This window comes from Mesocricetus auratus, unplaced genomic scaffold, assembly GCF_017639785.1.
Source record: "Mesocricetus auratus isolate SY011 unplaced genomic scaffold, BCM_Maur_2.0 Super-Scaffold_100004, whole genome shotgun sequence".
Lineage (NCBI taxonomy): Eukaryota > Metazoa > Chordata > Mammalia > Rodentia > Cricetidae > Mesocricetus > Mesocricetus auratus.
Window position 1 is genome coordinate 50,476,000 of NW_024429189.1, and position 576,716 is coordinate 51,052,715.

Sequence of the window (576,716 nt, forward strand, 5' to 3'; positions counted from 1 at the left end):
TATAATGGCTCCCTCTATTATGTTATCTCTTTTCTTGCTCTCATATACTCTTTCCCCAACTAAAATCTTCCTACCCCTTCATGTCCTCCTCTCCCCTCTTCTTCTTCACTTTCTCCTGACTCCCTCTCCCCTCCCCTCTTTTTCGGGCCCAGTCTTTTTAGTGTTCCCTATGCTTTCTGTTTCTTGAAAGGCACCTTCTTCTTTAGATTTTTGACTCAAGACAAATTTGCTCAGAACTAATCAATATTTTCCTACTGCTTCCTGTACCCAATGTCTATCTATTTGAGAATATTTCTCATTGTCCAGTTTTCTTCGTTTCTTAGTTGATACTGGTCATTGTAAATCTTTAGATCTTCCTTTAAAATGTTATTTTTGTGGATGTGTATATGTTTTGAACTTGTGTGTTTTTTTCAGCATCACTGTAGTCCTGAAATTAATAAAAATTGATTTTTTTGAGACATGATTTTTCTGTGTAACATCCCTGGCTGTCCTAGAACTTTCTTTGTAGACCATTATGGCTTCAAACACACAGAGATCTGCCTGCTGTTGGGGAAGTCCTGTTATTTGTCATTAAAGCACTGTCTGGCCAATAGGGAATCTAGATAGGAGGGACTAGGAGTCGAGGAGGACTCTGGGTAGGAGAAACACAAGAGGGCAAGATGTAACCGCCATGGGGTAGGAAGCCCGGAACTATTCTCTGGTAAGAGAAATACTTAGATTAACAATTATGGTGTAATTACTTAAGTCAGAGTTGGCCAGTAAGAAACAAGCAAGGCCATAAGCTTCATAATGAATATAGCCTCCTGTGTGTTTATTTGGGACTGATGTGGCTCTAGAACCAGGCTGGCGGGAAGGCTCCTCTCAAAGAAAAAGCTTCTCATTACAGCCTGCTTTTGCCTCCAGAGTGTTGGGGTTAAATTTGTGAATGACTGATTCTTAAATTTCATCAAACACTTCTGTTTTCAATGCAAACTGTGAACTATAAATTTAATACAATCCTTTTACCTTTTGTCTTTTGCATTTCTATCTAGCTTGGGATGCAACCAGCTGCTTTGCCATTCAGAATTTACTAGTAGTATTGGCAGTTGATTTAAATATTTTGAATGTGGCATTTGTGGGTTCTAACTTTAATTTCTTAGCTCTGGAAATCTCATCATTTCTATTTGTGTCATTCCAGAACATTTCTTACTTAATCAGGTACATTAAGCTGTCAATCACTTGCAAAATATAAGCAGACATATTTTAACAGACAATTGGATTTCCTTCTGTCCACATTACCTGAGCCACTGTGTTAATATTTATTATATCTACATGATTCATGATTTGAAATAGTTATTTGCACATTATTAAGCTAGTCTGAAAGTTTTACCATTTTTATATTTATGAGGAAAATGTACATTCCCTCCTAATGTTAAATGGTATTTAAATAATGTTATTCAGTGCTGAAAGTTTGCATTTAATTTTTAAAGTTTGTTGGTTTTTAATTTGTTTGGAACTGAGCCTAAGTAAAATTTTATTTTATGTTATATGTTATTAAATAAGGTTTAATAGATTTTATTTTATTATTTATTAAGCCTTAGAACAGAGATTATTAAATTAGTTATTTTTCATAAAATGTGAAAATTAATGATTTTGTTGTAGTCAGTCTTCCCATCAATAAAAAAACTTTTATAACCAGTTACTAATAATGCATAAAAATAAGGATTAACACATTTCAATCTTTTCTAAATTATATGAATGTTCTTCTTTATTTTCTATGAATATATTTCCCTACCACAATTTATCGAGTGACTTTCACACTGTATTGGTACAATTTTCTGTATTAGTCATTTTCTGCTGTTAACTGTAATCAAAGCTCAAAATACTTACATAAAGGATCTATCACAACATTATTTCTCTTAAAGCAAGCATTGTAAGGGAAAGTTTGATTTATGGTATTCACATGGAGAGACTTTGCATTTGATTGAACATAGATAAAATAATGAAATCACCTTTCTGCTACTAGTAACTTCACAAAAAGGATAAATTTAAAGGTTGATTTTATGCTGACAACTTTGAAAGAATGAGGTCTTGGTAATTCAAAGACCAAAGTATAGAGATAAAATTGAGTGATGTGGTCTTTCAGCATTGTAGCTTCCTACTGCTAAATAAAAAGTGCAAGAACAGCAGAGCCCTGCAAGTACAACTTTTTTGAAATTTTGGGTGTGATTACATTATATACACTTGAAAGTCAAGAAATCAAATAGACTTTTATGAGGTATCTCTTCAGAAAGTTTATCTTGTCATTTTGTGACAAAATAATTACTTAACATTAGTTACTAAATGAAAGGTCTTGCCTGTCTTTGTATTATGCTGATAAACTACAAATCCGACAATATTTTTTCAAAACAACAATAGACATCAGAATCCTGTGTCAGATGCAAAATGTCACTAATCATAGAAAATGGAGTCACTCAATTCTTAAGATTTCCAAAGTCTAGAAAGAGATAGAGATAAGTAGGTGATCATCATAGATGTGTGTGTGTGTGCTTGTATGCATGTACATGTGCATGTGCTTAGGAAATATTCACATAAAGACCTGGTAAGACTAAGAAGAGTGTATTTGTAAACTCAAGTTGTCAAAAAAAGCAGCAGATTTGGTGGATTAGTCCATGGAAACTGGATGTTTTTTACTTCTGCAGAGTGAGATTACAGAGTTTCCTTCCTTACTAGTAGATCACTATTTTCCTCTGTATTCTCATTCAACCTTTGCTTTGTTTAAAACCATTGTTGCTGTCTTTTCCTCTTCTTAGGGAGAGCAGAGCCTTTTGAGTTGGCATATTACCCCTAAGAAATGATTACCCTAATTAGTTGGTTGTAGGTCCTATTCCCTACTGTATCTGCTTAAGGAGTTGAAGCATAATATATGTCTAGGGAATACAAACCAGTCCAAATTGATAAACAATTCTTTCATCTAATTTGGTAATGTTTGTGTTTTTAACTGGTGAATTTTGGCCAATCCCTTTTTGATATTTTTCACTGATATGATAAAAAGAATTACACAAAGAATTGATAACATGAAATAACAATTTAAGTATCAATAAAATAGTCAATAGGGCCAAAGGAAATTAAATGCTTGCTTATACCTAGAACAGTATTTAATTAACTCAGTGAGTAAGGTTTTGAATAGGTTGATTTAATCTCTCTTTCCTCACTTTCATTTTCTGTACTTTCAGAAAGAAAAACTTACTAAACATTATGTCTTTACTTCCTGAAGTAATGTGACTATTTACTTTAAAAAGGAAGAATTTATCAGACCTCAGCATATCGGAGTTTTCATTTTTGATATGCATCATATGATTTAAAATTTTTGCATTTTATTTACAACATGGTGGGAAAAGTTAAAAATGTAAAATATGTGAACATATTCTCTAACACAATAGAAAGACAATATGGATGATTCAACATACCGAGTTCAGGGAACAAAGTGTTTGTGTTAACAAATAATGGAAATAACGATGACACATTATAATTTCCTCCCATGAAACTTCTTTGAAACTCTAATTATGTAGTATCTATGTTGAAGATATCCTGGGAAAGTGATGTTGCAGTTAAATTTATACTAAATTGCACTGGAATACCTCTAGGAATCTGAAATTTCTAATTAGACATTTGCTTAACTACTAGGACTTTTGGAATTGCTACCTCTGCACCTTACCTGGATTACTAATTGATGGATATCATGGCTACTTAGGCAATTTGTGGTTCTCTTGACTCAAAAAAATGACACTCTGTGTAGTAATTATGGTTATGGCATCTTCAGTAACAAAACTCGACAAGGATAGCAGCAATTATATTTTTAATTATTTCACTTTGTTCATATTTGTTCTGGCTTTCAGAATAAATTTGTGAAAAAAACTGAACCCAAAACCATGTGCTGATTCAATCCACAGGGTTCATAATAGGTTCTGTAAGGTATTATCTAGAAGATGCATTTATCTTATGTATTTTTGGTAAATTTTATTGTCTCAGAGGACATTCAAGACAGTCAATGCAAGATGGTTCAAAATTAATTTCTCAGCTGGTTTTGTGGCTTGTTAAACAGCTGTCTACAATACATGAGCTCCTGTTTTCTATCCCCATCATCAAGGAAAAAAATGAAAAACAGTACACTCCCTCAGCATTAGAGGTATCTACCAATGGAGAACAATTTCTAAGAAGAAATAGGCAAATGGATGGAACTAAAAGAAACCATCCTGAGTAAGGTAACACAGTCACAAAATGACAAACATGGTTGTACTCATTCATATGTGAATATTAGACATAGAACAAAGGATTACCAGTCTACAATCCACACAGTCAGAAACCTAGTAAACAAGGAGGACTCTAAGAGAGACATAAATGGTTCCCTGGAGAAGGGGTCAGGGACAAGATCTCTTGAGCATATTGGGATCAGGGGCAGAGGGGAGAGGGAATTAGGAGAAAGAGAAGAGGAGAAAAAGAGGGTAGAGGAGGACATGAAGGAGCAGGAAGATTGAGTCTGGGGAAGAATAGAGGAAAGCAAGAAAAGAGATCCCATAATGGAGGGAGCAATTACTGGTTTAAAGAGAAATCTGGTGCTAGGGAAATGTCCAGAGATCCAAATGAATGACGCCAACTAAGAATCTAAGCAACAGTGGAGAGGCTACCTTAAATGACCTTCCCCTAAAATTAGATTGTTGACTATCTTATATGCTACCCTAGAACCTTTATCCAGTAGCTGATGGAAGAAGAAAGACATCCACAGCTAACACTGAGACAAACTACTGGAATCCAGTTGCAGAAAGGGAGAAATGATGAGGAAAGGAGTCGATACCAGGCTGGAGAAATGGACAGACAGCTGACCTGAACAATGGGGAGCTCATGGACCCCAGACTGATAGTTGGGAAACCAGCATAGGATCGACCCAGACCTCTAAATGTGGGTGTCTGGAGGGAAGTGTGGTTAATATATGGGGCCTCTGATAGTGGATCAGTATATATCCTTAGTGTATGATTGAACTTTAGGAGCCCATTCTAAGGCTGAGAGAACATTCCTGTATTTAGAATGGCAGCCTAGAAACATGGGGGACAATCTAGGCCCTGCTCCAAGTGATGTGATAGACTTTGAAGATCACCCATGAAAGGCCTCACCCTCCTTTCCTGGAGAGCAGAAAAAGGGTTTAAAACAAGGAGTTACAAGCCGCGCGGTGGTGGCGCACGCCTTTAATCCCAGCACTCGGTAGGCAGAGGCAGGCGGATGTCTGTGAGTTCGAGGCCGGGCTGGACCGATAGCCTACAAAACAATACAGAGAAACCCTGTCTCATTAAAAACCAAAAAAAAAAAAAAAAACACATAAAAAAACAAGGAGTCACTGGGGGGCAGGGGAGGTGGGGAGGGAGGAAAAACTGGGATTGAGATGTAAAACAAGATTATTTCTAATTTAAATTGAAAAAGGGGAGGAGAAAAAATTATAATTAAGATATAATGTTGTAAAACTTCTGAGATAGCTGTGTAAGAAAACTCTGAGAACACTGTCAGACAACACCAATAATGGCTTCTAAAACCAATTAATTTGGCTGAGTCTTAAAAGCTGTAGGAACCAATTAATTTGGCTGAGTCTTAAAAGCTGTAGGGTAAATTTGAAATGATCTGGGGGAAAGGACTATAGGTAGACAATTCACAGATATCCATGGCATTGACTGTGTAGTGATTGATGAAGTGAAGTTGCATACATTGTGTATTAGCACACAGACACAGATTAGCTGAGAGTTTGGATAAGTTTGTAAATTGTGCTAGTTTTAATTTCTTCATTTTGAAACAGTACCAGGATTATGTAAAAACGTTACTGGGGGGAACTGGGTAGTATATTTGTGGATAGACTCTATGCTTTTACAATGTATAATGAATGACCACAAATAAAAATGAACCTTTTGAGCATATGAGACATGATATTATGGAAAGGAAGCTGGAATTAAACAGAATACCACAGAGGGACATATAAATATTTCAGATGAATTTTATTAAGAGGATAACAGGATATTGCTTAGAATATGGACTGTGCCCCTGATTCAGACTGTACTCACTGTGCTAACAAATATGGATTTTTCCCCTAGAATTATAATTCTAATCTGTTTATGAAAGAGAAATAAATAATCAAGTATAAACTTATTCTGGAGACATTCAGTGAATATTATTAGTATTTTCAGTGCATGTTTCCAAAAACGGAACCACCTAGAGTCAAAGTGACTTTATAGCTAATTTTGTCAACCAGCGAGTAAATAAAATATATTTCATTCAAAGATAACAATAAATGATGAGTACAAAAGATTTTTAGCATCAATTTCTTATGAATTAGCATATGTGATTTTTTCAGTGTTTTTGACTAAAAATACATATGTAATTTAAGAGCAAACATAACATTTTCTATTTTAAACTTTTATTTAAAAGTTGTCATAGAGTATATTGAAAAATACTACTTCCAGCCCTCTGCTTGAAGTGAGTGTGGGCTCTGCTTGGGTACCAACTCCCACCATCACCCCTTCCTTGGATCTTCCTGGGTCTGCACCCTGGAAGGAAGGACCACCCTGAGTCTGGCCACACAACCCTCTTGGTTTCCACTCTGCCCTCTGCCCTCTGCTTGAGGTTAGTGTGGGCTGTATTTAGACCCCAACTCCCGACATTATGTCCTCTTTGAATCTTCCTGGGCCAGCTCCTTGCTTAGAGTGGACTTGCCCCATCAGGAAGGACCACCCTGAGTCCAGCCACACATCACTCTTAGTTCCCCCTCTGCTCTTCACCTTCTGCTTGAGGTGTGTGTAGGCTCTGCTATAGCCCCAACTCCCACCATCACCCCATTCTTGAAGCTTCCTGGGACTGCTCCTTATGCAGAGTGAACCAACCATGGCAGGAAGGCTATTCTGAGTCTGGCCACACCTCACTCTTGAGTACCACTCTGCCCTCTGCCCTCTGCTCTCCACCCTCCACTTGAGTCTTGGTCTCCCTATACTGTCTGCTTCAGTGAGGAGAATGTCAGGAGAGGTCAGACCATCCAGAGTTGCAGAAACTGAAATCTTGACACACATATGCTACCTGGAAACAAGAGGATAGGGAGAGACAAAACCAACACCCATTCAAAGAAGGAATGGGAAGATGAAAGTATAAGAACACACTCAACAACAGAAAAACCAATATCATACCACTAGAATCTAGGGACTCTTCACCAGCAAGATCTGAAAAGCCTAATCAAGATGAAGCAGAAGAGAAGGACCTTAAAAACTGTTTTATGAAGATCATAGAGACCTTTAAAGAGGAAACAATAAAATCCCTTAAAGAAATAGAAGAAAAATACATGAAATGGAGGAAATGACAAACCAAGAAATTCAAGAAATAAACAAATCTCTTAAAGAATCAAAAGAAAGCCAAGAAAAAACAGTTAAATGAGTGAAGGAAAGAATTCAAACAGTTCGATTCAAAGCTGAAATACAAAATATAAAGAAAATACATAATTAGGGATGCTGGAAATAGAAAAGCTGGACAAATGATCAGAAAGTATAGATGTAAGTATAACCAATTGGATACAAAAGAAGGAAGAGATAATCTCATGAGAAAATAGGAAAACAATACAAAGGATCAACGAAACAAAGAGTTGGTTCTTCGAAAAAAATCAACAAGATAGACAAACCTTTATCCAAACTAACAAAAAGGCAGATAGAGAGCAAGATAATTAACACAATCAGAAATGAAAAGGGGGACATAACAATGGACCCTAAGGAAATCCAGAGAATGACATCAGGTCATAATTTGAAAACTTGTATTCCACACAATTCAAAAATCTAAACGAAATGGGCAATTTTCTGAATAGGTAACACCATAATTAAGACAAAACAGATAAGCAAATTTAAATAGACCTATAACCCCTAATGAAATAGAAGTAGTTCATCAAAAATTCCACAACCAAATGAAGCCCAGGCATAGATGTTTTCAGTGTAGAATTATACCAGAAATTCAAAGAAGAGATAATAGCAATATTTCTCAAATTGTTCCACACAAAAGAAGCAGAAGGGACATTGCCATACTCTTTTTGTGAGGCTAAAATTACCTTGGTACTCTAGCCACACAAAGATACAACCAAGAAAGAGAGTTATAGAACAATATACCTCATGGACACTGATGCTAACATACTCAACAAAACACTGGCAAATTGATGCCAAGAACACATTAGAAAAACCATTCATTATGATCAAGTAGGCTTCATCCCAGTGATGCAGGGATGGTTCAACATATGAAAATCCATCAATGTAATCCATGACATAAACAAATTGAAAAAGAAAAACCAAATGATCATTTCACTAGATGCTGAAAAAACTTTCAACAAAATCCAACACCCCTTCATGATAAAGGTCATCTAGAGATCAGGAATAACAGGAATACACTTAAATATAGAAAAAGCTATATACAGCAAACCAACAGCCAGCATCAAACTAAATGGAGAGAAACTCAACGTGATTCTGCTTATCAGGAACAAGACATGGCTCTCCACTCTCCATATCTCTTCAATATTGTCCTCGATGTTTTAGCTAGAGCAGTAAGACAACAAAAGGAGATCAACAGTATATAAATTGGAAAGGAAGAAGTCAAATTTTCACTACTTGCAGATGATATGACAGTTTACATAAGTGACCTGACAAACTCTACCAGGGGGCTTCTATGGCTGACAAACACCTTCAGGAAAGTGGCAGGATACAAAATTAACTCAAAAAATATCAGTGGCCCTACTATCTACAGATGATAAATGGGCTGAGAAAAAAATCAGAGAAGCATTACCCTTTACAATATTATAAACAACATAAAAAATCTTGGGGTAACACTAACCAAAAAAGTGAAAGGCCTATATAGTAAGAACTTTGAGTTTTTAAAGAAAGAAATTAAATAAGATACCAGAAAATGGAAAGGTCTCCCATGATCTTTGATAGGCAGGATCAAGATATTAAAATGGCATTCTTGCCAATAGCAATATACAGATTCAATGCAATCCCCATCAATATTCCAACACAGTTCTTCACAGACCTTGAAAGAATGATACTCAACTTTATATGAAAAAACAAACAACCCAGGACAGCCTAAAAACTCTGTACAATAATCCAACTTCTAGACCCTTCACCATCCCTGACTTCAAGCTCTGCTCTAGTGCCATAGTCCTGAAAACAGCATGCTATTGGCACAAAATTAGACATGTAGACCAATGGAGTTGAATTGAATACTCTGATGTTAACACTCACACTTACAAACTCCTGATTTCGACAAAGAACCTAAAGCTATACAATAGAAAAAAGAAAGCATCTTCAACAAATGGTTCTGGCATAACTGAATGTGGACATGTATTTTATTGCAGAGAGATACATATCTTTCGCCATGTACAAAACTTAAGTCCCAATGGATCAAAGACCTCAACATAAATCTAGCCACACTGAACCTCTTAGAAGAGAAAGTATAAGGTCCCCTTGAATGAATTTGTACATGATACTGCTCCCTTAACATAACACAAATGGCACAGACATTGAGATCGACAATTAATAAATGGAACCTCCTGAAACTGAAAAGCTTCTGTAAGGCAAACAACACAGTCAGTGAAACAAAACTGCAGCCCACAGAATGGGCAAAGATCTTCACCAACCTCATATCTGACAGAGGGCTTATTTCCAAAATATACAATGAACTCAAGAAGATAGCCATCAAAATACCAAACAATTCAATTAAAAAGTAGGGTTCATAAATAATAGAGAATTTTCAATAAAGGAATCTAAAATGGGTGAAAGACACTTAAGAACCTGCTCAATATTCTTAACCATCATGGAAATTCAACTCAAAACAACTCTAAAATATCATCTTACACCAGCCAGTATGGCTAAAATAAAAAACACCAATGACAGTCTATGCTGGAGAGGATTAGGAAAAAGACGAACACTCCTCCTCCATTTCTGGTGAAAGTACAAACTTGTGCAACCACTTTGGAAATCAGTGTGGCCATTTCTCAGTAAAATAGGAATCAGTCTACATCAAGATCCAGCAATTCCTCTCTTGGGCATATACCCAAAAATGCATATTCATACAACAAGGACATATGTTCAACTATGTTCATAGCAGCATTGTTTGTAATAGCCAGAACCTAGAATCAATCTAGAGTCTCCTCATCCAAAAATGGATATAGAAAATGTGGTACATTTACACAATGGATTATTACCCAATGGGAAAAAAACAATGAGATCTTGAAATTCGTAGGCAAATGGATGGAACTGGAAGAAAATATCCTGTATGAGGAAGCCGAATCACAGAAAGACAAGCAGGGTATATACTCACTCATATGAATGTTAGACATAGAACAAAGGACAGCCAGTCTACAATCCACACCACCAGAGAAACTGGGAAATAAGGAGAACTCCAAGAGAAGAACACATTTCCCCCCGAACCCCTGAGCAAATTTGGAGTGTGGAGAGAGGCAGAAGAGAGGAGAGGGGGAAGGTGGGGAAGAGAACGGGGGGACTGAGAAAAGGGAGGAATAGGGGAGGCGAAGAGAGGAGATACCTTTACAGAGGGACCCCAACTAAGAACTAGGCAGTGGTGGAGAGACTCCTTTGAAACACCTCCCCTATAATGAGATTAATGACTGCCTTGGTTGCTACTCCTAGAGCCTTCATCCAGTAGATGATCAAAGCAGAAGCACACACCCACAGCTAAACACTGAGCAATACTTCTGGAATCCAGTTGTGGAGAGGGAGAAGGGAGAAGCAAAGGAGCCAATACTGTGCTGGAGAAGCCTGCAGAAACTGTTGACCTGACCTAGTGAGAGCACAGAGACCCTAGTTGGCCGGAACCAAGCTCTCTGAATGTGTGTGCCAGCTAGGAATCCAAGGCAGTCTATGGGATCTTTCACAGGGGATCCAGTGTTTATCCCTAGAGCACAAATGGATTTTGGGAGCCCATTCCCTATGGAGGGATACTATTGCAACCCAGATAAGGGAAGGATGGCCTGGGCGCTCCCCCAAATGATGAGATGGATTTGGTGGCCCCCTGTGGAAGGCCTCATTACTCCTGGGAGGTGGGTGGGGGGTTTTGTGTGGAGTATGATAGGGCGAGGGAATGGGAGGATTGATATGTTAACAAGAATGCTTCTAAAATAAAAAAATACTTAAAAAAAAGGAAATACTATTGCTGTTCTATGTACTTCCGAACTGGCTTACAACTTGAAGCTTAGGCATTTCTCAGATCTTTAAGTTGTATGCAATAGAAGAAGCAGCCAATCATTATGTTGTTACTGAAGACTGAACTTAGGATTTGATCTGGCAAGACTTGGGCTAGCTCAAGACAATAGACATTTAGTTTCATCTGACAAATTCCATGCAATCATTTCCACATTTACATTTGCTACATCCCACAACACACCAACTTACATAGCAATAGACAGTTTAAATAGACAGAATTAAACAGTATCAGACAAAATTCTTTGTCTACCCATTGTCATACACACATAGTTTGAATGTCATAAACTATTTTTATTTTATAATACATAATTACATTTTGCCCCTTTAATTTTTCTTCCAGAGCCTCCCATATACTACACCTTGTTGTTTTTCAAATTAAGTCTTTTTCATTGCTTTATATATTTATATGCATATATATATTCCTAAATGCATAAAAACAAATTGTTCAGTCTGTATGTTATACGTGTATAAGGTTTCAGGAATGACCATTTGCTATTGGCTAATCAAGTGGTGCTCTTTACCCGGGGAAGAGAGTTACTCGAGCTCTTAGATTCCTTGCTTGTCTAGGGTTCTTTGTGTATGGTTGAGGCATTTTCAGCTTTCCCCCATCAACTTAGCATTCCCTTGTTTTTAGGCAGTCATGTTGGTCAGACTTTATGGATGTGGCTTCTGGCATTAGTAGATGACAGTGTCTCAGAGCAAACTACTTGATTCCCTGGCTCTGGCAAGCTTTCTACCCCCTCTTATGCCATATATTTTGATAGATTTTTTGGCAAAATGAAAACTAGCATTTTCCTTTGCCTCTTATTATTTCCAACATTGTTCAACACCACAGAAATTCCTGTGTATGAAATTTACTATTGGGCTCCAAAGATAAAACAAGCCATGAAATCTTATCTAGACACATTCATAAGATTAGTTTCCAACATAAATTACATTTTCTTATGTGCATTCACCTTCTTCAAGATATCCCTTTGGTTTACTATAGAGTAAAAGAGATGATTATTCCTAATACTGTCTTTCAAAGTTGGTTATTCATAGTTGCAGTGTTCCTGGAGTTACAAAGCAAATATTTCAGACCCACTTAAGAACAACCACTATGCTTGTTTGGAATTTTGCTGACTTGCCCAGTTATACAGCACACAGAAAACTACAATTCGTTATTGCTTTGAAAGTATATGTTATGGTCAAATGAATAGTCTAATTTTTGGCAAAAGGGCTTATCTACCAATACTAGTTGTCTATTTGGACAAACAAAGGATTGCTGAAAACATGGTGTCCATAATATGAAGAGAAAGATTTCAGCTATGGCACATTGCATTCTGACACATCTTTCTGTGTCTACTCAGTAGTTACCTGTACTTCAAACTGACAGTTTAAAAAAAAACAAAATTGCTAGTAGGTAAAGCCTGCAATGAGAATCTGGAATTGTATTCCTTCAGAAGTAAAACAAGAATGATAATTTGTTACTATTAGTTTTGCTATCACCTCAGGTCCTGATATTTTAACTGTTTCAGCACACCTGACCAAATGTTAAGCATATAGAATATTTATCAATTATTTGACACTCATATTAGTCAAATTACATTTTGTTTCAACATGTTCTTATAAAGTGAAATAGGATAGAGTAAAATTGAAGATACACTATTTTCAAAACTGATTTTTGGGCAGGCATGATGGCCCAATAGGTTTAAATGTAGGAGAGAAGAATAAAAATAAAAACAGAACATGTTCTCAAGACCTGAGATCAATTCCAGGGACTCACATGATAGAAGGACAGAACTAGATCTTCATACTGTCCTCTGACCTTCACAAGCACATTGTGGCAAGTGCACCCACACACATACACATGAATACAATGTAAATTTTTAAATTCATAAAAATATTTCAGAACTTTATTTTAATGTTTTCACTTTTTCATTTATTTCATCCCTTTCAAAATTTACTCCTCTTCAGTTTTAAATATATTACCAGCATCAGTAAATTGAAGTCATCCACTAATGGAGTTGAAATACAGAGCCTTAAATCTCAGAACTTGCGATCCTATCAAAGGCTAAAGCACAACTACACAGAAGTTTATCAAGTTGATACCCCATCCCATTGCATTGTTTTGTTCCCCTCTGTACAAGTCTAGATGACACAGACTGTGCCTCTACTAATAAATCTGCCCTCATTGAATATGTTCTATATGTGGAATCATCTAGACAAATATAGTGACACAAACATGTAGTACTCTAATTCATGAGGGGGAAAAATCTTAATTTTTAATGTAACTATAGAATGCCTATTATTCACATTAAAATGTCTTCATCAAATGATTAACATACAATCTCTTTTTAATTGTTCCATACACATACGCAATCATATTCTTATACTCCCTCCTCCCAAAAAAAGCCAATTGAGTTTTCCTGTTGCTTTTTGGTCATCCATCAAATGGAAACAACCTTATAAACTGGTTTATAAGTTGTCTTCCTAATAGTTCCAAGTTAATAAAAATGCAAGGTAATTATTGATTCTAATTTAAATATCACTTACAACTCATTAAAGGCAAGCAAGGATGTAATAATTGATACTGTTTATTCCACATAGGGCAAAACAATTAAGATATGAATGTATAAAAGCAGTAAACACTGAGACACTATCATTTGTCTCTGACTGGGTAGTCGGGTCTTGTGAGAACCTTACCAGCGGTTTCACCACCTTACATTCCTAAGGCTTTCATTAAGCATAGGAAAAACCTGCAGGGAGGAAAATCTGAAGGATTCTGCTGTTTCAGCTTCCTCACACTTTGATAATGATGACACAGTAGAAAAGTTACAGGAAATCAGGCCAGCAGTCATAGTGTGTTCAGAGCCTAACAGAGCACGGCTGCTTCTTCAGTCCAGTCAGAGGCCAAAGTTCAGGTCGGAGCGTGATTTTAAATGCTCTTCAGTGGCAGAAGTTTGAATGGGCAGCTTTTAAGTTCCAAGTAGTATAAAAAAGATTAGCTAAACTGTGCAAGAATTTTAAGAGGCTCGATTTTAAGCATATTAAATAAATCAAAACCTAGTTATTTTAATCATAGGAATCAGAAGGTATATTTTTAATTTTGGCCAAGATAATCCATTAAAAACTAAAGACATACTATTACATTTATAACATTATCCAAAACTCAAATGCATGTGAATGAAAATTCCACAATATTTTATTCTGTGAAATGAAATTACTTATAGAATAAAACAGCAGAAAATTATTACAGCATTTAGGCTTTGCTATGTGGCTAGGCTCTGGAAAGTCTCTCAGAATCTCATGTAGTAAATGTTGCCTTGGCTCCCCAAAGTGATGTTATTGGCAGAAAACAGACACTTTCATAATTGGTATCCAATGAGGGAGACTTCAGATTGCTGTAGTTATGCTTCAGCAGATGGTTATGGATCCCTTTTTCCTAATGTGAACTCCATGATGAGGACATGAAAGATTTTTTTCTACCACACAACCTCACTACAATGCTTTACCTACCCACAAATGCAAAAATACAATGTTTTACCAGAGTCTCCAAAACTGTGACTGTGACAAATCCCTTTCTTTTTACAAATTGATTATCTTAGGTCTTAGTTAGAGTAATTGTACTCTGATTCACACAGGTATTTCATGTCTCATTCAGTACTCAAAGAGAAATAATGTATAGAAGAAAATTATGTAGAAGTTCATTGGTATTCATGGAGTTTGGGACAGGGAAACTGGTTGAATGGTCACCTTAACCTATCTGTGTGATTTTTTTTATTCATAAATTCCTAACAATAAAATGATATGTTTTTAAGAGATAATGATAGTACATATGAAACAAAAGAAATTAAAACAAAAGTGTCTTTAGTTCTTGTTTTAAGTGATGAGTAAAGAGGTTAAGACTTGGTGGGTGAAACTCACAGAAACAGCTGACCAGAACAAGGGAGAGCTCATGGATCCCAGACTAATAGCTGAGAGTCCAGAATGGGACTGATCTAGACACCCTGAATATGGGTGTCAGTGAGGAGGCCTCAGCATCCTTTGGGGCCTCAGGCAATACATTAGCATTTATCCCTGTCATCCAGATAGACTTCAGGAGTCCATGCCACATGGAGGGATGCTGTCTCTGCCTGGACACATGGGGGAGGGCCTGGGCCCTTCCCTAGATGATATGACAGACTTTCGAGATATGCATGAAGGGCTTCACCCTCCTTGGAGAGTGGAGTGGGGTTTGGGTGAGGGGTTGAGGGAGGGTTGAAGGGGAGCATGGGGAGGAGAGGAGGGAGAGGGAGCTAGAATTGACATGTGAAGCAAATTTGTTTCTAATTTAAGTTAAATAAAAACTACAAATATCAAAAAAGTTTCAAGTCAGATGTAGAAGCTAAATTAATCATCAGCAATTCTGTGCTAGCCAGATTAATGACAAATTCAAGTACGTAGCTTGCTTTCTACAAAGATAATGAAACATGAATGCAAAATGCTGAATACAGCCCTGGAAAGGCTTTGCAAACTACTTCCTTCTAGAGAGTTTTATGTCACAGCTATAGTAACAATTATTGCAGATCAGAAGGCATGTAAAACAGTTCTTGTTGGTGAAGCACTTTGTTACTTCACCCCAATCAACAAGAACTGTCCATGCCATCCTTTTGATCAACATTTTTGTTAATGAAAGTAAAATTTAGGAGAATAAGTTTATGAATAAAATCAAAAGAAGACATCAATGTTCCATTTTTATATTAGTTCTAAGACTTCTCAAGAAAACAGTTGTGTTTGATTGCTAGAATATACTTGTTTTAGCTATAAGGTGACTCTATCTGATGTTTTAAACACATATCAGTACAAAGACAAATAAATGGCATTATTACTCAACAAAGGAGACCATAATGAGTCCTGTCATTCTACAGGACTCAAAGGAAAAGGAGGTGATGGGGTAAGAAATGAGTCCCACCTGGGGAGAAGAAAAGAATAAGAGGCATATACTTAAAAGATCACATTCATACCACAAGGACATCTGTTCAACTATATTCATAGTATATTCGCTAGTACCTAGAATCAACCTATGTGCCCCTCAGTCAAAGAATGGATAAATAATATTTAGTACATAATGGAGTATTATTCAGTGGAAAAAAACAATGACATCTTTAAATTTGCAGGAAATGGATGGAACTAGAAGAAACAATCCTGAGTGAGTTAACCCAGACACAGAAAGACAAACATGGTATGTACTCACTCATAAGTGGATATTATAAATAGAGCAATGGATAACTAGCCTACAATCCACAATCCCAGAGAAGCCAGGAAACAAGAAGAACCCTACAATAGAGACATACATGGACTTGCAGAGAAGAGGAAAGGGACAAGATATCCTGAGCAAATTGAGAACATGGGGGGAGGAGGCAGGAGAAGATAGGAGAAAGAGGATGAGATAAGGGAGAGAAGAACATGAGGGGTCAGGAAGGTCAAGTTCGGGGAGTAAGAGAGCAGGAAAGCGATACCTTAAGGAGAGCAAGGAAAGAGATACCTTAATAGAGGAACTCGTTATGGGCTTAACAAGAAACTTGGCACTAGGGAAATCCCTAAGAATCTACCTTAAATGCCCTTCCCCTATAATGAGATTGATGACTATCTTAAATGCCATCATAGAGCCTTCATCCAGCAGCTGATGGAAGTAGAAGCAGAGATTTACAGCTAAGTACTGAGCTGAACTGCTAGAATCCAATTGTAGAAAGGAAGGGGTAATGAGCAAAGGGGTTAAGACCATGCTGGGGTAACCTACAGAAACAGCTGACCTGAACAAGGGGATGTTCATGGACCACAGTCTCACATCTGGAGAACCAGCATAATACCAAATCAGAGGCTTTGAATGTGGGTGTCAGTTGGGGCCTTTGGCAGTCTATGGGGCTTCTGGCAGTGGAACCAGTATTTATCCATAGTGCATCAATGGGCTTTGCTAGTCCATTCCCTATGGAGGGATACTCTTTCAGCCTAGGTACACAGGGAAGGGCCTAGACTCTGCCCCATATGATGTGACAGACTTAAATGATCCTTCATAGGAGGTCTCACCCACCCTGAGGCATGGATGGGGGTGGATGGCAGGACTGGAGGGAGCAGGAACTGATATTGGTATGCAAAATAAGATTGGTTTTAACTTAAGTAAAAACTTAAAAAAAATTAAAAATGACAATAAGACAATGTGGATTAGCAGTGTTCAACCATAAATGGGATGTCTATATCATACACCTACCATGAGGTTTAGAGTGGCTTGCATAAAGAGGGTTGAAAGATTATAGGAGCAAGAGGTAAATGACTAATAGTCACGTGTTTTCCAGGCACAACAGATAAATGAGTTCACAGTGACTGTGACAGCATATGTAAGACAAGAATACACTCAAGTCACACAAACTCCCAACATCAAGGGCTGGAGGTGAACAGGAATTTTTACCCATGGCTGAAAAGCTATTGGGATTTGAAAGCATCTGAGATTCAGAGAGATATGTTTGTTTAAAAGTGTGACATATTACATATGGCTTATGATCCAGGGCAATCTCCTGCCCACCCCACAAGAGTATTTGGGCTACACAAATTAAGCTCCATTGATTCAATAGATAGGAGAAATGGAAAGAGAGAGAGATAGGTAGAGTTTAGGAGGTAATGAAGATGGGAAGACATAATAGTTCTGGAAGGAGTTATGATTGGAGGAAGGGTAATAGAACCAAAGAATATTGTATGAAATTCTAAAAAACTAAAAATATTAATAAAAATGCAAATAACAAGTATGAGAAGTTGGAACTCAGAAAAAACAATGATAGATGATGGATAGATAGATAGATAGACAGATAGACAGACAGTCAGACAGATAGACTATAGAGTAGACATAAAAGAGAAGCGTCACGTACTCAAGAATTTTTGTTTTAAAAAATTTTATTCATGTATTAAAATACTACATTTTAATTGCAATACTTTGAAATTTTGATGAAACAGAAAATGAATAAAAGCATGCAAGTCTTTAATCCCAGCACACAGGAGACAGAAGCAAATGGATCTCTGTGAGCTGGAGGCTAGCCTGGTGTATTTAGTGAGTTCCAGGACAACAGGTCAACTAGAACCATGGCTGTTGGTGATTACATGAAAGTATACTTATAAAAGTTTATGGGATTAAAATCTAGAAGTGAAAATCTGATCATATTTAAGTTTTATTAAATTCAAATTACAAATTGTGTCAAGAATAGAAGCAACAAATAGTGCTATATCTAGTATTTGGAAACAGTTTTTTCTTTAAAATATCTACTTCCTTGCTGTTGAAAATTTGACAAGTTCATTTATCTTCATATTCACTCAGTTCTCCTGAACAGTACTAAACATTGTCTGTGTAAAGATCAACACAGGCTCAAATCCAAGAATTATGTTGTAATCTTATTCTACTCAGTCAATGTTTCAAAGTTATAGTCTAAGAAGTGTGGAAGAAGGTTCAAGGTAAACAGGAGGGTACTAGGTAAAAGGGGAGGAGTTTAGCATTATAGGAAGTGTTATGAAAATTGAGTATCAAATCTGAAGCAATATAAAGCAGGTTTCTACACATTATTTAGTGGGTTAATGAATTTTCTCTCATTAACATTTATTTACCTCACAATAAAATTCCCTGAGTTTATTTTTCAGTTATTCTTATTATTCTTTATTTTATTCCAATTAAAATGTCAATTTCTTGATTGGGTTAGTAGTTTTTTTTCCTTTGTTCAAATTTTTAACTTGGGCTTCCTTTTAAATACTCTGCTCTCATCAATATATCCTGACCAATCTAATATTTCTACTTTCTTTATCTCTGCCAACTCTTCCCCCACACATACCTCCACTTTGCCCCAGATCCAGCATTCACATTGCCCATCAAACACAGAGAGGTAGAGTTAGTGCCTACATGGAGCCTTCTCTATTTATGTTTAATGTTTAAATCATGTAAGCATCTCTAAAGAAGTTTTCATGTCTGGATGTACAAAATTTTAAATTCCATAAATTATCATCTGTGGAGTTGTTACATATGTCAACAGTGTACCACGCACCAGCATTGTGTAGCACACTGGTGTATGCACTGTACATTTATGTTCTAAAGTATTCACCAGTGGGACCTGAGGACGAGCAGAGGAAGACAGCCAATCTGAACACGGCTATCCTTACCCTGTTAGTAGCACAGTTCTAATTGAATCTGACATAAGGATGGTACTTTTACACCTCTATACTTCCTTGCAGTTACATTTAAGTAATCATATGTCAGATTTTGGATAAACATCCAAAACCAGTGAAGAATGTACTTGAAATTATATTGTTATTTGTAGATGGATGCCGCATAGAAAATATCATGTGGTACATTTACACAATGGAGTATTACTCAGCAGAAAAAAACAATGGAATCTTGAAATTCGCAGGGAAATGGATAGCACTGGAAGAAACCATCCTGAGTGAGGTAACCCAGTCGCAAAAAGACAAACATGGTATGTACTCACTCATATATGGATTCTAGATATGGATCAGGATAGTGCCAGTCTGCACTTCCACAGATAGAGAGTCTGGGAAACAGGAAAGAACCTAAAAGATATGCAAATATGCATAGTACCCAAGAGAAGAGGATGGAGACAAGATCCTCTGAATGGATGAGGAACACGGGGAGGGGTGGGGGGAGTGGGACCTGGGAAGAATAGAGGGGGTAAAGAGGAAGGGAGTTGGTCATGGGGGAACAGGAAGTTGAGGGGGTGGGGGTAGAATAGGGGGAAGAGGGAATCATAGGATTGAAGACAGATCAGGCACCAGAGTGACCTCGAGTGATCTAAAGGTATAACATCAATTGGCAAGCTAAGCAATAGTGGAGGGACCACCTCGAATGCCCATTCCTGATAATGAACTTGATGTCTATAACCATCCGGGAGCCTTCATCCTGTGACTGATGGAAGCAGAGGCAAACATACAACTAAGCACTGAACTGAACCCAAGGAACCCAGTGACAGAGAGAGAGGAGTGATGAGCAAATTGGCAAAGAATGGGCTGGCAAAACCAGCAGAGACAGCTGATCTGAACAGGGGAGTGCTCTTGGACCCCAGACCGACAGTGGGGAGGCCAGCATGGGACTGATCTGGACCCCCAAATGTGAGTGTCAGTGAGAAGGCCTGGGCAACCTATGGGGCCCTGAGCTGTGGATCAGTGCCTATCCCTGGTATACAAACTGTCTTCATGTGCCTATAGCACAAAGAGAGATGCTCTCTCAGCCTGGGCTCTTAGGGGAGTGCCTTGACCCTACCAAGAGTAAAATAACAGACTCTAGATATCCCCTATGTGGAAGGATTTGGCAATAGGGTGGGAGGGAGGGGGGAAGGGGAGTGTGGGAGGAGGGGAGGGAGAGGGAACTGGGATTGACATGTAAAACAAGCTATTTAAAATTAAAATAAAAAATGATAAAAAAAGAAAATATCAACAATATATTCATACCTTACATATTATGAATTCTAAAAATACTGAATTTACTGCTTTTTCTTAGTTTTAGAAGACACTGTCTGATGCTCCAGGAATTGGGCTTTTAACTTTTAAGTACAGTTTTAGTAGCTACAATAAGGTATCATTTAATACCTTATTGCTGGAAGCAGGTGCATCTTTCTAAGCCCTTACAGTTGAATTGACATTTGAATTTGTGTATAAACCTTTAATTCCTAGCTGTTTCTAATATTCCTTGCTCTGCTAAAAGCTCATTTTAAAATATTAAGAAAAGAACAAGATACAAATCATCTGATATATATTTAAAATAAGCTAAAATTGTCTATTTATACTAGAACCTACTAGAAACTAAATTAAAAGCTTAGCTTCGCTTATTTGTTTTTAAGTATAGAGCTTTAAAGTATGTATTCAAATTTAAAATAAACATTATACCTGAATAAAGAGCCTGTGACATTTAGGGTAGTATTGCAACTGATGTATGACAGTGCTACAGTGGCAACTCTGAGTTGCGGGGAGCGCAGACCCTTCCTGAGGGACAATCTGGTTTGGTCGGAAGCTTGTAAGCCTCCTGATTGATTCACCATTGTGAAGCCTGAGAGACTTATGACAAGTTGAAAGGGAATGAGACAATATCTAAACACCTTAGAAAAGATCCCCATTCAGGATTCATCCATGTTCTTTCAAGGGCTCCCCAAATGTTAGGCTTTCAACTTCCAAGTTATGGACAGGCAGCCACCTAATCTTTTCCTTCAACAACTGAATATTTAATCATTTGTACTGCTGTTGTTTTGTTTTCATTCTTTTCTCTTTTCAGCAATGGATTTTACTAAACAGAGTTATTGGTGAATTCGCATAATCTTGGCATTTCTCCTTATGTTTACATAATGTATAAAGGAATTGGAATCTCAGAATATGGAATAATCCAGTATAAAAACTGGGATGATCTTTTTTTTTGTTTTTTTTTTGTTTTTTTTTTGGTTTTTTGAGACAGGGTTTCTCTGTATTGTTTTGGAGGCTGTCGGTCCAGCCTGGCCTCGAACTCACAGAGATCCGCCTGCCTCTGCCTCCCGAGTGCTGGGATTAAAGGCGTCCGCTGGGATGATCTTGAGTGACAATTTTGTCACAGATTTATTTCATGATAGAGAAGACTAAACTCCAGCGATAGAGTTGTAACTGTACATGCTGAAACAATTATATTTCCCTATTGTCAGCATTGGAGATTTTTATTTATGGGTTAAAGACAGCAACCTAGGTATCTAGGTCCTAAGGGTTCCCTAATGTACAGGAACTATAGTGCCTTCTCCCTGCCTCTTGGGCACAGGCACTGCTACTTGGAACATAGACTTTTGGAGCCCTGTAATTGGAAGTTACTGCTCCATTCCATTGAGATGTAAAAAATTTAGAGCTTTCTGCTTACCAACTCTAGTGTCTTTCTCAATGACCTTCAGCCATTTTTTCCCAAATATAAACATTCAGGTGTGTAGCTTCTGGCTTTACATAGACACAGGGAGCTAGAAACCTAACTTCTGCTTACAGTTTGATCCCAAACAAAAAGCAGTATTATAAACAGCAATAACATATATAACTTTCATGATAGCAATTTATTGTCCCCCAAGGAAGTTAATTGTATTCTTGGGAGGTGGAATAACATTTTCAAGACATTTTTATTGTCTTTCTTTAATTGTTAAATATAAATAAGAAACAAGGTTACTTATCATGTCAATCTCAGCTCTTGCTCTCTTTCCCTCCCCCGTCCCCTCCTCCCAATCCCACCCACCAACTCCCCAAACCCACTCACCTACTCCTCCTTTCTCCAGGGAGGTTGAGTCCCTCCATGGGGGTATTCATAATTTGTCATTTCATCCACGGCAGGGACTAGGCACTCCCCAAAGAGTTCAGGCTGAGAGAGCATCTCTCATTGTGGGATGGGCACCCAAAGTCCATGTGTGTGCCAGGGATAAATACTGATCTACTACCCAAGGCTCCATAGATTACCTATACCTCCTCACTGACACCCACATTCAGGGGGTCTGGATCAGTCCCATACTGGATTCCTAGTCATCAGTCTGGGGTTCAAGAGCTCCCCAATGTTCAGGTCAGCAGTTTCTGTGGTTTAAACAAGCCCAGTCTTGGCCCCTATGCTCATCAATCTTTCCTCTTTGTCACTGGGTTCCTTGAGTTCTGCTCAGTGTTCAGCTGTGTGGGTGTCTGAAATTTTTTTTACTTATATAATAATTAAGGATAGTAAGTGAGTATGAGGATGTTGATCATATATGTCTAATACACATTAAACTCATTTGATTGGATTTAAAAAGACCAATAACAAACTTCCTTTTATAAAGAAAGACAATTTTATTCTCTTTGGTTAGACTAAGTAGACATATGTGATGGCTAATCCACCACACGTCATCCCTGCTCTTAAAAACTCTTCAGTACTTTGTTTAAATGCAGTTGAACTCACTCTGATCTTGTGGCCTCTCATTCTTCCTACAATAATGTTGAATAAAATAATTTGTCTTGTTAGCTTGGTCCAGCGTACTTTGCACTTTGACAAAACTATGTGTTTGGCTGTATGCCATGTTAGACCACAGAATGCCGAGAAAAGTTAAGTAGCCTGCTGATGAAATATTAATGCTGATGTGCTGGTTTGAGAGGATGTTATGAAAGGAACTATTTGATAAGTTTTGTTTTTCTTCTGGATGCAAAGGAAGGTGAACCAGGACTCAGAATGAATGAGTTTCAGCAGTTAGGAAACTGGACAATTAGTAAAAATTATACCTGGGGTTTTTAGCATGTTTACCTTAATTTTCACATAGAAACAAATGACTTTGCTTAGAGTTTATATTATGTTGTTTCCTTGTTGAACAGTCTTTCATGTTGATAATTCATCAGCCAGATAAATACTTTAAATTGAATATGACATTTATTAAAATATTTGCTCATTTCTATTATTAAAATTCATACTAGGGAAGTAAATATGTTAGTTTCAATATGAGTATGTCTTCTGTTCTTTATTATGAACAGTGTGTATCATTCATAGTGTGTTGTTAAATACTGGGTATGTCAGCCTCCTTGTAAAATATGTCTATAACTAGGCACTGTGTTTAGATGACCAAAATGTAATTGGAGGCATTTGAGGTTCTCAAAGTCAGTAACAAGCTTAAAATACGTAATAACGGAAGTACTTTTGTACTACACATACCACACACACACACCCATACACACACAGGAAGAGAGAGAGAGGGAGAGAGAGAGAGAGAGAGGGAGGGAGGGAAGGAGGGAGGGAGGGAGGGAGTTGCCAGGGAGGTAAGAATACATTATACCATAACAAATAGGTTAGGTAAAACTTAAAGTATATGGCATGATATAGAAGCAATAAATTAAATTAATCCAGGATTCTGTCTTAGTGTAGTGAAGATGGGAATAAATTAGTAAAGAAACACGTGTCACTTTTCATTGAGACTAATGATCTATTCCATTTCTGTGCTATAACATACCTCTAGTCCCTCTTCCTGGACCCATCCAGTGGCTGATGCAAGCAGAGGCAGAAACCCACAGACAAACACTGAACTGAACTTCTTGAATCCAGTGTCAGAAAGAGAGAACTGATGGGCAAAGGAATTAAGACTGGACTGGCTTAACCCACAGAAACAGTTGACCTGAACAAGGGGGAGTTCTTGAACTCCAGAATGATGGCTGTGTGGAAGGCATGGGACTGACCCAGACCCCCTGAATGTGGGTGTCAGTGAGGAGGCCTAGGTAATCAATGAGGCCATGGGTAGTATTTATCCCTGGCATACAAATAGACTTTGAGTGCCCATGCCACAATATGGGAGGCTGTCTCAACTGGAACTCGTGGGGGAGGGACTAGGCCCTGCCCTGGATGAAATGACAGTTACTGGAGATCCACCATGGAGGGTCCCACCCTCCCTGGGGATCTGAGTGGAGATTGGGTGGGGGACTGGGGGACTTGGTGGGGAGGGCAGAGGAGGAGGGGTAGGAGAAGGAGCTGGGATTGACATGTGAAACAAGATTGTTTCTAACCTAAATAAAAAATATTATTAAAAAAATAGAAATGTGTGTAAATCTCAAAAAACATACAGTAAATATATACTTTGTCTTTCACAAATTTTTTTCTGTTCACTTTCTGTCTTCTCATCCTTTCCTATATTCTAGGAAAGCCACAGGCAGGGCTCACTGGTCACATATTTGAAAAAGAGAATGAAATACTTACTGATTCTTATTAATCACTCTGGGAAAATTGCTGCAAAGACAATTTGTTTACTGGACTCCAATGTTGTTTTTTTAATGGAAGATGGTAGTCTTTAGTATTAAGATATCCATATTTTGCACTTTGACCACCAAAATCACAAATATACCAAAATGATTCAGCATATTTTATATGAAAATGCTCGACAGATAATTTTCCTTAAACAACATGGTATTTAGTGTGTCAGTGTGTGTGTGTGTGTGTGTGTGTGTGTGTGTGTGTGTACTCTCACCATTTTGTATAAATTATCTTATGTCTCCAAATTGATCAATTTCACAGAGATTTTGGAGACAACCATGCAGTGAACCCTGTTTCTCATGTACAGAACATCACTAGACAGATACAGGTTAATGCAAAAATCATGCATGTGTGAGTTGATTATTATCAACAAACAACAGTATTCAATTGCCTTTGAAAAAGCCACATGTATATGTACTTAAAGTAATCACACATTTTTTTTGAAATATACAATTCCAACCCCCGTATATACATATATATGGAGCCCTGCTTGGGGTGTTTTCCAAGTTCTTTTTATTATTTGACATTGGAATAGACAACACTGAGAGAGAGTTTGTTGAAAAACTTGCAACTTCAGAGATAGGAAAATAAACATGTTTTCTGAAGCTTCATCATGAGTAAGCACTTATAAACAAATAATAATTGTTCTGCTTTCATTTCTGTGGCTGTAATAACAAACCATGATGAAGAGCAACATTAAGGAGGAAAAGTTTATTTGGCCTACAACGTGAAGTTTCCAAAGTTCATATGTGGGGAAGTGAAAGAGACTGGAACAGCCAGTCACATCGTAGCCACAAGAAAGAGCATAGATAACAGAATACATTCATGGTTTCTTCTTCATTGCTCATGCTCTGCTCAAGTTTTTCTACTTTAGTTCATTTCATGACATCTACCCTAGGCAATGGTGCCACCCTCAATGGGACGTGTCTTTTCACAAAAACTAACTTGCATAAAATAAAATTCCTGAATAGACAGGCCATAGGCCAACTCATTGTGTACAATCTCAATTAAGACTTTGTTCCGAGTTGATCATAGGCTGTGTCAAGTTTACAATTAAATCTGTTCCTAACACTCTACCCTTTCTCAATATTACACACACACAAAATAAAAATTTTAACCTCAGCTTTCTACTCTTTGTCACTGTAGTCTCTTTTTTATCTTATAATATAAAATCAGTTTCTGTAGCCTTTAAACATATTAATATTTTAAAAGTTCACAATTTCTGTGAGTCCACATACAGTCACATCCAGGTTTATACTTCCAACACAAAATGGTACAGAATAAGTATTTGTGTTGCGAAAACGAAGGATCAGGCCACGACTAGGAATGATCACATGTGAAAGTCATACTCCAGCAGCCAAATACTGATCCTTATAGTTCCAATGCCAAGCATCTAAGACTCATAATGTAATTTTGTCTCCAAAGGGCTTGGGTGACTCCACACATCCAGCTTCTTGGCGATGATGGTACAACTCTAAGTCCCTAGCAGGACTGTCTTTAACATTCCATAAAAACAAAGATACTCTTTAGAAGTAAGAAATCAATTTATAAAGTACACTCTAGGTCACTTAGTTCATAACTATTTTTTTATATGTGTGCTAGGTAACAACTTACTATTTTCACTTTCTAATTTAATTTTTTTCAGTTTGAAAAGAATGTGAAAATTCCACATGGCTTTCTACTCTGATAAGTTTCAGTCAATACATTCAATGTTCAAAAACTTTTAAAATGGCTTATTTTATTTTATTTTGATTTATTAATTTAAGAAGTCTATCAAATTTCTGTTGATTAAAAATAGGAAATTTAAAACTAATGTACAAAAAATGCAAGAATAGTTGACTGAACTATAGGTTTTTACTTTTATTCTCCATTTGTACTAGTTTTGTGATAATTACTGTATCATTCTTTCTTTTTATTTTACTGCCTTCTTTGTTCTCTGTATCTATACTTTCTCACTTTTCCATTTCTATTCTCTCCTTTATCTTTTTACTACACACTTGGTTGCACCATTTTGATAGTAAGTTTCACATACATAATTCATTGTTCTTAATGTTAAGCTCAGTAGTCAAATAAGTACATTCTGCCACTGGTTCATACTACAACTAGTACACTGAGGAAACTTTTCATAGACTAACAGCTATATCTGATTCTTGCCAACCTTTCCAATGCACAAATAATAGTCTATACTTTTTTTCCCTTCATTTGATGACACAACCTAGACTTACGAATTCTATTTGCTTGACTGTGTTATTTTCTTACTTATCATAACAACTATGTGTTATGTATATATTATATATGAGGGATATTGATATTGCTTTGCATATGTATATAAGGGGTACTGATACTACAATTTTTGGAAGGTTACATGAATTTGTCTTAGTGTTTACTCATGAGTAGATTACTATTATACATTTTGGCAAGAGTTCCACATAAGTCATCTTGTGTCCTTATGCTAGACATAAGAGCTTTGAGTTTTACTACGTCTACATTGCATATGAATATTTGGCTAACATGACATCTTACATGTAAACATATTGATATGGTAAACACTGAAGCACTCTGAGAATATGTCACATCATATTCCCATAAAATTTATTTGATTATGATTATGTTAGTATTCATGCCTGAACCAAGAAAGAAGAAATGGTACATGGAGGTTTTTTAATTTATTATTTTTATTCTTCACTCTACTTATTAATTTACTTATAAACAATATGATACAATAATAAATGTAATATATTCTACTATCTTCAGCATACATTTTTTTCATGTGAAAATTGTACGAGAATTGACTAATGTGCACAATTACAAAGGAATACGTATCACCTTTCAAGAGTATATTTTTGCATTTCAAAATATTTAAGTATTTCTGGTTTACTTTGTATGTTTAAGAATAAGATTGAACAGTTTCTGTAAATTCTTTCTTACTTCAAATAATAAGATTTTTTAGAGTAAAGATAATTTCTTGGTTCTTTTCTTTCTGCTGGATTAGGTAGCATTGCACTTCAATTCCTATAGCAAAGACAATGTTTAGTGGATAGGTTGCAAGTTAAGTAAAACAGCTGTATAAATAGATTTAACATATTCCTAGTTCATACAGCAATCTTTAAATCTCAACCAATACTACTCAATTCTTTTACATTTTATGAAATTTATATTTTTATAATTTTCTCATAAAACAGATACTGATTTCTTATGATATCATCAGTCTGTGTTTGGAATATATTTGATTACTGGCAAAATTTTATACATATATAACTCTACTGTACAGAGAACTAATATAGCATCACAGTCTGCTTTCCACAAATGGTTTTTTTTAGTCTACCGTTTGGCTGGTAAGAAGTTGTGTTTCTGAAGAATTCATGTGAGCATAATATGAATTTCTCATTGTTTCTGATCTCACTTTAACAGGCAGCACATTTCACATACCTGTTATTTTTCAAAGAGTCTGAAAGTTCTATTCCTTTTAGGAAGAAGCTGAACTCATGGAGCATTCTTAGTAAAAATCTATGTGTGTTGATTCTATAACAAGTTTCCTGGTGGACATCATTTCTTATGCACCCATCCTGAGATAATTAAGTAGGTCCCATTTGATTCCTGCGGGAAGAGAACTTTGAATAATTGTGCTTCATTTCCCCAGATTTTGTTCCATGTGGCTTTTCTTTTTGCTGATTTGAAATATTTTTGTGACTCATACAGCAATGAATATAGCTGTATGCTGAATCCTGTGAGTTCTCAGGAAATATGAAGCTTTCAGTCCTGAGGAACTGTGACATACCTATAAACAAAACCCCTGAGGAGACTTCTGAAATTATAGTTCTATTATTTGACTGAGAGAACATAGTTAGAAACTAGTTTCTTAAAATTACTGTAGTTTTAAAGCAATTGAAAAAAAGAGTACACAGAGTTCTGCCACTTTTCTTCCAGTGTTTGTATTACTGAGACCAATAATACAGTATCAAAGAAATAAATTGACATTGGTATAATTCTTAGAGAGTTTATACCTTTTCATTTCATGTATAGATTCATGTAATCACAGCAATAGCATACAGAACTATTTTCTCAACACCAAAGTCCTTACAAGCTGTCTTTGGTGACTACATACATAGTTTTCTTACCAACCCCTTGAACAAAGATATTTTCATATCTTTAATGTTGTTCTGACAGGAATTTTTATAAGCCATGTCATAATTCATAACCCTTTGAGATTAGCTTTTTTGCCCAGAGAGTAATTCAGATGAGATTAAACAACCTGATATCTATAACAAAGCCCAATATTAAACAATAATATCTTTTAGGCAACTTTTATGATCGTTTAAAAATTGAGCAGATTGTAAATAGCTAGTGTTTTCTCTCTTTCCCTTAATCACATACACACAATTAACACAGAGAGAGAGAGACAAACACAAACAGACATATTATACAACCAAGGAATGTATCTCAAACTAGTATTCAACAAATATACATCATTATACACAAACACTGTTTTTCACACTAGTACTCATTGTCTGGGCATTTCCTCTATATTTTAACAATTAAAATTATATCTACTGTTGTTGTAGTGCCTTATAGAATGTTGTAGTGTCCTAAAAATCAGCTGTGCTCTACTACCCATCTACCACCTGTTACTCTAATCTTTGACAACTAATATTGATTTCATTTTCTCCTGTGGTATGTCTTTCTATTGTGTGGAAAGATGAGGTCATACAACATGAGTCTCATTGGTCTGACTTCTCTCTCTTGGTGTTATATACGTAAGTTCCTCATTCTTTTCCTAGATTGACAAGCTCATCTACTGTACTGATCATGTCTGATTACCTGAGTGTACTTTCTATTTATCTACACCAGTATATCACATTTGTGCCTAAGTCGTGGTAGTTACAAATAACTCAACTATTAGTGTTCTTGTGCAAACTTTGTAGTTGGGGATAAAATCCAGTTTAACTACATAAATACCAAAGTTTATGATTACAGGAAGCTGTGGTAAAGTAACTTTAGTTTCATAAGCATGTCCTAATTGCTAGAAAAATGATTTTATCCTTCTGTATTCCTACTAGCAATAAATTACTACTTATTTATTCTACATCCTTTTGAGCATTTGATGTTTTGGTGATAATGTATTTGGAGATAGGCATTTTCTCATCTTCTAACTTCTCCTACATACCTTTTCTTTAATGAGACATCTATTCATATCTACAGGCCATTTAAACAAGGGTTTATGTGCTTCCCTCCCTCCTTCCTTCCTTCCTTCCTTCCTTCCTTCTTTCCTACTTTCTTTGGTTAGAATAGAGTCCTTTTCTGGTATTTGTTTTTCAGTTTGTTTTATTCTTCAGAAATACTTCAAAGTCTGTGATTTATATGAATATTTAATCATTATCTATAGAGTTAACATTTTAATTGTTCATCCAGTTTATCAATGCTTTATGGAAAGAGCTTTTGGTACTGCCTCTAAATAATCATCTTTATAACCAAGACCACCTATGTTTTCTACTGTGGATAGATGACTTATTATTATTCTACTTTATACTCTGCCTACAATTCATTCAGAATTAATTTCTGTGAAGTGTAGTATATCTCCAGTTCATACTATTACTATGTATGTGACTTGTTAAATCTGTACCATGTGTTGGAAACTTATCTTTGTTCTCCTGTATTTCCTTTGGCTTCTGCCAAATATCATTTTGAGTTGATCCTCTTCTGCACCTGATGGTTCTTTTGTCAATACCATGCTGTCTTAATTAACATAGTTTTGCATTAATCTTGAAGGCAGGAATGATTGTCAATTTGTTTGTTATATGAACTTTAGAAGACTATTCTGAGATATTTTCCTGTACGTACAACTTTTTGAATTAATATGTGAATAAGCACAAAACAACTTATAGGAATTATTAGTGGGATTATATTGAATCACAGATAAAATTGAGAATTCTTATTTCGACTGTATGGAATTTATCTATGATTATGAAATCTCCAGTAATTGTATCTGTTGGTTCACTTTCACTAGAGTTTCACTGTTACTCATGAATCCAGTACTTATTTTGGTATACACAAAGTATGATATGCACTTTATATATACCTTGGTATTTCATTATTTTGCAGACTGTCTTAAAATCTCATTGGCGAGAAGACCCACCCACACAGAAAAGACATCAACCCCTCCAAGACCCCAACCCCAGCGAGTCCAGCTTCAGGTGAGATTGGGTCTCCAGCGGGGACCGCCCGCCCTTCCCCCATCCCCCCTTGATCTTGTGGGCCACTCCCCGGCATCCAGAAGACCCGCCCACACAGGAAAGACATCAGCCCCTCCAAGACCCCAACCTCAGCGAGTCCAGCTTCAGGAAAGACATCAGCCCCTCCAAGACCCCAACCCCAGTGAGTCCAGCTTCAGGAAAGACATCAGCCCTTCCAAGACCCCAACCCCAGAGAGTCCAGCTTCAGGAGACCTGCCCACACAGCAAAGAAGTCAACAATTCCAAGACACCAACCCCAGTGAGACCAGCTTCAGGAAAGACATCAGCCCTACCAGGACCCAAACTCCGTGTCAGCATCCCCAGCTTCAGCTGCAGGAAGGAAGGAGATCAGTGGAGACAGAAAGACCCCACCAGCACCCACTGAAAGAAGAGATGGGAAGAAGACAGAATAAGAGATCACTCAGCAATAGAAACACCAACATGACCCCACCAGAATCCAGGGATCCAACACCAGCAAGACCCGAAAAGCACTACATAGACGAAGAAGAGGAGACAGACCTTAAAAATTATTTCATGAAGATGATGGAGACCCTCAAAGAAGAAACGAGGAAATCCCTTAAAGAAATAGAAGAAAAAACAAACAAAAAATCCATGAAATGGGGAAAAAAATTCAAGAAATAAACAAATCTCTCAAAGAATCTAAAGAGCACCAAGAAAGAACAACCAAAAAAAAAATGAAGGAAACAACTCAAACAGTTGAAGGATTGAAAGCTGAAATAGAAACGATAAAGAAAACACAGAATGAAGGGATGCTGGAAATAGAAAAGCTGGGTAAACGATCAGGAACTACAGATGCAAGTATCACCAACAGAATACAAGAGATAGAAGAGAGAATCTCAGGTGTTGAAGACTCATTAGAGGATATAGAGTCGTCAACCAAAGAAAATCTCAAAACCAACAAATCCTTAACACAAAATATCCAGGAAATATGGGACACCGTGAAGAAGCCAAACCTGAGAATAATAGGTATAGAAGAAGGTGAAGAAATTCAACTTAAAGGTACAGAAAACATATTCAACAAAATCATAGAAGAAAACTTCCCTAACCTAAAGAAAGATATGCCTATGAAAGTACAAGAATCTTACAGAACACCAAATAGGCTCGACCAGAAAAAGAAGTCACCTCGCCATATAATAATCAAAACATCAAACCTACAGAGTAAAGAGAAAATATTAAGAGCAGCTAAAGAAAAAGGCCAAGTAACACACAAAGGCAGACCTATCTGAATTACACCTGACTTCTCAATGGAAACGATGAAAGCCAGAAGATCCTGGACAGATGTCCTACAAACGCTAAGGGAACAAGTATGCCAGCCCAGACTACTATAACCAGCAAAGCTCTCAATTACCATAGATGGAGAAACCAAATATTCCATGACAAAGGCAGATTTAAACAATACATATCCATGAATCCAGCTCTACAGAAAATGCTAGAAGGAAAACGTAGAGCCAAGGAAGATAACTACATTCACAAAGACACAGGCAATATATAATCACACTTTACAAAACACCAAAAGAAAAAGGGAGGAGAAACTACACAAAATAACTTCACTAACAATAAATCAAGCACAAGCAAGGATCACCAATCAATGGTCATTAATATCCCTCAATGTCAATGGCCTCAACTTGCCTATAAAAAGACACAGACTAGCAGAATGGATACGAAGACAGAACCCTTCCTTCTGCTGCATACAAGAAACACATCTCAACATCAAAGACAGATGTTATCTCAGAGTAAAGGGTTGGGAAAAGATCTTCCAATCAAACGGTCCCAAGAAACAAGCGGGTGTAGCAATCCTAATATCTAACAAATTAGACTTCAAATTAAAATCAATCAAAAGAGATGAAGAAGGACACTTCATATTCATCAAAGGAAAAATACATCAAGACAAAGTCTCAATTTTAAACATTTACGCCCCAAATACAAAGGCACCTACATTCGTGAAAGAAACATTACTAAAGCTCAAAATGCACATAAAATCTCACACACTAATAGTAGGGGACTTCAACACTCTGTTCTCACTGCTAGACAGGACCTCCAGACAGAAACTTAACAAAGAAACAAAAGAACTAATAGAAGTTATGACCCAACTGGGTTTAACAGACATCTATAGAACATTCCACCCAAATACAAAGGGATATACCTTCTTCTCGGCACCACATGGAACCTTCTCTAAAATTGACCACATAATAGGAAACATAGCAAATCTGCACAGATACAAAAAAATTGGAATAACCCCCTGCATCTTATCAGACCACCATGCATTAACATTAGAATTCAACAATAACACAAATCACAGAAACCTTACAAACTCATGGAGATTGAACAATGCACAATTGCACCATCCCTGGGTAAAGGAACAAATAAAAAAGAAATTAAAGACTTCCTCGATTTCAATGAGAATGAAGACACATCATACACAAACTTACGGGACACTTTGAAAGCAGTGCTGAGAGGAAAGTTTATAGCACTAAGTGCCCACATGAAAAAACTGGAGAACAGTCATACTAGAGAATTAATAGCACAGCTGAATGTTCTAGAACAAAAAGAAGCAAACTCCCCCAGGAGGAGCAGACGCCAGGAAATAATCAAATTGAGGGCTGAAATCAATCAAGTAGAAACCAGAAAAACACTGAGAAGAATCAATGAAACAAAGAGTTGGTTCTTTGAGAAAATCAACAAAATATTTAAACCTCTGTCCAAACTAACCAAAAGACAGAGGGAGAGCATGCTAATTAACAAAATCAGGGATGAAAAAGGGGACATAACAACAGACTCTGAGGAAATCCAGAGAATCATCAGGGCATACTTTGAAAATCTGTACTCCACAAAATTTGAAAATTTAAAGGAAATGGACAATTTCCTGGATAGATATTACTTGCCAAAACTAAATCAAGAACAGATAAACAATCTAAACAGACCTATAACCACTAATGAAATAGAAGTAGTCATCAAAAGTCTCCCAAATAAAAAAAGCCCAGGCCCAGATGGCTTCAGTGCAGAATTCTACCAGAAATTCAAAGAGCTAATTCCAATACTCCTCAAAGTATTCCAAACAATAGAATCAGGAGACTCACTGCCAAACTCTTTCTATGAGGCTACAATTACCTTGATACCCAAGCCACACAAAGACACAACTAAGAAAGAGAACTATAGACCAATTTCCCTCATGAACATTGATGCAAAAATACTAAATAAAATACTCACAAACCGGATTCAAGAACACATCAGAAAAATCATCCACCATGATCAAGTAGGCTTCATCCCAGGAATGCAGGGATGGTTCAACATTAGAAAATCTATCAATGTAATCCACCATATTAACAATCTGTGAAAGAAAAACCACATGATCATCTCACTAGATGCTGAAAAAGCCTTTGACAAAATCCAGCACCCCTTCATGATAAAGGTCCTAGAGAGATCAGGGATAACAGGAATTTACCTGAATATAATAAAAGCAATATACAGTAAACCAACAGCTAACATCAAACTAAATGGAGAGAAACTCAAAGCAATTCCTCTAAAATCAGGAACAAGACAAGGCTGTCCACTCTCTCCATATCTCCTCAATATTGTACTTGAAGTTCTAGCTACAGCAATAAGACAACAAAAGGAGATAAAGGGGATACAAATAGGAAAAGAAGAAGTCAAACTTTCACTATTTGCAGATGATATGATAGTTTACATAAGTGACCCAAAAAACTCCGCAAGGTTACTCCTAGAGCTGATAAACACCTTCAGCAATGTGGCAGGATACAAGATAAACTCAAAAAAACCAGTGGCCCTATTATATACAGATGATGAAGTGACTGAGAAAGAAATCAGAGAAACATCTCCCTTTACAATAGCCAAAAACAGCATCAGATATCTGGGGATAATGTTAACCAAGGAAGTTAAAGACCTGTATATCAAGAACTTTGTGTCTTTAAAGAAAGAAATCAAAGAAGATACCAGAAAATGGAAAGATCTCCCATGCTCTTGGATTGGTAGGATCAACATAATAAAAATGGCAATCTTGCCAAAAGCAGTCTACAGATTCAATGCAATCCCTATCAAAATTCCATCACAATTCTTCAAGGACCTGGAAAGAACATTAATCAACTTTATATGGAAAAACAAAAGGCCCAGGATAGCTAAAACATCCCTATACAATAAAGGAACTTTAGGAGGCATCACCATACCTGACTTCAAGCTCTATTATAGAGCTATAGTCCTGAAAACAGCTTGGTATTGGCACAAAAATAGGCAGGTAGACCAATGGAACCAAAACAAAAGCTCTAATTTTAACCCACACACCTATGAACACTTGATTTTTGACAAAGAAGCTAAAACTGTACAATGGAAAAAAGAAAGCATCTTCAACAAATGGTGCTGGCATAACTGGGTACTGGTATGCAGAAGACTGCAGATAGATCCATGTTTATCGCCTTGTACAAAACTTAAGTCCAAATGGATCAAAGATCTCAACATAAATCCAGCCACACTGAAACTTTTAGAAGAGAAAGTGGGAGATACTCTTCAACGAGTTGGTACAGGAGACCACTTCCTAAACATAACACCAGTGGCACAGGCACTGAGATCGACAATTAACAAATGGGACCTTCTGAAACTAAAAAGCTTCTGTAAGGCAAAGGACACAGTCAAAAAGACAAAAAGGCAGGCCACAGAATGGGAAAAGATATTCACTAACCCTACATCTGACAGAGGGCTAATCTCCAAAATTTACAAAGAACTCAAGAAACAAGTCTCCAAAACACCAAAAAATCCAATTCAAAGTTGGGGTACAGAGCTAAATAGATAATTCTCAGTAGAGGAGGCTAAAATGGCCAAGAGACACTTAAGAAAGTGCTCAACATCCTTAGCCATCAGGGAAATGCAAATCAAAACAACTCTGAGATACCATCTTACTCCTGTCAGAATGGCTAAAATCAAAAACACCGAAGACAATTTATGCTGGAGAGGATGTGGAGAGAGAGGAACACTCCTCCACTGCTGGTGGGAGTGCTGACTCATACAGCCTCTTTGGAAATCAGTATGGAGATTCCTCAGGAAAATGGAAATTAATCTACCACTAGACCCAGCAATTCCACTCTTAGGCATATATCCAAATGAGGCAAGTTCATACAACAAGGGCATCTGCTCCACTATGTTCATAGCAGCATTATTTGTAATAGCCAGAACCTGGAAGCAACCTAGATGCCCCTCAACTGAAGAGTGGATAGAGAAAATGTGGTACATTTACACAATGGAGTATAAACAATGGAATCTTGAAATTCGCAGGGAAATGGATAGCACTGGAAGAAACCATCCTGAGTGAGGTAACCCAGTCGCAAAAAGACAAACATGGTATGTACTCACTCATATATGGATTTTAGACATGGATCAGGATAGTGCCAGTTTGCACTTCCACTGATAGAGAATCTGGGAAACAGGAAAGAACCTAAAATATATGCATATATGCATAGTACCCAAGAGAAGAGGATGGAGACAAGATCCCCTGAATGGATGGGGAACACGGCGAGGAGTGGGGGGGAGTGGGACCTGGGAAGAAGAGAGGGGGTGAAAAGGAAGAGAGTTGGTCATGGGGGAAAAGGAAGTTGAGGGGGTGGGGGTAGAATAGGAGGAAGAGGGAATCATAGGATCAAATACAGATCAGGTACCAGAGCGACCTCGAGTGATCTAAAGGGATAACACCAATTGGCAAGCTAAGCAATAGTGGAGAGACCACCTCGAATGCCCATTCCTGATAATGAACTTGATGTCTATAACCATCCAGGAGCCTTCATCCTGTGACTGATGGAAGCAGAGGCAAACACACTATTAATCACTGAACTGAACCCAAGGAACCCAGTGACAGAGAGGGAGAGGAGTGATGGGCAAATTGGCAAAGATTGGGCTGGCAAAACCAGCAGAGACAGCTGATCTGAACAGGGGAGAGCTCTTGGACCCCAGACTGACAGTGGGGAGGCCAGCATGGGACTGATCTGGACCCCCCAAATGTGAGTGTCAGCGAGAAGGCCTGGGCAACCTATGGGGCCCTGAGCTGTGGAGCAGTGTCTATCCCTGATATACAAACAGTCTTCGTGTGTGGATCAGTGTCTATCCCTGATATACAAACAGTCTTCGTGTGCCTATAGCACAAAGAGGGATGCTCTCTCAGCCTGGACTCTTAGGGGAGTGCCTGGACCCTACCCAGAGTAAAATGACAGACTCTGATATCCCCTATGTGGAAGGATTTGGCAATAGGGTGGGAGGGTGGGGGGGGAAGGGGAGTGCGGGAGGAGGGGAGGGAGAGGGAACTGGGATTGACATGTAAAACAAGCTATTTTAAAAAAATCTCATTGGCTTAGTTTCAAAATTTACCTACTAATTGTTATTATCTTTTTCAGTACTTTTATCATGAACTGTCTTGAATAATTGGCACATGATATCTCACATCCAGAAGGCTAATAATTCCTGTCATGATCTTTGCTCTTTCTTTTGCTATTCTAGCTCTTTCTAGCTCTTTCCTAGCTTATTTATTTATTTTACTCTTTTACATATATTTTATGGTTAGTTTATTAACGTACAAAGGTGGAATGGTGATGATACAAATTTCTATGTTATTATAGATTGATTATTTCCCACTTGAAGAATATAGACAAATACTTGCATATTTCTTCAATTATTCTTTCGTTATTCAATATATAGATAAAAATTGTTTTAAAGAATGAATGAATAGGATCAACAATATAACACTATATACACACATGAACTATGGAAAATAATTTATTTTCTTCATCTAACGTCATCACTACAGATGGACAGGTCCCTTGAAAATAAGATTAGATGCAAAATTGAAGAGCATGTGATGGAGACAGTATGAGGAACAAATGAGAGCAGTGATTGTGCACTTACCTACAATGAATGTCACAGATTAGAATGTGTAAAATACTAATCACATAGTGAATAAAAGCAACACATGGAAGCAGTTGAGGAGACATTTTATAACCAGAGGAGTATATTGCAGATGGATGGTCTGAGAAATGAAATGGGAAAACAACAACAACAAACATAGGGATTCCGATACAGGACAAGATGGTGCTAAAACATTTTTATTTTATTATTTGTTTGTTTTTATTGGTTGATTGCTTTTTGTTTTCTTTTGTTTTTTGAATGGGGTTTCTCTGTATGCAGCACTGGCTGTTCTGGAACTCATCATATAAACCTGAAACTCAAAGAAATTTGTCAGCCTCTATATCCAGAGCACTGGCATTAATGGTAGTCACCAACACCATCCAGTTCAAAATATTTAAAAATGAAAGTGATTAAAACACTGAGCCATAACCCTGGAATCCAGTAGCAGAGAGGGAGGGATAGTGAGCATAGGAAACCAAGACTGTGCTGGTGATACCAGAAGAAACATTTGACCTGACCTAGTGAGTCCTAAAGCTGGGGAGCCAGCTCTGGAATGAACTAAGCCCTCTGAATGTTGTGTGAGCTAGAAGGCCAGTGCAGTCTACAGAACTTCTCACAGTGGAGCCAGTGTGTATCCCTAGAGCACCAATGGACTTTGGGAGCCTCTTCCCTATGGAGGGATACTATTGCAGCCCAGAAGCAAGAAAGAGGACCTAGGCCCTCCCCCCAAATGATGAGATGGACTTTGGTGGTCCCCTGTGGAGGGCCTTGGGGAGTGTGTGGGGGGGTGGGTTGGGAGGGTTAGTGGGGACATGGGAGGAAGGGAGGGAAAGGGAATTGGGAGATTGATATGTAAATAAGAATTCTTCTAAAATTAAAAAAGAGTGATTAGAACAGTATTTAAGCAAACTAGAGAAACATGGTAGGAGATTAAGAATGTAGAAAAGAGTTAGATGAATATACTAGTTTAACAGCTATCATACTTGTGATAAAGGTTATTGTTTCAATAAAATCCCAGTACACACAGTTTTCTTGTGTCTCTAAGCTTGGTACATTCAAGGTGAGTTCCCGGTGATGGGATATTTCTGTGCCAAATTATTTTCATTCTGTTTATAAATAATAAATAATTAATCTACAGGAAAACCTACTCAACATTTTTAATGGCTACTTGGATGTCCTTCTGCAGATTATATTATACCTTAACCTGACAGGGGTAGAAACTTACAATTAATCCTGGTATTACTTTAAGGTTTCCCTTTGTCAGTTTGAAGATACTCTGTTTTGGTATTGATTATACTTTATATGAAAGCATAGATAAGGCTTCATAAGTAGTTACATTATTAACATATTTTAATTATCATACCATAGATGATCATGTTTCTAATATCAGGTTAAAACCATTCCTTTTACCTTTCATTTCAAAATGTAAGATCAAATATAACAAGATGATTTAAATTTTTGTCCTTCACTGTCTTCTAAGTAAATTGAACTGCTGTGGCTTAACAAAGAGTATAAAATACAATGCTTATAGAAATAAAAGCTATCAGTAAACCGGATTCAGATCCCTTTATCAGAGTCTAGATTGGAAAGTTCAATAGCAGATAACAAGATCATGCTCTAAAGTACTTGATAAAATTAGACATTTTTCTATTTTCCCCTTAAAAATTATAAAGCAAATGTGTTAATTAAAATGGAACATTTTTCATTTGTTCAAATGTTCAAACTCACACTAAAAAGTAATATTATCCTGATGCTATTTATTTTCCTAAGTGCTTGCAATATAGTAACAAGTAAATGGAAAATAAATTTTCTGGTCCCATGCAGCTTTGTGTGGAAGAGACACAGAGAATTGAAAACCATATTAGTAGGTAAAAATCTATTTTTAATTTTTTATTTAAATTAGAAACATGAATGCTTCGTGTCAATCCCAGCTCCCTCTCCCACCCCTCCTTCCTTGTCCCTTCACCAGTCCCCACAGCCCTCCACCCAATCCCCACATCATTCCCCAGGCTGAGAGAGCATCCCTCTATTTGGAATGGGTTCCCAAATATCATTCATAAACCATGATAAACACTATGGCCTCCTCACTGAGACTACATTCATGGGGTCTGGATCAGTACCCTGTTGGCTTCTCATGCATCAGTCTGGGATTCAAGAGCTCTCACTTATCCATTCAGCTGTTTTGTGGGTTTCACCATCATGGTCTTGACCCCTTTGTTCATCACTCCTCCATCTCTGTCACTAGGTTCCAGGAGTGCAGTTCAGTTTTTAGCTGTGGGTATCTGTTTCTGCTTCCATCAGTCACTGGATGAAGGTTCTAGGATGGCATATAGGATAATCATCAACCTTACCATCAAGGAGGGGCAATTAATGTAGTCTCTCAACTATTGTTTAGTTTACCAGTTGGTGTTATCCTTGTAGATCTCTGGAGATCTCACTAGTGACAGCTCTCTCCTTAAGCCTATAATGACTCAATCTCTCATCCTGCTCTCCTCTATTCTTACTTTGACTCAACCTTCCTGCTCCCCCATACCTTCATCTGGAGTCCTCTTATCCCTTTCTCTTTTTGCTGGCTCCCTCTCCCCTCCCCTGATGTTCCAAATCTGCTAAGGAGATCTTGCCTCATTCCAATTCTCTGGGGTATCATGCATCTCTCTTGGGAACCTCCCTGTTTCCCAGACTCATTGGCACTGGGATTATAGATTGACACTTCACTGACACATGTCTAAAATCCATATATGAGTGAGTACATACCATATGTGTCTTTTTGTGTCTGGGTTATCTCACTCAGGATGGTTTCCTCTAGTGCTAACCATTTGCCTGCAAATTTCAAGATTCCATTTTTTTCCACTGAGTAGTACTCCATTGTGTAAATGTACCATATTTTCTCTATCCACTCTAGCTGTGGGGCATCTAGGTTGCTTCCAGGTTCTGGCTATTACATATAAAGCTGCGATGAACATAGTGAAACAGACATCCTTGTTGTGTGCATGGGTGTCTTTTGGGTGTATGCCTACGAGTGAAATTGCTGGGTCTTGTGATAGACTGAGTCCCATTTTCCTGAGGAATCTCCACACTGATTTCCATAGTGGCTTTATGAGTTGGCACTCCCACCAGCAGTGTCTCCACATTAGACAAGAGTTATTATGGTTGCAAGAAAAGGATTACTGGTCATAGTGTTTACAGAGGCAATATCATTAAAGCATGCATTAAACGAAGGACAGACTATTGGGTGAAATCACTAAGTGCTTTCTCAGAGTGTCTGTGTTTCATTCCCAGCACTTTTGTCAACCAGCTCACATCAAGCTATCTTAACTCTAGCGCCAGGAGATATAATACCTAATTTTAATTTGACTTTCTCTGGTACACACACACACACACACACACACACACACACACACACACACACACAGGAATACAGCTACTCAGATACACAAGAATAATAGGATATACTATTAAAGGTAAACAAAAAGAAGCTAGGAAATAACTAATCTATTTGACCATTAGCCAAATAGATGTACGAAGGAAAGCCTTTCCAGGAGAAGGGATTTGATTAAATGCTAACCTAAACGTAGAAGTGTGTCTTTTTTTTCCATATTTTCTACCTAACTTTTTATGCTTGTCACTTTCAGTTTCCTCTGTCTCCCCTCCTCCACCACCCCAATCCTCCCAATCCCTCAACCCGGAGGGCAAGGGCCTCCATGAGTGATTTCCGGAGTCTGTCACATCATCCTGGGAATGGCCCAGGTTCTTCCCCATGTGTCCAGGCTGAGAGAGCATTCCTCCATGTGGCATGGGCTCCCAGAGTCCTTCTGTGTGCCAGGAATAAATACTGCTCCACTCTCCAAGATCCCACAGATTGCCAAGGACTCCTCTCTGTCACCCAGGTTCGGTGGGAGGATGTCTGGATCAGTCCCATGCTGGCCCCCCAATCATCAGTCTGGGGTCTTTGTGATGCCCCTTGTTTAAGTCAGCTGCCCTTGTGGGCCTCACCAGCCGGATTCCGATTCCCTTGGTGATCACTCCTCTTTGTAAGTGGGTTCCAGGAGTTCAATTCAGTTCACAGCTGCGGGTGTCTGCCTCCGTTTCCATCAGCAGATGTCCTTATTGTATGAGGGTACATCTTTTGGGTATATGCCTAAGAGTGGAATTGCTGGATCTTGCAGTAGACTTATTTCCATTTTTCTGAGGAATCTCTAAAGTGGCTGCACAAGTTGGCATTGCCACCAGCAGTGGAGGAGTGTACCTCTTTCTCCACATCCTCTCCAGCATAAACTGTCATTTATTAATTGTCGATCTCAGTGTCTGTGCCACTGGTGTTATGTTCAGGAAGCAGTCTCCTGTACCAACTCATTCAAGGGTACTTCCCACTTTCTCCTTTAAGAGATTCAGTGTGACTGGATTGATATTGAGGTCTTTGATCCATTTGACTTAAGTTTTGTACATGGTGATGGATATGAATCTATCTGTTGTCTTTTACATTCCAAGCTCCAGTTACTCCAGCACCATTTGTTGAAGACGGTTTCTTTTTTCCATTGTATAGTTTTAGCCTCTTGGTCAAGGATCAGGTGTTCATAGGTGTGTGGGTTGATATCAGGGTCTTTGATTCGATTCCATTGGTCTACCTGTCTGCTCTTGTGTCAATACCAAGCTTTTTTCCGGACTATAGCTCTATAATAGAGCTTGAAGTCAGGGATGGTGATGCCTCCGGAAGTTTCTCTGAATTCTTTATCATCCCCTGTATTGTTTATATATGCTAGGGCTACTGATTTTTTTTAGTTAATTTTGCATCCTGCCACTTTGCTGAAGGTATTTATCAGCTGTAGGAGTTTCCTGGCAGAATTCTTTGGTTCACTTACATAGACTATCATATCATCTGCAAATAGTGAATGTTTGACTTCTTCCTTTCCAATTCATATTCTATTGATCTCTGTTTGTTTTCTTATTGCTCTAGCTAGAATTTCAAGTACAATATTGAAGAGATATGGAGAGAGTGGACATATCCTGATTTTAGAGGAATCACCTTTAGTTTCTCTCCATTTAGTTTGATGCTAGATATGTGAGTTTGGTGCTGGAGATCACAGTTAATAGTCACTGAGAATGATCTAAGTTACTCAACATCAATACCTTGTTTTTTTAAGTTTTGAGATTTTCCACTTTGGCAAAACCATATTTTCAACACCTGTGCTATATTTATACCTAATTTTTTCAAACAAAAATTACACTTGTAAAGAGAAAACAGTTCCATGATGAATTTCTACATAAATAAACTTCTCTGTTTTCGCGTCAGGCTTCCAAAACTACTAACTTTGAAGCAGTACATTTATTTTAGGAGATGAATTGCAGTCTTAGTAATTATGATTTATATGTGAGACAAAAAAAGTGTAAGTGATAAAGTCATTGCTAAGAAGTACCTTGCTTGGATGTGCTAATTTATAATGTTTAGGTTAAATAAAACACATGGTACAGTAAATATTATTCTCATGTACATGGAATTTTCAAGTTGATACAAACTGTAATAACAGTTTTATTTTCATATTAAAATAGAAAGAAAAAATTATCCAGAAATAATAAATTGTATTGAAAACAAGTTAAGTACTAAAAATATATTCTAATAAAAAAGGCATTCTTTTAAATTGTTGGAGAGACTTGTACAGCATGAGCAAATGTAATTAGACTGGAGATACTAAATCAATAATATTCCAGTGACAAAAATCAGAGAGGATGTTTTGATGCAAAATTTATCATTAGAAAGATTTATTTTGGGAAGAGAAACACATGCATTTGAAATAAGGTTTTAAAACATCAAATGAATGACAGATTAATTATGAAAAAATGTAGTTATATTTGAATGCATACATTATACTGCAGGTGTGAATATCAGACTGCACAGGAATCATTAAACCAGCTTCCTTTTCATAAGAGAAGGCTTTTGTAACTTGGCTAAAGTTTTGTAAATAGTCAAAGAATGTCATGAACCTTGAAAGCAGACTCTTCCCTCTGCTGTCTTTTTATTTTCTTTTTTACATTCCTTTTTATTTAAATTAAAAACAATCTTTTTACATACCAATCCCATGTTCTGCTCCCTCCCTTCTTTCCATTCCACACTCCAATGCCCCCATCCCACCCCTCATCCACTCCTCAGAGAGAGTGAGACCTACCATGGGGGATCATCAATGTCTGTTACATCATTTGCAGCAGGATCGAGGCCCTCTCCCTCCACTGTAGGCTGAGAGAGTATCCCTCCATACAGAATGGGCTTTCAAAACCTATTTCTTCACTAGGGATAAATACTGGTTCCACTGCAGGAGGCCACATAGACTGCCCAGGCCTCCTAACTGACAACCACATTCAGGGAACCTTAAGCTGATTCCCCAACTGTCAGACTAGGTCCTTGAGCTCCCACTTGCTAAGGTCAGCTGTCTTTGTGAGTTTCCCCAGCATGGTCTTGACAGTGTTGTTCATCGCTCCTCCTTTTATATAACTGGATTCCAATGGTTCACCTCACTGTTTAGCTGTGAATTTCTGCTACTGCTTCCATCAGCTACTGGATGAAGGCTTGTGGCTTTCTTTCTGTGCCTGGGTTACCTCACTCTGGATGATTTTTTTTTCGAATTCTATCCATTTGTCTGCAAATTTCAAGATGTCCTTAGTTTTTTTTCCACTGAGTTATATCCCATTGTGTATATGTACCACATTTTCTGTATTCATTCTTTGGTGGAGGGGCATCTAGGTTGCTTCCAGATTCTGGTTATTAAAAACAATGCTGCTATGAACATAGTTGAGCAGATGTCCTTGTGGCATGAATGTGCATTTTTTGCATTTATGCCAAAGAGTAGAATTGCTGGATCTTGAGGTAGACTGATTCCCATTTTCCTGAGAAACTGCCACACTGATTTCCAAATTGGCTGTACAAATTTCCACTCCCACCAGCAGTGGAGGAGTGGTCCCCTTTCTCCATATCCTCTCCAGCATTAACTGTCATTGGTGTTTTTTACTTTAGCCATTCTGACAGGTGTAAGATTGTATCTCAGAGTTGTTTTGATTTGCACTTCCCTGATGGCCAAGGATGTTGAGCAAGTTCTTAAGTGCCTTTTGGCCATTTGAGGTTCCTCTGTTGAGAATTCTCTATTAAGATCTATACCCCATTTTTCATTTAGATTATTTCATGTTTGGTGGCTAGCTTCCTGATTTCTTTTTATATTTTTGAGATCAGCTTTCTATCAAATGTGGAGTGGATAGAGATCTTTTCTCATTCTATGGGATGCCGTTTTGTCTTATTGCCTTACAGAAGCTTCTCAGTTTTAGGAGATTCCATTTATTAATTGTTGATCTCAGTGTCTGTGATACTGGTGTCATGTTCAGGAAACACTCAACTTAATATAGAAAAACAAAAACCCCAGGATAGCCAAAACAACCCTGTACAATAATAGAACTTCCAGAGGTATCTCCATCCCTTAGTTCAAGCTATATTATAGAGCTATAGTAAAGGTAATAGTTTGGTATTGGCACAACTACTGAAACGTAGGCCAAAGAAATTGAATTGAAGATCCTGATATTAATCCACACATTTCTGAATACCTGATTTTTTTTTACAAAGAATCTAAAGTTATATAATGGAAAGAAGAAAACATCTTCAACAAATGATGCTGGCATAACTGGATGCTGATGTGTAGAAGATTGCAGATAGATCCACACCTATCACCATATACAAAACTTAAGGGCATATGAATCAAAGTCCTACACATAAATCCAGCCACATTGAACCTCTTAGAAGAGAAATTGGAAAGTGGCCTTGAAAGTGTTGTCACAGGAGGGAAGGAGGGATGGAGGGATGGAATTGGCCTGGAGGTCATAGGGCAACCTTTAATGGCAGTTGTCTCTTTCTCCATATGAGGTCTAGAGCAGAAATAATACGGCAAGAGCGCTTAAGCTTGGAGCCATCTCACCAGCTTCCTTGTGTGGCTTTTTCATTGTGAAGTTGTGAGTATTTGCATTGTTGTTTCTTATTTTGTTTAAATGTTCTTTATGTTCTTTTTTTTCAATTTTTTTTATTTTAAATAGCTTGTTTTACATGTCAATCCCAGTTCCCTCTCCCTCCCTTCCTCCTGCACTCCCCTTCCCCCCCACCCTCCCACCCTATTGCCAAATCCTTCCACATAGGGGATATCAGAGTCTGTCACTTTACTCCCGGTAGGGTCCAGGCACTCCCCTAAGAGTCCAGGCTGAGAGAGCATCCCTCTTTGTGCTATAGGCACACGAAGACTGTTTGTATACCAGGGATAGACACTGATCCACAGCTCAGGGCCCCATAGGTTGCCCAGGCCTTCTCGCTGACACTCACATTTGGGGGGTCCAGATCAGTCCCATGCTGGCCTCCTCACTGTCAGTCTGGGATCCAAGAGCTCTCCCCTGTTCAGATCAGCTGTCTCTGCTGGTTTTGCCAGCCCATTCTTTGCCAATTTGCTCATCACTCCTCTCTCTCTGTCACTGGGTTCCTTGGCTTTGACAAAATCCAGCACCCCTTCATGATAAAGGTCCTGGAGAGATCAGAGATAACAGGAATGTACCTGAATATAATAAAAGCAATATACAGTAAACCAACAGCTAACATCAAACTAAATGGAGAGAAACTCAAAGCAATTCCTCTAAAATCAGGAACAAGACAAGGCTGTCCACTCTCTCCATATCTCTTCAATATTGTACTTGAAGTTCTAGCTACAGCAATAAGACAACAAAAGGAGATAAAGGGGATACAAATAGGAAAAGAAGAAGTCAAACTTTCACTATTTGCAGATGATATGATAGTTTACATAAGTGACCCAAAAAACTCCGCAAGGTTACTCCTAGAGCTGATAAACACCTTCAGCAATGAGGCAGGATACAAGATAAACTCAAAAAAACCAGTGGCCCTATTATATACAGATGATGAAGTGACTGAGAAAGAAATCAGAGAAACATCTCCCTTTACAATAGCCAAAAACAGCATCAGATATCTGGGGATAATGTTAACCAAGGAAGTTAAAGACCTGTATATCAAGAACTTTGTGTCTTTAAAGAAAGAAATCAAAGAAGATACCAGAAAATGGGAAGATCTCCCATGCTCTTGGATTGGTAGGATCAACATAATAAAAATGGCAATCTTGCCAAAAGCAGTCTACAGATTCAATGCAATCCCTATCAAAATTCCATCACAATTCTTCAAGGACCTGGAAAGAACATTAATCAACTTTATATGGAAAAACAAAAGGCCCAGGATAGCTAAAACGTCCCTATACAATAAAGGAACTTCAGGAGGCATCACCATATCTTTATGTTCTTAATAACACTTTGTTCTCTCTGAAGAACAACCTATATATGAAGTAAATATCTTAGAATAAACTTCTTTGGTTGGTCAATCTCATTTATAATCTTTCTTGAACACACTAATTTGTATTCTTTTTAATTTTTTGTTCATTTGTTTGTTTATCTGTTTTTGTCATTCAGGTTGTATTTAAAAACCAATTTAAAAATTCACAGTAGTGAAAGACGTTATTAAAAGAGAGAGATTTTGGTGACAACAAGGCATAGCTGTAAAGTAATTAAGGTTCTCATTTCGATGTAATTTCATTCTATTGTGAAAAGTACACAAAAAGCATAAGAAGTAAATACATTTAAATTATGGTAAGTGTTTTTGAGAACAATTAAAAAGAAGTTTTTGTAATTTACACCCGCTGATAGTAGGAAGTATATAGGAAGACATAGCACTTAAGTTGGCAATAGACTAGGCAAGAGGAAACTGGGATGGACCATGTATTTCCTTGCTTACCGTATCTACTAAGTTTTTGTGTGTTCCCTCCCATGGAGATGATTTTACCTTGATAAAAGAGATACCCTATAAAGGGTCAATATGTTTTGTTAAGTCAGACATTATTTAAAAAGGTAAAATTTAATTTTAACCAGTATTGTATGATATTGACAACCTAAGAGGTGTTGCTGTTTCAGAATGCATGTTATAGATGACAGAATAAATTGTACACAAAGATTACTTATTAATGTTTAATGTCACAGTGTTCTTGAGGGTCAAAGGTATCATAGTTTTATTAGATAAATGTTGGTTACTATAGCCACTTGGGAACTTAGGAGTGATTAGTGAGTGAAGGATACAAACTATGAAATTCCCCTTACTGTGTCTTTTATTGACGATGGAAATAAGACAGCAATGTGAAAAGTGCAATGGCCAATATAAAGATATTAGGATTCAGTTTTCTAGGTATTATGATTGGAAATTGCCTATTGAGGTTATAAAGTTGTTATGGAACCATCTAGGTAATCATACTTTAATTTATTTATTTTATCCTAATAATAACTCTTATTATTCCATTACTATAAGTGTTTTGCTATAAAACATTTACAATAAAAATTATTATAAATGTATTATGAATGTATAAATAACATGTATTCATGTTATATTTTAATACATGATATAATAAATGTGTATTATATTTTATGATATACTGTAATATAATAGACAAATATGTAATAAATATAAATAATACATAATAATTTTTAAAAATATATTTACATTGCCAACTAGTCTGTGAGAGGCACAACTGAAATTATCCACTAGCTATTCTTAGACATATGTTCCCACTGTTATAGTAAAGATTTGAAGTAGAATGATACAATTGTAGTGATTCTAGCTGTTATAATGCTTAAGTAAAAATACATGTTTTAAATTAATCATGATATAGTTTTTTTCATTCATGTAAAGACCAAATTAGTTAGTTGTAGGGTTCATCTGAGCTATCCAAAGGTATGATCAATTTGTCATTTGTATAAATGATATAAAATGCAAAAAATTATATTCAAAATCTTTAGCCATCCCGAGTAAAATAAAACTTCATTGAGATTCCAGCTAAGACAGGTAGAAGAATAACAGTCATTAATAAAACAAATAACAACAAATTCAAGTGAGGACATGAAGAAATGGGGAATCTTATACACTTAAGAAAAGGGGTCAAGACTGGGCTGGTGAAACCCACAGAAACAGCGGACCTGAACAAGGGGGAGATCTTGGACCCAAGACTAATGACTGGGTGTCCAGTATTGGACTGATCGAGACCCATTGAATGTGGGTGTCAGTGAGGAGACCTAGGCAATCTATGGGGCCTTGGGTAGTAGATCAGTATTTATCTCTGGCACATAAATGGACATTGGGTGCCTATTCCACAATGAGGGAAGCTCTCTTAGCCTGGACTCTTGGGGGAGGGCCTACGCCCTTCCCTGAACAAAATGACAGACTCTGGAGATCGCTAGCCCATGGAGGGCCTCACCCTCCCTGGGGAGCAGAGCGATGATTTGGTAGGGGCCTGGAGGGTACTGTCATGGGGGGGGGCAGGGGAAGCTGGGATAGATATATGAAGCAAGCTTGTTTCTAATTAAAAAAAATTTTTTTAAAAAGAATAAGTCCTAAGAATCAAAAGCAGCAGACCTTAGGTCTTCTTGTATTTCTTCAAATACTGCATTCCTGTGTTCAACAGCCAAGCTATGGGATCAGCCTTATGCCTTCATCAACAGCTTAGTGAATAATGAAACTATGGCACATGCACACACTCCATTGGAAAAATTAACTTGTCATTTATAGGACAATACATACAATTGTAGATCCGCAGATTAAGCAAAATATGAAAAATTCAGAAAGACAAACTTCACATTTTGTGTCAAATTTGGGTCCTAGACTCTATGTAATTAATGTTTGTAGTCATGTGTACATGTGTAAGTACACACATATCAATGTGTTTTTAAGATATACTAGTGCCTTATTCAAGTATAAATCTCCCTATCCAGGTGGATGTTAAGATCTGGACACTGGGACTTTTAAAATTCTAGTATGTGTTTGATGAGAGTTTTGGATGGAGAGACATGTGACCTTTGTGACCTTGAGGGATTTTCTTTCATCACCTGGCATTCTAAGACTACTACAAAACAGGAGTAGTATTTTGTATGGGAAGGAAAGGGTGCTATTGCAAGGGAGTGTACACATAAGTTATTCAGGGTCAGTAGCATAAAAGATGTGAATAAAAATGTCTTTATGAATTTTATCACTATATACAATGTCCATACACTGAAAAATATTATCAAGAACTGAGGGCCAACCCTAGACAATTGGATAGAAATAAAATTTATAAATTTAATTTGGGAGTTAAGAATCATTCCACATAAGAAATTATTCTTAGAAGATTAAAATATTTTATTATTAATATGCATCATTAATTTTATAACTGAGGGAAATATCAATTTTTCTCTGTGGTTAAGACAAAATTAGTTAAATGCAACAAATTTAAAATATGCTGATGTCACATTCAAGAAAATAAATAAATGTAATTGTCTATGGTGTGCCAGGATTGATTATTGTTACCTGGTAGTAATTCAAGGCAGACTAGATTCTCATCTGGCAAGAACATATTCACATAGTTCAGAAATTGGAATAAATAGTCACATAGAGTTATGCTGAAGTTGTGTATTCAGATTTCCCACAAACATACCAATATAGATTTTAATATAATCTATGATGAAAGTATTTATAAAGAAATGTGATGCCTTAAGTTATATCAGTAAGACACACAGTGACAGAAACTTCCATTTAAATATCTTGCTTTAGAATTATATTCTTATATTCAAGCAAGTCCTGCTCCAAATGATATGACAGACTCTGAAGATCCCCCATGGAAGGCCTCATCCTCCCTGGGGAGCAGGAAAGGAATAGGATAGGGGACCAATGAGGGGCAGGGAAAGAGGGGAAGGAGAGGGAACTAGGATTGACATGTAAAAAATTTGTTTTTAATTTAAATAAAAAAGAAGAAAAAACAATAACAAACATAAACATTGTTGTATGTCAATGTTCTACTGCTCTAAAGATGAACCACCATGGCCATGACAACTCTTATAAAAGAAAGCATTTAACTGGGGCTTGTTTACTTTCAGAGGTTTAGCCCATTGTCACAATGCAAAGCAAGGAGGCATGTAGGCACATGTGGTTCTGGAGAGGTAGTTAAGAACTCTATCTGGATCAACATCTGGATCAACAGGTAGCAGGAAGAAAGGGACAGTGGGCCTAGCTTGAGCATTTAAAACTCTATTGCTGCCATGAGGACCAGCCTATAACAACTCGGGGTTAAGGAATTCATGGAGTTGACAAACTAATTACTCAACTTGACTTTTCTATTTAAGGCAGTAGTTCTCTAGGGCAGATTAGGGGGGAGGAAACTTAAACTTTTTGGGGTCAGAGAAAAAGGGGAAAAGAACCACACACACATATATGGGAACATATACCTCCCACATGCCAGGATCTCACCTAGGGTGCTGATGAATGGCAAACCTGCAACTGGTCAGAAAATCTTCAAAGGAGATGCAAAGTGGTCAAACTACTGGACAAACAGACACACTAGGACTTTTCTGAGGGTCAAAGCTTAGTTCTTCATTTCATTATTCTTTCTGTTGCTTGTTCTACTGTCTTCTTTTTCTGTTCTATTCTATGCTGATGTTTCCTTTCTGTCTCTCTTGATATCTTCCTTCTAACCATTTTATGATACCTTACTTCTACAACTTTTCTTCTATATTTTCCTGTTGTTTTTCTTCTCCTTTATTTTTCCCTTACTGCTTATATACCCCAGAAGACTCTTTCAAAATATATAAAAGTTGCAATGTCGCTACATTCTATTTCTTAAGTGAATGATTACATTGAATACAAGTAAAATAAAAAATATTTCCATATCCCTTACATGATTTAGCATTTTACATATTACAGGTGAAAAACAAGGTATCTCATGAATCCACAAACATTTACACCCAAGCAACTTGGCAGATTAACAGAATGCAAGCAAGTATGCTATTTTTCTTAGCCAGTTTTTTTTTGTTTTTTGTTTTTTACTGTTTTTTTTTTTACTTTGTGATTACAAAGAAAGGATCAACCACTTTATTATTTGTCTTAAAAGGTAATCTCCAAAAAAATGCCTTAAAGAATCACAAATTTGCTGGTCAATGGAGGCTCATGCCTTTAATATCAGCACTCAGGGACAGACAAGTAGATTTCTTTGAGTTTAAAGCCAACTTGGCCGGGCGGTGGTGGCACACTGCTGGGCGGTGGTGGTGCACGCCTTTAATCCCAGCACTTGGGAGGCAGAGGCAAGCAGATCTCTGTGAGTCCGAGGCCGTGCTGGACAGATAGTCCCCGAAACAATACAGAGAAACCCTGTCTCGTAAAAAAAAAAAAAAAAAAAAAGGCAACCTGGACTACAGGACAAATTCCAGGACAGCCAGAGCTGATACACAGAGAAATCCTGTCTCAAAAAAACAATCAAAAACTGAAAAGGAAACCACCCAAAACAAAAGAAAACAAAAAGCCAAAAAAATCACAAATCTAAATACTTATATATATGAATAAAATCAGTCACTTGTACTTTAAATCATTGATATGCATTCTCATTCATTAATCTTATATTATTAATATCAGTAAACTGAGGGCAGAAATTGGTACAGGGAATTAATTATCACCCTTTAACCAATCCATCTAAGCAAGCAAAAAAATACATCAGCCTGTAATCGCCAGATTGCAATTGTTCCTATTCCCTAACATCAACAAGTCTCTTGTTTAACTATTTAAAGTCTATCTTTATAAATTTTAACTTGTTCCCCAAGATTTTCAACCCCAAGATTTTCTAGGTGTTCTGGTTGAATCATTAAAATGCTCCAACACCAATGCTTGGGAAAATTCAATGAGTATTATTTTACGTACCAGTTACACTGTCCATTGAATAGCTAGAAACTCCTTGAGAGCTTTCTTATGACCCATAGTTCATGAGTGATGTGGTGACCATGAAGGCACAGTCAGAGATATACTCAATAAATGTATGAGGTCCTCAAGACATGTAGTCCTCAAGCTTTGCCTATTCAAAGCACACTCCAGTGTGACTTTGCCAACCACCCATTAGTTTCATGAGTTCCAATGTTACCTACTGGTCTTCTTGCGTGGGCCCGACAAAGCTCTATAGCCCAACCCCATTGTACACTTCCTCCAAGAGGGCCACACATACTCCAACAAGCCCAGAACTCCTAATAGTGCCACTCCCTGGTGACCAAGCATTCAAACCTAGAGTCAAAGGTTTGAATTCCTACTCAAACCACCACAAATATTTTTTCTGTTTATGAAACATGGCTGCTCACTTTTCATATTTGAGTTGGTTTTATGATTACGAGATACTTGAAAATTTCTTATTTTCAAGAGGACTAGTTCTGAAAATTTTAAGGATCAAAAAATAATTACCAGTATTTTGGGAGCAAATAAAATGGACAGGCAGGAAATGCGAATACAAAAGCAGTGGATCTCAATCATTTCTGTGAATAACAATTTAGAAAGTTAATGGTGTGTCTGTGTGTGTGTGTGTTTGCATGTTCATGAATGTGCATGCATGGGTGCTCGCACATCTGTGTATGTGTGTGTTTGTGTGCTGTAGTCTTTATTGGACGCTGTAACGCTATGCGACACACAATTACTAAAAGTAAAGCTAAGTATTTATTGTAGGAATTACTCACAAGATACCAAACCCAGAGGAGCCAAGCAGTTTTCAGCTGCCGAAACGGAAGCCGAACTCCAGGAAAAGAGACCGAGACTTCCTGTGTGCTGTCTTTTATGCCTTTCCCCCGTAACGCCCCCTAGCCATGCCCAAAGTGGGCATGGCTAGTGACATAGTTCCGCCTACGTACGTATACGTCTTTACGTCCAGCCGTATATGTCTTTAGTCCTGCCTAAAGTGGGTGTGGTTACCGGTGTGGTAAACTGCCCTTTTATTACCTCATCTGTATGCGCCTCTAATAAGTCACATGTTTAATGGCGGCATCAGACTTCCTCCTACAGTGTGCCCGCATACAATTTGCATAGGTGAAAGACACAAACACACTAGCACTTTTAAAGCATACCATCATCTGGTTCCCAGTGCAGACTCATTGAAGTGTCTCTCTAGCATGGGCTTGTTGAGATTTGAGCACAGGGCTTTTGCTCGTTACTCTGTGTGCCAGCTGAGCATTTGAGATGGAAACCTCTTTGACCTTCTAGGGCAAATTTTGGCATTGAGGCAGGTGCACTGCCATTTCCTGGCAGTTTGTGTCAAAGGCATAGTCTGAGACATCACTCCCGCTCTATAGAATAATAGTGTAGTTTTAAAATGTCTCAAAAATATCTCTGGGCAATACATTTGCCTATTAAAGTTTGAGGACCACTCAATGAAAAATGAGTATCAAGGACACATCCCTTGGGTGTAATTAGATATAAGTGAGCAGAATATATTAATTCAGTTCAATAAACACACAGGAACATAAGGTCCTGCTTAAGAGCTTCTCCGCACACCATAGTAAGAGGGTCTGCTGTTTTTCCCTACCCTTCAGTAGTATGTGAAATGTGGATGTCGAGAGCCTCTTACGAATTCTTAGGAGGAGCTGAAAATTTTGTTTCCTTTAGTGAGCGTTGCTGAGCAATCATCAGCTGCCACCTCTGCACACAGATCTGCACATTCATAAGATGAGTACCCCTTGTCCTGGGCAAACTCCTCATGCAGCAACAGCCCTAGAAGTCCCAGTAGGAACTGTTGGGTATTAGCTCTCTCTTTCTTCTTATTGAACAAATTGATTCTATCACTAATTTCATGGATTCTGTCTTGCTTCCCTTCCAACTTTAGATCATTTAAATCTAGTCATACATTGTCTCAAAATCCCCAACAGTCTTTTTATAAACAAATCACTTAGATTTTAAGCTTAGTGGTAGGAATTTGAGGTATTATTATATCAAGAGAAGAATATTTCTGGTATCATCCTCTGTGTAATCTTTCCACAAAGTTTTTGATCCTCATCCTTGTTTAGAGAGGAAAGTAGGCTGGATCCATGGACCCACAGAAGAACAGCGAGTGGTATGGTCAGATCCTCAGAGCTGTGATTAGAATGCTAGTCTTCAGTTATGCTGTTTCTTTTCACTTATGCTTGAATATAAACTTATCTTTCCATTTAGTCTTAATTATAATGGATACCACATTTTCTATTTCAGAAAAAGGAAAGTTAAATTGAATATGATTTGGATTAGGATTTCAAGAGTATACATAGCATTATTTATTGATCTTCAAATAATCACAACTAAAATAACAAGTACTTCCTTAGGACAACACCCTTGGGCTCTCAGGGCAGCTTCCAAGTAGGTTAATTACATCAAATAATTTGTTGTAATTCAACAGAGTGATGAGTTTTCTATAAAAATGTTGACAATTCAATAATATAGACAGACACACAACATAGGACACGATATAGTGTTACTTAGATAAAGTGTCAGGGGTCTCTGAGGGCCGCCAGGGTCAAAGTCAGAGAAGCTAGAGTGCATTGTCTATCAGCCCCTCAAGCCTCCCGGAACCCGGAGACAGTCAGGTACAACAGAGAGCCAGGTCAAAGTGAGATCTCATTTTTTTTAATAGTGAGTTTTTTTTTTTAAGTAAAAACCTCAGGGTGGGGAAAATATTACACAATAATTTTAAAGGCATCCCTTGGATGTATCTACCATCCTATCCTCTCTCAGGCATGGTCTGCGAATGTGATGACCTCAACCAGTGTGTCTTTGGGCACCCAACTGCTTTTCTTAAACATTTTAAGCCTCGCCTCAGTAGCTGCCACTTAGCGCCATCTTGTAATGGTGCTGGTTGGTCTTCAGCTTGGGTCATTCTCCCTTCTGCTGGAACGAGATCTGTCCTCCTCCACAATAAAGTATGGTTAAAATTAAGTGAGAGTTTAGGTAGGTTCAGATGACCCAGATATTGAATATCAGAACAATTATTATAACATTATATTTCTAGGAGCCAAGCAGTGTGTCTTGCATTTTAATTCCAGCACTGGGGAGGCAGAGGGAGGCAGATCTCTTAGTTTGAGGGCAGTCTCATCTACAAAGTAAGTTCCAGAACATCCAGAACTACACAAAGAAATCCTGTTTTAAAATAAACAAGCAACAAAAATTATACTCATGGGAATATATTTATCTTTAGCTGAACTTAAACAAACAAATTAAACATAAACAATTGGATAAACTCAAAGCAATATATCAAACATATTAGTGATTCAATGTGTGGTGAGATAACAGCTCTTTTGGCATGTAGGTCTGATATGGGTTGGTTAGGGTTCTTCTACAAGTTTCCTTGATCTTGAAATGCTACTACATAATCTCAACTTCAAGGTAGTCAATCACATTCATCCATAGCTTCGTGAGTTGGAGAAAGGCAGACAGGAATGCCTGTAGTTTATAAAGACATAGGAAATAATGAACTGGGATTGTGTAAAACTACAAGTACATAAATTATAAAATTCATATTTACTTGTATGTATAAAACCATACTTGTGGATTCAATGATGTATGTAAGTACAAACATTTGCCCAGTACATATGCACCATCACATATGCATATATATGCTATATATGCTAATCATATGTCCAGCATTTATAAACATGCACAGATGTGTATAACATACTTAATTTTGTTTCACATTCCATACACCTGCATTTTAATCCAAGTACTAACCAGGCCCGACCCTGCTTAGCTTCTGAGATCAGACAAGACCAGGCACATTCATGGTGGTATGGCCGTAGATGCAACTGCATTCCTTTAAACAAATTTTGATATTATGATACAGTCACATCATTCCCACTTATCTTTCTTCCTTTCAAATACTTCAATTTAGCCCTTCTTGCTCTTTTTCAAATTCATGAACTTCTTTTCATTATGGCTATATACATACATACTCTCAAATACATAAATATAACCTGATTGCTCTGCATAATATATGCTTGTTTCCACTGACCATTTGGTTTTGCAAATAAATTGATAGGAACCTTTTTTTCTGTTTTGCTTTTTTTTGTTTTGTTTTGTTTTGTTTTGTTTTTTGTGGGAGCAAAAGACCTTGGCTGATGGCCCACTTCCCCATTAGCCTAGGAGCAGGCAGTTGTAAGACAATGTTTACTGAAAACATATTTACTGAAAACAATCCAGTGCCCTAAGAAATGTTTACTAGAGCAATAAGTTCCCAATAAGGGCTTGCTCACTGAAACACCCTGACTTTGATCTTTCCAATGGCTAGCCACCTCTTCCTGTCACCCCCCTCCCAGCCGATTCTGGAGTTAGGGACATATAACCACCAGACAGGGGGAGGAAAAGGAGAGGCAGAAGCTTTTCTGGAGGAGAGTTTTTCTTGGGAAGCCTTCTTGAGCCTTCTTGGGGCCAGCATAAAGTTTTCTTTACACAACCAACTGGTCTCTGTGTCATCAATCCCGACACCCTTGCCACATTCTCGGATACAGGCTCCCCATCGGGCGCGGGAGTTTTTCGAGACAGAGTTCCTCTGTATTATTTTGGAGCCTGTCCTGGAACTCTGTAGAGCAGGCTTGCTTCCAACTCACGGAAGTCTGCCTGCCTCTGCCTCCCAAGTGCTGGGATTAAAGGTGCGTGCCACCACCACCAGATGACATTAACCTGCTTGAGGAAAAAAATGTTTCTGGTCTTAGCATTCCATTATTGCCACTAATTCTTTGTATAGGGTTGAGGCCTTGTGAGCTTTTCCTTGTCCGATTTGCCATCTGTTTTGGTATCAATCTTGTTTAGCTCATGTTTAGGCAGTCATGTTGGTGAGACTTTATTGATATTGCTTCTGATATTCTTGAGAGAAACATTTTCATAGTTGTCTCCCTTTTCCTTTTAAAATCATTTCACCACCTCTTTCATAATGGTTCTTAAAACTTAGGTACAGGGGTTGTGTTGAAGACATATCATTGAGACTGGGCTGCAACCCTTTGTTTTATGTAGTGGTTTCTGTCTATGGAGAACTTTCCTTGATGAAAGATGTTGACTTTACTTCTCTATGTGTATGAGGATAGATATTTAGAATGTAGCTAGGGATTATTCTTGTTTGGTAAAGATGCTTTGTGGATTTTTCCTCAACATCCATAACTTCACTAGCCCTGAGTAATTTCTTTAGTTTCCAGTACTTTCCATGGTTTCTGGATTGTTGAATGGGCCTAAATACCAATGAGAAAAGTGTTGATAATATTCAGGTATTTGTGGCACTGCTACAACCTCACGGTTCTCATATCATACTGGTCATTTTCATGGTTCATAGGTGTCACAGTAGGGAGGGATTGTTGACTGTTTCCTTTCTTCCAAAGCTTGCTTGATGCTGTTTAGTACAATCAAAGCTAGTCCTCATGAGGAACACTTTTAAGCATTTTTAACTCAAGAGCTGATGGACCCTGAGTCTGAATTGCCTGGTATCCAGCAATAGTGACTTACCTTCTGCCTGTCAGGAAAGCAAGGGAAATATCAGTAACATGTAATAATATGGGAATTTTATGGACAGTCTTGTTCAACAACTAAAAGGAGAGCTTTCATGCTTGGTATTGAAGTTTATGTTTGATGATCATAGATTCTTGGAGGGAGCATTGTCATCCCTAATGATAAAAATTTATTTAAACTATTTATATCAATATGCCAATTTTTGTATATTATAGGTATATTTGGTAGATATATAGGGATTTCCTTTATAGAGCTCAATGTATATTACAGGACTGCAATAACAATGGTACTGGCACAAAAACAGACATGCAGACTAATGGAAAAAAATTAAAGTCCTGAACATGAGTACAAAAAACATTGGTCATCTGCTTGAAAAAAGATGTCAAGAACAAGCTGAAGAAAAGAAAGCTTCTTCAAAATTGGCATTAGGAATACTGGCTGTCCACGTTCATAGGAATTGAAATATATATATATATATATATATATATATATATATATATATATATATCTTTCACAAAACTATCTCCAAATGGGTCAAATAACTGACTGTGAAAACCGAAACACAGAAACATCTAGGAGAAAATATAGCCAGTGCCCTATCTCAGTTAGATGTAAGATATGACTTTCTGAATAGGACTCCTTTTGACCAATAATTAAATCCCAAAATTGACAAGTGAGATATCATGAGTCTAAAAAGTTTTACATAGATAAATAAACAACCAGGGAAAGAAGAAACCCAGAGAAGGGGAGAGACTCTATATCATCTCTACACCTGACAGAGGATTAACATATAGACAACAAATAACTTAAAAACAGTCTAAAGTACACAAAATGACCATTCAAATATGGGCCTAGGACCTGAGAAGGGAGCTCTTAAAAAAAGAAATGCAGCTGAGAAAACTATCTCTTTGTGTGTGTGTGTATGTATGTATGTATGTATTTGTTATCACTAGAAATTTGAGAAATGCAAATCAAAACAACTTTGAGATCCATCTTACCCCAGTTAGAATAGAAAGATCAGCCAAACAACCAAAAACAATTTTTGGAGAAAGTGTAACAAAAAGGGAATCCACATTCACTGTTGGTAAGATTACAAACTGGTCCAGACAGTATGGAAATATATGTAAAGAATTCCTCAAAAAGCTAAAAATCAATCTACCTTATGACTCAGTTATGCCATTCTTTGACATATATCCAAAGGACTCAATGTCATAATTCAGATCATTGGTCAGCCAGGCTCATTGCTGCTGTGTTCCCAATAGGTAGGGAATGGAAGCCACCTAAATGTTTTCCAAGCAATTGATAGATAATAAAAATGTGATACACATAAATGATGGGGTACTATTCAGATGTAAAGAAAAATGAAATGGATAGAACTGGAAAAGATCATATTGAGTCATGTAACCCAGTCCAAGAAAGACAAAATTTGCATGTTCTTTTGAGACTCCTAGATCCAAATCTAGAGACGTTAATGCACATCCTAGAGTAACTGAAGAAATGAACAAAGCAGAAGGTGACAATTAATGGGTGGTTGGGGAGTAAGATGGGAAAGGAGAAGGAACAACAGGTTTGAAGTGATCTCACTGGAGGAAATGTGAAAAACACAGGAGTGTGATTATAGAGTGTAGTGGGAAATAAGTAGAGCAGAAGGTAAAATAATAACAAAGAGGTATGTAAAAGTCATGAAATTATATTATTAACTGTCTTCCTGCATTGTTTAACTGGAAGTTTCTGTTAGTAGCTATATTGTCAAGGGCTTGGTTATATTCATTTTTGTTTAAAATTTTTGGTATTTATGTGTTGCTTATTCATTTATTATTAACCTAGCTGTAGGTCTGTAATACCTAGATATATTTGAATTTATAATGAAATAATTTATCTACTGGAACATGTACTAGTGTAACAGGAGATTCTTGCTTCTAACATTCTATTACCTCTCTCTGTAAATATTTCTGAGGGGAATATTAGGAACATATATAAATAGACACTAAAGAATCACTGGAGTAATTGAACACACTCCTGTTTCAGCAACTCTATTTGAATCTTTTTTATATTTGTTGTTTACAACAGCTCAGAATAAAATGTAAATTTCCCCACAGCTTCTTAAAATAGATGTGTTTAAAGAAATTCTCCAGAGGAACATAGGAGTTGAATAACAAGAAGTTTTCCTTTTATAAAGCCTCCTTAGCATATTTTTTCTTGGGGCAATTCAAACAGACTAAACAATTCTGACACAAATATGAACCAAATTGTAATTTTAAAAGAAGTCTTGAAATAGGTATGTCTCCTTTTGAGGAGAATTGATGTGCATGTAGTATGAAAACTCATTCCCAAATGATAATTGGAGCATTTTTCTTTTTATCTGTGAGGTGATTCTTAATAAGCAGAGAGCATTCTAATTTTAAGGGAAGGAAACTGAAAGAAATAAAAAGATGCCACTTAACTCTAAATATACCTGGTGGAAGGAACAAAAAATCAAACTAACTCTAATTTTTAAATAATGTATGTTATTATAGCCAGGGCATTAGTATTTGGATTTTTTGAAAATTAGAAAGTCCTACTATATAATGTCAGTGTATACTCACATATATTTCAGAACATTAAACAAAGCTATGGTGTTGATTTAAGGAGAAAGAAAGTAGTAAACTATATCCCCATCAGTATTGGGCAGTTTAAACAACAAATCTTACTACCATTCTAGAATTTAAAAGACCAAAGGGAGGGCAGAGTTTGTGATGAGGATTCATGCTGTATTTTAATGGTTGTCTTCTTCCAGGATCTCACACCTTTGTGGGATAGGGCACCAGAAAGTATGCACTCTCATCACTTCCATTCAAAGAGAAGAAAAAAGAAAACTGAAAGTTTTAGAGTCAACAATTTTTATCATCTTTAAAGGGTGAACTATTTTCCTTCCAACTGGTGACACAGACAAGTGGCAGAGAACTACAGATTTATGAGAAACAGTCTAGAACCCATAGCCTACTGCTGAATTCAGGAAAAAGTAGGAAAGCCTAAACTACAATCAGTGTGCTGTCAGAACTGTCATGTGCTTGCGACATGCTTGAAAATTAAAGCCATGAATACAGTAATTGGAGAGTCAGTGTTGTATATTTGAGGGAAGGAAAGATTCAATATTTCTTGGAATTTGAATCTGTAGGAGGCACCCCAATTTCTGAGGGCAAAGGACTGAGAAGATTCCCTTAGTGCTGCCATTCTGAACCACTCTGGAACATGAGGACATTTTCTCTTTGAACACACCTCTTCTCTCACAGGAAATTGTTTTCTCTGAAATGAAGACTGCATTTATGAGAGTTTAAAAGACGTGATGAATGGAAACAGCTAATCCCAGTTTCCCCTAGATATTCTGTGCCACAATGGGAAATAATTCCTGAGGCAATGTGAAGATCATGCTCTAAGTAATGTTCAGTCTCAGAACAAAAGGACACATAATCACTGGCCTTGGAGATTCAGTCTCCCCCTATACATCAGCAGGTCTTCATCATAAAACAATTGCAAATGAAACTTTTAGTTGCAATGCAGGAAGTCTCTAGAAGAACCAAAATACAACAGAAATCATTAATGGCAGGGAGTAAGACAAACGGCAGCCTCTGATACCTAATGATAGAGAAAACAGCATTACAGGGAACTGCCAGTGTGTGAGGGTTCTTAGACTGCTATCCAGGAGACTTATAGATGTGCTATAATACAAAATCATACATTTGTAGTGTGTGTCTGTGTGTCTTTGTGTCTGTGTGTATGCATAGTGGTCTATATCTGTGTATATATGTGTGCATGTGTACTGTATGCATGTGTGTTGTGTGTGTGTGCATGTGTGTGTAGGTGTAGGTGTGTGTGAATCGTTTGCTTTATAGAAACTGCTTCACACCACACTATGAAAGTTGCACACAGGAAAGACTTAATTGTGTTGGTTGGTTTAACTGATCCATTGCACTCTTGTAACACAAACATTACAAATTACACTGTTTTAACTTTGGGAAAATACCTGGCATATAATAAGTTGATATACTTATAGCATGCAATTTAACGTACTGTTTTATATGTGCATGTGTGTATATGTGTATACATCAATTAATTGAATTTATTTTTAATGTATGTATTTAATAAAGAAGTACATTTAGCTTTCTTGACTTTTACTGCTTTGGATGTGAGTTAATTAAAATCTGATGAGCCCAATTTCTTCTCATGACATTTACACTTTTGAAAGTCAAATGTTTCTTTCTCTCTTACCCAATCATGCATACTTATTGATGAATGGCCTCAGTAATTGTTAACATTATTAAAAGTTTGACAGGCCAGTTTCCTCATAACAGTAAAGTAAGTTTCAATGCAAAGTCTAATTGAATGTGTACACAGTTTCTGTTTTGTAGATGCATAGGTTGTTTAATGTTTTCAAATTTATGTCTAATACTAGTACCCAAAATAATGTGCCTTAAAATTTTGGTTTAGTTTAGTTTTCATCTCATTTATTCAATATAATTTATTAACTAATTTTAACATGTGCACATTTAATTTATTGATTTACCAACATCATCATTACACAGCAAAATATTTCTGTTACTTCAAATAGTTTAAAATTTCTGTGAATTTATGTATCATGTATCTTTAATCATTTATTTTTATATACAAAGAGATGGTTTGATTTGATAGCAATGGTGGAAGTATAAAATTAAAATTATTAAATTATAAGCTATTTCCATTTGAGAAATATAACGAATAATGAGACCAAATTATCTTAAAATATGTGAGAGGCAGACTACCCTCAGACACAGTAGATATGCATCTAAATATTTCAATAATTTTCACAAGCAATTTGGTGCTTACCATATACCTTAAAATGTAGTTTATATTTAAAGCAAGAGTAAGGACATTTTGAAAATGCTGCTAATTATTTAGAATTTAAATTGAAGGAAATTTTATGTCTAATGACCGGATGAATGATTCTGTGGCCAAGTATCCAGATAGTTCTTCAAATTCTCATATATAAAATAGTTTTGAAGGATTCACACTATGTAGTGAAAAATAATTGATGGCCTGTTGGCAAGTGAAGTGTGTGAGGAAAAGAGAAAGTAATTCCCCAGAATGAAAAATTAATTAAATGACATCATTATGTATATGTATGACGGGCAGATGAACACCTCCCCAAAACTTTCTATAAGTAAGTCTTCTGAAACTATGAAGATATTTGACTAAAGAAAAAATACAAAAGCAAAGGAACAAGACAAATGATTACAGAGTCTCTGTGTTGCTCTGGCTCCTCTCAGTCACTGGGCTCAAGGGATCCTGTTTTTTGTATCTACCTTCTGGGGGACCAGGGAAAGAACTGTATTGTTCACCTGCTCCAGACTAAAGCTTTCAGAGGTGATTCAATTGTAGATACTTAGGTGATTCAATTATGATACTTAGGTGTAGAGATACAGTGTAACCACAAAAGTTTCTAACATGAAGCAAGGAGACAGGAAAACTAGTCTTAAAAGGGGGGAAATGGATATTGAAATCGGTGTTAAAGAGTCTTGGATGAAACTGTTCACAATCTAACTTGCACCTGAAGAGAGAGTGAGGTGTGTTCATGGGGATGTAGAGTGCTCTACTGGCTGGAAAGATGAGATGTAGATATTGCCTTAGGACACCAGTAAGAGTACTCCTTTAGAAAACACCTTGGTTGTAGATCAGCTGTATACGTTTGGACTCATTGCACACTGGGCACAATAGAATGAACTCTGATACAAGCCGTTAAGTCTGGGATAAACTGTAAGTTTGGGAAACAGTAAGTGACTCAAAGACTTTCAAAAACATTATTATTTGAGTGATAGTTAAATGAAAATGCTTTAGTAGGAATTCTAATTGCATCAACTGAGTAATTGTGTGACATTTTTAAATTTAAATTTAACAATATTTGAAATATAGATTCAAATAAATTTATTCAAGAATTTCTGAGTAAAAATTAATTGACATGCAATCAATGCAATATGCATACATATGCCTCAAATGAAATGATGTTCTTTCTTTATAAACTATTTTAGGTTTAACAAATTCTTCCTAGCTTTTCTATGAGAAAAATTAATCAAAATAAAGGAAATCCACGTAACCTTCAACCAGTGATTATCACAGTTCACAATTTGATATAAATTGTTCCACCTTACTACAAAGAGAAAACAATTTATAAAGGTGCAAAAGAGATCATCAAAGGTTAACCTTTACTTGATGCCTATACTTAGATACTTCTGTTTGTGCAATTGATCGTCCTCCACCAAGTGTGAACTATCTTATGTGACAATATGTCAGGGATTTTCATATCTGTGCAAATATGTATGCAAAATTGTTAATGAAGCTCTAGAATTGTGCTGAATGTTTACTACTATTATCAATCAGTGACAAGTACTTGAGCAATAATTGTTTTAAATTGTATCTATACATTAAAATGGTTAAATAGGTTTAGAGGTGAATTTACGTTTATTCTTGTATTTTCAAGCCAAATATAACTTACACTATGATTCAAGTTACCTTGCTCAGGAATTTTTGAATGCTTTAGATATTAAATAATCACTTGCCTTCAAAAAAGGTGACAACAATTGTTAATTATCCTCATCAGTGTGAAATACATGAGAAGGAAAGGTAGACTAATTATAAAATTACAATTTAAGATTGAAAATCAGACAAATCTTTTTCACCAAAATGATTCCCCACAAAATAAAATGAAGACAACACTAATTACAGCCTTTGAAATTATTGTCATAAAAGGAGTATATTCTTCTCTTGTGTTCAAGACAATGCTTAATTAGGGGCAGCAATAGAGATATTAATAACAGAACAGAGCTTAAATAGAATTGACAGAGGATATGACTGTGGACAGAATCTTAAGGCTTCAGAGTGTTCAACTCAGGCAAATATGAGTGTAGAAGGTTTGGCAACAAAACTCTAAAATACAGGAATTTAAAGGACAGTGCTGATTTGGACAAAGTAAATAGTTTTCAAATGGTAGCTTCACAGAATTTAAAATGAAAGGCCCTTTCTATTTTCTTTGGAACCTGAAACTTTTCTATAGTCATGGAGTCATAAAAATGAATCTAGTAATCATTATTTTCTCTCTCACTATATCTATGTATATATATGCACAAATGCATAGTTATATAATCACAAAATATAGATTGTGAAGGCTTCTTCTAACAAGCTAAAGAATGATGATTTGTTCTATTTAGAAAATTAATTGAATAATTTGTTAATTGAAGGGAAAACATAAGTATCCCAAACACAGATATATACAGAATAAAAGAGGCTTTAAAATGTGTTTTTCATATTTATAATATATCAAAATTATCTATTCCCCCTACTTTGGAAATAATTTGATTCATGTTGTTTATTATATATAAACATGCAGATATTTAACACAGTCAAGTCAGAGAAATAATGTGTTTTTGAGAAGTGAATGGTGACGATTTAAAACTTTTACTAATTATTTAAGTGTTAACATTTAATTCGTAAAGTATTGTAATATTGTTGTGGAATATTAGTTTAAGACATGTTACATTCATCTATTCTGAGAAATATTTGTTTAATGATGCAAAGACATGTTGCATTCTTCTTGTTTCATTAGTTTAACTGTGTGAAACTGTGTTACTTTGCCTGTTCTAAAACACCTCATTAGTCTAATAAAGAGTTGAATGGCCAGCCGGGCTTTGGTGGCTCACGCCTTTAATCCCAGCACTCGGGAGGCAGAGACAGGTGGATCTCTGTGAGTTTGAGGCCAGGCTGGGCTGACAGCCTCCAAAACAGAGGAACCCTGTCTCGTAAAACCAAAAAAAAAAAAAAAAAAAAAAAAAAAAGAGAGATGAATGTCCAACCGCTAGGCAGAAGGCAGGGATAAGAAGGGCTGGAATGCAGAAGTGGAAATCTAAGCTTGAAAAAAAAACCAGCGATTAAAAATGGGGTACAGATCTAAACAGAGAATTCTCAACAAAACTATCTCAAATGGCAGAAAGACATGGAAATTCTTAAACATCTTTAGTCATCAGAGAAAAATGAAAATCAAAACAACTCTGAGATATTATCTTACAATGGTCAGAATGGCTAAAATCAAAAACACCCATGGCAGTTTGTGCTGGAGACAATGAGGAGTAAGGGGAACACTCCTCCAGTGTAGTAGTACAAACGTGTACGGTGCAAACTGAAGGGAGGATGAGAGGAGAGTGAAGTGAGATTGGTATGCAAAATAAGATTGTATCCAAATTAAACAGATACATTTAAAAAAAAACAGTGAGAATCAGTATAGAATTTTTTCAAAAAATTAGGAAACAACCTACCTCAATACCCTGCAATACAACTTTTGGGCATAATCCCAAAGGAGGCACATTCACACCACAAGGACATTTGTTCAACTATGTTCATAGCAACATTATTCATAACATCTAGAACTTGAAAAAATCCTAGATGCCCTTCAACTGATGAATGGGTTAAAAAATATGTGGTACATTTACACAGTGGAGTACTACTACTCAATGGTAAGAATCAATGACATTTTAAAATTCTCAGGTAAATGGACAGAATTAGAGAAAAACATCCTGACTGAGTAACCCAGACGGAGAAAGACAAATACAGTTTGTACTCACGCATAATTGGATATCATGCATAAAGCAAAAGATACCCAGGCTATCATCCACCACCCCAGAGAAGCTAGAATCCTCTTCCAGAAACAGATGGAAGCAGAAGAAGCAGATACAGAAGTCTACAACTAACTATTAGGCTGAGCTGCTGGAGTACAATCAAAGTGAGGGAGGAGCAAAAACATGAACAAAGGAGTCAAGACCATGATGGGAGAAACCCACAGAATCAGCTGACCTGAGCTAGTGAGAGGTCACTGGCTCCAGTCTGACTACTGGAGAACATGCATAAGACTGAAAGAGACTCCCTTAATATAGGTGACAATGGTGAAGCTGGGGCAACATATGAGGCCACTGGCAGTTGGTCCAATATCTAACTGTAATGCACAAACTAAGTAGTGGAACCCCTTCTGTATGAAGAGATACCTTGCTCAGCCTAGACACTGGGGGGGGGAGGGGTGTATACCTTGGTCCTGCCTCAATGAGATCATGGGATAGACTTAGTAGACCTCCTACTAAGGAGCAGAGGAGAGGTGGTGTGAGGGGAAGTGGACGGGAGTGGGAAGAGAAGAGGAAGGTGGAACTGAGATTGGAATGTAAAAGATAAATTAAGAAAGTTTTAAAAATACAAAAAGGAAGAGAAAAGTGATGGGGAGAAGCGAGAAAAGAAGAGGCAGACTCTAGGGTCTACCCATTTAGCTACACAGTCAACCACAGAGTAAGAAGGAGAGAAAGGTATCAAGTAAAGAAAGACAAAAAAACCCAGAGCCAACACATACTTAAAGAGAAACAGGATGCTATACGTTAGAATAGTTGACTAGAAACAAGATTATGTCAGGCATTTGTAAGTAAGAATATGTCTTTATGTATTTATTTGGAAGCTGGGTGGAGGGGCTCCAAGTGTAAAAATAAAAGCAAACTGCATATTATATTCTTCTCTAGTATTTAAGTATTGTAATATATATTATTTGGCTATAAATATTAACAAATTTAAAATTATTGCAACTTAAAATATCACACTCTTTTTTGCACTCCTTGACTTGACTGACACATTAAAATAAATGGGGTTGTGTGTGTGTGTGTGTCCATGAGCAAATGAGTAGTTGTTTTGTTTAAATTATCTTTGTTGTCTAGGGCAGTACTTTGTAGTGTGACAGCTATGGAATAAAAAGATTCAATTTTTTCTACATACTGTAGACATATTCTAAATGGACAGGATCATCCCTCTCTTTGAGCACATTTTGTAATACATTAACATTTAAACAGCACACAGTGGTTTTGGTGTTTTATTTTTAATGTTTTAAGGTGTTAAGTTAACTATTGTTCTTAAAAATAAGGTGTATATTTTTATGTACATTTTATCTTATATTGACTAAGAACCATCTTACCATTACAGGAAAACTCCATTGTGTAGAAATATATTAAGTAGCCTCACAGCCACAGGAAAATCCTGATTCTCACAAGCACATAATTGAGATTTTTGATATGAAACTGCAACCAAGGTTATTCATAAAACAGGTGTATTTTAATGAATTCAATATATCAGTTGGGTGCCTGTAATCATTAGTCACTAAATATATAATTCAGCTTTAACAAATTTGCTTTGGTTTTTCGTCATTTATAGTGTTTAAGAATCAGAAAAATCAAAATGTCTTTTGCCATTTTCAACCTCTGAGAACTGTGATTGGAAATATCTGAAATTTCCAGATGCCCTGAGAATTTTATTTTTAAAAACCCTTTTCCTAAGAAGTTATTTATAAATTGTGTCAAAATGGGACACTTCAACTGTAAGTGTTAATTCCTGGTGTGTCTTATCATTTTTTCCATTTGTCATATATTTTTGTAAGTGACATTAAATTTAGCTTTTGACTCTAAATTTAATTTCCCTCCTGTCTCCTTTTCATTTATGACCCCCCTCTTTGCTTCCCTCGTGTTCTCTTTCTTCTCTCCCTGCCACAATATTTCCTTGTATTTTTTCCTTGTCTTTTTTTTCCTTTTAGATTTCACTGGAGATACTGAAAGTGAGTAGAAGTATATGAGAAAATGAACAAGAAAACAAAGTCAAAGGTACCTGGTTATCTCAGTGAAGGAAGCAGGCACTATGCTACAATATCTTTGGTATATGATCCAATCAATTTTTAATAAGTCATTATCAGTGGAATTTAATGCCACTGACTTATATGTAGACAAAGTTAAAAATATTAACTAATGCATTGTTTTCTGTATTTAGTTTATGTTAAATCAGCCACCAATAATGTTGACCTTCTAACCAGAATTAGACTATTACCTTTTTTGTCCAGCTATTGGAAACACAAACTTTCACAAATAATGACATACAAATTAAATTGCTTAATTTTTGTTTTCCTATGAAGAAAATATTCAATGGTTTCCATGGTAATCTATTCCTGCATGAACATTTCTGAGCCTTCCATCATCTTTAGTAAAACCTACTTGCAAGTATTTTTATATGTTATTTGGAATACTGAAGTTCAAGTTCTTCCTTGTGCATCTGTTTGAGAAACAGCAACACATGGTATAGGAAGGATTTGTAACAAAGGTAGCCTTTGTCATTTACATAGATTGATTATTTCATCCCAGGTAGACAAAATGTGTCAACCCTAGAAATAGCAATGTGTTAAATTGAAACAACTTGATAGGAATAATTCCCATAAGAAAAGCCTTCAGAGTTAGTTACAAAATCCAACCCTTCCGGAGGTCAGGCAAAGATGGTTGAAAGTAACTCAAGAGTGAGGGAATGGAATGCAGAGTGTACTGCCAGAGGAGGGAAAAAGTGTATTTGCTTCGTATGAAAATGCAGATGGGCTGGGTGGGGCATGGAGGGGGCAGCGAAAACAAATGAGTTCCCATAAGTTGTTTCAAGAGAGAGTCAGTTTTTCGTTCTTTAATTTCTGAAAGAAGATGAAAAAATTCAAGAAATGTACCAGCATGCTACATCCACTCTTTTTTTCTGCCCAGGGAAAACACAATGCATTAATTAATAAAATATACATGTGTTAAGCAAAATTGAATGAATTATTCACCATATATAAAAAATAAAAACTTCAAAGTAAAACCAGGTATATTAACCACTGATACAGATGTGGTGATTGTGTGAGGTTGTGGGAGGATCTGATATACAAGTGGGATGAAATGGGTGTATAATTTTCATTCTCACATAGAATACGCACACATACACACACGAATGCAGATGCATTTACACACTCTCTAAATTGTTGTCAAGAGCAATGTCATCAAGAAGATAACACATTAAGTTGTGATAGGTGACAGCATTCATGGGATAATGACCATTGAATTTGAGCCTAATTTTCTATTAATCTTTTTATTACATATAGTTAGATTATTTTACTTGAAATATGTTTTATTTACAAATTCATGTAGATATTAGTAGTATAATTCCTTTTACTTTTCAATAGACTTGAAACATTTCACAACACTTATTTTTTGAGAATAAATACAAACCCAAAAAATAAACATATTTTATACCTTTAACCACATTAATAACCATATTAACAGTGACTCATCTATAATTCACATTCTATTAACTCACGAGATCATTTCTACAAGCTTACAATTATATGTGATTCATCATTCAAGGTGATGCTAGAAATATGCTCCTTTCTTCATATTTACCTTGTATTTTCTATAAAAGTTCCTTTTTCACATTTACCTTGCATATACTATAGGAGTCCCTCTTTATATCACCTGTGTTCTCAGTTTTTAAGTGGCATTTCTGTTCATTTGAACAATTGAGAAATCATGGATCAATCCACTTATTTTTGTGAATTCTATAATATACTTATCATTCCCTAATATTCATTTTAATATTGTCCTAATTGTATCACTATGTATGCAAAGTTTTCCATGCACACCTGTCATTAAAGAAAAATTTCCAGCAGGGCAATGTTGGTGCACTCCTTTAATCACAGCACTCAAGAGGTAGAGGCAGGCAGATCTCTCTGAGTTTGAGGCCAGCCTGGTCTCCAGAGCAAGTTCCGGGACAGGCTCCAAGGCAATACAGAGAAACCCTGTATTGAAAAAGCAGAAGAAAAATTTTAAGAAATAAAAAGGAAAGAAAAATTCCTAAGGCCTTCATAAAGGAAAGAAAATGTCAGCACATTACTTATAGCAAATATTCAAATTTGATATTTATAATACGTTTTTAAAAGGCAGAAGTTTTAAATATAAATTGTGTTTAATTTATTCACAAATCATATTTTTTCCTTGAAATTCTAGAAGCCATCTGTCTAACATAATTTGAAATAGTGCCAAAATGCATGTTTTGCTGTGAAAGCAATTATTTACTCATAAGTTTACAAAAATCAACAAATAATATGTTGAATGTATTCTAATATGGAATTGGTATTCAAATGAAAGCATTATTTCAAAATAGTTGGCCATGTTCTGGTCAGTGGTGTCTATGCTGCTCTATTGAACCTCACCCTTACTTTCTTTGCAATAATCTTGACTCTGGTTCTTTAAACAACACAATATTTTTATACTTTTGTTTTATTGATATGGATAAACAAGTGTTATGTCACTCATAAAAAACAGGAAAGAACATTTACATGGTGATGTAACACCTTGAAGTTGACTTGTGCGGTTTAGTAAAAAATTTCTTTCTATTAGAAACAATTTCCTACAACAAAGGCAAAAAGAAAAAGAAAGGACTATCATAACAACAGAAGCTTATAGTGTGGCGTATCACAGAGAAGCACAGGGCTCAGGCAGAGATGAAACTTGTTTTTTTGCTGTTTTTGAATTGTGATTGCTGCATTTTGAGTTCAATAATTTGCTCATAGAATTTGTCAAATAATGAACTGATTTCTTGTCTTCTAGAGGTTCCAGATTGCTTTGGAATAAGTTCTTCTTCTTTACAGTAATGACAAAGACTCCAAATGTTTTCACATTTCTTTCATTTTTAGCATGCATGTTACTGTATATGTTTCACATAAATATGTACATTTTTTCATATATGTGATTTTTATTCTTTGCAATAGTAATTAAACAATAAGTTATAAGAATTGAAAAGTAGAACCAAAGCATATTCAATGTGTTACTTTCACATGACCTTTTAAGGTGAAAGTGTGAACTGTGGGAATACTAGCAATGTATAGGCTTCTACTGCTGGCCTCCAGTACTACAATTAAACAGACACGGAGCAGTGAAAAGAGAAAGGATGTTTTACTGATAAGACTGTACTGGAAACTGAAACCAATTAAAGGGTTTAGTACTACTCAACTCTACCATCAGAATATTAGCATGAGGTTTAGTTTCAAAGAGTTTTAAATAAGCAATCCTGGTGAGGGTGGTGCCTGACCTTTTACGTGATCCACCATCATCATCACGAATCCAGACTATCTTACAAAGCAGTCTGACAGGATTTGAGAACCATGTGAAACCTCTTTCGTGATGAACGTTCTAGCTTTCATTAGTACCGACATCAAGACTTAAGTCCCTGTATTCCTCCAGCATGAGATTGTTGAAGATATTTTAATTTTGATGCCCATTATTTCAATAGTCTGAGAGCACAAGTGTATATTTTAAAATCCTTCCTGCTGAGAGCCCAATTCTTTAATTTAATACCTATTTTCCTTATTATGTGTGATTACACATCACATTTGCAAACATTAACTCAAAATACATTAGAAACCCAACTACAAGAACTGTAATTATGAAATTCTTTAGAAAAACAGAGGTGTAATTTTTGATGTCATGTGCTTGGCAATGGAGTCTTAAACATGACACCAAAATCACAATAAGAATTATTGTATTTCAAAGGTGATTATTAAGGGAATTTAAGTTACAACTTACCTAAGAGGAAGTGTGGTTTTGATGAAGAATTTGAACTCAATATACAAGAAGAACAACAAAAAGATAAACCAGGTAACATTTTAGTAAAGTTTTGAGTTAGTATTTCTCTAAAGAAGGTCAGCAGAGCCTGGGAGAGATCATCAGCATTACTTGTTATTGGTTTTTAGACGGGCTTAACTTCAGTCGCATTTCAAATAAAGATACCCATCACCAAATGAACAAATGGAACTTTACACAACAACTGTGGCGCCCACACCTTTCTCAGGCCAGTGCAATGTACTGGCAATCACTGCACCTATATTTGAGAACTTCTTAATAAACTGTGTGTAAATATCCAGGGTAATCTAACAACTGATTCTAGGAATCATCTCGTGAGAGCACTACAATCACATCTCTGCATTGTGTTTTGCTCATGAATGTGGAGAACAGCCTGTTTCAAAACAGCTGCAAACTGAACACAAGTGAATGGTCCATCTGCCCGTGCTGCAATGAACACACAGGGACTACTAAAGAGAACACAATGTGTGATTTCATCTAAGGGGTTGCCAAAGGCAATTATTTGGTTGCAGAAAATTAGGAAAAAATGTGGTTGTGTAGGACTGGGATCGAAAATAGACACTGGTTGCAAATGGACATTTTAGAATCTTCTGGAAATGGTGATCATATGTAAGAAATCCAAATAAATAAATCTTAGAAACTGTGACAAACCTGAAGATACATATTTAGCCAATGTGCATGTGTAGAGGTTTGAACTCAGTTACTAAGTAAATTAAAACCAGTATCATAATTTATTCCTTTTTAACTTGCCTAAGTTGTTATGTCACAAAATGAAGAATCAGATGTTCATAATACTATGGGGGGTAACTGTAACATAGCCATTGACACTATTTTTCTGCAGAACAACTTTCATGAAAGTATGAAAATAGCCAGAGACAACATGTAAATAATCTTGTGTGCAAATCCAACCATTCTTTATAAAATCATGGTGGACGCCAGAGCAGTGAATGGGTTGAAGAGTAACCTTCATGTCTGTCCTCTGTAAAGAAAGTTCATCATATATCGAGAGTTTTCATTGCATTTCATTCATACTTAACTTCACATTCAATGATTTGGTTCCAAGTCAAAAAGCATTGGGGTCATTCTTATGCAAACCTATACATTATATGTCTTGTTTTTCACATATAAAATTAGAAAATTCTGATCACTATATATCAAACTCTATGAACCAAATGTGCATTTATGAAAATGGGTACCTAATAGAACAGGAATACATTAATTACATTGAAAAGAATTATGATATTTGTGTAGTTGTGTTATTTCATACAAAGTATGTGAGTATATTCCTGACAGCTGTAGTTTAATTGGGTCATGTCTGAAATGTAATTGTAAATTTTTAAATACTATTAGTTATAAGTATATTTTCTGATTATTAAAGGCTTAATATTTTGTTTCCTTGTTAGTTATATTTGGTAGTGACTGTATAAAAATACCTAATGGGAAAATAAAAATCAGTATTGATACATTTTTTATTAATTAAAAAATGAAGATGAAGACCTGTTCTTAATGTGATCTGGAGTTTCTAGTTAATTAAGCTTTTATAAATACTCACTATATCCTTGTAAGAAGGTACTTATCAACTTCATGAAAATGAAGTGCATAGCATATTACTTCAAAATCAGTTAATTAAATATTCAAATCCTTGTCTGAAGTTGAAATATCACTGATGAGACACAATTGATTTTTAAAGGTATTTGAAAAGAGCTACTTACTGGTTGACTCTGCGAGACTGACCTAGATCATTAAGTAACATTGTTTTAATTATAGCAACAAACATTTCTGGTACATTATTTTGTACAATCCTTTATTAATTTCCCCACCATCTCTCAAATGTCATTTGAGCTATTGCATAAGCAGCAGTCTAAATCATTTTAATTGTTAAATATCCTTCTCAGGACTACTTTAAAATAAAAAGGTAATTTAGGCAATTAATCTGTCAGTGAGGAAACAACATAGATAAAAGCCTGATTAGCTACAAGTCGCCTTATCAGAAACTTCAGTTAACTGTAATTTTGGGGAACGAATTAACTCCAGGAAGGAAAAGGCCACATTTTAGATTTAGAAACAGAGCAAATAGACTCTCTTCCACACAAGCAATTGTAGACAGTCGACTTTTCATCCCTTAAAGATAAAGCATCTTAAAATTTCAACCCTCTAAGTATTCTTTCCCCGAGCTCCTGGTAACTTAACCATGAACTCCTTCCTCTGCTGAGAGTCAGCCCTGTTGCCTCAACCTCTCCTGTTTGATCCTCTGACATGACTGAACTTTTGAACCTAGTAGGCACAGAATATCACCCTAGCTTCATCATTTTCTGCATCTCTAAATCTTTTACTCATATAAACGTGAAATTACACCCCTCACCTGAAAAATACTCAATTCATAATGAACTTGTTAATGTATTAAACCACATAACCCATTTTACCACCCAGTGTCCTTCCTGTCATTTTATCTATACATTTCTCCTGTTGATAATTCTCTCAAAACCTTTCACATGTGCTATCATCTTAAATTTGTTTGCTCTCCCTTTGTTTCAAAAACATGTATCGTGAGCATGTGCATTACACAGTGAACATGTGAATGTCAGAGGACAACTTGTAGAATTCGTATTTTCTCCTTCTACCATGTGGGGGTCCATGGATCACATGCAGGTTGTCAGGCTTGGTGACATGTGCATCATCCACCATATCATCTGGCTGGCTCTTGTTTGTTTGTTTTTTTTTAACAGCAAAGCAACAGTGTATAATTTAACAAATATAATGTTCTTTAACACAAGATTCTGAGGACTAGGAGTTTAAGAACTATGGTGTTGGAGTCTGTTTGGATTCTGGTGAGGTAATTCTAACAATAATAAGGATATCATATATTGATACAGAGCAGGAATAATAGCGAAGACCTTCCTCTTCTTATGAAGTCATTAATGTCCTGAGAGGGCAGACTCTTCTGATGTCATCTAATGCACCCTGCATCTATATAACACCATTACTTCTTGACACTTTGGGGACAGGCAAACGATAGCATGTCGTAGGTCCTCTTTGATATTAACAGCACAGAGTAACCTCACTTCACCAAAGGATTTTATATAAGTTAAGCTATGGCAAACTGGTGAACCTAATTTTATAGTCTCTCATAGCTATTTGTAGAGAAGTTTGTGAAAAATCAAACAAGAAAATAAATGTGACATTCTGTACTAGTAGCCATGTCTGCAGCAAAATTCTCCAGAAAGGCAACTCAAATGTGCGAAATAACCAGTTTGACTCATGACAAATTTCCAGCCAAGGCAAGCACTGCTTGTAGGCCTATGAGGAGGTATCCGACTCCAATAAGCACATCATAATGCAGAATTTCTTATGTCCTGGTTTCTTGGGAAGTAGAATGACAGACAACAACAATACTGTCCCCAGAGATATATCCCAGTGTCTTACTGCCTCCAGCTAGGTGCCACCTCTGAATTTTCCACCATTTTGCGGGAGCATATCTACAGGTCATTCCATTAATTAGGCAAGATCCCTCAGCATCCAAACACCTGTATATGACTTGGAATCAATATATCAACATATGAGTGTTTTGGGGAAAAGTAGAAAGTTCATATCAAGCCATAATAAGTTCCTACTAGCCAACTCTTCATTATTAAATATATGTTAAGTAAGTAGCAAATGTTATCTATGAATATGTTTAATTTATTAACATCCATGAATGGCTTTAGCATCTACTAAACTTTTTAATTTTTCAAAAGCTATACATGAGAAAAATGTAGATCAAATTACTAATGTCAAGCAGGGTTCTTTTTTACAATTGAAAATAAACACTTTTCATACAATATATTCTGATTATGGTTCCCTTCCCTCAACTCTTCCCAGATGCTGCCTTCCTCCCACAAAGAAGTCTTATGGTGGAAATTTAAGAAGAAAAACATTCTCAAGAAAACTTTCAGTTGTAAATATTCTATTTTCTTTCTACTGGGCCTGCTTCTAGGTGGTTCCTCAAATTAAACAGGATACACGCACTACCCCATCAATAAGATTTATGCATGGAATTCTAACCTGTCATCTTTATAATCCCTCAGCTCTGGTTGTCCTAATATGCCCATTACATAATTATTTTTCATTAATCTTATCACTCCTTACTCAGGTTGAATTTTGTTTCCAAAACCTTGCCAAACAATGATTGACTTATTCAATACAGAACATCTGCATATGAATTCAACGTTTTCTTCAGAGAAATACAACAAGTTTTCTGTTAGTGATGGAAGAGTAACACCAAGATCAGTCAACATTGACTTGTTTAATCTATTTCAATCTCATCATAGAAACCAGTCTGCAGTTACTACATATCATCAGTTGTGTGCTCTCTGGATATTGTTCTATCAGTGCTAGTACAGAATTCTCCGCAAATAGAGCTGTGATGGGTCAGCCACTTAGTATTTTCCCCACACTACTAAGCTCCTTGGGTTCCTGACCCTTTCCATCCACACTGAATGGGTCATGCCTCCCATGTCTCATGACATGTCATATTTCATGCAACTACTCTCCTGAAGACATTTTAAAATTATCATTTTGGAGTCAACATAAGGTAGCAGATGGATAATCTGCTTGAAGGCAACTGAGGTCATATATCATTAGACATCAGGGAAATCCTATATGTAACCAAACATCTGCATTTGCAAAATAGAGCTGAAAGCTTTTCAGAAAAAGAAAAAATATCTCTCCAACCCATATTGCTTGCCAATTTTCTCAACTGAAAATGTAAAAAAGGTAATCATGAAAACAGAGTAAGTGAGATTTTGACTCAAAGTGTCCTTAGAGATCATGTTTTTTAACTCAGTAATTTCACAGATGGAAAATGGAGGCAAGAAAACTTAAATATTTCCCCAAATTTTGCACAGCTAGTTACTCATTAAAGTGGAGTTGAAATGCAGTCCTTGCATCAATATTTCATTGCTGTGTGGTCATCTCAGTTGTTTATATCCTTCATGCATTAAGACTATACTCTAAATACAACACATAAATCTCCAAGCATTTTTAGTAAGGTTTCTGTAATCATATTGGAAAAGTGACAGTCAAAATTATCTTCTCTATATGCCCAGAGAATGCTTTCTCCTGAAGGAAATATTCAATATCAGATTAGGATAACAAGATCTTCCTAAAATGAATGTTTCCATTTGCTGAATTAAATATTCAGGGCTTCCCAGAAATGTGTTGGCATGAATTCATGAGTTTGAACATTTCCTTTCTAGTTTATAAGAAATAGCCTAAGAAATGAGGAAATGTGAAATGGGGTTTAAGCTGTATCATTCATGGAAGCAAGCATACATCATTTTCTATATGCCAGAAACTATGAAAAATGTTTGATGGATATTGGATAGAGGAATCTCTGGACAGACTGATAAATCATCTTCCTGTAACACTGGGGGCAAATGGGAAAACAATGGGATGATGGACCACTGGGGATTAGTTAAAATGGGTCAGGTCTGACAGGCAGAATAGTAAATTTGATTGAAGGTCTTTTGACCCAGTATGCTTTAGTATGGGTGTCCTAGTGTGAAAGTATTATTGATTGAAAGGTGCTCTTGGTATCTATTTCATTTGTCCTACAAAGTGTCAGAAATCTGACAATGTTCTCAAGAGTCTTGCATCAACACTTTCTCTATATCCAGCATTTGCGTCTATTTCAGTACTTCATTAATTAGTCTGTCTATAAAAAAATTTAATTCATTTTATTTTCTACATATTATTGTTTTTCCTTCATTTATAAATGTGTGTTATATGTATTCCTGGTCATAAGAGTGCATAAGTTCCCTTGGAACTGGACTTATAAATGATTATGAACTGCATTGTGGGTGCTGGGAATCAATCCCAGGTCTTCTGCAAAAGTAGTCAGTGCTTTCAACTTCTGACCTATCTCCCCAGACATTTTTATATTCAATGAAATGGATTGCAAGCTCTTATTATATAAACTATACCATTCTAGTGTAAATTATTTTTATTTTACTTCATATTTATGTCACAGTTTGTGCACTGTATTGTTTTAAAGAAATATATATGGTGAAAGTCCTGAACTTTATTTAAAAATGAAGGGGAATCAAAAAATGTCTTCTTGGGGATGTATGTCTGGCTGGATTACGAATACATTCTTTGTCATTGCTGAAGAACTTAAAAGCATTAGTGTTAGCTTACTCATAGCACCTCTCATAGGCTAAGAAAAAAATGGACTGGTTGTCAATGGCAAAAACATAGATACCACATTCTTATTGGTGAAGTATGACTTGAGTAAGTAGAAAATATTGGCAAGATTGTCCCAAAACATGAAGGAAGCTAGAAAGTTCCTCTTATGTCTTGTTGGTTATTGCCCTAACAAGTAATAATTCCTTATAGGTATCTGATTGATGTATCATTAAGATACCACTTAAAGGACTCCAGCTATCCAGCTATCTAGACAATGATTCAGTTGTCTGCTCTTTCAATGATCTCTTCCACTGCAAACTTCAGCCTTTGCCTGTATACATACAACCAATTCCACATTGAGGTAGAATATAAAATAGGCACCATGTTGGGCTTTCTAACACTAACCCAGTCTTTCACTTGGTTGCCTCCCTTTAACCAGCTGTTTTCCGTTCTAGCATTTACAGGTGTCAATACAAGAAACAGTCTCCAATTAACATGCTCTGCACTAAAGTCAGTCTCTGAAACTCCACTCTGAGAAATAAACCAGTATCTTTTGGTGTTGAAATTTCTTAATAATTTTCATAAAAAAAATGGCAATGTGAATTCTGGTGTAACCTCTTCTTGCTTGTAACTGTTGCCAACTCATTTGAATACTTTTCACATTAACTCATCTGTAAGCTGTTTTCAGATTACAGAGATCATAACTCACAACATTCCCAAGGCATTTGTTCCTAAATAAATAAGCTCTACAAATGCCATTTTCACTGCTGAATGAGTCCTGTTTAGGCAATAGATTATTTTATGATCATCCTTCTCTTTGCCCATGAATTTGCTACCTCTCTCTGTTTTAGGAAAAGGGCCTCCATAAGGCAGCTGATTTCTAGCTGCCTCAATTAAACAAAATTTGTCAAATCAAAGAATGGATGACCGATTGCCATCAAGCATCTAGAATATATTTGTTCTTATGACATGGTTGACATTATGGAGAACTTGGATGGCAAAGAATAAGCCATTTGAGTGTCAAAAATGGCAGCCAACCACACTAAGTCTGGCCAAATCTTTTGCCAAAACCACTTTCTCAATGACAGAAAACTACATATTTCCCTGCCGGGTTTATTCATGTTCTTGGCTTTTCTGCAAATATATTTAGACAACTGTCAGAACTTTAACCATGCTGATAGGAAGTCCTCTATTTGGCCATCTTAGATGATATGGCTGGAAAATATATTCAAAAGTGAGTGTCTGTTAAGCCTAAAAAGTATAAATAAGTTTGCAATTCAAAAAGAAAACCACATTTACTGAAATGTAAACATTATAGACATTTCACAAAACAATACACAACTAAATAGTTTCTATGCAATTAATCAATTAAATACTCAACTAACATAAATAAACATTAATTTCTGAAACATAGAACATGTTAAAATTCTGCACTACATATAGTGTTTAGAAAATAATGGTGCTGAAAAATAGTGGTGTGAGATGCAGGTAAAACACAAATTACCAACAGATATCTGACATTTTTTCATTCATTTAATTAAAAATAATGGAAAGATTGGAGCAAGAGGAAAACTGTCATATTGCATTTACCAAAATCATAACCTATTTCTATGACTTATGACTTAGTTTTTACCTCCTGAATAACTAAGAAATACTTCTATATTCTGTATTGTAGTAATAGAGACATATGTGTGTATTATGCATGTATGACTACATATATGAATAAGAAATGTATTCTGTCAAGTCTTCTTGAGGTTGGAGCTATTCATATAGGGTACTTACACTGTCAGATTAAATTGAGGTTCCTGTAAACATTTGTGAGATTTAAAACATAGCAGAAAATATGATACAAATTTATATAAAAAACCGGGAAATCAGAGTAAGCTAAATGTGACACTTTGGTCTTGGAACACTAAGTACTAAAAGTAAGATCATGAGGGTGATGACTTTTATGTAAACATGGGTAAAATGCCCTCCAACTTGCACCTACTTTCTGAATACCAGTTTGTTTCTATTTATACTACCTTTATTTTCTATCTAAGTACTACATTAGCTAATGGTATACTATAGAACATATGTCTGATAATTTTGTGTACATATTTTAGTTCAATATATATTCTTAGAAGTTACTCTTGAAATATTTTAGGTTTGGTTTTTCATTGTCAATTTTCGTATGCTTTACAAGTCACCTTTTAAAAAAACTTAGCAGAAATCCTAATTACCTATTTCAATTTTGTAAACAAGTATCTTTGTTTTTTATTGGGGAAAAATGGAACCAAGACCAGCAAAATTGAGCCAATTCACAAAAGCAGATTTAATTCATTTGAAAATTACTACTTATTTATCTAAGTTGGTAAACACCCAATCAATGATTATATTGCTAGTCAAGAATTAGCATGATTCACATCAATGTATAAAAGAATAAAAGACAAATAATTACCTTTTGATGATAAAGTCTGAATTCTGTAACAATTATTTTTGAGATTGGGGAAGGGATTAAGTAAAGACTGACATGTGTTTGACAGATACAAGCACAGCTTTAACTGTATTTTTTCCTCAATCATTAGATCAACCCTATTTGAACCCTGCTATAGTTGTTATGAAATATAAACCAACAAGACTGCCTAAACAGGAGATTAATGTGACAAAACAATGATATGCTAACATGGGTGGATAAAATTCCTGACTCTACACAAATAACTAAGGCAACCAAGAAATACTGAGAGAATGAGAAATAATCTTCCCTGGGGAAGAGCATGATTAATCTATAACAAATTATTAGCCCTGAAAACATAATACAGTAACATTATGCAGAGTGAGCATACTATATTCAGGAATACACACACATACAAACATACATGTATAAGTATTGAAAAACCTCGGCATCAAAGCGCCAGGCACTGAACCGAACCCTCTGCCCAAGAACCGGGGCCAGACCACTGGCTGCAAATGCAAGAGGTGATTTATTGAGTACACAGGCGCCTGCGGATGCTACTGCAACTTGGGTGCAGAGCATACCGGGCTTGCAGGGAGTACAATATTTATAGAGTTTCAATGGTTACATAAGTAACAGGCATTTCATTGGCTCATCTTGGGGGCAGGGGTAGTTCCCACAGACTAAGTTTCCTGGTATTACTTTATGAAAGACCCCGGCACGCTTCAGCAATTATTATCCGGGTCCCATGACTACTATGGTGATCATAGACACAACTGGGGGCAAGGGTAGTTGCCAAGGACTAGGTGTCCTGGTATTGTCATATGAAAGTTCCCATCACGCTTCAGCAATTATTATCTGGGTCCCATGATTGCTATAGTGATCAGACACAATTGGGGGCCAGGGTAGTTGCCAAGGACTAGGTTTTCTAGTATTGTCATATGAAAGTTCCCAGCACGCTTCAGCAATTATTATCCGGGTCCCATGACTGCTATAGTGATCACAGACATCCTGTTTTGAGGGTGAGACACCTGGTCTGGGTTTCTTTCATTAGACAATGGCCTGGCCTTGCTTTTCTTTTCCTAGGGGTTCCTGGGTAGGGGGTCTTTCAGTATAACGAACTTTCCTCCCAACCGCCACCTGGGTCCTGTTGCCAATTTAGCCTCCAAATAACACACAAGACATTATATTAATTATAAAGCTGTTGGCCATTTGCTATGATTTCTTTTTTTTTAATGAGACAGGGTTTCTCTGTATTGTTTCGGGTGCTATCTGTCCAGCCCGGCCTTGAACTCACAGAGATCCACCTGCCTCTGCCTCCCGAGTGCTGGGATTAAAGGCGCGCACCACCACCGCCCAACTGCTATGATTTCTTATCAGCTATCTCTGATCTAATATTTAACCCATAATTGCTAATCTGAGTATTTCCATGTCTCTTACAGAGAAAGGTTCTGGAACTATTAATTTTCTGAGTCCTACATCGTGACTCTGTCCCTCTCTTTCCCAGAATCCTCCTCGACTCCTAGTCCCAACTATCTTGCTTCCCATTGGCCAATAGTGCTTTATTCATTAACCAAAGAGAGACATATCTGCAGAATGGCATCTCCCATCACATATGTACATATATGCATGCAACAGCAAATATTTAAAAGAGGCCATGAATGTGAAAATGACCAAGAAGGGGTATGCAAGATACCTACTTAAATGAGAAAGTCGAAATTTGTCTACTCTGCTTCATGTATTAAAAACTCAAAGTATATTTCATTATCTTTTAAGAACACAATTTCCATTTTGTCTTTTAAAATAATATGTTTACATAGAAGGCAAATTGCAGTCCAGTCTCTTCTTTAGATGAGCATTCTCCATGTTTTGTCGTTTTTTAGCATTTGCTTCCTTCAAAGTAAAGTAGTCTTCAACAAAACTGAATTCACTCCTATAGCAATGGTTCCAATTGAACATTTTATGCTTAATTGCTAATAAAATTCTCTTTCTACTTATTTCCTGCTTTGATCCATGTGCTGAGAAGAAAATATAGATACTCTCTCTTTTTGGTGCTATATCAAGCCTATTCATGTGCAGAAGCTACTGTACTGGTTAAATTTCATAAAAGTAATACAAGTTAAGAGACACAGGGAAAGTTGCAACTTCAGGTGAAAAAATGCTGCCATGAGATTGGCCTGTAGACAACTCTGTATTTATTTCATTAATGATTGATATAGGAGGGGATAGCCCATTGTGGAAGGTGTCACTCCTAGGAAGGTGTTCCTTGGCTGAATGAGAAAGCAAGTTGAGTGAATCATGGGGAGTTAAGTCAGTAAGTAGCATTTCTCTATGCCCCCTGCTTCAGTTCCTGCCTCCTATTTTCTGCCATGAGTTACTACCCTGATTCCGTTCTCAGGGGGTGGTGAGCTATAAAGTAAAAGGAAGATTTCCTTTCCAAAGTTGGTTTTGGTCAATTGTTCATCACAGTGACAGAAAGCAAACTATGACAACTACCCTCCAGTGATATGTAGTAAAAGCAAAGCCAGTCAACTTTTCTTGTTTTCCGATTTTAAACTTGCTTTCTTTGCCCTACTTTCTCTAGGAAATCTTTTTGTTCATTTGCTAAGCCTCTTGGTATCATCAAATATTTTATATTGTGGGTCTACCCTCTCCATGAATTGTGATCATCCCACAAGCCTATTGTTTACATAAATCCTGTCTTCCTGTGTTATGAAATAAATAGAGGTTTTTAGTCATTTTATTGAGTGGGCAATAATTTTAGGAAAAATTCTTATATAACCAAAAACATAGGTAAAAGAGAGTTGTTTACACACAGTCTACTCAGGTTTGAATTCAATCAATGCATCTAATAAGAAGCTTATTGCTTCTATCACATTGGATATAGTCTTTAGGCCAGGTTCATTCACAGTATATTCATTTATGACAAATATTTAGCTGCTCCATTTTTATCATAAATATTTTAAAGTCATGTTATTTTGTGGGGCTGAATGATCTTGTCCTGGTCTCATTTTATCAACTTTTTCATATAAAAAAGTTTAAAAATAACTCACTAGAAATTATGTAACTTAAATAATTCTACAAAATTAATGACACAATGTCAAATATATCATGGCATATATATATATATATATATATATATATATATATATATAATCATTGGAAAAACTATCCCATTATGAAATCTCCTGTGAAAAGCTATTATGAAAAAGTAGCCAAAGTTTCCTTAAACATTAAAAATTCACAAAAATGTCTTAGTTTACTGTAGAGATATATCTTCACAAGATCACACCAAAAGAAGAAAAAGGAACTTTCTTCTTATATATATTTCAAAACACAAACACAAATATAAAATATTAAAATGAAATTCAGCCAAAGTAACATGCCATGTGAATAAAACAATTCTATCAACCCAAGGGGCCAGTGTTGATCCCTCAAGGCTCACTGAATCTCCATGGCCTTAGAATCCTCTGAAAGGACCACCCAAGGGAAGCTTAGTAATGTCTTTGAGTTAGGTAATTTCCTGGTTCAGAAAGTGCAAAGGCCCTATAAGTTGAATGTTTATTCAAGACTAAATCTTCTTTAGAATAAAAAAATTCAATCTCTTTATAAATCTGGTCTGCTACATTAATTAGCATAGGTCAACCACTGTTTCAAAATTCTGCCTTTCTTCATGATCAGTTGAAAAGCAAAGTATACTAGCTGTCTGTTAGTGGGGTGTGGTGATAGATCTTCAGGCAAACTTTATAGGAGACTCCACTGCTGGTGGGAGTGCCGACTTGTTCAGCCACTTTGGTAATCATTCTCATTATAGGAGATGAGAATTTAAGGTAGACTCTACACTATTGCTTAGATTCCTAGTTGGGCTCATCCTTTTGGATTTCTGTATAATCTCCTACTTCCAGATTACTCTTTAAACCTATAGTGGCTCCCTCTATTTATGTGTCTTTTTTATTGCTCTCCTCTGTTCCTCTCCCCACTCAATCTTCCTGATTCCTCAAGTCCTCCTCCCCTCTCTTTTTCTCCCCTCTTCTTTCTCCCACCTCCATCCACACTCCCACCATTCTCCCAATTTGCTCAGGGGTGTTTGTCCCTTTCCCCTTCACTGAGGGACCATTCAAGTGTCTCTTAAGGTCCTTCTTGTTTTATATCTTCTGGGGGTGTGAATTGCAGGGTGGTAATCCTTTGCTCTATGTCTAATATCCATATATGAGTGAGTAAATACTATGTTTGACTTTCTGTGACTGGGTTATCTCACTTAGGATGGTTTCTTCTAGTTCCATTCATTTCCAGTAAATTTCAAGATTCGTTTGTTTTTCTCTGCTGAGTGAAATGTGTACCCCATTTTCTGTAACCAATTTTTAGGTGAGGAGCATCTAGGTTGCTTCAGGTTTTGGTTATTCCAAATAATGCTGCTATAAACATAGTTAAACAGATGTCCTTGCTATATGAATATGCATCATTTGGTTATATCCCAAAGAGTGGAATTGCTGGATCTTGAGATAGACTGGTTCCCATTTCTCAGAGAACCGACCATACTGACTTCCAAAGTGGCTGTATAAGTTGCACTCCCACCATCAATGGAAAAGCATCCTCCTTTCTCCACATCCTCTCCATCATAAACTGTCATTGGTGTTTTGAGTTTAGCCATTCTGACAGGAGAAAGACAGTATCTCAGAGTTGTTTTGATTTGCATTTCCCTGATGGCTAAGACTGTTGAGCAGTTTCTTAAGTGTCTTTTAGCCATTTTAGATTCTCTCTATTGAGAATTCCTTGTTTAGTTCTGTACCCTAATTTTTAGTTCAATTATTTGGTGTTCTCGTGACTAGTTTTTTGAGTTCTTTGTAAACCTTGGAAATCAGCCCTCTGTCAGATATGGGGTTGGTGAATATCTTTTCCCATTGTGTAGGCTACTGTTTTGTTGATGGCGTCTTTTACCTTACAGAAGCTTCTCAGTTTCAGGAGGTCACATTTATTAATTCGATCTCAGTGTCTGTGCTACTGGTGTTATGTTCAGGAAGTAGTCTCCTGTTCCAATTCATTCAAGGGTACCTGCCAGTTTCTCTTCTAAGAGATTCAGTGTGGCTGGATTTATGTTGAGGTCTTTGATCCAATAGATAGATATGGATCTATCTGTAGTCTTTTACATGTCACTCAGTATACATTTACGCCAGCACCATTTTATTGTAGATGTTTTCTCTTTTCCTTTGTATAGTTATTAGCTTATTTGTCCAAAATCAGATGTTCAAAGGTATGTGGATTAATGTTAGGAACTTCAATTCAATTCCATTGTTCTATCTGTCTGTTTTTGTGCCAATACCAAGCTGTTTTCATTACTGTAGCTCTATATTAGAGCTTGAAGCCATTGACAGTGATGCCTCTAGAAGTTATTTATTGTATAGGGTTGTTTTGGCTATCCTGTTTTTTTGTTTTCCCATATAACATTGAGAATTGTCCTTTCAAGGTCTGTGAATAATTGTGCTGTGATTTTGATGGGAATTGCATTAAATATGTAGATTGCTTTTGGTAAGATTGGCATTTTTACTATGTTGAAACAACCTATCCAAGAGCAAGGGAGATCTTTCCATTTTCTGTTATCTTCCTTAATTTCCTTTTGTAGCAACTCAAAGTTCTTGTTGTACAGGTCTTTCATGTGTTTTGTTAGAGTTACCCCAAGATATATTATTTTTTTGTGGCTATTGTAAAGGGTGATGTTTCTCTGATTTCTTTGTCATCCCTTTTATTGTCTATATATTGTAGAGCTACTGTTTGTTTTTAGTTCATCTTTTATCCTGCCACTTTGCTGATGGTGTTTACCAGCTATAGGATTTCCCTGGTAGAATTTTTGGGGCACTTATGTAGACTGTCATATCATTTGCAAATAGTGAAATTTTGGTTTCTTCCTTTCCAATTTGTATTCCCTTGATCCCCTTTTGTTGTCCTATTGCTCTAGCTAGAAGTTCAATTACAATATTTAAGAGACATGGAAAGAGTGGACAATCTTGTCTTCTTTCTGAGTTTAGAGGGATCACATTGCGTTTCTCTCCATTTAGATGTATGTTGGCTGATGGTTTGCTGTATATTGCCTTTATCATGTTTAAGTATGTTCTTGTTATCCCAGATCTCTCCAAGACCTTTCTCATGAAGGTGTGCTGGATGTGGTCAAAGTTTTTTTCAAGCATCTAGTTAGATGATCATGTGGTTTTTCTTTTTGTGTTTGTTTATGTGGTGGATTTCACTGATGTATTTTCATATGTTGAAACATCTCTGAATCTCTGAGATGAAGCCTACTCGATCACGGTGGATGGTTTTTCTCTTGCGGTTTTGAACTCAGTTTGCCAGTATTTTACTGAGCATTTTGTCATCAATGTTTGTGAGGGAGACTGGTCTGTAGTTCTCTATCTTAGTTGTGTTTTTGGGTGCTTTGGGAACCAATGTAATTGTATCCGTGTAAAATGCGGTTGGCAATCACCCTTTGTAGAACAATTTGAAGAGCATTGATATTAGCTCTTCTTTAAATTTCTGGTAGAATTCTGCACTGAAACCATCTGGTCCTGGGCATTTTTGGTTGGGAGACTTTTGATGACTGCTTCTATTACATTATGTGTTATAGGTGTATTTAAATTGCTTCTCTGGTTTAATTTTGGCAAGTAGTATCTATCTAGAAAATTGTTCATTTCCTTTAATTTTTAGAATTTGTGGAGTACATTCTTTTAAAATATGACCTGATTATTCTCTAGATTTCCTTGGTGTCTCTTGTTATGTTCCTCTTTTCATTTTTATTGTTAGTTTGCATGTTCCCTCTGTGCCTTTTGGTTATGTTGGGTAAATGTTTGTCGATATTCTTGATTTTCTCAAAGGACCGAATCTTTGTTTCATTGTTTCTTTGTATTGTTTTGTTTCTACTTTATTGATTCCCAACTCTAAATTTGATTATTTCCTGGTGTCTACTCCTCCTGGGTGAGTTCGCTTCTTTTTGTTTTCGAGCTTTCAGGTATTCTGTTAATTCTCTAGTGTGGCTAGTCTCCTGTTTCTTCATCTGGGCATTTAGTGCTACGAAATTTCCTCTTACCACTCCTTTCAGAGTGTCCCATAAGTTACCTTCATTTTCATCGAATTCCAGACAGTCTGATTTCTTTATTTCTTCCTTTATCCAGGAATGTTGCAGTTGAATATTGTACAATTTCCATTATGTTGTAGGATTTCTGTAATTCGTGTTGCTGCTGAATTCTAATTTTCCCATAGTCCAATAAGATACAGGGGGTTATTCCAGTTTTTTGTTTTGTTTCGTTTTTTGTTTTTTGTATCTGTTGAGATTTGCTTTATTGCTGAGTATGTGGTCAGTTTTAGGGAAGCTTCCATATGGTGTTGAGAAGAAGGTATATTCTTTTGTGTTTGGATAGAATGTTTTATAGATGTCTGTTAAACCCAATTGGGTCATAATTTTTGTTAGATTCTTTTTCAAGTTTCTGTCTGGTAATCCTGTCCAGCAGTGTGAGTGGGGTGTTGACATCTTCCACTATAAGTGTGTGGGGCTTTATATGTGATTTGTGTTTTAGTAATGTTTATTTTGTGCATGTGGGTGTCTTTGTATTTGGTGCATTGATAGGTGTTCAGAATTGAGACTTCATCCTTATGGAATTTTCCTGTGATGAAAATGAAATGGCCTTCTTCATCTCTTCTGAATAATTTTAATTTGAAATCTATTTTGTTTGATATTAGGATAGCTACACCAGCTTGCTTCTCTGGGCCATTAATTCTGCGATAACATCTGTCTTATGAAGCAGAAGGATGGATTCTGTTTTTTATCCCCTCTGTTAGTCTGGTTCTTCTGTAGTTGAGTTAAGACCATTGATATTGAGGGACATTAATGACCACTGTTTTTTTGGATTTGATTTTTGGTGTTAGTATTGTGTGTGAATTCTTCTCCTTTTTCTGGCTTTTAGTAAAGTGAGATTATCTATTGTCTATGTTTTTGTGAGTGTAGTTAACTTTATTGGGTTGGAGTTTTCCTTCCAGTTCTTTCTATAGGGCTGGGTTGTTTAAATCTGGTTTTGTCATGGAATATCTAGTTTTCTCCATGTATACCGACTGGGAGCCTTGCTGGCTATCGTAGTCTGGGATGGCATGAATGGTCTCTTAGTGTTTGTAGGATATATATCCAGGACATTTTGGTTTTCAGATCTTCCATGGAGAAGTCAGATGTAATTCTGATAGGCTTGCCTTTATATGTCACTTGGCCTTTTTTGTTGCTCTGAATATTCTTTCTTTATTCAGTATGTTTAGTGTTTTGATTATTATGTGGTGAGAAGACTTTGTTGTGGTCCACTCTACTTGGTGCTTTCTAAGCTTCTTGTACTTCCTTTGGCATGTGTTTCTTTAGGCTGGGAAAGTTTTCTTCTATGATTTTGTTGACTTTTCTACAACTTTCAATCATGTTTCTTCACCTTCTTCTATACCTTTTATACTTAGCTTTGGCCTTTTCATGGGGTCCCATATTTCCTACAGGCATGTCGACTCACCCACAGTCATCCAAGCAATCCAGAGTCTTGACATTCCTGTGCTTGTGGATATTTTGTGTTAGTGATTTGTTGGACTTAAGATTTTCTTTGGTCGATGAATCTATTTCTCCTAGTGAATATTCAATGCGTGAGATTTTCTCTTCCAACTCTTGTATTCTGTTGGTTATACTTGCATCTGTAGTTCATAATCATTTACCCAGCTTGTCTATTTCCAGAATTCCCTCAGTTTGTGTTTTCTTTTTTTTCTCAATATATTTTTATTTAAATTAGAAACTTGAATGCTTTACATGTCAATCCCACTTCCCTCTCCCACCCCTCCTCCCTTGTCCCTCCACCAGCAACTTAGCCCTCCACCCAATCCCCAAATCATTCCCCAGGGAGGTGATTTTCTTTATTGTCTCTATTTTAGTTTTCAGGTCTTAAACTGTTTGAATTATTTCCTTCATCTGTTTGATTGTTTTTTTCTTGACTTTCCTTGCTTTATTTAAGAGTTTTCTGATTTCTTGCATTTTTGATATTTTTCTTACTTCCATTTCTTTAATGGATTTTCTCATATCCTCATTGAGGTTCTCTATCTTTTTCATGAAGTTGGTTTTAAGGTCATTCTCTTCTGCTTCATGTGCATTGGGATGTTTAGATCTTGCTGGTGTAGAGTCCCTTGACTCTGATGGCATCAGATAGGTTTTTCTACTGTTGAATATGTTCTTGTATTGCCATCTTCCCATCCAGTCTTCCAGTGGGTGCCTGTAGGGTCTCTTCCCTCCTGGTGGGTTTGGGTTCAAGAATTTCTTCTGGTGGGTGCAAGCAGTTCCAATACTCTGATTGGTCTCACGATAGATGCTGGAAGGTCTGAGACACTTCCTCTTCTCCCCTCATTGTGGGCAGGACAAGCATAGGGATGTCAAGAGACTCTGGATTGCTGGATGACTGAGGGTGAGTTGACATTCCTGTAGTCCTCAGGTAAAGAGATCTCAAAGAGGGCAAGCTGAAGTTGTGTCTCAGACAGGGGCCCACACTCACTTCTCCCTTGAGTGGGGGCAGGACTAGCACAGTGATGTCAGCAGACACTGGAATGCTTACACTGCTGAGGGCGATTCAACCTGCCTGCAGTCCCCTGGCCAGGAGATCCCAAACTATACCTATTATTCTTAAGTTTGGTCTTTTCATGGTGTCCCATATTTCCTGGATATTTTGGGTTAACAATTTGTTGGATTTAAGATTTTCTTTGGTCTATGAATCTATTTTCAGAGTCTGAGATTCTTTCTGCCATCTCTTATATTCTCTTGGCTATGGTAGCACCTGTAGTACCTGAATGTTTGCCCAGCTTTTCTTTTTCCAGCATTCCCTCAATTAGTGTTTTCTTTATTGTCTCTATTTCAGTTTTCAGTCTTGAACTGTTTCCTTCATCCGTTTGATTGTTTTATCTTGGCCTTCCTTAAGAGATTTGTTGATTTCCTGCATTTTTGGTTTGTTTTTTCTTCCACTTCTTTAAGGGATTTTGTCATATCCTATTTGATGGCCTCTATCATTTTTATGCAGCTGTTTTTAAGGTCATTCTCTTCTGCTTTATCTTCATTGGAATGTTCAGGTCTTGCTGGTCTAGAGTCCCTAGATTCTGATGGTGTTATATAAGTCTGTTGTTGAATGAGTTCTAATACTGTCATTCATATCTCTTCTTCCAGTGGGTACAGGTGGGGGCTCTCCCTTCCCTGGTGGGTATGGGTTCAAGGCTCTATCCTCTCCTGTCTCCCAGAGGGTGGAGGGGCAAGACAGGAATGGTGTCTGATGCTGGATGATTTGTTCTGCCTGTAGGTCCCTTTGCTGGATTCAGTGACAGGAAGGCTATGGTGGATGCAGTTCAACGGGCTAGAAGAGGGAAAGGTGGGCTGGATGAGCCCTAGGTACTCACCTCTCTACTGCAGGGCGGAGGGGCAAGACAGGAATGGAGGCTGATGTTGGATGCTTTATTCTGCCTCCAGGTCCCTCTGACTGATTTGGTGGCAGGAAGAGTCTGTAAATGCTACTTTTATTATTTAAACTTTAGATAACACAAAATTTAATTTAAAAAACCCAGTATATTTAAATTAGTTTCCAAATTATGAGATCATTTTTGGCAAATTTGTTGTTGAAAAGTATTTTGCACTTACTTTTATTATTAAGTGTGCATTTGTGTGTCTGTATATGAGTACGTTCACATGCATGCACATACCCATGGAGGGCAGAGGTGATTGCTCCCGTAGAAACTGGAGTTGCAAGTGATTGTACACAAGTATACCTGAGTACTAAAATGAAATTCTGGTACTCTGGAAGAGTAATCTACTCTCTTAACTCTTGAACTCTCTCTCCAGGCCAATTTCCTAAATATAAAATTTTAAGAAAAATCAAGGCCGAGGAAATATGAACTTTTAAACACTAGTATGCCATCAGCAATGTCACATGTCTCAATAATATTCTTCTCAGTTGAAGTGATGAGATAGACTCATCAGTTTTGTTTCCTTTGTCCAAAGCCAATCAGACCATGTTTATCCTGAAGAACTGTCAGAGTTGACTTTGTAAAACATTGTTAGTAACCACTGCAATAAAATGTGAAACTAGCCACTGCCTCAAGTACTGTGAAAAGATGAATATCAATAATAAATCTATTCTGATGTTTGATGAGTGTTTTCAGTCTGTAATTTATCTAAGGATTTTTCCTACCTCACCATCTTGACATCCTGTTATTCAGAGTCTTTGAAAATACATTGAAAAAGGGTATAGATACTACTTGAAGACAGAAAACACAACAGTATCGACTTTATTGACACAACGAATTGACTTATTTTGAATGTTGCAAAACTACATAGATATATTATACAGGAAACTTAAGGCACTTTTTCTTCTTTTTTTTAAGTGGTTCAGGGTCACAAGGCATAGTAATACTGAAATCCCAGTGCTTAGTAAGCAAGAGGAGGATGGTGAGTTTGGGCAACCTGGAACTACATAATAAGCTCAGGCAATCTGAGTTACATAATTAGAGCAACTTTATATGGAAAAACAAAAGGCCCAGGATAGCCAAAACATCCCTATACAATAAAGGAATTTCAGGAGGCATCACCATACCTGACTTCAAGCTCTATTATAGAGCTATAGTCCTGAAAACAGCTTGGTATTGGCACAAAAATAGGCAGGTAGACCAATGGAACCGAATCGAAAGCCCTAATTTTAACCCACACACCTATGAACACTTGATTTTTGACAAAGAAGCTAAAAGTGTACAGTGGAAAAAAGAAAGCATCTTCAACAAATGGTGCTGGCATAACTGGGTACTGGTATGCAGAAGACTGCACATAGATCCATGTTTATTGCCTTGTACAAAACTTAAGTCCAAATGGATCAAAGATCTCAACATAAATCCAGCCACACTGAAACTTTTAGAAGAGAAAGTGGGAGATACTCTTCAACGAGTTGGTACAGGAGACCACTTCCTAAACATAACACCAGTGGCACAGGCACTGAGATCGACAATTAACAAATGGGACCTTCTGAAACTAAAAAGCTTCTGTAAGGCAAAGGACACAGTCAAAAAGACAAAAAGGCAGGCCACAGAATGGGAAAAGATATTCACTAACCCTACATCTGACAGAGGGCTAATCTCCAAAATTTACAAAGAACTCAAGAAACAAGTCTCCAAAACACCAAAAGATCCAATTAAAATGTGGGGTACAGAGCTAAATAGAGAATTCTCAGTAGAGGAGGCTAAAATGGCCAAGAGACACTTAAGAAAGTGCTCAACATCCTTAGCCATCAGGGAAATGCAAATCAAAACAACTCTGAGATACCATCTTACTCCTGTCAGAATGGCTAGAATCAAAAACACCGAAGACAATTTATGCTGGAGAGGATGTGGAGAGAGAGGAACACTCCTCTCAGTATGGAGATTCCTCAGGAAAATGGGAATTAATCTACCACTAGACCCAGCAATTCCACTCTTAGGCATGTATCCAAATGAGGCAGGTTCATACAACAAGGGCATCTGCTGCACTATGTTCATAGCAGCATTGTTTGTAATAGCCAGAACCTGGAAGCAACCTAGATGCCCCTCAACTGAAGAGTGGATAGAGAAAATGTGGTACATTTACACAATGGAGTATTACTCAGCAGAAAAAAACAATGGAATCTTGAAATTCGCAGGGAAATGGATAGCACTGGAAGAAACCATCCTGAGTGAGGTAACCCAGTCGCAAAAAGACAAACATGGTATGTACTCACTCATATATGGATTCTAGATATGGATCAGGATAGTGCCAGTCTGCACTTCCACAGATAGAGAGTCTGGGAAACAGGAAAGAACCTAAAAGATATGTATATATGCATAGTACCCAAGAGTAGAGGATGGAGACAAGATCCTCTGATGGGGAACACGGGGAGGGGTGGGGGGGAGTGGGACCTGGGAAGAATAGAGGGGGTAAAGAGGAAGGGAGTTGGTCATGGGGGAACAGGAAGTTGAGGGGGTGGGGGTAGAATAGGGGGAAGAGGGAATCATAGGATCGAAGACAGATCAGGCACCAGAATGACCTCGAGTGATCTAAAGGTATAACATCAATTGGCAAGCTAAGCAATAGTGGAGGGACCACCTCGAATGCCCATTCCTGATAATGAACTTGATGTCTATAACCATCCGGGAGCCTTCATCCTGTGACTGATGGAAGCAGAGGCAAACACACAACTAAGCACTGAACTGAACCCAAGGAACCCAGTGACAGAGAGAGAAGAGTGATGAGCAAATTGGCAAAGAATGGGCTGGCAAAACCAGCAGAGACAGCTGATCTGAACAGGGGAGAGCTCTTGGATCCCAGACTGACAGTGAGGAGGCCAGTATGGGACTGATCTGGACCCCCAAATGTGAGTGTCAGCGAGAAGGCCTGGGCAACCTATGGGGCCCTGAGCTGTGGATCAGTGTCTATCCCTGATATACAAACAGTCTTCGTGTGCCTATAGCACAAAGAGGGATGCTCTCTCAGCCTGGACTCTTAGGGGAGTACCTGGACCCTACCCAGAGTAAAATGACAGACTCTGATATCCCCTATGTGGAAGGATTTGGCAATAGGGTGGGAGGGTGGGGGGAAAGGGGAGTGGGGGAGGAGGGGAGGGAGAGGGAACTGGGATTGACATGTAAAACAAGCTATTTAAAATAAAAAAATTTAAAAAAAAAGAAAAAAAAGTAGTAGTATGGGTCAGGATGTGGTGTCACACACATTTAATAAGAGTACTTGGGAGGCAGAGGCAGGCAGATCTATATGCGTTCAAAGCCAGCCTGGTTTACAGAGAGAGTGCCAGGACAGGCTCAAAAGCTACACAGAGAAACTGTCATAAAAAAACCCTTAAAAAGTAGTAATATGGCTAATAATTTTTTAAATGAGACTAAGAGCAAGAAGTCTGTTGTTTAGCTACAAGATTCTCTGTTTTAACTTTTTAAGGAATGGAGACTTCTCTGAGTTTAGAGAAGCAGTTGCCTCCCGATTTTGTGTAGAGAATTAGATGCATGTGAATTGGATAGCAGATTGGGTTAGGCATTGGATATGGCTTTTAAGCCTCTGAGGCAGGCAGCCTGATAGACCAAGGGCTCCAGCTAATATGCATTAGCATCCCTTACTTGCCTAGTCAGCTCCCTGGAAAAGACTGAGAAGAAAAGGGAAATGAAGAAATGCATTAGAGGTTGTTTCTAACCTATTAATACTTCCCTGAAAATATCACCAACAACTTTTCTAGCAATTAACCTATGAATACTGCAAAAAGTCTTCATTTTTTGATCTTTCTAAAGTACGTAGCCGGGAGTTTCATTACTGAAACTTTCACTTAGAATGTCAGATAATATTTAATATAAATTTGTTTAAAATATTATTTCTCCAAATTAACTTTATTGAATACTATAAACTATTTTCTTAGCTGACCTCACATCTATGCTTAATATAAACAGGATGCACATTAAAAATAATGCATTAGTTATTTGTCAGTAGTTCTCCTATGTGTCAGGAGCAAATAGGTCACATCTTCATGAAGCAAACAAAATTAGGTGCTTCAGAAAGATGTCAAAAACATGAGCCAAGCGTTTTAATTTTTAGATTGCATATTTTAATTTGCATAGAAACATCTGACCTGAATAAATCAATAAATCCATCAGTTTTTACTGATTCAACACTCACAAAGTTCAGCGTAATGTCCTTGTTATGAAATCATGCTGGCATGGCCACAAGCAATTAATTAGCCACAGATGATGTGCATTTTTAGTAGCATGGCTAAATGTGATTCTACTTATTATAGTTCTAATGTTACTACTGCAGTTGATACAACATTCCAATTTCTAAGCTCAGACTTATGAGATGACAGTGTCAAAACCAGTCTGGTGAACTAGAAAATTCATAATATAGATGGTGAGTAAGAAAAACTAGAATCATGCAAGTTTGTCATGTCTATCAGAAGCTGGGAGACTCTAGACTCAGGAGGAATTCTTTGAAATTAAATTAATTGAAAGTTTTATTTTATTTAATGCTATGAGACACTTTTAGGAAATTAAAATATAGTATGTTTTCCAAATGAGAAATGTATTATGCAATGTATTATCATTTATAGATATTAGACTAAGCAAATTCTCACTGGAAACAGAACATACTTTTTCCAACAAATTATGTAGTAGAAAATCATGATAGCAATTTTCCTTTTTATTATTTATTTTATTAATTAAAACATATTTTAATAATATGTTTCGATCATTTTATTCACTTCCCCCACTTGTGCAATCCTGTACATGCTGCCTTGGTTCCTATGAGTTCATATGAGTTTTGCTCATGTTGATTTAGAGAGTATTATTTCCTCTCTGTCCTCCACCCTTCTAGCTTTTACACTCTTTCTGCCTCCTCTTCCAGGAGGTTCCCTGAGCTCTTAGGGAAGTAATTTGCAGGAGATATCCGATTTAGGTCTGAAGTTCAAGGTCTCTTACTCTCTGCATAATGTCTGACTGTGAGTCTATGTATTTATTCCCATATGCTGCAGGAGGAAACTTATCTAATGATGACTGAACAAGACACTTACCTATGAGAATATTAGTACAGCATACTATCATTAAGAGTAACTTTTTCACTGCTGTGTTTTCCTCTGCCTCTCTGTCTTTGCTCTGTCCCTCCATCTCTCCCTCCCACCTCTCCTCCTTCCCCCACACCAGTATTACTTGTTTTTATCCTAGGTCCCTGTTCATTTAGTCTTAGGTTCTTGGTCACTCAAGCATTGTGGGGTATGGGTTTCATTTCACAGAGTGTACATTGTCAAATCAGTTCTTGGTTGCTTACTGCCACAAGCCTTTGCCACCAGTATCCTAGCATATCTTGCAGGCAGGACACTTATAGATCAAACAGTTTTTGTCTAAGTTTGTGTCTACAAGGACAAACAGAACCTCCTTATTTTCTATTAGAGACTTATCACTAAGTAATGATACTTTCTCAGACTTTATGGCTACTTTTCTTGGCATTTGTGGTGGACCAAGAAATAATCTACATGTACTTCTATATTTGAATGCTTGGTACCCAGGTGATGATGCTGTTTAAGGTGATTTAGGTGGTACAGCCTTGATGGAGGAAGTCCTCTTCGAGGACTGACTTTTAACTATGTAAAATCATCCAAACCTCAGTTCAGTGTTTTTGGCTGCTGGAAATTTATCTTTCAGCTTCATTCCTAGAATTCCTGCTCCCTTGCTGCTCCTGCCTATATAGACTATAATCATCCACTGAAATTGTGAGCAAAAACATCCTTTCTTCTCTTTGTTATTTTTCATCATGGTGTTTTAATAAAGCAGCAGGAAATAAACTAACACAGTGTTTGCATTCGCATTCAGAGTTACAGTTATTATAAAAAATTTTAAGAAACTACACACTTAAATGTCCGCAAACTGACAACATTTTTAGTTGAACTATTTAATTAAAAAATGGAAGTTTTTTTTCCGGTGGCCTGAGCAGAAACAAGGGAGACCTGAAGACTGTACACAGCAGAACCAGATCCTATCCTGATGGGATTCAGCCAACACAAAGACTGCCAGCTTCCAAGTCCCAGTCTCCACCCATGGGACAGGCAAGGCAAGGGTCCAGGCTGAAGAGTTTGCTAAGGTCCCGATAGTAGGACGATCTCCATTCACGCAAGAGGAAAACCACCAGGGTATTGGACCTGCTCCCAACCAATGGAAAGGAACCGTGGTCATATACCCACCAGGAAGAAATGATGGGAAGGAGACAATACAAAAACACACCCACAAACAGAAAAACCAATATGACACCACCAGAAACTAAAGAGTCTACACCCGCAAGACATGAATGGTACATTGTGGAAGAAGCAGATGACAAAGACCTTAAAAACAACTTCATGAAAAAGATAGAGGCACTCAAAAAAGATATGAGAAAATCCCTTAAAAACATGGAAGAGAAAACAAACCAAAAAATACAAGAAATGAGGAAAAAACAATCCAAAAATGCAAAATTGCAAGAAATGGAGGAAAAAACAACACAAAAATACAAAAAAGGCAAGAAATGGAAGAAAAGACAAACCAAAAACTTCAACAAATGCAATAAAGAGAGGAAAAGACAAAGCAAAAATTACAAGAAACAATTAAAAAAGCACAAGGGTTGAAAGCTGAAATAGAGACAATAAAAAAAAGTCTGAAAGAATGCTGGAAACACAAAAGCTGGGCAAATGGTCAGGTACTACAATACAAGCATAACCAACAGAATACAAGAGAATACAGAATACAGAATCTCAGGTGTTGAAGACACACTAGGGGAAATAGACTCATTGAGCAAAGAAAATCTTAAGTTCAACAAATCCCTAACACAAAATATCCAGGAAATATGGGATACCATAAAAAGACCAAACCTAAGAATATAGGTAGAGAAGAAGGTGAAAAAATCCACCTCAAAGGGGCAGAAAACATATTCAATGAAATCATAGAAGAAAACTTTCCCAACTTAAAGAAAGATATGCCAATGAAAGTACAAAAACCCTACAGAGCACCAAATAGAGTGGACCACAAAAGGAAATCCCCTTGCCACATAATAGTAAAAACCCCAAACATACTAAAGAAAGAAAGAATATTAAGAGCAGCAAAGGAAAAAGGCCATATAAGACACAAAGGCAAACCTATCAGAATCACAACAGACTTCTCCATGGAAACTCTGAAAGCCAGAAGGTCCTAGATAGATATTCTACCAACATTAAGAGACCACAGATGCCAGCCCAGACTGCTATGGCCAGCAAAGCTTTCAATCACTATAGATGGAGAAAACAAGATATTCCATGACAAAACCAGATTTAAACAATACATATCCACTAACCCAGCCATACAGGAAGTTTTGGAAGGAAAACCCCAACCCAAGGGAGTTAACTACAACCAGAAAAACATAGGCAATAGATAATCCCACCTTACCAACCACAAAAAGAAAAGAGGTGGAAATCCACATATAATTCCACCACCATCAACTATTCCAAAACAAGCAAGAATGAGCAATAAATGGTCATTAATATCCCTCAATATTAGTGGCCTTAACTTGCCCATAAAAAGACACAGGCTAATAGAATGGATTCGAAGACAGAGCCCATCCTTCTGCTTCATACAAGAAACACACCTCAGCCTCAAAGACAGACATTACCTCAGAGTTAAGGGTTGGGAAATGATTTCCAATCAAATGGACCCAAGAAACAAGCAGAGATAGCAATCCTAATAACTAACGAATTAGATTTTAAAATAAAATCAATCAAAATAGATGAAAGAGGACACTTCATACTCATCACAGGAGAAATCCACCAAGATGAAGTTTCAATTTTGAACATCTATGTCCCAAATACAAAGGCACCCATGTTCATAAAAGAAACATTACTAAAACTCAAATCACATATAAAGCCCCACACACTTATAGTGGGAGACTTCAACACCTCACTCTCACCTCTAAACAGGACTACCAGACAGAAACTTAACAAAGAAGCAAAGTAACTAATAGAAGTTATGACCCAATTGGGATTAACAGACATCTATAAAATATTCCACCCAAATAAAAAAGGATATACCTTCTCCTAAGTGCCACATGGAACCTTCTCAAAAATCAATCACATACTTGGCAAAATACCAGAACTCAACAGGTATAAAAAATTGGAATAACTCCATGCACCCTATCAGACCACCATGCGTTAATATTAGAAGTCAACAAAACAAAAATTGCAGAAACACTACAAACTCATGGAAGATGAATAATGCACAATTGCACTATTCCTGGGTCAATAAAGAAATAAAAAAGAAATTAAAGACGTCCTAGAATTCAATAAGAATGAGGATACCCAAACTTACAGGACAGTTTGAAAGCAGTGCTATGAGGGAAGTTCATAGCACTAAGTGTCCACATGAAGAAACCGGAGAAAAGTTACACTACAGAATTAACTGCACAACTGAGAGCTTTAGAAAATAAAGAAGCAAATTCATCCAGGAGAAGTAGATGCCAGGAAATAATCAAATAGAGGGGTGAAATCAATAAAGTAGAAAATAGGAAAAAAATACAAAAAAATCAATGTAACAAAGAGTTTGTTCTTTGTGAAAATCAACAAGATAGATAAACCTTTATCCAAACTTAACAAATGACAGAGTGTGAACATGCAAATTAATAAAATCAGAAAAAAAAGGGGGACATAACACCAGACACTGATGAAATCCAGAGAATCATCAGGTCATACTTTGAAAACCAAACATGTACTCCACACAATTTGAAAATCTAAAGAAAACAGGCAATTTTCTGGATAGAGATCACTTACCAAAATTAAATCAAGAACAGATAAGCAATTTAAATAGACCCATAGCCTCTAAGGAAATAGAAGCAGTCATCAAAAGTCTCACAACCAAAAAAAAAAAAAAAAAAAAAAAAAAAAGCCCAGGGCCAGATGGCCTCAGTATAGAATTCTATGAGAAATTCGAAGAACAGCTTACAACAATTTTTCTCAAATTATTCCATGCAATAGAAGCAGAAGGATCTTTGCCAAACTCTTTCTACAAGGCTGCAATAACCTCGATACCCAAGCCAAACAAAGACACAATTAAGAAAGGGAACTTCAGACCAATATCCCTCATTAACACTGATGCAAAAAACACTCAATAAAATACTGGCAATTTGGATCTACAAACACATCAGGAAAGTCATCCACTATGATCAAGTAGGCTTCATCCCAGGCATGCAGGTTCAACATATGAAAATCCATCAATGTAATCCACTATATAAATAAGCTGAAAAACAAAAATCACATGATCATCTCACTGGATGCTGAAAAAGCCTTTGACCAAATACAACACCCCTTCATGATAAAGGTCTTGGAGAGATCTGTGATAACAGGAACTTACCTCAGCATAATACAAGCTATATATAGCTAACCAATAGCCAACATCAAAATAAATGAACAGAAACTCATCAAAATTCCTCTAAGATCAGGATCAAGACAATGCTCTCTACTCTTTGCCTACCTTTTTAATATTGTACTTGAAGTTATAGCTACAGCCATACAACAACAAAAGGAGATTAAGGGGATACAAATTTGAAATGAAGAGGTCAAACTTTCACTATTTGCAGATGATATGATAGTTTACCTGGGAAATCCTGCAGCTGATAAATACTTTCAACAAAGTGGCAGGATACAAGATCAACTCAAGAAAATCAATAGCCCTACTATGTACAGATGATGAAAGGGCTGAGAAAGAAATCAGAGAAACATCGCCCTTTACAATAGCCACAAACAACTTAAAATACCTTGGGGTAATGGTAACCAAACATGTGAAAGACCTGTATATCAAGAACTTTGAGTCTTTAAAGAAAGAAATCAAAGAGAATACCAGAAAATGGAAAGATCTCTCATGCACTTGGATAGGTAGGATCAACATAGTAAAAATGGCAGTCTTACTGAAAGCAGTATACAGATTTAACACAATCCCCATTATAATCTCAGCACAATTCTTCACAGACCTCGTAAGAACAATAAACAAATTTGTATGGAAAAACAAAAGATACAGGATAGCCAAAACAACCTTATTCAACAAAGCAACATCTGGATGCATCACCATCCCTGACTTCAAGCTATTATAGAGCTGTAGTCCTGAAAAGAGATTGGTATTGGCACAAAAATAGACAGGTAGACCAATGGAATTGAATTGAACACCCTGATATTAACTGATACATGTCTGAACTTACATTTTTCGAAAAAGAAGCTAAAAATATACAATGGAAAAAAGAAAGCATCTTCAACAAATGGTGCTGGCATAACTGGATGCTGGCATGTGCCGCCACACCCAGTTTGGGAGACAGTATCTTTATCATGTACAGAGTCAGTATGGATCAAAGACTTAACATAAATCTGTCCACATTGAACCTGTTAGAAGAGAAAGTGGGAGGCACCCTTGAGTGAATTGGTACAGGAGACTGCTTCCTGAACATAACTCCAGTAGCACAGACAGTGAGATCAACAATTAATAAATTGGACCTCCTAAAACTGAGAAGCTTCTGTAAGGCAAAGGACACAGTCAGCAAGACAAAAAGGAAACCCACAGATTGGGAAAAGATAATCACTAATCCCACATATGACAGAGGGCTGATCTCTAAAATTTCCAAAGAACTCAAGAAGCAAGTCTCAAAAACCCCAAAGAATCCAATCAAAAAATGGGGTAAAGAACTAAATAGAGAATTCTCAACAGAGGAGACTAAAATTGCTGAGAGACACTAGAGAAAGTGCTCAACATCCCTAGCCATCTGGGAAATGCAAATCAAAACAACTCTGAGATACCATGTCACTCCTGTCAGAATGGCTAAAATAAAAAATATATTACTTTGGTAATCAGTATGGAGATACCTCAGGAAATTGGTAATCAGTCTACCACAAGACCCAGCAATTCCATTCTTAGGCATATACACAAAAGATGCACATTCATACTACAAGGATGTCTGTTCCACTATGTTCATAGCAGCATTATTTGTAATAGCCATAACCTGGAATCAACCGAGATGCCCCTCAACTGAATAGTGGATAGGGAAAATGTGGTGCATTTACACAATGGAGTACTATTCAACAGATAAAAACAATGGAATCTTGAAATTTGCAGACAAATGGACCGCACTAGAAGAAACCATCCTGAGTGAGGTAACTGAGTCACAAAAAGAGAAACATGGCATATACTCACTCATTTATGGATTTTAGACATGAACCAGGGGAGTGCCAGGATACATTCCCACTGCCAGAGAATCTAGGAAAGAGAACCTTCATTCAGCAACTGATGAAAACAGAGGCAAATACCCACAGATAAACATTGAACTGAACTCCTGGAATCCTGTTTCAGAAAGAGAGAACTGATGGGCAAAGGAGTTAAGAGTAGGCTGGTTTAACCCACAGAAACAGTTGACCTGAACAACGGGGAGTCTTGGATTGATGGCTGTGTGGAAAGCACGGGACTGGCCCATACCCCCTGAATGTGGGTGTCAGTTGGGGGGGGGCTAGGTAATCTATGGGGCCTTGGGTAGTATTTTCCCCTGGCGTACAACTAGAATTTGAGTGTCCATGCCAAGATTTGGGAAGTGCTGTCAGCCAGGACTTTTGGGAGCGGGCCTAGGCCCTGCCCTGGATGAAATGACAGATCTGGAGATCCACCATGGAGGGCCTCACCAGATCTAGTGGAGGTTGGATGGAAACTGGGGAACCTAGTGGGGAGGGCAGAGGAAGAGCAGGGTAAGAGGGAGCTGGAATTGACATGTGAAACAAGATTGTTTCTAACCTAAATAAAAAGATAGATAGATAGATAGATAGATAGATAGATGATAGATAGATAGATAGATAAATTAGATTCCCCAATTACAGTGGCATATATACATCAACAGCAAAAATTAGAATATATGTATATATATATATGTAGATTTGATATAGTTCATGAAATAATTTCATAATTATATTCTAAAATAATAAAGTAGAGATATCACATTTAATCATACATTAATAGAAAGTCATATTATCTCATATCTGTAGCAACTTAACATTGAGATATTAAAACATTATAACTCAAATATAATTAAATGCTTAAAAGTGTTAAACCTAAGCATTGATGGGTATTTGTACTCTCAGAATTTCAAGATTATCTCTGCAAATCTGGATATGAGATCCTTTTGTAAAAATAAAATATAAAACAATGATCAAAAGAAAATTGGTTTGTATTATTGAATAGGAAAAAGTGTCAGATGCTGAAAAAAAACTCTGAGCCTCTATCTTAATGCTTAAAAAATTGTTAGAAAGTTGATTCTCCATTCTGACAGGGGAAAATATTCATAAGTACCTGTTCACTTGGGTGCTTTAGTAGAAATCATATAAAAATTTCAACTTAGTATCAAAACAATTTTCAGTGTATACAATTTTCTAAGACAATACACAAACAAAATATAGGAAAGATCTGAACTACATGTTCTTCAAACTGTCTGCAATGGAAATTTAATTTGTTGATCATTGTCTTTCTTTAAAAAAGAAATAAAATATTTAAGATTATTATGGGCTTTCAGTTAAAAACATCATGTCCACACATTCAAAATATCTATGCATATGAACATTAGTTTGAAATTCCAACATTATATTAAATTTAGAAACCCAAATGAAGCATGTTTATTATTTGATTACTAAAATATTTTATGTGCTTTTGGCATTTAAATTTCAAAATACAAAATAGAAGGCATTTAATTTGTCACAACATCAGTTGGATATCTTTAGGATTATAAGTGGTGAATATTTCTTCAAGTAAGGACTCTAGGTAGAAAATTTTACCATGTAATATCAGTATGATAAGGTGGTAGATAATTTTGATAGCTTATGTGCATGCTATGTGGATTTTATAGCATCCTGGTGAAATACTGTTATTCTCATATAATACTATAGATGGCATTTTAAAATTTGACGGAGGCTTAAGGAAAATCTCATAAAATTTGTAGCTGAATGTTTACATAAATGTAGATACACTCTGTTGTATACAAGTTTGTATATACTAATACATATATATGTATATTCATGTGTATAGGCATATATATATATTTATTAAATCCAACTTCATTTCCCCATAAGATCGTTATCCCTTATGCTCTTAATGACATAGAAGAAACATTTGATGAAATTGATGTAAAATAGCATTAAATCCCACAATTATCACTCTCCTCTCTTTCTGTGAGTTTTGTGATTATACATACACACACACACACACACACACACACACACACACATACTAGGTTCTCTTTTCCACCAGCTGCCTGGGTCCCACTGCTATCTCTGGCCTCAAATAATACACAAGACATTATATTAATGATGAAGTTGTTGGTCGTTTGCTATGGTTTCTTAATGACTCATTCTCAATTATTAACCCTTAAGTACTAATACATATTTTTATAATGTCTTATCTTACCAAGGACACAGCCTCTTGTGTCCATTCTTCCCAGGATCACATGGAAACTCTCTACTCTTGACTATATTTCCTAGAACCCTCCTTGACTACTAGACCCACCTATCTTGCTTCCCTGTTGGCCAACAGTACTTTATTAATTAACCAATCAGACAAACATATATCCAGAAGGACTTCCCCCATCACACACACACACACACACACACACACACACACACAAAGATAGACACACACATACACATGCATATAGGCATGCCCACCTGTAGGAGCATATATGGATATCAGAAAGTTGTCTCTAAATACTTATTCACTGTAGTTTATAAGACATGGTTCCTCCCTGACCATGCAGCATATTATGTCAGACAGGTTGGCTGATCAATAAGCACCTCCTTATTCCTGTTTCCTTTCTGTAGTACTTAGGTTCCAAGCACATGGTCCCAAACCTAAATTTTTAAAAGTACCATTGATGTTAATTGAACTTATATTAGGTGAGTCCTACAGATCATGCAAGGTATCATCAGATCATATTATCCCAGAGTATATTAATCATTTTAATGTGACATTTAATAATTCATTGTGAGGTACCCCTATTCCTTGTGCTCTGTTAGGTATTAGGCCATGAAGACAAAGGGAACAGAAGCAGCAGGCAGGATTTTGTCAAGCATGTGAGCACATTAGAAATAACCTTCCTGGAAATAGCTTTAGGATTACAGTTCAACTTTATTCCAGAGTGAGGGGAGCTATAAAGGATAGGGACAGTCACTGGGGCATCACCTAATTTGTATTTGGTGGCATGCTCCAATATAGACTGGAGCACATCTAGTTATCATATGTGACAGCAAGGCCCTATCATATAGCTAGAGCACAGCACCTAATTACCATATGTGGCAGCATGGGGAAAATATTTGCCAGGAACTGTGTCAAATGTCTGGACTAAGATAAATCAGGCATCTAGTATCAGGGACAATTTCCAGATAAGGCCATATAAAGACCAGGAAGCCTATGCTGGGGAAGGGAGTACTCCATTTTGCCTGAGTTCAGAGAGAATTGTCCCAACATGATGGACTACAATCTTTAGCCAGCAGGACCTCTCAATATTTTGAAATTCAGGTCTCAGACCTCTTTTTATTAAAGATTTTTCCACATGATGTGTTCTATTACACTTGTTCATATTATGTGTAGTTTTCACACAGATGGAAAAAACAGAATTCTGATAGATTTTTTTCTCTTAATTATTTTGTAAACTGGATTTCATCAACTACATTAAAAAAGAAAGGCTGGTGTGTATTGACACATATAAACAAAAGTAACAAGTGATGACTCAATACTGTCAAAGTAATGAAGAAAACCATAAAAATCACTTAAATATAAAAACAAATAAAATGTAATTTTAAAAATCTCTGATAACTTACCCCAAAATTCTAAAACACTTGCCCTGCAGCAAGTACAATTGTTGCTCCCATGGGGACCATGCCTCTAAACGTAAAAGAAGCATCCGTTCTCTCTGAAGAAGCATTTTAATTTCATGCAGTGATCATTTATCAACTCTCGAGCTATTTCCTATGTTATTGAGATTTATTCAAAAATGTGTCGTCTATTCCTAGATGCTGAAGTATTTCTCCATGTTATCCTTTAGATGTTTATAATTTCAAATAAAGTTTTCTGATACTTTGAATTAAATCTTGCAAAGAGAAAAGGATATGGGCCTAATTTATTTTTTCCAAGTGGATAACTGGTTCTGCTAGCTCCATTGTTGTAAAAGCTTCTTTTTCCCGGTGTATGTAATTTGATGGTTCTGTTTTTTTTTCTTGGTCCTCTGTTATGCTCCATTGATCTACATGTCTGCCTGTTCACCAGTACTATGCTATCTTCATCCCTTAGTGGTGGAATAGTTAATAGTGATGTTCCTTTTAGAGTTGAATACTGAATCTCATATTCTCAGGACTGTGACCAAGAACGCTTCTCTTCATTGTCTGCTGTTTACTGCAAAAAGTCTGTCTGACCAACTTTGAAATCAGTCCAGGTCTATGGATAAAAAAATAAACACTTAGAATTAATTTTTCAGAATTACAAGTATATATGTATATGTATATATATGTATTATACCAATAATTTATATAATAATATCAGTATTACATGTTCAGGAAAAGACCAATAGTAGGATCTACTCTAGAGTATGTAGCTGTCCAGCCACGAACTTTTGATCAAAATTACAATAACAAACATAACAGAGAGATAATCATTCAATATCGAGGATTCAGAAGATGATATGGTTCTCTTGCTCAACAGTATGACCCCACACAGAGTGGACTATCAAATTATAAGACAAAAATTGAAAGGATATATATATATATGTATGTATGATTATATTTCACTGTGTACATGTGTGAAATTTGAAAAGACAAAAAAATCATAAATTATAAAACAAATGGAAAAGTTAAACACTGCCAAAAAAGTAAATATTCACCAGATGGACATATGATCTGATCAAAGAATTTTCAAATGAAGAAATGTAATTAGTCAATCCATATCTTAAATAGGCTTCAAGGCCATCAGAGAATAAACCACAATGAGATTAGAGTCCACCATGGGAAAAATGGCGACCCTCATAAAACCAAAGGACATAAAAGCACTAATGCAGTTGTGGCTAAATAAGAACCTTTGCACAATGTTAGCAGAAGTGTAGCCTAGTATAGCCACTGTAAAAATGGTTTTGGATTGATTTCATGTCCTTGACAATCCAGATACCCATCAACATATACTGGATACATGATGTAAAATATGATAAATACACTGGAATTTTATTTATCTATAAAAATAAGTGAAAGCATAAAATTTATAGTAATATGATTATTTTATTGTAGTAACTCAGTTTTGGCAAGATGAATACCATATGTAATCTCGCATATGCAGATCTCAGCTTCGAACTGTGAAATATGTGCATCCAGGTGGTAGTAAATATGGATAGAGTCTAGGAACTAGAAAGCAGCCAATATAGATGAAATTAATTTAAAAAATAAGAAAGAAAAGAAAGAGGCCTTATGAGATTAGGGGACACATTAGTGAAGTGGAAATCTGAAATAACAAAGGTTCTTGCAGAGTGTGTCAGGGAGATGAAGAAAGAAAAGGAGGAGACAAAGAAAGACATCCAGTCCCATGCACTTATTGGTAGCTCTAGTTGGAGCTACTGGGTTCCCAAATCAATAAATGAATGAAGTTCAGAGTTATGTATGTTACAGGCCATATGGGGAATTAGAGGGGGGAAATTGAATGGTATATAGGACCATATTATATATATATATATATATATATATATATATTAAATTCTCAAAAGTAATGAAAAAGTTAAAATTAAAAACTAAATTTTAAAAGGGACAAAATCTTTAAGAATCATGGAACATTTATAATATGGCAAGGAAATATAAAGAAGGAAACAGTCAGCAAAGTACAAAGTAGTTGAATTTAAAATACTTCAGCGTCGGTAAATTTGAAGAGTGGGGAAATGGCTCAGTGAGAGAAGTCCTGATGAAAAAGAATGGCAATCTGAGTTGTCAATAACAGACAAAAGGTGGGTATAACACCATGCACCTCTATCCATAGAAGAGTTTGGGAAGATACATGATGAGTCTGGAGCTGATTGACTAGCCAGAGTAGTTATTTTGTGAGCTCCCGGTTAAAAGAGAGACCCTACTTCAAAATATAAGGTTAAGAGCAAAAAAGAAATACCTCTGGCTTCTTTTTGTAAATTCATTTTATATATCAACCACAATTCCCCCTCCTTCCCCTCCTTCCACTCCTCCCTTTGCCTTCCCCAACCCACCCCCCCCCCAACCACTCCTCAGAAAGGGTAAGGTATCCCATGTGGTAACTCTAACTAAACATGTGAAAGACCTGGATGACAAGAACTTTAAGGCTTTGAAGAAAGAAACAGGAGAAGATATCAGAAGATGGAATTATCTCCCATGTCTCGGAGAGGTAGGGTCAACATAATAAAAATGGCAACCTTATCAAAATCAATCTACAGATTCAATGCAGACTCCATCAAAATTCCATCATAATTCTTTGCAGAACTTGGAATAACAATACAGAATTTCACTGGAAAAACAAAAGCCCAAAATAGCTAAAACCACCTTGCACAATAAAGGAACTTCTGGAGGCATCACGATCCCTGACTTAAAGCTCTACTAAAGAGCCACAGTGATTAAAAAAACAGCCTGATATTAGCACCAAAAATGAAATATGGGCTAGCTAATTAAATTGAAGACCCTGACATTAACCCACACACCTATGAATACCTCTGGTTTCTATGGGTAAGCACATACAGTCCAAAGTAAAAGTGTACTGATATATTGAAATGAAATGAAATAAATAAAGTGATAGGAACAAATGAGGACAGTGTTTCAGTATACTGCTACTTTATTCAGAATGTGTGAATATGTAATATATTCAATTATGTGGCATATGTGAATATCTTGAAGAAAGGAGACAGAAGAAATAATCCTGTGGTTAGATGCTAAATGCCCATTTATTTAAAAGCTGCTTTCTAAACTCGAGTACTATTGAGAAGTCATAATATCTGTGAGAGCTAACATATAGCAGGAGGTAGACCACTGGGGGCATTCTCTTGAAGTAGATACTAGGACACACTCCATTTTTCTCCGTTTCTTCAAGATAACTTGAGGTGAGTAACTTTCTTCATCTGGTATTTCTGACATCATATACTGCCTCATCACAGATCCAAAAGCAAGAGGGTTTATCATTTATTGGTTGAATCTTTGCTCCTCATAATTAGATTATATGAGGCATTTGCTGACTTTGATAGAGAGGCTAACATACAAAATTTCAAACTGTGGCCATGATTGTTTATTGTGAGTAGAGTTAGCCATGTAGATAAAAAAATGGTTTATAAGATCTGTAGAGTTTGGCAAACACTATAAAGCATCTGGTTTGACTTTCAGTCAAATAAAAATTCATTGGAGGATTAATATAGTCACAGCAATAAAAGACATTTAAATATAAATCAAATTTAATAGAATGTTTTTCTTCTGTATCATCAGGACAGGATAGTTTGTACCTCAACCTCAAGATGTATTTGGTTAAATTATTTGACCAACCGTATTTGGTACTTGGTGTAGTAATGATCTTTTCTCTGTTTCATGCAGTGGGAGAAATCCTTGGGATGTTTTTTAATAAATGGTATTTATAATATGTAATAAATAAAAATATTGATTTATATTCAGGACCACAAAATATGTGGATAGAAATGATATTTGAAGAATGGAGCATTCAAACTTTCAGAATTCAGAGATGAAAGTACTGGTAATGGAGACTGTATCGGATACAGCAGCAGTGACATGGAAAGAGACAGCAGAAAACAGAGATAATCTAAAATATCAACCAAGAAAAGTGATTTAACAAATAGAATGTTTACATCTACTTGATAGCTTAACTAAGACAGAGTCCACAGATGGAGTGAGTGATTTGCTAATGTGGAAGTCCTCGATGATTATTTCAAAATCCAGTTGAAGAACATATGAAAATAAGCAAGCACCTTGTTGGTTGAAGATGGGTCATATGAAGCTTGGAGAGCAAAAACAACCGTGAAAGTAAAAAATAGACAGTATGGTTACACTTGAGGCTGGTTACTATGAGTACATGCAGATAAATGGAGGAATCGCTATAGGGGAATTGGGCATGAAAACAAAGATATTTTAAGGAAAGGTATAGCTGTTGAAATTTACATATAAATGTTCTCCTAGTTCCAGTAATTATTGACTAGGAAACAAATGGTAGCATAAGATATAAAGAAGATAATCCTCAGACCAACATTCTCAAACAAAAAAGTGAGAGCTAATGCATAGATACAGGGTTGGCCTTATATTCAAGATAAAGAAACTTACAAATCTGTGCTCCAGAGTCTCATCAGGATACAGATGGTATACCTAAAATATGATGATTCAAGAATGTCCATGAATATATGTAGGGATATGGAGGATGTTAAAATAATATAACTGATCTTTGCCAATATGAGTAGATAAGAAGGGGAATACAAAGAGCACTTTAAGTTAGCTGCCTGGTGGAGGCACAAATCACTCAACAATGGCTTCCATATCATTCTACTAAATGCAATTTACTTGATGTATATCAACTTTTCTCAGCTTTGTGTATACTAGGACAGAAAATATTGAAAATTAATTATAATAAAGATAAAATCACCAGTGACTCTGATTCAGTTGACGTGAGCTGGCCTACACAGTGATTTATCACAACTACCCTCATATCTTATACACAGCCAAGTTTGTGAGCAAACAAATATGCTTTTCATCTAGAAGAAATGTCTCATACTTTAGTCATCAAGTATGTTGATTGCTAACCAATTCAATAATTTGAGTGAATGCTTATAAATTGTTAAAAAAGATAAGTGCTATACTGTAGATATCCCTATGAAATTTACATGTAGAATATATGTCTATATATATATATAGCTGGAAATGTGAGGAAAAGGAGAAAGTGATCTTGACTCATGCTATTTTTTCTATTTAAATTAATGTGTAATCAATGATACTTTGGGAAAAGACCCTAATTATATAAATGTCAGTTAATGTTGCAAATAAGGGAAATAATTGACCTAGAAATCAATTACTATTTTATGTCTGTTATTGAAATTTCACTTTAAAACATTACATGCTTTATTCAATATCTATTGGATAAACCCAAATTTTTCAATTTGTTAGCATTCAACTTTGACATTTTAATTTTTAAAATTTATTCTTTTATCATATATTACATCCTGAACATTGTTTCTTCTCCTTCCTCCCTTCTCAGTCTCGCCATACTCTACCCCATCTACACCTCTTCCATTTCCCTCCAGAAAAGGGCAGCCCTCCTAGGAATATCAATGAAACATATCATAGTAAGTTGCAATATACTAGGCACTTCCGCTCATATAAAGGCTGGACAAGGTAACACAGTAAAAGACAAAGTGTCCAAGAAGCAGGCAAAATGGTGAGGGACAGTCCTGCTCTCACTGTTAGTCCCTCAAGAAAAGAGAACTACAAAACCATAATGTGTGAAGAGGGCTTAGATCAGATAAATGAAGGCTCCCTGGTTGTTGATTCAGGTTAGTTGCTCTTGTGGGTTTTCTGCGGTGTTCATGATACCTCTGGTCCCTCTAATCCTTCTTTGTCTCTTCTGCAGGATTCTCTGAGCTCTGCCTAATATTTAACTCTGGGTTTTTGTTCTGTATCTGCTCCCATCTGACTCCTGAATTTATTCTAGACTCCTGAATTTTTATCCTTTTAATTCAAATAGAATAATTTTTCTTCCCCTTACTGTTTTACACTTTTAGTGGGTCTATATGACTTTTTAACTATTTAAAAACAAATTATGTTGATCTTGAGGCCTTTATTATAACTAGCATCATATTTTATTTGAAATAGGTGTTTCAATCTAATTTTTGTGCTATGTTAGTCAGTTTCATTAACAAACCCAAAAAATCAGTTTATTTTGTAATACTGTATTGCTCTGGCTATTATAAATTTTCCTGTATATTGTGTATTACTGCTCACTTTTTCATTTCTTGCAGGGTCACACTTTGCATGTGCAGATGTGTTACCTATACTTTTATATATAGACATAAACATATATATACATATACATACTCTTAAATTAACTGATTTCTCAGAATTGTTTAAACTTTCTTGTTGTGACTAAATATATGACTTCTAATTTTTGTGCTTCTTTCTAGAGGTTAATCCAAAAATCAACTTCTTTTCAATTTTTTTATTTAAATATTTTTTCATTTTACATACCAACCCTAGTTCCCACTCCCTCCCTTATGCCACCCCAACCTCCCCCCATCCCATCCCTTATCTACTCCTCAGTCAACAAATTCTGGAACACCAAGTTGAATTAGAAACCAGCCACTCGCCACACTGTATCAAGACTGATCAAGCTATCCCACCATAGGGAATGGGCTCCAAAAGGTCAGTTCAGGCCCCTGGGATAAGACCTTGTCCCACTGCCAGCTTCCTGCAACAGATCAGGCCACACAACTGTCACCCACATTCAGAGGGCCTAGTTCAGTCCTATGCAGGTTCCCCTGTTATCAGTCCAGAGTATGTGAGCTCCCACTAGCTTGGGTCAGCTGTCTCTGTGGCTTTCCTCATCATGGTCTTGACCCACCCCCCCCTTGCTGATATGAACCCTTCTCCCTTTCTTCAACTGAGCTCTAGGAGTTCAGCCAGGTGCTTGGCTGTGGATCACTGCATCTGTTTCCATCAGATGTAGGTCCTATGATGACAAATGAAAGATATCTTGATACAGGGAGCCATTATGGGGTTAAGGAGAAACCTCGTGCTAGGGAAATTCCCAAGAATTCACAAGGATGACCCCAGCTAAGACACCTAGCAATAGTAGGGTGCCTGAACTGTCCTACCTCTATAATCATATTAGTAATTACCCTAACTTTCATCAAATTTCATCTTCTAAAAAACAATTATACTTCCACTATCAGCAATCATACCTAGGTAGAGTTCACTGTTACATAAACTCTAGCACAAACTTCTTTTCTATACTTTTATGCATATCTGGGATATTTATCTGGCCAGTCACTAATCTGTCCTCCCACCAGATCGAGCTTTGTCTCTGCTTCCATCAGTCACTGGATGAAGGTTCTAGGATGGCATATAAGGTAGTCATCAACCTTATCATCAAAGAGGGGCTATTAATGTAGTCTCCCCACTATTTCTTAGTTTGCCAGTTGGTGTTATCCTTGTAGATCTCTGGAGATCTCACTAGTGTCAGCTCTCTCCTCAAGCCTATAATGATTCAATCTATTATGGTGGTTGTATTTTTAATCTCCGCCTGAATTGACTAGTGCTTACCAATGTCTCTGAACTGTCCCTTTAAAACAAAAGTCAAGACCAGCAAAATATTTTGCCTTCTTGTCCCTGATGGTAAGCTCCCTTTACCTGGCAACCAGCTATTCCCTTAGTCATGTAATGCTGTAATCATGTATGTTTTCCACTCTTTCATAATCCTATTTGAAAATATAATACAAAGTAAAAGTTGTATGGAAACATCTGCATTCCCAAGCCTATTCTTAACATTTAGATTCCCAATACATCATTACTAGTCACAATTTCTGTAGAAGAATAAGACTTAAAACTCAGACTTTCAAAGTTTGCCCATTCTGATCTAATGATAATATATACAATATAAATTATTTAATTGCTCTAATATATATAATCTATTATTTATGCCTTTCAGGCGTCTGCTACTTTTAATGCTATGGATTTTGAAAGAATTTTATTTTCTTTTAAAACTCTGTATTTTCTTGGATATTTTAATAAAATTCTGAAGGAAGGAACTAAGGAAAAGATTATTGGTATTTTATTATATAATTTGGAGACCTGAAATTATCTACATAAATTAGGTTGTTACTTTAAAATTTTAACAAGAGTTTATTTTGAGACATTATTGTAGCTTAAATCATTGCTATATTCTTAGTTGAACATCTGCATTAAGTTGTTTATAACCCACTTGCTCTTCTCATAATTTGATTGCAGATAAATTAACAACTCTATTCAGGTCACACACAGAAGTAAATAGTTTTATTTTGATTTAATCACACTTCTTAAATTGAGAAAGTGATTTAAGCTTCATTTTCAGATTGAATAAAAAGTTACCCCTGATACTGGTTCTATCCTAAAAACATATATCACATAGTAGTGCACAATGTAATGTATTGATTTTTCTCATAATCTAGGTTTGATAATGCTACCATCGAGTTTATGACTTCATACATTGAGAGCATTTGTTTTAACTAAAGATGGGCTTTAACAACAAAGAGTAGGAATAGTAGATGTGTACATGTAGAAGATTGAAACAAAATTCTTATCTTTCACCCTGATAAAAATCTATTGATTTCTCAAAGAGCATAATGAAAGACCTAAAAACTTGAAAATTCTATAGGAAATATAGGAGGGTCACTTCATGATATAAGCTGAGGTGATGCCATTCTGAGTAAGAATTCAGTAGCTCAGACAATAATATCAAGTATTGACAAGCAGAGTTGCTTTGTATTTTAAAGTTTCTGCATAGAAAAGCAAATGCATATTTAGAGACAGCATATGGAATGGAAAACCTCTTTGCTAGCTGTTCATCTAGGAAAGGATTATGATCTAGACTACATTAAAAGCTTAAAATTTAGGACTCAAAAGTAAATATTCCATTAAATAAATGGAAAAATTAATGGAACAGTTTCCAGAAAATACAAATGGAAAATAACTACAAGAAAATAACACTCAAATATTCAGCCAATATGGGAATGTAATGGAAACTAGATTAAGATTTTTGCCTTACCTCAATCAGAAGGGTTTTTGTAAAGGGAAAAAAAATACAAATTATAGAAAGCAGAGGACACAAAACAGAAACTATCATTACTGCTGTAAATGTAACTAATTCAGACACTTTGGGTTAATCATATGCTAGTTCCTCAAAAATTTCAGTACTACACTATGATTCAAATATAATATTTTAGATATGTACCTGAAGAAACCAAACCCACTTATAAAGATACCTGCATAGTCATGTCTATTATAGCACTGCTCATAGGAGACATGGTATGCTTCAGCGCCCAACAGAGAATGACTAGAAAAAGGAAAGGGATAATGTGTCCATGATAGCTTTATTCCATCTTAAAGAAGAATGAAGTTCTACCATTGTCCCTGAGGTCAATGGGTGTTTAATTTGATGAAATGCTAGTGAAAACTAATTTAGTAATACAACCTTGCCTGTGTTTGCATTCCACTAGAGTGCTATAAGATATTCCCATTGTAATCTTTTCAGCAGTATACATTGATGGTATTTTTAATAAATCTATTTACCTAATAAACAAAAATGGTTCCTTATTAACCATTAAAATTTCCTTTCCAAACAATCTTCTTCATTTTTATAGATCCCTTAATGCACATTTACATATATAGAATTTGAAATAGCTCATTAGTATATAACATACTCCTATGATTACTTAGCTAAATTTTATATTGCAAGAAGTCATGATTTTATTGAGTGCAAATGACATTTGAGTTATATCTTAGAAAAACTGTAGACCCAGTGTTTACTTCCAAGCATGTAGTCCCAGTTTTTCAAATGATGCAGTTTAAAGGTTTTCACGGACTGTTTTTAAAGCTACCCCCGTATCTTAGTATTTTCTAATTAACAATCAATGAGAACTTAACATCCATCATCTGTTTGTATTTCATTTATCATATCTCTACTATCTATCATCTATATGTTGTCTATCTTTTATATGAATTATCTATCATTCATCTATCTTAACTATATCAGTTTTCATCTATCTACCTATCTATCTATTATATATCATTATTCTCAATCACCAAAGTCTAAAACATACAAGTACCAAGTAAACTGATTTATAACACCTTCATTTTTAGTATAATTTAAAATAAATCATACCCATTTATTTTATTCTGGAAAGAGATTATATTTACTTACATAGAAACATAATATGTACAAATAAACAATGAAATTGTTTCAAATAAATACAGTTTTGTCTTCTTATTTGAAATTTTGAAGGTAGGCCAAAATATATCTATTTCCAAATTAAATGAAATATATGTTGAAACCTTTGGTGTTACATTGCTGTGATACTTTGTTTTTGTTTCAGTTGTTGTTTTTTCAAAGTAACCTTGATTCATGTGACACTGAAGTTTTAGAAAGACAGAAAATTTCCACTTCCTATTGTGCCTATTGAGTCAAAAATCATACTAGAAACATCATCGGTTAAATTTCAAAACAAAATTGTGTTAACAGAATTATCCAGTAGCTGATGGATGCAGAAGCCGAGATTCACAGCTAAGAACTGAACCAAACTCCTGGAATCCAATTGCAGAGAGGAAGAATTGATGAACAAAGGGGTCAACACCATGTTGGAGAAACCCACAGAAACAGCTGAGCTGAGCAAGGCAGAACAAATGGATTCTAGACGAATAGCTGGGAAACCAGCATAGGACCAAACCAGGCACTCTGAACATGGGTGTCAGCTAGGAGGACTAGGCAGCCTATGTGGCCTCTGGTAGTTGATCAGTATTTATTCCTAGTGTACAAATGGATTTTTGGAGCCCATTCCATATAGAGGGATACTCTCTCAGCCTAGCACATAGGGAAGGGCCTAGGCCTTGCTCCAAATGATGTGACAGTCTTTGAAGATTTCCCCAAGGAAGGCCTCACCCTCCCTGGGAACAGAAAGGGAATGGGACAGGGCATTCTTGGGGGGCAGAGGAGGAGGGGAGGGAGAGGGAACTGGGATTGACATGTAAAACAAGATTGTTTCTAATTTAAATAAAGAAAAAGAGGAGAGAGAAAGAGAGAGAGAGAGAGAAAAGAATTAATTCTACAGATTGAAAAGTGTGTTTGTATGCCAAAATATCTTGATTTTAGAGAAATACCCATTTTAAAGGTGTTTCTTTATTCCATCGTGTTATACCTCATTCAGTATTTTTTTGTAGTTAACTTTTGCTAGTTTTTGACAAGGTTTTTCCGGTCTTCCAGTCTTGAAGCTATCTACATTCGTCAGAATAGGTAGCTGGTAAAACATTTTCTATAGTGTGTTCATAAAGCTCTCTATTGTCCAGGCATGTTTGAAATAGAATTAATGCATTAATTTGATATAACCATGACTTTGAAAGATGTTTTATTGAATCTAAAACATGATATACATATAAAACTTTAACTAATAAATGAACTAAGTTCTTTTACCTTAAACTATCACAATTTTCATGTATAGTAATCAAATAATATGTGATATCTTCAGATCAGGTCTCATAGTACCCGTACCTGTCTTCAAATCAGGAGATAAAATCAGTATCAGGTAAGATAAGTTACTGAAATATGGAAAAAGATCACGCATGTCATTGAATACTTGAAATTTCTAACACACACCCTCTAATAGATTTCTACTATTCTGTCAGTAAATTAAACATATTAATTAAGAATGGAATACATTTTATAATTTTCTAACTGTTGAAACCATAATATTATGTAAATGCATCATTAAAAAATTAATATTTATTAATATATATTACCTCAGCATGACAAATACAAATGTAGCCTAGAGTCAATGAAATTGGTACTTAATATGGATGGTTTGCATTATTTTCATGTATTATTCCTCTTTAGCATTTTGAAATATTATTGTATGTTTTTATATAATCTCAACTAACATATATCCTAACTTATGCCTTATTATTGAGGTTTTTTTCCTTTGAAATTTTATAGGAGTTTACATTAACAGAATATAAGAGTTCTTTTGTGTATATGTGATACTAAAGGTCAACACAAGTCCTTGTTGCATAGGCTGGACTGCCGTGCCTCCTGCGCAGCCTGTATCCGAGAATGTGGCAAGGTGGTCAGTATAGATGACACAGAGACCAGTCGGTTGTGTTAAGAAAACTTTATGCTCCCCAAATCGGTTTAACTTCCCAAGAAAAACGCTTCCCTTCAGAAAAAGCTTCTGCCATCCATACACACATAAATCTCCAACAGACCTCTCACACACCTCTCACAGACCTCTCCTTCCTCCTGGCTGGTAGTTAAATCTCTGGCACCAGAATGGGGGGGGGCGGGAGCAGGAAGAAATAGCTAGCCATGGGGGGCGGATCAAAGTCAGGGTGTTTCAGTGATACTTTTTCCTAATAGATCTTCCTAACTTGCTTTCTGAGAATCAAATGCATTTTTAAATTGAAAAATTCTAGTTCATTAAATTTAAAGTTTCCTTTCTTTGAGCACAGGGATATAATTTCTTTCTGTACAGCCATACCTCCTTCCAAAATATGTTCATGAGAAAGATTACATTTAGGCCATTTATAAATAATTATAGTCAATCAACATGGTGAACATTCATATAGCAATTATTGCAAATTAACCACTTGGTTCTTAATCATTTCTGTTTGTGTATTTTTTTTCAGTGTTGATTTCTGAGGCCTTTAAAGATGGCAACTTTATTATCCTTACAAGGTGCCAACTTTTTGAGTCATCAACAATGGTTAAAAATAAAGGGGGATCACCTTGAGCTCCAGAAATGCAAATCATGTGGAAAAACACCAGCTGGCCTTAATCTTTCAACATTGCAGTTTCGTCTGCCTCCTGTCAGCAGGCTAGCAGGTATGCTTTTTATAGCATAAGGACTTAGCAGATGTAGCTGCTGTTTCCTTCTTGTCAACAGTGAAATTCTCCTTTTCAGCCCCCCTGACACACAGACACACACTGAACACAAATATACATTGAGAAAACAGTAGAATGTTAGTGGAACTATCTATTCATCTATAGACGCAATATGTTAAAAACATATACTTAAATTTTGCCCTAAAATCATCTTTGAAGGCCAATATTAAAAGAACTGTTTTCATCTACTGAAATTACTTGAGAACCAGGGATATGATCTTTTACAGTAAATAACCATTAGAAAATATTAAATTAAGACATAAACAAATAGCAACAAATAATTACATAATATTTAATAGATAAAAAGTTCCAGTTTAACAATATTAAGCAATTCATTCTGATAAAAATTTCAGTGTTCTTTTTTCCATAGTGATTTTTTTTGTTTTACAAGACAGGGTTTCTCTGTATTGTTTTGGAGACTATCAGTCCAGCCTGGCCTCAAACTCACAGAGACCTGCTTGCCTCTGCCTCCCGAGTGCTGGGATTAAAGGCGTGCGCCACCACCGCCCGGCTTCCCTAGTGATTTTTATGTGTCCTTATTCCTAAGGCACATCAGCTGCTGTCTCCTTTGTGACTTTGTTCAAAAATGATGAAGAGGTTATATATGCCACTCCAAATAACTACATCTTATAATAAGATTAAGACCGTTTATACACTGACTCATAATGTCCTGGCATGCTAGATGTATCATATCTCTGGTTCTATCCTCATAGATGTCAAGACAAATTCATGAACTCACTTATTCTCATCTAAAATAAACCCTCTTTAGTTTAGTTTTTTTCCACACTGAAGACTATTTGAAAGTGAACACTGAATAAACAGGAGACACAGTTTCTCTTTCCCTGTTAGTGCTTCTAATTCTACATAGCTACTACCTCTGTTTCCATGGCTGATCTCAAACTTCACACATCATTTCAGGGAATGTCATAATTCTGAGAAGACAATTACTTCCTGCTTTCTTCTGCCACCAGGAACCTACAGGTTCTTCTTTTTCTCAATAATAAACCATGTGAGCTGTTAGTTTGACTGTGTATGCTTGAATTATTAATTTAGAAGACAATATTGCTTCTTTGACAATATGGATTTCTTGGATTTCTTACAAACTGCATGATACTTAGCATCTCATACAAGTCCTGAATATTAATTCATTTATGGAAGCCCCTATACATACCAGGCACTTTTGTTAGTGTCAAGAAAACAAGTAAGAATGCAGGCCAGCTGTTGTTGAGCTTACCATATATGATACATTAAATTTCTATTCATGTGTCTACTCATACTATGACAAAAATCTGTTGCTATTTCTTCCGACATTTGAGTTAAGAGAAACTGGCATATCTGAGTCACACTTGTTCAAATGTATAAAGTAGTTTTATACAAAAGAAATATAATATGATTATAGTTCACGGAATAGAAACTAGCACAAAGAAACATGACACCTACGAAAATGTGGTATCAAGAATTTTCATTATTATTCAAATATGTTATAATGTAATTAAGGTAATTACATTACATTGTATATTAGGTATAATTTTGTAATATACTAAATTGGAAAATCACTTTAAAAGAGAATAATCCATCTATTATGAATTTAATGTAAATTAATATTTTACCATATGTCTTTGATGTCTTTTTGTGTAATCAAAAGTTATTACTTTACTCAATCTTTATCAAAGTTTTTAATTCTGGATTTATGTGCTCACTTGAAGCAAATGCTAACTGTTGTTCCATTAACTTCTGAAGTTTTCTTATACAAATATATATTCATAGATATCAAAAATAATTCAAAGTTACTCTACAATGTCACAGATAACAATAATGAATGTTTCTTTTTTAATTCAATAGTTTACCAATAGTTTACATTTGTGTCTTTTTATGTCTCCATTTCGGTAATTTTAAAAGCAATGCTTTGCGTTGCAAGGGTGAGAAGGCCACAGTTAAGTTATTTATTTTCTATAAATACTTTATTTCTGGTTTAATTCAAAACATTGCAAGAAAGATTTTGAGTGTTTTGCTTGCTTATATGAAAAGGATATAAACAATGTGGGTATAAGTCTGTGCTGTGAAATATAAACATCTTCAAATTTGACAGATGTGGTCACAGTTTTTTTTCCTGGTATCTGTGCCAAATTGCCTCCCCAAAGATAATTCTTTACAAACCCGCAACACTTGATGTTCTAGGACTCTGTAAACATTAGTTAATTATAAGTTAATTGCTGAGAAGCCATATTTCATTTTGTTTTAAATGTATTTCTCTAATTTCTAGGGAGTTTATCGTAGCTTTATGTTTATTGGACTTCAAATAACTTCTCGCATAAACTGACTAGTCATATCATTTACAAATTTCCTACTAATATGTTTCTCTTTACTATTTTAAAGACGTCACTTAATATTCAAATACTTGTTTTCTCCAAATTTTCATATACATTGTGTCTTCTGTGGAGTTGTATAATTTTGTAATTTTTTATCAATTTTTGTAATGTGAAATTTGAAGTCTTTAGGAATTTTTCCTATTTTGATTGTTTAAGTTGTATAAAAATTTTTCAATCATTTCTTTCCACTGACTATTATTAGTCTATGTGCATTTTTCTAAAGTACATGACCTGAAGTCTGGTATTGTTTCTATATTTCTACCTATGTGTTCTGGCTTCATTTGTCATTTCTATTGCTCACATAGATTTTTTTATGAAGTGGACATACTTTATAACTTCAAATGTGTGTGTGTCTGTGTGTGGCACATGTATACACTTAAGATACTGTATGAAGTGTTGCCAATTCCCTTGTCACCCACTGACCGAGATACACCCATTACCAGAAATAGACATTAACATTAAATGTACCATATACTTGTGTTGCAAGACATTGAGAAATCTGTCGGATGTTTAGATTCTATAGTGCTAGAAGCTGCTATTCTCCTTCTAAGGTGTAATTACTAAATCGTCCCACTATGCTGTGTATTCCATGAGCTAATATAATGATCTGCTGCAGCCAATATTTCCATAGGCACAGCAATAGTATTACTATTATGAGAGTAAATGATACTTTCAACTAAATTTGATGCCTTCTTCACAATAGTGAATTCATGCCTGGTAGTATAAAGTTGGTCAAGAATAAGAGGCTGATAAATCTATGAGCTCCAAAGGAGACCCAATTGAAGATAATCTGCTAAATGAACATATTATCAAAGTAATTTCAAAATATTTAAGCCCGATTTTTACTTTTCTGATCATCCTTTTGCAGTGGGCAGCAGCTAAGGCGCAGAGTGAAAACTGCTCAACATGTAGAGAACATGACTAAAGTGTTTGGTAATAAAAGGTCAACTTTTGGGAAGGAATATTAGGACATAGGATTTAGTATACATGGTATGAATGTTCAACTCCTGAGGTCATTGTAGCTGCTAGTTATTTTCTCAAGACTGCCTTGTCACAATTTCATCATACATATGGAAGTACTTATGAGGCTCCATTCCTTTGTCAGCATCAACAGGTAGTTGATAAATTCTCAGAGAGGAGTTGTTATAATCCAGCAGTTAAAAAAGGAAAGTAATGCTTTATTATGGGATTGGCCTACCACCTGTATCAAGAAGCAGCTACTGAATCCAATTTCCCCTGCTTTCCAAGCAGATGACCTAAATTCCCATTTCATTAAATCAGCAAATATGATAAAAGCTAACAGAAAGCACTAGTAAGGTATTGACATTTGGAAGAAATAATGCTGGATCTCAACAAGTCAGAGTCCTAGAAAAGATTTGTAAGATTTTAATTCTGTTCTTGGTTTAACAACTGTACAAAAGCAGAGAGGCAAATTGTCTGAGTTCTCAGACCTTAAGTTCTTCAACTGTGTGATAATATCATAAAACCTGTTATTCTGGCCACAGAGAGTAAAGTAGATTAAATGTGGTAATGTAAGTCCAAGCTTGTCACAAACAAGACAGGGCTGTGCAAGGAACAAGGTAAAAAAGCAGAAACAATAATGACAGTGCAATTTTTATACAAAGTTCCTAGTATTAAATATTAGCCAAAATAAGATACACACATACACACATGTGCTTACACACACATGCACATACACACACACACACAGAGGGGGGAGAGGGAGGGACACACAGAATGAGAGGCGGGGGGAGGAAGAAGGAAGGAAGGAAAGAAGGAAGGAGGGAGGGAGGGAGGGAGAGGGAGGGAGGGAGGAAGGGAAGGAAAGAAAAGGGGGCTAAGGCCAGCAACATTCAGATGCTAAAACTTAATTTAAAATGGAGTGATTTAATGTAGCCATGTTTATTTTTTTAAGAAAGGTCTTCAGCAAATTCATCTACAGAGACACTAACTTAGATCATATTCATTAGTTATACAGCAGAGCAGGTGTGTAGCTTAGTCTTTAGACTGGTTTCCTCCACCTGTGATATTGTGTGTGAAGGAATTTGTTTTCATGGGGTGACTTGAAAATAGCTAAGCAGTATACAAATAAGTAGTGAAACTAATGCTATAAACTCTGCGATGCATTAACGTGAAACTTTTATTTTGAAGAATCTGGTTCAGTTTTCAGTCCTACTCTAGCCACACTCTGGGTTCTAGCTTTCATCCATGTCCCTCTCAAAATACAGTCCCCAGTAAAGACATAATAACTGTTTGCTTTTTAATGTATTTCTGAGGAAGGTTACCCTTTTTGCATATTGGAGGGCTTCTTACGATCCTTTAAGATTTTAAACTTTCTCAATTACCAAATAAATATCCTGCATTCACATTTGTTAAAATGAAGTGCTGTTTAAATGTGGTCCTTTTAAGTGATTGCTCAATATCTATTTGGTTTTTATCAAATCCTATGACTTCCAAAATTTGCTGTCTACATTAGTAAGGAACAAAAAGCTACTCTGGGCAGCATTTAACTCTTGTTGCTGTATCTATCATGCTACATTAAGGCAGTCTATTTAGTCAGTAATTTATGGTTGTTTTCTTAATGAAAAATGCTGTATATGTTATCAGAAATATTCTTTATCTGTCAAAAATGCATCTGATTATTCTCGCAATTTATTACTTTTTACTTAATATCTTAACTTTTGCATACTACTAAATAGACGAACAAAAATTTAACCAATCAATACGTTTACTATATGGGTTGTATGAATTATTAAAATTAACCATTGCTGTTGTTGTTTCTCAAGACCAGCCTTCTCTGTGTGGCCCTGGCTGTCCTAGAACTCTCTCTATAGACTAGTATGACCAGGAACTCCCAGAGATCGGCTTGTCTCTGCCTCCTAAATGCTGGGATTAAAGGTGTGCACCACCACCATCCAGCAATAAAATTAACTTTCCTTGAGTCCTGTATATCTGAATACATATATATATATATATTCTATTTAATCCATAGTTTATATTATGTTTCTAAAAATTATGATGACTGTAATTATCTCTGTATATCTATTTCTCTAACTTAGAATTTCCTGGTAAAAGTGTTAATAAAAACTACAGAAAACTACATGTTACTATATTATGTCATTTCTATAAATCCTGGTATTTGTAAATGCTATCCAATATATATAGAACTGATATATATTTATATAAAACATAAAATAAGTATGCATTTTATATAAAATATATATACATTAATGCTGAGTAATAATGTACTAAACACTTTGTATAATGTCAGACATTGCTTCTTTAAGCAACGTCCATTTTGTGTCTGCATGATGACCATATAAAACCGATACAACCATAAAGCACTTTCTGGGATTAAGTTGTATGTGCTGTAATTACTACTGTATAATCTTATTTTCTATAATTAGCTTAAAAATAACAAAGTGAAAATCATTAAAGACCAGCATGTTATACAAATATAGAATTATTTATTAATATATGTTCTCAAATTGACCATGCTATGCAAATACAGTTTAATAATTTATTTTCTCCAGTTTTCGATGTTATCTTTCAATATCTCTGTATTTTCCATAATGCTCTTCAAAATTGTTGAATTCCCATTTTTGTTCTAGTGTGGCATGCTATTCATATTCTCTTGACCAGGCTCTAATATTTTTGCTAATATTTTCTATAACTTTGTGCATATGTATGATATATATATTTTACTTTGTAAATGCTATGCATTTTGTAAAAGTCCTGTTGGATTTTGATGATATACAAATAAATTCTTTTGTGATTTTTCTGCTAGAGATGGGGTTTTATTTGCCAAGTTGAACTGGCAGGTTTCACCTTAGTATGATATTTGAATACTGAGCCTACCTTTAAAATTCTCTCATTTCTCAAAAATTGTAGAACAGTTGCACCTGGATTTTTCTGCTATGCTAAGAGGCATGCTACCACCACTGCATATTTTTCTTTCAATATCCCTCCAATGAGTTTTCATGCTATTGTACTCATTTTCAAGTATAAAGATATTTCTGTCTTAAACTATAATCTATATGCTAATGAGTCTCTACTCTGTACCTTCATGTCTCCTACCTACAATATATTCCTGAGCATAGCCATTCAAAATCTACACCTTATAACTCAAAGTATAACAAGATTGAAATTTGAAAATGGCATCAGTGTCTTTGATCCTGCTTTGAGTCTTGTCATCCTTTGCCTAGAGCCAGCCTCATCTCTAGTCTCTGTGTCTTCCTCGTGTTTATTCTGTTACCTATCCAGTCTTGGGCAGTGACTTAGTTCATCTTGTCTCTCAAATCAGACACCAGGAGGCGATTTCTGATAATTTTCTTTCACTTCCTTTCAGTAGATTTCCTTTCATTTCTGTATCCAAGTTCCCCCACACCCCCTGGACAAGCATTGGTAACCAAGATTCAGATATTAACTTGTTACCTAACTGTATTTCTGCAATTTTTCACTGCCTCTTTGTACAAAGGCTTGAATTCCTTTATATCCTTCCAATTCTGCAAGAATCAGTCTCTGGAATTCGAATTTCAGTGAGCTCTTTCTTCTGTCTTCAAGTCCTTTAATAAGTCACTCTATATCAACATTGAATTTTTTCTTTCTGACATTGTTATTATGTGTCCTCTGCACACATCTTTATTACAAACAAAACCTCTAGATTTGGAAATTATTTAACTTTTTTTCAGTTTCTCTTTTTATTATTTTAATTTTAAATAACTTGTTTTACATGTCAATCCCAGTTCCCTCTCCCTCTTCTCCTCCCGCACCCCCCCACACTATTCCCTAGGCCTCCCACCCTATCACCATTTCCTTCCACATAGGGGATATCTAGAGTCTGTCATTTCACTCAGGGCAGGGTCCAGGCACTCCCCTAAGAGTCCAGGCTGAGAAAGCATCCCTTTTTGTGTTATGGACACACGATGTCTATTTGTATGCCAGGGATGAACACTGATCCACTGCCCATGGCTCCATAGGTTGCCCAGGCCTCCTCACTGACTCTCACATTCAGGGGGTCAGGATCAGTCCCATGCTGGCCTCCCAGCTGTCGGTCTGGTGTCCAAGAGCTCTCCCCTGTTCAGATCAGCTGTCTCTGCTGGTTTTGCCAGCCCATTCTTTGCCAATTTGATCATCGCTCCTCTCTCTCTGTCACTGGGTTCCTTGAGTTCAGTTCAGTGTTTAACTGTGGGTGTTTGTATTATTTAACTTTTTAAAACCTCTGTTTTGTTATTTTGTTCATCATAGACTATATTTAAAATATTTGATTTGATCTCTCTCAATCATCTACTTTCAGTCCCTATTAACAGAATTTGTAGAATTTTAAATATGAATAAAAAAGTTCATTTATAATTTGATATGTTTAAAAATACCAATCTAGATGAAAATTTTAGAGAAGATTGAAAGCAGTACAAAACATAAATATTTTTGTTTATTTACTAATTAAAATTTTACAACATGGTACATGAACTTTTCAAGCTAAAGAAACCTTTTCATTTATTCTAGTATCATATTAATATTTCTAATTAAAAATAGATGCATCAATTTTATTGCTATTTGGTGTTTCAAATAAGCGGGAAGTATACTATTAATTAAGAAATCGGCAAAATATTGTTTTTATTTATTAGAAAAAAAGACATTTATCTTCTATTCTGTTGGAAAAGCAAAGGTCCTTATTGAATTGGTGCATTTTTAACTCCTTAATAATATTATATGCACCTGGATACATGAGTTCTTCAAATTTTAATTAAACTTGCATTTCTTTTCTTTTTGATGACATATTATGTTTTAGAGATTATTTATTTTGTTTGCTAAAACCTCTCAATTTTGATACTTTATTTTCAAAGCTCTATTAATTAATGAATGTACTTATGAAAGCTAAAAAAAGACTGCTTTTTTAAGTTTTTCTTATCTAAAATATATTTATTTTTTATGATTTTTTTATTTTATGTTCCAGTTTAAATTTAGATAAGAAACAAGGTTGCTTCACAAGTCAGTTTCAGGTCCCTCTCCCTTTCCCTCCCCTCCTCCCGTGCCCTCCACCCAAACCCCCCCCGTGTTATCCCCTCATTCCCCCAGGGAGGGTGAGGCCCTCCATGGGGGTGTCCATAGTCTGTCATTTCATATAGGGCAGGGCCTAGACACCTCCCCAAGAGTTCAGGGTGAGAGTGCACCTCACATTGTTCTATGGGAGTCCCAAGTCCGTGTGTATACTGGGGATGGGTACCGATCTGCTGCCCAAGGCTCAATAGATTACCTAGGCCTCCTCACTGACACCCAGATTCAGGGGGTCTTGATCAGTCCCATGCTGGATTCCCAGGCTGATGCCTGGGATTCAAGAGTTAACCTTTGTCTGGTCAGCTGTTTCTGGGGGTTAAACCAGCCCAGTCTTAATCCCTTTGATCATCAGCCCTCCCTCTCTGTTACTGGCTTTCTTGAGTTCAGCTCAGTACTTAACCAAGGGAGTTTGCCTTTTCTTCGATCGGCCACTAAATGAAGTTTCTGTTTCCCAGACTCTCTGGCCATAGGATTGTAGGCTGGCACTCCCCAGATCTATGTCTAAAATCCATATATGAGAGAGTACATGCCATGTTTCTCTTTTTGTGACTGGGTTACCTCACTCAGGATGGTTTCTTCTAGTGTCATCCATTTGCCTGCGAATCTCATGATTCCATTGTTTTTTTCTACTGAATAGTACTCCATTGTGTAAATGTACCACATTTTCTCTATCCACTCTTCGGTTGAGGGACATCTAGGTTGCTTCCAAGTTCTGGCTATTACAAATAATGCTGCTATGAACATAGTGGAACAGACGTCTTTGTTGTATGAATGGGCATCTTTTGGATATATGCCTAAGAGTGGAGTTGCTGGGTCTTGTGGTAGGTTTATTCCCATTTTTCTGAGGAATCTCCATATTGATTTCCAAAGTGGCTGAACCAGTTGGCACTCCCACCAGCAATGGAGGAGTGTCCCCCTTTCACCGCATCCTCTCCAGCATAAATTGTCATTGGTGTTTTTGATTTTAGCCATTCTGACAGGAGTGAGATGGTATCTCAGAGTTGTTTTATTTGCATTTCCCGGATGGCTAAGGATGTTGAACACTTTCTCAAGTGCCTCTCAGCCATTTTAGACTCCTCTATTGAAAACTCTCTATTTGGTTCTGCAGCCCACTTTTTAATTGGGTCCTTTGATGTTTTGGAGACTTGCTTCTTGAGTTCTTTGTAAATTTTGGAGATCAACCCTCTAGAATGCTTATATACATGGAAACCAGAGTAATGATTGAGACAAGTTTAGGTATAAAGGATAAGAGAATGAGTGCTAATGTGTACAGTTTTATCTTTTGAAGTGACAAGAATATATTTAAAAGGTAGTTCTACAGCTCTGTGTTTAAAAAGAAAGCATTGTTTAAAATTATTTAAATAATGAGTCTTGACATGGGAATTCTATCTTACTAAAGTCACATGGTATAGAAATAAAACTAGGCTAGAACTCACTGTAAGCAACTGTTACTGCTGCTTGTATACTACATATTATGCTGTCACAATGATGTCAACCTGTTTTACACAAACATCTTGTACCACCTACACTTTACAAACATGTTTTTAATCCATGGACCCATATATACAAATGTATTTTCAATATCATATGGGTATTTTTCTAAGCATATACCTGAATGCTCTAAACAGATATTTAAACCAATTGTCAGCTTTTCATTATTATATATTCTAACCAAGTATGTAATTTCTCCCCATGTAACTTTGAAGCACATTGATTTAAGCCACTGGAATATTTGGATAAGTATAGCTGTTTAAGTTCAAATTCTGTAATTTTGAGGAAGATTTTATTTATTTATACTTCAACAATGTCTTCAATCCAAAACTGTGTCTATCCAATCTTCTAATTTTGCCAATCCAATCATATACAGCCCTACAACTTTATTATGCTTTGATGATAACTAAATGTCAAGTCTCACATTAGCTTGTTCATTGTTTGTGTTTTCTGTGTGTTTTATTTGGATAGTTTAATACTTGTCCTAAGAGAAGAGATGCTATACATGTTCTTTGTACACATTTTCATCTTTGAACCTCTAGAAGTTTTAACTCATTAATTATGCAAAAATGTGGTATTGGGCATTGTTCCAAGTATTCCCATGTAGGTAATGGTAGCATATTTACAGTCAAATAGATTTAGATCTGTAGTTAACAGTGATAATTAACCACCTATAAATGTTATAATTATTTTCAGCCAAATAAATTTTGATCTAAATGATTCATTTAATTACTATACATATATGATGGTTCATGTCACTGGACCTAGAATCCACTAAAAGCCTAGACAATGGATGTGCCCGTGAGGAACTCTCAAGATCAGATTACATGAAGTATGAAGATACAGCCTAAATATTTTTAGCACTGCCTAGTGGCAGTCCAGTTAAGAAGATGGAGAAGAAAGGAGTTTTGTACTTGGCCTGTTTGCCTCCATTCTGTGGGGAAGGCCATCTATCCTGTTAATACACTCATGTTAGAGCCAACTTCTTTGACATGCCAACACTGGCTGAAGATCAACACCTCTTCAGGAATCTTCTTTCCATGCATAAAATACTACACTGGGATGCTAAGTTAGTCAGCCTTATGACCTAAATAGTAACCAGACTACGATTTATCGTATGATTTTGCCTTTTTTGGACTACCTAGATGGTATCATGTAAACTGATAGTGTTTAATTGCATCATTAAGTAGCAACTGTGGACAATATAATGAGGTTGACTCATCTCTACTTTATGTGTAAATACACAAAATGTGTTTCTACAGTTTATATTAAAGTAACATATGTCTAACTCTGTGACTGTACATCTGTATTCTAAATTGGTGCTTCAAATATATGTTTTCATCTCAACTACTAAGATAAGCTCTTTAGAATATAATTAAATGTGTGAATGCATACAATACTTATCTTTTGGTGTCAGAAATTCTTTTCAGTAGAAAATTAAAACTTTATGTTCTTAGAAACACGGATGGTTTATATTTTCTAAAGAAAAAAGTAATTAACCAAAATGTGTTCTTTTCTTCACCTTGATACAAAGGTTTTTATTCTCTGCTATATTTTATTGTTTTTCTATCACTCTACAAGATTTCTTCCACGCATTTTTTCTTTGGAGCATCAGGTTCGAATAGCCCCGAATGTCATTTTTAATATATTTATTTCTATTTTTATAGTCATCTGTAAGCTATGTTTTTGTTACTAAAGCTTTATAAATGGAAACAATATATTAGCATTTATATGCAAATTTGCATATATATTTTCTGAATCATTCATCTTATCAAACTATCAAAAATGCCCAAACATGAAGAAAGCAGCAGACATTTTTATATGTGAGATGTAAGAAGTTTAGAAATTGATTTATAACTCTGTATTAGTTATAGCAATGAGTTGTGAAAATAAATTATTTTTCTAATACTATGAGAGAAATATGTTAAGACATATGATGCAGAAATCAAATTTGGATAGACAAGAAAATCAGACTATAGCTAAAGGCTGGCTGTGGAGAGCAGACGCGACATGAGCTATGAAGTTGTGGGGATACTTATTACACGGGTATTTTGATGAATTTATGTAGCCCGAGTCAGTGTATGAAAGAAAGCTGTGAGTGGATGTAGAATCTGGGAAACGCTGGCACTCTTGCATGTGTTTTACAGGCTTCATTTGCAACAGATAAGTCCAGTTAGGTCCAGATTCAAATTCCCTATTAATTCAGACATAGGGAGAGTAATGATAATTACTGGATATATATCCACCAATTTCCTCAAAGATATACATTCTAGGGAAAATGTTTTACTAAGGCTACACTGTGATCCCTTATGAATGATTCAGAAACAACTTTTTGCAGCTCACCATCATCTCTTTTACTGCCCTTAGGTGAGTATGGCACTACCAACATCTGTCATTTTTTTTCATTATTTTGGTTATAAACTAAAAGAGTAGAGATTATGGGAAAGGAAGTATATAACAAGGGCACTTACAAAAGTCACAGTTCCATGACACAGGGCTGTTTAATTTCATTCAAAAGATTCCAGAATACCCAGTCATCCTGTCTCTTTCCCATTTGAAAATGGGCTTCTAATATGATGACAGAATAATGCATTATAGACTACACTGTTTCAGTACACACAACAACGCAAGGGAAGTCTATACAGGAGGGAAACCTGTAGACTCTAAAGGAATTAAAGTCTGGAAAGTGTATCTACTACAAATATCAAGCAAAATCAAATTCCTAGCCACATTAACATGAATAATCTCACTAATGTTTTACTTAACACAGTCTCTAGAACTAGTTTCTACCAGTAAAATTATGAAGCATTTAAAAAGATTATTTTAAAAAGTAGGACACTGAAGAAACAAAGCAAACACTAGAACCAGACTGATGTAGGATGGGATGTTAGAATTATGTAACAGGTAATTTAAAATAACTGAAATTACTGCATTAAAAATTCTAATGGAAAAATGAGCATCACATAAGAATAATTGAGGGCAGTAATAAGGAAATTCTAATAATAAAAAGGAATGCTAGGAATGCAAAACAAGTCATGCAACTGTCACCCACATTTATAGGGCCCAGCACAGTCCCATGCAGGTTCCCCAGATATCAGTCCAGGTTCAGTGAGCTCCTACTATCTCAGGTCAGCTGTTCCTGTGGGTATCCCCAAAATGGCGTTGACCCCTTGCTCATTTTATAACTCTTCCCTCAATTTGACTGAACTCTAGGAGTTCTGCCCAGTTTTTGGCTGTGAATCTCTGCATCTGCCCCAATTAGTTGCCGAATGAGGTTCTATGATGTCTCCCTCAGTCAGGGTACCACTTTGCTTGCTTTCCCTCTCTCCTGTCCTTCCCCCATGTCTACCATCCAGGTCCCTCTCTTCTCCTGCCCACGCCCCCTTCACCTTCCGTCCCCCCATGTTTAATTTTCTCAGGAGATTTTGTCTATTTCCCTTTCCCAGGGGATTCCATGTGTGTCTCTCTTAGGACTCTCCTTGCTACCTAGCTTCTCTGGGGTGGTGGACTACAGGCTCTTTATCCTATGCTTTACATCTTTTATCCACTTATGAGTGACTACATACCATGTTTGTTGTTTTGGGTCTGGGATACCTCTCTTAGGATGCTTTTTTTTCTAGTTCCCTCCATTTGCCTGCAAATTTCATGATGTCATTTTTTTTTGTCCCTGAGTAGTACTCCATTGTGTAAATGTATCACATTGTCTTTATCTATTCTTCAGTTGAGGGGCATCTATGTTGTCTTCAGGTTCTGGCTATTATGAATAATACTGCTATGAACACAGTTGAGCTAATATCCTAATAGTATGAGGTTACATCTTTTGGGTATATGCCCAAGAGTAGTATTTCTGGGTCTTGAGGTTGATTGATTCCCAACCACATATCTGACAGAGGATTTATCTCCAAAATATATAAAGAACTCCATAAATTAGACATAAAAATACCAAATAATCCATTTAAAATGGGGTACCTATCTAAACAGAATTTTCCACAGAAGAATCTCAAATGACTTAAAGATACTTAAGGAATTGTTCTACATCCTTAGCCATCAGAGAAGTGCAAACCAAAATGACTCTGAGATACCATGTTACACCTGTCAGAATGACTAAGATCAAAAACACCAATGATAGCTTATGATGGAGAGGATGTGGAGTAAGGGAGACACTCCTTTATTGCTCGTGGGAGTGCAACCATGTACAACCATTTAACCCACTTCTATATATGTACACGTTGGTGTGTGAATGGTGGCTTTTACCTCTCCTCCTGCATGTCTCACTCTTCCTGTCTCAAGCTAGTGATTCCTCATTTCTTCTTCCCAGATCTCACTTTTCTCTAACATCCCGCTTAACCTTTTCCTGCCTAGCTAATACCATTCAGCTCTTTATTAAACCAGTTGCAGTGACATATCTCTACATAGTTAAAGCTGTAATGTACAACAAGAACACACAGATATATACAATAAATTCAATATTTAAACTGCGGAAACCCAAAGACAAAGGAATAGGAAGTTTGAGTGAGGTGTAGAATAGGGGGAAAACAGAATGAGAAATACCATAAAAGAGGGAGTCATAGGTTCGAAGAGAGATCTGGCACCAGTGAGACCTCTAGTGATCTAAAGGGATGACACCAACTGGTAAGCTAAGCAATAGTGGAGATACCATCTTAAATGTTCATTCCTGATAATGAACTTGACGTCTACACTATATGCCATCATAGAACCTTCATCCAGTGACTGATGGAAGCAGAGGCAAACACCCACAGTTAAACACTGAACTGAACCCGTGGAACCCAGTGACAGAAAGAGGAGCCATGAGCAAATTGGCAAAGAATGGGCTGGCAAAACCAGCAGAGACAGCTGATCCGAAAAAAGGGGTGGCTCTTGGACCGCAGACTGACACCTGGGAAACCAGCTTGGGTCTGATCCAGACCCCCGAATGTGAGAGTCAGTGAGGAGGCCTGGGCAACCTATGGGGCCCTGGGCAGCAGATCAGTGTTAATCCCTGGCATACAAACGGACTTCGTGTGTCCATAACACAAAGAGGGATGCTCTCTCAGCCTGGACTCTTAGGGGAGTGCCTGGATCCTGCCCTGAGCGAAATGACAGACTTTGGATATCCCCTAGATGGAAGGAAATGGGGATAGGGTGGGAGGCTGGGGGGGATGGTGAGGGGTTTGGGAGGAGGGGAGGGAGAGGGAACTGGGATTGACATGTGAAGCAAGCTATTTAAAATTAAAGTAATAAAAAAGAGAAGAGTCTTGAAATGAAAAATTATGCTGCAGAACATTTTTCACTTTGTAAAAATGTGTTTTGTATCTTTTTTTAGATGTACTCTTATGAACATAATATCCAAGTCACATGCTTACACGTCAGCATTCACAAAGTTGTACCTAGTGAGACGAATGTGAGACTCCAAATGGCTGTTTAGCAGACTATTTTCCTGAAGAAGAAATTATTCTGGAAACAAATATGTATCAAATATTACATTGCTAAAAAAACAATCTTTTGTCAATTCTAATCTATTATAAACAATACACCATATTATTTGAAAAATGTATATTGATATAGTTTATTTATGGTTAATACATGCCAGGGATTAAAGAACTTAAGTTTAGGTATCAAACATGTTAGTTATGATGTCAGGTCTTTCTCATCTACCTGTTTTACTCCTTTTTAAAGATGTTGTTCTCAAATACATTGCTATAAATAAGCCAGCATTTGTGATATCAATTAAGTCAGTGATTCTTTGTAACATTTATGTGCATGCATATGTGTGTTTATATGTGCATGTATGTATATGCATATAAATGTATGCATATATTTACAAATACAGTAATGTTTGATTTTAGGGACTAAGTACACCAAGGATGCATTTATCACACTGCATGCTTATCATAGCTATTTCCAGATATATCCACCTGTGCTTAAAACCTTGCAAGGCTGTTATCTTTCTCATTCTTTCTTCTTAAATCAGTAATCATATAAATTCTAATTTTTTACTTTTACAATGACAAAGAATCAGATCTTCTTCAAAATGGCATTCAGTGTCATGCTTCTTTTTTCTCTCCCAGTATACATGATGGTTTATGCTTATTATTTCACCTGACTCCCAGAACCTCTACCTGTACTTCATATTCTCATCTCACTCTTTTTGTCTACTAGTTAAGGTGATGAGGAGCTACTTTCATAGAAGACTGTGAGACCCATCCCACCATTAAAATAATATGCAGAGGTGGAAAATGTACTGTCTTCTTGTTTTGTTCTCTATATTTCAGATCTAACATCAAAATGCAACCTTTTTAATTCAAAGGAAGAAAACATTATTCGGAGTTTTGAAGTGGCAAATATATTTTCCTTAGAATAATAGGCTTTCCAATGTGTATACAGTTTGAGAATATTAAGTACATACCTATGGACAGTAAAATGACTATCTCATATATACATATACATAAACATATATATATATTTATACATGTGTGTCTGCTAATTGTTAATAATACAGATATGTATTATTTTCAGTAAGCAAAATTTTTTAGTAGACAAAATAAAATTTCATTCAAAGATAATAATTTTAATAATTAAAATGGTTCAGAATCTCTACCAGAATAAACTTAAAATTTGCTGTTATAAAATATATAGCTTCTTCATCAATACTTTACAAGGACTAGTGAGCAACCCAGTAATGCTCTGTACTGCTTTGAAAGACCTCAGGATGCTCTTGACTAACAACATAGGGAGAGGGTTCCAGCTTTTTTATTTGTCAGTCTGTGGATTAGGAGAGGAGCTTTATCCCCTTGTTGGGTAATTCATATATAATATGTAATATATCATAAATATATGTATGTATGTGTGTTTGTGTGTGTGTGCATGCTTTCTCACATACACACACAACACAATATAATAGGTTTCCATATGTTTTTTTCTGCATGTGTATGAGTGAGTGTGCTATGTGTACTCAGTGTCTTCAGGGACCATAAAGGAGATCATATCTACTGTGGAGTTAAAGAGGGCCAGAAGCAGCCATGTAGATGCCCGGAAACGAACCTGGGTCTCCCCAGGGAATTGAAACTAATGTCATTTTTATCCAAAAGCTCTTTCTGCAATGTAATGCAAGCATTTCATTCAGAATTACACTAAAGTCATTTTAAAAAGAAGTCAAGTTAGAGCAAAGAGGAAATCTACAGAAAATGTTGCCAGTATGTGATGGCCTTTTACTCATTAAATATCCTAAGAATAAAATTTTAGCTACATTCAAAATATGCTTAAATTATCTCATCGTGTGTTTTACTATCTTTTCCTCTTTTCCTTGATTAATTTACCCAAAGAGGTGATCAAATAGTGGTTTGCATTGACAATCTGTGGAGAAAATGATTTAAAATATAAAAGTGAAACCATTACTGAACTATATATAATTCAATACAATGACATTCATGTGATCAGTGATGTAACAAGAGAAAACCACTGTCCTCTTTCATTTTTCATGAGTTGGCTTTTTATTTTCCCCAAAGACATGTATTCATCCATCCTTCTTACTTTTCCAATGTTGAGACTGTCAAAACCATACATTTATAACTGGATTATCTTGTCAATGTTATAGTAGAACTGAGACAATTAGGAAAATGTAACTAATCATTGAACTGAGTAGTCCAAGAAGTATATGGATAAATCACCAAAATACAGTATGTCATGCCACTGTGAGGATCACAGACCAGTAAGTACATGCTAAGATTGTTTTTGGTGATCTGAAAATTATCTAGAAAGATATTGTTGTAGAAAGTAAATTTTAAGCTCTTATTCTCTATAACTTTCAAACTGCTAAATTTTTAATAGAAGGAAAAACAATAGTTTTGAAGAGTTTTAGAACAATATTAGACATATATGACCCATGGGAGCTTATATTGGCAAGCAAAGCTTTATTCTTTTTAGAGACCATTTCTAGGAAATGAATAAAAAGAAAAAATGAGATATATTTACCCCCAAATGTGAGTGTCAGTGAGACGGTCTGGGCAACCTATGGGGCCCTGAGCTGTGGATCAGTGTCTATCCCTGGTATACAAACTGTCTTCGTGTGCCTATAGCACAAAGAGAGATGCTCTCTCAGCCTGGACTCTTAGGGGGAGTGCCTGGACCCTACCAAGAGTAAAATGACAGACTCTAGATATCCCCTATGGGGAAGGATTTGGCAATAGGGTGGGAGGGAGGGGGGGGAAGGGGAGTGCGGGAGGAGGGGAGGGAGAGGGAACTGGGATTGACATGTAAAACAAGCTATTTAAAATTTAAAAAAATTCAAAAAATTTATTATTAAAAGGATAAGACAAGTAGAATGGGTTGAATGAAAATGGCTCACATGGAGTGGCACTCTAAAGAGTTGTGGCTTGCTGGAGTAAGTGTGGTCTTGGAGGAAGTATGCCACAGGGACAGGCTTTGATGTTTTAGAAACTCAAGCAAGGTCTAAGGGTTCGTTCCCTCTTCCGGCAGCAGGAACTAGCCAATGAGAAGCCCTGGACATTGGCTGAGAGATTGTGACTAATAGAGTCCCTGTGTGTTGTTTTGGTTTGATGCATCTCTTGAATGCAGTAGGTGGGAAGAATGCTTCTTACACACACCAATTGGTTATCTAATATCAAATGGTCATCCCTGAAAATGTATAACTGCAAATAGCACTATGCAAATTAAGCAGGTGGCATTTATATCTCAATTAAATAATAATATGATGCATTGCCTATATAGCTAAATATTGTAGATGGAAAACTGATATCAGAAAATTGAGGTGCCTTCTTCTCCATGCCACAATTTTTTTCAGTACCAACTCTGAACCAATACACACTAGATAACTGCTCTATCCCTAACCTTTATCACTTGCCCTACTCTCACTTACTTACTTTATTTATTTTTTATTTTTGAAAGAGAGTCTTCCTACATTTCACAGGATGGCACTGAACTAACCCTTTCTTTTCAGGAAAATCTTGTAATGCCATCCTCTTGTGTGAAACTCCAGTCATTGTGACTGAAGTCCAATACCACCAGGACAGGCAGTTTTGGTTCTGAGTATTGGACTAGGATCTACTGTCTCTTTATAATTTTTATTGTCTTTATTTTTAAACTATGCTTATTGTGCAATATTATTCAGAAAGTTTAAACTGCATTTACTGTAGAATTTGATGAGTTTGGAGATATATACAACCATGTATTGATGATCACAAACAAAAATATGAAAATTTTTTCACCCGTATTACCACTCACTTTAATAACCAGCATTATTTGTGGGTTTTGGATATATATACCTTGAATTGTGTAGCATGAAGTCTTTTGCCTCTGTTGTTTCAGTATAAGGATTTAGGTTCAGGGTTTTTGTTTTTCATTGCCATATAACATTCTACTGCACTCTGTTTTGTTTTATGTACCTGTGCATACATAGTTTTTATATTTTCACAAATCAGCAGTATACGGTTATTCCAAGTTTGAGGCCAGCATAGGCTTCTATGAACGCTTGCATAAATACTTAAAGACAGCAACAAATTCAGATAAGCCTACAACAACCATAAAATTGCTGACCTTCATATAAAACAATTTATTGTATATAGCTTATGCTAGATATAAAATATATAAATTACCTCTAATTAAACTTTAAGCTAATTGAATTTTTTCTGTCTTCAGATAAACCAGTGACAAAAGCTATCAACATCAAACAATTTTCTTTTATAGAGGCTAAAAAATATGGATTTGGTTGTTGATTTGAAACAGATAATATTACAACATATTTAAATGATGCATAAATACTTTTCTGCTCACGGAAAGTTGGTATAGCATACAACAAAACCAAACTTAGGATACAATATTCTTGGGGATTTTTTGTCAGTATCACTCAGGAAATTTTGCCACAGTGTAAAGTTGATATTTGATGCCATTAAATTGAATATTGTCTTTTGAGCATAAAATTAAATTTTATGACATTTTCAAAATGCCTATAGGGTGTGAGAAGTCTCATATTTACATGATACGCAACAATAAAATGGAGAAAATTATAAACCTTTCCTTAGAGAGAGTCAGTGTCCAAGTACATGAGAGGCTTTGGAGGGCAGGAAAGGAAGAGGAAATTATGTAGTTATATTAAAATCTTAAAAAGTTAAAAAATCATTTAAATAAATAAATGAAGGCATCAGTATATGGTTCACTAGTATATATGATATTATTTCATCTATACTTGACTGCATAAGTTGAGCTGTTCTTTGCACACATATTCACAAATAAAATGCACATATATATGCAAGTATTAATGATACATTATGACTATTTATTACAATCTAAATAATAACCTATAGCTATACAATATATTAATTTGGACCACTTCCTAATTTCAGTGAGGTAACCAAAATTGGTAAACCATTCAGAACATAGTTTTTCTTGTGGCTGGTAGTCTAAAGATCTCATTATAGACATAGATTATGTGTCTTCTATTACCCTTGGATGTTTTTTTTTCTTCATCCTGTCACTTCATTGTGACAAAACACTCCTCATTAGATGCAAGTACCATACTCATTTTCCAAATGGAATGATAATGATAACAGGGAAGTTTTTTTTTCTTTTCTTTCTTCTTTTTTTTTATAGAACATTTTTCTATGTTAATTGGGGGAAAGAAACAGCTTAGGACCTGAGTTATTCCCTCACACCAGTGGGTCTTTTGTGGAATAAGTATCTTTACTCTAAGGGTACAAGTCCAGCAGACAGAAAACAGGCAGGGTACACTGAAAGATGGTGATGTTTGCATGGCAGATGTGAGGAGAAGAGCAGGAAATCCAGACAAAGCTGTTTAGCATTTGCAGGGGGGCATCCTTGATTGTTTGTGTTCTAAACACAAGGTTTTGAAGTATGCAAAGTAAATTGATGTATCAGCTTTCTGTTTTCAATCTTATAATATGTTTACAGGGAAAATGCACATAATTTACTTAACAGAATTTGAAGACATGTGTTGATAGTCATTAATATACAGTGCAATAGAAACGCTGTATCTTTGAGAATGTGTTTGGAGACCTGTGACTGCTCTGCCATGGGTTTCCTACAAAAGTCCCTATCGCTGCTCTTTTAGATTAGTCTCAGCTTTTGTGTTGAATCCACGTGGTTTGGGAGATTGTAACTAACAGTTGTAAGGTACAAGGGATTCAAGGAGACGTACTCCTTTGGGGAGTTCTTCAAAGGGGTAATCTTATTTCCAAGACCTGAAAATATCATAATGATTTCATTCTCCCATAGTCTTCTTGACGACCTTGATTAGAATTGCAATCAGACATAGACTTGTTTATGAGCTGTTCTGTCTTTTGGAATGAGAACTTCCTGCTTCTGCCTGGCTTTCCCACACTTCTTCTTCCATGGGATTTGTACAGAATGTCTCATTGGCTGACACCGCTGATAAGGATGCTTCCATGAGTGTCCAAATCAACACAAATTTAGAAATTTAGAGCTATACAATGCAATATACAAACAAAACACTTTATAAAAGAATCAATTAATGAATATTTGAAAATTCTAGCTTAGGCAAGACAAAAAAACCCCAAAATAATAGTACTAAGACCTATAACACCAAACAGTAAACACACATACTAAAAAATTAAAATTAATGCTAGAAGAAATTTTGCAAAAATAGTGTGAAAATTTTTGTAGTTCATCAGATGGTTACTTACTTAATGCGGTTCAGATTCACTCATTTTTAAGTTTTCAGTTCATGATATCATACCTCTGCCTTAAGTCCACTATTAGAAAAATTTTCTAACTGGAAAGTGGGATACATTCTTCAAAAAAACAAACAAATAAACAAAAAACAGTAAAGGCATAGCAAAACACACTCAAAATAATGAAATACTCTGTGTAACAAATAGGGCAATAAGTCCCATAAAACAGGTATAGTGTGGGATGAGCTCATGTGTCAGTATAAGGCTGTGACAGGTTCAGAGGAAGTGAAAAGCACACTGAAAGTGTGATACAAGTAATTACCTAAAAAGTAAAAGGGCCCCATAAGTATATTGATTTGTCACAGAAAGTGCATTAAATATAAATAGCTATAAAATGCCAAAGTCTGACACAGGAACACATCCATAACATTTGATAAAGAAATGTGAGAAGTTAATACATTTACCAAACAAAGAAATTCATAAGATAGTATGAGTCAAGAAAGTCAGATCATTTGGATCTTGTAGGTCCAGGAATTTTTTTAAGAGACATACATTGACCTGTTTAGCATTCTGCCTCTGACTCTCCTGTTAAAATTAGAGTACAGAGAAGTAGAGGCGACTGCAGGGTAATCAGCTGGGAGACTAGTCTAACATCTCTGAAAGTCTAACTTGCTTATGGCTAGCAGATGGTAGTCTAAGCTTTAAGAAGAATAATGGTATTAAGTAGCATAGGAAAACAAAATGAACTGACCAGTGTGGTATCTCCAGGAAAATAAGGGAATTGTGTTACGAATGACAGCGACTATTCTATTCAAGCATTTTTGCTTTGTTAACTGAGGGATCAAAGAGCTAATGTTGAAAGTGACTGATGGTAAGTGAATTAGAAGACTCAGTCCTTCAACAGTAGCAACCATGGTAATTTTTTTAAAAAATTGGTAGAAACACTGGGTTCCAGGAGTTCAGTTCAGTGTTTAGCTGTGGGTATCTGTCTAAGCTTCCATCAGTCACTGGATGAAGGTTCTAGGAGTGATGAGCAAAGGGATCAAGACTGTGCTGGTGAAAGCCACAAAGACAGCTGACCGGACAAAGGGGAGCTCTTGAACCCCAGACTGATGGCTGAGAGGCCAACAGGTGACTGATCCAGACTCCAGAAATGTAGTGTCAGTGAGGAGGCCTTAGAAATCTCTGGGGTCTTCAGTAGTAGATCAGTGTTTACCATGGCATATGAATGAACTTTGGGAGCCTATTCCACATAGAGGGATGCTCTCTCAGTCTGGACAAATGGGGAAGGGCCTAGATCCTGCCCTGGATGAAATGACAGAGTCTGGAGATCCCCCCAAGGAGGGCCTAACCCTCCCTGGGGAATGATATGGGGATTGGGGAGGTGGAGGGGGCTGGTGGAGGGACAAGGGACTAGGGGTGGGAAAGGGAGCTGGGATTAACATGTGAAGCATTCATGTTTCTAATTTAAATAAAACCATGTACTGAGGAATAAAAAAAAAATGGAAGAAACAAGTGACAGCAAATGTGTGAAAACATTGCAAAGTGTGCTGGAATAGAAGCAACTGAGGATGAGAAAGGAATTGGCTATGTGGCCTGGACCACCCCAGAAATTGTGGTCTTCCTATTTCAGTGTAATGAGTTCATGGAACACAGTCCTCCAAATGTCCCAAGAAAAGAATTCAAGACAGAATAGACAGCTGATGTTTAAATTGAGAATAAAAACTCAGTGGTGAAAGAGAAATGGATGAGGGAAGAAGAGATATAATCTGTAGCATTCTCTCTCTCTCTCTCTCTCTCTCTCTCTCTCTCTCTCTGTGTGTGTGTGTGTGTGTGTGTGTGTTGGGTGGGAGCTATCAGTAGGGAAATAATCGCTAAGGTGATGGATCAGCAATGAGTAGAGTGATGGTATGTATAAAAAGCCACGAAGGTTGTGGAATGTAGACTCAAACACAGGCAATGGACTGCTTCATTTGGTAATTCTTTTCTAATATTACCTAACTTTCATTTAATTGGAGTTTACAGGAAGAAGACAGTACATAGAGTAATAAAGAAAAGACTAGAAAATATGGTATACTAGTAAAATAGCACACAGGACAGACCACTGGATCATTACAGTCACTTTAATAAAAATACACTGTAGTGTACACTTTAATTGATTCTGAGATTTCACTTACCCTAGAACATGAGGGCATCAACTTCTTTCTAATTCATATAAAACTTCATTCATTTTTAAAAATTTGTCAAATCTGTTCATAACCAATAGGACACTCCATCATATCTATGACTTCCTAACCAAGGAATGAGCAAAAGAGAGTTATTCACTATGGTAAGATGCCATGATCTACCTTAATGCATTAGAGATAGACATGGTTCTGCCCCAACCTATTGTGCCTCACTGATGATTCATCATGGGAGCCCTTACCCATGAACTGGAGTGGACGGTGGGTATACTGGGTGAGGAAGTGAAAAGGGGCAGGAGGAGGAGGGGTGGGAGGGAGAACTAAATTACTTAACTGTTGTCACCAGACTGTAGTTTCAAGAGAAGTACTGCATTCTTCACAGGCTTGTATATTTCTGAACCAGATTTTAATATAAGTGAGCTTTTCTGTGGCACTGCCTGTATAATCTATCCCGTATAGCTCAAACAAAAAGAGTGGACTTTTTTTAGTTGTATAAAACAAGGTATAAAGTCTTACTAGTGTGAAATAGTGGACAGTTAATATTCTTAGGAACATGCTGGGTTTTTTTATGTTGATTCTGTTTGCAAGGAGGATGATGAGGACTTAGGTAGAGAATTCTCAACCTAAGGAATCTCTTACTCTATTAGAAGAAACATAGGACAAGTCTTTTTATGGAAAAAAAACCTTAATAAAAGGAAAAGAAGGCTCACTGTTCTCTGCTTTAAGTTTGAACTTGCAAATATAAGACTTCATACTCCAATGACCCAGGCTGGCTATGTGACATAGAGTGAAGACACGTTGGCAAAAGAAGATATCCAATCATTTCTGCTTTACAGGACACTATTTGTGATAATAAAATTTCAATTACCTGCATCCGGCAATGGTGAATTATGTGTGTCATTATTTCAGTGATCTTTTTGTCTTCATATATAAACTAATGTAAGTTATCCACACACAAGTCATAATTCCCCACATTATTCAAATTCAGCAAATAATTTTTTTTATTTTTGGTTTTTCGAGACAGGGTTTCTCTGTGGCTTTGGAGGCTGTCCTGGAATTCACTCGGTAGACCAGGCTGGTCTCGAACTCACAGTGATCCGCCTGCCTCTGCCTCCCGAGTGCTGGGATTAAAGGTGTGCGCCACCAACGCCCGGCCTCCTTCAGCAAATAATTGTTAACAAGGTAAAAGACGATGTTCATACAAATTGCAGTGCTCAAGTGAATAGGGAGTTAGGATGTAAAAGACGAAATAGGAATGATGATCTCTATCATACACAAAATGACCAACCAGTACCACTATTCTCTAAAACAGATAGAAAATTAGTTTCAGCATCAGTGTAGATTAAGAACATCCCAAATCTATGAAAACTCACTGTCAATTTCAGTTGTAACTTTGAAAATAATTTGAAAAAAGTAAACCTTGAAAATGATTTTTTAAAAAGTAAATAAAAAAGAGGAGGAAGGGAAGCTGTGGCAGGAAAAAACGTTATAAGTGTTTAGGACTTGTACTCAAAGGAGTAAAGTGTATTTTTAAGAGCATACTTCCAATATTTCTTGTACATTTAACCTGATAAAATAATGAATTTTAATTAAATTGCTTTAGGGAATTATTGAATCTTCCCATTTTCATTATCTATTATTTTGTATGACTTAGAGAAAAATAGTTATAAATATTGTCAAAAGATTTTTTCTCAGAAAATAGTTAAATAAACTATCTCTGTTCTAAGGCTAGAAAGATGGCACAATGTTTAAGATGACTTATTGCTCTTCTAGAGGACAGTTTGGCTCCTAGCTCTTGCATCAGGCAGCTCAAAGTTGTCTGTAAGTGCAGCTCCAGGGGATTGGCCTCTGGCCTTGGCTGACCCACTCAAACACATGCTACCACACACATATAGATACAAATGAAAGTAGATTAAGTCTTAAAATATGCTGAAAATCAACAATCAGCCATCTTAATTTAACATATGTGCTAATAGACACACATGTCTTCACTCACATGAACACACACAAGAACAGACACAGGTCACATAAACAATTACTACAAGTAAATAATATTTCTTTATCATTTAAAATATTAATTTCTTTCATTCTGATTAATACAGTTATTTGGATTAATCGCTTAACTTTTGATTAATTTAGTTGCGATCTTGTTTGTCATATTGTTTGTCATTTCAAAGTCTCATTTTGGTAATACCCAAGGCTGACTGGATTAAGTTGAATTACAAAGCCAAGCCTATCTCGACAATTGCATTAATTCTAAAATTGCCCACAGAAAACACAATTCTGGAGCTTTACTTCTACTAACCAAAGTCTAGTCTACTCAAAACTCTTTTAGAAAACAAGTGTTATTATTGTGAAACATAGACAAATGCTCTTGATTTCACTGTGTTAACTGATTGTTTTCTTTATAAATATACGTTTTATTCATCTGCCCATACTTGTTAGATACTATGTATTTCCCCATTGTTTCAGAAGGACAGTCAATATGCTAGTAGTCTCAAAATGAAGAATATTAATGTGCACAGATTTTCTCTTCCAGTCTTTTTCTTTCATTTAAAAAGACATGTAAGCTCCTTTGACATTAATTAAGTTGTTAAATTTCTCAGAGGCATTTCTGTCAGAGCTGGTAATAATTTCACAGGTACATAATTATATTAAGCTCACTCTCAATCTAGTGTCTACTGGGGACTTGTTCATTCTGGAAAAATAAAAATCAAAAGGTGATAGCTCAAGTTTGATTTCCTGTTATTGAAAAATCATTCCTTAATCTTATCCATAGCTAGAGGAAAGATCTCTCTGCTTAATTTTATTAGTAGATGATTTTTGTGATACCCTAGCACATCTATCACATTTAATAGGAAATAGTACCAGATAAATTTCAATGCAATTTCAGGTGCTTGATACCATGGATTAATTCAAGAAGTTGTGCAGGGAAATTCTGACCTCCCCACCCCCAAGAAAACCAAAAAGCACTCCAGCAGTAAGCAAATCAAAAGTACAGTTTTTGACTATTATGCCAGTAGAGAATGAGCAATATCTGCAAAGGATTAGCAACTGATGAATGCAACTTTCCTGGCACTGTTTTTCAAAGTTACAAGGTTTAGAGAAGTATTGTTCATAAAACACCATAGTTTTCTACCTGGTGTTTAGATGAATGGTGGTGCAGTGATTGACATATAAAGACATTTAATGTATGTGAAAGTCAAGGCATTCTGTGTTTCTCTCACACATTCTTTGTTTTCCTTGAATTTTAAAAAATTGATTCTATGGTAACTAATGATTTTAGGTAGTATATTCTTATGGGAAAATGACTTATTCCATAAAGTTAGGAATAAAAGGAGAAAAGAATGGAATGGGGAGGTGGCTCAGCCTTGTGGAGCATCTATTGCTCTTTCAGAGAACCCTGGCTGGTTCCTGGCATCCCATGATGGCTCACCACCCACCATTGGTAACTCCAGTTCCAGGGGATCTGATACTCTCTTCTGACCTGTACTGGCATGTGGGGACACCAGACCTTGAGCAGAAACCCACTTCCCCTTCGGCCTGGGAGCAGGCAGCTGTGAGATAATGTTTACTGAAAACAATTCAGTGCTAGAAAGCTCTTGATAGGGCTCAGATAAGGGCTTGCTCACTGAAATACCATGACTTTGACACCCTCTATGGCTAGATGCTTCTTCCTGTCCCGCCTGCTGTGTCTCCCTGATTCTGGGGCCGGAGATTAAACCACCAGCCAGGAGGGTGAGAAGTCTGGAAAGAATTGTATGTAGATGGATGGCAGAAGTCCTTAAAAAGGGGAAGCGTTTTTTCTTGGAGAGACTTCTCCTGAGACTTCTCTCTCCTAAGCGTACTTGGAATCTCCTCCTAAGCTGACTTGGGAAGCATAAAGTTTTTCTTAAAGCAACCGACCTGTCTCTGTGTCATCTATCCAGACCACCTCCCTACATTCTCGGATGCAGGCCGCACAGCAGGTGCGACACTGGCACCCCGCTGACATGGGATGTACATACATGCATGCAATCAGAATATTCGTACATAAACAGCAAAATAAATGAATTAAAATAATTTAAAACAGCTGTGAGAATTTACAGAGTTTGGATCACAGCAGCACGCCAGGCAGGTCACAACTGTTAAAAACCCAGGCAAACAACTGAGGTGCCTATTTAACATGTGAAAGCTCACCTGGCTGTCAAGTTCTCCCAGCTTCCTTTTTTTTATTATTATTATTTTAATTTTAAATAGCTTGTTTTACTTGTCAATCCCAGTTCCCTCTCCCTCCCCTCCTCCCGCACTCTCCCCCATCTCCCCCATCCTCCCACCCTATTGCCAATTCCTTCCACATAGGGGATATCTAGAGTCTGTCATTTCACTCAGGGTAGGGTCCAGGCACTCCCCCTAAGAGTCCAGGCTGAGAGAGCATCCCTCTTTGTGTTATGGACACATGATGTCTGTTAGTATTAGAGGGATAAACACTGATCCACTGCTCAGGACCCCATACGTTGCCCAGGCCTTCTCACTGACTCTCACATTCAGGGGGTCTGGATCAGTCCCATGCTGGCCTCCCAGCTGTCATTCTGGGGTCCAAGAGCTCTCCCCTGTTTGGATCAGCTGTCTCTGCTGGTTTTGCCAGCCCATTCTTTGCCAATTTGCTCATTGCTCCTCTCTCTCTGTCACTGGGTTCCTTGGGTTCAGTTCAGTGTTTAACTGTGGGTGTTTGCCTCTGCTTCCATCATGCACTGGATGAAGGCTCCAGGATGGTTCTAGACATCAAGTTCATTATCAGGAATGGGCATTTGGGGTGGTCTCTACACTATTGCTTAGCTTGCCAATTGGTGTCATCCCTTTAGATCACTAGAGGTCACAATGGTGCCTGATCTGTCTTCTAACCTATGATTCCCTCTTCCCCCTATCCTACCCCTCCAGTCAACCTTCCTGTTCCCCCATGACCTACTCTCTCTTCCTCTTCTCCCCCTCTCCATTTCCCAGCTCCCCCTTCCCCCCACCCCTTGCCTTGTTCCCTATCCAGAGGATCTTGCCTCATTTATTTTCTCTTGGGTACCATGCATATCTTTTATGTTCTTTCCTGTTTGCCAGACTCTCTGTCATTGGAAGTGCAGACTGGCATTCTCCTGATCCATGTCTAAAATCCATATATGAGTGAGTACATACCATGTCTGTCTTTTTGTGACTGGGTTACCTCACTCAGGATGGTTTCTTCCAGTGCTATCCATTTCCCTGCGAATTTCAAGATTCCATTGTTTTTTCCCTGCTGAGTAATACTCCATTGTGTAAATGTACCACATTTTCTCTATCCACTCTTCAGTTGAGGGGCATCTAGGTTGCTTCCAGGTTCTGGCTACTACAAATAATGCTGCTACGAACATAGTGGAGCAGATGACCTTGTTGTATGAATTTGCCTCTTTTGGATATATGCCTAACAGTGGAATTGCTGGGTCTTTTGGTAGATTGATTCCCATTTTCCTGAGGAATCTCCATACTGATTTCCAAAGTGGCTATACGAATTGGCACTCCCACCAGCAGTGGAGGAGTATTCCCCTCTCTCCACATCCTCTTCAGCATAAATTGTCTTCAGTGTTTTTGACTTTAGCCATTCTGACAGGAGTAAGATGGTATCTCAGTGTTGTTTTGATTTGCATTTCCCTGATGGCTAAGGATGTTGAGCACTTTCTTAAGTATCTCTTGGCCATTTCAGCCTCCTCTATTGAGAATTCTCTGTTTAGTTCTGTACCCCACCTTTTGATTGGATCCTTTGGTGTTTTGGATACTTGCTTCTTGAGTTCTTTGTAAATTTTGGAGATTAGCCCTTTGTCAGATGTGGGGTCAGTGAATATCTTTTCCCATTCTGTGGACTGCCTTTCTGCCTTGTTGACTGTGTCCTTTGCCTTACAGAAGCTTTTTAGTTTCATGAGGTCCCATTTGTTAATTGTCGATCTCAGTGTCTGTGCCACTGATGTTATGTTCAGGAAGTGGTCTCCTGTACCAACTCGTTGAAGAGTATCTCCCACTTTCTCTTCTAAAAGTTTCAGTGTGGCTGGATTTATGTTGATATCTTTGATCCATTTGGACTTAAATTTTGTACAAGGTGATAAACATGGATCTATCTGCAGTCTTCTGCATACCAATACCCAGTTATGCCAACACCATTTGTTGAAGATGCTTTCTTTTTTCCATTGTACAGTTTTAGCTTCTTTGTCAAAAATCAAGTGTTCATAGGTGTGTGGGTTAAAATTAGAGCTTTCGATTCGGTTCCATTGGTCTACCTGCCTATTTTTGTGCCAATACCAAGCTGTTTTCAGGACTATAGCTCTATAATAGAGCTTGAAGTCAGGTATGGTGATGCCTCCTGAAGTTCCTTTATTGTATAGGGTTGTTTTGGATATCCTGGGCTTTTTGTTTTTCCATATAAAGTTGATTAATGTTCTTTCCAAGTCTGTGAAGAATTGTGCAGAAATTTTGATAGGGATTGCATTGAATCTGTATACTGCTTTTGGCAAGATTGCCATTTTTATTATGTTGATCCTACCAATCCAAGAGCATGGGAGATCTTTCCATTTTCTGGTATCCTCTTTGATTTCTTTCTTTAAAGACTCAAAGTTCTTGATATACAGGTCTTTCACTTCCTTGGTTAACATTATCCCCAGATATTTGATGCTGTTTATGGCTATTGTAAAGGGTGAGGTTTCTCTGATTTCTTTCTCAATCACTTCATCATCTGTATATAATAGGGCCACTGATTTTTTTTGAGTTTACCCTGTATCCTGCCACTTTGCTGAAGGTGTTTATCAGCTCTAAGAGTTCCCTTGCAGAGTTTTTTGGGTCACTTATATGAACTATCATATCATCTGCAAATAGTGAAAGCTTGATTTCTTCTTTTCCTATTTGTATCCCCTTGATCTCCTTTTGTTTGTCTTATTGCTGTAGCTAGAACTTCAAGTACAATGTGAAGAGATATGGAGAGAGTGGACAGCCTTGTATTGTCTCCCAGCTTCCTTTAGTTCCTGCTACAGGGTATGACTCACAGAACAACTGCCTTCTACCCTCAACTTTCCAGACCAGGCTATGGGCTGCTTTTCCCCACAGAAACTCTTCCCTATAAAACCCAGTCATCTTGGTTATCCTCCGTTTTTGCACCTTTGCCATTCTAGCTGCTCTACCTGGATCCCCTCTCTTCCCTCTCCCTTTCCCTTCCCTTGTCCCAACAGGGACCAGCTCAACCTGATCATATTTACTCTGGACTCTCCCAGAAGTACCTGTCTCTGATATGCTCTCCCTTTTATTTATCTACAATAAACTTTATACTTCACCATACATAGAGACAATAATGTCCTTTCCTTTCCTTTTTATCGCTGTTTTTTTTTTATTTCATCTGTTGCCAAAATCTGGGAATGGCTTAAATGTGTTCCCTCTCCAAAGACCTGAGCCCCTCTGAACCAAGCTGCTGTTAAAAGATATGTACAGATCATTTGCTGTTGGGGGTTTTGCTACCCACCAAATTTGGCTCTAGAGTCTGCCTCTTCAGTTTCTTCCTCCCTCCACATTAACTAACCATCCATCTCTCCTTGCCTACTTAGTAGATGCCCGTCTCCTGACTATATACTATTATGTTGCCCACCATATTTCCTACAGTGCCTTTTATGGCCCCATTATGTGGACAGTTCTAATTACAAGACATTTGCACCTCTCTAGCAGTTTTCTCTTCTACCTGTTCTAACCATCTGCCTCTCCCCTTATACTGGATAGGTGTTATTACAGAGCTCCCAGCTTTGTCTACTTTTACTACAAAAGCTAAAGCAGTGTGTCAAGAAGATTCGTCTCACCTACCAGGCCACCATCATGTGGAAAGGGTTACCTGTTCTCTGTTATTTGGGACATTTCTTTCTGACAAGTCTCTCAGTCAGTCTGGGGATGGCTTGTATTGAAATTCTTGTTACCATGACGCTTACCCACTTGCTCCATTATGGTTACTCTCAGCTTCTTCCTGGAACTTCCTCACCTCCCAGTAAGAGCTACCTATATGCTTCATGGTCTATGGCCCTTTCCTTACCCTCTTCCTCTTGGAGATATCTGCTTTATCTCTACTTGTACCCTCCCAGGTCTATAAGTTGCCAGCTTCCTTGCCTCCCTATGGAAACTGTCTGCTAAGTCCTGAAGCTTCTCCATGCCCTTGATGCTTCTGCAATATTGGAACCCTCCTTCAGATGGAGTTCCTGCTTGGTCCTCCTTGTTCTTTATGTTTATACTCTTTGTCTCTTAGTGGCTTAACCCCACCTATGACAGCATTCTTTCTCTTTTGAGACCTTTCTTCCTCTTCTTCTTGGACTCAATTCCTTTCTCAGACTCAGATAATTATTTAAAACCTTGCTCTCTTACTGAAAAAAGATAGATTGACCACAGCATAGCTTGATGGCCAAGGATGGCACACTCAAGTTCCAAATGTTCACAGAGGGTAACATGGTTAATAGCCTTATAAATGACAAAATTATGCAATGTGTTCAGAAAAATACTTGTAGTCATGGTAAATCCTAATGTTTTTAACTAAAAGAGTAAGCCTTGGCCCCCTGTATATATTTTCAAAGTTAAGGGTAAAACAAGAAAATAGAACAAACAATTTATCTATTCAAATGTCCCCAATAACAACTGCCAGGACTCTGGAATCCTCTTCTCAATATGCTTGTGTATCTATGTGTAGACTTGTGCACACACACAAATATATACATATGTAATTATGCTTGTATTATATATATACACACATATATATAGGGGGCGTTAAACTGTGGGAACACCAGACCTTGAGCAGAGACCCACTTCCCCTTCTGCCTGGGAGTAGGCAGCTGTAAGACAATGTTTACTAAAAACGTGTTTACTAAAAACAATACAATGCCTGGGGGCATTAAGTTCCTGGAAAAGGCCTGCCCACAGAAACCACCCTGACCTCGACCTTGTCCAAAGACTAACCACCTCTTCTGCCACGCCCAGATCAGTTTCTGGGGTCAGAGCAGAACCAGCCAGGGGAGAGGAGAGAGCAGAAGCTTCTCTGGTGGGAGCCTTTCTTAGGAAGTTTTCTTGAACTTTTTTGGAGCCTGCTTAAAGTTTTCTTTACATCGTTGAACGAGTCTCTGTGTTGTCAATCCCCGACACCCTCCGCACATTCTTGGACACAGGCCGCACGGCAGACGCGACAATTGGAGGTCCTACCGAGATCGTGAAAGCGAGGTAAGTGGACGGGGTTAAGAAACTATGGGGAATAGTTCCGGGAAGCTAGAATCATTGCAGTATCAACTAAAAAAGTTACTTAAAGAACATGGGACTGCAGTCAAGTCTAAAACCCTAGAAGGCTTTCTAAAATCGATCGAACGAGCCAGTCCATGGTTCATTACTGGGGGAAACTTAAATATTCCAGATTGGGAGGAGGTTCGCCGTGATCTTCATAGACTTTTACGAAAAGAGGGATCTGAGTCCTTACCCCCTACGACATTCTCCTTATGGAGATTAGTGAGGGGAGCACTTTTGACAGATAAGGTTCGTCACCGCCAGGTAGTTCAGGACACAAAAGAGGCTTTTTTAGAATTACAAGAAACTGAGACTCAAGCCTCCTTGAGTTCAGGGGCAGAGAGTGATGATGAATCATCTGAAGGAACCCTGACTGAAACTAGAGGCTCCATTGTTAGTGAGGATGAAGGGGAATCTCTTAGTAACAACAAAAAAACGGGTGGAGATCTCCGGGCGCGACCCAAACAGAAGAACTCAGGTCAGAATCGGTTATATCCTTCTCTATCAGACCTAGAAAATGGAAGTAGCTCAGACTCAGACTCGTCACAGTCTGAAAAGGAACGGCTACTTGCTGAGATCGCGGCCCTTAAAAAAGAACTAAAAAAAGATTCGATTTAAGGAAAGACAGGACAGGGAGAGAAACCCTTCCCCATACTCTGAAAAAAGGGACTCCTCCTATGAGATAACTCAGTCCTTCTCGGACCTGGAGGGAAGACCCAGAGGAGGGGTCCAATGCTGCCTGGTGGTGGCCCCAGTAATGGAAGTTCCAGACCCGAACAATTCTGGACAGGTCATTCGGCATCATAACCCTTTAAATTTTAAGGATATAAGACAACTTAAAGAGGCAACTTTAAATTATGGAGCACAGGCTCCCTTTACACTTTCCTTAATGGAATCTTTTGCGTCTCTTAACTTGACACCTAGTGATTGGCAGCAGCTTTGCCGAGCGACTCTATCAGGGGGAGATTATTTGATTTGGAGAGGTGAGTTTCAGGAAAGATGCAGCCAGACAGCCCAAAGAAATGCACAGGCCGGACAGCCCCAGAGAAATGTGGAGATGCTTACCGGGAGTGGTCAATACGCCACCATTCAGCAACAAATGCAATATGACATCGCAGTCTATGCCCAAGTGGCAGCAGCGGCCCAAGGGGCTTGGAAAGCATTGCCTTCCAAGGAAGGAGGGGATCATCTGTCCAAAGTCCTTCAAGGACCCTCTGAACCTTTTCAAGACTTCGTAGACCGTCTCAGTCAGGTAGCAGAAAGAATATTTGGGGGCATTGGGCCTGCGATGCCAGTCATCAAGCAGATGGCATTTGAAAATGCAAATAAGTATTGTAAGGAGGCTCTTTGCCCCTATCGTAATAAAAGTCTAAATGACTACATCCGGATCTGTAGGGACATTGATGGGAACTTCATCCAGGGCCAAGTGTTAGCTGCTGCTATTCGGCCCCAAGTGGGGAAAGAAAGACCTACTTTGGGAGGGAGAAAAACATGTTTCAGCTGCGGTAGGGAGGGACACTTCCGTAGAGAGTGCCCTCAAAATAGTACTACGGGTCTCAAGAGACCTGGTATATGCTCCCGTTGCCGAAGGGGATATCATTGGGCCAATGACTACTACTCTAAAACTGACCGGGAGGGAAATTTCCTTCCTGCTAATAATAATCAGGGAAATGGGAGGAGGGCCCCGCCCCAGGGCCCCAAAACCAATGTGTACGGGGCAATGACCCCTGCTCTGGGCAGTGGCAGGATTCATTTTCTCCCCCAGAGCAACCCCTTCATATCTCAGACCTCCTTAGAGCCACCTCGGGGAGTGCAGAATTGGTCCTCGCTCCCTCTGCCCAGGCAATCCTAACACCGGAAATGGGGATCCAGGCCCTCCCTACTGGGGTGCATGGGCCATTGCCCCCAGGCACGGTTGGACTACTCTTGGGACGGTCCAGTACCATTCTTCGAGGCATCCAGGTACACCCTGGTGTTATAGACCAGGATAGTGAGGGGGAGATTAAAATAATGACATCAGTGGGCAGTGGGGTTGTTGCCATCCCTGCAGGAGAACGGATTGCTCAGTTACTCCTTCTCCCTACAGCTCCTTGTGAGGCTAGAAAAATTAAAGAGAAAAGGGGCAACCAAGGTTTTGGAAGTACCGGCCCAGCACAATTGGAGGCAGGTCATTTGGTTCCTTCCATGTCCCCTTGGAATACCCCTATACCGTAATTTGTCTACTATGAAGAGACATTGAAACAAACCCTCCCAGTCCTTGGGATGGGTCAGATGGAAGGACTTAATTACAGGAAAATGGCAGCCACCCACCCCCCTATTAGCTAGGGTCCGAGGGGCTGTTTGTGTTTTCCCTCCAGGAAGTGAGAAGCCTATTTGTCGACCCCAATACTACTCCGGATACTAGGAATGCTCACCATGATAAAGATGATCCAACCATTGCTGAACACTCAGGTAAGGGAAATATGGGCGTTGGTGAGGATTCCCCCCCACCCCATGTTGATGCCAGTTAGTCATTCCAGCTCCCTGTTCATCAAATTTTAAAACACCAATAATACATTGGGAGCGGCTGCCGCCAATGAGATTAAAAAGTCAGAAACTAGACATTCTGAGTTTCCCCCTCCTAAACCTGATACTAGGGTCAGGAAGTAGGGGAACCCAAGAGATTGCCAGCGGCATACGCCTTTAATCCCAGTGGCATACGCCTTTAATCCCAGTGGCATACGCCTTTAATCCCAACACGCCTTTATGAGGGAAGATCCTGGGTTGAAAGTTGGATTGAAAATGGGTGAATAGCCGGGCGTTGGCGGCACACGCCTTTAATCCCAGTACTCCGGAGACACAGGCAGGTAGATCTCTTGAGTTCAAGGGCAGCCTGGTCTACAAAGCAAATTCCAGGACAGCTCCAAATAGTACAGAGAAACCCTGTCTCGGAAAAAAAAAATTTGGTAACAAGCTGGGCGGTGGTGGCACACGCCTTTAATCCCAGCACTTGGGAGGCAATGGCAGGCAGATGTCTGTGAGTTCGAGGCCAGGCTGGACTGACAGCCTCAAACAATACAGAGAAACCCTGACTCAAAAAAAAATTGGTAACAGTAAAGAGGTACTGGGATTAAGTAAAGAAAAAGACAAAGACAAAGGTATATAGAATGGAAAATTTTGTTTACATTTAAGTTCTATTTTGTGAGTCATCTCTAAAAACTTTTGGCCAAAAGCTTGGCCTCTCCACCTTGCATCTGCAAAGTTACAAGGAGTAGGTACGGCTGTACCCCATGACTATAGCTCAAATGGAGGAATGATAAAGAACATACAGGACTTTCTAACCTCTTAGTTCAAGGATTGGCTGGAGTTGTTCTTTTACATAGATTTCAATTAAGGAAGCTTCATTGCAACAGACTAATCATGACCTAGTGAAAAAGGATGACTGAAAGATGCATGTATGTTCTGAATGTATGGTGTGGCCACACCAGTATGTATGAAATGTGATTGTGAATGCGTGAGTGTGAACTGCTTATATGATTAAAAGGATACTTAAATCCCTTCAAAAATAGTTAAGAAGCTACCTAGATTGCTTTAAATATAGCCAAAAGGAACATCCAGCCAGTCTGTTAATGTTTTAACAGAAAAATTTAAGATGCAAATGAGGCCTTGTCAGCTAGTGAGAGCTCTACAGGTTAGATTGGGAAAGACTGCTCACAGACTTCAAATAATTTTAAAAAGTTACTTGGACACAGTATAGTTTACAATCTTTGAGTGATTTTCAGAAGTTTTTGGGAAATATTTAATGGATATGTCCTTTTTAATGGGCATCTACAAATAATCTAAGTAGTAATCCCAATTTACCTAGATAGTCAACCAAGGAGGGTAGACAAATCCTTCTACTATTATGGTCCAGCTTCAACAGTTCAAAAAAATTTTTTTAGAAAATAAAAGAGGGGGAATAATGTCCCCAGTCCCCATATGACTCATCAAATAATACACTCCTCATTTAAAAATTTTATAATGTGAATGCCAGTGAGCTTCAGACAGATTCTGGCATGATGGAACTTGAGCAACCATTGCTCAGGTCAAATGGAGACATCCATGCACTAGACAGTGGAGAAGACCCTAATTTGGGGTCAAGGGCATGTTTGTGTTTTCTTTTAGGAAAAGAATAAAAGCTTCGGCATGGAGCAGAGAAAAACTGGACCTGAGACCATGGGAGCCTACCTAAGCCAGTTTGAGTGAGATCTCCTAAATCAGTGTTCCTGACCCTTGCTGTCATCGAATCTAGAGCCCAAGAAAGAAAGAAAACAGTCGGTTCGAGATTTCCAGTTTCTCAACAGACCTGCTGCATCAACCTTCCGGACCCATGAGTTTTCATCGTGAAGCCAACAGAGAAAAAAGGACCCATTTAAAACATTTGGACAATGGTATGGACTGTGATGAGGGGCAAAGGCCTCTTTTCAGTAATTGAACAGGACATGGTCACTTGAAATATCAGACTTGGTGGTTCCTGTTTCTGGAATCGTGCCTAGGCCAGTGTATTTTTCTGCAGAGATGCAACTTGTCCAAATGTGACAAAAAGGAGACTTTGACTCAAGTCGCATAATCAGCTGACGTTAAATCAACAAACTACATCACCACAGGAACAAATTGGTGCTCTGTGGATAGTGCAACAAGCCTATTGTTCATATTTTTCATAATGTTACATGTGTAACATCAATGATTGTACCTAATGTATCTGTGCAAGTGCACTTTCTAAATGCTTTCCTGAGCAGATCTTGGAACAATTGTAACTTTATCAAATTGTAAATCTAAGTCACATGCGGGTTACCCTTGTAACAGAATGTAAATCACGTACATGTTACCCTTGTAACAGATGAAGGCTGGTAGAATGTTATGGCCCAGATCTGGTGATGGGTATGGTGATGGAGAGGCGCTATGTCAATGGGGGTCCTGGAAATGGTGGCAGTGGCAGTAGGCATTCTGGCTTTATGCCGAGCTCAAACGTGCCTTGTTCCAGAGGCAAGAGATCCGTAACCAAGTATTGCTTAGCTTAGCCCATGGCAATCCCGATAGCCATGAAGGTTGGTTACAGATGATTTAAGGTTGGGGTGTCTCCGACGACGGACAACCTGTGGGGAACACCCCTCCCGCCTAAGACAGGGGTTCAAGGTCCCCCAAGGACGGGAAAGGGAGGGTGACCCTACTTGACCTAAGCCAGGAGTGCCTCATTTAAAAATAAAAAGGGGTGAATTGTGGGAACACCAGACCTTGAGCAGAGACCCACTTCCCCTTCTGCCTGGGAGTAGGCAGCTGTAAGACAATGTTTACTAAAAACGTGTTTACTAAAAACAATACAATGCCTGGAAAAGGCCTGCCCACAGAAACCACCCTGACCTCGACCTTGTCCAAAGACTAACCACCTCTTCTGCCACGCCCAGATCAGTTTCTGGGGTCAGAGCAGAACCAGCCAGGGGAGAGGAGAGAGCAGAAGCTTCTCTGGTGGGAGCCTTTCTTAGGAAGTTTTCTTGAACCTTTTTGGAGCCTGCTTAAAGTTTTCTTTACATCGTTGAACGAGTCTCTGTGTTGTCAATCCCCGACACCCTCCGCACGTTCTCGGACACAGGCCGCGTGGCAGACGTGACATTAAACAAATAATAAAGCAGTCTTTATTTTAAAGTAAAGGAAAGATAAGGTAGAAGGTAGAGGAAGAGGGAGATAGAAGTGGAAGGAGAGAACTCCAAGCATATATATATATATGCATATATATATATATATATATTTCTTGTTATGATATGCTAGGGTTCTATAAGGAGTGAAAAAATTCTAGCTCTGGAAGCCCACTATTGACACGGTGTTGAATCTCAGGTTAGAAGGCTACCTCTTGGGTGAACATGAGCCCACAGGCTGGAAGGAGAACTCTTGCTGCAAATCTTTGGCACAGCTCTTCTTTCCAGGTCCAGTCAGCAGCCTCAGGAAATAGTCTTTTCATCTCAACGTTCACATTTGGAGGAGTTAGAGTGAACTCTTTAGTTTAACTAAAATTTACTTTGGAAAGTCCATGACACAAAGGCTTCAAAGCCTACTTCTTTTCAATAACTCATTTCAAGACCACACTTTCATGGATTTACTTTTCTAAAGAATATTAAAAATTGATCGTATTTCTTCTGGATGTTTACAACAATCACCATCAGTGTCAGCATTTACTATTTAGATTATTATGTATCCCTTTGAGTTAAATGTCATCATTTTCAAAGTTCACTGATTCATTCTTTTAATGTTTTATTCCATTCTGTCACTCCCAAAGTCTTGCATCATAGATTCATATGTGTTTGCCTTTTCAGCAGCATCATTTGCCCTTTGTACCACCATACACAGAACATCTTTTGTGCTTTATATACACCTCCTATTCCTCTGCAAAACCAGTTTTATGGACCTTCAAAGGAGAGTTTTTTCTCATTCATGGTCAAATACAGAACATTTCCTGTTTTACTTACTTGTTAATCAATTGTATTTATACCACAACAGATCTGCTCCTTATAAAGTTGCTATATTCTTCACCCCTAGTTTTATCTGTCATTCATATAAAGTGATCATCTTCTCCATTTTTGCCAATACTTGAAATTTCTCAAGTAATGCGGAAACATTAAGCTACACAAAGTAAGGATGTGTTATGGTATTTTATTGAGAGAGAAGTCACTTACGTGACAAGTCAAGAAAGTTGAGAGCCAATGGTCTGCACACTGCTCTCTGGGATGCAACTGGAATGCAACCGGAACCCAAAGAAAAAGCATCTCCTCCCCTTAGCTCTTTTATGGCCCCCTAGGTCTATGTATCTGTGACCACACCCAAACTGGCATGGTCAGCACTATGGGTATGTAGATCTCTCCCTACATTCAACAGAGGGACTTTACTTACAGAACCACAAGTTGACCAATGTATTTCTAACTCGATTTAAAACACTGTTACTTTTCTCTTAATTTCTCAGGGTATCAGATTCCTGTGACCTCTCTATTATCTTTAACTTATAATTTTATTACTGTTTCCACTCATAATAATGCACCCACATTCTTTCTTAATTACCTCTTCCATTGCCACATGCAAAATTTAGTGTTACTTATGGAAGAACTCCAAAGTCCTAATTTTCTATCCTCTGTTTTCAGTATCTTCCTGTGTCAACAATTCGGTTAAATCTTTTAAACAAACAACATTTAGAGTTTTAGAAGTGCCTTATATATAAATCATGCTGATTTTGATCATTTAAAAATTCTAGTTATTCTTCTAAGTAAGTAAGTATGTGGAAAGATGACACTTTGCCACATTGTATGGTACAAACGGAAAAAGAAAAAAAATCTCAGGAAACAGGATTGTCCACTCACTTTGCATATGATAAAGGAGTGTTGTCCAATCCAATCAAATAGGAAAGGAAGTAAGAAGTAAACAAAGAGAAACACTACAGGAAAATATGTATCCTATACATCTGTACCGTAGAGTGTAAAGTACATAGAAACAAACAGACTACTTGGATCCCAACCAAAATTCCATAAGGATACGGTGTGCCTCTAATTGTCTCAATAGCTGACACATGTTCAAAAGTAAGCAGCAGAACAAAACAGGAAAGGGAAACTCATTCATGAAGTAACAAACAGATTCAAGGTATGAAAGAGTATGTGCATTTACCTGGGAGGAAATCCCATGAAGAGTAGTGTGGGCATAATCTTAGGACAAAAATATGTTTAATAATTATTTCTCAAAAAATTGAGTTCAGTGGATCAGTATTCAAAGCTGAATTGGAGAAAATAATTAAGAACAATTTCTAGTTGCATTGAGTATGCCACGTATTATTATTTACTGATTAAACAACAGCTGCCAGAGAAAACAAGCCCCAGAACATATTTTGAAGCATTATAGCTAATATTTTCATTTGTAACATTGTATGAGTAATTATTTTGCTATTTAATTTACTCCTAATAATTATAAGTTATTTTGTTACCACATTGGCTGGTTTTCTGTCTGCACTTTAGTTTTCTAAAAATTCCCTGAAGACTGGCCTTCTCATGTTTTGCTGTATTAAATTGTAGGTGGAAAGTCTTCAGTTAGTTAACAAAAAACTGCTAATGCACGTGGCTTTCAAACTTTCATTTATGATGGGCAATGCTTAAAAAATTAAATTTTGAAGTAAACTAATATGGTATTTTCCATATTATTATTAAAAAATAAAACAACTGCTGCTCTCCCAGAGGACCTGAATTTGGTTCCAGAACTTGTATCAAGTGGCACACAGCCATCTGTAACTCCTGTTCCAAGGTTTCCAGTTTCCTCTTCTGGTCTTTGACGGCATCAGAGACACATATGTCACAATATACAATGTTAGAAAGTCACTCAGAAAAGAAGAGATTTATTTTTTAATCCAAATCATCTGATAAGTTGTAACCACTTTCTTTAATAGCATATTACACTGGAGGGAACCTCAGTTTTATTAGGATCCAGTATGTGCGGATAGAAGGTTGGATTAGAAAACCATGCAACATCATTAATGAAGGAAAAAAGTCTAATGAGATATGAGATGTGATTTACCTTGAATTTAACTTCTTTGTTTTAAAGACTTATCATAGTGGTCTATAAGTAGTTAATAGTAAATGTCCCCTGAGGCCTCTCCTGCTTATGTCAGCAAAATCATTGAACTGTAGACTCAGATATCTTGCTATTTCATAGTTTTGACTCATCTAGTTCAGTTATTTTTGTTTTCTAATTTTATGAAAATTCTTTTTGAGTGCCCCTTGAAAATTATATCATTTCAATTGGAGATGCATATAATTTAAATTAATTGTTCATTTTCAATAGAATTACAAAAATCAAATAGTCTCTTTGGGATTGTTACTTAAGTTGATGAAATATGATAGAGCACTGGTTGCTATATATCACTTTGAGTAACAAACTACACTTTAAATACAAAACTTTAAATATCTCCTTTTGATTTTACCTACAATTGTAGCTACTTAATATCAATTTCAGAGTTAGAGGAACTGTGAGGCTGCCATTTAAGTGTTTCCCAATGCTAAGACATTTGATAGATGTATTCTTTACACCTACATTCTTTTAAAACACTTTGAAAAGAATTGGACAACAAGGTACTTCTTTACTTAAATCTTCTATTGTTCTAATACTATTCATTCTAGAATTAATCAGATCATCATACAGTTTAGTGTTTCAGTTTTATTTATACTGTGGATTGCATTGATCAATTTATGTATGTGAACCATCCCTTCATCTCTGAGATAGAGCCTACTTGATCACTATGTATGTGTTTCTTTTTGTTTTTGTTGCTGTTTGGTTGGTTTTCATGTGTTTTTTTTTCTGTTTGCTAGTATGCAAGTATTTTGTTGGAAGGCCTTGCTTGCTGATCAGTGGTTGCAGTTTATCATGGCCTGGCAGCCTCTTTCAAAAGTTCAACAACATGGAGACTCCCTCCTTCTTCATTGATACTACCTGCTCTCTACCTGGCCTTATCTACAGAATGTCCCTGGGACCAGGGAGCTGTCCTTACCCAAAAATCTTTTCTAAGCAAGATGCCTAATTTATGTTTAACTTGATCCTTGACACTGATTCCCACTAGACGACTCCTCTGTTGCACATATGATAACTAAGACTTGTGCTGGGAGTCATATGAGAGGACTGTTATCACTTTATGAAAATTATGTTTTGTTCCCAGAATCCCCAATCTTAAACATTCCTTATACTCTGGAAACAAGTTTAGCTGATTCACAGAAGTCTGTCTCCAAGAGGGCTGTCTTCATCATCTTCAGGGACCACACAAAGATCCCTGTTGTTGCTTCCTTCCCTTTGTCTTCATGGATTGGTGGCCAGCAGACCACAAAGACAAAGGGAACCCAAGAGGATTTTATTGATAATATTTTATATTTTTCATAAGGGAAATTGATCTGTACTTATTTTACTTTCTTGAGTTGTTATGTGGTTTGGATATTAGGGTAACTGTTGCCTCTTAAAAAGAATTGGGCAATATTCCTAGTGGCTGTTTGATGGAATATTTTGAGAAGTATTATCATTAATTCTTTGAAAGTCTGGTAGAAATCTGCATTAAAGCTATCTGTCCCAAGTTGTTGTTTGGTTTTCAATTACTGCTTCTATTCCTAGGGGTTACATCTGATTAAATTGGTTATCTGATCTTGATTTGATAGTTGGTATATAACAAGAAAATGATCTGTTTCTTTTAGATTTTCCAGTTGGTGGAGTACCGGTTTTTGAAGTATGTCCATATGATTCTCTGGATTTCTTCTGCTGTTTTGCCTTGCCCCTTACTTTTGTCTCTAATTTTGTTAATTTGAATTTTCTATTATTTTTTCGTTTTTTTGTTTTTTTTGAGACAGGGTTTCTCTGTGACTTTGGAGGCTAATTTGGATTTTCTTTCTCTGCTTTTGAGTTAATATATCTAAACGTTTGCCAGTCTTATTAATTTTCCCAGAGAACCAACTGTTTCTCTGTATTCTTTGGGGTTTTTGTTTGTTTGTTTCTATTTTATTGATTTAGGCCCCAAGTTTGATTATTTCTTGCCATCTAATCCTTTTGGGTATTATTTCTTCCTTTTATTCTAGAGCTTCAGGAAGTAAAATTTAAGATTATTAATTATACTAAAAGTGATGTAATTTTTATTCCCCTTAATCTGAAAAAGTCTCCATGTTTCTAAGTGTTTTCAAGATGGCATTTACAAAAACTCAGCTAGTATTTTATCTTCTGTATCTCTTTGGGTATACTTGAATCATGGCTTCCTGCATGTTTTCTGATGTTTATGACGCGCATATAAGTATATATGTAAAATATTGTTTTCTTCATGGATCATAACACTAGTCACAAGCTAGGTCCTGCCCTTTAATGCTCATTGTTCATTTGATCATTGTATTCATGCACTATCAGCGTGTATTCTTTATCATGAGCTTTAGGTTTAATAATTTTATTAAGTATTTTTGATGTAGTGTTGGTTATTAATGCCCTTTCCTAAATTAATATTATTATGAAAACAAGGTGGCTCCAGTTCCACAATAGAAAAAAATCAAAGTTACACATAGAATATACTTGCTATACCATTAAATGGAGTAGTCTTAAAAATTAATAAGGATTATCTCAAAAGGCACAGAGACCATGCAACGATGCTCTCATTGGGTATAGCTGGAACAATCTGTGCATCAGTAAGTCCAGCCAATAATTATAGTACATTGACTAGAGTAAGAATCAGTGATGCCATTCTAAAATTAAGATAAATGTTTTAGTCTGTCAATCTACTGAGAATGAGAAGCAGCATGGGTATAAATATTTCAGGAAGGAAGCCATATCCTGTAGATCTCATTTGCAGGGATACAAAAAATAAACAATTTCCATTTTTCATAATTTTCCTACTCTGAATTCTTTCATCAGATAGGGTTTTAATATGGGATGTATGCCTGACACAATCAATCACCAATGATGTACATTTAAAAGTGTTGGAATTTATAGTCAATGGGAAACCATAAAATCATGAAATTGGCTGTTTTTTCAGTAGTCAGATCTTAAAAACCTACTAGAATTCAGCATCACTGGTGTGTTGATCTTGTTGATGATGTCGTATCTGCATGCACAAATTGGGAGTTGGCTTTCCCCATCCTAGTCTTGAGCCAAGAGAAAGGACATAAACTTTAAGAATAACAGGTGCTTAGATGAGTCAGATTCAAGGGACTTTTCTAATGATGGCAGTGCACCATTGGTAGGTTTCAGAAATTCACTTTGTATAAAGTAAGATATTCTGAACTCTTGCTGCTTATGTAGCCAAAGATGTAAATAATTTCCTTGGAGAGATAGGTTTGCCACCTCTGCCAATACATCTTTAAACAGCAGAATCTTTATTTAATAAATTGACTTTTTTTCTAGAAAATAGTTGCTCTTACTTTCATAACAATGGACTAAGAATTTGTTAATTCCAATGCACACCCACACTCAGATTGGAAGGGGGATTAAACGGCTTGGTAGGGAGGGATGGAGAAGTGGGGAGGAGGGGAGGGAGAGGGAGCTGGGATTGACATGTGAGGCAAGCTTGTTTCTTACTTAAATTAAAAAATGTGATACTAGTAAAAAAATGCACCCACCCCCCAAAATGGATTTTTGTACCCTGGTATTGTGTGGGGTATATTTGGTAGGTAGATGGGACTGTCAATAGACATTATTTTATATTTTGATTCTAAAGTTATGATGGCTTCCAGGATCTACTATTGTGCAGGCCTTAAACTGTAGTATAACACATCCAGAATACTATGAGATCAAGATATACTATCAAACAGCTGGTGACAAGTGGATGAGCAGCAACACCTGGCTGTCTACCATTTACATAAAGAAATATAACAGAGCAAAGCACTTTTATTTGCACTGTTCTTTTTGTTTGCTCAACTGAAGTGACAATGACTTATGTCAGTTCTATCAAATGCAGCATTGTACTCCTGGCTCAGGAAGCACAAACCTGTAGTTCCTTGGAACAGAACTATCCCAGCTTCCCACTCATCCCCATTTTTTATACATCTAACACATTTTCAACTTCACCTCTAATTTTTCATCCTTACCAGGTCAATGGTATCTCTGACAGTGGAGCCAGTATTTATCCCTAGTGCACAAATGGACTTTCAGAGCCCATTCTCCAAGGACAGATACTCTTCAGACCAGATACATGGAGGAGAGCCTAGGCTCTCCCCCAAATGATGGGGACAGACTTTGGTAATTCCCCATGGAAGACCTCACCCTCCCTAAGGAGTAAATGGGGTTGTGATGGGGGTTCAGTGGGGGACAGGGGAAGATGCAAGAGAGAGGGAACTGGGATTGATATGTAAAGTAAGATTGTTTCTAAATTAAATAAATAAATTTAAAAAAAATAAAAAGAATCCTTTCCATGGTCTTCCTAACCAGGTAAAATTCCAAATATGAATATAAATATGATTATGGTTAATGTCTACATTCATATACTTGTTGCTGCAGTTGAACATTGATTATATGACTCTTAAATGACTGTGGCCTTGTTCCTCTACAAATGCCAATAAATTAGAAAATGCGTGGTGTGTGTGTGTGTGTGTGTGTGTGCGTGTGTGTGTGCATGTGTGTGTGTGTGTGTGTGTTTGCACTCTCTCCTGAACTTTCGCAGTGTTTTATGGTACCTGGGATACTTTTTGGCACACAGTGTATTTTAATTAGTGATCAGCTGAGCACAGTCTGCTAGGGGATGATGAATGAGGTTTTAGCAATAAAAGCTGGTGATGCACAGCCTGGAAGAGCAGTTAAGAAAATAACCAAGTTGATTCTCCTCATTTTTTCATTGATTACTATCATAACCTCGTATCTTTTTAAGGAGCTAAATAAATAATAAACACCTGAAAAACATTATTCATTAACTGACAAACTTTGAAAATTCACAATGACAAAACATGTCTTATTTCTAAGGATTTCACAGTCATGTTTTTATTTGTTTCTGTTACTTGTTTAATTTGCCCCATTTGGGGCTTAAGTTTTAAATACTCTTAGATGTTTTAAGTTTGGAAACTCAAAGATTTTTTTAATTGTAATTAAAATGAATTGAGCACAAAGCCAAGTCCAGGGTCTTCTAATGCTCCATGTATGTTCAAATGCTAGATATATATCAAAGAAGCATTGGTCCAAAAGTTCACATAATTTGCTAAAAGTATATTAGAATGTAGTGTTTAAAATGGGGATTTTTACTATATTTAAATGAGTTTTATTCTACTAATTTTAGCAATGTTAAAGCATGACTTCTTCTCTATTTCATTTCAAAATCGAAACACAAAGTGCTTAAAACAGTTCTGATGATCAGTCTTATTTATCAGGTCAAATGTGCTACCATAATAAGTATCACCCTTAATCATAAAATACCATTAAAGACAGGCTGCAGTTTTAAGGGACAATATTTTCTAGATAAATTGCCAATGATTTTTGTGAAATATCAGGTTGGGGTGGTAAATAATAAATAAAAACAAAAAGTTGATGCCTATTAACTTAATTTTAATGTTAATTTATGGAGCATATATAAATATGATATACCATATTCCTGAGTCCTTTAAATGTTTTCTTTTTATGTAGTCCATAGTTATTTCAAGCCTTTACAGTGAATGTGCTTCTTAAATGTTTGCATGCAATAACATTGTCAAACACAAAAACAAATGTTTATGGATTGGGGACCCCAAGGAGAGATTCTTATCTATTCAAAGAACCTTATATTTCACAGAATAAGTAGTTTTTTCGATAATGTTGGAGTTCATTTAACTGTCTTCTAAATACTTCATTTTATTCTCAGATTAGTCCAACTATTCAGACTTCATCCTTAAAGCTTATTTTATGGTGGACTGTGGTTAATATAGAGACTCACAACTGTTTAAACTGCAGAAAACAAATGATTTTGGGTGTTTAACCCTACTTGTGTTATCTATGTTACAACTCCTTTGTTAAAGCTCAATAAGCCACATGTGGTGAGATGAGAAAATACTAAAGAGAGAATATGAGGAGAACTTCTTTGAAATGGTGTGCTACAGATAAGACAATAATTATGTTAATGAACTCACAGAAGTTACTGATACCTGCTATACACTTCAGAGATTCGAACAAGTTATCATTTCACGATGGATGGGAGAGGGGTTCACCAGCTCCCATCCCCACCTGAGGAGCTATTGAGACCTGATAATGACTGTTAAGGGATAGAGAGTCAATTCTCATCAGGTGTGTGGCCACATGCTACTAAGTTGCTATATCCCTTTAGAGGACTGTGTACGCATAACTATGTGGAGAGTTTGAGTAAACTTTATGGGTTATAATAACAACTGAAAGAAGATAGCATGAAGTTAAACGAGGCACAGAGTGGTGAGTAACAAAGAGGAGTTGATTAGAAATGAGTTTACTGTGACAAAAATACATTGAATGCATGAATCAAATTATCAAATATAAAATAAAAATATGATATTTCAAAAGTAATTTGACATTGATTTAAATCTAAATATACACTTTAAGGAAAGATAAGATATACTGGAACTTATGTGTGGACAGGTCAAGATCGTAACAAATTTTAGCAAATGAATATAACAGTTATAATTATGAAAATACTCCACCAGTGGAATAGTGAACAAAGGACAAAGTCTTCAAAATACTTTAACTGGCTTATATACCCAATATCTATATGAAATAAGAGTTCACCAAATGGTAAATCACTCATTTTATATCTCCAAAATTATGTTTAGGACAATTTTCTCACCATCTAATTAAAACTTGCCCATTCTTTCCATCTTCATACAGTTGATTCACACATTTCACAGCTTTTTTCACAAGAATCTGAGTTGCCAGGCCATTTCTTTGTTTGATACATTTTGCTATATATTAAATTTCCACATCCATAATTCATTAGCATAAAACATTTGTATAAATCTCTTCAGACTGCTAGCTGGCTTCACTGTATCTCATTCTGTCATAATCATCCTATTGTAGGCAGGCCAGAAAATTTTTACTGTTTGCCATTTAGGAAATTAATACTTAGAGAAGATTATAAGATTGCCCAAGGTCACATCTGTAGAAACATGGGTACTCTCAGCCTTGAATTCATTTTTCCTTCTTCTTTCATTTCAAGGGATTTTGTCTGTTGTCACACACTGCTTCTTATTAAATATTGTAGGGTCAAATCTGCCTCATATTTTAATCTTTCAGGAATCCTCTTTATCCAAATAAGCATTCGGTTTTAATTTCATGATTCATTAGAAACTAGTACAATATATCTTATTAGAAAGTTAGGCCTTTTTGTAGTTGATTAACACATTCAATTTATTTTATAATGCCCATTAAGTGCCAGATGATGCAAAGGGTTGAGTAAAGCTACCCTTTGTTTGCAAACATAACACAGGTATAAAAACAGTTACTGTGATGGAAGGATCTATGAAGTACAAGGTAGCAGAGCCTAGCAGAGTGTGTGACTAGCTAAGGACAAGGGGAGACATCTTCAGAAAAAAAATTGGACAAGGAGGGAAACGTGCAGGGGCATATGAGGCCTTCATAAGCATCCTCAACTACTTTTGCAAATCTTGGTTCTAGGGATTCCAAGGAGAGGGCAATTTAATTTCTCTGAGTGAATTCAGATTGAGTGAAAATACAAGGGAGAGGAAAAGCCGTCACTGACAGGAATGATCCATTTGTCGTGCTTTCCTTTTAGATTGTAGGTATGTGCCAGGCAAAGCTGCTAGCAAGAAGACAGGAAAGCAAAAGCAGGCAAGGGCATCTGCTCCACTATGTTCATAGCAGCATTGTTTGTAATAGCCAGAACCTGGAAGCAACCTAGATGCCCCTCAACTGAAGAGTGGATAGAGAAAATGTGGTACATTTACACAATGGAGTATTACTCGGCAGAAAAAAACAATGGAATCTTGAAATTTGCAGGGAAATGGATAGCACTGGAAGAAACCATCCTGAGTGAGGTAACCCAGTCGCAAAAAGACAAACATGGTATGTACTCACTTATATATGGATTTTAGACATGGATCAGGATAGTGCCAGTCTGCACTTCCACAGATAGAGAGTCTGGGAAACAGGAAAGAACCTAAAAGATATGCATATATGCATAGTACCCAAGAGAAGAGGATGGAGACATCCTCTGAATGGATGGGGAACACGGCGAGGGGAGGGGGGGAGTGGGACCTGGGAAGATAGAGGGGGTAAAGAGGAAGGGAGTTGGTCATGGGGGAACAGGAAGTTGAGGGGGTGGGGGTAGAATAGGGGGAAGAGGGAATCATAGGATCGAAGACAGATCAGGCACCAGAATGACCTCGAGTGATCTAAAGGTATAACATCAATTGGCAAGCTAAGCAATAGTGGAGGGACCACCTCGAATGCCCATTCCTGATAATGAACTTGATGTCTATAACCATCCGGGAGCCTTCATCCTGTGACTGATGGAAGCAGAGGCAAACACACAACTAATCACTGAACTGAACCCAAGGAACCCAGTGACAGAGAGGAGTGATGAGCAAATTGGCAAAGAATGGGCTGGCAAAACCAGCAGAGACAGCTGATCTGAACAGGGGAGTGCCCTTGAACCCCAGACCAACAGTGGGGAGGCCAGCATGGGACTGATCTGGACCCCCCAAATGTGAGTGTCAGCGAGAAGGCCTGGGCAACCTATGGGGCCCTGAGCTGTGGATCAGTGTCTATCCCTGGTATACAAACTGTCTTCATGTGCCTATAGCACAAAGAGAGATGCTCTCTCAGCCTGGACTCTTAGGGGAGTGCCTTGACCCTACCAAGAGTAAAATGACAGACTCTAGATATCCCCTTGTGGAAGGATTTGGCAATAGGGTGGGAGGGAGGGGGGGGGAAGGGGAGTGCGGGAAGAGGGGAGGGAGAGGGAACTGGGATTGACATGTAAAACAAGCTATTTAAAATTAAAATAAAAAATGAAAAAAAAAAAGCAGGCAGATTAGGAAGACTGTGCCAACAGAGAAGTGATCCATATTTGAGGAGATTTCAGGTTTATTTCATGATTGACTGAACATAAATCTATGTTTAACGTCATTGTTTTTTTTTAAAGAAATACACACACACACACAATTTTATAACTTGTTTCAGTGTGACTGAAGCCTTAATTTGACTTTAGTTGTAAACTCCATGTCACAATATGACTCTTTTTCTAAAGCCCTCAAAGTTTTGTTTTGTTTTGTTCATTTGATTCCAGACAGGGATTCCCTTTGTAGCACTGCCTGGTCTTGCTCTGTAGACAAGGCTGACTCCAAACTCACAAAAATCCATCTATCTGTGGCTCACAGTCCCGGATTTAAAGATGTGTGCCACCACTTCCCACCCCTCAGCTGTTTTCAGTCTATGCTTTATTCTCTTATGTTTACTCCAACATTAGGACTATTAACTCCACTGTAGGCATTGTAATCCTCTATGTCAAGGCTGTTTTCTCAATCCTGGACTAGTCACTCACAAGGACATCGACTAACATGAGCCATATTATCTCCTTGTGATGGGAACACTCATAATGGATCTCTTTCCTCATTGTCACATTGAGTGCGGGAGGAATGTGAATCCTTAAACATTGTACTCAGAAAGGCAGTCTAAGGTAAAAATTTAGGAATGCATTTAAATTTTTGCTTAGGCAACAATGAAGAGGATAGTGCTGTATATAAAAACAGTGCTGGGCTGCGAGAGGATAATGTGTGCTCTACTTGTAGAGTCCCTGGATGGGGATATGTGCTGATATGTTGTTATTGATCTAGTAAAGCCACTGAAGATGAGAATGTAAAGCCAAGCAGCCACACTAGTTATCTATAGAGGCTGGATAGTGTGGACACACACCTTTAATCCTAGAACTCAGGAGACAGAGGCAGAAGGATCTCTCTGAGTTCAAGACCATCCAGGGCTTCATAAGAGTGAATCATTCTAAAACAGTAAAAGATTTCACACCTTTAATCCAAGCACTAGAGACAAATATAAAGAAGAAGTAAAGGGTCTCATGTGAGATTTAGTTTCCAGTCACAGGGAATACAGGATCTCCATTTAAGCCTTGGTAGATGTTAGAGCAACTGGCTAACTACTTGGCCTCTCTGATACTCAATGACTTCATTAGATCATAAACAATATATCACACAGGATTATTTATTAGGAAGCTGAATTCTGGGCTTCTAATTAAAAATAAGAACCTATAAGCTGGTGAAGTGTGTGTGTGGGGAGATATTGAAGTCCTGAGTAACGAGAGATTTCTAAGACTACTAAGTTAAGTGAAAGATAATCGCATACATCACTCTTCTAAGATAACTACTTTCATTAAACTACTCCTAAAATTCAGAGCAAGCCAAAACAAAAGGTTTTCTCAGTAAACTTTAGTAGCTAATTTTTAACAATATAGGTCTTCAAACAATGTATTATTTATATTATGAATAATTCGAAAACAAATCAATTTAAAATTTCATAATGTAGAAGACAATATAAAAATATTGTGTTCTTATTGATATGATATCTTAACAACTTTAACATAACTGAGTTTGCATTTATTTAATTTATTATTTAATAAAAATTTTAAATGAAAATATTATGGAGAACGAAAATTTAAAATAGTTTCTATGTCGAAATGATTTTAAGGGAAAGGGAGATTTGTAATATGCACCCAGCTCATCTCAGGAAACAGTCATTAATGAGTGTTAACATAAATATCACAGTCAGGATAGGAGGAGGGAGGATAAGCCAGAAAAGGAGAAGAGAGATGTTCACAGTATTGAAGGGACCTCATCATCCTTTGGTAGATTTTAATTTGAAGGGAGGGACCAAGAGCTAAGAAACCAGTGAGGGAAGCCTGACAAAGAACATGACCAGCCACAGGAACCAAGACATAGGGACTTCAGTTCCATGGTCTCATGGGGTAGACTTCTACTACCAAACTCCACAAGAGTGAAATTGGGACCACATCAATTTTTCATGGGGGGATACAACTTGATGACATGATTTAAGTCTGAGGCCATAATAAAATTCTAACAAAAATCTCACACAACTTATTTTGTTTACTTTAAATTCTTATTTTTATTAATTTTAGTCATTATGGTATGCATAAGTTATGGTATGTATCTTAGGATGTATCTGCATGTAAGTGTGTGTATGTGTGTTCATGGGGGAACATCTGAGTGCCAAGGTGTGAACATGTGGATATTAAAGGCAACCTCTACTTATTTTTAAGTATTACCTCCCACTTTGTTTGAGGGAGGGTCTCTATCAATATTGCATTTGTCTTGGGTTTTGGTCAATTACCTTCTGCTTCTGATCTCACTGTAGGAATATTGGGATTAGGCTCCTATACCCAGCCTTAAGTAGGTACCCAGGCTTAACTAGACTCTAGAGATTAGAAGTCCAGTATTCACTCTTACCCAGCATGCACTTTATCCCTTGAACCTCCTAAATGACCTGTAACAATTCTTTATGAAAGTGATGCCGTTTTGGTGCAATGACATAAACGAGGAGTGCATTTATGAATCTTATTTTTTTAGAGTTGATTTTCCCCTTAGCTGGACGACCACAAAATATGGCTTTTTTCTATACCTATAAATACTTGATCTCTCCAGATTTCAAACTTTACTGATGTGATAAGATATTTGTTTGATTTGGGGTTAAAAATAACTACAGGTACTTGACTTATATTTACAAATTTTTATTAAAATATTCTTGAGATTTTAGAAGAGATGAAAGCTACCACTTGTGCTAAATCTCATAATTTACATACCATTTTAAAAGAAAATGTTCTTTCACATTTCTATATTTAAGAATCCCTGAAAGGAGATTCTGATTATGTTCTCTAGTTCTTGTTTTTTTCCAATGATATGGAGCAGAAATGTGATTCTTAATCAGGAAAACTACTGACTCCCTCTCTTATCCTACTCTTCTCTTCCTCTACCCTCACATAATGTATGTAAATAAACACAGAATGCTCCAAAATATGTATTCACATATAAAATACATTAGTGTTCATTATTATTTCTGAATTCAATATTTTGAAAACTGGCTATGAACACGAATAGATGTAATTTGTTTATTTGATTATCATGCTACATGTCAATATAATTAAGTTGGAAAATTGGGCTAGAGAATAAAACTTGACAGTGTATACAGAATGATAGTTGCAAATGAGGAAGAAGTTGAATTACATCACCTTCTGCCTATGTAGGACTGGGATGGCTGCTTTAATGTGACACACAAGGAACCCACAAAAAAATCTTGTCGAGGCAGAAATATGGCAAGTATTTATTGTTTTCATGCACTTTACATCTTATAAATCACTTATCAAGACAAATTGTACCTTTAAAAATGGCAGTGGGTGTAATTGACTTTGTGAACTGTTACCTTCAATTTTAAATGACAAACTGTCTGCTGCAAACTACAGTTAAACCATCTGTAGGAGAGGGGAGGTACTCTAGTAGAATTGTTCTAAATGTCATTTTAAAATTTTATTTGGCAAGATAGTTGCTTACTTTCCCAAAGAAACGTGTTTTTGTAAGGAGGTTTCACATTTCTCTATAATCTTACCATGTTTATTTCTGTCACAGGTATTCAAAAGTCATAACTTCAATATTACTGTTACTAGATTGTTGTTAATGTTGCCTTGCATTCATGAGACGTAACGATTTAGAAGTGGAAAAATTCTAATCAATGAAGAGAAAGTGATCAGATTCTAGGGAAAATGGCATCAACAATATCAAGTGAAACAATGTATATTGATGCTGGAGTAACAACAGAAACCTGTACTGGTTGCTTGTTCTCTTAACATCAGGATAATGCCTAATAGGAAAGGACACCTAATGTAATTCTCTTCCCAAAGGACATACAAGAGACTTACTCTTTGCAGTCTTGAGGACAGACTTGGAAACTGACCACTCTAATTTATTTTTGGTTCTTATAACTATTCTGTACTTCCTATGTATATGTTTTGTAGAACATACATTTGTGCTCATACTTGTAATATGTCCTTATAATCACATCATAAAATAAAAAGATGTTAAATTGATTAACTTTCTATTCTACTTCAAACTATTGGTGTGTAAAACAGAAAACTGTAGAATATGTTAGGTTTACACTTGTGATCAGATACCTGACTGATACTGTCAAACATCTCAAAGAATATGACAGCAAATAGTGCCTACGGAAAGCCTAACATTCAAAGTATAGATCCTGTACATCATGCAACTGAACATTTGTGTATAGTTATCCCTAGTCAACACCATTTGAAAGAACACACAAATACTTTCAGGTGGTTAAAGGGAAATGGATAAAACAAAGGGGAATGAACTAGATAATCACCACCGATCAATTTATCATTTAGTCATGTGTTTGCTCCCATAGTCATCACTTCCCTCCCTCCTCTCCTGAAGTAATCACTACGATATTTAATTTTGCTTCTACTTATTGAAACATTTGTGGTGTTTTCACATATACCCAATTTTTAATTGAATACATGTGTATGTGTGATGATCAGGTTTAATTATAAACTCACCACAGCATAGAATCACCCGATTAGAGTGCCTGAATGGGAGACTAATTTGCTTGTGGTTAGCTTGTGGACATACATGTGAGAAGCTTTTCTTTTTATTGGGGGTGTCAAGAAATGAATATCGAGCCCATGATGTGTTGGTACCATTTCCAGGGTTTGGGGGCTCGACTGTATAACAGTAGAGGAAGAGATCTGAGTACCAAACAAACATGCATTCATTTGCTTCTACTTTTGAATGTGCTTTAAGTTTATGTCACTTGGATTTCCTCACAATAATTGAATGTAACCTGGAGTTATAAGCTACTGAACATAAACTGTAGAAAGAAAATAAACTATAGAAAATAAACTATAAATAAACTCTTTACTAATTTGTTTGTTGTCAGAATATTTTATCACTGAAATGGAGATGAAATCATGACAGTATAATAAGACTTGGTTTCTGTCTGTTTATTGATTAATGAGGGAATTCTGCTCAGACCTCTAGTTTATCTTTCATTGTTTTATACCTGAAAGGTATTCCACAGCTCAAGAAATTTATAGTTCACTTATGTAGACTATTATAATAGATGTTTGCATATTTAGATACTAGATATATGTTGCAGATAAAGGTTCTGTCCCACCTGGTTCCACAGACATTTAGCCCCAAATAAATACACAGACACCTATGTTAATAATAAACTATTTTAACCAATGGCTTCTTATTGGCTAGCTCTGTCTTAATTATTAACCTATTTCTATTAAGCTATGTATTTATACGCGGTCTTAGCTTACAAGAGAATGCTCTAGCATGTTACTCCTTCAGCAGCTACATGGCATCTCTCTGACCGCTGATCTCTGCTTCCTCTTTCCAGAATTGTCCTGGTCTGGTAGTCCTGCTTATACCTCTTCCCTGATTACTGGCCAATCAGTGTTTTATTCACCAACCAATAAGAGAAGCATATATAAATAAGGGCATTGCTCCATCAGATATGACTATACATATTATACATCTTATATTGTAGACATGTATGGGTTTGTATTGAAAAATCCGCTAGAAAAAGAATGGGTTATAGTCATTGTAAGTTTTACTATGTAGTTTTTAGTTAATTTCCAAGTAGTTTTCAAGCAATGTCTTCCAAAATATTGTATCCTAAAGCATAGTAATAACACACCTAATATTATTATTTTACTGTTGTAATTTTGCTAGGAAATATTGTGCTGCAAAATAAATATGTGTATCAAAATTGCTAAGGCAAGATGTACTAGAAATACAATATTAAACATAATAAATAGAAAATTAATTGTAGACAAATCAGTCCAAAGTAAGCAACAAATCAAAACAAAAGAAAAAACAAAAAAGAAAATCAAGGCAAAAAGATGCATAGAAATTCAAAAGATGTAAAGAATTCCAAGTATAAACACTAAGACAGTAGAGGAATCAAGCCGACACTTTGGGAAATTACAAGACATAGACAGACACATTTCATAAAAATTCTCGATATGAAAAACCAACCTAAATATGAAAATATGTTAAGAATTAAAATTTATCGAGAAAAATTGTAGACAAATAGTGACTGACATAAATTCTTCACCAATATTTTTCCAAGTGTTGGTCAAAGTTTCCTATTGATATGGGTAATGATGAATGCAGATATGCAATACTGTTGAATATGTGGGAAGCAAGCCACTGCACATGTTCAGACAGACATGAAACATGTTTATCATCCCCAAAATGCAGATCAAGCTACAGAAAGTACCTTGGAAGAAGGAGAGAAAGGAGTGCATGAGATGTAAGATTGGAAGAAGCGCTGTGGAATACTGCCCCTTGATCATGTCATAGCTACCACATACATACTCAAAACAGCTGTAGTTAACTACACACTATCTGCACAAAGTCAAGTCAGGTTAAATACTCTGGAGTGGGCTCCTGAGGGTCTGTCTGTAGCTAACAATTTATTGGCTGCTGATGACTGCTCTGAGGGAGAATCACTTAGTCAATGAAGTATATTGACCATACTTCAGGGGATGACATCACACCCAGGATATATGTGTAGCAGAAATTGGATTAAATGGTTTATTTTGAGAGGAGGTAAGAGAAAGGGAAAATGAATATGAGGTAGGTAAGTAGTTAGGACAGGAACAGGGGATGAATATAATCAAAATATATTGGGTGAAATTCTTAACAAATTAATAAGACTTAGAAATAAAACAAAACTTGAAATTATATATGTATATGCATATATAATATATACATATATGCATGTGCATATGGTATGCATATAATGTGTACATGTATATTTAACTTTTATACATATTGTACATACACATGTATCTCAAAAACATATGTACTATAAAGTCTTAGAATTTCCTTTACTCAGTTTATCAGTTATTGCAAAGTCAAAGATTTACATTCATTAATACGAACTATTACTGAATATATATAACAAATAGGATCTAGCATACCTCAGTATTTATATTGTGATATATTGGTATAAATTCTTTCATAAGGGAATATGTATCCTATTTTTTCTTGGCAGCAAAATTTGCATGGTTGTTATTGAATTATTCTTGTTGCAGTTTAGTAAGTATGAGAGATATGAGCTTTGGTACATAGACACCTGACACGATCTAACTTGTTTCCTCATGTATTATACTGAAGAAATAGAAATAATTAACTTACAACAAATTCATCCAAAAGTGACAGAGTTATTTTGCATCAGGCCTACAACAAAAATAACTCCTTTTATGTTACACCAAAAAAGGAGACAGATAAAACAATGATATTCTCAAGTATTTTCTATATAAGAAATCCCTAAAACTTACATTATTTTACTTACTTCCCAGGAAAATAATACTACTTAAAATAGACACCTACGTACTCATTGCTTGTTTTGAATAGGAAAAGAGCTACTATTGAGAAACTACCACCATATTAACAAGGTATAAAGAGAATTGGGGCAAATCAAGAAATTTGATTTTGGACTCAATTTATTCCCCAATATCTTTTTATGGTTCTTTGCAAAGTCTATTACCTCTTTTTTTTGTATTATTGCCACCATGCATAAGAATAAAACACTTTGAAATAAGTGATGTCCCTGAAATACTAAATTTCACATTTTGTAATTTGTAGATCCATCAATATATTCCATATAACTATATGTACATTTTCCATTATATTATTGGAATAAAACAGAATAAAACACAATAATCTATATCACATTGTATAGCTCCATTCACGTTGTTCATAAGAAGATAGCCAGAAATTATTCATGGAGAAAAACTACAAGTCGGTTCTTATGGATTTACATTTATCCTTTTACTGTTTTACTTTACTCCTGGTAACTTAGATTTCTGCCATCTTGATTGCTTGAGTTCTACTTCAGAGATAATTTACAGAAGTACACTGTGTCATATTAGTCTTTTTATGTTTGGTTCATTTTACTTAACACAATGTCAAGTTTTATTTATGTAACAAGAAAAAAGTTTTCTTCACTTTTAATGCTAATACTAATGCCTGTAAGTACATATATAGACTTATTTATGTGTGTGTTTGTGTTAGAGAGATCTTGTAAATCATTGTTTTGAGATGGATCAATCTTGTTTATCTCTTTGTTTTGCATCTTTCTTCTTATTATAAGGTGTACCTCTTCTGTCAACCTGCAATTTTCCAGACATTTTGATACTACAATAATAAGTGACTATGTTGATTCAAAATGTAATATCACATTGATGAAACACTATACAAATTTCCATAGCATTTATTACATTAAATGGATATGTATTTAAAATAATTTTCATTTTTCTTCTAATCATGCATATTGCAGATTCATTTCTTAATCCTATAGAAAACTGCATGCACATTCTAATGTAGCAACACATTACTACTATTATGGGGAATATAGCAAATACTGGATTTGTCAGTCTTTTGTGGTAAATCTTAACCAAATTTGTGATAAGTGGTAAAGTTGTTTACCCAATATTCAAAATTTGGAAACATTAGTGAAATTATTTATATATACCTGTTATATTTTAAAATAACAATGGGGAAAATTCCTGGGCAAAGCTATAGAATTCATGTGATATGAAGGCAGAAGAAGAAATATTGGACGCGAATGTTACAGTGCAGGAAACTTGGAGACGAGAGAGAAGTTGAACAAAAAATTAACAATTTTTGAATATAAAAATGTCAAAAAATTGCTAATTTTTAAAGTATTCCTTTAAAAACATGTTAGCTTGTAAATGCTATGTTTAAAAAATAATGTGGAGCCTCCTATTTACCCACTCTGAGATCTCCTGGCATGGAAACTACAGGCAGGTCAACTCGCGCCCCCACACCCACTCACCAAACAACCTCAAGTCTCCTGACAGCACTATCCTAATCCAGCTCCCACCGACAAGCAAAGGGAGTGCCTCGGACCTGCCTGCACCCACCATGAGATCCATCGGAGTATTGAACCTGCTTGCAACCAGCAGGAGAGAACCTTGGATCCTTATCCACCAGTAGAGTTGGAGATCCCATGTGTACCCCCTGGAAGAAGGGATTGGAAGATGACAATATAAGAACACATTCAACTACAGAAAATCCAATATGATGCTACCAGACTCTAGGGACTCTACACCAGGAAGACCTGAATATCCCAACACAGAAACAACTTCATGAAGGTTATAGAGACCCTAAAAGAGGAAATAAGAAAATCCTTTAAGGAAAATGAAGAAAAGACAAACCAAAAATTTCAAGAAAAATTTCAAACAGTGCAAGGTTGAAATCTGAAATGAAGACAATTAAAAAAAAACAAAGTTTGAAGGAATGCTGGAATTAGAAAAGGTAGGTAAATGATCAGGAATTAGAGTTACAAGCATAACCAACAGAATACAAGAGATGAAAGAGAGAATATCAGGCATTGAAGATATACTAGGACAAACAGATTCATCGACTAAAGAAAATCTTAAGTCCGACAAATCCCTAACATAAAATACCCAGGAAATATGGAACATTATGAAAAGGCAAACCTAAGAATAATAGGTAATATGCATAGAAGAGGGTGAAGAAGCCCAACTCAAAGGTGCAGAAAAATATTCAACAAAATCATAGAAGAAATCTTTCCCAAACTAAAGAAAGACATGCCAATGAAAGTGCAAGAAGGCTACAGACCGCAAAATAGTGTGGACCACAAAAAAAGTCCCCTCGGCACATAATAACCAAAACAACAAACTTACAGAATACAGAAAGAATATTAAGAGCAACAAAGGAAAAATGCAAAGTAACACATAAAAAGCAAACCTATCAGAATCACACCTGACTTCTCCAAGAAAACTCTGAAAGCCAGAAGATCCTGGATAGATATTCTTCCAACATTGACACCACTGATGCCAGTGCAGCCTGCTATACCCAGCAAAGCTTTCAATCACTATAGATGAAGAAAACAAGGTATTCTACTACAAAACCAGATTTAATCAATATATATCAACTAATCCAGTCCTACAGAAAGTTCTGGAAGGAAAATTCCAACTGAAGGAAGTTAACTATACTCAAAAAAAATGTAGGCAATAGATAATCCCACTTCAACAAAGCTGAAAAAAAGGAGGGTAAACCCACAAACAATAACAACAACAACAAATAAAAAACAAGCAAGAATTAACTCAATAGTCCTTAATCTCACTCAGTATTAATGGTCTTAATTTACCTAACAGGCTAACAGAAGAGAAACAAAGATAGAATCCATCATTCTGCTTTACGCAAGAAACACATCTCACCTTCAAAAGACAGACATTGCCTCAGAGTAAAGTGTTGGGATAAGATTTTCCAGTCAAATGGACCCAAGAAAAAGCTGGTATAGGTATCCTAGTATCGAACAAATTAGACATCAAACTAAAATTAATTAAAAGAGATGAAGGACATTTCATATCCATCACAGGAAAAATCCTTCAGAAAGAAGTCTCAATTCTGTACATCTAAGCCCCAAATACAAAGGCACCCAAGTTTGTAAAAAAAAAAAAAACATTACTAAAACTCAAATAACACCTAAGACCTCACACAATTATAAGTGTGTGAGACTTCAACACCCCACTCTCACCACTAGACAGAACCACCAGACTGAAACTTAACAATGAAACAAAGGAACTAGCAGAAGTTATGACCCAATTGGGTTTAACAGACAAACTCATTGAAATTGAACAAAATTGAAGTGTACCATTCCTGAGTCAAGGAAGAAATAATGAAAGAAATTAGACTTTCTAGAATTCAATGAAAATGAAGACACAATATACCCACTTTGAAAGCTGTCCTAAGAGGAAATTTCATAGCACTAAGTGCTTATATAAAGGAAATGGAGAATAGGCATACTAGAGATTTAACAGCACAACTGAAAGTTCTAGAAAAGTGAAAGAAACTCAACCTGAATGAGTAGAAGCCAGGAAATAATCAAGTTGAGGGCTGAAATCAATATAGTAGAAACTAGGAAAACAATACAAAGAATAAATGTAAGAAAGAATTGGTTCTTTAAGAAAATCAACAAGATAGACAACCCTTTATCCAAATTTATGAAAGGGCAGAGTGTGAAAATGCACATTAACAAAATCAGGAATGAAAAGGGGAACATAGCAATGGACACTGAGGAAATCCAGAGGATCTTCAGGTCATACTTTAAAAACTGGTACTCCACAAAACTCTAAAATTTAAAGGAAATGGACAATTTTCTGGATAGTTATCACTTACCAAAATTAATTCAAGAACAGATAAGCAATTTAAACAGAGCTATAATTGGAAATGAAATAGAAGCTATCATCAAAACCTCCAACCAAAACATGCCCAGACCCAGATGGCTTTAGTGTAGAATTCAAAGAAGAGCTAACTCCAATACCCCTAAATGTGTTCCACACAATAGAAGCAGAAGGTTCATTGCCAACATCTTTTAAGTAGGCTACAATTACCTTGGTACACAAGCCACACGAAGACACAACTAAGAAAGAGAACTACAGACCAATATCTTTCACGAACATTGATGGAAAATTATTCAATAAAATATTAGCAAAGTGAATCTAAGAACACACCAGAAAAATCATCCACCATGATCAAGTAGGTGTCATCCCAGGGAGGCCGGGATGATTCAACATAAAAAATCTATCAATGTAACCCACCATATAAACCAACTGCAAAAGAAAAACCATATATTCCTCTCATTTGATGTTGAAAGAGCCTTGACAGAATCCAACACCCCTTCATAATAAAGGTCTTGGAGACATCACAGATAAGGGAACATACCTGAATATAGTAAAAGCAATATACAGCAAACAAACAGCCAACATCTAACTAAATGGAGAGAAAATCAATGCTATTGCTCTAAAATCAGGAACAACACCATGTTGTCCAATCTCCCCATATGTCTCCAATATTCTGCTTAACGTTCTAGTTAGAGAGATATGATAGCAAAAGGAGATCAAGGGGATATAAATTGGAAAGGAATTGGAAGAAGTCAAAATTTCACTATTTGTAGATGATATGACAGTTTACATAAGTGACTGGAAAAAGTCTACCAGGAAAATATGGCAGCTGATAAGCATCTTAAGAAAACTGGCAGGATACAAAATTAACTTAAAAAAATTAGCAGACCTAAAATATACAAATGATAAATGGACTGAAAAAGAAAACAAAGAAACATCACCCTTGCCATACCCTACCCTCCAACGCCCCCAGCTTCAGGTGAGATTGGATCCCCATGAGACCACTTCCCTGCCCACCACCCACTCCTTCAATCTTCCAGGGGACAACTTCTGGCATCCAAAGGATCCACCACACAGGAAAGGCATCTGTCCTTCAAGACCCCACCCTCCAGCATCACAGGCTTCAGGAAAGGCATCAGCCCTTCCACGCCCCAACCTCCAGTGACCCCAACTTCAGATGAGCTTGGGTCTCCGTCGGGCCATTCCCCATTTCCCCCCAACTACCCATCCCCTCAATCTTCTGGGGGACCACTCCTGGCATCCAGAAGACCCACCCACACAGAAAAGGCATCAGGCCTTCCAGGCCTCAACCTCTGGTGACCCAAGCTTCAGCTTCAGTGTCAGGGCCCCCAGCTTCAGCTTCAGGAAAGAAGGAGACCAATGGAGATGGAAAGACCCACACCTGCACCCACTGGAAGAAGAGATGGGAAGAAGACAGAATAAGAGCTCACTCAGCAATAGAAATGACTCCACCAGAATCTAGAGAATCAAAGCCAGCAAGACCTGAAAAGCACTACATAGACAAAGCAGACATAGGAGACAGACCTTAAAAATTATTTTATGAAGATGACAGAGACCCTCAAAGAAGAAACAAGGATATCTCTAAAAGAAATAAAGAAAAAACAAACAAAAAATCCATGAAATGGGAGGGAAAATTCAAGAAATAAACAAATCTCAAAGAATCTAAAGAGTACCAAGAAAAAACAACCAAACAAATAAAGGAAACAAACAGTTGAAGGATTGAAAGCTGAAATAGAAACAATAAAGACAACACAGAACAAGGGGATGCTGGAAATAGAAAAGCTGGGTAAATGATCAGGAACTACAGATGTAAGTATCACCAATAGAATACAAGAGATAGAAAAGAGAATCTCAGGTGTTGAGGACTCATTAGCGGATATAGAGTCATTAACCAAAGAAAATCTGAAAACCAACAAATACCTAACACAAAATATCCAGGAAATATGGGACACCATGAAGAAGCCAAACCTGAGAATAATAGGTATAGAAGAAGGCAAAGACATATAACTCAAAGGTACAGAAAACATATTCAACAAAGTCATAAAAAATTCCCTAACCTAAAGAAGAATATGCCTATGAAAATATAAAAATCTTACAGAACACCAAATAGGCTGGACCAGAAAAAGAATTCACATCGCCATATAATAATCAAAACATCAAACCTATATAATAAAGAGAAAATATTAAGCTCAGCTAAAGTAAAAGGCCAAGTAACATATAAAGGCAGACCTATCCGAATTACACCTGACTTCTCAGTGGAAACTATGAACGCCAGAAAATCCTGGACAGATGTCCTACAAATGCTAAGGGAACAAGGATGCCAGCGCAGATTACTATATCCAGCAAATCTTTCAATTACCATTGATGGAGAAAACAAAATATTCCATGACAAAGCCAGATTTAAACAATATGTATCCCTGAATCCAGCTCTACAGAAAGTGCTGGAAGGAAAACCTAGACCCAACGAAGACAACTACACTCACAAAGACACAGGCAATAGATAATCCCACTTTACCAAACACCAAAAGAAATAGGGAGGAGAACCTACACACAATAACTCCACTACTAATAAATCAAGCACAAATAAGAATCATCAATCAATGGTCATTAATATCACTCAATGTCAACGGTCTCAACTTGCCTATAAAAATACACAGACTAGCAGAATGGATACGAAGACTGAACCCATCCTTCTGCTGCATACAAGAAACACATCTCAACGTCAAAGACAGACATTACCTCAGAGTAAAGGGTTGGGAAAAGATTTTCCAATCAAATGGACCAAAAAACAAGCAGGTGTAGCAATCCTAATATCTAACAAACTAGACTTCAAATTAAAATCAATCAAAAGAGATGAAGAAGGAAATGTCATATTCATCAAAGGAAAAATCCATCAAAATGAAGTCTCAATTTTGAACATCTATGCCCCAAATACAAATACAATACAAATACAAATACAAATACATTTGTGAAAGAAACATTACTAAAGCGCAAATAGCACATAAAATCTCACACACTAGTAGTAGGAGACTTCAACACTCCACTCTCACCACTAGACAGCACCTCCAGCAGAAATTTAACAAAGAAACAAAAGAACTAATAGAAGTTATGACCCACCTGGGTTTAACAGACATCTATAGAACATTTCACCCAAACACAAAAGGATATAACATCATCTCAGTGCCACATGGAACCTTCTCTAAAATTGACCCCATAATAGGAAACATAGCAAATCTCCACAGGTACAAAAAAATTGGAATAACCCCCTGTATCTTATGAGACCACCACACATTAAAATCAGAATTCAACAATAACACAAATCGCAGAAACTCTACAAACTCATGGAAACTGAACAATGCACTATTGCACCATCCCTGGGTAAAGGAAGAAATTAAAAAAGAAATCAAAGACTTCCTGGAATTCAATGAGAATAAAGACACAACCAAACTTATGGGACATGCTGAAAGCAGTGCTGAGAGGAAACTTCATAGCACTAAGTGCCCACATGAAGATACTGGAGAATAGTCATACTAGAGAATTAATAGCACAGCTGAATGCTATAGAACAAAAAGAAGCAAACTCACCCAGGAGGAGCAGACGCCAGGAAATAATCAAATTGAGGGCTGAAATCAATCAAGTAGAAACCAGGAAAACATTGAGAAGAATCAATGAAACAAAGATTTGATTCTTTGAGAAATTCAACATGATAGACAAACCTTTGTCCAACCTAACCAAGAGACAGAGAGAGAGCATGCTAACTAACAAAATAAGAAATGAAAAGGGGGACATAACAACGGACACTGAGGAAATCCAGAGAATCATCATGGCATACTTTGAATATCGGTACTCCACAAAATTCAAAAATTTAAAGGAAATCGACAATTTTCTGGATAGCTATCACTTGTGGAAACTAAACCAAGAACAGATAAACAATCTAAACAGACCTATAATCCTTAATGAAATAGAAGCAGTCACCAAAAGTTTCCCAACCAAAAAAAGCCCAGGCCCAGATGGCTTCAGTACAAAATTCTACCAGAAATTCAAAGAAGAGCTAATTCTAATATTCCTCAGAGTATTCCACATAATAGAAGCAGGAGGCTCATTTCCAATCTCTTTTTGCAAGGCTACAATTACCTTGAAACCCAAGCCACACAAAGACACAACTAAGAAACAGAACTATAGACCAATTTCCCTCATGAATATCGATGCAAAATACTCAATAAAATACTAGCAAACTGGATTCAAGAACACATCAGAAAAATCATCCACCATGATCAAGTAGGCTTCATCCCAGGAATGCAGGGATGGTTCATTTGTAATAGCCAGAACCTGGAAGCAACCTAGATGCCACTCAACTGAAGAGTGGATAGATAAAATGTGGTACATTTACACAATGGAGTATTACTCAGCAGAAAATGGAATCTTGAAATTCGCAGGCAAATGGATGGCACTAGAAGAAACCATCCTGAGTGTGGTAACCCAGTTACAAAAAGACAAACATGGTACGTACTCACTCATATATGGATTTTAGACATGGATCAGGATACTGTCAGTCTGCACTTCCACTGACAGAGAGTCAGAGGAAAACACCCACAATTAAACACTGAACTGAACCCATGGAACCCAGAGACACAGAGAGAGGAGCAATGAGCAAAATGACAAAGAATGGGCTGGCGAAACTAGCAAAGGGAGTCATTATAGGTTTGAGGAGAGATCTGGCATGAGTGAGATTTCCAGAGATCTACAATGATGACACCAAATGGCAGTATAAGCAATATTTGAGAGGCTACCTTAAATACCCTTCTCTGATAATGAGATTGAAGAATACCTTATGTGCCATCCTAGAGCCTTCATCTAGAGCCTGATGGAAGCAGAGGCAGACACCCACAGCTTAACACTGAACTGAACTCCTAGAATTCAACTGCAGAGAGAGAGGAGTGATGAGGAAAGGAGTCAAGACCAGGCTAGTGATACCCACAGAAACTGCTGACTTGAACAAGCGGGAGCTCATGGACCCCATACTGATGGCTAAGAGGCCAGCATGGGGCTGATCTAGACCCCCTAAATCTGCTTGTCAGTGAGGAGGCCTCGATAATCTATGGGGCCTTGGATAGTACATCAGTGTTTATCCTGGTATATGAATGGACTTTGGGAGCCTATAACACATGGAGAAATGGTCTCTCAGCCTGGATACATGGGGGAGAGTCTAGGCCCTGTCCAATATGAAATGACAGACTCTGCAAATTCCCTCACACTTACCCTTTCTGGGAAGCAGAATAGGGATTGGATGGGAGACTTGGAAGGTGGGGAGGGGCAGGGGAAAAGTGGAGGGAGAGGGAGCTGGGAGTGACATGTGAAACAAGCTTGTTCCTAATTTAAATAAAAAATTTTAAAAAGGATATTGCCTGCATTATATGGAAAATGGAAATGTTTGAAGTGAGAAATGGGAGGAGGCAAATGATGTAATTATATTACAACCTCAAGACATGAAAGAAATGACTGCTTAAAAAGAGAAAGAAAGGAAAAAGACATATACACACACAGCCACAAAAACAAAGAAATGAATGATAGTATTTGTAGTATATTTTTACAAAAGAAAATTAAAGAGAATAGAAACACTTGATATCTTTCTTATGCTTCCTTATTACCCTTTCACCCATTTTCTAGAGCTCATCATTACTACTCAAAGGTTTTATTTACTTCTCATATCCATAGACATTGAATGTTGTGTATATTTTATGCTTTAATTATTGTCATGAAGTCTAGAGTGGCTTGTTTTTAGTAACCCATCATTTTTTTTAGTATTTATCTGTTAATAGCTAATGCACTCATCTTACTATTACATTTTGGTATAAAAATGCTTCCTTGAGTGCAGTCATTTTGACAGCTAACAAGCCTGGTGCATGTATTCATTTACTGATGTGAGATATTCTTTAAGGAGTGTGCAGCAGAAGAGCTGCCTGGGTGTTTGCAGCCTTCACTAGGTTTCTAGGTGCTGCCTGCTCTTCAGAAAAATTACAATTCACCTTTTCACCATCTATTTGGAAAATTCCTCTTTTATCCAAACTCATTTTATTCTCAGACTCTGACAAATGACATTTTTCTCCAACTAATGAATAAAAAAATAATATCTACCTTATATTTCTGAGTAATAATAAGATGGAACAGCTTGTGTATATTATGATCATCTCACATACATTTTTGACACTCTTTTGCCTTTTTCATTTTATGTTTTTTTAGGAGGCTCAGCTTAAAGAGAGCATTGGGGAAGCCAGGCTTGTCAAATATGCAGACCTATTTTCTTTAAGGGTTGGAAATGAATGACTCTGGTTACCCAGAAGGCTGGAGTGATTTTTATCTGCAATCTACTGATAGCTTTCAATTCTGTGGAGCCACCTTCCCTGAATCTCCCAGTACTCTGAGCGTTGTTTAGGCCCTATCCTGAGCTTTGTATCTCAGTAAGTAGAACCCATCTTATGAAAGAGGTCCCATGTAATTTGTGTCCTTAAAGAAAAGAATCCATCCTTATGATTTTTATAAATACTTCCCCTCTAGTTCCTAGCCCTGTACTCTTTATTAGTCAATAGAACTTTTGTATTTAAAGGTTAAAAATGCTTTGCTACTTTTCTCTGGAGTTTCTATGTGGCTATGCCTAAAGCTTTGTTGTGATAATTGTCATAGGGAGACTTTCCCACAAAGTTTTACTATACTGAAATGTGTCAGAATAATAAACCTTGAGGTCAGATACTGGAAGTTCTGCCCCAGAACCTCAAAAATTGGCACTGGCAGAGTTTGATTTTTTTAATTAATTAATTTATTTTACATCCTGGCCAGTTTCCACTCCCTTCTCTCATTCCTTTACCTCCCCTCTACTATATCCATTGCTCCTCTGTTTCTGTTCAGAAAGTGACAGGCATTCAGTGGGTGTCAACAAAGACTAAGCACCTCCCCTTGTATTAAGGATGGGCAAGGCAATACAGTATGAAGAATGGGTTCCCAAAAACCCAAGGCATTAGGGACAGACCATGCTCTCATTCTTAGAAGTCCCACAAGTAGACCAAGCTACAAAACTGAATTCTCCAAACCTGGTCTAATGTTTGGCTGTTCATCTTTTAATCTGTTACAGGATGAAGGCTTGCTGATGACAATTGGGGTAATCATCAGTCTTATCACAGGAGATGGCAAGTTCAGGCTACACATTCACTATTGTTCCAAGTCTTAGCTGGGGTCATCCTTGTAGATTCCTGTAAGTTTCTCTTGAAATGTCAACCCCTTTACAGTAATCTCTATCATCTATCCCTGTCCATCTGTCCCCCAACACTATCCCTCATGTTCCCATATCCAAGTTTAGCCAAAAGTTCTCTTTTTATTTCCCTCCATGTACTCCCTGCTTTGGGCCTTTCTTGCTATTTACCTTCTCTCAGTCTGTGGATTGCAGCAGTGTTATCCTTTACAGCTAATATCAACATATGAGTAAATACACACCATGTTTGTTTTTCTGGGTCTGGGTTACCTTACGCATGAATTTTTTCTAGTTCAGTCTATGTGTCTTCAAATTTCCTGATGTCATTGTTTTTAACAACTGATTAATATTTCATCCTATAATGCTGTGCTCGCTGCTCAGACTGTGTCCGAGAATATGTGGAGGGTGCTGGGATTGATGACACAGAGACCAGTCGGTGATGCAAAGAAAGCCTCCAGAAGGCTCCTCAAGAAGGCTCTACTTTATTCTTACCCTGGCTGGTTATACATGCCTTGACACCAGAGGCGGCGGCAGTGGGTGGGTCAGGAACAGGCAGTTAGTCTTTGGAAAAGGTCAAGGTTAGAGTGTTCCAGAGGGTGAGCCCTTATCAGGAACTTATTGCTCTGGGCACCTTATTGTTTTTTAGTAAACATTGTCTTACAGCTGCCTGCTCCCAGGCTGATTGAGAAGAGGACCTCTGTTCAAGGTCTGTTGTTCCCACACTATAAATATACAACAGCTGAGTAACACTCCATTGTGTAAGGAACATTTTCTTTATCCATTCTTCAACTGAGGGTATCTAGGTTGTTTCCATGCTCTGGTTATTATGAGTAAAGCTGCTATGATCAGAGTTGAGCAAGTGCTGTATGATTAAGCATCCTTTGGGCATATGTCCAAGAGAAGTATAACTGGGTCTTGTGGTTAATTAGTTCACAATTTTTTGAGAAACCACCATATTGATTTCCAAAGTGGTTGTACAAGTTTGCACACCCACTAACAATGGAGGAGTGTTCCCCTTGCTCCAAAATCCTCTTCAGCCTAAGCTGAAGTGGGGTTTTTTTTTTGTTTGTTTGTTTTTGTTTTTATCTTAGACATTCTGACATGTATAAGACAGAATCTTAGTATCACTTCAGTTTGCATTTCCTTAATAGCTAAGGATGTTGAACATCTTTTAAGTGAGTTTTCTACCATTTGATATTCTTATGTTCAAAATTCTGTTTTCCATTCCTACCCAAATAACCTTGATTATTTTGTTTTTTGATGTCTAGTATTTTGAGTTCTTCATATATTTTGTACATGAGCCCTCTGTCAGATGTGGAGTTGGTGAAGATCTTTTCCCATTTTTTATGCTGCCATTTTATCTTATTGACAGAGTCCTTTGCTTTATAGAAGCTTTTAAATTCTAAGAGTTCTCATTTATTAATTGTTGTTTTTAGTATCTGTGCTACTGGTGTTCTATACGGGAAACTGTCTCCTATACCAGTGGTCTCAAGGCTACTTCTCACTTTCTGTTCTATCAAGTTGAGGTCTTTGATCCACTAGGACCTGAATTTTGTGCAGGGTGATAGACACAGATCTATTTGCATTATTCTTCATGATGGTATCTGGTTATGCCAGCAACATTTGTTGAAGATATTTTCTTTTCTTTACCCCATGGTATAATTTTGGATTATTGTCAAATTCAAATGTCCATAGGAGTATGGATTTCTGTCTTGATCTTCAATTCAATTTCTTTGATGAATGTTTGTGTTTCTAATGCCAGTGCAGTGCTGTTTAAATACTATAGCTCTCTAGTAGAGCTTGAGATCAGGAATGGTGATAACTTCAGCAGTTCTTTTTATTGTACATGACTGTTTTCTCTATCATGTGTTTTGTTTATCCATATGAAGTTGAGCATTGTTCTCCCAAGGTCTATAAGAATTGTGTTAGAGCCAGGCATCGGTGCTGCACGCCTTTAATCCCAGCACTCGGGAGGCAGAGGCAGGCGGATCTCTGTGAGTTTGAGGCCTTCCTGGTCTATAGAGTTAGTTCCAGGACAGATTCCAAAACAACACAGAGAAACCTTGTCTCAATAAACCAAAAAAAAAAAAAAAAAGAATTGTGTTGGAATTTTGGTAGGATTGCATTGATTCTGTAGATTGCTTTTGATAAGATGACAATTTTCACTATGTTTTTCCTACCAATCCATATCCATCTTCTGATATTCTCTCCAATTTCTTCAAAGACTTTAAGTTCTTGTTGTACAGGTCTTTCATTTGTTTGGTTAGAGTGATCCTAATATGTTTTATGTTGTTTGTGGCTATTGTGGAGGGTGTTGTATCCCTGATTTCTTACTTAGTCATTTCATTGTTTGTATATAAAAGGGCTACTGAGGTTTCTTTTAGTTTATCTTGCATTCAGTCACTCAGCTAAAGGTGTTTATCACCAGGAGTTCCCTGGTTGAATTTTTGGGGTCACTTATACTATCATGTCATCTTCAGATAGTAATGCTTTTACTTCTTTTTTTTTTTTTTTGGTTTTTCGAGACAGGGTTTCTCTGTGGCTTTGGAGGCTGTCTTGGCACTCACTTGGTAGTCCAGGCTGGCCTTGAACTCACAGAGATCCGCCTGCCTCTGCCTCCCGAGTGCTGGGATTAAAGGCGTGCACCACCAAGGCCAGGCTTTTTTTTTTTTTTTGCTTTTACTTCTTTTACAATTTGTATCCCCTTGATTTCCTTTTGTTGACTTAATGCTCCAGCTAGAAATTTGAATGTCTGATAGAATTCTGTGCTGAAACTATATGGTTTGGACTGGTTTTTGTTTGGAAGACTTCTAATGAGTACATCTATTTCTTTAGATTCATTATATGGAAAAATCTTTTCCCAGCCCTTTATGCAGAGACATTATGTCTTTGATGTTGAAGTGTTTTTCTTGTATGCAGAAGAAAAATGGATCTTGTTTTCATGTCCATTCTGTTAGCCTGTATAGTCTCTGTCTTTTTATTGGAGAATTGAGTCCATTGATATTAATATATATTAATGGCCAGTGATTGTTAATTCTTGTTATTTTGTTCTTATTTTTGTGGTCGTGGGGAATCTCTCTCTCTTTCTCTCAGTGTGTGTGTATGTGTGTTTCCCTTCTTTGGGTTTTATTGGTGTGAGATTATTGATTGTGCTTTTGAAGGTGTAGCTAATTTCCTTGGGTTGCAGTTTTCTTCCTAGTTCCTTCTGTATGGCTGGGTTTGCGGCTACATATTCATTAAATTTCTCTTTGTAATGAAGTATCTTGTTTTCTCTACCTATGTTGATTCAAAATTTTGTTGGGTATAATAGTCTGGGCTGGAATCCATGATCTCTTAGATTCTGCAACACTTCTGCCTGGGTTTCCAGCTTTTAGAGTCTCTATTCAGAAATTGGGTCAATCTTTATATGTTGCTTGGACCTTTTATTTTGCAGCTTTAACATTCTTTCTTTATTCCGCATTTTTAGTGTTTTGATTATTATGTGGCAAGCAAATTTCCTTTTTCTCTACGAGTCTATTTGGTGTCCTGTAAGCTTCTCCTACCTTTATGTGCTTATTTAGGTTAGGATTTTTTGTCTTTATGATTTTTGTTAAATATATTTTCTGGGTCTTCAAGCAGAGTGGTTACCATTCTTCTATTACTATTATGTTTATGTTTGGTCTTTTTACGGTATCCCAGATTCACTGGATATTTTGTGTTAGGAATTTTTTACATATAACATTTTCCTTGACTAATGAATCTTTCTCCTTTGTCATATATTCAACACCTGGGATTCTCTAGTCCATCTCTTGTATTCTTTTTGTGGTGCTTACACCTGTAGTTCCTTTTTGTTTACCCAAGTTTTCCATTTCCAATTATTTCCTCAGTCTGTGATTTGTTTATTGCTTCTATTTCCATTTTTAGGTCTTGAACAGCTTTATTGTTTCCATCCACTGTTTTTTCTTGTTTTTTTTAAATTCTTTAAGATATTTTTTAATTTCCTCCAATTTTTGTTTGTCCTTTCCTCAATTTCATGGGATTGTTTTTCATTTCCTCTTTAAGTATCTCTATCATCTTCATACATTTGTTTTTAAGGTTGTTTTCTTGTGTTTTAGCTGCAGTGAAATGTTTAGACCTTACTGCCATAGGATTTCTGGGTTCCTAGGGCAACATATTACCTTTTCTGTTATTGTGTTCTTACACTAGTGTTTAGGCATCTGGATTTGGGATCATTATAGGTCTAGCTGTTGATTCCTGTGCTTATCTTTGTTGGATGGATATTTTGTTCCTTGGTTTCTGTTTCCTGTGTGGTCAACTGGAATAAGTGGCCAAGTGTTCTGGTAATTGGTGGGTCTTCAAGTCCAGTAGTGTGTCTCTGCTGGGATTTTGGGGGCCTTGGGTCCCTTGGTCTGTCCTATAAAGCTGCAGTCTTCTCGGGTCTCTATATCCAGCTTGGCCTCCAATAAATCCTGAATCTTCTGTCTTCGACTAGCCTGACCTCTAGTAGAGCTCCTGGAGTTGTTCTTCTGGATAGTGTGAACTATACCTGGGCCTATGATGTCTGTTCTTTAAACTGGTATGGTGTATGTCTGAGTGTATGGAGTCTGCTGGAATTCTGGGGAAGGACTGACTGTGGGGAGAATGGTGAGGTGGGAGAGGTCGGCTATAGTGTGTATCCTGGGGGAGCAGAACCCAGGGGATTGCAGAAATACAGATGGCAGGTGGGCCACTCGGTTGATTTTCCAATGGTGAGGACTATGCTAGAGCAGTGGAATTCCTCTGAAGTTGGGGGCAAGCCCAGCAGTGGTGCTGGTGCTGAGACAGGACCATGACTCTGGCTCATATGATCTGGATCTCAGTGGTAGAAATCTACTGCAGTTGGGGGCATGGATGAGCTAGGATGGCATTAGTCTGGGGAAGAGTTGTAGTGGGTGGTGAGGATGATAGAATCTTTGGAGCAGAAAGGTTCTGCTGGTACATATGTCATTTACCTGTTCAGACTTGTGTGGGCTGATTCTTCTTGGCAAATGTTTTCTGGGGTTGAGGGAAGTGCCCAGCAGAGGGTCAAGGGACAGGTGGAGTTGGTGGGATCCTGGAAATGGTCCCTGGGGAAAGACTGAGAGTAGGAGTGCATTTCAACTGGTAGGTTGGTCACTGAACCATTCTGGATGGTGTGGCCTTGGTTTCAGTGGCAGACATCCTTTAGAGTCAGGGTCAGGTCCCAGCATTAGGATCTGGGGTTATTTGGGACTATGTGGGCCTGCAGAAGGATCACAGGTGACAGAATCCAGGGTCTACATTTCACTCTTTATCTCCACGATATGTCTCCATGGGCCATGAGGCTTGCAGGGTCTCTGACATATTTTTCTTTTTGTTTTATTGTAAGATCATTAAATTTATTTAAGAAATATAAATGCTTAGTATTTTTATTAATGTGTTGAGTGCGAATAATTGTATTTTGATCATTATTTGAAATTCAATTCATATGATTGCATGTTATACCAGAAAATTATGAAAGGAACAAGATGTGTCATGGGGCAGGTACTCACAAGCATTGACTTTGTGAGGATGGGATTGAGTGGGTTCTATCACAACTGATATTTAAGTTGGGGGGATTTTCATGCAAATTTTTGGTGCACAAAAACTGTTAATGCCACACTATCCATTTCTTGTTGATCACTCTTATTATAAATAATAAGCAAGCAAACTCTATTTTTATTTCTGAAGCATGAAACGTTGCTTATGATGTTCAAAATTGTTGACTGTCTTACTATCCTCATCGCTCTAATTTTTTTCATATTTTTTCCTTTATTTTATTTTCTCCTCCTAGCAGTTTTGATCTTCTGTCTACTTGAGTACATAATTTCCCATATATATACAAAGTTTAGGCACTACAAAATAAAGAAGACATACAATATTTGTCCTTCTGAGATAGTTTTAGTTTGGTTAATTTGATTTTCTTCAGTTGCATCCAGGCTTTTGTAAAAGATAATACTTTTTTCTGGCTAAGGAAAGGTCTGTGTGTAAGCAGAGTAACAGATGCACTTGTTTTCCTTCTTTTTTTGCTTTTTATTTTTTGCATTCCAAACCCCTCCTCTCTCTCCTCCCACTCCCCCCACTCCTGACTCCTTCACACCCTACCTCACATGTGCTCCTCAGGGTGGATAAGGTCTCCCCTAAGAAGTCTACTAAGTCTGTCCTATCATTTAGCTGAGGCAGGACCAAGGCACATCTTCAACCCCCACACCCCTGAGCAAGGTATCTCTCCACACATAATGAACTCCATTAATTCAGGTTGTGCATTAAAGTTAGATCTTGGACTGACTATTTGTCAGCCTCATATATTGTCCTAGCTGTATCACTGCAACATTGATACCTTTATTAAGGGAGTCTAGTTTGGTCTTATACAGGTTCCCCATTCATCATACCACAGTAAGTGATCTTTCACTAACTCGGGTCAGATGATTCTGTGGGCTTCCTCATAATGGTCTTGACAACTTTGTTCACATTATCATTTCTCCCTCACTTTGATTGTATTCCAGGAACTTGGCCCAATGTTTGGTTGTGGATCTCTACATATGCTCATGTTTCTGGAAGAGGGTTCTAGCTTCCCTTGGATTGTGTGTTGTAGACTATGTATCTCTTGCTTTATGTCTGGTATCTACTCATAAGTGAATACATACTATCTTTGTCATTTTGGTTCTGGGTTATGGCACTCAGGCTTTTTGTTTTGTTTTGTTTTGTTTTGTTGTTGTTCTGTCCATTTACCTGCAAATTTTAAGATGTCATCATTACTTACCACTGAGTATTATTCCATTGTGTAATTATACCACATTTTTAATCCATTCTTCATTTGAGGGGCATCTAGGTTGTTTTCAAGGTCTGGATATTACAAACAATGTTGCTATGTGCTTTCTTGAATAATACCTGGAAGATACTACTGTCAGTGAGACTAAATACCATCAAAGTCCTCTGCTAACATCCCAGAATCAGGTTCCTCCCTGCCTTCAATGACTCAGTGCCAAAAGTCTGTCATGACTAACTATCAGTGAGACACACATGTATTTCCCCTATGTGCATGCTACAAATTCTCATGAATCCTGCCGTCATGGCCTGGTCTGCAGATGTCTACATTCCCACTCAGAGAATGCCATTTTGCATCTCTCACTCCTCCTTTCCAATAAATATCTTGTGTGAGGTCTGTTCTGTGGTGGTGAGATTTTTTAGACAATGCCTACTTTGCATTTTCAACAACATGGCTGCAATGTAGATAAATTGACCCTCACATAGTATATACTTAATGAATCAAAATTAAAATGCTCTTTTTTCAGTGCTTTACCTTTAATGAGCAGACACTTCTAATAATATTTGTTCAATAACTGAATAAAAGTTTAATAAATGAATTACTTTTTTATAATTTATCAATTCTTCAAAAAACTGCTCCCAGTTGTCACTTAAGAGAATTCAATAGAAAATCCTGTCATCAGTTCTATCGAGGCCTAGAATCCTTTGTTTTTATTTGCTTCTATTTTTATCTCTCCCTTTTTCTCTCTCAAAACACTCTCAAATAACCATTTTCCCTTTCATTCAAGCTAATTTTCTACCCTTTCATTATATATATACATACATATATATATATATATATGCTCCCAAATATAACCAGATCTATCTGTACAATGTTACTTATATGAATGTTTTCATACTTTTTATTTGTTTGCTTGTTTTTCGAGACAGGGTTTCTCTGTATTGTTTTGGAGGCTGTCCTGGAACTCACTCTGTACACCAGGCTGCCCTCAAACTCACAGAGATCTGCCTGCCTGACTCCCGAGTGCTGGGATTAAAGGCATGTACCACCCAAGTCAACAATTTGGTATTTCTGGGGAAGACTGTTTCTTCCAATTTCAACTTTAATTAGTTCTTTGTATAGGGTTGAGGATTCATGTTCTTTCTCTTCATTTGGGCTTTATTTTGGTTAGTCTTTGATTATCACTGTCTCACTCATGTTTATTCAGTCATATTGGTCTGATTTATGGGTGCATCTCCTAGAAGACATGAGACAAAAAGTGCTTGAAAAGTAGGGATTTGAGCATACTATATAGAGAAAGTATTATTGAGTTTCTAAACTTGATTTCCCTGTGCCACATTTTCCTCAGTTTCAGAAAACTCCACACAGTTGTTAAGTGAGGGATTGTATGTTTCACGTTTTTATTACAGTTTCAGGAACTATTGATTTTAAAAAATGAAATTGGCTTATAATCACCATTTCTGTACATAAAAAGCCTCCTTGAGGTGAAGATATTACTCAATGGTACAATCCTTATTTGCTGCTCTAAGACTGAGGTTATCCACACTAACACACACACACACACACACACACACACACACACACACAATTGTGTTTCTACCCTTGCTGTTCAAATGTATAATACTGACTACCTGACCTGATGTTGAAATCTTTAATTCACCCTGTATTGATTTTCCATGTTGACACTATTAAGATCTAACATTATTCTGTTCTGTTGAGTTTCAAATTAACAAATAATAGTATTTGCAGAAAATAAATCCTTTCCTATTGTGTTTTTTCAGTGTGCTTGTAAGAAGTATTTATTTACTATATTTAAATGGGAATATTTCTTACTTACCTGTACTTTTATGCTTCATTGATTTGTTATTCTTTATGAAGTTAGTAAACGTTGCTGTCAAATAGTTATTTATTTGAAATAAAGAAGTGTGATAAAACTTCTAATTGATTTGTCTGTTCAAAGAATTTTTTGTTCTGTGAAAAATTAAGAATTTTTTCCTATGTACATAAAAACATAAGATTTTGGAATATTGATAGGGATTACATTGAATTGTAGATTGCTATAAATATGAGGATCCTCTCATCAATTCTAAATGTTCTTATCTAGGAAGAAAAATGCCTTTTCCATCATTTGTGGCTCCTGTAGAATCTTCTATCCATGACCTACAGATTTGTTCCACGAGTCTGACACCTTGGAATTCCTGTACTACTTACCTTGCGATGCTATTGTAAATGTAAGTTTGTGTTTAAGAAATTTCTTTAAATCTGGTTTACTGACTGTGGGAATAAGTTATTTTTTACATTTTATTTCCTATGAGCTTATTGGATTTACTTATTATTTCTAATATTTTATGGAATCTAAGAGTTTCACACGTACAATCATGCCATCTTGAAATGGGTGCTTTTCTTCTTTCAATTTAATTTTTTTTCTATTCATCTGACAAATGGCAGAAGTGGAAAAAGTGGTTTCTTTGCCTTATCCATGATCTTAAAAGGAAATAATAGTTTTTTTATTTTACATAATTGATTGCTTTGGTTATGCTTTATTTGTGGTTTTTTGTTTATAAATAAAGTGACTTCGAGGTATAGTTTGTGGGGAACTAAAGTATGTTTTTCTGTACCTGTTGATTTAATCATGGAATATGTATTCTCATTTAATAAATATGCTACATCAGACTACAGAAATACCATAAAGAAAGATAAATAATTTGTGCTCTTATGATAACAATAATATCTTGGTGATTCCTTCAAATGTACAAACAACAAATACAAGACAGAAGCATGTGACTTCATTAAAATAAAAACTTGTCAACGAAAGAAATTTTCATCAAGAGAATGACATAAAAATCTGTGGGTTGGAAGAAATGACTGGAAAAAAATCATATATGACTAGAGATTAAGATCTAAAATAGGTAAGGGACTCTACAACTCAATAAAAATAAATGAATAATAATTTTTCTGAAATAGACATACAAATGGTTAATGGGTAATACAGACAAAATTAGTATGATATGTGACCTTACATATGTGAGGATGAGTAGACACATATAAAAAAAGTAAATAATGAATTTCAACAAGAATGTGAAGTCTAGATAGGGCTTGCTTCACAGAGTCTCATATTTGGGAGGCATGGTACTTAGTGTGCAGTAGGGAGTGAAGGAACCATTAAGAAATGGGGCTGAGTGGGATATTTAAAGTTACTGGGAGAGCTACCATGAAGACACTGGTGTGGTTATTATTAGAAGAAGTTCTTATAAGAATAAATGTTTTCACTTGATACTGTGTTCACGTTCCATGATGCAACCTGCTATATGAAACACATCAAAATGCACCCTGCCAGTTGACAGAGGAACTTAAATCTTGGAGTGTTGACCTTCAAAATTTCTAAAATATTTACTTAACATTGTTGGTTTGCCTCAGATTTTATCACTAGAAATTAATGGGTAAATATACTGAAAACAATGTTATTATTAATGACATTGAATTTTGCAGCTCCAGTGGAAAATTTGTGGAGTTCTGTAGGATATCTCTCCAACTTCTGATTGAAATCTAGATCTCAAAGGAATAACTCTGTGCCTATGTTTATTGCAATGTTCATTGCACAATTTTTCACTATAACCAAGCTCTGGAAGCAATTTAGATGTCCATCAACTCTTAAATAAGATCAATAACCCTTTAAAAAGAAGAAAACACTAGCACTTGTAACAACATTCGTGGTGATCAAGAGGTTATCAGTGTAAGTAAATCAGATATGTGACACATGATACACCCTTTCGCTTATATGGACTACCTGAAATTAGACAATTTTTAGGCAGAGAACATGGAATGACATTTACCATGGCTGGGGATAGAACAAGAAATTATTTAATTAGAACATATTTCAGTCATAAGATAAAAGACTTTCAAGAAATGTGTTGTACCAGGCAATTCATAGCTGTCAGTATTGTGCTGTTCATTTATAAATTGAAGAGTGTTGATTTCAAATAAAGTGTTCTGGCCATATAACATGAGGACACAGGGAAACTTGAGTACATAACAGATTTATATTATCTTGATCTGCAATGATGGTGTATGTACATATTCTACTTCATCAAAGTGTATGTATTAAATCTGTGTAGTTAAATTATGTTTTTAAGGTCAGCATAGGAAATAGGTTTCTTCAGGACATTTTCATTCATCATATCCTGCTGGTACTACAGGTTTCCTTTGAGAAGCACTTTAATTTCCATTATGACTTCATAAAATTATTCTAAATGACAAGGTTTTAATTTTAATAATGAATATCCTCATGGATTACCTTATCTCCCCTTAATTTACATCACATTTTATGATTTAGGAAAATTTGCTTAAATTTTTTATGAAAGTGGTGCTGTTATTTCATTCCATCTCTTCATCCTTCTGCTCATCATAATATCTAAAAGAAAGACGACAGCTATCTACAGAAATTGTATTTCTTTAACATATGTCATGTGAGTCATATTTGCATTTTATAGGGCAACTCAGTCTCTAAAACTATCTCTTTAGAAAGTCTCCCATAGCATCTCCTTCACATCAATTTTTACTAATATTGAGTCAAGCTATTATAGTCAAGTTATTAGTCACCTTCTCAAGTGCTAAAGGTATAATCCTCTGTCCATGTGTTAAAATAAACATTACTTAAAACTCAATGTTGTTTAACACAAGTTTGCTTTAAAGTAAATATAATATGAAAGTGCATTTTTGTGACATATAATGTTGTTTTATCAAAGATGGGTCCTAATACTTTTACTTTTTTAAAGTATCTGGAAAGGAAGAGAGATTGCTGGACATCAACCTTAGAAAAAGAACTATGGGAAACTGTGAAATACTGAGAAGAGGCAAGTGATCTTTTTCAGAGTGCCTTTATGGATTAGGCCGGGTGTATTTATGTATTTGGGTATTTGGGGACATACCATACTCACATGTAATTTAAATAATAATAACACAGAGACTGATATTGGGGTTTGAGCAGAAAGATCAGAGAAACAAAGCAGCCAGTCACTATCTCTTACCTCTACCTCATACCAAAATATGTAATCCTGTCTCCATGAATCTCAGAGTACAATTCTGACTGCATTGCTCTCCATCAAGCCTGCAACTGCAATCCCCTGTATTCTTGTCTCTTCTTGCCTTATATTACACTCTCCACTCAGCTATATCACTCCTGTTTCTACATCCATAATGCTGGGATTAAAGGCATGTGATGCCAAGTGCTGAAATCATCTTTGTGTGAGCTGTTTCTCTTTTAGATTGGATCAATTTCATGTAACTCAGTGTGGCCTTGAACTAACAGAGATCTGTCATCCTCTGTATCCTAGTTCTGATATTAAAGATGTATGCCACCATTGCTTGGCTCTATGGCTGTGGCTAGTTTTGCAATTTAATCTACAGTTGTTTTATTAGATGATAAACGCTATATCAACACACACACACACACACACACACACGCCAACAACAATAAAAGGAGGCCATGAATTTGAAATATAACAATGGGGATTTGGATGCAAATGTTTGAAGGGTAGAGGTTGGATGGAGTAAAGGGAAGGAAGGAATAATGAAATTATATGATAATTCCAAAAAATTAAAATAAGGTAGTAATTAAAAACTACAAACTTAGGAGGGATTCTGTGATGAGACTACTTGCTGTGGGAAGATGCACCCCTATAGTGACAAGCACCTCTGGTCAGCTCAGATATATGGTCATGGAAAAGATTAAACTTCTGCTTTTTGCCTGCTTGCTTTCACTCTCATTGGCAAGCATTTCTTCTCTGATATTAAAAGCAGCTTTTCTGAACTTCCAACATGGACTTAAGTAGTGGGACTCTTAGGATTCCTTGAATATTCAACTAGTTGGGCTGAGCAACTACTGGTATCTCGACTTTCTAAGCACAAGACAATCTGTTGGACTACCAGTACCATATCCTCTACATAAGAATAAGGTCTGCTTATGATGCATTTTAATTCTATCAGTTCTATTCCCCTAGACAATGCTGACTAATATAATGCAGGCATCACATATTATCTTAGATTAAAATCCCTTTATTCTGTCTCTTGTATAAATTATATCAATAGTTGTACTCTTAAATATTCTCCTTTGTAGCCCAGGATTATTACTCGCTGCAATGCTATTTCTGAGATCAATCTACTCTTATTGCTTATACTGTTCTTGGTAATGAATCCTGACTTACCCTGCAAATACAGCTGTGGAAAGTACCTTTCTCTTTATGTGCCATTTATAATTTATAATGAAATAGTTCCTCATGAAAGGTGTGTGATTGAGCTGAAGTACATGCCTTTGACATTAATAAATTCTATATGTTAGTTGAATTTCTTTTAGGTTCTCTGTTATTTCAAATTCCCTGCCAATCAGTTATTTCTTGTGGTTGGAAATAAGTTCTGAACAGCAACCCCTCTCATCATTCCCTTTCCCTTCTGAGAAATTATATTGACTCCAAGGCAAGATAGGTACTGGCCAGACCTAGATGTCAAAAGTTTGTGAGCCGTAAGAAAAGATGAATTCTTTCACTTTTATTATGCTGTTGACTCCTCAAAGACTGTAGGCTTTTGTTCTTTATTTATTTTATGGACAATATAACACTTTTCACTTGTCCATTTTATGTGTTTTCAAATACTGAATGTACCAAAGAATATAGAAATATTTTGAAAATCTTTAAAATGCTTTATTACATTATCTGTGGATGTTATTTTTATAAACATTTGAAATTGGCTTGCTTGTGTCACAATTGAAATGGGAGCAGCCTATCTTGTTTTTATTCACCAGAAGAACGATCAGATAAAAAGGTTATCAATACTTAGGTTGAGACTAAGCAGTTTTCTCTTGAAAGACCTCGGCATCAAAGCGCCGGGCACTGAACCGAAACCTCTACCCAAGAACCGGGGCCAGACCACTGGATGCAAATGCAAGAGGTGATTTATTGAGTACACAAGTGCCTGTAGATGCTACTGCAAATCGGGTGCAGAGCATACCGGGCTTGTAGGGAGCACAATATTTATAGAGTTTTAATGGTTACATAAGTATCAGCATAGCAACAGGCATTTCATTGGCTCATCTTGGGGGCAGGGATAGTTCCCACAGACTATGTCTCCTGGTATTACCTCATGAAAGACCCCGGCATGCTTCAGCAATTATTATCCGGGTCCCATGACTGCTATGGTGATCATAGACAAAAGTATCCGGGTCCCATGACTGCTCTGGTGATCATAGACATCCTGTTTGAGGGCGAGGCACCTGGTCTAGGTTTTTTTATTAGGCAACGGCTTGGCCTTGTTTTTCTTTTTCTAGGGTGCCCTGGGTAGGGGTCTTTCACTCTCACTGTTATATTTTGTGTGCACTCACTTTGGTAAAAGAACAAAATAAAAAAGATAAAACAATCAGAATATGTATTTTCTAAGACAGTTATTTAAGCCTTTGAAATAATTCCCACATCTGATTTGCTTTCTCCAGCCCATCTCCTGTTTTTATGTTTTGTTTTGTTTTGCTTTGTATGTTTGTAAGTGCTCTACATGCATGGGCATAGGCCAGAGAAAGATATGTGGTATGGCATTTTCATCTATCATTCTCAAGACTTAGAGTGGTTGGTCAGTGAATCCCCCATGCTCACCCATCCATGCCCAAAGCTAGCAATTCAAATTCAAGTCTTCATTCTTGAAGAACAAGTACTCTTAATATTAAGTCATATTACCATCCAAGTAGTAAGTCTCAAGCACTTAGTACCTAATGAAAAATGTAAAGTATTGATAAGGTGAATTATAAAAGTCAGAAAATTCAAGGTTCCTCTTCAGTTCATTAGATAAATCTCTTGAGTATATTCTGGATTCCACCCATAATAAATAAAAGTCTAAAGAAAGATGAGATATAGTAACAGAACAGCAATAATGAATTATTTGTAAATAAAACTGCATAAAAGAGGACATGTGAGAGGGCACACAAAATAAACTGACGGGGTTTCACTTGAAAAAAAATATGTTTTGTATTACACAGATAAATTTCTGAAGGAATTCAGAGCTTAAAATATCAGACTTGCTGCTTTGAGACCAGAATATTATGGTTATATGATCATATACAAGTATGAAGGATTTTTATTATGTAATCATAAATAGTGTTTCTAATCAGTTAAGGTCATTTTCTAGTTGCAGCGATACTTTTAGAGCATTCATTTTTTTCAGATCACTTAAGTTATTTGAAGCAGCTTGTTACTTCTTAATGCCTATTATACTTACTTACTATATCATAAATACAATGCAACTAGCATTCATTATTGCTCGTTTGAATTATTTTACCTTTGGTTTTGGGGATTTGTGTAGGAGTAGGAATGCATTGATGCATGTTTAATGGGTGGTGATTTTACGGAAAGAAGTTACTCAGATTTTGATTCATTTTCTAAGCACTCTGTAGACAGATTTCTGTCTTAAAGAAAAAAAAATCCTTAAACTTGTTCTTTTCAAAATGCCAAAAATAAAATCAGAAAATTAATAGTACCTGGATGTTGTCCAACAATATTTAGGCTGGTCATGGCAGTGATGAACGCCTTTAATCTCCACACTCTGGATGTAAAGACACATGGATCTCTGTGATTTCTAAGCCAGCCAGAGAAACATAGTGAGACCTTGATCCAAAATGAATAAAATAACAACAGCAAACATTTAATCCTTCTAAGACTCTTAGGATATTAGGAAACACATATTTAGTGCTTTCATATTTTTTAAAGGAGACAGTTGGTTATTTGGAGATTTTAAATATTATACTAATTTGAACTGATTTTTTTTACAATTTTTATATTAAATTTTAAGGGACCCTCTCAAATGCTTTTACCAGATTTTAAATAAGCTTTCTTTTCCCTGAAGGTATTTAAAATACCTGTACTCAATTATGCTTGCCATATATCAAGAAATTTGAAATGGCTAAGAGACACACACGCTGTGAGTATACATCTGGCAGTGACTTTTTAATTTTCAAGCATTATTAACCAAGGAAAGGCTTTACTAAATTCAAGATAATCTATTGAGGAAAATAATCAGAAGATCAAAGCAACCTGACTTAGTAAAACTAAAGAAATTATGAATAACAACTAAGTTCCTAAATTATCTTTCCATCCTATATGATATTTACATTTATTATTGCATTTAAATATTTAGGAGCCATTTTATTATGTCAAAGAAGCCTACAAAAGATCTTTATTTTGCTCTAGTGATGTCTCATGGGGAATGTGCTTTGTACATTCTTTTGGCCTAATGTGCTATAAAATATTCATTTAAAATGAATTATTACTAATTGTAACTAAGAGATACATACATACATACATACACACACATATATATATATATGCATGTACACATATATTAATAATAAGGCTTTGGACAAAGGGGTGAACAACATTGATTTGAGAAAAGACAGCATCATCAGAAAATGCTGCTATTCGGGTGGGATAGATACCTACTGTGCTAAGGAGGCACTTGAAATATCATCTGGAATTGTGACCATGTGACAGAAAACTATAATTTTGCCTTATTTTGTGCTTTCTCTATGGTCTGTTTTCTTTGCCTTTCTATGTGTGCTCGTATTTGTCTTTTTTTCAAATTTGAAAATTATGTTACCTGGTCTCCTTGTAATCCAGCTTTTATTTTTTCTTTCAACCATTCTTTGGTAATTTCTCAAGCCATTGTTTTTTTGTAGTTTTCCTTAGACAGCTGACATATATTTACTTATTGAATCCACTATTTTACCTTCTATCTATTTGCACATTCAAGTTATTTGCATGTTTGGAAATCAATGTAGCTGCAATGAATCTTCATGTATATTGATAATAAATCAGGTAATCTGGTTGGTGTGCATCCCTTTAAATATATATATATATATATGTATATATATACATATATATACACTCAACTGGATTTTTATGTCTCACTATGCACAAAAATCAAATTCAAATTGATAAAGGACCTCAACATAAGCCTATTGCCATGAGGTTTTTGTTTTGTTTTGTTTTTGGTTTTTGGTTTTTTTTTTTTTTTGGTTTTACGAGACAGGGTTTCTCTGTATTGTTGCCATGAGTTTTAAGGAGAAAAAAGTAGAGAATACCATTGTACTCATTGAAACAGGACAAGACTTTCTGGAACCCAGTATTGCACACATTAAGATCAAACAGCCCAAACTGATTATATAGATATATAACAATACTTACTCACCTATGGTTCAGGGATCAGAAAAGAAGAGGGGAAGGAAAAGTTTTCTGTGAGATTTTCTCACCTACAAATGTAAGAAAAGCTATAACCATGAAGTCTTATCAACACCACGTAAGAACTACAAGCAAGTCAGGGATGCAGAGAGTTGGACAAATATTGTTTCTTAGGGAAGAGCCCCAAATACCAAGTGATGAACCCTGACATCACATACATACAAGTAATATTACATGAAAAACGGATGGAATATCAGAGTACAGGAGGGATCATGGAAAGGTGTAACTATCACTATGAAATCAATCATCCTGGAACTCAGCATTTTAGCAAAGGATGCTAGATAGAATGAGGCTACATTGGCACACAGTGACCCCACAAGATACCATGGGATATCTTTGCACCTAGAGAAACACAAGCAAAGACAATCTTTAAAATATATTTAGAGAAAAACTTTATTCCAATGAACAAAAGTCTTGCTAGCATAACTGGAAATTTTACTTAAATAGTAAATATCATTATACCTATACTCTGTGAAACTTTAAAGTCAGGTTTCCTTTATTTGCCTTTGCAAGTACATAAGGGTTATTGCTTCCATTGACTCATAAAATTTTTGAAGAAGAACTATATGATTTTCTAATTTTAATATCCATAGCAAATATAATATTCTAGTCTTTCTCCTAAAAATTGATGAAATAATAATACAGGTACTCTTGACCTAAAGTCATTCTGAGAAACACAACATTGTTGAAGATCTACACTTTACATTGTAATTGTCAAAATTACTGATGTTTTCATTATTCAAACATGAAATACAGTCATCAAAATAATAGTTCTGGCAATTGGTTCATTATTTCAGATTACTTTTTAATATTTCAATCCCATCTTATTATTTGCACATTTTTGTTTATATCCTGTTGAGATTTCAAAAAAATTGCTATACCATTGCACAGTCTGTCTTCTAGAAAGCATTACTTTCTTTTAGTTTGTGGTTAATCAGAGTTAAGAAATAAATTAAATGAAACTAGAGGTTATAAGCAATTCACCATAAAAAAGCAAAAGGTTTATTTTTGTTTCCCTTTATAGAGCATTGAATTCCAATGGCCAAAGCTATAATTAAGTAGTACATAAACGTATTTTGAACAGTGTACAGAGGACTTTAGAGGTGCTCTTGTTATTTGTATTAATTTTCCATAGGCAAATGTTCACAAATTATGAAAAGAGTTCAGCATGAAATACCTATTAATTATGAAAGAATGTCTATTTGTACAGTTTTCCATGCCGTTGTTAATTATATTCATTAAAATCCGTGTGATTCCTGTGAGAACAAAAACATATAATATTTTAAAGACTGGCTGTATTAAAGTTCCAGGACTATGACATAGTAAAGTCTGGCTGAGTTAACCATAGGAAATTTAGTTTTTATTGGTTCTTAAGACTGTGAGTCCATGATCAGGGTCAGGATTTGTTTCTGGAGAGGCCTTTTTTTAGGTAGCCATGTTATTTAGCAGTTTCTGCCAAGATAGAAACTGTATCTCACTGGGAAGCTCATTAAGACAGGAAGTAAACTACGCAAAACACCTTCATGAAGTCCTGGAAAAAGACTAAGCCCCTCAATTCCCAAGTGCATAAAGTCAGTAAAGACTGCTGAAAGTCCCTCTCAGAGGAATTAAGTTGCGAAGAAGGCTCTAGGACAACACCAACAATTGAGAAGAAGCAGAGACCAGCTGAATTGTTGGAAGAGGTTCAGACCACCTGGTCTACCTGGAAGAACACTCTCCAGTCGTTGGTTATTCTGTAGACTGTGCAGTGATCTCTAGGTTTCTAGTTTTGTGATCTGTTTTCCTTGCTCAGGTGGGCTTTGATGATACAACATGATTTCTGTTCATGAATCCCCTTACCCAAAATCCTGTAAGTAACCCCCTTAAAACTCATTAGTTCACTAGGCTGAATATTGGTACTGTTATCACTTTGATTTGTAATGGTTCCCTTTCTAACGTGAATAAAAATACTTTCTTTGCATCTCTCAGGAATAGACTGTCATACTGCCATCCTCTCATTCTCTCTTCATTTGACCTCCTTCTTAGTTCTGTATGAGAGAGAACTCTATGTCTTTTTCTACTTCTTCTGAATTTATATAAAGTCACATTTGAAGTAAGGCCCCATCGGAAGGGACTCTGGTCAGCTTGAGTGTTGTAGGCTCTGGCAGGCCTTGCCCTTTTTCCCCATTCCCTCTGCCTTGGCAAAAAACATTAGATTACATTCCTAAAGTTAGACACCTTATTTGGTCAATTCTTCCTCCTGAAGCCTACTACAAGATCCAGCTATCAAAAGTATTGAAATCTGGCAATCAACAGCCACTTTGGCTCAACCGATTAACATGCCCTATTAAAATTAAACATTTCATCCTAATATGGGGATTCATCCTTTACCTTTATAAACTACATTTGGTTATTTGCCATGTCTGTCTCCTCTATGATCAAGAGGTAGTCCTTTGTGCCTCCAGCATAAATACCCTTGGCCCCTTTCCCTTCTTCCCTTCCTGTTTTTCCTTGCCACTGAATCTCTTATACCACTGAATCTCAGCACATTCTGACACAGATCTCTCCTTGTTATCTTCTTAAAAATTACTCCTGCAAGGTCATTTGCTGCTGTTTATCTATCAGAATCAGAAAGCAGCCATTGTAACATTTCATCCCTGCTTAATAAAGTAACTGTCTGTGAAAGCCAGTGTTTGGGTGTGGTTTGTGCCTACTCAGTGTCTGGGAGGGGTCCTCACTGTGAAGGAGTCCCTTTCACCATAATTTCATTTATTTTTGGTTGTCTCAGCAAAGGGTGTTTCCATGTGTACGTTGTGAAACAGAACTACTACATATGAATTAAATGCAAAGAGCACAATTCAGTTAACAACAATAGCATATGACTTTATTGATGCATCTACACAATACATAGTTAGGATCTTCTTTGAACTGAGCACTCTGTTCAGTTATGAAATGCTTATTGACAGGCAATGACAATATCCCTGAAGCATGGAAACTATAATATATCCTGGAAGACATACTGAGAATGGAGTACTATTAAAGATACAAACAATAAAAGATGAAACTGTAAATAAAGAGATCTCTAACATGAATCAAAACTATTGATATCAGTCTAGATCAATCACTTCACACACACTTGCGGTTAACTTAAACATTCATTTTGCTTGTCTCATCTGTTAAAATAGTGATTTTTATGGATTAGTAAATACGGCAAATATGTAATAGCATTTTAGTGCATATGAAAAGCACAATTTTCTGGGCATGTGAAATAACACTATTTGATATCTGCAGATGTTTGGTGTTCAAAAGAGGTAGGTTTGCTAATAACTTGGTTTTGCACAGGTTCTTTATGGAAGATAATCAGAGTGTAATGCCTAACTCTTGATGGAAAAACATTTGATTGTAACAAACTTTTCCAGTGACAACATGAAACAAGCAAGCCTTCCGTAGTGGAGGAAGTTCTGCTGGGCACACACAGCTGTATGATATATAATCAATGACTTCAATTTAAAACTCCTGACTTGAGAAGGAGTTTGCCATTCCCATTTTGCCAACTACAAAGTAGTCCAGCATATATGAAGAAACTGTTTTGAGAAATTGCCCAACTGGGAGCACAAAACTGTAATCCCAGAAAAGGGGGAAGTAAAGGAAATGAGAATTGTGACTGTCACAGGTCTCTGCTGGAGGCCATTTTCAAACTGAGAGGCACAGACAAAGAAGTCTGTAGGTTTTGTTCAGGTAAGGTACAGAGATCAGATTGAGGTAACAAGGTGGTTTAAAATGGAGAGGAAGAATAGCACATCCAGGAAAATATATAAAGAAGCCCAGAGATGTGGACAGGAGTCCTCTTGAAAGGCTGGACAACACACTGAAGTTTAAATTCTATTCATTTGTATAAAAACAGACCCAAGAGAGTGAGTTTTAGGATTCCTGTCACTCAGACAGTGACAGCATCATCAAGGCATGAGATCAAGTTAATCCCTATGTGATGGTAATGGAACTTCTCTGATTAAGCAAAATCAAAGTTCAAAACATTAGGATCATGTAAGTATACTAACCTCAAGATGCCATAAAATGACAACAAAACAAATAAACAACAGCCAACGCCACAGGGCTCATGGCCTGCAAATACATTTGTTCACCATTTTTGAAGTAGACAATTAAAGGCACAGCAAATTAAATTTCTGCTAAGTGATTCCATTCCTTTATTTGCTCATTTGTTTGTTTATTTGTTTTGCTTCTGGTCCCGTAGAAGACTGTCTACCTGCTGTATTCTTACATAGCCCTTCTTCACTATATACAGTGGCGGAAGAGGAATGAAATTGAACACTGTTTTCCTGAAAAGCTAATAAAAGTGATAGCTGCCTGTACTGAAAAATGTTAGAAAAATAATATCAAAGAAACCGCAAACATTATACAGCAGGTAACAGGGAATAATTTTAAATTCCACAGTAATTATAAAACAAATTATAACTGTTTGTGCAACTGTGTGTCATGATAGAAAAAATAAAATAAGAATAATCATTAAAATCATGTTACCAAAATAATTTTAGAATTGACTTATTCTCTATTTAAAGAATTTCAATTAAAAATCATTCCATATAAAACCTTATTAATAACATCAAATAATAAAAGAATAATACCAGAAAATATAAACCATTATAAAAAAACAAATAACATCTAACTTCAATTTTTGAAGCTGAATTTAGAGTGATATAATAAGAAAAAGAATTATTATAGAAAACAAAATTCTACAACTCAATAAATGCAGATTTAAATTTTCAAAAAATACATTTGTATAATTTATAATTGCATGTAAAGAAGCTTTCTTTGTTTAGGAAGGAAATTTAATATTTACTAATTTTTCTTTTACTATTTTTAACTGATAAAATTAGATAGATAATAGATAGATAGACAGATAGATGATAGATAGATAGATGATAGATAGATCATGTTTAACCTTACCCCAAATTCTCCCAGATATCTTCTACCTTTCTACCTATGTAATTTCATGTCCTTCCTTCCTTCCTTCCTTCCTTCCTTTCTTTGTTTCTTTCAAATCAAAGAGAAAAATAAGAAACAAAAACTGAGAGACACATAGAAAATGTGCCTCAAAACGCAAAAGATACATTTAAAACACGAAACATATCAATACTACATAAAAAGTCAAAAATGTCAAATGAAACAAAAATTCCCCACAAAAAAAATACCTTTTCAGTTAGTGTTGCCCAACTACTCCTGCTCTTGGAGACTGGTGTGGAGTATGATTGACATACTCATTTAGGCTTCACTAAAGAAGACTTATTTTTCCTGTTGCCAACTGGTATCATTTGCAAATGGTATCTAGATAGGGAGTAGAACCCCATGTCCACTTTACCTTTAAGTGTTCAGTCCTTTTTTGTGCCATCCCTAGACAGGAGGTCCTGGTTTCTATATGAAAGCAGATTGAACAAGCCATAGGGAATGAGCCAGCAAGCAGTACTCTTTCATGATCTCTGCATCAACCCCTGCTTCCAAGTTCCTGCCTTGTTTGAATCTTGCATTTAGTGATTTTTTATAATAAACCATTATATATAACTGTGAGTGAAATAAACCCCATTTTCCTCAACTTGCTTTTGGTTATGGTATTTCAGCACAGCAATAGTAACCTAAACTAAGACAGAGACTATCTACACTCCTGCTTGGCCTATAAAAATATTCATACTTTATAATGACAGCTTAAGTTTTTCTGTGTTTGGAATAGAAATAAAGAACCACAGCTCTTAGCACTTTAGTTTAAGTCTGATATACATACTCAGAAATTTAAATGGTGCATATATTTTGGAATTGAGTAATTCATTGTATGATAACACTATCACTTATACAGAAAGTTTTAAGAAATACACAAAAAATACTATGTAACTAACACAGTGAAAAAATTAAGGTAAATAAAGAGGATGCATTACAAAGGACAAAATTGTTATTGAAATGTTGAAAATCAAAATGAAAACAACATATTTGGGTAAAAATTCAAAAATATATCTGCAAGACTAGACATGAAGATAATGAGGAAGGGATGAGTAAAGTTATGTAAGAGTGTAGACTCATTCTGATGGTATAAATTCTTCACACATATATTTATAGATATAATGGTATTCTCAGTTTTCAGTAGGTATTTCTATAAGGTGAAAATACGATTGTAACCATACAAGGGAGAGAAAGGCAGAGACAGATAGGGAGGCAAAGAAAGAGATAGAGAGACAGAACGACAAAGACAGAGATTGACTGATTCCCTGAGTTTACTGTTACATAATATCTCTTACCTAATTCTAAAGGTTAATTCATATCACAATAATGCAGACATTGCAGTATTGTCATAAGAACAATGCACATATTATAAAATTGACTACAGAATAATTATTAATAGACAATATGTTTATGTAGATAAACAAGCTGTGTTGATTTTATTGGTGACTGGAGACAAGGTACTTGAAATAGTCCACAATGATTGCAATATTATGCTTTTCATGGCCTAATGTAATCTCTCATCTCTTGAATAGTCAGTGGCAAAGATGAAGGTATGCTACTTGACAATTAGATTACAAAAGATGTTGACTTCCCTGTTGCTCTCACAGTCCCACTCCTGATGTTTTTAACTCAACAACTTGTCTGTGTTGAGCAAAACCACATGACAAGAAACAGTGAGGTTATTATTAACAGGCAGAGTAATATGTGATCCTTATCCTACACCTCTCAATAAATTGAATTCAGGCAAAGCCACAGATGTGAGCTTAAAAGAGAATCTGTTCAGACAGGTTTTGACATGATTCCATCCTTAGGCAACTCCTTGTTTTTCATATTATAAGATACTGAAGGAGTGGTCCAACTACGATATGTCTCAGTACTTAGCCTACGCTCAACAAAAGGCTGAGAAGAAATATGCCCCAGTTCTTAAGGTAAAGAAACTGTAGGGACAGGCTGACTTATGTATGCCTCCTGAGTTCTCACTTGCACAAGGAGTGTAGGTGAACCCAATTCCATAAGGGGCTGGTGCTGGCAATCAAAGCTTCTCTGATTCAAGACAGGAATGGCTCTGTCATGTGCAAAAATAGAGTTCCATATTACTAAAATAATTACAAGAAATTACAAGCCAATCCTGTTTCTATTCACTCTCAGTCATTCTTAGCAAGAATAACTAAGCTCATGATTCCTAACAGCATAAACAAATTATACCTGTTTTTATGCTTTTGTATTACATATAAATTGATTATACATGCTCTATATTTATTGTCTGTCTAGCTTACTGCATTTACAATTACATTTAGGAAATATTTCTATAATGATTTATAATAAAGATCATTTGTTATCATTGGTGTGTAGTTGTCTTTTGTACATACAAAACATAAATTGTTTACTGATTTCAAACATAGTGGGACTTTGTGCAGTTTGGTGGATATTTCATGTGTATGTGCTTCAAGACAGTGAAGATATTATGAACCGGTTAATTGATGAAGAGTTATATTCATTCAATTCAGTATATTTCTCTGGCAAGTAAAATTTGGGAAATATGATTTGAATTTAATTTTATTACATTTTGTTAAAATATTTAAAGTTTATTGGGAGAAGTAATACTTATGTTTTATTTCTCTAGGGGAACTCAAAGCCCTTAGAATTACTCTAGGCTTCTTTGGGGATACAGAACCTATAGGATGTGTGTGTGTGTGTGTGTGTGTGTATCTAGTTAGCATACATGAAAATAGCACCAACAACTGAATCATACCTGAGATGCTGAGAACCAGGCAGCTGGTCAACAAGCTGGATAGCTCAGCAGTCCAATCTGGTGGCAAAAACCTGGTAGTTACCTGGAACAGGGCTGGCTCTTACACCACAATGGAAGCCTGGAAGCAGTGCTTCGAATATCAGCAAAGAAATCTGATTCAGCAACATATAAATCAACTCCATGATGAGAGGGAAGGCTAAGGAAACAAAAGGCAAGTAATCTTTCTCCCACCCATTACTTTTTAGCTGGACTGATCATTGAAGTTATCCCCTCAATCAGACAAGTGTTCCAGCATTCAGTAAAGCAGGTTGCCACTCTGGTGGTTCTTTGCAATTTGTGGCTAGCTGACTTAAAAATGAACCATAACATATTTGTATTACTTAATGACATAGAAAACAACTATTTACTTACAAACACTTACCATTTATTTAGTAAATATTTTAATGAGTTGGAAGCCTACAGTTTAACTTCTTTCTCTTAAATACCCATGTGATACCATACACCTGAGCAATTATACTTTAGGCTATCCACTTAAGCCAATGGTAGCACTTGTTCATACAAAAACACGAACATGATACCCATATCATTGCAAGCAGTATAAATAGATATTCTTTAAAAGGTGATGCATAATTGTTTGTTACATATTAATATCATGGAATATGATACTGAAGGATACAACTGTTAATAATGTTCATATAAATTGTCATGAGAATTATGCTAAGAAACAATCAGAAAAATCCCATGAATCATGTGCTGTGTGTTCTCTGAATTTTACAGTTTTGAAATTGTAGAACTTAGAAATGCAAAATAAATTGTAGGATTTAGAAAGGGAAAATACATTAATAGTTTTGAGTGAATGAGGGTAGACCTAGAAGGATAGACAAAAAGTATCTATTTATAAAAGGATAAAAGGTGGTATCATTTCCATCTTGAGTCAACCTCAAAGCCATTGTGTTAGTTTGCCTACTGCATCAAAGAATATTTCCAATGGAAAACACTTTGCATCTCTTCATTCTTCTCCAGTCTATAATTTCAAAACAAAACATTTAAATATAAAATATACATGAGTATCAGTGTTTAGAATGTTGATTAGTAGAGAGTAGTGTTCAACTTCCAATAAAAATGATTGGAACCAATTTAGAGTTGCCAAGAGAGAGAAATTAATGTATATAACTTTCTGAGATATATAAACAATTTCAAATTTTATATAAGGAGAGTATTCTGTGGAATGCATTTCTGTTAAGAAAGGAAGTAAAAGAACTCAGAAGCACCGCTATATTTTAAGTTACAAAGAAGAACAATCTGAAAGCAAAAACTCATCTGTCTGAAAAATTCAATGAAATTTGCTAATCTAGGAAATACTTCTCCCAAAAGATTTACTCTTAGTTATTCCCCACCTTTCTTCTCCTCCACTCCCACTCCTTGAAGAAGGATATGCACATGTAGGATCTTCCTGAAGATAAATATAGTTGGCAGGGAGTTTGGAAGTGTCAGTGCACTTTGGAATTTCAAACTTTCAAACTACTTTGACTGTTTAAGATTATTAAATGATGTTTAGTATTTATTTTCCATTCATATTTTAAAGAATAATACCAAGGGTTTGTGAGTATTTTCTATAAGACTAAACAGACAAAGAGAGCATGCTTCCTTCTTCAATTTCTTTTTTATAGGCTTCCAGGACAAGATGTGGCTGGCCCAAATTAAAGGTAGATTTTCCTATTTCAAAAGATCTGGATTAAAGGTGTGTCTTACCACTTCAGAAGACCTGGATTAAAAAAAATCTTCCAACTTCAAATGATTTAATTAAGAAGAAAATCACTCGTGAATTTCCCTAGGACCTGGTTTCTCTCTATCCCCAGAGTGGCTCTCTATCAAGATAGTTCTTTCATTGCTCTTACACTCATTCATCCCTCCTAGAGAAGAAGCAAAGAAGGAGCAAATTAAACCCACAATTAATGTTAAGTTATCTGACTTTAATTCAACATGGACATCCATATAGCTACTGGCAAAAATGTATAAAGCAATCTGAAAGTCTAACTAAATAGGAAATAAAGAACAATAATTATAGAAAAAATAGATCCTGGAAATAAAACTCTTCAGAAAATAGATGTGGTTAATTTATGAGTGTTTCCAGGAAAAGAATAAAAATATCCTTAAATCTCTGCATAAGAGCATATTAATATCCATTAAGACCATTTGGACTATTTATGTTCACTTCAAAAATACACTTAAGGATTAATACACAGGTTAGTGTTTGACACACAAATTAAAGTCACCTGGAAATATACCTTCAGTGGAGGAAATGTCTCCATAAGATTGGCTTGCAGGCATGCCTGTGAGGCATTTTCTTGAATAATGTTTGATAGGGGAGGGCATTCCTAAGCGAGAGTTCCTGGTTGTAGAAAACAGCAAGCTGTTTAAGCTATGCAAAGTAAGCCAGTAATAACCATTCCTCTATGTTCTCTACTTCAGTTCCTGCCTCTAAGTCCCGGCTTCAGTTCATTCCCTGGGTTCCCTTCATAAACATAGGAGCCAAATGAACAATATTCTATGCAAATATCTTCTGATCTTGTTTGTCATCATAACAGAAAACAATCTGAACAAATAATATCATTGAATTCCCAAACTTTATTCTTTGGGAATACCATCTCACTCCTGTCAGAACGGCTAAAAGTAAAATCACTAGTGACAGTTTATTTGGGAGAGGATGTAGAGAAAGGGGAACAATCTTCCACTGCTGATGGGGTGCCAACTGGTTCAGCCACTTTGGAAATCAGTATGGAGATTCCTCAGGAAAATGGGAATCATTCTACCACAATATCCAGCAATTCCACTCTTAGACATATACCCAAAAGATACGCATTCACACAAGGACATCTATTCCACTATGGTCATAGCAGTATTATTTGTAAAAGCCAGAAGCTGGAAGCAACATAGATGCCCCTCAACTGAAGACTGAATGGAGAATGTGGTACATTTACCCAATGGAGTACTACTCAGGGGGAAAAACAATGGAATCTTAAAATTTGAAGGCAAATGGATGGCACTAAAAGAATCCTTCCCGAGTGAAGTAACCCAGTCACCAAAAGACAAACATGGCATATACTCACTCATATACAGATATTAGATATGGAGCAGTAGATTGCCAGCTTACAATCCTACCACCAGAGAGTCTGGGAAACAGGGAGAACCCCAAGTAAGATAAGCATGGTACCCTGGGCTGGAATATCCTGAGGGGATTGGGAGGATGGGAGGAGGGGAGGGGAAAGGGAGCCGAAAGTGACGGGGAGAAGAGGAGGGGAGAGGAGGACATGGTGGAGCAGGAAGGTTGAGTCAGGGGACTAATAGAGTAGAGATAAGAGTTACAGCAATAGAGGGAGCCATTATTGGTTTGAGAAGAGATCTGGCACTAGTGAGATTTCCATAGATCTACAAGGATGGTACCAAATGTCATCGAGGCTACCTTAAATGTCCTCCCCTGATAATGAGATTGATGACTACCTTATATGCCATCCTAGATCCTTCATCCAGTGGCTGATGGAAGCAGAGGCAGACATCCACAGCTAAACACTGAACTGAACCCTGGAACCCAAGTGCAAAGAGTGAGGAGTGATGAGCAAAGGAGTCAAGACCAGGCTGGTGAAACCCACAGATGACTTGAACAAAGGAGAGCTTATGGACTCCAGTCTAGAGACTGAGAGTCCAGCATAGGACTGATTCAGATCCCCTGAACGTGGGTGTCAGTGAGGAGGCCTCGGCAATATATGGGGCATTGGACAGTATATCAGTTTTTGTCCCTGAGGTACAAATGGACTTTGGGAGCCCATTCTGCAAGAAGGGATGCTCTCTGGATACATGGGGGAGGGCCTAGGCCCTGCCCTGGATATGATAGACTTTGAAGATACCCCATGGAAGGCCGCACCCTTCCTGGGGAGCACAGGGGGGGGATGGGTGAGGGTTGGAGGGTTGGAGGGTAGGTGGGGAGCCGGAGAGGAGGTGAGGGAGAGGGAGTTGAGATTGACATGTGAAGCAAAATTGCTTGTAATTTAAATAAAAAGTCACAGAATTATCTAGAATGATACTGTGGGTTTATTTTTGTTTGTTTTTTGTTTCTTTCAGAAGGGTTTTATCTCTAAAACTAGTTTTCTGGTCCTTCTTTCCATGAATACAAAGCACAGGGCAGCAAAATTTTCATAAAAGAATCAGTAAGAGGATTCACATTAGCAACAAAGCAAAGGGTTAGCAGGCCTTAAAAGTACTGACATAGAGGATGCATAAGTATATGCATCTAATATATGTATTTATATTAGAGATAAGAAATATTTATCTAACATTATCATGTTCCAATATATAAAATGCTAGTTTAAAGCTGAATAGTCTTAAAAGATGTTGAAATCATCAACCCAATTGGAAGCATGCAGATAAAATAATACACAGTGGGATCCCCATGAAAAGTCCTCTTAGTATTCACATCAGGGCGGGGTCCAGGCAGTCAGGATTGGAAAAGCAGACAGGAAGATAGCAGGTAAGACTTAAACATGGGATTAACTGTGGTTCGAAAGGATAAATCAAAGGCAATTGACTTAATAGTATCCCAGTCTTTGCTACCTCCCCAGACAAAATGGAACTAATTAGCTTATAGGAATTAGCCCTTATTCCTCAGATAAAGAACTAAATCAATGTGAACAGGCCTATTCTTTTCATGAAAGAGCATTAGAGATTTGAATCAATTCTGAGCCATCCCTGCACTGACTTGAGATTGGAAGAGGGAACAAAGAGAATGAGCATCCTGGAACACAAGAGGAAGCTGGGCTAAGAGCAAAGACCTCTGTTCCCAGCCTGATCTGTGCTTGATATGTACTGATACCAAGATACAAATCAACTAGTAGTCACTGTAACAGAGGACAGATTATAAGTATTTGGCATGAGATTTTTTTCCATTCTTTTATTTAAATTAGCTTACCTAATATGTAATGGATAGAAGGATGTTACTCATTATAAAATCTCTGCATTTGTCTGTGTATAAACAGCTATGTAAAAATTTTAAATATACCCATAGTATGTTAATTATGAAGTCACAGTAATAGAGAAAGGAGATACATGTGAACTTAAGTGTGAAATGCAGACATATGTTGGGTATGAACATCTCTGTGGGGTCCAAAGGAGAAGAATGAAAAGGAAATAAGACATACGTATTGCAACTTTTTCTGAGTTTCAAAGTGTCCTACCACAGTGTACATTATTGCCATGAATGGAGGAGAAACAATTAAAAATAAGGAAAATAAGTATTTTATAGAGCTGTGCTGTTTACTTCTTGACAAGAGGCCTTTAATTGAAGTAGAATGGAAATATGTATTATTTTTTGATGTTATGAGAAGACCGGGGAGGTGTGTCCTCAGGTTTTAGGCAAATTAATAACAGCATAGATAAAATTGATCACTCACTTAAGCTGGTAGAGAATTTAATATGTTTTATGCTACCTGTTATGTAAAACATTGAATAGAATTTTGTTTATGACCAAATCTATAAGACCACTTCCAAAAAGGCTGAAACTATGAAGAGGTGAAGTTAGAGCTGCATACTCTAGAAGATTCATTTCTATAAAAACACACTTTTGGAAGAGTCTGTAAACCAGAAGCAACAAAATCATATGCATACGTATATAAAAATGCATACCAAACACACATTAAGTTGGGCATTACATAGCAATGCTGTCATAAAATTACTTGTTGAAACAAAAAATGTTTAAGAAATAAATAATATATTTAAGCTAGAGCAGATGAAAATGGATTATATGAAATATAAATCTAGCAGCAGTAACTAAAACACATTTTGTTTGAATTTTATGAATTTTTAACATATTTCTGTATTTTGTTTTTGTTTTGTTTGTTTGTTTTTTTGAGACAGGGTTTTTCTGTATTGTTTTTGGAGCCTGTCCTGGAACTCACTCAGTAGACCAGGCTTGGTCTCGAACTCAAAGAGATCCACCTGCCTCTGCCTCCCTAGTGCTGGGATTAAAGGTTTGTGCCACCACCACCCAGTGACATAGTTCTGTTTATAGATTCTTGTATAATCCTTTAAATTTCTGTAAGGCCAATAGTAATATGTCTCGTTCTGATTCTGATGTTAGTAATTTAAATAATTTCTCCCCTTCTACTAGTTTTCTGGGTCTCCTATAGCAAAGTCCTAACATGCTGTAATGAGGGTCCTAATGAAATCATTTGAAAATTGTAGTAGATAGGTACTCAAAGATAGAACACTATGTAGCAAAATCAGAAAAAGATGGAGTAGTGTAGCTCATTACACAACAAGAAATACCTAGGCATAACCATTAACATGAAACTCTTTCATTCTCAGGGAGTTTCTGGGGAATTCCACAGCATAACCTTGGGGCACCAGAGGGTATTGGACTATTGATTTAGTCAAACAGTTTGGAATACTTTGTTATAGAAGACCCAGAAAACTAGCAGAAGTCATACTAGTAGAGTTCAAAAGGGCGCTATAACAGGTGACAATATAATGTTGCAAGTCTGCATGGTGCTTTGCACAGAATAGTCCACTAAAGGAATTGAAAATTTGCTTGAAATTAAGAGACAGCATATCAAAATGAATGGGATGAACCCAAAACCAGGTGGAAAAGTTTCCCATTTAAAAGAAAAGAGCAATTTAAGTAAACTAACTCCATGGTCTCCCTGGAGATACAATCATAATCAATTATTTTAGATAGACAAAATTTAGCAGTCTCATACATGTGTTTTATTTTTACATCTTGAATATTTTGTTGCTGTTTTTTAAAATAAAACAAAACACCTATGGAGAATTTAGGAGACCAGTTTATTTTGCTAACTCTTTTAGCCATTGTGCTTAAGTCAACACCTAGAATATAATTTTCTGTTTTGTACTCCATGAAGGAATGAAAGGCTCTATGTTATGCTCCCCTCCATTCAACCAAAATAGCTGAACTCAGAAGAGTATGTGATGTGCTGTTCCCAGAATACAGCTTGTGCCTTAATCAGTATCTGGCTCTTCACTGCTATTCAAAAGAACTCTTCTTTGTTCTATATAAACAGTATTCTCTAACAAAATGAGCTCTGTAATTGTAAAGTTTCTTTTTTCAATTCAGTAGACCTAACAGAGTAAATTAACCGGTCTCACCTTCAATTTTCACAAACTATAAAGTTGTTAGTTCATTGTTAAATTTTACATGTTGGTTAAATTCAAAGTTTTGCTTACACTCTTACAATCAACTGGCATCAAATTGTCCATGTGTGTTATAAAGCAAGGTGTATTGAAATTGATTTTGTCTTCATGCTTCATCATGTTGTTTTCAAGATAAATGAATAATTCTGTCAATCCATTAGAGTGGCTTCATGGAATAAAAATTTTAAATTATTTCCTCAACTAATGATTCCAAACAGCAAATCCTGGCTACTGCAATGTACTTTAAAGTAGCTTATTTGAAGTACAGTTCTAATTTTGTTTAACATTTCATATTAGTCTACAAGCCAGGTCAAAGTGACCTTGAAAACATTATTGGATAAAAGTATTATCAGACTTTTAGATACTAAAAAATTCTTAAATTGACCATGTAGGCTTTAAGACATAAGATTAAATTGTGTTATTATAATAGTAATAGCACAAGCAATAATGTTGCTTTTACGGATTTTTAAGACTGATAAGTGACCGCGATTTTAAGTATATTTTAGTATTAATTATAGCTCTAGGAGGAATTTTATGAAGACAATTTAAAACTTTATTTTGCCAGTCGAAAAAAACATGCACATCATGATCTTGATTTGAAGCCTGGGTAAGGGAAAGAGGACTTGCAGTCTTAGTACTGTTTTGGTGCATGTGAGCGGTCATTATGGAAGTTTTGAATGTCTGCATATATGAAGCTTTATCAATAAGAAAAAATATTAGATATCATATTTAAATGCATATTTGATTTAAATAGTGTTCCTTGACATTTATGCATAGTAAAATGATCATGAAAGTAATTCTATAATTTTTTTCAAAAGGTATGTTATATTTTTATAGGCCAAATGTAGCAATTTAAACATGATCATTGTATCATTCTATTAGCATAATATAGGAAATAGTATTAAACATAATTGGATTAATCTGTAAGTGCCTTTATAGGTCAAATGATTTATTAAGGATATAATAAATTTAAGAATTACCTGTTGATAAGGATAAAAATAATGCAATTTTATTTTCAGTTTTCTCATATTCATTATATTCTAACTCTTTCTAACTAGTATTCTTATTTGATTATTTAATATTTTGTTTATCAATATACATTTACACTTAACAGCAATTAATATAAGGTATTTATAAGAACTATGCTGAATATACTTTTAGATTTTATAAAATAAATAAAATTTAAAAGAAATAGAAAATACTAGTTTCTTTCAGCAATAAGTATTCCTTGTGTGGTTTAGTATTTAATCATAGAATCCAGCACTTAGTAGTTATACACTCTGAATGTCTATGTATGTGTGAATGTCTGTGTATAGAATTGAATGTGTGTGTGAGCATGCATGGGAATGAATGGGAATTACTGCATAGAGACACTCATATATTTATATATGCAGTAATGAATGTGTTATGTGAGTGTCTGCCTATAGGAATGTCTCTATGTAGGATGAATGTGTGTATGTGAGTTTATATGTGTGGAGTGATTATGTGTGTATTTCCTTGTAGAACGGAATATGTACATCCTATGACAGTGGCAAATTTGTGTGTGGGTATCTGTGTGTAGCAATGCAAATGTGTGTATGAGTTCTTCTATGTAGGACTGAAGGTGTGTGTATGTTAGTGCCTCTTTCCGGGATTCGGTGGGTGTGCAGGTGAGAATCTGCATAAGAATATGATTCACTTTATTTATTATATTTTGTACAATATTCATTGAACGATTAAGTAAAGCTAAATGCCATTAGTAAGTGACCAGGAAAAACTTAGCAGCAATAAGTTTAAAATACTTATTATGCCTTTTCAAGTGCAGATATTTTTGTTGACTTTCCAACTTTAATGTGCACAATTAAAAACTTGCATGATGCTAATAAGATTGATTCACCCAGACTACTATATCCAGCAAAGCTCTCAATTACCATAGATGGAGAAAACAAAATATTCCATGACAAAGCCAGATTTAAACAATATGTATCCATGAATCCAGCTCTACAGAAAATGCTAGAAGGAAAACCTAGAGCCAAGGAAGATAACTACATTCACAAAGACACAGGCACTATATAATCACACTTTACAAAACACCAAAAGAAAAAGGGAGGAGAAACTACACAAAATAACTTCACTAGCAATAAATCAAGCTCAAACAAGGATCACCAATCAATGGTCATTAATATTCCTCAATGTCAATGGCCTCAACTTGCCTATAAAAAGACACAGACTAGCAGAATGGATACGAAGACAGAACCGTTCCTTCTGCTGCATACAAGAAACACATTTCAACATCAAAGACAGACGTTATCTCAGAGTAAAGGGTTGGAAAAAGATCTTCCAATCAAACGGTCCCAAGAAACAAGCAGGTGTAGCAATCCTAATATCTAACAAATTAGACTTCAAATTAAAATCAATCAAAAGAGATGAATAAGGGCACTTCATATTCATCAAAGGAAAAATACATCAAGACGAAGTCTCAATTTTAAACATCTACGCCCCAAATACAAAGGCACCTACATTCGTGAAAGAAACATTACTAAAGCTCAAAATGCACATAAAATCTCACACACTAATAGTAGGAGACTTCAACACTCAGCTCTCACCGCTAGACAGGACCTCCAGACAGAAACTTAACAGAGAAACAAAAGAACTAATAGAAGTTATGACCCAACTGAGTTTAACAGACATCTATAGAACATTCCACCCAAATACAAAGGGATATACCTTCTTTTCGGCACCACATGGAACCTTCTCTAAAATTGACCACATAATAGGAAACATAGCAAATCTGCACAGATACAAAAAAATTGGAATAACCCCCTGCATCTTTTTTTTGTTTTGTTTTGTTTTTTGTTTTTGGTTTTTACGAGACAGGGTTTCTCTGTATTGTTTAGGAGGCTATCGGTCCAGCCCGGCCTTGAACTCACAGAGATCCGCCTGCCTCTGCCTCCTGAGTGCTGGGATTAAAGGCATGCGCCACCACCGCCCGGCAACCCCCTGCATCTTATCAGACCACCATGCATTAACATTAGAATTCAAAAATAACACAAATCGCAGAAACCTACAAACACATGGAGATTGAACAATGCACAATTGCACCATCCCTGGGTAAAGGAACAAATAAAAAAGAAATTAAAGACTTCCTCGATTTCAATGAGAATGAAGACACAACATACACAAACTTATGGGACACTTTGAAAGCAGTGCTGAGAGGAAAGTTTATAGCACTAAGTGCCCACATGAAAAAACTGGAGAACAGTCATACTAGAGAATTAATAGCACAGCTGAATGTTCTAGAACAAAAAGAAGCAAACTCCCCCAGGAGGAGCAGACGCCAGGAAATAATCAAATTGAGGGCTGAAATCAATCAAGTAGAAACCAGAAAAACACTGAGAAGAATCAATGAAACAAAGAGTTGGTTCTTTGAGAAAATCAACAAAATAGATAAACCTCAGTCCAAACTAACCAAAAGACAGAGGGAGAGCATGCTAATTAACAAAATCAGGGATGAAAAAGGGGACATAACAACAGACCCTGAGGAAATCCAGAGAATCATCAGGGCATACTTTGAAAATTTGTACTCCACAAAATTTGAAAATTTAAAGGAAATGGACAATTTCCTGGATAGATATCACTTGCCAAAACAAAATCAAGAACAGATAAACAATCTAAACAGACCTATAACCCCTAATGAAATAGAAGCAGTCATCAAAAGTCTCCCAAATAAAAAAAGCCCAGGCCCAGATGGCTTCAGTGCAGAATTCTACCAGAAATTCAAAGAAGAGCTAATTCCAATACTCCTCAAAGTATTCCACACAATAGAAGCAGGAGGCTCACTGCCAAACTCTTTCTACGAGGCTACAATTACCTTGATACCCAAGCCACACAAAGACACAACTAAGAAAGAGAACTGTAGACCAATTTCCCTCATGAACATTGATGCAAAAATACTCAATAAAATACTCGCAAACCGGATTCAAGAACACATCAGAAAAATCATCCACCATGATCAAGTAGGCTTCATCCCAGGAATGCAGGGATGGTTCAACATTAGAGAATCTATTAATGTAATCCACCATATTAACAATCTGCGAAAGAAAAACGACATGATCATCTCACTAGATACTGAAAAAACATTTGACAAAATCCAGCACCCCTTCATGATAAAGGTCCTAGAGAGATCAGGGATAACAGGAACGTACCTGAATATAATAAAAGCAATATACAGTAAACCAACAGCTAACATCAAACTAAATGGAGACAAACTCAAAGCAATTCCTCTAAAATCAGGAACAAGACAAGGCTGTCCACTCTCTCCATATCTCTTCAATATTGTACTTGAAGTTCTAGCTACAGCAATAAGACAACAAAAGGAGATAAAGGGGATACAAATAGGAAAAGAAGAAGTCAAACTTTCACTATTTGCAGATGATATGATAGTTTACATAAGTGACCCAAAAAACTCCGCAAGGTTACTCCTAGAGCTGATAAACACCTTCAGCAATGTGGAAGGATACAAAGTAAACTCAAAAAAATCAGTGGCTCTATTATATACAGATGATGAAGTGACTGAGAAAGAAATCAGAGAAACATCTCCCTTTACAATAGCCAAAAACAGCATCAGATATTTGGGGATAATGTTAACCAAGGAAGGTAAAGACCTGTATATCAAGAACTTTGTGTCTTTAAAGAAAGAAATCAAAGAAGATACCAGAAAATGGAAAGAACTCCCATGCCCTTGGATTGGTAGGATCAACATAATAAAAATGGCAATCTTGCCAAAAGCAGTCTACAGATTCAATGCAATCCCTATCAAAATTCCATCACAATTCTTCAAGGACCTGGAAAGAACATTAATCAACTTTATTTGGAAAAACAAAAGGCCCAGGATAGCCAAAACATCCCTATACAATAAAGGAACTTCAGGAGGCATCACCATACCTGACTTCAAGCTCTATTATAGAGCTATAGTCCTGAAAACAGCTTGGTATTGGCACAAAAATAGGCAGGTAGACCAATGGAACCGAATCGAAAGCCCTAATTTTAACCCACACACCTATGAACACTTGATTTTTGACAAAGAAGCTAAAACTGTACAATGAAAAAAAGAAAGCATCTTCAACAAATGGTGCTGGCATAAGTGGGTACTGGTATGCAGAAGACTGCAGATAGATCCATGTTTATCGCCTTGTACAACAAGTCCAAATGGATCAAAGATCTCAACATAAATCCAGCCGCACTGAAACTTTTAGAAGAGAAAGTGGGAGATACTCTTCAACGAGTTGGTACAGGAGACCACTTCCTAAACATAACACCAGTGGCACAGGCACTGAAATCGACAATTAACAAATGGGACCTTCTGAGACTAAAAAGCTTCTGTAAGGCAAAGGACACAGTCAAAAAGACAAAAAGGCAAGCCACAGAATGGGAAAAGATATTCACTAACCCTACATCTGACAGAGGACTAATCTCCAAAATTTACAAAGAACTCAAGAAACAAGTCTCCAAAACACCAAAGGATCCAATTAAAAGGTGGGGTACAGAGCTAAATAGAGAATTCTCAGTAGAGGAGGCTAAAATGGCCAAGAGACACTTAAGAAAGTGCTCAACATCCTTAGCCATCAGGGAAATGCAAATCAAAACAACTCTGAGATACCATCTTACTCCTGTCAGAATGGCTAAAATCAAAAACAACAAAGACAATTTATGCTGGAGAGGATGTGGAGAGAGGGAAACACTCCTCCACTGCTGGTGGGAGTGTCAACTCGTACAGCCTCTTTGGAAATCAGTATGGAGATTCCTCAGGAAAATGGGAATTAATCTACCACTAGACCCAGCAATTCCACTCTTAGGCATATATCCAAATGAGGCAAGTTCATACAACAAGGGCATCTGCTCCACTATGTTCATAGCAGCATTATTTGTAATAGCCAGAACCTGGAAGCAACCTAGATGCCCCTCAACTGCAGAGTGGATAGAGAAAATGTGGTACATTTACACAATGGAGTATTACTCAGCAGAAAAAAACAATGGAATCTTGAAATTCGCAGGGAAATGGATAGCACTGGAAGAAACCATCCTGAGTGAGGTAACCCAGTCGCAAAAAGACAAACATGGTATGTACTCACTCATATATGGATTTTAGACATGGATCAGGATAGTGCCAGTCTGCACTTCCACTGATAGAGAGTCTGGGAAACAGGAAAGAACCCATAAGATATGCATATATGCATAGTACCCAAGAGTAGAGGATTGAGACAAGATCCTCTGAATGGATGGGGAACACGGCGAGGGGTGGGGGGGAGTGGGACCTGGGAAGAAGAGAGGGGGTGAAGAGGAAGAGAGTTGGTCATGGGGGAACAGGAAGTTGAGGGGGTGGGGGTAGAATAGGGGGAAGAGGGAATCATAGGATCGAATACAGATCAGGCACCAGAGCGACCTCGAGTGATCTAAAGGGATAACACCAACTGGCAAGCTAAGCAATAGTGGAGAGACCACCTCGAATGCCCATTCCTGATAATGAACTTGATGTCTATAACCATCCGGGAGCCTCCATCCTGTGACTGATGGAAGCAGAGGCAAACACACAATTAATCACTGAACTGAACCCAAGGAACCCAGTGACAGAGAGAGAGGAGTAATGAGCAAATTGGCAAAGAATGGGCTGGCAAAACCAGCAGAGACAGCTGATCTGAACAGGGGAGAGCTCTTGGACCCCAGACTGACAGTGGGGAGGCCAGCATAGGACTGATCTGGACCCCCAAAATGTGAGTGTCAGCGAGAAAGCCTGGGCAACCTACGGGGCCCTGAGCTGTGGATCAGTGTCTATCCCTGGTATACAAACAGTCTTCGTGTGCCTATAGCACAAAGAGGGATGCTCTCTCAGCCTGTACTCTCAGGGGGAGTGCCTGGACCCTACCCAGAGTAAAATGACAGACTCTAGATATCCCCTATGTGGAAGGATTTGGCAATAGGGTGGGAGGGTGGGGGGGAAGGGGAGTGCGGGAGGAGGGGAGGGAAAGGGAACTGGGATTGATGTGTAAAACAAGCTATTTAAAATTAAAATAAAAAATGATAAAAAAGATTGCTTCATATATTCACTTATGCTGTCAAAAAGCCTTGCTATTTGTATGAGCTGTGGCATATATTATATATGATTGTACATAGACAAATTGAGTGCATTTTTATTGGTGCCTTTAAAACATACCAGTTTTTGTGTTTAACATCATTACGAACTTAACAGGAACTAGTGTCATGTAAGGGATAAGCATCTAGGCATATCTGTAAGAAAGTTCTTGGTTAGATTAATAGAGGTGGTAACATGTACCACTGTTTGAGACTATTCAGTCCACTAATGAATACAACCCTTCTCTTCCACTCTCATTGGTGATGAAATGCTTATTTCAGAAAGAGTCCCATCACATGCTTTTGAATTAAATTGTGGACTGAAGGGAGAGGAGAACCATAGCTAGTTGAGTGCAAGCATTCATCCCTGTTTTCTTCCTCATTATGCAAATCTTGCCTCTGTGACTGCCTCACTGCTAGTTAAACTACACTGGCCCACACCTTTAATCCCCTAACACAGGAGGCAAAGGCAGGTGGATATCCTGAGTTCAAAGCCTCCTTGGTCTACAGAGTGAGTTCCAGGACATCAAGTGCTACATGGAAAACACTGTCTTGACAAAATGAAAACCAAAGCAAACAAAAACAAAAACAAAACACATCTGTACTCCACAAAATTGGGAAATTTAAAATTGTAACACATACTGTTCCTGCCAGTCTGGTCCCAGAGCTGTGTCAGTCCCAAATGAACACACAGGATGCTATATTAATTATAAAGCTGTTGGCCGTTTCCTATGGCTCATTAATAGCTAGCTCTGACTTAATTGTTAATCAATAATTGCTAATATATATTTTTATAAGGACTTGTCTTTCAGAGGATGCCCTCTTGATATATCCTATCATATCTAGAGATCAGATGGAAACTCCCTCCTCTTGACTACATTTCCCAGAATCTTCCTCAACTCCTACTCTTACCTATCGTGCTTTTCTATTGGCCAACAGTGCTTTACTCATCAGCCATTAAGACAGACATATTTACAGAATGACATCTCCCATCATCTCCTATTATCTGTCTAAAAAAAAAGAAAGGTTTGAACTTTAATTAGTCAAATTAATTTGGTGAGCCTAGCCTTTAACGGCTGAGCCATCTCTCCAGCCCAACATATTCATATTATATATATCAGAACAGTTATCAAGTAAGAACCATAGTTGCAATATTTAGTCTACTAATATCTAGTAAGATTTAAAGAAAGTATTTTATCATATATCCTATCTGTGTGAGTCTAAAGTCTTATATGTAGCTTATCTTTTATCATAATTAAGGAAAACTATAATTATATCTCTCTTCAACTCCATCAAAAACCACAGATGGATAATACATAAATATTAGAATCGACAGAGACATCTCGCTACCTGGACAGTCACCCTAAGTTCCTCTGTAACATTGGGGAATCCATCTTTAGTCCATAGGCCACAGTGTGTCTGGCAGACTTCTCAGCAAAGCAGGAAATTTTAAACTGTCTGTCTGCATTGGCAGTTTGTCAGTCATTTTTCTGTGTCTAACAGAATGTCTGGCCAACTCTTCCATGAAGCATGAAATCTTTAGGACTGTCCTATCAAGTTTAACAGTTATTTTCCTCTGGGCCCAACATCAAAAAGCACCTGTAATTCACAAAATTGGGAAATCTTAAATAAATGGAAAATTTTGATAGATACCACTTGCCAAAGGTAAATCAAGATCAGATAAACAATTCAAGTAGACCTATAACCCATTAAGAAATATGTATCATTAAAAGTCTCCCAAGCAAAAAAAGTTAAGGATCAAACGATTTTGGTACAGACTTTCAAAGAACAGCTAATACCAGTTGTACTCAAATTGTTTCACAAAATAGAAACAGAAGGAAAACAAATTCTTTTCATGGGGCTGCTACAACTTTGAAACCCAACCCAAGCCACATAAAGATTTTAAAAAATGATTATGGACCAATTTCTCTCATGAACAATGATGCAAAAATACTCAACAATATACTGAAAAAAGCTGAATTCAAGAACACATCAAAAATTCATCCTTTAAATGGTGATTCAGCCTATTCCTTGTCTTCCTTAATTTGTCTTTGTCTGGGTATTTTATCTCAGCATCAGTGGTGAACTAATATGCCTCTGAGATTGATAACTGGAGTAAGTTAGTATTGAAAATTCAAGTTAAGTAGCGTCAGAATCAAGAAGCAGTATGTAAAAAAAAAGACATGTTATGACTCTTCTATATGATTGGACAGTTGACATTTGTTTGCCTTTATTGTATTATACCGTTTCATACTTTTTTAGTCAATACATTGTTTTGCTCACAGATAGGATGATTTCTAACTTGGAAAACATAACTTCTTTAACTTTGCATTATTCATAGGAATGACCTGACAAAGGTTAACTCTTGAATCCCAGGCATCAAGCCTGGGAATCCAGCATGGGACTGATCAAGACCCCCTGAATGTGAGTGTCAGTGAGGAGGCCTAGGTAATCTATTGAGCCTTTGGCAGCAGATCAGTACCCATCCCGAGTATACACACGGACTTTGGACTCCCATCCAACAATGTGAGGTGCACTCTCACCCTGAACTCTTGGGGAAGGGTCTAGGCCCTGCCCTGGATGAAATGACAGACTATGGACACCCCCATGGAAGGCCTCACCCTCCCTGGGGAAATGAGGGGATAATGGGGGGGTTGGGGGGAGGGCACTGGAGGAGGGGAGGGAAAGGGAGAGGGACCTGGAACTGACTTGTGAAGCAAACTTGTTTCTTATCTAAATTTAAACTCAAAAATAAATAAAAAATAAATTAAAAAAATAAAAATACCATTGATTAAATTAAAAAAAGATGAAGGTTAATCAAAAGGCAATTGTCATAAATTCCATAAAAATGCACATTTATCTTGAAACCTATGGGTATATGTACATATTCACACATGCACATACAAAATGACAGATATTATGGTATATATTTTATTAGCTATCATCTATTTGCAGCATTATGTCTTAGCATATGCAATCCTGCTTCTACTTTCTGGAAGCATTTGTAGACAACAGGTATAATTCCTGACTCTACTTTCTAGACTTCTATCGTAGCGACTTAAATGAAGGCTAAGCTCTTGCTAAGTAATAACTACACTGAATTAATATCTCATATCCTTTTGTCACTTTATTTTGAAGCACGGTCTAGCTAAATGTTCCAGGCTTACCATGGGCTATAATTCTTCTGCCTCAGATTCTGATGTTGCTGCATTACTGCCCTGAGCTATAATATATAGATAATGCAATTTCATTTTTAAGATTTTGGTAGAATTCACCAACAAAATCCTTAGGATGTACATTTTGTTAAAGCTTTAGGGATAAGGAATTGACCCGTTTATATAAATGATGAAAAATTAGTTGTATGATATTATTTGAATACAATTCAAAGTAAAACACTTATGTCTGTACCTTCCAGAATAAAATAATTTAACTCTGTTGAATAAAACTAAGGACTTTAAAATGGAGATGTGTTCAACATTCAATATTAAAAGCATAGATATTGACTAGGCACTTGCCATCAAGCATGACAGCCTGACTCTGATGCACTGGAGCTACATAGTGCCCCAACTGAGCAACTAAATAATTAAATTTAATTGTAAAAATAATTGACACTGATGGATCTGTCTGTTTATTGCACACACACTCACACTTGTGTGTGTGTGTGTGTGTGTGTTTTCTTTAGAAGCAACTTAAGAAGAGTTCTTTTGGCTTATAGTCTATCATAGCAGGGAACTCAGCAGTATAAACACAAGGAAGATGGTCATGGTCATGAAGCATACACAGTCAGGAAGAAAAGATATTAGTTATGATGCTCAGTTTGCTGTATCATCTTCATTTAGTCTGGGGCTCAGTCCATAGAGTAGTGCCATGCATAATCAGTGCAGGTCATCCTACCTTAATTAACTCAATTTTCCAGCTTCCTCCCAAATATGCCCAGAAGTTTGTCACCTTGGTTTTACTAGATTGTGTCAAGTATACAATGTTAGCCATCCCTATCAACACAGAAAGGGTAAAAATACATGTCATATATGTTGACACAGGAAAATGGACATACAATGCTCAACAATAGCTCAATCTGAATGTCCGTTACTATTAATCAATACCAGCTTTCCTTCTCTAAATGCCATGAGTGCAAATGTGATACTTCCCTTCCCAATCATTGCCATTTTGAGAAATTTTGTCTCTTTGCACTTGGAAAAATATACCTTAGTATAAGTAGAGAAGGCACTATTTTTCTTGTATATCTTTGGTTTGAAATACTTGTCCTCTTAGAATTTTGAAATGAACTAGTACTTTAAATTTATTGGGTAAAATGTACTCTAGAGATAAGGAACTTTAACATTACCCCTGTCATCCACACTTATATTTAGTAATAGACCCATGAGACTGAGGAGAAAGGGTGATTGAAGACAAACAATCATCACATAAATTTTGGTGGAAGCTTTGTTAGTGGGAATTAAGGACATGGGTACTGCAGCAGAGCCTCAAAAGAGGTCTATGAGGTACTGAACAAAAAGCCTTTCCCAATTCTTAAGGTCACATTTGGTTCAATTCTGCTAACATTAAAATGGTATAGTGTCATATCAGGATGAAAAGCAAAGGGGGACTAGTAACTTATATTCATCCTTCAGTATGGTGAGGGCATGAGAAGGTCACACTTTCCCAAGAGGTAAGGAGGTATGAAATCAAACCACAGCATCTTTAGGGATTTTGTGAATAGGAAGAAAGATAAGTAAAAAGCAATTTAAGGAGTCCATCAATAAAATAATGGAAATCCCTGAAGCTGTTTTATGGTCCTATGAAATTGAGAGCAAGCAGTAATTTTCCACTCCCTTCATGAACATCTTTTCCCTAGTCAAGTCCTCTACATCTCAGTTTAATTGAGTTTGTAGCATTTAAGCCAAAGGCTTCAAAGTAAATCTAGTTTTAAAAGAGAAAGTCATGCCCACTGTATAAGTGCAAGCTCCAGTTTCAACTTTAGCCCTGGCAATTACTATCAGAGAGTGAGTCTCCGAGTAAGAATTTAAATCTGAAAATCTAATAACAATAATACAGGAATATTAAGAATTATCCTATCCATCTTCCTGGCCCTACAAGTAAATCAGCATAGTATGTTGGTAGCCTTTTTATAAATGGGAATATATTCTTAATTTTATGAAAAAAATCTGTAAATCATATTTTGGCCAGAGTATCAACAGTGATTTTTTTCTTTAAATCAAAATGAGTTTATTTGAACTTTATGGACACAGCAAGTAATAACAACATTTAAACATTCCTTGAAATTCATTCATCAAAAACATTTTGATTGATAATATTCATGTCTCACCAGGTGGTGGTGGCGCACGCCTTTAATCCCAGCACTTGGGAGGCAGAGGCAGGCGGATCTCTGTGAGTTCTCATGTCTAAACAGATAATAAATATTTCATATGTAATACTTCTAAATATTATTTTCTTGGATGATTGAACAGGTCACATATAAAAATACAGTAAGGGCCCAAAACAAAGGGATCCCTATTTAGATACACACACACACACACACACACACACACACACATACACACACAAACACACATTCTGTAGTTCTAACATTACATCTAGAGAAACAAACTTACTATTAATTTCATACTTACTGCCAAATTCACAATTGGTTCAACAGTGTCATAGGATAACATAGAAGTAAATTGTCTGATTTCTCTTTAAAAAGTTTTCAATCCACATGAAATAACACTAGCTTGGTAGAAATGTTGTTATAGGACTTTTGTCTGAGGGCTGCACACCTAGTTGTTCAAATAAGTTAAGAGGTGTGACATAACAGTCTGATTACCCAAGTAACTTGGAAGTGTAAGAGGAATGGAACTTAGGTAATTTAAATAGCATAGGCAAGAGCACTGAAGTAGAGAATGCAGATGATTCATTCAGAGCCAGTGAGTACTTGGTGGATGAGGGAGGCATACAAATAAAATCATTTAAGGCAAATTTCATATTATTATTCATACAAACCAAGAAGTAATGTGAAGGAATGAATAAACACCCAGCCATGAAAGGTTTAAGTTATAGATACATAATGCAGTGTGGGTACATTTCTAAAACATTATTCTTATATAAAATTATATCTTTCCATTTGCATAAATGATGCGGAAAAGATAAATCCAAAGAGGAAAGAGATTGGTGATGTTGAGGATTTACAGGAAGGGAAATGGATGATTGACTGCCTTGTGACTATGGGGTTTTGTTCTGGCTGATGCAAATGCTTAGGAATCAGGTAACAATGCCATCACCTCACTGTGAGTCCACTAAACATTACTGAGCTGTTTACTTTAAAGTGGTTAATTCCCCTAAGTAAAGAGAAAACTAAATTAAATACCCAGAAGGTTTGCAATGGGGGCTCAAGGACACCATGTACTTATACAAACTAAACCTTTCCATATTTATTGCCAAAAGTATTTGGAAAATGTTCTCATCAGCTGGCACCTCATACTCAGCAATTTCTATCATTCCACTTGTTAAATACTCAACATCTCTGTCAGTCCAACATTGTTCTTATTTCAACATCTATAAAAATATTTTCATGTTTATCCAAAAACTATGCATCCTTAAAAATCCACATTAATACAAATCAACCAATAAATGTACTTCCTGATTTTTAGGTGAATTTAGTAGATTACATCACTGCATTGTGCTATTGATCATTTCTTCATTGATGGCTCTTATAGCCAACATACCCTTTGTCATTCATCTGCATCATTATATTACTGTTTCCTTATTCACATATCGACTGACTGGCTTCTCCTTCATTTCTTTCACTTACAGTGTATTGAAGCTAGATTAATTTTTAATAGCACTGTGTATTTTCTCATATAAATAACTGCAAAATTAGATTGGCAGGTCTGGTAAAAGGTCCCCAAGGCCTTTAGAGACATGGAATTTCATATATTTTTATGCTCAATTCTGAGTCATTACTTCTATCATGATGCTCATTTCATAACCTGAGATATTTGAGGACAGTATGTCTATATCATGTATTTTCAAAGAATATGTGTGAAAGAGTAAACCTGTATAAGGTAACTACCCAAATTCTTTTTAAATCTTTTTTTAAGGGACATTTCAAGAAATTTTAAATAACAATTTATAAATATCTCTGGAGTCACAATAAATGGCACACTTCAACAGAATATAATCCCTTTATTAGATAGTTACTATCCTGAATACAATTTCTGATTTTGCATATAATTACAATTATAAAATGCCTGTCAGACATAGCAAGCAATTTTTCCTTTAACATAATAAATATTACGTAGGTGATATTTATATAAATGTATTATGTTTTACATTAGATATTTTAAATGTATTATTTATTCATTAAATATTCTAGTTTCTACATCAGACATTGCAGTTCTATTCATTAAAGTACTCAGTATGCTTTCCCCACGAAACAAGGCACAGAGGAGCAAAGGCAGTCTTTGCACTGCTTCTTAAGGATTCAGGTAGAGAGAAGGCAGCATTCTTCCACCCAATAAATCTGATAGGAATACAAAAAATGAAAGTTAAGGACAAGTTTTAGTTAGAGCATGTAGCACATCTCTGCCTCACACGGAGAGTGAATCAGCTGAACATTAGTTACACAGTTGATGTTATAGAAAGTTAAATAAGGACTGCTGATGCTTCTAGTCTAGAGAGCACACAAAACAAATACAAAGGAGGGAGGCGGGAACTGAAAAGAACTGTGAGTCTAGAGTTCTTATCAAACTCATAGAGTGAAAACTTGTAGTACTACATACAATGAAAGGCTCCCAGCTAAAGAAAGAGATTATACAGTGGACACAGGATGCTGTCAATCCAAGTTTTATGCTTCATCAACTAATGCAGGGGTGTTTTGTTTGACACATAAAATGCAGAATTCACCTTCCAAATAACTATATCCTGTATATATCACAGGTGGCAAGGTATTCTACCACATAACTTTTGTATTATAAAATAATTTATAATAAACACATATGCATATACCAACATTGGTTATTTTCTCAATATGTTTCATTTTCTATTTTGATGTCTGCCTCTGATATTAAACTCTGATTCTCCTGAAGCCAGAAATGTCACTTCTTCAAGTTTGTTCACTACTACCCAGAAAAAGGCTTGACACAGATGGATGCTGAAAAATAGTCATTACATAAACAAATGAATGGATGTTTATCATATTGATTTATTTTACTCTGATTTCAGCTATAATAGCTGTATTACATTATTGTAGAATTTCTCTCAGACTACAAGTATCTAAGGAGAAAATATAACATAAAACTATATTTCTGAACCTTTAAATGTACTATTCTGGTTTAAGAACACCATTGGGATAGTTTGATAAAATGGTTCTGACACTAACACTAAATCTCTTTAGCACTAATGAAAGCAAATTGCTTTCTATCTTAGAAGCAAAATTGTTAGGACTTTCTCCTGAAGACGTTTTCAGTTTCTAACAGTCACTCTATTTATTACTATTCTTATTTACTAAAATCTCTATGTTCTCAGATATTCTAACGAGGGAAGATTGTTCCTATCTGTGCTTGCACTTGTGTGTGTAGTCAAGGCACAATCACTGAGAGTTGAGATAGTAGCAAACAAAATGCTATTATTTGAGGCTGTGATCAACGTATTCACTTGAAATGAATTAAAGAAAATAAGTTCCGGCATAATTTCAGTTTACTAAGTAATCACTGAACTCTCACTATAAAGACGCTTCAACAGAGAATGAAGGATGGATGTCTCTGAGAAAAATATGTTTTATTCCCATCACTTCTGCATCTTACAGACTTTCTATGTCCTCTCTCTTCTTTTGGGATGTTCAAGAAATACTCCTCAATTTTAAAGTTTTCCTAATTTCTCATAATGTTTTCAAAGTTGTACTGCTAAGGTACCTCAGTGTTGGGTTTCTCTCTCAGGCCTGTTGTTGTTTCGTAGAATGAATAGATATACACAGAAGTATGCATATTTATGTATTACATGAGCATGCATATATATGTATATATAAGGATGTATTCATGAGCATGCCATAGTTTTACACACATCAGAGAAATCAGGGACAATGACATGAAAGACCATTGATATTTGCACTAATAAAGATTATTTTTCTGTAACCCAAATACCTAAACTCTCAGTACTAAAGGAGAGGACACAGTTTTATGCAATTCACTCATCTGCAAAATGCCTGTCCATGATGCCACTACCATATAGTGATCCAGAGATAAGGGAATGGTGCACAACATTGTCCAAAGTATCCCAGCCTGTTGGCTATTTGTAATAAATTTTCATTTAAAGGAAAGCTCTTTACTCTAAAACAAACACTGTTATCATTTTAATAAAAGAAAACGTAAATTTTGGATTCACATTAATGCATTCTGTGAATTTTTTCCCAGGGTTATTTTATTTTCTTAAGAAATGTTTTGAATCTTCCTTAACAAACCATGAGTTTAATGACCAAACAACCTCTGAATTAGGGTGTAAGTCTGGCAGCATCTGATTCTGATGAGGACAATGCAGGGCAGACTGAATGAGAGGAATAGATTTCAGCAATTATGGCCATTGGAACAGAAATAATTTAGTTAGGACTACATGTAAATGTTTATACACCAATATTTTATGTTAATTAAGAATCAGCTCAGCTATAGACTGTAGTATTATTTTCAACAAAAGAGACTGTCTGATGGACAGAATATAGATAATATAATTCATTAACAGTGGTTAGAGTTAGGATAAAATATCTGTGCTGGAGTGGCAGAATTAAGTCTGGTGTTAGAAGAGTGGATTCAAGAGAAGATAGATGCTCCTAAGCTCTGTTTGTTTCAGAACTTACTTTAATTTATCAGCTGTATATGCAGTGCTACACAAAAAACATAGCGTTTGTACACACACACACACACACACACACAAGTTTTTCGTTTTTATAAATGATTCCATATATCAAGTTTTGCAATGCCCCTTGTGGGAAAACAGGCATAACTGATAATCTATCACTTATTTTTTACTACTTTTTAAAAATTTATCTTTTTACACATGTTACTCTCATTTCCCTCTCCATCCTCTCCTCCCCCAGCTAGTCTTATACAATTTATAGTACAATTAATTAACATATCATTTCAAACAGTATATAAGTGTAAACAATGTAATTTTGCACATTATATGAGTTTAAAAGGCATGTGAGTTTAAAGAAAAAAATAATCAAAGTCACAGAAAAGAATGCAGACATGGGCACCACTTGCTACTCAAATGCTACCACACTTACACCTTTCCCTATTCTGAAATGTCAGCCCCACAGACTCTGGTAATGTTAATATTTCTCACTTGCATGTTCTAGGTTTATGAAGAAACATATTTTGCTACTTCACTTTCTTGCTATCATATTGGCAAGTTATTAAAAGTAAATGACCGAGAAGCACCATTCATAGGTCACCTTTTCAGTCCTTTGAATATTAACCAGACCTGACACTTTATTTTTTCTCTAATGGATGTTTTTAATTTTAAAAAGACATCTTTTTCTTTCTTTCTTTCTTTCTTTCTTTCTTTCTTTCTTTCTTTCTTTCTTTCTTTCTTTCTTTCTTTCTTTCTTTCTTTCTTCCTTCCTTCCTTCCTTCCTTCCTTCCTTCCTTCCCCTGTTTTCTTTCTTTTTTCTTTTGTGTCTTTTGTCCATATAGGTTTGTGGAACTATGGCTGTCCAGAAACTCAGAGATTTAGTTTCTGCCTCTGGAGTGATGGTATTAAAGACATATACCACCACTGCCCAGACTTAAAAAGACATAATTAATTAGCAGAGTCTTTGCTGTTTTAAGGAAGTATATTGTTTTTTGTATTAGAGACTTTTAAAGTTACCTCTGACAGCAGTTTTATCATAAAGTAACATTCTTTCATTTTGGTTAATCATGAATTATTTTGTACCAGATCCCTGTAAGGATATTCTCATTGTGATTGGCATCATTATTAACTATTTTCTACTTCCAATTTGTAGCTCATTAAATTATGAGAATGATTATCTGGAGACAGTCATCTGTCAGATGAGAAGGGTTTTGCTTCTTATTCTGTGGACTTCATTTTAGGGTTTGGATATCCATTACCTTGTAGGGTCCAGATGGTGTGCAGTTCCTTTCTCAAGTACACCCAGACCCAGTTGTTGCCCCATGACTTCGGGAAACATCAAACAAGAAAGAAACCTCTGAAGCTTGCCCTCTTGAGCCTAACAAGGCCACAGAGAGGGGGAATGCAGAAAGAAGGACTCAGATGAATTGACACATGTACAGTGTCCTCAACTTCTCCTGCAGTGCTATTCTCGAACTAGCTAAACAAATTATAAACAGTGGTGGAGCTAGAAAAGTATCTTTATTCTTGAAGTGAAATTGAATTTGCATCTTGGTCACCTATCATCTTCTTTTCCAGGTGACCAGGGCTGCACAGGCCATGGGAAACACTAATATCCCATTTAGCTCCTTTTATAAGACTGGTTCTTGATACCAGTTTTTCTCATATTATTGATTCATCCATTTAGATTAGTTTATTTGTATTATTATTTGATTTTTTTCAATTGAAGTACAGTTGCACCATTCCTCACTCTTCCTTTTCCTTCCTCCAAGACCTATCACAAATTTCCTGCTGCATTCTGATGAATTTGTTGCCTCTTTCCTCTAACTGGTATTGTTACTTCACAGTGTTACTCATTTTCACTGACAGCTTCCTATCCTATACACTTTTCCTACACCCCAACTGAATTTCATTTTGGAGACTAATGATCAGAGATTCAAAATGCATTTTTCACCAATAATTGATGTTGTTGATATATGCATTTGCCAACAATAATGCGTTGGGCCAATAATTTCAACAAATAGACTCAAAAAGTGGAGACTATTGTCCATGGATTCCCTAGGGTAAGATATCAATATGAGAAAGAGTAATGGATTACATTGGAAGAAGAAACAAATGGAGTACAACGTATTTTAATAGTCCTAAACCAATATAACAGGAAAAATAAGAATTCAGGATGATCGTTTCTAGCTAGAATACTACAAAATAGCATTTCTTGGTTAACTTTTAAAATTAAGAGTTTATTAAAACCATATAATCTAACAAATTAATTGGTACTGGATTCTTTGAATTGTCTGATAACATGAAAAATTATCTAATGTAAAAGTGGTTTTATTGATTTCCTAAAACTACAAAAAATGAAGATATACTGAATTTATCCTATGTCATTATATTCTAGGTTAATTGTCAGAATATAATGATGTCTTTGTTCAGCAAAAGAGCATTAGTTTATCATCATTTGAAATATACATTCTTAAATAAATGATAAAATCAGTGAAACATTCTATTTTTTAGTTCTATAAAAGCCAACTTTGCATTCCATTAAAAAACTCTGTATCAGTCAAGGATATCCTCTCTCTCTCTCTCTCTCTCTCTCTCTCTCTCTCTCTCTCTCTCTCTCTCTCTCTCTTCTCTCTGTCTCTCTCTCTCTGCCACACACACACAATTAATATATATATATATGCAATTTTTCCCTACTTCTATACATTTAGCAACTTAATAGGATGCTTTTTTGGATATTTCAAAAAACTTTCTATATTTATTTTATTAAAATTGATATTGGTATGTCATTAAAGTTGTTCACTCTCAAAAGTGGATAAATTTTAGCAATAGTTTAAAATTGGAAATATAAGTCAAGAACATTGTGGGGTTTTTATCACATTCAGAATTATTTAATTTCCCCTCCATCTGATAATAATTTTGCATGTAAAAAATAACACTAAAGTATGTCAATTTGAAATATCCACCCACGTACCATATGGAATTAAAATATTGTGTGGGCTTGAAATCATGAGTATGTTCTCTAAGCATGATCTCCAAAACCATATTTTCCTCAAAAAAATATAATAATGACATTTGTTAAACCAAATGATTTGATATTTTAACGTCAGGAACTTGCACAGTAGTCTCTGGATTTGCTTTATCCTATTAGCTAGAACATTTGTATTTCAAGGACACAAAGTCTCATGATAGTAAAATATAGTAACTCAAAATTTTAGAATGAAAAGAGAACAGAAAGTACATTAGTATATTTCATTTTCTAGCATCACTTTGGGATTTTTTAAAAATAAAATTTAATTGTAGTTTGAAGAATTATGCTACATCTCATTTTACAGTTGTGTGGTATTTATGGAAATGAAATATAGCATATAGGGTATGTATTTTCAGGTTGCATGTGAAAGGTTTATATAATCCTTGAACAGACTTGGCATAGTTATAGTTAGACATAAAACAAGATTTACTATACACAACACTGACTGATACTTAAAACAAGAGAATGCAAATAAGGGATTTCCTTTCACTCTTACCATTCATGAGCAAAAATGTTAAGTGCACATACTAGGGCCAGTTGGAACAATTTTCACTGTAATTTTGCTATTTAAAACTCCAGAGTACTTGCTACTCCCTTTATGCTTTCTTTAAAATTATAGACTAGAGAGTAGTAGGCTCATAAACATGTACCATATTTTTCTCATTAGGATAATTTTGATGCATAAAACAATATGATAAGAAATAGACCACAGAGAAGATTTCATTAACTGAAAATGAAATGTGTATGACTGAAACAGAAGTGTAAGGTAATCATATAATCTCACTCACATCATTGTTCTGATGTCCTCATTACAGTGTGATTTACCACTTATTACATTTACATGGGGGCAATAAAGAGGGACTGATCATTTAAAACCTATTTATTGCAATGTTCATATTTTAGAAATCTGTGGTTTAAACATAGTTTTAGGAAATGTGTGTTCTCTTACATTTCATAAGTTAAATAAGCTAAATGGATTTTAAAGTAGATGTGCTGGTTTCTTTCTCAGTCAAAAACCATTTATTCTATTAATATGGAGCATTCAGTTTCCTGTGGTTCTTTGTGTAGAATTGAAGCCTCATAGGCATTTCTCTGTCTGTTTTGACAGGTTCACTAGTGCCTTCCTTATTCATCTAATGCCACACAAAGAACTACAGCCAACTGAGGAAAGCTGGTATTGAGAGGAATCTTCCCCAGGAAAGAGAACATCAGTGGTTGTCTAATACCAATGGTCAGCACTGAAAACATGGATGCAAATAACATTACACAAACTTTATAAGTTATAATTTGAAATATATAATTATATAAATATATGTTCTATAACAATTGTTGCAAAAGGGAGGCCATGAATATGAAAGAGATAGGGGAGGGGTGTATGAGAGTGTTTGAAGGGGAAAAAGGGAATGGGGCATGTTATAACTATTATAACCTTAAAAATATTGAACATTCAGCAATCTTTTAAGACAGGGAAATCCATAGAGACAGCTTGTTAGAGCTCATGGGAGCTCACTGACTCTAGTCCAAAAGCGGGGGAGCCTGCATGGGACCTAACTAGGGTTTCTGCATGTGGTGACAGTTGCATATCTTGTTCTGTTTGAGGCGCCCCTGGCAGTGATACTAGGATCTATGCCTGGCTTGGGGAGCTCATTCCCTATGGTGGGAAGTCTTCCTTGGGTTGAATGCAGTGCGAAGGGTTTTGGTCCTACTTCTACTTAATATGCCAGACTTCGTTGATTCCCTATGTGAGGCCTTACCCTTTCTGAGGAGCAAATGGAGGGGTGGGTTGTGGGTGGGTGGGGGGAAAGAGGATGAGGGAGATAGTGGGAGGAGGAGAGCGAGGGGGTACTGTGGTTGGTAAGTAAAATGAATAGAAAAATTTAAAAATATATTTATATAAAGAGAAAATAGTAAAAATCCTGAATATTTCCTTTGTGTTTTATACTTCTCCCACTAGATGTATCAAATCCTTCATCCATATTAAAATAAATAAATTTGATATTAGTGAATAAATGATGTAAGACTGAGCAAAATGATGGAAAATAGTAGGAAAAATGTACAACAAAGTGATTTCTCATATAAAACTTGAAAACCACATATCTATGTTTCATTTATTAGCAGTTAGTTCATTGTAATTTATGAACGCTATAGCCTGTATTTGAAATAAGCCTTGAGAGCTTATTAAGTTTGTATTAAGGTCACTGTTTTCAATTATTTGTAACTCTATGTATTTCTATTGATCGTTTTATAAATAGTTGATTTTTTTTTACTTTACACTTGGTCTACTTAATCCATTAAATTGACTTAGTGTTGGAGACCATGGAGACATGCAGCATCCTGAAATTGATAAATCACGTTTTGACCCACCAGAGTCTAATGGAGACAATCCTGTCTTGCAAGGACTACAGGTTCACTGCCTTTGAAAATCAGCTGCATATATCTATACCTTCTCTCATGTGCCACTTCACTTCCTAGAATAGCTTTGGGTGTTTCCCCACTGCTCTATCAAGGTTACTAAAAATAGCTTTCCTATTCTTTGCCTGCCAGTTTCTTAACTATAGGCCTATGTCTCAAAGCTAATCTCACCGGATCCATGTCCTCTGCTCAGTCTGACTTCTGTAACTTTGGACCCTTATGCTGTCATAGCATTGACTCTGTCTTTATAACATAGGTTAGGAATGTGCTTATGATCAATGAAAATTAACTCTGTAACACTTATCTTTTGATTCAAGTCTCTGGGAGGAGACAGATTTGGAGGAACGAGTCTAGAGAGGCAGTAGCTGGAGGAAGAAGCTGGTAGAAATCAGCAGAAATGTAAAGTGATAAGAATGTAGGAAAAATAAGTAAGTAGAAAAATAAAGAAGGAGGAGGAGAAGAATGAATGAATAAAACAGAGAATTAGATTTGGTATTGGAATTGAGGCAGAGAAAATAATGGTAAGAATTAGAGACAATTAGAACAAAAGAATTAGAATAGAGAACAGTGGAGAGAATAACAAAGAGCACATGGACAGAAAGAATGTCTATGAGAAGCTTTTTTTCCATAGTTCTTAGACATAGATCCTATGCCTGTTGTAGCATCTTGTTCTGAACCCTAAGTGAAACTTTTAAGGCTGACGGTTAAAGGCATTTGATAACTTAGGTTTTTGTTGTTGTCATGTTTTGTTTTCTGTTGGGTATATCGCTCAAAAAGAATGAACCATCTGAAAGTGCTAAAGCTAAATAACCAAATTAATAGCCAAGATATAACGTTTTATTTTAATCCAGTGCCTCTCTGCTATTCTGACATGTCAAGAGAAAACTCATAGATGTAAAAAATTAAAACTAAGAATGTTTCTGCATTGTGAGAGTGCCAGTAAGGTTTGCCATTTGTCTACAATTAAACTTGTTTCACAAGTATTCATCAAATATTTATTACAAATTTTAGTGAGAGATTAGAAATATAAAAGATTATAGATGTTCTTCTACAGTCAGCAAATATGAGAGGCATTGACGATATGCAATAAAGTAATTAAAATAATGTTATAAGTGACGTCCACATAGTATTGCTATAATTAAACAGATATTATGCATGAAGCTGTGAGTCCAATAACTTACATTAGCCAAATACACAGAGATATCAGGAGAACATCCTATTAGAAATGTCAGGGAACTTCTTGAAGTAAGAAGCTAAAGGAATGGTTTGACACTTCACTTGTAATCACTTGGGGGCAAACTTTAAAAGAAATATTGTAATAGAAGCCATAACTACAATTTTATAAAATTTTTAGTAGAAAGCAAAGAAACAGAAAATAGAAAACTAAAGACAGAGCAAGTGCAACAAAGATAAAACAAAAAGATCTTAATGGAAGCATGGGAATGTTTTCAATTCATTAAAACCAAGTGGGATTTATTTTAGGAATGCAAAGCCAATTAAATTTTTTTATAAAAGTCATTTGCCAAGTACTAATTATCTGGAATAAAAACTTAAATAAGAAACGCCATATGGTTATACCAAATGATTCAGAAAAGGCAACGACAAAAATTTTACCATCCATTCATGAAAAACAGTTGTGAATAATGAAGAACAGAATTGTCATCAACTCAATAAAGGAAACCTAAAAGTATAATATAACATGAATGACTTTCCATGAGGTCAGGAACAAAGCAAAATATGTGTATGCTCACCGTATCAGTATAAGGAGGAGTTATTGAAAATACCCATAAAATAGGAGAAACAACTTTAAATTATAAAACTGGAAAAGGAAAATATTACTGTAACTCAGACAATATAAAATACATACATGAATGTAAAACAAACAAAAGCTAAAAATCTAACAAGGTAAAATGAGTAAGTCTAAAATATAAGAAATGAAATAAAGAAAATCACATATTCTCTGGAAATCTTAGTAGCTTAGAAATTTATATAATATTAGTATAAACACCATAGTCTAGTTTCTATATTTCTCAAAACATTACTGCAGACTAACAAATAACAGTATTTATTGTAAAACTGGATCCTTTTTTATTTATTTTACACCTTTGAGGATTTATATCTTTCTTAGAATTTTCATGGAAATGGAGTTTACATAATATTTCCTCTGAAGTCTGAATCATTAATGTAATGTTTTGGGGAATAAGCATTTTTGTTACATATATCAGTAATTTGTCTCCTCTTATGGCTCAATAATCTGTGTACACATAGACACACACTCATGCCACTTATTTGCCAGTTGATGAGCACTTGCAGAGTTTCAATTTGAGGTAAATAGAATCAAAGATGTTATGGATGATCTGTATGTTCAGGTTTCAAAATACAGAGCAATGATTTTCAACCTTTGGGTTGTGAGATTTTGGGAGTTGCATGATAACAAAAAGAGACAGCACATTCAGTCCTAAACACCTCTCCTATGCCTAAGATTCAGGCATATTGGTAAAAAGGTTGTAAGAGCTTGAAGACGGGAAAGAGCAGTGAAAAGATGTCTCTGGACACAAACTTGTAATAATTGTAGTTATATGTACAGAGCAACACAAGATCAACACACTCAAAAATTTCAGCATAAATGATAAGGTACTACAAATCTCCTACCCCTTAAAGAAAAGTTCTTGATAGTTTATAGTTGCTGGTAATCTGGACACATTCTTTATTGGGAGTGTTCTGATTAGTAGTTTCTAATGGTTGACTCCCCAGCCCTGAACATATTGGCAGCGTTAACTGGACTGGTGGATTGATTAAAAAAATTTAAAGACATTATGTCAGGAGAGGGAAATAATGGTAGATACAGCATATTTCATAATATACAGAAAATATATTTAAAAATTTTTAAATGTCAATGTCGTTATTAACTTCAGAAATAACCAAATATAATGAAAATAAGTTATCAGCAATATAAACCACTATGTAATGGCATAGGAATCAACTCTCCAAAAGATCAAAATATAGGATACAATGATGACTGAACTGAAATGTGAAACAGACAGATATATTCTTATAGTGGGAAACACCAAAACCTCTCATCCAGTAATTGATATATCAAAGAAAAAGTCAGTAGGAATGTAGATGAGTTGAGATGACATTATTAATCAGTTTGAATTAATTTTCAGCTTTGTTACTCATACATTTGAAAATTCATGACAGTGCAAGAATCTGCACTAGAATTTTATAATAGTTTTAGTTTTAATTATCAAATTTTGAAGACAATAGAAATCTACAAGTCAGTTCATCTACATCTGTGTATACATGGTTTAATGATGTTCTTTTGTTACTACTAAATTCTACTGCACAGATGTACCACATCACTGAAGGACAATGTTAAATGTGTGGACATACCATTTTTTATTATATTAGTCTGTTGACCAAGCTAGTGAGGTGTGTAATGTATTTAAAATTAATGAGTTTTAAAAATCTTAAGAATATGGAAAATTCACTTAACTAGAACATTTAAATCCCCAGTGATTGCAAGTAAATTATTTCTTAACTATACGTAAATTATGTTCTGAAATCCAAGGCAGCAATTAGGCTGTATATAAAGGGTTCATCCATTAGGATGAAATGGTGTTATATAAAAGGTATTTTCCCATTTGACCTTTTAAAGCTATACATTGCTTGATTCCTAATATTAAACTGTAATGTGAATCGAAATCATTAATAAATGACCAATTTTCTTGTATAAATTAAAATGATATCCTCTTGCCATCATGTATGAATGATGCTAGGCTTGAAATGAAAATTATATGAAAAGATACATGTTTTTCTTTCAAGAAAACAACTTATGTAGTCTATGCAGCATGGAAAAATGAAATGAAGAAATTCTTCCCTTCATAATTTGTGAAGTTATAATAGTTGTTAGAAAGTTTTAGGCAATGTATTTTTAAGTTTGGAAATTCCAAAAGGGCATCTTATAGCTCTGCATGAATATGTTACACATAATGTACACAGGTGAACACACATACACATGCATATTTAAAACTCAGTAAGGACAAACAAAACAACCAATAGAAGAGGCAGTCAGGCACTGTGAAATAAAATTATTCACTGAAATTTTTCCTTTTAAATTTTAAGGTAATCTCTAAACCTCTTAAGACAGTAAGTTGCATGAGATGTTGCAGTTCTTTGGCACTCAAGTTTCTGAAACATTTCCTTTGCTTTAGTAAGTTATTGGTTTTTTTAAATGGAATACTCAGAATGAAAAGCCTTGGAAAGGTCTGGATTTTATGCTGATTTTCTACTGACCAAATTATAGTATATAGCTTCCTATGAAGAAAATGTTAAACTGATAAGAATTTTCTTTTCTGTTTTCTTCCTATGCTCTATAAAACAAAGGAGAGTCATTGTATTTACTTAATGGTCATTGTATCAACTGTCAAGAGACTGACTTTGTATTTTTTAATACTTTCGTGTTCTTGTTCAAAAATAAAGAAAATAGATCTATTCTGTCATCCTCAAATTATTAAATGACTAATTCATGTTTGATGTCAACTTAAATAAGAAATTTTCTTATGAAGTGTTATATAGGACTAAGAGATAATATCAAGTATATTTTGATAATATGTCTCTGAGAACATTTTCCATCCTTAACATAATGTAAGAAAGATACTATAGGGATATTCTATTCATTCCTGAGCTTCTTAGACTCGAATAACATACAATGTTATTGGCTCATTCTTCAAGCAAACATGATTCTTTTCAGCTTGCCTGTTCAGGGCTGTATCCTAGACAAATGAAAAGTAGAAACATGAATGGGTAAGAAATAATGAGATGGTTGAGTAGGTAAAGACAGATCGCCAGAGTTACATTCCTAGAATCCATATGGTAGAAAGAGAGAACTGAGTCCCATATGGATAAAGAACTATAAATACATTTGTATCTTCTAATTTATGATAATCAATATTAGTGTTATGAGATGTACATAAAATAATAGCCAATAATAAAATCATGATTTTTCTGTTTAAATTTATGAATTCTTGACTGAATATTTATATACTAGAAGATCATATGTTGAAGCTATTATGTCCAATATGGTGGTATATGGAAGTGAGCTTTTGGGAAGTAATCGGGTCGTAAAGATAATCCTTGTATGAAGGAATTAGTGGGCTCCTGAGAAATGACAGAAAATGGCTGATCACTTTGCTATTTGAAGATACAAAAATTAGCATAGGCCTGTGATCTAGAAAGGGGATCTCCTCAGACTGATAGAGCCAGATTTTTGATCCTTGTTTCATCAGTCTTCATGTCTAAGAGGAGCAAATTTGTAAGTCATTGGACTATTATGTTTTTATTATAGCAACTTGAAATTACCAACTTATAAATCACTTTGATAAGTTAATGAACTATATATAGTTTTATTTTACACCTACATTCATTTAGTTTTGTCAATATGACTGCAAAAAATGTCAAACTCTAGTAAAAATTCTCTTCTGCTCTAAATCTTTATTATGATTATGATGTTGTGTGTTTAGTTTTTCTCTGTATACCTCCTGGGTGTCATGGAACTCATTCACTAGACCAGGTTGGCGTCAAACTCACAAAGACCTGCCTGTCTCTGACTTTGAAGTGCTGGGATTAAAGGCATGCACCACCACTACTAAACTTCTAATTCTTATTAGAATAGGAAAGACAAGAAAAGGGGTGGATTTAGCATATATACCACAGAAATTGTATTCTCTTGATCTCTAGGCTTTTTATTAAATGTGGTTACATCTGTACCATTTTCAGAAATACAGTCACAAATGTTTTCAAATATTTGTAGAAGTAAGTCTTGGTCATTAAACTATTTTATGTTTTCATTTCAGGACATTCTCTTCAAAGTTTTGTTTATATTGTAGAGAGAATTTTCAGAGACACAGATAACATTCAAGATGACAAACTTGAGGTCATTTCTTGGATTATGTTTGAACTACTGTCCACATCTCTCAAGGGTTTTGAATACTGCTTCCTCAGAAGTATTCTCATGCTTAAACATAATCTTTCCTTAAAGCCAATCCCCTCACCCCACCTTTTGATTATAAAATTTTCTGAGGCATCACATGCTCTTGGTTTTAAAACTCTTTCTGGAATTTTTTCTTCTTATGTTGGGTCATTGTTTCTTATATCAACTCTGTCCTGGGGATGCCCTTGTGACTTCTCATGTGATCTCACACAGATGTAGATATTACTGATATGCACATGGCTCCAAAGTAACTACCAATACTCAGTCCATATTCTATGTTCTGCCATCTATAGTGATTCTAATTATATGTCAAAAATAATCTAAATACCACAAATTAATCTGAAATCTAGCATTTTCATAAAATTACTTTCTTTTGGTCTTCACACTCTCAGAAAATCATGCCGTTATTCTCTCATTGCTAGGGTCAAAATCCTTACTGTTTACTTATTATTGTGTCTATTATATCATATTAAATCTGATGTTTAGTACCATCAAATTCAACTGTAAAACCATTTACCCAACCTCTTTGTACCTCTCTATCTCTACTTCAAGTCTTAGATCATTTGCTGTAATGTCAATATTTTTTGGAAACAATTTTATCTAATCTTTTCAGTCTTTTGGCTAAGGTGGAGTGGAGTGTCTATCTTCCTGCCTCTGTTGGCCAAACAGTGTTTTATTCATTAACCAATAAGAGAAACATGTACAGAAGAACATCTTCCATCAAGTATCTCTCCTAAACTTTTAAATTATTTAACTGCTTTCACTTAACTCCAATCCTACTTTCTTCACACATTGTTTGGATGTAGGAATAGGTTAGAAAATACTTCAATCTTTCTTGATCCCATGAGTCTTTGCTATCTTCCTTGTCTCTTTACTGATACCAAGGTGTATGTCTGCACATCTATGCATGTTTGCCTATTCTCTTTATCTCCTTCTGCAATACTTTCTTTTTCTCCTGGTTCTATCTTTAAGCTCATGCTTACACCAGGAAACAGTCAATAATCTATCTAGATCTTCATTTATTTGTACCTGTTAATTATTTTACAAAGGTATGTGTTTGTTCTCATTTGTATACAAATCAAATTCTACTATATGCTTTGTGTCCTTTGTGCCTATCTTTTATGTAACAAAACAGCTAGGTAATCCTACCAAATCAATGAATACAAATACGCTTTACAATTTCAACAGATTCTCAGAAGTTTAGCTTATATAACATGTTATATAACTATTTCCTTTTGATAGCCAGATTTCTAAAACTATGAACAACTGCACAATGTTTCATAAAACCTCCTTGTAAATATCCTTGCATGAAAACTTCTCTTCTATGTGGCAAGCTCCTGTAATGAGATAGCTGAGTCAAAATTTATATGCAATTTTGATTTTGACACATATTGCTATATTGCTTTCAAAATCCTCTAAAACACAGAAATGTAAAAATTGCTCCTTTCTTAACATAAAATAATATATCTTAATGTTACTCTTTTTGGTTAAATAGTTACATGCATCCAATTCCATTAATTTTTTGGCAATATGTTGGAAATACAGCTTTGGCTTATAAATTAGCATATCCTGGCATTTATCCCAGGGTACTCAGAAGAACTGACAAGGAAATGGGGAAATGCTTTGAAGTTATCAGTATCTTTTAAACGTGTTGTAGAGAACATCCAGATAGGATTCCTCTAAACAATGTGTAAGAAGTATTTTATAATGTAAACTATTAATTTATATCTTAAGGTTGAACCAAAGAAAAGTAATTTTACACTTGTGTTACTTTTCCCATTTCCACAATACATCAATAACTCACACCCCCATCCTCAAGAATTTAAACAAGTTGCAATTTAATTGTGTCAGGCCTGGTCAGTATAAGCCTTGAGTAAGTTTTTTATCTGAGAACTGGAGAAATTAAAACTTTAAAATACATGAGCTTGGTAGTATCTTGCACATTCACAATATTTTAAAGGTCAAATAGTAGAAGTTAGGGGACTTTGAATCATAAATCATCTCAAGGGGCTGCTTTACTTGGCAATGCATTTAAATGGTTTTTATATGATGTTAATAAGAACAGAATCTACTGAAACACTTGTTTTAAACCTCATTGGTTCTGACATACATTTGACTTTGTAACATCTCTAATTTATATGCTGCACATTGTCAATGACATGGCGGGGTTAATTAGTGGTGTGTTTTCATTCACATTGGCGATTTTAAAGTCATATGTGAAAGTTGGATGTACTTAATTTACAAAGCTTAAGTTATTTGTATCAGCACATAAATTTGAAATCTGAAATCTGAAATACGGGTATGGAGTCAATTAAATAAATAATAATTTGAAAATAACTTTGCAAATTATCATCAATCAGTAACCATTATAGCCTACAGATAAGATTAGTACTGATTATCTGATATATAATATACTACATAATTTGTGCATACAAGTTTTTATCATATTTGAATAGTTGGTATACTCTTTTAAAAGATTACTTCACATAGAAATTTCCTCATGGCATAATTTTACTTAAATGTGCTAACATCAAACTAATTATACAACCCCATATGCTTATAGAACTTATGTAAACACAAAACAAAAAGAAGGCAAATGAAAATAAAACATGCAAAATATCCCAATTTACAATCTTAATTTAATACAACAGATGATGTTGTCTTGCTGAAATCCAACCAAATATTAAACTTGAATATGTTTATGGCTGTTTGTCAATACTGGTCTCTAAGTGCTTAAAGATTGTGGTTCCAAGTGTACTCTGAGGTGTCACCATAATTACATATCTCCATTTTAAATATACAGCACCTTTTATCAGCATGCTACCATATAATTTAGCCTTATCTTATGAATTTGTTGAATTATGAGTTTCTTCCTCATTGGCATAAAATAGTAAAATCAATAATATTTGGCATCAGTCTAATTCCAAACATAAATATAAATCAAGAGTACAAACATACGAAGCACTAAGTTACACATTATCTAATTATCTAATTATATTTTTCACCCAAAGTATTCTAAGAATCTATCACTGACATTCCTGACATATTCATTTTGTTTGTTTGTATTTCCAAGGATAACTAGCAAAAAATAAGATCCCAGTTAACAAAATTTAGATAAAGCTGAGTGACATAGAATCAGAAGTTAGTCTAACTGTGAGTCATTAACTGAGTTCTGTAAAGTTGTCTAAAGAGATTAAAAGTATATAGTGATTTCTATGACAGTACGTGTAGGTTGTAACATGTGGCATCAACTAGCAACAGGCAGACTGGATTCACTCAACTTGTAATGAATGAACAGTAATGGGTGAATCTAGGAAAGAAATCAGGACCAATGGATGGGCCACTGGTCTTCCCTTCACCTTAGATCTTGGCCTTGTATATTAAGGTAACAGCGTTTTCCTAAAGTCCTGTGTGGACCAGGTGTACATGAAGAGCAATGTTGAGGACAATGATGCTTGGATCTGAGTGAAGAAAACTGTGATGCCAGCAAGGAGGGGTGTATGTGAGTACAAGTGCAAGCACACAGAGTCTTTTGAGGATTTGTTGTCGTTTTCTTTTTTTGTTTGTTTGTTTGCTATTGAAGTGCAGTTTTAAAAGGGGAGAAACGGAAGTAAATTAGTATGAAATTAAATTACATATTTTAGACTAAGGGAAATTTTATATTTAAAATTTTAATTACTCGTTTTCAGTTAGAGTTGGCAATTGAGTACAAGGGATATATTACTCCACGAAATAATTTAAACAATTTGTGATTAATATATGTTGATCCTGCATATTTTTAGTAGGCAGTTAAACATATCTCAGGTATTGTGGTACAGCTCTATAAACAGCACATGTCAAAATAGTTACCCAAAATTCTCAGGATATCAGGTTGTTTTTAAGTAATAGATATAGACACCATTATTTTAAGCCATTGCTGCAAAACTGGTATCTGTTCTCTAGATGACAAAAGTCTTATATCCTTCATTAAGCATTTAAATAAAAAAAACTAAAATGATACCTATTTGTTAGTTGGTGTCAGAAGCCATGTTTTCTACAATAATATATCTTTCTTCTGAATATTAAGATTTTTGTAATGATGAAGTGCCTACTAGCAACAGTGATTACTAAGATTGGTAACTAGTTTCGTTTTATATAACAGTAATGGCTGTGACCATTAAATTTGTTCAAATTATAGGCATAGAAACTTGGTGATCAGATTTTGATAAGAGTTTATTTATGTAAAAGGGAACAATATGGACATATCTTATACATACATTTGACGTATCTTTATAACTGCTAGCATCCTTCATGAATTGGTAGTAAACCTCTGCTGTTTTCTATAATTTAAAACCAGGTTCCATGTAACCGAGGTCTCACTCTTTTATATAAAGGATGTAATTGGAAAAGGTGAAATATTTTGACAGGAAAATGATTTCTCTCAGGGATTGTTGAGGATTTTCACTGAAGTGTGTATGTCTGTGTGTAGACATACATTGAGAACTAATGTGAAACCTCCATTTCTTTTCACAGAAATCTTTAGATGCTTTTGTTGTCCAGGTAACTCCCTAACACTCAACAAATGATGCATGAAGTAGATTAATTTTGAGTTTCAGTCACTCAGCATTATCTGAATTTTTGTGAACAAACTGAAAAGTATTGACAGCATAACTATGTATTGTATATGATTATATATGTAAATGTGTGTGAATTATATGTACATGCACGTACATACATCTGTATTAGCATGCTATACATACATGCATACATATGAATATATAATGTACATGTATGTATTCCCTCTGAAACACAGTGTGACATTTGACACAGATACTGTCTGCTCTCCGTTTCATGGAACAATTAAGGTAACTTTTTCTCATTTTCTAATCTAGACTATGCTGCAAAGATCTGACAGTAACAGCAAAGTATTCTAAGTAAAAATTATTTGCATACAAGCCTAGCTTACATTATTTTGAGTTCTGCACTCACAAAAAAAATGCTTATGACCCTATCTTACCTGCTGTGTCTTCTTCTTCCTTAGGAGCATCCTGGCTCTGCTCTGAGGAACTGAATAATTTACCCTGTCTAATAACATTTCCTAAAACTTCAAAGGCACGATTATGACTCTGCAGTCCATCCCAAGTGAAGTTCCCAGAGAATGTCGACATGCTCAACTGGTAAATAAATACAATTCTGTCATAATGCAAGCAGGAGATTGTTTTAATTATTTTAAAATGGAGTATTTTTTCTAATGTAGTTGTGTTCAATCTGCGTTCTGCCTGTTTCTGGGTGACCTCCTCCACCACACAGCACAGAAGTTTTCTGAGTTTCCGCTTCTCTTTCTGCCAAGACTTCCAGACTCCCCCAAGTGGATGTCAGAGAAATTTAGTCTCTAAATAATAAACACTTCGTAATGAGCTTTAATCAATCTTCACCAAGTTTTTTCTAATTGAAGCGTCACACGTGGAAATTTTCTTTTAGATAAAGTTAGCACTCCCCTGTTAATACTATATAATTTATAATTTACTCACCTGACTACCACGTCTCTTATGAAGAATCACCCATTTTAATCATCTTTGAAAAAAGTGAAATCAGACTGTCAGATTCATTTAAGTAGCATATTATGGCTTATAGGGGTCATTGCTATATAAAATTCTATATATAGGAGACAGAAACTGGACCGTATTGCAATCTTGACCCTCTGATACACAAAATAAACACAGCTTATATCAGACTGCAGTTTACTCTGACATAGGGCATCAGAATGTCTGGAATCTGCTTTAACCAATTAAGCCTTTCAAGGCAAAAGGAAAATAAAGCCTTCAGTAAATCCATTGAAGGCACCATCTCCCTGCCTCCTATGCCTGGTATCGATCTTTTTAAGTGCCGACTAATGAGTCCTATGGTAGTAGCAGATCTATGGTGTGTGTATCTGATGCGGTGCCCTCACTCCACTGCCTCAGAGAAGCTAAACTTACACAGAGGATCACCTGGGAGGGGTTGGGGGAGAATCAGCCCTTGCTGATGGCTGCCTTGACCCTTTAAAATCCAGCCCCTATTTGTCTCAGTGGCTTAAGGCAGCAGACCCTATTCCCTACTTTCCATGACAAGCGCAATAGTTTGTGTGCAGATTTTCCTTTCAGGTCGCTTCTAGGGCAAAGCCTTATGCTTTTGTTCAGCACCTCTCTTGCTTGGGAGCTCCTGGCAGCAGCTTCTCTTGCCGCAAAGCATTCTTTTCCTCTCAGCTTTGGCAATTTAGGAAGAACTGATGCTCCCAGGGGAGGTGGATGAGGGGAGAGTGCCAGGAATGGGAACACATCCATCAGGAGTCCATGCGTCTCTGTCTCCCTTCTCTCCACTTGCACTCGCGTCGCCACAACTCCCCTCCCCCAAGCACATAGCACTTGTGATATGTGTAACGGGGCGGGGGGAGCGTGGGGGTGCGGGGCATTCACCCTCCATTCCAAAGATGCATCAAAGCGCAGACTCCCATAAGCCAAACCCAGCAGCACCTGGCACCTGCCCCGATTCGCTGCAATTGGAAGGGGACGGTTTGGGTACTAAATTATTAATTTATTTATTTCCCCCCTCCCCGCGTCCCCGCCTGCATCCCTACCCGCAGAGCAGAAGCCACGGTCGCGTTGCTGCCCCCCCACCTTCGCCCGCACCTCGCTGGAGTCTCGCACTTGTAACCTGCCATCGCCTCACAGCCCCTGGCGGTCGCGACGCGCTCCCACTCGTGGCCAGGCTGGCGCGGCCGTGGGTCCCGGCGGCGGGGGAGGCGGGGGGGAGGTGGCGGGTGACAGATGTACTCCTCTGACAGCTCTCAGTATCAGCCCAGTGGCTCCCTGCCATTGGCTCAGTGCGATGGACCGGCAACGCCGCGCACTATAATAACACTCATGCCTGCCAGCGGCAGCGACTGCAAGTGCGGGCGCCCGGCGCGGGGGATGCTGTGGCCGCTGCTTCTGCCGCGCGGGCGGCTCCCGTTGCCCGGCTGCGCCCTACAGCGCGGCATCTGACCGCTCCCGCCTGGTCCTGCCCGGCCCGGCCCCCTTCTCGGCCGCATCCTCCCGCGGGGCTCTACATCCCTGCTCCATTAGGCAGGCGAACACTGCTCTGGAGTCCGGATGAGAGCTGCCGGAATGCGGAGGCGACGGGGCGCGCACCGCAGCCGGGCATAAGGAACCCGCGTGCCCGCTGCCAGCGCACGGCCAGCCGCTCTCCTTGCCGAGATCCCCAGCCCACCCACCCGGCCCCGGCTGATGCTGCGGGCGCGGGTGCGTGGAAGCGGCGGCTGCGAAGGAGAGGCGGCGGCTGCCCCATGGAGTGTTACTACATTGTCATCAGCTCCACGCATCTCAGCAACGGACACTTTCGCAACATCAAGGGAGTTTTCCGGGGCCCTCTCAGCAAGAACGGGAACAAAACTCTGGTAATCTCTCTGTGTCCGTCTGTCTCTCTTTCTGTGTCTCTGTCCCTCATCTATCTCTCATCGTAATAGGGCATATCGGAAGACATGAGTTGACTGATGGGTTTGGGAGCTTTCTCGATTTTGTTTGATTTGCAAAGCATTCGTTTATTTCGTTTATTTATGTGATGGGCGTGGGATGAGAATCGGGTGTAGGAAAAGGAAGGAATGTTAGGAAAGCTTTGATTGAGGTTTTCTCCCTACACTTCATGAAGCTTTCTGTCCTCCACACTCCACACTGCTGAAGATTTATTAGTCTTTCCTTATTTCCACAGGACCTCCTAAAAATAGAAAGGAACTCCAACCCCAAATGATCCCCTGGCACCTTTTCATTTTAGGCAGTTGAAGGTGAAGATGGTGTGGGTGTCTGTACTGGAACAGGGACTCATTGTGACTGACGGCTTAGGGAAAGTGGCTGAATTGAGTGAGGATCTCTGAAAGAGCTCCTGTGTTGCTTCTTGGTTCTTGGTTGAAGGACTAGCAAACAGGAAACTTCTCTTCTGAGAAGTTGTCTGCACTAAGCTAAACAGAATGATTCCATACTGTCAACTTGTCACTCTGTAGAGTTTAGGGATATGGGTGGAAGGTGTCACAATTTCAGCCAGTAGGAACCACATTAGAAAACAAAACCCACACAGCTATTCTCACTGGATAGCACAGCTTGTCCTTCAGCTGCTTGATTGGTGGGAGATGTGCTGAGTACAGATACAGTACATGGGATAGCTCCTATGTTTCCACCCAAATTCTGCCATCCATAAAGCCTCCATTCAGAGCCAACTCTCACGAGCAAGTGTGTCTGGAGAAGTCCACACTTCTGCAAGGGAAGAGAGCAGGAGCTGAGCTCTCTGTCCCTTTAGTAGACACATTGAAGACTCAGCCGTTCAGATGGTAAAAGTGTATGACTTTCTGAAATCTGTGCTCACTAGCAGACTTCACTCAACTTCTCCCATCGCTTATCTGAAAGGATAGAGTAGTTCAAGGACACACTTAGTTCAAAAGCAAGTGTGGTTTTCTTAATATCATTCTTTATATGTTTAAAAGTGTGTCCATATAAACAACAAAAAAATTGCCTACGATGTGTTTTTCCAGGATGAAAAGTTCTCAATTGAAGTTTTTAGTGGATTCAGACACTGACAGGATCCATTGGATTCACCCTTCCCTTGAATATATATTGACTACCAGCTTTTAGGTGATTTACACACAAAAACACATGCTTACTTTGATATTGTTGTTGGGATGTGTTTATTTGCTGTTTTTGTTGCACAAAAGAACATATGCCGCAGACTTCTGTAGTTGAGCATTATGAAGCAGGCAATGTCTAGAAGACTTATTGAAAGTGTCTGGGCTCTGCTTAAAGAGAGTCTGGCAAAAATTTTAATGAGAAAAAACTATTTCTTCAACACATTTGGCTTAGTCATTAAACCAAGTTTAATTTGAGGTTCAGCAGAGGGAGAGGGATATTTCCAATGTGTAGATGCTAAAACACTGAAGAGTTCACAGTGAAATGAACAGTTATTTGAAAAACCTGAACTTATTGTAATGCAGTTCATTGTGCTTCTTCAGCCTCCTTGGGCTTTCCAATGACTCCAGTAGCTTGGGATGGCTTCTTTGCTGTGCATTTCAACTTAATGAGCTCCTCATCACTCATGTTGACAAAGGGCAGGTTAAATGTGAGTTTTGTCTGTGTAAATCTCATGATTAAAATGGGCACATTAAAAGCAGCTACCTAAATGAGATGAATAAATCAAAATACATGTAAGTGTCAGAAGCAACAAATAGGAAGATACCCTCTGAAAATAAAGTTTACAGTGTTTCTCATACCGATAATATAGGGGTAAATCTTGCAGGGGTGATGATGATAGTCCTTGCAGACTCTTATAAGCTGCCCTGTCTGTATTGGCTGTTTGTGAGCTTCATGCTAACTTAAATGCAGTGCATGCTCACATTAGTATTCAACTTTATTTAAAGCTTTTTTCTTATAGGAATATGTGCATATGTGTTATAAATGCTTTTAATGAGTTTTGCCATGAAGTATAATAGTATATTTGATGAGGGAATTACATTAATGAATCAAGACTAGTTCATACTTATATAATGATATATTCTCAACGGTTCCCAAAATTCTTTGATTCCTACTGTATGCTATATTTTGTCAGATAAAAACAGATAATCTGAGCTGATGTTTACAAAGCACCAAATTTAATATGAAGCATAAATACTAAAATAAAATGGACATATACTGTGTAATGAAAATTTTCAACTTAATGTTTATTCACATCAGGTTGTTTGTTTCAATTTTTAGCTTTTAGGTTGATAAGTTGTGTGTGTGTTAAATATATACAACATTTTAAATCAATATTCATAAAGTAACAATCAAAAATACTTTATACCCTTTTATGTTTAAATTCTGTGTATTGAAATTTGCCTCTAAGATAAAGGAATTTGAATGATGTCTATGTAAATGTCTGCTTATTTTTGTTTCCCAAGGGGATAAAACTTAAAGATACTCACAGGAAAACAATTCTGATTTTCCCCAATAAACTGAGTTATTTTCAATTACTAGATGATTGATGAGGTTTTGTTTTTAAATTTTTTTTATTTAGGTTAGAAACAATCTTGTTTCACATGTCAATACCAGCTCCCTCTGTCTCCCCACCTCCCCCACGCTCCACACCAGTTCCCCGGTCCCCCACCCAATCTCCACTCTGATCTCCAAGGATCAGATTAAATAAAAACAATTGTATAATTTTACAATAATTCTAAAGATTAAGTTACTCCATAGAATATTTAATATGGAGTGCTATCACAAATGAAAGCTACTTGCAACGTGTCTAGTTTATTCAGATTTCAATGTCATTCACTAACTGCTTCTGTCCTAAATACAAGAATGCATTTACAGAAAAGATTTAAATAACAACTATGGAAAGGAGACCAATCAAAAAATTAGCTTATTTATTACAAAATCTGATACTTCTATCGAAAATGGCAGCTGTCCTACAGAACTAAGACCTTGATGAGAAGTTGTGGTTGTCCATGGACCTATATATATATATTTGTAGTCCACTGTAATTCTAGTACTTGGTAGTCTTGAACTTATTCATGAACTTTACCAACTTAGAAAATTTAATAAACACAAAAACCTCTACTTTTGTCTTTTCTTAAAAACAAAGAGAATAAAGTGATTTGTTATTGTGTCTGTTACTATTGCATCATCATTTCTCAACATGGCTTAATTTCATAAAACTAGAAAATAATCTTTTATTAGTGACTCATATTACTGGGAATAAAACACAGAACTTCATGTTCTTAAATAAACTTTATGATCTATATAGTCTATTTTAAACCTTAGTTTACTTGAGCAACTACTTTTTTAAATAAAAATCCTGTATTAATTGATGCTTGCAATTAATCCACAGAAATTATTTGACCTACCTTTATATTTTAAATATTTCAATGTATAACTAAATATGTAATAAATATTTATATTGAATTTCAGTGCAAGGTACTGGTTTTGACTTAGGGACCTTAGATGCCATTGTTAGTTTGCTGTTACATTGTATCTGCTAGTTGCTTAGAATTTTAATGTCTTACTTAGTTTTTTTTTTGTTTTTTTTTATGAGACAGGGTTTCTCTGTATTGTTTTGGAGGCTGTTGGTCTAGCTCAGCCTCGAACTCACAGAGATCTGCCTGCCTCTGCCTCCCGAGTGCTGGGATTAAAGGTGTGCGCCACTACCGCCCGGCATAATGTCTTACTTAGTTTTAATATCACTGAATTAAAGAACCAAAGATGAATCAATGATGATGGGAGATCACATATCCAGTCTCTGTTATTTTGAAGATTTTATGGTATATTGTAAATCATGAAATTTAAAAAAGATCAGTATAATAATATGAGTCAGAGATATTATTGTGTCAAGTTTAGTTGAAACCATTTTACTTTTCTTCTTGTCTCCAAGTACAGATAAGTAATGCTAAATTTTTAAAAACTGAATTTAGATGTATTTTCCTTCTTATCTTCAAGTAGGCAAAGAGTCCTAATTTTTCATCAACATCTTAGTTCTATAGGGCAATTGGCATTGTCGATATAGGTAGTCCAAAGTTCAGCAAGAACTTAATTTAATGATTGGCCTTCAGCACAGTTGCTATTTAATTTCTTCAGCTTCATTGAGAAGCTTCAGCTGCATCATACTTCTGGAAACACCAATGGTCCTGTGGGTCACTAGGCAAATATAATTTCTGTTCAATGTGCCTGTTCATTTGGCATCAACTTTAAAATGTCATCCAAACTTTTGACATATTTTCAAACTTCTTGTCACTCAGAATATTTTCCCAGGCATTCTTTTAAAACAGAAAAATACATTTTTAATTTTTTTGGTGTCTGTATAGTAAAAGTAACAAAAGTTAGATTGACCTAGGTATATACCATGTCTTTTGTCTTGTCATTAAATATAATTTATTTTTTATGCAATTCCTTTACATTCCTGTGTTTTCTAGAAAATCCTGTTTTAAAGTTTCTTTGACTCACTGAAATCAGTTTTGGGTATACCATAAGGCTAAAAGACTAAAGAGACAGATTTCTGAGTTGGTGACATTGAATAAATAGCATTGATAGGTTACAATCCCCAAGTGACTTAGGGTAAGGTTAGATTTAGTTCAAAGAGTAAAGTGTCCATAGATACCCCATTTATAAACATTTAATGACTACATATACTTCTGGGAAGCTTTTCAACTCATGCGTTCAGTATTAACAATTATGTTGGGTATTAGTTTTCTGAACTAAATATGTCATTCAGTGTTTGAGGTTATTTTAGTAAAACTTTATTGCATTTACATAGTTAAACATATTCAACTGAGAAAAATCACTAACAATTGAAAGGTTATTATTATGATTTAAACTTCATATGTCGTTGTAAAAAACAGTGTTGCCATACTTTTGATCATTAATAACTTAGAACCTTGTCTCTACTCTTCAGAAATGAACCAACAGTTTGTTGTGATATTTATGTTGGCAATGTCATTTTGTTAAAAAACACAGGAGGACCCAGTCCAGAAACTTCATTGGGTTTTATTTAAGGACATTTTCAGATTGTAGAGTATTTTTATAAAATGTGCAGTATTTAAAAATATTTGGGTTTCAGTGTTGATGAAAATAACATATTTTCCAGATTAACCCTTTCTACACTGCTTTTAGCTTGTTTCTTTCTTTCAAAACAGAATTTCTCTGTGTAGTCCTTGTTGCCCAGGAACTTGCTCTATAGACCAGTCTGACCTTGAACTTAGAAATCTGTCTGCCCCTACATCTCAATTAAAGGCACACACTTCTAGGTCAGGCCATCTATACTGCTTTTGTTGCTGGGTAGTTTCTACTTTTTAATATTACCTTCTCAGATAATAACAACATTTAACTGTATCCATACTTCAAAAAGTCAAAGTTTGCCATGGAGAGAAAAGAATCACTTTTCGGTGAACACCCTTCATTGGACCAACTCTTAGGAAGTTAATGGTCTTAATATCACTTATAGAGCATTCATAATGTCCCCTGACTTCGTTTGGTTTGTATTGCTTGAATTAGTTTACAGCATTATGCATATCAAACATATTGAAACACTAACATAATAAGAAACGTGTAAGAAATAGAGGGTGATACATTTTGCATTTAAAACCATGAATTTTATCTGCGAGTATAGCTCAGTGGTACATAACACATTTGTCATTAATGAAGATTTGGACTCAATTTCCAACTTCAAAAATAAAGAAAAGAAAAGAAAAATTGAATATTTTCATTTAGACTCAATACTGTGGGCATTTTCTTATTGTTTCTAGTATTTTCAAAATTAATTTCTTTATTTCTTAAACATAATTTATACATCACATACTTAGTTTATATAGGTAGAAGCCAGTTTATTAATAGCCTTATGGAGAGTAGAAATAGCATTTTAAAGTAATTTTGACTGTGCTAAAACTTTGTGATAGTTTTTTTAGTGACCTTTGGAAGAAAGCTGATGCTACTGAAGGGAAATTATGTGATCTAGTAGTCTGATAAATCACTTCAGAGAATATAACAATTACAATCTGTGGTATACTGTAACTTAAATTTAGGAAAGGATTATATGTTTCTGTCTATCACATTTTATGTTGCCAACCACAAGGAATATAATTAAAGTATAATTTTGCTAGATATTCCTTCTGAAAATTCTATCTTGAAATCATTTGATCTATTTCTTTCCATTCTTAGGGAGCCTTGCATCCAAGAAAAACTTACACTTTATAATGTATTTCTTGTGGTGTTTGTAACTGGTAAGGTTTCATTAATTTTTATAAATGTGTTGTTTTATACTTTCTAGCACAATGTAAGATGAAGTGTAGCAATAAATAATTTACACCCAGTCTTATTTGTTAATGTAAATGTTGTCCATTATTTGATGTACTACTCTGAACTCTTTAATAATGGTTTGGCATTGTTGGAAGAAAGCTGCATACTTTCCTCAATGCAAGTACCCTTCATACACCAAATGTTTATGATAGTAGAGATTAGCTTCTATTGCTATCAGTCTTAGAAAATGAGCTATGTAGAATTTAATGTACAGTAGCCACTTATCAACCAAATGATAATTATATTGCAGTAATAAATTTTGTAAATGTAGTTAACATCTAATCTATTAACTTACAGCTTAAAAGACATTGATTTACCCTGTAAAGCTGGCCTCATGAAGTTCATTGATAGTCTCTAAGACAAAACAGTGAAGGTCCTTATAAGAGAAGAAATTCTACTTTTTGACCAATGCATTAGTTCCTGTCAGTGACATCCATATTTCCAACTGACCACTCAGTGCAACTAAAGAATCATATAAAGCACATGCCCTCCTCCATCATACACAAAGCAGGTCTACCATTTCTATGAATTAAATTGTTTGACCAACTCTAATACAGAAAACTAAAGCTCAAAACATCTTTTTCTTTTCAATAAAAGCACTAAATGATAAAATAGAGATGCTGGTTGAATCTAACAGGAAATAAGTAAGTGGGTATTAAATACAGAGGGTTAATATAGAGCTATTTGTGACTCTTCTTGTTATTTATAAACAAATTTGTAATAATTATTAATAGTGATATATATACATATATATCCCATTTCTTAATACTACAACATACCCTCTATGCTAATTCTTGGTCTCTCTTGTAACCCGACAAACAGCTAATGACACAGATATTTCTTGTAGTAAAATATTAGGGCTATCTCTAAATGACAGAAATGATATACTTAGATTTATAAATTCACATCACTTTGATAGCATAAGGATTTTTAAACCATGTTTTATATAGAATTGCTTGAAATGAAGGATTTCTATTTTCTAAAAAATTCTTCACAAAAACATGCAGAATCATGGTGTTGTGCAGCAGCCAAAAGTTGCTAGGAATACAACTGTAGTGAAAGCATGTTGGTCGGTCATTATTTGTTTTAACTATGTAAGCCATGCACTGTGAGACCTGTGAACACTCTAGAAGAAATATCTGCATTTTTGCTGTGATTAGAGCCCATTTGTGTTTATCTTAGTATTTTTCCTCATAGAAGGCAAATAAAAATAACTAGGAGGAAGCAGAAGTTTCTGGGGTTATTGGGTAATAAAAACAATGGTTTTCTTTTCATCAGTGGTAAGATATGAGAAGTGGTCTTGATTATCTTAAAATACAGTGTATTCATAGAGTTAATCTTTGATCTTAGCCTGACTTCTATACCCAGACAAACTCCTAGACTGCAGTTTTAGGAACATCAGTTTTGAGTCTCTGATATGACAAGGAAAGAATGGTCACAGAGAGAAGAGCCAGAAGACATGGTGATAAGAGTTCAGGTATCCAGAAAAGGATCAGGGGACTGTAGAGATTTGTGATTTCAAGGGAAGCTCTTTTAGGAATGAGAGAGGTAAGGGATACTTGAAAAGTATCACTGTGGAAAGGTCAAGATATTTGCCCCACACTACTGTATTTGTAGATAACTTCAGGAGATAAAAGTTCACCTGTTGAGATAAAGCCAACAGTCTGATGCTTTCCATATAGTCTTTTCTTGAAATAAAAGCCAAAGTGTAAGTTGACTGAAACATATGAAACTTTTGAGACTTATTGATGATAGACATTGATGACTTTAAAGAACACAGGCCAACAGTTTTAAGCAGTCTAAAAACACAGAGGATTATATTGGAAATCGTGACCTGAATACAGGGTGAAGAGTAGGAAATGAGGGAGAATTGGGGAATTCTGGGTTTGTTTGTTCTTTAATTTCTTCCTTTCACCTTTTAAAAATGCATCTTGTAATGAAAATGTAACTATATCACTTTTGCCATTCCCTTTACTCCCTCTAAATGTTCCCATGACTCCCAGTTCCCCCTTAAATAGAATATTTCTTTTCTCAATTAATATATTCATTCAAATATATAAATACAACCTGTTGAATATTTTATTGTTGTTTGTGTACATATTCTATCAGGTCTGATGACTTAATATTGGAAAACCAGTCAGAGAGCTTGTTTCTAGGACAAGTTGATTTTCCCACTTACAGCAGGTACTAATTCCCTTATTTGTTTGTCATGAAATTTACTCCTGCATGAGCTTTTCTGTTGATATTGTCATTGTTCAGGTCTTCCTTATGCAGCCATTTCCAGGAGACATAGTAGAAATGGCTGCAGACTTCCTCTTCCTCTGGCACTTGAAATTCTTTCTGTTGCCTTTTCTTTAGTGTTCCCTGAGGAGCCTTAAGTCCAATTAGACACCTGTTGGTTTTCACCAACATGTAAGTGCCACTACTTTACCTTTATGTATACTCTGTGACAGTAGTCATTGTTGTGGTTCATAGACATCATGGTTGGATAGGTAAAATGGTTTCTTCTCCACCTTGCATCTTGCACAATACTTGCAGGCACTCCGAAAGATAGATCACAGGGAGCATGCTTTTATGTTTTATCCAACTCAAATCAGTGGTTTACTTTCAACCTCAGAGATGCAACCAAAGGAAACAGAAGAGCGTATATTGTTTAGAAGCCAGTGTGACCATCTTGACCAACAACTTGATCAGAGATTTCTTAAGTCTGATACTGTCTTTTTTGATAGATATACATTGTGGAATATTGTCAGTCCAATTGGTATGACTTCCGTTAAGCTATAGATATGTGTGTCTATATACTTATATTTACAGTAGATAACTTAGATACCATAAAATAATTACTTGAGGCCTTGTTAAATAGCTTTGCTTTTACTTGTCCATCTTTTCTCACTCTTCTTCTGCTTCTGTATTGACCTCCAACCCCCTAGCCTATTAAAGCCCCGATTTCATACCTTGATTTCTTGTGGTGATGATTATCACTGAACATCTAGGTTGGGCTAAGCTTTATCTTGATAACTCCATCATAGACAACAGAGGGAGTGGGATGGTGGAGAGTGACAAATAGGAGTCTTGTGAGAAGTACCAGAGTCTTTGTCCTCAACTTTTCTCTTCTTGTGAAGCTAGCTCTTTAATGACTTCTTGGAGCCTAGGAAATGTTCTTGACCCTGGTGGAGTCTTTATAAACCAAAGCATCTCTATTCCTACTACAAAGGCTGTCCTCCCAAACTCAGCCGCTTGGGAGTCAAATTATTATCAATGACACATTCACTCATTGTCCATGTCAGTTTAAGCTGTATTAGTGATGGATTATATACTTGGTAGCCTGAATATCAAGTATTGGTTATTTACAGGTTCAGAAGCTAAGGAGAATTCCCAGATAAAGTATTGAGTGAGTGTCATCATGTGTGATAAGGGATTCTTCTTTTATTATTGCGTGCTCACATAGTAGAAAGTGGAGAGGAATGCAAGCTTACCTGTTAGAAAAACATACACCCTAGTCATGAAGGCTTCATGGCTGCAATCATTACCCCACAAAACAGTAAAACTAATGCCACCTCATTAAAAGGACATCAGCAAATGCATCTGGGAGACAAACATTCAGTTAATAACACCCATCCATATTGTATTTGTGATTATCAGGCAATAAATCTAAAAACGTGGAATTCTACAATTGAGAATCTTCAGGAAATATTTGGTACTGTGGGCTTGACCATGTATTTTATACGGTTAAATGAAAATCAGGAGGTTGTGAAAAATAGCTTACATGTAGGTGTTTTAAAGATAAAAGTCTGTCCTGTGCAATTTTTGCATGTGAGTTTTCTCTTATCCATCAGAAGAGTGGAGAGAGTAAGCAAGAATCTTCCCATTGTTTAATGAAAATGTCCCAGGTGTCATAATTCAGGAAATGCCACTGGTTGGTCTGTGAGTCACCTTCATAATTAGCAAATCACCTTGTTATTCAAGACAGTTGTTGTCTGGATAATGTGTGTCAATGGTAGAGAAGATGGTGGATTTCACTACAGAATTGTTTTCTTGCATCCATTTTGGTGTGCTAAAATACTTATAAACTTGCAAAATAGTTGAAAACAGTGGCAATTCAATACAACAAGTACCCAAATTCATGCCCTAGTTTTGTGTTTATGGGAGTGGACAGTGATTATAATATCTACAACCCAAATCCACGAGCCAATCAACTGTGCACCTAGGCACCACTTTAGTCGGTATTTCTGTATTATAAGATATATGTAGATATATTTTAGTATTGTTTATGGCAAGACTAATGATTCTTATTTTACTTGCATTTTCCTATATTGCAGTTTAGCTATAACTTCAGCCAATATATCTACATCCTTAAAGTCAAATAAGGAGTAAGAGGGACTTTATAAGGAGCCACACCTATCTTCCTCCAAGCATGTCTTTCTCTTCTGTTCAGTGTCCATACTTAAATCCACATTTAATCAATTTCTTAATATCTCCAAAACTGTTTAAAAATTATGAGTGGGAAAAACTGATTGCATTTTTATTATTCAGCAATTCTCTACCAATACTGTTGGATTGCAAATCTTTGACCAGAATTTCTCCAGAGAATGGACTAAATATAGGCAAGGTTGGAAAAAAATTTATTTTACTGACACATTATTAATCTTGTAAAAGCACTGCTGTATCATCAAGAGAAAATAATTAATCAGACAAGAGAAGTCTACCATTACCAGTAGAACCTTATAGGCTGCCAAGTTTTGTTCACATTTCTTACTGCTTCACTATCAATGATACTACTTTTTTATTTTTTAATGTTTAATTTGTGTGAGTGTGTATGTGTGTGACAGAGAGATAGAGATAGAGATAGTGATAAAAATGAGAGAGACAGAGAAAAAGAGAGGGAGAGTGAGAGAGTGAGAGAGTGAGGGAGAGGGAGAGGGAGAGAGATGCAGTATTTATTGATGTCAGAGGGACAACTTTTGAGAGTCAGTCCTTGCCTTCTACAATCTGGGTCCTGGGTCATAAACTCAGGTCATCAGGTCTGACAGAATGCACCTTCATCTACTGGACTGTATCAAAAGCCCTGTATTGTTCTTTCTGAAAAAAAAATAGTAACATCTATCGAAACAATTATTTTTGAATAAAATTATTTGAAAGATATTTGAAATTTTGTACTCAGTTGACATATAAGCTCTTGATAAATGGTAGGAACTATAGATGGCATATTATGTTGTGACCCTCATTTTCTTCATTTGAATCTCATTCACTGAATTCAATAATTAGGACATTTTGCATTGAACTATTTCAGCATTTCATTTTTGCAATGTTAATGTGCTGTGTTGCTAGCTGAAGATACATTTTATTGAATGTCACTGATATAAAAGAAAAATTATCTTTGATAATTCAAATGGCTGAGACAACCATGTGGCAGTCAAGTTGCTAGTTGGTATGGTATCTATTGAGGACCTTTCCAGTGCAACAGGAATTTCTTAGCTATCCTTTATAAGGACTATCCTTGTTCTCATCATATCTTGAAGCTGGAGCTTTGATTACATAAGCATCCCCCAAAGCACCACTTCCCCACACTATCAATTGGCGGTTAGGACGTCACCACCCACATTTTTGGTTGTCATTAACATTGAAGTTGAACCCAGTAATTTCATGGCACTCCTTACATCTGCATATGATAAGAATGCATAAAGCATCTCCTTTAACGTAAATTTCTCCTTAAATATTTTGGAGATAAATAAACATGCAAGGAAAACCTTCAGATATTAGTCATTTAATAAGTCATTTAATACTTACAAAGTTTATGGAATCACTCAAAGCTAGTTCTCAGGAAAGCTTGGGGCTCTTTTTGCTGTCTCCAATGGTTTTTATATTATTTGTGGAAAGTCTTCAATGTCTTCTGTCACTACATTCCTGATGTTGCAAAATTAATATTTACACTAGGGGGCGGCATAACATTTCCTGTTCACATTACAAACTTAGTAACTATTCCCAAATTAATAAATTTGTCAAATATAATTATAACAGCTTTGTTAGTTAAAAATAATTCTAAAATTTAATTATAAAAGGTGATAAAGGTGTGATGTGTTTATTTCTGATGCTTCATTCATATTAATTTGTGATCATTCTTAGTAACAATGATTACATGTAATAAAATCATGATGACATGGAATGTGTGTCAATCAGTTCTTGACAGACTCTAATTCTTGGCTTTGAAAGTGTCAGTTTGCTCTTTGAAGTTAGTGTTTGTAGATTCTTATCAGTATATACAATCTGCTCAGTCTACATAATGTTTTATGGGGATGAGTTCAGGGCTGACCATTTGGTATTAGATAACCAATTGTGCTCTTCCATGGGGAAGACTATTTCTCAGGTTCTCAAGGTGCCTTGGTTACCAGTAGGCTTTTTTTTTGGTTTTTATGAGACAGGGTTTCTCTGTATTGTTTTGGAGGCTGTCGGTCCAGCCCAGCCTCGAACTCGCAGAGATCCACCTGCCTCTGCCTACCGAGTGCTGAGATTAAAGGCGTGTGCCACCACCGCCCGGCCGGTTACCAGTAGGTTTTTGTGTAGATTTGGGGATTCCTGGGCTTTCTCTTATTCATGGTGGCATGACTATTGTTGTCCTTGTTCAGCTCATGTTTAGGCAGTCATGTTGTCAAGTCTTTGTAAGTACAGCTTTCGACATTACAACATTGATGACCCCTGTTCTGAAATGATCATTGATCCATAAGTCCATGAATTGTGTCATAAATGTACTCTTTAGCACTGAGTTCCACATCTTTGTACTTTGATTAGTTGTAGATGTCTGTTGTGTTCTCCCTCTGTTGCAAAGATAAGTTAAGTTTCCTTGATAAGTGGTGAGGACTCAACTTCTCTCTGTGTATGAAATCAAATAAGAATATTGTTTGGGATTATCCTGGTTTGCTAAAATGGTACTTGACTCATGTCTACAGAAAATAAAAATGTTAGCTGGGCAGTTTTGGTGAAATCCTTTAATCCTAGCATTTGGGAGGCAAAGGTAGGCAGATCTCAGTTAGTTTGAGGCCAGCCTGGTATACAAAGTGAGTGCCAGGAGAGGCTCCAAAGCTATACAGAGAAACCTTGTCTCAAAAAACAAAACAAAAAACAAACAAACAAACCAACAAAAAAGAAAAATGTTATCTGAGAAAGTGCTTGTTCTTCTGACTTCCCAAAATACATGGATATGCAGCTTTCACAGAAAACCCAAGAAGCCAAATAATATAGAGTATAGAGGTAAGGAAAACTAACTAAATTTATTACAGAAAGTTGACCAGAAAAAAGGGGGCATAGATAGCCTGGTGGTAGATACACTGTTTATTCTATGCATTTCTGATGCTCTGATCAAACCTAGATGGTCATCATTATCACCTGGGTATTTGGAAAATGTGTACTATACCTCACTACAAAATTTGTTTTCATACTTAGGGGTGCAGTACAGGAATCTAATTTTCTAAGAGCCACTAGGTGACTCCTGTTTTTCTGGGGTAATATTCATCTGGCTTGGTTTCAATGGACTCTTCCCAGAAGTAGTCTGGATGTCAAGCATTCTCATTTAGCATGAGAAATGAAATCCTGCTCTGCCCATCATTTCACCTGACAGCATCACAATGTATGCACTATGGAGGCATCAGAAATAAGGTGGGGTTTTTACTGTTGTTATTTCAAAAAGAGGAAAAATGTTTAGTTAGAATAAAAGATAGTTTTAAACGTGATGGTCTAATGTTCACAGAAAGGATGAAAGCACACGACTTCACTTTCAACGAGGAAAAAAAATTTTAAGTATAGCTTCCCCAGGAAAACTCAGCTAACTTCGTCAATTTCTTTTCAAACACTTTTGAGTATCATAATTTGTGTAGAAAGTAGATATGACATACTTGATATCATTTCATGCATTTCATTCTGTAGCAACTGAGTTTAATATCAACTGAGTTATTAAGAGAATAAAACTGAGAAAAAGCATCATGTCATTTAAAAGAAATGAATATATGTAAGTGAATAGTTTTGTAAATTATAACTCTAGGTTTCTTATGAAAAGCACACCAAAAGGTTAGTCGCTGAAAGAATGAATTTATAAACAAAATTAGGCAAAACAAATACATAGCGATTATAGTCTTGTAAATAGAATACTTTCATATTCCTGTTTTCCCCATTGGTACTCATGTTATTATTTACACAAGCAGATCCATCTTTGTTCATTGTTATGTTTTTTGTTTATATTGTAATTAAAATCCCTTTGGGATCAATTTCATGTTAAAAGTCCTGTGATTCATTCCACTATCTGACATTGTTTTATAAATTTTAAAACCCTTGGCTTAATATTTTATAACTTATTTTCAAGTCCAGGAATAATTCCATTATTTTCGTCATATATTAAGCACTTATCTTGTGCCAGATTGAATGATACCAACCAACTAATAATGTCCAAAGACTTATTTAATTTGTTCTTATAAAAATGATTTAATAAATACAAAAACTTGGATAATCTGGGTTATGTCATCTCTCTGTCTTTAATTGCGGTTATCTTATGGTTACTACAGCAAGTGTATAAGAATACTTGAGAATATTTTAACCATGATAAATCCATAGTCATGTCCACTCTATCTGTTATAACTGTGTCCTTTTTTTGTCACTTTGTTTGTAGCTGAGATCTGAACCTAGGGCTTTGAGTTTCCTTTGCAAGCTTTCTACCACAGAACTAAATCCCTACCACCATCCTATCATTTATCACCATTCTATTGTTTATCTAGTGTGGTAGAAATGCATAATGTAAATTCTCACTCCTTATGAATCATGATTATCTAAAGCCACAGAGATTCAGAATCAAGGAACATGCAGATACATCAAGTGTCACTATGAACTATCAGATAGTTTGTAAATGATTGTTTCACTTTTTATTTTGAATTTTAATTTTACTAACTTTTATTTCTCTGTGTATATGTTCATATGTGTTAATTTTGCACAAACATGCAATTGTGAGCACATTCATAGGGAGCCTGGGAAGTTGATGTCACTACGTCTAGTGCTCTCAATCTTATCTAATTAAAATTTTATTATACGATGTCTATGGGTGTTTGCTTGCATGCATGTCTGTGCACAACCTATATGCATGCTGCCTGTGGAGGACAGAAGATGGTGTCAGAACTTTTGTATATGGAGTGACAGAGAGGTGAGACATGCTGTGTGGGTGCTAAAAGTTGAACCCGTGTCTTCTGGAAAAACAGCTAGTGTTCTTAGCCATTGAGTTACCTCTCCAACCCTTCCTTATTTTGCTTGAGACAAAAATCTCTTGCTGAACCCAGAGGTTACAAATTAAAACGGATTTGCTTGTCAGCATGCTCAGAGATTGTCTTGCCTCTGCCTCCTTCAGATCATAGAGAAAAATCTTTGTGCCTGGCTTGCGGTAATGTGGGGGATCTGAATTTAGGTCTCCATGGTTAAGGGATAAGAGCTTTATGGAGTGAGTCATCTTTCCTATTTCCTTATTGATTTTTCTGTTTTGAGTATTACAGTCTACAGACTTAATTAAAATCGGAAGACTTTCCCATTTGTTAGCTCATCAAAATTTGTTGTTGAAGCCATTTTCATGTTTCTTTTACTTTTTAGCAAATTAATTGGACATAAGCTAAATAAGATTAAGTGAAATACCAAAGAATATGCTTCATGAGCATTAAATATTGTACAAAAATAAAATTACATTGTTTAGTAAAAGGCGATATGACTTCAGCAAAAGTTACAGCTTAATTTTCTCAGTATTTGAAAATCACTTTGCAATTTTTCTTTTAGCATTCTTTTATTCCCAGTGTTTCCAATCTTCTATTTACTAGCTATTAAAAGTAATAAATGTTCATACACTAAAGCGGATAAAGAATTGCTTCCACAGTGTTCATAGCTGGAAGTGCAACATCAGTTTCTGGAATATATTATTGAATTTTCCACTCAGAGGAATAAGATAACTACAGCTGCCCATTTCCTAATCATTGAGTTTTGCACTGCTTGGTGGTAGAAGGCTCCCGTTCATATCCAGGCAGTTCATAATGGACAGGTTATCCGTCTATCATTTTTAGAATACTATTTTCAGAGAGAACATGAGATATAGCAGACCTAAAGCCAGTTAATACATTTTTGGTGAATACTGGTGCTTATAAATTTATTGTTCTTAATTGCTGACTGTGCTCCAGGAAAAAGGAAAAGATGTGAGAAGCAGGGAGAAGAGCAGCCCCAGGAATGCGGAAAGAGTCATCAGGAGGAGAGTTTGAGCATCCCTTCCTGTGAATTGTAAAGAGGGTTTCTAATGCTTCTACCAACAAGAATTTATTTCAAGATTAATTCAATGAAAACTATAAATATAGTTAGAGGCTTCTACTTCATTGTTTTCTTTAAAAGCATTTCAATGATTTTTAAACTTTTTAGATTATAACGTGATTACAAAATTTTCTTGTTTCTTTTCTTCCTTAAAAGTCTCCCATCTTCCCATTCCCAATTCAAACTCATGGGCTCTTTTTCTTAAGCAATTTAACTGATAGCAAGAGCCAGAGGTGGTGGATGACTCCAATGAAACAGCACTTTCCAGACACAACAGGGACAGAACATTTAATAACTCAGAGACTCTGACAATAAGTGTAAGACATGCAGAAATTCAAACCAGACAAAATCCCAGCTAAGAGAATGGGAAGAGGACCCCCACACCTAACCAAAAGGCTATTTATACCTGATACCTTCTGGAAAAGAGGATCAGTTTCTCCAATGTCGTGTGACTGGGCATCTCAAACACACTTCAGGACAAGTCACACACCCAGGAGTCCAACACAGAGCAGATTCTATGGAGTTTTGTGTACTTTTTGCTTTGTTCAGGTATTTTTTGCCTTACTGTCTTTTTTTTTTTTTTTTAGTTTTCATATAAAACAAAATAGGTGTGTGTGTGTGTTTGGAGGGAGACAGAGACAACACTAAGTGGTGTAAATAAGAAAGCTGGGATTATCTTGAAGGAGTTTGGGGAGTGGAGAGACAGGCTAAAGTCAACTCTATAAAAACATTCTAAGTTGTGATAAAATTCCTATGTTTAATGTAAAATGAATTAACTGGAGTGATCAGGCGATGAGATGTTTTCCTCTTCTCTGATGGTTGCTTCGTCATCAGGGTAGATATTCTTACATTTTTCTCCTCTAAGGCCTGTTGAATGTCAGGCTTTGGATCAATCATGCCTTAGTGTAAGTGATACTCAGGGAGAGAGAATTTAAAGGTGAAACAAAAAATAGCAAATGAAATAAGAGACACCATGAACATTCTGTATGTGAGCTCTAATTTTTTTTGGAGATTTAGCAGTCCAGTGTTAGGATCAGAACTGTTTTATTGGCTTTATTTACATAAACAGAGATGGCCTAGTGGTTACCTTTAAAAAGGGAAAGACACACTAGTCACTAGGATCCTATTGCAGAAAACCTGCAACAAGAAGAGAACTGCTTCATATTTAACGTTTGAAGCTTGTGTTTTGTGCATTTTATTTCTCAGTAAGTTGGATTTGCAAATATCAAAGATGCTTGATAGATGACAGAGAGATCAAAAGATGAAGAGTTGGAATTTCTCTATGCTTACTTGTACCAGTTTAGAAATTTCAGAAGGCTAAGAAGAAAATTATAATATATGCAAAGTATCTTAAAACTTCCACCATATCTCTTCATATTATTGTCAGGAACCAAATAAGTTCCATTCTCAGCATTTGCATTATTATGTATGTGTGCATTTTATATATAATTGTACACTTTTAAATAATTAAGAGAATATTGAAATTACACAGCTAATTTAGTGTGAGAATATTTATTTTTTCCACAGGCCACCAGCTCTTGTACCAGTTACTATTGACACAATGTTACTCTAAGGTGTGTGCATTTTTACAAAGTGCATGGTTAGTTCAGTGGACTCCTACATAAACATGCCCAAACCTTAGATAATGTGAAATAATCCAGTGTAATAAATTTAAAGATTAAGAGTTACCTTAATATGTACGATTATCTCATTTTAAATATTTAAGTAAAATTTTGTGTCAGGTGTATGTATTAAAATTGTTTAAAAGTCTTTTCTTATCAGGGTTGTGCTATTGGAGACATTCAATGTGGTATTAGGATTAGTAAAGAATAGAATAAAATTAAACATCCTATCATGGTCAAAACAATCATTTTTGAAGAAAGCATGATCCAGCATATTCTCTGGTACTTGCAATGGTACAGTCTATCCTACCAGGGTTCTATTTGAGAACTGTTCCTTTTACCCATTGTAAAAGGCAATGAATATCATATAATCTGTCTGAGAACTTGGGATTATATTGACCACAATGGTCTAGTCTTCAGATTCAGAGATCATTGGTAGAGCATAATGATAACTACACACCAGACAGTAAATATGCTATTAATAGCTTTGATCTTTTATACAATTTCTTAGTAAAGTTCAGGAAATATTGTAATACTGTGTTCCTGAGGAGAACACAGAAACATTGCGAAGAATACAAATAATTATTCTAAACTGGTGGGTTTTACATTTGCTTTTATGTCTGCCAAGAATGCCATAAAGCAAACAACTTTAAATTATCCTCTAAGACATTAATTTAAATAAAATCTGAAAGCAAAGCAAATGAGGGATGGCTAGGACAGAGAATTTAAAGAAAATCTTTCACAAATCAAATAGCTTTGGGATGCTACTTATGAGGTAAAATAAATATTGGCATTTGAAGAAACGGTTCCTGTAGTTCAAACCTGTAATGCTGCACCTAGAATACAGGGCCATGAACAATGTCCTGTCCTGTCAACAATGGTGCTATCATCTAGGCTGCAGTATACAGCTGGGCAGATGTGAAGCCAATACTTGTAATTTGCTGGGAACAGAAGTTTTGGGTATGTAAAACACAATTTCTTTATCGTGAAAAATTCATTATGTTAGACTGTGATAAGGAGTGAGTCAAATGGCTGAATTGTGCTGGCTTTCCTTTCGTTTTAATTTGTAATAATAGGATTCAAGGTTTCTGCCTCAAAATTAAAAGTCAAATAAAAATGAATATATCTGATACTTTGTGATGAACTATTAGATATAAAATTGAGACTAAATTTTTCCATTGTCTATTAAAATTGAAACGCAAGGGCGGGCAAGGTGGTTCAGCAGGTAAGTGAGTTTATAGGCTAACCCGATGACCTGAGTTCAGTCTCCAGAACCCAGAGTGAAAGAGAACCAGGCTGGAAAGTTGGGTCAGTATCTAAGAACACTGGCTGCTGTTCCAGACGAAATGATTTGGTTTCCAGCACACACATAGGGTGGTACACAGCAACCTGTTACTCCATTCTGGGGCATCCTAAATTCCCTTTAGACCCTCATTAGCACCAGGCAAACAGGATGTGCATATACAGACATACATACAACCAAACACTCACATACATGAAAAAACAAATAAGCCTTTAAACAAGGATGAATTTATGGAAGCTTACTTCAGACCTTTACACATGAGCTATCTGTGTCAAAGCATGCACACACACACACACACACACACCTCATACAAAATAGTAATACATTTAGAAAATTGAGTAAACCTTACATGAAGGAACAAATGCTCACTTGAAGCTGTATTTGAAATATGTATGTTTTTGAAGAAAAAAATCACATTTAGAGTAGTCTAGAAGATCTGTAAAACAACCACAATTATTTAAGTCTTCTAAAGTATTTTGTTGTCGGTCTGCTAAATTTATGTAACATTTAAACAATATTATGTAATAGCTTCACATTTACTTTTGAATTAGTTGTTCTAAGGTAAATTTGCTATGTTGATTTTTATGTGTGTACTAAGAAAAATTAAAGGTCATCAAACTATATGGCAAGTATATATCTTTTTATTTTTTTACCTTTTATTAAATTAATTCTTAAATAATTTCACACACACATATATATATAACTCTTAGTTGTGGCCTATGACAACTGTCAAAAATCTCATTATTCCTCTCAAATCACTTTTGTACATAAAAAGTTCGTGGATACTTTTTGGAACCTACTCAAAAGTAAGTACACAACTATAAATAGTGATTCTTCCTCTCCTAGAATGTCTGAATATATCCTTCCCCCTTCCTCCTTGTTGACAGGTCTGGTCTTGTGTAAATCATTGCAAATATCACAGTTGTTGTGAATTAATGTTTATAGTTATATGAAGCCAGAAGAACTGCTTATTTTACTATTGTGATATCTATTTTTATTTTTCTCTCCCCAAATAGCAAATATTTTTGTCTATATTCTATATAGTCTATATTTTACTGATGAAATACCATAATTTGGAATTGCTTATCTAGTTTCACGTTGCTTTTGTTTCTGGTTCAGGAGTAAGATCACTGGTTGCTTTTCCAGAGGACTCAGATTCAATTTCCAGCACCTACATGGCAGGTCACAACTGACTGTCGTTCTTTCCAAACTACATCCAGCTGTTAAGGGGTGCTGTTCGTTCCGTGGGGATCATGACAAAACTCAGAAACCTGTATAAGTCCTTATTTTCAGGGTCTGTAAGGATGCATCATCTTAGCTGTTTTAGATGTTGAATTACTTGGGCCACTGCTTCTGGAGGTCTTGCTTCATCAAACCATACTACTCTGGAAGGAACCCACAGCTTTTAATATTCTGTGGAAACAAAAGCAGAATTTTTTTTCCCAAGTAACCTGTCCTTATATTTAAATTCAGGTGTCAAAGCATTTTCAAAATACATAAATTTGATTACTTCAGCAGGATTGATAATCAATTGTCTTTTAGTAGTTTTTGTTTCTTTCTTAGCAATTAAACAATTTAAAGACAACAAAACAGCACACAGTATCCAGACTCTCCATGTGTTTTCCATTCCATATAATTTTACCTTTTTCTTTTCTTTCACTTAATACCAGTACCCCGTTTACTAACTGTTACCAATTTTTAATTCACCTATTTTCAATCCATCCTCCAACCAAAGATGATCCCTCAGGTAAAAGTCTTAAGATTTACTCGATCCTCAGTTGGAGGGTGATCTCTCAGGTTCCCCTTTCTTTCCAGACCTTGAGGGCAAAGGCCTGGAGATTTAACCTGGTACCCCTAACTTGGTACCCCTTTCCAATACATTCTCATAGCCTTACTTGCTGGCCAGCCTTTGAGGGCAATCTCTCAGTTCCCCTTTACTTTCCCGACCTTGCGGGCAAAAGGCTGGAGATTAATTTAATACACCTTCTTCTTAGAAGTGATCTCTCAAGCAAAAAGCCTGGGTATATGACCATTTAGTTTTGCTGTTAGAAGTTGAGGTACCTGTTTTTAATCCTTTTCTTTCTTGAGCTCTCCTGAGTCTTCTTTCTGGCCAGTCTTTCCCAGTCTTTCCAAGTCTCTCTGGATCTCAGTGGAACCTCCAATTGTGACACCTGCACCACAAGCAACTCCGAGGTATCGGGGAAAAGAAAGACCAGACGTCCAGCTGTTTGTACTAAGAAGTGTCTTTATTTTGCAAGTGCTAAGAGGTCTCTCTCTTGTAGGAGGGAGCAGTCTTATATATAGTCTTACAGGTGGAAGAGAGCATGTTTTCCTCATGTTAGATGTTGATGGCAGTGGGGCAATGCGGGGGCAGTAAGCCAGGACTAGAAAACAGGATGCACCTGTGGCTATCAGCTGACAAACAACTCAGAGACCCTGTGGGGGGTAGGCCCCAACAGACTATACCATAAATACTAGCGTTTAAGAAAACTGAAATTCTACTGCACTTAAAAGATATTTTTAATGACTGTGCAACAATATTATCAAGCATATTTAAAAACATACATATGTTCACATACATAAATCTCAGGAGCAGTATGCTGTAATAGCTTTATTAAGATTATGAATGAGCCTCTTTCAGCATGGTGATACATGTGAGTCAGTTGCAGGGTCCATTTCCATGTCAGTCAAAATAAGAAAATTATCTGACATTAAGAGAAAACTAACATCAAGGACTATTTTAAGAGGAAAAAGTGAATGGACAGAGAACTATCAGGAAAGGCATAGGAGTCCTAAAACACGTTTATTACAGTAAGAATTGTTGTCATCAAGTGATGTAACACTGTTTTATTTAATTTTTTTCATTTTACATACCAACCCCAGTTCCCCCTCCCCTTCTACCTCCCTTCCAATCTCCCCCCCCCCATTAACTCCTCAGAGAGAGACCATCCTTGAGGAGTCAAAAAGTCTGGCCTACCAATTTGAGGCAGGATCCCCTGCCATTGTATCAAGACTGAGCAAGGTATCCCACTATAGGGAATGGGCTCCAAAAAGCTAGTTCATGCATCCAGGACAAGTTCTGGTACCACTGCCAGGAACCATACCCCCAACAGGTCAAGCCACATAACTGTAACCCACATTCAGAGGGCCTAGTTTGGTCCTATGCAGGTTTCTCAGTTGTCAGTAAAGAGTCCATAAGCACCCAATAGTTTGGATCAGCTGTCTCTGTGGTTTTCCCATGGTGATCTTGACTCCTTCCTTGCTCATATGATTCCTCCTCCCTCTCTTCAACTGAACTCTAGGAGCTCAACCCAGTGCTTGCCTGTGCATCATTAGTTACTTGATGCAGGTTCTATGATTACAACAGATTAAAGGAGAAGACCCATTCAGGCACACTCTCCACTAATGCTAGGAGTCTTAGCTGGGGTCATCCTTGTGGATTCCTGGAATTTCCCTAGCACCAGGTTTCTCCTTAACCTCATAATGGTTCCCTCTTTCATTGCTCTCCCTGTCTGTCCCTTCCCCAACTAGGCCTTCTATATCCCTCATGTTCACATCTCACACCCTCTTCTTCCTATCTCCCCCCTCTTAGTTTACCCAGATCTTAACCATTTACCCTACCTGGGGACCTCCATGTATGTTTGTCTATGGTTCCTCCTTTTTCCCTAGCTTCTCTGGGGTTGTGGATTGCAGCCTGGTTATCCTTTGTTTTATGTCCAATACCCACTTATAAATGAATGCATACAATGTTTATCTTACTGGATCTGAGTTACCTCACTGAGGAGGCTTTTTTTGTTTGGTTTTGTGTTTTTGTTCCATCCATTTGCCTGCAAATTTCAAAATGTCTCTTCACTGCCCACTGAGTAATACTCCATTGTGTAAATGTACCACATTTTCTTTATCCATTCTTCAGTTGTGGGCTATCTGTGTTCTTTACATGTTCTTGCTACTAAAAATAACACTGCTGTGAACATAGTTGAGCAAATGTCTTAGTAGTATGATTGTGCATCCTTTTGAATTATGCCCAGGAGTGATATAGATGGATTTTTAATGTCATTTTTAATTTTATTTTATAGAAAATTACATATCCATCCTGCATTCCCTCATGCTTCCATCCTCCCATGCTTCCCACAGACACCCCAATCCACCCTCCACCCACTTCCCAAGGATAGTGAGCTCCTCCATGGGGGATCATCAAAGTCCCAGACTCTTTTTCTGTGTCTGGGCTGCAATAGTATCCCTTCATTGGGAATGGGCTCCCCAAGTCTATTTGTGGCCTAGGAATAAACCCTGGCTCCACTGTTAGAGGTTCCAGAGACTGTTTTGGCCTCCTAACTGGTACCCACATTCAGAGGGCTTGGTTTGGTCTAATGCTGGTTCCCCCACTTTACAACTAGGGTCTGCATGCTCTCATTTGGTCAGGTCAACTGTTTCGCCGGTGTCTCCAGTTCTGTGTTGGTTCATTTGGTCATCTTTCCTCCCTCTCCCCAACTGGATTCTGGGAGTATGGCTCAGTGCTCAGCTATGGGTGCCTGTTTCTGCTTTGATCAGCTACTGGGTCAAGGCTCATGTTTGTCTTTTTATGACTTGGTTACCTCATTCAGGATGGTTTCTTCTAGTTCCATCCATTTCCTGCGAATTTCAAGATTCCATTGTTTTTTTCTGTTGAGTAGCAATCCATTATTTAGATGCACCACATTTTCTCTATCCATTCTTCCATTGAAGGTCATCTAGGTTGCTTCCAGGTTCTGGCTATTACAGACAACACTGCTATGAACAAAGTTGAACATATGTCCTTGTTGTATGAATGTCCATTCTTTGTGTATATGCCCAGGAGAGGAATTGCTGGATCTTGAGTTATGCTCATTCCACTTGTCATGAGAAGCTGCCATACTTATTTCCAGAGTGGCTGTACAAGTTTGCACTCCCACCAGCAATAGAGGAGTGTTCCTCTTTTTCCACATCCTCTCCAGCATAGACTGTCATTGGTGTTTTTGATTTTAGCCATTCTGATAGGAGTAAGATGATATTTCAGAGTTGTTTTGAGTTGCATTTCCCTGATGGCTAAGAATGTTGAGCACTTTCTTAAGTGTCTTTTAGCCATTTTAGATTCCTTTGGTGAGAATTCTCTATTTAGGTCTGCACACCACTTTTTAATTGGATTGTTTGGTGTTTTGGTTGCTAGGCTCTTGAGTTCATTGTATATTTTGGAAATCAGCCCTCTGTCAGATGTGAGGTTGGAGAAGATCTTTTCCCATTGTGTAGGCTGCAGTTTTGTTTTTCTGACTGTGTCCTTTGCCTTATAGAAGCTTCTAATTTTCAGAAGGTCTCATATATTAATTGTCCATAGATGGACCTTGAGGTAGACTGATTCCCAGTTTTCTGATTTACAAAGTGGCTGTACAAGTTTTCATTTCCACCACCAATGAAGAAGTGTTTCCCTTACTCCTCATCCTCTCCAACATAAGCTATCATCGGCATTTTTTATCTTAGTTATTATGATAGGTATAAGATGGTATCTCAGAGTCATTTTGATTTGCATTTCCCTGATGGCTAAGGACATTGAGCAATTCCTTAAATGTTTTTCAACCTTTTGAGATTGTTCTTTTGTGAATTCTCTGTTTAGATGTGTACAATGTTTGTTAATTGATTTATTTAGTATTTTGGCGATAAGTTTCTTAAGTTATTTATATATTTTGAAGATCAGTTATCTATCAGATATGGGGTTGGTGAAGATATTTTCCCATTCTGTATGCTGCTTTTTTGTCTTATTGACCATGTGCTTTGCATTGCAGAAGCTTTTCAGTTTCAGGAGTTCCCATTTATTAATTGTTTCTCTCAGTGTCTGTGCTACTGGTTCTATATTCATGAAGTGATCTCCTGTGTCCATGAATTCAAGGGTACTTCCCACTTTCTCTTCTATCAGGTTCAATGTAACTAGATTTACGTTTTGAAGTCTTTGATCCATTTGGACTTGAGTTTTGTGCAGGGAGATAGATACAGATCTATTTGCATTCTTTTATATGTTGATATCCAATTATGCTAGCACCACATTTTAAAGATGCTTTCTTTTTTCCACTGTACATTTTAGCTTCTTTGTTAAAAATCAGGTGTTCATGGGTGTATGGATTAATATCATGGTGTTTAATTCTATTCTATTAATACACATGTCTGTTTTTATGCCAATACACAGCTGTTTTTATTACTACACATCAAACCCCACAAACTATTATCAGGAGACTTCATCACCCCACTCCTACCACTGGACAGTGTTTGCCAGACAGAAACTTAACAGAGAAATAAGGAAATTAACAGATGTTATGATTCAAATGTTCTTAACCTGACATCTATAGAGCATTCTTCCCAAACACAAAAGAATGTATCTTCTTCTCAGCACATAGTGGAAGTATCTCTAAAAATGACCACATATTTAGTAACAAAGCTAATCTCCACAGATACAAAAAATTGGAATAACTGTCTGTATCTTACAGGATCACGATGGCTTAAAGTTGGAATTCAACAACAACAATAATTTCAGAAAGCCTACAAACTTGTGGAATTGAGCAATGCTCAACTGAATCATCACTAGGTCAAAAAATAAATAAAGAAATTAAATAATTTCTAGAATTAAATGAAAATGAAAGCATAACATACCCTAACTTATGGAACACTATGAAAGCAACACTAAGAGGAAAGTTCATAGCACTAAGTGGCTACATAAAGAACATGGAGAAATCTCACGCTAAAGACTTAACAGCTCACCTGAAAGCATTAGAACAAAATGATGTAACACTTGTGTAAGTGACTCATGAAATGAATATCAAAAGCATACACATTCGTTTCATTTCTCACACTGTAAAGGAGAATGAAAATAAATCTATTGATTAGTTCTCAATTACCAATACATCAAAGCTACATTACATATATTTTTATTCAGATATTCTTTGTGACAATGGTGTAAAATACAAAAAAATGGTTTCAATATGAACATATTGAAAATCAATGAATGATAGTGATTGTGGCAAATTTTATATTTGCTATACCAGAATAAAAAGTCAATTATTAATACAATAAACCTGCATCATAGCTACAAATACAAGGCCTTGCATAGGAATGTAATTTAATTATGTTAAATCACATTTTGCCCAGACACACACTCATCATGTCTTTTTGTGTGTAAGGGGTGGATTGAGTTCTGTATCATATTTTTCAAAGCACCAGCAACAATTATACAGTGTAAGATCTTATTTGGGTTTATGTGCCAGCTCAGATCACTTACAATCTGGAGAAGACACACATTTTTATAAAGTTTGAATTATTCATATTATAGGTTCCAGGTTATAGCTAAAAAGCAGTATTCCATCTGGAGTGTCCCAGGATATACAGTATTGAGTAGATACCCTGCATCCCTGAGGGGTATTATACACTTTTCTGTTTAGCTTGTACAATTTAACTATTCATTTTGCTTACACGACATTCTTTCACCTAAAAAATAGTTTGTATAGCTTTGACATTTAAAATCAGGAAACAGCTGATTAAATTAATAAATAACTCCGTATTACAGGATGAAATGTGAAAATATCCTTCTTCAGTGGGGGGTTGGTGGGTAGCAGAAAATAGATGCCATCTGTGTATTGAGAGTTTGGATTTTACTACTTGGAGTAGTGAGGGCTTGTTCTGTCTGAGATGGAAATGCCCTCTCACTACTTTTAATCTTCAAAACAAGCAGAATGCTTTCATTAAACCTAAATAGAACTCAAGGGGTTATTAAAACAACTCTAACCTTGATTTAAGAGTTCAAAATGGTAGCCTCAGCAATCATGTTGGAAAAAGGAAAACAAAATAACAATCAATGTGTTTTTCCCTGTGATAAACAATTAATGGAATAGAATATTAGAAAGGTATAGTGTCAAAAGGTGCATTAAGTTCTATGAGATCTTTATTCTATCCATCAGGTCATAGAAGACAACATGCTGCACTATCTTTCTCTTTCCTTTTCTCCTCACAAAACCATATTGTAAAGATAAAATTGGGAAAGTTCATGCAAAGAAATGTTAAATAACATTTTAAATTGCAATATTTTATATCCATTTTATATAAATCAACATTGATAATTGTATATCATAGCCACCAGAAGTCACTTTCATTATTTCATTTCATTACCTATACATAACAATTATGAGATGGCCCAGATGGTAAAAGTACATAAAAGCCAGGGAAGAATCCTCACCACTCACACAAATCTGGATGTGGTAACATATATGGAAATTCAGTATCCTCTAATGAAAGGGAAGGTGGAGACGGGAAAATCTTTGAAGATTTGCAGGCTAGTATTTTCAGTATTTGCTGGAGTCAATGTCAAACAGGCCGTCTCAAAGTAAATGCAAGCACTGCCACCTGAAATTTTCCTCTGACCTCCAGACATGCAGAAGAACCTCCCCACATATAATAGGAACTATAATGCACTTAATTATTTACAATTAGCAATGGAACATATGTGAATAAATGGAGCAGTGAGTTAGTTATTACATAAAAGATACAAGTTTGAACCAGATGAATTTCCATAATCTTTAAAGTATATGGTTCAGTGGAATGCATTGTTGTCCTTTATTGCTATTACTGATTTATCAAGTACTGTTGTGCTTCAATCAATTTATTTCAAGTAACATTAGCGCTTTAGTATTTAAGTTCTCCCTGGAAATTAATTAATATAAAATTCTTAAGTGAAAGTATTAATATTTAAATGTTAGGCAACTATATATTACTGGAGCACCAAGTTTTGAGATTGAATATATACAGTATTTGGAGGGCAGTTATTTGTAAACTCTTATCCCCAGTTGTCTAATTTATGTTTAATTTGAGTACGGCCTCACTAGTTTTTGTTTTATTTATATAATTGTTGATAAAGGAAAGCTTTTCCTTTGTACATTTAACCATATTGCAATTCTCTTGATAGAACTTTAAAGTATGCATAGAAAGTAATGAGAGAGAACCTTTAATGAAATTATGTAACTTGGTTTGGGATATTATTTGCTAGAAAATAAAATACATGATTTATCATAATATAATGAACTTATAAATAATTCTTTCCTTGGCAATATAGTTACATAAATTTTATCAGAATAGCTACTGCCCTGTGTGTAATATAGTAAAGAAATATTTTGTAACATGAAAGGTATGTGCTTAACCAGAAGAGATCGCTTGTTCATTATCTTGTCATAAAAATTCTTTATCTTTTTGTTTTGTTTTGTTTTTCGAGACAGGAGTTCTCTGTATTGCTTTAGAGCCTGTCCTGGAAATTGCTCTATAGACCAGGCTGGCCTCTAACTGACAGAATCTACCTGACTCTGCCTCCCCAGTGCTGGTATTAAAGGCATGCACTCCAACACCCAGCGTTATTTTTTTTCTTTTAAAAAATTAATTTCTATTTAAATCAATAGCAATATTATTTACACACCAATACAAGTTCCTTCTCCCTCCTGTCATGTCCTCCCATTCTTCCAACCATCTCCCCAACCCGTTCCCTATAAGGGATGGTGAGGCCACCCATGGGGGATCATGAAAGTCTGTCACATCATTTGGAGCTGGGCCTAGAGTCTCCCCCATGTATATAGGCTGAAAGAGTATCCCTCCATAAGGAATGGGCTCCCAACGCCCATTAATGCACTATGGATAAACACTGTTCCCACTATCAGAGGCCCCATAGATTGTCCAATCTCCCCAATTGACACCCACGTTCAGGGGGCCTGGTTCAGTCTTATGCATGTTCCCTATCTGTCATTCTGGAGTCTGTAAGTTCCCACTTGCTCAGGTCACCTGATTCTGTGGGTTTCTCCAGCATGGTCTTGACCCATTTGCTCATCACTCTTCCCTCTCTGCAGTTGGATTCCAGTTTGGCTCAACGTTTAGCTGTGAATCCCTACTTCTGCTTCCATCAGCTACTGGGTATAAGGCTCTAGGAAAGCATTTAAGGTAGTCATCAATCTCATTATAAGAGAAGGGCATTTAATGGAACCTCTCCACTATTGCTTAGATTCTTAGTTGGATCATCCTTGTTGATTCCTGGATATTTCCCTAGTTCCAGATTTCTTATTAATCCCATAATGTCTTAATAATTTTTATTATGATTTGACATGAATATGGAAGATTCTGATCTTCGCAAGTGAATGCTAGTACACAGTGCATAATTTCCTCATCGTCAAAATGTTACGATGCTGTGTCTTAAACAAGGACACAACCACATAATTAGTGATTAGTGCCCATCAGAAATTCTTTTACAAAATCCATATCTAACACCAAAAATTTAATTCCCTTCAAAATGGTCAGTTTAGATATGAGAGCCTTATCCTTGTTTTAAAATTAAGATTACTATTAGGAAAATAGAGAAAACATGTAGGTAATATGTATATGTATTACCAGAAAAATAATTTACCATCTATGTGCAACAATTGAGTACATTTTAAGCATGAATTAATATCTCCAATATCTAATTTTTCCTAACTGCACTGATAAATATGAAGTTTCATTCTGAACCATTGTATACTTTTAGATGTTTCTTGGTGTTAGCATTGTAGTCTGTAATGGTGCCAAAATCTGAGAAAGCTAAATAGGAAATTCATTAATTATGGCCTGTTTACCATTTCATTGTCAACTCGATCATTAAGCTCATCTATCTTGACTATTCTCATTAGCAGAGAGAATGAATCACAAAACAGTTGAAATTATCTGATATATGAAAAGTTCATATCTGTGCCTTTTTCAGAAATAAAAATGCATTGACTTATTGCCATCTAGAATGAAGCTAAGTTTACATTTAAATTAATTATATCACTTTAATTGATTTTCTTCTAGAGCTTCGTTGCTATCTGAATTATTTTTCTGTGAGCACATTTTCTTCAAAAACTTTCACACCTGTGATTCATTTTTTTAGTAAACTGTGTTAACAGACATGTTTACTTGAATTCAATTGCATTTTAGTGTGACTACACTGAACCAGTATAAACTTAACCTTTGCTTCATGTTATTAAGTATATTAGCCTACACAGCATCCTTTTGGAAAGAAGTCATCTGCAAATGAGTTTTTCTTGTGACTCCTAATCTATTGAGTGGAACATTTTAATGTTATTTTTGTCACACATTTCCTTTGTTGTCAGCTTCTTAAGGAGATCATGTGGAAAGAAAAGGAAAATATGCTTTTTACATAATTGTCTTATGGACCTGATTTCAGATTATGACTTAGTGAGTCATAACTGTACATTATGTACATTAACTGTACATTAAATTCTATAAATGGCTAGAGAGAGAAGCAATATTTTTGCTCTAGGAAGTACCCTCTGTCTATATTTAAGTGTAAACACCCTTTTCTCCAAAACTACGTATCTTGGGATTCTTTCTTTTTTTTAATCCATTGAACTCATACAGCCAAGTGATGTTCAGCTCTCGGGAGAGTCTAAAGACAATTAGTGAGCACAAGAATAAGTAGTTCACTTAGGAATTATTAGATATGGAACTTCTCAGGTTTATCTTTCACAGTGTCTTGCAATAAAACAAGACAAATAAAAGACTCCTTCCCTGCAGAACCTAGATCTGGGAGAAGCACCCATGTATAGTAGTGATTACAAAACCAATCAATTGCTGTTACTATGAGCTGCCTAAGGGAGGAACATCATGACATTATGCTTCATATGCAAATTTATTATAATAAAAGATTGTAAGTTTCTACTGAATGTAGAAACTTTTTAGATAGTAACAAAAGGATACATAAAAGTGAAATCAAATTGGAGCGAATAATGGTAGCAAGGTGGGAGGAATCATAGATCATTGAAAGATACAAGTAGGAAGAAAGTATGATCTCCTTAAGAAGGTGACAACAAAGGAAACGTGTGACAAAAAATAACATTAAAATGTTCCCCTCAATAGATTAAGAATGACAAGAAAAACTCATTTGCAGATGACTCTATAGACTTTGCCAAATGAAATAATTCCTGAGTGAAACATTTTTATGTTTTTTAAAAGAGGATCTAATTAAAGAAATGAAAGACTGATGACAATCGAGATATTGATTGGATCTTCCATATATGAACAAATAAAATTATTTTCCTTAGTGCATGTTGTTGGAGGTAATTTATAGCTATAATTCTTTCTTTCTAATTTCATTGTATCAATTTTGCCATGCGTACATACTGAATATTTAAGTTTTCCCAGTCTATTGAAGATGTTATACATCCCCGAATATTGACATCATCCACCTCTTAATTGCCCCGTTAATATAGATTGCTCTTATTGGTTCCTTAATGTGTCCCTAGTCAAAGATTATTTTATACATAATGCACCTGAATTTGTCAATATCTTTCCTGTATCCCTATGAGATTCAGGAAAACCTAATGCCCAGGGAGCAGTCATTGGCTAAGAAACAGTTCTATGAAAAGATGCTATAAAACAAACATTCTCATTTTCAGGCAAATTTGTTAAAATCAAATTTCATAAACTGAGTGTCTATGGAGAGTTTGCTGTGGTTTTCAGTTATATGATACAGCTTGATAATGAAGTAGACAAAATAAGAAACGAAATGATTTCAGGGTACATAGTGTTATAGGATGAGCAAATAATAGAAAATAGTTACATGAAAGTATACAACAAGTATAATTTCAATTATCTTAGGTGTTGCTTTAAGAGCTTAATGCTATTAGATCACATCTGTTTAGGCAAAACATAGTATTGAAACAATAATTTTAAGATGGTGATTGATGTCTAACAAGTGCATTGAATATTCTTAAATTTTGAGGTTATCTGTGATTCAACTATAGTGAGCATTCATATACTTGATGGCACAAAACAAAGTATTCAAGGAGGCTTGCACTGTGTTTGGCTCGTCTGTAGCACTGACCAAAAAGCTGAAACAAAATTTAAAAAATGGCATTATCCATATAATTCTTCTGGAAACTATAGAGTATAAATTCAGCCAATACACCTGGTTTACAAGAGTGGTTTTCTTGCAAAAACTCATTTTTTTCACCACTCAGTTATTACTAAAGTCAGTGGTACTTAACTCCGAGGACCTGGCACCAACAGATCCTCTGAAACTAAGGTAATATCTAAGAACTTAATGAATTGTGTTGTGATGCATTCTTATGAGACTTTTTATACTTTCCTGTATTTATAGTGTTTCTCACCTCAAGGTAATTTATTCTCACTCTATTAGGACATTTGAATGATGAGGTCAGAATTGTCCATGTTCTTTAGATATTTCTATTCCTGCGTATATCCATTTATACGAATAGTAACCCTAGGCTAAATTCTTCATTTGCTATGTTCTTTCATAAAAAATCATGTCAAAATATTTTTGCTGATATTTTATTTACACATAAAAAGGCTGTGTACATATAAATATAATTATAAACTTTACATATTTTGTTGTTTCAAATTCTCAATGAAGAGTTCATGCAATAATTACGTCAGTTACACTTTAAGTGGCATGTCACACGAAACTTACATTGAGAGAAATTCTACTCATCAAATACATACGAAAAACGTTGCAAATACTGAGTCAATCCTTATTTTGAGATTCTACTTCTAGTGAGAGTGTTGGCCTCCTCAACTCCTGGAGATGAGGACCAGAATGATGGTATTATATTAAAATAAAGTAGTCCAACATTGGAAACTGAATACAAATAAATTATTTAAATATAACAAGCAAATAGTTTGTAAATTAATTTTGAACATACAATGCATAGTTTATATCTGCTAGCTCCATGAACAGCAAAATTTAAGTATTACATTATTTAATTGATAAGGATTTGAGAATAGCAAATATAAAATATTCTTGTCTCTCTGGACAGGGAAAACAGTCCTAAAACAAACATTGGTAAGTACTCTGCACTTACTCTTCTTATCGTCCAGCAAAAATATGATACTAAATGTAAACAAATTATTCTTCTCCACATAATCTTCTCCAAATCTTAACACAGGAGATTGACATTACCTATTATTCTGGATCAATTTCCTCAATATAAGTCATGCCATGTAAACTGTTATGCCTGTTTCATATTCATTATTATTATTATAATTAGCAATGCTAAAATATTGACAAAATCTTTACCTAAGTCGATTTTGCATTTGCAATTGGGATTTATACTATCCCTGGTGTTATGCTTAGGGCTGTCTTTTACTTCTACTTGATCAAGAGAAATCAAGATAATACTGACTTACATTAAATAAAATGGGTACTTGCAGTTTATCATCCACACATGGAATAGTGTTAATAGCAGTTATTTATTCAATGTTTCTAGTTAAAGAAAATTAAATGATAATCAGATTAGCCTACTGATCTCTTCTTTCCAATTCATATACCACTGTTGTCAGAGTGACTTGTGAGTCTAACTGGCAATACTAACCATAATGAAGAGTAAGTCCCATCCCCAACACTTGGTAACCAACACAAAGTGAGCACAATGCTATTTTTTTCTTTTTTAATGTATGTTTTTTATTTAAATTAGAAACATGCATGCTTCAAATGTCTATCCCGGCTCCCCCCTTCTCCCTCCAACAGTCCCAACCCCACCTTTCCACCCCCAGCCCAATCTCCACATCATTCCCAAAGGAGGGTAAGGCCCTCCTTGGGGGATCTCCTGAGTCTGTCATTTCATCCAGGGCAGGACCTAGGCCCTTCCCCATATGTCCAGGCTGAAGAGCATTGCTCCATGTGGAATGGGCTCCCAAAGTTCATTTGTATGCCACGGTGAACACTAATCAACTACCCAAAGCCCCAGAGATTTCTGAGGCCTCCTCACTGACACTACATTCATGGAGTCTGGATCTGTTTTGTTGGCTTCTTAGTCAACAGTCTGGGGTTCAAGAGGTCTCCCTTGTCCAGTCAGCTGTCTTTGTGGGTTTCACCAGCATGGTCTTGACTTCCTTTCTCATCACTCCTCAAACTCTGTTACTGGGTTCCAGTGGTTGAGTTCAGTGTTTAGTTGTGAGTATCTGTCTCTGCTTCCATCAGTCACAGGATGAAGGTTCCAGGATGTCACATAAGGTAGTCACCAACCTTATCATCAGGTAGGGGCTTAATGTAGTCTTTCCTCTATTTCTTAGTTTTCCAGTTGGTGTTATTCTTGTATATCTCTGGGAATCTCACCAGTGTCAGCTCTTTCCTCAAAGCTATATAATGACTCCAACTATTATGGTATCTCTCATCTATTCTTACCCTGACTCAGCCTTCCTGCTCCCCCATGCCTTCTTCTACCTTCCTCTTATCCCCCCCTCTTTTTTCTGGTTCCCTCTCTTCTCCCCTCTTGTTGCCAATCTGCTCAGGAAGTCTTGCCTCTTTCCACTTTTCTGGGGTATAATGCATACCTCTTGGGAACCTCCTTGTTTCCCAGACTCACTGGCCCTGGGATTGTAGGCTGAATGTTATTTTCATAGACTTTTTGTCAGACAATACTTTGTTTGGGCATTTTCTCTTCTACTTATCTTTGTTTATATATTATTGTTTCCAAAATTGTGTTCATAAATTTTTGTTAACTTGTTTGTTGTTTTGGGGGTGTGTTTGTTTGTGTGGGGTTCATGATGTTAGGTCATGTGAAAGTAAGGAAATCTGGGAAGAGTTGTAGGAGGGGAAGCCATGTTAAATTTTTCTGTTTAAAAAAATAGCATCATTTAATGTAGCCTCTCCACTATTGCTCATTATTAGCTGGGGTCACACTTGTAGATCTCTGAATGTTTCTCAAGTGCCAGATTTCTCTTTAAACCTATAATGCTTCCATCTACTATAGTATCTCTTTTCTTGCTCTCCTCTTTTCTTCACCTGACTTGGTCTTCCTGCTCTCTCCTGTCCTCCTCACCCCTCCTCCTCTCCCCTTCTCTTTCTTCTAACTCCCTCTTCCCTAACCAATGTTCCAAATTAGCATGGGAAATCTTTTCCCTTTCCCCTTCTCCAGGGGACCATGTATGTCTGTCTCTCTTAGAATCCTCCTTGTTTCCTAGCTTCTCTGGTGCTGTGGATTGTAGGCTGGTACTCCTTTGCTCAATGTCTAAAATCCATATATGAGTGAGAACATACCATTTTTGTCTTTTTGTGACTGGGTTACCTCACTCAGGCTGGTTTCCTCTAGTTCCATCCATTTGCCTGAAAATTTAAAGATTCCATTGCTTTTATTTCCATTGAGTAGTACTCCATTGTGCAAATGTACCACAATTTCTCCATCCATTCTTCAGTTGAGGGACATCTAGTTTGTTTCCAGGTTCTGGCTATTACAAATAATGCTGCTATCAACATTGTTGAACAGAGGTCCTTGTTGTATGAATGTGCAACTTATTGGTATATGCCTAAGAGTGGGAATGCTGGATCTTGTGGTAGACTGATTTCCATTTTCTTGAGGAACCACCATACTGATTTCCAAAGAGACTGTATGAATTTGAAAAAAAATACCAACATTAAATAATAATGAGACATTAGGCTCAAACAAAGCTAATTTCTAAACAGATTTTGAGAACAAAGAACTTTTATGACTATTTATTAGCAATATATAATAATACATTCTTTTTGTAAAGAAATCAGTACATAGTTACCACTGTTTTAACTTAGTCTGTAGTGAGGCTTGGTCGGGTGTTTCCACTGAGGTACAAATGCCATAGTGTTGTATATTTCAATCAAAGCTACAACCTACTGGCTATCTCTCACTCAGCTTTAATGACCACATTAGCAGAATACATGAAATTAGGTAATTTTTCCTTTAGTGTTTTATATGAGATTGAAAGGAAAACAAATGGTATGTAGAGTAATAAATAAGCTACTTTAAATTGTTATCTTTATCACAGATTTTTAAAATTTCCTGAGGTAGAAAAGAAAAGGGAAAATCAAAATGCAATCCCTGGTCAGTGTTGTGGTCTCCTGTTCATGTGTAGAAGACTCTTAGCATAGCATTGATTGTGGATCACACTGGACGCACATAGATGGATACTGGCTGAATTTTGTAGGCAGATAAAGCTTGGTAGATTTAAGACACGATTTGGTGTCTTTTTATATTCAACCAGAACTGTGTGTATTAGAACTCTAGAAACTATGTTCCTTATGAACAGTTATCTAGGGCTTGATGTCAATGACATAAGCTGCAAGTTGTCTGACTTGACCAACAGTAAGTGAAACACTATTTTCAACGGAGTATTAAGCTTTGTCAATTTATACTGCCTATACCCTGTTATAACTCATAAGTTTGCTTTTATATTGTAGGCAGAAAAATATGCTTACTCCTTATTCAGAATTCCGCCAGAGAGTTGAATGTCAACTACTGCGTGCTGCCAACTACTCTACATTGCAAATATCTCAGATCTCTTACACGTTTCATTTGGGCTTTTGTCTTAAAAGAATTTTGCAGCCAAATCATTAAAGTTACTGAATTCCCAACTGATTTCCAGATACCAAACTTCTTTTTTTTCTAATTACAGACTTTTGTAAACTGGACATCAAGAAAAGGTTAATTGGGATAGCAAAATAATTTTGGAAAGCAGTGACTTTAAATATATATAATGATAGTAAAAAAACCTGAACAAAAAATAATGCCAATGATAGTGCCATGCCCAATCAGAAATAGAAGAAAAAATAATGTAGTGACACTGAAACTGAAACACAGATCAATGTATCTAGATAGGAAATTCATATTTGACTATGTTAAATTATAACCATCTAAAGTTTTTCAAATGGTGAGTATTCCTTAGATTATTATTATGTTCCTTGTTGGGAAGTACACTTAGGTATTTTACAATATGACAGCGTAAGTTGAATATACATTTTCAAATGTATTTATAAAACAAGATGGAAACATCTAACTGTTGTCGTTTTTATGATGACAAAATAAGTAACCATAGTAAAACCAATCAGTGTTCTTGACGTGAAGGGGCTCATTTGATTTATACTAAGGCAGGTTGGGAATTTCCCTCTCTCACTGTTTGGATGGAGCTATTCCATGCTCCAGGATTGCCTAGCAATATAGTCAGATCGCTCTCTATTTTTTCTAATGATTTGAAATGCTTTTACTGCAATTGTAGATTTTTTTGCCAAAAAGTTCCTGGTGTGTGTGTGAGTGTGTGTGTGTGTGTGTGTGTGTGTGTGTGAGTGTGTGTGTATGTTTGAGTGTGTGTGTGCACTCACATACAATACTCTGTCTAGATTAAAATCATTGTCTACTTAAAATCTGAAATGATAATTTCACATTATTATTTTTACAAAAGCTATGTATGCACAAAACTCAGATTTTTACTGATGCTGGTATAAGAGAGTGGTTAAATTTTCTCTCATTTTCTTCTTCTGTATAGGTAATTGTGGTGTTATACTTAGCAGATATATAATACTCCAGAAAATTACTTTCAAAGACATACACTGTTGCATAATTTGCTCACTTCTATAATTTTATATGCCTGTTACGCAAATAATTTATATACATTTAAAAAATAGTTATTTTACAATACGAAGCAGTTTTTTGTCTGAAATAACTACACATTGTTTTTCTTACATCCAGAAATGTCCTATAGAAGTTTAGCAATTAAGTCAAATCAGATGCTCCACTTCAAGTGTAAAGAGCTGCCATAATATTATAAACCTTTCTCTTTGCTTCTATTTAGAAGCCCCTAAGCACTAGAGAAAACTAATTACTACTGCTCAGTGTACTATAATCATCCTGTATACAGACTCTGTACAGAATAACACAATAAAATCAATCTCTAATATATATAAGGGATGTGTTAATAAAGAAAGCAAATAAAGCTTTCTATAGTCTTATCCTTTATATTTTAGTAAATCTGAATTAGTAAATATTAAGTTTAGTTCAATAGGGATTGATTAATTTAATTTTGTATTCTTGACAGCTAAAATATTAAAACTGAATTCAATTTTATATAGTTCATTATCTCTATTGAAATTCCTTGAATAAAGGCATATAATTAGAAAATGTCTCATTTAATATCTTCAATTTAGTCTATATACTACACTGGTGATAGTGATATGTTAAGGAAATATCAAGAAATGTTATTTATTTTTGTTTTGGGTTTTTTTCAAGTTTGAATGCGTGTTTGCTACATTTTGTTTTAAGTCAAGGAATTGCCATATAATACAATCTTGTCTTGAATTTTTGATTCACCCATCTCAACCTCATAGTTGTTAGGACTATAGCTGTTATTCTCTCTTCGTTGACTAAGCAAAATGACTATTGCTCGGTTTCTGTGCCTGATAAGAAAAGAACAACAAAAAAGCCACGTTGTTTCTTAAACTCCACTGTAGTAAACCTAATGGTTCCCAGGGTTGTAGTTTAATATTTTTTAATATCCTAATCCTATTTAGAACCCTACAGAGAATCAATACTTTCTTCATGGAAGAGCCTATTCAAACTGTTTAAACTCATGGACTTGAAAATTTAATATTGTCACCTTTCCCTGCTTAAATTATTTTTGTTCGCGTTTTTGGCTGGCATGGGATACAACAAAATTACAACTATTCAAAGCATTTGTATGCAATAATATTTGCTTATAAGAAGATACTAGGAACTAAGAAAGAGTTTTCTGTGGTCAGAACTTTATTGTCATGGCAGGTGAAGCTCTGAACCCTGAGGAGCTTTGGTTGATCTCTGTAGGTCTGTGCTGTCAAGGAAAGGTATGTAGAAACAGACACTCCTACTGGCCACATCTGGATTTCTAACACTTCATCCTCCTAATTGAAATGTGATATTTCAAAGAATAATTCATTTGAAGATAGGTCAACAAAGTCACAGAGAGTTCTGAAATAATTCATTTTTGTGGCACTAACAGCAAATAAAATTCGGCTTCTAATTCCTAGTCTGTTAATTCCACTTATCTTCTCTCGTGGTTTTTCTAACCTCATATATTTGTACCCTTCTTTCTGGAAAATATTTGTTCTCTTTTCATAGTTTCATTACTTATTAAAGAATAAAATCTCTTGCATATAAAACATGAAAGACTGTCACATCTTTGGGTAATAGAAGTAAGATAAATATTTTCTTTGTCTACTGTCCAAATGTGCTATTGAAGAATAGGCGGATTGTGCTATAGGGTTTGTATGTGTGTGTGCATTCATGTAAGTGTGAACATGACTGTATGCTGTGTGTTCCCTGATCATAATGAAAACTGAACACAAGTAGCCTTTCATTGAACATAATCTCGTTATTCCTTTCAGATCCTTGTCTGATTTTTATCTCATTTCATGTTTTAAATCATGCTGATATTTAGTAAATCAATACACATACTTATAACACATACACTGTAGTTTATGTCAGAATTTGTCTTTAATGTTATACATTATCTGGATCTAAACAAATGTAATAGTATATTAAAATTAACTATGGGATAAATGCTGAGGGATGTATGTTAAGTGATTTTTCAATTATGAAAAATAACATAATGAGCCTGTAAAAATTATTCAAATGGGTTTTTAATGTTTAACCTGGCCGCTCGATGGATGTAAAAGACATGGCAATCACAAGAAATGTGAGGTTATTTGAGTTGTAAAAGCACACTGCTTAAATAAATTTATACATTTAAATAAAATATGAATGCTCTATTGCAATGATAGAAATTTTTAAAAAGTAGTAGATATGTAAAATAGTAAGAGAAGTAGTTTGTTATCATTACTTTATTATATGTCGCATGAAATTATTTATACTGTACTTCAGTATCAGTCATAGTACAGTGGATTTTTTTCATGCCATCATCACTACAAAAACGTGAGTAATTCCTACAATGATGCTGCAGTAGCTATATGCCACTGGGTAATACGTACTTTTCATATAATTTATAATCTTTTAGAGTCACTGTCATGTATGCAATTTTAAAAGGACATATAAGCTTATGATTTCATAATTTGATAACTATTGTCATAGAGTGGGTTTTTACTCTCTTACCAACCATCTGGTTTATCTATTTTTTTCTGGATATTAATTTTCACAATAAATTGTGAAACTTAACATTGAAATGCTTCCTAACATAAATTATTGTTGTCTTAGTCCAGTGGCATCTTTAAAGGACAGGCAGAACATTTTAAATTACTTCATAGTGACATAATATATGGTTTTTACTATTTCTGAAACAATATCAGTTTTCAAGCAGCAACATGTTCAAATATATCTCACTTTATTCTCAATTGCAATGTACGGGGTTCAAAGCTAAAATTTAGTTTTACAATAGGAGCAATTTCCTGTAGGTTCTTTAGAGCTTGTATAATTATTTAGTAAATGAACAGATGAGCTGTGACTTATTTTGTGAAGTATTTTTCCAAGTTTCAAATGTATTTAGAAAACTCAGTATTATATTAAAAATGCACAATGTTTACATTGACACTGTGATACTCTCTAGAGACTGACAGAATACCATTTTTAGTAAGGTCTAAAAATTTGTATTTAAGATTTTTCCATATTTTCTGAAATGATATATTTCTATTTAATATCTATTCACCATTTTGTTGATATTCCAAAATACAAAAATTGGAATAACTTAGTGTCATCATCTGAAATGAGGTATGGACTTATTCCTAATATGAAAGTAATTCTCTTCAGAAAAGAAATGAGGATGGTGTAGTAATTCATAACAGATTTATTTCGTATGCCTTCCTGCTCAGAATTAAAAGTTATAAAATACTGGTTGGGCATAATTTAAAATATACTCTTCCTTTTTCTCTATTTTTTGAAGGTAGCATTTTGAATGCATTTCAGTATAACGTGTCTAACAATAATTAAACTATTTAGTTAGAACTCCTTTAACATACCTTATGCAAATTTTAACAGTTGATTCTCTTATTTACAATATCCTGGCAGCAAAATTGTAAAGCACAAATGGAAGAAATTTAACAGTCTGATTCTCAATAAAAATTAGCATCCCCTACTCTTGTATATTAATACAGGTTATATTACTCTGAGCTCTAGTAAATGTGGATTGGTGTTTGCCTGTGACAAAAGGAGCAATGGCCAAGATGTCTCCCAGTTAATTTGCAAGTATGAAGGAGTTATTCTGCTTTGGTTGCTTTGTGGTGACTATCACCCTCCTTACAGTTATTAAATAGTGTATGATTCATTTTATATGATAATATAGTGAATGAGATTATAGAGATTTTAACCCAATGACTTTTCCATGTACTTATATATTTCAGCTACTGGGACCACAGGCACAATTCTCCTGACGTGGCGATGAAAAAGTTTAAAAAATAAACTTGAAGCTTCAGAAATCATCCTCATTTAATGACAAGCAAAATCCTTATATGAATCAAATTCATATCAATATTCTATTTGTGATAGAGCAGTCATAGACACATTTTCAAATACTGCAAAATTGAGGCTCCTATTTCTGGGATAATATTTAATTATGTTAGTTACTTTCCATATTGCTGTGGCAATGTACTTGATACAAGTGACTGAAGGGAGAAAAGATTTTCCTTGGATTGTTATTAGAAAGGGTATTTTGAACAAGACAAGGAAGTCACAGAATTGTGGCATGATATATGGCATCAGAAGCATGAGGCAGTGGTCTTTCATATTATAATAGACCCAGAAGCAGAGAAAAAAGACTGGAAACAGTGATGAGTATTACTTGAAAGACTACTCTCCTTTTCCTAACTCAATCAAGGATATTCCCCATTTCCCAATGGTAATAAAGCGTTCACAACAGCACCTCAAACTGGGGACTGATCATTCAAGGTAGTGGCCTGTCAGTGACAGTTTAGATTCAAGTCAAAACAATAACTTATATAAAATATGTAAATAAATAATATGTTGGTTGAGATATTTAACCACTCATTGGATTTCTATCATGTACTACCACAGTGTGTTAGACATCAACCAATCACTTCCAACAATCTGTCTCTATTTTGGGGGGAAAATTAATGGAAGACTTAGTGCTATGAAACTGACATATATTTCTACCTTGATCTCATCAGTAGCACTTATCATCCATTGGTCATAACTCTCATCTCTCTGTTATTACTTTTCTTTGAAAATTCTTAATTATAAGGTCAATAAAGAACAAGAATTAATCACACCCTCCTACTTTTATCATGAAGTGATGACTGGAAAATGTTTGATCATGGTACTTCTCAAAGTATGAATCTTATGTGTAGCATAAGCAATCAGAAAAATCATCATTTAGTCTTTTCTCCATTAAGGCAGGGTCCTTTACAATTGTTTGTATTTACTGAAGAACACATTTCTCTAGGCTGTCATGTCTTACACTTTAAAGCTGGCTGTTGAGCCAAAGGGAAGATTTCAAGGTGCTCATAGAAAATCTCCTAGAATGAAAAACAGGCTTTTAGGATACCTTGGAAAAGATAACTAGCCATTTCCCATATACAGATTTCAAGTACTACGAATGAATATGTGCACTTGAGTGGTCAAGATCACTAGACAATGAAGTGATTGAAGAGGCAAATTTACTTCGTTGGCAAATATTTCTCTATGGTCTCCAAACAGTAAAACTTGTGAATATGCTCCAAACAAGCAGTTATATATAGACAATGAACATTTTTTCTCAAAGGAGGTGGCGTTAAATGGTGTCCTTTACTTCTAGCCACTCTGAAAGCCATTCTGAAAAGCACTCAACATACACTTCAATTGGCAAGTCTTCACATGCCCCTGCTGCTAGGAGAACAAAATCAACTCCTATAAACGCCTTTTTAACATTTTAGTTCATTTTGCCTCATATATGGTTTTTAGAATTATTTACTTTGTAATTACATCATTACTTCTCCCTCCAAGTTTTTCCATATACCCCTTCTTCCTTTCTTTCAAATTCATAGCTGTTTTTCATTAATTGTTGTTATACATATGTACATATATTCATCTATATATTTATATCATATCCATATATATTATCTATATATCTATATCTGTATCTATATATCTAACCTGCTCAGTTTATGTGTTGTTACTTGAATGTATATGTTTACATGGCTGACCATTTGGTATTGGATATCCAATTGGTGTGCTATTCCCTTAAGACGACTATTTCTTCCCTGTCTCAGTATTACTTAGATGCCTATAGTTCTTTGTATGACTGAGGCCTTAAGGGGTCCCCTGTCATCCATTTGGCTTACCCATTTTTGTTCTTGTTCAGCTCATGTTTAGGCAGTTATTTTGGTGAGACTTTATGAAAGTAGCTCTGGCATTCCTAGGAGTTAAAATGTAAGAGAAACTTTTTGAACACTCTTCCTACTCCCTTTCCCATATTATTCCCTTAGCCTTAGGTGCAGGAGTTGCGCTGTGATTGTATCCATTAGGACTGGCATCTGCAATTCTGTACGTTGATTTTTGTGCATTTTGTAGTGGTCTTTATTGCTAAAAGAAGTTAGAAATAGAGTAGAGGGTAAAAGAAAAGTAAAGGTGTCCTTAAAATTATTAAGGACTCATTCTTTTAAATATCTATCCCAAAGTCCTATAATATGTGTAAGTCTATGTATGTTTGTGTAGTTTAAATGAGATTTGCTAAATCTGGGCTAACAAGGCTCACCCCTAGAGAAAAGATGAGCTAGTAAACCACGAATGTGTAGCCTCTTTTCAATGGTTGGTCACTGTTGTCCAAGAGACTCTTAACACATTACAGGGTATTGCTATGACTGTATTTTTCTATTCCCTCAGAGGTGGAAGGTAAGTCCCTGTTATTGAAGACATCATGCAGTATAGAGTAGCAACAGGTCCCTGAGCTAGAATTGATTTGAAAGCCTCCTCCCTATGGACTAACTTTCAAGGTAACAAAATTTACCATTTTTCTTCCAAAGAGGGAAAAAACAAACAGTCCTAAGCCAGTTATGAAGCCTGAGACACACAATGTCCAGCCTGGCATAGTGACCCTTTGTATGTTTTTGTGTACACATGCCTTTGTGGTAAACAAGTTCTCTAGAATTAGATTAAAGACATGCTTACAGAGGAAAATTATTCCTGGTACTGGAAATCTAACCAACTACCTGAGGCTAGATCTTGGAAGAGAAGCTACAATCACCATTTTATTAAAACAGTAAAATTTCTAACTACATTTAAATATTTGGCCTTTTACCCACAGATAAGTGTAGTCCCTCATCATCAAGAAAGCTCATAATTAGCATAATTGCAGAGATGTTTTTCAGAGTGTCAATGCCAGTAAAATTTGAAGTTCTGTGTTTTATAAAATTTTCAGATGCTAGTATTTAAATGCATAATTTGAGCAAAGACACATGCACACAGTAAGGGCACTACCATAGTTGCTTCAACCATGTGAGAGCACAAAAATTCTTCAAGGTTGATGAAATTGACAGAACTTTTTAAAATAAATGTAACATCGCTTCATAGCAGTAGGATAAAATCTTATTCAAAGCCTTCCCAACACTGTGTTTGTAGTCACCTCTGGGCAGCAAGCATACCAGCAGTGCAATCCGTGATGTGCTTGTTTCTGTTCTCTCTCTTTGTGCATATGTTCATTAAATGCTATCCCTGAAAGGCAATCACATGAATTTTATCTTTATCTCTTTGTTAAGTATCTTCTGTGATTCACCACAGGTCTTACCTTCCCTAAAAAGTCTCCTTTCAACTTTGAAGATTCAAGAGATGACCTTATTTAGTGTTGCTGACATATGCTTAGTAAAATTTGACTGTTGTTCCATTTTTATTTTGAGCAAATACTGTATACTCATTTCCCATACTACACTGAACTCAACCCTCCTTCATTAAGTTCCAGAGTTGTAAGCATTATTTTTGAGACAGGTTCTACCCTTTAAGGAGGTTAGCCAAGAGTTCACAAGATAAATATTACAGATAGCCTTGACCCCACCTAGAGCTGGTAATACAGATATGAGTCCGCATTCTTGTATGTTATTGATCTTCATAATTTGAGCTTTAATTCTTCAATTTTCTTTGTCTGTTAATGTTGATATTTTAAATGACACAATTTGTTTTTTATGGTTTCTTTTATGATGCCTAGTAGCTATCCTATTTGTCAAAAAATGCCCTTAAATGAGCAAGTGGAGAACATAAGATATTTTCCTTTTATCAAAAATAGAACTTATTCTCTCATATTCTGATTATAGTTTGCCCTTCCTCTATTTTTCCTAGTTCCTCCAAACCTGCCTTCCCATGCAGATCGACACTCAATTGTCTCTCATTAGAAATCAAAAGGACTTCAAAATTATATATTTCTTAATACAAGATATTTAAAATATAACAAGTGGTCAAAACAAGAATGTTTTCAGTCATCTACAGTTTGAATATTGAAGTTGCCAGACATTTTATCTCAAGGATAGAAAGTTTTAGATCTTGGCATCTGAATATAGCTTAAGTTTATCATGGTTCGTTCATTGGTAGATTTGAAGTCAAATGTGTTTCAAAATACAAATGCAATAACCTAGTTCTGGAAACTTAACATAGCTTTTTATTTTTTTGTTTTTTTTTTTTGGCTGAAAAGAAAAAATAGAAATCACTACTTCATCTGTAATTCCTAAAAATTAAACTTGTGAGAAACTTTAGTTCAGAGTTTCCTTTTGTTGTAAATTTAAGAAGTCTTTTATCTGATGACCTCATTAGTAAAATGTACACCATTTGCCAGGCAGAGATGGCATTCACCTTTAATCCCAGGCAGAGGCAGATAGATCTCTTTGAGTTCAAAGCCAGCTTGTTCAATAGGGTGAGGTTCAGAACTGCCAGAGATAAACAGAGAAACTATGTCTCACAAATACAAAAACTAAAGTCCAAACTATAACAAAAAATACATCATTGAACAGAGAACAGCAAACAATCACTCTATGATTACTTTCAGAACAATCAAGGCTGGAAGTTTGTTACTTGTTTAATGAAGCCAATGCTGCCTTGACAGTAAAATTTTGATAAATCATCTCATGCAAATTACAGACCAGCATCCTACTGTTCTAATAGTGTCAATAAAATACACAAATTGAATACATTAAAAAATGAAAAAACAATAACAATGAGTCAATGGTGGTTGTATTTGTCCATGAACACAGGGTTAATTTAACACACCATAGCCTTTTAACTTATCTTACTTTAATAAGACATATGACAATTTCAATATCATTCTATTTTCCATGAACACAGGGTTAATTTAACACACCATCACCTTTTAACGTATCTTACTTAAATAAGACATATGACCAGTTCAATAAAGAACTAGAATGCCCCAATGTGGGGTAATGCTGTTGTACACTGTAAAGATTTGTCACTCATATTGGTTTAATAAAATACTGATTGGGCAGTAGCCAAGAAGGAACAGTAGGTAGGGCTACCAGATTAGGAAAATTCTGGGAAAAGGAAGGCATAGAGTGAGTCTTCATACAGATGCAGAAGAAGCAAGATGAGAATGCCTTACTGAGAAAAGGTACCAAGGCTTGTGGCTAAATATAGATAAGGATTATGGGTTAGTTAACATTATAGGAGTGTGTTAGAGCTGTTTGTCTTGCAGAATTGTATGATATACCTGCAATATGCTTTATTTTATAATATTTAAAAAACTGGAGACATGTTGGAGCATTGTCAGTTTTTTTGTGTGTGTAGATATACCCATAGTAGTAATTACATATAAAAGGTGTAACAGAATCAGACTTTTCAGTGCTCAGAGCAGTTGCCCATTGAAATCCTGAATATTTGTCTATTATATGGTGTATGTATTTTAATTTTCTAAATTATGCAAAGTGAAACACACACACATGAGTGTGTTATTAATAAGTCTGAGCAATAGACCAAACAATTTATAATTGATACAAGCCTCTGTGTGTTTATTTGGGACTGAATGGCTACAGGACAAGGCAGGGAAGGACAGAAAATTCTGTCTACAAAAATGTTTATATATGACAATGAACAGGAATTGCTATAAGTAGATGAGCTGTTCATTATCAAGAAAAACGACGTGAATTAAAAACCCATGGATTACATCAAATTTCAAATGAAATCTGCCTTACTTCTTCCTAACTCTGGATGGAATATGGTAAAATCCTTAAATTGAGATTTTCATTTAATATATTATTTGGTAATATAAATTATTAAATGACTAGTATCTGAAGCAGACATTAATCTCAAATTGTCACACTAACAATCGAAGTCTTCATAAAAGTATAATCCCTAGTGACAAGAAGCCCATTTCTGACTTTTTTAGACCATAGTGAGGATCATCTAAAATGAGAAATGAGAAATGACTGAGACTGGCAGAATTCTATTGTATCTTTATTAAAGTGGTGATCAAAAGGTGTACCTGTTTGTCAAAACTCATAGATATGTGTGCTTAAAGTGAATACAATTCATCATAGTCCAATTATGCAGAATGCTTATCTTTAAAAAAGTGCATTGCCATGGTACGAATGAACTTTGGGAGCCCATTCCACATGGAAGAATGGTCTCTCAGCCTGGGCATATGGGGAAGGGTGTAGGTCCTGCCTGGATGTAATGACAAACTCTGGAGTTCCCCCCTCCCCAAGGAGGGCCTCACCCTCCCTGGGGAATGATGTGGGATTAGGTAGGAGCCTGGGGGACTTGTGGAGGGACAAGGTAGGAGGTGTGGGAGAGGGAGCTGGGATTGACATGTGAAGCATGAATGTTTCTAATTTAAATAAAAGCATATATTGAGGGAAAAAAAGCACATCGTGTTTATAGTACGGCATATATAGACTTATAAAGCACTGAAATTAATAGCAAGTTACACTTCAAAGTCAGCAACTATTTCATTTTCTTTTTTGCTTTTTTCAAGACAAGGCTTTTCTGTGTAGCTTTGGAGAGTATCCTGGCACTCGCTGTACAGTCCAGGCTGGCCTCAAACTCACAGAGGTCTGCCTGCCTCTGCCTCCCGAGTGCTGGGATTAAAGGTGTGCGCCACCAACAAGCAGCCAGCAGCTATTTCTTAAACACTAAAGATTTAACTGCTGTGAAATTTTCCAGTATGTATGTTATCTTACATACAATATTTGCACTATTTTCTTCATTTTAATAGCAACATCCACATTAAAAAATAATTACTTTCTTCATCATAGATGATATAAGCTGTTTACAACAGACTTCCTACCATTGTAGATTATCTAGGATTAGAAACAAAAATTCCCCTTTTAACATAAAATAAACCTCCTGCCTACTAGCTCTACTAGAAAATGTCAGAAAGAATCACAATACTTTGATTCATTTTATTATCATAGATGTTATCGCTAAATGCTAAACTCTTAGTATCTGTGTTTTCAATATACATTCACATGGCTAAGGACTGTCTTTCATTGAAAAATTATTTTTAAAAACTTGCAAATTGTTGATCTGTTGGCCACACTGCCTGCTTATATGACCTTATACTTAGTTATCCAAGTCAATTTTTTTAGTGTTTTTCTTTATTGAAGTTTTAGTCATTAAGTTTTTGAGTTTCTTACCTTCATTTATTACACTGGAATGAGCATTGCTTCCTATTATTAATTCTTAACCTTTCCCAGATGCCCTCATGGAACATCTCAACCCATATTCAAGTCTCCCGTTCTTTGTGCTCTCATTTCGGGAGATATTATCTTATTTATTGAATCCTAGAAACGCTAGATTGGCTATATTACCATTCTCTGTAACAAAAAAGGTGCTGTGTACTTGCATTTAAAACAATCCTTTTTGCTTTACTTTTTTTTAGCTTAATGTCCTCTTGAAATGAATCACACACATTTAAAACACAGTCTTAGATTACATTAAACAAAAGAAATATAGAAATAAAGTGGCACATTCCCTTAATTTTTATTCTTTTCTGTCCCTACCCCCATTTTTTTGCAGGCATATGGCAAGCCAGTTGGCTTATCAAGCCAAGCTTCACAAGTTACTATGGAACTATTTTTAATTAATTCCTCATGCTAGCTTCCCCAACTTATACCAACAATTTAGGCCTAACAGTTAGAGAAGCATCTGTGTGCCTAGGATAGTAGGAATATGAAGAACACACACACACACACACACACACACACACACACACACACACACCTGATTCTATAGTTTAAATTCCCATTACATTCCAATATTCTTACAAATCAAGACTCATTGCATAGTAAAAGGCAAATCTTTCAGCATGACAGCAGTTAGATGCTCCTGTATGGTGGTACACCTTTGTTTAAGACAACAAGCACTAATGTGAATTTAATATGAATTCTGCCAGTCATTGTGGTACCCTTCTTTAATCCATGCACCCAGGAGGTAGAGGCAAGAAGCTATCTTTGTACTTGAGACCTGTTTGGGCTACATAGGGAGACCAGAATAGTCAGATACTCTCTCAAAAAATTAAATTAATATAAACAAGTATTTTAAAACTTCAAAATTCAATAACAAACACTATACATAGTATATATAATGCTAAATTTAAAAGAAAGATTGTATATACAAAAATCTACATTGTAAAATATAGTGTATCTTGAGATGGCATTAAAGACTGTAAATAAAAATGTAAGGTAATGCCCTGATATTTATTTTCTTTTTAGTATTGAATATCTGCCCTTAATTTTTAAATTTGTTTTATTTATATAATAAAGGTTAGCAAGACATAATTTAAGGGATGATGTTCTGTATTGTACAAGACACAAGTCTACTTCTGCTTTCTCATTTGTTAGTAAAACATCTAAACATTTTAAACTGAGACTTCATTCTACTGAATGATAACAATTTTATTGTAGCTTTTCTCTCATGGAAATGTAAAGATGAATGTGAAATTTCTTCTTGATGAATTCATACCTTGGAATAAGTAGGAAATATAACCAACATAAAAGATATTAATTCACTGAATTATTTCAATAATATATTACATTTATGATAAAAATTCTGCAAAATTACTTTTATTCCACATTACAAATAAATAAAACTGTATTGATATATACATTGTCTGCTCTGATAGCAAAGGATGTAGAATAGACAATATTCATTATGAGCAGAACATGGCATTGCACACATGTTATCCTTATACCACAGAGTCTAAGGCAAGTGTATATACATATCATAAAGCCACTCTAGTATACAAAGAAATTCTAAAAAACAGAAAATTACCCATGCCATTTTATTGCTGTTCTTCTAATCTAGGTACTATACATTGAGAAACTATTGTAGTTTAGAAAGCAATGTTTTACATAATTATGAATTTACAGTTGATGTGTATATATACAAACTCCATATGTCTATGTGTAACCTTACTTGTGTACAAACACAAGTAATTCTTTAAGAAGCAAAAATAAATAAATAAATGAGAAAAAAAACATTAGAACAGTTAACAATATGAGTTCCCAGAATTGAAGGTTATGGCTCAATGGTAAAGCACTTGCTATACAAATGTGAGGACCAGATTCAATTCTCCAGATTCTGTGTGAAGCTAAATGTAGGTGCAAACATCTGTAAGGCCAGTATTTATGTATGAGGGGGCAAGTGAAGACAGATAAAACCCATATGTAAGCTAGGCTGGTAGAGGCAGCAACAAACAATAGATCCTGTCACCACAACCAGGGGGATATTGGGAGGGGGTTGAGGGGCATGGGAGGAGGGGAGGGAAATGGAGAGGGACCTGGAACTGACTTGTGAAGCAAGCTTGTTTCTAATTTAAATTTAAAAATAAATAATAAAAAAGAAAAAAAAGAGATCCTTTCACAATCAAAGAAGATGATGAGGAGTTATATCTGGGACTATTCTCTGGCCTTCACAAATGAATTGTAGTAAGTGTGTACTCATGTATATGACTGCACAGGCAAGATTACAAAAATGTCCATTGTATGGAAGAGGGATACAGTAGCAAGACAAGTGAAGAGTCCACAGGCAAAACTACTTACTTTACTAGAGAGATTCTTTTTAAAAACTGTATGTCTGATTATATCTGTGTGTGGGTATATGCAAATTAGAGTCATATTTGAGGAAGGCAGCAGGATTGGATCCCCATAGATCTCAAGTTGCAGGCAATTGGCAGCCTTCTGACATGGGTGATAGGAATCAAACTGGAGTTCTCTGCAAGAGCTCTCTACCACTGTCCACACTCTATCGCACTATTTCATAATAAAATTCTCATATACCCTAAATATTCTTCAAGTGTATAATATGAATTTATTTTTTCAATTGGTGGATATAGAATTTGAAAATTTTTGCCATTTTTCTGAAAGTAATAAGGTTTTAATCATTAACAGACAGATAAAATTCCATGAAAGGCACAAAGAATACAGAAAACAACAACAAAACATGGTGCATACATTTTAATTACATGGTAAAATTAAATTTATTTTATCATTTATTTATTTATTTACTTTTTTGAGATGGGGTTTCTCTGTGTAGATTTGGAGCTTGTCCTGGAACTCACTTTTTAGACCAGGCTAGCCTTGAACTCAGAGATCTGCTTGCCTCTGCCTACCCAAGTGTTGAACCTAAAGAAGTTCACCACCACTGCATGGTGGTAAAGTTAAATTTAAATGGAATAACTTAATCGCTTAAATGCATTATAATAATACATACATGAAAAAGCAAAATTGAATGATTTATTTAAAGAAGTTTTTAAATAAACATTTGTTTCATAAATGTAGATGAACTAAGTGCAAAGTAAAATATAAAAGGCTCAAAATCCTCCTGGTTATTTGTTAAATAACAAAATTCTCATGTGTATGACAGCCTCAAGTTCCCCTTGTTTTAACTTATGACTTTATTAAAATTCATGCTAAGCTTCCATATTTGAGCTGTGGTGGTAAACATGTTATGTAAGGGAAGGAAAGACAAATTCTTACATGAAAGTCTTTTAGGCATGTGAAAAATGAAAACTGGGCTGTTCAAAGAGACTTTCAACGGCTTCTTAGCTTGTTTTTTATAAGCTACTGAAAAGGATTCTATCAGGGAAAGGTGTGAGACTGATATGTATTTCCTTTTTTATTATTCAAGTCTCTGATGTTTAATATTGCACCACACTGGGGCAGCAGTCAGCAAGATAACTTGCCTGGAAAAGTCTATCAGAAGTGCATGGCATTGGACTTTGGCTTAAAAGACTAAAAGACAGATCACTTTTTCTTTCTTCACACATTTGGTTTCAAAATCATCTGAGTGGAATTTAACTGTGAGAAGCCAACAAATGCACACTTTTAGATCATCCAAAAGAATCTTGTGTCAAGTCCACCTCTAACATCCTGTGACTGGCATATACATATTCGGGTAAGATAATTATGTACACTTATATTTAAAACTGAGATAAAAAGTCACATAAGTTTCTATATTAATATGTTTTACCTCTATGTTTATTTGTACTAAGATAATTCAAATATTTTTGCATGTTACTCCTTAAAATAAAATGTTTATTCTTCTTTGAGTATTTGTGCAGTCAGTAGTTTAGGATTGTAAACAGAAGAAGTCCTAAAACACAACTATTACATTAACCACTTATTATTTTCCCTGTCTTTTATGTCAGCTTTAGTGTTTCACATATAGTGGCTTTACTACTCATATAGAAATTGGCTCAAATGCATATTTCTTCAACATCAGTGATACTTTTATAATAATTTTTCTGTTTCAATCACAGATGTTATTAATGACGTACACAGTATAAATACTAAAATTGTGCAAATACTTCTCTCTAGCATTTTTCTAAGACTAGAAAAATGAAATCAGTTTATAATCTAGACACTATACATGAGATTTTGTTTTGCATAGGAGATAATGTTAATAGATTTTACATGTTCTGTTTTGGGTTTACTCATTTTTGATTTATTAAAAAATAAAGTTTTCATGAGAAAATAGTTGAGAATGTAATTTGTTAGATGAATGTAGTATCTAGACTATATGGTAGGCAGTGGAACAGGATTCTGACATAGTTAAAACTATGCGAAACATTTTAGTTAAGTTATTGGAGTTTGAGATGAAATGATTTTTTAAAAAATTACCATTATTATTTTGTTTATATGTATGGGTTTCTTAATGAAGCATCTTTGGAGGACTATGCCATGCGAGCCTCTTGGAATTAGAGTTATAGATGCGTACAGGCTGCCCAGTGTGGGTTCTGGGACCTGAACTTATGTCCTCTGCAAGAACAGTACACACTCTGGATCATTGATTCATATCTCCAGCCAGAGAATGTGAATATACAATGGAGTTTTATAGCAACTTCATTTTAAATATACTATAATAAAAGATCATTAAAATAAAAATATCCTGTTTTCCTTAATTTCATGCTGATCCAGTGTTTTTCAAAAGTCCCTCTTGCTGCCTATGTTCAGCGCTGCAATAAATGACTCAGAGACTGATATTGGGGTTCAAGCTACACAATGAATATCAGAGACGCAAAGCAGCTGGCCCCTAGTTTATCTCAACCTCAGGTTGAATGTGCTGGTCCTGTCTCCACGAGCTCTCACCAAGCTTCAGTATGAACCCTCTCTTGAGCATGGCTGGAGAATGAATGGCCCTGTTGAATCTGATACTGACTAATATACCTCTCATGAGTCCTGGGATTAAAGATGTGAGCTATAATTCTCTTTTAGACTGATTCACTCTTGTATAAATCTGGGTAGCTTTGGACTCACAGAGATCCATCACTACCACTTAATCCTGAGTTCTAGGACTAAAGGTGTGAATCACCACTACCTGATATCCATAGCTTGAGGCTGACTTTGCTTTTCTGAATCCTCAGTCAAGCATTAATGAGTCATAAATAATGTATCACTACACAGTGCAGTTCTAACTTTTAGTTTTTCCTCACCATTATGAAATCATGAAAATAATAGCTGAAGTTGTTGATTTGAAGACAAAAATACCAAATATTTTCAGTAAATTATTTGAAATAAAATTTACACATTCATATTCAAAATTTCCTAAGCATTTAAATTTACATATATTTATTTCTATAACACAACATTTTTATTATTAAATTTTTTTTATTTTTAAGTTTAAATTTAGATTAGAAACATGGTTGGTTCACAAGTCGGTTCCAGGTCCCTCTCCCTTTCCCTCCCCTCCTCCCGTGCCCTCCCCCAACTCCCCCATTATCCCCTCATTTCCCCAGGGAGGGTGAGGCCCTCCATGGGGGTGTCCATAGACTGTCATTTCATTCAGGACAGGGCCTAGACCCTCCCCCAAAGAGTTCAGGGTGAGAGTTCATCTCACATTGTTGGATGGGAGTCCAAAGTCCATGTGATACTCAGGATGAATACTGATCTGCTGCCCAAGGCTCAATAGATTACCTAGACCTCCTCACTGACACCCACATTCAGGGGGTCTTGATCAGTCCCATGTTGGATTCCTAGTCTTAACTCCTTTGGTCATCAGTCCTCCCTCTCTGTTACTGGCTTTCTTGAGTTCAGCACAGTACTTAGCCGTGGGAGTCTGCCTCTTTTTCCATCAGCCACTGAATGAAGTTTCTGTTTCCCAGACTCTCTGGCCATGGGATTGTAGGCTGGCACTCCCCAGATCTATGTCTAAAATCCATATATGAGAGAGTACAAGCCATGTTTCTCTTTTTGTGACTGTGTTACCTCACTCAGGATGGTTTCTTCTAGTGTCATCCATTTGCCTGCAAATTTCAGGATTCCATTGTTTTTTTCTGCTGAATAGTACTCCATTGTGTAAATGTACCACATTTTCTCTATCCACTCTGTGGTTGAGGGGCAACTAGGTTGCTTCCAAGTTCTGGCTATTACAAATAATGCTGCTATGAACATAGGGGAACAGACATCCTTGCTTTATGAATGGGCATCTTTTGGATATATGCCTAAGAGTGGAGTTGCTGGGTCTTGTGGTAGGTTTATTCCCATTTTTCTGAGGAATCTCCATACTGATTTCCAAAGTGGCTGAACCAGTTGGCACTCCCACCAGCAATGGAGTAGTGTTCCCCTTTTACCACATCCTCTCCAGCATAAATTGTTGTTGGTGTTTTCGATTTTAGCCATTCTGACAGGAGTGAGATGGTATCTCAGAGTTCTTTGTTTTGCATTTCCCAGATGGCTAAGGATGTTGAGCACTTTCTCAAGTGCCTCTCAGCCATTTTCGACTCCTCTATTGAAAATTGTCTATCTAGTTCTGCAGCCCACTTTTTAATTAGATTCTTTGGTGTTTTGGAGACTTGCTTCTTGAGTTCTTTGTAAATTTTGGAGATCAACCCTCTGTCAGATGTGGGGTTAGTGAATATTTTTTCCCATTCTATGGGCTGCCTTTTTGTCTTGCTGACTGTGTCCTTTGCCTGACAGAAGCTTCTCAGTTTCAGTAGGTCCCATTTATTAATTGTTGATCTCATGGTCTGTGCTACTGGTGTTATGTTCAGGAAGCTGTCTCCTGTACCAATTCGTTCAAGGGTACCACCCACTTTCTCTTCTAAGAGGTTCAGTGTGGCTGGATTTATGTTGAAGTCTTTGATCCATTTGGATTTAAGTTTTATGCATGGCGATGAACATGGATCGATCCGCAGTCTTCTACATGCCAGCCTCCAGTTAGGCCAGCACCATTTGTTGAAGATGCTTTCTTTATTTCATTGCATAATTTTAGCTTCTTTGTCAAAGATCAGATGTTCATACGTGTATGGGTTAATATCAGGGTTTTCAATCCGATTCCATTGGTCTACCTGTCTGTTTTTGTGCCAATACCAAGCTGTTTTCAGGACTATAACTCTATAATAGAGCTTGAAGTCAGGGATGGTGATGCCTCCAGACGTTGCCTTGTTGAACAGGGTTGTTTTGGCTACCCTGGGTCTTTTGTTTTTCCATACAAAATTGATTATTGTTCTTTCAAGGTCTGTGAAGAATTGTGCTGGGATTTTAATGGGGATTGCATTGAATCTGTAGATTGCTTTTGGCAGGATGGCCATTTTTACTACATTGATCGTACCTATCTAAGAGCATGGGAGATCTTTCCATTTTCTGAGGGCTTCTTTAATTTCTTTCTTTAAAGATTCAAAGTTCTTACGATACAGGTCTTTCACTTGTTTGGTTAGCGTTACCCCAAGGTATTTTATGTTGTTTGTGGCTATTGTAAAGGGTGATATTTCTCTGATTTCTTTTTCAGCCCTTTTATCATCTGTATATAGTAGGGCTACTGATTTTCTTGAGTTGATCTTGTAGCCTGACACTTTGCTGAAGGTGTTAATCAGCTGTAAGAGTTCCCTGGTAGAGTTCTTTGGGTCATTTGTGTAAACTATCATATCAGCTGCAAACAGTGAAAGTTTGACCTCTTCCTTCCCAATTTGTATCTCCTTGTTCCCCCTTTGTTGTCGTATGGCAATGGCTAGAACTTCAAGTACCATGTTGAAAAGGTATGGAGAGAGTGGACAGCCTTGTTTTGTTCCTGATTTTAGAGGAATTGCATTGAGTTTCTGTCCATTTAGTTTGATGTTAGCTGTTGGTTTACTGTATATAGCTTTTATTACGTTTAAGTATGTTCCTGTTATCCCAGATCTCTCCAAGACCTTTATCATGAAGGGGTGTTGGATTTGTAACACAACATTTTGAATGTTCACAAACATGATTTAAGTAAGAACAATGGAATCAATTTCCTTTGGTTTTTAGTCTCATAATATTATAATATATAATTAGTAACATATTATTACTTAAACAACTGAAAATCATTGGATTAATTTTACTTACTTTTTGCCATTATATTCTTCAGCCCATAGAGTAGCTGTTATGCTGTTTTGAGCAGAAAAAATGTAATACAGAAGCTAAGCATGCAGGCACAGCATATATACAATTTAATTATGGTTAGCTTGTTCTTCTGGAACGTCAAGAAATAACCCCAGTAGGACTCAAGTAACATTACAATTCTATTTGCAAAGTAAAAATTAACATTAGGTTTAGAGAATTGCTACCACCAAACTGGGAAGAATTTCTTGAGCTATTGTTTTGTGTTTAAGGAGGTTATGATCTAAAAACTGTGACTTGTCTGATATAACCACCACTGTATCACCTGACACCTTCTAATGATAAGCTGGACAAAAATGGCTGTAATAAGGTAGAAAGTGAAGTGTAAACACCTACCAAAATTAATAAAATTGACTATAATAATAGCCAACTTTACTTACATGTTTAAATCAAGACATAATATAATTTTGAATTTTATTTATTCCCTCACAACATTAATTTTTATAAATGGAGACACATTTTCTTTATGTTAGTTTTTCCTTTTGTGTAGAAAAGTCTTTTTCCATCCCTTGTGTTTTGTCTGTGTTCTAAAGATAGGTGGTTACCTGCAGGAATACCTTCAGGATGTGTTGGGTCTGAAATTTTTTTGCAAGGCTATAGAGCTGAGAATATGGAGCAAATATGCTTTCTAACTGCTGTTTTACATCAGCTCCCTGATTTTAGATTTGAGTCCACCAATAAACTAAGAGGAAAGACTGAAGATAAAAGTGAATAGTTAACTTTTGTATGTCATTATGCAGCATTTTATTATTGTCTATCCTGTCTCTAGGATTTTCAATTTTCTCATCTGTGTGAATTTTGACATTTATTAAATGGTCAGAATTTGCCTTGCTTTCTTTTTTTATAAATAAACACAATGAAGTTCTTATTTCTCTTTTATAATTAGTTGTAGCATTTCTCCCTTTCCTTTTATTCCTCCAAATTCTCTCATGTACCTACCTTTCAAATCTTCAAATTTATGACCTTTGCACTCACTGATTATTATTGCAGGTATATGCATGCAAAATGTGTATGCATGTTTCTGATATAATGGGCTCTGTCTGAATGATATTATTTTATGAACAATTTCAGTGCTCACCTTTTGGTACTGGACAGCAAATTGGTGTGCTCTTTTTTAGAGAAGATCACTTCCTCTGCTTCCAGTTTTCCTCAGCTGCCTATCTTTCTTTAGAATTAAGCCCTCTACTATACCATGTATTCATTCCTGCCAGATGCCTGGGTTCTGCCACTGTCTCTGCCCCAAATAACACAGGAGAAACTATATTAATTATGAAGCTGTTGGCTGTTTGCTATTGTTTCTTAATTGCTATATCTGACCTAACCATTAACCCATAATTACCAATATAAATTTTTATAAGGAATTATCTTTCCAAGGACTCCATCCTGACATGTCCTCTCCTCCCAGGTCACATGGCGACTGCCTACTCTTCACTATATTTTCCAGAATCTTCCTCGAGTCCTATTCCCACCTATCTTGCTTCCCTATTTGCCAATAGTGCTTTATTTATCAACCAATAGGACAATATATACACAGAAGGACTTCTCTCATCATCTCCTCTTTTCTGTCTAAATAAAAGAAAGGTTTTAGTTTTAACATAGTCAAATATATAACAAGGTAGTTATTAAGCAAGAACTATAAATACAATATTTAGTTCATTAACATTTAACCAGATTTAAAGTAAATATCATCTATCCTATCTTTGTGAATCTGAAGTCTTATTGTAGCTTAGCTTTTATCACAACTAAGGAAAACTATAATTATAACTATCTTTCTTCAACTCCATCAAAGACCACAGAAGGAAAATACATAAACACTAGAACTTACAAAGACATCTCACTACCTGGAAAGTCACCCGAAGTTCCTCTGTAACATTGGAGCATCCATCTTCAGCCCATAGATCACAGTGTGTCTGGCAGACTTGACAGCAAAGCAATAAATTTTAAACTATCCATCTACATTGGCAGTTTGTCAGAGCCTATGATTCCTACAGAGTTTCTGCTTACAGGAAATTTTTGTAGAGCTCATCAGAACTGAGCATAACAACTCTGCATTTTGATAAGGTGTGGATTTTATTCTATTGATCTCTGTTTGTTGCAATGAATAGCTTCTTGAGGAGGGGTAAAGAGTACAGTTTCTGTGGGACTATGGACAGATGTTGATACATTTAGTGAGAGGCTTTGCTGATTTATATTATGTTATATTATATTAGTACTTACAGATTCTCCTCCAATAACCACGAATTCAGTACATTAAAGAGTTATTTAGGTTCCCATACCTAGGAATGCTTTCCCTCTTCTTCAATGGTCCTTAAATACAATTGGAGAGCTGGTAGTTATCCTCAAGGTATACATGCTTTATCTTATTCCATTTTGACTAGGTTTATAGTACCAGAATTCATTTCCACAGGAAGCTTATTGTCTCCATACTCCTTCCTATAAGCTGGCTACCTATGCCCTACCCATTTAACTCTTATTGTTCCGTTATTCTACTTTCTTCTTCATACCACCTGGTTTATATATTTCTTCACTTGCTATCCTATCATATATGTCCTCTTATGAGTTCTCTAGTTTAAATTAACACTCTACTTCAAATATATTCTTTAAATATTCCAGCTAGCAACCATATATGAGAGAGAACACATACTGTTTGTTTTCAAGGGTATTGGTTAACTCACTCAGAATTATTTCCAGCTCCACCAGGTTACCTGTGAATAACATAATTTAGTTTTTTTTCCTTACATCATAATAAAGGCAGACACATAAAAGCACATTTTGGTGAAGAGGGTAATATTTCTAAGCAGTTTCCACCTATGATAAATGGTTCTTCAACAAGTGGAACATTTCCTAAAGTTTTAAAAGTTACTGTGACACAGTTACTTGTTTGCTAAAAGTATGCTACCTTGTCTTTAACACAAACAATTTTATTAGCTATTAGAGAGTTCCTCCACCACACTAGCAACTAACACAGAAGGCTTCTGAGCTACAAACTCAGACTTTCAAATACAGAATTTTATTACCTTTTATTAGTTATATTTAAGATTCCTAGGTTCTCAGCCAGGCGGTGGTGGTGCACGCCTTTAATCCCAGCACTCGGGAGGCAGAGGCAGGCGGATCTTTGTGCATTCAAGGCCAGGCTGGGCTGATAGCCTCCGAAACAATACAGAGAAACCCTGTCTCGTAAAAACCAAAAAAAAAAATTCCTAGGTTCTCAATTTGTGTACCTATTATGTTAGAGTCCATTGCATTTCTCTGACAAATAAGCTTGTACTTTAGATGCACAAATTATTCAATGGTTTCTACTTTCATAAGAAGTAATGTTTTCTAGTTCCTATGAAATTCTGTGCATTTTATACTTATTTTTAGTGATATTTACAGTATCAAAACAGTAGCTTAACAGTGAGTTCAGCACCACATCTGGTAAATTTTCACTCAGTTTTCTGACCATGTTTGCATTTTGTCAATTCTCTGGTCAGTGTAATTGCCATTTCCGTATAGGTAAATACTGCCTTTCTCTCTGATAAGTTTATTTTTTTCTAGAATTATACATTTTGCCAATTCAAGGCACTTATATATTGGTTTTATTTCCTCCTGCCATAACATCTTGAATGTATTCTTGTTGATCTCTGTTGCATTGGTGTGCTTTTACTTAAGCTTAGGGTTTCTGATTCCACCTTGCATTGCACACAAGTGAGGAAACCTGTGATAAGAGAGGGGAAATCTGCAAATTGTCCATGGGGTTATTAGTAGGGCAGAAACTTTCAAGTGTTCCACAAGGCAGACTTAGCACCTAGACTTGACTCCTGAAGTGAGCAGAGACGAGCAGTCATATGCAGGTAAATGTGGTGTCCTTTCAATATCCATAACTTCTTATTTATCTTCATGCTTTTTGTTCCTACCAAGTAAAGAACTGAAGGCCATAAAAGTGGTGTAGGAAATAAAGTAATATTAGTAATGAATAAAAATCAGGCCAAAGAAAATTAGGCATTCACACAAGTAGATGGATTGCTGATTAACACCCTATGTGTGTTGATTTGTGTGTGCTTTGATTGCACTATTTATTTGGTTCCTAATGGTTGATCATTGACAAAGTACCCATCACATCTATAACCTGTACCCTAGCGGGATCCTAATATTAATAAATATTAAGTTGAAATTTTTTGTTATATTTTGAAATGCATTGGTTCACAGAATACCTATATCTAATAAAGAAGAGATTATATATATTTATATGCTGTGTCAATCCCTGTTTGCCCATTTTTCAACAGTAAAAGGAAATAAAAGGGGAGACTAAGCTGTTTTTGTTGCTGAAGTAAATTTGATAGATTAATATGAATCATTGTAATTGACCCACTGCTACTCAGTTATAGTTGTTGAGAATCTTCATAGGATCCATGTGGGTTTTTTGTCTCCAAGTCCAGAAACTCTGTCACATGTCAGTACAGCCCCTGTACTCTAATTCTGCAATCATTAAAGAGCCTTTGGTTTATTAAATCACATTTACCTGTGATGATTGTGCAACAGAACAAATAGTGTTCGTGGAAGCAACAGTTTCTCAGAGCCTCTAAGACATAACTGTTTCCTATTCCCTGATGAGCTGCAGTAGAATAGACTAGACAGGAACATTTTCTACAGCATATGAATAGTTCTCATGAGTTGACAATCCATTTAAGCATCACTTTTTCTATTTCTTCATTATCGCTTCTTTTACAACTTTAAATTTGACCACATTTAAGAGAGGTTATCAGTAGCCAGACGTTGGTGGCTCATGCTTTTAATCCCAGAACTCAGGAGGCAAAGGCAGGCAGACCTCTGTGAGTGTGAGGAAAGCCTGGTCTACAAAGCGAATTCCAGGACAGCCTCCAAAACAATACAGAGAAACTCTGAACTCTGGAAAAAAACCAAAAAAAAAAAGAGGTTGTCAGTAAAAATGGACAAAAGAAAACTCCAGCAGTGACTCTACAGTGTGGAGGAATATAAATCACTGTACTAAGGAGGAGTAGATTTCTTCCATGACCTCCAAAGAGACTTTAAAGAAAATAGTTTAAAAATTAGCATTGAAATTTATTGTATTCTAGTTCTATCCACTTGCCTGCAAACTTCATGGGATCATTTTTTTTACAGATGAGTAATACTCATATATATATATATATATATATATATATATATATCACATTTCTCTTATCCATTCTTTTGTGGAGGGTCATCTAGGATAATCCTGAGTGAGGCAACACAGACCCAGAAAGATAAACATGGTATGTACTCATTCATGAGTGGATATTAGGAGGGTAGGATAACCAGCTTATAGTCTACATCCCCAGGGAGGCTGGATAACAAAGAAGGCCAGAAAGGTATGAATGGATTTTCCTGGGAAGGGAAAATAGAAGAACTCTCTGGGGTAAAATGGAGGCAGGGATGGGAGTGGGTAGGAGGGCAGGAATGTGAGTGCATGGTTATGGCTGACTGGACACGAGAGGCAGGTTGGGTACTGGATGGAGGAGAGAGTAGAAAAAAAAAGACATCTTGACAGTGGGGGGAGCATTTTTATGTTAGGGAGAAACCTGGCACCAGAAATATTCCTAGGAGTCCACAAGGAAGACTATAGCTAAGGCCCCCTAGCAATAGAAGAGGGTACCTGAACTGGTCATCTCCTGTAATCAGATTGGTGAATACCTTAATTATCATCATAGAGCCTCTATCCAATAACTGAAAGAAACAGATGGTGTGATCTACAGCCAAACACCAGTTAGAACTCCAGGAGTCCTGCTGAAGAAAGGGAGTACAGATTGTATAACCAGGGGGTCAAGGTCATGACAGGGGAACCCACAGAGACAGCTGACCTGAGCTCATGGGAGCTCATGGTCTCTGAACCAAAAGTTAGGAAGCCTGCATGAGACCAACCTAAGGCTTCTGCATGTGTGTAACTGTTGTGTAGCTTGGTCTGTTTATAAGACTCCTAGGAGTAGAATCAGGACCTGTTCCTAGCCTTTAGCTGGCTTTTGTGAGCCTACTCCCCATGCTGGATTACCTCACCCTTGACGCTTGATCATGCTCCCAACTTGATGTTCTATGTTTTGTTTAAGCTCCTGGAGAGAGGTGAGGGGGTGGGTAGCCCCTTTCTGAATGGAGACATAGGAGGAGTGAATGGGGAAGGGGGCAGTTGGGAGACAGGGGGAAGGGAATTGGAAGAAAGGAGGGACAGGAAACTATAGTAGGTATATAAAATGTTAATTAAATAAAATACAAAATAAATAAAAAATAAAAAGATTCATTTTAAGAAGCAAATGTACAATGTCAAAACACTATTCATTTTACTTTGAAATTTTATGCCACATAACAGCCAACACAAAACATGCAACAACACATGATAAACTATTGCGGTGTTATGAATTTCTTTAGGGTTCTACCATATATCTTCATCTGTGAATCCAAAGACATCTTCATGTGTGAATCCAAAATATTTCTGTGTTTAACCCTCTTATTTCCAGATGCCAAGTGATATACCGTCATGGTTTATAAGCTTCAGATTTTTAAATAGTGTAGATTTGGGATATGCTATACCAAATGTTATGTTACCAAGACTTTGGGGATGTCTATTAAACTGACCACAGAGATTCTAAGAACTGAAGAATGGGGAGGAATGCTTTCAAATGTCCTGTTGACACAATATGGCTGTTGTACAAATGGACTTATAGCAACTATGGTTACTTGAATCCTGAATAAGACCTAACCAAGACCAACCCAAGTAAATGTCCTAGCATGGAGTTGGTAGAGCTCACAAGGTCCTGCCACTGGCTGAAAAGCTATTAGCTGCTGAAGGCACTAATTGGATTCAGTAGGTTATATTTTCATAAAGGGTATGCAATTGGAAGAGAGATGTTGGTGGGAGCTAGTGATTAGCTAGACAGTAGAATTAGAAGGTATATATGACCAATGTACATTGTATGTATATGTATGTGTGTATGCATGTATGTAAGTATGTATTCATAAAGAATAAATAGAAAAAAACTAAACAAAATATAGTGTTTGAACTTTTACAATAATACATTATTAGGGTAACTTTCACTAAACTTAGTTGCAGAATTTTATACAGTAAATCCTATTAAATGGTTAACTTTTCAGTCTTTATCCTATAGAAGCTACTGAGGCAAATAAATATTTAATACAGTTTAATAGATACATGATTAGTAAATAAAAGAAACTCAGTACCTTGTTTTCAGCAAATACATTTTGCCACCACAACTATTTTTGGTTTTTTTTTTCTGCTCATTGAATGAAATTGCTTATTCTCTAAACAAAGTATACAAAAATAAATAGATTAATTAAACTGGACAAGCAAAGGTACAAAAATACAACCTTTTCAGTTTATAATACTAAATTCATGTATGTTTTCGGTGCTGACCATTAGATATTACATTATCAGTTGGTGTGCTCTCTACTGCAAAAGGCTCCTTCTTAGCATTGCTTAGATCTCTGTGCTGTGGAGGGCTGGGCACCTCTGTTCTTTCTCTTCTTCCCTTGGCTTGCCTATTGTTTTTTTTTAATTTTTTATTTTAATTTGAAATAGCTTATTTCACATGTAAATCCTAGTTCCCTTTCCCTCCCCTCCTCCCGCACCCCTCCATACCCCCAGCCTCCCACCCTATTGCCAATTCCTTCCACATAGGGGATATCTAGAGTCTGTCATTTCACTCAGGGTAGGGTCCAGGCACTCCCCCTAAGAGTCCAGGCTGAGAGAGCATCCATCTTTGTGCTATGGGCACACGATGTCTGTTTGTACTCCAGGGATAAACAATGGCATGTCTATTGTTATTGTCTTCATTTAGCTCATGATTAGGCAGTCATGCTGCTGAGACTTAATGGTTACAACATCTGAGCTTCTAGGATACACACATCTCACAGCAAACTCCCTGTTTCCCTGGCTCTTACTATGTTTCCACCATCTCTTCCAAATAGATACTTGAGCCTTTGGAGTAGGAGTTGTTTTCTAGATATACCCTTTGGGACCTGGCTCCACTACTATGTGATTAGAGTGGTTACTGATTCTGTAGTTGTCTCTGTCCCTTGCAAAGAGAAGTTTCCTTGGTTAGAGGTGAGGACTACATTTATGAGTATAAGAACAGATATTTAGAGTGTAGTAAAGAATTATGCTGGTTTAGTTAAGAGGTTATTGTAGATTCTAATCCAAGACCTATGATTTCACTTGCCTCTTGTAGTTGGATGGCGTTATAGCCCCAAATGGAGACCCAAACATTTTGAGCAGGTCTTAACTGTAACTTAGGATTATAATTAAAAGCGTGTAAATGTTTACTGATCATTGAGTAAACATTGTTTTATGGACAGATTAATTTGGAGAAATGCACAAACATCTATGGACATGTGTATGTTTAGAGATTTGTAGTTCCTATTTATTTTGTTGTTCTTTGAACATTAAACCAAGTGATAGAAATAATTCCATACTCAGTTATCTCCAGCCATTTTGCCACTATATTCTGATTCACTAAACAGGTTATTATAAGGAAACAACGCTGTTATGGTAGTGAAGATTGGGCATAATTTATTCATCATGCAAATCTGTCCTTCTTTATGTAAATTAATTTCTAAACTTTAGAGACTTAGTTGTTACAGAAGCATTTTTCATGAGTTTTCCTCTGCACTGATGATATTAATGTAGTTAAAACAACACATTCTTTTTAGTAGTTGATTTGTAATATGTATCCTGTTTTCTACTTTTAAAATAATTTTTGGCGTTTTAGCATCTTAGAGTCTTGCAATCATTGTGTTACTACACATGCATTCTTCCACAAAGTGAGATGTTATACTTGTTTTTTCTGATATGGGTAGGGACTTTCATATTTCACAGTTTTTCATATGTTTCATACATTTCAGACCACGTCCATTTGGTTTTCAGCTGGTGTTACTCATTAATAAAACAATTACATTGGGAGAACTTTTTCACCTGTGTACACTTCATGTTGAAGATTAAAATATAGCCACCTTAAGGTCAATTTCACAATGAAACAATTTACTTTATTCCCATGTGACAAACCTCAAATGGATTTTTCATAATATTGCCTCACATCTTTACTTCTTTGCCTCATCTTCGTTGATTTGGAAATTTCTTAAACTAGTAAATAGGACAATCTATCTAAGCAGATGCAGTTAGAAGTTGAATAAAGAAGACATAAGACTGTGAAATTTGAGCACAGGACCATTGTGTGAAATTTCGGGGACTAAGCATAAATATTTCAATAGGGATATTTAATAAAGATAAGAAATTCCTTATCATTTTCCTATGAAATATGGAAATTCTAAGATTATTTTATCTGCAGTGCTGTCAAAATTATCATCTGGAATTCAACTGAACATCTTCCATATTTCAATAGACCTCCTTCCTCATTGTACCTTGCTCTGGAAAACATCCTGTACTCATGACTTCCTTTGTGGCATGTGTGAGTATTTTTTCATTGGTAACCTTTTATTGACTGCCAGGAATGTCTATCTGCTTGATCTTCCCTTCCTTATTTAGTTAGCTGTTCCTTTAAACATAAGTCTGGCCAGATGTAACTATAAGCAGGCAGATGTCTCTGCAATGATCATTACTGACAGAGAAGTGGCTTTCTTTGAATCTGTTGCTCTGCAGCCATCTCAGCCCCAAAGTAATGGATAGCCTATGCACTTGACAAGGACCCATTAATCCTATGCATATAGTAAAAATAAGAACAAACAATATCATTTAATATAAAAATACTTCAGAGAGAGAGGAGCGAAGAGCAAATTGGCAAAGAATGTGCTGGCAAAACCAGCAGAGACAGCTGATCCGAACAGGGGAGAGCTCTTAGACCCCAAACCGACAGCTGGGAGGCCAGCATGGGACCGATCCAGACCCCCTGAATGTGAGAGTCAATGAGGAGGCCTGGGCTACCTATGGGGTCCTGAGCAGTGGATCAGTGTTTATCCCTCGAATACTAACAGACATCGTGTGTCCATAATACAAAGAGGGTTGCTCTCTCTGCCTGGACTCTTGGCAGTGCCTGGACCCTACCCTGAATGAAATGATAGACTCTAGATATCCCCTTTGCGGAAGGAATTGGCAATAGGTTGGGAGGATGGGGGGAAGGTGGGGAGGTGCGGGAGGAGGGGAGGGAGAGGGACCTGGGATTGACATGTAAAACAAGCTATTTAAAATAAAAAATATATAAAATAATAAAAAAAGAAAAAATACTTGGAAGAATGTGTTTGCTGGCAGTGTGGATAAATTAGTAATAAAATATTGTAGAGAAGTGAGTATATGTGCAACAAGATATTAATTTATGAATAACCACCCAATTAGTGGACCATTGATTATTTTCAATTACAATATTAAGTAGATATTGGTTTATTGAGGTAACATCTGAATTTATTAGTTTATTTACTGCATTGAACCAATAGATACATGTATATATTTGCCAGAAATTTTCAATGGTCAGGTCTTCTGAACAGATTGAGAACACACACACATTTGTTTTTTATTTATTCATCATTGAGTAGCATTATCAAAGAGTTACTGAATCAGGTAAATTTAATAAGAAAGTAATGGTGAATCTTGAAAAGTCTCACTGTATTGGAAATAAAAGTTTAACTATGATGTAGAGGAATATATACAGACTAAATAGCCTACCTTCTTTTAAAATTATTTTTTTATATTTTTACCTTTTAATATAATGGTATCATTTTCATGTCTTTCCTTCTTCCATACCCTACAATATACCTTTCTTTGCTCTTTTTCAGGTTGATTTCCTCCTTTTTCTAATAGTTGTTGTTACATGTATAACACATATACACATAAATACACAAGTACATGCTGCTTTCTCAGCTTGTATAATGTCACTTTCATGTATAGTTCCCTCTGTTTTTTAAATGATAAATTGTAAAATTTAGTAGAGTAGGGATTGATGAGGACTGTGAGCAGGAATAAAAAAGAAATACCATTTAATGGTTAGAGCTGTTTTTTGGAATAATGGAAAAGATACCACATGTCTCCTTGATAAAGGTAATTGTACTACTAATGCTTCTTTTAAAAAACTGAAATTTGAAAAATACTAAGTGTCTGACTTTGCTCAAAAGTATAAGAAAGAGTGATGAATAATAGTTTTTAGTATACAACTTCTGATGTCCACAGAGAGAAACCTGGGTACTTTGTCTCTAGAAACTGAGAAATCTGCAGTCATATAGATGTAGACATTAGTAAACACAATACATTAAATAAAGAAATAACTAGTCAGTATTTGACACATCCACATATATGTATACGTGTGAGTAAGCATATATATGAGTATACACGCACATATTTGTATGTATATGTGTGTTAGTAGCTGCACTACTCCTTATGCTTATGACCTCTCCTGCCTCTGACACAGTATCTGCTTTTCTTTATATGAACTGCTTCATAAGGTTAACTCTTCTGAAAGTCAGACAGCCATATTCATCTCTGTTTGCTGCACCTATGGTTAATATTGATATATGACTTGAACATATCCATATACTTAACATAAAAGTTTCTCACAGATTGCATTCAAGATTATTTGCTTTAAAATTACATTGAGCTAAATTTCCTCATAGCAGAAGAAAAGTAAATCTGGTATCAGCAGTTCTATTCATGTTTTAGATACAGTCTGAAATAATTACATAACCAGCAAAAGACATTAACCTAGTGAATTCTAAATTCACCTATTCAATAAGGAGATTAAACAGAGCTTCAACTTTATAAAGAATCCAATTATAAGACGAAATAATGCAAATAATGTATTTTAAATTTTTTGAGAGTGTCATTGTGTAATCCAGAATGGTTTTGAATTTCTAGTCTTTCTCTCCCAACCTCCCAAGTGCTATAAAAACAGTTTAGTGCCATAATACTTGGACATACAAAAGTATTTTGCCATAACATTTAGAGAGAAGAACTGAATCTAGATGAAAAAATAGTTGACTTATTATGCTGTATACAGTAATATGTGATGTGATTAGATATATTCAGTAAAATATCTGTTAATACAAGAGGTTTCATTTTTCATTGACCTTGGTTAGATATAGTGCCCCACACTTCAATGTGGCTGGCAGATTAGAAAGTGGACAGATTTAAGTGGTTTCTGAGAATTGTGTTAGTTTCTCTTTCCTTTATCAAATACCAAGTATCCTATGTGGTCTTCGAAGAAAATCTAGAATACAAAGGCTGCTAAATATCATATAACTTAAGGGAACAAACAAACAAAAATCAGTCACTTAAGTACATGTTTCTCCCTTTCCCTGTAATTATGTATTGAAGTGAAACATTTTTGACTTTTTTTTAGGGATTTTCCTTTTTTATTAAAATTAAAACAAACCTATTTTACATGCCAATCCCAGTTTCCCCCTCCCTCGCATACTCCCATACCCCCTGCCAACTCCCATTCCACCCCCTATCCACTCTCCAGGGAGGGTAAGGCCTCCCATGGGGGATCATCAGAGTTTGGGGCATGTATCTAGGCTGAGAGAGTATCCTTCCATAGAAAATGGACTCCCAAAGCCCATTAATACACAGGGATAAATACTGGTTCCACTGCTCAGGCCTCCCAACTGACACTCATGTTCAGAGGGCCTGGTTCATTCTTATGCTGGTTCCCCAGTAGTCAGGCTGTGGTTCCCATGCTCCCACTAGTTCAGGTAGCTATTTCTGTGGGTGACTTCCCATGGTCTTAACCCCTTTTATAGAGAAAAATAGCAAAAAAGAAAATAGATGTCAACCCAGGCACTTGAAACCATCTTTTCAAACCTTTAGCTAATAATATTAGTTTGAGTGTAAAATTTTCAAAATTCATAACCATAATGCTTGCGATGACATTAGTTCATTATATGTGTGATAATGAGGTATTTATGTAAGAAAAACTAAATGGAAAATCTACAATAAATCATACACGCATATATCATGCATATATTAGTGACAAATGGAAGATTTTTGAGCACTAACTGAATTTGACTTTTAAACACTATGTAGTCTGCAACTATCTCATAAATTAATCAATTTTACAGTTTAATATACATTTATAATTAATATTACAAATATAACATACCTATTATAAATTGTCATTCATCTTGCTCATTAATTAAATAAATTTCTACATGCACTGTACTGAATGTATTGTCAAGCTCTTTATGGTCATATTTTAATATTTTGATAAACTTATTTCAATTTTTGTGTTTCTGGGCATTAAAAGTTGTGGTGATATATTATTTATGATTTATTAAAGCATGAATGAAGGTTCAGAAATCAAAGATAGCCACAAGTCATGGTAGGGAATGGTGATAAACACCTTAATCCCAGGGGTTATACCAGCAAGCCATGGAGCCAGGCAGTGTTGACACGTGCCTCTAATCCCAGGACTCAGGAGATAGCCAGATGAATCTCTCTGAGTTCAAGGTCAACCTGGCCAACGCAAGAGTGAAGAGTAACATGCCTTTAATTCCAACACTAGGGAGGTAGGGACCGGTGTGGTATGGCTAAGCAGAGAGAGAAATATAAGGCAGGAGGAGACAGGCACTCAGATTTTTGCCTCTAAAGATTCAGAGAGGCAGAACAGTTCTTTCAGTCAGAGGTAGAGGTAGGAGCTAGTGGCTGGCTGCTTTGCTTATCTAATTTTCAGGCAAGCATTAATTAATCATAAATATGTATACAAAAGTAGAATCTCATATATTCTTTTTTAATTTTCTTTTTACTTATTCTCTGTGTCTTTTGCATCATGCCTCCTGAACCCACCCATCTTCCTTTCCCATCCCCCCTCAATAAAACAGAATAAAATTTAAGAGTAAAATAGGAAAAAATGGAAGAAAGGGAGAATCTCATCATAGAAGCTGTAGTATGACACAGTGAGTCATGCAGTAAACCCCCTTATCCGTACATCTTTACATTCAGGGTTTCCTCCCAAAGAATCACTGGGCTGTTTCAAGGCCCCTTGGCTCTGTTATACCACCAGTACTGGACCCTCACTGGGACTCTCCCTAAACATCCTGTTGCTGCCCTGGGACCACAGGACCAACCCCACTTCTACCCCCAAGCTCATGCTCTAAGAGATCACAGATGGGGCAGATGTTGGGGTGGGCCAACACATCATAGTGGTTCTGGGTCTGGGTAGTACAGGGTTTGTCAGCCTGCCAGCTCTCCCCTGCCTTCGCCACCAGGGTTACATGTCCAGCATTGACCTGGCTAGTCCAGTTCCTCCACACCTACATGTTCAGGGCCAACTAGACTGTGTTGTCCTTGTGTAGAGACCACTCTCCTGAGTGCTTCAGCTGCTGAGGGGCCGAGACAGCTCTCCTGCTCTTATTACCCCAGGGCCAGCTCTGCCACCTACCCCAGGTTTGATGGGCTGAAGGTAGGGGTGCATGGGGAGGGCATCTCTCACCTACACATGATAGCACAAGACTCTAGGGTTGTGATCTCTCCCATGCTCACAACTTTCAGACTGGCTCACTCACACCTCTGCCAATTGGCTTGACTCTTTTGTACTGCCTAGGAGATTTACAGGGTTCACTTCCAGAACACAATAGCCAGTACAGGGGAGAGTCAGCTCCCTTGCCCACCACAGGTGACTGGGTGAAAGGAGAGGAAGTAGTATGAGTTCTAATTAGACTTAATAATAAAATCCTGGAGTCAGATATTAGGGGGTGAAAGCTGAAAGATCAGAGAAACATAGCAGTCACCCACTAAAGTTATTACCTCTGAAATCCTCAGAGTGAAAAGAGACTGAGTTCCTGTCTGCCTCCACCTATATCCCCTCCGCCTAGACATCTGATGTCCTGTCTTGTCTGTACAGACCAGCAGACATCTGTGGGTAAATAATGACTAGCTCCATGCTCTGAAACTTAGGCAAGCTTTATTTGTTAGAGTATAAGCAAGACATCACCACATGGGAGGACATCTTTCCTTCACACTTACTTTCACATGGCTACCAAGGAGGTGTGGCCAACTATTGCACTCTCACAGACTCAGTAGTATCTAACCTGTACCTCTAACAACAGGGCCTTCTCTACTGTGCTGCCCAAGTGGGGAGGAGGGCCAACTTTCCTGAGTGCTGCAGATGGTAAGGGGTGGGTCAGCTTCCTTGTCTGTCACAGGTGGTGAGGGTCAAGGGATAAAGGGGGAAGCATCTCCCCTTGTCCATACTGATGCATGACTGACTAGTGGTAGGGACAGCTCTCCCACACTTATAACATCAGGGCAAACTCTCCCATATGCCTGAGGCAGATGAAAAGTGGGGCTCCCATGCTTATATTCTCTGGATTGCCTTACCTGTGCTTTTGTCAACAGAATCAGCTCTATTGCAGTGATGAGGTGAGGTGTAGGGTTCTCTCTCCGGAGTGCTTCAGCCAGTGAGGGGCAAAAACCATCTTTGTGGAGCCTTATCCTCTCCCTTCTTCAGGGTCATGGACCAGGACCAAGTCATGGCCCTTGGAAAGAGCCCAGACCCAGACATCTGGCCCTGGGTGGCAGTAGGGGACCTGTATCAGCCCATTCTTCACCTTCCTTGTCACTTCAAATCTACCTCTCTCCCATGCACGTCACTCATTCCCCCCTCTCTCTTTTCCATATTGCCATCCTGTTTTCATTCATTCCAAGTTGAGTCCTGCCCCTGCCAGCCACATATATTGGTTGCTGTGTGTTGGACCTGGGCTATAAGCCACCAGTCACATGGCATGAAAGGGAGTCATTTCTGTGTCAGGTTTCACATATTCTAAACAAGCTCTACCATGAGAAATACTGTCTGCCTTCTTTACATTTTTCATTTTGAGACAGAATATAATTATGTCTAGCCTCGTTCTGATTTATGATCACCATCATGTACTTGAGATTATAGACCTGGACATCTTCATCCAATTGATAAACCACAAATATTAATAACCTGTTGAGTTAATACATGAAATTTTACAACCACTGTTTTGGTAAAACATTTTAGTCCAGAAAAGAAATTTTAAGATGGGAATTCAATATGTCATAACTAATTATTAGATGAAATATTTGTTAAATTATGCCACAGAAACAATTAGTGCTACCCTAGAAAGTCAATCACTTAATAAATACACTTTTAATGAATGTCACTATTGTGATACAATTGAAGTCATTGCCCCTCATTTACTCTTCAGATATAACACATTAGTCAGTGGTGTTACCACCAAAATTCTGCATCTGATCTATCAGAGGAAAGTTGCTGCTGGAATACAAATTTAATTTTATACTGACTGGTTTAGAAAAACGTTACTCATAACCATTATACTAATTATTTCTATAATCATATAGAAATATGATCACATGCGATAAAATATATCAGAAAGTGGCTACATGCATTATGGAAAGTACATGTATTTAAATTTTGTATTCTTTTGAGAATTTCATACAGAAGTACCATATTTACATTTCTTTCTGTTTCCAATTTCTTCTGCTCCCATTTTCTGAATCCTTCTCTAATTCATGGTATTTTATCTCACACACACACACACACACACACACACACACACACACACACACACACACATAAAACCTGCCAACCCGTGCATCCTGTAGCATTGTCTCTATGTGTAGGTTTTTCAGGCTGACTGTTTCATATTGGAAAACCAATTAGGGATCTCATCTCTGGAAGTGACTGATTCTTCTCTTAGCAGTCAATAATTACTTATAACAAGTTCTTCATCTAGGAATAGGGTCTTGTGAGAATTTCCCCATATATGTAATTACATCAACTATTGTTGTCATTATTCAGGACTTGTCAATGAAGCTATATTGTTTAGATTTCATGGATACATTTTCTCTGTCATACTTAGAGGACAAAATCATACAGCATAAGTTTTGGTATTCTGGTTCTTACAATGCTTCTGCCTTTTCTTCTACACTATCCCCTGAGTCTTGGGTATAGGGATGGTTTCATAAGTGTCGTATTCAGGGTTGGACACCCCATGAGCAGTTATTCTTGGGAGTTTACCAGGTTTGAATTTCTTCAGTGTCCTCCTTGTTTTAAAGTTATCAAAAAGCTACAAAGTAATTTAAGTAGGTTCATTTAGTGATACTAATAGCATCTTCAAAATAAAGATATATTTATTGAGAATAATTTGTTAAAGTATATTTAATGAGATACCTTCTGCTTATCTGAAATATTTGTATGAGACATTTTTAATATTAATTTTATTTTTATTGTCTATGGGAGGAAAAAGGGAGAAGTGTGCCAAAACATTCATGTGGACACAGAGAACAACTTGCAGAAGTTGTTTCTTTTGTTTCCCCAGTGTGAGTTTTGTGGGTGTTTTGTCAAGCCTTCAGGCCTGGTGGCAAGCATTACTGAGTCATCTCTCTGGTCCTGTGCAGGCCCTTTTCATTTGGACGGGACAGTGATGAAATTTCTGAGTGTAATTTTAGCAAGGTGACATTAGAGCCCATGCTGAAATCCACAAATACAATTCAAAGAACAATTCAACAGACACTCATTCTTACTTTGCAGCTTTTATTTAGTGCAAAATTCAAAATCTCAGTGCAGCTCCTTTTTTAAGAATTGCCTCTTCCTCAATAATAAACTTAAATGAGACATACAGTAACCGACATGATTTATGATATTTTTGGTTTGGGTAATTGCAATAAAATGCAAATTTTTATATATATTTCTAGCTGTCGAAATTTAAGGCACAAAATTTGATTATGCTTACATTTAAGTACTGTCATCTCAATGATACAAATTGAGTTAGAATGAATATAAACATAAAATTATCTTAAAGTACATAAAAATACAAACCATTGTATCTTTGTAAATACGTAATGTTAGCATAAACAAATTCTTCTACTATGAATTTGATATAACCATAATATACAAAGTGAATTTGTTTATTTGAGCATACAATTTGAGTAGTATTAATTATATCCCAACGTAATTAGAAAAAAGTGTGTTTTGGGATGAGTTAGGTACTTTATTGTGTACTATATTTATGTATATTTTTAAATGTCTTTTTTCCTGCATATCACCTTAATGCTTGTGTTTTGCACATTAATCCACACGCTCTCAGAAGTCATGTTTGGGGAAACTAGTAAAGAACATGACACAGGCATATATTCTACAGTTTCTAATGCAGAAGTCATGATAAGTAGTCATTAGGGAGCCTGCTTGTACAGCAGTTTAGTTTCTGAAGCTACACATGAAAGGTACCTTCTCTTGAGGAACCTTGATATAAACCTTATTTAAAGCTTTGCATTTGGCTAAGGATGTCTATGTAACAAAAGAGCACAAAATATTTTAGGAGCTAAAAGCAGATAAAGGATTATTGAAGACATGTAACTTTATAAGCAGTAACATGCATGTGTGTGTGTATGTGTGTGTTTGCATGCATTTGTATACCTCTTTAAACTTAGATCATAGCAGCTTATAGCAGCAACCCTCTACCCACTGATTAAGCATTTAAATTTTGTTAGGAAACCCTGTCTTCTGCCTTGGTGTGAATATGTCTTCCCTGAGGACTAGTATCATGTGTAGAAATTCATTACAGTCTTTCTTGAAATCCCAGGAGAGTTTATTCACAGATGTAGATTTACTGCCAGCCTCCTGCAACTGTCTGCTTGGCCATCCCTATGTGCACAAAGATGAGAAATTATCCAACACAAATAATTCCAAGAAGTGCATTAAAAATAATAAGCGTCGCTGCTTGTCAGCAAGGCTAGAGGTTTACAGCTTCTGACACACGACTGGATTTTTAGTAGCTCCTGTGATTTATGTGCAGGATCCTCTGTCCTTTCAACATCTCAAATAAAGGCTGAGTTTTCACAGCTTCAAAGAAAGCTAGCAGAAAGTTGCACCAAAAAATCTGTCTATTTCATTGATTTCCCTATAAGTGTATTAAATTATTCATTGAGGTGTCCATTTAACAATCTCCTCTATTTTTAACCAATTAAGTTCACATTAAAGATTTATCAATATCATTGAAATAATAAGGGTTATTGAATGGTTTTTGGCCACCAAACACCAAGTGAGAATATCTATTACTGCATATAATGTATTTCATCAGACATATCATGGCAACTATATATACCTAGCACATTACAAAGAAGAAATGACTGATTTACTGATTGGTTGGTCCCTATAAAATACATGTCCTTTATACCCATAAAATATCAATGTAGGAAATTATAATAGATAATTTCATACTATGGAAATATAAACTCTAAAATAGGATATGGGGAAGTCTATGCATTAATAATTATCAAATAAGGTTACAGAGGAAGTACAATCACATTTCACCATAATGTATAATAAGTTATTTCCTATAATCTGTCAAACATACTTTAAACATGCAGGGATTTTTAAGTACCTTTAATATTAATGAAAAGTCTAAAATTCATTGTCAAGAATAAACATTCTCAAGAATATGTAATTCTTTGTCAAAAGTCATCTAATATATGTTACAACAGATGTACAGCTCACATTATTTGTTCATGAGTCCACAATTATTTTTAGGAGTGTTGTACTTTATATTCTCAAACCATAATTTAACCTCTTTGTTCTTGCTTCACTCACCTTTTATTTTCTCTGAAGCCCGATTTCAGAAAAAAAATCTACATGTATATGCCTTACAAATAGTATCTATTTCTTTTCCATTTCTGGAAGAAAATGTCATATTTAGCTGCTTGACATTGGCTTTCACTAAGTTCACACTTCAATATGTGACATATATTTAAGCTAAATGTATTTAAATCACAGCTTGTATGCATGTCAACAAATTTATGCTTCTCTTCAATTTGACTTTCACTTTGAGATGAATATGTGACTAAAATTACTCCATTGATAAATTATTTTGATACCTCTTAGCATTCATTAAATTCTAACTTAGTCATATAAACATCAATTGGACTGAATATCATGGCTCAATTGGTTTAAAAAAAACAGACCAGGAAGCTGGGATGGGAAAGTGGGAGAGTGATAGGGCAAGGAATAGAGAGGAAAGAATTGAAAAAACTTATTTTGTATATTATGAAATTTTAGAATTATTTTTCAGACAGGCTTTCTCTGTGTAGCCCAGGTTTTCCTAGCATACAGTATGTATTCTTAAACTCAGAAATGCACCTGCCTCTGTTTCCGGCTCAAGTGCTGGTATTAAAGGCATGAATAAAGGGGTCAAGACCATGCTGGGGAAACCCATAGATACAGCTGACCTGATCAAGTGGGAGCTCACAGACCCCAGACTGATAGTTGGTGAGCCATCATAAGACCAAACTAGGCCCCCTGAACATGTGTATCAGTTGGGCAGCTTGGGCAGTCTAGGGGGCTCTGGCAGTGGAACCAGTATTTATCCCTAGTGCACAAAGGGGCTTTGGGAGTCCATTCCCTATGGACTCTATCAGCTTAGATACATGGGGGAGGGCCTAGGTCCTTATGAATGATGTGACAGACTTGGTTGATACCCCGTGGGAGGCTTCACCCTTCCAGAGTGAATGGGGTGGGATAGGGGATGGTGGAGGGAGTGGGCGAATGGGAGGGAGAAGAAACTGAGATTGGTTTATAAAATGATATGGGTTTTAATTTAAATAAGAATTAATTTAAAAATAAACATACATACAAGTAAAAAGTAAAGGCATGCACCACTACCCCCTGGCTGAAATTATTAATAGCAAAGAAAACACAAATCAAAAAATAATTAAATACTCAATAATATTAAACTTGTGATTAAAATAACTATTGAAAGTCCTTTTATTCTTCTTCTTATTGAAAATATTTTTCATACAATATATTTTAATCACTCTCACCCCTTACCTGACTCCTCAGAGAGCCTTCCCACCTCCCCTTCCATCAAAATTCCCACCCTTTTTGTCTCTCCTTAGAAAACAAACATGCATCTAAATAATGATAGTACGATAAGAAGATAAAAGCCAACAAACTGAAAAAAAACAAAACAAAGAAACAAACAAAAGAGAAAGAGCCAAAGAAAAATTATGAGATACACAAATAGACAGAAACACACATGCTCATGCACACAAGAATCTCCTAAAAGCACAAAACCAGAAGTAATAAGATATACACAAATGACCTTCAATATATATATTTTAAACCTTATGAGACAAGAACCACCTAAGATGCCATTGGCATGGAGATAGAGTTAATGGTGAAGTAGTGGAAAGTAGGTGGTGACCGTGGTCATTACACATATTATATATTATACCCAGGTGAAACAAACAAATTAATTTTAAAATGATATAGATGTTTATTGATGAAGAAACAGCCTCAAAAATAATCACTTTATAAACCTGTGCCATTGTCCATCAGTAACTTCATCTAACAGATTGTTTATCAGTCCAGAAGTTCTTATTATCAAGGGTGCATTTATATTAATTCAGCTTTGGTATATAAGAGATGTCTTATAGGTTTATTAGAATTACATGCATATTCATATTTATAAAGTTTGGGACATATTTTAATTAATTTTATAGTACATAGTTACTATTATCTAAGGTTGAATTGGAAGAAACAGGTTTTGATAGTTAAACTCAAGTGCATATCATCTTGAGGGACTTACCTAATGAATTGGATTCCAAGATTAACTGTACAAAATATAGCGTACATTACGAAATTTGAATTTCAGATGAGCAGCAAATGGTTGAGATAAATTTGTTAGGCTTAAATTAATGCAGATTTTTTCCTGAAATCTATGCTAATCTCAGATACCTCTTATTTTCCTGGTAACTTTATTCAGGCAAGAGGAAATACAGTGTTGTGTGCGAGGAGTTAAGCAAAAGTATGGTGTTGTTTGGAAGCCACCTTCCTCCTAACTCCCGGAAAATCTCTGATTGCACAGAAATTTGAATTCTTATAAAATGTTCATCACACCTTGGGGCTGGTCATGTGCAAAAGTTATCCCAATGTTATTTGCTATAAACTGTGAGGGGTAGGATGGAAATGGGGCAAATATACTAGAATGGCAAACAAAGAATTCTCCCCAGAGCTGGAGGCAGTTTTAAAGAGGTATTGGGCAACAGGTATTAAATATAATCATGCTTATGTGTTCAGGCATATATCTCCCCAAATTACTTAATCTTTCATGGAAATGTAAATCTTTGGTTTATCATTCTAAATGTAAAAGCAAGTATACTAAGAAAGCATGAATAACAATTTATAGTAGACTTCTAAGGCATCATATAGTCAGAAACTACACTTAAGTTTGTTCCTGATTGTCAAATTATAGACTATTTCTTAGTGTTTCCAAATTTTATGATAATCAAGATAATTTCAGTTTGTATTCTTACAAAAATAGAATGAATTACTTGCTGAAGAAAGGTAATTATTTCATATCTGCCATCATTCTATATATCTTTTACAGATAAATTGTAAGTTTTGCAAGCATACTGTTATTTGTACATTTACTAATCAATTTTCTCTTTGTTGTTACATAACTCCTAGTGTGGAAGTTTCATTTCTATATCAGCAATTTCAAAAAATGGTTACCCTTACTGACTCTAAATCTCATTTAGCATTAGGCAGTAGCAAGTTTAAGACCAAACTTGAGTGAGAACATGGCTTAAGGTGAAAGATTAAATAAATAAGTATGCAAATAACTAAATAGAATAGGAGTACAGCTTAGTGATAGAGTTTGCCTGAACAGACACTGGGTTCAATCCACAGTGTCCCCAATATGAACAACAACTGTTTCGTTAAATAGTTTAAAAAGCATTGTAACATGAATAATATAAACCTAGTGAGAGTTATTGGGGTTCAAACTTCAAACTGAAGATCAGAGAAGCAAAGCAGCCATCCTCTAGCTCTTACCTCTACTTCAGGATGAAAGTGTTGTCCTCTTTCAGGCTGGATGCAGAATAAAAAAATTCTTATGAGACCCTTTGGTTCTTCCTTTTATACCTTGATAGTCGGGATTGATGGCATGTGATCCCAAGTGCTGAGATCACCTTTCCATAATATGTTTCTCTTTAGAACTGGATCAAATTCATGTAGCTTGTTGTGGCCTTGAAATTGCAGAGATCTGTCTGCTTCTATCCCGAGTCCTGGGATTAAAGGCGTGTGCCACCACAGTCTGGCTCTATGGGTAGCTAATATGGCTGCTATGTGTATCACCATTGACTGACTCTATGGTTTGTGGTTAGGTTTACTTTCTGAATGCTCAGTAAAGCTTTAATAACTCATAAATAATATATCACCACACAGCATTGTATATATTTATATTATAAATACTAAGAATAATGGGATAGTAATCATGTGTTATTAATCACTCTAAAATGAAAGTTATTTTCATTTTTTACGAATTTTTACAAAATTTTGTATGATTGTGATCAAAGATCATATAGAAATTAAGCATGATGATTAAACTATTTGTTCATCTTGATTATAAATAAATATTTGCTTACCACAATAATACTGAAAATTTAAATGATCATCTAGAACTTTAAAATCTAGATATAATTAGTGATACTTTTATATTTTAAAGTATTATTCCATGCTTAAAAATAATTCCTTTGATCAATATATTATAATTTTTATAAAATATAACATTTTACAATGGAAAATAAATATTATGATAATATCTGCATTTATGAATGGGAGACTACACTTTAAATGAATTCTATCAGGAGTCCTAACAGTTTAAAATTTTAAACTATTATCATTACTGCAAGATATATAATTAATTGCACTTCATAGTGAATTAAGAGGTCATTAACTAATCAAGAAACTCTATGAGATTTGCAAAAGGAATAATTAAGTTCAAGAACATCATTTTATTTAATAGGAAACTAGAAAAATATTATCATCTGGGTAGCTCACTAAATGCCTTGTCTTTGTTTCTGGACTGTAACATCTTGTGTCACCACTACATATTCCAAATGAATCACAGAGTTGGATAACTTCTTTTATGAAGTGACAGCCGTCATTTATAATAGGTACTAGAAACTTCAGAGTATTGTGTTAATTTCATATTATTATATAATCACTAATATATGCACCTAAGTACTGAGAAAGAACAATAAAACCATACATTAATTCATCCACACAAGATTGCTTGTGGATAATTTAATGAATGATATTAGGGCAAAGAAGAACTCACTCACAATAGCTAGCAATTCAAAGACATCACAGTTATAAAATTGAGTGTTAAGTTGGTCTTCTTAAACTAGATAATGTGAGAAATTGTCATATGAAAAAACTTACACATTCTAAAATTATGTAAATATGCTTTATACTATAATATTCTCATAGTTGTTTGCCATTTGATTTTTATATTTTACAGTTGGAAAGCTTGAATAGAGATCTGATATCATCTGGGTCACTGGTTTTTTAAATGATGTTCAGTGATGCACAGATTTTGCCATGAGCCACTGCAGTTTCATAGTGAGATTCACTGAGTTGCTCTCTGTCCTCTATTCACAACTTAGTCTTGTATTTAAGGTTTTAAATGGCATTTTAGATGAAAATACAATGCTTTGCTGTTTTTAAATAAATGATATAAAAATTCTGTTTCATTATGAATATCTTCTGTGTCATGTGAAAGGGAATATAATTTTCTAAGTCAATTTATGAACTAATTCATTCAAACCTGAGTTTAGGACAGTAGTCCTATGTAAGAACTTTTCTTCCTAATGATTCACATTGTCAGTGTTGGGTACACTATAGTTGGGTGTACAGAGATCACCATATATTCAACTAATATGAACTGTTAATATTCTCCTTCAATTCTTCTATAGAATTAAGGAAAAATACCAACCTTGGCAATGTCCCCCATGAAACTACAATAATGTACCACTGTCAGAGGTGGCATGGCAGAAGAAATGCCTTGCTGACACCTGCAGAAACCTCAACAGTTTTTAGCAGAGATTTTCACTCTGAGAGAGAGAGAGAATCATTGAATTCAAGTATTAAAAATACATTGTCAGGGGCTTGGAAAAATAATAAGGATAAAATATATTTAAATACAGATTTTAAGTAGGGCAGTTAAGAGACAGTGAAGTGATCAAGAAATAGGTGCCACTGGATACGTAATCTAAGCGTCACAGTTCATTCTCCTTACAAAGCTTTTGATGGACTTCGGAGCGTTATCTTCAAAGGGGTATGGAGACACATAGGTGAGATCACAAAGTGGGTTTTGAGGAGGTAGCTTACAAGATTATAATTAATAAGGAAATTTGGAGATCACAGGATTATAGGACACTAAGGTGTCACCACTGCCTACACAGTCAGTTGGAGAATTCCTGATATTCCCACATAGTAATTGTATATAAGAGTTACCCAGGCTCTCTCTAACTTACTGTACATTCAGGCCTTAGGCTGTGTTCATTGCTATAGTAACATAAAATACCTACATATAAAGTAAGGATCTTCTTTATGTTGGCACCCAAACTTCCCAGCAAATGTTAATATTGTTAGACTGTTTCCTTCTAGGGAGAAGCTTTGGATAGACTCCATGGTGAGTAAGTGATTCCATTCCTTTCTAATGTGACTATAAATCCACATCTTTGTATCTCTATCTACAGTACTTTCTCTTAAGTTATATAATCTCTCATCAGCCTAGTTAAACATTTGTCCACAAAAGTGTATTTCCTTCAGCAACCTCTTTGTACATTAATATGTTTTGTTAATGAAGACCTAAAAAGGATCTTACTACATATTTTGTGTGTCATGTAGTGTGTTTCACACAGCGAATGACAAGGAAACGTCTTTCGTATCATCTCAGTAAACATGAAAGTTTATCAGATAGATATGCTATAGGGCTTGTACAGATACAATTTATGTTTTCCTTTTATGTTGCTTAACTGTTCAAGGAAGTGGAAGTGAGTGTAAAATTCATGAATCATATTATTTTCACTTTTCACTCTTGGTGCTGTGGGTTAACTATATTTTGAGATAAAGACAGAAGGCCGGGTATCATATCCAGATAAAATAATTTTAGTAGGTTCAAAAGCATTTTCTCATGACTTTCTCAAGCAAGACAATATTTCTGTAAATGCAATCTGAATGCTTTATTAGGTAGTAGTGTGTCTCATGTGCATTATTTTATCAATAAAGAGTAAGGGAAATTAATGAGCTTGAGCCAGTGAAGCCACATTAACTTGTGGGACTGGGTATTGGCTAATATTAGCATAAAGCACATAGTTATATGTATGATATACTAGAATGGAAGCCTGGATAAAATTTGAGTTGTATTACTGAAGAGAGAGCTGAAATATATAATGGTGAGTGGTGTACAGTATACAATGTGAGCAACACATTTAAAACCGGGAATAGTGAATTATAAAAAATCCAGACAAAGAATAACTAATTTCAATTTGAATTGGGCTTCTAAATACCATTCTAGGCAATTTTACCTTCTCTTATCATTCAAACCATTTTAATAAAATCAGCTTTAATATAGCAGAACAGATTTGAATTGTTGGTTTTCTGAATGTAGTCAATGAATTAAATATTTAGACATCATTATGCTTAATCATGTAGTGATTAACGTGAAAATTAAATGTTGAAGCCAGGTAACCAAATGGCATCAGGACATTTGGCATAGAAGATAACCCAAGCTCCTGCCAAAATGCATAGCTTCACTGTCAATGTGGAAAGTAGCCTTGAGCCTACTGGCATTTACAGTAGTTATTTCAGCATTGAACACTATGTTGCACAAAGTAGGATGATAAAATCACAAAGCGTAGTCATGAAAATGAAGCTGATGTCATAATCATAATTCAAGAGGATTATACTCCATGAACTAATCACAACCACTAAGTTATATTTTAAAAGTTGTAAACAATGAGAGACATCATTTACTGAATCCTTCTTGTGTGATGTTGGGTAACTACTGTAGTAATCACCACAATTTTATAGAGGAAAAAAACCAAAGCATGGAAAACATAATAAATGCCCATATCCATATCCATGCTGATGATACTGAGTTGGGTTGATAATTCTCATAAGCAAATATACAAGACCATATTATCACTAAATACTGTGTTCCTTTTCTCCTAACATCATTGCAAGAAAGAACTATTGATTTCATATGAAGAACTGCATTCATTAAGAAAAGAAAGAAACTTTTGTGATCATTATTTACTCATTATTCAGGAAGCTATGGATACAGCCATATGAAACCTTTAACATATAATACATGATAATATTTTCACTTTGTAGCTCATCTTGTGTTTATTTATATTAATATATGGAGTCCAATCAAAGAAACTGTAAAATTTCTAAACTCACAGTGACTCAGGTAAACAGGTCACTGGTAAGAAGAGTGATGAAGAGACTTTTATTTTCCAGCCTTACCTTTTTATAACTACATATGCTCTAAGGATAGTTACTGCTTGAACTCTTTTCAATAATCAATTTGCAGTGGACAAATTGTCCTGTTCCATGACAACAATATTTAAATAGACTATAACCAAGCAAATGAAGCCCTTCATATGGAAATCACTTCAGTGACTAACTATAAGTTTATCAGCTAGATGACATTGAAAGGGGGTAAATACTGTGCTTTTTTTCTTCAAATTATGCTTTACTCATTTGTGTTGTCTACAAGTGTTAAGAGTGAAAATTGTCATCTCGTTTTACTAACAAGAAACTAACTTCTTTACCACATCATATTATATGCTAGAAAGATTTAGTCTAAAGGAAAATTTAAAAAGTAGGACAAAGTTCATGCCATTGAATTTCTAGGATGATCAAATGGATAATAAATGTTTGATTTTCTTAATAATGTGGTCCATTTTTCCCCTAACTTCACATCACAAAAATATAAAGGCAAATAAAATGTTATAAATACATAGAACAATCTCCCTGGGGAAATACTATTAAAGTAGAATTACTAGCCATGAACAAATTAATGTAATTAGAGCTATATGGCAACTGGAACCCAATTACAGAGAGAGAGGAGTGATGAGCAAAGGGGTCAAGACAGAGCTGGTCAAATCCACAGAAACAGTTTACCTGACCAAGGGGGGAACTCATGGATCCCAGACTGATGACTGAGAGGTCAGCATGGGATTGATCCAGAGTCGCTAAATTTTGGTGTCAGTGAGAAGGCCTCGGCAATCTATGGATCTCAGTTAGTAGATCAGTATTTATCCCTGGCATACGAATGGACTTTGGGAGACTATTCCACATGGAGGGATGCTCTCTCAGACTGGAAACATCCGGAAGGGCCTAGGTCCTGCTGTGGATGATATGCCAGACTTTGGAGATCCCCCATGGAGGGTGAGGCTACTCCCTGGGGAGTAGAGTGGGGATGGGGTGGAGGGTTGTGGGGTGTTGGTAGGGTTGGGGAAGGAGCCTAGGGAGAAGGAGCTGGCACTGACATGTGAAGCAAGCTTGTTTCTAATATAAATTTAAAACATAAGATGTAGAGTTATATGGGTGGTTTTGTATGGTCATTTCACCTTACTAAAGTTCTGTGGTGACATAATTTCTGCTGCTAGTACTAATATTAAGACCTTCTATGTGTAAACAGAGAAGACTGATAATTATTCATTTGAAAAGCACTGTGGGGTCAAAAGTTCGTAAGAATTTGCATTCCATAAATCTGGAGTAATCATGGACTCTTTGGCAAATTTCTAGACATTCCTGTACTACACACTACAAGGAAACAAACTCTTTATAAGATGGGTGTAGAATAAAAATAAAGCCAGTGCTTATATTGATGAACAAGCTCACTTTCTATGCTGTTGATATGAATTGAATTTGAAATCCACACAACTTAAATACTCTTTAATTGCTGCCAGTAGCTACTTAGTTTATTCATGGAAACTTTTGTGAGGCTTTGTCAAATTTTGATTTATATAGATAATGAAAATGAAAGTGTTTAAAAATTGAAAACTGCCATTAAATATGAATTTGTATATTTGAATGAAAATACTTCATAAGAACAAATAAAAGTACCACCAAGCTCAGTATTATCCAGATACCATTAAGACAAAAGGCAGCAGAGCATCCCAATGTACAGACTATCCTTGAAGCCCACTGTGGCTCTGGTTCATTCTGTTGTCTCTCCATGTTTTCTCACATGTGTATACAATTAATTTTCCACATAAATTCAGAATTGAAACTTCTACTGAATTAAAATGATTTGACATTAGCGATACCTGAATATAAAAACGCTTCTGTATGTTAATGCTATAATACTGTTTCTGACATATTAATTTTCTCTAAAATTAACCAAATATATACATTAAATTATGGCTCCTTAATTTGAATTACAAACTTGGAAAAGGACTAGAAATAGGTCACGTTAAGCTTTTCAAGGAAAAGTTTACAGGAGGTAGCAAATTTAGTATCACAACATACATATAGAAAAATTCATAATTCAAAAGTGTATTTTTAACAAGACTGCTAAATATAACATGTAGTTTTGCATCAGTTATTCATTTTTAGGAGTATCATTACCATAAATTCAACAAAATTAAAACTATATTCCATGAAATATTATCATAATTTGTATGAGACAAATTAAATAATTATTATTAATAAATTCAATACCTTATACGTAAGTCAGCTATTATATAAATAAGGAGCAATGCTTCCCTTTCGTTAATTACTGTTCTATTTGAAAATGAACTCTGATAATGATACAGAGTAGCATGTTCATATTTGTGACCTGATGAGGGTTAAAGAGTAGAAAGAAATGTTAAACCCACTTGGCAGGGCAGGAAATATTTGCTTGGAGAGATAGTTGAGTTACATTTTAGTGGTTCTTTAATAAAGCATGTGATAGAAACAAATAAGAGCTAACTTTGGGGGATTAGAAAAGTTACTGATCGTCAAAGGATTATTATGAAATTATCTTGTGTGTTGTTGATGTTCGAGAAGACCATATGACAATTACAGATAGCCCTTTTGAATCAGAGATAACACAAAACATAGCACAAAGAAGACACTGGTGAGAACAGCGACTGTCTGGAATCTAGATTAGAAAAGCAGCGCAAGCGGAAATCACAAAGTAGCCATGCATCACTATCCTTTGATTCGTGGAAGAAAACGTACCATGCCACTCTGTCATAAAGATCTACTCTTAAAGTGAAAACCGATCATTTCTAAACTCCGTTAAATGTTCCATTTAAGTGATACAGTGTCCAATGAGCAAAGGGGTCAAGAAAGACCACACAGGGGAAACCCACAGAAGCAGCTGATTCGAGCAAATGGGAGCTCATAGACCCCAGTCTGACAGCTGGAGAACCATCACAAAACCGAACAAGGCCCCCTGAATATGAGTGTCAATTGGGGGGCTTGGACAGTATATGGGGCTTCTGGCAATGGAACCAATATTTATCCCTAGTATATGAGTGGGCTTTGGGAGTCCATTCCCTGTGGAGTGACACTCTCTCAGCGTAGACACACAGGGGAGGGACTAAGTCCTTTCACAAATTATGTGTCAGACTTTGATGATCCCCCATAGGAGGCTTCACCCTCCCTGAGGAATGGATTCAGGGGTGGAAGTGGGGAACAGGAGGCCCAGAGAGAGAGAGAGAGAACTGGGATTGGTATGCAAAATGAGATTGTTTTTAATTTGAATAAAAATTAATTTTAATCCCAGCACTCAGGAGGCAGAGGCAGGCGGATCTCTACAGAGCGAGTTCCAAGACAGCTTCCAAAACATTACAGAGAAGCCCTGTCTCAAAAAACCAAAAAAGTGGCCAAGATCCTAAAGTTTGGTATTCTACAAATCACTCACTTTTATTAATGCATTAAGCATGTTTGAACATTCCATGAATTACTACTCTGAGTATCAGTTGAAACACTGAAATGAGTTTTAATCACGATACAATGTACTAAGCAATTCACCATCTTTAGACCCTTTCTATACAACAAAGTATTGGTCATTTAAGTTGCATGATATAATATCAACATTAGAGAAGTTAAGTTAATAGGACCACAAGTATGGAGTCACTCTGGGCTACAAAGTGAATTACAAGTCACCCTAAACCACACATTGAACCCTTGTCTTAAATAATTTTAAAAACATTTGTAAACTTTGTTCATTCAGTTCAAGTTGAAGTAGTGAATTATGGAAGTTTACACAGGTGGGGAAAGTTATGTGTATTTCCTTATTTTGTTTTATCAAGCTGCAACCTCAGGGTAATTGGGATGAACTTGCTATTGATGAATAAAAGAAGGTAAATTTTATTTACTAAAGAAAATATCAAATTTAATATGACATGACAACTGCTAAGGTAAGGTCATGGCTGAAAAAGAATCTATGAAACTTACTGGAGAAGATATGTAGAGCAGAAGGAAAGAGGATTTCTAAACTGAATTTTCTGGAAACTTGTTTTGAACAGAGAGAAAATTAGTCCCCAAAGTATTGGTGCATTTTTTACATGAAAATGTGAAAAGATGCATACAGACAAAAAAAATTAGAAGTGGATCAGCACAGAGTGTCTAGGAAATGTGTTCAACATGATAGTTTAGATTAATGTTAAGTAGCATGGAATTCAATTCAAAATACAGAGTCCATAGTTTTTGGAATCCTTTGAATTTAGGAATTTAGGAAATAGAATTTTTTAAAAAGAATTTTTTAAGAAATAATGAAGAGCATGAAAATATCAGAGCATACTTTGCTAAGAAATCAGAAGTTGGGAAATACTTTGATTCTATTAGTTTCTTAGCAGCTGATGCTATATCAGCAGAAGTAGAAGATAATGCAGTGTTGAGGCTGATAATAGAGGATATACTGTAGTAAGATAGTTCCAACTAAGGGTGACTGTATGATCTTTGACAGAATGCCATGAAGTCATCTAGAGCTGGATTTGCTTTTTTCTTATGTCGAGAATGACAAAATGAGAGTAGCAGAGCTAATGTTCAAATTGCAGAGGCTAAACTAGTGGTTGAGGGTTCACCTTTGTTTTCTAAAGCCTCATGCACTGCCAGTCTGTTAAATGGGCAAGAGTGGAATCTAGAACACTAACACATTACAATCAATAGACAGAAAAAAATAACTGACTAATGGTTTGGCCTGATAGCTTGACAGTCTCTCAAAATTCGTGGCAGTTTGAATAATACCCATCAGGTGTGAGACACTGTAGCAAAACATGTCACACATATACTAGTATGTCTGTGCTCCACCCAAGGGGAATGTGTTCTCATATTCCTCATCCAATATACTAATAATAGAACCCCCAAGGTGTGGAAACAATAGATATGAGTATACAGAAGTTTGAGGGGGTTGTCATTTGCAGGAAAGATCATAACCCACCATGGGAAAAGAGCATGCCACTCCTCTTGTAGACTGTCGCATAGTTTAGTAGGGGATACCATAGTTTAGAGGGGATACGATTTAATTAACTCCTAGCTGTCCACACAAATACACACACACACACACACACACACACACACACACACACTGCAGTTGAAGAAAGAACTAGATAGGAGTATATAAAAACCTATGCTGATTAGAAATTTTGGACAAGGCAAATGAATACACTTCTGTTAATATGCCTGATAGGTTTCTAAAACCTATTGATTTATGTGGTTCTTTTTACTTTGTAGTCACTCTGTAAAGACCAGGAGAGGCTGCTGTTTCTTTTTTGTTTCTGTTTTTGTTTTTTTGTCTTTTTTATTTTTAATACAAATTAGAAAAAAAGGTTATTTCTCATGTGAATTCCAGCTCCCACTCACTCCCCTCCTCCCGTACCCTCCCACCAACCCATATCCCCCTCACCAATCCCTACTCCTTTCCAAGGGAGGGTGAGGCCCTCCATGGGTAGTGTCCATAGTCTGTCACTTCATCCATGGCAGGTCCTAGGACCTCCCCCAAGAGTCCAGGCTGAGAGAGCATGTCTCATTGTGGGACTGGAACCCAAAATCTATTTGTATGCCAGGGATAAATACTGATCTCCTACCCAAGGCCTAGATTGCCTAGGCCTCCTCAATGACACCCACATTCAAGGGTTCTGGATCAGTTCCATGCTGGATTCCCAGCCCTCAGTCTGGGGCTGAAGAGCTTCCCCTTGTTCAGGTCAGCTGTTTCTGTGGGTTAAACAAGCCCAGTCTTTACCCCTATGGTCACCAGTCCTCCCTCCCTGTCAGTGGGTTCTGTGCGTTCAGCTCAGTGTTTAACTAGGATGCCTGCCTCTGCTTCCATCAGTCATTGGCTAAAGGTCCTGTTTCTCACACTCACTGGCAGTGGGATTATAGGCTGATACTCCCCTTATCCATGTCTAAAATCCATATATAAGTGAGTACATACCATGTTTGTCTTTTTGTGCCTGGGTTACCTCACTCAGGAAGGTTTCTTCTAGTGCTGTCCATTTGCCTGCAAATTTCAAGATTCCATTGTTTTTTTCTGCTGAAGAGTACTCAATTGTGTAAATGGACCATATTTTCTCTATACACTCTTCAATTGAGGGGCATCTAGGTGGCTTCCAGGTTCTGGCTATTACAAATAATGCTGCTATGAATATAGTGGAACAGATGTCCTTGTTGTATGAATATGCATCTTTTGGGTATATGCCTAAGAGTGGAATTTCTAGGTCTTGTGGTAGACTGATTCCCATTTTCCAGAGGAATCACCAAACTGATTTCTAAAGTGGTTGTATGAGTTGGTACTCCCACCAGCAATGAAGGAGTAGTCCCCTTTCTCCACATCCCCCCAGCATAAACTGTCATTGGATTTTTTGATCTTAGACATTCTGACAGGAGTAAGATGTTATCTCAGAGTTGTTTTGATTTGCAGTTCCTTGAAGGCTTGGGATATTGAGCATTTTCTTCAGGGCCTCTCAGCCATTTTAGACATCTCTTGAGAATTCTCTATTTATTTCTGTATCCCACTTTTTAATTGGATCCTTTTGTGTTCTGGAGTCTTGCTTCTTGAGTTCTTTGTAAATTTTGGAGATCAGCCCTCTGTCAGATGTGGGGTTGGTGAATATATTTTCCCATTCTTTGGGCTGCCTTTTTGTCTTGTTAACTGTGTCCTTTGCCTTACAGAAGCTTCTCAGTTTCAGGAGGTTGCATGTATAAATTGTTAACCTCAGTTTCTGTGCTACTGGTGTTATGTTCAGGAAGTGGTCTCCTGTACCTATTCATTTAAGGGTACCTCCCATTTTCTCTTCTAAGAGGTTAAGTGTGGCTTGATTAATGTTGAGGTCTATGATCCATTTGGACTTAAGTGGATTTGTGCATGGCAATAGACATGGATCTGTCTGCATTCCTCTTCATGCCAGCTTCCAGTTATGCCAGCACCATTTGTTGAAGATGCTTTCTTTTTTCCATTGTATATTTTTAGATTCTTTTTTGAAGATCAGATGTTCACACATGTACGGGTTAATATCTGGGTGTTTAATTCGATTCCTGTCTATTTTTGTGCCAATACCAAGCTGTTTTTAGGACCATAGCTCTATAATAGAGCTTGAAATCAGGGATGGTGATGTCCCCAGATGTTGAATAGTGTGTTTTGGCTATCCTAGGTCTTTTGTTTTTCCATATAAAGTTGATTATTACTCTTGCAATGTCTGTGAATAATTGTGCTAGGATTTTAATGGGAATTGCATTGAATCTGTAGATTGCTTTTACTTTGAGTCTTTAAAGAAAGAAATTAAAGAGGACATAAGAAAATGGAAAGATCTCCCACGATGTTGCTTAAATGAACAGAAAACAAGTCAGAAGAAAAGTAAAACTACATATAACTTCAAAGAAGAGTATGAATTATCTGAAAACAGACCAAAGTAATAGTTCTGAAGAAATATGGTGAATCACATATAAGAGAACATACTAGGAAAACATATTGCAATAAGAAAAATGATGTAAAGTGGGAAAGCCACGAGTTTGTGAAATGAACATAAACAGGTGAACTTTAGTTTCTATGGTATTCTCACACTAAGGCAAATGAAAATGGAAATACAAACTATTAAAATGTGTAAAATGTAGCAAAACTAGTATTAGAATTTATACCGATAAATGTCTACAATAAAGAGAACAATACAATAAAAGACAACTTTTATTCTAAAAAAATTACTAGTAATAGAAGCCAAAAAGACTGAAATTATGGTAGGTAAAAAGATCATAAGTATCATGGTACACATACACAATGCAGACAATATGAAAAAGTAGAACAATCATTAATGCTGGGAGAGATTTTTAAATCATAAGAAAACTGAAACTCATAAGATTGACTTTACATGAACCAGGGAGGAAAATCACATCAAGAAAAAGTAGACTCTTGCCAGGTGCTGGTGGCTCACGCCTTTAATCCCAGCACTTGGGAGACAGAGGCAGGCAGATCTCTGAGTTCTAGGCCAGCCTGGCCTACAGAGTGAGCTCCAGCACAGCCTCCAAAACAATACAGAGAAACCCTGTCTCGAAAACACAAAACAAAAGGAAGAAAGAAAGAGAGAAAAAGTAGACTCTAATCCAAGAAGAGCGAGCCAGGGGTTTGAATTCACAAAGTTTGTAATAAATACCTACAAATTGCAGAAAAAAATGATGATTTAGGGAGTGGAGGGCCCAACCGAACAGAAATCTCGCTACCTGGCTTTCTGACAGAGAAAGGGGAAGCAAGACACCCTGTCAAATGATTCACAGAATAAACATACCTGATATGTATCTTAGACCCCTGGAGAAATTGATACAGCAGTTGATGAATGTGCATGTTAACTTATATCTGTAAATAAAGTTTTCTTATAGATATATGCCCAAATAGGATTCAGGGAGTTGCATTTCTCTATTATGACTATGAGAAGATGGGAGTGAGCACAAAGGATATAGAGAGTGTAAAGTTCTTGCTTAGAAAGCATAAGATCCTGAGTTTGATCTCTAATATCACAAAACCCAGAATGATGAATTTTGTACCTGTTCACAAGGTAACTGTAGTTCCCTAAAATATTTGCAGAATACTATGTTATAAATATTTCTGTAAATATCCTTTTTTAGGGTTTTAAAGAAACAATGGACATAAATTGGATTTAGATGGATCAGAAAAAAGATTATGCTGTTGTCTCTTCAATGAATCTGCTCCACATAGCTCCTGGCACTTAGCAGACAATGAAAAATGTATGCTTAATGAACAAACACATTCTAGCAGATGCTCACATATAATTTCATGTTCACAGGACTAATGCATAAAAGAGTAGCAATTTTGTGAAGAAGTCCATCAAGGTCTATGGTTCTGATCAGATGTGCAGTTTTCTCATTGTGAACTGTGTTGAATTTAAATAATTTCACTCAGAAAAGATTCAGGCAGTATATAATTTTAATTTTAATGGACAAGAACGTAACTGATGAGCATAGTGATGAAGCATGACTCTACAATAACTAAATCTTTAACTTAGGAATAAAAGTATGCTCTACCAATATGTATGGTTATTAATATTAATAGTTTAACATTAAGTTGCTTGAGAGAATACTTCTACATGTCCATAATGGCATCCTAAATGTTATTGATATTTTTGTACAGCCATACCTTAACAACGGTTTTTATCAATGTAAGTCTTAATTACTGTATGATATGTAAATGACTAGCAATATCTGTATAAGAATTTGTGATATATTTGTGTCATTAAAGTCCTTTAAAAATACAACTAACTGAAAACAGAAGTAAGATCAAAATTCTGAAATAGATAAGGACATAGAATGACACTCATAATGATAAGGCCTTATGTCAATACTCATTAATTTCTAGACTGCATAATGAAGAAAAGATATCTTTGTGAGGTAAAAATATCATACAATTTTTAAAACTTAGGTTATTGGATGTTTACATGGTTTAAAATGGAATCGTGACCATTTAGTTATTCATATTTTATTTCTAGAAAATGTTCATACAGGGGATTGAGAAATTGGAATGATGAATTAAATAAATAATTTTTGATTACTCATAGTTACTAAACAAAACAATGCTCACCAAATAGAATCAGACAATATATGTTTCAACTCTTGCACATGTTTATGTATGCAGATATTCATGTGTATGGCTGCATATATTTAACAAGGCTGAAGACTGGAAAATGATTATTTTAAGTATTTATTAAATTTCTGATTACAAGATATGCTAAGAGCTTTTATATAAATGGTTACTGAATCACAAGTGTTTGACTTACATTTTTTAAACTTTGTGATGTTATAAAATCATTTAACAATCAATAAAAGGTACACTTTTAATTGTAATCCTTTATCTTTCTCTGAGTTAGTTATAGAATACACGAGACAGTTCTTCAAGGCTTAAACACAGCTCCCACTCACCTACACATCATAAGGATGACACAAACTATGCCACAGTGCACAGTTTAGTTGAGCTACAGACTCTCCTCTGTTAGGTGATTAAAGTACTAGAGAAATACAATTTTTTTCAACTTGAAAATTGGATTTATTTAGATGTCACCCCGTTGTTGGAAGAGCAACTCTACTGGCATGTATTTCCTAATCTGCCTGCAAGATCGGACACTCTTGAAAAACCTATGTGGAAATCCTGTTACCACTCCTGCAATTGGTCAACAAGTTAATATTCATTGTGTCCAAGGAGAGGGCTATAAACATCAGCAACAGCCCATTGCCACCTTGGACTCCCCTGCCCAAAAATTTGAAAGGAAGTTTCCAGACCTTCCAGTGGGATTCTTGCTAGATAATGTACAGCTTTTCAGTGGGGTACCATCATTCCAGTGAAATAAATTCATATACACTTGCATATGTTATACATAATTTAAATATAATATTTATAGTATATATGTGTGCATATATATAACTTATGTTGTTTCCAAACTCCTTAGCATAATTTATCACCCTTCCCTACTTCATCTTCTGAATTGCCCTCCCTTTCCACTCCCCAGTTAAGACTCCCCCTGGTTTTCTGTTTTCCCCTTTGCAGCACTTTGGCCCACTATTTTCCTCTCAAGGACCCCAACACTTTGTTCCTTTTAATTTCCTGAAATCTTCTTTTGCTCTGGGTTATAAACTCACATCTAATGATTTGGAGCTAGGATCCACAAATAAGAAAGACCATATAACATTTGTTTCTCTGGGCCTGGGTTATCACACTCAGTACAATGTTTTATGATCCCACCCCTGTACCTGCAAATTTTATGATCTCATTCTTCTTTACAGGTGAATAGTATTATTGTGTTTATTTAACACAATTTTTGTGTAAATTCATTGCTGAAGAGCATTAAAGTAACTAGGTTTTGCAATAGAGAGGCAGTGAACATAGATGAGCAAGCATCTGAGGAGTGACTTTTAAGGCCTTCAGAGATATGTCAAGGAGATGTAAAACTGGTCACACTGTAGAGCTATATATTAGCTTTTTGCAAATTCTCCATAGCGTGGAAAGCAATAACTACACCCTGTTGCCATCCATTCATGCTGAATGAGGGTTCCTCTTTCCCCACACCTTTACCAGCATTTATTGCCAATTGTTTTATAATAGGCATCCTTTATGGTGTAAGATAAGTCTCATGTTTGTTTTAATTTTCATTTCTTTAATTGTTAAGGTTGTTGAATCGTTATGGAGATATTTCCTAGCTTTTTTTCTTTTTTTCAAATTCTACATTAAATTCAGAGCAAATCTTTTAATTAAGCTGCTTTCTTCACTTTTGTGTTTGGAGTTCTTTATATATACTGGTTATTAATCTTCTGTCATAATTTGCAAAGATGTTTCACTCCATGGGGTTTTTCTTTCTGGATGATTCTCCTTCTTGATCTACAGACATTTGTTTGAGGTTTCATTTGTCAATTGTGGGCATGAAGTCCTTGGGAAATTGAGTCCTATTCAAAAGTTCACTCCCCCACCTAGCTGTGAATAGACTGTCATAGTTTCTTTTAGTAGTTTCAATGTTTCTGGTTTCTGTGTTCTATTTCAATTTAATTCTGCAAACCCTTTCTTGCCTCTACAAAAATTTTGTAATCACATCCTAGTGAGCATTACATATCATGCTGTAAAAATCAATATTGATACATTACCTGAAAAATAAAAGTTCTGACGTTAATTTAATGCCATTAACATATCTTCAAAACTGAAAGTGATAACTTTTAATTTGTATATCTGCAACTTTGATGTCACAACTTTCTCTAAAAGTATAACTTACATGTAATTAACTTTTTTATTTGGAAAAGGGTCTAGTGTAGTCCAGAATGGCTTTAAACTCTCAAGTAATAAAGACTGTCCACGAATTTCTGATCCTCTAGCACATCCAATTTCAAGAATCACAGGTGTGAACTACTACCCCAGATTAACCTAATATTTTCTATATTACTTATCAATTTAACACTGAATTATTTGACAAAATTAAGTCTATTTCCAACAAAAATGCTTCACTAGAGTTTGAAATTCTGGCATGGGTAGGAGATCATGCAATAGCTTCACGTTTTTAGTAGTTTTTACTCAACAGGAGAGTTTAAGTTCATTTATAATGTGTAACATTTAACAAATATTCATTTTCAGAGGATAATCTGGTGATTTTTCAATTTAGATACACAATATTGAGAACACATCATCTAGCATAATACAGATTTCAAATGGCAGAATTAGTTTTAACATCTTTTCTAGAAAGAGTATAAAATAGAAAGTTTTTGAATAGCCATATTCAATATTAAAATTTTCAATAGCCTGAGAGGTAATGTAGTGTTGAGAGAAGCCTTTTCCTTGCCAGCCGCTTTGGTTTTTCCCCACCAGTTGCTTGGGCTCTGCCGCATTGTAGTCCCCAAGTAACACACAGGAGGCTGTATTAATTAGGAAGCTGTTGGCCTTGCTTGTTTCTTACTGGCTAGCTCTGACTTATGTATTTAATCCATCTAAGTATTCTCTTACCAGACAGACATTTTTACTTCTCTGGCGGGCTACATCTTGATTCCCTGTATTTCTCCTACTCAGAGTCTTCCTGGACTACTAGTTCCACCTATCTTGCTGCCCTATTGGCCAACAGTGCTTTATTGACATATACACAGGACTTCCCCATCAATGTAGGAATTTTTTCTTGAATAAATACTTTTATTTATTGTTTAAACTTTTATTCTTCTCTCATAGATTACAGTTTTCCCCCATCTCGACCCCTCATGCTCCCTCTGAACACCTTGGATCTCCCCCAGATCCACTCCTCCTTTCCCTTCATAAAAGAAAAGAGGAAAGGGGGAGAAAGAAATAGAGGGATGGAGGGAGTGAGAGAGGGCAGGAGTGAGAGAGGGAGGCAAGGAGGAAGGTAAGGCCTTTTTGGGACATCCACAGAACAAGGCCTAACAAGATATAGTAAGACTAATCACAAACCCCTTTAAGGACATTATATAATGTTTCTTCTTTGTTTATTAAAAGAAAGTCTGTTCTGTTTACAGAACTGGTACATGTGGGAACAAAAGAACTGTTTGATAGAGATTTTAAAGTACTGAATAGATCACATGTTAAGCAATGTTTATATCAATTACACTTCTTGGCATATGAAAATTTTCTCGAAATGGAAAATATAATTTGCTCAATGTTTGCCTAAACTGTTTTACAAAATGTATACACTTTTAAATTTGCAAAAAATAAATTAAAGCAGGTGTATTTGGATTCAAATTTCAACATAATTTGCAAAAGTCATAGATGTTACTTTTGAACATAATATGACTATAGCTATTGACACTAATCGTATTTCATGAATATCAGTCTTGTTTTCTTGTAGATGTGCCTTTCAATGATTATATATTAGCATTTCATTTTGAAATTATGAGAACATAAATCTTTAATGAATATATTTAAGCAATCTGTTTACTAGAAATTTATCTTGCTTACTGCATTCAGTCCACAAATTGCTCAGCAAAATGCACATTTTAATCACTGTAAAACAGCAATTGCTTTCCATGCAGCTAAGTGGCATTATTGTATAATTCATAGGGAAAATTTAATAATTAGTATTGGTGCCTGCAGTGGTGCCAAAAAATATCTTGGCCACTAGAGTGACCTGTAATTATCTAGATGTTTGAGGACTTATTTAGTGAATAAAGTATATGTTTTAATTTCATTTCAATAATTGCTAGTGGTAGGTAGATAGATGGTAGACAAAAGATGTATACAAATAGGTAGATTTTTAGATAGATGATGCAAATTTAAAATCTTGTTTAGAAGTCTGAAATTTTAGTTTACATAATGACTTGAAAACAGCATAATTTTCTGAAAGACATTAAAAATTAATGAAGGTCCTTGGAAAAATGAGAACCCAGAAAAGTCAGCACATGTGAGGAGTTTTAAGTTATCCTTTGTAAATTTTTCTTTGCTTATTCTATTTCCTTTTAGTTTTGTTTTTCCTCAAAAATTTCAATACTTATACATGTACTAAAATTTGCTAATTTGTGCACTAGGAAATATCCATTATATTTTGTAATTGCTAAGGAAAAGAAGTAGGAGTAACATAAAATGACTGACTACTATAATTTTTAATAAGAAAGCTCTACATTTTGATTCTGGCTTTTTTCTAATAACATATATTGTAAGCTTAATTTTAAATATGCTAATAATTTATTATATAAGTATAAATATAATGTCTATAATTTTTGTTTGATTAAAGATTTCCAATCTCTAACAGTAATAATTACTGAACACTTTTAAATTTTTAATCACTTTCCTTCTGTTTTTTTTGATAATTTTATACATTCATATGTTTGCAACAAGTCTAACCTCCATTCCCTGCTGCACATTTCCTCCAGCCAATGTACCCTACATACTCCATGTTCTTTGTTTTGTAAACCCACTGAGTCCAATTCATTGACACTCCACCTCTTTTCTCTTGTAATACAAATGACTTTCAATTTTTGAAACAAGTTACAATCAAGAATGTTTATATAAAGGAGATCATACAATAGGTAACCTTCCAAGCCTGAATCTTTCTTTCACAATTGTTTTTAACAACATGTGGTGTTTATTTTTGTACATTCTCTTGAGATTTACAAATGTCTAATATATTAAAATCTGGTAATTATATGCCCATGAATTTAATAAAATAGTTACTGCCTGTTATAATTTGTGAATTGTTTTTTTTTCTTTTTCTTTTTTTTTTTTTTTTTTTTTTTTGGTTTTACGAGACAGGGTTTCTCTGTATTGTTTTGGAGGCTATCGGTCCAGCCTGGCCTTGAACTCACAGAGATCCGCCTGCCTCTGCCTCCCGAGTGCTGGGATTAAAGGCATGCGCCACCACCGCCCGGCCAATTTGTGAGTTCTTAATGAACTTTTAAAATAACTTTATGTCATAAATAATTCAACATCTGTAGTTTTAATTCATTGATTTGAAAGGACAGAAAGGTATAGTCAAAAATGCATGCATCATAAACGGACGTTCTGCATTGCTGATGAACTTATACAATATTTTTGATTGAATATATCAAAAATAAATATAAAATGAAATAAGTTAAGCATAGTAATAAAATGTGCAATAATAAAGGCACTCGTTATTATTCCATGGGTTGGATCTTCAGTGTTAGGAAGGTACATACCTGGTCATAGTTTGGGATTAAAAGATTAGATTCCATTTAAGTTTTAAAGATAGTTGTACAACCCATATTAAAATAACAATTGTTATTAGTATAAAATGTTATCAGCCTATGATAATAGTAAAATTTAAAAGCTAAATGTTCTGGCATTGTGAATTCTGAGGAAGTATGTGGAACTAGCAAACAGTTTCCTTGGTAATATAACCAGAGTAAATCATGTCTATACCGAAAATAACCCAAAAACGCTAACATTTATTTTGCATTTTCTTAAAGGGAATTTTCCTCAGAACATATGCTAACATTTCACTGAGGGTCTTATTAAAGATGCCCTGGCATTTCTATTTATCTGAATAGAGTTTCACCACATCACACATTTGGAGTATCATAAAATACCATATTAACATTCCTTGCAGAGCTTTGTATAATGCAGAAGATGTATTTTCCAAGGAAATATAGTATTCAATAAGCCAATAGTGCAAACAATATGACAGAACTGTCTTAGTAGTACAATTTATCAAAATAATTAAAGTCAAAGGTGTTAATATATTTTAGACATAATGGTCACTAAATATTGTTTGCCTCTTCCTTCAAGAGTAAAATTGAGTCTTAAGTCAGTCCTCATTTGAATTTCTATCATGCCTCATTATTTGTATACTCACTCCTTCTAATTTACCCATTGTGCTCCTATGTAAGATGCAACATTTATTTTCTATATGTATCTTAATAAGCCACTTCTAATTCTGTTTCAGTTAAATTCTATTTGCACTAGGATAATGGCCCATATAAATATTCTAGTGTAGACTGAAATGTTTTTCTATACCATGAAATCAACATCTTCAGAACAAAAAATGCAATTTTGGTAGTGAATCTTTAATGAAAATTCCACTTATGAAACATTAATAAAGATTGTTATCTGTGATCCAAAATAATGACAGGAGCTTTTGTCGTGTGACCATCTTCATGTCTGAATTATCATCAATACATTATATTCAGCATTTCAAAAGAGATTTGTAGATTTTTTTGTATTTACAAGACATGGTTTCTCTGTATTGTTTTGGAGGCTGTCGGTACAGCTCAGCCTGGCCTCGAACTCACAGAGATCCACCTGCCTCTGCCTCCTGAGTGCTGGGATTAAAGGCGTGTACCACCACTGCCCGGCGAGATTTGTAGATCTTATGAACAATTTTCAAATTAAACTCAGAAAATACTTTGAACAGAAAAATTAAGTGTGTAATTTGAAAACATAATCTTAGAATTGAGAATATTTTAAGAACATATAGCTATCAGTAACAACATGTCATAAGAGAAATTGACACTTTTATAACTGTTACAGTAAACAAATTTGAAAATGAATACATTTGGTAAAGCCTATGGAAAATCCTTCAATCAAATGTGTGTTTGTTGAAAACCAACAAAACTAAGAAACCTTTTAAATACACTGAGCTTTGCAGAAAGAAAAGGTGTTTTGTATAAAATCACCAAATTGTAAACAAGTAATTCAAAAGATTTTGGATGGTTAATAATACTAACATCCAAGTCCCTTGCCTTGATCTGGGCACAAGTTTTATTACATTTATCACACTTAATATCACAGGATATTAAATGACACATATAAATCAATGTGCATTTACTGATTTTATGTCTTATCAATTTTCCAGCAAGAGTTAGGAAAGGTCTACGCTGTTTCCATATTTAGGCCATGATTTGGAAATACATAACAAAGAAGATGATAGACATTTGCATGTGCAGATTCCTTCTTGTCTGATAAATATTTATTAGAATATGGTAATGTGCTCATTCTTTGTAGAATTTTAGCCATGGACGTGCAATTGTTGTGATTCTCATTGCACATTTGTGACAATAAGAAATGATTCTGGTCTATAATAAAAGCAGGAATCATACACCATTATAATTTCACAAAAATGTTTATTTAGTGTGGCTGAGAATAAATCAAATACTACCAGAGAGCAAATGGGGGCAATATACGAAACTAAATAAAACAGAAACAAAACAGCAAATATGGTATGATTTTATTTAAATGTGAAGACCTAAGAAGGTGAACTGATATAACCAAAAGCAGAATGTTGTAGTTACCACTCATTGATTGGGGAAATGGGGTAGGAGAAGAAGTTGATATGTGAACAGGTATGAAATTTTAGTCAGACATGAAGAAAATGAATAAATTCTGGAGATCCTTAACAGCATGGTGACAGACAAAGTAACATTGTATTATACTCAAGTTACTTCTAAGAAAGTAAATTTTAAATGTGATCCCTGAAAAATATGGTAGTTCTACAAGATAAGACAATTTTAAGTACCTTGATTTAGCCATTCCACATTCTATTAATATATTTTATGTTATACCATATAAATTATATTCATGTTCATTTGTCTTGTCACAAATCCATTTTTCAAATAAAATATTTCTTTTTTTTTTTTTGTTTTGGTTTTTACGAGACAGGGTTTCTCTGTATTGTTTTAGAGGCTGTCGGTCCAGCCAGGCCTCGAACTCACAGAGATACACCTGCCTCTGCCTCCCGAGTGCTGGAATTAAAGGCATGCGCCACCACCGCCCGGCCCAAATAAAATATTTCTTTATGCAGTTGATGGACTTGTCTATGATGGACTATATTATTATTTCCTGAAAAGTATGTTTTTGTTTCTTAATGTTGAAAACAACTTTTTCTTCATTGTTTTATTAGTTCTTTGATAATTTTATGCAAAGGGTTTTGATCATATTTACCTCCCTTCCATAAGTACTCTTAGACTGACCCTTCCCTAACAGCCAGATTTGTGACTCCACCTTTTTTACATTTTAAATTTCACATAATCCAATTTGTGTTGACCATGTAGTCTTAGATTGTGGCCTTCCAGTGGATTGTGGTAGATATATCTGTGGCTACAGTCTTTTTTGTTTGGTTTAGGAAAATTATAATACAGTATTTTTTTTTATCATGGCATTCCTTCTACAAGTTTTCTCAGTTCCTCTTTACCTCCTAAGGAAAAGTGACTTCTACTACCTAAAATTTCCAATAGTTCTATGGGACGTGATATGACTTCATGCCCACCTCTCCATTGGTTACTGGGGATTTAGTCTGGCGTGAGCATGCACAGGTTATATTCATGCTCTCATAACCCATATTAGGTGATATGTACAGATCTTCCACTATGCTTTGAACACCGTTTTTATAGACATCCATTGTCTCTGTTTCTCGCTCTCTTTCCTCCACTTGTTCTACAATACTCACTGAGATTTAGGAGAGGGTGGGATGTGATAAAGATATTTTGTTTGAGGCTGAGCATTTCACAGCATCTTGTTCTCTGCACCTTGGCCTACGGTGCGTGTCTGTGTTAATTACCATCTACTGTAGTCATTAACCTATGGTAGTCCTCAGAGATCAAAGCTGGGAAAGTTTGATAATTATCTTTCTCTGGTAGCTCAAATAGAGCTTTCCAGCACTGTAAAAGCTAGCTACTAGAGATGGCGTTTCCTGATCATTATCAGGGGATATTACCATGTACTGTAACTCAAACATGTGATATCCTCACAAGATTCTTTGTTTGTTTGTTTGGTTGGTTGGTTGGTTGGTTTTTGTTTTTTTTTAGACAGGGTTTCTCTATGGCTTTGGGTGCTGGAACTAGGTCTTGTAGATCAGGCTGGTCTCACACTCACAGAGATTGCCTGCCTCTGCCTCCCAAGTACTGGGATTAAAGATGTGTGCCACCAATGTTTGGCTCTTCACAAGATTCTTACCATCACATTCTGAAGGCAATCAATAATACTGTTAATAGCCTTTATGGTTACAGGCCTATGGAAATTTATTTCTCAATTATTTAAAAAGAGACTACCCATTCCTGATACTGAACTTATTACTTGCTGCAATGTATTGTCTAGAGGGGTTTTGTCACCTAATATGTGTTAACTCCACTTTAAGTATTTTCACATATGTGAATGTAAATAGTATAAGATTCTATAGTAATAGGTTTCCATATGACCTTTTCAAGTGATTTTTGGTGTTATTTCTCCCTTTCTGTATTCTCCTTTGCCCTTCTACACTGCTCTAATTTCAACCTTCTTTTTCCATAATTCCCCTTAGCCCTTTTTCTATACCACTGAATTGTATGCCCCTTTCAGATGTAATTCACAAGCCATTTAAAATGCTCATTGCTGGTTTGTATAAGCTATTTACTAATTCCAAATAATCTAAAAGTCAAGTTTGTCCATACATCACTAAGCACTTCCTTGGAAATAGAAAGTAAGTACATTAAACTAACATAAAGGAGACATTCAATCAAATAGTGAGCATATACTGTGAATATAATGTTACTGTGAATTTACAGAGCAGTTGTATTGTCAAGAAATCTTGACAAATATGTCATGCCAACATCCAGCATTATATATTCAGGTCAATCCTATAGAAAACCATATAACACTTTTAGCTTTTAAAAAGCAAACACAAAAATAAATTGCCCTGTGTGATTAGAAATTGGATAGTGATATTACAGTGTCATAAGGAGGCTTTTTCTATTGAGTGTTTATGTCATTAAGGCATGTAATGGAAAAGACTCTCTTAGCCCTTACTTTAATTGGTAATATAACTAAGTAGAAACAAAGTTATATGGCTATTGTTATATGATATTATTGTGAGTCTGTTTCCTACTGGTGATCTTTGCATCCTTTTAGGATGATACCATGGCATTCTTAGTGCTGGGTATTTGTAGCTGGGTATTTGTAGCTGTTTAAGTCTAATTCCTCAGGGTTCAATTTTTATTGCATTGCATTAAGACTTTTTCATTGGTTTTACTCTTTAATAATTTGTATACATTATAAAACGTAATAATTCATTCCTGTTTTCCACTTTCTAGTTCTGGAAGAAAGTCATTGATATTTTGGCACAGATTTCATAGGACATTACAACAATATCAATCCCTTTGGAAACCATAAACACAGAATATCCTTCCTTTTATGTGTGTCTTCTTCCACTTCTTATAATTCAACTTTTGATACTTTTCTTTTCATTGTAAGGGCCTGTTTTGACTAAATTGTTTGAAGTTGTTGCTGTAACTCTTGATTATGCTTTTCTGATCTTTCTTTTACTGTACTCATAATGGCCTGTAATTATGTTGCTGTGTTTGTACTTTGATTTTGAATCATTTACTGAATTCATTGTTCAGCTGTAATAGTATGGTGTGGTGGTTTGAAAGAAAATAGGCCCCAAAGAGAGTGGCACTATTAGGAGATGTGGCTATTTTGGAATAGGGTTGGCCTTGTTGAAAGAAGTATGTCACTGTGGAGTAGGTTTTGAGGTCACCTTTGCTCTAGTTACAATTAGAGTGATACACAGTTCACTTCCTGCTGTCTGTTGATCAAGATGCAGAACTTTCGACTCCTTCTCTAGCATGTCTGCCTACATATAGCATCTGCCATGATGACAGTGGACTAAACCTTTTAACTTTAAGCTAGCCCCAATTAAATATTTACCTTTGTAAAAGTTGTCATTATCATGATGTCTGTTCATAGCAATAGAAATAATAACATACAGTTTAGAATTTTATGGTTTTCTACCTAAGAATTCTTATCTTTGGCAAATATAGACAATTTGACTTCAGTTTTTTCCTCTTTAAAGCTTGATGCACTTTTGTCTTCTCCTTTCTAAATTTTTCCAGGAGGGAAGTCTGAGAGTATAATGAAAGTGGTGAAGGCACTAGTCTAATCACGCTTTAGACCTACAGAGACGACATTTAGCTTTCCCCTGATCAACACATGTTAACTGTCGTCTCATGAGAGATGTCCTTTATTATGCTCTGGTAAATTCCTTATTTGCCTAATTTGTTCTGTGTTATTATTGTGTAGAGGTGTTGGATTTCATTAAGTTCACTTAGTTCATTAATTGAAGCAATAATTCTGTTACGTGTCTTTCAGTTCACTGACATGTTTGTCTCTCATTTGTGTTTATGAAGCTATCCTTGTATCAGTGTAGTGAATACCACTTGACCATAGTGAATAATCATTTTAATATATGGTTGAATTAGCTTTCTAGTATTTTGTAAAAAAATTTGCAGTTTCTTTTTGTTGTTGGTATTGTTGTATTTTGAGGCACGGATCCTTATCTTACTCAGATATGGTGTACATTATGTATCAATAACTTCCTTTGTAAATTTTAACTTATCAAGTACAATACACTAGATCATTGTGATCTTGTTTGTCTTTGTTCTTTGGTGTAGTGAAAAATCTCAACTCTCTCCTGTTCTATCAAGTTCCTGTTGAGGGGCAGGCTATCAGTCAACTTTTTGTGACCCTATGTTTTACTGGTTTATTTTCTCCTGATTCAGTTAAATTAACTTTGGTGCCTTTAGACCTTATGTACCTGGGTGCTTGGAAAGTTTCTGTTATTTCTTTGAATATACTTCTTATCCTTTGACATGTTCAAGTTCCTCTTGAACTTCCTAACCTGATTATTTGCTGTTTCAGTACTGTCCTGAAATTCATATAAATTGTTTCATTCTTCTTTGTTCTTTCTTCTTGTTCTCTATTACCTGTGTCTTTTAAAAGATTGATTTTTTTCTCTAAATTTTTCTGATATGATCAATCCTGCTGTTAATGTTTTATAGTTTGATTGTCCCGACCATATTTTTCAGTGCAAATATTTGGTTTTGTTTTTTTAAGATTGTTTGTGTATCATTCCTAAGTTTTCTGCTAAAATATAAATGTACTTTAGTTTGTTTTCCCTAAGCTACATGTGAGTCTTTAAAACTGTATTGTGAGTCTGAGAGTGTTTCCCGTCTGACATCTGCCTGGTCACTGTCTTGCACCTTGTTTTGCACTATGGTTGAGCCAATTGTTTCCTGAACTCCTTTGAAGCTTTTTAACAAACATGGGATGTCATGTGCACTGCAGAGAACTGGGTACTTATGTAAATCTTTGAAATCTATTTTCATTTTTGATTATCTTTTTAGAATTTTTATCAGGCTGTCTGTTCTTTGAGTTTATACTTCCATTATTGTAATACTACATGACATACAATCCTGGTTTTCCAGCAATCTGTGATGATGTATTCCTGTGTTTTCAGTAATAAGAGTCATGCCAAGCCTTCATTTGTTTAAAATGCTGTTTTAGTGCATTATTTGAAAAAAGGAAAAACAGATAAGTATTGTTGTCTTGTAGTCTGTTTTTACAGTTACTGGCCTGTGGCGAGATCTTTCAATTTTCTGTCCTGTTCTAGACAGATTCTCTGTGAATTGACACAATCAGTGCCACACTAGTGGCTCTCAGAACCAAATCCATCTGATGCTCTTGGTGCCTGCCTGATTGAGACAAGCACAACGCAGGATTTTGAACAGGATCTGCCATTCTGTGAGATGTGGTGATTACCTTGAGCCCTTAATCCTCCCCTTAAGTGTTAGCACCTGTTCAAATGCTAGTTTTGTTGAGTCCAAGGGTCTTTTCCATGGTAGGAAAGCATGTTTCCACACCATTGACTATGTTTTCATTCGTTTTCTTAAAAATAATTATTTCTGTTATTTTGTTTGCAGATTCAGGAAAAGCTATAAACACAATAGAAAACTGATTAACAGATTATTATTAAAGATAATAATTGGAAATTTTTGATACAGGGTGGCCTCAAAATGTATTCATGTTTAGAGCTTAGTAACAATCAAATCATTGTCTAGATAGATTTTATCATAAATTACTGATGGAGCTTGTCCTTCTGTGTGGTGTTAATATATGTTTCTCTTATTGGTTGATGGATTACACACCAATTGTCCAGGAGCAAGGTAGGAATTACAGGTGGGGCTACCAGATGAGAAGAATTCTGGGCAGAGGACACAGAGAGAAGCCACCAGAGAAACAACATGCAGCTACTAGGAAAATTTGACATTTGGGCATGTCAAAGGTCATGAAGAAATACATAGGTTAATAGAAATAAGTTAATAACTAACTTATTAACCTGAGCCATTGGCCAAAAATATTATAATTAATACAAGCCTCTGTGTAGTTATTTGGGACTAAATGGTTGTAGAACCAGGAGGAACAGATACTCCATCTACAAATTATAATATCACTACTCTGTCCAGGGGTCATATTTGTGTCTTAGGATGATTCTTACTCAATGATGTATTGTGTGAAGAGACACTGTGACTAAAGAAACTTTTCTAGCCAGGCAGTGGTGGAGAATACCTTTAATCCCAGCACTGAGAGGCATAGGCAGGCATGTCTCTACAAGTTCGAGATGAGCCTGGTACACAAAGCTACACAGAGAAACCCTGTCTTAGAAATCAAAAAAAAAAAAAAAGAAAAAGAAAAGAAAAAAAAGAAAAATACATTTCTAACAAAGAGCAATTACTTGGGGCAGGAGGCATCATCCTCTTGGAGAGTGGGTTGGGGTGTGGGATGGGAAGGCTTGTGGGGGGCACGGGAGAATGGGAGGGAGAGGGAACTGGGATTGATATGTAATATATGTAGAGAGAAGCCTTTTCCTTGCCAGCAGCTTTGGTTTATCCCCGCCAGTTGCCTGGGCTCTGCCGCCTTGTAGTCCCCAAATAACACACAAGACGCTGTATTAATTATGAAGCTGTTGGCCTTGCTTGTTTCTTACTGGCTATCTCTGACTTAAGTATGTATCCCATAATTGCTAATCTAAGTATTTTCTCTTACTGGAGAAGTTTCCGGGTTTCTTATCCCTATGGCAGTTGATGAAATTGTCATCGTCCCATCTCAGCAGGAAGTAGTTTTGAGAATTCCATGCCCCCTCTCCCTACTATTGATATTATAGGATAGTTTACACCTGTTAGTGTTAGTTTTCAATTATTTTAGAGTTGGAATTGGAAAGAGGTGTTCAGACTTGGGTGTTTCTTTCAGATAAATTTAGATTTAGATGGGATAGATGTTTGATACATTTTGTTGATTGACACAAGTTAGTTGTTTTAAGTTTAAATATCCTTTTTAGACTAAAAGGGGAATCGTAGGAGGTAAACAGAACTTGGCCATTAGCCATGTGACTTATAAGAGGCGTATACAGATGAGGTAATAAAAGGGCGCTTTACCACACTGCTAACCACTCCCACTTTAGGCATGACTAAAGACATATACAGATGTAGGCAGTGAACTACGTCACTAGCCCAGCCCACTTAGGGGCAAGGCTAGGGGCGTTGTGGAGGAAGGTATAAAAGGCTGAACAACGGAAGTCTTGCTCTCTTTATATGGCTCCTGCTTCCAGTTCGGCGGCGGAAAACTACTCGGCTCATCTGGGTTACTTGTTTGTCTCTTGTGAGTAATTTCTACAATAAATAGTTATTTTTACTTTCAGTAAGTGTGCCGTTTATCGTTGCAGCATCAAATATAAGATTTTTTTCTGAATTAAAAAACTTTAAAAGAAAATACTTCTTTTCTCAGTCTTAATATAAATAACATGCAGTTATTTATTAAGCGTAATGTTTGGTAGACTTTGGTATTATATGCATCAAATTTGGAAAATTCCTTTTATCCCTAATGATTGATTTTATGTACTATCTATATTACTAAATCTGTCATAAGAATATTCTGTAAAAACATATTTTAGTTTATACTATAATGAATTATAGCAGCAGCTATTGCTGTAGAACTTTATACCTGTTATTTTAACTGCACTTTATGGGATAAGTGTTAATGACTCTTTAAACTAGACAAAGTTAATATACACTTTGGTTATTGTTAAAATTTCTTGAAATTGTGCTGGTTGCCAGCATTCGTAAAAATCAAGGTTAATAAATATTCACTCCCATTACTAGGACATTCCTATGAATGATACTCTGTGTGTCCAGCCTCAACAGATAATTTATCCTAAATCAATATTTGGTTTGAAACTAATTACCATTGAATAAAAATGAATTCAATTTCTCAAAGAATAAAAATAGGTAATATATATTATTAGTAAAATAAATCTAAAAGGAAGTCATTTGTTAGAAACTGATGGAAAATAATTGCTTAGTAAAAAATACTTAGGAAGTGTTATTTGAACTGATATTCCTATGATTTTCAAACTCAAAATCAGTTTTAGCAGCTCTTAGGAAATTTAGTGACTAAAAAGGCATGGCCTTCATCGACATGAAATTGGCATTAATTTATTCCTGTGGAAGAGCTTATCCTAAGAGTAACAAAATGGTACTTGAAATGTTCAGCCCTAAATATATGTGTATGAATAACATTATAGAAACTGAGAAGATTGTATTTTTATATTTAGGAATATATGTACATATATGCATATATGCTTTAACAATAATTAAGGAAAACAGTCCATGAAACTGAAAGAGAGGAAAGAGGGGTCCATTAGAGGATTTGTAGGGAGGAAAAGAAGGAGGACATGATGTAATCATATTATAATCCCTCAAAAATAATACTAGTAACAGAATTAAGAAATGAAATTATATTATAACCTCAAAAAATTAAATAAATGTAAAGTATACACACAAAAGAAACAATACATACAAGAAAGATATTGATTGCTGTGAACTAGAACATTTTTTTCTTCAGCTAGTATTCTTGTTCAATGTCTTTTAACTCATTACGCTTCATCTACTTGTTTTACTTTTTCTTTTCTATCATTTTTAAGTCTCACCCTTATCTGTGTGTGTCTGGACTGATGTATAATAATATTACTCTTGAAAAACTTCCCAAGGAATTACCAAAACAGAACTGTTACCTATTTTAAAACACCACAGAAATTCTAAAACAGTATACAGATAAACATTGAAAAACCACAGTTCCTTGATCTGTGTATACAGAAATATTGAAGTAACTTTTTTTGACACTAGGTTTCTCTGTGTAGCTCTGGCTATCCTGAAACTCATGATGTAGACCTTTCTGGCCTTGAACTCATAGATACCCACCTGCCTCTGCTTCCAGAGTTCTGGGACTGAAGGTGTGTGCCACCACCACCAAGGTAAGTAACTCTTTTTAATAAAGTATTGTGCATAAAAGAAGCTGAGCCCATTATAAATGCATGTTTATTTTACAATTTTAACACAAAGAGATTAATTATCAAGAGAAATAACAAATAAAACAATTATTAAAATTCAACAAATATTTGTAATTTTAGTTTGTACAAACAATAATAAGCCTAACCAAATTAATAAAATGTAGACTTTTCCAACATGATTGTAAAATTTGATTAAAACAATACAAATGAGAACAACAATCCCATGAGTCTCTGTTACGCTGAATAGTCCTAGAGCTTTTGATCTTATTTTAACTAATATAATTATTTGGGGATATGAAGAAAACTATAAACATCTGTGTGAATTTAATAGCATTGCATTTGATATTTCAATGCATGAATATATATATATAATTATTTACAGACTCAAGAAAAAAGTTTTACTCACCAATTATAAACAACAGATTGCTCTATTTTATAGTTATATGCTTATTTGAAATGCAAAAATAAGAATATTTGTTATTAATTCTTTCCATCTGTTGTGTCATTATTACACAAAATAACTCAATGCCTATTTCCATGCAAGTATAGAAAATATATGTATGAAATAGCTCTCTCCATGTACAACTTCGCTAAGTTCCAATACGCTTACCTACTTTGCTTTTCATATCATGTGTCTTTTAGATTTTTTCCTTTAATTGTATGACTCAACTCTTGCCTCTCAGCCAAATATAATAGAAAAAAAGAAAAACCTGACATCATTATTCTGTGCCCAATAATTCAGCATGCATTGCTAGATTTTAAAATATTTATTTTAGATGATCAATTAGAAGCTCTAATTTGTCTAAGTAGAATAAGATATGATTTTCTTAAATGTATCATTTGTATTTCTATTGTATTTTAGACAGTTATTATTGTGACTTGGAGCAATAGATCCTGATGATAATTTAACACCAGTCTGTACTGGATATTGAAAAGTTGACTCAGATTGTGATCACTAAGCCCTATTCAATTGGAGTCAGAGCAGAACTGTATATGCATAAGACTTCATTCCAGGGTAAGGCTCATGAGCATTCTGTAAGAAATATCAAATATAAAGTACAGTATTTTCTATAAATAATCAGCTGATTTCACAGATTGACTTTAGCATGGCACTTGCGGTGTTACACTTTGATAGTGCTTATATAATCCTCTTAATGAGCACTTGTTCAAAAACTGTGCTCTCACTTTCTCATGACTGAAATACATGTTTTAAACTAAGACTTCTTTGTTACCCAAGAACAACCTAAAAACTATTTTCTTCTCAAAATTTGCTTTTTTCTGTGATTATATAAAACATCAGGAAGATTTTCTTTTGAAAAACAATTCCTTTCTGAAACAGCAGTGGGTCAGATTTTCATTTGTTTTTTTTTTAGATCAAGAATTATCAATACTAACATTAAATAATTTAAAATTTAGTTTATGAATTAAAAATTTAGTAATTATATGCTATTTTACTAGATTGTTTCTCAATAATTTTACTTGCATACAAAATCAGTCAAGATAAATATGTTGGTAAAGGGTTGACAGCTAGAATGACAGACTATAATATAGAGATATCTCTAAATGAATTTCTTTGATACTGTGCTTTGAAAGGTAAGAGTAATTATATCATTATTTATGTGACTTCATCTGTAAAATATATTTAATAATTATTTTAGTAGAGCTATATTACAAGACTGAAATTATCAGTGGATTTAATTCCTAAAATTTAAGATTACAAAGCTCATACAAAGGGAATTTTAGTATTTTTAAATATAGAGAAGCTCCTACAATACCATTGTCCTTTATGATAAAAATTTCCAACAAAGATTTCCTAATACCATAACACTAGATACAAAATTCACTAACCAACTCAAATCTACCTTCAGTTTCAATAATAGACAAGAAGAACTAGATACAGAATTCTAAGCCTGCCCTGGTTACCGTCACAGTTCATATTATGAAAGGATGCAGAGCAAATCAGTAAGAGAATTATCGTATGGGGTACAGCACAAGTTACACATGCATGAAGTTTCCCATTATTCACTTTTAGTGCAGTCAAAGTTCTAACTTTTAGGCAATGCACAGTAATGATTTAATACTGGTAAACAGGATAGCTCATTTGGGCTTTGGTGTCTAATCCTTTGGGGTTGTATCCTAAAATCATGGTTGAGTGAATGTGTGTGTGAAAGACAGGGAAGGGGAGGGGACAGAGAGACAAAGAATAAGAAAGAGAGTTCCAAATATATAATGTTGCTTGTTGGAATAGATGGTAGAATCAACCTTCATTGTCTTTCTTTGGTAAATTTCTACCTTCGTGTTTCAAGAGAGCATCTCTCAGGGGGAAATGGGACTAGCTAATTAGGCTAGGCATACTGACTAGAAGGCTCTGGAATTCACCTATTTCAGTTGACTCAGTGCTGTGATTACATGTGTGTACTATAAAATTCAACTTCTTATGTGCATGGCGTTTAAGCCCAGATATTTTATACATATGCATCAATCTTTTGAATATTGATAGGCTATTCTGATGACTATCCTTGTTTTCTAGCCATTCTAGAGGTAAAGATGATTCCATGTGGCTCAAGTCTGCTACGTAAATCACATTATTAGCATATTCAGAACATTGTCTAGCCAAACAAAGACTCATTTTATCAGGCAAGACATTAAAATGCTGATGGGTTAAACGTGGGAAATGATAATAGAGAAAGGATGTCTATTTGACTAAAAACAAAACAAAAAATATTTACAATATTGAAGTTAAAATATAAATAACAGTGTAACATATTGAAAACTCCAAAGCATAGGCAAAAATAGGTATAATAATTGCTTATTGCATTTTGTTTAAGTAATCAGTATTGTATAGTTTTTCATACCTCTCTACTGACATAAAGTGGACATTTCTAGAAGCAAAATGTTAACTATATATTTATAGCTTTTACTTGAAAATACTACTAATTAGAAGTTTTTTGAGCATTTGAATACCAAATGACATTCTTTAGTTATAGAAAAACAATATGGCTTGCATTTTGAACTTACTGATAATAAACATATTAAGGTTGTGATTCTCGTATTCAGTCTAGTCTTTATCCTTTAATTTACATTGGATTTTCAGTATTGGTTTATAGCTGTGAGTTACATGTATGTTATTTTAAAAACAACCGTGCTAAGTGCTAATTTACATATCATTTTGAAAGAAATACCACCCCTTCTAATTGTTTAGTTTCAGATACGGCTCCTAACTATACAGACAAGCAGTTTTGCACATTCATTCAATCATCTTGATAATAAGTGTAAAGAGATAAAAGCTACCCTATTTTTTAGTCTGTATTGTTCAACCTGTACAAGTGTTTCAATTACCATAATTCTAAAAAAGTTCTGAGGTAATATATTCTCTTTCTTGCATTCAGTTTCATTTTCTGTATTCAGACGAAGGTATCTGACAGCTGCCTTTGAATGTGTTTTGTAGGTATTTGAAAGGAGCAAAGTATAGGGTAGAAATTAAAAAACAGATAGAGTGAATTTGCTTCTGACAGCCTATCAGGTGATAAGAAAGAAGATATTGTTGTGTATAATATGGGACTTTGATAAAAATAACGTGAAGCTGCAGATGCCACTTTATTATCTGAGTTTATATTTTAAAAATCACATGAAGTTCAACATCCAGTGTACGTTTTATTAGCTTCGTGCAAAAAAAATGCATTGATTATGTACTAATACTAGGAATCTTGTGCACAAAATTCCAAGTAGGCTCCATCTTCTAAGACATGAGTGTGCAGTAGGATCATATCTCAAACCCAAGTGAGTCACCTTATAATAGCATCCATGTTCAGAGTCGCTAATGTCACTGTCAGGGTTGAACACTGACCCTGTTCTCTTTCATGGATGCTATCAAAAACACGTTTGTTTGGCATTAATATATATAGCTGAGAAGTTTCTTGCCATTTAAGTGACTTTTTATTTATATTTTAGCATTCCATTGACCATCACATGGTCTTAACAAAGCCTAGGAAGTACAACATTGTTCTGCCCTCTGAAACACTGCACTGTACACTCCCCATTTTCTCACACCTTTCTGTTCTGTACCATTATTTATCTAAGTGATCAAGTCCCCAATTTGTAAGTTATTAATAGTTCTTCCAAATCAACTAATGATTGAAACAGTGGGATATAGCAATTTTATGAATAGAACTTTGTGCTTAAATTTGCTTTGCTGGTTCCTAATGTGGAAGGTATCTTTATAACACAGCTGCACTTTAGTGAGTGCACCACCTCGTTGAACTATGGCGGCTTAAAAATTATTGAAATTATTGTTGGCGCTTGGATTAAAAAAATGATCACACAGATTCTTTCTATTCCAAGCACTTTCCTAGTACCAGTTATAGTCATGCATATGTACTCATTCTAATTTTTCTTGAAGTGCAATAGTAACTAAAATAGATCAGATTTGAAGAGTTTTAAGATATAACAGACGCAATCTTTAAAATGCAAACTGAAATTGTAAATTGAGAATCCAACCTAATATATTATAGTTAATAGAGTTTATGAGTAAAATTTTAAAAATAATATTACCCACTACTTTCAAATTGTATGGATACATTTTTAATATGAAGTTGGTAGAAATCAGAATCTGACAAATCTCAAAATAATTAATGATGGCATATTATATGTTCACCCTTATTTAATTTTATTTTTACTAAGTATTAAGTAATCTTTTCCTGGAAGGATGTGTACAAGCATCTTTTCCACCCAAATAGAGAACAATAACAGACCAGTGTAGGAATTCCACCAAGTGTAATTGCTAATCCAGTGAGTTTATTGACCTTATTTTGGGTCACTTCAAAATACTTACATTAGCGTAAATTGCTACTATATCAAATAGGTGGAGCTCATAGAATCTTGATCATGAAATCATACCTTCTTTTTCATACAACCTAACGTCTCCTGCTATGACTTGCAGCTGACGTAAGGCTGGTGTGAGTAATGGCTGGTATTCCAGGTAATGATCCTATGACCCTCTGCTTATTCTTTATAGCATAGAATGATAAAAGCTCCACTACATTATTATAGACATACCTATCCCTGTGTTGCATTAGTTAGTTCATTGTTTGGCTACTTGATCAAAGTAACCTATACTCTAAAAGGGAGATGAGACGACCACAACAGCCTATGGAAAAAGTCAAATGTAACATTGAGGTTTGTTGTAACTGTGATAGAATAAATCAGTAAATGCTAAAAATTAGATAATAGTTTCTTGAGGAAAATTATGAGTAACTCATTCCAAGTAAACATACTCTATGAAAATTTTAAGAGAAAGATTATTACAAGCATAAAAAGTTAACTGACTACATAGAGAACCTTCTAAGTAATGTTATGGTCATCATAATATTTAAACCTACATACAAGTTATAGAAACATATTGTAATAAATTATCACAAATAACATTTAAAATGCATGTATTTAATGCTACTGGAGTATTTCTTTTTCGTCAACCCAACACTTTCGAATCTATGGCCATAAGCTCATTATAACAAAGAGGTCAAACCAGTGGAATTCTTGTGTATCACTGTAATTACAAATAAAATATATGGACATAGAATGCACTGTAGTCTGCAAAGATTCCATTTAACATGTTCTTATAATGCAATATTAACTTGTAAGATGATGTCTGTAGGAGGCAGAACTTTTGGAAGAGAGAGTAGAATGACATTGGTGCCTGTATAAAAGATACCTCAGTGATTCACTTAAACTTTCCGTTATGCAAAAAAAAAACCACACAGTGAAAAGTCACCAAAGGATACAAATCTGCTTGAATCTTGGTCTCTAAGACTGTTATTTTATTGATAAGATATATTGTTCCATGGGGAACGGCCTAGGTCCTTCCCTGGATGAAATGACAGACTTTGGAGATCCCACTAAGGAGGGTCTCACCCTACCTGGGGAATGAAATGGGGCTTGGGTAGGGGGCTGGGAGGGTTGATGGAGGGACAAGGGAGAAGGGGTGGGAGAGGGAGCTGGGTTTGACATGTGAAGCATATATTGTTCATGATATTTCTTATAGTAACCTATATGTATTAATATATTAAATTATATAATTATGATTTCTTAATTAGCAATCCAAGTATTAATTAACAAGTATGTATACAATTGAACTAAGTTACTGAAAACTCAAGCTGACTTATTATTGCCTTTCACAACCTATTGTCATGGTTATGTAGGATGAAGAAAACAAAAGTGTTAATATACCAGGCTATATAATCAGAACAACCTGAATTGAAATATTGTCTCTGGTATTTAAACCTTAAGGATCAGGCAAAACTCTTTGATGTATAATACATTTTTGTTTTACATTAAGATTTTTCCCTTTTTAATTTAAATTAGAAACAAGCTTGTTTTGCATATCAATTCCAGTTCCCTCTCCCTCCCCTCCTCTTCTGCCCCTCATCAACCCCCAATCCCATCCCCTTTCTGCTTCCCAGGGAGGGTGAGGCCTTCCATGGAGGATATTCAAAGTCTGTAATATCATTAGGAGCAGGACCTAGGCCCTTTCCCATTTGTCTAGGCTGAGAGAGTATCCCTCTATGTGGAATGGGCTCCCAAAGTCCATTCATAAGCCAGGGATAAATACTGATCCACTGCCAGAGGCCCCATAGATTGCCCAGACCTCCAAATTGTCACACACATTCAGGGGGTCTGGATCAGTCCTATGTTGGCTTTCAAGCTATCAGTTTGGGGTTCATGACCTCCCCCTTGTTCAGGTCAGCTGTTTCTGTATGTTTCTTCAGCCTGGTGTTGACTCCTTTGCTCATCACTCCTCCCTCTCTGCAACTGAATTCTTGGAGCTCAGCTCAGTGTTTAGCTATGGGTGTGTGTGTGTGTTTTTTTCATCAGCTACTGGATGAAGGCTATAGGATGGCATGTGAGGTAGTCATCAATCTCATTATCAGGGAAGGGCATTTAAGGTAGTGTCTTCAGTATTGCTTAGATTGTTAGTTGGGGGTAATCCTTGTAGATCTCTGGACTTTGCCTGGTGCCAGATTTCTCTTTAAACCTATACTGGCTCCCTCTAAAATGGTATCTTTTTTCTTGCTCTCCTCTATTCTTCCCTTGATTTAAACTTCCTGCTCCCTCATGTCCTCCTCTTCTCCCCTTCTCTTTCTCCTAACTCCTTCTCCCCTCTCACATGCTCCCAATTAGCTCAGGATATCCTGTCCATTTCCCCTTCTTTGGGGGACATTACTTATATTTTATGTCTGTGACAGAAAAAAAAGCTTATTCTATAATTTTTACATCAGTATAATATAATACAAAATCGCAGGGGTAAATGCAATGCTCAAAATTCATTGAAAAATTGTATCTACTCATACTATCCTGCTGTTAAATGAAGACCAATGAATCTGAGAATCTGGACTGTATTAAAAAAATAGTCATCACTTGAACCATATAGCTAAGACTGTCACGTGATGTAACTTCATGGTTCATAACTATGAGTTTTGTAGTAGTAACTAATGAGTTCAGAATTAACATATTAATAGAAGATTTATAACATTTTTAGAAACAACTATTTACTTATTGAAATATTCCTATTATGCTAATGTTCTGTGGGCATGCTTCTTTAAGAAAATAATTATCACTGTGCCTCAAGACTCATAGTTTGGCTATTTGTGTGAAATATCAAGAACGAAAGCCTAAAGTCCTATTTATGTGTAAAAGTCCTTCAACCAAATGTACAAACAAAATATAACCTCATAAATATTTAATTTTCTTCTCTGCTTTAGGCAGTAGCAAACATCCCACTTTTAGAATATTTAATTTACATAGCAAAGATATGATTCAGAGAGAGAAACAACAATGATTTCTTGGGTTACAACTTTTTATGTCAAGAAACATGTCTTAGTCATATTGTGCCTTTATGTCCTAGCATTAAAATTGAAACATGGGAGATTGTAGAAAGCTTGTATAAGAAGAATAAATTACCTTGAGGATGATAATCATTGTATCCCCACACAAAATATCAAATGATTTATGAGCTAATCAAAATATGGATGTCAGGATTTTGTGTTATAAATGCAAGAGATTGAGGATTATTAAATTGAAATTTTTGGTGATATATTTTAAAATTAATTTTATTTACATTAAAACAGTCTTATTTTACATACCAATCCCAGTTCCATCTCCCTCCAATTCTCCCCACCATATTCCCATCCCACCCCCTAACGCACTCCTCAGAGAGAGTGAGGCCTCCCATGGGGGAATTATCCAAGTCTGTTACATCACTTGGGGCAGGACCAAAGCCCTCCTTACAGTATCTAGGCTGAAAGAATATCCCTTCATAGGGAATGGGCTCTAAAAAGCCAGTTCATGCACTAGGGATGAATACCGACAGAAGCAGATGCAGAGATTCACATGTAAGCACTGAGCCGAGCTTCTGAAATCCAGTTGTAGAAAGGAAGGAGTGATGAGCAAAGGGGTCATGACCATGTTGTGGAAACACACAGAAACAGCTGACCTGAGAAAGTGGGAGCTTAAGGACTCCAGCTTGACAACTAGGGAACCAGCGCAGGACTGAACCAGGCACCCTGAAAACAGGTAACAGTTGGGGGATTTAGGCAGTCTGTGGGGCCACTGATAGTGGAACCAGTATTTGTCTCTGTATTTTTGTTAATCATCTTTTTCCTCTCCAGCAAAGAATCATGACTCAAAAGAGCATATATTATAATTATGTATAATTATAATTATATATATACATGTACATATATATAATTATTATCCTTGCTTTGCTCTGAGAATATCTAATTTCACCTTCCTCTACACTTTCAGATTTGGTTTGGGATTACACAGGGCTTGTGTGTACTATCATAACAGCTGTGAGCTTAAAGGGAAGCTACCCAGATTTGTCCAGAAAATAGTTGCCTTGGATCATCCAATTTTATCTGTAATACTTTTACAACCTTTACTGCAATCACCCCAGAGCCGTCGAAGGAATGAGAGAATGTGACATAGATTTCCATTTAGGACTCAGCATTCTACAACCCCTTATTCTATGCATCTTGCCCAGGAGTGAGCTTCTGTATTAATCACCATCTACTGCAGATAAGAGCTTCTCTGATAAGAGCTAAGAGATGCCTTCATTTATGGGTATAGAGTTGGTTAAAACAATGTCTATTTAGCAGAATAATAGTTATGCACTCAAACTAATGACTATAGCACATCTACGCATATGTCCTTGGTCTGATAGCGATGCTAGTTGTGGATTTCATCTTGTGGAGCAAGGCTTAAATACACTCAGAAAGTGGTTGGTTACCCCCATGATATTTGTGCCACTTTTGCACCATTGGCCATGTCTTGTCAATCCAATCAGTATTAAACTTAGCAGGATTCATAGCTGTGCAAGGTTGATAAAAATTTCTCTTCTTACAGCCTGCACAACATCTTCCAACTCTATGAATGCTAGCCAATAGAGACAAATTTTTTGTTGAGTATGAATTTCTGATTATTAGCCAGATTTCTGCATAGTCTATGACTCAAGTACTTTGTGTCAGCAATAGGGTCTAAACATCCAGTTCTAAAAGGTAATTAACAGAATTGGAAATAGGCTATAATACTTGATACCTGGGAAATTATTAGACAAAACCCCAAAGGAGTAACCCATTCCTGGTGTTTGCACTGTGTGTGTGTGTGTGTGTGTGTGTGTGTGTGTGTGTGTATGTGTGTGTATTCTTTTAGGAATGTTCTGAAGTAGTTATTTTGAATGGAATTTGTAAATGTACCTCTGATTTATCACCCATTCTTAAACTGAGGAACATCTGAACTGTTTATTCTTCCTGGCTATTGTGGATAGAGCAGTGATGAACTTGGGAGTGAACAGATATTTCTACAGTAGGATATAAAATCTTTTGGGAATATGCCCAAGAGCAGGGTGGTATGATACATCATCTCTTTCTAGCTTATATAAAAACTTTCAAACTAATTTCCACAATGACTGCATCATTCATGACATCACAAGAGAATAAGTATTTCCATTTCTCCAAATCTATACTACCATATGTATGTATGTATGTATGTATGTATGTATGTATGTATGTATTTTTTTCAATACAGGGTTTCTCTGTGGCATTGGAGGCTGTCTTAGAACTAGCTCTTGTAGACCAGACTGGTTTAGAATTCACAGAGATCTACCTGTTTCCTGAGTGCTGTGATTAAAGGCTTGCCCTACAACGTATTATTAATTCTGACAGGGAAAAGATGAAATCTCAAAGTAGTTTTAATTTTCATTTAACTGATAGCTAGGGATGTCAAATATTTTTTTCCTTTTTAAAATTTAATTTAAATTAGAAACAAGCTTGCCTCACATGTCAATCAGAGCTTCCTCCCTCTTCCCTACCCCTCAAAGCCAATCCCCACTTCCCTCCCAAGGGAGATTGAGGCCCTACATGGGGGATCTCCAGAGTCTGTCATTTCATTCAGGGCAGGACCAAGTCCCTCCCTCTTGTATCCAGGATGAGAGAGCAACACTCCATGTGGAATGAGCTCCCAAAGTTCATTCAGATGCCAGGGATTACAAAGGCCTCCTCACACATAGCCAAATTTAGGGGTTCTGGATCAGTCCCATGCTGGCCTCTCATCCATCAGTCTGGGGTGCAAGAGTTCCCCCTAGTTCAGGCCAGCTGTTTCTGTGGGTTTCACCAGCCTGGTGTTGACCCCTTTGCTCATCACTCCTCCCTCTCTGCAACTGGGTTACAGGAGCACAGTTCACTGTTTAGCTGTGGATGGTTGCCTCTGCTTCCATCAGCCACTGGATGAGGCTCTAGAGGCATATAAGGTAGTCTCAACCTCATTATTGGGGAAGGGCTTTTAAGGTAGCCTCTCCACTATTGCTTAGTTTTCCAGTTGGTATCATCCTTGTAGATATCTGGAAATCACACTAGTGTTAGATCTCTCCTCAAACCTACAATGACTCCTTCTATGATGGTATCTCTTATCATGTTCTCTTCTGTTTTTTCCATGACTCAACCTTTCTGCTCCCCCATGTCCTCCTCTCCTTTCCTCTTCTCCCACTCTCTTTTGCCCAACTCCCTCTCCACTCCCCACATGCTCCCAATCTCCTTAGTTGTTCCTGTCCCATTCACATTCTCTGAGGTACCCTGCATATCTCTCTTAGGGTCCTTCTTGTTTCCCAGACTAACTGGCAGTGGAATTGTAGGCTGGCACTCTCCTGATCCACATCTAAAATCCATATATGAGTGAGTACATGCCATGTTTGTCTTTTTGTGACTGGGTTACCTCACTCTGAATGGTTTCCTTTATTGCCATCCATTGCAAATTTCAAGATTCCATTGTTTTTTTTTCTCCTGCTGAATAGTACTCCATTGTAAATGTGCCATATTTTTCTCTATCCACTATTCAGTTGAGGGGATTCTAGGTTCAGGAACAAATCAAGGCTGTCCCTTCTCTCCATACCTCTTCAATATTGTACTTGAAGTTCCACCTAGAGCAATAAGACAACAAAAGGAGATCAAGGGATACAATTGGAAAGGATGAGGTCAAACTTTCACTATTTGCAGATGATATGCTGGTTTACATAAGAGACCCGAAAAAAATCTACCAAGGAACTTATACAGCTGATAAACTGCAAAGTGGCAGGATACAGGATCAACTCAAAAAATCAGTAGCCCTAATATATACAGAATATAAAAGGGCTGAGAAAGAAATCAGAGAAACATCACACTTTACAATTGCCAGAAACAATATAAAATATCTTGGGACAATGCTAACCAAACAAATTAAAGACCTGTATCACAAGAACTTTGAGTCTTTAAGGAAAGAAATTAGAGAAGATACCAGAAAATGGAAAGATCTCCCATGCTCTTGGATAGGTAGGATCAACATAGTAAAAATAGCAATCTTCCAAAAAACAATATACCTATTCAATCAAAATCCCAACACAATTCTTCACAGACCTTGAAAGAACAATTACTAACTTTATATGGAAAAACAAAAGACCCAGGATAGCCAAAACAGCCCTGTTCAACAAAGGAACATCTGAAGGCAACAACCATCCCTCACTTCAAGCTCTATTATAGAGCTATAATACTGAACAGGTTGATAATGGCACAAAAATAGGTATACCAATGGAATAGATCTGAACATCCTGATATTAATCCATACACATACAAACACCTGATTTTTGGCAAAGAATCTAAAATTATACAATGGAAAAAAGAAAGTCTCTTCAACAAATTTTGCTGTCATAACTGGATGCTGGCATGTAGGAGACTGAAGATAGAGCCATGTCTATCACCATGCACAAAGATTAAGTCAAAGACTTCTGTATAAATCCAGCAACTAGAAGAGAAAGTGGGAGGTACCCTTGAACGAAATCCTCCAGGAGACTACTTCCTGAACATAACACCAGTAGCACTGACACTAAGATCGAAAATTAATAAATGGGACCTCCTGAAACTAAGAAGTTTCTGTAAGGCAAAGGACACAATCAACAAGACAAAAAGGCAGCCCACAAAATGGGAAAATACATTCACCAACCCCACATCTGACTAGAGCATGGGGACTGATCTCCAAAATTTACAAAGAACTCAAGAAGCAAGTCTCCAAAACACAAAAGGATCCAATTAAAAAGTGGGATACAGAAATAAATAGAGAATTCTCAATAGAGGAGTCTAAAATGGCTGTGAGACACTTAAGAAAGTGTTCAACATTCTTAGCCATTAGAGAAATGCAAATCAAAACAACTCTGAGGTACTATCTTACTCCTGTAAGAATGGCTAAAATAAAAAACACCAGTGACAGTTTATGCAGGAGAGGATGTAGAGAAAGGGGAACACTTCTCCACTGCTGGTGAGAGTGACAATTCATATAGCCACTTTGGAAATCAATATGGAGATTCCTCAGGAAAATGGGAATCAATCTACAACAAGATCCAGCAATTCCACTCTTAGGCATACACCCAAAAGATGCACATTCATACAACAAGGGCATCTGCTCCACTATGTTCATAGCAGCATTATTTGTAATAGCCAGAACTTGGGATGTTGAATATTTTTAGAAAACATTTTTTAAACCACCTGCATTTTATCGTTTCAGAGTTTTCTGTTTAGTCCATGCTCCTATTTAATTGTGCTATTTGTTTTCTTGGCATTAAGATTTTTTAATTATTTGAAATTTGTATAGAATATCCCTCTGTCAGATATATAACTTGTAATGAATATTTTTCCATTCTGTAAGCTACCTGTTAACTAGAGTGATGGGTGCTAATAGGGCAAGCACTATCATCAACAATTAGCAAGTATGATCTCATGAAACTGAGAAGCTTTTACCTTGTTTAAATATTTTTATGACTTCATATTTTAAATGCCATGACTTTACAGATTTATTATTTCTTAGAATTATATGGGAAGGAATTATAATTTGAATTTTTAAAAGATATTGTGAGGATTTTCTGGAATTTTAACAGGAAATACCATTTTATTACTGCCATCTTTCATGAAATTTTATGTAATTGAGTGAGATAAATACTGAGTTATTCTTCTCCTGAAAGTGATGAACACACATGCAGTTACACACATGAGAGACTTGCACACTCTGAGTTATATATTAGAGACTGGGATGAAACACATAGTTCTAAGCCAGCATGCTACTCAAAAAAGAAAACAAACAAGAAAGATTTAGTTAAATATTTCAATTTTAGTTGTTCTTAAATTTGCTTCATAGGAAATTAAATAATGTGCCATTTGATGTATCAATAAAGTAGCATGAAATTGTTTCATTGGAAAATTCACAAGTGTAAATCAATGAAATAATAGATGCTTAATACAAAGTTTGGTTGGGCATAATTTGGGATTTTCAGGTTACACATTTTAGACTGGCTCTATATACCCTAACAGTCCTTTAATATTGCAGGATAGAAAACATCATGGAGTCTTGCCTACTCACCTATTTCGGTTGAGACGCAGTCAGGATTTATTGTAGGTGCCTCTATATGTAGAAAAAAAAAGTCAAGTGACGTAGATGTTTCCTACAAAAAGAACCTAAGAATAGTATGTATCTCTTTTGTGTTCAAGTTTTTTTATTATTTCCAATAATATAATTTTGCTTTCCTGACTCTAAAGTCTCAGGACTTTTAAATTGTGTGAAACCTTTACTCTTCTACCCAAACCCCAGTGTCCTTATCTGTTAATATTTTAACTTAGTGGCAAGCACCAGGTATGCGATTAGGTTTTAACTACTATTGGAAAGACATATTGCATAGAATTGACTTTTTTCCTTGTTGTATTACTCAAAGCATATTTCAGTTTGTGTTAATAATCATTTGAATTCGTAGGCTTTAGAAAGCCCAGTAATGTTTTCTATTAGGTTTATGGCATCAGCACATTTTTACTTGAGGTATGTTGAAAGCTAAAAGATAAAGCCAGCTTTTGATTTCTATAGAAATCTTTGACAAACATAAAAGTGGTCTGAAGCCATTATGCATACAAGCAAGCACAGCTGAGAGACTTCAGTGCATCAAGTTTACATCTTAAAATTTAAGTAATGCTTTAAGGGGAGAATTGCCTTTCCCCACTTTGTTATCTGTTTCTTTGAATTTCAGGATACATTTGTATATCAAATTGTGTTCAGTCACATATTGCTAAAACCTGAAGCTTGGGGGTTTAAGGACTATTGTTCAGCATGGAGATAGGTTGGGTTTGATGTGGAGAAGGTGATTTAAATAGCATTCCATGATTTCAGGGCAGTAATGGAAATATGATTTTATAGAAATAACAATCTGGTTGGGTGCATACTTTTTAAAAATTGTGAGAAAATAAATTTTGCATTTATTTAGTGACTCTTTTATGAGCTACACATGATACAAGAACATTAAGGGCAAACAGGAGGTATAAAACACAACTAATCATAATAAAAACAAGTTTGCAGTGTTCCAGATATCACCTAGACAGACAATTAAAATTGGGTAATATGTTATTAATCATTACAATGAAAGAACAAATATATACAGCATGTATACTAATGACTTCCTAAGACCGCTCAAGAGTGTTAATGACAAGTTTATTAGTGAGAACTCAGGTGAGGTTTAGTGGTGTTGAAGAAATCTGAAAGTATTGATGATTCTTGGTACTTTAGGTTCCAGATGAGCTTTGGATTCTGAAAGAATGAGAGAAACTTCTCATAGCACTTAACTCAAGAAGATGTACCCTTGACCTTCTTACCAAAACCAGTGCAGTTTTCTCACCAGTCACTGATGTATAACTTAGATGCTAGATGGAGAAAGAAAAATTGTGTTCTTTTCCATTCATTGAAGTCATTTCTGTTTTACCACACTGTGATCTTCATCATTCTTCTCATGCCATTAAACGCTAACCCACAACCTCCCTTATTGTAGATCTTTCTGCTTTATACAGCACTGTTGAAATGGTGTTGTTGTCCATTGGCAGCTTCATTGACTCAATGATATTTGGTGATCACCTATACCTAGTTCAAGCATTTATTTAACTCTATTGCTGTTCCCAACTACAACATCTTAAGCCTAGAATTCTAATTAAAATAGGTTTTTAGGGGTTGAGACAGGGTATCTCTGTGGTTTTGGAGGCTGATCTCGAACTCAGAGGTATGTCTGCCTCTTCCTTCTGAGTGCTGGGATTCAAGGTGTGAGCCACCACAGCCCAGCCACATCATTTTTTAATGCAACAATACCACTGAGAAGAAGTCTAAAGAGTCTGATTTTCAGAACAAGGCATATTACTCCATCACTTTTTTCTAACTACCAATGTCCCTCGGCATTTAAAAGATTATACTGGTATTTCATGTTTGCTAGCAACTCTTCTCTTTATGAAATGTTTGAGAATCTAACAGAAACTTTACAACAAAGAAACCACACATTTAAAACTGTAAGTGCAGTAGATAAGATACTAATATTGACAAATAGAGATAACTAAAAAGGAAAAAGATTAAGATACCACTGACAAACAGGAAAGTGCTCCTAGTAGAATGTCCCATGGCTACTCTCAAAAAAAAAAGCATGCAATGTGGGTGGGTTTGTGGGTTCTAGCTGAGACACAGTGTCTCCTATTGTGAAAGACCCTTGTGATGAGGAAGGAATGCTTACATATGGCTGTTAACTCACCCTTTGACACAGAAACAAATTTAATAGCCAAGCATAGTGGGCAATGGCTGTAGAGCTAGCTGCCTGGAAAACATTTGGTCCAAAGATTTGTTAGTATTCATCTGACAAAACATGCAAGCTGGGTGACATGGGGATGTGACAAGTTATTTTTACTAAATATATTAGACATAAATTTTAAGCCCCCTTTTCCCCCAAGTTCACATACTGTGACTAATTAAATTGTGAAATAAGAAGCATTTAAGGATAGAGGAGGCTAATGGGCTCCAATACATTAACAAATAAAAACTTTCAAAGAATGGCATAGGTATTCTAAGTTTTCCATGAAGAAAGAATAGGATTTCTGGTCACATAATTGATTGAGTTAAAGACAAATATGGTAAATCTAGGAAATGAACTGTGGCTTCCAAAGTGTCTTTTTATGAGAGTATCAACATGTGAAAAAAGAATGAGCACCGCTAAGAACATTCTTTGTTATGAATATGTAGGGGGAAAAAGAATGTTAAGATCAAAGAACAACACAGAGACTGAGTAGTTATGTCAAATATTTAAGAAATTGCTAATCAGAAAAAAAGGGCTTTTTTAAGAGATGAAGAATTAAATATAAATTTAAAGAATATAAATTCATCTCAAATGTCATGCTGGAATCAGGATTCTAATTTATAAGAAACACAACTGATAGAGGTTGAAAGTGGTGAGGAGAATGGAACATAGGCCTTCACTAAGAAAACTGCAGTAAAGAATGGGCTTAAAGAACAAGAAGGAATGGATTAACACTGAGCAGAATGAAAGAGCCCAGTGGTGTCTGACATCCTTCTCTAAGGCCAGATAGCAAAGCCGCTGCTGCTGTGATCCCTTGGTCATGCTTACAGTTACAAAAAAAAAGATTCTGAAATTTTGAAAGGCCTTACTCAAAAGTCAAAGACCTGCATGTGGTACTCTCTGACTGCCCAACTGAACAGGAAGCACATGCTTGTCTTTCATCAGTAAACAATACACTAAGGATATCTTCCTCATTTTACAAATGTTTTCTCAAGGTTGACTTGATGGCTTGTGTCTGTAACCCCAGCATCCTTGCAGCCCAAGATAGTAAGACAGGAAATTGGCAGAGGCTCAGAACCGGTCTCTATTCCATACTGAGTTGTAGGCTACTCTGAACTGCAATGTGAGACCCTTCCTTCTCTCTATATAATCAAATTAATTAATCTGAAAGAAGTTCTATTTTTCTGAATGATCTCTTTTGATTGGATCTAGAATAGCTCCAAGAACTTAACATTAGCCAATGATGTCATTAATGTGTGATTAATGAAATCAATCAATTGCCTATAATATGTTTATCTTAAGTAACAGATAAAAGTGTTGAGAATTGTTGTTTTCAAATCATATCAAATATCCAGAGAAAATAAGTAACCTAATGGAGTAACAGGTACTTGTCTATTTTTTCCACCCATCCCTCATGGTTTTTCAGTAAATTAATCCAATTTTGAAATGAAATGAAATAAACCCAAAACATGTACTCAAAGGAGAAAACAAGATGTAGTTCAGGAGCCTGAACTTTCTAAGGACTGGGTTCCATGCATCTCTTTCAAATTTCCATTGAGGGAATCCAGACATTTTAGGTCCTTTAAAACAGAAAAGGTTATGTGTTGCCATTTAGCCCTTAGGAAGTGTTACATCTGTGACAAAGCACTTTGCACATGAAACACCATAACACTTGTAAAATTCACTTTAAATGCTGTGGGTGTTTGGTATCTCAAGTCATGTCTTCTGCTTTACTATTTCTCAAATCTCTCCATCCTTCTCAGCTCTTACCATTGCAATATATGCCCTTAAGATTTTCAATTTTCTATGAGAATTCAATTTTCACCTGTAAATCCATGAAAATCCTAATTCAAAACACTCTAGAATGTAACTTTTTATAAATATAATTAGAAGGTCATAATATAGGATTTATCAAAATATCAGTATGTGTGGTCTCAAACTAGAGAGGGGACAACATATCTAAATTGGTCAAATTCATGGATCAATGAAAATCATAATATATGGCATTATATTTTCCTACGTTAATGCCATTTTAGTCCCCCAAAATGTAAATCTTAAGAACCCTTTCTCTCTCTCTCTCCATCCTCTCCCCATCCCAACCCCTATCTGATCCCTCTTGTTTCGACACCCATATGCCTCCTAGTCCACTTGCAAAATCTGTCCTATTTCCCCTTCCCAGAAAGATATATACATCTACTTTGAAGCCTTGTGTTACTTAGATTTTCAAGATCTGTGAATTATAGTATTATTATGCTTTAAATAATAGCTATTATCTACTTATTAGTGAACAAATACTACATTAGTCTTTAATATATCATTATCTGCAGATGATGTGATAGTATACATAAATGATTCTAAAATTTTTACCAGGGAACTCCTACAGTTAATAAGCACCTTTAACTGAAGGTGCTGGAGACAAGATTATATATTAAAAAATCAGTATGCTTCATATATACAAATGACAATCAGGATGAGAAAAATATCATTGAAGCAATTGAAAGAGATTATGCAAATACAAATTGGAAAAAAGAAGTCAAATTATCTTTATTGTTAGATGACATGATAATATACTTAAGTCAACCTAAAATTCCACTTGAAAACACTTATATCTGACAAATGCTACCAACAAGGTAGCATAATTAAAATAATAATAATAATAATAATATTAATAATAACTCACAAAAATCAGTACCCTCCCTATATACTAATGACAATGGACTGAAGGAGAAAATCTCTCTTGGGGTAACTATAACTAGTCAAGTGAAAAACTTGTATGATAAAAGTTGCAAGATATTGAATAAAGAAAAAGAAACTGAAGTAAGTATCAGAAGGTGTAAGATATCCCTTGCTCATGGGTAAATTGGATTAATATAGAAAAAAGGAATCTAAAGATTCAATGTGACCTCAATGAAAATACAATTCAATGCCTTAGAGTCTTGAAAGAACAATTTTCAGCTTCATACAGAAACATGCATGCATACAAAAAAAGGAGGACAGTTTTGTAAAACCCTGAATAATAGAATAACTGCTTTAGAAATAACCATTCATAACCTCAAATTATGCTACAGAGAATACTAATGAAAATAGCATGAAAACAGATAAATTGATCAATTAAAACAAGTCAAAGACCCATACTCAGGTACCTGCTTTTTGATAAAGAAGCCCAAAACAAAGGCTGTATTTTGAACAAATGGTGCTGATCTAACTCTATAGATGCATGTAGGAGACTCCAAATAGATCTATACTTCCCACTCCTGACAAAACTTAACTTCCAATTGATTAATAACCTCAACATAACAGCAGAAATGGTGAAACTGATAGAAGGGAAAACAGGGAATAGCTTAGATCTCACTGGCATTGGAAAAGGCCTTTCTGAACAGACTCCTTCAACACAGGCACTATGACCAACAATTTAAAAAAAGTGACCTCATGAAACTGAGGAGGCAAAGGTCATCATTCTGAAACAGTAGAAGCCTACAGAATGGAAAAAGAGTTTTTCCAACAAGTCATCTGCTAAAGGGCTAATATTCAAAATACATAAAGAATTCAAAACTGGACATCAAGAAAACAATCAAATTAAAAAATTGGATACAATTCTAAACAGAGAATTCTTGAAAGAGGAAAGTTAAATTTCTGAGAAACACTTAAACACGTGTTCAACATCCTTAATCACCATGGAATTGCAAATCAAAACTAATTTGAGATTTCATTGTATGCATATCAGATTGTATACAATCACTGAAACATGACAGCTTGTGCTGTCAAGGATGGAAGTAAAGGGAGAATGCATTCATTGCTGTCAGGAGTGTAAACTTATAATGAAACTATGGAAATCAGTATGACAGTTCCTCAGGAAATTTACAAACAATCTACTTCAAGATTCATCTATATCCTCTTGGGAATATATCCGAAAGATACTTCTTCCTACCACAGAGACACTTCTTCAAACACATTCATTGTTGCTTTCTTCATCATATCAAAAAATTAGAAACAAACTAGATGTCCCTCAGCAGTAAAAATGGATAAAGAAAATTGTTCAGCCATTAAAAAATTAAAATCATGAAGACATACCTGGATCCCCGAGAAGGGAAAGGGGACAACATCTCCTGAGAAAATTAGGAGCTCAGAGGAAGGTGGGATGGAGATAGGAGAAAGAGGAGGGGAGAAGGGGAGAGGAGAAAATGAGGGATCAGGAAGGTCAAGTTGGGGTAAGAACAGAGAAGGGGAGCAAGGAAAGGGATACATTAATAGAGGGAGCTGTTATGGTCTTAACAAGAAATCTAGCACTAGGAAAATCTCCAGGAATCCACATGGGGTGACCCCAACTAAAAATATAAGCAATAATGGAGAGGCTACCTTAAATGTCCTTCCCCTATAATGAGACTGATGACTACATTATATGCCATCAAAGAGCCTTTATCCAGTAGATGATGGAAGCAGAAGCAAAAATTCACAGTTAAGCACTGAGCCGAACTCCTGGAATTCAGTTGTAGAGAGGGAGGAGTGATGAGCAAAGGGGTCAACACCTTGCTGAGGAAACCCACATAAATAGCTGACCTGAGTGAAAAAAATCAAAATCATGAAATTCATAAATAAATGGATGCAACTAGCAAAAAGTCATCCTGAGTGAGTTAACCCAGACAAAGAAAGTCAAATATTATATGTATCCAATTATGTAAGTATATTAACTTTTAAGTCAATGAAAAGCAAGCTACAATCTATAGAGCCACAGGGTTAAGTAAGTAAAAGTCTGGGAAGGATTCATATATCTCCCTAGGAAATGGAAATAAAATAGTTATGAATGGATGAAGCAGGGTGTGTGGGACTAGAATAATTTGATCAAGGCAGGAAGGGCAGGGAAATGAGTGAGTAGGGAATATGGCAAAGGGTAATTAGAAGGTAGTGTGGAAACCTAATACTTTCTGAAGTTTTCTAAATCTAAGCATCCTAAAATATAAACATAAATGAAGGCTATCTAATGCAATAGACAAATAACAAAGGGACACACAGCCTCAACTGGAAGTCTTTTGACAGCAATTGAAGCTTCCCAAACTGGAAATGGGTTATATTTAATTGTGTTTTGGGTTGAAGAGATTCTATTGGAATCCCCAAACAACTCAGAATGTAGCCAAGTCTATAAGTTATTCTGCACGAACAGATGGCTAGCAAGACCATAATGCCAAAGACAACATCTACACAACTCAGTGAACTCCAAAATGTTAGGCTAGTGTCTATATAGAGTTTGTTACCTTTACCAGCTAGTCTTGTTACTGGAAAATACATGGTACGCTAACAAAAAGAGAGACATAAATACAAATCCAGACACAAACTCGCCAATCTACAGTGGTGTCCTACCGCCAAGATTACATGCTACTCTTAAAGGTAGATTGAATGGCCAACAAAAATGAACTTACAAGGATTTTTGGAAGTGTCTTGTCTCAGATTGTTGTCGAGGCATTTTCTTTTTCTTTTCTTTCTTTGTAAGAATTGTTTTCTTTTATAATTACTTTTTATTTTATTTATTTGCTCCTCCCCTTACCTATAGCTACACTACAGGTTATTTGATTACACATTATGGTCTTCAGTTTTGTGTTTCTATGAGTGTCCTAAGTGTGTGAACAAGTGGGTCTCTGAGTCTATAGCTGTTTCTTGTGCGTTTTCTTGGACCCTTTTCTGCTGTTTTCTTTGTCCTATTCTGATCTCTTTGTTTTTGCTTAGGCTTGTTGTATTTAATTTCATGAAAATCCCTTAGAAGTCTGTTTATATTCTGAGAGAGAAAAAGAGGATGAATCTATAGACTCGAGATGAGTGAGGGAAGGGAAACTGTAATCATGATATTTTATATGAAAAAATCTATTTTCAATAAAAGAAGAATGATAACAAAATTATTATAATGTAATCTCACTTTGAAGGCATGATTATTTAAAATTATTTTACGTGGAAATATTTCACAGAAATTAAGATGTTAATAATACTAAAAAATTCTAAAAGGAGAATTCAAACTAACCATAATATAAATTGTATGCATTCAAAACACCTTAACATCTTTAAAAAAATATAAATAGAATAATTATTTTACAAAATTTAATTCCTAAAGAAAACCAAATTGGAAATAAATGAATTACCTATTAATTTAACATTAACTCAATATGGTTGTAAGTCAACAAAAACAATTGTTTTAAAACTCCTGCCAAGCGGTGGTGGCACACGCCTTTAATCCCAGCACTCGTGAGGCAAAGGCAGGTGGATCTCTGTGAGTTCGAGGCCGGGCTTGACCAACAGCCTCAAAAACAATACAGAGAAACCCTGTCTTGTAAAACCAAAATTAAAAAAAAGCTCCTCATGTATTATATATTACTTTGAAAACACATTCTTGAAGCTATATAGTCCAAAATTGGGACAGTTATAAAGGGAATATGAATTTTAGTTTCAAGTAGTAATTGTTCTAAATGCAAGATTGCACATGTGTGATATGGAAAGCCAGTTAATTTGTGGATAACTGGATGAGCCAGCCTAATTTATGTTTAGGTACATCCATGTTGAGATTTGAGAAACTCTTTATCTTGGAGATACCACATAATGTGCATTCAGCTAATCTCAACACCATGATTCAAGGTTCTTGTCATAGAAAATAGGAAAATACATTTACTGGTAAATCTTAGTTATGCACATTGTAGCATAGCTTTAAAAATGCTATAATTTTTAGGCTTGTATGTAAACACATATTTCAGCAATGTCAATGGCATCAAAAATCAAATACTCTCTCAGCTGGTGTAATGCTTGATTTGCAAATCTGAGCACCTGAGTCCTACCTCCAGAATTTGCCACAGGTCATTTGTCTTCTTTAGGAGATAAGGCCTGAGAATAGCATGAACAAAATCTCCTTGTCACAAGGCACTCGAGAATTTGACCCATTTTGGCAAGGCTGATAGTTTGCTGCATAATTCTAGGTATGACCCCAGGAGCATATGTACTTCATGCTCTCCTTGCTTTCTTTATACAAACCATATTGTTGGCTGCCTTTAGTTTTACTTTCTCAGAGCTACAAATAAAATAGCAATCACATAAGGAAAACTTCTCCCTGATGACTCTTCTCTGGATGAACCAGAGGGGATATTGTTTAGAATATGTGGTGGACCTGATTCAGCCTGTAAAGCCTTTGCCGTTTCAGGTATGGCCATGAATTCAGGCTTCTTGAGAATAGGATGTTGCCTTTCCAAAGTACTCTGTGACTAGCCTGAAAGAGTCACAGCAGTTCATGACAATATTACAAATTTACATATCTGCTCTGGGGAGAATTATTTTCAACCCCAAGAGTTTAGAAGAAATGCTAATAAATAGGAGATATCAGGAGTTAATGGGAACAGTCTAGGAGCAGGGAATGAAGCAGAATCAGAGAAACGCATAGTGTCCTAATTTCTAATAGCTGTGCCAACACTATAGGAAGTTGAGAGAAGGACATGGGAACAAGGGATAAACAGTGCCAACTATTTAGAATAAGTTTCCAAGCTATGTCACCTATTGGATAAATGAAAAAACATGGAAGAAATACAGTAGTACAGAATGAAGAAGGAATTGATCCAACCATGACTGGTGAGTTGATTGTGAGAACTTAGACGTTACCAGAAGTAAATGTTAACCACTAGAGGCAAACTGACCTTCATTTTCATGACACTGCAACCACAAATGCTGCCAACTGAGCATACTGTCCTACTGTAGGTGTGCCTAGTTAGAAAACTTTTTGTCATTTGCAACATTGCTTATGCTTCTAACATTAGAGTTACCAATCAAGTAGGTAATGATTACTGGTGGGAAAGTTCGGGGATGGAAGAGGATTAAGGTATGAAATCATATAAAAATGGTTGACATGTGGTTTGATGTAGTGATATTTTGTTTATGACCTAACAAATAAGGCTTGCCTGAAGATCAGAGTGCAAAGCCAGCCACACTAGTAACCATAGAGGCCAGGCAGTATGGCACACACCTTTAATCCCAGGTCCCGGGAGAGAGAGACAGACAGATCTCTGTTAATTCAAGGCCACCCTAAGCTACACAAAATTGATCCAGTCTAAATGAAGAACAGAGCTCACAAAAAGGTGATTTCAACACTTGGGACCACACAGCTTTGGTACCAGCAATAGAGAGGAATATAACGAAGGAGGAGAGAGGAGCTCAGGGCAGTCTGAGGTTTGGTGGAGACAGATACAGTCTGGAGATGCAATCTGAGGACAGGATTGCTCTTTCTGTCTGAGCATTGGTACAGGTGAGAACTCTCTAGTGACTGGCCTCTTTGCTTCTCTGATCTTCAGCTCTAACTCAGTATCTGACTGAGTTTATAAGATTAAGAACAATTAGAATTTGTGCTACAGTTTAACTAAAATCCCAGGGCTGAGGACTTGGCAACAGGGAGAACCATAGGGCTCACTGCTCAGGCAATCAAGCCTGATTGTTGAGCTTCAGAGCAGTGAGAAATCCCGCTCAAATGGGAGGTACAGAATTTCTTAAATTTTTGAAATGACACCAAAGGTGCCCCCCCACAAACATGAACATATATACACAAACCGATACATGCATAAATAAAAATTATTCCAAAACATAATAATAAATTGCATACATCTGTTTTAATTTTTTATAATTTTGTTAATTCTTCCCATATGATATATTTTAATATTTGTTCTCCTTTCCCAACTCTTCGCATACCTTAAAATGATTTTTATATATGGCACTGTCTTTGCTACCTCCCTTTAATTATGTTCACAAAAATAAATTTAGGAATCCATCACCACAATTCAAAAATGGAAGAATAACTTGTTGTTTATTGGATATAGCACATTTCAAATTCTGATTCAGATCATAATTTTGTTCAGAAAACATACAGCACCTATATATTTGTTTTCAGCTAAGAGCTGTTGTCTTCCATCCATTTTCTGTTCCACAGTTGGTGCCTTTTCCAATTTCTAAGTTTCTACCACATATTGTCTAAATAATCTCTCTTTGCAAGACTCTTGTCTGTTCCTTTGAAGAAAGAACACTTTGGTTCAAAATATGAATCAGCATTGCAGAATGTCAGTTCTGGCATGAGGCTATGAGAACCTGTGCACCCTGTTCTACAGGATCTTAGATTTTTCTCACACCAGCAGTGTCTGAGAACACATTTATGCATGATTTCTCAAAAAAGGAAATATGGTAGCCCAGGTTAAAAAATATGCGTTATTTCTGGAACCCAAATGAATTAACTGAAAATGCAACAGAAGTATAACAGATGTCCCAGTGTGACAAAATATTGCCTAGTAGAAGTTGAAAGTCTTTTTAAAGAAAGAGAAACTCATTGAGTCTTTTTGCTTTTGTTTTATTTATTTTCTTTTAACATTATCATGTAAGTGATGAATTTGTATGCCTATGTGACAATGTATAACACAGTAGAAAATAGCCTTTCTTGCTGGGGAAGAGGTATAATGAAAGAGTAACATCCAAACCCAGTGTAATTCCCATATAAAATCAGGGTACCCTGACAAGAGAAAAAGAAGTCAGAAAACTAAAGGAGCAGGCATGCAATTCTCTATTAGTGAATGCCCTTGCATTGGTACCAACATGGCTTCCTAAACAGAGTTATCAAGCAGTATACCATTTGTAATCTTTTAAGAACTCACTTCATGAAACCAAGCTTAAGGGTCACAAAAGCCCAGTGAATCTGGTCGTTTTCAGGAACTTCCCAAAACTAGTTTGAGTTGATGGATTCTCATAGTAAGGAGCTTCCCTGAAGGATGGAGTGTTCCCCTTCAGTTAGGACATTCTGTTCTTTACTTTCCTATAAACGCTCTGTCTTAAAATACCCTGTTGATGCACCTATATTTTTACAGCATATATTTTAAGAAGTTTCCCTTCAAAAATATAAGATTTTAATCTGGGATTAATCTGCTACATAACAAAGGATAAGAAAAATGACTCGTAAAATAGTGATGCTAGACCCCAGCAATCAGTCAAAACTTCTTTGGTTCTATGATCGAAATGCTATTGATAGAACAGTTTCCAATGTATTAAACATGTAGGTATCATGCACCATTCACAGTGGGGCTAATGTCCCAGGAAGGAATATTCAGGAATGTACTGATGCTCAGTGACACTGAGTATGTACATGTGCTGCGTCACACAGCTTTGGGGAACAGTTTAGGAGCCAAATCATGATCTGAGGCTTCATCGATCACCAGCACAGCTGGTGGACATTACTGTATCAGCAGTGCTGAGTTTTCATCTGAAAAAAAGGAACTGGGGAAGAGTTCATTGCCAAGATCAGTCAAGTCAGAACAATTCAGAATTTAAAGTCCTAGGACTCAGGCTTGGGTACACACAGCCAGGCTGCAGGTCCTTAATATGCAGATCTCCCCACAGCTGGGCCATAGGTAGCCAAGAGATGAGTGAAAAATACTACAAAGACAGTCATATAACAGTGAAAACACAAAAGGAATATCTTATGCTTGCCACACAAGGTAACCTAGGAGTATTCACCTCTCATCACCTGTATTATTAGATTTAAGGATGTTAAATGTCTCCCTTTCGTGAAGTGATGGATATCTAATGGTGTCAATGTGTACAAAGGCAACAGGAGAACATCTTAGAGGCTAAATTTCCCTATTTTGCCATTTTTTATTTCTTTATATCAAAGTGGATACAAGGTATTTCCCTACTTTGAAGATGGATTTTTTTTCTGTATGTTTTAGTGAGTGGCATGACAAATAAATCTCATAGTATTCAAATATATACAGTCATCATCAGAATTAATTTTAGAACATTTAATTGTCCAGGCCCCCAAACAATCCATAGCCACTCGTAGTAATTCTCCTCTCTGACACTCATTCAGCTCTTCACAAACAAAGATCTGCCATCTCTAAAGATTTGCCTATTCTGAAAATGTTAGCACAAATTAAGTTAGACAAAAGGTTATATTTCGTGATTTGTTTCCTTCATAGGCATATTTCCAAAGCTTATCAATGGTGTACAATGCATTGACAAATCAAAACTTCTTCAACTGAACATTTTGGACTCATAGTCTGTGATTATCCAGTTCTCATTGTTACTTGCTTCCAGTGAGTAGCTATTATGAAGAGTGAAACAATGTTCACAATTTTTAACAAAATAGTTATTTTTGGTAAAAATATGTTGACACACTTTCATGATTTTCCAGCATTTTTGAAAAGCTATAGCATGCTAGCTTACCATAAAAATGCCATTGGTGTTGTGTTGTGTGTGAAGATAGAGATGGAAAAGTAAGGTTCCATAGAATAATTCCAAATAAACTTTAAGTGGTTCCTGGGATATTCCTAACTCGCCAGGTCTCTGTGTAATTGATAACCATCCTCTCCTTGCTGTGTGGGTACATTAATACACATGGATATTGTGGATATTAACTGTCACTGCTGTGTATTTCAGTTGAAACATCACTAAATCCATATTTAAAATATGTACACAGTGAAAGAGTAGGAGAGAAAGAGTAAGAAACAGACAGTAATAAAAACAGAAAACCAAGTAACTGATGATAGATCTAGTCGTTTAGCATGGAATAGGGAATGAGATGGTAAGCATAAAACAAACATTGAAAAAATGATGTGTTAAATGGATTTATAAACTTAATATATTTGTTTCTTTGCGTCTAGTTTTCAGGGTTAGGATATTCTTTTTGAATGATCGTAGAAAAATAAAAAAGAAACCTCTTAACCATTTGTTTAAAGGTTTGGCATGAGGCAGTTTGCAGGGACATTTTCATCCTTCTGCAGATCTTTGACTTCAATGGCTTTTCTCCATTTGTGGTGGAACTCATTCTTTCCAGTTTGAAATCCCTCTCAAGGTCAAGGTCTACCTCTGCTGTTTGTGACCTTTAGGAGTATTGCATGATGCTGAGTTGTCAACTCTTAAAAGCACATGGAGGATTTTGTACTGTTCAGCTGTGATTAAAAGCACTGGCTCTGTGTAAATGTCTCTCATCTAAAGAACATAGTTTGTCTTATTTGACATAGAGGTAGTAAAGGAGAAAATCTGTAACCATGAAAATTTGAAAAAATCCAGAACAAATTTTAAAGCCTAGAGCTGACTGTGTTTGGGATATCTCTCACATCATAATGTCCTGAAACACAAAATGTGATGAAAAAATAATGACCTCATATCAGGAAAGCAGTAATTGTTCTATCTTTTTTATATAAAATCAATTTACTTATTTAGGTTTTCAATGAAATAAATAAATTAAAAGAATCCAAAATTAAAATCTCTGCCTTTATCTTACATGATTGACTTAGAGTTTGCAAAGTTATCATTCAAAAGTAATTGTTAGAATATCACGTACTTGGGGGAGGAGGGGAGGGAAAGGGAACTGGGAGTAACATGTAAAAAGTTGAATAAAAATTATTATAAAAATCTAAAAAAAAAGAATATCACGTACTTTGTTTTGTTTTCCTTATCTACTATGGATAATCTTGTCCATATGAAATGATGGTAAACTTTAAATTCCTTAATATTTTCTCAAAATTAACTTTGTAGTTCTTATGAATTTTATATATGCAGTAGTTCTTGGAATGCATTAGCACAGCTCATTGAAAAGTTCAAAGCTATAGAAATGTTATGTAATTTTGATTATCTAAAGAAAGATAAGTTATTTATGCATGATAAGGATCTTAAAAAGGACTAAGAATGTTGTGACTCGAAACGTATGGAAATAGAGCCAAGTATGGGAGAATATTCGGGAGGAAAGCCACAGCTTGGAGAAGGAACACATGATACACTCTACATGGATATTTTGCTGACCACAAAGCTGCAGAAACGAAGCTGATATTTCTGGATCCTATACATTTAATTTAGAGTAAAAATGGCATTCAGTTTGAGTGTCCAATTATTATGAACTCCTGAGTAGCTTTTCACGATTCTTGAACAAGCATTTTTCTTCTTGGAAATTATGAAAAACAGTTTTAATAAGAAATGATTCTTTCATTTACTTTTAGATGACCCTTTATAATATTATTCTTTATAATTTAATTTTCAACAAAAGCTTGAGCTCCTGGTACCTACAGAGGCTTAGTAATTCTGTTTTGTGAAGTAAAATCACAGTAAGTATATATGCTAATATTAAGATGGAAAATGCAATGGAAGAATATGAATATGTGAGGGTAAATTGCTTGGCTGGTCTTTAGTGTTTTATGGTTTAGTCACAAACAGCAAAAGTTCTAAGACTTGTGTTTCCAGAAGAATTTACTGAAAATATTATTACACTTCATCACAGTTATTGATGGTGTTTACAAAAGTGACAGGGCTAAGATCATTCATTTTGCAGCAAATACTGATTAATCACCTCTGCATTGTGCACTTTTCGAGATGTCACCGAAAATGAAGTGGCGGGATAAGACAGATAGTGCTGATAATCTCAGGAGCTCATACTTCCCCTGAAAAGAGAACAGTTCACAAATAAGCAAATAAGTATGTACAGGAAGGAGGAACATACAGTAATATGCAAGATATTTTGCACTATGCAGAACTTTATAAAAATGTTCTGTATGGATTTAAAAGATTCTGAGAAGTTTTGGGAGTAAATAGACATGAAATCTGGCAGAACAACAAACATCAGAATGGTAAGAACAAATCTAGAATGACATCTTAGAGCTGGGACTTAACCAGGAACAGTTTTTTTCTTCATTTTCTTCTATTAAAAAAGGTCATGGCATGTATATATGCATATAATAACAATTAGAAAAAAGGCCATAAATTTTATGGCAGGGATTGTAGAGAGAAAGAAATAGAAGAAATACTATATTTACATTATAATCTCCAAAATAATCCCGTGTCTGTGTTGAGTATCTACATGGAACTTGAAGCCTAGGTTTTTTTTTTGGCATTTTTATACTAACCAAAAAGTGTGGTGGCACACACCTTTAACTCCAGCACTCAGGCAGAGACAGGCAGATTTCTATGAGTTTGAGGCCAGACTGGCCTACAAAGCAAGTTTTAGCACAGCCAGGACTTTTACGCAGAGAAAACCTGTCTCAGAAAAAATAAAAACAACGACTAGATAGATAGATAGATAGATAGATAGATAGATAGATAGATGTCTATTTCACAAAGTCTCAATGGAAAATACATGACTTTATAATTTTAGGAATGGATAGTCATTCTTTTGTCAAAATAATTATTCATCTTTTGAAATAAGGCAATGTTCAATGAAGCACTTTCCTGTGTCATGAAAGAGAAGAAATTACTTGAAAATTATCTAGGAGATTTGAATTATTTTAATTGCTATCTTATATCTATTGAAGCTCTGATATCAGTGAATTTACATGTTAACCTGAATAGTTCTCAATTTAGAACTGGTAACCCCAAGGCTTTAAAGTTATCCTATTGTTGGACATTATGAAATTATGCTGAATGCCTAGCAAGAGGGATGCCACTTACTTAAGCATCCAATTACTGAGATTAGTGGTCTATTAGAAGAAACTAATCCTTGGACTGAACTTAGTGGTAAAAAGTAGTTGAATGCTCAGAGCTCAGTGGGTTGTACTGTCGGAACTTCCGAAGTTTTAGAATGAAGACTTCCACGGCCATTTGCATGATATTTTGTATTAAGAGTATATGTTTCTGATAAACTGGTGTTATGAAGAAACCACTATCACTGATGCAAAAATCCTCTGGGAAGTATTTCTTCATGGTTAGTATACAGAAGCTATGGGCAAGAATAATTCAAGTTTGTACCTTCAGCTGTCAGCCATATTTAAGTAATGTGTAAGAGTTTCCTGGGAGGTATTGGCTATGAAAGAATGAAGGGGTCAGTCAGACTAGGAAAGGCCATTGCTGAAGATACAGCCTTGGTTGCAATAGAATCCTCAGAGTTGAGAGGATCATAGAGTGAAGTTGAGACTTAGCATCATGACTTAGGGTCAGGGTCCTGAGGAGAGCTAAGGAGATGCTGTTGATGAAGGTTCAAAACTGTAACAGCAGAAGTCTTCAGCATTTATGGAGATGCCAGTGCCATGGAATGAAAACAAAGGACAGCAACAGTTATGGGGTAGAACTTGCCAGATTTATGAGATGCCCTATATGTACGGTGGATATAGGGCCAGAGTGGTGTGGCTCCTCAAGCCCTGAGGAGCCCAGAAATCATAAGTCTTACACTGAGATGTGCACTCCTCGGCTTAAGTTTTGTTTTGATTTGTGTACTAAGTCCTTTTACTTTATGTATGTATGTATGTATGTATGTATGTATGCATGTATGTATGCATGCATGTGTATGATGTATATTTATATATATATATTATTTAAATGAGAAACAATCTTATTTTATATATCAATCCCATTTCCCTCTCCCTCCCATACCACTCAATGACCCCCATCCCATCCCCATCCAGTTCTCAAGGAGGGTGAGGTCTTCTGTGAGGGATTATTAAAATCTGTCAAGTCATTTGGGGCAGGGCTTAGGCCCTCCACTGTGTATCTAGGCTAAGAGAGTATTCCTCCATTGGAAATAGGCTCCTGAAGTCTGTTTGTGCACTAGGGATACATCCTGATTCCACTGCCAGAGGCCCCATAAACTGCCCAGTGCTCCTAAGTGACACCCAAGCTCAAGAAAATTAACTTACTTTTTATTTTACAGGAAACCACAGTTAAGAGGCCTTGAATATTTCAGAGATATTTTGAGCATTTAAATTGACTCAGGATAATTAAAAGAGAATTTTTTAAATGGTTGGATATTTTAAGAATGTAGACCACTTAAAGTTATTTACGTTATGTATTGTGATATAGATATTGATTTTGAGATCTTGGTGACAAAAAGTTAAGTGAAAAATGTGCTTGTGTGTCGTGTTGGCAGGGTCAATTGACCTGATTGTTTTGTGTGCTCATTTTTGACAACTAAAGAAAAGGGATACTGACTGGACCACAAAAAGAAGTCCCCTCGCCACATAATAATCAAAACGCAAATCCTACAGAATAAAGAGAAAATATTAAAACTTTAAGACTTATATTTATTAGTTTAGTTTGCACCTGTAACTTTTCAGAGCAAACAATGTTTAATCACAAATTGGGAAAATCAAGTCAAATAAAAGTGAATAACGATGAAAAAGTCAGAGATTTAACTTCATTGTACATGAGGCAACTCTGGGGCAAGGTGTGTGACACAGGACCTGCTCATGCTGACTAAACTGGGGCCAAGGACAAGATTTGATTGATTGGTTTGGTTTCTGTTCTTAAAGAAATGATGCCTTTCTTAGTTTATCCCAGAGTCCTAGCTGTAATGTCCTCTGGGAAGGTCACAAAAGTTCAGCACTGCATTTAGCCATCAGGGAATACAGAGAGTAGGCAACTGAACAGCTGAAACTGTAATCAGGTTTGCAGCTCCGTCCTTCACATATCGGTTATTGCCAACTTAGACTATGCTCCTTTTATTCATGTTCTCTCCTCGAGCCAGGCAGGGATCTGATTCTAAACTGAGCACCTGTATCTCTTCAGACTCCCAGTAGCAGTTTCAGAGTAGCTTGTTATTTATTTTTGAGAGGAAAGTCTAGGGACTCCCGTTTACTTTCAGTGGCTGAAACTGTACTAGGATGGCCTTGTGATGTATCCATGCTCCCAGGGGAAGCCGCACATCACTTCCCTGTGCTTGCAATTGGGAGTGGAAGCTATAGAAGAGAAGAAAGTTCAAAGTTACCCCAATTTCCTCTTCCTTTGGGAACATATTGTATTTTACTGTAAATTTTTCTCTCCTAAGACAAATATTGTCACCAAATTTTCTGTGAAAAAAAAGCCAAGTTTGTTTTCAGTTTCTTAGCTAACCATGTGTAACAAATGACTGTTTAAATAGGATCCATCCGATTTTTACATTGTAGGTACAATAATGCATAACTTCAGAAAAGGAGAATTTACAGATCTTCATCTATAGTGAAAACCTTGAATTTAGACCTTAATGTAAGCCTTTTAATTTTTTTTCATTTTACAGAAATATAGCCACAGGACAGAAAGGTTTTATGACATATTGACTACCCTGTTCTCCCTGCCTGGCTTTATTATCATTGCTTTCATATTTGTGTTTTACACACACACACATGCACACAGACACATAAAGTGTATTTTACATGAATATTTTTATTTGTATCTGAGTCAATATAACATTGGGACAATGCATTTACTAAGTAGCTAAATTAAATTTCTATCTCATGACTAAAGACTCTTGAGTAAAGTGAAGTGACCACTTGTTTTCCGTACCTTCTATTTAACTGGTTATGTATTTAGATCAACAAATGTAATTATTGACCAGTCACATAATATAAATATTTGAAGCATGAATTTACATAAATTAACAGTAATTTATTTTTAAAAAATTAGAGAATTCTGAGTGTGAGTACTCTCTGATTATAAGTGTTCCTAAGAGCAATTTATGTACTGAAGTACTAATGAAATTCAAGCACATATTTAAATAACCTGAAACACCCTGAATGACAATAATTTTCTAACTGCTGTAATCACTTTTTTCACTCACAGTGTCTGTTCTCGTGTTTAACTGAAAATGTAATTAAAATGCATCAACACTACTGAAATGTGAGTGACACAGAACAACTGCACAAGAAAGCAATTGTTCACTGGCTCTGGGCCTCAGAAAGTTTACATTTTCCTTGAGTCATAAAATAAGTACAGCAAACACACCTGTTTGAGACAGTAGTATTTTAACCTCCCACGCATAATAATTAGAGAAGACCAAAATCAACCTGTTTTCAGACCCATGTTCCTGAAGACTCTGGAAGAGTGCATTCTCCTGCCTGATTCATCTTGGGAATGTCAGTTCTCACGTGGCTTTCTATTCTGCAGCTGTCCCTTTTTATTCTGTTTTTCTAATGAGGACAAGTGCTACTGTATTAATGTTTAGGAGCCAACCAATCTAATAAGGTTCCAACTCTCCTTGTGCCACAACCTAATGTTGGTCTCAGAATGATTTTCGAATGAGGCTGTCAACCTAAAATACGCCCCTCAAAGCTATTAAGAGAGTTTATTTTGTGCTTCAATGTGAGTGATAATAGTCTAGCCTGAGAAAGTGAATTTAGAACGTCTTAAATACCATGATCCAGTGTAGAAATGGTTTTCTGATATTTTTATAGTTACACAACAAAAGAAATTATTAAGTAAAACCTTTTTTAAAATACATTTGTGAGAGTGTAAGGTAGGTGGATCTCAGCAAAACTGGGAATTCCCTGCTATACGTTGCCTAATCTTTTTAATGACAATATTATTTGATGGGGGAAGTCCTGTGTTTATGTTTCCCTTATTGGTTAATGAATAAAACATTGTTTGGCTGATAGGCAAGATAGGAAGTAACATAGCTGTGCAGAATCAGAATATAAGCAGAGACAAAAAGGAAATTGCTCTCCTATCTTCTCTTCTCTTCTCTGCAGAGATGCTGAGCATAAGATGCTATGTAGACCCCAACAGAGTAAGAGGCCCTGACTTTTCTCTTGTAAGAGAAGACCACGTAGAAATACTTCGATTAGTACTTATGGATTAATAATTAAGTCAGAACTAGCTAATAAGAAACCATAGCCAGTGGCCAACAATTTCATAATTAATACACCATCTGTGTGATCATTTGGGGCAGCAGAGTCTAGCTGGACCAAGAAAAACTAAAGTTACTTAAACCTTGACAAAAGTTTAAAATGGATTTTAGGAAAAACAAACAAACAAACAAAAAAACAGAGAAAAGCATGGCTTCTTGGTAACCGCATTTTCTTGGATGGTCTCTGTTTTGCTAGAGACAAGCAGAGACTAGAAAGGCTCCTTGAAGGGAGGTTTCCTGACTCAGCATAAATGGAAAAAATGCTTGACTCTTGTACGAGGCCCTGCCAACAATTGAATAGTGTGTACCAGCAGCTGGCAATGGCAGTGACCTCATCTAAAGCAGGCAGTACGCTGTTTGATGGCAATATAGATGAAGACAGTGAACACAACTCTCACTGATGGTGGTAAACTTTAGACCTCCATGTTGGAAAGCCAGCGGCTAAACAGTTGCTGCTTCAATTATAGCCGTGTTGTTTAGCAGATAAAATACTCATGGTCAGAAAATGATAAACAGTACAGACAGATTCAAAGGGAAAAACCAAAACCTCTAAAGGTTTACAGTGTATTAAAAATGTATGTAGGCATGGGAAAGAAAAGAAAAAAAGAAATAGAGCAGCAGGCTGTGGTAGCACACGCCTTTAATCCAAGGACTCGTGAGGCACAGGCGAGGAGATCTCTGTGATTTTAATGCCAGCCTGGTGTACACAGTGAGTTCAAGGGCAGCCAAAGTACACAGAGTAACCCTATCTCAAAAAAAGAATACATAAAGTAAAATAAATAGAATAATAAATAAATAAATGCCACAGAAAGATGGAAAATACACAGAGAGACTGGATACTGTATGCCCTTGTGTTGTATTTGAATTGTTTGACTTCTGAGGAACTAGCAACTGCTAAAAGAAATGCTGCTGGATTAGTGCAACTTACATATTGTAAAAGTGCCTTGACTTCAAAAAGGTTGGCAGCAGGAAAAGTCATATTAGATGGACTGGCCGAGGCTAATGTTATTCTAAGTTGCTATAACTCAAGAGTTTATCTGGTAATCACATGAATACTGGATCAAACACTTGGATGAACAATGAGTGGCAATGAAGAAACATAAAGACTGCCCAAAGAAATTTGGCCCTGAACCAGAAGCTGAAATCTGCAAACAGAAAGTTACGCATGAGGACACCTGGCATTGGTTTAGTAGTGCCCAGTAAGGAATCACTGAGATCAGGAATGATGAGTGAGATTTTTTTCAAGCAGAGTAAAGTTATTAGGTGTAACAATAAAACTAACACCGTTAGGAATATTCCAAATGCCATATTCCATCTGCAGGATTATATAATCAAGTCAATTGTCTTTACAAAACTATTAAAACTGTACTTTCTCCTAATCTATTATACAATACCTAAGTTCTAGGAACAGTGTGGAGAGTAATTTTATGAAGGAAAACATTGAATTTCCTTTTAGGATTATTTGTATCTAAAATTGAAATCAATGTTAAATTTACTATGTTTTTTATTTTAAAAGAACACCAGTTTCATCATTTATTTTCATGGAATGTTGTTGAATTAGTAAACTTTATGAAACAAAATGATATAGTGATAAATTTTATTCTTAATAATGAGGACACTGATGTGTTAATAATCTTACCACAATTAATACCTATGATCTTTCCAAATAATTCACATTCAACTTAGTATGCATTTTGCTTTGAAAAATTTTACATAGATATATTAAAGGCACATATCAGATCTAACTCATAAATAGAGAAAATATGTAACATTCACTCTGATCACATTGCTGTTCTTGTAGTGTAACAATAGAATGCTAGAAAATAAAATTGCAGGACACAAAACTCAGGTGTCAACTTGTCACCATGTTGCATTTAAAGTAGTTATTAAAACCATTATGTTATCAACTTGTGAAGTTTAGATGCTCCAAATATAGCAACCTGGTTTAATTGCTTGCCATTTTGTTTTGAGTGAAAGGAAGGAGGGGAGAAAGTGTAGATGAGGCTATATATTTGAAAGATTTGCACAAAGGACCCTTTTTAAAGAGCAAAATGCAGCAAGCAGCACAAGTCTCAGCATGAAGAACTGATAAATGGAGATTCTTTCATCGAACTTACATTTCATATTTTTTGAAAAGCTGGGAAGTAAAACACCTGTCTAATTAAAAAAAATAACCTTCAAAAAAGTCTAGGAGGAAAAAGGAGTATGATAAGAAAGTTATAAGAAGTCCAACTTGACAGTTCATAACAATGCTACTTTTTGAAATTAAAGAGAACAAGTTTCACAGTTTTTATTTGTTTCAATCCATTTGAATGATGGGATGATAAGCAGAATTGTCACTGTGGAGTATAACCTGTGTTGTTTATAATTAAGTTTTCAATGTAACAATGTAGCCTTTGAAAAGCACTTATTACACAACTCAATTTTCTAGCTACTGCTTTAGCCTTGAATATCTATAGAGATATCAATAGTACTTAATGAGAAAGGACAAAAAATGACATGAGGCCAGTATTAGAGTATGAGATTTAGAATCTATGAGATTTAGAATCCAAGTACCAATGTGGATTGTCAAATTTGCACATATAGAAAAAGAAATGTGGTATGTTATCTTTATATGATGCAGATACTTACTGACAAAATACTGCCAATATGAAATGATCAGTATTTGACTATAGAATTATATATATACATATATATATATAATTCTTTGTGGAGAATTTCATACATTCGTATAAAGTGCTTTACTCAAATCCTCCTCCAATTGATCTCTTCCACTTCCCCCATAAACATCTTTTTGCACCCAATATCATGTTATCTTTTTTAAAACTCACTCAGTTTTCTTAGTGGCACCTGCATCTTGTGCATGTAATCACAACCGCTATGACTACATGTGTGCAACAGCCTTGATATTTCTCAAAAATGCTGTTTCATTGGCATTGCCCATTATTTCTGACTCTTATTCTCTGCATGTTTTCAGTAGAAGAATTTCCATATACTTAAATAAAGAAGTTTCTCTGATGAATGCTGAGAGATGCATTAATCTATGGATATGAAAATAATAGTAGAAGGGCCAGTTCACTACTGCACCTATTTAAGCAAATGATAGCAGTAGTTTATCCCTGAAAAATTATGACCTGTTCAGACATGGGCTTGGGGTTGGGTAAGGGTTCCAGACAAGGGTTTGATGTTTTAAAACCAAATCTAATAAGAAAATGATTGGGCTCTACCATAAATATATGCTACTATCATAGTCACAGGTATTAATTTTTTAGCCAATAGGTGTTATAGTTCCTAGCATTTATAGCTTGATGAGATTACTGATATTTCCTTTCTTCTTAATAGCATGTATAGCACCTTCCAGCACTATGAACACTAGCGAGTAGGAATTAGACTTCCATATTGGTACCAGTATGGATTCTCCATATCTTGTCACTCAACTGAGTGGTGTTTTCAGTAATATAGTGTTACAATAAAGTTTTGGGGTATCCAAGACAATGATAATACCTTTATATGTTTGGAGACATCTGAAGTTATAAAATATCAGTATGTGTGAATATTTATTAAACATATAAAATATACCACCAATTCTTTACATTTTATATCTACTATATATCATTATACTAATATTTCAGCTTATATTTATATTATATTTTAGAATCATTGAATAATTTTCATCTATTCTTTGAGAACTAAGATTATTTTTCAACAACTTTATTTCATTTTTGTATTCTAATTAGGTTGGAGATTAGAATATTCAGTGCAGTTTGTAGTGGGAGAAATGCAAAACAATTAGTTTTCTAGTAAAGATACAATTTATTCATTCAAGTTCTGTCTAAAAGTACTCCACCACAGTTAAACACTGAACTGAACTCCGGGAATCCAGTGACAGAGAGGGAGGACTGATGAATAAAGAGGTCAAAACTGGGCTGGGTTTAGCCACAGAAACAGCTGACCTGAACAAGGAGAACTCTTGGACTCCAGATTGATGGCTAGGAGTTCAACATGGAACTGATCCAGACTCCCTGAATGTGGGTGTCAATGAGGAGGCCTAGGCAATCTATGGGGCTTCTGGTAGTGGATCAGTATGTATCCCTGGCATATAAATATATTTTGGGTGCCCATCCCACAATGAGGGATGCTCTCTCAGCCTGGACTCTTGGGGGAGGGTCTAGGCCCTGGCCTGGATGAAATGACAGACTCTGGAGATCTCCCATGGAGGGCCCAGTCTTCCCTGGGGAGCAAACTGGGGATTGGGTCGGGAGTTGGGTAGTCTGATGGGAGAGGTAGGGGAGGAGGGACCAGAGAGGGTGCTGGGATTGACATGTGAAGTAAGTTTGTTTGTAATTTAAATAAAAAAAGAAGAAGAAAAAAAACGAAATATATGCAATGTATAGTTAAGCCTATTTCTGGAATTAAAAGTTCTTCATTTAAAAAGTAAAATTTTAATAATTTATTCTCTTTTATGCTATTAGTTTGAAATAATGATTCATTGTGATATTTTTAAAAGCAAATATGACATGGTTTGAGCATGTTGATGCTGATATCTACCCTTGTTTTATTTTTTATTTTTTGGGGGTATTGGCATTTCAAGACGGGGTTTCTTTGCGGCTTTGGAGGCTGTCCTGGAACTAGCTCTTGTAGACCAGGCTGGTCTAGAACTCACGGAGCCTGCCTCTGCCTCCCTAGTGCTGGGATTAATGATGTGCACCACTACTGCCCGGCTCTACCCTTGTTTTAAAGGAGTACACTGCAAGGAAGAACTGTGAATTTCATTATTAGTAATACTATACAAAATTGATTTCAACAGTCAGATTTAGAAAATACTTGTGCAATTTTATATTTTCATGCTTAAACTACGTTACCTTTATTTCCTAAATCATTTTCCTAGGTTACATTTTCAAACACTCTTACTTTTTGTACAACTAAAATGTTATGGACAAAAAGGCACCAAATACTTTATATTTAAAGAGTTAGATAGTTGACAGGAATGTGAAACCTAAGTAAGTAAGTTTGCAAATTCACATCTTGTTGTCATAAAACGTTTTACCAAATACAAATCAATAATGTCTTATAATGTTAAAGAAATATTATAAATTTTATATCTCTAAGTCATGTTTACCATAAGCACAAGTCAACACAAAGCAAGCAATACAACATAAAAATTGTGATCTGGAATCTCAGCATCCTTTTAATAACTTAGAAAAAAACAGTTGAAGTATTCTTCAATCATCAAAGTCAGTTATTTAGCAATTTTGGCCATGCTAGTAAGTCACATGCAATAATACCCTTAAAAAACATGCTTGAACTTAATATATATGCTGTGAGTCATAGGAAATACAGTCAATACATTAGTGTTAGTTTATAATATATGTTTAAAGCCCTATAATAATTAGTAATGTGTACTTATGATTATGCCAATATACACTTACATATATTTTACATATATTGTATAAATTATTATATTGAATCTTTAAAAGAGTTTTCGTATATTGTATTTTACAAGAGAAAGCATTTGATATAAATACTAAAATCTCCAATACCTCATGAAACATAAACATTGTGACTTACCGTAAATCTTGAATTACATGGCCAATGAATCAAAAGACCAAAATGAACTGAAGACATTAATTCTCTATAAATTTAGGATTTAGAACATATTTTCTTGCATATTTTGTAGTTTATTTTCATATCTGATCATAAGAATTGCTTAGTATTAGTTGGTTGTCATTCAAAGATGAATTATATATGTTTATAGATGTTTCCTCCACTAAGATACATGATTTCCTACATGATCACATACTTATTGAACCACACAAAAAAACACATAGCCTGCAGCACTTACATTTAAAAATCATTTTGAAAGTCATAATGATAATCATCAATATTTCTCTCTGTAACTGGAAATACTGATATTGCCATAAAATTGATCGATTACAATGTAATACATCTATATGTTTCTATGCAAGATATCACTGAAATTTTTATTAAATTCCAAATATTACTAACACTTGTTCATAGTTCATTTTCCCATGTATGTTATGCTTAGAAACTTCAAGTACAGACAGAAAAGTAAGATATTGGGGGTGAATTTCTTGCTCACGGGCACTGAAGTGTCACATATTTGCAGTACCAAGTATGTGTACATGCTGTCAGATGTTTCTCTTTGGAGGTATTGCAAAATATCAGTGGCTACTCAGGTTAACAATTAAATGGTAGAATACAGCCAAGTCCACCCATCAAGTTTAATACAAGGAAAAAATATTGTCCAGCTCTCCTGTATACCAATGGTGTGTCCTCTCTTACTTTGTGTATCCGTAGCTTCAGAGGAATCAACTTTCTAATTGTTCACAATTAAAATAAGCCAGTTAATAAAATGTGTGAGTTAACTAAGTCTATATAATAATGATTTATTTTCCTTATTATTTGAGCTGGTAATCCTATTCTATTATGAGCTTTAATATCATGTTTTTTTCTAAATACTCATAAATAACTACTTATTTTCCTTTATTTCTGTTTTGCCATTTACAAACCATAACTGGTACATCATTATTAATGAATTACTGTTATTGAGTATCAATTCTGCATAGCATGGGAGCCTATACTTACCAAAAAATAGCAAAATAACATCAGGACATTAGCTCTCATTACTCCTCCTCCTTTTCCTAGTTTCTCCTTTTATTTATCCTCTCTGTCTGCCAGCCCCACCTAGCCTTGCTCCTTCCTTGTTATTGACCATTCAGCTCTTTATTAGAACATTAGGTGTTTTAGACAGACACAGTAACATAGCTTCATGGAGTTAAACAAATGCAACATAAACAAAGCAACACACCTTAAATTAATATTTACCTAAAATAATTAATAAAAGTTAAAGAGAATGGGGTCACATATGAGGGACTATGGAGGGGCATAAGGGAAGAGACAAATGTAACCAAATTACATTCTCAAAAATAAGCAAAGTGCAATCAAGACCTGTAAATATAACAGTACAAGTGACACACTCTAAAGGTATGTGTTGTTTCCAGTGGTCATTTAAGATACATGCTCTATTTTGATTTTCATGAAGAACTAAGTATTGATGACTTGCCTCCACAAGCTCTCGAATATTTCTAGGAGAAACCAATATCCATTAGTAGACACTTCCAGTGCCAATCAAACACAGAAACACCATCATTCTTCTAATTCTAGCTCTCCAGTCATGTATTGCTCCAGATAGAATCTCTATGATATTTGGCTGACTACCTCAAAGGTGAAGAAAATGGAGTGAAAAGTCAAAGTCATAGGAAGACTTAAAGAAGAAAAGACAACTTCTTTTACACATTCTTCCAACAAATATTATTATTTTTATTTTCTCTTTCCTACCAGCTCTCTTGCACACTGTCATATTTGATGTGTGAGATCACTAAGATGATCCAAGGAAGAAAATTGCCTTGGAAAGTATGATGCTGTGGCTGGCAGTCTTTAAAGGGACAAAAGTCCTAGTAGAAATTCGAAATAAATCTAACCCCAGGCTCAACCTGTGGAGTCAGACAGCCTTTGGCATTTCAGGAAAATAAACAAATGAAACAAATAAAAACCCAAACATTTTGGTAGGAAACATACCTGTCATTGCAAAACTGTGATTTGATTATTATTTATGAGGTCACAAAAGTGACTATATTTGGAGCTTCTGTTGTAAAGAAATGTGGTTTTTCTTATTCAGCAGTGATATATATATTTGTTGATTGTCGGATTAATAAGTCCAAAAGTGAATAATAACCCTAATAACCAACAATGTGTGTAAAATGAGGCACCCATATTAAGTAAGGCAATTCTATCTCCTCAGTAATATAGAATATTAATTATCCAAATAAATATTTAATTTTTTACTGTGAGGTAAATTGTTACATGGAACATATACATATATGAAAATATCAATAAGTAGAATAATCCCCGAAGACCCATAATGGCTGAGTTTTGCTATTTTGCAGTTTCCATTTTAATCAGAACATGATGGAGCCACAAATAATTTAATATCATATTTTCAAATATAGGCTATGAAAAGGGTACTGTGAAAATTATATATATACATATACATATATATACATACAACCATATATATATGGTTGATTAACTTGAAGAAGCAGTATGTGTTTTAATATGAAGGTAATTAAGATGGGAAATATGTGAAGCTCATTTCTAGATGATGAGATAAGAATATTTGACCTAAGTATTGAAAATTTGGGAGAACATGAATGGAAAACAGGATGTTCCAAGTGGGATTATTTGAAAATCTAAATAATTTGTGTGTAAAGGGAAACCTTCCCACAAGCGTGGTTCCAGAGCTGCATCAGTCCCAAATAAACACACAGGAAGCTATAGTTATTATGAAGCTGTTGGCCTTGCTTGTTTCTTACTGGCTAGCTCTGACTTAAGTATTTATCCCACAATTGTTAATCTAAGTATTTCTCTTACCGGAGAGCTTTACGGGCTTCTTATCCCTATGGCAGTTACATCTTGGCTCCCTGTGTTTCTCCTTCCCAGAGTCCTCCTGGACTCCTAGTCCCACTTATCTTGGTTACCTATTGGCCAACAGTGCTTTATTGACATATACAAAGGACTTCCCCCAATCACTTGTGGATGATTTCACCAAATCTGAATTTTATCTAATTATTTATTTATTTAGATTTTAAAAATGCAATGCAGAAGGAATTAATGACCTAGTCAAAGATGTTTTAAGGTTTCTTCCATTGTTTTAGAGTAAAAAATAATAAGAGTGAAATTATGTAGCTCACCTCACCATGCATTCATCATTTTATTCAAATTTCTTCCATTTTTTTGTTTTTATTTTTTCAAGTAAAATTTGATTGAGACACCTCTATCACTTCCCAAGGCTCTCTCCTGAATTCTTGTTGAATGCATAGGATGAGAGCTTGATTTCCAACAGAAACTCCTTTCTCCCTAATGAAATTTGTTTGGCCTGTGTTCCTATTTTGGCCCCATCACTATGCTTCTCGCTGGCCTTTTGCTAATAAACCTTAAGTATATCCCTTAAATACTTGACATCTATATTGGTAAAAGACTTGATGCATACATTAAATTAAGTATGTTTTGCAGCCTGGTAATTACTAGTTAAGCTAAATAAGAAAGACATTTGTTGTTGTTGTTTTGTTCACTACTCATTTTATAGAAATAAACCAATACAGGGTGCACAGAAATTTCCTGCAAGTGTATGTATTGATTAAACTGTGTCCTTCCTGAGAGTAGAAAATTACTGTCCTAATCAGTGTTCTTTTGCTGTGAAGAGACACCATGACCATGGCAACTGTTATAAAAGAAAGTATTTAATTGAAGCTTGCTTAAAGTTTCAAAGATTTAATTCATTAAAATCATGTTGGGGAGCATCGCCGCAAGGAAACAGGCATAGTATCAGAGAAGTAGCTGAGAGTTCTACATCTGGATTCAGAGGCAGCAAGAAGAGAATGATACTGGGTCAGGCATGGGCCTTTGAAACCTCCCAGCCCACCCAAGTGAGACACTTCCTCCAACTGAGCCACAGTCTCCTGATCCTATTCAAATACTACCACCCCCTGATAACTAAACATTCCAATATACTAGCAAATTGGAGGGGGGGGCACTGGGTGTTCTTATTCAAACCAACATACTTACTTCACTAATCATGAAAAACTACACAGAGACCAAAAGTTTCTCCAATTTCAATGTTTGGGATAATCTCATTCATATCAAGAAATGATTGGTAATTGAATGAATGATGGCCAGAAGAGTGACTGAAATGAGTTATTAAAATTACAAGCCATTGTGTTGCTGAAAAGAATTTAAGTGTGGGTCCAGGAAATATTCTGACTCTAAATTGCTGTGTTATGCTCATCACGGTGGTGATGGGATTTAGATATCCATTTTCTCCTTAGATAGGTCAAGGGGCTGGACACTCTACAATTCTATGCATTGTCAGAAGCTGTGTTTACACATTCCCCAACACTCTTTCCAGTGAAACCTCTGCTTCAGAGTTGGCTGCTTTGCTCCACAAACACGTAATTTAACACTAATTGTCTTCACATTATGGGAAATGAGAAAGTTGTCATGGAAAGGTCACAGAGGAGAATTTATTCAGCACAGAGCGGCCGTTTCTGGCCTTTCCTTGAGCGCTGCCTGTGACAGAATCACTTGTCTGTAGCTGAGAAAGCTGTAGAAAGCTGAGGAGATTTTTTTCTGACCTATTTAAAACCCACTTAAATTTCTGGCACCTTTTAGGAACATGAAGACTTAATTTGACATATGTAAATGAGCTCCCTTTCTCCTGCATAGCTGCTCTTGCATATCCTTTGGGTTCATAAAATTGCTTTTGAGCATGGCCTTTGTTTAGGTAGAATTTTACCTAAAAGAAAAAAATCTGGTCTATCAAGACCCTGACGTTTACAAAGTCCTGAAGCCCCTGCCAATGTCTACAACAGGCTGTTGTCTTCAAAGAAAGACAATTAAGTGTACTCAACTCTGAGCTCTACCTTGAAACTCAGAAACATGTAATCATTAAAATGATGCTAGAAGAATTATCCTGTCTAAACAATGTAAAACTTATGAGAGTTTTAGCTTAGATGTTTGTGAACTCATCAGCATATATACTTTTAAAACTATAACAATATTTAAATTCTTCATACCACATAATATAGTCAGTGCCTAACAATGTGTGAATCACTGAGACACAGTCTCACAAATGAAGAAATGGGACCCAAATGCATGAGAAAAGGTCACAGACTTTTGGTTTCCATTTGTTATTTTGTATTTGTGTCACTATGCCATGTTGGTTTATGGCCTCTTGTCACTTTTCCATGTTCTGATTCATATGAACACCAAATGCCTCCAATGTCTGAAATGTCATTTTAAAAAATGTATGTGCAATGCAGAAGCTGTCTTTAGACAATAAATGGATTGTGAGCACAGCCAGAATCACAGCATCGCTCCCCATCCCATTTTAACTTTTGATTCTAGGTGCCTGGAGCAGCAAAAGGCTCTGGAGAGACTCAAGTGAAATATAACTTTAGGCTACAGCTTTAGTAGCTTAAACAAAAGACATGGCAATTGTTCCAAGACAAATACAGCAAGCCACAAGGCACTCATGATGGCTAATTCCCTCCGTGACTGTTTGGTATCTCTTTGAACACCTTAACCTCTTTAATATGATTCACTCTAGTTTGATACATGTATCTGGAGTATAATTTTACATTGTTGATAGCAATATCATATAGCACTTTATTATAGAATATCAATTGTAAGATAGTGGCAGATTTTCCATTTCAAATTATGCCTAGAAATATCTCCTTATCGAGTATCGTGTTCTCAGTCACTCAATGTCCAGTATCCTTTTAAAAATAGTCTTCATGATTTCTTGACATTTTTACCTTTAAAATTAGTTAATGAGCCCTATAAATTTATCAAATCTGTCAATGAAATCCTACTCAAATTCGCAAAATTCCTCAATTTATTGCTTCTCCTACTCAGTTTTGTTTTTAAGTTTTGACTCTTCATACTGTTTTCTTATGGTTATTTTTTTGGCACTGTTGCACACTTTGTTACTGTTTCCATCATCTTTTAGTTGCTAACCTCTTTCTCCTCCCTTCACTTTCTCAAGTTACAATGTGGATGCTCAGAATGATTTGAGATGCTGACTTATTTTGAACTCTGGAGCAAACAATGGTAGCCATAGGGATGGGATTCAGGGAAGCAATTGTAAATGGTGTTCATGCTTAATAAAGGGTATTGGCATTCATCTTAAATATCTGTGTGATTATAGAACACTGAGTAATTAAAGTTTCAGCTAGGAAAGGTCAATGTCAATACTATATTTATTTATTATATATATATGTCATTTATTTGTATATGCACACACATTTTAGAAGATCAAATAAAGTCAAGGAGTCTGGAGATATGTCCATTGCCAAGAATGTATAAAGTAGAAATTTGCATAGAGAGATGTAAAAAAACAATGATTTTATAAGACTAGAGTTAGTTTGGGAATATTTACTGTTTCCAGTGCAAACTCTCTGACACAATTTTTTTTATTTTCACTTTACAACTGTATTTGATTACATTGCAACACTAGCTTAATTTTATTATTTATAAGTTGTGTAATTATAATATTCAATTTTCTATTTATTTTCAATTTCATTTACTTAGAATTGTGACAATCACTTTGTTCATTTAGTAGATGCTTTGAAATCCTTTAAAGCTAAATGCTAAAACAACTTTTAAAATACAAAATTATGTAACTAGAGATATATATGTGATCTGCTTGGCTAGTTCCCAGTATTAGACTTCAATGCAAAGATATTTCCTTATTTATACAGTACTAACTCAGATATTTCCTTATTCATACAGTACTAACTCAGTTTTGTGACCAGAAATGTGGAGGTCATTGCATGGGTGCCTACCTAAACGTTTAATCACTGAAGGCAAATTTCTTTCACTGTGAAGTGATCAGATTGGACTGTGCATTAGGTGGAGCTGTCAAAGGATGAGTCTTTCTGGAAGTTCAAGAGTACCTAACTGAATTGCAAAAGAAAACTGTTAGTACACAACTGAGAGCACTTCAGCCCCACACGTTAATATCAATATTTCATGGTGACTCACCTTCCATCCACTTCTAAAGAGCAAAATTGGTTCTCTAAAACTTTGAGATGATTTCTCTGAGAATAAAACATTTTACTAGATGATGGAATCCAGCTTGGGTGGGAAAATGACTATAATTTTTTTTTACCAGATATACCTGCAAAACTAGCATGACACAATAAAATATAAGATCTGTTTAACTATAGCCTCAAAGTGTAGGCTTAAGCTAGGGGAAAAAGAAACTAAAATATAACCAGTGTGCTGCAATAATACAGAGTAACCATGTGCCTCATAATCTCCAAAATACAAGGCCAGCAAACTTTACTATATTTTATAAGTTTCTGAAAGCTATCTTCAGAATAAAAGTATATATATATGGTTTTAAAGACAGGAAAAGAAAGCAAGAGTGTTTTTTTAAGTGACAATATAAATAGTTTTTATACCACCTGGATGCACATTCAGATCATGAACAACTAATTTGTATTCAATTTAATAGTGATAGTGCTAAAGGCCTACCTTATTTCCATTTTGAAAATTAATGTATTTTGTTTCATTTCCCTTTAATTGAAATTATTTGATTATATTATGTATATATGTATGAATTTATTTTTAGAATGAATACAATCTGGTCATATAATTACTGTTTCTGAATGGAGCTAATTATGAGTTCTGCTATCTGGTAGTTTCCACCAAATGTCTCTATTATATAAAAATACATACTAAATGTGATACACATATAGTCAACCCCAGTTAGTCTCACTTTTCTGATAATACTACATTTCAGGACATCGTTATTGCTCAAGGCTGTCTGAATCATACAGTGACTTAGGCCTAGTCCTAAAACAACAAAATCTGCACAATGACAGGTGATTTCATAACTACATCTGTAGGAAAGGGTTTTTTTGATATGATAACCTGGCCTCACTAGAAACTAAACAAATTAAGAAAGGTACACATTTAGGAGCTATGGGAAAAGTACATAAATGGAAGACTTTTGTAGATGTTGTAAGTTCTAACATTCCCCAGTAATAAAGTATGTTTGGCTGGAAGGAGACTCGGTTTTATTCTTTCAATCTTTCCAATGACAGAAACATAAACAGGTTCAAGACAGCAAGCCTATCAAGGACTAGTATTTTTTAGGTGACTTTGGTCTAGCCCCTCTCACTTCAATGTTCTACTGATTTATCAAAGTTGTGCTGAGACTTTCCAATTAATAGTGCAATTTGTTCTTTTCTTTTATTCACATGATAGTAAAGTGTCCATTCCTTCTGTCCAAGAGAAACTATTGAAGATCTATCATCCCTTGATTCTTAGGCCCTGGTGGGGGGCCCTGGTTATCCAAAGGACTTCCTTTCAGCAATTATAAACCCAGCAGGACTTTGCTTTGCTTCAAGGATGTGGCCTTAACTGGGTTCTTGAAGATTCAATTCGTATTTTAAGTTTCACAGAACAAAAGGCAAGTAAGAAAACTAAAATTAGAAAATAGTTCACTGAAACACTAGCATTTCCCCCAGAAGTACTTTTGAAATGTTAATTTTAATTGAATATTAGAATCAGAAAAAAATACCGAAACCAAAACCCAAAAACTTTGTTATTTTAATATATACACCACAAAATTATTCACATAAAGGCAGTTAATGAAGACAAAACTGTAGATTCATTAATTTCAAAAACTCCTGTTTTGTAGTTATTATTTCCAGATATCCTTCTTTTTTTCTGAGAGGTATATATCAATAAATAAATTAATCATAATACTCAAATTTGTGATCTATTATAATTTATTTATACAAAAATCTCATGATTACATTTTTATTTTATTCATGATTGATTGTATCTACTTATAATTTTAAATATTTACAATGTTTAATAAAATTTTGAATATATAATAGGATTGTACAATGTGCTATTTTAAGATAGTGAATATTTAAATTTGTACTAGTGGTAAAGTAGCAGAGTTCCCTTTGTTTTATACCACTGTATGATTCTCTGAATCCATGCAGTACCTTCTCCTGATGAAGATTATTGACAGAATCCATTCATATTTGTTATCAATGTACCCAGGACACACACACTTAGATGGCTTCAATTTCATGCTGTCACAAACAACCCCACATTTTGTAAAATTTATGAAATAATTTATCTGAAATATTATCCCAGCAGTGGAATTCCTAAATTCAAAGTCTATGAATAGTTATTTTCGCCAAACTTTCTGAGAGTAACAATCCTGTGTTGCTACCTCAGGATAGAAACTCCCAACCGTTTCTAAGAGCTTCTACCTACATATTTTACAGTATGTGTTTTATCCATTTTTTCTTTCTGTAGGTGTTATTCTTCTGTTATTTTATATTGCATTCCATGGATGCTTTACTATGATTTGCGTATTTTCCTTTATTTTCCATTTCTTTGTGATTCTTAACACTAATGACTTACTTTTGATACAGTTCTTTATGTTGTTCCGTATGTAATAAGTACTATAAATTAATACTGTCAGAAAACAGCATAACTTATTGTTTAACTAGCTACATGTGATGATGGAATCATTGCAAGGAAGCTACTATGAGCTCAGACCTGATTGTATATAGATATTATTATTTTAATAATGCACTAAATTTGCAATTGATCAGTGACTAAGAGAGTTTGTCCACAGCTCTAAATAATATCATGTTCTTTTTGCATTTTTCTAATCCACAATGTGATACTTTATGATCATTTTCTTTCAATAGAATAACTCATTCTGAGCTCATTTTGAGACTTTCATAAGAATACCATGGAAGTGGCTTGTTCTATGGATTTTTATCCAAAGGACAAGAGCCCAGTATTCCCATTAGTTGTGTATTAATGGGGATCACCTCAGTAAATGTTGCCTGCCAAGTACCAATGGTACTCCAAAATGCACAGCATTATTAAAGTATATAAGTACTATTTCATGGTCAGATACTTGAAATTACATGAAATCATATTTTCTATTAAATTTTACCCATAATTATAAGTATTAATTAATGATTTTTGTCTGAATCAACTGTGAATGTGATTCTTACAAAATGGCATTGCTTCCAATTCTGTAATTCTGTCTTCTCTGTTCATTTAAATTTTTAACACTTTTTATTTTAATTTTAAATATCTTGTTTTACATGTCAATCTCAGTTCCCTCTCCCTCCCCTCCTCCCACACTCCCCATCCCCCCGAGCCTCCCACCCTATTGCCAATTCCTTCCACATAGGGGATATCTAGAGTATGTCTTTTATCATGCTATATTACAGCATATTTCTACTTATACTATCTTTCCTATGCTTATATTAAAACATATCCATAGATTGCTATATTATCTAATGCTAAATATTTCAAGTATCATTGTTCATTTAATGCTAAATGTTACAGTTTGGCCAGTAAGACACCCATCAAACAGGCCTATTTTTATTTCTGGCATGTGCTACCATTTTGTAAATATTTTCTTACTTGTTATCACACCATGAAATTTTGAACACATCTTTGATTTTATATTGTTAGTCCTACAATCAACCATTTATCCAAAGTGCCCTGTATGTTGACATAGGAACACAAACCTCTGAACAAGGAGGTTTTTTGTTTTGTTTTGCTTTTTGCAGAATGCCATTTTTCTACATCCTTTCAGGGGAAAGACTATTCTAAATATTTGCATCCATCCCTTTCATTGCTCTTGCTGTTTCTCCTTATGCTCTCTTTCTTTTTTGAAGACCTCATATGGATATATTCAATTTGTTTCCAGTTGATAACAGCTTAAAGTTCAATGAAGTACTTGCAATATTGTTATTGATTTGAGTCGCCTAGGTTCTTTGGAAAATCATCTGTAGAATTTACATGATGGCTGATGAGATGCTCCTGACTCTAAAGGGTCATTATTGACTTTGTAAGAAGAAAATCTGATGGTTTAGGATTTATAAGGATATTTTCAGTATTAACCCTCTCTGCTCTGCAACAATTTTTCTTTCTATTATCCTGTAGTTGGTGTTGGGACTTTCTTATTCTTAACAGATGGTAAGGTTTTCCTGGTTTTTGTTTGTTGTTTTCAAGTGAATTTTGAGGAGAGAGAGTCGCATATGAGACTCTCATATCTGTGATTTCTGTCTGCACATCTTGCTGCAAACTCATGAAACTCATGTTTCTGAGATTCAATAAACACATTCTGGGCAAAGCAGCATCTGTATTAATTTTTCCTTGGTTTCATTTTCATTTTTGTCTGTATTTCTTATTCTCTTTTTGGCTTTGCAGAACTTCAGAGAAGAAAGATTTGAAATTACACCCGGCATTTCTGTTACACTGGAAACTTATTCACAGAAATAGAAGCTTCAGTCTGAACTCTTCCACAGTCTTTCTCATAAAACATTTATCTACAAACACATCAGGTTTATAAATAACAGCTAGATTAAACAAGGGTAAACCACAACCCAATGCAGTAGTTAGCTACTGTTGGAATAAGCATTTCTCTGTTACTAAAATCCATATTTTATTTTATTTTTGTTCATTTTGGTTTGGTTTTTTGTTGGTTCTTTGGGAATTTCACATCATGCACCCCAACAACACCATTCTTGTCCCAGTCTGCCTCTATCTGCCCTTACTCTTGTGTTTCCCCACCCCCCCACACACAAGGAAAGCTAAAAAAAGACTAAAAACAAGAGTAAAATGAATGATGATTTGATAAAAGGAAAAACATTTCCCTCCTCCATCTTTCTCACATCTCCATTGCCTCTTCATTAGTCTTAGTGGTATTTGATACTGCTGTGTATCATCCAGTATACCATTTTGTTCAAATGGCTTTACTTGCAAATGTTCATTGTGTAATTATTTGTTGGTCAGGTTCAAGGACTCTGACTTTACATCATCAAAACTGGACCCCCACCCACACCCTGCCTTTGCCTCAGTCATGGAGATTCTGCAGAACCTTCACTACAGCAGGCCATAAATGAGGTAGATGTTGGGGTGTGCCAACCCCAAACTCTGGATATGTGTCTGAGTGGTAGCTAAGTTGGTCATTGAAGGGTGCTGGGAACACTGCCCTCCAGGGGAGGGAGAGAGTCAGCTCACAGGCCCATGGTGAGGAATGGGATGAGTCCTGCTGTCAGTAGGTCAGGAGAGAAGTAAATTGTGAGGAAGAGATGCAGGAAAATAACAAAATTCCTGACCTTGCTGTCTAGCCCTTTATATCACTTGGTGACACAGAAAGAAAGGTTCATCCATGAACACAGATGAATCCTCAACCTACTGGCACATTCATCTAGGACTTAATAATTTCTACACTATAACTTTTTTTTGTTCTTGTTTGACAGTTATCCAGCAGAGACATTTCATTATAACAGCCCAGATTAGCTAAAACAACTGTTTCAATTTTCAATTTATTTTGAAAAATGTTTGCTTATGTGCATTTTATCTGCATGTGAATCTGTCATGCCTGAAGAAGCCAGAAACGACATCAGATACCACGGAAATGGAGTTAGAGATAGTGATGAGTCATCATGTAGGTACTGGGAATGGAACTCAGATCCTCAGGAAGAGCAGGAAGTTCCCTTCACAGCTGAGCCATCTGTCCAGTGTCCTGAGTTTTCACTTGCACAATAGCTTCCACCTGCAGCACCTCTGAATCACGACATTTTTTTATTTATTTTTCATTTTAATTTTAAATAGCTTGTTTTACATGTCAATCCCAGTTCCCTCTCCCTCCCCTCCTCCCATAACCCCCCACCATCCCCCCCCATCCTCCCACTTTAACAAGTCCATTGCAGTATCATTCACACGCATGTGGTTTACAGTACAGCAGCTTTGGATTTAGTCACACAGCTATGTACATGCTTTTAGAAATTCTCATTTATGTCCCCAAAGTAAACAAACAAATAACAAATATATTACAAATACTCCTCCCATCACCTATCCAGTCACAGGAAAACCCACTCAATTTATTTCTCTATAGGTTTTCCTGCTGCCATTTCCAAATAAATAAAATTATATATAGTGTTTCCGTGGTTTATCTTACTTATCATATTTTAAGGTAGTCTGTTGAATTTTAACATGTATAAAGACCACTTTTTGACTGAACTTACCTGAACTTATTTATTCTATCGTGTTGGATTTTTCACAGTTTGTTTGCCAATTCAAGACAATTTGCGGTGTTTTTCTTTCCCTATTAGGAAAACTACTGTTCTCTCTATCTCTCTCTCTTGTTTTTTAAAAAAAATAAATTTTTTTCACATAATACATACTGAGTATGGTTTCCCCTCCCTCTACTCCTGTAAGTTTCTCCCTATCTTTCCTCCCGTCTTTATCCATTCTCTATCTCACATCAGAAAATAGGTAGGCTTCTAAGGGATAATAATAAAACAAAACAAAACAAATCAACAGAAGGAAAACTATAGAAGAGAAGGCACAAGAATCATAGAGCCACTTGTTCCCACACCCAGCAGTGCCATAAAAATTCTAAACCGGAAGTCAAAACATGCATACAAAGGACCTGGTAAAGATCGATGTGGCCCTGTGCATTCAGCCTCAGCCTTTGTCAGTTCATGTGAGCTTGATTATGTTGATTTAGAGGGCCTTGTTTCCTTGATATCCTTGATCTTCTCTGGCTCTTACACTCTTTCTACCTCCTCTTATGTGGAGCTGTCTGAGCCTTGAAGTGAGAGATTTGATGGAGACATCTCAATTAGGTCTGAGTGTTCCAAGGTCTCCCACTGTCCATAATATGAGTCTGTGATCTCTATATTTGTTCCCATTTGCTACAGGAGAAGCTTCTCTAATGATGACTGAGCAAGTCACTGATCTATGAGTATAGCAGAACATCATTAGGAGTAATTTTCTTGCTGCATTTTTTTTAGAACAGTAGTATTGATTTTATCCCTAATCTCAGGTTCTTTGCCATCAAACTGTCATAGAGTAAGCCTTCAGTCAAATCAGATATTGATTGGTTTCTCTCACTTGTGACACTGTGACCTAGTATATCTTGCAGGCAGGACATCATTGTATATCACAGAGTTTGTGTCTGGCTTTGGGTTTACATTTCTCTTGGTAACATGCAGAGAGCCTTCCTTACCAAAGATGCTAGTACATAGGGGTGCAGGCTCTATGTACTAGCATCAGCTTGGCTTCTCTTCATTCAATATGTTGTACAGGTGTTGTCATCAGAAAAGGGAGGCCTTGTTGTCAGTTTGTGGAGAGCAACCTATAGCCTTAGCAACAGCCTGTGTTGTTTGAGGATTCCCATGAAATCCCTTTGTCTAACCACTGATTCAGAGGTAAGCCAATCTCATTACTAGAGCTTCATTTACTGCCACTGGGACTTTGACTCCCTCACTATTTGATGATTTTATTTGGATCACCTTCATATATGTACATATTTTAGAATGTGTCTACTATATTAGATTTCCATACTACCCCTCCAATGGCCCTTAATTTTATCTGTCTATCCCCTATTCCCTCCCTCATCTTTTATCCCCCCTACACTTTAACATCACATATTTTTCCACACTATCCATCCATCCACAACTATTCATTCTATTTCCCTTTCCTGGAGAGATTTATCTGTACCCCTTAGGACATTACTCTTTGCCTAACCTCTGTGGTTCCATGAGTAATAGCTTCCTTACAGTTGACTTAAGAGTTAATATCCCCATATAAACAAATGTATACCATATTTATCTTTGTGGGTCACTCACAATGATTTTTTCTAGTTCCCTCTATTTACCAGTCAATTTAAAGATTTTTTTTTTTTGGTTTTTCAAGACAAGGTTTCTCTGTGGCTTTGGAGCCTCTCCTGGAACTAGGTCTTGTAGAACAGGCTGGTCCCAAACTCACAGAGATCTGCCTGCCTCTGCCTCCCAAGTGCTGGGATTAAAGACATGTGCTACCACCACCCAGCTAAAGATTTCATTTTTAAGGGATACATAAAACTTCGTCATCAAATATACCATTTTTAAGGCCATTCTTCTATAGAAGTACATCTAGGTTGTTTCTACTTTCTACCTATTATGAATAGAGCAGCAATGAGCATTGTTGAGCAAGTGACTTTGGGGTAGGATAAAGTATCCTTTGGGCATATGCTCAAATGTAGTATAGGTGGATCTTAGGATAGATTGGTTCCCATCTTCCTGATATTCCTGAGGTTACTGGAATAACCAAGGACTTTATGTTAAACAATGTAAACAGTGAATTTTCAAGTTCTTTCAGATTGTGCCAGTTTAAGTTATTATCAAAATATACAAATTCCAATTTTTTCTCAACAAATGTTATCTGCTTTGGGAGGTTGCTGGATTTTTCTTGTTTTGTGTATTTTCTATCATTTTGGACACTAGATTATATTGTATAGGAACAGGATAGCCCAGGATTAGACATTTTTAATTATATATTTAAATTAGAAATAAGCTTGTTTTACATGTTAGTCTCAGTTCCCTCTCCCTCCATTCCATGTCCACTCCCTCCCAATCCCCCAGCCCACCACCCAATCCCCACTCCGTTCCCCAGGGAGGGTAAGGCCCTCCATGGGGAATCTCTAGAGTCTATCATTTTGTCTTGGGGGATGGCCTAGGCCCTTCCCCCAAGAGTCCAGATTGAGAAAGCATCCCTCATCAATGCCGATTGTGGTGGCGCACACCAGTCGGATTTGCTGAAGGATTAGACTTTTTTTTCCTCCACTTCTGGAATGCTATAATTACAGGCACATACCACCATGTTTATCTTACTTGTCTCTCTAAATTTAGAATCAGATTAGGGATATAGTCTCATTTTGTCTTTACTTCTATCATGAGAGCTACAAGTTGAGACTTTTATTTTGTTAAATCAACTAATTATTATGTGATGTTGGTTAACTTAGGAGATATTCCAAATTTGCTACATAGGCTATGAATTTTTCTTAATCAGAATGTCAATTTCAAAACAGCTTGAAATGTATTATCAACTAAATATAAATTTTGATTTCAACCAATTTTTGTAGAGAAGCATCAGAAAATATATAAACTGGAGTCTTATTATTTCATACCGGTCATAAAAACTGGCTGCATCATTCATAGGGCATTCATAGTATCAAGAATCTTCTCAGGATAGATTATCAACTTGGCAAATAGACTTAGGTATGAATTATTTCAACTTAATTTTATCTGGAGACATGTCTTATGGTTATCCACTAGCAGGTCAGTTCATTTAAATATTAATTGGGAAATTACAATTACAAATTGTTTGAAAAGGGCAAAATACCTCAAAATTCTCCAACCTCATAGTGTAAAATAATAAATTTACTTACTTATATTAAACACTTGAGATTAGTAAAAGTATTACTCAGTATTATACATTTTTGACATAGAACATTAGCTCCAACTACCCATTTTTTAGGTACATATTTAATTCTAGACACTCTTTCTCCTTCAATCTGGCTAAAGTTATTCTGAGCTATGATCTTTGTTGAAAGACAGGTCAGTCTATTCTTGGGTCTTCCGTTCTGCGAAACAGCTGTGAGTCAGCACTGAGTTATGCTATTGAAAAAGAAATAGACTTTTCAGCTGTGGGCTAATATTTGATGTGAGGAATACAGTTTAATTTAAAATAATATTAGTGAATCTGAGAATATGCAACTTTACACAGAACTCCAATTTTTTTTAAATTTTGCATTATAAACCCAGTCATTTTTTGTCTTTTAATAATGTCATTTTACCATAATGAAATGAAATAGTTTGCAGCTATAGGAAAGATGATACATATTCACTTATTGACATGGATAGATGCAGAATTTTATTCACTTAAAGTATGTTTATGTAGATGTCCATAGCATATTATTTGTAGCACAATATTTATGACTCAAAGCTTTGGTATTGAAATTAAATCTACAGTTACATCTTTTAAAATATGAATTATTCAATTCATGCATTACCCCAACGTGTGGTTGTTGGTTAACACTAAAATTATAACACTGATCATTAATACTATCAATATCCAGGAAGAAATTATCATGTGACCAACATATATCTTTCATGTAATCTCAATAAACATTGCCTTATTCTCTGGGTTGTTTCCACTTAAAATTTCTTTGTTTTATGGTTGATGCTTTATATGTGACGTTTTTAAAAATTGTTTTAAAATTTTTTCCTCAATATATATTTTTATTTAAGTTAAAAACATGAATGTTTCACATGTAAATCCCAGCTCCCTCTCCCACCCCTCCTCCCTTGTCCCTCCACCAGCCCTCCCAGCCCCCCCACTCCATCCCCACATCTTTCCCCAGGGAGGGTGAGGCCCTCCTTGGGGGCATCTCCAAAGTCTGTCCTTTCATCCAGGGCAGGACCTAGGCCCTTTCCCATGTGTCCAGGCTGAGAGAGCATCCCTCTATTTGAAATGGGCTCCCAAAGGTCATTCATACACCATGGTAAACACTGATCTACACCACAAGGCCCCAGTGATTTCTGTGGCCTCCTCACTGGCTCTACATTCATGGAGTCAGGATCAGTACTATGTTGGCCTCTCAGCCATCAGTCTGGGATTCAAGAGCTCCCCCTTACCGGTCAGCTGTCTTTGTGGGTTTCACCATTATGGTCTTGACCCCTTTGCTCATCACTCCTCCATCTGTCACTAGGTTCCAGGAGTTCAGTTCAGTGTTTAGCTGTGGGTATCTGTCTCTGCTTTCATCAGTCACTGGATGAAGGTTCTAGGATGGCATATAAGGTAGTCATCAGCCTTATCATCAAGGAGGGGCTATTAAAGTAGTCTCTCCACTATTGCTTATTTTGCCATTTGGTATTATCCTTATAGATCTCTGGAGATCTCACTAGTGTTAGCTGTCTCCTTAAGCTTATAATGACTTGATCTACTATGGTATCTCTCATCCTGCTCTCCTCTATTCTTACCTTGACTCAAACTTCCTGCACCCCTATGCCTTCTTCACCCCCCCCCTCTTATCCCCCAATCTTTTTCCTGGTTCCCTGTCTCCTGCCCCAATGTTCCCAATCTGCTCAGAAGATCTTGCCTCATTCCACTTCTCTGAAAGTATCATGCATCTCTCTTGGGAACTTCTCTGTTTCCCAGACTCATTGGCACTGGGATTGTAGGCTGACACTCCTCTGATCTATATCTAAAATCCATATATGAGTGAGTACATACCATGTTTGTCTTTTTAAAATTGTTTTAAATTTTTGCATTAAAAGAGAATTACATGAGCCGGGCAGTGGTGGCACATGCCTTTTATTCCAGCACTTGGGAGCCATAGGCAGGCAGATCTCTTTGAGTTCAAGACCAGCCTGGTCTACAAGAGCTACTTCCATTACAGCCTCCAAAGCCACAGAGAAACCCTGTATTAAAAAAAAAAGGTAATTACATAATTACCCCTGACCAATGCCTCCCTCCAACCCCTTCCATGACCATACCTTGTTCACTTTCAAATTCACTCCCTCTTTTTCTTTGTTATAATTATGTAAATGTTTAAACACTCACACAAACCCAACTGTATCTGTTCAGTGTTATTTGTATGTATCTAATTTCAGGGTTGATTATTTGACATGAATAATCAAAAGTGTTCATCCCTGGAATTTATACAATGGAATACTATTCAGCAGAAAAAAAGCAATGGAATCCTGAAATTTTCAGCCAAATGGATGGCACTAGAGGAAACCATCCTGAGTGAGGTAACACAGTCACAAAAAGAGAAACATGGCATGTACTCTCTCATATATGGATTTTAGACATAGATCTGGGGAGTGCCAGCCTACAATCCCATGGCCAGAGAATCTGGGAAACAGAACCTTCATTCAGTGGCTGATGGAAGCAGAGGCAGACTCCCACGGCTAAGCACTGATCTGAACTCAAGAAATCCAGTGAAAGAGAGGGAGGATTGATGACCAAAAGGATTAAGACTGGGCTGGTTTAACCCCCAGAAACAGCTGACCTGACAAGGGTTTGATGGCTGGGAATCCAGCATGGGACTGATCAAAACCCCCTGAATGTGGGTGTCAGTGAGGAGGCCTAGATAATCTATTGAGCTGTGGGTAGCAGGTCAGTATTTATCCAGGGTATACAAATGACTTTGGACTCCCATTCAACAATGTGAGATGCACTCTCACCCTGAACTCTTAGGGGAGGGTCTAGGCCCTGTCCTGGATGAAATGACAGACTATGGACACCCACATGTAGGGCCTCACCCTCCCTGGTGAAATGAGAGGATATTGGGGGGAGTTGGTGGGAGGGCACGGAAGGAGGGGAGGGAAACAGAGAGGGACCTGGAATTGACATGTGAAGCAACCTTGTTTTTAAATTTAAATTTAAAAATTTAAAAACAAAAAATATCTTTAAAAAAAGTGTTCATCCCTGGAAATAACTAATTCATTTTCTCTCTCTCTGTCTCTCTCACTCTCTGTCTCTTTCTTTCTCTCTCTCTCTCTCTGTCTCTCTCTCTCTGTCTCTCTGTCTCTCTCTGTCTCTCTCTGTCTGTCTGTCTCTCTCTCTCTCTCTCTCTCTCTCTCTCTCTCTCTCTCTCTCTCTCTCCCTGTCTCTCTCTCTCTTAGTTGCCTCCAGTTCTTTGTTTAGTTGTGGGGTCCCATGTCACATGATTTTTTTTCCATCTACAAATGCCTTATATGTATTCCTTACATAATCCATAGAATTGTGAACTGCTTCAGTGTTAGGAAAAGGAATCTGTTACTGGCTTTATCTTATGCTTGGATTTTGTAGGAAAAGCAATGAAAAGCATAGTTTTGGGAGATAATTTGCTTCATCACAATTGTGCTATTAACGTAGCCTACCTATGCTGAGAAAGTCCTATTCCCGAACAGAATTAAAGTGAAACATTTTAGAATTATATTTTCTTGTTACATATTGATTGTGCTTTAATTATAGCAAAAAATTTAAATGTCTTTTTACACATTTCCATTTTCTAGTCACTATGCCTTATATTGCCTAATATCCATGAGTACATTTTAAATAACTTTTAATAGCTAGGAAACTACACTATTGTTTTATTTATTAGTCTTACTGTATCTTCCATGCACCATTTGAGTCATCTCATAAATACAAATGTAGCACTCACAATGCTACTCTTTTCAATACGCTGTCTAACCAGCTATGGTACATTTAAAGTATACTGTAACTAAATGTTTTATAATAGCATATTTTAATTTTAATTAACATAGCTAGTCTTTTCTATTTCTGCTTCCTTTTTAAATATAAATCATTATTTGCTCCTTGATATGGTGTTATATGTCTACTCAGTGGCCTAAAACACTTCAATCTCATATTACCTGATATGTATCTCAGACATAGAAAGGGGTTCTGTGGGTAGCTCGGCATATGCCAGCAAATGCTAGATGCTGCTATTTGGGTAAGTTATCATTCTCATTCTCATGCCATTTCATCTTACATCGAATGCAGCTCATTTTACCCCTCCTAAGCTCCCTATTGACTGGTGAGAGTCTGGGTGAGGTGTGCAATTGCAGCTCTCAGTGACAGTCAATGTCCTCAATTTCTTCCTTTGTTTTGTACCCTCAAACTTTAGTTGAAAGTTTTGTTTAACAAGTTAAAAGTGTATTTTCTAAAAAGAAAAATTCTTTTTTATAGGTATCTGAAACATATGATTATTTCCGAATGGTGTTATCCTGCTGTGCTAACAGTGTATCAGATACACAGACTATCATCCCATCTGGAATTCAAGACAAAGTAGAATTAGCCACAGGGACAAGGCCTGCTGGTACTAATGGGAAGAACAGCAGGCCTCCATATATTGTTCCTCTTATTATGGAAGCTGTGCCTGCATGGTAATCTGTGTAAGGCATTTGGGGGGCTCAGTGATGGAAACCTACAGGGACACACTTATGTTTTGAGAAAATATTTCAGAGAATGAATAAAGTTAAAAGTTTTGAGGGATATTATTTCAGCTTATTTTTTTCACAGCAAGGTAATTTTCCTTTGTATCCATGAAATGTAGCCAAGGAAGAAATTTATGATTCTGTGACATACTGAAATTAGCCTTATGAAATTATTTTTCATTTTTTGGTTCTATCTTTATTATGTCTATATTATGTTTATATTATGTACTTTGTGGTTTAGAGATGCAGCTCAATAGTAGAGCATTTACTCAATCTCTCTCTCTCTCTCACACACACACACACACACACACTCACACGTGCGCACAGAGACACACACACACACAGACACATCCTTTTATCTTCCATTTTCATACAACCACATTTTTCTAATTTATAATGTAACCACAATTTTCTAGTATGTATTTTGTTCATATTTTGTTCATTATGCTAATGTCGGAATTTCCTTTCTCCCCCAAAAGCACTATTAGTTATTATAGAGATTTTGCAACCAATCCCAAAGTATTGAGGATATCATTTTCTCCTTCAGGTAGTCCTTACTTAATGGAGCCATTGGCATTCCACACTACTGTAGTGAAACTGCTTCACTGTTTCTTAAGAGATCCAGCAATTCCACTATTAGGCATATACCCAAAAGATATACATTCATACAAAAAGGACATCTGTTCATAGAAGTATTATTTGCAATAGCCAGAATCTGGAATCAACCTAGATGCCCCTCAACTGAAGAACAAACATTGTCACAAAACACAAACATTGTATGTACTCATTCATATAGGAATTTTAGAAATAAAGCAAAGGATTACCAGTCTAAAATCCACAACGCCAGAGAAGCTAGGAAACAAGGAGGACCCTAAGAGTGGCATACATGGTCCCCCAGAGATGGGGAAAGGAACATGATCTCCTGAGCTAATTGGAAGCATGGGGGTAGGAGACAGGGAGTTAGGAGAAAGAGAAGGGGAGAAGAGAAGGGGAGAGGATGACATGAGGGAATAGGGAGATTGAGTCAGGGGAAGAATAGGGGAGAAAAAGAAAAGAGATACCATAATAGAGGGAGCCATTATAGGCTTAAAGAGAAATCTGGCACTAGGGAAATTAACAAGAATGACCCCAACTAACAATCTAAGCAATAGTCAAGAGGTTACCTTAAATGCCATTCTCTGATAATGAGATTGATGACTAACTTATATGCCTTCCCAGAGCCTTCATTTGTTGGGGTCTAGCCCCCACAGGGTCTCTGAGTTGTTTGTCCGCTGATAGCCATGGATACATCCTGTTTCCTAGTCCTGGCTTACTGCCCCTGCATTGCCCCACTGACATCAACATCTAGCAGGAGGAAAACACGCTCTCTTACACCTGGGGTTTTTCCTACTGTGTTGTATGACTATATATAAGACTGCTCCCTCCTACAAGAGAGAGACTTGTTAGCACTTGCAAAATAAAGACACTTCTTAGTACAAACAGCTGGACAGCTGGATACCTCAGAGTTGCTTGTGGCGCAGGCACTGCATTCATCCAGTAGCTCATGGAAACAGAAGCAGACACCCTAAGCTGAACTCCTGGAATCCATTTACATAGAGGGAGGAGTGATGAGCAAAGGGGTCAACACTAGGCTGGAGAAACCCACAGAAACAATTGAACTGAACAAGGGGGAGCTCATGGACCACAGACTGATAGCTGGGAAGCCAGCTTAGGACTGATTCAGACCCCCTGAATATGGATATCAGTTTAGAGGTCTGGGAAATCTGTGGGGACTCTGGTAGTGGATCAGAAATTAATCCTAGAGTACGAATGGATTTTGGGAGCTCATTCCATATAGAGGGATACTCTCTCAGCCTAGACAGATGAAGGAGGACCTAGGCCCTGTTCCAAATGATATGACAGACTTTGAAGATTCCCGAAGGAAGGTCTTACTCTCCCTGGGGAGCAGAAAAGGGATGGGATAGGGAGTCAGTGGGTGGCAGGGGAGGAGGGGAGGGCAAAGGAACTGGAATTGTCCTGTAAAACAAACTTGTTTCTAATTTAAATTTTAGAAGTGAATTGGAAAAATAAAGGAACACGAATAATGAAAATATTTTCTATGAATGGGGATAACATGTTTCATCATACATTTATTTTGGAAAAAAGTATTAATTGCATTACCAATTTTCTTTCAAATATTAAAAGTGATAATTCTTGACATTTATACAAGGCCTAAATTTATTATAATTTTAATATTTTGGAAGAGCATGATTGCTAACTTACAAGAAAATACTTCAATTAAATGAAAAAAATTTAATAAGTTAGAACATGAACTCTACATGCAAGCTCTACAAAATCAAGTTTCATTACAAAAAAGATCCCCTTAAAATATTGATCAGGGTGGTCTCCAGATCATGGTCACTACTGTCTTACAGTGCTCTTTTTTCTTTTTTAGTCTTCTCTCATGCATTACATCCTGACTGAATTTTCATTTCTCTCCACTCTCCCCAGAAATGCCCCCACTGACCCTGTTCCCCAGATTCAGTGCTTCTCAATTTCCCTTCCAAAAAAATGCAGGCCTCCCAAGGATATCAACTGAACATAGCCTATCAAGTTACAATAAGACTAGACAAAAATACTAATATCAAGGCTGGACACAACAACCAAGTATGAGGAAAATGGTTTCAAGAGCAGGCAAAAGAGTCAGAGATACTCCACATTCCCAATCTTAGAAGTCACACAAAAACACTAAGCTATGCGATCATAACATATATGCAGAGGACCAACTCAGACTCAAAGAGGGTACATGATTATTGCTTCAGTATTTGTGATCCTCTATGAGCCCTATTAAGTCAATACTGAGGGCTGTGTTCTCTTGGTATCTGTTCTTAACCCCTCCGATTGTACAATCCTTCCTCTTCCTCTTTTGCAGGCTTTCCCTGATTCTGCCTAGTGTTTGCATGTGGGTCTCTGCATCTGCTCCTATTAGTTGATGGATAAAGCCTCTCTGATGACAACCATTCTATATGTATAGCATAATATCATTAGGAATTATTTTATTGTTTGTTGTTTTAAGTAATATTTGATTCTATCCTGGATCTCTGGGCCATCCAGCCTTTATTTAGTTCCTAGCCATCCAGACAATGTGAGGCATGGGATTCCTATAGAGGTGTATGTCTCAAATAGGGTCACTCATTGGTTGGTCACAAGTTCTGTTCATCTTTACCCCAGCATATCTTGCAGGCTTGACACAGTGTATATCAAAGGTTTCTTGTCTGAGTTGATGTCCCAGTTCCACTGCTGGAAGCCTTATCTGGTTATAAAAATGGCTTGTTCCAGATCCATATCCCCTATTATGAGAAGTCTTCCATGGAGTCACTCACCACCCATCATCCTATCACTCACTAATCACTCATTGTCTTCAATAAATAGCATGTCCTTTTGTTACCTAAAACTGACAGTCCCTGCATCTTTATCAGTCACAATCTCATGTCTTTCGGCCTCTTATGCCTCCAGATATATTTCCATAATCTTCACAGATTCATCCCTTAGTGTATTATCTAAAATGTTATTTGAAATCTATGTAGTTTCTTTCTATCTTTGTGTCCAGACAGTGGAGAATGAGGGACATTTTCTTCCTTCCTTGTCACTTTCTTCATCACTCTAAATTGAATTTAATGTTTAAAATTTCTGTGTTTTATCTGACCTCCAACTATCTGCTATTTATTGTGCCCCTACACCTCGCATCTTTCTGAGGTTGGAGATATGATGCTTCTGTTCATATGCTTGGAGATGTGAGAGATTGCTAGCTGGCACCACTCTACCATCTTGAGGTCCTTTTATTCTGTTCCACTCTCTTTATTGGCACTGTTTCTAATGAGAGACATTTTTTCTTTTCTAAAACCTGCATGCAAATTTTAATCTTTCCTTTTCTGATGTTTGGATATGACCTACTTACACACTTGCTATTATGGTGTTCTTATAATTTTCTTTTCTATCTGAGCTTCTTAAATCTACAGTTATGTTTAAGGTTATCAATCCAGGGAAATTATTAGCCATTATTAACTCACATGATTTTTTTTCTGCTTAGCTCTCTCTGTCTTCTTTTTGTTTTTACTACCTATAGTTTACAGTATACTCATTGGCTTATTTTGCTTCTCCTCCTCCTCCTCCTCCTCCTCCTCCTTCTTATTCTGCTTCAGTTTGAAAAGAATCACCTTATATCTATAGATATTTATTATAATCTTAGGCACTATATATCTACCATAGGCATTTTTATTTCACTTTATTTTCCTTTCAAACTTATTTGATTCTCTATCTCTTTATTAACAAATTTCATCTATCCTTATGAAGTAGCAACATCTTTCTTTTGAAATTAATATATAGATATTTTAAATTTCCTCCATGACAATACTAGCATGTTTACATCATTTTTTCTTATTATGATATGAGATTTATTCCCTTGGATTCATTTCTAATATGTTTATAAAATGTTCTTAAAACCTTGACAAGCATCAAGGATTAGAAAATGAGATTCATGGTCCTTACTAGCAGTATTTCTGGTCACCCAACTATATACAGAGCTGAGATTAGAATTTTCTGAAGCAGATTTATATGCTCATAGTTTCTTTGCTTTGGGATACTTTTGAATGTTTTTACTCCCCCAAGTTTTCTTCTTTGGAATCATGCCACACCTGCAGCCTAAACTGACTAGTATAACACATGAGAATTCAATTGTTGGAAGGCAAATCTGGAAATAGAAGCATTCTATATTTTAATTAATATTAAATATTGCTATTTTCCTATATCTGTACTCATGGATTTTATTTAAGAAAGGAAGCAGTTTTTTCCTCCTACATGGTATCTTTATTTCTTTCTTTCTGAGATACCAAGCCAAAACTTTAATTGTGAGTTTCTTAAACTTTTTAAAGCTCTGAACCCTATTGTTGATATATCCCTCTCAACATAGGTAATATAGGAGAAATGTAAGTCAGAGATCTGAAGAGCTTTCTTTTCCTGGTTGACAAAAGGTGTTTGGATTGAGTGATGAAAATTTTTATTTACCTTGAGAGAAGACATTCATCACAGGGAAGGAAATTCGCTATAATAAAGAAGGTAACTTCCTCCACCTCCCATCGATATAAACTTCCTCCTAATAGATTCTTTATGAGAACATAGAAGGAGCTATGAAAGGGAAGTCATGATATTAAGAAATATGTAAACATTAAGAAGTTCTGTTTCACATTGAAATTTATGACTATCAGATTTTGTTTGTTTTCTGTTTTGGAAAATTAAACATTGGAATTCCCAACTTGACTTCAGGGGTTTCTTCACCTCTCTGAATATGTCTTTCTTCCCAGAATTTATAGTGATATACTCATAGATTAGTGCCTAGCCCAATCATCATCAGACAGGGTTCCTCCAACAGCTGATGGGAACAGATGCAGAGACCCATAGTCAAACATTAGGTGGAGCTCAGGAAGTCCCATAAAAAAGGAAGAGGAATGATTGCAGGAGACAGTAGGACTGAGACCATCAGGACAATACACCATACAGAATCAACTAAATAGACTTCATATGGGCTCATGGTACTGAAATAGCAATGTAGGAGCTTGCATGGGTCTGCCCCAGGCCCTCTGCATATATGCTGTGGATGTTCAGCCTAGGGTTTTGTCAGTTTGCCTAACAGTATAAGTGGGAGGTGTCTCTGACTCTTTCACTTGCTCTTGGGATCCTTTTCCTCCTACTGGGTTGCTAGCCTTAATATGAGACTTTGTGCCTAGTCTTACTGTAACTTGTTAGGGAATGTTCAGTTGATATTTCTGGGAGTCCTGCTCTTGTGAGGGTAAACGGGGGAGAATTGTATAGCATGAATAATAAAAACCAAGACACAGATATTGTGGTTTAAGCTGAAGATCAGAAAACCAAAGCATCCAGGAAGTAGCTCCTACTTCTACCAAGGCTGAAATGGAGATCATATCTTCCCTGTGACTGGAAACTGAATCTCACATGAGACCTCTTCCTTCTTCCTTATATACTACTCTAGAGCTGGGATTAAAGCTGTAGGCTCTGTTTCTCTTTTAGACTTATGCACTCTAATGTAGCCCTGGGTAGCCTTGAACTCACAGAGATACATCTACTTATGTTTCCTGAGTACTGTGATTAAAGGTGTATGCCACCACTGTCCAGATTCTATGGCTAACTAGTGTGGTTAGATTTGCCTTCTGATCTTCAGTGGTTTCTTAGATCATAAACAGTATATCACTACAGAAGTGGATCTGGACAGAGGGAACTCTGGGGGTGGGGGTAAACTGGGAAGAGAAGAGGGATGGGAGACTGTGGTGAGGATGTATTGCATGAAAGAAGAATAAAGTAAAAGAAAAAAGTGGTATTCTACCCTGTCATCTCTGTTCTCTGGCTATTCTAAGGGGCAAGGGGAAATATATGTTGTAGTTAGTGATGGCATGCAAGCTCTCAGCAAATCACAGTCAAAGCCAGAGTTGTCAGCATTTTACTATTGACATGATTGTTCAGTGTTTCTGGAGATCTGGAATAATCTACTTAAACTCACACAGCTAAAATAAGCCACTTAAGCTCATTGTCTCAGCTTCTATTTCCAGAGTAACTGAAGCTAAGATCACAAGTGAAACAATTTACTGAGAAATGATAGTATCTTATTCTAGACTGCTGCTACAGCTGAGAAAGTCACAAATAAGCATTAGATCATTACATGCCTTTCCTGTAACTCTCAGAGAAAATGACTACTGCTTGTAAATTTAAGAAATTTCTAAAGTGAAACAATTGCCTTCAATACTATCACTCATATGCTATAGATGGGCTCTTTGAGATCTATTTATATAGAATTTTCCTTTTTGAAGTCTATACATAATTTCATGTCTATATGAACTAGAAATATAATATAACTCAGCTTTGTATAATCTAATGTAATTTTTTCTTATTTACCTTGAAAGCTGTGAACATCCATCCTTAACATAGGGAAACTAGGGGGTTGATATTAATATCAGGGAATTGCTAATGTAATCCTTCCAAACACAAAAGAAAATTGTCTAATGTTTTCTGTAGCTGCCAGAGTTGTAATAATTATAGGTTTAAAGCAGAGGATTTAAATGATAGTGTAAATGATGCAAAAAATGGACACCTCACTGATGAATATATCCAAGTTGGCTTTATAAAACTGAATAATCTTTTCATGTGAGAAATTTTGAAGATAGAAAATATGCTATTTATCCAATAGTTGAAATTATCTGAGTAGTCATAAAAAGTAGTAGTTGTCATTAGCTAAGGTAAAATTTCATGATATTCTAGAGAGTTGGTTCAGTGGTTGAGAACACTTGTTGCTCTTGTAGAAGACATGAGTTTTATTCCTAACACTCATGTGGCAACTCATAATCACCTATAACTCCAGTCTCAGGGTGTCTCATGACACCTTCTTCTGACTTCCACAAGTACCAGGCATGCAAAACACCATACACAAAAAAATAACAAAATAAATAAAATCTTAAGGAAAAGAAAAGCCTTAATGATACTTATACACATGATTTCTGTAAAGAAGAACATTGGGAAATAACTTTAGTTGATTTTTTTGGGGGAATTGTGAGCAAATGAGCATTGAAGTTTACTTACTGTTTAGTCACAATCTCTACCGAGACATGATACTCAATATGAAACTGTGTCAGTGATCAGTCTCTGCAATTACCTGTAAGAACAGTGTAGATAAGATTGTGTTTTGTGTTATTTTTGAAATTAGACCTTTTGTTGTTGTTTAAAACTAACTTCCTAGGGATGTTTTGTTCAGTGTCTCTGTGACTTTTGATAACAATTTGACATTTTGACTTAGCCTTCTCTTGTCCCTTCTATGGTCCTCAAAGCATCTTGTGATAACATGGCTTTCTATTTAGTTGATATAATCTGGACTTTGAGATCACCCTGAATTTATGGATGACAATAGTGGTCCTCTTTTATCTATAAATGTCTGTTCCTTTGCAATATAGGGAAATTATTTGAACCAGATAAAGATTAAAACAGAGCTAGTTGGATATGTTTCTACTGTAACACTTCTATACACCAAATCTATGACATTTTTTCTCACAAAAATTAAAATTCCAACTCTTTGGATACTATGTGTCATAAAATTTCATTTAATTGAGAAAATAGTTATCTGAGTCAGTTACAGACACTGTAAGTAAAGCTTCAGTCTGCAGGAACATGCTCATTTGGAGTCACCTCTAGTTCTAACAATTTAAATTCATGATTTCCCAAGACCTCCACAGGTTTGATAATTTCCTAGAATGGTTTGAAGAAATCAAGAAAATAGTTTATCACTCTTTCTGGTTTGTTGTAAAGATGCAATTCCAAACAGTCAAATGAGAGAGATCACAGGCAGAGTCAGAGGAAATGCTAAGGAATTTTGCATTCCTTGTAGGAATGCCATCCCCACTACTTCCAAATGTGTCATTCTATCCAAAAGTGCTTTGAACTACACAGAGTAAAGGTTCTTATGGAAATTTAATTATGAAGCCATTACTAGCTACATCAATCATTGGTAATGGGGTTTGTCTTTATCTGCTCATCCACTACATAGGAATTTTGGAATGATGTTGCAAATTACACCTTGGACCATTCTTTGGAATTTTTACATAGCAGGCTTCATCTTAAAGTCATATAAGGATCACAAGCCATGATTATCTATTTGTCATACTGAAGATAATCTTATCACTCTGATGATACCAAGGATTTCTATAGTTGCTTGTCAGGAACTGAAACATACATATGTATACATATATATACATATGTATGTGTGTGTATGTATATATATACATATGTATGCATATATATTCTTTATTTATGTAAATATATAATATGTAGTATACATATCTTTCCTACAATATTTTAGTATGATAATAATTCTAATATTTTCTTTGTATATTATCTCTTATTCATTGTTAATGTAATTTTGAGACTCAAATACTCAAAGTTATAAAGGTATGTTCCTTCATTTTCCTTCTTAAATAAATTTTCTAGTTATATTAAGAGGAAAAATATAAGAGATATAAAGATAATGTATAAAAGGAATCATACTTTTCTAGAAGCAAAATAAAGAGGTGATAATAAGTCAGTAGGATTTTTTTTAGATATGAGCAGATGTAAATAAATGTTTCATGTGAACATCTGGTGTAAGAACATTCTTAGGAGAATAAGTGACAAACCTTATTACTAAGGTGAACATAAAATTGACTAAGTTATAGAAGCATTAAGGAAATTAGATTGCTCATGGTGTGTGATAATGGTATAGTATGAGGGTAGAGCTGTAGCTGAGACTCAAAAGCATTTGCTATCTGTAGCTCTGTGTGTATTTATACTAGTGACGGTGAGAGAACATTGAAGGTATCAACACAAGAATAGTAATATCACCTTCAGTTATTGAGTGAACAGTAGCTTGTCAAAAAGTTCTTCCCAGAAAACACTAAAAACATTATCAAAGCAAGTTCTTGAATTAGGAAATGAGAATTTTAATTCCCAAAGCCTTCTTTTGAGGTTATTAATTTGAGAAACTAGTTCAGAAAGCAAAAAGAAAATAGGGTAGACAAAACTGATGTAATGTTATGATGCTTTCCACTAGCAGAAAGCCACGCTGTTTTCCCTGGATTATCAGCACAGTTTTATAAATATCTGCTTCAAATAGAAAAAAAAATCCATGCCTAAATTCTCACCTTGTAAACTGATTTCTGTGTGGACACAGGTAGCTTTGACTCTTTTGTACTCCTAGGTTGGTAATATGGTAATATACACTCTTAGGGTGAGATTGAAAAGCACCTGCTCAGGCAATGAAAGACACCTCAGCATAGACTAGGTGACAACACAGTGATACAAAAGCTACTGAGTCACTGACACATGAAATTAATATTTCCCCTCATCTCTTTCAAGTAAAAGGTGCAATCAAGAAAAAAATTAAAGAAACAAAGCATCAAAGCATAAATATAAAACAAAAATACACACAGCTCCGCACCCACAGAACCACAAGCTAAAATTAAAAAAATAAATAAAAAGCAAAACAAAAAAGACAGAAAGCACAAAAGAAAGTCAATCGAAAATGCTAATGAGGTTATTTGGGGTTGGCTAGCTTTTCCTGAGCATGAGTCAATAATATGAGACTCCATTGGAGAAGACTGATTGTTACTTTGCCAGGGGATATCAATTGCAAATGACTTTATGGTTAATAATGGGAATTTGTGTCTGTCTCCTTTCTGCATTCTGGAATTTCCTCTGACTTGAACCTGTACATGTCTGTGGATACTGTCAAAACCTATGTGTGTTCTCATATGCACCTTCCCTGATGTGTCTTGCAAATGCTGTTTTCTTGAAGCCCTCTGAAACCTCAGCCTCCCACAGTCTTTCTGTCTCCTCTTTTGCATAAATTCCTGATCCCTGATAGGAGGATAAATACATCCTTCCTAAGGTGAAATGTTCCAATACCTCTCAATCTGCAGTTGTGGGTCTCTATGTTAACTATCATCTACTGTGAGAAGCTTCTCTGATGAGTGTTCAGTGATGTACTGGCATACTGCTATGTTAGCAATATAATTGTAGTAGATTACCTCTAGTGCTCATGAACTTTCTAGACTCAGGTTCTTGACTTCATTAACAAAGCCAGGTAGAGGTTCCATTTTAGAGAACAGTCCTTAAATCTAAGTTAAATACAAACAAATAAAAAAAAACCCAAAAAGGTGGTTGGTTAGTCCCATACTATTTATGTCACTACATGATGGTCAGGGATATATTTCAATAACTATAAAACAAGGAGAGAAGCCTCAGTTGCCAGTTGCAAATGATCCCTAGGTTGTGATGAGTTTGCTAGTATCCTGTTGATGGTTTTCCATTCATTTTCACCAACAATATTAGATTGTTATTTTATTCTATTTTGTTTTATTTTAGTGAGCTAATATGGCTCTGAAATCAGAATGATCCTGGATTCAAAAATAATTCAAAAATATTCTCCTTCAGTTTTTTCTAAGAATTTGTAAGATTGTTTAAATGATGGACTTTAGCAAAAATTTAGCAGCACTTGTGGTTTCATTTAACCCAAAGCTTTTTATTATTCATTGTCACTTTAATCATTATTCATGGATTCTGAGTCTCTATTATTTCCTTCGTCATTCTTGGCAGGTTACATTTGTTTGAAATTTGCCAACTCCACCCCAACCCCTCCCCACCACCCTGGGATACCTGGTTTATTATCATACATTCATTCTTCCACTGACATTAGTGTTCACTTCTCTGGATCCTTTGCATGTCTGATATCAAAGACTCCATCTCTTTCTGTAGTTTTAATTTTATTTCAGGCTAATTTTTCTTTTTTCTATATTCAGATAAAGGCCTATCATGTCAATTTAACTAATGTATCTTCCAAAAATAAGAAATTTTAGTTTAATTTATTTAATCTATTATTTGATTTCTTTCTATTTTGTTTATATCTGCTCTGATACTTGTAGGGCCTACTTTCTGATGATTTCTGGCTGATTTTCCCCCTAGTTCTTTGAAAGGCAGGATTGGATTATTTAAGGTCATTCTCATAAAATATTACTGTAAATATGTATGTATCTGTATGCAGGTGCTAAAAATAGCATGCATAAGAAAGTCAGAGGTCAACATGCAGAAGTTGAGTCCAGCATATGGTTCCATGGTACTGTACTCACATCAACAAGCACTAATCCATGGAACCATCTCACTAGACACATTCTCCATTTTGATATAAGCATTTATTCCTAAGAGTTTTCTTTTTAGACATGTTTTTGTTACATCCTACATTTTCTTATTCTTTTATTACTTCTACTGTTTCAAAATAATTTCTTTTCCTCTCCTTGCCTAATTTCTCAAACCTATTCTTCAAGTTCATAGTTCATTCTGTTTGACCAGTTCATCAGCTAATATTCTCTAGTAAACTGCTTTTTATTTTTATACTTTATAACGTCAATCTCTTTGAAATTACTCAGTTAGTCACGAATTATCTTCCCAATATCATTGAATCACTCCCTCTCGTCTGTGTGTGTGTGTGTGTGTGTGTGTGTGTGTGAGAGAGAGAGAGAGAGAGAGAGAGAGAGAGAGAGAGAGAGAGAGAGAGAGAGAGAGAGCAGAGAGACAGACAGAGAGGGAGGCAGAGATTTCTCAAAGTGCTCAGTCTTCAAACATTTATTGATCATGTCAGTATTACTCAAATACCTTTGTTTTGGGGTCAGTTGCTCAGAGATGATTTTTTTTCTGTCAGGGGTTATGCCTCCTTGGATTTTTTTAAATCTCTTTTTGCCTTCCAAGTGTCTGCATATTTAAATAAATAAAGATTTATCTTGTTCTGATTGACTTGCCTGGGGAAACTTTTCACAAGTCCATCTATTTTAGGTTGTGGGTCCTCTTATTTGACATTGTGAACCTGTCTTCTGGAGTTCCCCAGCAGGTAGTTGTCATATGTGAAACAAATGCACTAAGCAGAAACTTGAAATTCTGGGAATCAACCTGAAACTTGGGTTTGAAGAGACCTAGTTATCATCATAGCTGGCCCTGAACCTGATGATTAAGGATAGACACACCTCTAGGATAGGCATAGTACCTGTGGCCTGATCCCACATGTACTTTCTAGGTTATATCTTGGTTCTAAACCCATGAATTCAAGTTTAAGTTTTATGTTTCTGGACATGCCATTCAACTATTAATGTGCTGAAAAATGAAAAATTCTTTTTTCTTGCTGTGCTGAGGTCAAACTCATGACTTGTGCATGCTAGACATTGCTCTACAAATTGAAATAAATCTTTAGTAGTAAAAATATCTTAACTTTATGATTTCATTTCAAACCTGGATATTGCCCTCTTAAAAGCAAAGTTTCAACCTTAACTATTTTATTAGAATATAAAACTTGATGGGTTAAAACATGACTTTCGTGACTTTATTCTTCACTTTCTGCCATCACAACCAGTAGACACTTTAACATTTGTGTTCATGGTTAAATATAGAATGACTATGCCAGGTAAAGATAGATTTGTTTTGATTTAAGCAAATATGAGTAATTATTTCCTTTTTCCATTATTTAATTATATTCCTTACCTTCTGCTGTGGTTAAGTTGTGCTGAATATATGTTAACATTGTTCATCATAAGAGCCAGTGCTTGTTTTAATAAAATGCAAAAGGAAGATCAGAGGACTCAAGAAGCAAGGCAGCAAATTATGACATATTATTTTTTTATAAATTTTTATTGAAATCAGAAACAATTTTATTTTATATATAAATCCCTTTTCCCTCTCCCACCCATCCTCCCATGACCTCACCACCCACCCCATTACACCCACCATCCACTCCTCAGGGAGGTGAGGCCTTCCATGGGGGATCATCAAGGTCTGTCACATCATTATTCACTATTAGAGTATTATTATTATAAAGAATAAATCCTGTATCTTGAAAGAAACACCAAGATTATGTAAGCAAACATTGTTGTTAATAGAATTACATGAATAATGAAGAGATTTTACAAAAAAGTTTCTGTTGAAGAACATATGAGAACCATTTCAGCAAGCAATAAAAATGACTCCGTTATAATATATCCTATGTATTGACTGTAAAGTTGCCTCCGATACAAGTATTTACACCTGAAATCACAGTACTAGTTATGTTTTATTTAAATTGCATACTTTACAAACACTATTTTCCTTATTCAATACAAATTCATCTAGAATTCTATATAATAATAATTCATTTTATATCTTTTAAACTTCAAATGCAACAAAATACTACATAAAGAATAGACAGGCCACTTGAAACATGATAATTAATCATTTAAATTCATGAACTAATAATATGCAAAAGTTTCCAAGGTGCTAGATTTTTTTAACTTTTCCTATGAAGTTAATAAAAAGTAATTTCATCTAACAATGAATGACCTTTCATAAATTGATTGAGAGAGTAGACTATTCATTCCCAGTCTTGACAAGTGGCTAGTTACCATAAGACATGCCACACTTTATTATATGTGGTGTACATAAATTTACTCATTACAACAAACAATGGTATAAGGAAAGTAAAATAGTTAATCATTTTTAATAAACTACTTCTGAATATAACATATGTATGCATATGTTGTGTGTGTGCACTGTGTGTTTGGTATGTACATGTGTGGAGGATCAAAGTAAATTTCAGGTTTCTTTCCTTGATAAATCTCCACCTTCATATATGAGTTTCACATCTGTAGCTTTTTAGTTTTATATATATGGATGTTTTGCCTGCATTTATGTTCATGTCTGGTGTCCACAGAGACTGGAGATGAACTGAATGCTCTGGAATTGTAATTATAGAAAGTTTTGAGACACTATGTGGATTCTGAGGACTGAACTCAGGTCCTCTACAAGAGTAATCAGTGACCTTAACTGCTGAGTCATCTTTCTGTTGTAGAAACTCATTCAGCCAGTAGATTTGGGGGTACTGACTCTTTGGGCATGGTCTGAGGTGCTAAGTGTGGATTGATAAGCAGGGAGAAGAAGCAATCTGACTCTCTAGTGTGGTAGTCAGAGATCTGATCGCAGCTTTCTGTGCCCCTTGGCAGAAGACCATGACAGACAGCTCTCTACCTTTATTGCTATTCTTGTGTCCCCCAATAAATATTTGCTATCCTTTTATTCAGGCTCTCCTGGACATCCTTATTCCAACCTACATTTTTCAGCTTCTTTTTTTTTTTTTGAGTCAAGATCTTTCAAAGAAGCTGAAACTAGTGATATATTAATTAGATCATTTTGGCTGGAAAAATTCTCCAGGGATCTACCTGTATCTACCCAACTAGTGCTCGGTTGTAGGCATGCCTGCAACCATCCTTTTATCTTCAAAATTCAGTATCTAGGAACATGAACATTGGAAATGGCATGTGATTTCCCTTTTTATTTTTCTTATTTATATTTTCATTTTTTAAAAATCTTTTTTATTATTTCACATCTTCCCCTCCATCTTCTCTTCCTTTTCCTATCTCCATCTCTCAGTACCCCACCCCGATTCACTCCTCCTCAGTTCCTAATGTAGCAGGCATCCACTGAAGTCAAAAAAGCATGCCATATCAAGTTTAGGCAGAAGCAAACTCCTCCGCCTACATCAAAGCTGGGCAAGGCATCCCAACATGGGAATTATGTTCACAAAATCTAGCCTTTTATTCTCTTGAGTTTTGTTTTATGTGGGGAGGGCTGTAGAGGTGGAAGACAGATAGGAATGGACAGGAAGTAAATGAGATCAGAAAAATAATGTAAAAGACACATAGAATAAATAAATAATAAATAAACGTATACACCTGATCCTGTTCTTCATTCTCTGAAAGGTAGAGATGTCAATCAATCTTTACTACCAGTAAGCATCATGAATATGAAGTGTTACTGCATCTCCTTCCTTCCCTCCTTTCTTTCTTTTTCATTTTAGGTGAATAACTTAAAGATATCTAGAAAAGTATCTTATTATCCAAAGGTTCAAGTTTATTTAATTAGAATGAAAATGATGATAGGGTCAATCACATGATGAAATTAATGCAGTTTGGATGAACAATAAATTTATGCGAACATACATGAAAAGAAAGAAAATATCTTGCTTGCATATATATGTAGCAGTACAAAACTCTTTTATACACATTTCAGATATTTGCTAAAGTGGATTTTGCATGAGTTAACAACGGAAGTCTACACAGTTGCTGTTGGAATCTCATTTCTAATATTGGTACAGAGTATGTTCAGTTAATGCTTCTTTCTATATGAATTACATTCTTGTTTGTATTTCTGCTGGGTTTTATTTTTCATTTATATTGGCTTATATTTTATTTTGATTTCTTAAACTCATATTTTTGTTTTCAAATTTGGATTGCCAATTTATCCTTATTTGTTCTTTGTCCTGTTTCTAGCTCTAGTTACTGTGCTAAAGCTGACAACTTTAAAGACAAAGCATGCTCAAGGGAGAGCTAATTGTGTGAATCCTTGAAATTTTATGTTTCAGGACTATGCTGAGAAGGAGAACACTATTGCCAAAGCTCTGGAGGATCTGAAGGCAAATTTTTACTGTGAACTCTGTGACAAGCAGTATTATAAGCACCAGGAATTTGACAATCACATTAATTCATATGACCATGCTCACAAGCAGGTAAGAAAGAAAAGTCAAAAGTTAGCATTTTAAAGCTTTGATAGTAGACTGACTTGTTAAGATAATATTAAAATTTTGTTTTATATTCTTCCAATTTACAATTTTAAAAAAGTGATGTTAAACCTGCTTCAAAAAACCAGAAGCAATGTTTGAAATTAATGTCTAATACTGAAAAACAGTCACTGATCGATTGCCTTTTATTGTCCACATTTGTTTTGGAAAAATATTCTACAGACAATGATGTACTAAATGCCCTCAAATATATATCATATTAAAAGTTTTTGTTCAACCTTACAGTCATTGTGTACCAGTAACTTTTTATATACGAACTTTTACATTCCTTAACGATGAGATACATGTGCTGGAAGATGCAGCCTTGGTCAATTTTTATAATGAGATAAATTTCCTTAGACTGTACTCACACTAGAAAAGGCATATATGAAGTCAGTAGGTTGTGTATTTTTAAGTGACCTGTCATCACCTCATGTGCCATCTAAAGCTGACAAAGCCATGATAGAGGTGATGACCGTGTTCTTTATAGAAGCATTCTAGATTTCAACTACCTTCAAAATCATGGAAAAATGGCCCACGGATACTTAATAATTATGTACATGATATGTATATGACATGGTTTTCTTTTGCTGGTATTTTCATACTAATATTAATTTTAACTCCAAGATTCATGGCTTGCCAGAGTATATAAATATAAATTTTAAGCAGTTACTAAGACTAAGACATGAAATTATCACTGATTTTTATTTTATAATGTGACAGCTATTTACCAAGACAAATTTAATTTTTGTTTATATAATGATGGAAAACCAGGTTTAGCATCAATTTGTGAATATTTTATTTGTTAAAAAACACCCACAAACACTATTCTAAATTGATTTTGGTAGAAAAAAAAGGACTATGTTTGAACAGATGAATTCACACAAACTTTACATTAATATTGTGTTAAAATAGGATGAATTATCCAGTATAAATAGGAAAGAGTAGTGGGGAATTATCTCATTATATGCTTACAAGAAAGTCATATTGTGTTTTACTGTCAATGTTCCAGTTTTTCATATTGACTAAAGTATGTTCAGGATAGCTGTTGTAGGAGGTAAGTCAACCTTCAATTACACACATGACTAATTCATGCATGGTTAGCTTAAGGATCTGTCCTTCATTTGTTGCTTCCCCCTGGTGTGTAGTAGATCTCTGACACACCTTTGATTATTCCTGGATACCTAACATTTTAAAATATTTTGCATATCCCACTTTACAAGTAATTAGTTATTCTAAATACATGGATGTGTATGTAGTTTTAAGACTACTTACCATTAATCTGTATTTTGACAATAAATGCCAAATTGTCCATATGAAAATTCACTTAAGTAAGCCTAAGGAACTTTCCAATTCCCTATTCTCAGTGAATTTAGTGAGCTTGTTACTCCTGTTTTCTTTTTAATTCTAGACCTCACTTTATTAAAAAAAATAATAAGGCAGAACTGTCATGGACATCAGGTTTCTACAACTAAAACCTCTTTGTGGGATTCAGATGACTACCTTAACCTATAACTTGTGTAAGGTTTCCTAAAGAATGAAGCACACATTATAAACAGAGAAAAATACAATATAAAATGCAAAGAACAGTTTAAAAATGTATACCACTCCCTAGTCATTTTGAATAATGCCTTTTTCTTTTTTCTATTTTTAATTGAAAATAGTTGTTTAACACAAGACACATGCACATAAACACTTACATGAATGCATGTAAACCACACATTCTATCCAAATAAGCTTAGAGAAATTAGACTATATCTGACTTGTTATTTGAAGACCCAGAGTTTCCCACTTGACTATAATAAATACTATTATGAAAACAGCACACTTATAGTTCACTAGTTTAGCATGACAAATACTCATTCTCTTGATGAGCAAAACCTGAGATAACGATGCAGTAGTTGGCTATATCATCATTATATTACCTTGCTATAAGACAATGGCACATCATTTGAGGAGTGGATGGGGTATGGGATTGGGGGTTGGTGAGGGCATGGGAAGACAGCAGGAGAGGGAACTGGGATTGGTATGAAAAATACGATTATTTTAATTAAAATAAAAATGTATTAAAAAGAAAAAACAATGGCACACAAATGACAATATGAAGATTCAGCATGATTATCATCTCTCATTAATGATGTCATGGATGCTTTAAGTAACATCAAGGGAGGCACGAATTGGAGGCAGATGATTTATAGATTTGTCTTGTCTTCTAAGAACTTTAGTTGGAATACTTTAACAAACATAAAATATTTACTATCTGACTATATTCAGACCTAATATTGAAAATATAGATCTTCATCCATGAATAAGTCCACTCAAGAGCTAAGAATGCTAACTTGCCAAAAGTACAAGTCAAATACACACACACACACACACACACACACACACACACACACATGCCTATGCATGCACACACACAAAGAAGAAATCAATCTCAAAGGATATTGGACAGCTAACATATAGAGAACATGGAAATATCTATTTGAGAAGGTTCTCTGATCTGTTTGAATGAGCTTTCTGCCCTTGCAGCATTCCTAGGTCATTTTTAAATCCAGAGAAATCAAGTAGTCTTAATCTCACCCCCAAAACTGCTGTAATCTTCATTCATTTCTTGTTCTTATCTCTCCTTGTGTGTTTTCAGGTGACCTAAGGATGAGTGTTTTATGATCAACCTAACTTGCTATTATGCATTCAGTTACAATTTTTATTTTATTATTTTTTCAGTTCACAAAAATTTGTGTAATTTTTAGAATTGTGTCCATTACTTGAAGTTTCCCTATTAACATTCTGAATATTTCTATGTATTTCTTCATTTCATTTAATTGATTTAAAATCAGTATTTTAATTATGTTCAAAAATTATTTTATACTTGTTGTCTCTTTGCATGCTGCAAACAGCATCTTTTCCTTTTGATATGGTCATTATTTTCTGAAAGATCTTCTGGGTAGGATGGAATATTTGGCATTAATTCCACTCTTTGCAATATAGTTTTCTTTGTGCCTTCCCATCCACATCCCTATTTTGAAACAGAATGGTTCTTAAATCCAAGTTTTCTACAACCTTGCTATTGATCGATTATTTATAGTTCATTCTGAAAGGCAATGTGAGGTCAAAAAGGTCCCCAATATGCAACTGAATGTTATTCCCTAGGAAAATAAGGAGTATCTAGTAAGAGCAGTCTGTTCCCACAGCTTACTCTCTATGTTATGGCTGAACTGTGGTCCTTACTCAGTTGCTGGCCTGGAGTCACCAGTATAATATTTGTTTCCTGATAGCAATGGAAAGACAGACGAAGGAAAGCCCTGGCCCAGACTGTTATGTTACAGTTGCAGCCATTAAAGCCATATAGTCTACTACTTCCTGTGGCCAGGGTTTCCAGAATCTATTGCAACACTGGGGCAAACAATGGCCCTTAATGATGTAGAAAGCATAACTGCGGTAAGAGTTAAGGCACAGGACCGCTGCAAGAATTCTAATGAAATGGGGATGCTTTTCTTCACCTGGCCCTAAAACTGTCCTGGAGGCTCCATTCTTAGACTGTGATAGGGAGATAGCATCCACTAAGATCTGCCTACTATTAGATTTCAACAAATGGTACTGTGCTTAGTACCCTGTAACAATTCCAATCTTGTCCCACATGCACTACACAAATGTGGGCTAGTTTTGGTGAAGAATTTTCTTTGCTCAATAAGACTTGTGCTAGACTATTCTGTCCTCAAGTCTCACAAATACACGAACCCACGCAGCTTCAGAGATACACTGGCACACTGTAGCTGGTGGGATACAGGCTAAGACCTCCTTCTCATCAGGGTTAATTCTTTGCCTAGCGGAAGAGCTAGTCATTAGGATTCAACAGTAGCCAGTGATCTGCGATTAGCTCTGCTACCTAAGAACAAGAGACAGTTGTTGCAGACAGTACTTCTGTCAATAAAGCTGATAAGAACCTAGTTCATGCATAAGTCTAAACAAAGAGAAATGCACAGTGTTTTGGTGATAAGAATGCTTTGGACCTATGCAAAACTGGCCGTGATCAAGCTTGAAGCAGTTCAAAGCATACAGGTCTCTGTCTGGTGCCTTTAGAGTCCTAGAGGACTCACAGTGTCCTGGCTTCCTGTCTGTTTACGGATCTTGCTATTGTGGGCTTCACACAGATAATGCAATGCAAAGCCTTATACAGTCCCTAGAATCTGTGGTTAGGTGGATGGTGTCTTGCTTCTCCTTTCTGCTGCCTGAGGTTGTAGGAGGAGGAGTGGCGGAATTCCTTATTAACAGTTTCAGAATCTCATCTGGTAGATAACAGCACAATGAGATAGGATTCTGTCAACATAGAGAAATTCAGCTTTGGGCAGGAAATAGACAAAGTGATTACAAACCATTATTTTGAGATGCACTTCTAGAATGGCTACTATTTTTGTTGGGTGTTTGCTTATTTTTTATTGTGAGACATTTGCTGTCTGCTTAGGCATATCCTACTATTCAATATGTATAACGGGTTAACCTTGAACTCTAGGAATTCACCTGCCTCTGCTTCCTGAGTACTATGATTAAAGGAATATGCCACTGCACAAGGCTAATAGCTATTATTTTTAAAACACAAGAAATAGCTTCATACAAGAACCAGAGAGTTTTTAAGGATTGGTATATAATCCAGTGCTCTCTCTCTCTCTCTCTCTCTCTCTCTCTCTCTCTCTCTGTGTGTGTGTGTGTGTGAGTGTGTGCCCATAATGCTGGTTTAATTATTGAATTCTCTCTTAACAAATAACATGATTATAATATGTGTTGATTAAAAGAAACAGTTTAGGATATGTTTAAAGAAGTTGAAAGATTAAAAGTAATATCCTGGTGATCTTTATAATTCTTGCTGATTGTATGTTGACTCAAATATATATCAAGGGACATCCAATGTTGAAAAAAATCATACAATCTTGTTTATAAGTACCCATGAGAAAAATACAGCATAGATATATAACAAACACATTTGAAAACTTAATCATATGTGCACCTTTCTGTGATTGTTACCAACTGCTGGTATGGATGGGTTTTCTCATCTTTGTCTTTCTGGTGTTCTATTATACTGTCTACATGCATATGGTTCAGAGGTGTGGATTTCATTGATTGGTCTAGATATAAATTTCAGGAATTCTAAGTTAACAAGTATAGCATATAGTTAGTAATTGTCAATTTATAATTGTACTGTATTTCACATTTTAAGTGACTTTCATATTAGATATGAATAAAACAGTTTTCAGCAGTGTATTATCCTTCTAAATTTTAGTGTCTGAGATAAAAAAAAGGAAAGATCAAAGACTCAGCATCAGATTAAAAGGAAAGATTTTCCTCTAAGCAATTTGACCTATTTGTCTGCTGTTCGCGTCAAGTCACACTGAGTCTGTCCACTCACCTGCCTTCCTATCGGCAATTCGGAGTTATTTTCACTGTAAGAAATCTGTCACACTGATGCAATGGAAAGGCGGAAAAGGGACTGATTGCTTTAGTGCTATAGCCCCTCAAACATCCTGATTTTTGCTTTAGTGGTTACAGTGTGCCTGAAATACCTCCCAAAAGGCAGTGAAATGACCTTCACCTCAGCAAGTCAAGACTCAGCGTCTTGCAGCTTGCTGTTTTGTTCTTCCCCAGAGAAAGTTGAGGTCAGGTCAGGTTGTTGGAATCTATTATTCCTGTAGAGAATTCTATGGCTATGAAAATGGAAGAGCTTTATTCACAAATTTGAGCATTTTGTAATAATTCAAACTGCTGTTCAGTGACACTGAGAAAGAAACTACTTGTTATCTGTGTGTAAGTATATAAAATTAATGGGGAATTTGAAGCAATATATATGTATGAAAAATCATTTCCAATATTTTCCTTGTGTATACTATGTGATTTAATCTAATATCACTCTTTTATTTGTTAAACAATTATATTATTATATTTAGTACATATATCTCATCTTATTTTTGATATTATAATTTAACTACAATATTTTTCCCTTTTCAACACTCCAAATGCCTCTCTATATACATACATATCTATTCCTAAATAAACCCATTCAATTCACATAGTAACACTTATATATATGCTTTCTGGAATGATACTCATTGAACAATGAATTGGTATGCTCTCATCTGGGAAAGACTGTCTCTCCCACTCCCAGCATTCCTCAGTTTACTGTAGTTTTTGGTGTAGAGTTGAGGCTTTTTGGCTTTTCTCCTGCCAGTTTGGCATGGTTTTGATGTCATATTTTGCAGTTCATGTTTGGCAGTCATGTTGCTGAGATTTATAGATATAGCTTATGGTGATCCTAGGAGACACACTCTCATAAGAAACCCCCTGATCATCTGGAGTAACAATCTTCCCACTCTCTCTTCTTCTACAATGTTCCCTGAGCTTGTGTGGGGGCCTTATTATCTATGTTTAATATATATAGATATATATTATCTAGGCTCCATAGATCTGCATTTTGATCATTTGTGATTTTTCTGGAGTGATTTCTACTTAAAAGAGAACTGAACTCCTGGAATCCAGTGTCAGAAAGAGAGCACTGATGGGCAAAGGAGTTAAGAGTGGGCTAGTTTAAGCCATAGAAACAGCTGACCTGAACAAGGGGGAGCTCTTGGACTCCAGATTTATGGCTATGTGGAAAGCATGGGACTGCCACAGACCCCCTGAATGTGGGTGTCATTGGGAGGCCTAGGTAATCCATGGGGCCTTGGGTAGTATTTAATCCTGGTGTACAAATAGACTTTGAGTGTCCATGTCACAATATGGGAGGCTCTCTCAGCCAGGACTCTTGGAGGAGGGCCTAGGCCCTGCCCTGGATGAAATGACAGTTACTGGAGATACACCATGGAGGGTCTCACCATCCCTGGGGATCAGAGTGGAGATTGGGTGGGGGGCTGGGGGACCTGGTGGGGATGGAGGGTGAGGAGGGGAGGGCAAGAGAGCTGGTATTGATAAGTGAAACAAGATTATTTCTAACCTAAATTTAAAAAAGAACAAAACATCAAAAAAAAGAGAGAAGCTTCTTTGATTTATTATAATTTGAGAAATTATGTCAAAGATTTTTCATTTAGAAAAAGGGAAAAACCCTTAAGCCCCTCAAAATTGGCAACCCAATGGAATAGAAATATACATGCATTATTGATTATTTAGCACATATAATGGAAAAACTGTACAGTTTTGACTTTTCTTTTTTTGTCGAATTTATTTTTATTTTTTGTATCATTGTTTGGTCTGAATGTTGTCTGGTGCCTATTAAGGACAGAAGACATCAGATCCACTTGATATGAACTCTTGTGGAATCATAGATAGTTTTTAACTGCCACGTGGATGCTAAAATATGAGCCAGGGTCTTCTGCAAGAGAAAGGAGTGCTCTTGACCTCCAATCCATCTATCTCCAAGTATCAATATTTCCTATTTAAAACCACTCAGGCATTAAGCACCACTAAACTGTAAGTTTTGTCTTAAGCTAGAAACAAGTTTTAGACAAATGTATCATTTTTAGTATTTTAATGGAGGCCGTTTGTTGTTGTTGTTGTTAGTTTTTTATTTTTTAATTACTTTAATTTTAAATAGCTTGCTTTACATGTCAATCACAGTTCCCTCTCCCTCCCATCCTCCCGCACCCCCCCCACCATGCCTCCCAGCCTCCCACCCTATTCCCACTTCCTTCCACATAGGGGATATCTAGAGTCTGTCATTTCACTCAGGGCAGGGTCCAGGCACTCCCCTAAGAGTCCAGGCTGAGAGAGCATACCTTTTTGTGTTATGGGCACACACAGTCCAATAGTATGCCAGGGATAGACACTGATCTACTGCCCAGGGCCCCATAGGTTTCCCAGGCATCCTCACTGACTCTCACACTCAGGGGCCTGGATCAGTCCCATGCTGGCCTCCCAGCTGTCAGTCTGGGGTCCAAGAGCTCCCCCCTTGTTCAGATCAGCTGTATCTGCTGGTTTTGCCAGCCCATTCATTGCTAATTTGCTCATTGCTCCTCTCTCTCTGTCACTGGGTTCCATGGGTTCAGTTCAGTATTTAACTGTGGTTGTTTGCCTCAGCTTCCATCAGTCACTGGATGAAGGTTCTAGGATGGCATATAGTGTAGACGTCAAGTTCATTATCAAGAATAGGCATTTAAGGTGGTCTCTCCACTATTGCTTAGCTTGCTAGTTGGTGTCATCCCTTTAGATCACTAGAGGTCTAATTAGAGGTCTCTCTCTTCTAACCTATGACTCCCTCTATTATGGTATTTCTCATCCTTTTCTCCCCCTATTCTACCTCCACTCAACCTTCCTGTTCCCCCATGACCTACTCAATGGAGTACTACTCAGCAGAAAATGGAGGCCATCTTTATGAACTTCCCCACACCTTCTTCTAAGCTTGGTAGTTTAAATGGCATTTGCCTCTAGAGGCTCATATATTTGCAAGATTGGCCTTGAGTTTGTGGAACTGTTTGAGAGTGATTATGAGGTGTGATGATTAGACTTGGTGTGCCCTTGGATGTTTCAAAAGCCCTTGTCATCCCAGCTGGTTCTCTCTTTACCTCTTACTTGTATCAGATGAGATCTCCCAGCTACTTCTTCAGCACCACATGTGCCTGTCTGCTGCATTCTCTCCACCATGATGCTCATGCACTGATCTTTGGGAAACAAGAGCTCCAAATTAGGTGGTTTACTTTATAAGTTGGTTTGGTCTTGGTGTTTTGTCACAGCAATAGAGAAGAAACCAAAAGACTGCCTGTTCTCCTTTTCCATATTTATCATGCTCTTGTGATGGAAAATGGGTTCAATCATTCAGTGTTGAGAAAAAGGGAAAAACTGTTCAGAAGAAAGGCTTGTGCTTTCTAAGTATAAATAGGCAACATTAAAAAAAAACAAGAGTATAATATACTTTTTATACTAGTTTTGTTTTATGAATGTCAATTAAGTACTGAAAGCCAACAATGTTCCACTAATTTGGTTTTATTATTCTGTAGCAGCATCCATTTTCTGTAATTTAAAATAATTTAAATTATTCTCTCTTCTCTCTCTCCTTCCCTCCCCACTCTCTCTATGTGTGAGCATGTGTGTGTGTGTGTGTGTGTTTGTGTGTGTGTGTGTGTGATGTATTTGTGAATACTACAAGGTTCCTATGCCACAGTGTGCATAATGAGTACACAGGTCAACCTTTAGAAATCAGTTATTTCCTTCCACTTTTATTGCTTTTGGAAATAACTGGCCCATAGCATGCAGATGATTCAATGTTCTTTTCCAGAAGTGGAAGAAAGGCTTTTATAGGGGCAAAACAATATACTCCTGTAGGAGGCACATAGAGATAATACTTTCTACAAAACAAAGGGGTGACCTGGAGACCAAAATCCCACAGGTGATTCTTCTGTCTCTGTCTCTGATAGCCTTAGAATACTGGGATTACATATGTGTACCACTGCATCAGTATTTTTAATGTGGATTCTGCAAGTCTTTAGTTGGTATTGCAAGTAGTTTCACTCTTGAGCCATTTGGTGGCTCTTGTTCATAGCATTTTACTGACTTTGTTGGTAATATACTTTTAATTGCTTATCTTATATTTCTATTTTAATTATACATGGCTAATGATCATAAGTTAACAAAATGCTTCTGATGAAATATCTACTTTAGGAAGCAGTTTATACATTTATTATTTGCTCTTCTTATTTAGCATTATTTTTGCTTCTTGTTCTGAAGAAATTAAGAAACTTTCTAGGAACTATCATTAATAAAATCCAAATTATTCAGAAGAAAATTGATTATGAGTAAAATAAATTTGTAAATTTGTAAGTGCAATAGTATCATAAGTGACCTTGGTGCCAATATGTTATTGAACATTAGAATTTTAGTTGTTAATTCCTCCCAGATATAATTGTCCTACTATTTATAAACATTTATCTCAGAATATATTTAACAATACTTCTTAGAAATGAATATATCTGTGTTTATATTTTCTTTCAGTGATAAAAGTGGTTTACAATAAATTAAATTATAGTTTAATTTTAGAGTCACTTGAGAAAGTTAGGCAATGGTGACACATGTTTTTAGTTCCATCACTCAGGAAGCAGAAGTAGAATGGGTCGACACACACACAAACACACCCTATTTTTCCAGGGTCTTGTGTAGGTTCACATATTATTTCTCATTTTTGAAGCTTTCCAGATGCCCAGGGTTCTAAAGAAAGCTGAGATCTTTAGAGAGATTACTTATTCATTACTTCTAATGATGCATGCATGCATTCTTCTTCAATTTAGAAGACAAGCAAATCAAAATGCATTTTCTGAATGAAAAACAAGTCTTTAAAAGTTGTCCAATAGAAATGAAGAGAGAAGCATTGAAAATGGACAGGTTACATTGTTTGATATCTCTTCTCCAGGCCAAAAAGGAAAAAGCTAAAGAATCATTGCAAAAAGGTCATTGGTCTGTACCAGCGAGTCCCTTGGCCTCTGAAATTGAGACAGTGGAGCTGTCAGCATTTCCCATTTAACTGATGAAAACTACATCTGCCCAGGCCAGTTCCCAGACTCAGGGTTGTGACTTGGCCTGCCCCATTTATTACCTGCTGGAGCATGTGAAGGGTACTAGCCTGCAGACCCAAAGCTGCATAATCTACATAACAGAGTAGCAACTGGCTATCCAGGAAAAGTCCTAGCAGGGGTCCAGTTTTGCATGAGTTTAGACCTTTTAATGAAAGAATTGAACTCAAAAGGAAGATTGATGTCAATTATTTCCAGTTTAAAAGAAAAACTTCAAGGCATACAAGCTATAAATCTAGGCAGCTTCCTGGAGGAGGAAGATGGAGACAAGGAAGGAAGAAAATAATGTAGTCATATGGGAGAAAGAAGGCATCTTAACCTTATTGAGAAATAGTGAAAAATCCCAGGCATCTGAAAGAAGAAAAAGGAGATTTAGTAAAACAATAAATCATGTTTTTCTGAGTGACTCAGAAAAGCAGTTTATCACAGCTGCAGGGCTTCAGTTCCATAAGTGACTACACAGAGAATAGAGTTTCTGGGAGTGAAAAAGATGTTTCCTTAAGAAAAAATGATTATTCCACCTGTCTCCTAAGCATTTATTAAGGTGAACTGGTTTCCTGAGTACTGTTCTTTTGCCCAGGTAGCTGGCCAACCTAACTGGAATGTTAGGTCTCCAAGGCAGTATCCTGCCTTATCTGTTTAGTGTTGGTGGTATATAATTGAATGCAGAGCAGACACCTGGTATTGTATAACCACATTTGAAAAATAACATGTATAGAAATTTCTGATTCATTTAATCAGACATACCGATTTCTACTGAGTATTCAAAGATCTTGTAAACATCTCGATTATGTAGATACTACAATTATAGGGATGAACATACAACAAAATAACTTTTACTTTTGTTATATAATACAAATAAGTCTGAGATTAAGTTTAAATTTTAAATTACCTTCTTAGTCAACTAAAATGGTAATAAAAATAATCAAATATTGTTCAATTGATAAATAAAATAATTGTTACCTTATGAAGATATATACTATTTCAATATATATAACTACCTTGTTATGCTGTACAATATTAGCATGCTCTTTTTAAAAAATGGCATTACTCTCTCAGCCTGGACTCTTAGGGGAGTGCCTGGACCCTACCCTGAGGGAAATGTCAGACTCTAGATATCCCCTATGTGGAAGGAATTGGCAATAGGGTGGGAGGCTGGGGGGATGGGGAGTGCAGGAGGAGAGGAGGGAGAGGGAACTGGGATTGATATGTAAAACAAGCTATTTAAAATTAAAATAAAAAGTGATTAGAAAATAAAAAATAAAATAAAAAATGGCATTACAATCCAAGAATATAAAACATTTTAATTCTTTTTTTCTATTTTTTTAAGTTTGAATTTAGATTAGAAACAAGGTTGCTTCACAAGTCAGTTCCAGGTCCCTCTCCCTTTTGCTCCCCTCTTCCCGTGCCCTCCCCCCAACTCCCCCCACTATCACCTCATTACCCCAGGGAGGGTGAGGCCATCCATGGGGGTCTGTCATTTCATCTAACGCAGGGCCCAGACCCTCCCCCAAGAGTTCAGGGTGAGAGTGCATCTCACATTGTTGGATGGGAGTCCAAATTCCATGTGTATACTTGGGATGAATACTGATCTACTGCCCAAGGCTCAATAGATTACCTAGGTCTCCTCACTGACACCCCCAGTCAGGGGGTCTTGATCAGTCCCATGCTGGATTCCCAGGCATCAGCCTGGGATTCAAGAATTAACCCTTGTCAGGTCAGCTGTTTCTGGGGTTAAACCAGCCCAGTCTTAATCCCTTTGGTCATCAGTCCTCCCTCTCTGTTACTGGCTTTCTTGAGTTCAGCTCAGTGCTTAGACTGGGAGTCTGCTTCTTCTTCCATCAGCCATTGAATGAAGTTTCTGTTTCCCAGACTCTCTGGCCATGGGATTGTAGGCTGACACTCCCCAGATCTATGTCTAAAATCCATATATGAGAGAGTACATGCCATGTTTCTCTTTTTGTGACTGTGCTACCTCACTCAGGATGGTTTCTTCTAGTGTCATCCATTTGCCTGCAAATATCAGGAACCCATTATTTTTTTTCTGCTGAATAGTACTCCATTGTGTAAATGTACCACATTTTCTCTATCCACTCTTCGGTTGAGGGACATCTAGGTTGCTTCCAAGTTCTGGCTATTACAAATAATGCTGCTATGAACATAGTGGAACAGACATCCTTGTTGCATGAATGGGCATCTTTTGGATATATGCCTAAGAGTGGAGTTGCTGGGTCTTGTGGTAGGTTTATTCCCATTTTTCTGAGGAATCTCCATACTGATTTCCAAAGTGGCTGAACCAGTTGGCACTCCCACCAGCAATGGAGGAGTGTTCCCCTTTTACCACATCCTCTCCAGCATAAATTGTCATTGAACATTTTAATTCTTAACATTGTTAGTAATAGATGCATAATATACATTTGTAAAGTTGAGCCATAAATCAATCATCCTTCATTTTTTACTCATTCAAGTGGTTTGTGTCTTTTGAAAATAATCATGTCCATATCTCTTACAATCAAGTTTCTATTGCTCTCACTCTACTACTGAATATCTTATCCAGATTTTTGTTAGCAAATTTTCAAAGCCTCCTATTGTAAGAGGAAGTTAATCACAGCCATCCTGTGCCAATTCAATTTGATAAGCATTCATAAGCACTTACAATGCAGGAGACACTTCTTACCCAGCACTTAAGAAAATGAACTCAATAGTTGGAAAATCAGTTTTAGACAGAACACACACTGATTGCCAAGACTTTTATATTAGAATTAAAATGAGGTTTTATCCACAAAGAGAACCTTGAGTTAATAGAATCTAAAGAATGAGAGGCCTTGGGGAAAGATATTGTTCAGATCTGATATGCCATTAAGAGATTAGATGCTTTAAAAGCTGCCAGGAGAAAAGTCCAAGTGATACACATTCATGGTAATAATAGGAAACGAAATTTGAAAAAAAAGTAAAAAAAAAAAGACTTCTACAGTATCACTCAGCATAGTGCCATTGATTAAATAATGACTAGAAGGAAATTGCACCTTGAAGTCTGATAATATGCACTTGAATATCATCTCTGAAAAAAATGTATTTGCTAACATTTTAATAGATCACTCGGCACTGCACAGTGTATTTCAAGAACACTAAATTGATTTAGGAAATGGAGACGCTGATTCTTTGATGCTATTACTTCTCTTTGAGGCTATTACTACTCTATAAGATAAAAAAGCATACTTAGATTTTTTAAAAGCTACTGAAACAGTTTTTGATGGAAAGAGCTCTCCTAAATTCAATGCAAGGCTCAAAATTTTGGAAAGAGTAACAGTGTATAATACAATAACAGTGAAATATGAAACTATTTGCTGATGTCTGGAAGGAAACAAGTAATTGGTTTACTTATAAAAGAGAAAACAATTGAAGCTGTTTTTACTAGTACTCTAAATGGATATTTTATGTCATAGTGACTAGTTCTATTCTAAAAGATATTACTGGAAGCTTGTCACAGAATATAAATGCTGGAGAAAACTTTAAATATCATTTAAGAAGAAATGCATCTGAAAAGAACTACCAAAGGACATGCCTAGAAAGTAGAAATATATTTTGCTCAAAGTAGAAATACATTTTACTCAAATACAAATAGAAGCAAACTCAAATTTAGCTTTTTATTTTCCAATTAAATAATTAGTTCAAAACTTATGCTGTTGTTAAATTATGGAATTTGGGCATGAAACTTTTAAATTCCTTATGCTCTTATTTTAGGAGTTAGATATTTGCCAAAACCTAACAATTGAGAATACGTCTGACTGTCCTGTTGAAATCACAGTTCAGCAATAGTAGTGACAGAGAATCAATGTTAAAGTACAGGAAATGAAGTGTTCTTCTTTAAAAAGAAAAGGAAGGATGGAATGATGGATAGAAGGAAGGAAGGAAGGAAAGAAAGAAGGAAGGAAGGAATGAAAATAGAACCCTACAGTTCAGTGACTTTTGATGACAATCCAGTTAGTGCTGAATTCAATCAAATTCTATTAATGGAACAGAAGATTGTATATGTTTACACTGGGTCTCAATTTATAATGGGCCTTAAAAAAATCAAATTAGAATATTCATTCCATGTGATAAATCTGTATTCATTGGCTTTCTCTAGAGAAAAGCAAAGCCACATCATACATGGGACAAAGGGGTGTGTGTGTGTGTGTGTATGTGTGTGTAAACAGTAGAGAGAGGTGATACAATAGATAGATAGATACACAGACAGATAGATAGATAGATAAAAATTTTATAGCTGCATCTTTTCTTTTCCCAAGCAAATGAATAACAGTGTTTGCCATTGCTGTATCCTTTGCATGGCCTGAGGGACTTGGACTTGACTGGCAATTTTGAAGGAATGAATAAAACACACATAAAGACATAAGGACAGAAAATCTGGGGATGGGATGGATTTTACTCTCTGCTTACTGGTGAACCGACAGTTCCACATAAGTTCGGATTGTTTATTATATAGATTTGAATGAGGAGGTGGGGTTATTCTACATAGATGAACAAAGAGAGTTATTACATATAGATAAACAAGGAGGCAGAGTCTGTGGAGTACAGCTGAATCAAGAAAGCAGATAATCAATGTCTGTAGGGAAGTTATCTTCAGGCTGAGAAGATCCAGGGGAAGAAAGCTATGATAGACATTTTCTATAACCATATGCCAGCACATGGACCAGAAGAGAAAATTTTGCCATTTCACTCTGAAAATGTCTGCCATTTTGCTTTGAACTTGTTTCATGTAGTGGAATGGGAGAGGAAGGCCTTGCAGTTTCTTCAGGGGTCCGATGTTTGAGCCATTGACACAGTTATACCCATATCACACAATAAACATTCACTCAGGATTGCATATATTCATGGCTTCTTCTGCTCCCCACTGGAAAGTTTCACAACTATCAGCAAACATCTTGAATCTCCCAGAATGCAGCATTGACCTACATAGGAATTGTAATTGCATCATATGCACCATGTCTGCATTGTATCTTCTACAAGTTGGCACTCTTTGCATTTCTCCATTAACTGAGAGCCCAGGAGCATCACTGTTACCAAGACATTATGAAAAACCAAACTTGTGATTAAATGGGCAAGGCCTGTATTTCACCATGTTTTCATTCTGACTATTCTATCTGCTTCAAGGGGTTTCTTATTTATTTGCTTGTGAAATAAATTTGTAGTTTTTTTCCTCACCTAATACAAATCTTTGTTTTGATATTGTCATCATAATAAACACTCTCATGGTGAAAATGCCATAGATTAATTACTAATTAGTCATATCTCAGTGAATAGACTTTATTGGAAATAGAAACTTAGACTTATTTCTCACTGATAAAGTTCATAAAGCAGAATCATATATCTTAAAATATATGAGCCTCTATAGTGAAATTGAGAAGAGTCATCATTGTTTACTCTGAAATAGTTGTCACCTTATAAAGCAATTTCTGAACAGTTTCTAGAAGATATTAGTTGCTTAAAATGCCCTTTTTTCCTAGGGAACATCTAGAATTTTTTAATAGTTTTATAACTTAGAAGAACATGCATATTATCAATTATTTTGTAGAATTCTGAAAGGGATTGTCCCAGTCATGTTTCCAAATGAAAACAATTTGGCTGAAAAAATGGCAGGCATACTAAAAGCTAATAAGTATGTGCTATTTTAAGGTGTGGATTTTGTCCTGAAACCAAAGTTTTAAAATAAATGTACCTTCTCTAATCACTGTATGTAAAATAGTTTCTCCCCTAACATATACCAGAGCTGTTTGTTTCAACCACATTAAGTTGCATTTCAGTGCCTACTATAAGAAGCAAATGTATGCTCCAGTATTTCTCCCCCTTAACTACAATAAAAACATGAAAGGAAAAAGTCAATCATCCATTGTCATAGATATTTAAATTATGCTTAAAATAACACTTGCAAAAGAGAGGACACCTACAAAAATTAAAATGAATTTATCACAGGTACCTCAGTCAGACCTGAAAGTTGGATAGCTTGAACAATAATACTAGGAAAATTGAGAGTTACATCATAGGGTATGCAGATTTTAAGACATTTTGATTTTTCTTCAATCGTGTTTGGTTTGTAATGATTCTGAACAAGCCTATGTTTCTTAACTCCAATCTTTGTTTCCAGAAGTAAGTAAAAAAAGACAACTTTGTGAATATAGGTATTTATTGTAAGAATCAATAAGGTAATATTTCCTTAATGAAATTTAGGGAGGAAACAGCAGATGTAAATGGAGAAATACTGAAGTTCTATATGGTTATGAAAATGATTCAACCTTCCCAATAAACATGACAACATAGCATTATTGGCTGTCAAATTTAAAATCTTAGAAAACTGCTACTCAACAATAGACAAAGTGCAAACTTGCGTATAGATTTGAAAGAGTATAAAAATGATGCAATATTTGTGTAGCTGTTTGGAATGTATTAACCCCCCCAAAGGAGGACTTGATCAATTTGAGTCCAGAATTTACTCATGAAATTATCTCATGTTAGACACGTGTATAAAGCATGAATAAAATATTTATTAAGGTTTTGTTTGAAAAAGTTGTTAGTGAAAGAGTATAAACAAACTTTTAATCTTACATAATTTAAAATTTCATCTTTTTGGTAATAACCCATCCCCCATCTATCACTGGAAGTATTGTTCTTTTATCTTTTTCATGGGATTTAAAATTACTAGTTCACCCTCTTTCATGACATATATTCTATTAATTATACATGTATACATATGTTTGTTATGCATACTTAATATAATTTTTTGCTACATCTGTAAAAATTAACTTTTTACTAAGGATTTTATATAAAGTAATAAAATCTCTATCTTACTCACTTGCTCTCTGGAGCCTTAAACATACTTCATATTTAAGACCTGGAAATGACCAAGACTACTGATTTCTAAAATTAATCAGTACATTGTCATTAGCCTATATTCTGATTTTAAACCAGAAACAAGTTAACGCATCTTGTAATTTGTAGTTACTTTGTCAGTCATATAGAGACAATGATATCAAATCTTTGTGACAAAGTTTTCCAGTGTAATATTCATTACAAGGTTCAATAAAGTATAAACTTAATACTACAATAACTCCTTCTGAAGAGATAAACTATTACCAATGGAAAACTGAAGAATGTGTTATTTAAATAATACTAAAGTTTAAAATCCAGAAATACAAGATTTAGAGAGTTACATAAATGTGTATACCCTCCTGTAAAATTCATTAATAATTATAACCAGAAGCCCCCTGAGCCTGATTCTGTGTGCATCCATCAAATTGTTGATGTTATATGATGTTGTATACATTAAATTAAAAGTTAAGTCTGTGACAAATACTAGTTTGACAGAGTGAATATTTTAAATATATAAATATGTATGTATAATTATTGATTCAGATAATAAAATTAATTTACCTAAAAGTTTAATAAACATTTATTGAGTGAACCTTTTGTGTACAATGCTATAATGAATATGCATAAAGCATTTATTGACATTTTATTCAAGAACATTATAAAAATATAGTGATATCATTCCTTGATTTATAATCCTGCTCTCAAAATATTACTCTTCATGTATTCAACACATCATAAACCATTGATAAAAATGCTATTTCAATCATTTTTGCAACTATGCATTATCTCATTGAGTAAACAGAATTATAATAACTGAGAATGAACCCCTTTTGATCAGTTCATACATGTGAATGTTACTCTTCAAGTGTGTTTGCATTTTTTTCTGGCCTTCAACTTAGAAAACAGTATCTTTTACTACAGATAAAAAATGTTCAACATAGTTAGTTCCAAAAAAATAGAATTTTCTTTAAGATCTTGATTTGGGGAAAGTATCTGATATTTGAGAGAAGAACTATTTAAAAATATCACATCAATAGAAATCATTTGCTTTAGGTTTATGGTATTAAATTCTAGTACAGAGCACATTCAAATAAGAGAGGTTTTATTTTATAACCAAAATCCATAAATGTATTGAATATGTTTGAAGCTTGGGGGCTTTAAAAAGTCTCTGGTGCATCATCTAATTTAAGTAAAGATACTTAGAAGATAACAATCAATACAAAGAGACGGAAGGATGCAATTTAAGTATACGTAAAGCTCAGCTGCAACTTTTACTGTAATATAATTACATGGTTGGGCACCTTCACAAGCCAATTTGAAAGAAAATATTTTTGTTAGAAACGCATTTTGATTGAGAGTGTTTTCCTTTGATAAAGTCAATGTATTGAAATATCCCTGCAACGACATACCTTTAAAGATGCTCGAGACTTAGACACTACTAATTATTTCCATATGTTTTAATAGCGGCTCAAAGACCTGAAACAGAGAGAATTTGCTCGAAATGTAGCATCTAAATCCAGGAAGGATGAGAGAAAACAGGAAAAGGCACTCCAACGTCTTCACAAGCTGGCTGAGCTAAGAAAGGAAACTGTGTGGTGAGTCTATAATGAAATGTTAACTCTCCTTAAAATACACCTAAAACATAGCTGCAGGAGTTAGAAAGAAAGGGCACAAATCTATTTATTCCAGTATATAGAAAAAGGCATGCATGTTTGCATGGCCTTCTGCAGAAGTAAAGAGCAATTTCAATTCCATTCAAACACCTGTTTAATGCACATTTCACTAAAACTCACAAATTACTGTAATCTTGGCTTATAAAAGTAGATTTTGCGTCAGTAGAGGCTTGTATCTAAGCCATCTTAATTGAAAGCTGTCCCATTTCTTCATGAAATTCAACCATTTGACAGAGGATGAGAGCACAGCACTATCTCCTGACTCTTGGTAAAAAGAGTTTTTGAGAAGATCTTACTTTATTTTTTAAATGATAATTTGAAAACCTTTCTTTGAAATTACTTTTAAATTCAAAAAGGAGAGGTCATGAAGATATTGCACACTTAAGAAGCAGCTCAAAATTAGTTTCCCTGTGAATAAACTATAGCTGGACTGTTAGAAGTTCACAGCTCTTAAACTTTGACCTGCTTCTCAGAGTGAGCAGCTGTTAGATGTGAAAAGAGTCATAATTCAGATCTCACAAGCTCAGCTAGGGCAATGCTATTAAAAGAAGATCACTTGTAAAATGCCCTTCTTTCTCTTAACAAATGAAGTCTCTCTTGTTACTGTATATAGCAAAGATTTCACGCTAAATTAATTTCTTATGGAATATTATTAGGGAATATTTTGACTAATAAAACATATTTAAGAATCCCAGTATTAAAATATGCAGCAATATGAGTGACATTTTTAAAAAATCCTTTGTGAAACTGTTTGAAGAAATTGCTGCTCAACTATAGTAATGACATCTGTTTAATGTTGTAGCATTGGATGCAGAGTGATGCAAATTAAGGCTACATAGACTCATGGGATCGACTTATTACATAATAAAATGATCTAGAAATAGAATTTGACACATAGCTTCTGCTATATTTAGAAAGCTGTATTTATAAGACACAAACAATGTTTATATTACTTGCCTTCATGAAAACTTTCAATGGGCAAAAAGTTTCATCACGCGTGTGCCACACACACACACACACACACACACACACACACACACAATTTCACTAGTTTTGTACATAAGAAAGTAGCAGTGTCAGCTGAGCAGTTGTACATTGTGTTAGTGATTTTAAAAATCTGCTATAATATTTGTCATTTAAAGTTCCTTAAATATAAACACTTAGGATGGAATGGATTTTCTCTTAGGATAATTGAAAGTATAAACGGAAGGTATAGGGATTTCCTGTATTATATGAGGGTCATATATTCTTTTAAAACATATCCCATTGCTTATGATATACTGTCAAATACAGATGGAATGTGATTCATATTTTAGATAAATAATATTCTATCCTATGGGATTACATATTATAAAATATCTAACAACTTCAAAGTAATTTTAAATTTTAAGCCTAACAATTCCAAAGACCCATAGCTCTTCGCTAGCTAGCTTACCTGGCAGCATAGTGTTGACACAAAAGCAGACTTAATGAAATTTGGCTAAAGTGAATCATCTAACCAAATTCCCAGCCTTTCTAAAATCTTCATTAAGGTTCTGTTTGTTTGTTTGTTTTCTTCCATTTCCTTGGTATCTGTTTTATAGGATCAATAGCTAAAATTATTGTAATTAGGTAGGGGGACAGGAGGAGTGAAAAGGGGAAACTTGAATTGATATGCAAAATGAAAAATAAGTTTTTAAAATAAAAAATAATTTTACTGAAGAGAATTTTATAACATTCCATGAAGAGGCCATTGGGATAGAAAAATTTGATAGGGCAGCAAAGAATGCCCTGTATATTGTTACACCTGTATAGAGCATTCCCAGACAATAACTCCAGGTAACCCCAACAATGACCAGCAGCAAAGAGATACTAACACACTGGTAACAGTAACTATACTCTCTGAAGTAACTTTATAGCACACATTAAATTACAGTCACAAATTCATGACAGACGCTGAATCTGAAAACAAATAAGGCCATCAATAGTCAGACATGAACTGAAGGAGCAACTTTGAGGATGCCCATGCTCATTGCTGAACTGTCTGCTAATGACAGACTCAGGAACCAGGAAAAGTGTTGCCTTCCTCTGTGTAGCTTCTAGTCCCCACCAGCATCCTATGAACACTTCAAATCCAATGGGTAAACAAATCATCAAGGTTAAAATAAGCAGAGCACGAAAAGAAACCAAAAAGCCAGGGACAAGGAGAGGGACTTTCAGTTATTGTGAGGTACATGGTTTTGATGCTGACAGGAAGGGCATTAAAGATCATGGCATAGAGAAAGGAATCAGAATATATTATCTACTTGTATAAGTATCAAACAATAGCATTAACCAATAAAAGTTAAAAAGTATTTTCAAAAGAAATGTAATTATATCTCTAAGAAATTAGTCATTGAATAGTTTTCTACTAAATTCTCCTATTAACTTATTTCCCTCCCCCCCATTTTACAGTGCTCCTGGAAGTGGCCCCATGTTCAAGTCAACAACTGTTACTGTGAGAGAAAATCTCAATGACGTTTTGCAAAGAGAGACTATAGATTTAGTTAATAACCAGCAAGATTTGAATCACAGTGAAGAGAAAGGGAAAGATGTCACCATGGCTCCTGCAGAAATGGAAAGGGCAAGTAACTGCACAGCAAATAATTGCCAGCTTGGGGATCAAGCTCAGGGTATCCATAAACATAGAATTGGCTTTTCTTTTGCATTTCCAAAGAAAGCCTCTCTGAAGCTGGAGTCTTCAGCTGCAGCCTTCTCTGAATACAGTGATGAGTCCTCTGTGGAGAAAGAATTGGGCAGGAAAACGAGATTTGTCCCCAGCACTTGTCATCTTCAGCTATCATCACCAACATGCGAGCTTCTAGGTTCTGAAGAGAAAGCTAACCCCTTTCATCCTCTGGAGGTTATGTGTACTGACAAAATAACTGCTCAACGTGAAGAGATGAAAGAAGTTTCTAATGAAAAAAACACATTGTTGACTTCCTTTTGCCAACTTCAACTCCCTGTATGTTCTGATGCAGATACGTGCCAAAATTCAGCACCATTTGAACATCAAATAGCAATGGTAGATGTTGTTGATAATGAAGACATACCTGTGAGTAAAAATAACCCTGACTTCATAGAAAAAAATCCCACTGTGCCTAATGACTACACACCAGCACAAACAACCACAGAGGAAATCTCTAAGATTAGTGATGTGGCCAAAATGGAAACCGGGAATAAAATTAGTCATGAGCCGTTGGCACCTTCAAATACCACAGAGGAAAACATAATGCTACAAAATAGACCAGATTTGTGTAAAAGACAACGTGACCCATTTGTCCCTGTACTTAACAAACTTGGATCTGCAGTGCTTCAGTGGCCATCAGAAATGCTTATTTATACAACTACAGAACCATCAATATCTTATAGCTGTAATCCACTCTGTTTTGACTTCAAGTCAACTAAATTAAACAACAATCAAGATAAAAGTAAGTTGACCTTAAAAGACCTTAATTCTCAACAGAAGGAAGACTTTTGCAAGAGGCCAGATACTGATGGCGACGGGGTACCAATTGAAGGTGTCACAGATACTAGCAGTAATAAAAATGATCACACGAAAGTTACTCCTCTTCAGGCTGTCCACAATCTGTCCAATAGTTGTGATTTAGAACAAAATGAAAATGTGTATGAGAGGTATAAAGATAATTCCTGTATGAACAGAAAAACAAACAAATACAATTTTACTAGAAATCAAATTAAACGAGATAGTCTAAATGAGAAATACAACAAAATCAGGTTGAAGGAGACTCGTGAACACTGGTTCCACAAAAGTAGAAGGAAGAAAAAAAGAAGAAAGTTATGCCACCATCATCGTGGGGAGACAGCCAAAGAACCTGAGTGTTACTACAAAGCAGAAATGGGTAGGCGGTACACTGATGAGACAAGGAAGGGTTCACAGGAACCACTTTCTGAAAGCAGTCCCGAGCAGTGGTCAGATGTACATCAGCTACCTGATGAAAGACCCAATGCAGCATCTACAAATTTAAGTGAAAATGAAGAAATGAATACAACATGGAATACTGAATCCAACAACCATGCTATCAGTTCTCAAAACCATGAAAGAAAAAACACAATAGTTGTAAATGGACAAACAAATACACCCATGGTACATCTTGGGAAACAAAACTTAACATATTCCGGAACTTACTGCTGTTGGAAAGCCAGAACATCAAGCTGTCTAGGGGATGACAAGTGCTTAGTTCCTCAAAGTGATGTGAAAGGTCCCAGTCAGAATCAGCCTATGAAAAGAGGTTACAATTCTCTCATGAGTGAAGCAGAAGGATTCCATCGGAAACGCAGACAACACTCATGTTCTTATTCAGCAGGTGAAAGTTTAAATCGGCAGAACCATTTGGCAGAAGAATATTTGAAGCCACCAAGTGCTTCAGTCACTCCCTGTCAGCCGAAAAAAAAACGAAGGAGAAAAAGAAGTAGATTACATATTGGGGGTGGAACTTTGAAAACCAAGGACAATTCAGATTATTCCATGAAAAGCAGTTCTTTGAATCCTCCAGATGGCTTAGTAAAGGAAGACAAAAAAGAGGAAATAAAGCCACAAGAAAATATGAGTATTGAGAATAACTCCAAGCAAGCAGAGCAAGCAGAAAACAAAGTAATGCTACACCCTTACAATCCACTTCCTTCTGAAACCAGTAGCAAAAGTGAGCAGTCAATAGTGGAGACTACTCCATCTGATATGTCACAGGCTTCCAATGATCTCACTACATCTGTACATGTAGCAAGGACCCCGCCAAATGACTCAAATGACAATACCTTGCTTGAACACAGTCTAAGAAACCAGACTACACACAGTAATGAAAAGCAAATTCCTTTGAAGGTGCCTAATTCTGAAAGGAACTTTAGAAATTCGCAGACGAAATCATACATTTGCCGTTATGAACTGGCCGAGACTGCTCCACAGGGAAAGATGAATGAGACATCAACAGAGTGGCTCTGTTACAATTCTGGGATCCTCAGCGCACAACCACCAATACAGTTCAAGGAAGCCCACGTCAGCGGGCACACCTTCGTAACAACAGAGCAAATCCTGACTCCATTAGCTTTACCAGAGCAAACAATATTGATTCCACTAGAAAACCACGACAAGTTAAAACATCTACCATGCGAGGTCTACCAGCACATCATTCAGCCAAATGTGCTGGCCAACACGGTCAAATTCACCTTTCCTTCTGCTCCCCTGCCTCCTCCTAGCACTGCTGTGCAGCCTTTGCCTTTGCAGCGGCCCTTTTGTTCTACCTCTGTTACCACTATCCACCACACTGTTTTACAGCATCATGCTGCAGCTGCAGCAGCTGCAGCCGCAGCCGCAGCTGCTGGGACCTTCAAAGTGCTTCAGCCACACCCACAGCTTCTCCCTCAAGTCCCAGCTCTCGCCAGAACATCTATACCTCAGATCTCGGTGGGAACTGTGGGACCGAGGCTTCGCCCGGGCAATCAGCCGGCTTTGGTGGCTTCTCCTCAGATGCCAATCATCCCTGCGTCGGTTCTTCACCCCAGCCACTTGGCTTTTCCACCTCTACCCCACACACTTTTTCCTTCTTTGCTTTCCCCGCATCCCACTGTCATTCCTCTGCAGCCCCTCTTCTAGTCACCATCATAAAGAGAAAAGAACACACACACACACACACACACACACACACACACATATATATATACCTATGAGTAGGTGTTTATCTACGTGCATAATTGGCGATTTAAGTGACAGTATAAACTGGCCAAAACTGGCCTTGTTGATTTCAAATCATTTACTGTAAGTGTACTGATGCTGATAAATTATTAAAATTTCTGATACATGATATTATTAAAGCACTGAATAGTTTGAGAATCAATATAATATATGCTGTATATTAACATGATGTCTTAAAGTATGCATAATGTACATAAAATATATTTATAGTACTGTAATTCATGTTGTAAAGTATGCTCCTTGTTTTTCTAATCTTTGTGTATTTGCACCTATTTAACGTTTAGACAAAGATGATGACCCTATTTGTTTTGTATCATGTTCCTTGAATCTGTAAATTCAGTGAACTATATCTCTTGCAATAAATTTTTGTTAATTATTTAAGTAAATCAAACGTTGGTGTTTAGATGGTCTTTGATTTAGTATTGGTGGCAATAGAGTGTGTTCTATTTATGATTTTCTTCTGCCACATGATATCATTAAATCACCAAAACCCGAGTTTCTTCAGAGTTTTACCACACTTAAATGTTGTCATCAATCACAGCAAATATAATAGACAATATAATAGAGAGTATATAGGTTTGAGCCTCCATTTCTTATAACATAGCTTATCTTGAGAATTTACTGCATTTCTTAGCCATGGATTTAGACAGTAGTCATGGAAATTTATATTTAAGCAATTTTAGGATTTGAAAGGAAAATAGTCTAAAACTCACGAGGAATGTATATTATTTCCCCATAGGCATTCTAAAACAGAAATGTCAACTAACTAATATAAGTGTGTTCATAAAGTTTTTGAATATTAAAATTCTTAAATTTATTATGTTCATTTATAAGTCACATAGGAAATATATATGAAAGTATTGACATAAATTAAAACAATTAAGTCACTATTAAATGACAGCTTGAGATTAACTGCAAAAGCACTTTGTGTCTTGATATACTCTTGAGAGTACAGATGTGGGAAAAAATAAAAATTAGCAGCTGTTCCTGCAGTAATTCTTTCTATGTGCTCACATTTGTAACATCTTTCCAAATCAGGTAGAAATAACTGTGGACATTTCCTAATTACCTTTCCAGACTCTGCTTTACTTGTAATTAGCTCAGCATTATAGTTTCTCCAGCTTTTGGTAGATAGTAAAAAATGCTAATATTTCATGGAAAACCTTGGAAGAGTACAGTTTTCCCAAGAAACTTTCTTAGTTGTTTCTGTTCCAGTGAATGCCATCTTATAAGAAGTCTTCAGACCAGTTAGCATAGGCTAATTTCATCAGATGCAAAGGTTAGAAAAGTCTTGTCATAACAGAGAAAACAATAGACTTCAACTTTAATGTGATCCTGTTCAGAGAAAGTATTACTTATGTGACATGTATGGCTCTAAAGACAGAATATAATGCATCTTTCATATCATAAAAATCAAGAATCTTATTTTAAATAAGAGCCAAGGGAGAAAATTAGAACAATTATTTTCATTATTATTTACTATAATAATAATATTGATCTTTATGCTTTCCTAAAAAGTTCTTTTGATGGAGTAAACATCACAATTTATGATTGACAAATAGGAAGGTTAAAAATAGGATGGCAGAAATTTTATTTCAAATGCTTTAATATGTTATGTTCCCAAAATGGGGACTTAAATTGGAACAGATGATTTTTCCCCAAGCAAAATATTTGAAAATAGCTTTGAAGACAAATAGATAAAGACATCTACTGTGAAACACTGCCCCAGATTGGTTTTCATATATCAGAACAACTGTTCTTTATTATGACTAAAACCTACATTGACTGTCTGACTCAATTAACAATGTACATCTTTCTTTCCATCACCCTATGACTCTCATCCAGCTTGTTCATTTTTTCTCCTGTTCATATCCTGCAGTTCCTTCCTCCCGGTGCCTCTCCCTGCAGCTAATTTCATGCACACTTGTGTGATTATTCTTCTTTCTCCATGTTATCTTCCCCTTTTTTATTTCCAAATGATTCAGCTCTCTTACTATTTAAATTATTGTTGTTAAACTGGACTTACTTAACTTTTAATTTAGAATAGCCATATAGTTTGTTGCTATTACATGGCCAGAATTTATTGAATGTATGAGGAAGAATGTTCTTAGGTGTGATAAATGGAAATTGAACTTGGCTAATAAATTGCTATGTTGTCATGGATACAGATGTTTGAACAAAAGATGAGCTGCAGTTAAGTGCTATCAAAGTCATTCTGATTATAAATGCATATCTATATTTAATACTTTCCTTAGATATTATTTACAGTATCTCCTCATCCATTATGTGTTAGAGTTATAAATTTATAAGGAGACTCCTGTTCATCTATCCTGACAAAACTCACCCTATAATCAAGTAATTCTGCTTAACTGGTTGAAGAACAATGATGAGGGGAAAAATCATACAAAAGTCAAGAAAGTGTCTACAAGCAGTGTGGCCATCAGACAACTAAAAGTTAAACTCCCAGTAATAAAAAAAATGCTCAAATCAATGGGTGGCTAACCATGGTTCTGAGAGCAGCTTGGGATATTTCCTTGTGTATTTTTCTAAACATTATGTTCTACAGCTGAAACCCTAATTCTTTCCAGACATGCATTAATATGAATCACATCTATTATGGAAATTTAAGTGATTTAACAGTTCTTACCACCACCTCTAGTCTGTGTAGATGGAGGTTTCTGTCCTGCCCTGTCCTGAAAACATTTAGTCCCAAATAAACACACAGAAGCTTATATTAATTATAAGGTGTTTGCCTGCCTAACCAAGGCTTCTTATTAGCTCGCAATCTCTTAATTATTAACCCATTTTATTAATGTGTATATCTCCATGTTGTTTTTGTTTACTAGTGATGTCTTGACCTCTTGCTCCACCAACAGCTACATGGCTTCTCTCTGGCAACTCTTTGTGTTCCTCTTCCCAGCTTTCTCCTAGTCCGGCAGCCCTACCTATACTTCCCATTTGACTGCATCTTGTCTGTCCATTGGCCAAAATAGCTTAATTTATCAACCAACAAGAGAAAAGTATACTCATAGCATACAAAAGAACATCTACCATCAAGTCTGTTGATTATAGACACCACTATGGTATGTGTGGCAATCATTAGAATAACTTGGAATACAGAGTGAAACGTGAATGTGAAATGCAATTGTACTCAACTAACAAAGGGCTTTCCAGGACTAGGGAGATGATGTCATAGACACAAGCCCATGAAGCACAAGGATGAGAAAGATGTTTAGATTCCCAGGACCCAAATGAAAAGTCTAGCATAATAGCTTCTACTCTGTAACCCTACTTTTGTTGAAGGGACTTAAAAATCACCAGACTTGGACAGCAAGTTTACCCAAAACTGTGTATCCCACATTCAGTGAGACATTACTGATGTCTTAGGGAATAAGGCAGAGAGTGACATAGCAGGCCTTCAGGGATGCTACTCTTGCCTTTGTCTATGTATTGATGAGGAAACATTACATACACATACAATACACTTACTCATAAGACAACAAATAACAAAACTTAAGGTAAAAATTGCCTTCACATTGGTTAATGGGAAGCAAAGAAAGAAACACTCATAATTTCATATATTTGGGTGTCAAACAAGTATTTTCTCTGAACTCCATTATTGGTGGTGAAACACAGTGAATTACCCACAGGACATCTCAGCTTGGCTGACAAAAGGTTTGAGTTCAAGTTCAATCCAATCACCTTATTTTATAAGTACCATTGGCCTTCTTTTTGGTCCTATATTTATAAGCTCTGTGAATGACAACATAAAAAATCATGTTACTAAAGTAAAAACCATGGTGATGGGGGAAATCCATTTGTGTATATGTTTCCCTTATTGGTTGATGAATAAAACACTGATTGCCCAGTAGCCAGGTGGGACTACCAGACCAGAAGAAGGCTGCAAAGAAAAGCAAAGAGAAGTCATCAGAGGAAAGACATGTAGAGGTAGAAGGAGTAACATGCCAGGGCATTACCAGATAAGCTAAAAGTACATGGAAATACTTAATTAATATAAAAGGGTTAGTAATTAGAGGCAGCTAGCCAGTAAGAAGCCATAGCCATGCGCCAAAAATTTTATAGATTAATATGTCTTGGTGTGTTTATTTGGGGCTAATCATCTGCAGGAACAGGTGCAACAAAAACTTTCAATTACACCATGGTGTTTTGCCCACATCAAAAAAAAATCATTGAGCTATATTATTTCCTTTCCTTAAAGTCTTCTGAAATAACAGTCATTTTATGGAGTTCTCTTCTCATCCTAGTCTTGGTCAATAAGTCAAATCTGTTTTACCATTAGCCCTTCATTCCCCACAATCTCCACCTTGGATAATTCATCTTCATGTGTAGCTTTTCCTGCTACTCTTTAAAAATGCAATCTCAACATTATAGGATTAATTTTAATATATTTTGGATTTATCATTTTCTTTGCAGACATTAAAATCTTTATATATCATGTGAAAAAAAACCATGGTGAAGTACATTCCAGGATCATCTATTATAGCATTTTTAAGGTCAACTATCCTAGTAGATACAGCTACAATCTTAGTTTAGCTCACATGAACATGACAGTCAGTCTTCAATATTTTTGTTTCTACATGTGCCTTCACTTGACTAATAAGGCAATGGGCCAATACCCATGAGACCGAAATTTTGGTTGAGAAATTCCCCTTTCAGATTACTTGCTAGTTCTAAATTCATGCAGCAGGAAGTGAAACATTATTTTTATAAATAATTCCTTGTGCTGAAAATAGTGACTTGTTTATCTACCCAATCATTTAGAACACAATTTTTCTGTGAAAGTGAAATATATTGACACACAGTGAACATACCATAAGCTCAATGATTAAGAATAAGGTGTGTATGAAAAGAAACTCTTAATTCTATATAGAATGTATTCTAATCTAGACTGCTGCACATCTTCACTCCAAGCTTCTCCTCAAAAAAAACTGTAGTTAAAATGCCATTTTCAAAATAGTTTTTTCAAGAAGATTGTATGTTCTAGTGAAATTATCTATCAAATAAAAGTATCACTCCAAAAGTGAAAAACCAAAATGTGGATCTAAACTTTTACTTCCTCTCCAGAAGCCCAGTCTTCCTGAATATTCTCCAGGATTGTATCTATCCTCCTACCTTCCTAGAACTTTGCCAATCATCTAATCTACTGACATTGAGATTTTTTTTTAGATTTTATAGCTGGATATGGTCAACATACAAAAATATACATGAATAAAGTACAAATGTTATTCTTGCTATTAAAATGTGTATTGCTTATAAGGACAGCACACATGCAAATATTGTATTTATGCACGCAAAGTTAGTTCTTCCATTATTAATAAGTTTAATAGATTGATGTTATACTGCCTTGCCTTTCATTCATTACTTTTTGTTCACCATCCACATTCTTTTTTGTATGTTTTTCTTTCTCCTTCTAAGATTTGCTTAGTTAAGCCACAATCCATTGAGTGTTCTTGAAAAGGACGTTGTCTCCAAAAAGCTTTTCAGTCAGTTCATTACCTTTGCTCACCAATTTATTAGATAAGTCTTGGGATATACTAATATTGTGAGTAGACCAACAAAGTCCTGTTTTAAATGCATACATAGTTATCTCTGTATTTGGGTGCAAAGAACTAGAATCTATACCAGAATTTTCAAATCTTGTGAACTATGTATACAGAAAGGACTGGAAGAATTCAAACAATGGTCTATCTTTCCCTTACATCCTAGGCATCATTTCTTGCTACAGTCATGAGATTTCCCACCATTGGAATTATGAGCATTCAAATCTTAATCGAGCCCCAACACTGTTGGCAAAGAACACATATTCGTCTAAGTCTTTCCTTATCTTTTAAAACTCTTAATCTCTAACTTTTAAATAATTTCATTAATTATATTTTCATATGGTTATCTGTGAATGAACACTCACATCTGGACAAACATATGCAGCATTTTTCTTTTAAAACATTATGGTTTTACTTGTATCATTAATTTTTATGTAAGCTTCTTACCAAAATTTATTCTTCTTTTCTATATCTTTGCTGTCATCACATGCTTCAGAATACTATGCTACACATTTATAGTAAAAAATTACTTACTGCATGTTAACTGTCAACAAGTATTTTGTTTAATATTGCCTTCTGCATTTAGTTTTCCATATTTGCCATATTTATGACACATCATTGTATATTAGTTGCTTTTTATTTTTAATATCATACAAAAATTATAAACAGGAAGCACAAGCTCCTAGTGCTCATATATAGAAAAATTTTCTGACAAACCTCATGTTAATAGGCTTCTAGGAATGTAATTTTCTATTCTTTATATCAGCCAGTATTAAGCCACAACTGCCCATACATTAATTTACATTATGCTCCAAAGATCCATGATATACTGAATTAGGAGAAAATCCATATGCTCATATAAAACACAAGTCATTTTCTTTTACTTTGGTGACTTAATTTAATGCGTAAACCTCTCCACAGTATGCCCTCTGATTAAGCAGTTCTAAAGTAGCTTATTTAGGCCACACTTCCCAAGAGAACAAAGCTACATCTTGTATTCTTCTCTAGAACTACCCAGCTCTTTCTTGTGGTCTCCAGATTGGAATCTCTGAGGTTCGCCCCTGATCCACTTGGTTGTTCTAATAGCTACTCCCTCCTGCTGTGTCTTACATCTCCTGTTTGTTCTTATGAAATTGTACCTCTGTGTCTGAGTTAATAATGCCACTTCTAAATGACATTGACCATGCCCTACAACATCTCCTTTTAAACATATTCTCTTCATATTTCTGGTCTGAACATTTGAGGATTATTACATCTTTAATATAATGAGAGTGAATTCTCAAGAAAATCCTGCATAATCATGTAGTCATAATTTTTCTTCATATTAAATTCTCTACATATTTTTAAACAAGTAAGATTCTAATTAATGCTCTGAGATTCAACTAATCTTCTTATTTTATTCAACTTATCTTTTATTCCAGTGGTTTTACAAGTGGCTATTACTTTGACTTAAGTGAGTTGACAGGAAATCAATCTTCATATTACAATGATAAGCCTAAAACAGATTATAGGTTTAAGTAAGTGGCTTCTCATTCTGTGAACAGCTCAAACAGAAAAGCCTAGAAATATTAGCATGAACTATACACACAGGCATATATATAATTTCTTCAGTCCATATATTCAGAACATGAAGTTGCCCAACCAAAATCATTTCTTAGACAATGTGAAGGATACTAGACTATTTGAAATATATTTTAGATGTTATCAATTATAATAATAAAATTTTTGGTATACAAGGTTTTTTATGTGTTTATCGGTCAGTTGTGTGAATGAGTAATGTTATTTTCTCTGATTTTTTCACTTGTTGAATTAATAATTATTTGTAAATTTAAAAATCAGGATATTTGACCAGTTTTTCATTATGTATCATTCATATAATTTTTCTTTAGTACATCAGCATAGACTATGCTGAAATGCATTTGCTTATGATATATGTATCTAAATTGGGAGGTAGCGATTGAAGCTCATTTCAGTTTTACTTTAAATGTATTAGCAGTCTTATCTATGCATACTACTGCTTCCAGTTGTTTTTACTTGAATAAGAGTCTATTAATGGTAATGGAGTTTAAAACGGAATAAGAATATAGGAGCATTAAATCAAAACACAGAAGGAAAATAATTCACAATACTATTTCTATTACAAAATTTAAAATTGAACTCATCTACATTATGTGATGCCAGAACTTAATAGCAAAAGATAGATGGTTTCATGTAAGTTGCTTGTGAAAGCCACTTTGCTTATTGTTCTGCTTGCTACTCTCCACATGCACGTCTTGCAGGTCCTCCTCAGAAGGCTGGGGTCTCTCTTTACAGTTATAGTAGAGAAATTGCATGGAATAGGCCACATTGCTCCAAGGTCACAATGCTATATACTGTATATTGCAAGGAGAAAATGCGTCAGACTTACCTATTAAAGGACTAAGATATTATGAGATAAATTAAGGCATTATCACTGGGATATGGCTGTTAAAACCAAGTACTGGGTCTTCATCTTTAATAATTCATTCAGCTATTGCAAGAAAGTATTGTTTCTACTCTTAGCCCTGGCTCACTTCCCTCATGTGCATGGCAGCTCTACCAAGGCACCACTAAATTGTTTCCCTGTTTTAAGATACAGTAATGTATACTACTGCTTCAAGAAGCAATAAATACCAAATCTGAACCACTCACTTTGGATAACCAGTAGGAAGATCCTTGATTACTATCACTTTTATTTCAACAGGAAACACTGGATGCGAGTTCTAGGATGGCATATAAGGTAGTCATCATTGTCATTATTATGGGAGGGCATTTAAAGTAGCCTTAATGACAGTTGGTATCATTCTTGTAGATCTGTGAAGATCTCACTAGTGCCAGATCTCTCCTCCAACTTATACTGGCTCCCTTTTTTATGGTATCTCCCATCCTTTTCTCCTCTATTCTTACCCTGGCTCAACCTTCTTGATCTCCCATGTCCTCCTCTCCCCTCCTCTTTTCTCCCTCTTTTTCTCCCATGCCCTTCTGCCCTCCCCTCCCCCCCCATCAATCTGCAAGGATAACAGAATAAATTTTGTCTCTACACACCAATTTTGTGAAACAAACACACACACACACCTCAAGAACTATCTTATGATGCTTGTTTGGGATTACAATATACTATTCCCATAAAAAGGACAGAACAACATCTTCAAGTCCATTATAGTATAACACAGACTTTTAAATCTCTAATTCCTTGGAAGACCTAAAGGTAACTTCTCATTCTGCATCACCTATATTCCTCTAGCTCATCAAAAAAAGGTAAATAATTTTCCTGAAGAAAAATGTCATGAAAACTAATCTTATGAAATTGAATAGATATCTAGCCAGGGTCATTTGCCCAGAGCTTCCACTCAAAGACCATTTATAACTGTATGAGTGATTAAACTGTGTAGATTTTTGTCTCTGGTTCATTTTGGTGTGTGATGTTTCAATTTATTTTCAAGTTTAATAATGAAGCTTATTAAAATTAAAAATAAATAAAAGAGAGAAAGGCCATAAAATGTTGAAATTTCTATTAAGAGGCAACAATAAAAGAAATTTATTATTAAGACTAAAAAAAGTGGCATTAAAATTTAGTAATAATATTCAAATAAAGCAGTTATCTATAAAGTATATTGTACATATGCATATATGATAAAATTAGTAAATATAAAGCTATGCATATTAATTTGCTGAGCCACCAAAGTCCCTTACAAACTAATTAAGAGGTTCAAATAAATTGAGTTCCTTATGTATTAAAAGCCTATGAACCAGGCTCACAATTTTCATTGATGTTACTCAGTTCAAGTATTTTTTGAATTTTTTAACTTCATCTGTTTTCATTTGAAGCTACGTTTGACTAAGAAAATATAATTAAATAAAAATGTGGACATGACTATAAGATATTAAAAATGGTTGTGGATATGCAGAGATCCAAAACATACAATTTCAACATTGTTGGAAATAGACACAAAGAAAAATATTTTTATTGCTCTAATAGTCTAACCTTCTATGAAGAAAGAATTCATAATTCCCACTGAATATAAATTTCAATGTGTTTAGTAATATTATTTAATAGTCTACTCTGATCTCATATTCCTTATACATCAATTGAGATAAACTGGTGACTCAGAGACAATATGTTCATAGTACTAAACAAGTCAGTTAGTGACCTTATTTGAAGGTTGCTTCTCAAATATTCAAACTGGGACCATAGTGAGCCCTACCCAATAGCCCTGCTGCAGCAATGTGTTGCAGTTCTACACCCTTCAAGCATGTAGCATGATGAGGTTAGCAATCATTTTCCTGGCCTGGCTTCAATAATTCACCAGAAACAGAATTGGAGATAGAAATGGGAGCAAATTATTTATTTAGAAAACACTCCTAGAATCAACTAAGAGCCAATCACTGCCTTGCAGGAGCCATAAGGAAACCTCTTTACCCTCTTCCAATGAAGAAAATTTGGTGACAGAACCGCAAGGAACATTATTTGAAGTAAAATGGTGAGGTGGAGCAATACTCTAGAAATGAAATCCCAATGAGCTAGTGATTAAGCCCACTCTGGGAGACCAGAAATAAAACTTCGCTGCCTTTATTTCCTGAGGTTTTTTTTTCTGGGCTATGTTTTGCAGCATTTTTATATTTGAACAAGTCCTATTTAATTTTCCTTCTCCATATCTTGAAAAGTTTCCAAGAATAACTTTAGAAGAAGACTCAAAGAAAGCATCTTCATAAGCTAAAAAATGAGGGAAGGTCGCTCTGTGTGTAACAATTCCATTTATGTATGGTATATAGGCAAGATACTGCATTTTTATTGTTGTTTTGAAATCTTTTTTACCATGTAAATAGTGAACATCCTTGGGAAGGGTGATAGTTTCTCCTTTAGAACAAAGTATAGACACTATGAAAAATTAAATAGTTAAGGTCAGTGCTTGTTTTCTCTAAGAAAATGTACAGTGTTCAGATGCTGCCTGGGCATCTTAAGTTTTCTTTTCAAGATCAAAATTCAAAGAAACTGCACAAAAATGATGATGTAATTGTGACAATCACTGCCCTTCGCCATTGACCTTCATTAAAGGCTATACAACGGCGGCAGGCAAATTATTAATGTTCAAGTAGGGTAACCATGCTCATGTTTCACCCATTTTTTATTCATTTAAATTTCTTCATGTCATTTATTTTTATGTTTTACTGAGTCTCTTCCTCCAGCTGGTCTCATTCTTTTCCAGAATGAATCTCAAAGACATATACTTGTACCTCAGAATACCTTTCCAATGCACAACACAAATATAAAAAAGTGATATGATTGACAAAGTATTTTATTAAATAGTATGCAGCCGGGCGGTGGTGGCGCACGCCTTTAATCCCAGCACTCGGGAGGCAGAGGCAGGCGGATCTCTGTGAGTTCGAGGCTAGGCCGAACCGACAGCCTCCAAAACAATACAGAGAAACCCTGTCTCGTAAAAAAACAAAAAACAAAAAATAGTATGCAAAGGTTCATAGCTTTGGGGGATCATGAGTCCAAAGATTTGAAGCAGAGGTGAGGATTTGTACTGTTGTCATCAATAGGTTCAAACTTTCAACACAGACAATTAAGTACAGGCAAGTGGACACATATAAAAGGTTTCTCATGATAAAGGATGCTATGAATACGAAAAGCCTAACGTAAATTTTAATTTTCAAGAGTTCCTTAGAGGCCACTGATTACCAGCTAATATGTTTCCATTATTCCTTTTTTTATAATTATCATGTAGATTAAAAAAAACACAAAAAATCTGTAATTTGTGAATGTGTTAGGGAAAGAGTGTTCCCATTCTATCTGTAGTAACTAGGTACGTAAAGTTTCACTTTCATGTAAAATTGCTCATTATAATTAGGGAGCTGAATCAAATTACTACTGATTAAATATACCTCATTTTTCAGTGAGTAACACAGATTTCAAATCATACCTCTAACCATTATTATCAGAATGGACTTGCTTTATAACATTCAATACATATTTAAATCTTTTCTTCTGTTTATTCTTAGTTATCAAACAAACTATTTATTCTTTTACTGTTTTGTAATGGTTATTGATTTGGTGTATAACAATTGAGGCAGAGTTCAGCAGAGCACTAATACTATTACATATGGTTATGACTCTGTAACTTTGTTGAACAGTTGAAGACTAGTTTAATTGTAGATTCTAAAACTCAGTCACATTCAAGCCCAATTAACTAACAATGTGATAGAAGTTCTATATGTGTTCCTGTATTTCTAATTTATATAAGTTATTGGGTTTCTCTTGTCTTTCAAGATAGTAACTACAGCTTCCCGTTATAGCTGAGCTTTCTAAGAGCAAATTTCCAACAATAAGGATATGATTATCCTCATGTTTTCTCATTTGGGCCCAGAAACTATAAAAGTATAACTTTTATTGCTCAAGAAAAATTGATAAAAACCAAACTCAAGAGGATATGCTAGCAACTCTTCATCCCAAAAAGAAAGGCAGCAAAGTCAGTTAGGCTTTTTAAAACTATTTTGTTAGAGGGGAAAATCAATTCTCATCTTCGAAAACTAACTATTGGCAAAGAGCAAACAACTTAATATTAAAATTTCATTTTTCAAGCCTGAAAATTTAGTGTGTGTGTGTGTGTGTGTGTGTGTGTGTGTGTATGTTTAAAATTTGCTGGAATTGAAGGAAAGCCTGTCTATAAGAACAATATTTGCTTGACTTTCAATAAATATTAACACAAAAAATTAACCTAAAATAATTATTTCATGTTTTATAAAGATAACAGATATTTGTAATTAAACATGCTATATAATTAAAACTATATTCTGATATTCTTTTGCTTTAAAAGATGCATGATTTTAATGATTGACAGATGATTTATTTACACATGTGACAAGTGATTTGTTATGTTGACCTTTGTAATTTACAAATGAGATGGTCATAATTTAACAAGTGTTTGATTTACGTGAAACACATACAGATATATATTTATATATAATTCTAATTTTTTTCTTTCACCTGAAACATTTCCTTACTTTGACAGCTAGTCTAGACATAAAACTCTGCTGTGAATGAGTAGAGAATTTAAGCATTGGTCATAATCATTTGCAAAAAGAATTGTGTATAAGAAAGCAATATAGCATTTACTGCTTCCAGCTCCAGTCTCATGATACCCCCAGAAAAGTGTAACAGATTTAATAATAGTGTTCAGACATTGCTATAAATCTCTGCCTCCTCCAACTGAGACAGTGCAAGAAATAATATGATTGACAATCAGGTATACCTGTGTGTCAACACAAACCCTGTTACTTCTCTAGAGGCAGAGAAGAGATTAAAATGAAGACCATTACAGAAAAGGAAGGGGCAGACACATATTCATTATTGAATTAGTTTTGAAACAAAATATAAAAACAGGACTATGTGTCACATGAGGTCAAAATTATGGATAAGAATTATTACAAAACCCTCTGAGAAGAATACTCAATAGCCATTTTTAACCAGTGACCATTACATATCTATATAAGCTCCGGGGTATGGAATAATATTTGACACATTTCAATTGAAAGAAACTTCCCTTAATAGCTAGGTCTTTATAATGACGACATGGACATGCTGTGCTTCATGAGCAAAGGTGATCTGAAGGTGAACAATCATGGAAGACATTAGCATATTTAGCATTCTTGCCTTGAGTGTTAAGCTTTATAATAAATGAGACATTTAAATTTAGCATCACATTTTCCCAACAAATAGACTGAGGTTAGAAGGTTAAGTGGGGTTTCTAAGAACAAATGCTAAATAAGTAGTAAACTGTAAGGGGAGGGGCTTAATGTGTATGTCCATACTATAGCTCTATTCAGTATTTTAACATAATGAACATTCAAACATAAAATGTATCAAGAAATGTATGTTCATATTTTGAAACTAACATGAAAAATCGACAGAGTACATTATTTCAGGAATATGACACTCAAAAGAAAGTAGATAACAGGAAAATCGGCAGTTTTCAATAGTTATTAGGAATAGGATGAAAAGATCAATTTTCACACAGTTTAAGAGAGTAAAACTATTCATTGACACTGTATTGGAGGATACACGGAGTTTTACAATTTTCAATGTCCACAGAATATGTAAAAGAAAAAGTAATCTTTAATATGATCTATGTGCTTATTTAATGAGAAAGTATTAATGTTGGCTCCTTCAACCTAGCACACATTCCTCAACAATATAAGTTTGTTATCAACAAAGAAAAACATTCAAGGAAGAGGATGTATTAATGGATCCCTGGGAAAATATCTAAAAGTTTTAGTGAAAGATTTATGTCTTTATTTTGCATTTGTATCTCTAATTGTTACCATGCATTTTAAATATAAATGTATGTATCTATGTCTTGTGTGTGTCTAAGCACATGCATTAGTATGTACGCTTGTGCATAATATAAGAGACTGTAATCCAGGCAAATATATCTTTATTAAAAAACAACAACAACAACAACAAAAAAGCCCTGGGAGAGTTTTCTCATACAGTTAAAGCCCTACAAGAAGAATATTGCCCTGTTACAAACGAGAGGTGCTTTAGGAAAATATCAAATCTACCAATACCTAAATTTCAGACTTGCATTCTCATTGCCACATGTTTTCTAAGTCATCTATTCTATGATGTGTTATTATGACAGTGCAATGTGCTTTCAAATCCTACTCATTTATTTCTGGTTTATAGAAATTCAGTTGACTTTTGAATATTTTTCTTTTACCCTCCCACAGTGACACCATCATTCTCAGGCTTTGGAGGTGCTATTTTAGCAGGGCTTTCTACATAGGGAGAATATTTAGGCCATTATGAATATTCCCTAAAAGAAGCTTATTGGGTTCTGATGACCCTTTTATTACTCACTTGTCTTGGTCATGAAATAAAGAACTTGACCACACAACCCCACCATTACATACTAGCTCATCATAGGTCCAACATGCACTAATACATAGTGTCAGATTGAAATCTTTAAAACTATGAGCCAAGAAAAACAAGCAAATATTTAAAAATTAATTTCCTAGTTTTATACATACTGGCACAGGTACTGAATACACCAACTAAAACTGAATATAATCCTTCAGTCTCTTTGGCATCTCAATTCTTGTTTTGACTTATGATTCCTTCTTAAATACATTGCCATTTTTCATAATCCTAAAAAGTTAAGTCTGTAAAAAAAATAGTGCTTTATTTGTTTCATGTGATTGGGAGTCATGAAGCCATAACAAATAGCTGTGAAAAGAATGAACATCCTGAAAAGTAATAACTTAAAGATCCTAGAGGAAATCTTATGGCTAAGCTTTTGAGTTTCCTTCTATTTTTTATATATACAATTAAATGCCAGTTAGTGAAATGAAATTTTTTCAGTTGATAATGGAAAGAGGAATGAACAATTTAGCCGAATTAAAAAGATTTTGTTACTCATATGGCTTGAGGTCTCATAAACAATCCTGCATCAGGCTTTGCTGGATCTAGGGGATGAGTAATTAAAGAAATGGATTCTAGCTACCAGTGAGGTAGCTAGATGAGACTTGCTGTTTACTGTCTTTAAAGGACCAACTATGAAATTATCATTTTGTTAGCTTTATGCTACAAATCCTTCCTTGATAATGCCTTGCTAAAGAAAGACAACTCATCTCTTTAAATGTTTCATCCCTGCAAAAAAATATGATAGCATTTATCAGTGCAGGGAAATATAAGTACAGGGCTTGGGAAAAGGGCAAGAATTCCTTATCTTCATGTACTTTTTGTTTTGATTCCTTCTGTTCTTCTCTTAGTGTTGCCAGTATTATACAAAGAAAACATGCTGTGGCATCATGTTCAGTTATCATGCTGAAGATATCAGACCCTTGCTAAAATCATAGGTTTGGCTAAGGCCCAATAGATAACAAAGTCCTCCTTACACCAGAATTACAAGATCCAGGTGGCATGAAAACTCCAGAAGTTCTCCCTTGAACTCACCTTCCAAACTTTAGTTGTCTAAAGCTGAGTTTGGATGCTAAGTGAAAACGAAAAAAAATTTGAAGCAGTTGTCAATTCAATCCAGAATGTTCTTCCCATCTAATTTCCATAAATGAATGCCAGCATCGGTTTATCTGTTCCTTGAAATCCTGGTTTTTATCCTGATAATTAAATTTCTGCCAAATGTGTTGTTCTGAATATGCCTTGAGTTGTATGATATATTTACTCCAGGACTGAAAATTGAGTCTTTTTCTTTTCTGTGACTTTCTTTTCTTTTCTTGAACTGACCATCAGATAACCAGACAAGACTTTCAGTGGAAGGATTGGAACCCCAAGCCAGGAACATAACCTTTGACTTAGAGTTTGCCCTTCCTACAAAATATGCTGGGGTAAAGGTGGTGCAGAAATTATGGGAGTGGCCAAGAAATGACTGGTCCATCCTGAGACCCATACCATGAGAGAGAACCTACACTTGACATGCCTGGAGGGCCAGGACCAAGAAAATGATATCCCAGAGAACTAGAATAGAACAAAACATGACTTGAAATAAAAAAGTCAATAAAAATATTCCTGATGATATTCTGCTATACTCATAAACTGTTGTCTAGCCCAATTTTCATAAGAGATGTTTCATCCAGCAACTGATGGACACAGATGCAGAGACCAACAGTCAAACATTAGGTGGACCTTGAAACTCCTGTAGATGAGGGGTTGGATAGATTATGAAAGCCAGAAGTGTCACTGACACCACAAGAAAAGACACAGAATCATCTAAACTAGGCTCATAGGGGCTCTCAGACACAGAACAGCTAACCCTAGAGCCTACATGGAACTAACCTAGGACCTCTACATGTATGCTACAATTATGTAACTTGATCTTCTTGTGAGACTCATAACAGTGAGATCAGAGACTGTCTCTGACCTGTTACCTACTTTTGGGACCATTTCTTCCTATCTGGTTGCATTATTCAGCCTTATTGAAGAGAAGGTGCCTAGTCTCACTGGAGCTCAATATGACATGGCTGACTGATATACATGGGAGGCCTGCCCTTTCCTGAAGAGAAAGGAGGATTGGATGAGGTGGATGAGGGGAGGGATTGGAAGGGGAAGACACAGGGATAGGAAACTGTGCTCTGACTGGAAATAAATAAATAGAATACTTGAAAGTAAAAAGGAAAAGAAAATATATTCTTTATCACACAATATATCCTGATTATAGTTTCTTCTCCCTTTACTCTTCCCGGTTCTTTCCCTATCCACCCTACCTCCAGACTCACTCCTTTTCTGTCTCTCATGAGAAAAAAATCAGGCTTCTAAGAGATATAACCAAGCATGACAAAATAAAATATAAGATATAACCAAAAGTCATTACATCAAGTCTGGGCCAGGCAACCTAACAGATGGAAAAGAGTCCCAAGAGCAGGAAAAGAATAAGACACTCACGTGTTTGGATACTCAGGAGTCCCACAGAAATACTAATTTGAAAGATACAATATATATGCAGAGGACCTGGAGAAGACTCATTTGTTTGCTGGTTTTGTCTCTGTGAATTCTTAGGAGCCTTGCTAAGTTGATTAAGAGAGCCTTGTTCTCATGATGTCCAGTATACCATGTGATTTATCATGTCCTCTTCCATAAGGTCCCCTTAGCTCTGAGGGGACAGATTTGATGGAGATATTCCATTTTGAGCTCTGTGTTCCAAGAACTCCTGCCCTGGAACAGGTGTGGGTCTGTACATCTGTTCCAGTCTCCTTCAGAAGGAAACCTTTCTGATGATGCGTGAATAAGATACTAATTTATGATTGCATCAGGATATCATTATGAGTTATTTTGTTGATAATTTTTTGACCAGTGATGTTAGGGTTTGCTTTGGGTCTCTAGGCTATCTAGTGGCTGGTCCTTAATCACTCAGGTATGATCAGGTATGGGTTCCATCTCATGGAGTGAGTCATAAGTCAAATAAGAAGTCATTTGGTCACTCCCACATGGTTTGTGCCACCATTACCCTAGCATATCTCGCAGTCAGGACAACACTGTAGATTAAAAAGTCGGTGGTTGGATGTGAGTCTTAACTGTAGCAGCTGAAAGAACTTTCTGGCCATCAAGTCAAGTATAGGTTTTCTTCTGCACTTCTCCAGACATGTCTGAAGTTCAGACTTGGAATAAATTCCCTTTTATTTCTGACCTATCTTTCAGTGCTATATAGCAACCATTTCACTATTTGTTAGACTTCCATAGATGCTTTGAAGGGACGCATTTATTACCACTAATAAATTTCATATCAAACTATGGATATTCTATTTACTTTATTTGGTTGACATCTGATTGATAGAAAATATTATGGCAGGGGAGATACAGCCGAAGGATGATAAAATGTACTGAGGAAATATAATTTAACTAGCAATAAGACTCACTGTTTAAAAGGGATCATTATATAAAAATTTTAGATTATCTAAGCATGAACTGTTCTCTTTTCAAATGTTATATACATATAAACCAGAATTCTAGATTCTCAATGCTTATTTTTAACATTTTTCTCCCATTTGAATGGCACGCAAACAGTTTTTCTATTCTGCCCAATTAAAGGAAAGATGAAGTGGGACAAATGGGAAGGAATGGGATGGAGAGACAGGAAGGAAAGGAAAGCAAAGGGAAGAGAGGAGAAAGATGAACAGAGAAGAGGATGAAAGAAAGGGCTAGGAAAAGGAGAATGAGGGAAGGGAAAGAGGATAAGAACACAACCACAGATTTATTTCTTATGACAATGAATTTCGTTGAAAGAAGTTTTAAAGGGTACTTTTTAAACAAGTCTTGATAGAAAAAGTAACGAAAATGTTGGTAAGTTCAAATTTGTAATGATACTCTTTATTATTTTTACTAACATTCTATTTTCATTTTAAAAACTTTCTCGGCCATAGATTTTAGAAAACCATTTCTTTATATTTCAACCTAAAAACTGAATATCTGTTGGATATTCTAAAAGAAAAAAATTGTTGTAGTCTAACTACAATATTGAAGATCCTATAGTAAATGAAGTTTTAAAAAGTTACAGAAAAGAAAACCGAAAGACTCATAAATACCTCAGATTTAACAAATACCAAATACCTCATATCTGTGTCTTTTCAAACCTGTATCATGATCAATATGCTTCTTTGTGGAGGAAATTCACAAAGCCACTGCTTAAGTTATCATTAAGAACGCATATCTTAACTCCTTCCTGAAGGGATAAACATTTTTTTGGAATATAAAATCAATAACTCTTACCATCTTCTGTGTGGATGAAGAATAAATTCATGACTGGTAGCAGAAAACAGATTAATGATTTCCTAAGGTATGTAGTCAGATGCTGGAAAAAGAGCAAAAATGGAGATTTTCAGAGCACACATAAATATTCTGTCATGCTTACAAACATGGTGCATTTCTCATAATTAAAATATATAAATTCATCTCATTGATTGTCAGTTGTTGCCTAGTAAACACTGGAAAATATGCATGCAAGTCAAGTTCAAGAAAAGAAACGAGCAGAATGATAACTTACTGAGTAATAATCATTGCCCTTTGTAACTTTAAACATAGGAAACAGAAAATATGAATAAATTACAGCTTTGTCTTGAAGATTCACTTGGGATAAAGTTTAAAATAAATAAAACTACGCATATGGGAATTGCTACATTTTGTTCATGTATATCTGACTTCAGAAATACCATGTTAAATACATGTTTTACTAAAATTGTAATTAAATCAAGTCACTCTTCTTCCTATAACGATTATAAGTGGTGAGATAGCTGTCTCCAGTTAGTTTAAATATCAAAACAGACACCACACACACACACACACACACACACACACACACACACACACACACAAATCAAGAAGGATAAGCTTCTGAACTGAGATAACATTTGTAAGAGTGCAAATGGACTCTCTCTTGGAGACCCATTGGCATTTAAAATGCCATTCTTCCTGGAGGATCATGAATGGCAAGACTCACATGAATGAGAACACTACAAATCTCATCAGTATTTGTTTTAAATTTCACTATGCATTTTCTGTGCTTCCTGTGAACAGTTTCCTCCTGAGAGCAAAGTGTTCTGTGAGTCCATCTCACATTGCTTAAAAGAAGAAAAATTTCACTTTGTTTAAAACCAACCAAAATGCCACCTTCCTCCTTAAATCCTATGTAATTTACCCTTTTTTTTTTAATTTGGGAACTTCAGATATGAGATTTTTGTTGTTTATTTGTTTGTTTGGTTGGTTTGGTTTTTCGAGACAGGGTTTCTCTGTATTGTTTTGGATGCTGTCCTAGAACTCTTTCTGAAGACCAGGCTGGCCTCGAACTCACAGAGATTCACCTGCCTCTGCCTCTCAAGTGCTGAGATTACAGGCTTGCACCACCAATGCTTGGTACTTTAGTTTCTAGTACACTATTTACCTTTGCTCAAGCAAAGGAAGTTTGAGTAAATCTATCACTTTTGTCTTGATATTTTAGCAATTGTGATTGCCATTAAAATTTTTAGCTTTCCTTGATAGTATCTGAAGACATTAATCACTTCTTCCTGTACTTGAGAAGATCCTAAATAGAAATTGACATTACTTGAGTTGATGACGTATCTCCCTGGTTCTCTTGGTCATGAGCTCCCCCATATGATTGTCTTTGTTATCCCACATGTCTTAGTCAATTCTGTGTCTTTTGTTCTCAGATTGGGAGGCTCCTATGTGATTGAAATTTAACATTCTCAAGGGATATCATGGCTGCATCTCCTGACCAGTGGGGGTCCTTTGTGTGGCATCATTTTGTGGTGACTCAGAGATAACCTGAATTTTTGAAACAGACTCACTCTCAAGAACCATTGAACTCATCCATAACTACTTTAAACATGCATGGGGATGTACCTCCTAATTTCTCACAGTAAGGCCTACACGACATCTCCCTTGTACTGGGTGTGGGGTGTTTTTTTGTCAACACAACAATCAGGCATCATCTTAGGAGAGGGAGTCTCAGTGGAAAAAATGCCCCCATCATATTGCCCTGTGTGTGATTGATGCAGGAGGGCCCAGCCAAGGTGGGCAGGACCATCACTGGGTAGGTAGTGCTGGGTTCAACAGAGATGCAACCTGTACAAGGAGTGGAAGCAAGACATTAAGCAGCACTCTTCCCTGGTCTGTGCTTTTGTTCTTGCCTGCAAGTTTCTACCTTGAATTCCTGCTGTGATTTCCCTCAAAGACAGACTGTGGTCAGGACATGTGAGCCAAATAAACTAATATTCCCCCCAAGTTGCTTTTTTTTATCATAATCTGTATCTTAGGTGTAGAAAAAAATCCAGAGTAGGAGGTGAAGAACAGTAAAATCATTGTACTACACTTCATGATACTAGGTCATCCGTGTAAGGTGCACCTGCATTTATGTCTCTGTGACTTGTAATATTGAACAATATAAAGGGAGAGAATGGAGGGAAACAACTCTGTGGTAAAACTCTACTCTTCCATTTCATCATATTCTTCTGATTTCATTTACTGAATTATCTCTTCTGCTATTTATCACATGAAACTGTGATGAATATTATGAAGATATCAATTTAGAGATGAGACAGATATCCAGACTGGGTCACTCTCTGACTATGCTCGGAGATGGCCGCATTACTTGCATTGGTAAGTTGGCAACTAGCTTTGCCAATTCCCTTAGAAAATTCTAGTGAGGAATTTCTAGCTTGGCTGTCCAAAAGCCAAAAAGGTTGGGAAAAGATTTTTTAATCAAATGGACCCAAGAAACAAGTGGGGTGAGCAATCCTAATATCTAACAAATTAGAATTTATAATAAAATCAGTCAAAAGAGATGAAGGAAGTCATTACATAATCATGACAGGAGAAATCCACCAAGATGAACTTTCAATTCTGAACATCTATGCCCCAAATACAAAGGCATCCACATTCATAAAAGAATCATTACTAAAACTCAAATCACATATAAAGTCCCATACTCTTATAGTGACAGACTTCAACACCCCACTCTCATCACTACACATGAATACCAGACAGAAACTTAATGAAGAAGCAGAGGGTCTAATAGAAGTTATGACCAAATTGGGATTAACAGACATCTATAGAATATTCCATCCACATAAAAAAGTATATACCTTCTTCTCACCACCACATGGAACCTTCTCAAAAATCGACCACACACTTGGCAACATATCAAACCTCAGCAGGTACAAAAAAATTTGGAATAACTTCATGCATCTTATCAGACCAGTATGCATTAAAATTAGAATTCAACAATAACACAAATTGCAGAAACCCTACAACCTCATGGAAATTGAATAAAGCACAACTGCACCATTCCTGAGTCAAAGAAGAAATAAAAAAAGAAATTAAAGACTTCCTACAATTCAATGAGAATGAAGACACAACATACTCAAACCTATGGGACAACTTGAAAGCAGTGCTAAGAAGGAAGATCATAGCACTAAGTGCCTACAAGAAGAGAATAGCTATACTAGAGAATTAACAGCACGGCTGAAAGCTCTAGTACACAAAGAAGCAAACTCCCCCAGGAGGAGTAGATGCCAGGAAATAATCAAACTGAGGGCTGAAATCAATAAAGTAAAAAATAGGAAAACAATACAAAGAATCAATGAATTGAAGAGTTGGTTCTTTGAGAAAATCAACAAGATAGACAAACCTTTGTCCAAACTTACCAAACAGCAGAGTGTGTATATGCAAATTAACAAAATCAGAAATGAAAACAGGGACATAACAATGGACTCTGAGGAAAATTCAGAGAATCAGCAGGTCATACTTTGAAAACCTGTACTCCACAAAATTTGAAAATTTAAAAGAAATGGACAATTTTCTGGATAGCTATCACTTGCCAATCAAGAACAGATAAGCAATTTAAATAGAACAATAACCCCTATGGAAATAGAAGCAGTCATCAAAAGTCTCCCAACAAAAAACAAACAAACAAACAAAAAACCAGATCCAGATGGCCTCAGTGCAGAATTCTTCCAGAAATTCAAAGAGCTGGTTATACTAATTCTTCTCAAAATATTCCATGCAATAGAAACAGAAGGGTCTTTGCCAAACTCTTTCTATGAGGCTTCAATAACCTTGATCCCCAAGCCACACAAAGACACAACTAAGAAAGAGAACTTCAGACCAATATCCCTAATGAACATTGATGCAAAAATACTCAATAAAATACTGGCAAATCGTATCCAAGAACACATCAAAACAATCATTCACCACGATCAAGTAGGTTTCATCCCAGGGATGCAGGCATGGTTCAACACACGAAAATCCTTCAATGTAATCCACCATATAAACAAGCTGAAAGACAAAAATCACATGATAATCTCACTAGATGCAGAAAAAGCCTTTTACAGAATCCAACACACCTTCATGATAAAGGACTTGGAGAGATCTGGGATAACAGGAACATACCTAAACATAATAAAAGCTATATACAGCAAACCAACAGCCAGCAACAAACTAAATGGACAGAAACTCAACGCGATTCTGCTAAAATCAGGAACAAGACAAGGCTGTCCACTGTCTCCATACCTTTTCAATATTGTATTTGAAATTCTAGCTAGAACCATATGACAACAAAAGGAGATCAAGAGGATACAAATTGGAAAGGAAGAGGTCAAACTTTCACTATTTGCAGATGATATGACAGTTTACATAAATGACACAAACAACTCTATCAGGGAACTCTTACAGCTGATTAACACCTTCAGCAAAGTGGTAGGCTACAAGATCAACTCAAGAATATCAGTAGCCCTACTATATACAGACGATAAAAGGGGTGACAAAGAAATCAGAGAAACATCACCCTTTACAATTGCCACAAACAACATTAAATACCTTGAGGTAATGCTAACCAAACAAGTGAAAGACCTGTATCACAAGAACTTTGAGTCTTTAAAGAAAGAAATTAAAGAAGCACTCAGAAAATGGAAAGATCTCCCATGTCTTGGAGAGTTATGATCAATGTAGTAAAAATGGCAATCCTGCCAAAAGCAATCTACAGATTCAATGCAATTCCCTTTAAAATACCAGCACAATTCTTCACAAACCTTGAAAGAACAATAATCAATTTTGCACAGAAAAACAAAATATCCAGGATAGCCAAAACAACCTTACTCAACAAAGCAACATCTGGAGGCATCACCATCCCCAACCTCAAGCTCTATTATAGAGCTGTAGTCCTGAAAACAGTTTGGTATTGGCACAAAAATAGACAGGTAGACCAATGGAATAGAATTGAAAACACTGTTATTAACCCATACATGTATGAACATCTGATCTTCGACAAAGAAGCTAAAAATATACAATGGAAAAAAGAAAGCATCTTTAACAAATGGTACTGGCATAACTGGATGCTGGTGAGTAGAAGAATTTGGATAGATCCATGTCTATCGCCATGTATAAAACGTAAGTCCAAATGGATCAAATACCTCAATATAAATCCAGCCACACTGAACCTCTTAGAAGAGAAAGTGAGTGGTACCCTTGAAGAAATTGGTACAGGAGATAGCTTCCTGAACGTAACACCAGTAGCACAGACAGTGAGGTCAACAATTAATTAATGGGACCTCCTGAAACTAAGAAGCTTCTGTAAGGCAAAGAACACAGTCCACAAGACAAAAAGGCAGACCACAGAATGGGAAAAGATATTCACTAACCCCACATCTGACAGAGGGTTGATCTCCAAAATTTACTAAGAACTCAAGAAGCAAGTCTCCAAAATAACAAAGATCCAATTAAAAATTGGACTACAGAACTAAATAGAGAATTCTCAATAGTGGAGTCTAAAATGGCTGAGAGGCACGAGAAAGTGCTCAACATCCTTAGCCATCTGGGAAACGCAAATCAAAACAACTCTGAGATACCATCTCACTCCTGTCAGAATGGCGAAAATCAAAAACACCAATGTCAATTTTGCTGGAGAGGTTGTGGTGAAAGGGGAACACTCCTCCACTGCTGGTGAGAGTGCCAACTTGTACAGGCACTTTGGAAATCAGTATGGAGATTCCTCAGAAAAATGGGACTAAACCTACCACGAGACCCAGCAACTCCACTCTTAGTCATATATCCAAAAGATTCACATTCATACAACAAGGACATCTGTTCCACTATGTTCATAGCAGCATTATTTGTAATAGCAAGAGCTTGGAAGCAACCTAGATGCCCTTCAACCGAAGAGTGGATAGAAAAAAATGTGGTACATTTACACAATGGAGTACTATTCAGCAGAAAAAAAACAATGGAATCCTGAAATTTGCAGGCAAATGAATGGCACTAGAAGAAACCATCCTGAGCCAGGTAACCCAGTCACAAAAAAGAGAAACATGGCATGTAATCTCTCATATATGGATTTTAGACATAGATCTGGGGAGTGTCAGCCTACAATCCTATCTTTACACATCACCTGTGTCTCATGTTCCTTACCAAATTCTTAAGTCACCAATGTTCACATAGCTTCTGCCCATCTCTTGATCTTCTCAACCTATATAGATGTCATTTATTTTTACAAGATCACTGCTGCAAGCCTCACATTTTAGTGAGATTAAGGAAACTTCCAAAAATATTTGAACTAACCACAAGTTCAGATATAAACCATTCACTCACAATGTTTATATAAATTAGTGACTTAAGATAATTTATAGGATTTATAATAAAATAGGATGGGAATTTAGAGGTTTTGATCGATATAACATTACCCTGATATTCTGAGTTAGAACACTAGCATGCTAGTAAAAAAACACAAGCATGGATTCTCAGAATTACAACTGAAGTCTGAAGAAGAAAATAAGTAAAAGGGTCTACGGCCATACCACCCTGAACGTGCCCGATCTCATGTGATCTTGAAAGCTAAGCAGGGTCGAGCCTGGTTAGTACTTGGATGGGAGAAAATAAGTCAAAGGGATCAGCTAGGATTCAAAAGTCTGCTAGGAAAGATCCTTACTGATGCAACCCTGGTAGCCAATACCACAAAGGTAGAAAAATGGCAGAGAACATACCTAGTGGTGGGGACACAATAACAAAATTCAGAGGCCAGCCTACAAAGTGAATACCAGGACTGTTATACAGGGAAAGTGAGAAAGCCTGGCTTGAAAAACCATAACAAAAAAAGTGATAAAAGTAAAAGAAAAAATTATAGCCCTATACTCTCCATCCTCTATCTGATTTCCTACAGAATTAAATATACATATATTTTGAATGTTTTGACTCAGAAAATTATCTTTTCATTTTAAAATCTTATTTCTAAAGAAAGGCTGCCCATGTATTACAGCTTTTCACATGTGACTGTCACTTTAGGACCATTGTCGGTGGGACTCCTGGACTGCAGATACTAGAGGGAAAAGAAGAAAGGGGAAGGGAGAGAGTGAAAATCGTTTGTCACTCTGTGTCACATCCCTATCTATTAAATTACTATTGGTGTTCAGGTTACTGCCCCAACATATCACATGTTGGTATCTGAGGAAAAAACAGTATTTTAGAGAGACAGCTCTGTTTTTAAGCATACTTACTGATCTTAGAGAACCTAAATTCTACTCCCAAAATGGTGCCCACCATGTTACAACTTCCTGTAACTAAGGCTCAAGGACAACCAGATCCCCTCTGCCATCCATGAATCCACACACATGAGACACACCACACATACATACACACACATGCACATATATGCATAAAGACAAAATACCACAATTCAAATAATTAAAAATAAATGTGATTCTAAGCCCAATATTGTATGAAACAAAACAAAATAAAAAAAATATAATTCCAGAAGTTTGGGGGTGAGGGGAGTGAGGAGTCTCAAAGTTCAACATCATGCTCAGCATGAGGTGCATAGACCTTGGCAAAAATAAATACATTATAAACTCATTAATTGAATTAAAATGGTCACTGTGATTTTCTTCTAACCGATTTCCCAAGAACCTAGTTCATGTCTTTCTTTCAGATACAGGCAGAACTTCTGAAATGAGTTTTAATCATCTACTTTATAGGAATATAAACTAGAGTTTTTCAAAGTAAATATTTTGAACAGGATAATGAGCAGCTAATATTTGAGTGTTTTCCTTTGTAAGAGACGAATGTTTATGTCTCAATATTGAGTTTCACCTCAGCTGATCATATTCTTACCTTTTAAATAATTCTAAATATTATCTTATGGAATTTACTTTGTAGAAATTCAAATTTCATTACCAAATATCATAATGTTGATTAGCTGAAGTAATGAGAAAAGTGATAATTAATGTTTAACATTAGAATTTTCTCTAGTTATTTAAATAATTATAGAATAATAATGATTTTACTTTAATTAAATTTCATTGTACCATTACATGGATTTAAAATTTGATTGCTAACGGGCTTATGAATAGTATAACTGTATTCAAAGTAATAATGGCATTGATAAGAAAGAGAAAGAACGTTCCTAAGTTTACATTACATAGCTGGTTAGTTGGGACTCATTTTCAGCCATAGTTTTCATTAGTGTCATGATGAAGAAAACATAATTACAGTTAATATACATTTCCTCCAACTTATGGAAACTCTAAATTATCTGAGTACCTTTTCAAAACCTAATCCTTTTCACATGCTAAAGGTTATTTTAGTTACAGAGGGATCAGAGTCACCACATGGGTGCTGGGATCTTAGCCAGTGTCCTTTGCAAGAGCAGAGAGCAGGCTTAAAAGTCATGCACTTAACTCTCCAGGCCTCACTTGATTTCTAAACCCCAGAGCCATCTCTCCAGCTTCTTTTTCCTTAATACTCAATAGTTGCCAAAACTTTGTATTTCTCTTGTGCTCACCATTTAAGTTTGAATTTTTCATTTAGATGTTTTTGTTTGTTTGATGTTTTTTGTTTTTTTGTGGTTTGTTGTTTTTTTCTTGTTTTGTTTTGTTTTTTGAGTCAGGTTGCCTTTTAATGCATAAAGATCCCACGGCTTCTGCCTCCTGAGTGCCGGGACCACCCAGTCGGTGCACATGATTTGTGCACGTTAGGCTGATGTCAGGTGTCAACTTTAGTAACTCTACAACTTATATTTTGAGACAGGTTCTCTCACAGAACATGGAAATCACTGATTAGTCTAGGATGGCTGGCTAGAGAGCTATAAAGGACTTCCTGTCTCTGCTTTGCAAGAACTACAGTTATAGGCTCATACTGTAGGGTCTTTTATTGTATTTTTTTCAAGGTTGCTGGAGATCTACACGTACACTCAGGACTTTGCACCAAGAACTTTACCAATTGATCCATCTTCCCATTTCTATTCTGTAACATTAAGTGAACCTAATGTCAAGTATTTCTTATTAACATCTTGATGAGAATGTTCTCCAAGATACATTATGTACAGTACTATCTTTAAATTGTAAATGAAATACTAAATTCAAGATTACTTACATTCATATTGTAAAACATCTTTAAGCCAACTTGCCAAAGCAATATTATCAAGGTTCAGTATAGCAGACACATTGACAAATTAGAAGTCTTCTTGGAAATATTGTAAATACAAGAGGCTTTGTTTGATGAACATCAATATTTTTTTAAAAGTCACACAACATATCTAAAGCATTGACATGCTCTAACTATGGTTGAAATGCTAACCTCTCAACTTTCCTCCTGTTTTTGAACTATGCTTCATCAGAAAGGGACTTAGTACTAATGCTGTATATCTAAATTGCATTTTCGTTTCTTCTTTTGGACATAAAAGCAGTGATAATTGAGTTTAAGTTGTTCCTCACCTCTTTTTATGTGTGCAACTTCTCAAGTGCCCCATTACTGGGTAACCACTTAATGCTGGAGGATGGGAATTCCTGACACTATGTAACACCTCATTAGCATGCACAGCTGGAGCCTGAAATAGAAGGCACCACAGGGACTAATTACCTGAAAAGATTTAAATAGCAAATACCTACTGGAATCTTTTTCTTTGCCCAGAAAGCAAAGCTCCGCTAACCCATGTACAAAGGTTCCTGTATGTCTAGGACTATTATTTATTTGAAATTTAAAATTTAAATCCCCACTGTAACACTGCCGTTCGACAAACTCCATCCAGGCCACTTGTCTTGCTCACTTGTCTTATCCTGTGGTATTATGAGCTTAACCTGGCTGGTGTGTTTGATGTGGCAGATCTCTGGGATGTGTGTCAGTAGAGACCTTCGAAGAGTACATGCATATTTTCATCACTGCTATTGTGAAGCCCAGGGAGACTATTTGAATGTATTTAATCGTGAGATAATTAAACATTTGTCAGCCATGTTTGATCAGGGTTTCTGGGCTCTAGAGGAGTTGTGAATCTACCAATTTTATAGGTAAATGGTTTAAAATCAGTTCAAACAGTAAATGTATGTGCATATTTTTCAAAAGGAGCTAATCCACTTGGATTAACGTATCCAACACAGGACATAAAGAAGTCCTAGGTTATGGTTAAATCCTCCACTCCTTGGTATTTAATATTTTTTTAAGTGTAGAAAATTAGCTATGTTGTCAAAACCATTTTAATGTGACCGACAGTCCTAAGGGAAAAGGGATTACGTGCTGGAGAAGAAGGCAGGGAGGTTATCAGTCACACAGAGCAACACTCCTGGATGCAAGCAAATGTGCCACTGAAGGGAAGTGCTGTGCACAAATTCTGAACACTAAGAACCACCAAGAGACCAGATCCAACGCAAAAGTAAAGAGTCCTTTGAATTGTGAGTTAACTCTGGTCCACCTTTAGTCTGACACAGCAGGTTGAGTAGGAGAGTCCCTGAGCCTCAATGGGGCAGGGCATATACTAGAGGTCCACAAGGAGGTCTGGGGGTCTGTTAGTTGTATAGTAACCGTCTCAGGATTGGTGTACTTCTGGGCTGGGGGAACCTGTACTGAACTGATTGGTCAGCTGAAGCTGCAGAAAGGTTGCTATGTCTGGAGGCCATCTCCACAGGGAGGGTATATGGCAGTTGCCTCTCAGTAATTAGGGCAAGGTCTGGCAAGGTGGGGGACTCAGTACATCCTGCTGAGTAAGACTACATCTTGTTGGGTGTTTTCTGCAGCCTGTCATGGCTGCCATAGAGGGGAGGCAAGGTGAGCTGGGTGAGGGTCTGGTCTTCTCAGAAAGTTTATTCACTTTTGATAAAATGAAAGAATATCATGCTTATTCTTTCAAATTTGACATTTCAATCTGAGAGCATATTTTCATGGTTAAAATGTTAACCCTTGATTTTTTATCACATAGTAATAATATAAACATGAATTTGTTTGATTTTTGTAATATTGCATAATTAAACCCTAAAGAGGATAGTTCACAAACTTTTTGTAAGGTGAAGACATTTAAGATTTGTTCCATCCACTTGGTGTTTTTCTTTTTTCCTCCTAAGGTCACCCAGAACTAAAACATGGTCCAGTAAGTCATGATCACTCTAGATACTACAAAGCCAAGTAGTTACTTCAAACACATAAGTTATATTGTGAAGAAAAATAAAATTTGAATACCACTGAAATTGACTGACATTAATAAAAATAGGAGATAAAAACAGACTATGCTACTTTAAGATAAAAATGTCCCTGAAAAGTGACCAGTTTCTATCATAGCAAACGCCAGAAATGTTCTTGGCCTTTTTGGCATGCTCAGTTTGCTGGAGATCACAGATCCCAGAAGTTTTTAGGCAAATGTGGATCTGCCATATGACCAAGCTGCACCAATCCTTAGCATATATGTAAAGGGCTCAATACCCTGCCACAGAACTGCTTGCCAGCCATGTATTTTGTGGGTCTATTCAAAATAGCTAGGAAATGGAAACATTCTAAACATTGTTTATCTTATAAATGGATAAGAAAAATGTGACACGCATCCTATGCAACTGTAAATGAAAAAATAATGAAAATGTCAGGAAATGGATAGAACTAGAAATTATTATGGTGAGTGAATTAATGAGGCTTAGATTCCTCACTTGTGGATCATTGATATGAATCCTTAGATGTGAGTGTATAACATGGAGTATCCTTAGAAATCAGAGAATCAAAATTGTACCATGGCAGTTGAATGCACTGTAAACTCAAAACTATTGTCATGTAAGCAACACCTTCACAAAGACAACAGCAGGTGAGTCTACAATGTGAATGGGCAAAATCCCAGAAATCCTTAGTCCCACTTGAAGAACTAACAGTGAGGAATGGATGCTAAGAGTGGGGTAAATTTGTCTTCTGGAATGAGCCCATGATGGTTACACAACACTAACTGGACAACCCTGAAAAATACACATACAGAGAGACAGTTGACCTAGCCAGTGGGAGCTCATGGACTATGGACTGACAGCTGGAGAATCTGTATGGGACTAAACTAGACCCTCTGAATGTGGGTGACAGTTATGTGACTTGATCTGTTGTGGGGGAGCTGGCAGTTGCACCAGGACCTATTCCAGGGGCATGAACTGACTTTATGGAGCTCATTCCCTGCAGTGGGATTCCTCGTTCAGTCTTGATACAGTGGAGAGGGGTTGGTTACTTCATCTTGGTATGCCAGACTTTGTTGACTCCCCAAGCTTCCTTATCTTCTATGAGGAGTGTATGCGTGAATGAGAAGGGAAGAGGTGGGAAGTGGGAGAAAGAGAGGGAGAGGGAACTGGGGTTGGTATGCAAAATGAAAAATAATTTTTAAATAAAAAATATGCACACAAACAACATTGAATGCAAAAACCGCATATATGTGTGTGCATACTTGTGTGTTTCCAATAATTAGACAATATTTCATGAACTTTGAAGTGATTTGAAGGACTTGTCAGAATGAGAGTCTATAAATGATATAAGTATAGTACTCATGTATAAAATCCTCACAAGAAAAACAAACAAACTTAAAAATCAAGAAGTTGTAGTGGGACATTTAGGCAAGTCAAATGTTCTGCTCAAATACTTAGTAACATACTCTGAAGAACATATTTATTTGTGTTCTTAAATCATATTTTCCTGTTTCTTATGGTTTGGAGTGAATCCTGCATCTTAACACCTAATAGAGAATGTATAGAACCATAAGGATTTTATTGTTTATTTTGTTCATTTATGGAACAAAAAATGGAAACCAAATAACTCAAAGGTGAGAATATATTTTACTCTAAGTTTCATAAATTTCAGTTCCGGATTCTTGGCTCACAGTGAGGCCATGTACCATGGTAGTGAAATTTGTGGAGGCCACTCACTTTGTGTACAGAAAGTAGAAAATATTAGAATATGGCTAAGGTTGAGTATAATCTTCAAATGGGACACCTTCTTGGACATTGTTTATCGAATTACTACTGCTCACCTCCTGGAGTTTCCCTATCTTTCTGAAATATTACTACAAGCTGGAGACCAAGTGTTCAAATCCTGAACTTTTGAAGGACATTTCACAGTCAAACAGAGCAGTTCCTCCTTGGACTCTAAAGATTCATGATTCTCTCCTAAAACAAAATCCATCCTGTCCATCTCCAAGAATTCTAAAATTCTTGACAATTAAAAATCTTACTAAAAAATGAAAGTTCAGAATCTGTTGAAAATCAAGACAAACTCCTTGCTGTAAACATTTACATACATCCAAGATGTTAGGAACTTGGTGCTCCCACAGCCTGCCTTCAGCTACTCAAGGTGAGAAGCTACACCATTATCATCAGCCATCCAATGAGCCATACATACCCTTTAAAAAGTCCCTACCATTAGAGCACACTGTCTCTCTGTCTCTGTCTCTGTATCTCTCCTGTACTCAATAAGAGGCAGTCTTTCACTTCCCCCCAACCCCAAATAAATATCTTGTATGAGATCCATTGCATGGTGTGATTTCTGCAGTATCTCTCAGCCCCAGTCAACCCAGAAGGTACTCTTCTCTTGCTTCAAATGTCTATTATTGGTGTGGACACCTAGTAAGATATCCTGGTTCTTGCACGTTCCTCTCTTGGGGGTCTAAGCCACACTGGAACCCTACCCCTTATTTCTAGTCCATCTGCAACAGACTCACCTTCAGGCTTACCCATCACTGAGCACCCCATGAAACAGTGGCAATTGGTACATTGTCCCTTTGGTCTGCATAAACATTTCGCTCCATCCCAGGGAGTGACCACTGAGCATCCTCGCACTCTTCTGATATTCTCGGAGACAGAGGTACTGCACTATTGTCTTGTAGGCTACGGTTGATCCTCCTCTCCACCACATATCATATTCTTTCCTTTGGTTGAGATTTTTGCCTTCTGGGTTCTATAAAGGCTCTAGCACCAGGTGCAGAGTCCTCAGGTTTAGCCAGGCTAAAGCCCTGACCCTCATTCAATGAGTAGAGATCCGACTGAATAGCTTGTTTCTTCCTCATTTGGTTCCCCCGAGTCTCGGAGATGTCTTTTACTTCATGTCCTAGACTTTACCCTCTTCCTCATTCATGGAAATGGCATACCTCTCCCTCTGACAGCCAACCTGAAGGTTCCAAGTTTATTCACTTTCACACTGCAAGAAATGCAGGCGTGGGGGTGGAAAATTCAAGTTCCCTATTTCTTTTTTTCTCTGCTCCAACCCCTGTCTGTTTTTGTCTGGTCTCACACACACACACTGTGTAAATGTTCTGTTTTTAAGTTACAGTTGATAAATCTTGTAGATTCGATGCAAAGTGCTGCTAACTAGTGATGCCTAGCAAGAGCATGGGGCAAAGCAAAGGAGCAGACCAGCTGCAGTATGCAGGCACCCTGCACACACCTGCTCTCCCCTACAGTGCCTGTTCAGAACCTAGATGCTGATTGGGCTCACCTAGGGTATGTAAGCATTATTTGCTTGTGAATTTGATTCCAAGTTCTAGAATTGAGTTCTGGAGTTACTGCTTCCCTCTGGCCTGCTGTGCTCTTCTCAGTTCTTGGTCATTCTTTCTTTTCCCTTAATAGTTGCTCTCCTTGTCTTGTGCCATAAGTGTCTCTCTGGCTCATGGAGTCACTTTCTTCACCTTTGGGGTTCACCCCATGTGGACAGCTTTCTCTTGCTGGGCTCTGGCTTTCCACACCTGTATGGGTCTCTCTACGAAAGACACTTACTGTCTCTTTCACCTTCTCCCTGTACTGACCTGGCTGTCTCTAGAAACAGCCTTCAGTTCCTAACCTTCAGGCCTCTTGGATCTTATGGGAGCACATCCCCATGTTATTCTGTTTTGCAATCTTGTCTAGCTTCCTCCAAGGACTCAGATTTAATTGCAACAGCTTGACCTCAGGGCAGATTAAAGGATAAAAATTGGTGAAATGGATTTTCAATTTCTCACAAATAATAACAACTGCTACTATTCAGACAAATAATTTCCAAATATCTTCTATCGAAATTTGATGCACTCTATACTTTCTCTATTTTCTACTCTTAAGAATTTTTATTTCTATTATTTCTTTGTGCTCTGCTTTCAAAAAATAAAGTAAAATCTCTCAGGATTATGCTGTAAATTCTCATCTCAGATTAATAAATTGCTCATTTGGTAGGCTTAAAAAACCTATACATTGTAAAAGTTGCCTTTAAACATAATTAAAGGCTTATAATTAAAATCTTTCACTGGTAAACTTTATTTGCTGTGTATATATGATTCAATCCTTGTGGTGATATACTGTTTATGACATAATAAAGCTTTCCAGGAGATCAGAATGCAAAACTAGCCACAACCATAGAAGCCATGCAGTGAAGGCACACAACTTAAATCCCAGGACTCAGGAGACAGAGGCAAATGGATGTCTGTGAGTCAAGGCCACCACCCTGGGTTACAGGAGAGTGAATCTGTCTAAAAGAGAAACAGATCTCACACCTTTAATCCCAGCACTATGGAGGTGGAGACAGGAGGGATATAGCTAGATGGAGAGAGGACTATGAGGCAGAGGAGACAGGAACACATTGCAGTCTCAGTGAGTTTGAGCAACAGTGCAGTTGGGAGCAGTCTGAGGTACATTGGATTGCCCATTTAGTCCGAGCATTCGTATAGGTGAGAGCTTTGAAGTGGTTGGTTGCTTTGCTTATTTAATCTTCAGTTTGAACCCTAATATCTGTCTCTGGGTTTATATTGTTCATGCTATAAACCCTTGTTTAGGATAAATGTGTGTGTGTGTGTGTGTGTGTGTGTGTGTGTGTGTGTGTGTGTGTGTGTAACTTGGACTCAACTTTATATGCCTGTGTGTGCTACTTGGATTCAATTGTGTGTATGTGTATGCAACTGAAATTCAACAATAATTAAAAAAAACTACCAGGACAACAGTTGTTTTTAATTAGCAATAATTTTTCTCTCCTCCATCTTGGCAGATGACCTCATCAAGATGTAAGAAGCCACTGTGTTGGCAGCCATCTTTACTAAGGCTGAAGTTTATATGCCATGTGACTTAACCAATGTCTTTAGATGATCACATGGCATTGAACAATTCCCAAACTTTTTAGTCCTAATGAGGTCTCTGTTTATCTTTGTATTTGTTTTTAGACAAAGGAAGTAAACATAAGTCTCCCAAACATTTTTGGATTGGTATGGATTCTTGTATAGAAATGATAAAGATGATAAAATTTAAGGTTATATTTGCTAAATATGTATATGTGATTCAACTCTAGTTTAGAACATATTGTATATGATAACAAAATTTTACGGTTGTAAAAGTCTACACATCTGTTTTAATATTTATGTTAAACTAATTATGACTTTGTTAACTGTTCAACAAGTGACTAGAAAGTTTAGATAAGTAATAGCATATGTCTGACAAATAAGGTATATTTGATAATCAAGATTTATAAATTCCTAAAGTCTATTCATATTCACAGTAAAATTTTCTACCTTCTTTGTCTTTGTTCACTTCAAGCTTTAGCCATTTGGATAATCTAAGCCATACGCAAACAAAACAAAAATCCCTAAAATATTCTACAATGGTGCACTACAAAGGATAAGTGAAGTTGCCAGGCCAGTCTCTCTATGGACTGTGAACCATGTCTATGATGAAAAGTTTCATTTAGATTCTAGAAGAGCTTCAATTCAAGTACTGCTATGCTTTAAGGCTAAATCTACCAGAGATGAAATGTGTTCTAGTCTTATAGAAACTACTAACATATAAACTGTTAAGGATAATTAACACATGCAAGTTAATGGTCAGTCACCTTATAAATGATCACATTTTTTAATGTGTTCAGAATTATAGCTGTAGGCATGCTAAATACTAATGTAATTCGGGAAAAAGATTATTTAGCTTGCTGAATATGTTTTCAAAATTAAGCCTAAAATAAGTAACAGAAGCAAGTGAAGTTTATTTAGTTCAGATGCAATGAATAGATAGATGTTTCTCAGACTTTTCGGAGATATGGTGAATCTAGAATTGAAAATATTTATTTAAAAAGGGGAAGGGTCTTCCCATGATACAAAGAAGTGCCAGGTTCTGGCAGCACCCTGAGATCTCCTCCAAAGATGATGGAGCACAGAAGAACTCCACCTGTAACTTGCTTTAAATCTGGCAAAGCTGGCCACTGGGTGAAAAAATACTCTTCACCCTTTCCAAACTGTAAACAAGCAAGACACCGGGGAGTTGATTATCCTCTTTTGCATAGATAAAGTAGGCCAGTCTACTCCACAGTAAAGTCTGTTGAACCTTCTGGGTCTGACAGTGAAAGACTGATTCTGCCCTAGGACCTCTGCCCCCAAGGACCACAGAGAAATCTAGAGTGATTGTCCAGGTAGCTGGTAAGTCTCCATCATTTTTAATAGTTTTAGGAGTTGCTTGTTCTATATCTCCTGTTTACTCTGGTGAAATTTATTCTTCTTAGATCTCTGATGGTGTTGACAACTAGAGTAGTGATAGCTTTGCCAGTTCAATAGCATCAACCAAAGATTCGGTTGCCTTCTCTTTTCTCTTCATATGTAAAATCACTTTCCTAGAGCTACTACTAGATCTAGACACAGTTTACCTATTAGACTCTAAAAGGAGATAATCTCACAAAACAGATAGGAGCTCACACTTGGTAATCAACCAACATTGTTTCACAGTAAATAATTTGGGTAGAAAGAAGTGTAAAGCTTACAAAGGTTTGAGGATATGAAAGCTTAAGTTGTGAGGGTCTAAGAAAATGTCTTAAGGTATGTAAACACAAGTTGCAAATGTCTAAGAAACTATCAAGGTGTGCAAATATAATTAATAAAGGTATGTGGAAATGATTTAAGATAAATGTCAATATATTTCATATCTCTTTCCCTTTCTATGCAATTGTCATATTAAGACTTCACATGTTCAGAGTTTTAATATTAATCAATAGACTTTGTATAAGATATTAACCTAGCTTGGGTAGCACTGACTACTATTGTCATAGTGAAAAACTTAAGATATTAAATTTTCTTTGGTTGTCTTCTAAGTATACACTTAAAAGTGCTTCTCCTTGTGCTAAAAACTACTATCTAATCTACATACTCGCAGTCTTCTAGGTGGAGAAAGTATTCACGCTTTTAGCCCCATATCATTTTCAGTCCCAATCTTCTACTATGACTCAAAGGCATGATTCTACTGCCTTTACTACAATGCTTAGATACAATGTTAATAATAATATATCTAAAACTTATCTCTTTTTATAAATTCTTGTAGTTTTCAGGAAATCAGCTTGAATCTATCTTTTACTGTCCAAATGGACTCCAGATAAGTATTGTCAATGAACTGCATGTTTCTCTACTTGCCTATTCTGCTTATTCCAGGGGAGGGAAAGAACCATCCCCATCTCTGGTCTTGGGACTTCCCTCTCCCAACCTCCTAAGATTATGGGATGAATGGGATGAGCCTAAATCAAACTCCTTAACGTCGCCTACTGATATATATATATATATATATATATATATATATATATATTCCAGGTCCAGGTGTTCCCTGAAAATCTGCATCCCACACAGTTTCAAAGCAGCTAGCCCCAGGTGGACCAGCCTCACAAATTGTTCCAACTGCCGCCTGCATGTCCCTAGCTCCAGATGGTCCTGTGGAGCCTGGGCAGTTAGTGAAACAACCTGCTCTTTCAGGACTTGGCCAGCATCCTAGCTTTATTGGGTTAGGGTGTCTAAGGATGTCTAAGCTCCCAGATAGAAGGAAGCAATCTAGAGAGTATGGTATCTCCATTCCTGCTTTATCAGCCACCCCTTCCTATTACCTCACATTTTATAATAAATAAAATGGAGGAATGTGAGTAACCAGGTGCTCCCCAGTCTGCCTTCAGCATCTCAGTGCCCCCAGCCATGTCATCACCAACAGTCAAATGTGTGGCATGCATACCATTTAAAAGTCTGGGCTGTCACAACCTACTCTTGATTTCTGTCTCTCTGTCTTTGTCTCTAGCTCTAGTTCTCTTGGCCCCACGCAGAAGCAACATCTCCCCCACACAATAAATCTTTTGTTAGATTGTTGCACAGTGTGGTTTTCTGCATCATTCCTTCGCCAGGATCCATCCTTCAAGGTACTCTTCTTCAGAAACACTAACACATGATAGGATGACACAGATACAATACTATCATCCCAAGTGATATCAATAGGAAAAGAACAAAAAGTTTCATATTAAAACAAGTCAGGTAAATGCTACTCTTATAGCTCCAAGTCTAGCTTTAAGGTATGTTGAGTCGTGATGAAAACTTCTTGGTAGGGTTATAAATTTCTTTTATATTTTCATTCCTTTGGGTTTTATACTGTAAAATTAATTTGTGCTTTGGCTCTTTGCTTATATTTTAGATTGATTTATTTTATTTACTTTCATATTAGTGCTCTCTCTTTAGGTTTACTGGTAGAATATAAGATAAAGTTCAATGCATTCAATTTCTTCTTGGAACTAGAATCTAAGATTTCTTTTTATGTTTTATAGTTTCAACTTAACTTTCTTATGACTTTAAAAAAATTTGCTAATGATTTTCCTGGAATATTTAGGGTAGAGATGAATATATTTTAGCCAGCTACAAATGAGGAAGAAGTAAGATTATATAGTTTTGAAAATATTCACTCATTCATTAATTCAAATTTTCAACAAACAGGTCCTAAAAAGTCAAAATACTGAGACAATCAACCACAATAAAATTATAGCAGCCAAGAAATCTGTTCACAACTTGGGAGCCCTCCCCACATCAGGCTGTATAAGTAGTTGCTCTAAACAATGGAAATAAGTTAATCACTTGAAACTTCAGTATTTCAGTCTACTCATACATATTCTGGAACATATTCTGAAACCTAGGATGATATGACAATCTGTCCCAAACCAGTTTTGGTACATGCAGATTATGGTAAACTGTAACCTCTATGTGAACTTCCAATAGAATCCATTATTTATCATTTAATATTTTGCACATTTAGCCAAGTGCATGACTAACAGCAGATGCATCTTGGGAAGGGACAAGTACCGGAAACAAAGGTTTATATAATCAAAACAGAGAACTACCTAAATGATGTTCTACAACAAGCAAATTACTTCTCTTGAGCTCCACAAAATAGTCTGTCACTCTTCACATCTGTTTCTTGGTGAACAGAGACTCAACACAGTAAATACCTACCAATGAATAGAATGGTAAAGAAAATAATAAAAATGATTATTCCTGTCAACCTATATTCTGAACATGTTTAGTTTTTTTCTATTGCAGAAGAACCATTTTTCGTTTCTGTTTCCAAAGCCAGAGCATATGTAGTATATGTCTAGTCTATTTTTACTGCTCACAGCATATAACTTCTAACAATTGTTTACTAGTTTGTCGAGTTTATTTCGCCGCTTTTGTCTCTGCACATTTTATGACACTACCGTTCAGTTTCATACAACTTACCACATAAATATAGATTGTTTTCCTGAATCTTTATTTTTATATTCTTTGTTATTTTATTATTCTTCCTATGTAAAAAGGAAGAGGTAGAGTGGCAAAAATAATTCTCTCTAACAGTTTGCTAATTCCCACAGTGCCTAGTGAGTTCTGGTCCAAGTATTGACAATAAAAACTGAGAAAAATGAAGAGTGAATAAATTTTCTATAAAACTCATAAACAAGTCAAATTATTCTTACACACTCTAGGTGAATAAAACATATGAGTACTTAAAATCCTAAAGGGCCTTATATTTTTTCCAACAAGAGAGAATTATAATACTGTTATATGTAAGTTTGAAGTCTGAAATAAGAAAAATAACAAGACAATTATATGCTATTCTTTCAAGATTCATTAATTACCTTAGTGTTGGCCAGGATGATCAAACATCTTTGGACCTGATTTTAATCTATTTAAAGGTGTAGGTTAATCTGTTCTTTGTTGATGTGTGTACACATCATATATACATTTGCACACACTATTCATTGTGAAAACAATATTAAATATATAATACAAGAAAATATCCTTATTTTGGGAATTTAAGTCAATAATCTACTTACATTGTATTACTCTTCGTGTAATTTCAATGTTTGTATAATTGATCTATGCTAGCATTCATTACTATTTTAAAAAGGAAAAGATAGTTCTCACACTTTCTTTTCTGGAGTAATAATAAATCCCAAGAAGAAATATTAGACACTTTAATAATTCCTTATAAAGTACCTTTCTAGAAGAATGCTTTTATTTAAAAAATCAGTTGAAAAAGCAATCACTCATATAATATTCTAAAAATTCATGCTATGAAACATTAATCCTGACTCACTTTCTAAGACACAGGGTAACAAATCCGTATTTCAGAAATCACAAGAGTCTTTTGTAGAAATTTTGAGTAATTAGAAATATAGAGAAATTTCAGAATGCTATGTTTTATTTGTATTTATTCATTTATTTACTGTTATTTTGTTTTTGTTTTGAGACAGGGCCCGTCTAAACTGGAAATTGTTATATATACAAGGATGACCTAAAATTCATAAAGATCTTCCAGCCTCTGGTTCCAAAGTGCTAGCATTACAAGAGTATTTCACAATGCCTGTTTCTCATACTGGGTAATTTTGATATTAATTCAGTTAATCAAAACCCCAGTAGGGCTGGGCTAGTTCCAAGACAGCCTCAAAAGCCACAGAGAAACCCTGTCTCCAAAAACCAAAACTCAAACAAACAAACAAAAAGTCCAGTAGGACTGTGAACAAATCTGTCTTATCTGAAATAAATGGTAATGAAGACTCTTTGAGATTTGAGTAATGGTTATGACGTGATGATAACTGCTGTATGTTTTAACTGGGTTTATAGAAATAGGCATGAAAGAATAGAGCAAATGGCTTTTTAAGACTTTTGGTATAGCAATAAAGGAAGGTGTGGTTATTGAAGAGTTTGATATCCTTAATTGGAACCAAGTATGTTGTGTGTACGCATGTGTGAGTGTGTGTGAGTGTGTGTGTGTGTGTGTGTGTGTGTGTGTCGCGCCCTCTCGCACAACCTGTATCCAGGAATGTGTGAAGGGTGTCGGGATTGATGACACAAAGACCAATTGGTGGTGAAAGAAGGCTTCTAGAAGGCTTCCAGAAGGCCTCAAGAAAGCTTCAAGATTGCTCCAAGAAAGCTCCAAGAAGGCCCCTCTATATTCTTACCCAGGCTGGTTATATTCCCTGACACCAGTGTTGGGGTGGGGGGGTCAGGTAGAGGCAGTTAGTCATTGGAAAAGGTCAAGGTCAGGGTGTTCCCGAGGGCGAGCCCTTATCAGGAACTTATTGCTCCGGTAAACATTTCTTATGGGCACCGTATTGTTTTTAGTAAAACATGCTTTTAGTAAACATGTCTTCTCTGCAGTAGGTTACAGCTGCCTGCTCCCAGGCTGATGGGGAAGTGGACCTCTGGCCAAAGTCTGTTGTTGCCACATGTGTGTAACAAAAATGTCTGACAAAGAGAATGATAGTTGAGGACGGAATGGGACACACAAGAGTAATTGGAGGGGGAGAAAGATAAGAGTGAGTGATGTAGATGCAGTTTATGTATGAAGCTCTCCAAAAATAAAATGTAATACAAAGAATAAGAATGATGAAACAGATTAATAATCACATTCTCAAATATGTAAATTATCTGAAAGGTTATTACCTGAGAAGATAAATTGTGTTCCTATTAAATATTGAATATTTGCCATTAGATTTTTCTTTTGTTTTATAAGCACTCATCATTAACAGCTTACCTTGATTCTCAGAAAACTTTAAACAAATGCTTGAAACAATGGAGAATCTTGAAGATGGGATGAATCCCTTACATTGGGAGGTGAGTATCAATTCTTTGGGATAAAATATAGCTTGCTGTGTCTTAAACACATAATCTACAGGTTGATATGTTGACATTTTCATCCCAAGCTGCTGATATTGCAAGGCAATTCATCATGTGTCTCTAACTATCAATGGTTTAACCCATCAATAAATTTATATAGAGGCAGTTATTAGGAGGGTATTAGGGGCTAGTTGGAAGAACTAGGTATCATGAAAAATTCTTTGGAAGGCATGATCTTGCCCATCTCTTGTCTTCTAAGTCTCTTTAATTTTGGGTATCGTTAAGTGAGTGACTTCCTTTGCTACATGCACTTGATGCCATGATGTTATTGCCTTACCACCACTTGTGTCATTGAAACAGCCATGGACTCAAGACTGTGAAAGTAAAATAATAAAGACCTTTGTATTATTGAACTGCTTTCTTGGGTAACCAGTCACATAACTGAAGTGCCAACTGACACATTTCTCAACTTGATTTAACACTGGAGGGTTAATGTCACATTTAAGATGATGATTTCCATTTGCTTAAAGACAGTTGGCTAGATTGTTCCTTGCTATCTCTGGAGTTGCTTTGTAGTTACCTCTGTGAAACTAAATGACCTCTAGTCTGACAGCATTTGATGTCCTGTTAGGAAATTAAGGTCAATTTTAAAATGGTGGTTAAATTATTGACACATTAATAGAGATAAATATCTCTAATATGTAGAAAAAAACAGACTTAAATCCCTATTGCTTTACTTACATTAGATTTGCCAGTGATACATTCATTTGTTCTGCAATCTCCCTTGCTGATTCTGAACGTTATCTTTCTTGACTTATATGTTGACTATTTGGAGGCTTTGCATAATTGGGCAAGCTACATAAATTAATGCCTTACTGGAATGTCTCAGTTTGATTAAAAAGTTATATATCAATGGAAGTACAATATTCATGAACTTATTTGTTAATGACACACTTTACTATAGCAGGAGTAATGTGATTGATCACTACTACAATCACTAACAGGGAGAGACACCTTTAATTTAGATGTGGTTCTTCATTTTACTTGTTCTCAGGCTGAGAAAACCATGTCATTTTCAAACTCATATCATCAATTGCAGTGCAGATTTTAATTTAAGGAATACATGTCTGGAGCATACAATATTCATCATTTGCATTATTTCTTTTTTATATGCAATTGTGAATGTCTCAAAAAATGGAGATGCAATATTTTCTCTGTAAAACCAGTACTAGTGTTAATCACATACTAATTATATGAGTACATGGAGTTAAGGCAATTGAACTGAATTAGACTATTTTGGATTCAGTGACAAAACAAGATCCTGGGAATGGTTTGGGTTTCCGAAGGATTCTCTAATCCTGACAGAGTGATAACTTCCCCTCCTCTGTATCTGTGCCTAGCCTTTTCTTGGAAAAGTGTCAGGAAAGAGATCAACAAAGACAACCAATTTTCTGGTGTTTTTATCTTATAGGTTGCTAGTCTTATTCATCAACACCTTCCTTTCTAACTCCATGTAAATGTTTCAATTAGTAATACATGGAGTTTATCTCTACATCTATTGATGTTGGAAGTTATGGTTTCTGTGTATAAATTTTGGTATAGATTCAATTCATCTCATCCCAGATCTCTCTCTCTCTCTCTCTCTCTCTCTCTCTCTCTCTCTCTCTCTCTCTCTAATTCTTTCTGATTTTCTGAGACAGGGTTTCTCTATGGAACAGCTCTGACTGTCCTAGAGCTGACTTTGTAAATCAGGCTGGTCTTGAACTCACAGAGATTCTCCTGCCTCTGTCTTCTGAAAGCTGAATTTCAAGCTGTGAGTCTCCACCGCCTGGCTCATTTCCATTTTTAAAATAGAAATTATATTTTTCTCTCATACAAATATCCCAACCACAGGTTCCAGTCCCTTGTCCCACTAATTCTAGCTCTTCCTTACTTCCTATTTTCCCCAGATGTGCTGCTCCCTATCCATTTTTTTTTCTTCAGAAATGAGCATGTCTCCAAGAAACAACAGTCAGTCAGGACAAAACAAGATATTGTAAAACAGTCAAAATCCCTCATATCAAGGCTGGACAAGGCAATCCAATAGGAAGAAAGAAGTCTCAAAAGCAGGCAAAAGGGTCAAGAAATACAGCCATACCCACTCTTATCAAGAATATCAAGAATATCAAGAAAACACCAAGCTAACTGCCATAACATACATGCAGAGGACCTGGTACAGACCCATGTAAGGCTTGCCATTTCATTCTCTGTGGCCTCTAGCCACACTGATTTCTATAGTCGTTCCTCCACCCCTTCTTCTGGTTTCCCAAATCCCTGAGAGGAGGAACCAAATGGAGACTCAACTTAGACTCCCTCCAAATATGGTCTAATTGTGGTCTTTACACCTGCTCCCATTTGCTGCTGAGGAAGCCTCTCTGATGACTACTGGAAAAGAAACATATCTAAGAGTACAGCAGAATATTATTGGGAATCATTTCATTGATTTGTGTGCGTGTGTGTGTGTGTGTGTGTGTGTGTGTGTGTACATTAGAGTGACCTTCTGTCCTAAAATCAGCCAGGGTTATTTAGTGATCTTCATGGGAACTCCTCAGCCAACAACTCAATGGAATGTAACCAGTTCCACCATTAGGTGCTTTGCCTGGCTATAAAAGATGGGCAGTACAGACTCCATATCCTCCATTACCAGGAGTCCTCATTAAGGTCATCCTCCAAGGAGTTTCTACTGTACGAGGTTCCCATACCACACCTTTAATGTTCCCCAAATTCCAGCTATCTCCCTGCTTACTGTCTCACCTATTACCTTCTTCCTCTATCCTTCCCTCTCTTTTCATTATAAAAGATTTTATTAAATTTTATTCTAAAAGTTATGCCTGTTCTCCTTTAAAGACTATAGATACAAAAATAGAAGTTATTTTACAGATAATTTTCTCAAATGGGCATGATGCCTGCAAAAGGGCAAAAGTATTCAATTAACAATGCATATAAATTCAAATTAAATTACTCATGTGCTAAGTGAAATAAATGGACTTCAATCCTCACTGTTCTTATGAACACACAATGTCAGAGGTTTGCCTCAGATTCATATTATTCAGCACCATCTGCTGAGAAGTCTCTCTGTGGCTAATCTACCCTTCCTTTCTCATCTTACAGTAATGGAGATGCTCCCCATAACTACTCCAGAGCTATGTGGACTGACTTTCAGCATTGTGAATAGAAGACAGCAGTGATACTGGAGCCCATAAATACTGTGGACGCTGGCTGGGGTCTGCCTTATCTGGTCACGTCCTGCAGTGCACGTGGCTGTTTTCAGTTGTTCTTGTTGACCAGTGATGAGGGCAGACTATTCACAAAAAAAAATTATAGAAATCTCTTGGTTCACAGTGAAGCTTGTAGTTATTTTACCATTACACATTTGATTTGCAGGCACATTTGCATTAGATGGCTGCTGGCAATTCCAGCAAAGCATCTGTTAACCTCCTTTCCAGCTGTGCTTAGCTGTCCTCTGATGGGTAGTTTTGCAAGTGTCCACTTTGCAGCACAGCTTACTGTTTGCTTTAGCCTCTCAAGATTGGGGAACAATTCCTCTTCCTCACACACCTCTACATGAATTCTAGCCTCAGCTGCCATTAAATTCTCCAGTCTCACCACACCCTTCCTTTAACTTCTGTCTTAGCCCTTTGTGTGTAGATCAATTCCTGCTAAGGAGAACTCCAGCAAACTCCTTTGACATGCAGTAGGATCACACTGAAGTGTTCCAAATGAGAACAGGCAGAGCGAAAAAGGTGTTAGAAAAATGAGTTCTTATTAATACTGAGTCATTATTAGCATGTATTTCAGGAGTACCACTAAAATATTTTCGATGTAATTCCTTCAGATTGGCTTGACATGGAAGTCATTTACACAGTTCTAATAGTTGGTATATTTCCCTGGATACCCATGACTGTTTACTATATTTTTTTGTCTGCATGTGATTCCACTGTATGAAAATACGGAAGGTAGATGTTCTTTTTGCACATACTAACATCTAAACCAACTGGGTCGCAAGTTACCTCAAGTTTTTATCAGAAACTTATGACAAAACCAGAAAAAATGCCTTTAATCTCAGCACTCAGGAGGCAGAGGCAGGCGGATCTCTGTGAGTTTGAAGCCAGCCTGGTACAGAGCAAGTTCTAGGACAGCCTCCAAAGCCACAGAGAAACACTGCCTCGAAAAACCAAAAACAGAAAAAGAAAAAAGAAAAGAAAAGAAAAAGATGAAAGACATATTGATTAATGAAGGCAGTCAAACATCATTAAAACTTAATGATTCCATAACATGTACGAACACATAAAAAACAATAGAAAATATCAAAAAGGTAAGTTATTATACTGCTTATAAATTTGTTTGTACACAGACGTAATTGCAAGTACTTACAAAGTACTTATGAAGAACTAATTCTGTACTGGTCTATATTTTGATCTTTATTTGCATGATTTCATGTGATTTTGAAAATAAATTGTGAGGGGGTCATTATTTTCCCGGTTTAGAGATGATAAAGCTGAGATTTAAATATATTAAATAATTACAAAGAAACAATAAAAATAATAATACAATAATAAGGAAATTCAAAAAGTTATGTCAATAGAATATATTCATGACTTAAAACATTATTCATAATTCATATAAAAGAAGCATAAATATTATCATACATTAGGAATACTGTCACCTAGTGAGATTACTCTACTGGAGTTTTTAAAGCACAATCTAGAGCTATTTCATTAAAGAAGTACAACTATCTCAATATTTCCTTTAAATGCATCTGGAAATAAACATTTACAAAAAGTTCCACAATAAAGCAGAAAGCCTTCAAATACTCTCCACTTATTGTTTCTTCATTATTGTACAATAGGCATCTTATGCACAAGATATTCTATTATGCTTAAGCACTTCCTTAGTATTTCATGAATGCGAAGAAACAATGAACAAAGTTGAGCCAGTAACATGAAGGAATTACATAGTCTACACCTTTCCATTTGAAACTTATTCATCATCTATTCTGTGTCCATTAGAGTTCTAGAATATAGTCTAGGGAGGGGTTCTCAACACGTAAGTCAAGACCCATGGAGGGGGTAGAAGAACGTTTCAAAAGAGTCACATATCAAGTACCCTACACACCAGATTTTACATTATACGTCATAACAGTAGCAAAATTAGATTTGTGAAGTAGCAACAAAATAAAAGGGGGCTAACACAACATAATGTATTAAAGGGTTGTTGCATTAAGATGGTTGAGGACCACTGACTTAGGATTATAGTCTCCATTTAATTGTCATTTATTGTAAGTCTTCCCTAATCTGATATAATTCCTCAATGGCCTTAATATTAACAAAGAGGCCAGGATACAACCATCTTTTTAAAAAGCCGAGTTAATATTTTAGAAGAGTTTAAGTACAGAGCACAACCATAGGACAAAGAAATTCCTTATAAAGCATAGGCATCATATTCTTAATTTTCAATATACTTATTTTCACATTATTTTCATAATAATTAATTATAAGTAGAAGCTACTAAATTCTAACCAATTTCAGAAGCCAGGTACACAATCTAATTTCAATAGCATTTATTCATTTTTATTCCTCAAGTTACCATTATACAAGTTTTCCTTTACAAGATCTTCAAAGTGGTCCATTAGAACTATGAATGAATTAATTTTGTAGTATTTAGAATGTTAGTCAAAAATAAAAAAGATGATTTTCCTCTTTGAAAGTCCTAACTTGCACTTTCCTAAATAAAACCTTATAAAAATGTGTAAAAAGTGATGACTAGCATATAATCAATGGAGTATTGAGTTGACCTGGAGTAAAGATACACAGATATGCCAGGTGATGGTGGTGCACACATTTAATACCAGCACTTGGGAGGCAAAAGCAAGTGAATATCTGTGAGATTGAGGCCAGCCTGGTTTACAGAGATAGTTTCAGGACATTCAAAACTACAAAAAGAATCCTGTTTCAAACAAACAATCAAAAAATCACAGGTAAATTATAATTTCCTTATAAATAGGGCAAGTCAGATAGATCTTGTTGGCAAAGAAACTATTTAAAAAACTATTTAAAACAATATATGAATTGTATTGTTGTAGGGTCTTGACCACACAGTGACCAACTTGGCTTGTATATAAGTCATTTCAGAATCATGACTGTGTCTTGATGTATGGAAACCAAATCACTTTAATATTCCTTATTGTTGCACCCACGAAACACTAAAATATTAACAGATATAAAACAACAAGGACAGCAACAGGAAATTCAACTCGTACATGGCACATATTTAGCTTCAAATGAAGAGATAGAACTCCTTTTCTAACTATGAGCATTGAAAATATATTATACGGATAAAAATCCATAGTTTATTGGAAATTAAACAAGAAGTCATTTTTAAATAACAAAATGTCAGTTAAGAAAATGCTTACTTAAGCATATAAACAGAGATGACCTACAACAGAATGAGTGGAAATGCCTTTTTACATTATAAAAACGATTCAAAATATGATAATGATCACAATTTGTTTAAATTGGCTTTGTAATTATCAAACATGTTTCCAATATATCTGTTTCTTCTTTTCAATTACAAAAACAGATTGCTCTCTCTTAGTAAAATTATCAAGCATGCATTTTTACATATATAGAGATGTAAAATATAAAATACACACACACACACACACACACTGTGTTTAAATTTCCCTAATGTGTCATTACTGCTATCTCAAAATTTTATTATTTGTAGCTGCCATGGGAAGCAGAAACAGACAAAATATGGTTTATACTTTGTTTTTGGATATGTCTATATGTGTGATATGTGTGTGTGTGGTGTATGCATATATATGTATGCAGGCTTATAAGCCTGTCTATATATACAGTGGCAGACAAGGACATTGAGTGCTCTGCTCTATCCTCCCCTGCCTTTCTTTCTGCCTAATAACCGGTAGATATGGTATCTCACTGTCCCTGATCTAGGCCAGTGGTCAACCAGTCCCAGATATCCTCCTCTTTCTATGCCTCAAGAGTTACAGATGCATGTGTCCATTCCCAGCATTTAAATTCATGCTAGGGTCTGAACTCTTGTCCTCTTCTTTCAGATAACATACTCTTATCCATAAGCTTTTCATTCAGCCCCCAAAAATATTTTTTAATAAATGGCATAATCACTTCAGTTTCATTTGTCAGTACATATTTTAATTATACCAATTGAAATTGCTTGATTTATCTTACTTTCAACAACACCCACCTCTCCCTGTTAAAATTAAACAATCACATAGAAGATTTCTACTGTATAGTCACAGAACTTACTGGTTTAAAATGAACTGCCACAGAAACACGTCTGATACAGCAAGGTTTGGAGTAAAACAGCCACAGGTCTGACTATAAGTCAAACCTGTAATAGGTGTATGATATGCTGTATTTTAAAATGGGCCTGTGGAGTTAAAGCCATAAGAGATTTGTTTTAGTACAAATAAAGATCTCCAAACAATATGGAGGTATGCAATAAAATTCCATAGAAGTGATTTCCAGAATTTACAGTAATGTTTTTCCTGTAAAAACAGAGAATACTTAGTAAAGTACCCTAAAAACACAAGTGATGAAGTCTCATAATTTTGTTCACTATAGGACCTTACCCCCCCAAAAAAACTACATTTATAAGTGGATGGAATTAAAAATCAAACCACCACAAGTTATCTTTGCACCTGGTGACAGTGTGTTTTCAGAAGTAAGAGATGACATACTGATAAGGAGCTAGAGATGAGAGAGCACCGGAGGAATAGAAAATGATACAGACAGTATGGGCCACATTTGACACAGAGCTGAAAAATGAGCCGTGCCCATACAGCTTGGTGTGAGCCCAGAAACATGACCTCGATTTTTTGCTGAGACTTTCTAACTACCTTACAATTAAACCACTATTCACAATGCAAAAAAATGAAAAGAACCCAATTATACATTAATTAAGGGATTAAAATTTTGGAGTGCACATACAAACATGTGTTGTTGGAACATATGTAAAACATTGGAATATATACATTCATATATACATGTGTGTATATGTATACATATATGAATACACATTTACATGTACATATATATATTCCAAATATTTAACAGAAAACTATTCAGTTGTAATAATTAATGAAAGGCTATCGTTTACTACAGGACAGATAAATGTAGAGATCATTTTATACAATGAAACTCAGAAATTTAAGTATTGGATGATGTCATCCAAAGGTCGACTATTGTCTGATATCTTTTGAGAATGAAGTGGTGGTGGGCAGAAGCTGAGCGAGCATAAAGAAAAGAAAGAAGAGGCTGCTCATCGATGCATCATGAGGTAATAGGTAGGATATGCAAGTCTTCTCTGCTGTGGTAGTGTAGGTAGCTATGAATAACTATATATTACACACTTGATGTTGTGTAATACTTAGTTTGTGTTCGGACAAATAAAGCTTGCCTGGAAATCAGGGAGTGGAGCTAGCCATTAGTTAACTATAGAGGTCTGTGTGGACAGACAGGAAGTGATAAGGCTGAATGGAAAAAGGAAGTGAGAAGACATGGCAGAGACAGGATCTTAGACCTTTCTGTTTAAGTATTCTAAGGGGTAAGAAGTTTCTGGTGACTGTTGCTCTGCTTCTCTGATCTTTCAGCTTTTACCTCAATATTGGACTCCAGGTTTTTATTGGTAAGACTGATTAGGATCACACTTCACTGTAAGAAGCAGTTTCAACTGTGTGATAAATGCACATGCTTTAGATAATGTTAACCTTTACTGAACAGTACACAATACATGTGTAAAAAATCACTCCAGCTTAAAAATAAATTTCATTTAGTTCAATAAAAAGAATGAAATAAAATAATTACAAAATTTCACTCACAGTAAGACCAGCATTGTATTAATTTTGCTTTTATGTTGTTAAAAATCTAAATCTAAGGGAAGTCTCTTATGTCCCTTAAACTCGTTACTGGTTATTGTTCCAATTAATGGGATCATTCAGCACTTTTTGTCTCCTTTCTATATTACTTATTTTCATTTATTATTGTCTCCAACATTTATGCTTTTTGTCTCCTTTCTCATTATTATACTTTCAAATTTTTTTATTAACTTTCTTTTTCTTGTAAAATGATATTCTTATTTTCTTAAATCATTGTACTATAAGACTTTGTTTGACCCTTTTTCTTTAAGTGATATCTACTTAAAATTTGAAGCTAATTTTTAATTTTTTCTCAGTATTTTGTTCTTTAACAAAGAGCAGAAAATAGGTTGCTTTTGATATTCAAATGTGACTCAAAAATGAAAAGCAGATTACACACAGACCCTGGCAAGTACAATGCAATAAATGAGTAGCATGGATTTCAGGATAAAGTTGAGCATGCTATGAGGAATGTAACATTTTTCAAATGTTTAATATTTAATGGCTAAAAGTGTCACTCTCTGTATGAAGACATATTTCAAATATATAACAAGAAGTTATTTGTACTTAAGGAAAGTAATCAAAACTTTGCACTATTGTTGAATATCAACTTATTATATTCACATATCACAATAGGATTTTATATCTAATCAAACAAATGATGTTCAGTATCTTCTTATCGAAAATACACATGCATTCTGGACTTTTAAAAAGTTTTGGTAATTCTGATCAGAGAATCTTGTTAAGATTAAACTATAGAAAATTAGTATGAGAAAATCTTAAACTATGCTTGTTTCTTTAGGTATTTTTGGTGTTTACCTGAATCTCCTTTTTCTTGAAATCTGATGTTAATTTGACAGAGAAATATTTTTGGAGAGACAAAATTGTGATAGACACTGGTGGTATCTTACTGGAGTTAATCATTGTTGTAGGTTAAGACTGTTGAGCAATCTTTCATCCATAACCTACCCACATTTCTGCCAATTTTGGATAACACTATGACATTAGGAAATTATTTATATCTCTATAATTCATGTATTTTAAATTTTAAAATTTCATTATTAAAATTTCATTATATATGAAATCATCACCTACAAAAATTAACAAGAAATCCAGTCTATACAATTTATGAACTCCTATACATTTAAAATATGCATTTGAAATGTAAACTATGGAAATTCACCTTAAATTTTGTACTTTCATAATGAAATATATTTTATGTGCTTAATAGAAAATAAAAACTGACAGAATTAGAACTATAAAACAATCATCATCATATCCTCTCTCATAATTATGTTCAATCCTTGTCAGCCTTTTTATATTAACCTTTTTTGAACTCTTCATGTTGAACTCTACCAACATGAACAGTCATTCACATTCTCTCTCTCTCTCTCTCTCTCTCTCTCTCTCTCTCTCTCTCTCTCCCACACACACAGACACACACACACACACACACAATCACACTTTTTCTCTCTCTCACACTCACATTATGGCATGAATTTTTTAAAGAAACATGAGTGAAATCAACGCTTTCTGGAGAATTCAATGTCTAGTTAGATTTTCTTCACTCAGCTGGCTCCACTACATAAGTGGGACATTTAAATCTACTCAGTTTGAACTCATCTTGTTAATTATTATTGATAGTTACTTCAATTTTCAAACCTACATTCTCCTGAAAACTGTCATGGAATGATAGCTCAGATAATATAAAATTAATTCTGTTTAAATAGTATTTTGTAATTCCTCAAACTCCTTTTGAAGGTTATTTTTGGGTTAATCCATAATATCTGTGAATACAGAAGAACAGATTAATACTTTATAATGAACTCATTCAAGGGTCATAAGATGATTCTAGGACTCCGGAAACGCCAACAGTGCCATACCTTCTAAGGGTTCCATTTGCCCTGTATCATATTATCTTGTTTACTTTGTTTGAGTGGCCTAAAATAAAAAGGGTACAATTGCCTAATTTACCTGTTAGGTATTTAAAAATAAGTCTTGAGTCACATTACTCAATTTAATGTACAGTATTCTAAACTCAAGCCTTTAAAAATACTATAAGAAAATGGAACTCATTAGATAACTTATCAACAACACTATTTTTCCCCAGAAATTATGGGTACAACAAATTCTAAGACCAAAACCTGGGAATGTCTTCATTTTTGTCTAAAACATCAACACCCTCTCCTTACAGTCCATAATTCTACCAACAATCTACCTAGAGCTACTTAGGCATTCTCTAAGAAAAGTGAGAGGGTTTCTACACTTTCTACAAAGTCTTTACCAGAATTCTTGTCTTCAGCATGCTCATAGGAACACCTACTTCTAGCACGTACTTCATAACAATTCTAGCCTGACATTACCAATATCTGTTCCAGGAGTTTCACATTAATAGCATTCCTACTTCCCCATTAGTTTTGTCCTATTTCATTCGACTTCTTTTACAAATCTGCACGTGGTTTGCAAATAGAATACTTTCTTATAGTTTCAGAATTGGCATCTTATGATGGTCTACAATCAGGTTCTGAGCCAGCTCTTTTTGCTTGTGTCCACACATATTGAATGGATATGTCAGCTCTCAGTCTTGTTTTAATAAGTGTACCCCAGTATCTTCATAAAACGGAGAAGCCAGAGCCAAACTCTTGCCATTGCACAGAGTTGAAATTAAACAACAAGACACTGTATTTATATGCACTCCCCTTATAGGAAATTCATGAACTTGGTTTCAGACATGACTAGTCCTTATACTTAAATAATTTTAATTGTTGTTAAGACTGCTGCACTACTCATACTTTACGATGGCATGCTAGTTTCTTTTTTTTTACTGTGATAAAATATAAAAACAAGAGTTTTAGGGGATAAATCATTCAGTTTGGCATGAAGTTCCAAATGGATAGAGCCTGTGATAGCAAGGAAGACTTGGTGATACACAGAAAAGTCATGGCAGCAAGAGGAGGAAACAGACTGACCTCATTTAATCCACACACAGAAAGCAGGAAAAGAAAATCAAAACCGGGACCAGATTATATCACTTCAAAACCTGACCACAATGTAGTATTTCCTCAAGTAATGTCCCACACTTTAAGGGTTCCATACCCTTTTCTTACAAAACCACCAGCCAGGGACCAATTTCAAACAGATGTGCCTATGTAAGATATTGCACATTCAAGCTACAACAGATGGGAAAGTTTTGCTTTGGTCCTCACTTTAAATCAATGACAGCATGGACAGATTATGAGGAGTAGAAACTGATGAAACAATGGGCTTGATTAGGCCCCGAACCCTTTTCTTCCATTTATTTGGTTGCATACAGGGTAGCTCTCATTTGAACTTCTTACTTGTGCTTCAGGATTAAATAGGCTTGGTCTTAAAAATTAGTTGCCAAAATACTATAAAATGATAGAGTTTTATAATTTAGAGCAATCATATGTAAAATATTAAATGTCATAATCAAATAGACAACTAATATTTTAATATTGATAATTCTTGTTGTTTCATGCATGCTGTAACATGTTTTAATCAAGTCCATACCCATTCCCTCACTTCCTGTTTCTTCCCTGTTGTCTTCCATCAGTTTGTTCCTTAATTTCATGTACTCTGTCTTTAAGCCTACTGAGTCCATCTAGCTTAACATCTATTGGAATTATCAGCTGCTAGGAAATAAGGCCAGTTTTTTGTTTTTTGGTTTTTTTTTTAACCACACTTAAGTGTAAAGTCACACATCCAGGTAATGTTGTCCATGATGGGGAAAAAATAAAGATAACAAAGTTGAAAGGTTAAGGAAGTAGGGGCAGATCTGGGAAGAATTGGGGAGGGAGAGTAGATATGATCAAAATACGTGATAAGTTCCCAAATAACTAAAAATAAGTGTATATCATATGAAATAATTCTATAAGCACTATGTATATACAACTTATTTCTTGATATGTATGAAACTTACCTGATATTTCATTTAAAATATTAACTAATGATATTCCTTTTAAATTAGGGATAGGCCATTAATATTTTGTCCTACCTATAGCCATAAATTCCAATTCATTGTCACTTTCATGTGCTGTTTTGTGGGAAAGCGACTAAAATTTATGTCAGTAAATTTATGTACTTTACAAATTCATTTTGGAAATGCCATTCCAATGGACTTACGCAGCTGTTTCTGCATATGACTCTTTCAGATGATTCAGCACTCTGGGACAATTGTTTTCGCGCAGCTATATTAAGTAATAGCATAGAATTGAATAAACTAAACCCTCTCATCTCATGCTCTAATACTTTTCAAAACCGTCATCATTCAGTAAGCATCTGTTGTTTGACATCTTGAGAGGATTAAGAAGCCTGCTGACTGACTCAAATTGCTTTATGAATTTTCTCAAGAAAGAGGTAATTTGTGAGGGGAAAAATCATGGTAGTGAGTACTACAAACGCACAAGCAGCCCCTAAAATCATTTTATCAAACAAAACAGTTACAGCTGCAATGAAATCCTATCTATTCACTTATTAGCAAATTTCTCAGACCTAAATGTGTGATAATTCCAATTTCTTCTTTGTTTTATTTTTGTTTTTGTTTTTGTTTTTTTGTCTTCCAGGAAGACTGTTCTCTGTTTAACAGGGTAGTCTATATTTAAGTTCTCTTATTTTGTCTAGTCTTGGCCGTCTTTAACATCAAATATCTTCAGCTACAGTTACAAATTTTTGAAAACGATGTGATAAAAATCATTCTTATGAAGCAGTTTGTGAATTGTTTATCCAAAATAATGTCTCTAAGTCTCATAAAATTTCTATAAACATAAACCATCTATAATTCATGTTCTAAGAACTAGAGTATAACAAAATATTTCTCATCTTTTTTATTTCTGTATATTTTATACTATGATAAATTGATGATGAAGTTGGCCGGTAGTATGAAAGTAATAAGGGGCCATTGAACTGATAAAATGGGTCAGTGGATAAAGGCACTTGCTTGAAAGCCTGACCCTGAATTTTACTCCTAAGGCTCACCAGGTGGAAGAAGAGATATGATCCTTGAATATTGTCCTTTCATTTTCACACAAGCACATGCACAGGGGCACACACACACATACACATGCATATACACACACATACTAACAAATCCACAGTCACATACTCAATAAGTAAGAAAGTACTATAATACAATTTGTAAGGTGCTATAATTAAAGACACAGACCCTGCAACTGATGAGCAGAAAATGGCCTAAAATATTGCTATGAGAATAGTGAAAGAAGAACTAAACCATATTCATATTTCATATTTTCTTTCTCTATGTAAAAGTAAAAGATCACTCTTAAGGACAGAGCTGTACCCGAAGTAGAGGCACATCAGTGAAAATCAGATGCAATGGAGAGTTCTGAACTTCAGACACCTCAGGGGTGAACATCTGCATTGCCCAACACTATATTCATCCTAGGACGGCAAAGGATCTTGAGATGAGGTATACCCTACAATAGCTGGCCAAGGAAGCAGTGCTAAAGGTTAATGGTGCTCTTAGAATAAAAAGAGAAGCCTTGTCTGTATCTTCTTATATAAATTCTCCAACAGGAAATGATTTTTGAGAGAATGTTGTTGCATTAGGTATTCTTGTTGCTTTGCCTAGTACACACAAAAAAAGCACATTTAAGGAAGATTTCTTTTAGCTGACTCTTCAAGGAAATCCAGTCCACCGACAATGCAATGTGATATTAACAGAAGGCAGTTGTTCATCATGCTTATGCAAACAAGAAGCAGAGATGAATGAATGTCAGTATTCCCTTGGGTGTAGCCTTTTTATTCATTCTGGCCTCTGGCCCACAGGATGCTGTGGCCCACATTCAACACGTGTCTTTTCTCCTCAGTGAATCTTTCAAGAAACCCCCCAAATATTATTTTCATGATAATTCTAAGCCTCCTGAAGTTGAAAGCATAGAAACCATCATTGACACTATGGCATCAGAAAAACCACTAAGACAGAATCAAGTCTCTGTTTAACATGAACATGCCTACACACTCTGAGGGTTCCACCGCTTCTCCATCTGTGTCTACATAACGCATCAATTCATTCCTATCACCTCCTTCCCCAATTGACAGGAACTACCCTTTTGTGCTTTTCCCAGTTATATTGCTCAGGGTTCAAACATTCTACATGTGTACATAAAGTTTTCTTATCTACAGACCCTGTGAGTTATTTCCTATATAGCCTTGTGATGGTCATACTGTGTTCTGAGTCCACAATTAAACCTGTCCCCATTGCGCCAACTTTGAGTCAGGGTAAAAGTTCAAACAATGAAGCATGGAAGTCTGAACTCTGTAGGGCAGAGGCTTGTAAAAACAGGAAACCATGACTGACAAGAACATAGGAGCAGAGGTGAGGCTCTCATCTCCAGGCAACAGGATTTCACTTTTAGGCACACCTCTGGTATACATGTGAAAACTTCAACATGTTGACACAATTCAGCCAGATCACCAAGGATATTTACTTAACATATAGAAAGCTTTTTGAATTTCACTTTAAAATTCACTTAAGAGCATTATATAAATTTATATCTATGTTTGACCAAATCACTAGGAACAGCACTCTGGTCAATTTGAAATATCAAAATATCGTAACACAGTTCTCTGATGGAAATGGACCATTCTGCTTGGCTCTAGAACCAGGTGGTTATGTGGTCTCTCCCAAACAAGCCTCAAGCAACAATGAATGCGTGATGTGAAAGGTATTAAAAAAGAGAGACCTAAAAGCTGAACATGACTTTGGTTTCGCTCACACATCACATTTACACATTTCATGGTCACTTAAGTTTATGACATGCTGTCATATGTATTTGTGTATTCTAACATGTGAAGCACTAAATTGGGGATGAGAACACAATGTGAAGGAGTGCAAAAAGATGGCTAATTTGAACTGCCAAGCTTAAAGAGATCTATTCTTTCCATTAATAAGAAATTTCTTCAGAACCTTGGGTGTAACTGATATTATATTTGATCTTTTAATAGGCAATTTTAATCTATTATATGGATTTAATATCAAAATCTCAAGGTTACTTTTACAAATAATCTTAAAGTTACTAGAGATTCCTTGCATTATAAAGACATTTTATTTCTTTAAACTTGTAGTCTAATTTAACTTTCCAGAAAATTACTCTCACCCTCACTCTCCTGATTTGGTTAAAATGTAATTTATTACTATGTGTAAATTGAAGATTACAGAAAAATTCAAGACACCTTTTTAATTACACTCTAATTACTGCCTGCTAAAGTAACACTAAGCCAATATGAATGCAGGTTAGAATATTAAAATGGAGTATGTTCAAGCTTATTAAAGTATTTGCAGCAAAATGTGGCAATTTCTCTGCATTTACCTTAGTAAATTATGGGTTGTATAATGGATTGTTTCAGAGTTTAAAATGAAACTTATTTCTAGAAGCAATATAATTTGCTCAATAGATTAGTATTCTTCACTGTATTATGTTTATGAAAAAAGACTTGTAACAGAGTTGGAGAAAAGATAACATAAACTATGATTGTAGAGTTTTCAAAATTTTTCGAGCAACTTTACAACTTCCAGGGTTCCATGAAATTTTTCACATACAGATGGACTTTTATTATAACATTTTATTAGTGAAAATAACGTTCTACATTTGAAAATAATTCCATAGAACACTGTCTCAGAGTCTTAAGGACAAGTGTGAAATTGCTTTCTCTTTCTTTGTCAGTGCCCTGGACAATAGACAGAGACAGGACCGAAAGCATCTGTTGTGGAGTCCTCATGGGATACTTGTCAAATTGATTGTGCTCAGAAACTATTGGAACTCAAAACAAAGCAAAGCGTCTAATTATAGTGACAGCACGCTGTCACTCAAAAGAAGAAACTAAGAAATTTAGAAGAGGATATCTTTGCTCCATATTTCAAATTTTTAATTAACAGATTTTCCATTAAAGTGTATATTTCTCTTCAGTTGTCTGATATGATATCCACCTGGGTGCTGCTTCCATATTTCAAGCAATTTCTCACTACAAGCAACACATTAATATATTATTCTGCTATAACTAGCAAACTTCCACACTAAATAATTGCAAGGAAACTGTTTTGTTGCCCTTTTCAATACACACAATACAGCAAGTGATTTGTTTTAGTATATGTGGTCACACGGATTTCAGCAACTAAAACATCACTATGGCTTGTATGGTAACTGATGTACCACATGTAGAACAAATGACTTAGGAATTTTGAATTTTTTGGTATTTGCAAAAATGTTCTAAGGTATTGATAATTTCATGCCATTGTGATTACATTTTTCTTGTTGTTAGAACTCATTTGTCATACAGATATTTGAAAATGGAGGTCCTTTCAGGATTAAAGTAAAGCCAAAGAATGCTAGTTTGTAACTAATTCCTGTTTTGTTGTTAGGCATTTTATTCTGGATATATGTTTATAAGGAAGAATAGGAATTGTAAAAAATGAAGGTAGTGAAATTAAAATTTCCTGAAAGGTATAAATAGAAGTTCCCTTAGAAAAAATAATAGTGAATGCTAAGCACACCAAATCATGGACAGTAAGAGTAGAGTGGACATATCCCTCTATCTATGCTTCTTTATCCAATGAAGGTTGTTACCATTGAAGGCACATTCAGGGTGGAGCCTGAAAGTTCACAATGGTGACTAAGCTACAGACATTCCAGAATGAAGTGGTGTGCAAAGAGTAAGTTCAAAAGCATTCCTCTTTAGAATACATTCACATTTTGCTATACATGTGAACAACTTAAAAATATTTTATGGGATGTCCAGATGGCTCAGGATGTGTAGATACTTGCCACCAAGCCTGAAGACTAAGTTCAAATCTTAGGACCAATATGTGAAAGGAGAGAACCACCTCTTACAATGTGTGCTCTAACTTCACATGTGTGCTATGGTATGTACGCACAAGTTCGCAGACATAAACTTACACCCAAATGAAAAGGTTAATTTAAATTATGGAAATTGGTATTTCGTCCAGAGTTTCTTGGTTCCCAGGCAATATGTGTTCACTGTTAACATTGGAACTGAAATGAGTAGTTCCTAAGACATTATCAGATATTTCTGAATAGCATCAGTGTTTGAGATAATATTCTGTTTTCTATTGCATCAGTAATGATCATACGGTCTCTACTAATATGCTTATGCGTTGACACAAGTAACATGATAAATACGTTATATTTTACAAATCTTTCAGAATTATTGTAAAAACAATGTTTTCACTTCTTACTGTATACATCATTGGTATCAGCTGGAATCATGTCACATTACTAGTGTTACAACTCAGATATAGTCATATACAGTTAGCTAATGTTTCCCTTGGAAAATAGTATGAGATTTACTTTGACCAGCAAAATAGGATTTGTTGCTAATGTGGTTGTTGTTCTGCTTATTGTTTAAAGTATCTACGATCTCCCCTTCTATTATGAGACAATGTTTAAAATTATGTTGAGGATTGGCTGTATATTGTGTGAGGGAAAGGACAATGACACCTGGTCTTCCATTTGTGATGTCTATGAAAGTGGGTTATTTTTGTGTTTGTTTGGTTGGATTTCATAGTTGTCCATTCAAAATTCTAATTAAAATTTCTATGTAGGCCCAGTATGTAATGTGTACACCTGTATCCTAGGCACTTGAAAACTAAAGCTCTAAGATGTAGAGTTTCAGTTCAGGTTGGGTTGAACAACAAATTCAAACCAGTCTGGGCTACATAGTAAGAATCTGTCTCAAAACAAATAAATAAAAACTGTCATTATCTTGGGAGTTTTGAACAATTACCATGAACTGATATCTATTTATTTTCAATGAAACTATGAAAGTAAATGACTATAATATTATACAATATACTATCACATACTTAGGATTCAATATGGAACACAGAGTAATATTAATAATAAAATTCTCTAATCTAAAAGTAAATCATCAAACAAATATGGGGTTCAAATTTTATGCATATATCATCAAATGTGTTAATAGATACAACTATGGAAATTACTATATGAATATGAGTAAAATAAAATAGCCTTTGGATACCATTTATATTTTGTAGATCTGTGTAATCAGGTAACTGGGAAGTCACCTTTAAAAAGCTTTTATCTGAGGTTTGGGTCACAGGCAATGATTCCCATGCTTTAATGTGTATAAGAAGAAGACCTCCTTAGACAATTCAATCCACTGCCAAGAGTTTTTGCAGAAAATATCTGCTTTGAGGATCGAAGAACCTGCAGTTCTAAAGAGTTCTCAAGAGATGTAAAGTTTACAAGGTTAGAAATAATGTGAGACCTGGTGGGGTGGGATAAAGAAGTTCACATTCCACTTGAAAATTAATGTCATGTTTTCCCCTTGTTTTTAGTATAGTAAAATGTAGTATATTTAGGCACCTACAAAGGATCAAGATTCTTTTTCAGTTCACATGCTACTACTGTTTATCTCTTAATGAAATGTAAGTAATTAGGAGCATCTTTAGGAGTTTTCATACCAAATCATTGTTGATATCATATATTTCTTTTGTACCACTGAAGGGTGTCCTTTTGTACAGTATTTGCATATTCAACCAAGTTAAATAAATATTAAATGTGATCTCCAGTCTCTGAAAATTCTTAAAGCCTATTTCAAATATGTTGTTTGACACCATGGAGACTGTGCCAAAGGATCCATTTTATTAACTAAGTTATCAGTTTAACGTAAGTCATTCATTTGGTTGTTCAAATGAATAGTTATATCATCATGTATGAATGTCTGAGAATAAAACTTCGGGTCAAGAATTCTGAGTTTTTCTCTGAGTATCCATGTCTATTTCAAAGAGTTTATCAAATCTGGAGCAATGAAGAACAAGGTTCATCATAAAAACACGAGTAATGTAAGAGTTTTATAATTCATCTCATATTTTTACTAACAATATAAAATGTTTTAACAACCCATTTTAAAAATCTATTTTTAATAGGTATAATTTGTTCATAAAAGACAAATGATTGCAGTACTGAATACTTTCTTGTATATGCCATATAAGAGGTACAGAGTTTTTTAAAGATTTGGTTATGTACTTATTTATTTGTGTGCCTAAGTCCTTATGCATGATTATATATTCATATATTGTATATACATTGTGTACAGGTGCCAGAAAAAGTAAGCACTCTTTAAAGCTGAGTCATCTTTTCAAGCCCAGGAAATGTTTAACATATAATTTGTGGTAATATCTTTTCTAGTGACTGTGCTCTACATATTTAGAATAGCACAACAATGAGCATAAATGAACACATGTTTTTGTGTTAGGTTGTAGAGTCCTTTGAATATACACCAAAGAGTCGTATAACTGGATCATATAGTAGATCTCTTTCTCTCTTTTTGATAGTAGTTATACAAGTTTGCACTCCTACAAACAGTAAAAAGTGGTTTACAATTCTCATATCTAGACCAACATTTTTTGTCATTTAATTGGGGAAGGTTTTGTCATTTTTATTGGGGTAAAATTAAATCACAAAGTAGTTTTAATTTTCATTTCCTGATACTGACAAGTGTTAAACATTAAAAATATTTATGTATTTCATCTTTTGAGAACACTCTGATTAATTCCATAACCCATTTTTTAATTGTGATGTTTGGTTCCTTGATGATTTTTTATTGAGTCTTTGGATAGTCTAGATACTAGGCATCTTCAAATGCCGTAATACTAAATATTTTCTCCATTTTGAAGTCTTCCTCTGCTCTCAAATGATCATGCCATTTGCTGTACAGACAAGTTTTTAAGTCCAATTTGCTCACATTTATCAACTGTTTGTCTTAATGACTACACTGCTTTGTTCCTGTTCAAAACCTGATTTCCTGTGCCAATGAGTTCAAGGGTTAACTTCAATTTCTGTGAAGAAATACATTGGAATTTTGATGAGGGTTGTATCACACCTGTACATTTCTTTATGTAGGATGGTCATTTTCAAAATACTAATCCTATTAATCCATGAGCATGAAAGATCTTTCCATCTTCTCGTACATTTTCAAACTTGTTATTCAGTGTCTTAAAGTTGCTACTCTACAAGTCTCACTTTTCATCCCTCTAGCTAGATGTATTCTATGATGTTTTATTATTTGGGGTCTTTTATGAATTTTGTTATTTTATTTTTTTTCTTTCTCTGCATGCTTGCCACATGTCTGTAGGAACAATATTGATTGCTATATATTAATTTTGTATCCTGCTATATTGTTTAATATGTTTAACAACTATAGATTTCTGGTGGAGCTTTTAATATATAGAATCATATATATATATATATATGTATATATGGATACTTTGTCTTCTTTCTTTCATATTTATATCTACTTTATGTTTTTCACTTTTATTATTGTTCTAGCTAAGATTTCCAGTACTATATTGAATAAGATGGGGGGTATTCTCAACTTGTTCCTGGTTTTAGTGGAAATCTTCTGAGTTCATTTTTTATCATTTTTTATTTTAATTTTAAATAGCTTGTTTTACATGTCAATCCCAGTTCCCTCTCCCTCCCCTCCTCCCGCACTCCCCTTCCCCCCCACCCTCCCACCATATTGCCAAATCCTTCCACATAGGGGATGTCTAGAGTCTGTCATTTTACTCTGGGTAGGGTCCAGGCACTCCCCTAAGAGTCCAGGCTGAGAGAGCATCCCTCTTTGTGCTATAGGCACACGATGACTGTTTGTATATCAGGGATAGACACTGCTCCACAGCTCAGGGCCCCATAGGTTGCCCAGGCCTTCTGGCTGACACTCACATTTGGGGGGTCCAGATCAGTCCCATGCTGGCCTCCCCACTGTCAGTCTGGGGTCCAAGAGCTCTCCCCTGTTCAGATCAGCTGTCTCTGCTGGTTTTGCCAGCCCATTCTTTGCCAATTTGCTCATCACTCCTCTCTCTCTGTCACTGGGTTCCTTGGGTTCAGTTCAGTGATTAATTGTGTGTTTGCCTCTGCTTCCATCAGTCACAGGATGAAGGCTCCCGGATGGTTATAGACATCAAGTTCATTATCAGGAATGGGCATTCGAGGTGGTCTCTCCACTATTGCTTAGCTTGCCAATTGGTGTTATCCCTTTAGATCACTCGAGGTCGCTCTGGTGCCTGATCTGTATTCGATCTTATGATTCCGTCTTCCCCCTATTCTACCCCCACCCCCTCAACTTCTTGTTCCCCCATGACCAACTCTATTCCTCTTCACCCCTCTCTTCTTCCCAGGTCCCACTCCCCCCACCCTCGCCGTGTTCCCCATCCATTCAGGGGATCTTGTCTCCATCCTCTTCTCTTGGGTACTATGCATATATGCATATCTTTTAGGTTCTTTCCTGTTTCCCAGACTCTCTATCAGTGGAAGTGCAGACTGGCACTATCCTGATCCATGTCTAAAATCCATATATGAGTGAGTACATACCATGTTTGTCTTTTTGAGACTGGGTTACCTCACTCAGGATGGTTTCTTCCAGTGTTATCCATTTCCCTGCGAATTTCAAGATTCCATTGTTTTTTTGTTCTGCTGAGTAATACTCCATTGTGTAAATGTACCACATTTTCTCTATCCACTCTTCAGTTGAGGGGCATCTAGGTTGCTTCCAGGTTCTGGCTATTACAAATAATGCTGCTATGAACATAGTAGAGCAGATGCTCTTGTTGTATGAACTTGCCTCATTTGGATATATGCCTAAGAGTGGAATTGCTGGGTCTAGTGGTATATTAATTCCCATTTTCCTGAGGAATCTCCATACTGATTTCCAAAGAGGCTGTATGAGTTGGCACTCCCACCAGCAGTGGAGGAGTGTTCCTCTCTCTCCACATCCTCTCCAGCATAAATTGTCTTCAGTGTTTTTGATTTTAGCCATTCTGACAGAAGTAACATGGTATCTCAGAGTTGTTTTGATTTGCATTTCCCTGATGGCTAAGGATGTTGAGCACTTTCTTAAGTGTCTCTTGGCCATTTTAGCCTCCTCTACTGAGAATTCTCTATTTAGCTCTGTACCCCACCTTTTAATTGAATCCTTTGGTGTTTTGGAGACTTGTTTCTTGAGTTCTTTGTAAATTTTGGAGATTAGCCCTCTGTCAGATGTAGGGTTAGTGAATATCTTTTCCCATTCTGTGGCCTGCCTTTTTGTCTTTTTGACTGTGTCCTTTGCCTTACAGAAGCTTTTTAGTTTCAGAAGGTCCCATTTGTTAATTGTCGATCTCAGTGCCTGTGCCACTGGTATTATGTTTAGGAAGTGGTCTCCTGTACAAACTCGTTGAAGAGTATCTCCCACTTTCTCTTCTAAAAGTTTCAGTGTGGCTGGATTTATGTTGAGATCTTTGATCTATTTGGACTTAAGTTTTGTACAAGGCGATAAACATGGATCTATCTGCAGTCTTCTGCATACCAGTACCCAGTTATGCCAGCACCATTTGTTGAAGATGCTTTCTTTTTTCCATTGTACAGTTTTAGCTTCTTTGTCAAAAATCAAGTGTTCATAGGTGTGTGGGTTAAAATTAGAACTTTCGATTCGGTTCCATTGGTCTACCTGCCTATTTTTGTGCCAATACCAAGCTGTTTTCAGGACTATAGCTCTATAATAGAGCTTGAAGTCAGGTATGGTGATGCCTCCTGCAGTTCCTTTATTGTATAGGGATGTTTTAGCTATCCTGGGCCTTTTGTTTTTCCATATAAAGTTGATTAATGTTCTTTCCAGGTCCTTGAAGAATTGTGATGGAATTTTGATAGGGATTGCATTGAATCTGTAGACTGCTTTTGGCAAGATTGCCATTTTTATTATGTTGATCCTACCAATCCAAGAGCATGGGAGATCTTTCCATTTTCTGGTATCTTCTTTGATTTCTTTCTTTAAAGACACAAAGTTCTTGATATACAGGTCTTTAATTTCCTTGGTTAACATTATCCCCAGATATTTGATACTGTTTTTGGCTATTGTAAAGGGTGATGTTTCTCTGATTTCTTTCTCAGTCACTTCATCATCTGTATATAATAGGGCCACTGATTTTTTTGAGTTTACCTTGTATCCTGCCACATTGCTGAAGGTGTTTATCAGCTCTAGGAGTAACCTTGCGGAGTTTTTTGGGTCACTTATGTAAACTATCATATCATCTGCAAATAGTGAAAGTTTGACTTCTTCTTTTCCTATTTGTATCCCCTTTATCTCCTTTTGTTGTCTTATTGCTGTAGCTAGAACTTCAAGTACAATATTGAAGAGATATGGAGAGAGTGGACAGCCTTGTCTTGTTCCTGATTTTAGAGGAATTGCTTTGAGTTTCTCTCCATTTAGTTTGATGTTAGCTGTTGGTTTACTGTATATTGCTTTTATTATATTCAGGTACATTCCTGTTATCCCTGATCTCTCTAGGACCTTTATCATGAAGGGGTGCTGGATTTTGTCAAAGGCTTTTTCAGCATCTAGTGAGATGATCATGTGGTTTTTCTTTCGCAGATTGTTAATATGGTGGATTACATTGATAGATTTTCTAATGTTGAACCATCCCTGCATTCCTGGGATGAAGCCTACTTGATCATGGTGGATGATTTTTCTGATGTGTTCTTGAATCCGGTTTGCGAGTATTTTATTGAGTATTTTTGTATCGATGTTCATGAGGGAAATTGGTCTATAGTTCTCTTTCTTAGTTGTGTCTTTGTGTGGTTTGGGTATCATGGTAATTGTAGCCTCGTAGAAAGAGTTTGGCAGTGAGCCTCCTGCTTCTATTGTGTGGAATACTTTGAGGAGTATTGGAATTAGCTCTTCTTTGAATTTCTGGTAGAATTCTGCACTGAAGCCATCTGGGCCTGGTCATTTTTTATTTGGGAGACTTTTGATGACTGCTTCTATTTCATTAGTGGTTATAGGTCTGTTTAGATTGTTTATCTGTTCTTGATTTAGTTTTGGCAAGTGATATCTATCCAGGAAATTGTCCATTTCCTTTAAATTTTCAAATTTTGTGGAGTACAGATTTTCAAAGTATGCCCTGATGATTCTCTGGATTTCCTCAGAGTCTGTTGTTATGTCCCCTTTTTCATCCCTGATTTTGTTAATTAGCATGCTCTCCCTCTGTCTTTTGGTTAGTTTGGACAGAGGTTTATCTATTTTGTTGATTTTCTCAAAGAACCAACTCTTTGTTTCATTGATTCTTCTCAGTGTTTTTCTGGTTTCTACTTGATTGATTTCAGCCCTCAATTTGATTATTTCCTGGCGTCTGCTCCTCCTGGGGGAGTTTGCTTCTTTTTGTTCTAGAACATTCAGCTGTGCTATTAAATCTCTAGTATGACTGTTCTCCAGTTTTTTCATGTGGGCACTTAGTGCTATAAACTTTCCTCTCAGCACTGCTTTCAAAGTGTCCCATAAGTTTGTGTATGTTGTGTCTTCATTCTCATTGAAATCGAGGAAGTCTTTAATTTCTTTTTTTATTTGTTCCTTTACCCAGGGATGGTGCAATTGTGCATTGTTCAATCTCCATGAGTTTGTAGGGTTTCTGCGATTTGTGTTATTGTTGAATTCTAATGATAATGCATGGTGGTCTGATAAGATGCAGTGGGTTATTCTAATTTTTTTGTATCTGTGGAGATTTGCTATGTTTCCTATTATGTGGTCAATTTTAGAGAAGGTTCCATATGGTGCCGAGAAGAAGGTATATCCCTTTGTATTTGGGTGGAATGTTCTATAGATGTCTGTTAAACCCAGTTGGGTCATAACTTCTATTAGTTCTTTTGTTTCTTTTTTAAGTTTCTGTCTGGAGGACTTGTCTAGCAGTGAGAGCAGAGTGTTGAAGTCTCCTACTATTAGTGTGTGAGATTTTTATGTGCATTTTGAGCTTTAGTAATGTTTCTTTCACGAATGTAGGTGCCTTTGTATTTGGGGCATAGATGTTTAAAATTGAGACTTCGTCTTGATGTATTTTTCCTTTGATGAATATGAAGTGTCCTTCTTCATCTCTTTTGATTGATTTTAATTTGAAGTCTAATTTGTTAGATATTAGGATTGCTACACCCGCTTGTTTCTTGGGACCGTTTGATTGGAAGATCTTTTCCCAACCCTTTACTTTGGGATAACGTCTGTCTTTGATGTTGAGATGTGTTTCTTGTATGCAGCAGAAGGAAGGGTTCTGTCTTCGTATCCATTCTGCTAGTCTGTGTCTTTTTATAGGCAAGTTGAGGCCGTTGACATTGAGGGATATTAATGACCATTGATTGGTGATCCTTGTTTGTGCTTGATTTATTGTTGGTGAAGTTATTTTGTGTAGTTTCTCCTCCCTTTTTCTTTTGGTGTTTTGTAAATTGTGATTATATATTGCCTGTGTCTTTGTGAATGTAGTTATCTTCCTTGGCTCTAGGTTTTCCTTCTAGCATTTTCTGTAGAGCTGGATTCATGGATACATATTGTTTAAATCTGGCTTTGTCATGGAATATTTTGTTTTCTCCATCTATGGTAATTGAGAGCTTTGCTGGATATAGTAGTCTGGGCTGTCATCCTTGTTCCCTTAGCGTTTGTAGGACATCTGACCAGGATCTTCTGGCTTTCATCGTTTCCATTGAAAAGTCAGGTGTAATTCGCATAGGTCTGCCTTTGTATGTTACTTGGCCTTTTTCTTTAGCTGCTCTTAATATTTTCTCTTTACTCTGTAGGTTTCATGTTTTGATTATTATATGGCAAGGTGACTTCTTTTTCTGGTCTAGCCTATTTGATGTTCTGTAAGATTCTTGTACTTTCATAGGCATATCTTTCTTTAGGTTAGGGAAATTTTCTTCTATGATTTTGTTGAATATGTTTTCTGTACCTTTAAGTTGAATTTCTTCACCTCCTTCTATACCTATTATTCTCAGGGTTGACTTCTTCACGGTGTCCCATATTTCCTGGATATTTTGTGTTAAGGATTTGTTGGTTTTGAGATTTTCTTTGGTTGATGACTCTATATCCTCTAATGAGTCTTCAACACCTGAGATTCTCTCTTCTATCTCTTGTATTCTATTGTTGATACTTGCATCTGTAGTTCTTGATCGTTTACCCAGCTTTTCTATTTCCAGCATCCCTTCATTCTGTGTTTTCTTTATCATTTCTATTTCAGCTTTCAATCCTTCAACTGAGTTGTTTCCTTAATTTTTTTGGTTGTTCTTTCTTGGTGCTCTTTAGATTCTTTGAGAGATTTGTTTATTTATTGAATTTTTCCCCCATTTCATGGATTTTTTTTTGTTTTTTCTTCTATTTCTTTAAGGGATTTCCTCGTTTCTTCTTTGAGGGTCTCCATCATCTTCATGAAATAATTTTTAAGGTCTGTCTCCTCTTCTTCATCTATGTAGTGCTTTTTGGGTCTTACTGGTGTTGGATCCCCTGGATTCTGGTGGGTTCATGTTGGTGTTTCTATTGCTGAGTGATCTCTTTTTTTTTTCCTCTTTTTTTATTTTAATTTTAAATAGCTTGTTTTACATGTCAATCCCAGTTCCCTCTCCCTCCCCTCCTCCCGCACTCCCCTTCCACCCTCCCTCCCACCCTATTGCCAAATCCTTCCACATAGGGGATGTCTAGAGTCTATCATTTTACTCTTGGTAGGGTCAAGGCACTCCCCTAAGAGTCCAGGCTGAGAGAGCATCTCTCTTTGTGCTATAGGCACATTAAGACAGATTGTATACCAGGGATAGACATTGATCCACAGCTCAGAGCCCCATAGGTTGTCCAGGCCTTCTCACTGACACTCACATTTTCTGTCTTCTTCCCATCTCTTCTTTCAGTGGGTGCTGGTGGGGTCTTTCCATCTCCATTGGTCTCCTTCCTTCCTGCAGCTGAAGCTGGGGATGCTGACACGGAGTTTGGGTCCTGGTAGGGCTGATGTCTTTCCTGAAGCTGGTCTCAACGGGGGTTGGGGTCTTGGAATTGTTGACTTCTTTGCCGTGTGAGCAGGTCTTCTGAAGCTGTACTCGCTGGGGTTGGGGTCTTGGAAGGGCTGATGTCTTTCCTGAAGCTGTACTCGCTGGGGTTGGGGTCTTGGAAGGGCTGATGTCTTTCCTGAAGCTGGACTCGCTGGGGTTGGGGTCTTGGAAGGGCTGATGTCTTTCCTGTGTGGGCGGGTCTTCTGGATGCCAGGAGAGGCCCAGAAGATCAAGGGGATGGGTGATGGGCGGGCGGTCCCCGCGGCAGACCCAATCTCACCTGAAGCTAGACTCGCTGGGGTTGGGGTCTTGGAGGGGCTGATGTCTTTCCTGTGTGGGCGGGTCTTGTGGATGCCAGGAGCGGCCCGAAGATCAAGGGGGATGGGGGATGGGTGGGCGGTCCCCATTGGAGACCCAATCTCACCTGAAGCTGGACTCGCTGGAGTTGGGGTCTTGGAGGGGAGTTAATTTTTTTTTAGCCAGATGTTGACTGAGAATATGCTATATATTCTCCCTGTTATATAAAAGTATTCTTCCTGTATTTGTAGATTCTATAATTTTTACCCTAGTAGAATGTTGAATTTTTCCCAAAGGTCTTTCCTGTATCTAATGTAGTTTCTGTCATTGGGTCGTTTTTGTATGTAGGATTACACTCATCGATTTGGATGTGTTGAAATATCCCTGCATGGGAAATGAAACCAACTCAAACATGGTAGATTATCTTTTTGACACATTTTTTAATATTCTTATCAATTATGTTTGAGGATTTTTGCATTCCTGTTATCAGAGATAATGACTTATATAGCTTTCTTTTTCTGTTGTGTCATTGATTTGTGTATCATGGTGATATTTGCTTCATCAAAAGATGTGAAAGTCTTTCTTTTCCTAGTTTATGGAATAAGTTTAGGAATATTGATGTTACTTCTTTGAAGGTCTGATAGAATGATGCTTAATCCAGATAGTTCTAGGTTTCTGTCTCCTTGGAAGTTACGGGTCTCTTTAAAATTGTTTATTTTGGGCCGGGCGGTGGTGACCCACACCTTTAATCCCAGCACTCGGGAGACAGAGGCAGGCGGATCTCTGTGAGTTCAAGTCTGGGCTGGACTGATAGCCTCCAAAACAATACAGAGAAACCCTGTCTCGTAAAAACCAAAAAAAAATGTTTATTTTACCATGAACTCTCTTTTGTAACTAATACATAACTAGAAGTTCATTAATTTCATTTAGGTTTTTCACTTTGGTATGATACAGATGATACAGATTTTTAAGGTATGTCTTTATGACTCTCAGAATTTTCTCAGTGTCTGTTTAATTAATTCTACCAAAAGTTTTCAGTCATGTCAACCTTTTCAAAGAACTAAGTCTCCATTTCATTAATTCTCTCTATTTTTATTTTTATTCTATTGATTTCAGCCTTGGCTTTGATTATCTATATACCATTTAGCGTGCTGTTTTATCTTGTTTCTCCTAGTTTTGGATGCATTATTACTTTATTAATTTAAGATCTCTAGAAATTTTGATGTTGGCATTATTAGTAGTATTATAAAATTTCTCTTGGTGTTTCTTTGAAAGTCTCACAAACATTTTGGTACATGGTGTATTCATTTTCATTCAAGTCTATGAATTTCTTTAAACTTCCTTTTTGATCAATCTTTGACACAATTATGATTTACTAGTGCTTATTTATCATGCTTGTATACTTTCCGTAATTTCCATTACAGTCGATACCCAGGTTTATTCCATTGTAGTAAGACAGAATACAGTACGTTACTGAAATTTTCCTGTTTTGTTTGAACTTCATGTTTTGTCCTAACGTGGTAGATAATTATAATATAATATCAAGTATAAAATGTATGGAACTTTGTCAGAATTTTCTATTACATTGCATAATTATTGTGCTATGGCTACCACATTCATCTAATGGCATATAAACAATGTCAAATAAGAAAATCTTACAACTTTAATAACAGTTAAAGATTTGAAATAGTCATTAAATGCACAAATTACAAATATAAGCAAAGAGATGCTTGAAAATAACCTAAACCAAGTTTGAAAATGGTTCTTACTTTAGTGTTCTTCTTTTGTTGTAAACAGGGTTTTATTATGTATACCTTGAAGATAATCTTCTTATCTCAGCTTCATATGCACTTTGATTCCGGTCCTCTGTTGCCACACCCAGTTAACAAGGGTTATTTGGAATGAACTAAAATACAAAGTGGCTGCTTCACCTTGGTAAAAAAAAGTGGTATTCCTAATTTTTAGTTATTTAAAAGTAGGACAGTAGGTAGCAACTACGACAAGCTGTCAATATTATTATGCCCATTTTATAACTGTACATTATTGTTTTTCTTTCTGCACTTTCATGGGTTTCTTTCACATAAAATGTACAAATTCTTGCACACAAACTTATGCCCATCTCACTATGAAACTTCGGTAACTATATTGGGATGTTGTTTTGTATCAGTAATTTTTTTTGTATTTGCCCTTGTCAACTTTCCTCATAAACTTTTCCAGATTTTCTGCCTCTGAAGAAGGTAAGAGGAATTTTATATGAATCCTCAAAAACCTGTTCGTCTGTAGCCAGAATTCCTTTTAGTTTGAATTCCTAAGACACATTCTCCCACACCTTCTTTAGTGTTTCTGTGTGCTTGTAATTTTTATGGCACCAGTATCCGTTGTGTTGATCCCTGACCATGTTCCAGTACAGAATTTTTAAAGCAGTTTTTATTGGCATGCAGGCAAACAGAAAGGAATTCCCTTGGGCAATTCTCTCTATACGCTTACAGCACAAGGAAAATAAAAATTTTCTAGTTTTTAATAAATACTTTTATTAGAACATGTGGAAGGGGATTACATTGTTTTCCTAACTACAAAGGGTAGAATTAGGGCCAGTGGTTATAAGCTCCAGCAAAACATTTTCTGTTCATTATAAGAAAAACTTTTGCAACCTTATAACTGAAGATTATAATTGGTTTTCTCCTGAAACACTAGTATTTCCTTTATTAAGAAAGAGATAGAATGACAGGCCATTTTCTCCCTGTGCCTATCAGTTCTGTCCTCTGGAAGATATACTCCTGGAGTTTTGAAATCACGTATTTACTGTCTTAGGGTTTAGACTTGAGACTTTCTAAGATAATGTATTTCTAGATACAAAATCTATTTTACAAATATGTAACAACATGTTAAAAATAGTGCAATAATAAATTTGTAGACATGTCAGGGGAAGCAAACTTACTACTAAGGGACTGAATATTACTGTATGCTATTTTGAATTTACTGCATGAAAATCTTTCTTGAAAATAACAGTTTTCTTAAGTAGTTTAGTAATTTAAAGCATTACCACCTCCTCACAATTAACCAATAATCTCTCCCATAATAACTGCCATGTTGCTCATTAACTGAGTAAGCCTTAACACCTTATTAGATTAGAATAGCTTGTTTGTACTCCATAATCGGCATCTTTAATATTTCTTCATATGCTCTCATTGCTCATCAGGGATTCAGATGAATTATTAAGTGAATGAATGAATAAATAAATTAGCAGGAAGTTGACTGCTGAGTAAATAGAAGCACAAAGTTGGCTTGCAACTCCATACCAATTGTTCACTCTGTATTACCAATATTATGTTGATAAGAACTGCATACCGAAAACACTTATAGTATTATTGCTATACATATACACACTAATTTTGTAGGATTGTTCTTTTCTTTTTTCTTTAATTTAGAATGCATGACATTAATATTCATGAGACTAGCAGTGATGATAATTTCAGAATAATAGCCAAGGCAATTAACAACTCCAATCAAACAAGGGTATTTATGCATTTGTCACAACCATGAAATTTCAGTGGGTCACAGGACAATAAATCTACCATATATTAAGTTAAATTATGTAGACCATTTGGTCAGAAAGAATTATTGAAAATATTTTCATTAATATTGGCATGCTTTTAAAAGCAATCTATTGGAATATCTATTTATCCTTTTTATATTTCCATCATTCCAACTTAAAACAACAACAACAAAATAGAAAGGCAGTATATACTGAATCCATGGGAGCAAAAACTCAAGAGATTAAGTTATGCTTTGGTAACCAGACTTTACAACGAGGATGAATGCAGACAAATATATATTATTTTGTGTCTAGATTAAATAATTACATGTATGTATCATTGCATAAATTTGGACTATATGTACATATACCAACACAAACATATAGATACATACATACATATGTGTATATATGCATGCTTATATATGATTTTTGTGACTAGAAATAATTCTTTTGAATATTTTTATTATAAAAATAAATGTCTGAGAATATTTTAAAAAGAATGAATGTTTATTTAAAATCCTGTTACCTCTAAAACAAATCATTTGTCTTATGATTTATATATAAGAATATAAAAGTCTACCCATGCTGAAAGTTATAAATTAGCATATAAAGTGATTCTGGAAATAAGAATGGCAAAAATGCCAGGCAATGGTGGCACACACTTTTTTTGTTTTAATTTTTTATCTTTGAAACAATCTTATTTAGCATAACAATTCCAGTTCCTTCTTCCCCCAATCCTCCATACGGAATGGGCTCCAAAAATCCAGTTCATGCATGAGGAATGAATACTGGTTCCAATGCCAGTTGCCCTATAAACTGCCCAAACCCCCAACTGTCATCCATATTCAGAGGCCTAGTTTGGTCTTATGCAGAGTCCCCAAATATTTGCTAGGGTCAGCTATTTCTGTGTGGGTGTCAGAGGCTGACAGATCTCTGTGTTTGAGCACATTGCCTATATTAACTATTTCAAACTTCCTAAGACTTCATACTTCAATATTAATCATCTTGTTTTACTAATTACAGAAAGAAATCAGATTTCATATGTTTTAAGAGTTTTCGACATTAATAAAATCAATTATGATCACACACAGCCCTTATTTCACCTCTCCCATCTTGTTTCCCCCAAAATAAGAATCCCTCTTCACTTTATTTCTTTTATTCTTTGTTACTTCTGTTATTATTTTCTTTTGTAAACCCATTTTGCTGGTGTTTATAATAATTGCCCCCATAGACTAGTGTGTTTGAATAATTGTTCCATAGGAAGTAAAGTTATAGGACATACAGTTATATTGGTGTAGATGTGGCCTTGTAGGAAGTGTATCATTGTGGAAAGGGGCTTGGAGGTCTCATAAGCTCAAGTCTTGCCACTGTACCTGTGGATCAAGACAAAGAAGTCTCAGCTCCCTCTCCAGCACATGTCTGCCTGCACAGGGCCATGGCCCATCATGCTGATTCCAGAATGAATTTGCATTATTTTACATTGAGCTATAAAGTGCGAATTCCTGAAGTCACCAGTTTTAGACTAAGAAAGAAATCATCAAATTGAAAACCCACATCTCTTCCTGGATGCCTCTTGGGATTGAAGTTGCAAACAAAACTGCGTCCTCAGATCAGGAAAGGCAAGAAGGTTTAGAATCAGAATTCATGGGTATCTTACTTTGAGCTATAGCAATGACAGCCACACACTGGGGAAAACAATGCAAACCAGGTCCTCAAGGGATGTCTTGTTACCACCTTACAGATGGAGGGGTGGGATTGGCTAATTTCATGGGGCTTATGTTTAAGAACCACACTGGTTTCAAGGTGAAGAGCCAAAAGTTGCCCATATTGCCCTGTGTAAGAAGAGAAAAATAGTTGAAGAACTAGAATCTTCTCCATACAGAAGGCTGATTCTCCAGGGGGTGAGGCAGAAGGCATTATTGAGTTTACTTCAAATAGTGCTAAAAACTTCTCTGACATCTCCGCTTCCAGCTTTCCCAAAGGAGAGACACACAAAAATAGCTAAGGACAGTTGTGGAAGTTATATGCAGAGGAAACTTACAAATTAAAAAATGTGTATTATCATGAAATTATGGAAGATTCTCCTCTACCCCACACACACTCAGAAGAAAAATAAGCCTAATGTAAGAGGAGAGGATAGTTAAATGATGCAAGATCTAAAATCTAGTTTAAGGTCTAGAAGCCAAAGATGATAGTAATAATAATTTTAAAAAACAGGGAAAAAAACAAGAAAGAAATTTGAAATGGGTAGCTAAGAAACATGGAACCTAATAATGCTGGACTGGAGACATTGCTCAACAAAATGCTGCCTTTTTGGAGGACCTAAGTTTATTCAGTTCCCAGTGCCTAAGTCTGGCAATTTATAACCAGGTGTAGTTCCCACTGCAGGTTATTCAGCTGCTCTTCTGGCCTCTACAAGCACGCCCTTCTCTAACACACACACAAACACACACACACACACACACACACACAAGAGCAAGTGTAAAAAGTCACGACAGAAAGAGCTCATTCATCTTAGTTAATATCTAATACATAATGTTAAATATTTCAAAAACCAATAACAACCAAATAGAGTTTATAACTGTCAATGGGTATATGTGAAAAGCCTTTTATAAAAGAGAGAAACTGTGTATTATGAATAGATATTATTGGAGATAGGTCATAAAGAAAGAATAAAAATGAACTGTGAGAAGTAACCAACACTAAAGTTGACATAAAAATGCATTTGATGGCCTGATCACTGGAAATGAATGAAAAATAAATGAGTTAAGTGGAAATTAGGTCAGTAAGTACTTTTACAGAAAAGAATCATATGTAAATACATAGGCTAGCTTACTATGGTCACTCTTATTTTCTCTGATATGTTTGATCCACAGTTGTTGAGCCATAGATTTAGAGCTCACAGACATCATGGGTAAGCAAAAATATTTGGCAATATTTATTTCTGTGATACTGTTGTTAATGGCAGCTCCTGAGAAGAATACATTTGTCCTCGTTATCTTTCTAAAGAGTAAATATTGAAACTGTCTTTGAACTTTCGGGGAAAAGTTACATTTAGAATGCTTATGTCTAGTAAATCCAAGACATAGCACAAGTGATTTTCCTTACTGATAATTTAAAATATGCTTAGAGACCTAAAATGGTTTGATTGTATGTACACCACACATATACAAATAACCACAACTCTTTCATGAACACATGCCATTGATAAACACAATGCTTGTGAGTTTACCTGGGCTTTTTCACAGTGTGTTTTCTCCTTTTTAGAATTACTATGAACTTAGTAATTACAGGGATAAGTGAATGTGAAGTGTTTTGAAACAACCCATATTTTCCATTGAAAACACGGTTTCCATAAAAAGTCAGCATTATCAAATTTACTAATAGTAATCTATCAAAATTTGTCTTCAGAAATCACCCTTTCTAACTTCTTCATATTCTTGAGGATATTCTTATGAAAGGTGCATAAGACATTTTTTGTGTGGGTGTGTGTATGTGTTGTATGCTTTAAGGTATTTTAGGAAGCTATTAGTCAACCTCTTGTTGTTCAGGTGATATTCATCTTGTCCTTTCTTTAAGGCAGGGTCACACACTAGGACCTGGAGCTCACTGATTAGTTTGGAATAGCTGGACCACACCACCAGGAATCAACCTGTCTCTGTCTTACCAAAAGGGAAATTTCTAGTCTGTGTGACTATGTCCAGCTTTTAAGTGATTGTTGGAGATGTACTCACACTTCTGTGTTAAGCACAATAATGATTGCATCATTCTCCAAGGACGTAAAATATAATATTTTCATAGAGGCTGCCATGCTCTTTCTTATGAATGTCACTTATTGATGCTTTTCTGCTCAATTCTCTTTTTTACCGCAATACTTTGCTACTTTTCATTATTTGATGATCAAAAATGCTCCAATGCATACCACTCTTTCCCTGTTAAAATTAGCATAATTGTCAATCTGTATTCAGAACTCTTCCCTGTCAGCATGTACACATTTTTCATTACATTTATCAGTTGAAAAGTGTTGAACTGTTAATACCATAGATGTGAGAAGAAAGACCACTAACCCAAGTCATGGCCAAATTAATTATTACAAACCTTATTCCTGTACATAGGCTATCTCTCCCTATGGTGGAATTCAAGAGCTCAACATTGGATTTGGTGAAAATAACATGTGTTTATAGCTCAGGAGTATGGTTATTCCAAATTGGGGATTTGGCAAGAAAATAAGCAAGGGTTGGTCACAGAAGCAGACCATAAACGTAACATGTTGGTCAAAACAACCTTCTGATACAATGGTGGTCACAACAAGCTTCTGAAACAAAAGTATGGTTGCCATATCCTGGAATTGGAAGTACAGAATCTTTTGTAGTTGATGTTATAGGTGAGGCACAGATTTTGAGAAACAGATTTAACCACAAACAAATTGAACCTAGTTTGTCCTTTGTTATAAGATGGCTTCCAAGCCCAAGTGTGGTAGAATATTAAAGTGTGTAACTTTTGTTTATGCTGCTTTGTTTAACTCTGTGAGGCTGTAATTCATTGCTTGTCTAAAACACCTGATGATCTGATTAAGAGCTGAATGGCCAATAGTGAGGCAGGAACACGGATAGGCGGGAGCATAAATAGAGGGAAAAAAGAGGAAGGAAAGGGATAGTAAGAGAACAAGGAGAGGAGGACACCAGGGTTCAGCCACCCAGCCTGCTATGTAGTACCAAAAAAAGTAAGAAAGACAGAAGCTCAGAGGGAAAAGGTAGATGGGATAATTTAAGATAAGAAAAATTGGCTAGAAATAAACCAAACTAAGACAGTGCATTATAAATAACAATAAGACTCTATGTGTGACTTTTGGGGGGCTGGGTGGTGCCCCCCAAAGAGACAAATGAATAAAACAACCCGAACCACCTAAAATTGAGACAGGCTAGTTTGTCAGAACCATTCCTGCATCTCTTTGATGAAACCTACATGATTATGTTGGTTAATTTTCTTAGATTCAGTTTGCAGTGAGCATTTATACATCTATGTTCATATGGGAAAGATAATTGTCTTTCTTTATTGGATTTTTGTATAAGATGGGTCAGGAAAACTGTGACTGTATAAAATGAGTTAGAAATGTTCTTTCTTTTTCTATTTTGTGAAATAATTTGAGGAGTGTTAGGAATAATTCTTTTTTGAAAGTCTAGACCTTGGTTTGGTTGGAAAAATGTTAGTGGCCACTTATATTTCCTTAGGTTTATGTAATTTGCTTTCTGATCAGGCTGGAGGAATAGCTCAGCCATTACAGGCTAGGCTCACAAGCAAAAAAATTTGCTTTCTGGTCTTGATTTAATTATTGTACCTGGTGTGTATAAAGAAAATTGTACATTTCTTTTAGATTTTCCAATTTGGTGGAGTACAGGTTTTTGAAGTATGACCTGATGATTCTCTGGATTTCCTCAATGTCTATTGTTATGTAACCCTATTCATTTCTGATATTGCTAATCTGAATATTCACTCTCTACCTTTTGGTTACTTTGATGGATAGTAGGGTCTGGTTTGGCATTTGTAGTCTCCCAGAGTCTGTACCACATCTATGGCTTTTAGAGTCTCTATTGAGAGTCAGGTATAATTTTAAGAGGTCTGCCTTTATAGGTTACGTGGTCTTTTTCCCTCATAGCTCTAGCATTCCTTCTTTGTCTGTTTTGAATATTATGTGCCAGAGATTTCTTTTCCGGTTTGTTCAGCTTGGCCTTTGTATGTTGATAGTCATCTCATGAAGGCTTTGTATGCTTCTTGTATGTTAATAGTAATCTCCTTCTTCAGGTTAGGGAAATTTTCTATGATTTTGTTGAACTCTTTTGTGTGTCTTTGACCTGTGTTTCTTCTGTTTCCTCTATACCTATTATTTTTAGATTTAGTCTTTTCCTAGTGTTCCAATTTCCTGGATGTTTTGTGCCTGGATTTCTCTCTGACTGATGCATTCCATTCTTCTATCATGCCTTTAGTGTCTGAGATTATCTCTTCCATCTCTTGTATTCTGTTGGTGAAACATGCCTCTTTTGTTCCTACTTGAGTTCTTAAATTTTTATTTCCAGATTTCCTTCAGTTTGGATTCTCTTTATTGACTCAATTTCTGCTTTCAAGTCTTGAATGGTTTTATTTATTGTGTTCCACTCTTTGTTTGTTACTAAAAATTTCTTTAAGGTATTTATCCATTTCCTCTTTAAGGACCTCTACCATATTCATAAAGGCTTTTTAAAGGTATTTTATTTGTACTTCAGCTGTGTTGGAATATTTAGTGCCTGCTGGAGAAAGTGTCCTGACTGTCATTGTGTTTTTATGCTAGTGTCAAGGCATCTGGTAGTGTGAAGTTTGTAATACTAGGTGCTGATATCTGGTCCTGTCTCTGTTGGGAGGGTGTTTTGTTCCTTGATATCTGGTTCTTCTCTGTATCTTAAGAAAGTGGGCTGTCTGCGGATTGCCTGCAGGAAAATATTTTGGGTACAGATAGATATAAGTAATGGGGGGTTCCAGGTACATTCTATTTCTGGGCATTTAGATTCCCGATACAGAAATGGGGAGAAGTTTTACATTAGGGAAGAAACAAGCGTTTTTCACAAAGATCTGGCTAGTTAGACCTCTGGGTATGAGGGCAAAGAGTGAGCAGAGTGCAGAGTAGAGGGTTTGCTAAACAACTCAGGATGAGACTGGGGGATTGGATTTGGAAGAAAGGAAAGGTGAAGATCAGCACTTACCCTACTCTCTTGACCCTGGTCATAGTGGCAGATGGGTTCCAAGGGAGTACCCGCTAGAACAAAGCATGGAGTGGGGGAAGGAATTTTGGAGGGTAGATCTGTGTGATTTCCTCTGAGATGGGTGCAGAAGGGGAAGAGATGCTGCAGCAGGTGTTCTGCTTTAGAGCTGGAGACAAGGCCAGGAGATTTATTTGGAGTAGGAAATGTGAAGATCTTTAGTTAGCCTACCTGCTTCTGTGGCCAGAGTGGCTTGTGGGCTCCCAGGCAAGCCATGGTGAAGTTGCTGGCTAAGATAAAGCAACGAGTTGTGGGAGTGATGTTAGGAGGGAAAGATCTATGGATTCATGAGAGAGGAGGTGAGGGGAAGCTGCTAAAGGTGTTCTGTTGCAGAGCTGGGAATGAGACTGGGGGATTGGACTTGGAGGAATGGAGGGAGAGGTCAAGATCTATAGTTAACCTACCAGTTTTCCTGTGCAGAGTGAAGAAGGTTCTTAACTGAAAAAAAATTCCTCTTCAGACTGGCCAGTAGGCAAGTCTGCAGAGCATTTTCTTGATCAATGACCAATATGGGAATTCACAGTTAATTCAGGGTAATGGATCACACAGTCCTGAATGATATAAAAATGCAGGCAGAGCAAACTCCTGGAATACAGTTGCAGAGAAGAGTGATGAGCAAAGGGGTCAAGACCAACTGGAGAAAACCACAGAAACAGCTGATAAGGGGGAACTCATGGACCCCAGATTGATAGCTGGGAAACCAGCATAGGACAGATCCAGACCCCCTGAACGTGGGTGTCAATTAGGAGGCCTGGGGAGTCTATATGGGGCCTCTGGTAGTAGATCAGTATTTATCCCTAGTATACAAATGGCCTTTGGGAGCCCACTCCGCATAGGGGGATACTCTCTCAGCCTAGACACATAGGGGAGGTCTAGCCCTGCTCCAGATGATATGACAAGACTTTGAAGATCCCTCCCTGGGGAGCAGAAAGGGGCTGGTGGGCAGGGGACAGGGGAAGAGGGAACTGAGGTTGACATGTAAAACAAGCTTTTCCTAATTTAAATTAAAAAAAGAAAACAATCTACTTTGAATTAGATTGCACTCTTAAAAAAATACAGGCAGACCAAACAATGAGGAACAAGCTAGTGAGAAGGATCCCTGCATGGCTTCACTTCATTTGGGGACTCTATGCTTCTGCCTTGAGTTCTTGTCTTTTCTTCACTCAGTGGATTGTGACCTGAAATATGTAAGCAAAACAGTCGCTCTCTAAATTGCTTTTGATCATGGTGTTTTAGCACAGCAACAGAAATACTAACTAAGACAACTTCCTCTGTACTAGCAATAAAAGAAAATCCACTCATTCCTATTGTCCTCTAGAACTGTCATCACATGTTTCTTTACAAAAATCATCCTTAAAAGAATTATCTACATTTAGAACAATTACTATAGTATTTTCTACTAATTCCATATTAAATAGCCATTGTCTCAATTCTGCTCAGAAATGACCTTATTGATGTTACCAAAACACCCAGCTTATTACAGAACATAATTCTTGTTATTCTAGCTAGCAGGGCTTAGTGTTAGCATTTCATAAAGTTGATCACTTATTTCTTTTTGTCTCCAAAATATTTCTTGTTCTCTGCCTCCAGAAAAAAGTCAACTTTTTATTTTTATTTTTCTCCTTTGTGACTCCTCTTTAATCTTTCTTGCTGTCTTTATCTCTCAGAACTTTGAACTCTGAACTCCTTGAAGACTTTCTTACTTTCCCCTCCAAGGATCAATTTCCTGCTGAATTAATCAATATCTTGGACTTAAAAGCATATACATATCTTCCCAATTTATACTTATTGCAAAACAGTTCAACTCACTGTTTGACATCTTCAGTTGGATGTCTAATAATTATGTTGCCCCAACCACTGTCTTCTCTCTGAATTATGATTCTGTTCATTTACACTTCATACTCCCACCTGTATATTTCTTATCAAGGGATACAATTTTCATGACACATTTTCTTAATATTCCTTTATTTTCTTTGACATTTTTCTCCATAGCATGTTTATAAATGCTTGTCTGAAAAATTAGTGGGAACTCCATTATGATAGTTTTCTTCATTTTCTCACCTATATGTAAACATAGGGGTATGCGCAGATACTGTTTTGTTACAAATTGACCCACTTTGTGGTTGATAATTGTACATTATAATGCTTTCCCCCTCTTTCTTCTTGTATCAATATTGTGTGATAGCTCATAATTTCTTTGTTCCCAATGTGTATTCTTTGTTTTTTATCCATGATTTGTATATGAAAATAACTACTTGAACTACATGAACTGAAATGCTTCATGAACCTAGTTGGGAAAAATACTAAGTTTAAAACAACAATAACAAACACAAATGACTAGAAAACATGACATACCCATTGAATATTTCATAGATATATTTAGGAATGTGATCTCCTAAAGACAGATGGGGGTGACTAGAGTATTCAGGAAACTCACTATAAGTAAAAGGGAGTCAAAATACAAAGAGAGATAATATTAACATCTTAACAGAGATTTTAACAGGTATTCATAGCTGTGTGTGTTAATGTCAGGGTCTTCAATTCAATTACTTTGGTCCACGTGTCTTTTTTTGTGCCAACACCAAGCTGTTTTTATGACTGTGGGTCCATAGGAGAGTTTGAAATCAGGTATGGTGATGCCTCCAGAAATTCCTTTATTGTAATCTGAGTTTTTTGGTTTTGTTTTTCCATATGTAGTTGAGTATTGTTCTTTCAAGGTCTTTGGAGAATTGTGTTGGGATTTTTGTGGGGATTGCATTTAATCTGAAGATTACTTTTGGTAGGATTGTGGTTTTTATTAATTGATTTTACCTATCCAAGAACATGGGAGATTTTTTTTTCATTTTCTGATACCTTCTTCAATTTCTTCAAAGACTAAATGTCCTTGTCATACAGGTCTTTTGCTTGTTCGGTTAGAGTTACAGTATTTGTAGCTATTGTAAAGGGTCATGTTTCTCTGATTTCTTTCTTGGTCCATTTATCGTTTGTATATCAGAGAGCTACTGATTTATTTTTTAGTTAATCTTGTATCACATTACTGAAGATGTTTATCAGCTGTAGGAGTTCCCTGGTAGAACTCTTGGGGGTCAATTATATATACTATCACATCTTCTGCAAATGACTAAAGTTTGACTTCTTCCTTTCCAATTTGTGGGCCCTTAATCTCCTTTTGCTTTCTTATTGCTCTTGCTAGAATTTCTAGTACTAAATTGACTAGATACGGAAAGAATAGATGGCCTTGTCTTGTTCCTGATTTCAGTGGAATCACTTTGAATTTCTCTCCATTTAGTTTGATGTTGGCTGTGCTGTATATTGCCTTTATTATGTTTAGGTATTTTCCTTGTATCCCTATTCGCTCCAAGACCTGTATCATGAAGGGGTGTTACATTTTGTTGAAGGCTTTTTTAGGATGTAATGAGATGGACATGCTTTTTTTCTTTCATTTTGTTTATATGGTGAATTACTTTGACAGATTTTCGCATGTTGAACCATCCCTGCTTCTCTAAGACGAAGCCTGCTTGATCAAAGCACCAGGATGAGCTACAGGATTCCAGGGTGAGCTACAGGAGGGGTTATATGAACAGGGGGACTCAAGATCACGACAGGAAAACCCACAGAGATAGTTGACCTGAACTTGTGTGAGCTCAGGGGCACTAGACAGTTGGGGAGTCTGCATGGGATTGAACCAGGACCTCTGCATGTGGGTCACAGTTTTGTAGATTGATGGGTTTGTGGGACCCCCTAGCAGTGGGACCAGGATCTATCCCTAACACATGACCTTACTTTTTGAAGCCTATTTGATATTGTCAACCTTGGGAAGGAGTTGTCCAACCTCAACTGAATGTGCCAAGCTTTGATGATTCCCCTCTTTCTGAGGAGTGGATAAGTGTGGGTTAGGGGGAGGAAGGGAGGCTGGAACTGTGTTTGATATATAAAATGAATGAAGCAAAATAAAGAGAGGGACTTTAGTGAAAAATTGAATGTATGAAATGGAAAGTAATAAGAACTCAATTTAAATGTATTCAGAGACAATGAGAAATATATATTATGGTTCACTTAATTTTGTTATAATTTTTTATTTTTAAATTTAAATTTAAGTTAGAAACAAGGTTGCTTCACATGTCTATTCCAGATCCCTCTCCGTTTCCCTCCCCTCCTCCTGTGCCCTGCCACCAATCCCCCCAATATCACTTCATTTCCCCAGGGAGGGTAGGCCTTCCATGGGGGTGTCCATAGTCTGTCATTTCATCCAGGGCAGGGCCTAAAACCTCCCCTAAGAGTCCAGGGTAAGAGTGCATCTCTCATTGTTGGATGGCAGTCCAAAGTCCATTTGTATACCCGGGATAAATACTGATTTACTACCCAAGGCTCAATAGATTACCTAGGCCTCCTCACTGACACCCACATTCAGGGGGTCTTGATCAGTCCCATGCTGGATTCCCAGGCATCTGCCTGGAATTCAAGAGCTAACCCTTGTCAGGTCAGTTGTTTCTGGGGGTTAAACCAGCCCAGTCTTAATCCCTTTGGTTATCAGTCTTCCCTCTCTGTTACTGGATTTCTTGAGTTCAGCTCAGTTCTTAGCCTGGGAGGCTGTGTCTTCTTCCATCAGCCACTGAATGAAGATTGTGTTTTCCAGACTCTCTGGCCATGGGATTATAGGCTGGCACTCCCAAGATCTATGTCTAAAATCCATATATGAGAGAGTACATGCCATGTTTCTCTTTTTGTGACTGGGTTATCTCACTCAGAATGGTTTCTTCTAGTGCTATCCATTTGCCTGCAAATTTCAGGATTCCATTGTTTTTTTTTTCTGCTGACTAGTAGTCCATTGTGTAAATGTACCACATTTTCTCTATTCACTCTTCACCTGAGGGGCATCTAGGTTGCTTCCAAGTTCTGGCTATTACAAATAATGCTGCTATGAACATAGTGGAATAGACATTCTTGTTGTATGAATGGGCATCTTTTGGATATATGCCTAAGAGTGGAGTTGCTGGGTCTAGTGGTAGGTTTATTCCCATTTTTCTGAGATATCTCCATACTGATTTCCAAAGGAGCTGAACAAGTTGGCACTCCCACCAGCAATGGAGGAATGATTGTATGGATTTACTAGATACATGCCTGGATTAAAGTTTACTGCATGGTTTGGCAATTGTAAACAGAAATACATAAGTTGCCTTAAGGTGATTGTGTTCCTAAAACTAATATCCATATTAGCACAATCACCATACACATAAGATACATAGGTAGTCCTTAAGGTCCAGCAGTGTTCTTTGCAGACAGAGGAGAGATTCAGACTCTGTTATCAAATTATATGATAGAAAAGAAATTTTGAGAGGAGGGAGAAGGAACTGGGATTGACAGGTGAAGCAAGCTTGTTGCTAATTTAAATAAAATATAAAAAAGAAAAGAAATTTTGCAAGTCATACAAAAGCCAGAGATATTGGCCATTTTGGAAAGTTTCCAGTCTTCAACTCCCTGCCTAATGAGGACAGAACATAGTTTTAGGAAAGAATACACAGAAGAGCCATTTGAATTTTCTACTACCACATTTTGCCATTTAAATTTTTACCAGGAGCAAAATAAATTCCACTACTACCATCACTACCTCTATTTTCAAGCACCAATCTGAGAATAGCAGTTATATAAATATGATACCAACAATTTGAGGGACAACAGAGTAGCTGGATTTGAACATAGAACACTTGGGCTCAGAAGAACCAGTGGGTATCCTCAGCAGCAAGAGATATTGTATATAGAAAGGTCATATGTCATGGTAAACAAGCAGATAAGGGAGGAGTGCACACATATTCCAAATGACCTTGGTCAGAAAATCAGACAGGACTCTGGTTTGACACTATCTAGAGTGCTTCTGAACCTTCTATATTTTTGATTAGGAGGTATTGAGTGTAACTCTGGGATATAAAATGGACAACGTACCTAGTACACAGTGTGCTAATGTTAGCAAGATTACATGGCTGGCCTTCCTACTTGCTTCCCTCCATCCTAATGATGAAACTTGGGCTTAAATGTGATGCTTAAAAATGGAAAGTTTTAACTAGATCGTGACTAATTTGTACATCACAGATTGATTCATTAATCACTGGATGGGACTAAATTTAACTGAAAGTAGTTATCTGTCATTAGAAAGACAGACGCCTCGGTCAGAAATTAGAAGTCTGCTCTAAAAATAAAGAATAGCCTGTCTTTTAAATCAGAAATAGTGATTGAACATGTTAGACCTCTTCAAGACAAGTGTGGAATAGGGTTTTTAATAGAAAGCAAAAAGGCAAGGAGGTATATTAGGATAAATATTTATCTCAGTAGAGAATTAATCATGATTAAGAGCTGCTGGGAAAGAACTAACAGAGAAAATATCTTGCATATTCAGGAGGAATACGAAATACTTGATGATGTACAGTTTAGGAGAAGCCTTTAGACAGTTTTCAAGAAACAGGCATGAAATCATTACCCTTAGAGGAGGCAGCAAGGGAGGTTTATATAGAAGTAGCTTTGCAGGGTCAGCAGGCAAATATGAAAGAATGTGTGTCTGAAAATTTAATTTATGGCTATTTCGGAAGCACAGAAATCATCCAAAGTTTAATTTTTGATAATGAGTGTTTTTTTAGGATTGCTTCCTATGAAACAACTTGGGGTTAATTCTTATTAAAATTTCTTCTAGTCTAAAGTGAAGTTTTAGAGATCCAATACGGAAAGTATTATGTAGTTTATGGGGAATGTTTTCTAATCATGTTTCCTTTTTCATACTTTAGTGCATATCATACATAAAATTGTATATACACATATATTAAATCTCTGCAATAACTTAGAAACCAATGTTACCCTCTTGTTTTTCTTGATTAACCCAATATATTCTCTTTGTGAAATAACTATATACGCATTCCTACACTAATAAGTGTGCATTACAATATGTGTATTATATATAAAAAACATTAAAAAATCACCACTAAGTACATGGCTAAAATCAATGATATAATGGTTAATAATTTTTGCAATATTTTGAGTGATTTTTATACTTTAGTTTTAATAAAGGTTTATTAGAACAAATTAGTTTATGTACTTTCCATGACTGAATATTCCATATGCTATACAAGATTTAAATAATTGGAAAATATATTGCCTGACCTGTAATGAAAAAAGAAGAAAGCAAAAAATAGAAAGAAAAGTTTTTACAAGAAAAGTAACACAAATTTCCATTCCACTTGTATACTAATTTGTGCTCATTTTACTATATCAGGGAACTAAGCAATTTTAGTATCAGTTTTACAATTCTATGAACGTAATACCCGATCTCTACCAAAATGTTATCTGCTTTTAACTATTTTGAAGTTTTGGCTCTCTGTTCCACTCTATTGGTCCTACAAATGTCAATTGTCATAAAAATTAGAATAAGTAGAATAGCTGAGCATTGATTAAAATTGTAGCCAATGACTATTGTAATCTAATAAAACCTAGTTTGAGCATCTCAAAGTACACATAAAATAGGAAATATTTTCACTGAGATAAAGGAAACTTTAAAAAAAATTCTTGAGGTTTCTACATATCACTTGTTACAGTTGTTGGAACAGTGACCAGTTGAACCTCTGACTCACTAGTTGACCCCCCTTACCAATTTGCTTTTCCCAGAGAAGTCTGTATAGTCATCAAGACAAGTACATAAGCAGGTACCTATTAATGGCAGTAGTACTTTTATGTATATAATAAAGGTGCTTTTGACATCATATTTAGCATCTAAATTGCATATACATATTGCCTACACTATTTAACAGTGACTGAGAGTTTAATTACCTAAACAATGGGGAATTGATCTAAAGATTTAAAAACAATTATGTCATCAGGAGTCACAGTCAAACAGGAAGATGCTGATTACACACTGGCGGTAATCAATCTTTTTGTGTTCTTGGTGAAATTTTGAATAAAAGAATTTGAATAGCATAGTTGAAGGAATTAAAAGAAGCAAATTTAACACAAAAGAAGCAAGCATTAATTATGGTAAAATTAACTAGAAAACATAAAAGTGTATTTTTGTGGACCAAACCATATAAGCTAATGTATTATTATGTTCTTGCTTGCCCTTCAACTCTTTCATGTCACTGTTTGAATTAAGTCGTTATGTTTCTTTACTTTCTTAATGCAAACTGAAAATCACATTGAGAATTAATTTCTTTACTGAACAAGTAGAATTTCTAAGTGACTATGAAAAACAACAACTTCCCCTCAAAAATCTTAAAAGCAGTGCCCCATTTGTTTATCACATTTTCTTGTATAGTCTTTCTGGAATTGGTGTGATTGAGAATGCCTGTCTAAATAAAGGGAATGGAAATTAAATGATATATCTGCCCAGAAACATGTCCCAACTTGGGTTTCTAATAGTTGCTTTGCTTTGTAGATTTTTCTGTTATGAAAATAAAGGCAAACAGAACGTTTACAAAGTTAAGTCTAACATATCAGGAAAAGCAACAACAAAAATTTTTTTTACAGAGGAGGACAACTGATTTACTTGTGGCCATATTGAAGGGAAATTACTTTCATTAATAAATCATAACAAAAATAGTCATTACCATTTGGTCATAGGAAGAGTGGCTAGACTAGCAAAACACATAGGAAGAGAAGACAGTCTCAAGCAGGTCTTTTCCTCATAAAAATATGTTTTGTTATATAAACAACAGTCCTGGGTCTAAGACTAGGGTAGTCCAATTGTGAGTGTTTCCGAAGACTGAGATTATGACTAATCTTGATTTTGTATACTTTACATGAAATTATTTATGTTATGAAAATATACATCCACAAATGTTTCAAAACTGAGCTAAAATTTTAAAAACCCCTTGAATTTATTTCATTTAAATATTTTAGCTAGTTGACTACTTTTAGTCAAATAACCAATTTGGTTAAAGTTCAGTTTCCTCTATGGGTGATCACAACTATTTGTGCATATGTATGTAACCATAGCAATTAAAGAAAAGGAGACCTCAAGTTTAGAGTGTTCAGGAAGTATGGGGGAAGTTAAAAGAAGGGACAAGAATAAAAAGAAATGATATAATCATATTTTAATAGAATTAAAAATATCGCCTCAGTATTTTTATTGGACTGTGTTCTCATGGTGTATGATTTTAATAAACTCAATGACCCACTAAAAGTCTTCTATTCTCTACAAGCTCATTATAATATTTTCTGTGACTATGGAGCATACTTCATTAGATGTCATTTATATACCTTATACACAAACACAAGAGAGTACACATCTCCCTTTAATTTGTTTAACTAAAATATATAATCTTGGTGGGACTGCCAAGATGGCATAGCAGATCAAGATGTCCAGCATCAAGCCTGATGACCTGAATTTAATCACCAGGACCCATGTGATGGGCAGAAAGAAATGACCCCTGCAAGCTGTTCTCTGGCATCCACAGAGACATCAGCACACGTGTGTACATGCATGTGGATACATGGAGGAAGGTAGAGAGGAATGAAGGGACAGAGAGAGAGAGAGAGAGAGAGAGAGAGAGAGAGAGAGAGAGAGAGAGAGAAAGAGAGAATATGTTTTGAAAATTGCATAATAGACATAGCTTAGTAGGTTTGGGACTGGAGAAACAACTGAGCCATTTTGAGTGATTACTACTCTTGCAGAGGATCAAAATTCAGTTCCAAGTACCCACATTGTAATTCCAGTTTAAATGGCCCCAGGACATTCTTCTTGTCCCCCAAGAACATCAGCACTCATGTACACATATACATAATTGAAAGAGGCCAGAAAGGGAAGGGAGTAAGCAATGTAACTATGTTAATTAAAATAAATAACATTGAAAATACATCTTAAAATATTTGTATATATATCTTATCATGGATATGTTTATTTCTTTTTTTTTGGATTGTTTGTTTTTACCAGATGTATGCTGCTTCTTCAAGATAAAAAAATCAATAACCTTCACACAAAGAAAAAGAGATAAGTGAACAAGTTTGTATCTACACAATTTCACATGCTAAAAGTTAGAACTATTTTTGTTTTGATGTAGGAACAATAGGATCAAGAACTTAAAAAAATAACATTAATGTTAACACACCCAAAATTGTTTGGCTTCTTAATTTTTCATATAAAAATAATAGATCACATATAATAATGATACAATATTAAAGATGAAGAACTCCTAATTAACAATAAATTTTAAAAAATCTTAAAGTTCAAGTGGCATGATTAAAACAGAAGAGATAATAAGAAAGAATCAGGGCTATGTAGTTACTGAGGTAATGATAAACGGGGAAATATCACCCAGTAAACTTATACAAAACACAGAACAATATTAACTCAGGAGAAGGACTCAGGGCCTATGTGTATCATGGTTAGTTCTGTGCTTCACTGTGGTCTCCTCTGTTTTGCTATGTCAGTATGGACACATTCAGCACCTGGTTTCTCATGGCATAAAATGTTAATATGCCAGAAAGGCAACTATCATGACTCCTGTTGTGCTAATATTTTCTGATATAACTATGACAAATTTTCTCTTACCTTCAAATGCATTAGACTAGACTCTAGGATTTATTTCTAAGAACTACTCAAGGTCAAGAGGAATAAGCCATTGTGTAAATAGCTAACAACATGTTATTTCTGTTTGTGACAAATTTCACTTTTCCCAGGAGTATGTGAGAATGTTATTTAAGAAAAAAACTTTAATTAGATTGCATTATCATGCTTACTATGCTTTCAAGCACATTTTTTCGCTGGATAAAACACATAAAATCCTCAAACAAACTTTAATTTTTCCTGCTTAAATCCAGTAACTACCACTCCATTAACTTTGGGATGTAATTGATCTCTAAAAGAATAAAGCTCTATGTTCTGGGAAGTAATCTCATATTTATGATTTTTATGATTCTCTTAGAAATGCATTCTACTGCTTGAATCTCTCAATTTTTCATTTTCTGGATGGCTTTTCACAGCAAAAATGCCATTTCAATATGTAAATTTAAACCTTTAATTTCAGAAAGTATTCCAAAAATTATGTCCTTACTTTTTTTCATTCCAAGAAGTATAATTAATGCATATTTAGTTTTTCAAGGTCTTTTTCCCTGTTGTTTTTCTGAAATTTTAAAGAGTTTTAAAAACACACACATGCACAGTGGATATAATTAAGTTTCTCTTTGGTAGGTAAGATTTAAAGCCACACTGTATATTTTAGGATGAAATCATTTTGAGAGGCATGTGTTATAACCTCCACCATATTTAAATTTTTTCTGTCATCCTGAATAATATTGAATAGCAACACATATGCACTTTTCATATATATGTTTCCCCCCAAGTGAGGCAATTCCATGGTTTTGCTTACCTTCCTACTATGTCACATTTCCTTATTGATTTAAAGAATGTGTTTATCTTCAAGTGAGGCAATTTGCTTCTACTGACAGGTATTCCCCAGACATATCACAATGTTCTCTCCCTCAAAGGAGATATAAACGTAAGGTCAGCGCCTGGAAAATTTTTCAGTTGTAAAGCAAATTTGTAAACTTGTAGTTCCTTCCACTGAGGGAAAAGTCATTAAGCCTTCTCTATCTTACCTTTTCACCTCACTTCAACTCCCTATGGAAAGACATTCTCAGACTATAAGGGAAATGATAGAGAAGCCCATCTCCTTCAGATAATAGGAGAATACTCTGCAGCTGGTAAGGAAACACAAAACAAGTGCACAGACAAAACCTAAAGAATCTGGCATCCCTGTGTGAGGCACAGGAGATGGTCCTGACTGAGACAATTAGGATGGTCTTCTGCAGTGGGAAATTTAGGTTAGTAAGAATGTCTCAAATGTGAAATCGAGGGGTCATCTCAACATCCAAAGACAGACCTAGTCAATACAGACACAAAGCCAGTTCAACCTAAGAGGTAATTTACAGCTGCATACATGGGAAAGGGAATGAGCAGAAAAATTAAAAAGTAGCAACAAAGGAAGAATAAACAGGTAGCAGTTGAACAGGCACTGTGGAAAACCCACAGGCAGCTCAGTAAACCCCAGGAAGCACCCGAGAATTTGAAGGCTGTATTACAGGAGTGTCTCAGCAACAGGAGATAAAATTACCTGACAAAAATTAGTAGCCATTCTGTACACTGATGGGAAACAAAGTGAAAAAAAAGTGTTCACAATAGGCACAAAATGAAGAAAAACACCTATGAGTAAATCTTACCAAGGAAAGGAAAGTTCTCTACAGTCAAAACATAAGACAATGAAGAAATAAACTGAAGAAGACATCAAAGATGGAAGGACCACCCATTCTCATGGTTCCAAAAACTTAATATCATGACTATATCCATCTTACCAAAAGCAATCTGTAGATTTAGTGCAACTCTAATAAAAATTCCAAGGATAATTTTCACAAACACACAAAGTCAATCTTAAAGTTTATATGGGACCATAAAAATGTAAGGATAATCAAAACAATCCAAAACAAAAAGAATAAGACTGGAGGTAACACCTATCTGAATTCAAGGTATAATACAGAACCAAAGTAATATAAAACACCATAAGAAGGAAACAAGGAGAACCAGACACATAGATCACCTGAATAGACCAGGGTATGCAATTTTAAAACAACACAACTCTAACTACCTAAATTTTGGGTAAATATGCCCAAAATACAGAGCAAAATGGTGGTATGTACAGAAAATTAGTACCTGAAGAATAGAACACCGGCATATAAGAAATAGAAACTAGATGCTTATCTTTATACCACATAAAACTAAATTCTAGATACATCAAAGAACTCATCATAAGAAAGTACACTTCAGCATACAGGAATAGAGGACGACTTTCTGAATAGGATTCTAATAGCACAAAAAACACAACAGACAATTGACAAATGGGATTTCATGAAACTATAAACCTTTACAGAAAATAAGACTAGTTAGGTTAGGAGATATTCCACAGAATCTGAAACACATTTGCCAGCTATTCATGTGACAGAATATTGGTATGTAGAATTTACAAACAATCCAATAGTAAAAAAATGAAAAAAAGCACAAACCAATTAAAACAAGGCCATGGAGTTGAACAGAGAATCTAAATAAGGAATACAAATGCCTAGAAAATGTATCCGAAATGTTCAACTTTTATAGGAATGAAGGAAATGAATAAAACTGCTTTAATGTTGGGTGGTGGTGACACACACCTTTAATCCCAGCACTTGGGAGGCAGAGGCAGGCAGATATCTGTGAGTTAGAGACCAACCTGATCTACAAAGCTACACAGAGAAACCCTGTCTTCAAAAGACAACAAAAAGCTACCTTAAGATATAATATCATTCCAGTGAGAATGGTTATTGTTAAGAAGTTAGTAAATGCTGGAATGGCTGGATGGCTGGAAGGGTGAATCATGCCTTAATAAACTAAGGAAGCCACCTAGAAAGCAGTCCATAACTTTCTGAAAAAAAAATTAGCAATAGACTACCATGTGACCCAGCTATACCACTCTTGTAAATATACCTAAGACTTCATATATATTACAAATATACATTCTTAGCAATAGTAATTGCTCATCTATTGAAAAAATATCTGTGAAATGAAACTAGAGTGGTTACTCATCATTTGATGAATTAATGAAAATGTTAAAAAAATACAGAATTTTATTCTACTTAAAATAAAAACTTTCACAAATGATTTCCATTGTATTGTTTAACCTGTAATAACGTTAGGAGCCAAGAAAGTTGCAATGGACTACTGTTATGGGGGAATGCCTTAAGAGATAATAACAACCTGAATGCTACGAAGGTAGAGATGGGGAATTCTGGGAATGGAAAGTTTAAAGCAGTAATTGAGGAAAGGAGATAGAGAACAGGGGAGAGCTAACAAAATGAAAGTTACAAAAAGAACCCATATAGAAACCTACTAAGTTGTAAGCCAGTTAAAAAGTAGAAGTTATGTTTTCTTAAGAGTTATAATAGAGATATCTTGCCTGATTAATAAACTAAACCCCCAGTATCTGATGTAGATTAGGGAACACCATAGGACCCCTGAACAATACAAGTTTTATAATTCTTCTTTACTGTCCACCAAAAGAATTGATAAGACCATCTTGCATAAGTTACCATACACTTTAGTTACAAGACATCAAGAAATCAAGCTGGGATTCAGCTGGAGGCATCATCCGTATAGCCCAGCTTCTGTACTCCTGGATGGTATCATGTAATCTTTTGGGAGAGAAAGTGTATCAGTACTTAGGAAGTTGTGAACCCTGTGAACTGCAATATCAACCTGTCAGTGGACTTGCCCATTGGTATTATTGCAACGAAACTGTTATGTGAGTTTCCAATGTTATCTTCCTGCATTGCACGCCAACTCCAAGAAAGGGAGTCTTCCCTGCTACTGTAAGACAAATTAAAAATCCGCCACTAAAGAGATCTTAAGTCCTTTAGGAGAATATATTAACCCTGTGTAGTTAACTCCTTCCTAAGGTTTTTTTGTTTATACCCACAGATACATACTATTCTTTGCCCTTAATCAAAGAAGCTTCTTTCTTTAATGAACACTGGTAAACATGGAGTCTAATGGCTGCTCTAGGTACTAAAAATCAGAAGTGATTAAGAGCTCACACCTAAACATAACCTTTATACCACACATTCTTAGACTCAAGTAACATCACTGTAAAGGGGAGATAAAGGATGCAAGAGCCAGAAGATGTGGAGGACAGATGTAGAATGTTATCTTCTGGGAATGACACAGCCATTGCAATCATGATCCCAGAGTAGGAAAGATTGCTGCAATAGGTCCTAGACAAGACTTAGTCTTGAGAGTCATGAATCAGGGAGGAGCTACCAGGCCCTGTTCTTCCCTGCTCCTGTATTGTGTTTACTGATGGTTTCTGGCCTAAATGAAGTCAGTGTGTTCATTTGGGTACCAACTGGTAAGCTCACCATGCTCTGATAGAAAGTTGAACTCATTGCTTTGCAAAACAACAACAATGACAAAAAATGGATGGATGTGAAAGAGGAATTTGTAGGGAATGGACAGCTAAAATAGGGTTGGGATGACAGTAATTTTACTATAGATATGCATGACATTGTGGAAGAAAATAATTAATTAATCATATAAACTAAAGGTCAATGCCTGTAAAGACAGAATCAGTATTAAAACTCTTTTCCAGGATGTCTCAGTGTTTAAGAACACTAGCTGGTCTTCTAGAGGTCCTGAGTTCAACTCCCAGCAACCACATGATGGCTCACAACAATCTCTAAGGAGATCTGGTGCTCTCTTCTGACCTTCAGGGACATATCCAGAAAGAACACAGTATACATAATAAATAAATTTAAAAAATGTTTTTTCCAGGGACCAGCTTCCACATAGGTATTTAAATCTCAAGGTGTTAGCCATGACACATGGAAACACAAGCAAGGTCAAATGCACTCCAGTGATAATATATACATGTGTGGGTATATATGTATAAATGCATATATTCACAAACATAGAACAATAATAATTTCAAAGTATGCATGTGTGCATGTATCAGAAGGTGTTAATAGGGAAAAGGAGGGGTAAGAATGATGTAAGAATGATGAAGTGCTCATGTATGAAGTTATCAAAAAAGTAAGTATTACCCTTCCCATTGAAAAAGGTTCTCAACTTTCACACGTGGCTTTTTATTACTCCTGAAGTATTATGACTCCCTTAGAGTTAACTGCAGGCAGTCCATCAGTGTTTATCATGGTCTACATGTCAGATTTATAGATTTTCTTTGTTTATATACAGCATTCACAGAATTTTTACTAAGATTGAAAAGACTATTTCTTTTTTGTATTTTACTCCTGCAAGTATAATTTGGAAACATTAATAAAAGAACATTTCCAAATTTTTTGTTTGTTTGTTTTCAGCAAACATTTCTTTATCAGGTTGTTTCCAAAACAAAGGTGATAGAGCCAGGGAAGATGTCTCAGTATTTACAGGTGCTAGGCATAAAATCCTGACAAAGTATATTTGTTTTTTTTCTTCTTTCTTTTTTTAATTTTTTTTATTTAACTTTGTGCACATGTTACTCTCAGTTCCCTTTCCCTCCCCTCCTCCCCAGGTCCCCCATTCCTCCCAATCCCCCATCCCACTCCATCTCCCTTCTGCTCCCCAGGGAGGTAAGGCCTTCCAGGAGGGATTTTCAGAGTCTGTCATATAATCCTGGGCAGGGCCTCGGTCCTCCCTCATGTGTCCAGGCTGAGAGAGCATCCCTTCATGTGGAATGGGATCCCAGAGTCCATTTATATGCCAGGAATAAATACTGATCTATGGATCCAAGGACCCATAGATTGCCAAGGGCTCTTCTCTGACACCCAGGTTGGTGTGGGGGGGATGTCTGGATCACTCTCATACTGGTCTCTCAGTCATCAGTCTGGGATCCATGCATTCCACCTTGTTTAGGTCAGCTACCTCTGTAGGTTTTGCCAGCCTGGTCTTGATTCCCTTGCTCATCACTCCTCTTTGTAACTGGGTTCCAGGAGTTCACAGCTGTGGGTGTCTACATCTGCTTCTGTCAGCCTCTGGATGAGGGTTCTAGAATGGCATGTAAGGTAGTCATCAATCTCATTATCAAGGGATGGCATATAAGGTAGCCTTAATGACAGTTGGTGTCATTTTGTAGATCTGTGAAGAACTCACTAGTGCCAGATCTCTCCTCCAACTTATGATGGCTCCCTCTATTATGGTATGTCTCATCCTTCTTGCCTCTAATCTTGCTGGAAAGACAAACTGGATTTACCTTTAGAACAAAGGTCAAAAGTCAAATGTGATCCACATATCTACAGTCCCAGCAATCATGATGTGAGAAAGAAGGTGGAAAGGTGGAGACAAGAATTTTCTCAGATCCAACAGCCTAGCTAGCATGTATGATCTATGGTCTGCAGCAGAAACAAGAGAGTTTCCATCTTACATGAGGAAACACCAGGAAGTTGTTCTCTAATTTCCATTATACTACAGTATATCTGTGCTCCCCTCAACAAACAAACAAACAGAGAGTATTTTTGAATAATAATGGTTCTGATCGTCAAATATGAAAGCAACATGCCACTGAATTTATTTTTCCCTTCCATACTTGTAAAACTATGTAAACGAATCCACTTTGATGTGGCTAAATTATAATTTTACATTAATTTTTGTGTGTGTGTGTGCACATAAAAGTGGTGATCAGAGCACAACTTGCTGGAGTTGGTTCTCTCCTCTGGCATATGGGTTCTGGGCATTAAACTCACATCATCAGGTTTGGCAACAAGGCCATCTTTCTGGCTCTAACTTATGATTTCTTGAATCCTAATATACAAAGAAATAGTTTATTTTGAAGAGAATTTCTTGGAAACCAACAGGTTCAGTATTTGATGTCCTTTCAATGTTTAATAACCTGTAGGAAATCCCTACAGAATAACTCACATCTGAAAGTCAAGAGTAAAATTATCAGTGATGAAATTTATTATAAGAAAATAGAAGTAATTTATATATGCAACTAATATACTGAAAACAAGGTTTTCATCCAATATCATTTTCATATCAAACATTATAGTAGATACTTTTAGAAAAAGGGCTCTTTTACATCAAGTTAACGTTTGAAAGAGGCCAAGGTCTAATGTATTAGTAACACTTAAAAATTTAATCAATTGAATTACAAAAACTACTGATTGAATATAGTAACAATCAGTAGTAGATGTTATTTAGGTTGAGATGAAAGTTGATATCAGAAGATACAATACTATTATTTTTTCCTGTAATTGCTACAGTCTACATACCATTAATGAGGAAGAACCTGATGACTAAAATTCATACTATGTCAAAAGTAATAATATTTTAAAATTTTTACTGCTCTGTATCTATCAAATACAGATTTTAACAAAGCAATAATTACTGAGATCATATTAGTGGCACGCTCAACTTTGACACAGTAGTATAAATGAAAATACTAAATTGCATTTACACTCTAAGTTCCGATATATAAGATTTTGATAATAAAACATCATTTTGCAATGAAATCAGGAAAACTTACTCTCAATAATTAAACACTAACATTTACAATCCCTTGTATGGCAATGAAAAAATGTATTAGAACATATTCCAATAAACAGAGATTGAGGATGACACATCTTAAGAAGAGACTGACAAACATTTTTTGTGTGTCTGGAAATCCTGTCAACGCAGGCATTTCTGGCCTATGTATGGTCTCTGAGCTGCAGTTGGAGCCATCTGTCAGAGTGGCAAAATGCCGTTTCATAAATTAGTTGGACCATTTCACCAGGGCAAAAAATGCCAAGGAATAATAACTAAAAAGGAGCAGATTATATACTTCACCAACTGCTTCATCTATAGAATGCTCACACTCTCAGCTATGCTGCTGCCACAGAGGAGAACGTCATCCCATCTACCTGGAGTAAGGCCATGAAGACAGGCCTGATGGAACATTTTAAAATTTCCTAAAGCGTGTTAGAGTACACAAAGTTTGAACTGAAAGAAAAAAAGATGCACAGAGATACTTTATGAAGCACAAATTTGGAACAATATGCAATAGGGCATATTGCAAATAAATTTTTACCTATTAAATAACTTTAAACTTACACCAGTAGTCTTCATTTAATGATAATCTCCCATAGTATGGAGTAACTCCAAGGAACAGCGTACATATTTTAGATTTGAGAGATGGAAAAGTCTCTGTGTTTGTCTTAACTTAATTTCTGTTGCTTTAATAAAATACCTTGACAAAAAGCAAGCTAAGGAGAAAAGTATATTTTTGCTCACAAGTCTAGGTTGTTGCCTGCCATTGTAGAGAAATCACAGTGACAAAACCTTGGAGCAGTTAGTTAACTGTATCATATCTAAAATCAAAATCTCAGAGAAATGAATGCAGGCAAACCTCATGCTCACTTGTACTCAGCTAGATTTCTCTGCTCTTCTACACGTCAAGATCCTTTGCCTAGAGAATGGCTGAAAACTGTTGATTAGGGCTTCCCACATCACATAACTTAGTTAAGACTGTGGTGATATCTTGCTTGTACAAATAAAGCCTGTCTGAATATCAGAGGATGGAGCTTGCATTAGCTAACAATAGAGGTCTGGAGTTCTGTACAGACAAACAAGAAGAAAGATGCGAGTCCAGAGAGAGGATATAAGCCAGAAGAAACAGGAACTCGCTCTCTTGTTCTGCTGGAAAGCTAATGAGGTAAATGTAGCTCTGGTTTGCTCCTTCTCTCTGAACATTTTTCTCTATATCTGATTCTGAGTTTTTAATTATTTAGACCAATTAAGAACTCCAATTTCATTTTGGTACTCACTGTGGGGATGAACACAAATGGCAGGACAGGGACAAATTGCCCCACAAGGGCCTTAGTCTGATGTGAGGAGCCGCCCTCGCTATCGCTATTGCCGTTAGAAGATGGCGCTGACATCCACTGTCAGTTGGAGTTAACTGTCGCTGTCAGTTGGAGTTAACTGTCGCTGTCAGTTGGAGTTAACTGTCGCTGTCAGTTGGAGTTAACTGTCGCTGTCAGTTGGAGTTAACTGTCGCTGTCAGTTGGAGTTAACTGTCGCTGTCAGTTGGAGTTAACTGTCGCTGTCAGTTGGAGTTAACCGTTTAAACTGTGCCTCTCCCGTGACGTCATCTGGGGTGATGTGCAAACCACCAATCCCGGCTCTACACATCTCACTCGGAGCTCCTAGGCTTATATAAGGGGCTGGGTTTCTTAGCTTGGGGTCTCCCTCTAAGAAGCTGATCATCTATCTCTCAAGATGCATTAAAGCTTTACTGCAGAAGGATCCGAGTGTTCTGCGTCGTTCTTGCTGGCGAGACGGTAGCGCGGGACATCTGGTGCCGAAACCCGGGAACTCTTCAACATCGCCGGCGCCGCGGAGACCCCTCGGAAGACGGGGCGGATTCAGAACTGCAGGGACGTAGGTTCAGAGAGGTATGCTTTATCCTGAACAACCCTTTTCTCGACTTTGGCCTTAGTTTGTCATCACCGTGGGACGGGTCAGTGGAGGCTTTGGTGCTAGTCCTGTTTGTCCTTCTCCTTCATCGTGGCTGGTGCTGACAGAACGGCGCTGTCCGTCTGGCGCTGTCCATCTGGCGCTGTCCATCTGGCGCTGTCCATCTGGTGCTGTCAGTCTGGTGCTGTCAGTCTGGTGCTGTCAGTCTGGTAACGGAGTTGAGCGCGTTTTTAGATAAGCTGTCAGCGCGATGGGGTCGTCACAGTCAGTGGTTACAGCCTTACAGACTGTGCTAAAACAAAGAGATCTTAAAATTGCACCACGAACACTTCAAAATTTTGTGAAGGAGGTAGATAGAGTGGCACCATGGTATGCTTGTTCCGGGTCCCTCACTGTGGCCTCATGGAACAAGCTAGGTAAGAACTAGACAGGAAGCATGCAGAAGGAGATCTCTGCTTAGGTACCAAAGCCATTTGGAAGCTAGTTAAAAACTGCTTGGAGGATGAGGCCTGTCACCCTGCTATAATAGAAAGTCAGGGAACCTTAGAGGAAGTTCAGGATAGCATGTCAGAAACTGAACGGAGTGAGAGAATGGGAGCTCGCAAAAGAAAAGACATGTCTAAGAAAAAAGGCCCTCCCAGGAAGTTAAGAAAGGGGAGAGAAAGAAGGGAGTTATCATTCACCCCTTAACAAATCTAAGAAAAAGAAAAAGCCAGAATCTAGTCTATACCCTGCAGTAGAGCTAGAAGCCTTGGAGCTAGATAATTCTGATTCTGACACTCTGGATTCTAGCGAAGAAGGTGGTCTAGAGGAGGAGGTGGCACGGTATGAGGAAAAAAGATATCACCCTGATAGACACCGGCCACTGAAAACAAAAATGAATGTGAGGCCACCGCCTATAAATCCGGCGGGCTCACGCCCCTCAGCGCCTCCGCCATATGAGCTTCGGCTGAATACTGGTACTGACTCCTTTTTACCTTTAGAGGAACGGAGAAAAATACAAATGGCTTTTCCAGTATTCGAGAATGTGGAAGGCGGAAGAGTACATACCCCCGTAGATTACAATCAAATTAAAGAATTGGCCGAATCCGTTCGTAATTATGGGGTCAATGCTAACTTTACCACATTACAGGTGGAAAGGCTTGCTAATTTTGCCATGACTCCCACTGACTGGCAAACGACAGTGAAAGCAGTGCTTCCCAACATGGGACAATACATGGAATGGAAGGCTCTCTGGTATGATGCAGCCCAGGCACAAGCTAGAGTTAATGCCACGGCTGAAGATGAGAATCAGAGGCAGTGGACATTTGAAATGCTGACAGGTCAGGGTCAACATGCCCTTAATCAAACCAACTACATCTGGGGCGTCTATGGTCAGGTGTCGGCCGCCGCTATTAAAGCATGGAAGGCCCTCACAAAAGGGGAGAGTCCAGTGGACACCTTACAAAGATTGTCCAAGGACCCCAAGAGCCATTTTCAGACTTTGTGGCCAGAATGACAGAGGCCGCCAGTCGCATCTTTGGTGATTCAGAACAAGCTATGCCCCTGATTGAGCAACTTGTCTATGAACAAGCAACCCAGGAATGTCGAGCGGCTATCGCCCCTCGCAAAAGCAAAGGTTTACAAGATTGGCTCAGAGTGTGCAGGGAGCTGGGGGGACCCCTAACCAATGCAGGACTAGCTGCCGCCATTTTACAAACGCACAGGTATAGAGATTTATCTAATCGAAAAGCTTGTTTTAATTGTGGGAGAATGGGGCACCTTAAGAAAGATTGTCAAGCCCCTGAAAGAACAAGAGAATCGAAGCTTTGCTATCGTTGTGGTAAAGGTTATCATAGGGCTAGCGAATGCAGGTCAGTCCGGGATGTAAAGGGAGGCTTCTGCCCCCTATTGAAGAATCCAAGGTACCCCAATCAAAAAACGGGTCACGGGGCCCATGGTCCCAGGGCCCTCAGAAATATGGGAACCAATTTCAGAAAAGCAATCAAGAGGAAGTAGAGGTTTCCGAGGAACCTCCGGAATGGACTTGCGTGCCGCCTCCGACTTCTTACTCATGCCCCAAATGAATGTTCAACCGGTCCCAGTCCATTCCCCTGGACCTTTGCCCCCTGCCACCATTGGGCTTATTCTGGGCCGTGGCTCCTTAACTTTACAGGGACTCATTATATATCCTGGGATTGTTGACCCATATCATAAAGAGGAGATTCAAGTTCTCTGTTCTAGCCCTCGGGGTGTATTTTCTATAAAGCAGGGAGATAGAATTGCACAACTGGTGTTGCTGCCCTCCCTCGGGGATGGAGAAACCTACACTTTACAAAAAAGGGCTATGGGATCTTCTGGAAGTGATTCAGCCTATCTGGCTATACCCCTAAATGAGAGACCTACAATAAAATTGTTAATTAATGGAAAAGAATTTGAAGGGATAATGGATTCGGGAGCAGACAAAAGCATTATTTCACTCCATTGGTGGCCGAAGTCTTGGCCCACTGTTGTTTCATCTCATTCTCTACAAGGTCTTGGATACCAGTCCTCTCCTGCCATCAGTGCCTCAGCCTTAACCTGGCGGGATGCTGAAGGCAAACAGGGATGTTTTACCCCCTATGTGTTGCCACTCCCTGTAAATTTATGGGGACGAGATGTGTTACAAGCCATGGGCATGACCCTAACTAATGAATACTCCCCCCAGGCATCAGCCATTATGGCAAAGATGGGGTATACAAATGGTAGAGGCTTGGGTAGGCAAGAACAAGGCAGAATAAAACCCATTACACAACACGGAAATCGGGGTAGAAAAGGACTGGGTTTTATTTAGGGGCCGTTGAGGCTTCACGACCCATACCATGGAAAACAGAGGAGCCGTTATGGGTCTCTCAATGGCCTCTATCCTCTGAAAAATTAGAGGCTGTCACAAGATTAGTGCAAGAACAGGAACGGCTGGGGCATCTAGAGCCTTCTACCTCCCCATGGAATACACCAATTTTTGTTATTAAGAAGAAATCTGGGAAGTGGAGATTACTCCACGACCTGCGAGCCATTAACAATCAGATGCATCTTTTTGGCCCTGTTCAAAGAGGCCTTCCTTTGCTTTCTGCACTTCCTCAAGATTGGAAGCTTATTATTATAGATATTAAGGATTGTTTCTTCTCTATTCCACTTTACCCACGGGATAGACCAAGGTTTGCCTTCACTATCCCTTCTCTTAATCATATGGAACCAGACAAGAGATTTCAGTGGAAGGTACTGCCGCAAGGCATGGCCAATAGCCCAACAATATGTCAGCTATATGTGCAGGAGGCTTTGGAGCCAATTAGGAAGCAATTTACATCTTTAATCGTTATCCATTATATGGACGATATTCTTATTTGTCACAAAGAGTTAGATGTTTTACAAAAGGCTTTTCCCATGCTGGTGGCTGAATTAAAACAGTGGGGATTAGAGATTGCCTCAGAAAAGGTTCAAATTGCAGATACAGGGCTCTTTTTGGGCTCAAAGATTACTCCCAAAAATATAGTTCCTCAGAAAATAGAAATTCGCAAAGACCACTTACAAACATTAAATGATTTTCAGAAACTTCTGGGAGATATAAATTGGTTGAGGCCCTTTTTAAAAATTCCATCTGCTGATCTAAAACCCCTCTTCGATCTCCTGGAGGGTGAGCCTCATATCTCCTCACCCAGAAAATTTACCCCTGCCGCCCACCGAGCCTTACAGATGGTGGAAGAGGCCTTACAGGAAGCACAATTACAACGAATTGAGGAGTCACTACCTTTTAATCTGTGTGTTTTTAAGACAGCTCAATTGCCAACTGCAGTCCTGTGGCAACATGGACCATTACTTTGGATTCATCCAAATGCTTCCCCTGCTAAGATTATTGACTGGTACCCTGATGCTGTTGCACAGCTCGCGCTTCGCGGAATAAAAGCAGCTGTTACACATTTTGGCAGGGATCCTGATTCCTTGATTGTGCCTTATACTGCTGCACAAGTTCAGACCTTGGCAGCCACATCTAGTGATTGGGCAGTTTTAGTTACTTCCTTTTCAGGACAAATTGATAATCATTTTCCAAAGCATCCAATTTTACAGTTTGCCCTAAACCAGGCTATAGTGTTTCCACAAGTGACAGCTAAAGACCCACTCCCAGATGGGACTGTGGTGTACACTGATGGATCAAAAACTGGTATGGGAGCTTATGTGGTCAAGGATAGGGTTATATCTAAACAATATAATGAAACTTCACCTCAAGTTGTAGAATGTCTGATAGTACTGGAGGTTCTTGAGGCTTTTCCAGGACCCCTCAATATTGTATCAGATTCCTCTTATGTGGTTAATGCAGTTAATCTCCTTGAGATAGCTGGAATAATAAGATCCTCCAGCAGAGTTGCTAACATCTTTCAGAAGATACAAGCTGCCTTGTTAAATAGGAGATTTCCTGTTTTCATTACCCATGTCCGAGCACATTCTGGACTCCCAGGTCCCATGTCCTTAGGGAATGACTTAGCGGACAAGGCTACAAAGCTGGTGGCCGCTGCCTTGTCTACCCATGCACAAGCAGCAAAAGAATTCCATAAGCGCTTTCATGTGACGGCTGAGACCTTGCGCCGTCGTTTTGCTCTATCCAGGAAAGAGGCTAGGGAAATTGTTACTCAATGCCAGAATTGCTGCGAATTCTTACCTACTCCCCACATGGGAATAAACCCACGTGGCATTAGACCATTGCAGATGTGGCAGATGGATGTTACTCATATTCCCTCTTTTGGAAGGCTTCAATATGTTCATGTTTCTGTTGACACCTGTTCTGGCGTAATGTTTGCCACACCCCTAACAGGGGAAAAGGCCTCATATGTGATTCAACATTGCCTTGAGGCCTGGAGTGCTTGGGGAAAACCCAGAATTTTAAAAACAGACAATGGACCAGCATATACCTCTCAAAAATTCCGACAGTTTTGTCGGCAAATGGATGTTACCCATCTAACTGGCCTACCTTATAACCCTCAAGGACAGGGCATTGTGGAACGTGCCCATCGTACACTCAAATCATATCTGATTAAACAAAAGGGGAGTATTGAGGATGTTCTACCCTCGGTACCAAGAGTTGCTGTATCCATGGCACTTTTTACCCTTAATTTCTTGAACTGTGATGCCCAAGGCCACACTGCGGCTGATCGCCACAGTTTAGAGCCTGATAGGCCAAAAGAAATGGTAAAATGGAAAGATGTCTTGACTGATCTCTGGAAAGGCCCGGATCCTATTCTTATAAGATCCAGGGGAGCTGTGTGTGTTTTTCCACAGGAGGAAGAAAACCCCCTGTGGATCCCTGAAAGACTCACTCGAAGAGCTCCTTCACAACTCCAGAATAAGAAGGATGGAGGCCAAGTGGGTGATGAAGACTCTCCTACTCGGGATGATGGTTCCTAGTATGATGGGAGAGTTACGGTGGGCCATCATGTCTACCTTCCCCCTACCGATGCCAGTGATGCAGAATGCCCAGGTGTTCCCTAGATTTTTCACAAATAATAGAGAGTTGGGGCTTGCCTTTTTGCCTTTAGATCCTCAGATACAGAGTTTTCAGGATGAGAGAACCTTGTCATTAGTAGGAAGCTTGTGCTTTACTGTGATTTCTTCATTAAAGGATAATTTTATTCATATGGATCCAGAAAGATCTAATGCTAATCCTTTTGAATTAATGGAAGCTGTACTGATCTTTCTCCTATGATAGTGAGAAGGGACAGATTACTTTTGATTGGAAAGGGGCATTAGGCAACAGTCTGAGTGAGGGACAGAGCTCTGGATCATCTGATTGGTCCTCCTCCAATGTTAAGTATACCCCTTTTAAGAGAACTAATTATTCAGCTGCCCTTTATTTGGGTTGTGAGTAATGATACCTTAGGTAAGAATCAGAAAGAAATAAATTGTTCTGCTTAGAATTGTTTTTATGCATTATGCTGGGATGCTATTAAGCACCCTTTTGCTTTGGTAATGCGCATGCCTCGATTTATTCCAGCTCCTGTTGAGGCGCCAAGTAATTTGAGTTTGTTTAGGGAAAAGCGAGATTTTTGGGATCTCTGCTATTATTGTGGGCCTGATAGCCACCGCCGCGGTTACTGCTTCGGTTACCGCCTCGGCCCTTGCACTTTCTGCCACTGTGCAGACAACTCAAACCATTAATGAACTATAGGCCACTGTGACCATGGTCCTAGATAAACAGGCCACTGCCAATTCTCAGATACAAGGAGGCCTGATGTTGGTAAACCAACAGATTAATTTGGTTCAGGAACAATTGGATATATTGTGGCAGATGGCCAAATTGGGATGTGAACAAAGTTGCCTGGCCTTTGTGTCACTTAGTACAATATGAGAATTTTACAAGAGCAGCTAACCTGTCAAAAGCTCTGTCTCAACATTTATTACAGAATTGGACTTTTGAGTTTGAGCAGACACTCCGTGAGTTGAGAATGGCGATCCTGCAAGTGAATTCGACGCATCTGGATCTTTCTCTGATGGAAGACCTCTCCCCCTGGATTTCATCTGCATTTTCTTATTTTAAGGAATGGGTGGGGGTAGGATCATTTAGCCTAGTTCTCTGCTGTGGAATAGTGTTGATGCTTTGGATGGTGTGTACGCTCAGAGCCCAAACAAAAGGAGAAAGTGGTGGTGGCACAAGCACTTGCTGCCTTAGAACACGGAGCATCCCCTGACATTTGGTTAACCATGTTAAAGCAATAGGTCGCTGGCCTCCCAGCTCTTGCACCCCACGAGGCTAGTCTCATTGCACGGGATAGAGTGGGTAGGCTTCAGCAGCCCAAGGAGTTGCAAGGCTAAGCACTGCACAGGAGAGGTCTGCGGTATAACGACTTTCTCCTGGGAGATAAGTCATCTTGCATGAAGGTTCTATGTCATGATCTCCTTCCCCCAGAAAAAGACATCGGACTGGTCAGGACTTCCTCTGGGGATAAGACCCTGGAGAGGAGCTTTGTACATGTTCGAATTTGCACATGGGGATTTGACCTCTATCTCCACTCCAAAGTTGTGGGTGTCCTATTGCTTCAAAAATAAATGAATAGGGGGAGATGTGAGGAGCCGCCCTCGCTATCGCTATTGCCGTTAGAAGATGGCGCTGACATCCACTGTCAGTTGGAGTTAACTGTCGCTGTCAGTTGGAGTTAACTGTCGCTGTCAGTTGGAGTTAACTGTCGCTGTCAGTTGGAGTTAACTGTCGCTGTCAGTTGGAGTTAACTGTCGCTGTCAGTTGGAGTTAACTGTCGCTGTCAGTTAGAGTTAACTGTCGCTGTCAGTTGGAGTTAACCGTTTAAACTGTGCCTCTCCCG

General features: G+C 36.0%; 1 protein-coding gene and 1 long non-coding RNA gene across 3 annotated transcripts; one reads left to right on the forward strand and one right to left on the reverse strand.

The window, feature by feature from the left end:
* Nucleotides 1-235,138: 235,138 nt before the first annotated feature.
* Nucleotides 235,139-256,003, reverse strand: LOC106021965. 2 transcript variants are annotated; one of them, XR_005877240.1, is made up of 3 exons: nt 255,896-256,003; nt 254,759-254,801; nt 235,139-235,492 (listed from the first exon to the last, which is right to left on the reverse strand). It is a non-coding gene; the product is annotated as an uncharacterized LOC106021965 (long non-coding RNA). The 2 variants fall into 2 exon arrangements; XR_001197085.3 differs by having other exon boundaries at nt 255,844-255,997.
* A 29-nt stretch (nt 256,004-256,032) lies between these two features.
* On the forward strand, nt 256,033-469,752 carry Znf804a (zinc finger protein 804A). The gene is made up of 4 exons (XM_005065109.4): nt 256,033-256,662; nt 444,360-444,503; nt 463,430-463,560; nt 466,072-469,752. The coding sequence occupies exons 1-4, from the start codon at nt 256,552-256,554 to the stop codon at nt 469,265-469,267; spliced, it is 3,582 nt and encodes a 1,193-aa protein (XP_005065166.1). The 5' UTR covers nt 256,033-256,551; the 3' UTR covers nt 469,268-469,752.
* The last annotated feature ends 106,964 nt before the right edge of the window (nt 469,753-576,716 follow it).

What these genes read in the sequence shown, in the direction of transcription:
- Znf804a (XM_005065109.4), top strand. Translation starts at nt 256,552, where the DNA reads ATGGAGTGTTACTACATTGTCATCAGCTCCACGCATCTCAGCAACGGA. An exon ending in ATGACCATGCTCACAAGCAG is followed by an intron (nt 444,504 to 463,429) that starts GTAAGAAAGAAA and finishes ATGTTTTAATAG; the next exon opens with CGGCTCAAAGACCTGAAACA. An exon ending in CTAAGAAAGGAAACTGTGTG is followed by an intron (nt 463,561 to 466,071) that starts GTGAGTCTATAA and finishes CCCATTTTACAG; the next exon opens with TGCTCCTGGAAGTGGCCCCA.